The sequence below is a fragment of the Schistocerca cancellata genome, chromosome 2 (genome assembly GCF_023864275.1).
Source record: "Schistocerca cancellata isolate TAMUIC-IGC-003103 chromosome 2, iqSchCanc2.1, whole genome shotgun sequence".
NCBI classification, from domain to species: Eukaryota; Metazoa; Arthropoda; class Insecta; order Orthoptera; family Acrididae; genus Schistocerca; species Schistocerca cancellata.
In genome coordinates this window covers 1028554980-1029131695 of record NC_064627.1, presented here as the reverse complement: position 1 = coordinate 1029131695, position 576716 = coordinate 1028554980, and the positions used below count along the sequence as shown (strand labels likewise).

The 576716-nt window shown below is 43.3% G+C and overlaps 1 protein-coding gene and 1 non-coding gene across 2 annotated transcripts; both read right to left on the bottom strand.

Annotated features, from left to right (window-relative positions):
* Positions 1 to 100425: 100425 nt before the first annotated feature.
* LOC126160698 (agrin-like) lies at positions 100426 to 555153 on the bottom strand. The gene is made up of 26 exons (XM_049916923.1): positions 555127 to 555153; positions 549362 to 549653; positions 511804 to 512028; positions 502740 to 503120; positions 475302 to 475396; positions 449917 to 450040; positions 423342 to 423426; positions 411229 to 411605; positions 387460 to 387612; positions 358649 to 358771; positions 331982 to 332119; positions 328078 to 328224; positions 270678 to 270935; positions 249271 to 249450; positions 245246 to 245423; positions 242729 to 242956; positions 224072 to 224301; positions 216136 to 216270; positions 215728 to 215974; positions 209719 to 209883; positions 174935 to 175191; positions 132465 to 132546; positions 129943 to 130083; positions 127450 to 127642; positions 102102 to 102249; positions 100426 to 101492 (listed from the first exon to the last, which is right to left on the bottom strand). Exons 1-26 carry the CDS (start codon positions 555151 to 555153, stop codon positions 101332 to 101334), a joined length of 4770 nt encoding a protein of 1589 aa, XP_049772880.1. The 3' UTR covers positions 100426 to 101331.
* Trnas-cga (transfer RNA serine (anticodon CGA)) lies at positions 224885 to 224959 on the bottom strand. The gene has a single exon. It is a non-coding gene; the product is annotated as a tRNA-Ser (tRNA).
* Positions 555154 to 576716: the final 21563 nt, after the last annotated feature.

Below are 576716 nucleotides of genomic sequence, written 5' to 3'. Positions count from 1 at the left end.
ATCGTTCTGACCAGAAGCTGCATTTCCCGGCCCTATTCAGTGACGGCGCTTCGCTTCCGTTATAGGGATGATACAGTGTCTACTACAAAGTTCGCACCAACTGACCATGTAAGGGTAGCAGAGTACGTGAGGCGTGCACACGGGGGTTTTTTAGGTTAGAGGGACCCCCCCTTGGGCGAAACGATAAAATACCTGACGGCTTACCAGAGAGGACATTATCATCGTTGATAAAGAACGTCCGTCCTCAGAGACCAAAAACAGGAAAAGTTAACGTAATATTGGTAAACTGCAGGAGTATCCAGGGCAAGGTTCCTGAATTAGTATCTCTTATTGAAGGAAATAGTGCGCATATAGTATTAGGAACGGAAAGTTGGTTAAAACCGGAAGTGAACAGTAACGAAATCCTAGACACAGAATGGAATATATACCGCAAGGATAGGATAAACGCCAATGGTGGAGGAGTATTTATAGCAGTAAAGAATTCAATAATATCCAGTGAAGTTATTAGCGAATGCGAATGTGAAATAATCTGGGTTAAGCTAAGTATCAAAGGTGGGTCAGATATGATAGTCGGATGCTTCTATAGACCACCTGCATCAGCAACCGTAGTAGTTGAGCGCCTCAGAGAGAACCTGCAGAACGTCGTGAAGAAGTTTCGTGATCATACTATTGTAATAGGGGGAGACTTCAATCTACCAGGTATAGAATGGGATAGTCACACAATCAGAACTGGAGCCAGGGACAGAGACTCTTGTGACATTATCCTGACTGCCTTGTCCGAGAATTACTTCGAGCAGATAGTTAGAGAACCAACTCGTGAAGCTAACGTTTTAGACCTCATAGCAACAAATAGACCGGAACTTTTCGACTCCGTGAATGTAGAAGAGGGTATCAGTGATCATAAGTCAGTGGTTGCATCAATGACTACAAGTGTAATAAGAAATGCCAAGAAAGGAAGGAAAATATATTTGCTTAACAAGAGTGATAGGGCACAAATCGCAGAATATCTGAGTGACCACCATCAAACGTTCATTTCTGAGGAAGAGGATGTGGAACAAAAATGGAAAAAATTCAGAAACATCGTCCAGTACGCCTTAGATAAGTTCGTACCGACTAAGGTCCAAAGCGAGGGGAAAGATCCACCGTGGTATAACAATCATGTACGAAAGGTACTGCGGAAACAAAGAAAGCTTCATCATAGGTTTAAGAGTAGTCGAATCATAGCTGATAAGGGAAAGCTGAACGAAGCGAAAAAGAGCGTAAAGAGAGCAATGAGAGAAGCATTCAACGAATTCGAACATAAAACATTGGCAAACAATCTAAACAAGAACCCTAAAAAGTTTTGGTCATATGTAAAATCGGTAAGCGGATCTAAATCCCCTATTCAGTCACTCGTTGACCACGATGGCACCGAAACAGAGGACGACCGAAGAAAGGCAGAAATACTGAATTCAGTGTTCCGAAACTGTTTCACTGCGGAAAATCGTAACACGGTCCCTGACTTCAGCCGTCGCACGGACGCCAAAATGGAAAATATTGAAATAAACGATATCGGAATTGAAAAACAACTGCTATCACTTAGTAGCGGAAAAGCATCCGGACCAGACGAGATACCCTTAAGATTCTACAGTGATTATGCTAAAGAACTTGCCCCCTTTCTATCAGCAATTTATCGTAGATCGCTGGAAGAACGTAAAGTACCTAGCGACTGGAAGAAAGCGCAGGTCGTTCCCATTTTCAAGAAGGGTCATAAATCAGATGCGAATAATTATAGGCCTATTTCGCTTACGTCAATCTGTTGTAGAATAATGGAACATGTTTTGTGTTCTCGTATTATGACGTTCTTAGATAATACAAATCTCCTTCATCATAACCAACATGGATTCCGCAAACAGAGATCATGTGAAACTCAGCTCGCCCTATTTGCCCAAGAAATTCACAGTGCCGTAGACACTGGCGAGCAGATTGATGCCGTATTCCTGGACTTCAGGAAGGCATTTGATACGGTTCCGCACTTACGTTTAGTGAAAAAAATTCGAGCTTACGGAATATCGGACCAGGTTTGTGATTGGATTCAGGATTTCCTAGAAGAAGGAACACAACATGTCATTCTTAACGGTTCAAAATCTGCAGATGTAGAGGTAATTTCGGGAGTACCGCAAGGAAGCGTGATAGGACCTTTATTGTTTACAATATACATAAATGACTTAGTTGACAACATCGGTAGCTCCGTGAGGCTATTTGCAGATGACACGGTTGTCTACAAGAAAGTAGCAACATCAGAAGACTCGTACGTACTCCAGGAAGACCTGCAGAGGATTAATGCATGGTGCGACGGCTGGCAGCTTTCCCTAAACGTAGATAAATGTAATATAATGCGCATACATAGGGGCAGAAATCCATTCCAGTACGATTATGCCATAGGTGGTAAATCATTGGAAGCGGTAACGACCGTAAAATACTTAGGAGTTACTATCCGGAGCGATCTGAAGTGGAATGATCACATAAAACAAATAGTGGGAAAAGCAGGCGCCAGGTTGAGATTCATAGGAAGAATTCTAAGAAAATGTGACTCATCGACGAAAGAAGTAGCTTACAAAACGCTTGTTCGTCCGATTCTTGAGTATTGCTCATCAGTATGGGACCCTTACCAGGTTGGATTAATAGAAGAGATAGACATGATCCAGCGAAAAGCAGCGCGATTCGTCATGGGGACATTTAGTCAGCGCGAGAGCGTTACGGAGATGCTGAACAAGCTCCAGTGGCGGACACTTCAAGAAAGGCGTTACGCAATACGGAGAGGTTTATTATCGAAATTACGAGAGAGCACATTCCGGGAAGAGATGGGCAACATATTACTACCGCCCACATATATCTCGCGTAATGATCACAACGAAAAGATCCGAGAAATTAGAGCAAATACGGAGACTTACAAGCAGTCGTTCTTCCCACGCACAATTCGTGAATGGAACAGGGAAGGGGGGATCAGATAGTGGTACAATAAGTACCCTCCGCCACACACCGTAAGGTGGCTCGCGGAGTATAGATGTAGATGTAGATGTAATTGTATTTAGTGGTGCAGTGTTATGTATATAGTCTGTGATAACAAACGAGTCACAACTGGCAAACTGCTTCCGCTCAAACTGTCAGGGGCGCAGTGTTTCATCATATGTTTTTAATTTCTCGTGTATTTTTTATTGTTGGGTATGTGAATTTTTATATGTTTTTGTATGTTTTATGTTTTTATTTTCCATGATTACTTTTATCACTCCAGGATACAGTGCCAACGACTAGTTTTACGACTGGTTTCTTCCTTAGTTATACTCATGTTCAGAACGTCCCACCTGTGAGTTAAACGTTCGGATTCGTACTTGACGTAGCGAACAACCGCTTGTCCAATCTGTTCAGCAGATGCTGTTGACGCGACAAAGAATTTTGTTCTGTTGAAACCATCAGACTGTTCTGTTCATGATAAGCCAAGGTCGGTTAGTCCAAATTGCGCTAATCCCGACAGCAGTTACAGATGCTTGTAGCGTGATATGCGATGTTCCTATAATATATAATGCATTGCAGGCATCGTGTCCCAGTTGCTATACGAATTCTGAAGATGTCTCAGAAAGGTGAAATGCGTCAATAAAGCTTATGCTGTTTTTGCAACTCAGATTGTATTTTCCTCCTGAAAGTCTATCACACTTGCTGCACCACGAGCATCAAGTGGAAGGATTTATATAACTTTATTTATTGTTTGGTTTTGTCGCAATTTCTCTGTTGTAACATCACAATGTTATGATCCATAACTGGTTTTATTATTAGTAGATAATGTACACCAAGTGAAAGTTTGTGTTTTCTATTTTGTATGGAAGAAAATTCAGCATTATACAGGTTGGTCCATTGATAGTGACCGGGCCAAATATCTCACGAAATAAGCATCCAACGCAGAAACCACAAAGAACGAAACTCGTCTAGCTTGAAGGGGGAAACCAGATGGCGCTATGGTTGGCCCGCTAGATCGCGCTGCCATAGGTCAAACGGATATCAACTGCGTTTTTTTCAAATAGGAACCCCCATTTTTTATTACATATTCGTGTAGTACGTAAAGAAATATGAATGTTTTAGTTGGACCACTTTTTTCGCTTTGTGATAGATTGCGCTGTAATAGCTCCCTTCTAGAGCCTGGGTATCGGGAGAATGACTCATGCGTGCACAGTGACAGATGGTCTGAAGCGGGTTCAGTCGAGTACGTAGTTCTAATTTTCATCTGCTAGGGGACAGTAGTAGATAGGACTAAACAGAAAGAACTATAATGTAGATAAGAATTTTGAACACCAGAGTCCAGTAGTGCTCTGAGACATTCAAGAAACAGGTCAAGAGAATGTTTTTGTGAATTGTCCTGTTTATTTCTAGAGGGCTTTTTTTTGTTTATTTATGTTTGTACAGTTTTGCTTTTAGTAGTGTGAATGATGCATGAATGTGGTCTAAAGCAAATAAGTAGATCACTGTTCTACTGATGAACGCGGTACGAACTAGTGTGAGGAAGTTTTAAGACAGTGTGAATGCAGACGGCGGGGAATTGTATCATAATACGTTAAGTAAGTTTGTGGTAAAATGAAAGCTAATTCGAGTGCAAGTGAAAATAGTTAATAACGTAAAGTATAAACAAAATATCAGAATGTAAAATATTTGTTTCGGGAAAAGTACAGTTCGAAAGTGTGTTATTTGTTGATTGGTTAGTCATGAAAAGCGGGGACTAACGCGGGAGAATAGTGTTTTTCTATTGGCCTTAAAGAAAACTGACCAATCAGAACGTTCTTCGCGCGTCTTTTCTCTGAGACAGAGAATGCTTACAGAATGCTTACAGCATTCTAAGAGTCGGAGGCCAGCCGTTCAATGGTACGGTCGTGTGTAGTATGAGCTCCGAAGGAAGTTATAATTTGCCGGTTTTAGTTGTGCTACATGTTTCAAAAGCGTTTTAAAGTGAAGGCATATTTAGTCCTGTGTGTTTTTTAGAAAGTACGGATTTTTTAAGTAATTTTCTGTATGAGAAAAGACAGTAATTCCGCGTGGCATATTGAACAGATCGGTGACTAAAAACTTGAGTGCATTAGACACCGATAAACTTAATAGTATGGCGAGCATTTTCATTCAAAGAACAATCCGTGCTTGGTAGCTGTTCAGATTTCGGGAAATACGTAACCATAAACTTGCTAACGTGAATGAAAGGGTTTGTGCATGACTGTTAAGATTAGCACGGGCCTGGCAGTGAACGTGTACATCTCAGGGTTCAGAATATACCCGAGTTTTGCCAGTATTGCCACCTTTCATTCAAAATTAATACATTTTCCCGATTCTTAGAATAGTTACGTTGTATGCAGGGGGGGGGGGGGGGGTGAAAGTTGCAATACGGTAGGTTTTTGCTCGGATTTCCTACCGGCGATACGCTGCAACGAGTTCACAAGTAGGTGCAGGTAATGGACGAAAGTAAACGCGCCGCCTCAGACCCATTTTGTTGATAGGAACTTTATGACTGTGGAACTTTGATTTACTTCTCTCTGTTGGCGGTGTTACTTTCCTAAGTAAATCTGTCCACTGACTGGAAATGAATTTCTAGAATTGCAAGCCCACCATAATTTTTTAGTATATTTAGCAGGCTTGCGTTTCATGAATTGTCGAAATGCACATTTCCCTCTTAAAGGCAATAAGCTGTTCATCAACAGTCATGTCAAAGCCTGAATTGTGTATTGAAGGAAGCCTTGAAGTGTTTCTAAGTGCAGTTAATTTATCATGAATCCTACGATCTGGCCTAATTTCTCTACTGTCAGATCTGAAGAAATGTGTGTTAACTCGAAATATTTTTAGGTGCACTGTTGCCCTGAAAATAAGCCTAGCATTTTCCTCATTCCGCTGTTCACCCAAGTCCTCCTGCCCTGATCTGTAACTATTGCAGACCTCTAATTCTTCCCGATCTGTTTCCTTCTATACCTTAGGTACACTGTTAGGGAAATCTCCATTCCACTCGTTGTACTCTCACCTATCCTCTGTTAGCTTCCCATACTACTACAGATATAATGCCTGGGGTAAATTGGAGCTTTAGGGCTTCTTTTTTTGAAATAGAGGGTGTTGCTTTAGGACCACGTTTATCTCAGATTATATTATAGGATGAAATCCGGCACTGAGCGCTCTTTGCACCCAGTTATTCAATTTTTCCAGTGGAATGATATTTCTTAATGTTGTAATCATTTACTATTGCACCATAATTAATATGAATGACGTCATCTTCATTATCTTCCTTTTTCTATTGCCTTATGTCACTGCTTTCATCCTCTTCTCTATCTCAGGGCAAGTATTCATCATCATTCAGGTGAAAAATATATCTCATTGTCGACATCAGCATTACCTCACATCTATAGGAGAATCTTATCAACCTGTTCCAACAACAATAGTTTTTCCTTCACCTTCTACAATCTTCATAATTTCTGACTTACTTAGGTTATAATGAAAAATTGTAAGATTTCAATAAAAATATTGAGGTTACCTAATAATGTATGACATCATTTATTTTCCTCACATCAACAATGCTGTTTGAAATACAACAAATATGTAACCTTCATTGTTGATACGTTTTGCCACTTTCAGCCATTTGCTAACAACACTGAATCAGCTATACTAGCTAGGGATTTTGAAGATCCTAAGTGTCCACTTTTGTTCATTCTTAATCTAAGTTATCATAAACTAATGTTGTTGTTATTACGGTCATCAGTCTGAAGACAGGTTTGATGCAGCTCTCCAAGCTAGTCTGTCCAGTGCAAGCCTCTTCAATTCTGAATAACTACTGCAACTGACATCCTTCTGAATCTGCTTACTGTATTCATTTCTTGGTTCCCCTTTACGATTTTTAACCCCACGTTTCCTTCCTGTATTAAGCGGTCATCCCTAGATGTCTCAGAATGTGTCCTGTCAACCAATAACTTCATCTAGTCAGGCTGTACCACAGATTTCTTTTCTCTCCATTTCTATTCAGTACCTCCTCTTTAGTTACGTGATACCTTCAGTATTCGCCCACATTTCAGAAGCTTCTATTCCCTTCTTATCTAAACTGTTTACTGCTTATGTTTCACTTCCATACATGGCTAAACTCGAGACAAATGCCTTTAGTAAAGACTTCCTAACACTTAAATTTCTTTCTTTGCCATTGTCCTCTTTACTTCAGCGATCATCAGTTATTTTGCTCCCCAAATAACAAAACTCATCTACAACTTTAAGTGTCTCATTTCCTAATTAATACCCTCAGTATCAACTTATTTAATTAGACTACATTCCATTATCTTTATTTTGCTTTTGTCGATATTCATCTTATATCCTCTTTTCAAGACCCTGGCCGTCCCATTCAACTGCTCTTCCAAGCCCTTTGCTGTCTTTGACGGAATTACAATGTCATCAGCAAACCTCAAAGTTTTTATTTCTTCTCCCCGGAATTTAATTCCTACTCCAAATATTTCTTTGGTTTTCTTTGCAGATTGCTCAATAACATCAAGGATAGGCTACAACTCTGTCTGATTCCCTTCTCACCCACTGAGCGCGCGAGGCGGCGCAGTGGTTAGCACACTGGACTCGCATTTGGGAGGATGACACTTCAAACCCGCGTCCAGCCATCCTGAATTAGGTTTTCCGTGATTTCCCTAAATCGCTTCTGGCAAATTCCAGGATGGTTCCTTTGAGAGGGCACGGCCGACTTCCTTTCTCATCCTTCCCTAATCCGATGGGACCGATTATAACACTACTTGTATATGGTTCATCTAATTTTTTTACAATTTTTTGCTTTAAAATTTTCGCATATTGGTACCATATTATCTGTGTATGTAAAGTAAAGTGTCCTATACTGGAAGATGTAGTCCTTTGCATTGTATGTGAGTAATGTGTGTAACATACTATGTAAAGTTGTTTATTACGTTAAAGAATTTTCTGATGACATTTTGTATTTAAAATATTTGTGTGTATAAACTGTTCATGTTGATGTAAATTTGACAACTGTAAGAAAAGATCACGCTTATGAGAAATGTAAGAAATAGGTGTTATGTAAAAGCCAGTGTGCTTTTGTTTGAAACGACAGTGGGTCTGGGGAGTGGAAAAGGTGGCAAGGGCGAATTGGCGCGCTATCTAGAGCAGGCACAGGAAGTAAGTCACACAGTCTGTAGGCAGCAGTGATTGAGGCAACATCCCTGTGGAGCAGGAGAAGCTTTGCCTACAAATTTGCACAAAATTGCCTCGGATGAGGACTGCAAACGTCTTACGGCATAGCTGCGAGTTGTTCGGTTATTGAACGTAAAATTGAACGACGCCAAGAAGAGAAACTGAGCCCAAACAGCAAGGTACTTGATGGCCGTACTGTGGGTAGTGTAGCCATCGTAATTGTCCGCCACACCCAAGCCTACAGCCACTACATAAGATATTTTTGTTTGTTATTTTACTTTTGTACAGCGTGAACCATTAATTTAAACTGTGTCTTATTGGTATATTACCAGTCTTGAACGTTAAAGAAACTTGTTCAGCCTGTTAATTCATCATAATCATAGATGTATATAGGGTTCTTTCCTGGTGTTTGATTAATCCGAGTATCCTGTTTTACAGACTTATGAAGTGCCAAGTTAATATAAAGAGGCACCATTTAAATTGTTTATGTGTAAATAATGAGAAAGTTTTCTTATCTAGTGCAAAGTGTTATAGCAAAAGTTTGTTTACGTAAAATTCAGTCAGAATGAAGCAAAATTACTAAAATCTACTAAATGAATATACAGAGTTAGTTCAAAGAGTAATAGCTTTTGAAAGTGAATTCCAGTAATAAAGAGGTTTTACTGACGTGAAATTTTCATTATAAAAAGTTGGTTCTTTAGTATCTAAGTACTCGTATTTTAGTATTTAAGTTTGTTGAGTATGGAAAATGCTTTTCTAAAGGTCCCTCTGGCCAGTTGTTTTTTAGCTTCCTTGAAGTTATCTACTGAGCTTTTTCTCTTTTAAAAACGTAATGTATAAGGGTGTAGTCCAACATTGTTTACGTGGAGTAATATTTATTTGAAGAAGAAACTTAAACAGTAGCAAGAAAGTAGGCAAAATTCATACTTCTGCTTTTCCAATACTTCACTGTTCCATTGCCTGGATAGGCTTGCGACCGTTAGTACATGTTTTAAACCACTAAATGAACTTGGAACTGAGTTGTCCTAACTTCAATATGATACAATTCATACTGCGTTTTTTTCTAACCGTTGGGTAGGAAAAGAATTGCTTAATCTTATTTACTTGAGCATTAGACACAACACACAGTCAAATCCTGTAGAAAGGATAACTCTATTGATTAGCTTTTACTATTAACAGGACTATCCTCCCATAGTGTACTTTATTTTGAAAGTAAACTAAGTTGTAGTAAGAGGGTTATACATAGCAACATAGAGACAGGGGTTCTGTTATGTAGGTAAAACCATACAAAACTATAACGGTAGTGGAAGGGTTGTAAGTTTGGCATGTGTGACTTCTCAAATGCTGTCTTGTCTTTTGAAATACGTACTAAGTCACCTACTTTAAATTTCTGTTTCCGCAGATCTAACATTTTAATACGGTTGTATACTGTATTTATAAGTCTATTATCATGAACATTGATTGGTCTCATTTTTGTTGTGCAATATTTGATTCGATTATACTGTGGAATTATTTGCAGGAGGATATCGATCCATTTGTGTGAGCCACGAGGATTGAATCGCATCCACATTTGGGTTTTCACTATTCTGTTCAGACGTTCCACGACACTCGCCTTCAGGTGGCTGAATGTCGAGCAGTGATGTATTCCATACCGCTCCATCACAGTCTTGAGGTATCTATTCCGAAACTCACTGTCGTGATCTGTTTGAAGGTTGTCTGGGCTACGATTCACTGGACAGGTGGTAGCTTCTTGAAATTCTCGGTTGTTTCCTTCCGGTACTTTCATACAATTCTTCAAAACCCGCCTTCCTCGGCGCTCGACTTCAGTATCTGTCAGTACATGAGGTCTGGCTGGTCTTGGTTTTAACTGTGGTTGTTTTCTCGCGTTTCCACTTCACAGTTACATCACCAACAGTCGACTTGGACAGCTTTAGAAGCGCCTTTCTGTTGCTACTGCTTCTCAGTAACCCCTGCTTCTTTTTATAGTGGCGGGTCTGCCTCTCCTGACATCTACTGATCAATTCCTCATTATACAGGGATGTCCGGATTGCTTTGATCAGATAGTGTGTAAGGACAAGGAAGTCACTTCGTCTTGTACTAATAATAATTTGAAAATTGGCCTTATTCATAATCTGAAACCAGTACATTCTCCCTTACAGAACTCAGGTGTCTATAAAATTAGCTGTGATACATGCCCAGCCTATTACAAAGGACAGACAGGGGCTGTTAGATTTACAGATCATTTCAGAGGAGAGAAAGGTGCAAATATATACAACTAGTCTTCACTGATCATTTATTAATTAAATACTACAAGGGTAAAGAAATTCATGACGTGAGTACTCCGCACACAGAAAAGAAAGGCGTCAGACTTAATATCCTTGAGGAATTAGGTATTTTCAAATACCTTTCTCCTAGTGATGGTTTCATTCTGAACGAACAGTTGCAGCCACGTAATAAAAATTACTTAGAAATGGCTAATACTGAATCCTATTTTTCTTCAGAACAGACTCTACAATATCGTCTTCCTCCCGCTTTTTTATTTATCACATTGTAATGTATAGAATATTTGCTCCTACATTGTCCCGTATAAATTTTTATTTTGCATAATAGTGGATGTTGACTTGCGACATGAACGCTTATATTCTATTTGAAACATTTTTGTTGATGCAAGCAGCAGATTTCTTGGATTGCTGGTAGATGGTGTGACTTTTTTTGTGCTCATGTTGTGACAACTGCGACTTGTGATCCTTTTAGTCTAATGCCGCTTCCAGTCTCCCATTGCCTTACAGCCCTTAGTGGCGCACAGTGTGCTACATCATGCAACTATGATTTTTACTGGCAAGTTCCATTGTTATGTCAGTTCCAATATCTGTACCTTTTATATGGTTTTAAGTATAAGTTGTTTTACATGAAGAGAGCATTCTGTTCGTAAACCTCTTGATCTGTCATTACATGTGAAGATAGTCACCTCATACATCTCTTTGGGTAACTGTTTTGGATTTTCTGATAAAGACTTCCACAGCCGGTGTCGAAACCATGTCGAGTTAAATCTTGTCGCAATCTGTTGGCTGTATTATACAAATCAACCTCGCCCGATGATCGGAGTGAAACTCATAGAAACGTCGCGCCACATTGTAGAGTGTATAAAAACTGTGTGTTATTTATGGTTGTTCAAAGCAGAAAAATACGTAAAGACTTATTATAGGTTAAGTGAAAATTTTACAGACATTGACACGTTAAGCCATAGTCGAATAAGAATAGCTGGCACGTGTGTGACATTGGTCATGTTGCTGCCCATCGTGAGAAGGCCGATGACCAGCGGAGTTTGCGCAGCAGCAGTCAGCACTTCGAGAGATCAATGACCGAGCAGATGGGCAATGCTTCCAAGGAAAACAACAACCAGCGCTGTTCGCACATCAGTGGTCAATGCTCCAGGAACTGTCGGGATACTGAACCCACGTGCGTGACGTATCTGGCGATGAAAAGGTGGACGACAGGGCAATGTCCGACCACGCCAGCATAGAGGTAAAACAGTGGAAAGCCGGCACGTGTGTCGACATTGGTCACATTTCTGTGCAACGTGAGAAGCATAGATCAACGACCGAAGAGTTAGTCGCCGCCATAGAAACTTCGCGACGTTGATAAAACCGCCGAATAAATACCTCCTAAAAACCGGCTTGAGATAGTCCTTTGAAGATGTTCTTCGAGGGAAGAAAGAAGACACGACGAAACGTGACCTGGACGGACGGATCAATGGTCAGTCAGCGGACGTCATACTTCGCTACAACGATTTAGCCGCCACGCTGCTCGACAAAGGAAGATGTCGGTACCGCGCCAATAGGTCAGCGCAGATGATGCCATCCCAGATGTTACCAGGAAGAAGTCCATGTGGTACTTACCTAGGTGGCTGGTGAGGACGAAGGGACTGCGGCCTTACCAAATGGGTCACATGTGAACCGTCCTCTTTTAGAATACTGCTGCGCGGTGTGGGATCCCTACCAGGTACGACTGACGGAGTACATCGAAAAAGTTCAAAGAAAGGCAGCACGTTTTGTATTATCGCGAAATATGGGAGAGAGTGTCACATAAATGATACAGGATCTGGGCTGGAAATCGTTAAAAGAAAGGGGTTTCTCGGTTGCGACGGAATCTTCTCACGAAATTCCAATCACCAACTTTCTCCTCCGAATGCGAAAATATTTTGTTGACACCGATCTATATGGTGCGTAACGATCACCACGATAAAATAATGGAAATCAGAGCTCGTACGGAAAGATATAGGTGTTCATTCTTTCCGCGAGCTATACGAGATTGGAATAATAGAGAATTGTGAAGGTGGTTCGATGAACCTTCTGCCAGGCACTTAAATGTGATTTGCAGAGTATCCATGTAGATGTAGATGTAGATGTAGAAGTTGATGAACTCCGCCAGAAGACGCCGAACCTGAGGGTCACTAATTCGATTCCGGGGTGGTGCACTCCGCGCCACGCCGTAGCTGCTTGTTAATAACGCAACGAGCGTATTCACAAGGAGATGACCGCGCCGCCGCCGCAGTGAGTCATGGGTACGGTATTGAATGGAAGAATACCCCGCCGGCGCACCGCTGCAACACGAGCCTTCGCCGCATCAGAGGTCACTGGAATCTGCACGCTACGACTCCACCGCTACGCTGCCGCGAGGAACAGAGCGAGTTAAAACGCATTGTATTACTCTGTTTGCTTAAAGGGTCCTATGTCTCAGTAAATGACTGTTAGTGGAACCAGCAGTGTTTCACTCACACCTCTCCCTCCGAGTCAAGGAGAGAGCCCACTCCACCGGCCACAAAGGGTCGTTTCCCCTCCCGCCATCCCTGACAAAATAATGACCTTTGTTCTCCTCTGTCACTGACGCTCAATATCTAGTGCCACTATACCCCGACCCGCTACAACATTGACGAACTCAGTTGGCTTGAAATACGAGAGCTTTATATTATTTCAACTCGTCGAGAAATACAACGAGGTGATGTATTAACATTCTCGCCAAATCACCACATTTATTTGCCTCAGTTAACACCCATTCAAATATTTTAAGGTCACAACCGCCACCTCACAGTACATGCGACTCCTACTTCTCGTTCTGGTGAATAACACTGGCCAGGAAAGGACGGTACAGGTAACAGTCGTTGTGAGGGACGCGAAGACCGCGCTGGCTCTACGGGTAGCGGCAGCGGCCGCAGGTTCTAGAAGCCGAACTCGTCGGACGCCTGCTCGGCCTCGAGCATTGCGCGGATGCGGTCGGCGCGCTGCTGCCGCCGCAGCTGAATCTCGGCGCACAGCAGGTCCAACCAGCTGGAGGTGTCCGCCTCCTGGAGCTCCACCTCGCGCGCGGGCGGCGTGGGCGGCTGCTCGGCCACCAGGAACGGCGGCGCGAACACCGGCAGCGGCATCTCGCGCTCCCCGGGCAGCACGCAGCTGCCGTCCAGCGAGCGCAGCTGCGGCACCAGCGACAGCACGCGACCCCTGCAGAGCACCGGAGGCATGAGCTGTCGAGAGCGCCCAGCCAGAGGAAGCCGACCGCAGAGCGCCTGCGGCCGAGGCGGAGGAACTGGACGGTTGCAGTCCGGCGGGGCCTGCCACTCTGTTTACAATACCTTGGCTATGGCAGACAGACAGTCGATTATAATGACCCAGGCTTCAGACATGGCATGACCAGCCATCACAAGGGTATGGGGCGATGGTGGGCCCTCCCCGCAACTGGTAAGCCCGCGCCCTCCACGAGCACGATCTAGATCAGAAACAAGGCAGGGTAGCGCCTGCCACCATCACAACACCGAAAAGCGACCCATCAGCGAGGAGGACAGAAGTCAGAGGAAGTAGCGTGCCAGAGACAGGGGAATGTTAACTTAAGTTCAAAGAGGGAGTGACAGTTCATCTGAAGAGGAAGGTACACCACTGCAGGACTATGCATCCGACTCTGGTCATTCAGATGGAGGCGGACAATGCCAAAACAATGAAGGCGCCACCGATGGTTTCCAACTAGTGGACTGAAAGCGCGCAAGCAGGAAGCGGAAAATCTCATAGGAGGCGGATGGCGCATCGAAAAACACATTCCTGTCCCGGCTGCCAACAGATTTTCCCCTCTGCAACCTGAGAGCGAACAAATGGGTGTGACATCGCCGCCAGATGCGACGGGAACGACTTCTGCCATCGCACCAGCACAAATTGAACCGACAGCGTAGTCACCGGCGAAGATTCCGCCAATAACAGTACAGTATACAAGAGGCTACCTAACTCTCAATGCTCAAATCAAGAAGAACGTGAAAGGACCAACGAAGCCATCTATAGAGGAAACATAGTCAAATACCAGTTAGATACATTAAAAGACCAGAGGCTGGGCTTGCGCTTTTGCCAAGCAGCGAAAATCCTGTTTTTCACCCACCAACTACTAACAGACTGGACACAAAAAATGGTGGTGCAATACTTTCCAGCTGAGATGACAAAAAAAGTAGTGGAGAAAGAACTACATGCCATCGGCTTCCTGCAGGCCCCAGTCCACCCATTCAAGATCAGGGACGAAAAGATGAACAAGCTGATCCTCCAACCGGTGTACTATGTCACCCTGCCGGCTGGACCAGCCAGTGAGTCGACTTATGGTGTGCAATATCTGTTGGATATGGAAGTCCAAATCGAGACTTACTGCTGGAAAGACGGCCCACACAAATTCAAGCGTCGCCAACATACTTCCACACGGAAAATTATTATTCTCTGCCCCCACGGTGCTTCAAATGCACCAGTAACCATGTGTCAAAGGCCTCTCAGAAACCTCAGAACCAGAAAGCGATATGTGTCAACTGCAAAGGCGAACACCCTGTCACCTGTAGGGGGTGTCAAATTTCCCAAGAAGCTCTACACCCCTACATAGCACAAGGAGAAGTAGCACGCACCAGACAACAATAACCGACTGCCACTCTAGCACCACTAAAGGCCAGCGACCCAACCACTTTTCCATCACTACCAACACAGGAGTCTGACACCACCGCCCAACACCCCTGTGCATGGACGACGCGCCAGCGGCAACCCACCCCACAACTATCGAAGCAGTCAGCATTCGGTTTTTCAGAGATTAAAAACAGGATTTCAAGCGTCACTGACTTTCTTGGAGCGCTACGTCGGCAAAACTCTTCAAATAAACAGGAAACGATGCATCAAAACGTTCAAATGTGTGTGAATTCCAATGATACCAAACTGCTGAGGTCATCGGTCCGTAGACTTACACACTACTTAAACTAAATTATGCTAAGAACAACACACACACCCATGCCCGAGTCATGACTCGAACCTCCGGCGAGAGGGCCGCGCAGTCCGTGACATGACGCCTCAAACTGCGCGGCCACTCCGCGCGGCGAAACGATGCATCAATTCAGCAATGCAGTAGACACCGTGTCAACAATCTCCTCATCTCATTCAGCGGAGCCATGAAACTTCTTGCTCCAACAAATGGCCCATAGACCAACTTGAAATGACGACCTCACATTCTATGTTTACAAGAACAATGGGGTTTATGATAGTCGGAGTTAAAGGAATTTCCACGTCGACTCCTTTTCCTGACAGAGATACACCTCCAATCAACATATACCTTCAAAATCGGCGACATGGTTGGATACAAAACGGAACAAGCCAATGACTGGGTTGATGGCACAGCCATCTTCGTAAAAAGGACAAACACTCATTCCCATGTAGTGTTACTACTGTTTCAGTTTTAGTCACTGGAGGTATTGGTTATTACCATCTGAGCCCATCGCGGACACATCACGTTTATTGCTGCCTATTTCTGCCCTGCAATACGATTTGTCAAAGGAGATTTCATAACTCTGTTTGATCAGCACAATAAAATCCTTCTTTGCGGAGATCTTAAGGCACACAGCACACAAATCAAAGAGGAAACAAGCTAAATGTGCTTGAAGAATGGCTGGAGACGATCACTTACATACCGGAAAATCCAACGCACATGCCTGTCAATCGTCAACATTTTCCAGACGTACTGGTCATTGCGATCTTAAAGAATCTTTGAGTGGACCTACACCTCCAGGCGATTAACAATCTTGCTATGGACACCACCCAGTCATTGGCAGCTTCTTGGCAGCTCTGGAACATATATGGTCACAAATAAAGACTTCAACTGACTAGGAACAATTCCAAACCGTCTTGAATAACAACATCCGACCTGCTGCGGATGTGTCCATCCCAGCCGTCGTCGACGAAGCAGTGTATTGCTACACACTAGTGAAATCAAGGACACAGTAAAACTTCTGCTCACACACACCTTTATTCTCACACGTCCATTTTACAGTTATAGTTGAAATATATCCGCTGCAGAGGGCAGCACAATGTACAGACTTAACAGAACACCAACAGATGGCGTAGGAGTCTTCATTCCCCGACATCCTCCCCACCCTGGTCCATCTCGAGGGGGATGACCAGCTGGATCGGTCGACAGATCTTCATACCATCTGGCTGGCGGAGGATGATGCACCGTATTTTACTGTCTCTGCCATGCCGCACTTCTTCTACCACAGCCCTCTTCCACAAGTGCCGTGGTTTGCTGTCTTCTTGGAGCAGAACAACCTCTCCAATTCTCGGTTTCCTTTGCGAAGGGTATCCCTTTACCTCATGATATTGTCTTAGCAGCAGGAGGTATTCTGTCTTCCACCTGCGCCAGATGTCGTCATTGACCTTTTGTCTGAGTCGGAACTCCTTGGCAAGGTCCTTTCTAGTTGCTGGCTCTGGCCCACATGGAATTGTTACTAATTTCCCACCATTTAGAAAGTGAGCTGGCGTCAATGAAGTGTCGCTCTCTCCTTGAGTGATGGGTCGTGAGTTTATTGCGGCTTCTATGCTGATCAAGGTGGTGTTTAAGCTCTCTTCATCCACCTGGGAGCGACCAAGAGCTTTCCTCAGGCAGCGCTTGACTGAGCCTATCATGCGTTCCCACCAGCCTCCCCCTCGCAGCTTGTTTTGTAAGGAGCGAAGACGCGCTTCAGCAGTTGTGCGGTTGCAGGAGAGAGGCATATCCTTCTTTCGAGGCAAAGATACAACTCTGCGGCCATATTCCTCACAGTATGATTCTCGGAATTGCTGATAAATAGGGTGGTCCATGGGTTTTAATGCTCGCTCTTGATGTCCTGTTATCCCGATTGTCTCCAGGTCCCAAAATCGGCGCACTGACTCATCAGATATATCACTGCAGCTGCCCTGAATAAAGTTGACAGTTGCTCTGTTGATGGTGGTGCTAGATCTGTTTCCACTGAGAACATATCCAAAGATTGTTGGGAGAAGAACCAATGATGGTGATACCTTGATTGGTTGTTCCAAAGTCACGATTCTCCAGTAATAATCAGCTCCAATCAGGATCTCAATAGGTAGATCTTCACTGTCTCCTTTAGGATCTGCGAGTGGTGTACCACCCCTCAAGGCCATATCTCCTACATCTTGTGGCACTGTTGGTTGCTGTGAAAAATTATTTGTGCTTTCAAAGGCTGTTATTGATACGTGGGAATTAGTGGAGCACCCCATCATATTAAACTGCACCTTCTTCCTTGAGAGTGATGAACTGTAACTGGATTGGAAAGTAGTTATCTCGAGAGTAGCGCTTCCAATGACACTTAGTTGGAGAGATTCGATCAGTGAATGGTGAATGAAACTCGATTGACTCCCTGTGTCCAGGATGGCACGTGTCTGTTTGCTCTTACCAGTGGGTCCTGTGATACTCACACGAGCAGTCTGCGGGTATGTGAAGTTAGAAGTCATAGTTTCAATTTTATTTACTGTTGTGGTATGGCTACTACAGATAGAAATGTGATGCTCCCCCTTACATTTCGCACAGGACGCTTTTCCCCGTTTGAAACACTGATTTCTGTTGTGGCCACGTCTCAGGCATAGAAAGCAACGGTTCATTGTCTTGGGGGCGTCGATTCTTGCCTGCAAGCTTGCAATCTTTTGGCAGTCTTGGCCCCAGTGCCCTCTTTCGCCGCAATACACACAGAACGGCTCTGAATTCTGTTGCTTCTTCTTGTCCCTCTTCGTTTTAACCTTTACATGGAAGGCAGATGCTGTTGGTACGTAATTTTCGCGTGGTACAGTATCTCCACGAATTTTGCGTGTGTTGATAGCTCCTTCCACCTCTTCATTTAAGAACTCCATAAGGTGGGTGAGGTTTCCTTGTTCAATCTTTTGCCTTCGGGCATGAACAAGCCAATTTTTGCAAATTTCTTCAGGAAAGGCTCGAAGAAGTTTGGGTGCAAGCACTCTCCCATAAAGAGTCCACATTTTCTCCTAGTGCTCGTAGTGCTTGGATGCGCTTATGGCACTCAATGTAGGTGGAATTGAGAGCCTCTGGACTGCCTGAAGTCGAAGTGTTAAGATTCTCCAAGAAATCCAGGTGACTTTGGATAATTCTGTTCTTATCCCCATATTTGGATTTCAAAATTTGCTTAGTCTGCTCATATGTATCAGCTGTAACAGCAATGCCATCGACCAAGTCCTTAGGTTCCCCATCGAGGTAACCACGGAGGAATACATGCTTGTTCATTGTTGACACCATCGGATTCTCGTCTATGGAAGCTGTGAATTGCTCCCAAAATCGAGGCCAAGCATCTATGTCCCCTGAAAATGGGTGCAGTTTGATAGTAGGCAATTTTATGTCCATACAGGCCTGTTGTTGAGCCGCTGACGTCGCGTTTCCGTCTCCTGAGCGCGCTCCTCCTAGAAGGCCTTTCGCCTTTCGGAGGGCCCGTTTGCATTTATCAGTATAATCCTCACAAGCTTCCGTGTCGGCTTCGTATTCAGAGTCATCCAGCAAGTCCTGTATTGTATCGTTGAGTCGGGTCAACTCTTCTACTGTTTCCTGAAGGCGTTCCTGGAAGTGTTCTACTTCTTCTGCAGCTGTAGAACCATCGAAGGCGTTTATTTGGCTGACGAAACGCGTCGCATTCGATCGCAAGGTCGTCCGCTTTCGGCGCAGCCTCCTCAAGTTCGTAGCTACTGCTTCTGCCATGGTGAGTTGGTGGTTTTGCTTTCTGTCGCGAGAGTGCGTTCAAGGTCAAGACACCCCGTCAGTTGGATACTATCGCTAAGGGATGGCGCTGTCCTGGAGTGTGAACCGTTAGCAGCCCCCTAGTGGTGTTTGTAGTTCTTAACAGATGACGCGACCGTGCAGTTTTCAACTTCCGCGACCTTTAGTAGTGGTCGCTGTTGCTAACAGATGGCGCTGCAGTCTACCAATACTTTAGCAAGTCCCATTTGTGCTTTGCAAATAATACGCCAACTGCCCTCTATTGCTCTGCCACCAACAAACATGCACTAAGTAACATCACATACAAATCAATCGCCCCGCAGTGTCCTTTGCTACAGTTTCAGAGCGATGCCGCAACTTATCTGTGTGAGCTCAACGTGGCGTGACGTGACCGGATTTTGAGATTGAAGTCGCTCAAAACCTTCTCCGTCGGCGTAGAGTCCTCTTTAATGTGTAGTAACACTCTTATCTCTTCATGTTCTCCCAGGTTTCGGCACCAAAATGTTGCTACACACTAGTGAAATCAAGGACACAGTAAAACTTCTGCTCACACACACCTTTATTCTCACACGTCTATTTTACAGTTATAGTTGAAATATATCCGCTGCAGAGGGCAGCACAATGTACAGACTTAACAGAACACCAACAGATGGCGTAGGAGTCTTCATTCCCCGACACAGTGATTGCACTTACTGTTAAGGTCAAATGGGCCTTCCGCAGGGCGATAATCACCACCAAACGGCATGTTCAACAACAAGATGAATTCTCCCAATTATCCAGGACCTCAAACGCTTAAAAATAGGGCGCGGAAGCAATGGCAGAAGTACCGAAACCCAAAGGATTACCGAGCTCTTAACCACCTCTCCCGGTTTTTATTTCGCCTGTTGGTATTCTGGTTGCTACTGGTTTATTTATCGATTGTCATTTTTTATTTGTAGATCACTATTGTTATTTGAGTTAACGTATTGTCATTTTATCATTTAGAGATAGTGAGTGCAGCTGTGCACCCTAGAAAATGCAGTGCCAAGTGGAGAAATCTGAACGTTTCCGACATGTTCTTCTGTTTGAATTCCATAGAGGGGTAACAGCAACGGAAGCAGCAAGAAACGTATGCGCCGTGCATGGGGGTAATGCCATTCTACAGAGCACGTCAAGAAAATAGTTTTCTCTTGTTAAGAAGGAATGGTTTGACATTAGTAACGGTCACATTCAGGAAGACCTTTAGAGTTTGATGAAGATCGTTTAAGCCCATTAATCAACAATGGTCCACGTCAGTGTACTCGAGAACTGGCAAAAGTGTTGAACTGTGATCATCCCACCGTCATGCGACATTTGCATACAACGGAGAAGGTTCAAAAATTGTGTGTATGGGTACTGCATGCTTTAATCCAAAATAAAATAATCAGCGGTTGACCATGATGTGTTGGCAGAAGAGCCAACACCGTGTTGCTAGAGGAGGCCGAAATGCACGCTTTTAAGCTTACGCAGGCTGGCGTGAGGTCTGGAAAATGACAATGTAATTAATATAGCCAATAAGGTACGTTGCCGCTGGAATACTTAACTTTAATCCATAATTGGTGTACATCGCTCTTGACGGTACATGTTTTACAGCATCAATAGTAACTGGTAATGGCGCCTTGCTAGGTCGTAGCAAATGACGTAGCTGAAGGCTATGCTAACTATCGTCTCGGCAAATGAGAGCGTAGTTGTCAGTCTAGCATCGCTAGCAAAGTCGTCTGTACAACTGGGGCGAGTCCTAGGACGCCTCTCTAGACCTGCCGTGTGGCGGCGCTCGGTCTGCAATCATTGACAGTGGCGACACGCGGGTCCGACGTATACTAGCGGACCGCGGCCGATTTAAAGGCTACCACCTAGCAAGTGTGGTGTCTGGCGGTGACACCACAGACCACATATGCATCTCTACTTGCACGTCATCAATTGGCTCATGCTCAACACTGACGATTCCTATACTGTATCCTGAATGGTGACGAGTAATCATGTCTGTAAGCTAACATAAGGAAAAGAGAGGAATGGTTGAGCGAATCAAAGCAGCAACTCCCCATACAAAGATCTGCGCGCATCCACAAAAGATAGTGTTGTGCATCTGGTGGAACAGCGAGCGTGTGGTGTACTACGAATTGCTTTACCGAGTGTAACCATCACTGCTGATATTTATTGTCAACAACTGAAACGTCTTGCAGAACCAATCCAAGATCAACCACCACGAAGACTGTGTGAAATGACGCTATTCCATGATAATGGGCGCCTGCATCCTCACAGGTTGAAAAAAAAAAAAAGCATTATAAAGGAGTTGGATTGGAAAGCTATAGAGCACCCACCTTATTCATCTGATCTTCTGGTCTCAGATTTTCACCTTTTCCGCTCTGTCGGACGACCTTCAAGGAACTTCTTTTCCGTAAGAACATGGTTCGACGAGATATTCGCCTCAAAACCATGTAATTTCTCCAGCGGTTGAAATGGAAAAACGCTACGAACTTGGCACCAACCGAATACTTCAGCCGGTTTCAGTTAGGCTGTCAACGTAATTCGGAAAACATATCAGTATGCCAATTGTACGGTTCTGGAGTCAGACATCAATCACTGATAGTCAGTATCCAAAAAGGTTAGACGTTTCAGAGTTTGGTGCAACCGAAGTCAACAACCAGGACAATTTACAGATCCAGACTGTCGATACAGCGTCGTAGACCACGTGTCAACTGGTAATGGTCTGTAGCGTACTGACTGCCCAGGAAGGACGAGTTGGCGGTGTAACGGTGGTGGACTGCGACGCGTCTTCCTTGAATGCGCCGAAGTGAGACCCTGATCGTGGAAGAGCAGTTGATCTTGGCACCTGGCCCAGTGACTTAGTGAAGACTGCCTTCTGTGTTTTTTTTCCTTTACTATTATTATTATTATTATTTCATACCCCACCCCCTTGGCCGGCCGGTGTGGCCGTGCGGTTACAGGCGCTTCAGTCTGGAACCGCGTGACCGCTACGGTCGCAGGTTCGAATCCTGCCTCGGGCATGGATGTGTGTGATGTATTTAGGTTAGTTAGGTTTAATTAGTTCTAAGTTCTAGGCGACTGATGACCTCAGAAGTTGAGTCCCATAGTGCTCAGAGCCATTTGCACTCCCCCCCCCCCGGCCCATGTTCAAACTGCACTTTTGGCAGCAGGACATGATGGGAATTAGTATGCGCATGCGCACGCGCCTTGTTGTTGTCGCCCACTTTTATTTGGGTGGGTTCTTCAATAAGCAAAACTGGCGCATTTGGGGGACTGAGAATCCGAATTTCGCGATCGAGAAGTCTCTTCACCCTCAACGGGTGACTGTGTGGTGTGCAGTGTCCAGTTACGGAATAATCGGTGCGGTATTCCTTGATGGCACGGTGACTACCGAACGGTACGTGAAGGTTTTGGAAGATGATTTCATCACCATTATCCAAAGTGACTGTGATTTTGACAAGCTGCGTTTGATACAAGACGGAGCTCGACCCCATCGAAGCAGGAGGGTGTTTGATGTCCTGGAAGAGTACTATGCGGAACGCATTCTGGCTCTGGGATACCCAGAGGCCATTGGCGTGGGCCTCTATTGGCCGTCATATTCCCCGCATCTGAACGCATGCGACTCTTCTTTGGTGAGCTATATTAAAGACAAGGTGCACATCAGTAACCCAGAAACCACTTCTGAGCTGAAAACAGCCATTCAAGAGGTCATCGACAGCATCGTTGTCCCGACACTTCAGCGGGCCATGAAGAATTTCGCTATTCGTCTGCGCCACATCGTCGCCAATGACGGCAGGCATGTCGAACATGTCATTACCTAAATCCGAGTACCTGTAGCGACGTTTACATATTGAATAACGTGTGTGCACGCCGTAGTTTGTAACTATTTTGCGATTATTTTCATATAGTTCAATAATTGTCACCCTGTTTGTAAATGAAACACGCTAACCACACACAGATACAAGGACTTAGATTAAATTAGAATAGAATAGCAATTATAATAGAATATCACAGAAGCAGAATAGCAAGGCAGCAACTATACATTCATTTGGAGATGATTCCCTGCAGTCAGTCAATGACTAGCATTACAAATAAGTATGCTACGCAAAGGCGAATGGCTTGGAGTGTACCACTGATGTCCTCGCATTTCGAATGGCGGTGGTGGTGGGATCTTATCATTTCTATCTCACTTCCTAATAAAATAATCATAACTTAAATCCTTCTAATTTCTCAATGTTGTTGTTGTGGTCTTCAGTCCTGAGACTGGCTTGATGCAGCTCTCTATGCAACTTTATCCTGTGCAAGCTTCTTCATCTCCCAGTACATGCTGCCACCTACATTCTTCTGAATCTGCTTAGTGTATTCATCTCTTGGTCTCTTGATGCCTCAGAACATGTCCTACCAACCGATCCCTTCTAGTCAAGTCGTGCCACAAACTCCTCTTCTCCCCAATTCTATTCAATACCTCGTCATTACTTATGCAATTTACCCATCTAATCTTCAGCATTCTTCTGTAGCACCACATTTCGAAAGCTTCTATTCTGTTCTTGTCCAAACTATTTATCATCCATGTTTCACTTCCATACATGGCTACACTCCATACAAATACTTTCAGAAACGGCTTCCTGACACTTAAATCTATACTCGTTGTTAACAAATTTCTCTTCTTCAGTAACGCTTTCCTTGCCATTGCCAATCTACATTTTATATCCTCTCTACTTCGACCATCATAGGTTATTTTGCTCCCCAAATAGCAGAACTCCTTTACTACTTTAAGTGTCTCATTTCCTAATCTAATTCCCTCAGCATCACCCGACTCAATTCGCCTACATTCCATTATCCTTTCTGCTTTTGTTGATGTCCATCTTATATCCTCCTTCCAAGACACTGTCCATTCTGTTCAACTGCCCTTCCAAGTCCTTTGCTGTCTCTGACAGAATTACAGTGTCATCGGCGAACCTCAAAGTTTTTATTTCTTCTCCATGGATTATAATACCTACTCTGAATTTTTCTTTTGTTTCCTTTAGTGCTTGTTCAATATACACATTGAATAACATCGGGGAGAGGATACAACCATGTCTCACTCTCTTCCCAACCACTGCTTCCCTTGCATGTCCCTCGACTCTTATAACTGCCATCTCCTTTCTGTGCAAATTGTAAATAGCCTTTCGCTCCCTATATTTTACCCCTGCCACCTTCAGAATTTGAAAGAGAGTATTCCAGTCAACACTGTCAAAAGCTTTCTCTAAGTCTACAAATGCTAGAAACGTAGGTTTGCCTTTCCTTAATCTAGGTTCTAAGATAAGTCGTAGGGTCAGTATTGCCTCACGTGTTCCAATATTTCAACGGAATCCAAACTGATCTTCTGCTAGTTTTTCCATTCGTCTGTAAAGAATCCGCGTTAGTATTTTGCAAAAAATGGTTCAAATGGCTCTGAGCACTATGGGACTCAACTGCTGTGGTCATAAGTCCCCTAGAACTTAGAACTACTTAAACCTAACTAACCTAAGGACAGCACACAACACCCAGCCATCACGAGGCAGAGAAAATCCCTGACCCCGCCGGGAATCGAACCCGGGAACCCGGGCGTGGGAAGCGAGAACGCTACCGCACGACCACGAGATGCGGGCAGTATTTTGCAGCTGTGACTTATTAAACTGATTGTTCGGTAATTTTCACATCTGTCAACACCTGCTTTCTTTGGGATTGGAATTATTATATTCTCCTTGAAGTCTGAGGGTATTTCGCCTGTCTCATACATCTTGCTCACCAGATGGTAGAGTTTTGTCAGGACTGGCGCTCCCAAGACTGTCAGTAGTTCTAATGTAATGTTGTCTGCTCCCAGGGCCTTGTTTCGACTCAGGTCTTTCAGTGCTCTGTCAAACTCTTCACGCAGTATCATATCTCCCATTTCATCTTCATCTACATCCTCTTCGATTTCCATAATATTGTCCTCAAGTACATCGCCATTGTATAGACCCTCTATATACTCCTTCCACCTTTCTGCTTTCCCTTCTTTGCATAGGACTGGGTTTCCATCGGAGCTCTTGATATTCATGCAAGTGCGTATCTATCTTACCCCTAGTGAGATAAGCCTCTACATTTCTCAATAAAATGCTATTTTTCAAGTTTTTATTTAATTGTAAAATCATAAGTACAGGGTGTTTCCGTAAGAGTGTTCAAAAATTTAACAGGGCATAGATGATGCTCCACTGAACAATTTGAGGTAGGATACCTGTGTACGGAAAGCCAACTTACGGAGGTTCAAAAAAATGGCTCTGAGCACTATGGGACTTAACATCTATGGTCATCAGTCCCCTAGGACTTAGAACTACTTAAACCTAACTAACCTAAGGACAGCACACAACACCCAGCCGTCACGAGGCAGAGTAAATCCCTGACCCCGCCGGGAATCGAACCTGGGAACCCGGGCGTGAAAAGCGAGAACGCTACCGCACGACCACGAGATGCGGGCACTTAAGGAGGTAATAGGAATGAAACACATTACTGTGTAATTTTTCATTTACATTAGTTACAGTTAACTGCAAATACAGTACCATCATTGATACAATGAACGTACCATCTGTACTGTACCTTCCAAAATGTGCTGATACTGCCGGCCATCAACCTCAATAAAAGCATGACATCGGCGAACAAGATGCTGACTCACCCCGACAAATATCCCTGGTGTGCTTCGAATCACATCACAGGCAGCTACAATTCTGGCAACTAATTCGATCTCCTTAACCACTGGGGTCTCATACGCAACTGACTTTAGATATCCCCATAGGAAATAATCAAGAAGAGTCACGTGAGGTGAACTCGCAGGCCATGGAAGAGGACCTGCTCTTCCAATCCAGCGACCAGGGTATACTGTACCGGTACTGCAACATCGTATTGCACTGTACGTATCTGAATACCACTGAGTAAATTTTTTCTATTTTCTGTGGTAAGTTCCTATGGGACCAAACTACTGAGGTCATCGGTCCCTAGGCTTACAAACTACTTCTTCATCATCATCATCATCATCATTTAAGACTGATTATGCCTTTCAGCGTTCAGTCTGGAGCATAGCCCCCCTTATAAAATTCCTCTACGATCCCCTATTCAGTGCTAACATTGGTGCCTGTTCTGATGTTAAACCTATTACTTCAAAATCATTCTTAACCGAATCCAGGTACCTTCTCCTTGGTCTGCCCCGACTCCTCCTACCCTCTACTGCTGAACCCATGAGTCTCTTGGGTAGCCTTGCTTCCCCCATACATGTAACATGACCCCACCATCTAAGCCTGTTCGCCCTGACTGCTACATCTATAGAGTTCATTCCCAGTTTTTCTTTGATTTCCTCATTGTGGACACCCTCCTGCCATTGTTCCCATCTACTAGCACCTGCAATCATCCTAGCTACTTTCATATCCGTAACCTCAACCTTATTGATAAGGTAACCTGAATCCACCCAGCTTTCGCTCCCATACAACAAAGTTGGTCGTAAGATTGAACGGTGCACAGATAACTTAGTCTTGGTACTGACTTCCTTCTTGCAGAAGAGAGTAGATCGTAGCTGAGCACTCACTGCATTAGCTTCGCTACACCTCGCTTCCAGTTCTTTCACTATGTTGCCATCCTGTGAGAATATGCATCCTAAGTACTTTAAACCGTCCACCTGTTCTAACTTTGTTCCTCCTATTTGGCACTCAATCCGTTTATACTTCTTTCCCACTGCCATTACTTTCGTTTTGGAGATGCTAACCTTCATACCACAGTCCTTACATTTCTGATCTAGCTCTGAAATATTACTTTGCAAACTTTCAATCGAATCTGCCATCACAACTAAGTCATCCGCATATGCAAGACTGCTTATGTTGTGTTCACATATCTTAATCTCACCCAGCCAGTCTATTGTTTTCAACATATGATCCATAAATAATATGAACAACAGTGGAGACAGGTTGCAGCCTTGTGTTACCCCTGAAACTACTCTGAACCATGAACTCAATTTACCGTCAACTCTAACTGCTGCCTGACTATCCATGTAAAGACCTTTAATTGCTTGCAAAAGTTTGCCTCCTATTCCATAATCTCGTAGAACAGACAATAACTTCCTCCTAGGAACCCGGTCATATGCCTTTTCTAGATCTATAAAGCATAGATACAATGCCCTGTTCCACTCGTAACAGTTCTCCATTATTTGCCGTAAGCTAAAGATCTGGTCCTGACAAATCTCTAAGAGGCCTAAACCCACACTGATTTTCATCCAATTGGTCCTCAACTAATACTCGCACTTTCCTTTCAACAATACCTGAGGAGATTTTACCCACAACGCTGATTAAAGAGATACCTCCGTAGTTGTTACAATCTTTTCTGTTTCCATGTTTAAAGATTGGTGTGATTACTGCTTTCGTCCAGTCTGGTGGAACCTGTCCCGACTCCCAGGCCATTTCAATTATCCTGTGTAGCCATTTAAGACCTGACATTCCACTGTATTTGATGAGTTCTCACTTAATTTCATCCACACCAGCTGCTTTATTGCACTGCAATCTATTGACCATTTTCTCCACTTCCTCAAATGTGATCCTATTTCCATCATCATTCATATCCCATTCTACCTCGAAATCCGAAACATTACTGATCGCATTTTCACCTACATTGAGCAACTCTTCAAAATATTCCCTCCATCTGCCCAAGGCATCCACAGGATTCACCAGCAGTTTTCCTGACCTGTCCAAAATACTAGTCATTTCCTTCTTACCTCCCTTTCGAAGACTGCTAATTACACTCCAGAATGGTTTTCCAGCCGGCCGAAGTGGCCGTGCGGTTAAAGGCGCTGCAGTCTGGAACCGCGAGACCGCTACGGTCGCAGGTTCGAATCCTGCCTCGGGCATGGATGTTTGTGATGTCCTTAGGTTAGTTAGGTTTAACTAGTTCTAAGTTCTAGGGGACTAATGACCTCAGAAGTTGAGTCCCATAGTGCTCAGAGCCATTTGAACCATTTTGAATGGTTTTCCAGCGGCTTGACGCAAAGTCTCCAACCTGTTTCCAAAGTATTCCCAAGATTTCTTCTTGGATGCTGCAATTATCTGTTTGGCTTTGTTTCTTTCTTCAACATAACTTTCTCTGTCTACCTGAGTTCTAGTATGTAGCCATTTCTGATACGCCTTCTTTTTCCTTTTACAGGCTGCGTTGACTGTGTCATTCCACCAAGCTGTTTGCTTCATCCTACTTTTACACACTACTGTTCCAAGACATTCTTCAGCCACTTCTAGTACTGTGTCCCTGTACCTTGTTCATTCCTTTTCCAATGACTGTAATTGACTACATTCAACTAACTGGTACCTTTCTGAGATCGCTGTTATGTACTTGTGCCTGATTTCCTTATCCTGAAGTTTCTCCACTCTTATCCTCCTACATATGGACCTGACCTCCTGCACTTTCGGCCTCACAATCCCAATTTCACTGCAGATTAAATAATGATCAGTGTCATCAAAGAATACACGTGTGTCCCTCACAGCCTTCCTGAATTCCTGATCTGTTATTATATAGTCAATGACAAATCTAACTTAAACTAACTTAGCTAAGGACAGCACACACACACCCATGCCCGAGAGAGGATCGGAACCTCCGACGGGAGGAGCCGCGCGAACCGTGGCAAGGCGTCTAAGACCGCGCGGGGCACCACTGAGTAATGATTGTGTCTGTCGTTGATTCATGGCACGTTCGGCCATGGGAAAATGTAAATTCGATACAACAGAGTCACCTTATCGACAAGTAAAGTAAACAAAACCTGTATAATGATTTCCTGGAAATCAGACTCGTCCCCCTTGTTTCCTCGCAGGAAATAAAGGATGTACATGTAAAGCTGTACGGATACCAGTTGTAAATAAGCTGGAATACAGTAATGCTAGACAAAGCGGTAGACAAGTTTGTTTCTTTATCTCCTGAAGCTGGCTGCTCTGACTCCAGGTTCCCTACCTCAAATTGTTTAGTGGAGCATTTTCTATGTCATGTTGCACTTTTGCACGCTCTTACGAAAACACCCTTTGTATAGGAGGATACAATAAAAATGTCATGATAATTAAATCGACACGCTAGCTGCAAACAGGCATTGATATACATCATTGGGGACATGTTGAAAGTGTGTGCCCTGACCAGCACTCGAACCCGCAATCTCCAGCTTACATGGCAGACGCTCTATCCATCTGAGCCACCGAGGGCACAGGGGATAGCACGCCTGCAGGGATTTATTCCTTGCACGCTCCCCGTGAGACCCACATTCACAACATGTCCACACCACTACATTCGTAGTGCGCCTAATACACTCCTGGAAATTGAAATAAGAACACCGTGAATTCATTGTCCCAGGAAGGGGAAACTTTATTGACACATTCCTGGGGTCAGATACATCACATGATCACACTGACAGAACCACAGGCACATAGACACAGGCAACAGAGCATGCACAATGTCGGCACTAGTACAGTGTATATCCACCTTTCGCAGCAATGCAGGCTGCTATTCTCCCATGGAGACGATCGTAGAGATGCTGGATGTAGTCCTGTGGAACGGCTTGCCATGCCATTTCCACCTGGCGCCTCAGTTGGACCAGCGTTCGTGCTGGACGTGCAGACCGCGTGAGACGACGCTTCATCCAGTCCCAAACATGCTCAATGGGGGACAGATCCGGAGATCTTGCTGGCCAGGGTAGTTGACTTACACCTTCTAGAGCACGTTGGGTGGCACGGGATACATGCGGACGTGCATTGTCCTGTTGGAACAGCAAGTTCCCTTGCCGGTCTAGGAATGGTAGAACGATGGGTTCGATGACGGTTTGGATGTACCGTGCACTATTCAGTGTCCCCTCGACGATCACCAGTGGTGTACGGCCAGTGTAGGAGATCGCTCCCCACACCATGATGCCGGGTGTTGGCCCTGTGTGCCTCGGTCGTATGCAGTCCTGATTGTGGCGCTCACCTGCACGGCGCCATACACGCATACGACCATCATTTGCACCAAGGCAGAAGCGACTCTCATCGCTGAAGACGACACGTCTCCATTCGTCCCTCCATTCACGCCTGTCGCGACACCACTGGAGGCGGGCTGCACGATGTTGGGGCGTGAGCGGATGACGGCCTAACGGTGTGCGGGACCGTAGCCCAGCTTCATGGAGACGGTTGCGAATGGTCCTCGCCGATACCCCAGGAGCAACAGTGTCCCTAATTTGCTGGGAAGTGGCGGTGCGGTCCCCTACGGCACTGCGTAGGATCCTACGGTCTTGGCGTGCATCCGTGCGTCGCTGCGGTCCGGTCTCAGGTCGACGGGCACGTGCACCTTCCGCCGACCACTGGCGACAACATCGATGTACTGTGGAGACCTCACGCCCCACGTGTTGAGCAATTCGGCGGTACGTCCACCCGGCCTCCCGCATGCCCACTATACGCCCTCGCTCAAAGTCCGTCAACTGCACATACGGTTCACGTCCACGCTGTCGCGGCATGCTACCAGTGTTAAAGACTGCGATGGAGCTCCGTATGCCACGGCAAACTGGCTGACACTGACGGCGGCGGCGTACAAATGCTGCGCAGCTAGCGCCATTCGACGGCCAACACCGCGGTTGCTGGTGTGTCCGCTGTGCCGTGCGTGTGATCATTGCTTGTACAGCCCTCTCGCAGTGTCCGGAGCAAGTATGGTGGGTCTGACAAATCGGTGTCAATGTGTTCTTTTTTCCATTTCCAGGAGTGTAGAAGTTGACCCCTCACACTCATTACTCGTGGCAGATTAATCTACCTAGTACTGTACGAGTTGGGGCATAGCGTGTGCGCCAGCACAAGAAGGTCAATGGCCGGGTAGCCATATTTTAACTATATGTAATCTGCCACGAGTAATGAGTGTGATGGGCAAACATCTATTAGGCGCACTACGAATTTAGTGGTGTGGACATGTTGGGAATGTGGGTCTCACGGGGAGCGTACAAGGGATAAGTCCCTGCAGGCACACTGTCCTCTGTGACCTCGGTGGCTCAGATAGATAGAGCGTCTTCTAAATAAGCATCCGATCTCGGGTTAGAGTCCCGGTCGGGGCACACATTATCGACATGTCCCCAATGATGTATATCAATGCCCGTTTGCAGCCAGGGTGTCCATTTGAATATCATTTCATTCTAGAGAAGCTGCACGGTCATCAATGTTATCTGTTCTTTCGGGAACACATACTACCTTCATATAACAAAAATGTCTTTTGTGTGACTTGTAAAAATAAATAATGCAAAAAACTGTCGATTTAGTTATCTATGTGATGGACTATCACTAAAGACAAACATAAATGTGAAAAATATACAGGGTGGTCCATTGATAATGACTGGGCCAAATATCTCACGAAATAAGCGTCAGAGGAAACAACTACAAAGAACGAAACTCGTCTAGCTCGAAGGGGGAAACCAGATGACGCTATGGTTGGCCCCTTAGATGGCGCTGCCATAGGTCAAACGGATATCAGCTGCGTTTTTTTATTACATATTTGTGTAGTACGTAAAGAAATATGAATGTTTTATTTGGACCACTTTTTTCGCTTTCTGATAGATGGCGCTGTAATAGTCACAAACGTGTAAGTACGTGGTATCACGTAACATTCCGCCAGTGCGGACGGTATTTGCTTCGTGACACATTATCTGTGTTAAAATGGACCTTTTACCAATTGCGGAAAAGGTCGACATCGTGCTGATGTATGGCTATTGTGATCAAAATGCCCAACGGGCGTGTGCTATGTATGCTGCTCGGTATCCTGGACGACATCATCCAAGTGTCCGGACCGTTCGCCGGATAGTTACGTTATTTAAGGAAACAGGAAGTGTTCAGCCACATGTGAAACGTCAACCATGGCCTGCAACGAGTGATGGTGCCCAAGTAGGTGTTTTAGCTGCTGTTGCGGCTAATCCGCACATCAGTAGCAGACAAATTGCGCGAGAATCGGGAATCTCAAAAACGTCGGTGTTGAGAATGCTACATCAACATCGATTGCACCCGTACCATATTTCTATGCACCAGGAATTGCATGGCGACGACTTTGAACGTCGTGTACAGTTCTGCCACTGGGTACAAGAGAAATTACGGGACGATGACAGATTTTTTGCACACGTTCTATTTAGCAACGAAGAGTCATTCACCAACAGCGGTAACGTAAACCAGCATAATACGCACTATTGGGCAACGGAAAATCCACGATGGCTGCGACAAGTGGCACATCAGCGACCTTGGCGGGTTAATGTATGGTGCGGCATTATGGGAGGAAGGATAATTGGCCCCCATTTTATCGATGGCAATCTAAATGGTGCAATGTATGCTGATTTCATTCGTAATGTTCTACCGATGTTACTACAAGATGTTTCACTGCATGACAGAATGACGATGTACTTCCAACATGATGGATGTCCGGCACATAGCTCGCGTGCGGTTGAAGCGGTATTGAATAGCATATTTCATGACAGGTGGATTGGTCGTCGAAGCACCATACGAGGTGCATTCAAGTTCTAAGGCCTCCGATTTTTTTCTCCCGACTGGAAAGAGATAGAAACATGCGCATTGTTTTAAAATGAGGCCGCGTTCATTGTCAATACGTCCCAGAGATGGCAGCACCGTACGGCAGATGGAATTTTACCGCCAGCAGCGAGAATGAGAACTGTTTTAAATACTTAAAATGGCGACGTTTTCCTTACTTGAACAGCGTGCAATCTTTCGTTTTCTGAATTTGCTTGGTGTGAAACCAATTGAAATTCATCGACAGTTGAAGGAGACATGTGGTGATGGAGTTATGGATGTGTCGAAAGTGCGTTCATGGGTGCGACAGTTTAATGAAGGCAGAACATCGTGTGACAACAAACCGAAACAACCTCGGGCTCGCACAAGCCGGTCTGACGACATGATCGAGAAAGTGGAAAGAATTGTTTTGGGGGATCGCCGAAAGACTGTTGAACAGATCGCCTTCAGAGTTGGTATTTCTGTGGGTTCTGTGCACACAATCCTGCATGACGACCTGAAAATGCGAAATGTGTCATCCGGGTGGGTGCCACGAATGCTGACGGACGACCACATGGCTGCCCGTGTGGCATGTTGCCAAGCAATGTTGACGCGCAACGACAGCATGAATGGGACTATCTTTTCGTCGGTTGTGACAATGGATGAGACGTGGATGCCATTTTTCAATGCAGAAACAAAGCGCCAGTCAGCTCAGTGGAAGCACAGATTCACCGCCACCAAAAAAATTTCGGGTAACCGCCAGTGCTGAAAAAATGATGGTGTCCATGTTCTGGGACAGCGAGGGCGTAATCCTTACCAATTGCGTTCCAAAGGGCACTACGGTAACAGGTGCATCCTACGAAAATGTTTTGAAGAACAAATTCCTTCCTCCACTGCAACAAAAACGTCTGGGAAGGGCTGCGCATGTGCTGTTCCACCAAGACAACGCACCCGCACATCGAGCTAACGTTACGCAACAGTTTCTTCGTGATAACAACTTTGAAGTGATTCCTCATGCTCCCTACTCACCTGACCTGGCTCCTAGTGCTTTTGGCTTTTCCCAACAATGAAAGACAGTCTCCGTGGCCGCACATTCACCAGCCATGCTGCTATTGCCTCAGCGATTTTCCAGTGGTCAAAACAGACACCTAAAGAAGCCTTCGCCGCTGCCATGGAATCATGGCGTCGGCGTTGTGAAAAATGTGTACGTCTGCAGGGCGATTACGTCGAGAAGTAACGCCAGTTTCATCGATTTCGGGTGAGTAGTTAATTGTTGTTGTTGTTGTGGTCATCAGTCCTGAGACTGGTTTGATGCAGCTCTCCATGCTACTCTATCCTGTGCAAGCTTCTTCATCTCCCAGTATCTACTGCAACCTACATCCTTCTGAATCTGCTTAGCGTATTCATCTCTTGGTCTCCCTCTACGATTTTTACCCTCCACACTGCCCTCCAATGCTAAATTTGTGATCCCTTGATGCCTCAAAACATGTCCTACCAACCGATCCCTTCTTCTAGTCAAGTTGTGCCACAAACTTCTCTTCTCCCCAATCCTATTCAATACCACCTCATTAGTTATGTGATCTACCCACCTTATCTTCAGCATTCTTCTGTAGCACCACATTTCGAAAGCTTCTATTCTCTTCTTGTCCAAACTAGTTATCGTCCATGTTTCACTTCCATACATGGCTACACTCCATACAAATACTTCCAGAAACGACTTCCTGACACTTAAATCTATACTCGATGTTAACAAATTCCTCTTCTTGAGAAAAGCTTTCCTTGCCATTGCCAGTCTACATTTTATATCCTCTCTACTACGACCATCATCGGTTATTTTACTCCCTAAATAGCAAAACTCCTTTACTACTTTAAGTGTCTCATTTCCTAATCTAATTCCCTCAGCATCACCCGACTTAATTTGACTACATTCCATTATCCTCGTTTTGCTTTTGTTGATGTTCATCTTATATCCTCCTTTCAAGACACTGTCCATTCCGTTCAACTGCTCTTCCAAGTCCTTTGCTGTCTCTGACAGAATTACAATGTCATCGGCGAACCTCAAAGTTTTTACTTCTTCTCCATGGATTTTAATACCTACTCCGAATTTTTCTTTTGTTTCCTTTACTGCTTGCTCAATATACAGATTGAATAACATCGGGGAGAGGCTACAACCCTGTCTTACTCCTTTCCCAACCACTGCTTCCCTTTCATGCCCCTCGACTCTTATAACTGCCATCTGGTTTCTGTACAAACTGTAAATAGCCTTTCGCTCCCTGTATTTTACTCCTGCCACCTTCAGAATTTGAAAGAGAGTATTCCAGTCAACATTGTCAAAAGCTTTCTCTAAGTCTACAAATGCTAGAAACGTAGGTTTGCCTTTTCTTAATCTTTCTTCTAAGATAAGTCGTAAGGTCAGTATTGCCTCACGTGTTCCAACATTTCTACGGAATCCAAACTGATCTTCCCCGAGGTCGGCTTCTACCAGTTTTTCCATTCGTATGTAAAGAATTCGCGTTAGTATTTTGCAGCTGTGACTTATTAAACTGATAGTTCGGTAATTTTCACATCTGTCAACACCTGCTTTCTTTGGGATTGGAATTATTATATTCTTCCTGAAGTCTGAGGGTATTTCGCCTGTCTCATACATCGTGCTCACCAGATGGTAGAGTTTTGTCATGACTGGGTCTCCCGAGGCCATCAGTAGTTCAAATGGAATGTTGTCTACTCCCGGGGCCTTGTTTCGACTCAGGTCTTTCAGTGCTCTGTCAAACTCTTCACGCAGTATCTTATCTCCCACTTCGTCTTCATCTACATCCTCTTCCATTTCCATAATATTGTCCTCAAGTACATCGCCCTTGTATAAACCCTCTATATACTCCTTCCACCTTTCTGCCTTCCCTTCTTTGCTTAGAACTGGGTTGCCATCTGAGCTCTTGATATTCATACAAGTGGTTCTCTTCTCTCCAAAGGTTTCTTTAATTTTCCTCACCCCTAGTGAGACAAGCCTCTACATCCTTACATTTGTCCTCTAGCCATCCCTGCTTAGCCATTTTGCACTTCCTGTCGATATCATTTTTGAGACGTTTGTATTCCTTTTTGCCTGCTTCATTTACTGCATTTTTATATTTTCTCCTTTCATCAATTAAATTCAATATTTCTTCTGTTACCCATGGATTTCTATTAGCCCTCGTCTTTTTACCTACTTGATCCTCTGCTGCCTTCACTACTTCATCCCTCAGAGCTACCCATTCTTCTTCTACTGTATTTCTTTCCCCCATTCCTGTCAATTGTTCCCTTATGCTCTCCCTGAAACTCTCTACAACCTCTGGTTCTTTCAGTTTATCCAGGTCCCATCTCCTTAAACTCCCACCTTTTTGCAGTTTCTTCAGCTTCAATCTGCAGTCCATAACCAATAGATTGTGGTCAGAATCCACATCTGCCCCAGGAAATGTCTTACAATTTAAAACCTGGTTCCTAAATCTCTGTCTTACCATTATATAATCTATCTGATACCTTTTAGTATCTCCAGGATTCTTCCAGGTATACAACCTTCTTTTATGATTCTTAATTAGAAAAAAAAATCGGAGGCCTTAGAACTTGAATGCACCTCGTACTATGGCCCGCACGTTTACCGGATCTGACGTCCCTGGATTTCTTTCTGTGGGGAAAGTTGACGGATATTTGGTATCGTGTTCCACCGACAACGCCTGACAACGTGCGTCAGCGCATTGTCAATGCATGTGCAAACATTACGGAAGGCGAACTACTCGCTGTTGAGAGGAATGTCGTTACACGTATTCCCAAATGCATTGAGGTTGACAGACATTACTTTGAGCATTTATTGCATTAATGTGGTATTTACAGGTAATCACGCTGTAACGGCATGCGTTCTCAGAAATGATAAGTTCACAAAGGTAGATGTATCACATTGGAACAACCGAAATAAAATGTTCAAACGTACCTACGTTCTGTATTTTAATTTAAAAAACCTACCTGTTACCAACCGTTCGTCTAAAATTGTGAATCATATGTTTGTGACTATTACAGCGCCATCTACCACAAAGCTAAAAAAGTGGTCCAACTAAAACATTCATATTTCTTTACATACTACACGAATATGTAATAAAAAATGAGGGTTCCTATTAAAAAAAAACGCAATTGATATCCGTTTGACCTATGGCAGCGCCATCTAGCGGGAGAACCATAGCGCCATCTGATTTCCCCCTTCAAGCTAGACAAGTTTCGTTCATTGTAGTTTTTTCGTTTGACGCTTATTTCGTGAGATATTTGGCCTGGTCACGATCAATGGACCACCCTATATATACCGGGTGATCAAAAAGTCAGTATGAATTTGAAAACTTAATAAATCACGGAATAATGTAGATAGAGAGGTACAAATTGACACACATGCTTGGAATGACATGGGGTTTTATTAGAACCAAAAAAATACAAAAGTTCAAAAAATGTCCGCCAGGTGGCGCTTCATCTGATCAGAATGGAAATATTTACATAACAAAGTAAGACAAAGCAAAGATGATATTCTTTACAGGAAATGCTCAATACGTCCACCATCATTCCTCAACAATAGCTGTAGTCGAGGAATAATGTTGTGAACAGCACTGTGAAGCATGTCCGGAGTTATGGTGGGGCATTGGCGTCGGATGTTGTCTTTCAGCATCCCTAGAGATGTCGGTCGATCACGATACACTTGTGTCGTCAGGTAACCCCAAAGCCAATAATCGCACGGACTGAGGTCTGGGGACCTAGCATGACGAAAGTGGCGGCTGAGCCCACGATCATCACCAAACGACGCGCGCAAGAGATCTTTCACTTGTCTAGCAATATGGGGTGGAGCGCCATCCTGCATAAACATCGTACGTTCCAGCAGGTGTTTATCAGCCAGGCTGGGGATGATGCGTTTCTCTAACATATAGGCGTACCTCTCACCCATCACAGTAGCAGTTTTGCTGTCCAGCGACATCTGTCGGACATTTTGTGAACTTTGTTTTTTTTTTTGGTTCTAATAAAACCCCATGTCATTCCAAGCATGTGTGTCAATTTTTACCTCTCTATCTACATTATTCCGTGGTTTATTAATTTTTCAAATTTATACTGACTTTTTGATCACCCGGTATATAAATTTGGTCTCCATGCCAACGATGGTATATGACTCTTCCTTTGTTTGGCCACATAGTGTACAGTTAAGGGCTTAATTAAACGGGTCATTGCGTCTAGCTCTTTTGGATACCTGTAGAAGGGAACTTGGGCGAGCGGGTTGCCGTGCAGAGTGAGGTGGGCGATGAACGGCAGGTGTCGCAGCACGGCAATCCCGCTGAGAGTGTGGACGCGGTTGCAGTGCAGGTAGAGGATGGTCAGGTTGTGGAAGTCGGCCAGCTCGGTGCCCAGCTCCACCAGGAAGTTGTGCGACAGGTTGAGCCAGGCGAGCGCTTCCGGCTGCCACAGCAGACGCCGCGTCAGCGCTTGCAGGCCGCGCACCGACTTCAGCAGGTTATTGCTCAGCCACAGCGAACGCGTTATGTACAGCCTGCACAGCGTAGCGCGCAGACGTCAGCAGACCGTTGCCCAACCACAGCGATAGTGTCATAAACAACATGCGTACTGCGGCACACAGACCTCATCAGTTCGTTGCTCAGCCACAGCCACCTTGTTTTATACACTGAAGCGCTAAGAAACTGGAATAGGCATGCGTAGTCAAATACAGAGATATGTAAACAGCGCAGCGTCGGCAATGCCTACATAAGACAACAAGTGTCTGCCGCAGTTGTTAGGTCGGTTACTGCTGCTACAGTGGCAGGGTATCAAGATTTAAGTGAGTCTGGACGTGGTGTTGGCGCACGAGCGATGGGACACAGCACCTCCGAGATAGCGATGAAGTTGGGATTTTCCCTTACTGCCATTTCACGAGTGTACTGTGAATATCAGGAATCCGGTAAAACATCAAATCTCCGACATCGCTGCGGCCGGAAAAAGATCCTGCAAGAACGGGACCAACGACGACTGCAGAGAAGCGTTCAACGTGACAGTGCAATCCTTCCGCAAACTGCTGCAGATTTCAATGCCGGGCCATCAACAAGTGCCAGCATACGAACCATTCAACGAGACATAATCGATATGGGCTTCCGGAGCCGAAGGCCCACTCGTGTACCTTTGATGACTGCACACACAAAGCTTTACGCCTCCCCTGGGCCCGTCAACACCGATATTGGACTGTTGATGACTGGAAACATTTTGTCTGGTCGGACGAGCCTCGTTTCAAAGTGTATCGAGGGGATGGACGTGTACGGATATGGAGACAACCTCATATATCCATGGATCCTGCATGTCACCAGGGCACTGTTCAAGCTGGCAGAGGCTCTGTAATGGTGTGGGGTGTGTGCAGTTAAAGTGATATGGGACCCCTGAGGTGACTCTGACAGGTGACTCGTACGTAAGCATCCTGTCTGATCACCTGCATCCATTCATGTCCATTGTGCATTCAGATGAACTCGCGCAATTCCAGCAGGACAATGCGACACCCTCTACGTCCAGAGTTGATAGAGTGGCTCCAAGAACACTCTTTTGTGTTTAAACACTTCCGCCACTTAACTTCCCAGACATGAAAATTATTGAGCATATCTGGGCTGTCTTGCAACGTGCTGTTCAGAAGAGACTCCACTCCCTCATACTCTTACTGATTTATGGACATGGTGTCAGTTCCCTGCAGCACTAGTTCAGACACTAGTCGAGTCCATGCCACGTTGTGTTCCGGCACTTCTGCGTGCTCGCGGAGGTCCTACACGATATTAGGCAGGTGTACCAGTTTCTTTGGTTCTTCAGTGTAAAATACGCATAACGCAGCATACAGATCTCAGCAGTTTGTTGCTCAGCCACAGCGATCATGCCTCATACATTCCACTCAATGTTGAAAAATGTTCACACAAGGCTGTTGCAAACCACAGCAACCACATCATATACAACATGCATAATACGCTACCGATTTCCAGTATGAATTAATCTGGGTGAAGTTAAGTACCAAAGATCGGTCAGAATGGTAATCGGACGCTTTTATAGACCGTGTGGGTCAGGAACTCTAGTTGCGGAGCGCTTCAGATAGAACTTGCAGAATATCGTTAGTAATTTTTCTGATCATGCCTTTGTGATAGAGCGCGACTTCAATTTGCCAGGGATTCGTGTGAATTGTTCTGGATGTCTTGTCCGAAAATTACTTTGAGGCAATAGTGAGAGAACCAACTCGTGAGGGTAACGGCTTAGACCTCGTGGCAACAAAAAGACCTGAACTTACCGGATTAGTTAATGTGGGGGAAGTTATCGGTGATCATAAGGTTGTGATAGCATCTATGACAACGGGCTTTGCAAAGAATTTTAAGAAATGTAGAAGGTAGTTTTTCTTAGCAAAAGTGACAGGATACCAAATTTGAGAGAATCTGAACACTCAGCGTCAAATGTCCGGTGGTGAGGACGCAGATGTGGAGAGCAAATGGAAAAAATTCAAAGGCATCGTGCATTACTCTCTAAACAAGAACGTCCGGGCTAAGATCTCAAGGGATGGGAAAGATACACCATGTTTTAATAGCAGTATTAGATAACTACTACGTAAACAAAGACAACTCCATCTCAGATTCAGGAGAACTAAGAAAACCTACTTGACAAACAAAAGCTGAACGAAGCGAAAATGAGCGTAAGGAGAGCAATGAGAGAAGCGTTCAGTGACTTTGAAAGTAAAACTTTTTCGATCGATCTGAGTAAAAACCCTATGAGGTTTTCGTCGTACGCAAAATCAGTAAGTTGGACAAAATCATCTATTCATTAGCTCAGTGACCATACTAGCACCGAAATGGAAGATAACAGAGGGAAAGCCAAAATACTGAATTCGGTCAAAATTGTTTCACCGCCGAAAATCGTAACAGGGACCCTCCTTTCAATTGTCGTACGAACGTCAAAATGCAGGTATTGAGAAAACCGATCGCGGAATGGAAAAACATCTACAATTGCTTAGTAGTGGGAAGGCGTTAGGACCAGATGAAATACTTATAGGATTATACAGAGATTATGCGAAAGAACTTGCTCCCCTTCTAGCAGTAATTTGTCGTAGATCGCTTGAGCAACGAAGTGTACCTAGTGACTGGAAGAAAGCGCAGGTCATTCCCGTTTTTAAGAAGGACTGTAGGACAGATGTACACAATTATAGACCTATAAAGCTGACGTCAGCCTGTTTTAGAATTATGGAACATGTTTTATGTTCAAGAATTATGGCGTTTAAGTCACGGAATCGTTTGGCCACAGCGAGAGCGCTTCGAAGATGCTGAACAAACTACATTTGCAGACGCTACAAGAGAGGCGTTGTGCATCACAGAAAGATTTACTATTGAAATTTCGAGAGAGCACTTTCCGGGAAGAGTCGAACAACATATTACTTCCTCCCACATTCGTCCGGCGTAATGACCACGATGAGAAAAATCGAGAAATTAGAGAAAATTCAGAGGCTTACGGGCAATCATTCTTCCCACGTGCCATTCTTGAGTGTAACAGGGCATGGGGATTGGTTAGTGATACCAGAAATACCCTCCGTCATACACCATTAGATGGCTTGCGGAGTATGATGTAGACGTAGGTACTAATCTCAGCAGTTTGTTGCTCAAGGTTCAAATGGTTCAAATGGCTCTGAGCACTATGGGACTTAACTTCTGAGGTTATCAGTCCCCTAGAACTTAGAACTACTTAAACCTAACTAACCTAAGGACATCACACACATCCATGCCCGTGGCAGGATTTGAACCTGCGACCGTAGCGGTCGCGCGGTTCCAGACTGAAGCGCCTAGAACCGCTCAGCCAGTTGCTCAGGGATTGTAACGTCGCCACATACTACCTGCACGACGTTGCATATGGATCTCAGCAGGTTGTTATTCAACCACAGCGACCAAATCACATTCAACCCGCTCAGTGTTGCATACTGACCTGAACAAGTAGTTGTTCAGCTACAGCAAGCACCTTATGCACTACATGCATAACGAGACATGCTGACCTCATAAGTTTACTGCTCAGCCACAGCGATCATGTCACATACAACCTGCAGAACGATGAAAATTGATCTAGGCAGGTTGTTACACAACCACAGCGACCACGTGATGTACTATATGTATAACGCAGCATACTGACCTCAGCAGCTTGTTGCTCCGCCACAATTACGACGTCACGTACATCCCGTAAGACGTTGTATATTCACCTCAGCATGTTGTTGCTCAACTGCACCAACCAAGTCACATACAACCTGCATAATGAAGCATACTGACTTCAGCAGATTATTGCTCAGCCACACTTACCATATGCATAAACATCCTTGCACAATGTAGCATACTGACTTCAGCACGGAGTTACTCACTCACATACAATCCACACAACATTGCATATTGATTACAGCAGGTTTTTGCTCAACCACAGTGATTGTCATACAGAACCGGCACAATTTAGTAGTCTGACATGAGTAGGTTGTTGCTCAGCCACAATGACCACGTCACACACAATATGTAAAAAAAATAGCGTACTGACCTCAACAGGGTGTTGTTATTCATCCTCAGCCATCACGTCACATAGAACGTGCACAACATAACATACTGACCTGAGCAGTTTGTTGTTCAGCCACAGCACAAACTGTATTTCCTGACAAAGGATAGAGAAGCAGCCGTGAAGTGGCCGTTGCTCTTACTGACGATAAAAACCACAACTTACTTTTAGAAATTTGCGAAACGATATAGTGTCTGTTACATCCTGTTCGTCACGCAGACAGTTATTTTGAATGAAAATGTTCCACAAAAAATCATTTTTGTCATACTGCTACCTCCGTCGTTATACACACATCAAAAAAATTTTTGTATCACCTCGGTTCCGACAGTTCCGAAAACTGTATAGAAAATTGGAACATAGATCAACACAAACATCATTTTCGCCCTTTTTATTGCTCATGAAAACCACACATTGCAGTTGTACCAACATACAGCGAAACCTTCAGAGGTGGTGGTCCAGATTCCTGTACACACCGGTACCTCTAAACCCAGTAGCACGTCCTCTTGTATTGATGCATGCCTGTATTCGCCGTGGCATACTATCCACAAGTTCATCAAGACACTTTTGGTCCAGATTGTCCCACTCCTCAACGGCGATTCGCCGTAGATCCCTCAGAGTGGTTGGTGAGTCACGTCGTCCATAAAAACCGCTTTTCAATCTATCCCAGGCATGTTAGATAGGGTTCATGTCTGGAGAACATGCTGGCCACTCTAGTCGAGCGATGTCGTTATCCTGAAGGAAGTCGTTCGCAAGATGTGCACGATAGGGGTGCTAATTGTCGTCCATGAAGGCGAATGCCTCGCCACTATTCTGCTCATATGGATGCACTATCGGTTATAGGATGGCATTCACGTACCGTACAGCCAATTCGGCGCCTTCCATGACAACCAGCTGCGTACGTCGGCCACACATAATGCCACCCCCCGCCCCCAAAAAAAGCTGGGAACCTCTACCTTGCTGTACTCGCTGGAGAATGTCTCACAGGCGTTCAGCCTGACCGGATTGCCTCCAAACATGTCTCTGACGATTGTCTGGTTGAAGGCATATACGACACTCATCGGTGAAGAGAACGTGATACCAATCCTGAGCAGTCCATTCGGCATGTTGTTGGGCCCATATGTACCGCGCTGCATGGTGTTGTGGTCGCAAAGATGGACCTCGCTATGGACGTTGGGAGTGAAGTTGCGCATCATGCAGCATATTGCGCACAGTTTGAGTCGTATCCCGACATACTGTGGCTGCACGAAAAGCATTATTCAACATTGTGGCGTTGCTTGAGAGCCCTTCCTGGCACAAATTAACAATACGGACGCGATCGAACCGCGGTATTGACCGTCTAGGCGTGGTTGAACTACAGACAACACGAGCCGTGTACCTCCTTCCTGGTGGAATGACTGGAACTGGTCGGCTATCGGACCCTCTCCGTCCAATAGGCGCTGCTCATGGATGATTGTTTACATCTTTGGGCGGTTTTAGTGACATCTCTGAACAGTCCAGGGGACTGTGTCTGTGATGCAACATCCACAGTCAACGTCTATCTTCAGGAGTTCTCGGGACCTGGGTGACGCAAAACTTTTTTTGATGTGTGTAGAATAAGGGAACAGATTCTCAAGTATCCCGATCCTTCCTAGTAGCAAGTTCTGCACATTATTGACTATCAAGATTCTTGTGACAGTGCCGTTGACAGTTTTCAGTCAGTGAACATTTGTACTGTTGCGTCTAGCAATAGCATTGCACTGTCGCTTAAACTGGCCGCTTCTAAGTCGAGCGCACAGCGGCCCACTCTGGCTCAGCATATTTATTTGTTCATTTATTCTTCATAATTACAGACTCAATAGCTAAAATAGGCCACACAAAATATATTTCCTTGGATAGCAATAAATTTATGTATTGATTATTTATATCAGATAGTTAATTTTTTAAATACTACAACTAGTTCTACTTTATGCATTAACTATTTATTTTCGATACTCAATTTTTTTAGTATTACGACTACTTCTACTAATATTAAATTGCAATAAAACCCTTAACCAATTACCCAACTACTAAGCATTACAGAATCTCTTCTCTCCTTTTTCATTAATGTTGGTGCATTTAATTTGTAGATGGTTGTTTCCGCTACTGGATTCGCCCTCGTACTATCCCGGTCAAGAGCCATTGTTCGCTGGATTCCATAGGCGTCGGGCAGCACGTCAGCAGCGTTTCCATTATAGCAAGCAGCTCCACCCATCACCGCTACGTCTTAAAGTCTACTCCTCCATGATATATTACACCAACGCAATGTAGATTCGGTGGTCGTCTACCTCAGTTATCTTCTCTCCAGCTACATAGTATGTTGTCTATCCTGGATGGCAGCAAGCTGACTTATGGTCTTCCTTGGCCTTCCTGAATACTGCGGCTGCAGTATCGTCCAAGATGCATCAAGTCGACTCGCTCCATAGCGCTGCTTTGGGATCCATCGCCATTAATACCTGACCTCCATTACCCCAGTGTATGTACTGGGGTGCCAACACTGCCGCAGGCGCAGCTATCATTCACGTATTTTTTGATTTTGTATAGATACGTAGCATACGGCCCATGGCCAGTCAGTAATGTATCAGTCCACTCTACGGGTTAAGAAACCTCATTTACAATCTCTCCCTGATGTTGGGGAGAAATTCGTATGTTCTCCTGCCTGTGCCTGTAGTGTCCCATTCATATTGCCACAGTTGTAATATGCGGTCTTTTAATACCTTTTTCGAATTGGCGTCAGTTCCAAGCACCACTCGTACTTCCATTTGATTGCCTTTCTTTAACCAGTAAAAGACTCTCCTTTTCCTAATTTCCAAGTCCAGTGGGGTCATTCCTAGGATTACTAACACTGCATCATTCGGGGTAGTGCAGTTAGTCTTAGCAGCACTCCTCGTTGAACTTTTCTCACTAATGAGGCTGGCTTCACCAGCTGCAGTCTATGAGCCCAAACGCTCGCACCATATCCTATGACTCATGCTAATACAGATTGGTGGTATACTCTGACTGTTTTCAAGGGAAGCCGAAATTTCCTATTATCAATGGTTACAATTTTATTCATTACGTTGGTACCTTTCCTGTCTGCTTCCTCTACATGGCGTGCAAAGTTGTGATGTTCGTCTAGAAATACCCCTAGATATCTTGTTACTGCGCTTCTCCTAATCGTCATATCATTTAATTTTATTTTAGGGTTTCTTATTAGGTTCCTTTCAACAGGAGGTACTGTTGTTTGTGAGGTGCTAGTGGCAATTTAACACTTCGACTTCAGCCCTCAAGTTCATGAAGCGCCACATTACATTTGTCTTCTAAAGTGTGATTACGTATGATGGGTACATGTTCGACAATAATGTACTTCTCTCCTGTAATCCCATGCTATAAGACAGTGTGTCATCACAACGTGCTTGCACAGCGTATCTAAGGAAAATGATTCATTTCTTCTGGCAGAAACCTGCTTCAGTAACTTCTCCAATATTTCCACTTCTGTTCGAAGATTGTTCCCTTTGAGATGGATTCTATCTACGAAATGTGGTCCGCCGCTCGTGGTCTCGCGGTAGCGTTCTCGCTTCCCGAGCACGGGGTCCCGGGTTCGATTCCCGGCGGGGTCAGGGATTTTCACCTGCCTCGAGATGACTGGGTGTTTGTGTTGTCTTCATCATTTCATCATCATCCAGGAAAGTGGCGAAATTGGACTGAGCAAAGATTGGGTAATTGTACGGGCGCTGATAACCACGCAGTTGAGCGCCCCACAAACCAAACATCATCATCATCATCATCACGAAATGTGGTACAGGAAAAGTAATATATTCCCCTTCTGGATGTCTATTCCTTACTAGAGTCTCAACGCCGTAGTAAACGTTCTCTGCTCTTCCACTCTATTGCTACGTTTTCTATGCTTTCATAAATCTGTTGCGAATCTGTTCCGGTCTGTATTTTATTGTTTACTTCTTTGTAGTAGGTGTTTGTTTCCTGTTACGAACTGGCTCTGAGTCTCGTTTGTTGTGTATTCTCATCCGGTATTCGTGAATCTTCTTTTTTTCTTCTGTAGGCAGTTCAGGATTTATGCTGTCGCATTCTACCTACAACTGCCTAGTTTGTGTCACCAAATCCTGATCGCCTGTATCATATATCACTTCTATATCCGCCTCTGATCTTTCTTCTCTGTTATGCCACACTGTTCAGAATTTTCACCAAAAACTTCCTTCCTGCTCTTTCGTAGGTGCATAATTATCTGTGTGGATTGCTTTGTGTCGAATGCTCTTTTCTATAGTACTTACTGCCCAATTTTTGCCAGAAATTCCTCGCTCTTACGTAGGCAGCGTTTGATGGCGTCATTAGAGTCCTCGTTGCTTTCTAGCGTTATGAGACGCACACTCATAATCCGTTCTTAAAATCTGCCTTCTTAGGCGGGCTTGATACGTGTGACTTTCGTCTCTGTTCCCAGTGCACTTTTTACCCCTATATTTATATGGCGCACACACCCTACTGCTTGTTTGATTTTGTTGCAGTCTTTTCTGATATGGCCTTCTTCCCCATAATGTCCGTAAATTACTACCTGTTTGTCACCATGTTCTACCAAATGACCAAGGTCTTGGCACTGAACTCACCGCATCACTACTACCGAACGAAACCCAAGCTATACTTTATGTGGCTTCATGAGAGCTGTTCTAACCTCAGGGCTCACTTCAATAACTTGAGCGATCACTTTTCTTCCCATTGGTCCTGTCCTGAATGGTACAGTAAAGCCACTTTACAGTCCAAGCAGTATGCTTACAGGAAAAGAAGGCTTCCTCTCCTAATATACGCCCAAAGAAATCAAACTTTGCTGTACGTGTTGTGTATTCCGAACCAAACAGAGCTTCTAGTGTGCAATAGAAGTGCGGCAGTCCGCATTTCAAGAAATCAGTAGTCTCTTCTTCGGTGCTACACCACTCTAACAGCTCGCATCTCGTGGTCGTGCGGTAGCGTTCTTGCTTCCCACGCCCGGGTTCCCGGGTTCGATTCCCGGCGGGGTCAGGGATTTTCTCTGCCTCGTGATGGCTGGGTGTTGTGTGATGTCCTTAGGTTAGTTAGGTTTAAGTAGTTCTAAGTTCTAGGGGAGTGATGACCATAGATGTTAAGTCCCATAGTGCTCAGAGCCACACACCACTCTAACAAACTCTTTGTGGACCTTGTGGCAGCTGCCCAAACTGTTCACTTGCAATTAGCTACGGGTTCCTCAGTTTCTTTGCTCAAGCGCAATATTTATGATCTTCTTGGCAAGCCGTAGCTGCAGAAATTACACACTGCGATTACAGCATATAACGGGCATGACATTCCAGTGCCAGGTTCTTACAGCCTTTCTGCCGTTTACTAGAGTATGCAAAAACTACGACATTACAGGTTTTGCGTTCACATAATAGTGCATGTATAATTGGCCTTGATTTGTTTGATTCGTTTGGGCTACGTGTGGTAGACAATGGGTTGCCAGTTACTCCCTTGGATTCGAAGTACAGTGTTGTTCAGTTGTGTGCTAAATTCAAAGACTTGTCTGCTGATGGTTCAGGCAAAACTTCTAATTTTGTTGCGCATGTGGCCATGAAAGACAATGCACAGCCTCATTTCTTCAAGGCTCGTACCATACTACACCTGCTCCTTGAACGGATTGCTTAGGAACTCCCACAGTGGCATAACAGTGGCGTTATTGCAGCCATCACAGCCAGTCAGAGTGCATCTCCGTTAGTTAAGAAGCCTTCAGGGAAATTGTGTATTTGTGCAGACTTCAGAGCAACAGTTAAAACACAAACAGTGACTGATCCATTTTCTTTCCTCGATGTCATGAACTTATCGACCGTTTGGGAGCTGGGTATTACTTCCTTAAGACTAATTTTCCCGATGCCTTCCTCCAGATCCCTTTAGATGAACAGTCACAGCAAGTGTTTGTCGTTAATATGCACATGGGTCTCTTCAAATTTCTTCCGGATGGATATCCGCACCAGGAATTTTCCTGCGCTATTTCGAACAATTAACTGCCTCTGTGTCTTCATGTTCAAATTATTTATATGATATAGTGGTATCAGGTCACATAGCAGAAGAGCACCTTAATAATTTGCCCACCCTATTCCGAGTGTTATAAGAGCCAAACCTTAAATGCAACAGAGACAAGTGTGTTCTTCCAAACTGAGATTGCGTACTTGGGGCAAGAAATTAATTATCAGGGTGTTCATCCAACGCAGTTACACTTGCAGGCCATTCGTGACCTCAACTTCCAAGGAATGTTACTGAATTGCGGTCAGTGCTAGGGAATCATATCTTTTACATCCGCTTCATTCCGAATACAGTTCAGATTGAGGCACTATTGCACAGGCTTCTCTACAAGAATGTATCTTTTCGTGGTACCAGGAATGTGACACTGCTTTTCGATGACTCAGACACATTTTGAGCAGCGATTGCTGCCTAGTTCATTTTGATCCTACCAAATCTGTAGTTATGGTCGTACATACCTCTTCGTATGATACTGGCTCTGTACTCTCGCGCAGAATTTGGTTCTGCTGACAGACCAATAGTATTCGCTTCCAGATTGCTTAATGAAGCTTAGAGCAACTATTTGAAACAGAGAAGGATGTTCTTTCCATCATCTATGGAGTGACTGAATTTCATCATTATTTCTATGTAAGAAAGTTCTGCTTGGTCACCGACCACAAGCCTCAGCAGTGACTTTTCAACTCAGCCAGTCCATTCCGAATCGCACTGCAGAAATTGCAGTGTGGGCTCTCTTCTTACTGCACTACAAACACTAGATAATGTACAGTCATCAAAGTGTGCCAGTGCAGACACGCTTTTGTGTCTTCCCTTGGGACTGGATGTAGACTTTGATGCATCAGAAGCATCTCGTTACCACACTGATGCAGAGGACACCAACGCACTGGATCAGTATCCATTAGATCACCGGAAGATCGTCCAAGCAACGGCAGCAGACCTGGACTTGCAGATTCTGTTGCATGACGTCTGCACTGGTTGCCCTCGCACTGTGAAAATAATTGTCAGGCCGATGGTTCGCCAATACTCTGCACGTCAGCATGACTTGTCTGTGCTACAAGGTGTCCTACTGTTCCGCACTGACTCTCAACAATTTCGTGTGGCGTTTCCAAAGGTTCTCCTGAGAAATGTTTTTAGTTTGCCTCATCAGGTCATTAGGGCGTGGTCTGCACCAAACAATGAGCACACTGACATTGCACAGCCGGTCGCGGTGGTCTAGCGGTTCTAGGCGCGCAGTCCGGAACCGCGCGACTGCTACGGTCGCAGGTTCGAATCCTGCCTCGGGCATGGATGTGTGTGATGTCCTTAGGTTAGTTAGGTTTAAGTAGTTCTAAGTTCTAGGGGACTGATGACCTCAGATGTTAAGTCCCATAGTGCTCAGAGCCATTTGAACCATATGAATTGACATTGCACATGGTTTGGTATGGTCTCACAAACAGAGTAGATGATGGCACAGTGCCACGCTTGTACGGAGCACCAGGCAGCCTACCCCCCCTCCCCCCCTCCCCATCAACAGTTCTGTAAGATTGGCCGACGCCTAAAGCGCCTTGGCAGTGCTTGCATTTGGATTTTGCAAGACCTTATTAGAACACTCGTTGGCTGATTGTCATGACACATATAGCAAATTTCCTTCTGTGGTTCCCATGCCCTATACATGTTGCACCCTTCAAGCCTTGCAATCCATATTTTACCTTGAGGGTTTACCAGAGTTGCTTGTGACTGAGGATTTACCAGAGTTGCTTGCGACTGAGGGTTTATCAGAATTGCTTGTGACTGAGGGTTTACCAGAGTTGCTTGTGACTGAGGATTTACCAGAGTTGCTTATGACTGAGGGTTTACCAGAGTTGCTTGTGACTGAGGGTTTGCCAAAGTTGCTTGTGACTGAGGGTTTACCAGAATTGCTTGTGACTGAGGGTTTGCCAAAGTTGCTTGTGACTGAGGGTTTACCAGAATGGCTTGTGACTGAGGATTTACCAGAGTTGCTTGCGACTGAGGGTTTATCAGAATTGCTTGTGACTGAGGGTTTACCAGAGTTGCTTGTGACAGGATTTACCAGAGTTGCTTATGACTGAGGGTTTATCAGAATTGCTTGTGACTGAGGGTTTACCAGAGTTGCTTGTGACTGAGGATTTACCAGAGATGCTTATGACTGAGGATTTACCAGAGTTGCTTATGACTGAGGGTTTACCAGAGTTGATTGTGACTGAGGATTTACCAGAGTTGCTTGCGACTGAGGGTTTATCAGAATTGCTTGTGACTGAGGGTTTACCAGAGTTGCTTGTGACTGAGGATTTACCAGAGTTGCTTGTGACTGAGGATTTACCAGAGTTGCTTATGACTGAGGGTTTACCAGAGTTGCTTGTGACTAAGGGCTTACCAGAGTTGCTTGTGACTGAGGGTTTGCCAAAGTTGCTTGTGACTGGGGGTTTACCAGAATTGCTTGTGACTGACAACAGACCTCAGTCTGTGTCTGAAGAATTCGACGCGTCTGTATAGCCAGTGGGATCCGTCATATCACCAGCGTACTTTTTCATTCACAGACCAATGGCGAAAAGGAACACTTCTTTCACACCTTTAAACAGCAGATGGATAAAACACGCGCGGGATCAAGCTTTGCTGCTCTTATTGTTGTCCTTCCAAACCCACCCTCACAATGATGGAGCTGCTTCATGGATGGCGCCATTGCACCTAGGTCCAGTTGCTGCACCCACCATGGCGGCCAACACCCACTCCGCCCACTCAGGCAATGTATCAAACTAATGACGCAGTTTTTTTAGGTCATACAGCGGTCGGTAGCGCTGGGAACGCGACATCGTCGTAAAGCTGCTTGGAAATTGGTGCTGAACATTACATTGGTGTTGAAAATTACATTGAGCAGTCGACATAGATGCATGTCCATGTTGCACCTCTGCTTACAGCTGGTCGTGGCTGCCACAATTTGTCAATAATACAGCAGTTCTTGAGCAACAAGTTGAGTAAAATATATTTATTTAAAGTGCACTTCCATCAAATAATCCTTTGTTTGCTTGTCCAAATTCGTACAGTGAGAGATATCTTTGGCCACCTCCCACACATGTATCATTCGCAACGAGTACATAACATTTGACTCCTCTTAACATAATGGTTGCTGAATCATATCGTAACACCTTGTAATGTAACGGACTACTGAAACTACCGATACCACCGGCTGGCGAGGTGTGCGGGGCCGTCAATCAACTTGAAGGAGCAAGTGAACTTTAACCACGTAAACACAAACTGAAATATTATTATTTTGTTACAAAACTGTTAATATGGGGACAATCATGTGGTATATTGCCACAGAACTATATTATAAACACTTTCATTTTTCATACTATGTTTTTTTTATATGTATACGTGCGATGTGTAAAATATCGATATACAACCAAGGTTGGCAGTACTGCACAGTTTGTAAGCTCTGTGAACAGGAGCCGGTTGTTGGCGGCTGTAAAGACAATGGGCAGTTGGTGTTGAGACGTCTTGTAATACGCTTGCTTTGAGAAGGTCAAGGATAGAGGGAACGAAATGATGTATTGGAAAAGCTGTTACATTGAAAATTATTGAATATCGTCACGATCAGCATCTATAAAATAAAAGTTGGAAGTTTAAAAATGTGTCAGTTCTTACGCAGCAGAATACACACCCTGGACCTCAAATTGATTTAACAAACAGCGGATGGCAAGAGTCATCGCTGGACCACGAGCGTGCAACAACGACCAATAAAGGTAAGAAAGTTATATTACTCTAAATTCAAATTGTGATGATACCTTTCTTTCTCCATGTCTTCAACCCTGTATGTACTCTGTTGTTAGAGTGAACAGAGTGACGGGGACTTGTGGTCGACTAGGCACACCAGGGAGACCACACAGGTTTAAAATGATAATTTGTAGCTTAATATACTACTAGTGATAATAATTATTATTTGTCCCCCGGAGAAAGAGGTGCTTTACAACCTGCACTGTATTGGCCATGGTAATATGCTGTATTTTTGTTGCTCCCATGTTTTTGTCCACCCCCTGTAGGTGTATATTTTGTCCTATATTATCGGTTTTTGTTTCTTTGCATTAGCAAATGATCATTCAAATGTATCTCATGTTAAGGCGTGTAGTTGTGCATGCAGATCGCTCACACAACTTTTTTTGGGATTAGCGATTTATGTTCAAAGCACATTTTCGTATGGTTCTGGGCGTTAGAGGTCACACACTGCCCTTGTCAGATGAAGAGTCTTGTTCGTAATAGAGTAGTGTGGAGAGTTGAATGAAACAACCTTCGGGCTGAAGACTACAGCAACTACGTTTAATGAAGGGATGAACTAGAGAGGAGGCAGAGCGACGAGCACGTCCCTTACCCGGACTTTTCGGAGCGCTGCGGCGCACGGCGCACACGGTCGGTCCTGGGTTCGAGCCCCATGTCCTCGAGGTGGTCCAGTTCTCGCAGCCGGGCATACGAGTAGTCGAGGGGCGGCGCCTGCCGCATCAGCCACAGTTGCAGCTCGCTCCTCTCCGACGACTGCTGGCCACCCGCTGACTCCTCCTGCTCTGGCGCGGCGCTCGCCTTCCGCACTATCCCACTGCCGAACACCACCTGACATCTTAGCAGGCTCTTTATGCATTACATTCGCACAGGTGCGGATCCAGGCAGAGAGGCACGGAGGACTCCAGTGAAAAATTTACATAATTTTGTCCACTGTCGTCAGTGTTGTCACCATATCTGCAGCCTATTACACTGCCTATCAGAAAGAGCGAATCACCCAGATCACATGTTAATGCAGATCGAATGTTAATGCAGATTTGTACACATCATCGGTGGGTATGAAAGTGAGAAGACCTGATGTGAGTGCATAGTGTTGTTCGCGTTTATTATTGTCACCAGGCCTGGTAGGGTATATGTCCTGTCAGGTATAACACTCCCCGTCTGCTTGCTACTGTACCATAACCTCAATGCTAGAAGCAGGTTGTAACATAAAACAATTTTGTAAAAGCAATTATGGCACAAAGCAACAGAGCAGTGTTACCCTCTGAGAGGAATTTTGTTAAGTTGACCGTGTTGTTCCTAACGGAGGTGGCTTATCGGAAATGAAAGTCAGAATTACGTTAATATTGGAATAGTGACAAACAAAATTTTGTCTAGCTATACTGTTCATAGAATAAGGGAAACGGTCGCCAGCCTAATTAGGCAAGAGAAAGATTAACATTCTCGTTTATGAAAGTAGGTATAAGTAACTATAATGGACAACACAACAGACACAACCCAGACTTAGCAACACGCGAGTGCAATGAACTCTAACACACAAATGTTTTAAGATTGAAGTTAACAGTTAGAGCAGTAGGAACTATTTTCAAAAAGATAACAGATACAGAAAAACACTATCACTTTCAGGGTTTACACAAAATGAGTGGTCTTTATACTGTTAATATGCACACAAGAGAGACAAACACTTGGCATACATGAGAATGTAAAGTTTCACAACTGCAGCTTTCTCACTTTTACTACAACGAAACACAATGTTGACAAAATTGCAAGAAACTGACTCTCCTTTTAGAATTTACTACAGGCAACAATGTGTTCATTTACTTTACTTAAGGACTTTTAATTTTACCGTTAGCAACAGTACTTTGATCAGCAGTTTTACTAGGAAAATTGTTATTGGACAAATAACATTTGCTTTAACTCACTCTGTTACCACATTAGCTTTAACTATCTTTTTAATAAGTTCAAGAGGCATTATTTAACAAAGCTCTAGGCTCCAACGTACATTCAGTAAGGACACTCGGTAATCACTTTACTTCAAACGGAGAGGACCCTGAGAGGTGTTATGATGAGGAGTAAATCAAGGTAGGTAAATAAATTCCAATATGAATTACCTTATATTTCAGCACACTAACACATCCATTAGGCTAATCCTTCACTGTACATCAATACAGTATTACGTTACAGTGATTGCGCAATGTGGTGGCAACTGCATGTTGGTAGGTGGAATTGCAGGTAGAATTGCCGGACTTTATCGTATCTTCATGGCGATGATTCATACAAATTCCAGAATAGTTCCAGCCATTTATCCACCCATCCGAGGCATTGGAAAGAAGCAGTAAAAGCCTCTCTCTGAATCAGCATGATATGCACCTTTATATTGACAGTGCACAGACTGGTAGCTCCTTTCCGACTGGTGGCTCATCTCCGACTGACTATCAGTTCCACCTTTTCCACCTATGCCAACCACAGTTTGCACGCGCTACACATTTCCGTTCCAGAGGGGAACCACTACACCATTTACATACAAAATAACTAAAAACCCTAAGTGAGGATCAGCAATTTACATAACAGCAAACAAATGCATTAAATAAAACAGAACATTTTCACATGTTGACACTTCAACAAAAAATTATTCACACAAAATTACAATTACATATAATAAGTTCTGTTCCCTCCAAATAGGACAAAGAATATAAATTGCAGATACACTACTTTGCATAGAATCAAATCATGACATCAAAGTTTTTAACAAAGAAAAGAGTACACAATTTTATGTTATCGATTTAAACACATTTACAGAAGATCAACAATGTGACATTAAATAAATCAAAAGCAAAATAAATCCATACAGCATAGGAGCTGTGGTGTTACACATGCCCCATGTTTCGTTGCAGTTTCCTGTAAGGTATACTTCAAGGAAACATCTATAACACCTAAGTGGTGCTGGCTGGAAAAAAAAATTTATTCCATCCAACTTCAGTTGGGAGAAAAAAAAAACACACATTACAAACATACAGTATATACACTAAGAAATTGCATACATTTCTTCCAAAAGATTTAAAAAAAAAAAACATCTAAAGCAATTTTCAATTTCACACTAGTTTAAGGAAACTAATTTTGCATCATTTCACAAGATATCTTTAAGCATGTTCATTTCATACACACACAGTTCAATTAATAGGCAATCAGTACACAAAATAAATCTGCATATTAGTAGCAAAGGTATAGCCTTCAACATAAAATAAAAGAATAAACACATATACAATAACACAGAACATTCTAACTTAGCAAAACAGAAGTTTGTCTCTCAATAATTTTAAAAGGAATGTAAGTTTCAGACACACAAGTAGAGTCATGATCACAGTACATTTTACAAGGTTCAGCAATTAATGAAATATTGAAAATATCAGTTTGCATCCACATATGCACAAACAACTATGAGAACCTTTTTCCAACTGACTCTTTAAATACCAGAGTAACTTTGCAAGGATGTTTCAAAATAATTAACTTTAAAGCTGCTCTTCATTAATAGCAGTCCAAAATATTTGTTGCACAATAACACACTAACATATTCAGAGCCTATCTTTAATCATCACTGCTGTGTTTTAAAACAAGGCAGTCCAAAACTTTACGTTATTTCAAAAAACCTAGTATCAAAACATCTACATCCATTTAAATAAGTTGCATATATATTTTATAATAAATTTTCACTGACTTCAATAAGAATAGTCAGTTTATAACATATTGCTCAAAAAACCTAACTTAGTTCACTGCTTGCCTCAGCACTAGCAGTCCATGTTACACATTCTGCCCATTATTGATTTGGCAGTCTTTACCTATAACATTTAGACACAAAACACAATTTAGATTAAGAATACACAAAAAAACACATTTTTAAATTAATTCACTGCCCCATCCTCTAGGTTTGGCAGTTCATGACCACTTATCAGCTCCTTGCCCCACAATGGCAAGTCCTTTGGCTACTGCTCACATAGCATATATGGTAGTCCTCAACTACAGGATCACAGCATTCTTATTCTTTTGTCATGTTTTGATGCCCAACAACATATTTTTGAGCAGTTTATTATCATCATCTTTAGGTTTTTTCATCTTTATGTCACATCTTTGGTAAAATTCGCATTAATGGTATAAAACATAAAACCTGCAACTTTGAAACAGCAATTAGACACTGGCCACAAAACCATTTCTTTTCAAATGACAACATCAGGCGATATATACATTAATCAAGAAAAAATTAAATGTCATACTTTGGATCAAGTCAGGATTAAGAATTTCTTACTACTGCTTTACCATTGCTTTTCCACACACAGTTAGGTCATTACATACATCAAGATCAGGACAATAATTTCATATCCTATTGCAAGTGATTTCTGCCAACCCTTTTGCTGGCACTAGATACATACCTCACACACCTATTTCACATACTAGTCAGGTTCATCTCCTCAGTTTTAAACACATATACAGTTTTTCAACACCATATTTGCCCCTATTTTCTTTTTCAAAAACATTTGCATTTAATTATATTATGGCATTCATTTACCTTTTCTTTTCAGTAAGCTATTCTTTTCTCATCTATATTTCTCTTTCCAATTACTTTCCCATTTCATTTTTCCTTTACAATACCCACTATACTTTCATTAATCTTGGTCATTTTCTAGTGTACCCATATTATTTATCCATTTACTTGTCCACAAACAATACATAATATCTTACATCATTGCTACACTATTCAATACACTCTGATAGAGAAGAAGGAACGAAGATAGTAAAAGTTCTGAATGATGAAGAGGAAGGTTGTCAGCACGAAAAGAAATGGAAGTAGTGCTAGCAACAACTCGGGTCCCTGGTGCTCGTCAGGCACCTGACAATGCAAAGAGTGCATGTCCCCTGAGGGTTAACAACCCTCATCAGAGGACATGTACCTTTAAATGCACAACATGGTGCAAACATAAGCCCTTTCTGATCTTTAAGTATATTAGAAATTAATTATTATCTCGTGGAGTTCTTTGCACTCTCGTTAAGTCACTACAAGCATAATTATTCATAAAGTTTTCAGGTTTTTCACTCTTCATGCCCCGTATCTTCATAATTAGACTGGCAACAGTAAGTATTCAATTGAAAATAAACAGTTCCTAAACAAAGTCAAACAGTACACTACAATAAATAAGCAACAACCTGCCACAGGCCTCAAGATCAACAAAACAATAATCCACTTTCAGGTAACACTCAGATACAACAATAATAATAAAGTCATGCATTATATTAACATTATATATATACATACAGCATCCTTCCCCCAGTCTCTTTATTAACAAGGCAGTCTTTTATGGTTCATAAACAGTGACTTAAATCTGGTGGCTTTTTAGGCCTCCTGTCTTCTACATCTTTCACTAACCCATTCAGATCTTGCCAACGTTTTGTTTCATCAGGTGGCTTTTTGGGTTTTGAAATTTCAAAGTCTTTAGCAAGGTACAACATTTCCTGTTCTGCTGTTATTTTATCAGGTGGTTCTTTTTGTTCCTGTAATTTACACTCCTTCAAAACATCTGTTAAGGCTTGCCCCAGTATAGTATCATCTGGAGGTTCCTGCAAATTATGCCCTCGTGTTACATTAATGAATAATTCATTTGGTTTTGGTCCAGTTCTACTTTCTGTATCTTGTTTTGGAAAAATGTCACTAATTTTCTCATACCCTCTCTCAGTAAAAGTATATTCACTTTCGTCTACACCTGAGAATTCATCTTCACTGGAGTCATCACTACTCTTTTCCTCATTATCAGATTCACTTAAGTATTCGACTTTTGAACAATAGGGAAAGTTATTATATTCATTCTTATCTGTATTCATATATCCTTCATCATCTGAACTATCACTGATTTCACTTTCGTCATCAGATTCGAGCAGGAAAGCAACTTTTAAACAGTGAGGCAAATTATCACTAGATGTTTCAGTCACTTCGTTTTCCGACTCATTTTCTACACAATGCACATCGTTTGGACAGTCAGGCACTTCTGTTATATCACTTTGAACGATTTCAGCCTTAACTTCATACTTAGTATAATCGTCACATACTTCGATAACTTTCATTTCATTTTCCCCTTTGCTGTCATTCTCAGGTAATCGTGCGAAATTCCTACTAGACTCTTCTGCATTATAATCACAGAACACCTTTCCATTAACAACAATTTCGTCTGCACTGCTTATAATGTCATGATTACTAACGTCCTCTTCTACCTCTTTTTTTTACCTATTATTAATTGTGCACACGTCTTTTGCGTGGCGTATTCTACCTTCCTTTCCTCTTTATTCATCACAACCTCCCCCACATCTACGTCTTTTAATTCATACACATCATTAACAGTACAAATATTCCCCTTTTCACTCGTCTTTTCTGTCTCCCTTTTATTCTTTAATAAATTCTTTTCGCACGATTTCGATACCGAGTTATCTCTATCATATGACATATCAACTTTATTTTCATTTCTACATTCATCTACTACTGAAACCGGCCATCGGAAGTGTCCGATCCCGCCTCTTCTGTCTCTCTCTACGGCAGCCATCTTGTTCCGACGTCTGCCATTTGTGTCTGCTGCCAAGTGCAATGTACGCTGCTTCGGCAACGGCTGGCCCGAGCACGAACCGTCACGTGACTTCGCACTGGGAACGCCACTATGTATCATTCCGCGCCCGTCTGCTATAGTCGCGCCCTTAATCTTCCTGCCCCGTAGTTCACGTCTTTCCTTCTCGAATCTAATATTTGGCATCTTTTCTTTGGGCCCAAAACCGGTTTCCGCGTGAATCCGGCCCGCAACACACGCGGTTTTTAGTTTTCCATTTCGTTTCTAGTTTGGGAATTACGTGCTATGTATCCTCTGCCGCGCGTCGTATAATTTCCCCTGCCTCTCGCACGACCTCTTTGAATCGCGTTTACACGATATCTTTCATTTTCGTGTCGTTCAGCTTGGTCATTACTTTCTCGCGAATAATTATTGTTATTATGGGGACGGTACTCGCGATTTCTTCGCCAGTGATCTTCATCCTCTACCCTTTCCAAGAACGCAGAAAAACTACTATGGGTACTCCCAACATACCGTTTAGAATCCTCAGGCAGTTTCTGCCAAAGAACCCAAACGATCTCGGCTTCAGTCCTTCTTGCTTTTAAGTGTATTAGTTTTCTGTACCATGATTCGCAAAACTCTTTCATGGTTTGCCTACCTCTGACATCATACAGTCTGGCCATCAGAAATTCACGCCACAACTGGTCTTGTTTTTGTTCTGACCAGTATTCGTCAATAAATTTTTGTTTGAAGGTTTCAAAAGACATCTGGTTAGTATCAAGATTCAACCCCCACCTTTTTGCGTCTCCCGTTAATGCACTGATTACAACATTAATTTTTTCCTCGTCAGTCAAATATTCAGGAAAATTTCTTTCGCAATTCTTTACAAAGTCTAGGGGGTGCCATCCGTTATGCCTCTTTGCTGGGTCGAATTTTTCCTCGCCCTCTAATATTTTACTGAAAGGCATTTTTTCAGTAAAATGTGTAGGTCCGGTTTGTATTTTTCTTTCCAAGTCATACATTTTGCCTTGGATTTGTGAAGTGTTATGTTCACACTTCTTTTCGCAAGTAATAATCTGTTTGGTTAGAGCTCTGCTTGTTTCTGTTACAGATTGTTTAATCTGTGCAAATTCCGCGTTACATTCGGTTTGTATTTCGGATTTAATACCGAATACCTTTTCGTCAACCTTAGTACAGACTAAGGGTTCAATTTGATCTTGAATTTTAATTACTTCAGAGTCAAACCTTTCGTTAATGTCATCAATTTGTCCTTGTACATTGGCAATATTGCCATTGATGACAGTAATTTCGCTTTTAATACTTTTGATTTCATTACTCACTGTTCCTACCCTTGAGTTGACTTCTTCAATTTGTTTACTAAGTCTGGTACCCTGCATTTCGATTTGTTTACTTTGTTGACCCAATGCTGCGATTTGTGCATTAATATTGTCATTTTGTGCAGCGTTTTGTTGCCCCTGTGCTGCAATTTGTGCAGACAACATTTTTAACAAATCAGTTACATCTGGTGTCTTTTCACTTTTAGATTCTACTGCCTTTTCGTGTTCAGATCCTACACCTCTTTCTGGTTTTGGTGATTCAAACATATCCCTTGATTCATCAGCATAGCCACTGTCTTCGACAACATCGCCTACATTGTCTTGCTTATTACGCGCTACACACATAGCTTCGATCTGTTTATTAACGTCTGCGTGATAACGTACATAATTTAACTCGCGCGTCATGCCATCTGTTGGTGTGCTGCCTGAACTGCTCTCGGTTGCATTTTGCTCTCGCGTGTCTGAATTTATTTCTAGTCTCTTGTCCATTTTAGCTATTATTAAGTACTGATACCTTTTATTAATAATTTAAACTGAACTTTCACTACTAGTTCTGTCAACTAATGTACAGGTTCGTGCCTCTGGACGTTTTATGTTCACTCTATGTTCGTAAAATGCTAACTACTTGTAATTTTTTCCGTCTGTAGGTGCAAACTGAACAACGTCCTGTCACGCGGCGCCACGTATAACACTACCCGTCTGCTTGCTACTGTACCATAACCTCAATGCTAGAAGCAGGTTGTAACATAAAACAATTTTGTAAAAGCAATTATGGCACAAAGCAACAGAGCAGTGTTACCCTCTGAGAGGAATTTTGTTAAGTTGACCGTGTTGTTCCTAACGGAGGTGGCTTATCGGAAATGAAAGTCAGAATTACGTTAATATTGGAATAGTGACAAACAAAATTTTGTCTAGCTATACTGTTCATAGAATAAGGGAAACGGTCGCCAGCCTAATTAGGCAAGAGAAAGATTAACATTCTCGTTTATGAAAGTAGGTATAAGTAACTATAATGGACAACACAACAGACACAACCCAGACTTAGCAACACGCGAGTGCAATGAACTCTAACACACAAATGTTTTAAGATTGAAGTTAACAGTTAGAGCAGTAGGAACTATTTTCAAAAAGATAACAGATACAGAAAAACACTATCACTTTCAGGGTTTACACAAAATGAGTGGTCTTTATACTGTTAATATGCACACAAGAGAGACAAACACTTGGCATACATGAGAATGTAAAGTTTCACAACTGCAGCTTTCTCACTTTTACTACAACGAAACACAATGTTGACAAAATTGCAAGAAACTGACTCTCCTTTTAGAATTTACTACAGGCAACAATGTGTTCATTTACTTTACTTAAGGACTTTTAATTTTACCGTTAGCAACAGTACTTTGATCAGCAGTTTTACTAGGAAAATTGTTATTGGACAAATAACATTTGCTTTAACTCACTCTGTTACCACATTAGCTTTAACTATCTTTTTAATAAGTTCAAGAGGCATTATTTAACAAAGCTCTAGGCTCCAACGTACATTCAGTAAGGACACTCGGTAATCACTTTACTTCAAACGGAGAGGACCCTGAGAGGTGTTATGATGAGGAGTAAATCAAGGTAGGTAAATAAATTCCAATATGAATTACCTTATATTTCAGCACACTAACACATCCATTAGGCTAATCCTTCACTGTACATCAATATAGTATTACGTTACAGTGATTGCGCAATGTGGTGGCAACTGCATGTTGGTAGGTGGAATTGCAGGTAGAATTGCCGGACTTTATCGTATCTTCATGGCGATGATTCATACAAATTCCAGAATAGTTCCAGCCATTTATCCACCCATCCGAGGCATTGGAAAGAAGCAGTAAAAGCCTCTCTCTGAATCAGCATGATATGCACCTTTATATTGACAGTGCACAGACTGGTAGCTCCTTTCCGACTGGTGGCTCGTCTCCGACTGACTATCAGTTCCACCTTTTCCACCTATGCCAACCACAGTTTGCACGCGCTACACATTTCCGTTCCAGAGGGGAACCACTACACCATTTACATACAAAATAACTAAAAACCCTAAGTGAGGATCAGCAATTTACATAACAGCAAACAAATGCATTAAATAAAACAGAACATTTTCACATGTTGACACTTCAACAAAAAATTATTCACACAAAATTACAATTACATATAATAAGTTCTGTTCCCTCCAAATAGGACAAAGAATATAAATTGCAGATACACTACTTTGCATAGAATCAATTCATGACATCAAAGTTTTTAACAAAGAAAAGAGTACACAATTTTATGTTATCGATTTAAACACATTTACAGATGATCAACAATGTGACATTAAATAAATCAAAAGCAAAATAAATCCATACAGCATAGGAGCTGTGGTGTTACACAGGGACACGGAGGTGCAGCATGCCCATGATCTGACAAAATTTGAAAGGGGCCTCATTGTGGCTCTCCATTTGGGCGGGTGGACCATTATTGATGTGCATACACATCTATACTCCGCAAGTCACCTTGTGTGTGGCAGAGGGTATTTTGTTGTCCAGTGTAAATTCCTTCCTTTCCTGTTTCATTCACGAATGGTTCACAGAGATAATGAATCCTCATAAACCTTTGTGTGGGTGGAATATCTCTAATTTTACACTACTGTCCATTAAAATTGCTACACCAAGAAGAAATGCAGATGATAAACGGGTATTCACTGGAAAAATATCTTATACTAGAACTGACATGTGATTACATTTTTCACGCAATTTGGGTGCATAGATCATGAGAAATAAGTACCTAGAGCAACCACCACTGGCCGTAATAACGGCCCTGATACGCCTGGGCATTGAGTCAAACAGAGCTTGGATGGCGTGTACAGGTACAGCTGCCCGTGCAGCTTCAACACGATACGACAGTTCATCAAAAGTAGTGACTGGCTTATTGTGACGAGCCAGTTGCTCGGCCACCATTGACCAGACGTTTTCAATTGGTGAGAGATCTGGAGAATGTGCTGGCCATGGCAGCAGTCGAACATTTTCTGTATCCAGAAAGGCCCGTACAGGACCTGCAACATGCGGTCGTGCATTATCCTGCTCAAATGTACGGTTTCGCAGGAATCGAATGAAGGGTAGAGCCACGGGTCGTAACACATCTGAAATGTAACGTCCACTGTTCAAAGTGCCGTCAATGCGAACAAGAGATGACCGAGACGTGTAACCAGTGGCGCCCCATACCATCACGCCGGATGATACGCCAGTATGGCGATGACGAATACACGCTTCCAATGTGCGTTCACTGCGATGTCGCTAAACACGGATGTGACCATAATGATGCTGTAAAGAGAACCTCGATTCATCCGAGAGAATGACGTTTTGCCATTCGTGTACCCAGGTTCGTCGTTGAGTACACCATCGCAGGCGCTCCTGTCTGTGATTCAGCGTCAAGGGTAACCGCGGCCGTACTCTCCGACCTGATAGTCTATGCTGCTGCAAACGTCGTCGAACTGTTCGTGCAGATGGTTGTTGTCCTGCAAACGTCTCCATCTGTTGACTCAGGGATCGAGACGTGTCTGCACGATCCGTTACAGCCATGCGGATAAGATGTCTGTCATCTAGATTGTTAGTGATACGAGACCGTTGGGATCCAGCACGGCGTTCCGTATTACCCTCCTGAAACCACCGATTCCATATTCTGCTTACAGTCATTGGATCTCGACCAAAGCGCGCAGTAATGTCGCGATACCATAAACCGCAATCGCGATAGGCTACAATCTGACCTTTTACACGAGGCATCACAACAACGTTTCACCAAGCAACGCCGGTCAACTGCTGTTTGTGTATGAGAAATCCGTTGAAACTTTCCTCATGGCAGCACGTTGTAGGTGTCGCCACCGGCGCCAACCTTGTGTGAATGCTCTGAAAAGCTAATCATTCGCATATCACAGCATCTTCTTCCTGTCGGTTAAATTTCGCGTCTGTAGCAAGTCATCTTCGTGGTGTAGCAATTTTAATGGCCAGCAGTGTATGTTCAAAGTCTTTTTCCGAGGTACATGTATGAGGAAGCATTATATTGGCTGACTCTTCTAGGAACATAAGGCTCTGAACTTTAACAGCAGACCATAATGTGGTGCAGAATGCCTCTCTTGCAGCTTCTGCCACTGCAGTTGTCTGAACATCATTATGACTCTCTTGTGTACTTACTAAATTAACCTGTAACTAAAAGTGCTGCTCTTCTTTGGATCGTCTATATTTCCTCTATTATCCTAGTTGATATGGGTCTCAACTGATAAGCAGTGTTCATACTGTGCAAAATTCAGGTCTGTGAGCCACGCAGATGTGACAGTGGCCTGATGTTGGAAATTAAGTTCTCTTATCACCATCACAAGGGGAATTTACATATTGCCCCACAAGCGCATCATATAACCTTCACATCTGCACCTGCCATCTTAGAACAAGAAATGGACTCCCTGCTACATTCTGTCTGATCTGCATCATTAGTCAGAGACTAGCAGCAGACAGACAAGTTTGATTGGAGCTGTGACTATGAAGCATGACTGCTGATGATTGGTATCGCACTGCCATCGTTGGTGAGAATAGCAGAGACCTTGGGAAAGGTTTCATTTTTCCAATGTTTTGGAGAGGCACAGCGGTGTTACTCCTGGTGACATGGTGTGGGAAACATCAGTTATGACTTCAGCTCGCAGTTATTCATGACTGAGGGAACTCTTCGGTCCAACAGTACGCCACGAACACCCTGCATCCTTATGCATTACCCCATATGCAACAGTATCTTGGTGCCATTTTCCAACAGCACATTGTTTTTCCACAAACGACATTTATCTCCGTCGACAGTCCGAGTGATGCTGAGGTATTCATGATCAGCTGGCTATCTGCCCCAATAGAACATGTTTTGGGGGCAGCTTGGACTTCAACTCTGTCCAAGTATCAGTACCGAGGATACCAAGGACCAGTCACAACAGTTGTGGACAAACTTGCTTCAAGAAAGGAAACAACACTTTATGACACTCCTCCCAGCCGAATCAGAGCATGCTTCCAGGCCAGAAAGAGTGCAACGTCATACTGATAAGTGGGCTCATACTGCCAAAATCTTTGTAAATTTGACTCGATTTTGTAATCAATGTGGTATTACATACTCTCTCAACCTGTGAAGTCCCGTTCATTTCCTCCTACTCTTCTGGGTGATTCAGTTTTTTTGTCAGGCAGTGTTATTTAGTAAAAATGAAAACAACTCGTTTTCAGGCACTAACTGTGATTTTTATTTCAATACACGATAAATATCGAGCCCTGAGGGCTCATCTTCGAGTATTTCATCAGTTTACACGATTTTCTGAAAAAACCTTACCGATGGTCCTGCTGAGAGTATATAGATATATTACAGGGTGCAGAAACAATTTTTACAGAACTAAGACAAAAAAGGGAATTAAAGATTGCTGCCTACAGTGACCACATACTTTTCAGGTACAGCATATGTAAATACACACATCAAAAAACGTTTTACATCACCCCGATTCCCAGAACTCCAGAAGATAGACGTTGACAGTTGATGTTGCATCACAGACCAGTCCCTTGGATGTTCAGAGATGTCACTAAAACCGCCCAAGGATGTAAACAACCATGCATGAGCAGCGTCTATTAGACGGAGTAGGTCCAACAGCTGATCAATTCCAGTCATTCCACCAGGAAGGAGGTACACGGCCCGTGTTGTCTGTAGTTCAACCACGTCTAGACGGTCAATACCACGGTCCGATCGCGTCCACATTGTTGCTTTGTGCCAGGAAGGGCTCCCAACAAGGGAAGTGTCCAGGCGTCTCGGAGTGAACCAAAGCGATGTTGTTCAGGCATGGAGGAGAAACAGAGAGACAGGATCTGTCGATGACATGCCTCGCTCAAGTCGCCCGAGGGCTACTACAGCAGTGGATGACCGCTACCTACGGATTAGGGCTCGGAGGAACCCTGACAGCAACGCCGTCATGTTGAATAATGCTTTTCGTGCAGCCACAGGATATCACGTTACAACTCAACCTGTGCGCAATAGGCTGCATGATGCGAAACTTCACTCCCGACGTACATGGCGAGGTCCATCTTTGCAACCACGAATGGAACGCTCAGGATTGGCATCACGTTCTCTTCACCGATGAGAGTCGCATATGCCTTCAACCAGGCAAAGGTCGGAGACGTGTCTGGACGCAACCCGGTCAGGCTGAACGCCTTAGATACACTGTCCAGAGAGTGCAGCAAGGTGGAGGTTCCCTGATGTTTTGGGGTGGCGGTATGTGGGGCCGACGTACGCAGCTGGTAGTCACGCAAGGCGCCGTAATGGCTATATGACATGTGAATGCCATCCTCCGACCGGTAGTGCAACCATATCGGCAGCATACTGGCGAGGCATTTGTCTTCATGGACGACAATTCGCACCCTCATCGTACACATCGTGTGAACGACTTCCTTCAGGATAACGACATCGCTCGACTAGAGTGGTCAGCATGTTCTCCAGACATGAACCCTATCGAACATGCGTAAGATAGAGTGAAAAGGGCTTTTTATGAACGACATGACTCACCAACCACTCTGGGGGATCTACGCCGAATCCCAGTTGAGGAGTGGGACAATCTGGACCAACAGTGTCTTGATGAACTTGTGGATAGTATGCCACGACGAATACAGGCATGCATCAATACTAGAAGACGTGCTACTGGGTTTAGAGGTACCGATATGTACAGTAATCTGGGCCACCATCTCTGAAGGTCTCGCTGTATGGTGGTACAACATGCAATGTGTGGTTTTCATGAGCAATAAAAAGGGCGGAAATGATGTTTATGTTGATCTCTGTTGCAATTTTCTGTACAGGTTTTGCAACTCTCGGAACCGTGGTGATGCAAAACTTTTTTTTGCTGTGCTTATATTTGCATGCATACATACATTTTTAGTTCCACAGTACATTTGCGCAAAATTTAAGTACGTCAAAGAGTATCTAAATGGAAAGGTGTTACATTTTTATATATACACAGATGTTGTTATTTCCAAGATGGTATTGATATGTTAAATTTTAATCTATACACAGATTTTATTGCCTAAACGTATTTTTTTTCTGCAGATATCAGATGTTGTAGTGTATCTAAACTGGGGTACGTGCAAGACTGTAATTTTTATAAATGTTTGTCTATCTCTATGATTTATAGGAAGATAAACCTAACAAGATTATACAATATGTGGTACAGAATAATGTTATCTTAGTAATTTCAATTTTTTAAATATCGATTTGTTAACAGTTTTCATCATAAATAACTTCTCTTGTTTCGGACGCCTCCATGGTTGGATATTTTAAGGAGATGCTCCGTCTTTTGTGTGAATGAAAAAAGTGTAAACATTTATAAAAAAATGTTTTCAATACAGTGTGTATTACAAGTTTGGAATGGGGTTTTATTTAGTAGGATGAAAAACATATGTCTATCTAGATTTCTACTACAAAAAATTTTATTTCACGAAGATGATGGGCTTATCGACATGACATGGTCAGAATAAATTTGTTTATCTAGTAGGAGGAAGGCCGCAGAAGAAAATACCGGTGCTGCTACTGTTAAGATGAAACGAGGTAAAGCGATAATTTCCGCGGACATTACTTTACAACACATTACTGAGAATTAGTAGTGTTACAGGTGAATGTAATAACAGCAGCGGTTCGGTCTGCTGCCCTCCCCACATATCTTAAAAGACTTAACATTATTTACACAAATAAAAAAACTAAATCACATCGCCCACTTTCAATGTGACTATGCTGAAATACGATTACAGCAATTAAATTCTGGCTCTTCACGAAAAAATAAACTTTTGAAACTTCTGAAAAAACTGTGGCTATTTAGCTCAGTTTATTCTTTTAACATGTATTCATAACATTTTTCTTTGAAAACATTTTAAACAAAGAAACTGCATTTAAGAAACAATTGCACAGCTTTACTTTTCTTCCTAAAGAAGCCAGAATTGAGCAGTTATAACCATTTTTCAACATACAGTCAGATCTGATGTCTACAACGTCTGCAGAAAAAATTTCGTATACCAATGCAACAGTGTGTAGATAAAAATGTAACATATCTATTTCATCTTGAGAATAACAAAATCTGTGTATATATAACAATTTAACGTCTTTCTATTTAGATACTCTTGGAATTGTTTAAAATTTTGTGCAAATGTACCGTGGAACTAAAAATGTATGTATGCATGCAAACGTGTTTACATGTGCTATTCTTACAATCTATGCTGGTAACAGAAAGTAATTTCCTGTTTTGTCTTCGTTTTGTAAAAATTGGAGTTTCACGGCCCTGTAATATATTCTCAACAGGACAAGTAGTAACGTATTTTCAATAAATATTAACTGATTAAGGCGCGCGGGATTAGCCGAACGGTATGGGCGCTGCAGTCATGGACTGTGCGGCTGGCTCCGGCGGAGGTTCGAGTCCTCCCTCGGGCATGGGTGTGTGGGTTTGTCCTTAGGATAATTTAGGTTAAGAAGTGTGTAAGCTTCGGGACTGATGACCTTAGCAGTTAAGTCCCATAAGATTTCACACACATATGAACACATATTAACTGATTAAGCATCTTCAGATGAGCCCCCTAGGCTAGAAATGCATCATGAATTGAAATAAAAATCACGATTAGTAACTGAAGGCAGTTTGGTTTATTTTATTTTATGAAAATAATTTAGTTCTTCAATTTACAAAATTTTCTAGCAACGTATGGAGAATAATGTGAGTTGAAAACTAAAGGTCTTGACGTCTAAATCTAAATATGTACATGCGTATTCTGTAAACCATTGTGAAGTGCATGAGAGAAGATTCTTAGAATTATACCACATGTTATGCTGTGGTCACAGTGGCACCGACGTTGATGGATTCCGCCGAAGACAGACATCGGCCGAAGATTACCGATGTTTCTAAATCAGCACGCTATTATGCGCGTGGACACAATGCTGCCGATCTCATAGCTGGAACAAACAAACTTCGGACAACAATCGGTGAAATTCAAATAAATTTATTTTCTTTGGTCGAAAAGGCCGACTTTTTCATACACGAAATATGGACTGTGAGAAAGTGATAAGTTTAGTTCAAGAAAGAAGAAATTTGTGGCATCCTGAGCATGAAAAGTATCTTAATCTGGATATAGCTCGGAATGTATGGACTGAAATCACAACTTATTGGAAACTACAAGTAGGCAAATTCGTAACGAAAGTTTTAGTCGTAAATTATACCCTCGAAAAAATATTTTGTTCAAGAGAGAAGCGTAACGCAGCCTTAAGGTCTCTTTCCATTCCAATCGCGTAAGGAACATGGACCTTAGGAGCCCTTCACACGCAACCACTCTTAGTGACGGTACAGGTAAGCAGACGCGCAGGATTCATCTCCTCGACAAAAGGTCGGTTGGTGTGCATTTTCTGTCGCTTGTAGCGCCACCCATTGTTCCAATTTTCATTATTTTTTTCCTTTCATGACGTTTTCCCCTCCGTCAATAATATGATGTCCAAATTTTACGTCATTCTGGATGATGATTTATGGTGGAGGGCACTAAACAGCAAGGTCATCAGCGCCCTTGCATTACTGTTATACCAAAGAAGATTTTCACAATCTATGGAAGAAGATCAATAAACTGGAAAACTACGTGTGGTCCCACCACAGGGAACGTAAAGCAACCCCAAGAAGGTGAGGTTCAGAAAACCTCGTAATAAAACCCGAGCGAGACACAGTGGGATAAATAAATAAAATTAGGGATAAAATATCTGTAAAGATGCTGTCAAAAAAGTGACAAATAACCGTGGCTGGATGACGACTTGAAATAATACGTGACCCAGCCACTCTGTGACACATTATGATCTCACACCCGGGATTTTGCGAAGAATTCCGGACACCACACAAATTCTTAAGACACGAACAACTCTCGCCTCGTTATCAGTTAAATTAGAGGAAAAATCCTGTGGGAGACCCAGTTCAACCCACAGGCCGTCATATAAAACGCACTCAGTTAAGATATGTCGTATTGGCAGCTGTGTCCCGCATCTCTGACATACTGGCGGCTCCCCCCGACTTAAGAGGAAGCCATGCACCAGTAGACAATGTCCCTCTGTGAGCCTAGTAAGGGCTACTTCTTCACACCGTCGCAAGAGTTATTGTTCCTCACTTCCAGCCACTGAGACTCCCACCAGTATATGGCCTTCCGGGTCACAAATGAAGTGACAGCTCGCAGAGGGGGAGGAAGCGAGCAATCCTCCTTGGCAGCAGCATCAACACTCAGGACAGCAAACAGTTAAGTGTAATAAACTGAAAACTGCTCGGTGCGCCCTATACTGATGGCAACGTCGGGGAACACGACAGAACAGCTGAATAAATCTCCTTGCTTAGAATCATCTATGTACATATGTAATAAAATCTGGGTGTCTTATAAAATCTTAAATTTAAGTTTAAAAACATAGTCTGGGGTACAATGCTTCTTGTAAGCAATCAGCTCTAAATGCAATCTGCGCCTTGGTGGCAGCCAAGGGGATGCCCTACTCCAACCCTGGCTTTGGACCTTAATGCCACCAACCTGTAATAATTCAAGGCTCTCCCTCGCACGGATCCCAAATGGCCGTGTTTCTTGTGGTCGATGATCGAACAGCCGTTCCAGTGGCGGCTGAACAACGTAACTGGATGCTGACGATGTAGGATCGGACAGTGGCCTGAGTGCTTGGCGTACCACGAGAAGAAGACGTCGAATAGACAGCGGAGGCTCACCAGCCTCTACACACAAACTAACAACAGGGCTCGTGCGATAGGCCCCTGTAGACAGCCTAGTACCCTCGTGGTGAACTGCATCCAGCACATTAAGGTATGAAGGCCTTGCTGACCCATAAATCTGGCATTCGTATTCAAGCTGGGATCGCAAAAAGGCATTATAAAGTTGGAGCAAACGTGCCCTGTCAGCTCCCCAAGACCTATGACTGACACATTTCAGGATGTTTAAGGCTTTGAAACATCTGAGTTTCAGTTCTTTAAGGTGTGGCAACCAAATTTACTTATCATCAAAGATAAGACCCAGCTACTTCACTTTTTCCTTATAAGTGAGAATGGTGTCCCCCAGTTTTAAAATGGGTAAATTAAACAGACAGCAGGAACGATTAAAACCAACACAAACTGTTTTCTCTAATGAGAATTTAAAACCCGTGGTGCAAGACCATTCCTCCAACAGTCTGATCGTCAGCTGCAATTGCCGAGTATCCATGGCAAGGCTGGATGATGCGCAGAAGATGGAGAAGTCGTCCACAAACAAGGAACATGGTACTGGACGTCGCACTGTGGTTGTAATACTGTTGATTGCAAGCCGTGAAACTTAAAACATTCCCTTGAGGGACACCATTCTCCTGCTTAAAACGGTCAGACAGGGCATTCCCAACCCTGCATCTAAAATACCGTGAGAAAGGACCGTATGAAGATCAGTAGACGTCCACGGGATACCCACTGATGGAGCTGTGACAAAATATTATGCCTCCAGGTAAAATCGTAGGCCTTTCCCAAATCGAAGAAAATATTGATAAGGTGATGCTTACGAAGGAAAGCTTGTTGAATTGCAGCTTCGAGCAGAGTTAGGTTATCGAGTGTGGAGCGATACCTCCTGAACCCACACTGGGAGCCACTGAGTAGGGACCTGGTTTCAAGAACCCGCACTAGGCGCTGATTGACAATAGGCTCCAGTGTCTTTCCTATGCAGCTTGTCAGGCTAATGCTACGATAACTACCAGGATCTGTCTGATCCTTTCCTGGTTTTAAAATTGGGATTAAAATAGATTCTTTCCACGAGTTGGGAAAGTCGTCAGTTATCCAGATTTTATTGAAGAGCTGAAGGAGGACTTCCTTCGACTGTCAGTCCAACTGTTACAACACGCTGTAGGTTATCAGGTCGTTTGTAGGGGTCGTATCACAAGCAACTGACAATGCAGAATCCAGCTCTCACAGAGAGAAAGGCTGGTTGTATTCTTCCATGTTGGTGGAACGCAAATCAATATCAATCTTCTCCTGGGCCTCCCGATATCGATGAAAGGTGGGATCCTGGCTGGAATCAGCCGTAATGGATTTATATGATTCAGCCATTGTCTGAGCTACGTTCCTCCTCAATGTTACAAGAAACCCCTGTATTCGTACAGCTGCTATTGGCAGTCGAGAGTTGTGCCTTGCGATCCTCCTGATGGCTTCCCATACTTTACTTGTGGATGTGAACTTATTATGGAGTTCAGGAACTCTTGTCAGGGCCTCTGCTTACTCTCCTGAATTATCCTCCTCGCCTTTGCAAGCGCTGTTCGAAGTTTGCAAGATTCGCATCTGTAGGGCATCGATTGAATCTGTGCATAGCTGTCCTCCTGTGCCTGATTGCAAAACGCACTCATCGTTCCACCAAGGGACAGGTCGCATCCTAGGCACTTCCACAGACTTTGGGATGGATGCATCAGCGGCATGGTGAATCACAGTTGTAATGTTATCCACCCAGTCCTGGACGCCGTCACATTGCTCGACAACAGCTAACTGCCTGTAAACCATCCAGTTAGCCTTCCCGAACAACCATCTCGGTGACTTTCTTCCAGGATCTGCTCCATCAGGCAGATGGACCCAGATAGGGAAATGATCACTACCATGAAGGTCATCGTCCACTGCCCACTGAGCAGTGTCTCCAAGAGCAGGCGAGCAGAAGGAGAGGTCTATGGCTGTAGACGAACCTGTAGCAGTGCTAAAATGTGTGGCTTGACCCATGTTCAGAAGTATAAGATCTACTGTGTGTAGCATATCCTCAAGTACCCAACCCTTGGGGCATGTGGTGTTAGAACCCCATAGTGCACTGTGTGCATTGAAGTCCCCCAAAAGGAGAAAGGATTGCGGTAGTTCATCAAGAAGATGAGTGAGAACCTCACTATGAAAAGGCTCATGGGATGGTAAGTACACAGAGCAGACTGTGATGTCAACATGGGGTGTAGGGCTGACTGAGTCTGGTGATGAGGTATAAAAATCCATGATGTCATCATCATCAGTCAGACATGCCAGAATGACATCTGACGGCGCCTGGGTCAGCCTGCGACCCAAATGTTGGAATCCTTTCCCTGCTCTCTTTCCCAGCGAGGATGAGGGGGAGAGGGGGCGATGAGAGCCACTTTTCTTTGAAGAAACTTGATGTTGAGGGGCACTCTGCTTTTGGGGTGACTTTGGGCTGTGCACTGTGGAAACTTTACTGGTCTCTTCTGTCGTAGCTGTCTGGATCGCTACGTCTTTCACTTTACTTTGGCATGTACAGGTGCAAGTCTAGGTGCTAGAGGTGGATAATGGAACACTGGACGTCGTGTGAGTCGAGGTGTCGACCTTAGTCACAGGTTGCTGTACCTACGAAGCATAAGAAGTGGTAAAGACAGGGGGTTTAATCGCCTGATAGTCCTTTTTGGCTTCTGCGTAGGGGATCCGCTTGGTCACTTTGATTTCCAGAATTTTGCGTTCCTCTGCAAAAAGAGGGCACGCTCGGCTCCAGACTGGGTGGCTCCCAGAGCAGTTAATGCGGACTGCTGGAGATGGACAGCCAGTCCCAGCTTCATGGGCTGCCTTTCCACACTTCCCACAAGTCGCTTCGCCTCTGCAACTCAGCACTGTATGGTCAAAACACTGGCATTTGAAGCATCGCATAGGGTTAGGTACACAGGGCTGAAGCCTAAGTTGGAGAAAACCGGCCATGATGTGTTCAGGTAGCATTGGAAATTGAAGGCCACAGTAAAAGTGTCAGTCTTCTCAGTGTCCTTTGTTCCACATCATTGATCCCCTGTGGTGCCCATTCTTGTTTGAGTTCAGCAACATCTATATCCATAATATCACAGCAGGTTACCACACCTTGGCTAGAGTTAAGGGGTTATGCAACTCAACAATGATGTTGTACACACCCAATTTCTGTGACTTCTTAAGGCGTTCCACCTGCTTAGCCCGATTAGTATCAACAAGTAAGGAACCATTTCGCAGCCACTTAATACACTTTAGGGAACCAGCCAGCCCTTCTAAGCCTTTATGGATATAGAAGGGGACACTTTTTCAAACGTCCCCTCCTTCCTCTTGGTAACTACAAAGACATTGTAAAGTGATGACACCTTGAACCCCGTTACTGACAACAAGTTGATTATCAGGAGGACTAACCTCCCTCATTATATTTGATGAAGGGGTGTTAGAACTCCCAGGCATTACACCCTTCCCGCTGGGAGGAGAAGAAGAAGATTTCGAGGGTTCATCTCGGCCCCACGAGCAGCTAGGGAAATAAGGATCCACACAGACAGTGCCCCATGTGCCTGAGTAAGCCTTACACAGCTGAGGTGCGGCACATTCTCCAGAGGTTGCCTACTAACGACTGTTCCACCTCAACAGCCGTGCATCTCACCAGCTCTCAGCACACCTTGAAATTGAGGTTTTTTTATATCGGTTTATTCCATCCTCACGATCTGGGTCGTCAAGCCAAGATTCCCATTCCCTGTGACACACAACCTTCCACCGCCGCTTAAGTTAGTACCGAGCGAGGTGGTGCAGTGGTTAGCACACTGGACTCGAATTCGGGAGGATGACGGTTCAACCCCGCGTCTGGTCCTCCTGATTTATGTGTTCCTTGATTTCCCTATATCGCTTCAGGTAAATGCCGAGATGGTTCCTTTCAAAAGGGCACGACCGATTTCCTTCCCTAATCCGATGGAACCGATGACCTCGTTGTTTGGCCCCCTCCCCCAAATCAACCAACCAACCAACTTAGATAGTGTGACACAATATTTATATTTTGACGGAAATTTCAAGTAATGCACACAGTTTTTTGTCAGCTATTTACAGCCTATGGGCTTGTTAATAAACCTTGTAACCCAAAAGGCTTTTCTTTCTTGAACGATAAGAAAACTTCACGTTATCACCATGTCTTTTCAACAGTTGTTGATAAATGTGATAATCTACGTCTGAAATTATCTCTGTCAACGAAGTTTTCAAACTTTGAAGGAAGCGTAACGAAAGCTGGAAGTGATGTTTGGACTAAGGTTGTAAATTTCATGTAACACAGAGCTCTCGTGGCAAAGCATACATACGCTGGGACTTGCACATGACTACAATTTCTTAAATTGAAATCGGGAAGTTTCTGTCTTATACAGGGTGCACATTAATAAAACCGACAAACTGCAGGGACTGATTCCTGAATGCAAATGGAGGAAGAAAGATCCTATGAACACGTGTCCGGAAATGCATCGTTGCCACAGCAGATGGCGCTGACGAATGACAGTTCCTTTGCCCACGTACCGTGAGTTTCTTGCGAGTTGCAGGCATGTTGATTGATGCAGCGTACTATGAGCTGCAGAATGGTTCGGTATCCATGTCGGGAACAAGCCGAAATCGTGTTTGTGTACGGCCAAGCAGATGGAAATGGTCGAGAGGCAGCACGACTAGATCAAAACAAGTACCCTCACAGACACCAACCACATCAAGCAACAGTACGAGTTCTTTTTGGGCGTTCGTTTGATCATGCGGCCTTTCAGAGCGAAAAATGTGTAGGGAGGCGGCGGACTGAGGGTACAACAGATTTGGAAATTTGTGGTAAGCTCTATGGTACCAAACTGCTAAGGACATCAGACCCTACGCTTACACACTACTTAGTCTAACTTAACCTAACTTACGCTAAGGACAACACACACACCCATGCCCGAGGGAGGACTCGAACCTCCGACGAGGGGAGCCGCGCGAACCGTGCAAGGCGCCTCAGACCGCACGGCTACCCCGCGCGGCGCAGATTTGAAGGACCGGGTTCTACAGGATGCTGAGACGAACCCTGGTTCAATTTCCAGACAAGTGGCCAGCCAACATGTTGTAAGCCGAAGTACGATTATGTGTATCCCGCATGACAACCGCTACTATCCTTGTCACCTGCAACACACAACACACAACACATCGCCATCTACCACAGCAACGATCCATATCCGGACACATGTTCATAGGGCCTTTTTTCCTCAATTTCCAGTAAGGAATCCGTTCCTACAGTTTGTCAGTTTTATTAATGTCCACCGTGTATATTTGGTTTGCCAATGCTAATATGTTTGATGACTGATTGAGTGAAGAGTTCGTTTCAGTGATGCCCGTGTGTGAAAAACTACAAACTTTCTGCGACTACACGGTACATATTTATATAGGCAAATACACGATCTTTCCTCCATCCAAGTGGGCAGATCTAAGTTGCAGTAGACAGCAACCACCAATACTTGCGAAAGTTTCCACATCGAGCAAAATAATCAGTTCTGCTCCTGCACTCTTGATTTCTTGAAGTACTGAAGCAAATTCAAATCGACTTCAAAATTGCAGTCAAATCCTCAAATAACGAAAAGAATGAAAGATCTTATCAGGATTTAAAATTCGTGAAGCAAGAGGTGCAGACTTCAAAGATGGGAAAATCACAAGTAGGTAATATGTGAAATTAGTTTCCTATAAAGTAAAACCTGAGAAAGTTCGCCTCCATGTGGTACAGCCTGGGTAATGGTAAACGAACTGGTGCTAAAATGACTATTTCATATTTAAGCAATAGCAGTATGTTAGGGGCACTTTTGCATATTACTTACGACGGAAAAACGTTTTACAGCTTCGACCAGAAGTATGTCTGTTACTAACTGCATTGAACGGGAGGACTGTGTTCCTTCCTGACCACGGGAAGCTTAGGTCCTGGACCCGACAGTATACAGAGGACGACGGTTCAATCCCGCGTCCAGCTATCCTGATTTAGGTTTTCTGTGATTTCCCTAAATCGCTCCAGGCAAATGCCGGGATGGTTCCTTTGAAAGGGCACGGCCGACTTTCTTTCCCGTCGTTCCCTAATCCGATGAGACCGATGACCTCGCTGTTTGGTCTCTTCCCCCAAACAACCCAACCCCAACTCAAGTATACAGAGAATGGTCACAGGTTGCTTGAACCCTGGGAGAGTGTCGCAGAGATGTTGAAAGAACTGAACTGGCAGACGCTTTTAGACATACGTAAACTATCCCGAGAAAGCCCAGTTACAAAGTTTCAAGAAGCGGCTTTAAATCGTGGCACTACCAAAAAACCCCTACACATCGCTCCCTTAGGGATCGTGAGGACAACATCGGATTAATTACAGCATGCATAGAGGCATTTAAACATTATTTCCGTGCACCATACGTGGGAAACGTACAAGAAGCCTTAAAATCCACAGCGCCTGACAGATAGTCTACCCTCTGACCTGTGACACCATGTGGCCACTGTGAGCCTTTCAGTTCAAAATTCAAAACGTCAAATAAACAAATGCGTTTTATTTTTAAAATATATGTATTTTCGTATGAAATATTTTTATAATAGTTGCAAACAACTCAAAATATTTGTCATAATCGTTTATTATGGGATTATGACGGCTGTACCCTTAAATGTAGGTGAGTAAAACCAATGTAATACCAAAGTAGAACTTTTACTGTAATATGACGTCGTTTTATATTTCTCTGTATAATCGGTGGTTAAGGACTGCACTCACAGATCCTGTTTATTTTACAACAATGTCACGGAATCTGATTAATTTTTAACTAACTGTTGTCATTACAAGACGTAGTATAAGAAATACCCTCCTTTGAGCATGTGATCTCATGACATTGCTTTTAAAGTATCATTTGGTAATAACCTTTACAGGAAACTTCTTACCTCTTCATTAACACCTAAGCCATAGTGCTAGTATATTTGTCTTGAGCGGTAACAAACACTCTACTGTGGTAACTGTTTAGTTATTTTCGTTGTTGTTGTTGTTGTTGTTGTGGTCTTCAGTCCTGAGACTGGTTTGATGCAGCTCTCCATGCTAGTCTATCCTGTGCAAGTTTCTTCATCTCTCAGTACCTACCGCAACCTACATCCTTCTGAATATGCTTAGTGTATTCATCTCTTGGTCTCCCTCTACGACTTTTACCCTCCACGCTGCCCTGGGTAGCTTTGAGGGATGAAGCAGTGAAGGCAGCAGAGGATCAAGTAGGTAAAAAGACGAGGGCTAGTAGAAATCCTTGGGTAACAGAAGAAATATTGAATTTAATTGATGAAAGGAGAAAATATAAAAATGCAGTAAATGAAGCAGGCAAAAAGGAATACAAACGGCTCAAAAATGAGATCGACAGGAACTGCAAAATGGCTAAGCAGGGATGGCTAGAGGACAAATGTAAGGATGTAGAGGCTTATCTCACTAGGGGTAAGATAGATATTGCCTACAGGAAAATTAAAGAGACCTTTGGAGATAAGAGAACCACTTGCATGAACATCAAGAGCTCAGATGGAAACCCAGTTCTAAGCGAAGAAGGGAAAGCAGAAAGGTGGAAGAAGTATATAGAGGGTCTATACAAGGGCGATATACTTGAAGACAATATTATGGAAATGGAAGAGGATGTAGATGAAGATGAAATGGGAGATACGATACTGCGTGAAGAGTTTGTCAGAGCACTGAAAGACCTGAGTCGAAACAAGGCCCCCGGAATAGACAACATTCCATTGGAACTACTGACGGCCTTGGGAGAGCCAGTCCTGACAAAATTCTACCATCTGGTGAGCAAGATGTATGAAACAGGCGAAATACCCTCAGACTTCAAGAAGAATATAATAATTCCAATCCCAAAGAAAGCAGGTGTTGACAGATGTGAAAATTACCGAACAATCAGTTTAATAAGCCACAGCTGCAAAATACTAACACGAATTCTTTACAGACGAATGGAAAAACTAGTAGAAGCCGACCTCGGGGAAGATCAGTTTGGATTCCGTAGAAATACTGGAACACGTGAGGCAATACTGACCTCACGACTTATCTTAGAAGAAAGATTAAGGAAAGGCAAACCTACGTTTCTAGCATTTGTAGACTTAGAGAAAGCTTTTGACAATGTTGACTTGAATACTCTCTTTCAAATTCTAAAGGTGGCAGGGGTAAAATACAGGGAGCGAAAGGCTACTTACAATTTGTACAGAAACCAGATGGCAGTTATAAGAGTCGAGGGACATGAAAGAGAAGCAGTGGCTGCGAAGGGAGTAAGACAGGGTTGTAGCCTCTCCCCGATGTTATTCAATCTGTATATTCAGCAAGCAATAAAGGAAACAAAAGAAAAATTCGGAGTAGGTATTAAAATCCATGGAGAAGAAATAAAAACTTTGAGGTTCGCCGATGACATTGTAATTCTGTCAGAGACAGCAAAGGACTTGGAACAGCAGTTGAACGGAATGGATGGTGTCTTGAAGGGAGGATATGAGATGAACATCAACAAAAGCAAAACGTGGATAATGGAATGTAGTCGAATTAAGTCGGGTGATGTTGAGGGTATTAGATTAGGAAATGAGACACTTAAAGTAGTAAAGGAGTTTTGCCATTTGGGGAGCAAAATAACTGATGATGGTCGAAGTAGAGAGGATATAGAATGTAGACTGGCAATGGCAAGGAAAGTGTTTCTGAAGAAGAGAAATTTGTTAACATCGTGTATAGATTTAAGTGTCAGGAAGTCATTTCTGAAAGTATTTGTATGGAGTGTAGCCATGTATGGAAGTGAAACGGTAAATAGTTTGGACAAGAAGAGAATAGAAGCTTTCGAAATGTGGTGCTACAGAAGAATGCTGAAGATTATATGGGTAGATCACATAACTAATGAGGAGGTACTGAATAGGATTGGGGAGAAGAGGAGTTTGTGGCACAACTTGACCAGAAGAAGGGATCGGTTGGTAGGACATGTTCTGAGGCATCAAGGGAACACCAATTTAGTATTGGAGGGCAGCTTGGAGGGTAAAAATCGTAGGGGGAGACCAAGAGATGAATACACTAAGCAGATTCAGAAGGATGTAGGTTGCAGTAGGTACTGGGAGATGAAGAAGCTTGCACAGGATAGAGTAGCATGGAGAGCTGCATCAAACCAGTCTCAAGACTGAAGACCACAACAACAACAACAGCTGCCCTCCAATCCTAAATTGATGATCCCTTCATGCCTCAGAATATGTCCTACCAACTGATCCCTTCTTCTAGTCAAGTTGTGCCACATACTCCTCTTCTCCCCAATTCTATTCAATACCTTCTCATTAGTTATGTGATCTACCCATCTAAACTTCAGCATTCTTCCGTAGCACCACATTTCGAAAGCTTCTATTCTCTTCTTGTCTAAACTATTTATCGTCCATGTTTCACTTCCATACATGGCTACACTCCATACAAATGCTATCAGAAACGACTTCCTGACACTAAATCTATACTCGATGTTAACAAATTTCTCTTCTTCAGAAACGCTTTCCTTGCCATTGCCAGTCTACATTTTATATCCTCTCTACTTCGACCATCATCAGTTATTTTGATCCCCAAATAGGAAAACTCCTTTACTACCTTAAGTGTCTCGTTTCCTAAGCTAACTCCCTCAGCATTACCCAACTTAATTCGACTACATTCCATTATCCTCGTTTTGCTTTTGTTGATGTTCATCTTATATCCTTCTTTCAAGACACTGTCCATTCCGTTCAACTGCTCTTCCAAGTCCTTTGCTGTCTCTGACAGAATGACAATGTCATCAGTAAACCTCAAAGCTTTTATTTCTTCTCCATGGACTTTAATATTTTTATAATTGAAAAATATTGTTTAATTGTACCATATTTGTATAAATTATTGCACGTAACAAATTAAATGTAGCATTGTAGTAAATGAATCACACCTAGTATAAACTTCTAGAAAAATAAAGTAAAACGATATCATATTGCTTGGTACATTGGTTTTAGTATGATGTATAATAAAGAGTCTATATAAGAATCTATAAAAGAACATAATAATTTTTTCTTATTGATAAATATATAGGTAATTATTCGACTCTCATACCAAAGAAGAGTTACGCTTTTCGTTTATTAGTTTTAGTAATAGTGATCTTTCGTTGTTCTCATGTCCTGGTGAGAAGACGTACAAGCGAAGTGCTGTAATCGCCAGAGTCGCCCGATAACATAGAACGACAGCTTGGTCACGATACGTCCGATCTCATTCGTCAGTGTTTGGCGAGCAGGTTAGGTCAGATCATAATCTAGTCTATGTATGAAGTACGTTAGATTTTAACTGCCATGAGTGGGATGGATACCACGACGCCTCTGGGTTTGCAGACGAGGGTTGCAATGCGGCGTTTGCTATTAAAAAGATGCCGAATGAGTTATATCTGCCTCAAAAAGAACGTCACAAGTGCTGTACACTCTGTCTTCAGTTATTCGGAGTAGCAGACAAGTTTTACGAAATACACTTGTATTACAAAAATGTGTAGTTCCAGTGATACACCGCACTAAGGATCTCTCCAAAACACGTTGTTCAGACTATGGTTTATTATGCTATAGTGGCTACTTCGATGTATAAACGTTTTGTCAATGAGGATACGAGCATCTAATACTGTAGTTCATTTACGTGGTGAAAGTAGATGTTTCTATCATACACTGAAGAGTCAAAGAAACTGGCACCTCTACCTAATAGCGTGTAGGGCCCCCCGCGAGCACACAGAAGTACCGAAACACGACGTGGCATGGACTCGACTAATGTCTGAAGTAGTGCTGGAGGACATTGACAGCAAGAATCCTGCGGGGCTGTCCATCAACCCGTAAAAGTAGGATGGGGTGGAAATCTTTACTGAACAGCCCACTGCAAGGCATCCCAGATATGGTCAATAATGTTCGTGCCTGGGGAGTTTGGTACCCAGCGGAAGTGTTTAAACTCAGAAGAGCCTGGAGCCACTCCACAGTAATTCTGGATGTATGGGGTGTCGCATTGTCCTGCTGGAATTGCCCAAGTCCGTCTGAATGCACAATGGACATGAATGGATGCAGATGATCAGACAGGATGTTTACGCATGTGTTACCTGTCAGAGTCGTATCTATACGTATCGGGGGTCCCATATCACTCCAACTGAACACGCCCCACACAGTTACAGAGCCTCCACCAGCTTGAACAGTCCCCTGCTGACATACAGGGTCCACGGATTCATGAGATTGTCTCCATACCCGTACACGTCCATCCGCTTGGGACGATTTGAAACGAGATTCGTCCGAGCAGGCAACATGTTTCCAGTCATCAACAGTCCAAAATCGGTGTTGACGGGCCCAGGCGAGGCATGAAGCTTTGTGTCGTGCAGTCATCAAGGGTATACGAGGGGGCCTTCGGCTCCGAAAGCCCTTATCGATGGCGTTTCGTTGAATTGTTCGTACGCTGACACTTGTTGATGGCCCAGAACTGAAATCGGCAACAATCTGCGGAAGGGTTGCACACCTGTCGTGTTGAACGATTCTCTTCAGTCGTTGTTGGTCCCGTTCTTGCAAGATTTTTTTTCCGGCCGCAGCGATGTCGGAGATTTGTTGTTTTACCTGCTTCAGGATATTCACGGTCACTCGTGAAATGGTCGTATGGGAAAATCGTCACTTCATCGGTACCTCGGAGATGCTGTGTCCCATCGCTCGTGCGCCAGCTATAACACGACATTCAGACTCACTTAAATTTGATAACCTGCCATTGTAGTAGCAGTAACCGATCTAACAACAGCTCCAGACACTTGTCTTCTATAGGCGTCGCCGATCGCAGCGCCATATTCTGCCTATTTACATACCTCTGTATTTGAATACGCTTGCTTATACCAGTTTCTTTGGCGAATGAATAAAATTTGTGTGTGAGTACGCAAGTATTATTTAAGTAATGAAAAGTAGATTTGTGGTTCCACAACAGCTCACTTTATTCTAAAAACGGTGTGTATTAATGCAATACTGGCAGTAGATATATCCGGATAATCAGATTCTGGTACTGGAAACTTCACTGCCCTTTGAACAATTGCCCAGTGGATCTGAGAATGGACGTAATAAGATTTCTGGTGACAGTATTATTTCACATTAAGTGTAACTTTTAGTAAAGAAAATCAAATCTATTAGAATATGTTTCAGGGCACTTGCACGAAGCATAGCTCCAAAATTCTATATAGAATAAATTGAAAATATTATGGTATTTGGGGTGCAAGAGTGAAAAAATTAGCTTTTAAATTAGTATTTTGGTATAGTAAATAACATCCAACGCATCACACAAAAGCTTCGAAACTGTGCTTTTCAGAACTCGGTATAGACCGAATCACTGGAAAGATGTAATCCCCAGATGTCAAATATGAAAGTGTCACTTCTAGTTTTACTTGAGCCAGAACTGCATCTTTAATGCGAGTATCTGATTTCTTAATAGAGCTAAAATCACACCTCTAGGCAAGCACTAGAAATCTGTTTCGCTGAATTTGTTTGAAGTTGTGCAGTCATACGTCATGTCATGTCATGTCCAATGACTGTCATTCAGTACACGTATGAAAGATAAAAACAAAGGTTGGAGTAAGATACTTTGAACGCCTAAAGCACTGTTAAGTGGAAACACATACATACACCACGTTTGCAAACCACTTCATGTAACAGAATCACACCAATAAGCAATAACAATAACTTGTGGACATATAACGTCCTCTTACCATAACCCAAAAAGATTCCCTGCAGAAACTTTAATCATAATGTTGTGGATTGGCAAGAGAGCCAACCCACTATGAGAGGAAGCCGAAAGGCACGCGTTTTAGCTCACGCAGGCTGGCGTGAGGTCTGGAACAGGTCAAGGAAATAAGACTAGCAAAAAAGGACGTAGCTGTGGAATACTTAACTTTAATCCATAAATGGTGAACATCGCTCTCGACGGTACATGTTTTACAGCATCAATAGTAACTGGTAATGGCGCCTTGCTAGGTCGTAGCAAATGACGTAGCTGAAGGCTATGCTAACTATCGTCTCGGCAAATGAGAGCGTAATTTGTCAGTGAACCATCGCTAGCAAAGTCGGCTGTACAACTGGGGCGAGTGCTAGGAAGTCTCTCTAGACCTGCCGTGTGGCGGCGCTCGGTCTGCAATCACTGATAGTGGCGACACGCGGGTCCGACGTATGCTAACGGACTGCGGCCGATTTAAAGGCTACCACCTAGCAAGTGTGGTGTCTGGCGGTGACACCACACATAAGATACATCGTCATTGTCACTTGAACAAGTTATTTTTCGAGGCTATAATCTATACCGAAAATTTCCGATGAGGATTTTGCCCACTTGTAGTTTTCAATAAAACTGCGATTTCAGCCCATAGATTCCGAGCTGTATCTCAAATATGATATTTTCCATCCTCAGGATGCCACAAACTACTCCTTTGACTAAACTTTCAGTTTCCCATAGTCCATGTTTCGTGCCGTGTCGGCCAATATGTCCGAACAGAACAAACTGATCTGAATTTCACCGATTGTCGGTCGAAATCTGTACGAGCTACATTGTGACCGCGCTTTCAGTGGCGTACTGATTTGAAAAGATCGGCTGTTTTCGGGCAATGTCGGTCGTCGGCGAAATGTACCTATATCGGTGCCACTGTTACCGCCGTCTTATGGGGAATTCACTTGTATTGATGAGTCCGAGGGGGAAGGAGTATTCGTGACGCTCCGCAACAAGGCGGTTTTACTACACTCGCAGGGTAAAAGTTACCATTAACATTCTGTTAATTATACAACAGTGCGGGCAATCACCAAGCAGTTTCAAGAGACAGGTACAACAGACAATATAAGCAGGTCCGGATGTTCAAGAGTTCTTACATTTATAGAGCGTCGGACAGCCCTTTAAAAGTGTTGTTTAATGGCGTCCAACAAGCAAGTCTGTGCTCAAATTTTTAGGAATGTGTTGAACACAGCCGATGTTCATGGCAAATATCCCAGAAGGAAGCCATTTATTTCGGAAGTTAACCAAAGAAAACCTTTGTAATTAGCCGAAGATTATGTCAATAAATCGATTGAATTTTGGGATACTGTGCTATTGTCTGACGAATCCAAGTTTATCAGGTTTGGATCTGACAGAAAGGGAAAGGTGAGGCGCAAACCAAATACAAAGCTCCGATCTCATGTCCTACCTACAGTAAAACTTGTGTAGGAAGCATAATGGTTAGGGCATGCATCGCAGCTTCTGATGTTGGTGACTTAGCGGTTATTGAAGGCTTCATGGGTCATCGTAAATAAATCGATGTGTTGCTAGTCCATTTACGTAGCATTACACAGAAACTAGGCCTTAATGGCGTCTTTTACTTTGAACAAGACAACTACCCTAAACCTACAGAATTCTTGAGTGGTTGTTACATAATGCCCCAAGAACAGTTTTCACTCCACCATAGAGCCCTAATCTTAACCCGATAGCACATCTTTGGGCAACCTTGGATACAAACGTTCGGGAGCCTCAGACGGTGGTGTTACGAGAATTGGTCGAAGATCTCACCAGATATTATTCACAATTTCCTTCACTCCATGTCACGACGTTTGAAAGCTGTCATCAGTGCTAACGATATATACACCGGCTACTAGAACTGAGTTACGTGAAGTAGTGAAACTTTAATTTCATTTTTATGTAGTTGTAGTAATACTTATTTGATGTGTAGAGGAAGTGATTTCTTTTCTTAACCTAATATTTTTGCTGTAAGAAACCAATTCCATATGGGACTCGAGAGGATGAAATAAGATGCAACACAAGGAGTAGGAGGACTCGCAAACATCTCCAGGTTAATTTTTAAACCGCCATTTTTATTAACTGACCAGGTTTTGCGCTCCCTATGTACCTGTGCCCTTGGTGGGGATGTATCTCGCCATTGCCTTGGTAAGATCCTGCCACATATCCGACTATCCTGCTTCTAGTGTGATTATTGGAGAGGTTTATCTGTTATGAAAGCAGGTCTTCAGATATACTAATATGTAATGGCGTACATATTGTACAACCATGTGTAGAAGCCTGGAAAGCACCTGCGCTAATGAACAATTAGGATTCAATGATTCAATTGTAAATTGTCTGGCGAGGGCTTCTTTACCAAAATACGAGATAACTGTCATTTCGGAGAGGTGCCTTGATTGATACAGTTTTTCTTTCAGTTACCCCGGCAACGATCACAGTTCTTTGTCGCGCAGTGACTAATTTTGGTTATTGGCTACAGTCTGTTTCACGTTAAATGTTGCAGCACATGGAGCCTCTCCGTACAGCTGGAGCACATAGCCTACATTGCAGTGCGATATGAAAATGGCCTTTCATTGTATCACTAAAAACTGTAACTGTACTCTTTATAAATAAAATTAAAAAAAAATATATTAACTGCTACTAACATGAACAGAAAATGTATTCCCTTTCACTACCATCTAAACCTGAGATAATATTATTCGGACCATTAGCAGAGTTGCAATATACACCCAGCTTACCTTACAGATTGCATCTTTCGATCCGAAATTTTTATCCACTGATGCTGTGTTATTGGATAGCGACAGTAGTGATTACAGCTGCTACTGCCTCGATCGGTGGAGAAACGCCATACAAAGAGATTATATATCATACACAAACCAGGTACCGGTGTGTTGCATTTATCCATGCTGTTGCTGTATCGTCCATCTTTAACCTGTGTTATTGTAGCATATTCACTTCTGATACAATGCGAAAAAGTGACAACATTTAAAACATATGTAAAAATAGCGAACGCGTATTTTATTGTTGTATTGAATTCACGTAAATTAGCCGGAACTGCGCCAACTGAGAAGAGCATAGCCTCAAACGTTTAAATATTTTTTGATTAATCAAGTTTTATGAACGTAAAATTTAATTTTTACATAAAATTTTGGACATGTTAAAACACACAGATATATTAAATAGAAGGCTCTGTTGTTAAGTTATATCAGATTAGGGTCCCTCAATAACACGAAATGTATAATGTGTGCGATTTTCTTTTAGTACTGTCACATCATTAACTGTCTCGGAATGCTTGCGTTCTGATATAATGAGGAAGGAAATTGTTTCCATTCTTCTTGAAGCAAGAGACCGGTAATTAGTTATTGACAGGTTTTGAGGCAAATCTATCTAACTTTCCAGGAATTCACACCAAAAATGTTCAAATGAGCCAGAAATCCATCTCATTGCCGTGGAACTACAAAGAAATGGTTATTGCTTTGTGCGCAGGTGTTCTGTCTTAGTGATCTCTACGGGATATGGTTTCAAACCATTAACACTGTGTGAGAGGTACAGTACTCTGTAACTTGAACCGATTTTCCAGTCGCTTGTGTTCATGTTACCCTTGTCTGAAACATCTTTGGAATTAATTCCTAGAATGCCAGCCTTGTTTTCCTTAAAAGCTGGGCAGAAACTATTTATCAGTATCGTGTGTTAGGAAGAGAGGAAGCAGATGTCATTCTGTAGTTTCACAGGGGCGAATGCTGTGGGACAGAGAAGGGATTCCTACTGAAGTTCTCCCATTGATATTTTTCGTATGTTTGAAGGACTGGGAGGTCACAGAGCAAGAGGTGAACGTTTGTGCCCTTTAGGCAGGGTCTGGATCTGCTTTAATTGAATTACAGCCCTTGAGGGGGTGGGAAGGAAGTGATATGTGTGAAAAGATTAGCAATAAAGGGAAGAAAAGGGTATAGCTTGGGTTGTCGTGTTACCTTAAAGTTAAAGAACTATGTAGCCTGATACATATTAAAGGGAAGGAGCCCCATTCAGGTGAAGAAGAAAGTAAAGCGCAGCAAACATTAATAAAAATGTAAGAGGCAAGTTGGAAACTACTCTTGAGAGGGGGATACGTCAACAGCTGCAGGAAAAACGAAAATCTGGGTGGCAGGTCACAATTATTGTTAAACCTAGTGTTAGCCTTGGCTTAGCAATAGGGGATATTGAGGCACTGACTATGGATTTAAGTAAAGAGGTTCAAGTGTTTATAGTTGGGGAAGAGGCAGTCGCCTGTCCAAGAACAGAAAACGGAATATCAGCTGTGAACTGGAGAAAATAAGTACAGCAACCTCACACACAAGAGCGATCTTCTTTGCAGTTTTGCCTGGCATAATAAACTCTGGGTGAACAAAGCCATCAGGAGGCCTAACCAGAAACAGACTGGGTTGCTGCTAGCTTCAGCTAGGTCTTACATACCATGATCGGCCAGAACATTATGAACACTGACTTACTATTGATATAAACCCATTAAAGGCAATAGCAGCGTCACCTGGCGAGGAATGACTGCTAGTCAGACACACGCACAGTGCGTGTAGTATAATTGAGTGTGCTGTCAGTGTGTAGAATGGGGAAGGTGCATGATCTATTTGAGTTTGACCCAGGGCAGATAGTGATGGCCCGGAGCCTCAGCATGAGCATTTCGGAAACTGCATGACTTGTTGGGTAGTCGAGGAGTGCTGTGATGAGTGTCTTCAACATGTGGTGAAACCAAGGTGAAATTATGTCCACATGCTTTGACGTTTGGGTGGCCACCCCTCATTACAGATGGCAGATGTCCTAGACTGGGCACACTGGTGAAACAGAACAGGCAGTCAACAGTGGTGGAACTGATATCAGACATTAATGCTGGGCAGAGTACAAGTGTGTCTGAACACACAGTGCACAAAACACTCCTAATGATGGGCCTCCGCAGCCGACGACCCATGCATGTGCCAATGTTAACACCACGACATTGGAAACTGCAATTAAAATGGGCATATGACCATCGGCACTGAACGTTGGCATGGTGGCAGAGCATTGCATTATCTGATGAATCCCAATACCTTCTTCATCATACCAATGGGAGAGTGCAAATCCGTCATCATCCAGGGGAACAACTTCTTGACACCTGTACTGTGGGACAGAGACAAGCTGGCAGCAGCTCCATTATGCTCTGTGGAGCGTTCACCTTGGCATCCATGGAACCAGTGGAACTTGTGCAAGGCACCTTGATGGCCAAGGGGAATTGTACACTGGTTGAAGATCACGTATACCTCTTTATGACGATCACGTTATTCGACAGCAGCAAGATAATGTGCCATGTCACAAGGCCAGGAATATGATGGAATGGTTCGAGGAACTCAGTGGCCAGTTCCAATTGATGTGCTGGCTGAACCCGGTCAAACATATCTGGGGTGTGATTGAATGTGGCATCAGATCTCATTAACCCCTCCCTGGAATTAACAAGAATTAGGTGACTTGTGTGTGCAGATGTGATGCCAACTGCCTGCAGCGACTTACCAAGGCCTCATTACTGCGACACTATTATCCGTGTAAAAGGTGGACATACTGGCTATTAGGTAGGTGGTCAGAATGTTTCATCTGATCAGTGTAGATGCAGTGCCAGTTGCTGCTATTAGAAGATGAGGGATACACAAGACATAGCTTACACTTTAATAGGAGGAGGAAAGATAGGTTAAATGAACTGACAATTGAAAATATAGCAGGATCACTCTCACCAACGATAGAATTCCTGTAATTAAAGGAGTGAGGAGTAAGCATTGTTTAGGTTAAATAATTCCTTCAGACAGATTGCATTAAAAGAGGTCCAGGTGAACGAAATATCACATACTAAAAAAAAAAAAACTATTTTAGATAACATTATCATAATGTGTCAGGATGTTAGAGGACTGAAAAACAAAGTTAACGAAGTTCTTAACTGTTTCCTTTTGTGCTGCTAACGGCCTTTACATATGACCATAATTTCTTTGGATTTTGTGAAAAGTCATTTGACAATATTCTCCTATGGTTGTCACTGAAGGCATCTCCCATTACTCTCTCAGCAGCCAAATGTATTTTATTCAGCATCTCTCTATTTACAGACCTACACTTTGTTTTACACCTATTATGCAGTAATCTCTGTTTTTTAGAAGTTTCTTTATGGTGACTGTATTCCATGGAGGTTCCCTCCCATTATGATGATGATGATGATGATGATGATGATTGGTTTGTGGAGCACTCAACTGCGCGGTTATCAATGCCCCCACAAATTCCCAACCTTTGCTCAGTCCAAGCTGCCACTTTCATGAATGATGATGAAATGACTGTTCTACTGGGTACATATCTATCCAGTGCATGGTCAACTGTTCTTATAAAACTTGAGCCAAAGTTCCTCTACATGCTCCTGACCTATGCTAAAAGTTTCATGTTCCTCATTGAGTATGACACTATTGATTTTTTATGTATTTTACTCAACATATATGTCTTTCTTCTTGTTTTAGTTGTTCTTTGTACTTTGGTAAGCATTGTTGCCACAACCACATCTTGGTCACTGACACCAATTTCAGTGTGGACACCTCAAAGACATCAGGTTTATTTGTTGCCTTTAAACTAAACCCTGCCTGAACAGGCGATGAAGCCCCATTGGTACCGACTGGCCGCCATGTCATCCTCAGCCCATAGGTGTCACTGGATGTGGATATGGAGGGCATGTGGTCAGCACACTGCTCTCCTGGCCGTATGTCAGTTTACAAGATCAGAGCCATTACTTCTCAATCAAATTGCTCCTTAGTTTGCCTCACAAGGGCTGAGTGCACTCAGCTTGCCAACAGCACTATGCAGACTGGATGGTCACCCATCCAAGTGCAAGCCCAGCCTGGCAGCACCTAACTTCGGTGATCTGATGGGAACTGGTGTTATCACTATTGTTTCCATTAGAGTCAATATATTTGCATCATGTGTGGGGTTGCTGACAGTCTGTTCTAGGTAGTTTTCAGAGAAGGCATACTGAGTCTTGCACCAAAAATCTCATATACATATAGACACTAACTCGGTGGATTTGAGATTCTTGTCTACTATGACAAATACAGCACATCCATTTCCCATTTGCCTATCCTTCTAATAAACACTTAAATTTTGCTGCTATAATTTTTAGGTTTCAACCAGCCTCCCGTACCTAGTATTATGTGAGCTTCACTGCTTTTCATAAGCACTTCAAACTCTGACACTTTGTTGTGAATGCTTTGGCAGTTTACCATTAGGATTTTAATACTCTTACCCATGGGAGGCATTTACTAATACTTCTGGGTTTACTACAGCTATTGTTATCTGGATTGGATGGAAAGTCACCTAACCTAAAAAAAACCTTGTGTGCACACCGCACACAGTCAGCTATCTGAGTAGCATCCTTCAATGAGTAGTGCACACCTGACCTATTTAGAGGGACCTTAGAGTTCTGAAACCTATGATGCAAGTCCAGGAAGTTGCAGCCTAGCTTGTCACCAAATCTTCAAAGTCCCTTGTTCAGTCCTTCCATTCGACTCAGAACCAAAGGGCTACAATCAGTTCTGGGGACAATGATGCAAATTGTGAGCTTCGTTGAAACTCCACATGCAAGGTTGGTCTTGTCCGCCTGCCCTCAGTGTTGGGCTCCTTGCCATCACTGTAAGAAGAATGTTGTGGGGATACACCACACTCGGTCAGCTCCAGCTGTGTGATTTGAACTCTCAGGCAAAGGGCATTAAAGTTGTTAGCCTCACACTAGACAATCTTGAAACTGTTTCTGACAAACTGTTCATCAATGTGCGTATGAATGGACACCCCTACAATTACAAGTGGATACAGCTGGGGTGACTTCGCTTCTTAATTCTGACACATATCTGTGCCTTGGCTCCCCTGCATCAGAGCTGTCGCTACCAGGACCATTTTTGACTCAACTGTACTTCGGAGGGCATCAGGAAGCATGTGGGTGTGCTGAGGGTGACCATCAGTGGTGTCCCTGGAGGACATGGATGCACAGCATCCCACACACTCCAATCACACTGGTACCTCACCAGTTCTTGATAGGCCACATGATAAGAAATGAGGCAGATCGAATCAGTGAGAGTGAATCTAAATGCCGTAAAAGCATCCAAGACAAACAAATGTTCCACAAATGCACTGTCCACCACAAGGAATGTAAATGGGCGAACACCACCCTGTATGTCATCCCTGGCATAAACCGTCCAAAAATAGGGATTTGTTACCAGCTGTAAATGACAAAATGGCATGAAGTAGAAGACAACGCTAGATTTTGGCCAGTTGATTGTAGGTGTTGATGAATGAGGGCTAAAATTCTGCTACCAGCTACAGTGCGGAGTTGAAGGATGTTGGGTTATGGATTGTGGGGAATGTGTAGAAGGTGGATATGCAGTGTGTTGTAAGGGCGAGGAAGGAAATGGATTAAGTGGAGAGGTACTGGTATGGGCCCTACACTTTATGCAAGGATTGAAAGTTTTGATGGGCTCCTGGGATGGGATCACTCTGGCACAGTTTAAAGATAGGAGAGTCAGACAATTGGCAGAGGCCTCCTGCTAGATAGTCACTGTGATTCATAACAAGAGTGGTGGAACCTTGGTCTGCAGGTAGTATGATTAGGTGAGCATCTGTTTTGAGGCTGTGTATGGCTGTCCTTTCTTCTGCTGGAGGGGTTGTGCTTTATTTTTATTTATTTAGTAACCCAAAAAAATTTTCCAAGTTGTGGAACACAGAACAAACACAAAACAAATCAGTAAAACAACACAACACAGTAAAAATACAGTTTTATTTCAGTAGACACTTAAATTTTTAGCTTTACCTACAAAAGAGCTTGCACTACTTGCAATTGCTGCACTGCCTTGTTTCATGTCTCTTTTATCTCAAAAGTACTAAAAATTCTATTATTGAATAGAAGCAATCATCTAATAAGGATGCCCTTGGGGTTTTAGAAAAGAGTGTAGATTATGATATGACTTTTACCTTATGTGGAAGATTGTTGTAAGTTTGTATGCCACTTTTTATTATGAAAGTTTTGTAGGCTGGTGTCCTTACTGATTGGATATGAAGCTTTTCCTTTTATCTTGTGTCATGCTCACAAATATTAAAATTTTCATTTATGTCTTTTAAATTCTTTGTAACATACTTAAATACTTATATTATGTACATATAGGGAAGTGGGAGGATTGACAACTTTTGAAAGAGGGGTTGCAAGAATCTGTTTGTCGAGCATGTTGAATTGCCCTCACAGTTCTTTTGTGAGTAAGGAGAAATCTGTTTGTTAAGCATGTTGCATTGCTCTTACAGTTCTTTTGTTGGTTAGGAAACTCACAGAAGTAAATGGTGTATTACCACAGAATATAATTCCATACTGTAGGATGCAATGGAATTGAATGAAGTAGGCAATTCAGACAATGTTAAAAATTGCTTTAACATAGAGTAATTGTAGCCTATAATATATTTTATTTAGTGTTCCATTTGTTTTGTTTATATGTGTGTGCCATTTGAAGTTGTTTTAAAGCCGTACGCCTAAAAACTTTGTTTCCAGAGAAGATGAAATTTTGTTGGAGTCTATTGTCACATTGATGGTGTATGCATAACCTTTTAAACAGAATTTTAGGAATGTTGTTTTTTGTGTTTATCAGTAGTTTATTCCCCTCAAACCATTTATTTACTCCTGCTTGTAGCTGACTTTGGATATTGCCTATAATAAGGATGCTTCTGCCATCTGAATAAAAAAGTATTTGTTTGTGACTCATTGTTTGTGACTGTAACATTTATATGCAGGAGAAAGAGGATTGGCCCAAGAATGGATCACTGAGGGGCTCCTTTTTTTACAACGGATCTGAGAAACATATCCTAGTATTTTCCTTTAGTTCATGTTTTATTTGTATTTTCTGTTTCCTGTTTGTCAAGTTCTGAGAAAATACCTATCCACGAGCCTGGAAGCATTATCACAAGTTGAGCTCCAGCCTTAAGAGGGTCTAAAACGGTTTTCTTGCTCAGTGCCAAAATGATGAAAGTTTTCCACAGTTTGTAACGTGTCACTGTGTTTTACACCAGCAGCTGTATGTGGAAAGATTTTTTTAAAATTTGAAGGAAACAATGAAAACTGTTGTGAATATATTCAACAGAGGAGGTGTAACTCTCTTCAAGTAAGACTTTTCATAGATTGGTAGACAACTGGAACTGCAACATCACAATCTCTTCTGGCTGTCAAACTGTTTTCAAGAACTTGAATAGTCTGTTAACCTGTACTGAAGATCCTCTCTGGTTTATGAATGTTACTTTCTTAACTGAGCTAACAGAAAAACTTAATGAAATAAATTTGAAATTTCAAGATAATTGCAAAGACATTGCTAATATGACAGCTAAAGTAAATTCTTTTAGTAGTAAGTTGTGTTTCTGGGAGTGATGCCTTAACAGAGATGGGTTAAGACACTTTCCAACTCAGAAGACCCAAATAGGTGAAAGTTAGATGCCTTATGATAGTGAATGTCATGCAGCAGTGATATCCAATGTTAGGGATGATTTCAGTGACTGGTTTTCAGGTTTCAAAAAGATTTCAGTTTGTGTCTTTCCCTTTTGCTAATGTTGAACTACTGAATATATCATCCTCCTTTGAAAATGTTTTTTACATAGATATGGCAGCAGTTGAACTGAAATAATGTATTTAAAAATGATTCGTATCTTAGAAGTGATGCAGAACCCAAAAACTGCTGGCCTCTAATTTCCCAGGAAAAAATCCCTATATTACTTAGGATAAAGGCCTTGTTTGCTTCTGCTTTCCTTTGGGAATCATCATTTTCAAATATTAATTATATTAAAAATAAGCACAGAACAAAGTTGATTGATGATTACATGGACTCCTATATTCGACTGAGTGTAACAAGTTATACACCAAATATAAAGGACATTTTTGTCAGAACATCTACTCAAGTTTCACATTAAATGTAAGTAATTCATATGTTGTGAATATAAGAATATACACTATGTGATCAAAAGTATCCAGACACCTGGCTGAAAATGACTTACAAGTTTGTTGCGCCCTCCATCAGTAATGCTGGAATTCAGTATGGTGTTGGCCCACCCTTAGCCTTGATGACAGCGTCCACTCTCGGAGGCATACATTCAGTCAGGTGCTGGAAGGTTTCTTGGGGAATGGCAGCCCATTATTCAAGGAGTGCTCTACTGAGGAGAGGTATCAATGTCTTATGTTCAATTTAAAATTCTAGTGACTCTGTATTCACAATAATGTAGCAATATTTCTACTGCTGTTCTTCCAAACCTCCCAAAAGCATTTCCTTTGTTCAGGGATGAAAAGCAAAGAACTTTAAATATTTAGTGAAGTTTTTCATTCGTAAGTATGAAAATGTTCAGCCAAGCAGCAAGGGAGGAATTGCTGCTCGAAACAGCTTATCAGGTTGTCGACTGTTGAAAACAAGAGACAACTTTCCAATGATTGCCCTAACGATGTTCAGTTTATTATGTTCCATTTAAAATTCTAGTGACTCTGTCTTCACAATAATGTAGCAATATTTCTACTGCTGTTATCCCTAACCTCCCAAAAGCATTTCCTTTGTTCAGGGATGACAAGCAAAGAACTTTAAATATTTAGTGAAGTTTTTCATTCGTAAGTATGAAAATGTTCAGCCAAGCTGAACATTTTCCTGCTCGAAACAGCTTACCAGGTTGTCGACTGTTGAAAACAAGAGACAGCTTTCCAATGATTGCCCTAATGATGTTCAGTTTATTATGTTGTTATGTTTGACCTCCAGATCGTACTGCTAGAGAAGTTCAAGAAAAAGTTATAAGAGAGCAGAAACTATGCCTACTATACTCAATACAGGAATTATTTGACTGTGGTGACAGTGAATGGATCTACTGAACTTTCTCCAAACTTAGTAAATCTATGGCAAAGCAATTAGTTGAACATTAAGACCAAGACAAAACTGTGGAATATCTTGGTTTTCCTTATTGATGAGTTCTGTAGTTTATTCTGTTTTTTCTGTTGCTGTAGTCTTGTTTTATGCCTCAATGTGTATATCACATTATGTGTTAGACTTACTCTTTTGGTAAATTAATGAACTTCACACTTAATTGTGGATCATCATTCCCACAAGTGGTGATCCTAACAAGCACCATGGCAGATGACAGACACATGAAAAGTGAGGATACTCAAGTGGCCTCTGTGGACACCACCTCGTCAGGACAGTTGTGTACCTCAGAGGAAATAACTACCGTTCTGCCAGTGGTGATAAGTTTCAGACAAGTGCCAGGCACTTAATGTGACTCACAGCATGCCAATAAGCTGCATCACATCTTCTATGCTGCGAGAAAAATTTGTTGCTCTGCCATAAATGCCACATCAATTGGATCTAAGTTCTGTCTCCTAGAAGTTTTGTTTGCTGTTTCTGGTGTCACTGATGACAACTTTCAGTTTGTGCTCATGGAGCGTTAAACTCCCAAACCTAGTTCTTATTGTCTGATATCATGGGTAACACACCACAGGTGTGCAATTCATGTACAAAAATACAATAAATAGGACAATGTGCTTTGCTGAGTTCGTAAACCAACAGTTTCTTGAGAAGTGAAGTTACTGGCGACAAATTGCCTTCTGTATTCTAGCATCATGTCTGGTCACTAGTGTCTCAATCTGAAGTGTCTGAGGCAACTCTATAAGATGTGTGCATTAATTAGATGCTTTTTGTGGTCAAAAGGACTATGGTTTCAAGTAACATGTCAAATCTGAATTCACAGTTACTCAGTGCTGGCCAAATACATGATATGTTGTTACATGATAATGCAGGTGGGGCCTGCCAAACTGGAAATGGCATTGCAAGTGTAGTTACAGGGGACACTACTAGAGGGGTACAGGTTCCACTAGCAGAACTAGTTAGCTCACTATAGCATGACTTCAGTGCTCTCCAGTGGCAATTTTGACAAGCTCCTGCAAGTTTCAGTAGCCCACTTTGCACTTCGGATGCCTGGCTAGAAAATACATCTCTCCTTGCAACTACCCAAACAAGGATAGCAGTTGATTGTAGGCATGACTAACCCCTTATACAAAGTGCCTATACCCCACCACTACAAGAATTTCCGTTTCATGTGGGCTGATGTCAGCTGTGAATACTGAGTTGCAAGAAGGTGCATTTCTCCTTAGTATTGGAATTGTGCTCCTACCAGGCATGTCTAGCTGATATTCCACTGTTAACAGTTTTATTATATGACACCACTTCTATGTCTAGGACACCTGCACAAAATTATTTAACTGAGTTGGGATCAAATATTAGTATTCTACTGGCAAAACTCGAAGACCGACTTTCCGTTGCCTCCTGGCTTACCACTGCGAATGACTCGAAGATAGCTACTTTCAGGCAACTCCATATGAGCAGTGAGACAATTTACAGACACACTAGCTGTTTATGAATTGCTCACAAACTGAAAAATAAGGAGGTTTCAGTTGCAACAGTGCCCAAGGGGAAGCCTGCGTACTCACCTGTCAACACAGGGGCCTTGTTATTAAAAGAACTTCTTATCCACTGTTAGTGGATTACATGGGAAACTAGTGACCTTGAAAGAAAAGAAAACATGCATTTTTGCAGACAAACCTGTGATACATGCTTGAATTAATTCTCAGCACAGCTAAGACTAAATTACATATGTTACAAGATGACATCACTCACCAGGTGACCTTGGACAATATGAAACAGCTGCCTGCAGCCCTCCACAGGATGCTATACAACACTAGCTATCACATTCCTGCTACTCTAAGACCACTTTTTGCTTCCAAAGCCCACAGATTGGTGCCTGAAAGCAAAGAAAGAATTTGAAGACTTTTTGGCTGGAGGGATTATTCAATCTGCAGAGAGTCTCTGGGCTTCAGACATACATTTTTTTTTTAAGAAAAGGAAGATTGTTTCTCGTGTCCTTGTGGGAACTGTTATGCTTTGAATGCACATATGGCTCTTGACTGTTATCCTATTCCACATCTTCAGGATTTTACAGCTATGTCAGCAGATGCTCAGCTTTTCAGAATTATCGACTTTCAAAAAGCGTATCATCAGATTCCTGTGGCACTGACAAATGTACTGAAGATGGCAGTGATCATGCCTTTAAGTCTCTTCAGATATGTCAGATTGCCATTTGGTCTTAATACACAGCTCAGACATGGCAGCATTTTGTTGATGAAGTGCTTTGTGCCCTGCCCCCCCTGTATCGTGTATCTGGATGATGCATTGGTTTTCCCAAATGTTGTGTGGAACATGACTAACATCTAAAGATTATTTTTGGCAGACTTTCACATTGCAAGCTGCAAATCAACAAAGACAAATATATGCTTAGGCAGAAGGAGGTGGACTGTGTGGGACATTGGGATTATCTCCTCTGGCATTTGGCCTTTACAAAATAAGTGTAATTTGATTCAGCCTGTGCCTCTGCTGGAGAACTTCAAAGAGTTATGCCATTTCTTGGATATGGAAAACTTCTACATGCACAGTATTCCCCACACCATGACCTTACAAGTGCACCTCACTGCTGTGCTGTCCAACTCAAGTTCAAGAGGGAAATACCCTGTCACATCTCGAGGTATTCTAGAAAAGTGATAGGAGTGACCCTACAACAGCAAGTAAGTGGTATGTGGAAGAAATTTGGGTTCTTTCCCAGAAAATTGCTGGAGTTGTAAATAAAATGAAGCACCCATGACAGAACTTTTATTGTCATGTCCATATCAGCCTGGTTAGATCTCCCAGCCCTGTGCGCCACTGGGTGGAAGCAGAACCCATCATGGACATTTCAGCAGAAACAGTTCCACAAACCTTTCATACCACGTGGAACTTGCAGTTCTGCTCTTCAATGGGTGTTACAATGGACCAGGATCACCAGTTTGAGTCCACCTTATTTCATGAATTCGTAGATTTATGTGGTTGTGCACAGCACTGTACCACCAGCTACCATTTGTTCAGTAATGATATGGTGAAATATTGGTAATCAGCTTTAAAGTCAGCCCTGATATGTCATGGTTCTTTTTGGATGTTGGCCTTGCATCTCATATTGCTTGGTTATGTGCAGCATACAAACCTGATATTGGAACATAAGTGGCAAAATTTGTGTTTGGTGAGACCATCAGGCTTTCTTTGGGTCTATTGTGGCAACAGTTGAGCTACCTACTTTGAGATCCTCCCTTCTTAATATGGCAAACCAAGAAATGTATTTCCTTTTTCCATCCTTCCCAACAATCCAACATGCAGTCCCCCCCCACCCCCCCCCTCCCATTTTCATCACAAAGATCTCTGTACATGCTCTGATGTTGTGCTACATATGGACTACAACCAGTCCTCTTTGCAAAGGCCTTATATGGATCTGTACCTGGTACTGAAACTCGTTGCTCACATAGTGATGATATTGGTTAATGCCAAACATACCAAGCTTTTTGTTATACTTTTCAAGCCAGCCTATCTGCTCCAGGTGAATGATGCTGCAATTTGATTCCATTATTGTTGCCTGATGCTTATGTCACATCATCCAGTGGCCAACCTGGTTCCACTGTCACCAGCCAAGTCCATTCAGATACCAACTATGTCAACAGATGCAACTGCTAACAAGGTTACACAGTCACTGGACCAATCCTCACAGAATTCTCTCCATTTCTCTTGTTTTGCATTCAGTCTACACGCGGTCTGGGAGAATTGTAAGACATAACTATCCATTCATCCCAGGAGCTCTGATCTATAGTGGGATGGGGGTGGAGGGTGAAGCCAGTGTGATGTTACAATTAGGCAAAAATTAATATCAAGATTATAGTTTGATGTGTTTTTGTTTTCATTTGAATGCATGGTGTCTGTTCATTTGGATATATCTGAAAGATCAGATACCATGCATTCATGTAACTGATTTATCTTGATGGGCAATTAATCCACCTCCTTTTAGTGCAGATGCAATATTATGTTTGACCTCTTGTGGGAATCTCAAAGTAGTGAGCATGGAGTACATGGATGGGAACTGCGGACAAATGGTACTTGGTGGGAATGTGGGTTGCCCAGGAGGTGTGCTGAGATAGTCTGTGCAATTACAATAAATACTGTGTCTGGATGATGCAGTGGTTAACACAACTGCCTAGTAAGCAGCAGTGCCTGAGTTTGAATCCTGGTCAAGCACACATTTTCTCTCATTGCTGCTGATTCTGCATAAAGTTCTGATGCAGATGACACCAAATAGTTCCTTCATTTCCCTTTCCTTTCTCCCTCATCCACCCCCAGTTTACACAATAGTCTTTGTTTTCCTTACTGACAGGTTTCTAGTTCAAATGGTTCAAATGGTTCTGAGCACTATGGGACTTAACATCTTAGGTCATCAGTCCCCTAGAACTTAGAACTACTTAAACCTAACTAACCTAAGGACATCACACACATCCATGCCTGAGGCAGGATTCGAACCTGTGACCGTAGCAGTCGCACGGTTCGGGACTGAGCGCCTAGAACCGCGAGACCACCACGGCCGGCAGGTTTCTAGTGTATTCTGTTTTTCCCACTATTATCTTCTTGCTTTGATCTGTTCCATGTATCTACTATCATGTGTCACAAGTATTCTTTTGGTAAATTAATGAAGTATGTGTTGCTAATACTGTGCCCAATTCATTGTGGATTGACATTTCCACAAATCTTTTAATGGAATGTATGTCGATCAAAAATTTATTCTACATTAAGATGTCTAATTTGTTTAAAATAGTTGTAATGTCACATTTTATTTGTATTGTAATTTATTAATGTTTTAAAATTGATGCAGTCTTTCCACGCATGGCTGGTGAGTAATGCAGACCTGTTAATAATTACATAAATACTGGAAACAGTAAATGTAATAAGTTGTCCTGGCAATAATGCTGTACTTTTTTGGTAGAAGACTTGTACAGTACTATTCAGTAGTTTTCACATTTGAGGTTATGTAGTTAAATGTCTCAAGCATTGGACATCCAAAAGTCATGTGATCAAAATAGAAATGAACCTTTAAAATTCACAATTTTCATTCTGTATATTATAAAATATAACTTGGAATATGTATATGTATATATAATTTTAGCATGTCACACACTTCCATTTTACTACAAAACAAATAGCACTCTTTCTTAAAGACTTATGGACCATTACCATCAAATTCATCCATTTTATTTTTAAAAAAATATGACATAAAATGTATCAGTCAAGACTGTGACCCTGATTTAGACACAGTTGCATGGCAGTAAATCTCTGTCAAACAAACAGAAAAGCACCATAACTTCAGTTAATTATTAATTTGTTAGGAGTATCCTTAAATGTCCTCTTATTGCTGGAGAGTCAAAACCAGTCTGATTATGTTACAGGTAGTAAGCAATGAAATAACCAGATCTCATAAATATATAAACGGTCAGTTGAGTTGCACACTGCCTTCAAAAACTGTCACATAAAAAACTAAGATATCACTTCTGTGGTTGCTTCATATTCATACTAAAATGTATGAAATTTGTCTTATTGTGTTAAGAGATTCACTTATTACAAAACAACACAAAAACAAAGTAAAAGACTCATTGAGCTGGTATTTCATAATTTCCTTCCCTGTGTGGTACAAATGATTTAACACTCAAGGTATTTTCATTTTCTTTTGTTTTCCTTGGTATCTTCTCTTCAGATGTCTTTTCTTTCTTCTTTTTCACTGATGCAGTTCATACATCATTTTCATGGCAGTATTCTGTCACTGTCTTCTGGTGTCTGGTGTGCTGTATCAAGTCAAATTCTTTCTTTGAAATTTTAACTTTCTGTATGCAGCCTTGAAATCCAGTGTAGTACGCAGTAGGCAAGCCAGAAGGTAGGACCGGAGCACCACCTGTTTTAAATAGGATGTAATTAATGACCATGTTTTTCTTTCAAGCAAAGCATTATCACCTATTCTTAAGCATGTAATTGATATAAACTTTTTAACTGTGGACCAACTCGTAGTGCTCAATTTCTGTGAAACCATTCAACAGGCAAATCAATCATGCAATTAAAAACTAAACATAATCAAAATAATTTACAGTAATCAAAAATAGCAAAACTCCCAAAGCACAGATTAAATAAATCGAAATTAATAAGTTTGTTGAAGAATTAAAAGTTCTCAGTTAGTAAAAATTTGACAGAAACCTAAAATTGCACACTTCTGAATTTGAAATTATTCCTTCAGAAGTAAAATGTTGCAGCCTCTAAAAGCAGCAAGTATCCTAAATTCTTTATTATCTATCGTTCCATTTAACATGTTTGTCATTTTTGATCTAAGTACTCTCTTCAAAGAGAGTGCGCAAATAATGAACACTGTCTTCAGTTTCATGAGTTTTTAATCCATAAATTGTAAAGTCTACAGTGAGTGCTAAATTTTAATCTGTTTACTGCAGATTTTAGTAGAATGTTGCCAAAAAGATAAGTGTGTGATTTACAAGAAAGGGTTGCTTCTACAAACCTAGCCAAAGCCACCCATTTGAGTGAAGTCTCACAGGCCCAGAGAGTGCCAGTGCTCTGATAGGATTCTCATCATCGACTTGAAGGAAGCCATGTCTTTGTCTTCTGTAGGCTATGAGTGTATGCCAGGCACCATCACTGACATAAACCTGAAACATATGAAACCAGGAGTGATGAGCCAATTATGGATGCAATTATTGTCAGATATGTGGAACTTTTGTTTAAATAAAGTAGTACTGAGTAATAAGAATAATGACAGATATGCACCTATGGATATAATGTGGGTTGTACATAGGCTCATATGAGGGGGGGGGGGGGGGGAGGGAGAGAGAGAGAGAGAGAGAGAGAGAGAGAGAGAGAGAGAGAGAGAGAGAGAGAGATAGATAGATAGATACAAACATAAAACAAATTATTATAGAGAAAGAAATCCTTCTGCCAGAAAGAGGCTGAGATTCATGTCCGAAACATTGTCCAGCACACTTTTAACTTTGTACATGTGATCAATGCAATATATATTTTGCACATGGCAAAAGATTTCTTTCTCAGAAAGTATTCTGAGGATTTGGATAAAGCAGATTCCCTACTATATCCTTTCACACACATGTAAATACTTTAGGAGTAAAGGAGACCACTTACTGAATTGAGTCACTAACAGGGACATAAAAAAGGAAGAAAACTTGCTAGCTTTTGAAATAAATTCTTTGTTGAGTACACAGACACACGTATGCATGCATACATGCATGCTTCCTCCCCCCCCCCCCCTCTCCCTTACTCACCCCATCCCCACACCCACCGAACTCCTGTTGTGGGAGGACAGGTACTCCAACTTGATGAAGGATTTATTCTGAAAGATGTAGATGTATGCTTTTTTGTATGTCCCTGTCGATGATTCAGTGCTTCTGCTTTTCAGTGAGTTGTCTCATTTGCTCCTAAAGTATTTACATTCTGTCAGAGCTTTCCTACTATAATTTTCATGCATATGTGGTAGTCTCACAGCACCCTGGGAAAGTCGTCGTAGAGTTTGGAAGGAAAGGGGAGGAGGTGTAAGAAACAGACACTTTGAGACAGTCCCTTATTTGTGCTTAGTGGAAGTAATTACTCATAAGGGTTCAAAACCCAGTTCTGTAAACAAATTTAATGTGTCACACATAATCTGATTATTGTAGGCTATATATCAGAATATGTTGAAAACATATTTCGCTGTCATTAGTTTTAAAGGCATCTTACTGGAAAAGAAGATACAAATGCTCCAATGGCAATAGAAGTACAAAAGTTATTGAAAGATTTCAACAGATTTTCATTATAGATTAACAAAATTTAAAATTGGTGTAAAGATTACTATAAGTGACCATGAGTATTACAGTAAATACTAATAGCACAGGTATGTTTGTATTGTGTGTGTTTTCATTCTTTTTTGTGTTCTTGTGAATGACTCAATGTTTCCACTATTCAGTGAGTTGTGTCCTTTACTCACAAATGATTTGCATAGGGAAAGAAGGAAAAGACTTATTTTGTAGTTTGTTATTCACAGCAAGGCCATATTTTCATAAATAATCATATTTTCAACTAAAAATATTCACTTTATATTTTCTCAAATCTGTGTCCATTCTCATATGAGGTATCTTTATTGGCTTTGTCAGTGAACCGGTATAGGAATGTGTTTATCAAATGTAGTGGTCACCGAGAACAAACAGGTTAAACACACAGACTCAATAAGGCTTTTATCAAATATTACTCCCATTAAGATACAGTTTATAAAATTAAGCCTTTGATTAATAGTCCTTCTGCAGGTCTACTAACTGTGAGTATATTGCAAGTAACATGTATTTTGTGAAATGTTGATGTGAGTGATGTGGAGTTTTAACTGTTTTTGACTGTTATGAAATTAGGGGAATAAATATACATAATCTGGTAACAGGAGAAGTAGATACTATGTACAAGGCGTTAAATAAATAATAGTAAGTATTTTGGTATGCTGTTCCTGAGGCACAGGAGGGAAAAAACTTGATATAAAAGTATTGTTTACTAAATCAAACAATGGAATCTCCAGGTTGGAATATGAATAATGTAAGGAAAATACAGATTGCTAATTGCTGTGAAGATGACACATTAAGCTGCAGATGGGCGCAACTAAAAGGTACCTACACATTAGCTTTTAGCCACAGCCTTCATCAGAAAAGGAAACACAGAAGCAATCATGCCTCATGCATGTGTAACTGCCGTCTCCAGCAGCTCAGATTGGAATGCCAATTGGCTGTGGCCAAAAGCTAATGTGCAAGTATCTTTTAGTTGCACTTGTCTGCAACTTGACATGTCATGAAACTTCCTGGCAGATTAAAACTATGTGCCGGACCAAGACTCGAACTCCGGACCTTTGCCTTTCATGGGAAAGTGCTCTACCAACTGAACTACCCAAGCACGACTCACAACCCACCTTCACAGCTTCAATTCTGCCAGTACCCCGTCTCCTACCTTCCAAACTTGCCCACGAAAGGCAAAGGTCCCGAGTTCGAGTCTCGGTCCGGCACACAGTTTTAATCTGCCAGGAAGTTTCATATCAGCGCACACTCCGCTGCAGAGTGAAAATCTCATTCTTGACAAGTCATCTTTACAGTAAGTATTTCTGTTGCTATATTGACTATAATGCAGTTTGTGCATAATGATGCAACATGCCTTTTTTTCTTTCTTATATTATGTGGCAACAATTCGGTAGTGTTCACAATGACCAGTTTGCCTCAATACACTGGACTTGTGGCTGGGTCTCTTTGGCCACAGAGCCTAAAATCCACTGGATCTTATCTTTTGGAAGTGTACCAAGTGTTTATGCAATGAATAGTGAAAGGCATGTATGATCTGTGAGATCACGATAGCTACTGCCACTGGATTCATCATAAACATTAGCAACAGTAAAACAGCGTGTGTGTAACTTCTATGAAGCTCGTATTGAAATGGATGACATACACTTAAAACTTTAAAGGGAGATGCATGACAGATATATGTAAATATTGTTTTCCTAACATATTAACCAGGAACTGGAGGATACCTCATGCTTATCACAATCAATTCCAAAAATACACTTTTTAATATATATATTTCAGTTTAAACACAATGTGTCATGACATAATTTACATGATTGACCATGCATTTGATTCACAGGCTGAAAAAATCCTTATTTACTACTTGGATTGCACTAGCAGCTCACTGGCCATTACTGTAAAAGGACGCAAGCCGCTGGCTCATCTCGTTATAATTGCAGTCACCCACAACAACATCCAGTGGTTCAGGTCTGGCCACCAGGTGGTGGCACAATCAAACATCAAAGGCAGCTTCGCACCAAGATCAGCAAATACAGCCAGTTCAAGAAATTGACTTGCAATCTAAATGATACAATCACACAGCAGAGTACATTCATCCTCATTCCATTAGGATTTGTTTATGTGATCACTTGACCCTGCTCTCGGGTCTCTCAGTATCTAATTGGACTGAGCCTGGCATTGTTCTTGGACTTGTATATAACTTTCAAACTGTGTTTTCATTATCCCTTAACCTGAAACATTGGTCTCTCAGAACCATTATTCATTTTAAGCCCTGATTGTGGTAGCACTACAAAATACCACAGTCTCTCTTTTTCAGTGTCTTTGTTTTGATACTTGCTGTGCATAAATCAGAATTTAACAATCATATTGTCTTTGTCAGTCTAATGATAAACTGTGTTATTTAGAACTGGGCACAAAATTGGTTCCCTGCCTGACTGCATGTTTTCGCATTATATGAAATAATGAGGTAAAGTTCGATAGCTACATGTTCCTAAGTGTTATACACACATCAAAAAAAGTTTTGCATCACCCCGGTTCCCAGAACTCCTTAAGATAGACACTGACTATGGATATTGTATCGCGGACACAGTCCCTTTGACTGTTCAGAGATGTCACTAAACCCGTCCAAAGATGTAAACAACCACACATGAGCAGTGCCTATTAGATGGAGGGGATCCGACAGCCAATCAGTTCCAGTCATTCCACCAGGACGGAGGTACATGGCTTGTGTTGTCTGTAGTTCAACTGTGCCTAGACAGTCAATAACATGGTTCGATTGTGTCCGCATTGTTACTTTGTGCCAGGAAGGGCTCTCAACAAGGAAAGTGAACCAAAGTGATGTTTTTTGGACATGGAGGAGATAGAGAGAGACAGGAACAGTCGATGACATGCCTTGCTCAGGCTGCCCAAGGGCTGCTTCTGCAATGGATGACCACTACCTATGGATTATGGCTTGGAGGAACCCTGACAACAATGCCACCACTTTGAATAATGCTTTTTGTGCAGCCACAGGATGTCACGTTAGGACTCAAACTGTGCACAATAGGCTGCGTGATGTGCAACTTCACTCCTGATGTCCATGGCGAGGTCCATCTTTGCAACCATGACACTATGCAGCATGGTACAGATGGGCCCAACAACATGCTAAATGGGCCACTCAGGATTGGCATCACATTCTCTTCACTGATGAGTGTCGCATTTGCCTTCAACCAGACAATCGTCAAAGACGTGTTTGGAGGCAACCCAGTCATGCTGAATGCTATAGACACGCAGTCCAGCAAGCACAGCAAGGTGGAGGTTCATTGCTGTTTTGGAGTGGCATTGTGTGGGGCCGATGTATGCCGTTGGTGGTCATGGAAGGCTCCATAACGGCTGTACAATACGTGAATGTCATCCTACGACCGATAGTGCTATGATATTGGCAGCATATTGGCGAGGCATTCATCTTCGTGGATGACAATTTGCACCCCCTTCATGCACATCTTGTGAATGACTTCCTGCAGGATAATGACATCGTTCTACTAGAGTGGCCAGCATGTTCTCCAGACATGAACCTTATTGAACATTATTATTATTATTATTAAGCATTACAATCCATGAAGGCTTTTTGCTGCAGAATGGACAATGTTGAACCACTTTGCTCTGTCTTTACAAGTAATTTGCCACTGTCTGTCATGTCCTAGTTTTCTGAGATCGTCTTGAATATTGTCCAAGTATCTCATGCGTGGGCGTCCAAGAGGTCGTCTTCCGGTGGGAATCTCTTCAGTCACTTTCTTGATGGTCCTGTTTGGTGGTGCTCTGATGACATGCCCTATCCATTTCAGTCTTTTGGCTTTAATTTTGGCCACTATATCGGAGTCTTTATATAATTTGTAAATTTCATTGTTATTTAGCAATCTCCATTCATCACTGATCCTATCTCTTATGGGTCCAAATATTTTTCTCAAAATTTTTCGTTCAAATACTCTTAATCTGTTTTCCTCTTTTTTTGTGAGAGTCCAGGTTTCAGATCCATAGGTGAGTACTGGTATAATCAATGATTTGTATACTTGTAGTTTGGTGTTCCTAGATATTAACTTACTTTTGAAAACTGTCAAGAGACTATAGTAGCATTTATTAGCCTTCTGAATTCGTGATTCTATTTCAATTTTTATGGAGTTGTCAGAGGTTACTATTGTACCAAGGTAATTAAATTCATTTGTCTTTGTGAAAGCTGTGTTATTAATTTGCAGTGCATTATTATTTGATGGATAGCGGGATAAGATAAAGTACATTGTTTTGTCTGTATTCAGCTGGAGGCCTGTGCCATTTGTGGCTTTAATTAATTGTGCTGTAAGAAGCTTCAAATCATTCTCACTGTCAGATAATAATGCAATGTCATCGGCGTATGCTACAATGTTAATTTTGCTTTCCAGTTGAGCTCCAATTTGTAGTAGCTTTACTTTTTGGATTATTCTATTGATTACTATGTTAAAAAGAACTGGTGAGAGTGAGTCCCCTTGTTTGACTCCAGTTTTAACCTCAAAGTCTTCAGAAAGTTTGCCAGCTACTTTTATTTTGTATTTTGAGTTTAAAGTGCAAGCTTTTATTAAATTTATCAATTTGTTATTGAACATGCCTGGCATAAATTGAAAAGGGCTGTTTCTGGATGACTTGACTCACCAACCACTCTGAGGGATCTACACTGAATCGCCGGTGAGGAGTGGGGCCATATGAACCAACGGTGCCTTGATGAACTTGTGGATAGTATGCCACAATGAATACAGGCATGCATCAATGCAAGAGGACATGCTAGTGAGTATTAGAGGCACCAGTGTGTACAGCATTCTGGACCACCATCTCTGAAGGTCTCACTGGATGGTGGTACAAAATGCAATGTGTGGTTTTCATGAGCAATAAAAAGGGTGAAATTGATGTTTGTGTTGATCTCTGGTCCAATTTTCTGTACAGGTTTCAGAACTCTTGGAACCGAGGTGATGCAAAACTTTTTTTGATGTGCCAATGTTTTTCTTTCAATTGCTTTTTCAGATTTTCTTATTTTATACCATTTTATTATATGCATAAATTTATGTTACTTTTCAACTGTAGCATGAACTGACTAAGAGGAACATCTCAGCAGTTGATCTGAACTTTGAAGCTTGGGCACAAGAGCAATTATGTGAAATAAATGAAGAGGAAAATTGGAATTACAGCAAAATTTTTGATGTTTCTGATGCCTGATGCTGATTCTGATTTTAAGGTAGCTGATGGTCACCATGAAACAGAGAATGATAGTAGTGAAGAAAATGCTTTATTGCAGGAAAAGCCTGTTGTGACATATACCACTGGTAACTAGTCATAGTAAACAGTCTTTTACAACAAAGATAATTTCAAGTGGAAACAGACTCAGACTCAGACTCAGAGTCTATTAGAGCAAGAAAAACACCTCAACGCCACAATTTGAAAGAAGGAATAAAACTAAAAAAACTAAACTCCTCCCGAACAGGCCATGAAGGCCCAATGGTACCGACTGGCTGCCGTGTCTTCCTCATTCCATAGGCATCACTGGATATGTATATGGAGGCTGTTCTCCCAGCCGTATGTCAGTTTCCAAGACTGGAGCTCCTACTTCTCAGTCAAGTAGCTCCTCAGTTTACCTCACAAGGGCTGAGTGCACCCTGCTTGCCAACAGCGCTTGGCAGACCAGATGGTCACCCATCCAAGTGCTAGCCCAGCCTGACAGCGCTTAACTTCGGTGATCTGAATCTTAGATATAGGAGAATTATTTGATGATGTCATGTTAGATGTATACCAAGTCATAGAACAGAAAAGAGTAGCATTTGAGTGAAGTATCCTACCTCAAAGTGAAGGAAAATGGCATATAAGTGCACCTACCAAGTGCACCGACCAAGTTGCCTGGAAATGTAGTGGGAAGATATGTTTGGACAGTGCTAAAGCTCTAATAGTTAATATTTTCAATTCATTTGATTATTACCTTCATTTATATTTTCTGCAATCTTTCATTTTACTCATGAATATTGTGCCAGTGTAACAATATTAACTGTCATTTGAAGACTTGCACTAAATGATTAGAGATACTCATGATGTTTTCTGTTAATTTTGAATAATGTAAATTGTTTCTAAGTGCTGAATAGTATTTCATCTAATTATAATATGGAATAGTTGACTATTCACTTAATTTTTGTCAGCTAATGTGGAGTTATATGATAAAAAATATAACAAGGTCTACGAGACTGCATGTTTCTAGTTAGGCACATTTAAGAGATGTTTCAGGTTAAGAGTTAAAGTAATTTAAATATTATACATGTATTTATTTGTATGTGTAGTTACTACATCAGTGGTGACAATTGAAGTTGATAATTCATGTGTGTTTTTGGATAAAGTGATGATGTCAACAGGTACATCATTGGTGGTAGTGCTTCAGAACTTTACTTCAGTGGCAACTGGAAAGCCAGAGGCATTTGGAAATGCAGCAACAGGAGCATACAGTGTTGGACAGATTGTTGATTGGCCCTTTAGCATGACCTCAACACTTCCAGCTTACCCACCACCTTTCCCTGCCTACATTGCAGCAGTCAACAACTGAGAGTCATATGAGAAACTCTATGACCACACTTTATGGTCTTCAAGGTAATGGACACCGATTCCAGTAAAATCCTATTTCTGTCATGAATATCTCCCCAAATGTACTGCTTGTTAGGGAAGTTAGCCCATCTTCAGGATGCTGCATCACTGGCATTTGACAACACGTCATTTGTTGACATCATATCATCGCCAGTATACCTTTGTTATTTTCACAAAAGTGGAGTTTCGTCAGTGCAGGAAGCAACTCCATTGATCGTATCGGGCTTGGGCTGCAGTATAGCAGTATTTAAGTCAAAAGTATTGTTTTGTTACTGCTCAGTCTAAGTAATCTTACATTGCCACAGTGGGTCAGGATGCTACCATTAGGTTGGCTCCCAATGAAGAGGTCTGCCAGTGGAAGCTGCAATATGAAGACCCCATCTAAGAAGAAGTGCTTTTCTATTGCGCATATCGTTTAAAATGTCTCTTGTGGTGGGCCATCAATTAGATTCCTGGGCAGACATCACCGTTTCTGCTTTAGATGGCAGGAGGCACTCACATTCCAGTGAAACTTCAGAGATGGGAGTTTCAGTGGTACAGCATGCGCAGCCACCAAACTCCACACAAACACATCAGCGGCAGACAAGTTTCTGCAAGCCCTTGCTTTCCTATCCTGCTTGTTTTATTCAATGTGACTGCCCAGCCTGCCCTCAGTGTTGGGCTCCTTGCCATCGCTGTAAGAAGAATGTTGTGGGGATACACCACACTCTGTCAGCTTCGGCTGTGGATTTGAACTTTCAGGCAAAGGGCATTAAAGTTGTTAGCCTCACACTAGACAATCTTGAAACTGTTTCTGACAAACTGTTGATCAATGTGCGTATGAATGGACACCCCCTACAATTACAAGTGGATACAGCAGGGGTGACTTCGCTTCTTAATTCTGACACATATCTGTGCCTTGGCTCCCCTGCATTGTCTTCTACTTCATGCCATTTTGTCATTTACAGCTGGTAAAAAATCCCTATTTTTGGACGGTTTATGCCAGAGATGACATACAGGGTGGTGTTCGCCCATTTACATTCCTTGTGGTGGACAGTGCATTTGTGGAACATTTGTTTCTCTTGGATGCTTTTACGGCATTTAGATTCACTCTCACTGATTCGATCTGCCTCATTTCTTATCATGTGGCCTATCAAGAATTGGATTAACTGTGCAAGGAATATTTTGTCCTTTCTCTGCCTGGGTTAGGCAAGGTCACAGAAGTTTGGTACATACTACTCTTAAAACCGTAACGGAACTGTGTCCTCCCCCCCCCCCCCTCCCCGCCCCCCCCCCCCCAAAAAAAAAAAAAATCAGGCCACTCCTGCTCGTGCTTAATGATTACGTTAAGAAAGCACTTGATAGGCTGACTGCTTTGGATGTCATTGAACTCTATTATCAAGAAACCAACTGGCAAGCTCCATCTTTGCAGCGAATTCATGGTGATGATTAATGCACAGTCTGGGGCTGACTCATACTGCATGCCACACCCAGAACAACTCATGGCAAAACTGGCAAGGGGTACAGTATTTTTCTAAGATGGATTTGGCAGAGGTTTATTTACAACTGCCACTGAATGAAGAGTTGCAACAACTCCTTGTTGTCAACACACCAAATGGTCTCAACAGGTATGACTGGTTATTTTTTGAAATTACAAGCACACTGGCCCTTTCTCCACATTTTTGGAGCAACTAGCACATTGTGTTCCTCTTGTATCAACTACCTTGATGACATTGTTGCCACAGGTTGCACCACCAAGTTCCATGTCTACAACCTATGGCTTCTGCATCAGACCGTGTCAGATGTGGGTCTCAAGTGCCATTTAGATAAGCCATATTTCTTCCAACTCTCTGTTGAATATGTGGGACGTGTCATTTCCCATAGGGGGATCCAGCTGACAAACAGTCATAGGGGGTCTGTTCAAAAATTCCAGAACATTCGTAATTTTACACCAATGGTGTGTTGGAGCAAAATGTGGTTGGCATCCCTGCACACACCTGTGTTTAATGTGTAACTTCTGGAAGTTTGATTGTTATATGTCTATTAGTTATTGTTAAGTGCTGTATTGAGTGGAATGTTGTGCTGCAGAGTTTGCGAATTTTGAGATGGCAGAGTTAGAGGAGCAACATGTCTGCATTATATTTTGTGTGAAACTGAAGAAAACTTTTACAGAGACACACCAACTGATGCAGAGAGCCTATGGTGATGAGTGATTAAGCCATACTTGGTGCTATGAATGGTTCACATGGTTTAAAAATGGCTGGACAGAAGTTCAGGACGCCCTTCAAAGTCTATCAGTGATGCTCATGTCACAAACGTCAGTGAAATTGTGCATGAGAATTGAAGACTGACAGCAGCTTGGAGTGCACTGTGTTGCCACCAAGTTCATCCCACAGCTCATGACTCAAGGCCAGAAAGACATTCACCTTGCAATCTGTGGAGAGCTTTTGGATTGTGCAAATCAGAAGTAAATGTTCCTTCAGAGAATCACAATTGATGATGAGACATGAGTCTACAATTATGATGCTGAGACCAAGGTTCAATCTTCACAATTGGCCAGGAAAGGTTTTCCAAGATAAAAAGAGCTCATCAGGTCAGGTCAAATGTCAAAGCCATGCTGATAGTTTTCTTTGACTTTGAAGAAGGATTAGTTCATCATGAATTCATGCCACAGGGAAAAACTGCTAATTGATAGTATTATTGGGATGTGTTGCAATGACTGTGAGAAAATGTGAGAAGGAAATGGCCTGAAATGTGGTGAGACAATTAATTGCTTTTGCATTACAATAACGCACCCGCACACTCATCCCCGTTGCTGCGAGACTATTGCACAAAAAACGAAATCACCGAGCTGTCTCGCCCTCTGTGGTCTCCAGACCTGGCCCCGGTATACTTTTCTTTAATTTCCAAAGTGGAAAATCACATTGAAAGGACAAAGATTTGCAACAATAGACGAGACAAAAGAAAATTCATGTCCTGCAAGAGGCATAACAAGACTGCTTCCAGAAGTGGAAAAGGTGTTGGGAGCAGTGCATCAGTTATGAGGAGAGTGTTTTGAAGGAGACCACACATGATAAGTAAAAGGTAAGTGTAGAAAAAAATTGTGGACAAAGTTCTGGAATTTTTTTTGGTAGACCTCATACTGCAGCTGTTGAGGTCCTTCCTCATTGGGCTGATGTGAAGGAACTTCACGTATTTTTAGGTATAGTTTCATATTGCCACAAATTCAAACAGTGGGGAGATACCATGGCGTATCCTCTAAATCAGTTGCTCAAAAAAGCCATGTCATACTTGTGAATAAGCATTCAATAATTTGAAAGATAGTCTTCATTGGCCCTGTGCCCACCACATATGAGCTGGTTTGACAGGTTGTTGTGGCTACAGATTTTCTCTGTTGGTGCTTCTTTGCTTTATTTTGCAACAATGCTTATACCATATGTGAACAGGATTATTTCTGCCTCCTGATTCAAATAAAATAGCAGAGCACTAACATAAAAGTAAGGGCAGTAGCAGGTCAATGATCAAACTCTGTAAGCCTCCTATTGCTATTTCTCCCCATGCAGATGATGTGGCATCCCTCATTGTATTACTTGAACAGCCTAACATAACTTTTTGGATTCTGTTTCTTCAGTAAGAACTCATCGAGGCATTTGCTGAACTACTTATTCCATAAAAACTTAACTAGTCTAACAGAATATTCTTGCTGACACAATAAAATGTCTTCAATAAGTTACAGACAATCCCAATTGGTGATGTTTGATCACTAAAAGATTTTATTATGGGCTCAGTAAATGTTCAAACACTGACTCAGTAGAATGGCCCTTTTGAAGTCCAAAGTGTGACTGGCTAAGTATCCCATTACACAGGTGGGTGATAACCCTGGAGTACATTCCTGCTCAAAAATTTTAGAAAATGATGTGAGACATTGAGAGAGACATTGGGCAGTAGTTATTAACATATGTGGAGTCACCCCTTTTAACAGAGGAGTCTAACAATGGCGTACTTCAATCTTTCCAGGAAAACATGCTAAGTTAATGACACATTACTTAAGTAACTAAGGACATTACATATTATGGGGCCACAACCTTTTAGTGTCTTATTGGAGATATAAGCACCCCATATGAACTTTTACTCTTCAGAGTCATGATGCTCTTCCTTATTTCAGATGGAGATGTTATTAATTCTTAATTCACTAAATGTCCTTTGTACTGCTTCTTCAGTGAACTGTTTCATTTCTTTACTAAACTATTTGCACCAATTTTCTCACTTGTTGTTGAAAAGTACTTACTAAAAATATCTGCTACACATGATCTTTTTACAATCAATATTCCCATTCTATTTCCAGAAATAATCTGATCTTCTGAGGCTTCTTTCCCACTCTTTTTTAACCACATTCCATACTGATTTTATAATCTGGTCTTTCAATTGCAGACAAGATTTTATACCCCTGACTTTTTACAACTTTTCTTAATATATTATAATACTGCTTATAACAAGAAACTATTTCTAGGTCAGTAACTATTCTACTTATTTTGTGCAGGCCCTCTTTTTCATTGTGAAGAGATTCTGACATCTGCAGTGCCCCAAGGTTTCTTTAATGACTTGCCATTATTACATTTAACCAACTTTTTAGGAAAATTATTTTCAAAAATGTTTACATACTCACTAAGAAATATGTTGAATTTGTAGTTAGCATTGGATACATTGTAAACTTCACTCCACTCAACAGCCTTACTATCTCTTAAGTTATTTCTGAATTAAACACAGAGCTAAGTTATATAATGTGACTAACTGTACCTAATGATCTGACAATCCACTTACCACCAAATAGGCATTTGTCTCTCTAATTTCTGGTTGTTGAATGTGTACATTATCAGTGAGGGTGATTTTTCCTTCCTTCGGCTTTTAAACTGACTTATCATACAATTTATAGGAGGACCTACAGTTTGATTCAAATTCTGAACCATGGTGCAACTCAGGATTTTTCACATTAAGAAACACTGTCAGAGGTGAAAGAAGTTAAAAAAAATGCTGCACCATTTCTTATTATAAATTAAATTTGCTCTACAAAGTGAAATCCATTATTTGTGGATTTTAATCTTGTCCAAACTATTGACCCATGACATAATGACCATACTAACCCCAATGATTCTCAATTCAAGAAGTATTACTTCTGTGACATAATGCAACAAATCAATTAAACAACTTTTACATCAGATATATGATTTTTGTGAGTCATGCAGCAAACATAGTCCTACATTGCCTACAATCCATCCCACTCTGGGTGTTGACCACTCAATAACCCTGCTGTATGGTATTAGCTTTGTTACCTTTACCCCTTCCAATTCTTATATGCCCCTTGGACTTTCCATGATCATATTTAAAATACTCATTGGCCTCTACCTACTTTCTGGAATATATATCTCAGGAGCTATTGTTGGATTAAATGCTTCAGTACTGTATAGTTTATAACTATGTTAGCAGCCACATTATGAACACAGAATTCTGCATATACCTGGCATCATAATATCAAATCTACTACTCACTAAACACATGTCATCATTATATATTCAAAAGCATATTTCATTATGGCAGACTTGCAAGTTCCTGAAGCTTTCCACAGAGAATACTTGTTAACGAACTGTTAGTACTGGGAAAATGAGCACTATATCATGATGGTGAAATGAATTAAGATTTTTCTCATCCATAATTGTTACAATACATGTACAGTCAGATACCGCACATATCCATCATGAATTTTTTGTTGTAAAATTAATATTCCATAAACCACACTGTGACTGTAATATTTACACTTACTAATAAGGATGGGCATAATATCAAAATCACTTTAATGAGGACACAGTTTAGAAGTTCCATGCGAAGTCTGAGTACACAGCCAGGGAGAGTCCAGTTTGGTACTGAGAGTCACAAGAGTGGAGGCAAGTGAGCACGTGATCAAAACGTAACAATGAGGATGAGTGCACTCTGCTCAAGGATTATGTAATGTTGGCTGCTAGTCAGTTTCTCTGAGTAGTGCCATCTGTCAGACGCACATGCCTACTTTGATGTGCCTTTGATGTTTGATTGTGGTGCTGCCTGGTGGCTGGACCTGAGCGGCATGGACTAATGCGGGTGAGCTCAATCTTAATGAGATGAACTGGAGCCTCATATCCTGTTGTGGTAATGGCTGGTGAGGTACCAGTGTGATTGGAGTGTGTAGGATGCTGTGCATCCATGTCCTCCAGGGACACCACTGATGGTCACCCTCAGCACACCCACATGCTTCCTGATACCCTCCGAAGGACAGTTGAGTCAAAAATGGTCCTGGTGGTGACAGCTATGATGCAGATGGATGTGCATGAGTGTGACAACAACCACTGGGAGCACCAACGCTAGAGCTGGATCCCTGGAGACATCTGGGACCTCAAAAATGGGAGTACAAACTGGCTGGTACAGCACCTCTTGACCATCTGGCACCACCATTTACTGTTGAAGCACAGACAGCAGGATGCTCAACACAGTTCATGGCTGGTACCCGTGCAACAGTTCAGTCAGTTGGCATGGGCCTGTAAGAACTGATAAAAGGTGTGAGTGCATCTTCCGTTGGAACACAACCAATGTTCTTCTTCATCTGCATCTCAGAAGACTGTGCAAGGCATACTGCCTCCTTGTTCAGTTGAGGAAGGAAAGGGGATACAGTGACATGGTGGGTACCATGTTACACACAAAAATCTTAAAAAGTCTCTCATCAGCGTATGGGAGTGGCCTTCAATGGAGAAAAACCAAGTGGTGGCCTGCACTGACAATTCCATCGGCATAGAGCGGCAGTTCATGATGTATGGAACTGACAGTAGGTTTCTATGACTACCAATCAATAAGCATCCAAAAAGGAACCTGCGAAATCTAGGTGAATATGCTCTCACAACTGTGAAGGCTCTAGCCAAGCAGAGTGAAACTGCTGTCAGACCACTGTGGGCCTGCTTACTTATGACAAACAGCAAATAAAGGTTCAATCTCATGATTTATCACCAGCCAATTGACATGACAGTGAGACAGCATTTTCATACTTGACACCCCCCCCCCCCCCTCCTCTCCCACAGTGACCATGGTGCAGGAGGCAAAAGATGTCTCATCTGAGTGACTCCGGAGTGACTACTCATGGGACAGTGTGTTCTCTGGACAACAAAATTACACCATCAGCAAGAGTCAGTCTATGGCACAGCACAAAATAATTACAGATGGGACCCAACACTTGAGCTGGCGGTCATTCTGGCCACTCCTGCAGAATATACTGCCGCACGTGGTGAAGAAGAGGCTTGGAGCTGACTCCGTAGACAAAGCAGGAGCCCATAATAGGGAACCAGACCATTAGCCCTTGAGCTTTGTCATTGAGTTTAATCAAAGGACTTCATCCTGATCAATCCACAGGAAAGTGTGAGAGAGCCCTGGCATTAGAGTGCTGAGCAGTTGAACAGAGGTGAATTTCATAGCGATAATGACTGATGAATAGTGCCCACTGTTGAAGTGTATGAGCCATTTCATCTGGCAGATGTGCCATAGGGCTAAAGAGACTGACTAAGGGACTGTCAATCACAAACAGGTGAAACTTAACAACACAGAGAAACACATGAAACTTCTTGATGGCATAAATAATAGCAAGTGTATCCTTCTCAATGTAAGTCATTATTCTGTGCCACATTGAGCGTCTTCAAGGCAAAACCAATTGGCTGTTCAGAACCACCTACAATGTGGGACAGTGTGGCCCCAAGCCATACAGCAAATGTATCAGTCCCTATACCAGTTCCAAACTGAACAATCCATTGCCCTCACCCACCTAATCCTTCACCTACACATCAACTCATCTACATCTACATCTACATCCATACTCCGCAAGCCACCTGACGGTGCGTGGCGGAGGGTACCTTCAGTACCTCTATCGGTTCTCCCTTCTATTCCAGTCTCGTATTGTTCGTGGAAAGAAGGATTGTCGGTATGCCTCTGTGTGGGCTCTAATCTCTCTGATTTTATCCTCATGGTCTCTTTGCGAGATATACGTAGGAGGGAGCAATATACTGCTTGACTCTTCGGTGAAGGTATGTTCTCGAAACTTTGACAAAAGCCCGTACCGAGCTACTGAGCGTCTCTCCTGCAGAGTCTTCCACTGGAGTTTATCTATCATCTCCGTAACGCTTTCGCGATTACTAAATGATCCTGTAACGAAGCGCGCTGCTCTCCGTTGGATCTTCTCTATGTCTTGTATCAACCCTATCTGGTACGGATCCCACACTGCTGAGCAGTATTCAAGCAGTGGGCGAACAAGCGTACTGTAACCTACTTCCTTTGTTTTCGGATTGCATTTCCTTAGGATTCTTCCAATGAATCTCAGTCTGGCATCTGCTTTACCGACAATCAACTTTATATGATCATTCCATTTTAAATCACTCCTAATGCGTACTCCCAGATAATTTATGGTATTAACTGCTTCCAGTTGCTGACCTGCTATTTTGTAGCTAAATGATAAAGGATCTATCTTTCTGTGTATTCGCAGCACATTACACTTGTCTACATTGAGATTCAGTTGCCATTCCCTGCACCATGCGTCAATTCGCTGCAGATCCCCCTGCATTTCAGTACAATTTTCCATTGTTACAACCTCTCGATACACCACAGCATCATCTGCAAAAAGCCTCAGTGAACTTCCGATGTCATCCACCAGGTCATTTATGTATATTGTGAATAGCAACGGTCCTATGACACTCCCCTGCGGCACACCTGAAATTACTCTTACTTCGGAAGACTTCTCTCCATTGAGAATAACATGCTGCGTCCTGTTATCTAGGAACTCCTCAATCCAATCACACAATTGGTCTGATAGTCCATATGCTCTTACTTTGTTCAATAAACGACTGTGGGGAACTGTATCGAACGCCTTGCGGAAGTCAAGAAACACGGCATCTACCTGTGAACCCGTGTCTATGGCCCTCTGAGTCTCGTGGACGAATAGCGCGAGCTGGGTTTCACATGACCGTCTTTTTCGAAACCCATGCTGATTCCTACAGAGTAGATTTCTAGTCTCCAGAAAAGTCATTATACTCGAACACAATACGTGTTCCAAAATTCTACAACTGATCGACGTTAGAGATATAGGTCTATAGTTCTGCACATCTGTTCGACGTCCCTTCTTGAAAACGGGGATGACCTGTGCCCTTTTCCAATCCTTTGGAACGCTACGCTCTTCTAGAGACCTACGGTACACCGCTGCAAGAAGAGGGGCAAGTTCCTTCGCGTACTCTGTGTAAAATTGAACTGGTATCCCATCAGGTCCAGAGGCCTTTCCTCTTTTGAGCGATTTTAATTGTTTCTCTATCCCTCTGTCGTCTATTTCGATATCTACCATTTTGTCATCTGTGCGACAATCTAGAGAAGGAACTACAGTGCAATCTTCCTCTGTGAAACAACTTTGGAAAAAGACATTTAGTATCTCGGCCTTTAGTCTGTCATCCTCTGTTTCAGTACCATTTTGGTCACAGAGTGTCTGGACATTTTGTTTTGATCCACCTACCGCTTTGACATAAGACCAAAATTTCTTAGGATTTTCTGCCAAGTCAGTACATAGAATTTTACTTTCGAATTCATTGAACGCCTCTCGCATAGCTCTCTTCACACTACATTTCGCTTCGCGTAATTTTTGTTTGCCTGCAAGGCTTTGGCTATGTTTATGTTTGCTGTGAAGTTCCCTTTGCTTCCGCAGCAGTTTTCTAACTCGGTTGTTGAACCACGGTGGCTCTTTTCCATCTCTTACGATCTTGCTTGGCACATACTCATCTAACGCATATTGTACGATGGTTTTGAACTTTGTCCACTGATCCTCAACACTATCAGTACTTGAGACAAAACTTTTGTGTTGAGCCAACAGGTACTCTGAAATCTGCTTTTTGTCACTTTTTCTAAACAGAAAAATCTTCCTACCCTTTTTAATATTCCTATTTACGGCTGAAATCATCGATGCCGTAACCGCTTTATGATCACTGATTCCCTGTTCTGCGTTAACTTTTTCAAATAGTTCGGGTCTGTTTGTCACCAGAAGGTCTAATATGTTATCGCCACGAGTCGGTTCTCTGTTTAACTGCTCAAGGTAGTTTTCAGATAAAGCACTTAAAAAAATTTCACTGGATTCTTTGTCCCTGCCACCCGTTATGAACGTCTGAGTCTCCCAGTCTATATCCGGCAAATTAAAATCTCCACCCAGAACTATAACATGGTGGGGAAATCTACTCGAAATATTTTCCAAATTATCCTTCAGGTGCTCAGCCACAACAGCTGCTGAGCCAGGGGGCCTATAGAGACATCCAATTACCATGTCTGAGCCTGCTTTAACCGCGACCTTCACCCAAATCATTTCACATTTCGGATCTCCGTCAATTTCCTTCGATACTATTGCACTTCTTACAGCTATAAACACGCCTCCCCCTTCACTGTTCGGCCTGTCTCTGCGGTATACACTCCAATCTGAGTTTAGGATTTCGTTACTGTTTACATCTGGTTTCAGCCAACTTTCTGTCCCTAGTACTATATGGGCGTTGTGACCGTTTATTAATGAGAGCAGTTCTGGGACCTTTCTATAGACGCTCCTGCAGTTTACTATTAGCACATTAATATTGTTATTCCCTGTTGCATTTTGCCTACTCCTATCTTGCCGCGTCTCAGGAGGCGTCTTGTCGGGCCTAGGGAGGGGATTCTCTAACCTAAAAAACCCCCATGTGCACTCCACACGTACTCCGCTACCCTTGTAGCCGCTTCTGGCGTGTAGTGCACGCCTGACCTATTCAGGGGGACCCTACATTTCTCCACCCGATAGCGGAGGTCGAGAAATTTGCACCCCAGATCTCCGCAGAATTGTCTGAGCCTCTGGTTTAAGCCTTCCACTCGGCTCCAAACCAGAGGACCGCGATCGGTTCTGGGAACGATACTACAAATAGTTAGCTCTGATTCCACCCCGCGAGCGAGGCTTTCCGCCTTCACCAATTCCGCCAACCGCCTGTACGAACTGAGAATGACCTCTGAACCCAGACGGCAGGAGTCATTGGTGCCGACATGAGCAACAATTTGCAGTCGGGTGCACCCAGTGCTCTCTATCGCCGCCGGTAGGGCCTCCTCCACATCTCGGATGAGACCCCCCGGCAAGCAGACAGAGTGAACACTGGCCTTCTTCCCCGACCTTCTCGCTATTTCCCTAAGGGGCTCCATCACCCGCCTAACGTTGGAGCTCCCAATAACTAATAAACCCCTCCCCCCGTGTGCCTGCTCGGACCTTGCTGAAGGAGCAGCCACATGTCCCCTCACAGGCAGAGCGGGCGATGCCACACGGCCAGCCTCCACATTGACCTTCCGCCTCGTGCGCCGCGAACGCCGCTGAACCCGCCACTCCCCTTGGGGAGAGGGTGGCCCAACCGCGCCCGGTACCCGCGAAGATGTCTCGACAGCAGGGACAGTGGGTGAAGCATGTAACACCTGGGGTGTACCTTGCGACGCACCAGACTCCCCACTGCCGCTACACTCCGAGGCAGCAGCCTGAAGACGGCTGACCGCGGCCATCAACACGCTCAGCTGTTCGCGAACAGTGGCCAGCTCCTCCTGCGTCCGTACACAGCAGTCACACATCCTATCCATCCTAAGGAAACAATTTACTGAAGGGAGTTAATCAACCTTTAACTAGACTGCTAATTCACTAAAGGCGGCTGCTTATTCACTAAACTGTGGTTGCTAGCCACTTCTTGTAGAAAACAATGAAAATAGCACTACCTGTCTCTGGACTGTATTGAAAACAAACTCTAGCACTACTGGCACTATGGTTGACTACAGGGACTCTCTCTTACTGTATTCAAAACAAACACGAAATCTATGGGACACTATTAAGAGCACTCGAAAATTAAAGCTTCCTAAAAGCAAATACACACGGAAGAAGAAGTGACAAGTAAGAAAAATACAGTTAATACTTAAATTAAGGTAGCTCGCTGCACAGCAGACGTGAAGCAGGCGGCAGTTATGACGACACTGAACACTCAGCCAATGAACACACCCGTCAACTCCTATCCTTAATAAAAGTCCTCAATCTTTCCTCTCCCACATCCACACCGGCTGTTCAGAGCATCGTCCTACAGGCCAACCGCAAATTAGAACAGCATGCCACCCTTCACCTCAAAAAACTATCAAATCTCCTGGTTTCCCACCTCCGGAAAGGCAACTCACTCACCCTTCACAACCTTTCCAGCAAACCTCAACCTCCTCTCATTGCACACAAACCCAGTCTCTCCCATCTACTAAATCTCCCACTTCCAGCTCCACTCCCCTCAAAACCTCAAAATTCCAATCAACACAATCTGGAACCACAACTCCCTAATTCAGTAGTTAACCTTTCCTCCAAACCTCTCTCCAAATCCGAAACCTCTGTCCTATCCAAAGGCCTCACCTTCAGCCCCACTCCCAGATTCAACCAAACAGCCCTTGTCGAAGATTTACTGTCCTACACCCGTACTCTCTGCTGGAAATATCACTTTGCCATGAAGAAAAATGATCCTAATCCTACTCCTAATGATCCAACGCCCCAAGACACTATCCAAATTGAACTCTGCCTGGAACAGTTCCGTCCTCCGTCACAGCGGGACCCACCTCCTCTTCCTCAAAATCACCCTCTCCAAACTTTCCAGGAATTTCTGACTTCCAGCCTTGCCTCTCAATCCTTCTTAAAATACCTTAATCCTACTCCCAACATCACCACTGCTGAAGCCCAGGTTATCCGTGATCTGAAGGCTGACCGATTCATCGTCATCCTTCTGGTGGACTAGGGTTCCACAACTGTGGTACTTGATCATCGAGAGTATGTGGCTGAGGGACTGCGTCAGCTTTCAGACAACACTACTTACAAAGTTTGCCAAGGTAATCCCATTCCTGATGTCCAGGCGGAGCTTCAAGGAATCCTCAGAAACTTAGGCCCCCTACAAAACCTTTCACCTGACTCCATCAACCTCCTGACCCCACCAACACCCCGCACCCCTACCTTCTACCTTCTTCCTAAAATTCACAAACCCAATCATCCCGGCCGTCCCATTGTAGCTGGTTACCAAGCCCCCACAGAACGTATCTCTGCCTACGTAGATCAACACCTTCAACCCATTACATGCAGTCTCCCATCCTTCATCAAAGACACCAACCACTTTCTCGAACGCCTGGAATCCTTACCCAGTCTGTTACCCCTGGAAACCATCCTTGTAACCATTGATGCCACACACAAATATTCCGCATGTCCAGGGCCTCACTGCGATGGAGCACTTCCTTTTACGCCGATCACCTGCCACCCTACCTAAAACCTCTTTCCTCATTACCTTAGCCAGCTTCATCCTGACCCACAACTTCTTCACTCTCGAAGGCCAGACATACCAACAATTAAAGGGAATAGCCATGGGTACCAGGATGGCCCCCTCATACGCCAACCTATTCATGGGTCGCTTAGAGGAAGCCTTCTTGGTTACCCAGGCCTGCCAACCCAAAGTTTGGTACAGATTTATTGATGACATTTTCATGATCTGGACTCACAGTGAAGAAGAACTCCAGAATTTTCTCTCCAACCTCAACTCCTTTGGTTCCATCAGATTCACCTGGTCCTACTCCAAATCCCTTGCCACTTTCCTTGATGTTGACCTCCACCTGTCCAATGGCCAGCTTCACACGTCCGTCCACATCAAACCCACCAACAAGCAACAGTACCTCCATTATGACAGTTGCCACCCATTCCACATCAAATGGTCACTTCCCTACAGCCTAGGTCTTCGTGGCAAACGAATCTGCTCCAGTCCGGAATCCCTGAACCATTACACCAACAACCTGAAAACAACTTTCACATCCCGCAACTACCCTCCCGACCTGGTACAGAAGCAAATAACCAGAGCCACTTCCTCATCTCCTCAAACCCAGAACCTCCCACAGAAGAACCCCAAAAGTGCCCCACTTGTGACAGGATACTTTCCGGGGCTGGATCAGACTCTGAATGTGGTTCTCCAGCAGGAATACGACTTCCTCAAATCCTGCCCTGAAATGAGATCCATCCTTCATGAAATCCTCCCCACTCCACCAAGGGTGTCTTTCCACTGTCCACCTAACCCCCACAACCTCTTAGTTCATCCCTATGAAATCCCCAAACCACCTTCCCTACCCTCTGGCTCCTACCCTTGTAACTGCCCCCGGTGTAAAACCTGTCCCATGCACCCTCCCACCACCACCTACTCCAGTCCTGTGACCCGGAAGGTGTACACGATCAAAGGCAGAGCCACGTGTGAAAGCACCCACGTGATTTACCAATTGACCTGCCTACACTGCGAAGCTCTCTATGTGGGAATGACCAGCAACAAACTGTCCATTCGCATGAATGGACACAGGCAGACAGTGTTTGTTGGTAATGAGGATCATCCTGTGGCTAAACATGCCTTGGTGCACGGCCAGCACATCTTGGTACAGTGTTACACCATCCGGGTTATCTGGATACTTCCCACTAACACCATCCTGTCAGAACTCTGGAGATGGGAACTTGCCCTTCAGTATATCCTCTCTTCTCATTATCCGCCAGGCCTCAATCTCCGCTAATTTCTAATTTCAATTTGCCGCCGCTCATACCTCACCTGTCTTTCAACAACAATTTTGCCTCTGTACTTCCGCCTCGACTGATATCTCTGCCCAAACTCTTTGCCTTTACAAATGTCTGCTTGTGTCTGTGTATGTGCGGATGTATATGTGTGTGTGTGCAAGTGTATACCAGTCCTTTTTTCCCCCTAAGGTAAGTCTTTCCGCTCCCGGGATTGGAATGACTCCTTACCCTCTCCCTTAAAACCCACATCCTTTCGTCTTTCCCTCTCCTTCCCTCTTTCCTAACGAAGCAACCGTTGGTTGCGAAAGCTTGAATTTTGTGTGTATGTTTGTGTTTGTTTGTGTGTCTATCGACCTGCCAGCACTTTCGTTTGGTAAGTCACATCATCTTTGTTTTTAGATATATTTTTCCCATGTGGTATTTTGATAGAGACAATAAACACACAAACACACACACACACACACACAAATTTCAATCTTTCACAACCCAAGGTTGCTTCATCAGGGAAGAGGGTAGGAGAGGGAGAGACAAAATGATGTGGGTTTTAAGGTAGAGGGTAAGGAGTCATTCCAATTCCGGGAGCGGAAAGACTTACATTATGGGGAAAAAAGGACAGGTATACACTCACACACACACACACACACACACACACACACACACACACACATATCCATCTGCACAATTTGTGCGGACGGATATGTGTGTGTGTGTGTGTGTGTACACGATCGAAGACAGAGCCACGTGTGAAAGCACCCATGTGATTTACCAACTGACCTGCCTACACTGTGAAGCATTGTATGTGGAATGGCCAGCAACAAACTGTCCATTTGCATGAACGGAGACAGGCAGACAGTGTTGTTAGTAATGAGGATCACCCTGTGGCTAAACGTGCCTTGGTGCATGGCCAGCACATCTTGGCACAGGGTTACACCATCCGGGTTATCTGGATACTTCCCACTGACACTAACCTATCAGAACTCCGGAGATGGGAACTTGCCCTTCACTGTATCCTCTCTTCCCATTACCCACCTGGCCTCAACCTCCGCTAATTTCAAGTTGCCGCCCCTTGTACATCACTTATCACTCAACAACATCTTTGCCTCTGTACTTCCTCCTTGACTGACATCTCTGCCCAAGCTCTTTGCCTTTACATATGTCTGTTTGTGTCTGTATATGTGCGGATGGATATGTGTGTGTGTGCGGGTGTATACCTGTCCATTTTTCCCCCAAAGGTAAATCTTTCCACTCCCAGGATTGGAATGACTCTTTACCCTCTCGCTTAAAACCCACATCCTTTCATCTTTCCCTCTCCTTCCCTCTTTCCTGATGAAGCAACCATGGGTTGCGAAAGCTTGATATTTGTGTGTGTGTTTGTGTGTTTTTTATTGTGTCTATCTACCAGCACTTTGCCATTTGGTAAGTCACAGCATCATCTTTTTTTAATATATTTTTCCCATGTGGAATAACAGTGAACATTAACAAATCAAAAAATAGGAACCATCTAATGAGTGACAATTTTAGAGTCAATTTTGTGCTTTTTTACAACAAGAATTGTGCCAAACATCAGTACAATTGTGAAATCAATGGAGTACCTTGTTTCAAATTAAATTGTGTTGACAGTATTTTTGTAAAAATACATTTTTGTGATTCTGTTTGTTAAATATAATGACTATTTGTAAAGCAAATGATGTGAACTAATTATGTATATGGTGTTTCACAGCTTTGAGCATGTGTGGTGGATGGGGTGGGGGGATGAGGGGGGGGGGGGTTGTAGTCCATGGTACTAGAAAGACTGTACCCCTACCTCAGGGTCCACATTTTCGAAAGTAATATCTGTCAATTGTGCATGATATGTTTGCACAAGTAAATCTAATGAAGCATTATTTGACTGAGGATAAGTTCGTGTGATTTTTGGCAGCCACAGTGAATATATAGCTAATCACTGAATCTGATGCCTAATGGTTGTAACGTATCATTTCTACCTGAGATATTTTTTGAGGGCTCCATTTAATTTGGATCACTATTGTTGATTGTTTCTTGGTTAATAATGCTCCAGATTGTTTGTCATTATTCTTGGAGTGTTTTAATATTTTGAACATAGTTCTACTTCATTGGTTTTAATAACAGACCGGAGGATTTAACAATATTGGCAGCAATGAAATTTCAACTCTTGTTATGTGAATTTGGTAAAGCTTTTTCATTCTATTTCAAGTTATTTTAGTTCCAAGAATTAACTGTGCCATATCCTTGTTTTGTGAATTTGTATGTTTGTTTTTTAGAGGAAAACAAAACTCAAAGTCCTGTAAAAATTTGTTTAAAAAAAAAGAGTTAAATTTTGCATGTACACTGTGTGCCTTATAAAGTTCTTCCCAATATTCTTCTCATAATTTCTTCTAAACACTATAACTGAGCTATTGTTTATGATACAGCACTTTCCTTCTATGCTCTCTTTGTAACTGTTCAGCATATTTCATTCTTAAGAGTTGACTAATATAGTCAGATGAACTATTGACAACTGGTTTTACATTTAAATCATTGAAGGAAAATGTGCTTAAGAACAAAATGCTAATGCTGTTGCACAATTTCCTTTAATCCTCATAGAGCATTTTAATGAAACAAATAATCCAGAGCTAGTCTAGGTGTTCAAAATCAGTTTTCATTCTGCAGCTGTGTGTGGGCTGATTTGAAGCATCAACTCTATGTGTCTTCAGTCACTATTAGGTAGTAATTAATTATCATAGTGAGAAACTGTGCTGTCTCTACTTGCTGGAATTACAAAAATTTATATCTACCTTCGATTTAGAAACTTGGAGAGTAGCTTGCTTTTTGCCAAGATTGAACCTCATTTCTGGGAACCCATCAGCCACAGTCACTCCAAAATGATGTCCTTTGTTGTTTCTCCCTTTGCCCAGCCACAACAACAAACCATTGAGCTCTGTTGTTCGGAAGACTATTTCATAACGATTCATTCGCTCACCCTTCCTCCTGTAATAGAAAACACAAAGATTTTTAATATGCTGGAAAACAATATTATTTACTGACAATTGTAAAAATGTATATTAATATTAAAATTAATAATAATAAGTCTAAAATAATCTGCCATGAACATATAGAACAAAAAGTGCAGATTGAGAGTAAAGTCATAGAATCAACTAATTCTGTTTCGTATTTGAGCAGTTGAAGACAATGACTGGATGAATGGGAAAAGAAAAAAGTATAGTAAGACAGGTTTAGAGTGCTTTTTGCAAATTAAATAGAGTACTCAAAACAAAGCTCTTGATATGACTAAAACACAATGTCTTCAGTCAATGTCTATTACCAGTACTGACTTATGACAGTGACACGTGGACTTTAAGTGCAAAAAACCATTAATAATATAATGTCATCTCACTAAAGAATGGTGATGCATGTAGGGAATTACTAGGAGAGACAATAAGAAAAACAGATGAAATATGCAGTACAGTTGAGAGGAAGCAACAATAATGACTGTACTGAAAATGGAATGGAAGTGAATAGATCATGTAGCAAGGTGTGTGAATGGAAGGTGAACTAAGGAAGTTCTTATCTGGATTTCCAGATACTAAAAAAGACCAAGACAATGACCTAATGATAAGTGCATACTTGACATAAGGAAACAAACAACAGCAATATGGATGCATGTTGGTGAAGACTGCAATGCACAGTAAAGGCAACATTTGGCCTTTCTCCAGCAAAGGATGACAAATTATGTAATTGGATGGATAAAAAAATCTACTCACAAAGCAGTGGCAGAACACACACACATAAAAGCCAGTGGCTCCTTCTTCAGGCAGAAGGGGAAGGAAGAAGGGTGGAGGAAAACGACTGGAGAGGTCTAGGAAAAGGGGTAGATTTTGAGAAAGTCACCCAGAACCGAGGGTCACTAATGATATGGTAGGTCTTCCCTGATCCGCAGTTCTGGGTGACTTTCCGAAAATCTGTCTCTTTTCCTAGAGCCTCCAGTCCTTTTCCTCCACCCTCCTTCCCTCCCCTTCTACTTGAAGAAGGAGCTACTGGCTCCGAAAGCTTGCCAGTCACAACAGTCTTTTATGTCTGTGTTCTCCCATTGCTTGGTAAGTAGATTTTTTATCTATCCAATTAAATAATTTTATCAATAAAGGATGACAAATGGCTGCTGCTGCCGATGATGATATAGTCAAATTTCATGCAAATAGTAGTGACAGATTATACTCATATTGGGGGTGAACTAGGCAGTTCTCAGTTTACCGAGAGCCACTCTTGTAGTCACATGAACCCTTCATCATCCTCAAGCAAACAAATACATATCTAATTGACTAAATTTGATTGGAAGTAACTAAGGAATTTCAACCCTACTCTATAGGATACGAGCACTCTCAGATGCTCACAGGCTGGTGCAGGTGTGATACGTTGCCCACCAGGTGGCCCAGTTACAAGCTTTTTGTGCATGTGTGAACCACTTGGTCACCCCGGCCCACGTGTCTTGGCTACTGGAGTATGATCACATACACTCCTGCCTGGCTGCCTAACTACCCACACATCAGCTGTTTGCCCATCTCTGTTGGCCTGGGATCCTGGGCACCTAGCTGCCCACAGGTGGACACTTGAGCTAGAACAGCCAGAACTAAGGGACTGAATATAGTTAACTGTTATAAATGATTGTAAATAAAATAAATTCCCAGAGGAAATAACAATTCCCTTCGTTTTTAGTCTAATTATTTGAACTTTTGTGCAGACAAGGAGTAATTCTTGATGATTAGCAGATGAAAAATCAACACAAACATTGACACCTACACCTACATTCTGCAAATAGCTGTGAAGTACGTGGCAGAGGGCATTTCCGAAGCACAGGGCAGAGGGCAGTTCCCATTGTATTACATATTAGGGCTTCTTTTCATTCCATTCATGTATGGAGCATGTATGGAGTATGTAGTGTCCCTCTTTGCATGCTGTAATTAGTCTAACTTTGCATTTGCATTCCTTATGTGATGAATATGTAGGGGGTTGTAGTGTGTTCGCAGATTCCTCACTTAGCTCGTTTGCTGGTTCCTGAAACTTTGCAAGTAGACTTTCATGGAATAGCTTGCATCTGTCTTCAAGATCTGCCTCTTCAAGGATTTCAGTATCTCCATGAATAGGGAAATGAGGAAATGTACAGAGTGTATGTTGTGTATTGAGGAGAAGAGAGGTGAGCACATCCAGGCTAGGAGGATATGTGGATGCTAAATGGAGGCAGTAGTGTTCATAAAAGAGACATTAGCTAGAGATAGATTTTATTTTACACTTACCCTTTGTCAAAGAATTCTGTGTCATCTTCATCATACATGTCATCCACACCATGAGTGTCATAATCATTATAAATTTCATATTCTTCATCTTCTTCTCGTGAACTTAAATCAGTGTAGTTTGTGCTTAGAGAAATGTTAGTGCTGCATAGAAGTGACAGAAAGATTGTTGTGGTTAGTATGTTAGATGAAGTAAATTTATGAATAAAGTTAAATGGAAGCTCACATGTTAGTATGTTAATCACTTAAGTTACATCAGTCATTAGTAACAGACTTTAGTGACACGTTTTTTGTGTACAAATTATACAAACCTATGAACACATATAATCAGTGAACAAACAATTACTGATTTCTTTAAATCTGAGAGGGGAAAGTGCAGCTGTGTGATGGATTTATGCAGTGTGAAACTCATGAATGATAACAGAATTGGAAGTCAGATGAATCTAAACTGCCTGTGTAGAGGGGACAGTCTGGAGTACACTGATGTATAGAAGTAGTAGTACCAGAATTAGCAGTGATAGTAGTAGTAGTAATAATAGACAGAGAGTAAGGAGAAAAAGGGTTAATCTGAAAAAAATACAGTGCTTTGAAAATAGAATTAGCATCTAGTAGTTTCATGAGATTCTTGGTAGGTAGCTTTGATTCTGTGGAATTCTCATTTTTACCAAGAATATAAAACTTGTCATATTAATTAATGAAACTTATCAAGGGATATTAGGATGGAAAAATGTTCAAGATTAGAGTTTAATTTCTCTTTGAAATTAATGTCATTAGAGGACAAGTTTGTCTGGATAAAGAAGTTCCAGGAAACTGACCACAGCCTTATCAAAGGAACCTTCTGATAGTCATCTGAAGTGCTTTATTGAAATCATTCTGCAGTGTCTTGGACTATTTGGAATCTGATCTTCCTGAATAAAAGTTCAATGTCTTAACCACAATCCTTAGAAACTAAAAACCAAATAAAAACAATCTTCAACCAGACAGCCTTCCTAAGTTATCTGAATATCAGAATTATATGATTACAAGTAACAAACAAGTAAATAGCAAAAATGCTTTTATTTTTACATAAATTAGAATTCTTTTTGTCAGAGTATGAGTTCATACTCAAAAATATAAAGTAGAAGGGATAGATAAATAGTAGCTGAACATTAAGATTAGTCCAAGGAGATGGTTTCTTTTAAAATAGTGTCTTATTTCAGCAGCCAAACATAATCAGTGTTGTTACAGTCATAAAAGTCTATGTTTGGATGGTTTTGATGTTCTGTGAAAGAAAATTTTTGAACTAAAACTAGAAAACAAGCAAAACCCAGTACAATTTTCTGATGTTTTAAGTGTTTATATCAACTAGTTACCAATCATTTGCTGATGAGTGGCTGCTTATCCTCAAGTTTGAAAAACTTGTGTTCAAATATTTAACGGAAATACAAATACAAGCACATATAGACTCACCTATTCTTACAGATAAATATCATCTACTCAAAAATTAGCCAATAGATGGAAAGGAGCTGTCAAGCAAAAGTCATTGAAATTTGTTTCTAAACTTTATATTATAGTTATTTTTGTGCTGGTGTACCTAATCTTTCCACACTTCCTGGATCAGAGTAGTATATTGAGAGGAATGACAAGGTAAGTGACTAATCGATGGATGGGTGGATGGATTTAAAACTGGTGGGTGCTAAACAATGTGGTCATCAGTGCCCTTTCTCAAGATTGTGGTACTGTCTTATAAGTAGTTACTCTTGATAAAATGACAAGCAAAGCCTCATCCATAAAAAAAAAATCACACACATTGTCCAGTATATCTCTTCATACCATTGTTGTAAGTTAACAGTATTAATAAAGCAGTGGATGCCATAAACATGGCTGGCTGACTGAGGAACTAATAGGATGAGCCAGCCACCCAAAAACACATTAAAATCTTCACCCAGTTAATCGTTTTGTTTCTTGTATCAATGTCTTTTTGGAGTAGGCTTCTTGTCTCTCCTGCTATCCTGTCCACAGTATATATAACTTCTATTCCAATAGCACATCTCATTTTCCACCTTACTCAGTTTCCACATTTATGAACCGTAGAAGCATAATTGTTATCAAATAGTTTTTTGGTCTCTAGGGATACACAGTTCCATGTTATATTTTTTTCCAAGAGAAGTGATTCTAATAGCTGAGATACTTCTTTTTTCTCATCAGTTGTACTTGTTCCATCTGCTGTGATACAGCTTCCCATGTAAGCTTACTTGAGCACATTTACAAGTGTCTGCTTATCAGCTTTAAAATGCACAATTGCATTTTGTTTCCTGTCTCTTGTGTAGGTCATAATTTTTCTTTTGATTTCACTGATCTACATCTCACATATCTGTCAGAGTGGTGAATCATCTTCAGTAGCTCATCCTTATTTCTGCCCAATGGCAATGCCATCAGCTGCTTCTTACTTAGTACAAAATGGTATTAACTGTGTTTTTTAAGAGCTTATACTTTATATTAAAATAATTATTATAAAGTATTTGAGCTTCAAAGAGGACTCTTACCTTTTGTGTATCTTATTTGGAATTCTGAAGAATGTCTTCCCTGAGAACTTAACAGCCATGCCATTACTAGAGGAATCGACATCTGGAAAGAATTATTTTTATCAACACTTAGAAAATAGGTTACCTGATTTGTAATTATAACCACACTTTCTTATCAAATAACTAATTATATGAGCATTTTTACACTGTAAAAAACAGGTTATGTATTTATGTATAGTTTGGTCATAAGGAGGCCACTTAGCTTCTAATGTGACAAGTTTCTTTGCTTCAAGAGCAGACATGGAGATGGAGTGTATATAAATCTAAAACTGACTGTGCATGAAAGCTTCAACAAACTCAGACTGACAAATAAAAACCAATTATAGACAACTGCATTACTTTACTATTTATTTACATTAGTAAATTCTTCCACAAAACTCTGCGCAGCAGTATACAAATAGCTACAATCTCAGTACTTCACTTATTATGTGGGCTGTTTGACTGCAGTTTGCTGACAAACAAAGGGACAGCATTCAATAATGTGCATGTGTTGCCTGAATGAAACAAAAATGTTTGCCTCCCCACTGGTTAATGAAGTGTGAAAAATAAATGAAAATGTTGGTGTGCTCGAAAGTACAACTCATTTCTTAGATGCCTCCTTTCTAATAGAGAGCAGTGAATTACAATAATATAAATGATATATTGGGATATGCTCACTTTCCCTGCCTAGAGGTTGCCTGACAGGAAAATAAAATGGAGAGGGTTGGCAGCAGCACAGCTGTGTTTTTGCACCATAATAATACTATTTCTCATATTATGTAAGTTTCAGCTTGAGATGAATTGAAGACTAGAAATTTAAAAGGGGCTAAGTGCAATTTTTGTAAAAAACAAGATTGTGTTGTTGAAAGAAGGCACGTGTCAAGCCCATTACTTGACAAGAAGCGCTACGTCTGTATGTGTTCCCATTAGTTTTCTATGGAGAATTGTAGATGGCATTCAACCCATGAGGAATGTTGATCTGCACTAAGTCCATGTTCTACCACTGGCACTCTGCTGTTCATCAGTTGACATTTGTTAATGAAAGTGGCTGAGGTTATGATGTGCTGTGAGTCTGGATACTGTGATGATTCAAAAGCAATGAAGAGACTATGTGAAAGTGTAAGTAGGACAGTGGTAGAGAAGAAAAGAAGAGTGTCTGGTTTATCGTACAAGACAGGAAAAGGAAAAGAAAGATCTCCCAGGCAACAGTCATGCATGCAGGTATGGAAACAGTACATCAAATGTTAATGCTCCACAATGAGAGTATCTATGTAAGACTCTTTGATTGATAACAAATAATGTAATATTGTAATATTATAATGAGTCACAGTATTTGGTTTTAGGTTACTTGCAGTTATGGGTATTATTGTCATTCTTATCAATGGAACATAAGATGAACTTGTTTACTATATCTACCAGCTAGATGAGCAGACACAATGTACGTTCTTAAAAGGGCTCATGGATGTTATTCCAGTAGAATATTGGTGAAATGGAAAATACCCAGTCCAACAGAAAGTCATCACCAGTGTACACTGATTTTCACGGTTTCTCATGTTGTTGGTGCACATAAACAGATATTTAAGAAGATATTTATGGATGTTTTCAGTATTTCATAGAAAAAAAACAACAACAGAAATCATGACACAGAAGACACAGATCAGTGATAATGTTTTCAAAGACAGAAGAGGTGGAACATTTAATAGAAAATACACAGATGAAGATTGGCTGATTGATCGAGTCCACATTCACATGTTGTCTAGAGATGAGAGTCAGTACAGAAGACAGTGCACATTGAAAGAGTATTTAAGCCCATATTTCAATATGAACAGGCTCTCGACTGTGTTAAAAGTAAAATATCCCAATAGTACTGTGATGTATAAATTTTACAGAAGAGTTTTCCTTGCAGGTTTCCACATATGTCCTTCAGAAAGTTACGATCAGATAGAGGCCGAACATGTGATGGATTAGTTCTCGAAGGTAAGGCAAACCACCAGAATGCAGACAAAGCTAAATAAGAACTTGAACTGCATTGTCGCAAAGCTGAAAGTGCTACATCACAGTTAAGAACTGATGCTCTTGTTGCAACGTTACCAAACTTTGGTACTTGCAACCTAACCATAGATCTCCAACAGGTTGTATTCGTACCTTTCAGATATACCATTCAGATATGTTCTATCTGAGGCAATCCTCATGTTACAGTTTTGATGTATGAGGGGAAGTCAATTATTATGCACAATTTTGTTATATTTTTGTTTATTTTGGTGGTACTGTCATTTTATGTTGATGACACATGCTTTGTTTATTTGTTGTTATATCGTTGCAGTTTTCAAGCTGCTAGGTTAGTTTTGTTCTTGCTGCTGTGCTGTTAATCATGGCTGCTCCGCTGACTGTTTGCACCAAAGAAGAGCAATGTTCAGTGATCCGTTTTTTGTGGTCGGAAGGTGTATCAGGGGCCAAAATTCATTGAAGAGTTTTGGTACAGTACAGGGACAGTGTTGTGCCATAACAGAGGGTCTATGAATGGATTGAAAAATTCCGAAATGGTCGTACAAGTGTTATGCTCAATGAAGGAGCCAGATGACCATTTACCACCACAACCATTGAGCATTTACATGAAATGATTCTCTTAGACAGACGATTAACTATTGACAAAGTGGCACATCATCTGCAAATTAGTCATGGTTCTGCCTATGAAATCATCCACAACAGACTTAGGTTTCATAAAGTTTGTGCAAAATGGATTCCAAAACAACTCACACAGTTGCATAAACAAATGCGCTTCAACATCTGCAAAGAGCATTTGGATCACTATGATAATGAAGGGGGCAGCTTCTTAGACAGAATCATTACTGGTGATGAAACATGGATCCATCATTATGAGCCGGAGAGTAAACGGCAGAGCATGGAATAGAAACATCCAAATTTGCTGTGCAAGAAAAAGTTTAAGACCCAACCGTTTACAGGAAAACTGATGCTTATAGTTTTTTGGGATGCACTAGGTCCAGTACTGGAATGTTATGGGAAAAGGGGCACAACAATAAACAGTGTACATTACAGTGAGATGCTTACTGCCAGGCTAAAGCCTGCAGTTCGAAGCAAACACTGAGGATTGCTGTCAAAAGTGTTGTGTTGTTGCACGACAAAGCCTGTCCACATACTGCTGCCCACACTGCTGAAACACTCCAGGAACTCAGATTTGAAGTACTGAATCATCCTCCATATAGTCCCGATCTTGCCCCCTTCTATCACTTGTTTGGTTCACTCAAACAGGCATTAAGGGGCTGTCGATTTGCCCCGGACGAAGCAGTGAAAGAAGCAGTGCATTCCTGGCTCACAGCTCAACGGAGAACCTTCTTTTTTGAGGGCATCAGGAAGCTTGTACAATGATGGACCAAGTGCGTTGAAATGCGAGGAGACTATGTTGAAGATTGATGTTCTTGTAAGTTTCCTATTTGATTACAATAAAATTTTATAACTACTTTGCAGATAATAATTGACTTACCCTCGTATATATGCATGACACTTGTGATGCAACAATGTGTAGATGGAGTGGGACAGAAGGAAACAGGGGAGCCAATGAAATCCCATCCTGTTTATTTGCATTTCTCAATCAAGTATCTAGCATCACACTGAAGAAAAGACTTTGTGTATGGAGTGACAACTGCTGTGCATGAAATAAAAAGAAAATTCTTTTATCCATGTACATGTTTCTAATGTCTTGTGGTGTATTTAGATGTATTGACAATAAATATCTCATTTCTGGGCATAGCTTTCTGGCTTGTGATCAAGATTTTTCAACCACTAAAAAGGGAAAGAAGACACTGAAATGTTTTGTTTGGGGTTCTAATCAATTTAGTGACTTCATCACTTCATGCAAAGCCATTCAAAGTTCTGGAAATACATGACTTCCACTTTCTTCACTTTTACACAGCAGCAGAAAACTCGATCACAACCAACAAACTCTCGATATCAATTGCATCGTGGGGAGGTCAAAATATGAAGAACCCTTAATGAGCTGGAAGAGTGGACAATGTTCAATGTCCTAAAGAAGGGCAAATCAGTTTCTGATTTCCAAAATACGGAACTAAAGGATGTTGACAAGAGCCAATGCTTACTGCAGGAGAAGAAGGACCTTTTAAGTATAATACATATTTACTCGATGAACGCAGGAAGTTTTACCAGGACATTTGTGGTTAAATGCATGTAAAATGTCACAAGATGGTATTCTGTACTCTTATTCCAAGTCATCTTGCTATTGTAATCATTGGGTAAACAACTCAAGAACAATTGAATCAGCTCTTTTTCCAAATTGTCATTTTATTTGTGATACTATGGGTGTACTAGTTGTTCTGTTAAGTCTCTGAGTTATGTACCAGGTCACAACAGCCTACAGTGTGACTTACTGGTGTATTATTTGTATCAAGGCATTCTACACAGAATACATTGCCTTTCTTTCAATCTCTCAAAACATTCACTTTGGTACTTACCCCCTTTCGAATTTCTAGTCTTCAGTTAGTATACAATATGTAAAAGTATCTTGATTCCAAATAGATGTGTCATTTGTAACTGCTGTAAACCAACAGGGAATGGTTTGATAGAATTACAAAGCACATAGATGTGTCTGATATTGTAGCAACAGGCCAAAGTGTTTAGGTAGCAATGATATGCTGTAAGTATACTGTACTTACTACTAAAAAGACTCAGTAACAAGCATATTTCTGTTTTATCTTTATCGATGAAGGATTTCATGCTGGCATATCTGTCTAAAGGTAAGATGTATTTTATTTCAACTATGTTGATAATAAATAGAAAAACTGTTAATTTACTATGAAAGCAGCAATCAGACAAAACCAAAGCCTTTCTGTCAAACAAAAGCTGAATGCCACCAAAACAATATAGTGTGAAAGAATTCAGTAAATTTGAAATCTAACTAGACAAAAGATCTCTAAGGTGTTTTATTGTTACAAAAAGCCTGGGAATGGGTCAAAATAATCAATTAATTAACTGGTGGAGCATACTGGCATCAAAACGGAAAACAATAAAATAAAGTACAAAACACTACATTATGTCTTTTGAAGTTTCTTCACCAAAGAGATATTTAATCACTGAACACACGCAAAGATGAGACACATAAAGATAACTGGTCTGTCTCCTACCAGCAGTTAATTGAGAACTATGGAACAATAGAGCTTCCCATGTAATTGGAGAAAAGGTACAGGTTGTTTTTATTTTGTAGAATTGTACCAAACAACTAAATCATATGAATCCACACAGATCCTCCTCATACGAACTACATGAAACTCAGATCTTTTTGTACACTGATCTTTGGATCACATCAGTGCATAGTTGACATGATGTCATTCTTGATAATCACATTGTTGGCTGATAAACAAAATATGTATTTGTGAAGTATCAGACCAGGTATGTGGCTATGTATGTGACTGTTGAGGTGACATCAAATGGCAGACTGTGAAATTACTTAAGGAAAAGTGAAATTACAAGAGGACAGAATGGCAAGCCTATAATTACCTTCAGTAGGTGAATCTGCAACAGTGCCATAGATAATTAAAAGTAGAAAAATGTGTTACTATTTTTTGGAACAGTTAGCTCCTCCATCAGGGAGGAAACAGGGTGAGTTCTGGACAGCTTGGAAAGGAGAGGCAGGTCACTCAGACCCAAGGCTGAGAGAGACCCACCTGCTGTGAGGACAAAGCAAGACAAAAATGAAGGAGGAAGCATCAGCATAACCTACTTATCCTTCCGAAGACTATCCTTGACAAATTAAGTAATTGTTTTGCAGGCTAGGAATTGATTTTTCTATTTTTAATGTGCGTATTGAAATTATTGGAATTTTGCCTCATGTAAGTAAGTACTGGCCAGCAATCCTGTCTCCTTGTATCAAATGCAGAAAGACTGGCAGTTGATAGTTGATTAATACCCAGTGCAGACACTAACAACTGGCTGTCATCATAAACAAATATGTTGTTTTGCATTTCAGCTGGTAAAGAGACCTTACATTGTCTGATTACCTCATTTTTGAGCAATCTTTGGAATCAGTAATGCTCATCAGTTACACAGAAATATTTGTTTAAGGTGAAATGATCACGTAGATCTATCTGTAAGAATGCAGATGCTAGAGTGAGATTAATTTAAAGATTAGGAAGTATATATGATTCCCTAAAAGAGGTCATTTGGTCATTTCTGCTCATCACTCTTCAAAATGGAAACAATGGAAGAAATGGGAGAGATTCAGTGAAAAACTATGTTATTTGTCATGGATTTTTTCATCATCTTGAGAACATTATAAAATGAGCATGCAAGGCTTCACATTTGATATTCCTTGAGTGTGTGGCTGAAGAAATTCCAACAAACATCCACATCATGATCATAATGATATAAATTTAGAAACTCATTATTGTGGGAAGATAAGTTCTGTCTGATAATCATCAGGGAATGGTATCATATGGGGTGAAATAATACCAGTGCATTGTGGTCACTCCCCTACACACAACAGGATTGCTATTGGAGTAGAGATGTAGATGTGGATAAAGATACTTTTATTGAAGATGGCAACTGGATTGAGGATTGGTTGTAGAGAGAATACAGCATGTTATCTTAGATACAGAATCATTGACAGATGTGAAAGTAATTTCAGGAATGCAGCATGAAAGTGCATTGAGACCCTTGCTGTTCGTGTTGTATATTAAAGACCCAGAAGACAGTATTAATAGAAACCTCAGACTTGCAGATGATGCACTTCTTTATAATATAACAGGCGTCCTATATGAAGGAAAATCTCCAAAATTACTCAGGCTGATCTTGATAAGATTTTAAAATGGTACAAGGATTGGTAACTTGCTTTAAATGTTCATAAATAAAAAAACTATTTGCTTCACAAAATGCAGCAACATAGTATCCTATAACTTCAGTATCAGTGAGTCACAATTGGAATCAGCTAAGTCATACAAATACCTCGGTGTAAGAATTAGTGATGATATGAAATAGGAGGGTCATGTAGGTTCAGTAGTAGAATTCTGGTCATTGGTAGGTTACAGAGAAAATGGATGCCTACAGAGAAGATTGCTTACAAAGTTCTCATGTGAACTATCACATTACTAATGTCTATGGGGCACATACCAGGTAGGTTTAACTGAGGATATTGAAGATATACAAAGAAGGGCAGCATTTATGACCATGAATTTGATTGACCTCATGGAGAGTGGCACAAAAATTTTGAAAAACCTGACTTGGCAGATGCTTAAGAGTATATGCCAAGTCCCTTGCGGATGCCTTCTTACCAGAAAACTGATATTAAGTGAGAAATCTAGGAATATACTACTGTTCCATATCTATCACTGCTGTGTGGACCACAAAGAGAAGATAGACTAATTATTGTATGCACAGAAGCATTTAAACACTCCATATGCATAGGAAATGAAATGTCATGTGGCGAGGGCCCACTGGCGGGTAGACCTGATCACCTGGTGCAAGTTTTTTGAGGCGACACCACTTCAGTGACTTGCACATTGATGAGGATGAAATGATGATGATGAAGACAACAAAGACACCCAGTCCCTGAGCAGAGGAAATCTCCAACCCAGCTGGGAATCAAAGCCAGTGCACTGTCGACTCAGCTACGGCGGCGGATTCCATATGCATATAGAACAAGAAGATACCCTAATATATGGTACAGTGTTAAGTACCCTCTGCCACACACATCACAGTGTTTTTTCAGATTATGCATGTAGCTGTGGAAAAATATTTTGATTTAAAAAACGACTAATTGTACAAAAAATTAGTTTTCTTTAACTGATTTTGTGAAAAGTACATAGGCAATCTGGCAACTGAATGAAAAGTGGATGTGACGATGTGGCCTAGTCTAATAAATAAAAACAAAGTTATTATTCATCAATATAATGAACATAACAGAGAGGTGTTTGGGTAATGGGAAAGCTGATCTTAAGTACATATTGTTCGTGGTCAACTCCCCCATATCCCCTTATCTAATTTTCCCAGTGAACAATGTCTTAAATTCAACAAAGGGCTTATGCCAGTTATTGATGGGTATTATGTAAGCTTTCCAGATTTTAATTTCAGAGATAGAATCTAGTACCCACCAGGGTAGCCAAGAGTGCTAATGCGCTGCTTCCTGGACTCAGGTAGGTGCGCTGTCCTCGGATGAATTCTGTCCGGCAGATTAATGACGAGGACCAGTGTGCTAGCCAGCCTGGATGTGGATTTTAGGAGGTTTTCCACATCCCACTAGGTGAATACCACGCTGGTGCCCACGTTCTGCCTCAGTTACACGACTTGCAGATATCTGAACACATTCACACTATTCCATGGATTACACTAGACACAGACAGCTGGGGTACACTAATTCCATCCCGGGGTTACAGGATGGCGGCAGGATGGGCATTCGGCCACCCCTTAACATTAATTTTGCCAAATCTGATCCTAGCCATGCTGACCCTGCGCAACTGTGGGATAAAGGCACAAGAGAAAGAAGATCTAGTACACACTGGGAAATTTTAGATGAAGTTCACTGACCTAAAAGGAAATTACAGATAATTGTAAGCTGATTTTTGACTATAACAGTGAAACCTTCTCTGGGGATTATGGGGAAATATAGGGCCTAATTGCATTCTTGATCTTACTAGCTAATCTTTCTTTGTCAAGTAGTTGGTTAGGAAGAGTAACATGGACTCTAAAACAACAACAAGTCACAATAAGTAAACATTGTTGTCCTGCTTCCTCTGCTGGGTTTCTTCATCACATTTAATACAGTACTTTTGAATTACCTGTAGTCTATGTTCCTTGGCTTAACAGTTAACTGAAAATCTGTGTGGACATGCTTGAAGATTAAACTTGAAGGGAAATGTAACAGTAACATTGTGTGACTTACAAAGTCTTATCTTTTAGATGGAACAGTCACAGCTGGTTAGTTTTACCACTTCCTTGCCAGGCCCTTTAATGTTGTGGACAGTAGTTGTTACTACAAGGTATGTTTTGAGATCTTGATTCTTCTCCTACACTTTACATCAGTGGATCCCAAACTTTTTGGGACTACTATGTAATTAAACATTAGACTGTAGAAATCAACACTCATATTTTTAAAGCGATGAATCATTTATAATACCAGTATTTAGTTCAAGTTCAGACAACTGGAGGTAATGTGTTTTCTATATTTTTCACTAAATCATGAAATAATGAGTCAATGGGGTGCCTGGTTCTCCTTATTTCTAACAATCCTTTTTCATATTGTATTTTGTGTGGTTTCCATATTGCAAATTCTAAGTCACACTCCAGTTTCATTCAGTTTTTCATTTTTGGTTTTATTGCCACCATAGTTGAAGATCTATTTTAACACCTGAAAGTTGTGGTGGGTGGAATATGTATGCTTAAGAGTTCTTCCAGTAATAGTAGCTAACCACAGACCTTTTGCTAAAATAAATGTCAATTTTGTTTCATGAAACTTTACTTATGATGTGTTGCCTTATTGAGGTCCAAGAAATTGTACTTTGGCTCAAATTTTACTATCTGAAAATATTCCTTCATTTATAGAAACTGATGTCGGAACCCAGATATTAACTGGTCATTTTTCCAAATAATAAATTTGTTGCTCTTAGAATTTATTACCTATGATGGGTCATGACTACTACCACTGGAAAACAAGCAAAAGAAATAAATACAAGAGTGAAAATGGTCTTTAGTGCTCTTGATAAATTAAATTAGTTTTTAAAATGAAGTTTTCAATGTGTATTGGACTGAACATATACAAGCAATTTGTACACTATACAGTTATGTTAATATGACCACCTGCAAAAGCCTGAATAACCACCTTTTGCAGCACAGACTTCTGTGAGATATGCAGGAAGAGAGTCAGTGAGGTTCTGAAGGTGGAGACAACTCCAGTGCCATGGCCAGCTGTGCTGGGTTACTTGATTGAGGATCAATTATGTGAACAGCCCCTTTGAGATGGTCCCACAGATTCTTGACTGGGTTTAAATCTTGTGGAGTTTTGTGGCCAGGGGAGTAGGTAAACTCATCCTGGTGCTCTTTGAACCACAAGCGTACACTGCAAGCTATGTGACACATCGAACTGCCCTGCTGGTAGATGCCATCATGCCGAGGAAAAACAAACTACACTCCTGGAAATGGAAAAAAGAACACATTGACACCGGTGTGTCAGACCCACCATACTTGCTCCGGACACTGTGAGAGGGCTGTACAAGCAATGATCACACGCACGGCACAGCGGACACACCAGGAACCGCGGTGTTGGCAGTCGAATGGCGCTAGCTGCGCAGCATTTGTGCACCGCCGCCGTCAGTGTCAGCCAGTTTGCCGTGGCATACGCAGCTCCATCGCAGTCTTTAACACTGGTAGCATGCCGCGACAGCGTTGACGTGAACTGTATGTGCAGTTGACGGACTTTGAGCGAGGGCATATAGTGGGCATGTGGGAGGCCGGGTGGATGTACCGCCGAATTGCTCAACACGTGGGGCGTGAGGTCTCCACAGTACATCGATGTTGTCGCCAGTGGTCGGCGGAAGGTGCACGTGCCCGTCGACCTGGGACCGGACCGCAGCGACGCACGGATGCATGCCAAGACCGTAGGATCCTACGCAGTGCCGTAGGGGACCGCACCGCCACTTCCCAGCAAATTAGGGACACTGTTGCTCCTGGGGTATCGGCGAGGACCATTCGCAACCGTCTCCATGAAGCTGGGCTACGGTCCCGCACACCGTTAGGCTGTCTTCCGCTCACGCCCCAACATCGTGCAGCCCGCCTCCAGTGGTGTCGCGACAGGCGTGAATGGAGGGACGAATGGAGACGTGTCGTCTTCAGTGATGAGAGTCGCTTCTGCCTTGGTGCCAATGATGGTCGTATGCGTGTTTGGCGCCGTGCAGGTGAGCGCCACAATCAGGACTGCATACGACCGAGGCACACAGGGCCAACACCCGGCATCATGGTGTGGGGAGCGATCTCCTACACTGGCCGTACACCACTGGTGATCGTCGAGGGGACACTGAATAGTGCACGGTACATCCAAACCGTCATCGAACCCATCGTTCTACCATTCCTAGACTGGCAAGGGAACTTGCTGTTCCAACAGGACAATGCACGTCCGCATGTATCCCGTGCCACCCAACGTGCTCTAGAAGGTGTAAGTCAACTACCCTGGCCAGCAAGATCTCCGGATCTGTCCCCCATTGAGCATGTTTGGGATTGGATGAAGCGTCGTCTCACGCGGTCTGCACGTCCAGCACGAACGCTGGTCCAACTGAGGCGCCAGGTGGAAATGGCATGGCAAGCCGTTCCACAGGACTACATCCAGCATCTCTACGATCGTCTCCATGGGAGAATAGCAGCCTGCATTGCTGCGAAAGGTGGATATACACTGTACTAGTGCCGACATTGTGCATGCTCTGTTGCCTGTGTCTATGTGCCTGTGGTTCTGTCAGTGTGATCATGTGATGTATCTGACCCCAGGAATGTGTCAATAAAGTTTCCCCTTCCTGGGACAATGAATTCACGGTGTTCTTATTTCAATTTCCAGGAGTGTATATGTAAGCTCAAACAACTTAAAATCCAGGACTGAATAATGGTAATATTATGAAAAGGTTAGACTGCAACACCAAACAGAAGAGATGTTGACTTGCAGGCACAACAAAAAGACTGTTAAACAAATAACCTTTGGGCAAACAAGCCTTCACCTGAATTAAAAAAACATAAACACACACACTCATGCAAACACAACTCACAAACACATGACTGCAATCTATGGCTGCTGAGGCCAGACTCCTCAGCAGCCAGAGATTGAGGTCGTGTGTGTGAGATTTTTTTGGCTGTAAGCTTACTTGTTTGACAGTCTTTTTATTGTGCTTGTCTGTGACTCAACATTTCTGCTATATGATGAGTAGCAATCTATCCTTTTCGTAGTATTATCAAACTGTGTGTTAGGCTGGTCATGGTCCCCAAGGATAGGTGCATATTTGTGTTGATCCATTGTGTCTTACAAGATGACAAGATCACCCAGGGAATGCCACAAACTCATTCCCAGACCACAACACTCCCTCCTCTGGCCTGGACCCTTTTGATGAGAGTTGAACTGTTGTCAAGGAGACACTGTTGGCAGCCTCTTGTTTTGTCTGAGTGGTTAGCTGCTCACCAGCAGTATGTCTTTTTACCCATAAATATCTCCACAGCTGTCATTTACCACTGTCATCCACGGCCTGCGGTGCATCACAATTGTGTCAGCACCAGTTCTGGATAGTGCAATTTTGACATGCATTGTATGCTTTAACCATGGGGGTTTATGAATGGATTACAAACTTAGCTGCCTTGAAATGTTTCCACCCTTTGCCCAAAAACCAATGACCATGGCCTTTTGGATTTCAAAGGAATTGATTCATCTCCCATCATGGCAATGACTGCACTGTTTTCCGTGTCCCCCTGCATGCTTTATATACCCTGCAACCTGGCATCTGTGAGTGGTTATTTCACATAGGTGTCAATCAATGGTAGTGGCTACATTAATGTGACTGGAACACGTATCACCAGATATAACTGATTTCAGTTAGATGTAGCCTTTTAACATGAAGACTATTCAAAATGTGAAGGTGGCTCAGTGACCAGTGGGGATGCATGTTATAAATTACTGTGAGATACAGGAATGCAAATAAATAGATTAGGGAACAGACTAGAGTGAAAGATGTAACTATAATAGTGATGGAAAAAAGTGGAGATGAGTTGGACACTAGCCAGCAAGATGAATGGCAGATGGCCAAGAAATAACAGAAGACTGAGAAGGCAAACAAATGGAGGATGAGTAGAAGTCAGTAGAAAATATGCAGGAGCAATGGGGATTCTTGGCACTCAAGATTGCAGTGCATGAAAATATCTAGAAGAGGCTATTATTCGTCACTGGATTTAAAATGGGTGGTAATGGTCCATCATATATTAGAGTCTAGCATAATAGTATTACACCAGTGGCCTTGCTACAGTGGTAACATCGGTTCATGACAGACTACTGCTGTCGGGCTTGTCTAACACTTGGATGGGTCACTGGGTCTGCTGAGTGCTGTTGGCTAGCGGGGTGCACTCAGCCCTTGTAGTGTTAATTGGGAAGTAGCAACACCGGTCACGAAAACTGACAATGGCCGGGAGAGAGGTGTGCTGACCACATGCCCTCCATATGCACATCCAATGACACCTGTGGACTGAGGAGGATACGGTGGCTAGTCAGTACCATTGGGTCTTCAAGGCCTTTGGGGATGTTGTTTGTTTGTATTATAATAGTAATATGATGGTGGTTAGATAAGGCTGGTAAATTTCCATGAAAGAATGCAATATTTTTGTTGTGCCTTCATGGTTGACAAGCTTCATTGTTCAAAGGATCCTATAAAAATTTTTAACAATATACAGCATAAGGTTCATTGTTGACAGCCGTCTGAATTGGTCAGTGCGTCGACTGTGATTGAAAATGGAGAAAACCGAGTTTCATAATGTTATTAATCATTTTCATCTGAAGGGTTCGACTGCCACACAAAGCAAAACAGAACTGCACGCAGTTAATGCGGACTATGCACCATCATTGAAGATAATTTACTTTTGGATAAATGAATTTAAACGTGGTTGTACAAACAATGAAGTGAAGTTCCCTCCGGCCGTTGAATAGAGAAAAGGAAACCACTGACAAAAACCGTGAAATGGCAAAGCAAGACCGCCAGAAAAAAATTCCTGAGATTGCTGAGACTGTAGGCTCTCAACTGAGCGAGTAAATAATATCCAGCTGGGAAATTTGGCTACGAAGGAGCTATGTGTGGGTGCCGCGATTGCTCACATCAACCAAAAGCGTATCCGGCACAGTATTTCAACTTCGAAGTCCGCAAGACATTTTGCGCCGATTTTTTTTTGACTGATGAAACCTGGATCCATCATTATGACAAACCAGAGTCAAAACGGCAGTCAAGAAAATGGAGAAAGGCTGGTGAAAGAGCACTGAAGAAATCAAAGACCATTTTGGTAAGGTGATGGTCACTATTTCTTGGGATTTCCTAGAAATAATCCTAACGAGTACTTGAAAAAAGGCAGAACCATAATTGAACCCCATAATGCTTCATTGTTGGATCGTTTGAAACTTGCATTGGCTGAAAAATGACCAAGGTTGGCACACAGAAAAGTGCTGCTTCACCAGGATAATGCACCATCCCACACATCAGCGATAACAATGGCGAAAGTGCATGAACTGGTATTTGAATTAGTTCCTCATGTCTCCTATTCACCAGACTTAGCCAAAGTAACTTCTTCTCGTTCCCTAATTTGAAACGTTGGTTTGCTGGGAAGAAACTTTCATCAAATGAGTCAATGAGTATTTTGTAGAGTTTACAGAGCCCATTTCTCCGATGAGAAAGCTGAAGGATCGCTTGACCAGATGTGTATCTCTCAAATGAGACTATGTGAGTAGTTTACGAAACAAACATTTTTTCTTGCTTTTTTTACCAGACTTATCAAACCACTCTCGTTAAGTGACTATTTTTAAACAAATAATTTCGAGTGGTCGCTAAATCTTTATTGAACAAATTTCGTTTTTCTCCTTCACCACTTTCATTTTACTCCTCTGGAGGTAATTACTCCCACTGCTTTAGAAAGTGTATATTCATTCTGCGCTCACTGTCCAAGTGGAATGCCTGTGTTACAAATGATATTATTGAAATGAGGATGCATTGGATTCTCTGTGGCAATTTCTCGCCTCTGACATAAGTAAGTAGCGAGGACAAGTTGTAACTGGCAACTCAAGTGGTTATACTGTCAACATTAACTGCAAACGGAAACTTCGAGAAGTCTCCGAGAGAGCCGCACTTGGACAACTGGCCAACAGCGAAGAAGGGGCTGTCGTGTGACTGCGTGCTGCGACTTCTGCCCTTTGCAGCTACAGCGTAGCAGTCAAACAGCCAAGGGGGAGAGAGCAAATGTGTGTTCGACTGTGGCTCATAGGATTCTACAACAGAAGCTGTCGCGGCAACCTCTGTGCCGTGAGCAAGGGGAAGAGAAGCAGCACGCAAGCTAAGAGCTGAAGCCCGCGAAACGCCACTAAAGAAGGCTCAAGATTCTGAAATTGAGTTTGTTGATATACCGTAACTAAATACACTGTAACTGATTCGCTGAGTTCGAGAACACGCCGTATCCCAGAAGTAAACTTAACAGAAAGAATATAAAGCGTATTGTACGTCAAACTGTTGATAGATCGAACTAATACTTTTTGATGGTGTAGTACTTTGATACGTAAAAGGTAAACATACTCCATCAGTATACGCAAATTACATATTTTTGTATTATCAATATGAATATGGACCTTACCTCTTTGCTATGAAGATCTGAAATTACTTCTGTATCTACGAAGGATTTAGAAGACAGTTGCGAAAAAGTGGACCTTTACATAAACTTGTCCAAAACAAATATGCACAATAAGTGTGTAAGACAAATAATAGTGAACAACAACTGTCTAAAAATGTTAACGAATATGTTTATGTAGGCAACTGATATTTGAGGAAACTTAAAAAGTGAAATCTTCCGACGAATCCAGATAGGCTGGACGGCTTACTGAAGAAGCGCAACAGATTTTAACTAGCGTACCCAATGAGTTAGGAAATAAAGCTACAACATACTCAAAGAATGGTACTTTTCTCGTACCATATATCAATGACGTTAGGTTGAGCACGAAAACTAAATACCGGGTATCTGAAATAGAAAAAAAAGAGTTTTAAAATGTCTCAGATAACTCTGTTTGCTGTTAACAAAATTATACACTTGTGGGACGTAAACCACTAACTCTACCCTCCAATAATATCGCTGCCCTACCGCAGCAAGAACAACAGTAACTTTGCCAGACCAGGTTCTGTAGTACGCGCTCTATGCTACACGCATTGTCCATACACTGCGAGAATAAAAGTACTCATAGTAAGAGATGGGAATGCGAGTGATTATTTATCGTCGTAATTACCACGCCCGCTCTCCACTACCTACACACTAAATATGGTTATTGAACGTAAATGTTTCTATGACACTATGAACAGAAAACTTCGCGCATGTGACTGTGCTAATGAATTTATTGCATTATTTTCGTGCCTTCCAAGTTTTACAGTTGAGCGCATATTTAAAATTTAATACACTGTACTGTATTTTGGAACCTATGTTTTTCGTATTGTTTTCCACCACGAAATTTGACACCTTTTTAGGTCACTTCGCGCTGAAAACAGAACTGTATTTTGTCTTTTTGATGGACGCATTTGGCTCATAGATGAAATACCGCTGAAGACGTGTCTATGTTATAACAAGATCATATGCTTCTGAGTCCACCATAGACGAGGAATATCTGCAGGGTGAGCCTAGCGGACTGCACTTGTGGCAAACATGAAACTGAAAATGACACGTGACTTATATATATATATCGCTGTTTGTTTACATTTTGAGCTAAGACTGAAACATTACTATTAAACTTATTTGCCCTGTTTTAAAACATTTCTTTGCCAGTAACAGCAATGGGTAATAATTACTTCTGCTACAGATGCAAATCAAAATACGGCAAAGGAAGAATAGTTACTCTTCATAGGTAAGGTCTAATTACAGTTATCACATTAGAGACACCCCCCCCCCCCCCCCATGAACCATGGACCTTGCCGTTGGTGGGTGGGGAGGCTTGCGTGCCTCAGCGATACAGATAGCCGTACCGTAGATGCAACCACAACGGAGGGATATCTGTTGAGAGGCCAGACAAACGTGTGGTTCCTGAAGAGGGGCAGCAGCCTTTTTTGTAGTTGCAAGGGCAACAGTCTGGATGATTGACTGATCTGGCCTTGTAACAATAACCAAAACGGCCTTTCTGTGCTGGTACTGCGAACGGCTGAAAGCAAGGGGAAACTACGGCCGTAATTTTTCCCGAGGGCATGCAGCTTTACTGTATGATTAAATGATGATGGCGTCCTCTTGGGTAAAATATTCCGGAGGTAAAATAGTCCCCCATTCGGATCTCCGGGCGGGGACTACTCAAGAGGATGTTGTTATCAGGAGAAAGAAAACTGGCGTTCTACGGATCGGAGCGTGGAATGTCAGATCCCTTAATCGGGCAGGTAGGTTAGAAAATTTAAAAAGGGAAATGGATAGGTTAAAGTTAGATATAGTGGGAATTAGTGAAGTTCGGTGGCAGGAGGAACAAGACTTCTGGTCAGGAGACTACAGGGTTATAAACACAAAATCAAATAGGGATAATGCAGGAGTAGGTTTAATAATGAATAGGAAAATAGGAATGTGGGTAAGTTACAACAAACAGCATAGTGAACGCATTATTGTGGCCAAGATAGATACAAAGCCCACACCTACTACAGTAGTACAAGTTTATATGCCAACTAGCTCTGCAGATGACGAAGAAATTGAAGAAATGTATGATGAAATAAAATAAATTATTCAGATAGTGAAGGGAGATGAAAATTTAATAGTCATGGGTGACTGGAATTCGAGTGTAGGAAAAGGGAGAGAAGGAAACGTAGTAGGTGAATATGGATTGGGGCTAAGAAATGAAAGAGGAAGCCGCCTGGTAGAATTTTGCACAGAGCACAACTTAATCATAGCTAACACTTGGTTTAAGAATCATGAAAGAAGGTTGTATATATGGAAGAACCCTGGAGATACTGACAGGTTTCAGATAGATTATGTAATGGTAAGTCAGAGATTTAGGAACCAGGTTTTAAATTGTAAGACATTTCCAGGGGCAGATGTGGACTCTGACCACAATCTATTGGTTATGACCTGTAGATTAAAACTGAAGAAACTGCAAAAAGGTGGGAACTTAAGGAGATGGGACCTGGATAAACTGAAAGAACCAGAGATTGTACAGAGTTTCAGGGAGAGCATAAGGGAACAATTGACAGGAATGGGGGGAAGAAATACAGTAGAAGAAGAATGGGTAGCTTTGAGGGATGAAGTAGTGAAGGCAGCAGAGGATCAAGTAGGTAAAAAGACGAGGGCTAGTAGAAATCCTTGGGTAACAGAAGAAATATTGAATTTAATTGATGAAAGGAGAAAATATAAAAATGCAGTAAATGAAGCAGGCAAAAAGGAATACAAACATCTCAAAAATGAGATCGACAGGAAGTGCAAAATGGCTAAGCGGGGTGGCTAGAGGACTAATGTAAGGATGTAGAGACTTATCTCACTGGGGGTAAGATAGATACTACCTACAGGAAAATTAAAGAGACCTTTGGAGATAAGAGAAGCACTTATATGAACATCAAGAGCTCAGATGGAAACCCAGTTCTAAGCAAAGAAGGGAAAGCAGAAAGGTGGAAGGGGTATATAGAGGGTCTATACAAGGGCGATGTACTTGAGGACAATATTATGGAAATGGAAGGGGATGTAGATGAAGATGAAATGGGAGATACGATACTGCGTGAAGAGTTTGACAGAGCACTGAAAGACCTGAGTCGAAACAAGGACCCCGGAGTAGACAACATTCCATTGGAACTACTGACGGCCTTGGGAGAGCCAGTCCTGACAAAACTCTACCATCTGGTGAGCAAGATGTATGAAACAGGCGAAATACCCTCAGACTTCAAGAAGAATATAATAATTCCAATCCCAAAGAAAGCAGGTGTTGACAAATGTGAAAATTACCGAACAATCAGTTTAATAAGCCACAGCTGCAAAATACTAACACGAATTCTTTACAGACGAATGGAAAAACTAGTAGAAGCTGACCTCGGGGAAGATCAGTTTGGATTCCATACAAATACTGGAACACGTGAGGCAATACTGACCTTACGACTTATCTTAGAAGAAAGATTAAGGAAAGGCAAACCTACGTTTCTAGCATTTGTAGACTTAGAGAAAGTTTTTGACAATGTTGACTGGAATACTCTCTTTCAAATTCTAAAGGTGGCAGGGGTAAAATACAGGGAGCGAAAGGCTATTTACAATTTGTGCAGAAACCAGATGGCAGTTCTAAGAGTCGAGGAGCATGAAAGGGAAGCAGTGGTTGGGAAGGGAGTAAGACAGGGTTGTAGCCTCTCCCCGATGTTATTCAATCTGTATATTGAGCAAGCAGTAAAGGAAACAAAAGAAAAATTCGGAGTAGGTATTAAAATCAATGGAGAAGAAATAAAAACTTTGAGGTTCGCCGATGATATTGTAATTCTGTCAGAGACAGCAAAGGACTTGGAAGAGCAGTTGAATGGAATGGATGGTGTCTTGAAAGGAGGATATAAGATGAACATCAACAAAAGCAAAATGAGGATAATGGAATGTAGTTGAACTAAGTCGGGTGATGCTGAGGGAATTAGATTAGGAAATGAGACACTTAAAGTAGTAAAGGAGTTTTGCTATTTGGGGAGCAAAATAACTGATGATGGTCGAAGTAGAGAGCCAGTCCTGACAAAACTCTACCATCTGGTGAGCAAGATGTATGAAACAGGCGAAATACCCTCAGACTTCAAGAAGAATATTCCAATCCCAAAGAAAGCAGGTGTTGAGAGATGTGAAAATTACCGAACAATCAGTTTAATAAGCCACAGCTGCAAAATACTAACACGAATGGAATGGACAGTGTCTTGAAAGGAGGATATAAGATGAACATCAACAAAAGCAAAACGAGGATAATGGAATGTAGTTGAACTAAGTCGGGTGATGCTGAGGGAATTAGATTAGGAAATGAGACACTTAAAGTAGTAAAGGAGTTTTGCTATTTGGGGAGCAAAATAACTGATGATGGTCGAAGTAGAGAGCCAGTCCTGACAAAACTCTACCATCTGGTGAGCAAGATGTATGAAACAGGCGAAATACCCTCAGACTTCAAGAAGAATATAATAATTCCAATCCCAAAGAAAGCAGGTGTTGAGAGATGTGAAAATTACCGAACAATCAGTTTAATAAGCCACAGCTGCAAAATACTAACACGAATGGAATGGACAGTGTCTTGAAAGGAGGATATAAGATGAACATCAACAAAAGCAAAACGAGGATAATGGAATGTAGTTGAACTAAGTCGGGTGATGCTGAGGGAATTAGATTAGGAAATGAGACACTTAAAGTAGTAAAGGAGTTTTGCTATTTGGGGAGCAAAATACTCGTAACTGATGATGGTCAAAGTAGAGAGGATATAAAATGTAGACTGGCAATGGCAAGGAAAGCGTTTCTGAAGAAGATAATTAATATCGAGTATAGATTTAAGTGTCAGGAAGTCATTTCTGAAAGTATTTGTATGGAGTGTAGCCATGTATGGAAGTGAATCATGGACGATAAATAGTTTGGACAAGAAGAGAATAGAAGCTTTCGAAATCTGGTGCTACAGAAGAATGCTGAAGATTAGATGAGTAGATCACATAACTGATGAGGAAGTATTGAATAGGATTGGGGAGAAGAGAAGTTTGTGGCACAACTTGACCAGAAGAAGGGATCGGTTGGTAGGACATTTTCTGAGGCATCACGGGATCACCAATTTAGTATTGGAGGGCAGCGTGGAGGGTAAAAATCGTAGAGGGAGACCAAGAGATGAATACACTAAGCAGGTTCAGAAGGATGTAGGTTGCAGTAGGTACTGGGAGATGAAGAAGCTTGCACAAGATAGAGTAGCATGGAGAGCTGCATCAAACCAGTCTCAGGACAGAAGACCACAACAACAACAACAACATTAGAGACAGGCAGTTCATGTGTTGGTTAATGTCGAGACACAGTCTGATGAAGTTATAAAATCGTAGGACTAATTTATGTGATTGTATGGTTATACACTCCTGGAAATTGAAATAAGAACACCGTGAATTCAATGTCCCAGGAAGGGGAAACTTTATTGACACATTCCTGGGGTCAGATACATCACATGATCACACTGACAGAACCACAGGCACATAGACACAGGCAACAGAGCATGCACAATGTCGGCACTAGTACAGTGCATATCCACCTTTCGCAGCAATGCAGGCTGCTATTCTCCCATGGAGACGATCGTAGAGATGCTGGATGTAGTCCTGTGGAACGGCTTGCCATGCCATTTCCACCTGGCGCCTCAGTTGGACCAGCGTTCGTGCTGGACGTGCAGACCGCGTGAGACGACGCTTGATCCAGTCCCAAACATGCTCAATGGCGGACAGATCCGGAGATCTTGCTGACCAGGGTAGTTGACTTACACCTTCTAGAGCACGTTGGGTGGCACGGGATACATGCGGACGTGCATTGTCCTGTTGGAACAGCAAGTTCCCTTGCCGGTCTAGGAATGGTAGAACGATGGGTTCGATGACGGTTTGGATGTACCGTGCACTATTCAGTGTCCCCTCGACGATCACCAGTGGTGTACGGCCAGTGTAGGAGATCGCTTCCCACACCATGATGCCGGGTGTTGGCCCTGTGTGCCTAGGTCGTATGCAGTCCTGATTGTGGCGCTCACCTGCACGGCGCCAAACACGCATACGACCATCATTGGCACCAAGGCAGAAGCGACTCTCATCGCTGAAGACGACACGTCTCCATTCGTCCCTCCATTCACGCCTGTCGCGACACCACTGGAGGCGGGCTGCACGATGTTGGGGCGTGAGCGGAAGACGGCCTAACGGTGTGCGGGACCGTAGCCCAGCTTCATGGAGACGGTTGCGAATGGTCCTCGCCGATACCCCAGGAGCAACAGTGTCCCTAATTTGCTGGGAAGTGGCAGTGCGGTCCCCTACGGCACTGCGTAGGATCCTACGGTCTTGGCGTGCATCCGTGCGTCGCTGCGGTCCGGTCCCAGGTCGACGGGCACGTGCACCTTCCGCCGACCACTGGCGACAACATCGATGTACTGTGGAGACCTCACGCCCCACGTGTTGAGCAATTCGGCGGTACGTCCACCCGGCCTCCCGCATGCCCACTATACGCCCTCGCTCAAAGTCCGTCAACTGCACATACGGTTCACGTCCACGCTGTCGCGGCATGCTACCAGTGTTGAAGACTGCGATGGAGCTCCGTATGCCACGGCAAACTGGCTGACACTGACGGCGGCGGTGCACAAATGCTGCGCAGCTAGCGCCATTCGACGGCCAACACCGCGGTTCCTGGTGTGTCCGCTGTGCCGTGCGTGTGATCATTGCTTGTACAGCCCTCTCGCAGTGTCCGGAGCAAGTATGGTGGGTCTGACACACCGGTGTCAATGTGTTCTTTTTTCCATTTCCAGGAGTGTATTTTTAGGAGGTGGTGGGTAAAAAACAATTAACAGCAATTCACAGTGATGAGGGGTTCATAACAGATAATGAAGAAATTGTAGTCATATAAGGAATTTTTACAGCAAACTGTATGATAGAACTCGTGAACCGCTGAGAACACTTTAAGTGAATGAAAACGACAAAGACTCAGAAATACTCCCAAAAGAAATAAGGAAAGCTATAAATGAAAAGCAAAATGGCAAAACAGGAGTTGGTTTGATGGTTGTACTACTTAAGCTTACTAGTGAAGAAGCAGAAAAACATCTGTCTAAAATCGTTACGGCTTGTATAGGAAAAGGCAGCATCCCCGCCCACTGGAACAAGGCAAATATAATCCTTATATACAAAAATGGATGTATCTGCGATTTGAAGAATTATCGTCCGATCAGCTCACTCCCTGTTATCTACAAAGTCTTGACAAATCTCATCAATGGTGTTCTGGAAAACGCACAGGCCATAGAACAAGCTACATACTGCAGTGACTATAGCGTAATGAACAATGTACACACGCTGTGTGACGTAATTAGTCGAGCCAGTGAATGTGTAATGCCACAACGCATAGCTTCTGTAGATTCTGAAAATGCATTTGATTCCGTCAACCACCCTACAGTTATACAGGCACTGACCATACAAGATACATAAACATGTTATGTAACATCAATGATACGCCGACAGCTTCTGTTTGTGTTGGAAAACGCACAAGGGAATTTTCTATTTGAAGAGGAATAAATCAGGGTGATCCTATATCCCTGAAATTATTCATAGCAGTTCTTGAGATGGCTATGTCCAAAATTATTTTAAGAGTAAGGGGAATCAGAATAAACGGAAAGAGACTCGCTAATTTGAGATATGCTCACGATATAGACCGAAGAGCCAAAGAAACTGGTACACCTCCCTAATATCGTGTAGGGCCCCCTCGAACACGCAGAAGTGTCGCAAAACGAAGTGGCATGGACTCGACAAATGTTTGAAGTAGTGCTGGAGGGAAATGACACCATGAATCCTGCAGAGCTGTCCATAAATCCGTGAGAGTAAGAGGGGGCGGAGACCTCTTCTGAACAGCATGTCGCAAGGCATCTGAGATATGGTCAACAATGATTCCAGAACGAGACTTTCACTATGCAGTGGAGTGTGCGCAGATATGAAACTTCCTGGCAGATTAAAACTGTGTGCCGGACCGAGACTCGAACTCGGGACGTTTGCCTTTCTCGGGCAAGTGCTCTACCATCTGAGCTACACAAACACGACTCACAGCCCGTCCTCACAGCCTTGCTTCTGCCAGTACCTCGTCTCCTACTTGTTTGGAAAGTAGGAGACGAGGTAGGGGCTACTGGCAGAAGTAAAGCTGTGAGGATGGGCCGTGACTCGTGCTTGGGTAGCTCAGACGGTAGGGCACTATATATACATTGAAGTGCCAAAGAAACTGGTAAAGGCAAGCATATTCAAATACACGGGTACGTAAACAGACAGAATACGGCTCTGCAGTCGGCAACGCCGACAACAAGGGTCAGGTGCAGTTGTTAGATCAGTTACTGCCGCTACAATGGCAGTGAGTTTGAACGTTGTGTTGTAGTCAGCACATGAGTGATGGGACAAGTTATCTACGAGGTAGTGATGATGTGGAGATTTTCCTGTGTGACCATTTCACGAGTGTACCATGAATTTCAGGAATCTGGTGAAACATCAAATCTCCGATATCGCTGCCGCCGGAAAAAAAGATCCTGCAAGAACGGGACCAATGACAACTGAAGAGAATCATTCAGTGTGACAGAAGAACGACACTTCCGCAAATTTCTGCAGATTTCAAAGCTGGGCCACAACAAGTGGCAGCGTGCGAAGTGTTCAACAAAGCATCATCGATATGGGCTTTCAGAGCTGAAGACCCACTCATCTACCTTTGATGACTGCATGACACAAAGCCTGTGTCTGTCAACAACGACATTGTGCTGTTGATGACTGGAAACATGTTGCCTGGTTGTACGAACATCGTTTCAAATTGTATCAAGCAGATGGATGTGTATGGATACGGAGACAACCTCATGAATCCATGGATCCTGCATGTCAGCAGGGGAATGTTCAAGCTGGTGGAGGCTCTGTAATGGCGTGAGGCGTGTGCAATTGGAGTGATATGGGACTTCTGATACGTCTAGATACAAACTCTGACAGGTGACACATACGTAAGCATTCTGACTGATCACCTGCATCCACTCATGTACATTGTGCTTTCCCACAGACTTGCGAAAATCCAACAGGACAATGCGACACCCCACACATCCAGATTGCGACAGAGTGGCTCCACGAACACTCTTCTGAGTTTAAATACTTCCTCTGGCCAACAAACTCCGCAGACATGAACATTATTGAGCATATCTGGGGTGCTTTGCAACGTGCTGTTCAGAAGTGATCTCCACCCCCTTGTACTCTTATGGATTTATGGACAGCCCTGCTGGATTACTGGTGTCATTTCCCTCCAGCACTACTTCAGACATTAGTTGAGTCCATGCCACATCATGCCGCGGCACTTCTACATGGTTGTGGGAGTCTTACTCGATATTAGGCAGTGTACCAATTTTTTTGGCTCTTCAATGTAAAAGACAATGTCTTGACTAACTGACTGGCAAATTTATTTATTTACATGTCAAGTTCCTTAGTACCAAATTGACGGGCAAATCTGCAAGATAATGGAACATGTCAGCATATGAAATTAAAAAAAAGTAATAACAGACAAAAATAAAATGTTTATGAAACCAAAAAACGTCAAGCCATAAGTTTAACTAAACGCAGTCAACAATATAACAGATGAATCAGCTTAATTTTTCAAGGAATTCCTCAACAGAATAGAAGGAGTGACCAATGAGGAAACTCTTCAATTTAGATTTGAAAGACCGTGGATTACTGCTACGATTTTTGAATTCGAGTGATAGCTTATTGAAAATGGATGTAGCAGGACATTGCACACTATTCTGCACAAGAGTTAAGCAAGTCCGATCGAAATGCAGATTTGATTTCTGCCAAGTATTAACTGAGTGAAAGCTGCTTATTCTCGGGAATAAGCTAATATTGTTAACAAGAAACGACAGTAAAGGATATATGTATTCAGAAGCCAGTGTCAAAATACACAGACTATAGGGGTCGACTAGAGATTCATAAACTTACACCACTTATTGCCCGAGCTGCCCTTTTCTGAGCCAAAAATATTCTTTTAGAATGGGAAGAGTTACCCCAAAATAGAATACCATACGACATAAGCGAATGAAAATAAGGAAAGCAGACTAATTTTTGTGCCAAACGATCACTTACTTCAGATACCATTCAAATAGTAAAAATGGCAGCATTAAGTCTTTGAAAAAGATCCTAAACATGGGCTTTCCACAATTGTTTACTGTCTATATGAACACCCAGAAATTTGAACTGTTCAGTTTCACTAATCATTTGCCAATTCTGTGAAAGTAAAACGTCGAGTTTTGTCGAATTGTGTTTCAGAAACTGTCAAAACTGAGTCTTACTATGATTTAGCGTTAGTTTATTCTCTACAAGCCATGAACGTATGTCATGAACTGCACTATTTGATACAGAGCCAATGTTGCACACAACATCCTTTAGAACCAAGCTCAGGTCATCAGTAAACAGAAATATTTTAGAGTTACCCATAATACTAGAGGGCATATCATTTATATAAATAAGGAACAGGAGTGGCCCCAACACTGATTCCTGGGGTACCCCCCCCCCCCCCCCCCATTTGACCATACCCCACTCAGACCCCACATCACAACCATTCTCAACACGGTGAATAATGACCTTTTTCTGTCTGTTGTAAAAGTAACAGGTGAACCAATTGTGAGTTACTCGCCATATTCTGTAATGGACCAACTTATGGAGCAATATTTTGTGATCAATGCAATCAAACGCCTTAGTTAAATAAAAAAATGCCTAGCGTTCGAAACCTTTTGTTTAATCTATCCAGTAACTCAAAGAGAAAAGAGAATATAGCATTTTCAGTTGTTAAACGTCATCTCACGCTGAACTGTACATTTGATAGCAAATCGTGTGATATAAAATGATCTATTATCCTTACATACACAGCCTTTTCAATAACTTTAGCAAACGCTGATGGCATAGAAATAGGTCTAAATTGTCTACATTATCCCTTTCTCCCTTTTTATGAAGTGGCTTTACTACTGTGTGCTTTAATCGTTCAGGAATGTGACCGTTCCTAAAGGAAAAATTACATATATGGCTAAGTACAGGGCTAACATGTGCAGCACAGTACTTTAATACTCTGCTAGGCACTCCATCATATCAATGAGAATCCTTAGTCTTCAGTGATTTAATTATTGACTCAATCTCCCCCTAGTCTGTGTCTGAGAGGATTATTTCAGACATCAGTCTCAGAAAGGTATTTGCCAAGAAAGTAATTTGATTCCCTGTAGAAACTAAATATTTATTTAATTCACCAGCAATGCTGAGAAAATGATTGTTAAATACTGTACATATATCTGATTTATCAGTAACAGAAATATTTTTACTGCGAACTGCCTTTATATTGTCGACCTTGTGCCGCTGACCAGACACTTCCTTCACAACTGACCATATGGTTTTAATTTTAACCTGTGAATTAGCTATTCTATTTGCATACCACATACTCCTTGCCTTCCTAATAACATTTTTAAGCACCTTAAAATACTATTTTTAATGGGCTACTGTAGGCTGATTTTGAGTACTTCTAACATTTTGATATAATTCCCACTTTGTTCTACAGGATATCCTGATCCCACTAGCCACCCACCCAGGCTGCCTTTTACTGCTAGTACCCCATTTAGGACGTTCTAATGAAAAGCAACTCTTAAAGAGCATGAGAAATGTGTTAAGGAAGGCATTACATATGTCGTCCATGTTATTGGCACTATAAACATCCTGCCACTCTTGTTCCTTGACGAGGTTTAAAAACTCTCTATTGCCGTCAGATTAACTTTCCTACATAGTTTGTAATTACATGTGATATTTGTTTGAGTGCACAAACCTTTGGTGTTAAAATTTGTGCATCATGGTCTGAAAGGATATCCGCCCTTTTATTAACAGAATGCCCTTCTAGTAATGAAGAATGAATAAAAATATTGTCTATGGCTGTGCTACTGTTCTCCTGCACCCTAGCTGGAAAAAGCACAATCTGCAACAGATCCTATGAATTATGGAGATCCACTAACATTCATTTTCTTCCACAGTCATATACAAAATTAGCATTGAAGTCAGCACATATAACTAATTTCTGGTACTTCCTATAAAGTGAATCAAGAACCCTCTCTAGCTTGACCAGAAATTCTTTGAAGTCAGAGTTAGGGGACCTATAAAAAACAAAAATTTTAAGTTTAGTTTCACTAAATTGAACTGCCCCTGCACATCATTCAAATATCTGTTCAGTGCAGTGCGCTGCTACATCTGTGGACTGAAATGGAATGCTGTTTTTTACGTACATGGCCACTCCACACTTCGCAAGGAACTCCTTCAAAAACAGCTAGCTAATCTGTATCCTGGTAAAGGAAACCTCTGAATTGTCAAATTATTTAAGTGGTGCTCCGATATACCAATAATTTCAGAGTGAACTTCTATAAGCAGTTCATTAACGTTATCTCTAATATCTCTTATATATTGATGAAAGATGCTAATTCCTTCTCTACTTGGAAACATGACGTCCTCTGGAGGTGATTCCTTAGTCAGAGGGACTTCCTTTAACCACGTTTATCTATCTGCTGACTGCAGTCTAAAAAATGTGCAGTTCTAACAGCACCACTACACGAATTTTTTCATGAGTGATGCCACCACCATCCACTACACTGTCACCTATTAGCTTTGTCTGCTTCCCCTTCCCATGCTATAGAGGTGCAGGCCATGCCTAGTGAAACCCGATCTACTGATAGATTCAACTGTCACCACTGCAATGTGTCTCATGCCTTCAGCCATCAGTGCCATATCCAGCCCAGTGTTAACATGCTTTACAGCTGCATTAAGATGAGGCCGATCATGACACAGAAACAGTTGCACATTAGTGCCACCACTTTGAGTAGCTATCTTTACCATGTCACCACCTACATCATAATCCCTGTTCCTATCAAGACTATTCTCTGCTACACCCACTATCACTACCTGATCCTCCTTCGTAAAATTCCTACGTAACTCCTGTATGCTGTCACTCACTTAAGCCAACCCTGCACGAGGCTTCACAGTGCTGGTTACTTGGTACTCACTTCCGAACACTTGCTGGAACTGTTGGCCTACACCACTACCGTGTGAACTATCTAATAGCAGAACCTTCTTCTTTCTGTTAGTCTTTGCAACTGACTTAGGCCTCCTAACTGCTGAGGACTGCTGCACATTTCCTAGACCCACAGCAACAAAAGGCTCCTCTCCACTCAACTCTGTCAGTTGGTCAAATCTATTTCATATACGCAAAGTACAACTGTCTGAATACCTCCTCCTCGTAGTTGCCTTCTTGCCAACTGCCAGTTCCCATTCCCTAGTACCATTCACCCTCCTCAACCTATCTAGTTTCTTCTTTGCGTATTGTAACTGCACCTGAAGGGCACAGATCTTACGTTTCTGCTCCTCTATCAACTTATTTCTACTACAGATTGTGCATTCGCAGAAGAGGATCTCGCTAGAATGCCAGCTAGCTTCCCCATTGCATTCCGCCCAATGAAAAGATTTGAACAAATCTCACATAGAAAACCATCATCACCCAGTTCAAAACGCTAGGGATAGAAACTTGAAATTTGGAGATTTCGATCTTGTACTATAGGGGTCATTTAAGAAGGTATTTTTCGAAATACCAACCCTAGGCAGATAAAATAGGGGATGAAGGTTTTTTTTGAAAAATATCGCTATTACAGCAATTTTGAACTAGACCAATGAAAAGTGGTATTTGGTTTCTCAGTCAGAAATAAATAAATACGTGTTTCAGCATTTTTGGAAATTTGTCTCTATGGGGGTGAAATAGTGGGTGAAAGCTTTTTTTGAAATCATATCATCATTAAAAAACTACTAAAGTATTTTTAAAACTACATATATGAACATTGGTATTTGACTTCTTGGTTATAAATAATAAAACAAAAAAGGTGTTTCAGTGTTTTTGGATGTTGAACTACTAAGGGTTGAAATAAAGGATGGGATCTTGTCATGAGAATACCTTATTATGAAAGAAATTTTAAACCAAAATCTATGAAAATTTATATTTGGCTTCTGAGTTAGAAATAAAAGATACATGTTTCATTGTTTTTGGAAATTCAACCCCTATGGGGGCTGAATGGGGGATGAAAGTTTTTATAAAAATATTTAATTGTAAGAGCATTTTTGAAGCTAAATCTATGAAAATTTGTATTAGGCTCCTGCGGTAGAAGTGAAACATATGCATCTCACCTAAGAGGGTGAAATAGGGGTGAAACGTTTTATGAAAATGTTTCATTGCAAAAGCTTTTTTAAAGCGAAATCATTGAAAATTGGTGTTTGGCTTCTTGGCTAGAGATGAAAAAATACGTGTTTCACTGTTTTTGGAAATTCAACCCATAAGGGGGTGAAATAGGGTCAGACTAATTCACTGACTCTTAAGCGCCCAGCCCAAACCGCTGAGGATAGAAACTTGAAGTTTGCAGATGGTGTGGATCTTATACTGTAGACATCATTTCAGAAGAGATTGCCCGAAATTTCACTCCTAAGGGGATGAAAGGATTTTTGAAAATATGTCAGTATTAAAGGAATTTTGAAGCTGGAATTACGAAAACTGGCATTCGATGCTTAGCCAGAAAATAAGAAATAGGTGTATCGGCACTTTTGGAAATTCAACCACTAAGGGGATAAAATAGTAGGTGAAAGTTTTTTTGAAAATTAATAATTGCTAAAGAACTACAAAAGGATTTTAAGGCCACATCCATGACAATTGTATTTAACTTCTCCGTTAGATATAAAGAAAAATATGTGTTTCAGTGGCTCTGGAAATTCAAACCCTAAGGGAGTGCAATAGCGGATTAAAAATTTTAAGAAACTATATCGTTACATTAAAAAATTTTAACCTAATTTATGAAATGTAGTATTTCACTTCTTGGTTAGATAAACAGAAATACTTGCTAGGGGTTGAAAGTTGCTATGGAAATATCTCCACAAGAACGCGAAAGGCATGATTAACAAAAAACTTCGGACTCCAGCTACCAGAATCGTTTTCTGGTCGGGAGTATATTCGGAAAAGATCAGTTTTATATGGCCTTAATTAGCATGAAAAGCTTAGGAGGTGTTGCAATTTGAGAACAACATAAAAATTCGATTAATTAAAAAACAAAAAAAATCTCTGCAGGCCGTACTGTCTATGTGAGTGAAGCAGCGGGCGCTAAGCTATTGTGTACATAAGGCAGACTGTCAATCTGCGTCTGAATGTACATCCATACTCTGCAAACCACTTCGAACTTCGTGGCAGAGGGGGCTTACTATTGTGTCAGTTATTAGGCCTTCTTCCCATTCCATTCTCTTGTGGAACACGGGAAGAATGACTGCTTAAACGCCTCTGTGCGTGTTGTCATTCGTCTGATCTTCATCGTGCGATCACTATGGGAGTGAGATGTACAGGTGATAATACATCCAAAGTTCATCATTTAAAGCTGGTTCTTGAAACTTTGTAAATGGGCTTTTATTTATTTATTTATTGTTCCGTGGGACCACATTAAGGAGAAGTCTCCATGGTCATGCAACGAGTCAATACATGAAATTATAACACGATTGTAGAAACAGATAAAATGAAATATAAGAAACATATTCAGGCGACACGTCATTAGTTTAAATAAAGAAAATCATGAATGTAACACTGGAATTTGCTTAATTTTTTAGCTCTTCCAGGAGCTCCTCGACAGAATAGAAGGAGTGAGCCATGAGGAAACTCTTCAGTTAAGACTTAAAAGCGTTTGGGCTACTGCTAAGATTTTTGAGTTGTTGTGGCAGCTTATTGAAAATGGATGCAGCAGAATACTGCACTCCTTTCTGCACAAGAGTCAAGGAAGTGCATTCCACATGCAGATTTGATTTCTGCCTAGTATTAACTGAGTGAAAGCTGCTAACTCTTGGGAATAAGCTAGTATTGCTAACAGCAAACGACATTAAAGAAAATATATACTGTGAGGGCAATGTCAGAATTCCCAGACTATTGGATAGGGGTCGAGAAGAGGTTCTAGAACTTACACCACACATAGCTCGAACAGCCCGTTTTTGAGCCAAAAATACCCTTTTTGAATCAGAAGAATTACCCCAAAAAATAATACCATATGACATAAGCGTATGAAAATATGCGAAGTAGACTACTTTTCGTGTTGAAATGCCACTTTTTTCAGATACTGTCCTAATGGTAAATAAAGCGGCATTTAGTTTCTGAACAAGATCCTGAACATGGGCTTTCCACAACAGCTTACTATCTATCCGTACGCCTAGGAACTTGAACTGTTCCGTCTCGCTTATAACATGCCCATTCTGTCTGATTAAAATATCAGTTCTCGTTGAATTGTGAGTTAGAAACTGTAAAAACTGAGTCTTACTGTGATTTAGCATCAAATTATTTTCCACAAGCCACGAACTTATTTCATGAACTACAGTATTTGATAATGTTTCAATATTACACACAAGATCCTTCACTACCAAGCTGGTGTCATCAGCAAACAGAAATATTTTTGAATCACCTGTAATACTAGAAGGCATATCATTTATATAAATAAGAAACAGCAGTGGCCCCAGCACCGATCCTTGGGGAACGCCCCATTTAACAGTGCCCCATTGGGACTGAACATCATTACCACTCTCAATATTGCGGAGAATTACCTTCTGCTTTCTGTTCTTAAAGTAAGAGGCGAACCAATTGTAAGCTACTCCCCTTACTCCATAATGTTCCAACTTCTGCAGCAATATTTTGTGGTCAACACAGTCGAAAGCCTTCGTTAAATCAAAGAAAATACCTAACGTTCGCAACCTTTTATTTAATCCGTCCAAAACCTCACAGAGAAAAGAGACTATAGCATTTTCAGTTGTTAAGCCATTTCTAAAACCAAACTGTACATTTGACAGCAAATTATGTGAATTTAAATGCTGCAGTAACCTTGTATATACAACCCTCTCGATAACTTTAGCAAACACCGATGGCATAGAAATAGGTCTATAATTATCAACATTATCCCTGTCTCCATTTTTATAAAGTGGCTTCACTACCGAGTACTTTAATCGGTCAGGAAACCGACCACTCCTAAAGGAAAAGTTACAGATATGGCTAAGTACTGGGCTAACATAATGGAACAATACTTCAGTATTCTGCTAGATACCCCGTCATATCCATGAGAGATCTTGGTCCTTAGTGATTTAATTATTAACTCAATCTCCCTCTTGTCAGTATCATGGAGGAGCATTTCAGGTAACAGTCTCGGAACACTTTTTTCTACGAGCGCTATATGATTCCCTGTTGGGACTAGGTTTCTATTTAGTTCACCTGCTATATTCAGAAAGTGATTATTAAATACTGTACATATATGCGACTTATCGGTAACACGGACATTCCCACTACGCACTGATTCTATATCCTCGACCTGTCTCTGCAGACCAGCCACTTCCTTTACGACTGACCATATGGTTTTAATTTTATCCTGAGACTTAGCTATTCTATCTGCATACCACATACTTTTTGCCTTCCTAATAACTTTTTTAAGCACCTTACAATACTGTTTGTAATGGGCTACTGCATTTAGATTGTGACTGTTTCTAACGTTTTGATATAATTGCCACTTTGTTCTACAAGATATTCTTATACCTTTAGTCAGCCACCCAGGCTGCCTGTTTGTGCTAGTACCCTGTTTTGAACGTTCTAACGGAAAGCAACTTTCAAAGAGCACGAGAAAAGTCTTGAGGAAAGCATTATATTTATCGTCTACTGTATCAGCATTATAAACATCTTGCCACTCTTGTTCCTTGATAAGGTTTACAAAAGTCTCTACAGCAACTGGATCAGCTTTCCTAAAACGTTGGTAACTATATTTAACCTGCGTTGCAGCACAAAAATCTTTTAGACTTAAAATTTGTGGATCATGATCTGAAAGGCCATTCACCATTCTGCTAACAGAATGCCCTTCTAGTAATGACGAATGAACAAAAATATTGTCCATGGTTGTTCTACTGTTCCCTTGCACTCTCGTTGGAAAGAATACGGTTTGCATAAGATTATATGAATTAAGGAGGTCTACCAGCATCCTTTTCCTTGCACAATCACTTATACAATTTATATTGAAGTCACCACATATAACTAACTTTTTGTATTTCCTATAAAGTGAACCAAGAACCTCCTCTAGCTTTAGCAAAAACGTTGTGAAATTGGAGTCTGGGGATCTATAAATAACAACAGTAAGAAGTTTAGCTCCACTAAATTTAACCACTTCCCCTTGAACCATGGACCTTGCCGTTGGTGGGGAGGCTTGCGTGCCTCAGCGATACAGATGGCCGTACCGTAGGTGCAACCACAACGGAGGGGTATCTGTTGAGAGGCCAGACAAACATGGGGTTCCTGAAGAGGGGCAGCAGCCTTTTCAGTAGTTGCAGGGGCAACAGTCTGGATGATTGACTGATCTGGCCTTGTAACATTAACCAAAACGGCCTTGCTGTGCTGGTACTGCGAACGGCTGAAAGCAAGGGGAAACTACAGCCGTAATTTTTCCCGAGGACATGCAGCTCTACTGTATGATTAAATGATGATGGCGTCCTCTTGGGTAAAATATTCCGGAGGTAAAATAGTCCCCCATTCGGATCTCCGGGCGGGGACTACTCAGGAGGACGTCGTTATCAGGAGAAAGAAAACTGGCGTTCTACGGATCGGAGCGTGGAATGTCAGATCCCTTAATCGGGCAGGTAGGTTAGAAAATTTAAAAAGGGAAATGGATAGGTTAAAGTTAGATATTGTGGGAATTAGTGAAGTTCGGTGGCAGGAGGAACAAGACTTTTGGTCAGGTGATTACAGGGTTATAAATACAAAATCAAATAGGGGTAATGCAGGAGTAGGTTTAATAATGAATAAAAAAATAGGAGTGCGGGTTAGCTACTACAAACAGCATAGTGAACGCATTATTGTGGCCAAGATAGACACGAAACCCATGCCTACTACAGTAGTACAAGTTTATATACCAACTACCTCTGCAGATGATGAAGAAATAGATGAAATGTATGACGAGATAAAAGAAATTATTCAGGTAGTGAAGGGAGACGAAAATTTAATAGTCATGGGTGACTGGAATTCGTCAGTAGGAAAAGGGAGAGAAGGAAACATAGTAGGTGAATATGGATTGGGGGGAAGGAATGAAAGAGGAAGCCGCCTTGTAGAATTTTGCACAGAGCATAATTTAATCATAGCCAACACTTGGTTCAAGAATCATAAAAGAAGGTTGTATACCTGGAAGAATCCTGGAGATACTAAAAGGTATCAGATAGATTATATAATGGTAAGACAGAGATTTAGGAACCAGGTTTTAAATTGTAAGACATTTCCTGGGGCAGATGTGGATTCTGACCACAATCTATTGGTTATGAACTGCAGATTGAAACTGAAGAAACTGCAAAAAGGTGGGAATTTAAGGAGATGGGACCTGGATAAACTGAAAGAACCAGAGGTTGTAGAGAGTTTCAGGGAGAGCATAAAGGAACGATTGACAGGAATGCGGGAAAGAAATACAGTAGAAGAAGAATGGGTAGCTCTGAGGGATGAAGTAGTGAAGGCAGCAGAGGATCAAGTAGGTAAAAAGACGAGGGCTAATAGAAATCCTTGGGTAACAGAAGAAATACTGAGTTTAATTGATGAAAGGAGAAAATATAAAAATGCAGTAAATGAAGCAGGCAAAAAGGAATACAAACGTCTCAAAAATGATATCGACAGGAAGTGCAAAATGGCTAAGCAGGGATGGCTAGAGGACAAATGTAAAGATGTAGAGGCTTGTCTCACTAGGGGTAAGATAGATACTGCCTACAGGAAAATTAAAGAGACCTTTGGAGAGAAGAGAACCACTTGTATGAACATCAAGAGCTCAGATGGCAACCCAGTTCTAAGCAAAGAAGGGAAGGGAGAAAGGTGGAAGGAGTATATAGAGTGTTTATACAAGTGCGATGTACTTGAGGACAATATTATGGAAATGGAAGAGGATGTAGATGAAGACGAAATGGGAGATAAGATACTGCGTGAAGAGTTTGACAGAGCACTGAAAGACCTGAGTCGAAACAAGGCCCCGGGAGTAGACAACATTCCATTTGAACTACTGATGGCCTCGGGAGAGCCAGTCCTGACAAAACTCTACCATCTGGTGAGCAAGATGTATGAAACAGGCGAAATACCCTCAGACTTCAAGAAGAATATAATAATTCCAATCCCAAAGAAAGCAGGTGTTGACAGATGTGAAAATTACCGAACTATCAGTTTAATAAGTCACAGCTGCAAAATACTAACGCGAAATCTTTACAGACGAATGGAAAAACTGGTAGAAGCCGACCTCGGGGAAGATCAGTTTGGATTCCGTAGAAATGTTGGAACACGTGAGGCAATACTGACCTTACGACTTATCTTAGAAGAAAGATTAAGAAAAGGCAAACCTACGTTTCTAGCATTTGTAGACTTAGAGAAAGCTTTTGACAATGTTGACTGGAATACTCTCTTTCAAATTCTAAAGGTGGCAGGGGTAAAATACAGGGAGCGAAAGGCTATTTACAATTTGTACAGAAACCAGATGGCAGTTATAAGAGTCGAGGGGCATGAAAGGGAAGCAGTGGTTGGGAAGGGAGTAAGACAGGGTTGTAGCCTCTCCCCGATGTTATTCAATCTGTATATTGAGCAAGCAGTAAAGGAAACAAAAGAAAAATTCGGAGTAGGTATTAAAATTCATGGAGAAGAAGTAAAAACTTTGAGGTTCGCCGATGACATTGTAATTCTGTCAGAGACAGCAAAGGACTTGGAAGAGCAGTTGAACGGAATGGACAGTGTCTTGAAAGGAGGATATAAGATGAACATCAACAAAAGCAAAACGAGGATAATGGAATGTAGTCAAATTAAGTCGGGTGATGCTGAGGGAATTAGATTAGGAAATGAGACACTTAAAGTAGTAAAGTGTTTTGCTATTTAGGGAGTAAAATAACCGATGATGGTCGAAGTAGAGAGGATATAAAATGTAGACTGGCAATGGCAAGGAAAGCGTTTCTCAAGAAGAGGAATTTGTTAACATCGAATATAGATTTAAGTGTCAGGAAGTCGTTTCTGAAAGTATTTGTATGGAGTGTAACCATGTATGGAAGTGAAACATGGACGATAACTAGTTTGGACAAGAAGAGAATAGAATTTTTGAAATGTGGTGCTACAGAAGAATGCTGAAGATAAGGTGGGTAGATCACGTAACTAATGAGGAGGTATTGAATAGGATTGGGGAGAAGCTGAAGATAAGGTGGGTAGATCACGTAACTAATGAGGAGGTATTGAATAGGATTGGGGAGAAGAGAAGTTTGTGGCACAACTTGAGTAGAAGAAGGGATCGTTTGGTAGGACAAGTTTTGAGGCATCAAGGGATCACCAATTTAGCATTGGAGGGCAGTGTGGAGGGTAAAAATCGTAGAGGGAGACCAAGAGATGAATACACTAAGCAGATTCAGAAGGATGTAGGTTGCAGTAGATACTGGGAGATGAAGAAGCTTGCACAGGATAGAGAAGCATGGAGAGCTGCATCAAACCTGTCTCAGGACTGAAGACCACAACAACAACAAATTTAACCACACCTGGACAACATTCAAACGCCTTTTCAGTGCAGTACTTTGAAACATCAATTGACTCAAATGGGATACCGTTTTTCACATACATGGCTACTCCCCCACACCGCAAAGAGCTCCTAGAAAAGTTGCTAGCCAACCTGTATCCTGGTAAAGGAAGCCTCTGAATTATCTCCTTATTTAAGAAGTGTTCAGATATATCAATAATTTCAGAGTCAACATCTATAAGTAATTCACTAACTTTATCTCTAATGCCTTGTATGTTTTGATGAAATATACTAATTCCCTCTTTAATCGGATACCTAAGCTTTGTCGAAAGTGGTTTCTTTGTTAGAGAGACTTCCCTTAAGCAGGAATACCTGTCAGCTGACTTCAATAAAAAAAGGTACAGCTCTAACACCCACAACTACCGGAATTTTCCCATGAGTGATCCCACCACCCCCACCTATGCTGTCACATATAAGCTTTGCCAACCTCCCCTTCCCATACCTGTTGAGGTACAGGCCATGTCTAGTGAAACCCGTCCTGCTGATAGACTCCACCGACACCACTGAAATGTGACTCATGCCTTCTGTCATTAGCGCACCCCCAAGTCTCATGTTATTACGCCTGACGGCTGTATTAAGATGAGGCCGATCGTGATGCTGAAACAGTTCCACGAAATGCACATTCGTGCATTGTGGCTATCTTTTCCAGGTCACCATCTATGTCATACTCCCCATCCCTATCAATACTATTACCAGCCCCACCCACAATCACTACCTGATCCTCTTTTGTAAAATCCCTACATAACCCCTCTATGTTAAAAGTCACCTGAGCCAATCCTGCATTAGGCTTCACAATGCTGGTGACCTGGTACTCACTCCCCAAAACTTCCTGCAACTGCTGGCCTACACCTCTACCATGAGAACTACCTAATAGCAGAACCTTCTTCTTTCTCTTAGACTTTGCAACTGTCCTAGCCACCGTAACTGCTGAGGTCTGCTGCATACTTCCTACATCTACAGCTACTAGAGATTCCTCTCCACTAGACTCTGACAGTTGGTCAAATCTATTACAAACACAAATAGTAAAACTATCTTCTCCAGATAACTATTTTCTCCAGGTAAGTTCCGCCTATCTTCAAGCGTCTGCAAGTTCCGTTTTTTTAGCATCTCTGTGACTCACTTTCATGGGTCAATGAAACCTTTGAGCATTTGTGCTGTCCTTCGTTGTGTACGTTCAATATCCCACGCTAGTTCTTTTTACTAAAGTTCATAAACCCTTGGGCAACAATGTAGAACGGGTTACATGAGTGTTTTGTATGCAATCTGCTATTGTTCTGCCAGTGGACCCAAGCCTACCACCTGCTGTACCTATGATTTAGCCTATTTGCTCAACCTATTTCATATCCATACCCATGTATCTGAATGAGGTCACTGATTCCACACCCCTCAGATTCCACATGTCTGCAAGCAGTTTCTAGTGTCGCAGCGTAGTGCCGCTTAGTTGTAGCGTGCCATAGGGGTTACCTGCCCACAGGCACCTAGGAACAGGTCATCTCCGTACTGGTACGTTTTTAAGCGATCAACAAATGTGCGCAGTTGGCACTGATTTTATTGCCAAATTGGATGGTCTCAGAGGGACCATTTGCCGTTCTATGTGTCAATGTCCCCCCCTTTCGCCCCCATGACACACCACAGGAGAACACAAGAAAGAATGGCTAACGTAACCTAAATACCCTTTCCTGCTTTGGGTCATGTTCAAATTTCGGAGAGTGATCTGGAAGAGTCGCCAGTGGATCCACTCTGTATACCAGAGCAAGAATTACCGTCGCGCACCCTCCAGAGGGGTCAGATGATGTTCAACGTGGTTGCAGTAAAAAAAAAAAAAAATGGCTCTGAGCGCTATGGGACTCAACATCTTAGGTCATAAGTCCCCTAGAACTTAGAACTACTTAAACCTAACTAACCTAAGGACATCACACACACCCATGCCCGAGGCAGGATTCGAACCTGCGACTGTAGCAGTCCCGCGGGGTTGCAGTCCAACGATGTCCTTAGAGAAGGGGTAAATAGTACAGCGAGTGTCGACAATCCCAAAAGTTGTCAAGATCGTCGTTCAGTTGCACTTTGCACTCTATACTGTTGTATTCTCCGGCGAAATGTGTTTAAATGAACACTCCAAAAGAAAGAGGTGGTTTCACCTACATCCTTTATGTCTCCTGCGGCCTTTTCGTGTCGATTCTGAACAGAAGTGTGTCTAAAATGTTTTCCTTGGCTATCCATAACAAAGCCGCGTGATTTCAACGCTGGGTATCGCAGTTCTGACCTATGGAGAGGTGCAAGAGAAACGGTGAGATGTTGGTAAGGGGGCAGGTGAAGATATTCCCACCCTGAGGCACATACGCTGTGGCGTTGGGCAGAATTAGATTAAGTTTGGTGCCAATGTGAGCGCAAGAACCCATCTTTACACCTCACACGAACTTCTGAGCTCTGGCCTTTGTTTTCGGATATGTCGACACCTTGCCGTTTTAAGCGAGGTCAAGCGTGCTGGTAGTGTCGTAGGGTGCCACTGTTTAGCACCATAACGTAAGAAGGTTGTATGAACCTTTGAGCCAAACTTCAAACTTCTGCATCACAATGGGGGAAAATGGCGTAGTTTCTAAAAAGTGACCATTTAATTCTTTTGCCCAGTGTACACTGAGGTGGCAAAAGTCATGGGATAGCAATGTGGATGTATGCAGATGACTTTAGTATCGTGTACACAAAGTATAAAACGGCAGTGCATTGGTGGAGCTGTCATTTGTACTCAGGTGATTCAAGTGGAAAGGTTTCTGACGTGATTATGCCGGCACGACGGGAATTAATAGACTTTGAACACGGATTGGTAGAAAGAACTGGGTGCATGGGATATTCCATTTTGGAAATTGCTAGGGAATTTAGTATTTCGAGATCCACAGTGTCAAAAGTATGCCGAGAATAGCAAATTTCAGGCATTACCTCTCACCACAGACAACGCAGTGGCCAACGGCTTTCTCTTAATGATCGAGAGCACATCACTTCAAGCACCTCTCCTGGGCTCGTGACCATGTCTATTGGACCCTAGGTGACTGGAAAACTGTGGTCTGGTCAGACAAGTCCCGATTTCAGTTGGTAAGAGCTGATGGTAAGCTACAAAGCCATGTATCCAAACTGTCAACGAGGCACTATGCAAGCTGGTGGTGACTCCTTAATAGTGTGGACTGTTTTTAAATGGAATGAAGTGGGTCCTCTGGTCAAACTGAACCCACAGTTCACTGGAAATGGTTGTGTCCTTCTACTTGGGGACCATTTTTAGCCGATCGTGGACTTTATGTTCCTAAACAACGATGGAATTTTTATGGATGACAATGTGCCATGTCACTAGCCACAATTTCTTATGATTGGTTTGAGGGACATTCCGGACAGTTTGAGCAAATGATTTAGTCATCAGTATCGCCTGATATGAATCCCATAAACATTTATGGAACGTAGCTGAGAAGTCGGTTCGTGCACAAAATCCTGCACCAGCAATTATGGAAGACTGTAGAGGCAGCGTGGCCCAGTATTTCTGCAGTGGATTTCCAACGACTCGTTGAATCCATGCCACGTAGAGTTGCTGCACTGCGCTGGGAAAAGGAGATCCAACACAATATTAGGAAGTATTGTAGACTTTTCTCACCTCAGTTTACCTTCTCTGTTTTGGCTCTTGAGTAAGAATGGGCTGCCATTCGGCCACAGACATTCAGATAACTCATGTAAGTGTCCTCCGCGGATTTCAAGCCGTCGTACAGGCAAGTGGTGGACACACCCTATGTTAACGTCCACCGATAAGTGTCCAGATACTTTTGATAAGACAATGTATGGTAAAGTGAAGAGGGTAGCTGGCAAGGGATAGGAATGGAGAGCCCTGTCAGACCTACTGAAGAGGTGATGACCAAAATATCAGTGAAACAGGTTCGAGCCGTGTCTCATACGTTTCTGTCGGTAGGGATGTACACTCCTGGAAATGGAAAAAAGAACACATTGACACCGGTGTGTCAGACCCACCATACTTGCTCCGGACACTGCGAGAGGGCTGTACAAGCAATGATGACAGGCACGGCACAGCGGACACACCAGGAACCGCGGTGTTGGCCGTCGAATGGCGCTAGCTGCGCAGCATTTGTGCACCGCCGCCGTCAGTGTCAGCCAGTTTGCCGTGGCATACGGAGCTCCATCGCAGTCTTTAACACTGGTAGCATGCCGCGACAGCGTGGACGTGAACCGTATGTGCAGTAGACGGACTTTGAGCGAGGGCGTATAGTGGGCATGCGGGAGGCCGGGTGGACGTACCGCCGAATTGCTCAACACGTGGGGCGTGAGGTCTCCACAGTACATCGATGTTGTCGCCAGTGGTCGGCGGAAGGTGCACGTGCCCGTCGACCTGGGACCGGACCGCAGCGACGCACGGATGCACGCCAAGACCGTAGGATCCTACGCAGTGCCGTAGGGGACCGCACCGCCACTTCCCAGCAAATTAGGGACACTGTTGCTCCTGGGGTATCGGCGAGGACCTTTCGCAACCGTCTCCATGAAGCTGGGCTACGGTCCCGCACACCGTTAGGCCGTCTTCCGCTCACGCCCCAACATCGTGCAGCCCGCCTCCAGTGGTGTCGCGACAGGCGTGAATGGAGGGACGAATGGAGACGTGTCGTCTTCAGCGATGAGAGTCGCTTCTGCCTTGGTGCCAATGATGGTCGTATGCGTGTTTGGCGCCGTGCAGGTGAGCGCCACAATCAGGACTGCATACGACCGAGGCACACAGGGCCAACACCCGGCACCATGGTGTGGGGAGCGATCTCCTACACTGGCCGTACACCACTGGTGATCGTCGAGGGGACACTGAATAGTGCACGGTACATCCAAACCGTCATCGAACCCATCGTTCTACCATTCCTAGACCGGCAAGGGAACTTGCTGTTCCAACAGGACAATGCACGTCCGCATGTATCCCGTGCCACCCAACGTGCTCTAGAAGGTGTAAGTCAACTACCCTGGCCAGCAAGATCTCCGGATCTGTCCCCCATTGAGCATGTTTGGGACTGGATGAAGCGTCGTCTCACGCGGTCTGCACGTCCAGCACGAACGCTGGTCCAACTGAGGCGCCAGGTGGAAATGGCATGGCAAGCCGTTCCACAGGACTATATCCAGCATCTCTACGATCGTCTCCATGGGAGAATAGCAGCCTGCATTGCTGCGAAAGGTGGATATACACTGTACTAGTGCCGACATTGTGCATGCTCTGTTGCCTGTGTCTATGTGCCTGTGGTTCTGTCAGTGTGATCATGTGATGTATCTGACCCCGGGAATGTGTCAATAAAGTTTCCCCTTCCTGGGACAATGAATTCACGGTGTTCTTATTTCAGTTTCCAGGAGTGTAGTTGGTACTCACTGGCGTGCTGGCAGTGGGCGCCGGCGAAGTGCGGCGGGCAGCGGCAGGAGTAGGCGTTGAGCAGCGGCTGGCAGACGCCGCCGTGCAGACAGGGGCTGGGGAGGTCTGCGCTGCCGCAGGGCGGGCCCTGCCACTGCAGCACGCCCTGCCTGTCCTCGCCCAGGTTCTCCAGCGACTGCCCGTTCACCACCAGGCGCTGCACCGCGCCGTCCAGCCCGGACGACACGTTGGAGCAGTGGCTCACCTCCATTCCCGGACTAGGGACGGCAAAAAATATCTTTATATCAAAACATCGGTTTTCCTTCAAAGTAATATCGCTATACGTCGATATATAAATTATCGATATATTCGTTAATCGGTATACGACAAAGAATATCGAAAGCGATATTTTCATTCGTCTTTTCTTGAATCATAGGCACTATAGTTCTCATCAGCAAATTTCTTGCCCAATCCAACTACTACCGATCTTTGAAATTTGGCAGTAAATGTCTTACAATGGGCTTAGCTTAATTTCATATTCAGTAGTACAAATGAGCACCAGATTTGAACATGAACGTATCTACGCTTCATATTCATTCACTCTGATAGTCCCGTTGCAGTGTCAGTTCCAATAGTTGAAAAAAAACGGTAAGCGAATGGGCCAATTGTCACCTGAACAAAGAGCTTTAGATATAATACAAGAAGACTCTAACCAGCCTCCAATTTGGTTATGGCATGAAAACTGTTGTCCGGAAGCTCAGTCGCACGAGAAATTCCTAGCTCTGATTCTCTGCCAAACGAGCTAAAACAATATCTCGCTTAACCAAATGTAGGACGGAACTGTGATCCTGCGAAGTTGTGGGTTCATAGTCGTCATTTCACACCCTTTTTGTCGGAAATTGCTCAAAAATACTTAATATGCCAAGCCTCTCCCGTTTCGACCGAAAGAGTTGGCTCAAATGCCACTGAGCACTATGGGACTTAACTGCTGAGGTCACCAGTCCCCCAGAACTTAGAACTAATTAAACCTAACTAACCTAAGGACATCACACACATACATGCCCGAGGCAGGATTCGAACCTGCGAACGTAGCGGTCGCGCGGTTCCAGACTGTAACGCCTAGAACCGCTCGGCCACCTCGGCCGGCGACCGAAAGAGTGGCATCCTAAGTAGACTTGGTTGTGGCAGATAACAAAAGAAGACTAACAGGACAACATATTAAACAGAAAGTTCTGTTAGCGTCTATCTATTCATTTCTGTGACTTAGATTCTTTTTTTTAAATTTCTGTATATATATATATATATATATATATATATATATATATATATATATATATATCGATTTCATTAATTAGTTTTTTGTAAATAAGTGAATTTATAATACATTGTATACCTTTTATTGGCTAATGTTTTTTTAAATCGTTTCTGTGACTTAGATTAACGTTTTTTGAAATTCATTTTGAAAATGTCCTCTGATATACCCAAATGTCGATTTTTTGTATCGATAATACATAGTCTCCTACATACATCGATACAATACATATCGATATTTTTGAAAATTTGCCCATCTCTATCCTGGACTACAGAAATGCGCACCGCTGCCGCAGCTCTCACAGTGCTCCACAACTGACATGGTCATTGTTAATAAACCTCTGACAGGGCGACCTTAAGATGTGGCCCTCTCCGATCCTCTCTCTTCAGTTTCTTAAAACAGTAAGAGACAATGCTAAAAGCAAACTGGAAAAAATAGTTTTTGAACACTGTAAGATTTCCGATCTCTGTTAAGTTCAAATATTTGTAAGTTGTTTAACGAATTCATCGAAAGTTCAGTTCGTGGTGCGATCGGATTGTAGTTATGCAATCACTGGTTCGAATCTCGCAGGTACCTATATTCTTCTTAGTTTTTACAATTTCATATTTGCCAACAGATGAACATGTTAAATAACAAACTTTGTTTATTTTCTGATCGGACCGCAACAGTCAATGAATGATGTATGTCTTTTTCCAGTTCCTGCTGCACACTTATCTTTTAGTTCGTTGTTAACACGTGACGAGTCTCGTTTCGGATGTTATGCTGTTTTAAGTGATCGTCTTAGATGTCACATACAACGTCGTCGAGTGTTTTGTGAGAGTTTCATAGAACTTTATGTTTGGTTCTCACTCGATATTTGTACCTATGCTCATTTGACGGAAAACATACTTGAAAAGATAAATACAGCAGAGATATATCTGGTTATAAACATACTCCTCTCGAATTTTGGCAAGACAAATGTGTATTATCAGGGAGGCCCCTTGGACCCCACAATATGCTGTGACATAAATGGTCAGTATTACATATCAGAAACTTTTATGCGTTATGTCACTTATAGTTACGTGTATTTCCTCACATAATATACAACTAAGGGAAGCATCTCTCCTTTAGCAAAAGATTCCGGAATAGTCCCCCATTCGGATCTCCGGGTGGGGACTGCCAAGTGGGAGGCTACCATGAGAAAAAGACTGAATAATCAACGAAATAATAACATTCTACGAGTCGGGGTGTGGAATGTCGCAAGCTTGAAAGTGGTAGGGAAACTAGAAAATCTGAAAAGGGAAGTGCAAACGCTCAATCTAGATATGGTAGGGGTCAGTGAAGTGAAGTGGAAAGAAGACAAGGATTTTTGGTCAGATGAGTATAGGGTTATATCAACAGCAGCAGAAAATGGTATAAAGGGAGTAGGATTCGTTATGAATAGGAAGGTTGGGCAGAGACAGTGTTACTGTGAACAGTTCAGTGATAAGGTTGTTCTTATCAGAATCGACAGCGAACCAATACCAACAACGATAGTTCAGCTATACATGCCGACGTCGCAAGCTGAAGACGAAGAGATAGAGAAAGTGTGTGAGGATATTGAAAGGGTAACACAGTATGTAAAGGTAGATGAAAATCTAATAGTTATGGGGGACTGGAATGCAGTTGTAGGGGAAGGAGTAGAAGAAAAGGTTACAGAAGAATGTGGGCTTGGGACAAGGAATGAGAAAGGAGAAATATTAATTGAGTTCTGTAATAAACTTCAGCTACTAATAGCGAATACTCTGTTCAGGAATCACAAGAGGAGGAGGTATACTTGGAAAAGGCCGGGTGATAAGGGAAATTTCAATTAGATTACATCATGATCAGACAGAGATTCCGAAATCAGATACTGGATTGTAAGGCGTACCCAGGAGCAGATATAGACTCAGATCACAATATAGTAGTGATGAAGAGTAGGCAGTAGTTCAAGACATTAGTCAGGAAGAATCAATACCCTAAGAAGTGGAATACGGAAGTACTAAGGAATGACGAGATACGCTCGAAGTTCTTTAAGGTTATAGATACAGCAACAGGGAATAGCTCAGTAGGCAGTACAGTTAAAGAGGAATGGACATCCCTAAAAAGGGCGATAACAGAAGTTTGGAAGGAAAACATAGGTGCAAAGAGGTAACTGTGAAAAACCATGGGAAACAGAAGAAATACTTCAATTGGTCGATGAAAGGAGGAAATACATAAATGTTCTGGGAGACTCAGGAAAACAGACATACAAGTCGCTAGGGAATGAAATAAACAGGAAGTGTAGGGAAGCTACGACGAAATGGCTGCATGAAAAATGTGAAGAAATCGAAAAAGAAATGATTGTCGGTAGGACAACATTAGGTCACATTAAAAGCGAGAGTGATAACATTAAGAGTGCAACTGGAATTCCACTCTTAAATGCAGAGGAGAGAGCGTATAGGTGGAGAGAATACATTGAAAGCCTCTATGAGGGGGAAGATTTGTCTGATGTGATAGAAGAAGAAACAGTAGTCGATTTAGAAAGGATAAGGGAGCCGGTATTAGATTCAGTATTTAAAAGAGCTTTGTAGGACTTAAGATCAAATAAGGCAGAAGGGATAGATAACATTCCATCAGAATTTCTAAAATCGTTGTGGGAAGTGGCAACAAAACAACTATTCACGTTGGTGTGTGGAATGTATGAGTCTGGCGACATGCCGTCTGACTTTCGGAAAATCATCATCTACACAGTTCCAAAGACGGCAAGAGCTGACAAGTGCAAGAATTATCACACAGTCAGCTTAACAGCTCATGCATCCAAGTTGCTGACAAGAATAATATACAGAAGAATGGATAAGAAAATTGAGGATGCGCTAGATGACGATCAGTTTGGCATGAGAGCGGCAAATCTGATGTTGCGGTTAATAGTGGAAGCAAGACTAAAGAAAAATCAAGACACGTTCTTAGGATATGTTGACCTGGAAAATGCGTTCGACAATGTTAAATGGTGCAGCCAAGAGGGAATAATAAGAGTGGACGAGGAAGAACGAAGTGCTCGTATTAAAAAGGGTGTAAGACAAGGATGTAGTCTTTCGCCCCAACTGTTCAATCTGTACATCGAGGAAACAATGATGGCAGTAAAAGAAAGGTTCAGGAGTGGAATAAAAATTTAAGGTGAAAGGATATCAGTGATACGATTCGCTGATGACATTGCTATCTTCAGTGAAAGTGAAGAAGGATTACATGATGTGCTGAACGGAATGAACAGTCTAATGAGTACACAGTATGGTTTGAGAGTAAATCGGAGAAAGATGAAGGTAATGAGAAGTAGTAGAAATGAGAACAGCGAGAAACTTAATATTAGGATTGATGGTCACGAAGTAGATGGAGTTAAGGAATTCTGCTACCTTGGAAGTGAAATAACGAGTGCCGCATGGAGCAAGGAGGAGATCAAAAGCAAACTAGCAATGGCAAAAAGGGCATTCCTGGCGAAGAGAAGTCTACTAATATCAAATATCGGCCTTGATTTGAGGAAGAAATTTCTGAGAATGTACGTCTGGAGTACAGCATTGTATGGTAGTGAAACATGGACCGTGGTAAAACCGGAACAGAAGAGAATCGAAGCATTTGAGATGTGGTGCTATAGACGAATGTTGAAAATTAGGTGGACTGATAAGGTAAGGAATGAGGAGGTTCTACGCAGAATCGGAGAGGAAAGGAATATGTGGAAAACACTGATAAGGAGAAGGGACAGGATGATAGGACATCTGCTAAGACATGAGGGAATGACTTCCATGGTACTAGAGGGAGCTGAAGAGGGCAAAAACTGTAGAGGAAGACAGAGATTGGAATACGTCAAGCAAATAATTGAGGACGTAGGTTGCAAGTGCTACTCTGAGATAAAGAGGTTAGCACAGGAGAGGAATTCGTGGCGGGCCGCATCGAACCAGTCAGAAGACTGGTGACCACCCCCCCCCCCCCACTCCAAAAAAAGGAGGAGGGGGGGGGTTAGCATACCCAGAATCCTCATATGCCTTAACGTTTTCAAGTCTTGCTTTCATTAAGGGGATTCTATATGTACCGTAAATACATGCATGCAGATGCACTGCATTGACGAATATACGTTTATAATATACAAGGTAATTCAGCTACCCCTACCGATGGGTTTTACACAAGCAACAACAATTTCTAAAACCACACAAGGGATTTTCAAATTCTCAGGTCCAGTGACCTTGGAGGCCAGTAATGTAAGGCTGAATCATTTAGTCCAGTGCGACCGATTTATCTTTCAGTGATCCTTTGATTTAAAACTTCCAGCACTTCCAGATGCCGAAGTGGCGGGGCCCCATCCTGCTGGTAAATGAAGTCGTTCGAATCAGTCTCTGACTGTGGAAAAGAAAGTTCTCAAGTATATCGAGATATGTGCTTCCTGTAACAGTGTTCTCAGCAAAGAAAAATGGACCGTACACCTTTTCCCGTGAAACTGCACAAAACACATTACATTTTAATGAGTCCCTCTCATATTGTACAACTTCATGGGTTATTCTGTACCCCATATTCTCACATTATGGCGGTTCATCTTTCCATTTAAATGAAATATTGCCTCGTCACTAAATACTAAGCATGGAAGAAAACTGTCATCCTCCATCTTGCCAAGAAGGAAATTACAAAATTTCACCCGTTGTTGTTTGTCACCTTCAGGAAGAGCATGGGTTGCTGAATTTTGCATGGTTTCATGAGTAAACGTCGACGCAACACACACCAGAAGGACATCGGGGGCATGTTGAACTATCGAGCTGCACGGCGAACGGATTTCTGCGGACACTTTGTGAAGCTATGTGTCAGACACTTCGGGATGGCTCGGCCATTTGCCTTTACACAAACAACCTGTTTCTCGGAATCATTCATGCTATCGTCTAATGCTCTGTGCTGTAGGAGGATCCACACCATACCTGGTACGAAAGTCACACTGAACAATTATTACTGACCTCCCCCCTCTCTCCTCCCTAACAGGCCATGAAGGCCCAATGGCACCGACTGGCCGCCGTGTCATCCTCCCCCATAGGCGTCACTGGATGCAGACCCTATGTCGGTTTCCGAGATCGGAGCCGCTACTTCTGAATCAAATAGCTCCTCAGTTTGCCTCATAAGGGCTGAGTGCACCCCGCTTGCCAACAGCGCTCGGCAAACCGGATGGTCATCCAAAAATGGCTCTGAGCACTATGGGACTTAACATCTATGGTCATCAGTCCCCTAGAACTTAGAACTACTTAAACCTAACTAACCTATGGACATCACACAACACCCAGCCATCACGAGGCAGAGAAAATCCCTGACCCCGCCGGGAATCGAACCCGGGAACCCGGGCGTGGGAAGCGAGAACGCTACCGCACGACCACGAGATGCGGGCGATGGTCATCCATCCAAGTGCTAGCCCAGCCCGACAGCGCTTTATTACTGACACAAAACGCTTTCTTTTGTCCCGTCACCATTTTTCCTAGAACTGAGGTGGGCGCACACTACCAAGTAAAATTCGAGCGTTTGCTCTTTCCAATAGTATGTTGTTCACGCACGTATCTCAAATAACATAATAATTATGATTTTTTTAAAAATCGGACGATCCTTTTTGATACACCCTGTATTAGTGCTACAGAAAAAATGAGCAGGATATTTTTGTAGGAAACTTAATGTAGTTAAATTTTGTGCTTTACACCTTTTCGACGGAGGCCATGGCTTTCGAGCAATTTACGAAAAATACATTTGAAGGTAAGTTTTGTACGTTTTTCTTGAATAATTCGAAAACCACGGTCTCTAGCAGAAACGAATCCTAGTACAAAATTTAACTACATTAAACTCCCTAGAAAAATGTCCTGTTCGTTTTTTATAGAAATAATGGTGTGCACGTAGGGAGCAAGAGAGTATGAAAAGCTTGCACTTCGTGTTTCAAGACACTGTAGGTTGCATCAAACCATCGGTAGGGGCAACAGAACCACTCTGTATATTCTAAACATGCGTTAATGGGGTAGATCTTCTTTTTCGTCTTTCGCCTTTCCCCAGCATATAAGTGAGGTCAGCACGGTTATGAACTGACTTGGCATGGCTGATTTAAGGGGTGGAGGGATGGCTTTTCTGTTACAACCTTGCTACTGCCACTGGACGGAATATGTATGTCCCAAATGTCTCAATGTAAGGTATCTACACTCCTGGAAATGGAAAAAAGAACACATTGACACCGGTGTGTCAGACCCACCATACTTGCTCCGGACACTGCGAGAGGGCTGTACAGGCAATGATCACACGCACGGCACAGCGGACACACCAGGAACCGCGGTGTTGGCCGTCGAATGGCGCTAGCTGCGCAGCATTTGTGCACTGCCGCCGTCAGTGTCAGCCAGTTTGCCGTGGCATACGGAGCTCCATCGCAGTCTTTAACACTGGTAGCATGCCGCGACGGCGTGGACGTGAACCGTATGTGCAGTTGACGGACTTTGAGCGAGGGCGTATAGTGGGCACGCGGGAGGCCGGGTGGACGTACCGCCGAATTGCTCAACACGTGGGGCGTGAGGTCTCCACAGTACATCGATGTTGGCGCCAGTGGTCGGCGGAAGGTGCACGTACCCGTCGACCTGAGACCGGACCGCAGCGACGCACGGATGCACGCCAAGACCGTAGGATCCTACGCAGTGCCGTAGGGGACCGCACCGCCACTTCCCAGCAAATTAGGGACACTGTTGCTCCTGGGGTATCGGCGAGGACCATTCGCAACCGTCTCCATGAAGCTGGGCTACGGTCCCGCACACCGTTAGGCCGTCTTCCGCTCACGCCCCAACATCGTGCAGCCCGCCTCCAGTGGTGTCGCGACAGGCGTGAATGGAGGGACGAATGGAGACATGTCGTCTTCAGCGATGAGAGTCGCTTCTGCCTTGGTGACAATGATGGTCGTATGCGTGTTTGGCGCCGTGCAGGTGAGCGCCACAATCAGGACTGCATACGACCGAGGCACACAGGGCCAACACCCGGCATCATGGTGTGGGGAGCGATGTCCTACACTGGCCGTACACCACTGGTGATCGTCGAGGGGACACTGAATAGTGCACGGTACATCCAAACCGTCATCGAACCCATCGTTCTACCATTCCTAGACCGGCAAGGGAACTTGCTGTTCCAACAGGACAATGCACGTCCGCATGTATCCCGTGCCACCCAACGTGCTCTAGAAAGTGTAAGTCAACTACCCTGGCCAGCAATATCTCCGGATCTGTCCCCCATTGAGCATGTTTGGGACTGGATGAAGCGTCTCACGCGGTCTGCACGTCCAGCACGAACGCTGGTCCAACTGAGGCGCCAGGTGGAAATGGCATGGCAAGCCGTTCCACAGGACTACATCCAGCATCTCTACGATCGTCTCCATGGGAGAATAGCAGCCTGCATTGCTGCGAAAGGTGGATATACACTGTACTAGTGCCGACATTGTGCATGCTCTGTTGCCTGTGTCTATGTGCCTGTGGTTCTGTCAGTGTGATCATGTGATGTATCTGACCCCAGGAATGTGTCAATAAAGTTTCCCCTTCCTGGGACAATGAATTCACGGTGTTCTTATTTCAATTTCCAGGAGTGTATGTGAAAGTGTGTGAACATTTGCTAAATGTTTGAGGATTGTGTAACTGCCTGGTATTCACCCAGTGATATGTGGGAAACCATCTAAAATCCACATCCTGGTTGACCGACACACTGACCCTTGTTGTTAGTCTGTCACGTGGATTCTTTCTGGGTCAGCACATGCCTGGATCCTGGAAGTGGCGCGCTAAGTGGTGCAGCTATCCAGGTAAGTGTCCTGTCAGATGAACGTAGGAGCAAATAAAAAGCAAGCACCCTACATAAAGTTGTAACAAACACCAAGGGAGCAAAATCTGATGCAAACTCTTAGCAAAACACTCCAGGACGCTATATTCTAATATCTAAAACGATCACTTGAAAATAGCATAATAGCCGAAAATAGAATTGTTGTACGTAAACAACGAGCTAATTAAATTAGTGTGCAGCAGAAACTGGAAAAATACATACTAAGTTAATTGCTAACAAATACTGAGTCATAAGTTTTTAATAATACACTACTGGCCATTAAAATTGCTACACCACGAAGATAACGTGCTACAGACGCGAAATTTAACCGACAGGAAGAAGATGCTGTGATATGTAAATGATTAGCTTTTCAGAGCATTCACACAAGGTTGGCGCCGGTGGCGACACCTACAACGTGCTGACATGAGGAAAGTTTCCAACCGATTTCTCATACACATACAGCAGTTGACCGGCGTTGCCTGGTGAAACGTTGTTGTGATGCCTCGTGTAAGGAGGAGAAAGGCGTTTCATCACGTTTGAGACTTTGATAATGGTCGGATTGTAGCCTATCGCGATTGCGGTTTTTCGTATCGCGACATTGCTGCTCACGTTGGTCGAGATCCAATGACTGTTAGCAGAATATGGAATCGGTGGGTTCAGGAGGGTAATACGGAACGCCGTTCTAGATCCCAACGGCCTCGTATCACTAGCAGTCGAGATGACAGGCATCTTATCCGCATGGTTGTAACGGATCGTGCAGCCATGTCTCGATCCCTGAGTCAACAGATGGGGACGTTTGCAAGACAACAACCATCTGCACGAACAGTTCGACGACGTTTGCAGCAGCATGGACTATCAGCTCGGAGACCATGGCTGCGGTTACCCTTGACGCTTCATCACAGACAGGAGCGCCTGCGATGGTGTACTCAACGCCAGTCACTACTCTTGATGAGCTGTGATATCGTGTTGGAGCTGCATGGGCAACTGTACCTGTACACGCCATCCAAGCTTTGTTTGACTGAATGCCCAGGCGTATCAAGACCGTTATTACGGCCAGAGGTGGTTGCTCTGGGTACTGATTTCTCAGGATCTATGCACCCAAATTGCCTGAAAATGTAATCACATGTCAGTTCTAGTATAATATATTTGTCCAATGAATACCCTTTTACCATCTGCATTTCTTCTTGGTGTAGCAACTTTAATGGCCAGTAGTGTAATTCCTTTTTTAACTAACAATCACATGAAAACCAAATAAAATTTGATAGGCATACGAAAAGTCTTATTGTGAAAAGAAAAAGTTATATAAATAGCTACTATGTCCAATCAGTAGAAAAAGTATTTTATTTTATATTTGATGTTTCAGATTTTTGTAGCAAATTTTAGTTTATTTTGAAGCTGTCATTTTAGTGCAAATAATAATTAAAAATAAGAGTAAATAGTTTTTAGTAAAAATTGTGATCCCATATTTGTAAATTAACATTTTGAATTCTTAATAAATATGAAATTCAATAAAGTAAAACAAATAGTACTAGTGAGATTCGAATCAGCGATTTTATTATATTTCATATTAGTTACCCTATGTGCTGAGTTTCCGATGAATTCGTCAGTAACTTACAAATGTTTCGTACTTAAAAATGCTCGGAAATCTTCTATTCTTCAAAGCCCATTTATTTGAGAAATTTTTTTTAATCAGAGAGGGCCAGTGCATAAGGTAAACTTGTAATAAATGCTTTAATTATAATACTCTCTAACTTAACATCTGTTAGATTTGTGCACAAGTTCGTAGCGTGTTTTGCATAGTTTAATAAACACAACAGTGGTACGTAACAGAGGCTTTAGGCATCAGTAATATATTCTCCTTCACTGTTTACGACAGTCTTTCAACGTTGGTGTAACTTTTCGATTCCTCGACTGTAGAAATCATGTAGTTTTGAGGCGAATAAGTTGCCGAGCAATGTTCACAGCTCATTTTCGTCCGGAAAGGAAGTTCCTCGAAGGTTGTTCGACAGAGAGCGGAAAAGATGAAAATCCGAGAGCATAAGATCAGGTAAATGAGGGGGATGCGGAATGACTTCTCAACTCAACTTCTGTGTAGTGTTTTTTATTAATCTAGCAGAATGTGGGAGGGCGTTTCCACACAGTTGCACCACTTCACGCAGTCTTCCTGGTTGTTGTTCCTTGACTGCTTCCGCAAGACGTCTCAGTTGTTGACAATAAATGGTTAAATCTCGGGGAAGCAATTCGCACAACACGAAACCGTCGCTGTTCCACCAGGTTCATATTATCTTTTGTGAAGACGTTCGGGTCTTTGTATGGGGAGTTGCTGCTTTGTTTGGGCTCAACCGTTTCTTTCTTTCGCTTATGTTAGTATAAATACACCATTTCTCGTTACCTGCAACGTTACAGCATACGAGTTTTGGTGTTGTTGAAGAGGCAGTTGATGACGAGCAAGCAGAGATGCACATTTGGCCAACCGATGTTCTTTGTGAGTTTGGCTGAGAGCATGCGGTATCCATGCACCCGAGTTTTGAAAGTTTCCCACTGCATGCAAACGTCACAAGATGGAAGAATGATCACAGTTCATCAAATCTGCCAGTTATCGAGTAGCCGGCCACTGTGGCCGAGTGGTTCTAGGCGCTTCAGTCCGGAACTGTGCTGCTGCTACGGTCGCAGGTGCGAATCCTGCCTCGGGCATGGATGTGTGTGATGTCCTTAGATTAGTTAGGTTTAACTAGTTCTAAGTCTAGGGGACTGATGACCTCAGATGATAAGTCCCATAGTGCTTAGAGCCATTTGAGTTATCGAGTACACTGCCGTGGACCATTGTGAATTAATAAGCTTAAGCGATCTACATCAAACCCCGAAGGTCATCCTGAACGTGGAGAGTCACTAATGTCGAAGCGATCCTCCTTAAAAAGAGAAAATCTTTTTCGTGCCATGCTCTGTCCAATGACATTATCCCTATACGTAGCGCAAATGTTGCTCGCTGCCCCCCCCCTGCTGTCACTCTGCTGAACTCAAAACAGAAGAATATGTCAGAAATGTTCCTATTTCTCCACTTGCCACTCGATTTCTAGCGTCCACAGTTCCATGTACTATCTCCAAATGACAAAATGGCGATACGTAAACCCAAATATCAAAAGTGAACTACAAATAACAAATGACAATCGGTAAATAAACCCATAGCGACCGGAATACCAACACGCAAAACAAAAACGCTACAATCTTCTCATATACACTCCTGGAAATTGAAATAAGAACACCGTGAATTCATTGTCCCAGGAAGGGGAAACTTTATTGACACATTCCTGGGGTCAGATACATCACATGATCACACTGACAGAACCACAGGCACATAGACACAGGCAACAGAGCATGCACAATGTCGGCACTAGTACAGTGTATATCCACCTTTCGCAGCAATGCAGGCTGCTATTCTCCCATGGAGACGATCGTAGAGATGCTGGATGTAGTCCTGTGGAACGGCTTGCCACGCCATTTCCACCTGGCGCCTCAGTTGGACCAGCGTTCGTGCTGGACGTGCAGACCGCGTGAGACGACGCTTTATCCAGTCCCAAACATGCTCAATGGGGGACAGATCCGGAGATCTTGCTGGCTAGGGTAGTTGACTTACACCTTCTAGAGCACGTTGGGTGGCACGGGATACATGCGGACGTGCATTGTCCTGTTGGAACAGCAAGTTCCCTTGCCGGTCTAGGAATGGTAGAACGATGGGTTCGATGACGGTTTGGATGTACCGTGCACTATTCAGTGTCCCCTCGACGATCACCAGTGGTGTACGGCCAGTGTAGGAGATCGCTCCCCACACCATGATGCCGGGTGTTGGCCCTGTGTGCCTCGGTCGTATACAGTCCTGATTGTGGCGCTCACCTGCACGGCGCCAAACACGCATACGACCATCATTGGGACCAAGGCAGAAGCGACTCTCATCGCTGAAGACGACACGTCTCCATTCGTCCCTCCATTCACGCCTGTCGCGACACCACTGGAGGCGGGCTGCACGATGTTGGGGCGTGAGCGGAAGACGGCCTAACGGTGTGCGGGACCGTAGCCCAGCTTCATGGAGACGGTTGCGAATGGTCCTCGCCGATACCCCAGGAGCAACAGTGTCCCTGATTTGCTGGGAAGTGGCGGTGCGGTCCCCTACGGCACTGCGTAGGATCCTACGGTCTTGGCTTGCATCCGTGCGTCGCTGCGGTCCGGTCCCAGGTCGACGGGCACGTGCACCTTCCGCCGACCACTGGCGACAACATCGATGTACTGTGGAGACCTCACGCCCCACGTGTTGAGCAATTCGGCGGTACGTCCACCCGGCCTCCCGCATGCCCACTATACGCCCTCGCTCAAAGTCCGTCAACTGCACATACGGTTCACGTCCACGCTGTCACGGCATGCTACCAGTGTTAAAGACTGCGATGGAGATCCGTATGCCACGGCAAACTGGCTGACACTGACGGCGGCGGTGCACAAATGCTGCGCAGCTAGCGCCATTCGACGGCCAACACCGCGGTTCCTGGTGTGTCCGCTGTGCCGTGCGTGTGATCATTGCTTGTACAGCCCTCTCGCAGTGTCCGGAGCAAGTATGGTGGGTCTGACACACCGGTGTCAATGTGTTCTTTTTTCCATTTCCAGGAGTGTATTTCTAAACGGCTAAACCCGTCATTCAGCAGCAATTACAGGTTGCCTATCCAGAGGATTTCAGGGGAGACAAAACTTCGATTTTGAGTATTTCGAATAATTATTGACCGAATGTAAAAACCTGCTGCCATAATCTACTCATTAAGAGGTATTAACGCACTTTAAAGGTTTAACGCAGTAAGTAAGTTAGAAACTGTGTAGGCCTACTTGTCTTGAGGCACCATAACTAACGGCATACAAATTACCCAGGCTGTACTTATCCAGTGTTTGAGAATGACAGCACTTTCGGACTTCGAGCATAGCTTTTTCGTTTAGCATTTTTGATTTTATTGTTTCAGTAGTCTATGTGTGAATAATCCGAAATTAATTGATGCATATTGAACGACACGATGACTTGTACGTTGTTACCCTTAAGGCTGTTGGGAGCCATCTAGGGCACTCCAAGATACGAGATCAGAGACAGTGCAGAGAGCGGGCAAAAGTGGTACTGTTTATGTTAGCGGAACTAAATAGTAACACTAGAGCCGTGCAAATTGCAGACGCTCTGGGCAACTGTCCCAGGGGAGAAGTTTCACTTCAGAGAATTAACTGGTGACTCCATTCACATTCCAGACGCTGCTGTAAAGCGTCACAGTAGAAGATGACACGTCTTATCATATTCAACAAGCTTGATACTTGCTCCTGATAACTGAAACGTCAATGGGTCTTCACAGATTAGATTGCTGCTACAATAGCCCCCACTCACAAAAGGACTGAGGGTGGAGTCAAGTGACTGTTGTTTGTTGGCCGTAATAAGAATGGCAGTGATGTTTAGCTTTCAGCTGAAAGCTGTTGCTACCAAACTTGGAGTTTGTTAATTAAAGTCCAGAAGCCTTCCAACCTCGGGTATACTAAGTAGCAGAAGGGGATGAATCTAAATATGGTTGGCCAGAGGCGCCCTGGAGGCACAGAGCGACTCGTCAGATTGATCGAAGCTTGTTAAGTGCCGATGGATAGGTAGGCCTTATATAGGAAGGGAGAAATAGTGCGCCGCAACGGTTCTTTAAAAACCCATGTTTTTGTTCAAATGTGTGTCAAATCTTATTGGACTTAACTGCCATGGTCATCAGTCCCTAAGCTAACACACTACTTAACCTAAAGTATATTAAGGACAAACACAAACACCCATACCCGAGGGAGGACTCGAACCTCCGCCGGGACCAGCCGCACAGTCCATGACTGCAGTGCCTTAGACCCATGTTTTTGTATTCAGGGGAGTGTTCTCCGTCAGATCGTTGTGGTGCCGGCTCCCTGTCGTTCGGGGCCAGGTTCGGTAACCTCCGTCATGTCTGCTTTTCTCACTTGGAGTGCTGCTCTCAAGTTTGTACTTAACGTGCTGCTGCCGGCCCCTGTGGCCGAGCGGTTCTAGGCGCTTTAGTCCGGAACTGCGCTGCTGCTACGGTCGCAGGTTCGAATCCTGCCTCGGGCATGGATGTGTGTGAAGTCCTTAGGTTAGTTAGGTTTAAGTAGTTCTAAGTTCTAGGGGACTCAGATATAAAGTCCCATAGTGCTTAGAGCCATTTGAACCATTTTGAACTTAACGTGCTGCCAGTGTTCGCTACTTCTGTCAGCGGTCAGCGTCGTGTATTCAGCCACTGCCTTCTATCGTGCAAACAATTGGCTCCTTTGCTTTACCTAATGTTTAGGACTAGCCTTCAGTGTAGGAGGTAAGCTGATTGCTAATAAACAGTGTTAATCCTGCCCCTGAATTCCAAGAGTCTTCTTAAATATTAAGGTTTGAATTTTTAAGCAAAGAACTCCATCGTTGACTATCGATAGTTGCCCCTCTGCCGAGAGCAGAGCAACAGTGGGAAGTCGTGGCGTAGCTTTCGTGGAACGTGGGCGGAGTGCTGTGTTGATGCTGTGGTTGGAGCGCGTATCTTACAAGTTATAGTGAAGTAATTGAACATGTTTGCCATAGAAGTTTTGCGTTTAATTTCAGTGTTCACGATGCCGTATCAATGTTTATCCAAAAGGTGATGTTTCTTGGTTTCGTGCGTTGTGTCGGGAGAACAACAATCAACCGCGTCGCGGCGGTTGCAGAAAAATAATGTGGACTAGTATGAAGTAAGAGTGATTTCAGGTGTGCCGCAGGGGAGTGTCGTAGGACCGTTGCTATTCACAATATGTATAAATGACCTTATGGATAACATCGGAAGTCCTCCGCCACACACCGTCAGGTGGCTTGCGGAGTATGGCTGTAGATGCAGAAATTGTAGATGTAGAAGTTCACTGAGGCTTTTTGCGGATGATGCTGTACTATATTGAGAGGTTGTAACAATGGAAAATTGTACCGAAATGCAGGAGGATCTGCAACGAATTGACGCATGGTGCAGGGAATGGCAACTGAATCTCAACGTAGACAAATGTAACGTGCTACGAATACACAGAAAGAAAGATCCTTTATCATTTAGCTACAATATAGCAGGTCAGCAACTGGAAGCAGTTAATTCCATAAATTGTTTGGGCGTAGGCATTAGGAGTGATTTAAAATGGAATGAACATATAAAATTAATCGTCGGTAAAGCAGATTCCAGACTGAGATTCATTGGAAGAATCCTAAGGAAATGCAGTCCGAAAACAAAGGAAGTAGGTTACAGTACATTTGTTCGCCCACTGCTTGGATACTGCTCACCGGTGTGGGATCCGAACCAGATAGGGTCGATAGAGGAGATAGAGAAGATCCAACGGAGAGGAGCGCGTTTCGTTACAGCAACATTGAGTAATCGCGAAAGCGATACGGAGATGATAGATAAACTCCAGTGGAAGACTCTGCAGGAGAGACGTTCAGTGGCTCGGTACGGGCTTTTGTTGAAGTTTCGAGAACATACCTTCACCGAGGAGTGAAGCAGTATATCGCTCCCTCCTACTTATATCTCGCGAAGAGACCATGAGGATAAAATCAGAGAGATTAGAGCCCACACAGAAGCATACCGACAATCTTTCTTTCCATGAACAACACGAGACTGGAATAGAAGGGAGAACCGATAGAGGTACTCAAGGTAACACACACCGTCAGGTGGCTTGCGCAGCATGGATGTAGATGTAGATCCTAACTGCAAGTTCTAAATGAAAGAAACACATATGGTTTTGACTGGCTGAATATCACGAGCGCAGGTACTTTCTCTTTCGTATAGGCCTATCGTACCCGAAATTTTATGGAGCATCCGCGTCGCGATTCGGTCACGCGAACGCTCGTATTATAAGCTATTGAACTGTTTAGTAGTGTTGGAAGAACTGTGCCAAAAGTCGACTGATAAAAAATTTGTTGAACAGTGATTATTTTGTGTTCTATGCACCGTGTTGTTTCAGTGGATGCCATCATTCAGACAACAACCTTATACGTCACAATGGACACGTACTGGGAATACAAATACTGATCACGTACGTTGTGGAATAATGCTAACTGTGAACAGTGCAGCCCCACCCTCTGCGAGTGTTTAACAGAACACAGTGAATTCTACCAGATTAACTTAGCATTGTTGGTGTGAGTGGCTTCTCTCCCTGCTGGACACATCATAGCAGGCAGTGCAGAGAGCAGCAGATCGACCGCCGCCAGAAGGACCAAGTAGGTGGGTTTAGGCATATGGTCGTTAAATATTCAGCCCCGTTGCTGTGTCTAGGGAGTGTGGTACAGTCTCGAGAGCTAAAGGCTAGCTTTTATTAGTACTGCATATACAGCCCGCCCGGCTAGCTGGTGCTTCCCGAGCGGGAAGGCGTACCGGTCCCCGGCACGAATCCGCCCAGCGGATTTCCATCTGCCTCGGCGAATGCGGGCTGGTTCCCCTTATTCCGCCTCAGTTACACTATGTCGGCGAATGCTGCGCAGACACTGTCTCCACGTAGGCGTACACCATAATTACTCTACCATGCAGACATTTGAGGTTACACTCGTCTGGTATGAGACGTTCCCGGGAGAGTCCACTGGGGGCCGAACCGCACAATACTCTGGGTTCAGTGTGGGGCGGTGCTGGGGTGGGTGGACTGCTGTGGCCTGTTGTGGAGTTGCGAACCACTAAGGGCTACGTCGAGACGAAGCCTCTCCGTCGTTTCTAGGTCCCGGTTTAATACACAATACACTGCATATCTACCCCATTTCCTCCTGGGCGGGTTACAAATTGTCAACAATTCACTGTATGTAAACCGTGGGAAAATACGGCATACTTCAACCTGTATCTGCAAGTTACAAAATATTTATTGCAAAATGTGCGAAAATAGGCATAGGTAATGGCTCTAGTATAACTGATAGTGAAATTTGTTGTACGAGTTTTAAGATTTGACCTTATAATGGCAGTAAATGAATATAATTTAAGCAATAAAGACGTTTTTATTCGCAAAAATAAAACTGTTTTAACTAGGGCCGTGATCGGAGAGAACACCAAAAGAAGGCAAAATTCTTAATTTTCAGCCATTTGAAAAACTGGCGGTAATAAACATTTTCACGGGCTTCAACTTTTGAACGCAACCAGACGCTAACACAATGCTAGGCACAAATTCACGAAAAATGAAAATATGGAAGCAGACACTAGTATTTCGTATTTGCCGGCCGGAGTGGCCGAGTGGTTCTAGGCGCTTCAGTCTGTAAGCGCGCGATCGCTACGGTCGCAGGTTCGAATCCTGCCTCGGGCATGGATGTGTGTGATGTCCTTAGGTTAGTTAGGTTTAAGTAGTTCTAATTTATAGGGGACTGATGACCTCAGAAGTTAAGTCCCATAGTGCTCAGAGCCATTTGAACCATTCTTTCGGATACCTCTTCTCATTTTGCCACAGCATTTACTTCGATGCTGACAGTCCAGATCCAATTTTTGTCATTCCATGTGTTTAACGTAGCTGTCTTTGATTCTGTCACAGAATCAGTTTGTGAGGAACGAGAAGTACAATATATGTATATCAGATGAATATATTTGTGATATTAAAGAAAGGCTTCTATATCTCCTTGAAAGTTGCATCTAACAGAGAAGCAAATAACTTGCTTTAATGGAATAGGCTTAAGCTCCTGAGAGACAAGCAGAAGTTTTTCCTCTACGACAATATATTACAACATTAAAATTGGCAACTTCCATGAGAACACGTGAAACATGTAGTGATTAAGAAATAAAACACAAGGGAAGACGAACCCAGTAGGATTACAAAAATTTTCTGTAAGACGATAATGTAAAAATAGTGGCTTTTCTAATTTGTGTTATGGAGGTATTTTCCTAACGTATCCGTTCAGTGAATAAAACTGATATTAAAAACAATTTTTCTTAGTATTAAAGGAATGAAAAAGGTTTTATATCTTTTATGAATACATTTTAAAGTGTTTTCAGCATAAATATTTAAATAATTATTTTGGTATAAAATTCCATTCCTTAGAAATAACTAACATAAAAATCTCATAGTACCCACACAGGCTTAGTTGGTCGGCTTCCATGAATGAAAATGAACTATGAAGAACCCATGGAACATGATGTTTTACAGTGTGCCTTAAACTCTCAAGTCCCATAACCTCTGATAATAAAACATTCCACACCAGTTAGATTGCATAATTCTTTTTAAGCTTTGATTATGTAAGTTGCATACTTTCAATACTCGATGATTACTAATCGATGGCGAAAATAGGGTAGTCATGTTGTACAAGCCCATATTTTGCCTCATTTGCTCTCTCTATGTTTTATTATTATCTCACGCAAAGTTAATTTGTTAACACAAAGATAGCGATTTGTCTCACGCTCGTTGTGAGAGGACAAAGTGACACTAGATTTGAAATTTGGCTAAGAAACTAAATTCCTGTTCATGGGACTGATAATTGGCACCACCTCGTATTTTTAAAGAAATATAAATGTTCTTTCCATACTGCAAGTTGTTTTTCCTTCTGTAATTCGGATGGTTATTCCCAATTCCCATATTTTGTCCATCCATTCCTATTTACTTTTTTTAGAAGGAGCTGTTCTTCCCCATAAAGGCCATCGGTAATTTTTCCACCATCAACGCTAAACTATTCGTGCTGCAGGCATGGACTGAAATTCTGGCAAAATTAAGAAGGAAAAGGCTGTAAAAATTAGCGGAGGACAAAATATGCAAAAGCTGATTGTAATCATTTTGATGAAACAGAAACTGTTCGAACTTGTATTTTCAGCTCTGTGAACGTCGAATTGCGTGTAGCCATTACAAAATCCTTTTGGGATTTTTAGGCCGACATGTGTTATTCAAATTCGCTAACGTTTCTGTGATGCGAGCGGCCGCGGCTCACAAAGGGCCGTTTCCATTAGCTTCCGTTACCAAAACTGGCGCTGATACCGCAGACACCGATTGCACTGGCGTGTAAATGGACTCAGAGCTCTCTCTTTGTGTTCGAGCTTTCTTTGTATGCCACTGCGGAGGTTTCACGTAATGATGGCACGACCCATTTACGTTGCTTTCCTTTTTGTTAAGGTAGTGGACATACTTCTGCCGCTAGCAGATTTCCTTAGCGTAGGAACATAGTAGCTGTCGACTTTAGCGCATACTTTCGTGTAGCATGACTGAAATGATAGTCTTTTATTAAGACATATTTGATCGCTTGTAATCCTACGATCGATTTAATGATCATCCGGTCTCAAAATAGGCCTTGCACTGTCAAGATAGCAAGGTTAACTAATTGTAGACACGTCTGTTTGGCCCTGCGCCGTAGCGTGCTTGCTACTCACACAAAAGTTATTTAACAAGTGACGGTGCTTCTAAAATGCAAAGGGTTTGTACGACCGAAAGAGTTGCGTGTCACCACCCTCTACCTCTCCTTGTACACTCCTGGAAATTGAAATAAGAACACCGTGAATTCATTGTCCCAGGAAGGGGAAACTTTATTGACACATTCCTGGGGTCAGATACATCACATGATCACACTGACAGAACCACAGGCACATAGACACAGGCAACAGAGCATGCACAATGTCGGCACTAGTACAGTGTATATCCACCTTTCGCAGCAATGCAGGCTGCTATTCTCCCATGGAGACGATCGTAGAGATGCTGGATGTAGTCCTGTGGAACGGCTTGCCATGCCATTTCCACCTGGCGCCTCAGTTGGACCAGCGTTCGTGCTGGACGTGCAGACCGCGAGAGACGACGCTTCATCCAGTCCCAAACATGCTCAATGGGGGACAGATCCGGAGATCTTGCTGGCCAGGTAGTTGACTTACACCTTCTAGAGCACGTTGGGTGGCACGGGATACATGCGGACGTGCATTGTCCTGTTGGAACAGCAAGTTCCCTTGCCGGTCTAGGAATGGTAGAACGATGGGTTCGATGACGGTTTGGATGTACCGTGCACTATTCGGTGTACCCTCGACGATCACCAGTGGTGTACGGCCAGTGTAGGAGATCGCTCTCCACACCATGATGCCGGGTGTTGGCCCTGTGTGCCTCGGTCGTATGCAGTCCTGATTGTGGCGCTCACCTGCACGGCGCCAAACACGCATACGACCATCATTGGCACCAAGGCAGAAGCGACTCTCATCGCTGAAGACGACACGTCTCCATTCGTCCCTCCATTCACGCCTGTCGCGACACCACTGGAGGCGGGCTGCACGATGTTGGGGCGTGAGCGGAAGACGGCCTAACGGTGTGCGGGACCGTAGCCCAGCTTCATGGAGACGGTTGCGAATGGTCCTCGCCGATACCCCAGGAGCAGCAACAGTGTCCCTAATTTGCTGGGAAGTGGCGGTGCGGTCCCCTACGGCACTGCGTAGGATCCTACGGTCTTGCCGTGCATCCGTGCGTCGCTGCGGTCCGGTTCCAGGTCGACGGGCACGTGCACCTTCCGCCGACCACTGGCGACAACATCGATGTACTGTGGAGACCTCACGCCCCACGTGTTGAGCAATTCGGCGGTACGTCCACCCGGCCTCCCGCATGCCCACTATACGCCCTCGCTCAAAGTCCGTCAACTGCACATACGGTTCACGTCCACGCTGTCGCGGCATGCTACCAGTGTTAAAGACTGCAATGGAGCTCCGCATGCCACGGCAAACTGGCTGACACTGACGGCGGCGGTGCACAAATGCTGCGCAGCTAGCGCCATTCGACGGCCAACACCGCGGTTCCTGGTGTGTCCGCTGTGCCGTGCGTGTGATCATTGCTTGTACAGCCCTCTCGTAGTGTCCGGAACAAGTATGGTGATTCTGACACACCGGTGTCAATGTGTTCTTTTTTCCATTTCCAGGAGTGTATTTTTCGTAACCGATGTACCGTATTTGCAAGGGATAAATTAATTGACGTAGATTTATCTGTTATGTAATGGAACATCTCTTAATTTACCTGCAAAATATAGTAGTTGGAGTCACCGGGAAGAGACTAAACAACCTGAGATTTGCATATGACATTTCAGTATTAGCAAATCATTTTGAAGAGCTACAGACATTATTATCAGATCTCGCTTAGGAATGTCAGACAGTGGGACTGAAGCTTAACCATCTCCAAGATAAAAATTACGTCAAATAAATGGAGAAAGATAGGAAACGTACACCTCAGAAGCACAGTACTGGATATTGTCAGAGAATACATCTATCTTGGCCAGCTAGTGAATATGACAGTGGATAAAAGATCGGAAACGGTTCGACGCATCAGTCTAGGCTGGCAGGCTTTTGGAAGACACAGGATGGTTATGGTTAACTTTCGTTACTCGAGGGGGCCCCCACGAAAATCGAATGATCGTATGTGAGAGGGCTCCCATGAAAAACGAGTGATAGTATGACAACGAAACATCGCGTAAAATCAGGACTGTAAGGAGAACATACACTCAAAAGTATCCGGACCCCCCAAAAACATACGTTTTTGACATTAGGTGCATTGTGTTGCCACATACTGCCAGGTACTCCATATCAGCGACCTCAGTAGTCATTAGACATTGCGAGAGCAGAGTGGGGCGCTCCGCCTAACTCACGGACTTCGAAATGGTCAGGTGATTGGGTGTCACTTGGGTCATTCGTATGTACGCGAGATTTCCGCACTCCTAAACATCCCTAGGTCCACTGCTTCCGATGTGATAGTGAAGTAGAAACGTGAAGGGTCACGTACAGCACAAAAGCGCACAGGCCGATCTCGTCTGTTGACTGACAGAGACCGCCGACAGTTGAAGAGGGTCGTAATGTGTGATAGGCAGACATCTATTCAGACCATCACACAGGAATTCCAGACTGCATCAGAATCCACTGCGAGTACTATGAAAGTTAGGCGAGAGGTGAGAAAACTTGGATTTCATGGTCGAGCGGCTGCTCATAAGCCACACATCAGGTCGATAAATGTCAAACGACGCCTCGCTTGGTATATGGGCGTGAACATTGGACTATTGAACAGCGGAAAAACGTTGTGTGGAATGGCGAATCACGGTGCAATGTGGCGATCCGATGACAGGATGTGGGTATGGCGAATGCTCGGTGAACGTCATCTGCTAGAGTGTGTAGTGCCAAGAATAAAATTAGGAGGCGGTGGTGTTATGGTGTGGTCGTGTTTTTCATGGAGGAGGCTTGCACCCCTTGTTGTTTTGCGTGGCACCATCTCAACATAGGCCTACATTGATGTTTTAAGCATCTTCTTGCTTCCCACTGTTGAAGAGCAATTCGGGGATGGCGATTGCATCTTTCAACACGATCGAGCACTTGTTCATAATACACTTCCTGTGACTGAGTGGTTACACGACAATAACGTTCCTGTAATTGACCGGCCAGCACAGAGCCCTTACCTGAATGCTTTAGAACACATTTGGGATGTTTTGGAACGCCAACTTCGTGTCAGGCCTCACCGAACGACATCGATACCTCTCCTCAGCGCAGCACTCCGTGAAGAATGGGCTGCCATTCCGGAAGAAACCTTCCAGCACCTGATTGAACGTATGCCTGCGACAGTGGAAGCTTGCATCAAGGCTAAGGGCGCGCTAACACCATTTTGAATTCCAGCATTACCGATGGAGGGCGCCACGAAGTTTTAAGTAATTTTCAGCCACGTGTTCGGATACTTTTGATAACATAGTGTAGATTGCCACCTACGTAAAGATGACAATTTCGGGTGCAGACAGGCACAATTAAAAGACACGTACACATTAGCTTTCGGTCATAGCCTTCGTCAGAAAAAAACACACACATCCATTAACACAAGCAAGTACACCTCACGCACACATGACCATCATCTCCGACAGCTCGTTGCAGAACGCTTTTCCTTACATTGTTGACATTCCAACTTGGAGTTTCAATTGTTTGTTTTTAAACTTTGTAAAAAGATTTGTAAGGACATGTGAAAGAGAGATAACGAATAAACCACTGAAAGAAACACACCTTAATTTCTACATGAGAGCGAAACATATGTTAATTGCGTACCATGTTTACGTTCCTGGTTACAAACGTTGCTCAATTTGACGATCATCTGCGTCCACAACAGTCAGGAATCGCACGATGGATTGGGCTACTGCTGTTTCAAGGTCACATGTTGTCAACTTCATCGTTTGCAAGAAACGAAAGATCAGACGCTACTCGAATGGCTGTGTCACATGGCAAAAGTTGGTCAGTAACGTGAAGTTTGTACGGACACCATTTGACAATGGTTCGCAGCACTTTTCGAGTGGCGCAATTGGCCGTTGACCTCTCGCAAATTGCCAGTTAATTCGAAATTCCGAATCATATTCTTCAGCCTCTCCGTATTCCTTTAATGTTTCGATACTCGCAAAGAGCAGCAGCACTATTACTGTTGTTTTAATAGAAAGGCTTTCTTGAGTAAATTGTGCTCGCCTTGTCCAGACCTATGTGGACTGTCTGCAACTGTAACGCAGCCACTGATGCTTGTGTTTCAATCCTACGTCACCGTACCAGTACTGCCACCTAACAGCAAGTCAAGACACTAACACTACTGAGCTGGGTACCCATACAGTTAATCGTTTTCATTCTATACTCTCTCAGGCAGTGAAATTTTTATTAGAACCAACCTGTATTCAACTATTCTCAGATGACACATGGTAGTAAAACAGAAAAAAAAGTTTTTGCTGGTTTCTCCTCTCCGTAATGACTAACGGCTGTAAGACCTGGACACTTCATGAATATACAGGAAGAAAACTTAGAGCTACGCTGTGAGACATGGAGAGGTCTAGTTGGGATTTACAAGGAAAGACAAAAAAAAAAGGGCAGAAAACATCAGGACAATTTCTGACGTCAAGCACATACTGGAGAGAACAGCTACTATTAGGTGGAAATGGGTCGGATATGTTTCCGGTAGAAATGATGAACGATGGAAAAAAGCGGCGCTGGAATGGAGTGTTAGAGACAGAGACCGACGAAAAGGCTGACCGCTAGAGTAATGGGCAATGACCTGTGAAAGATCGCTGGAGCCAACCGGCTGAATATCTCCCAAGACCGTTCATCATGGAAGATGAAGTTGCAGACATAGCTGAGCTCAGTAATTGGAGAGGCCACATCATTTATTGATAGTAATGACTGCAGCTGTTGCTGATGATATAGAGAAGTGGGAGTAATAGTGCTACTACCAGTTCTTTCCAGAACTACAAATGGCTGAACCAATAATAAAACTGGGATTATATGTCGTCGTAATGACGTGTAGCAATGGTGCAATGGTGCCAACGACGAGAGTAGAACTCTGGTTATGCAACAGACCAATCTGCTATCACAACTTTCATTTTACTTTCACATAGGTTGGCTTCGCCAACTAACGAATAAACTGAAAGCTTCTATCCTAATCCATACCTTCTCACTCGAACATTGAATTTGAGGTCGTAATTCTTTGCGCTGACATTCCTGATTAAATGTCTCGTGGAGTTGCTGCCGCGTTACACAGATACTCCACAAGCCACCGTAATGTGCGTGGCGGAGGGTACCCTGTACCACTACTTGTCATTTCGCATCCCGTTCTACTCGCAAATAGAGCGAGAGGAAAACGAGTGTCTATACGCCTCTGTATGAGCTCTAATTTCTCATATCTTCGTTATCCCTACGCGCGATGTATGTTGGCGGCAGCAGAAACGTTCGGCAGTCAACTTCAAACGCCAGTTCTCTAAATTTTCTCAATAGTGTTTCCCGAAAAGAACGCCGCCTTCCCTCCAGGAATTCTTATTTGAGTTCCCGAAGCATCTCCGTAGCACTTACGTTTTGTTCGAACCTACCGGTAACAAATCTAGCAGCCCTCCTCTGAAATGCTTCGATAGATTTAACAATCTGCCGGCTTGAGTGGCCGAGCGGTTAAAGGCGCTACAGTCTGGAACCGCACGACCGCTACGGTCGCAGGTTCGAATCCTGCATCGGGCATGGATGTGTGTGATGTCCTTAGGTTAGTTAGGTTTAAGTAGTTCTAAGTTCTAGGGGACTTATGACCACAGCAGTACAGTCCCATAGTGCTCAGAGCCATTTGAACCATTTAACAATCTCGAGCTATCTAGGACTTCCTCCGCCGTCATCGTCAGGGGATTAGATTTTAGTAGGCCAAATGAAGCACCTAACGGCCTAGTGAGATCTATTCTCGTGACGAGACAACAGAGGAAGTCATCGAAAGTTCGAAATTGACAAACCTAACGCCATAAAAACGTCTTGAAGCATTAATTCGAAATATTCAATTTGTTGAATTCACAGTTTAAGGGGCTCCGGAAAGGCTCAAAATCATGAAAAGTTCAATTTTTACTTTTTTGCGTTTTCTGAATCTGCAGACTATTACCTTTTAATAGATATATAATTTATTCAATTTCGAAGGCTACAACTATTTTTAAATTTTTTTTGAAATGTGTTCTACATGGGCGTGACCCACTGTGGCGCTGTTAAACTGCTGTCAAATGGTGTTATTATTAACGTCCGTGTTCATCAGGTACATTTTAGTGATGTGAGATAAAGTATGTGTTGTGGCTAACCTGTGATGGTTCAATATATATCGCTGGTGTGATTGTCGATTGTTTCATGTTTATTTACTCTGTCATTATCTCGAAAATATTCGTAATTAATTCTGTTTCTTGAGTCTCTGTTTTGTTGAAGTATAATAATGAGTAAAAGTAAAGTTATTAGAAATCCTCTGAAGGCTTTTAAGAAAAGGAGAAATGTTGGAAAGCCAAAGGTATGTGTTATTACTGTAAATAATAACATTCTAACATGGTACGAGCGATGCTTGCTTTAGACAAGGAACGCCTTCGGGCTGCAGACAGGGCTGTAAAGAGTCTAGAAATACAAGCAAGAGTAAACAGGAGGAGGAACAAGAGGAAGCTGGAGGAGGAGTTTGCAGAGGATGAAGATAATCCATCCTATGGACCTGGAATGCACTAAAAAGTTAATCCAATCTTTGTAGCTCGATTCCCAAAACTTTTATTTTATCATACTAATTACATGTTTTCTAAGGATCTTCCAAACATATTTGTTTCAACTTTCAGTAAATGTTACACAGTACCTTCTGCATAATTTAACACAGCCTTTTTCCAAAAAACTGTATATTTTTGAATATAAAAATAAAAAATTGCAAAAAAATGTTGTGAATTTTCATTACAATTGAAAAAAAATCATCTTTAATAACTGAACTAAAATTTTGTAAAATCCCTGTGTTAAGTTGTAGCTCATATTCCAATAAGTAATCTGTAAAAAGTTCAACTTCCTACCTCAAATACTTTGTGAGGAAAGATGTAATTTATAAGCGTTATTTTAACATTGCAAGTATAGGGCGTTCCGGAGCCCCTTAAGTCGGTTGTAAGTGTCGATAGAGACTAAAACTGTTCAATTCATGTTACATGTTTCTTTTCGTTCTGGGATATGAACACCACTGTGTTATAATTTACAAAATGTTGGTTTGTTTTTTGCCTCATCGTCGTTATTGGCGAGCCTGGGGCAAAAGTAACAGGGGTCAATCGTAACATTTGTTTCACAGAGTTGCCGGTAGAGTCAGGGAGCTTCAGTCGTCTTCCATCAGTAAGGGAACACCTGAGGCGGCCAATCACTTGTGAGATGGTTGTGTGAGACAGCGGAACTTGTTTATAGTGCGTTGAGGTAAGGTTTAATTTATTTTCTTCATATGTCCAGAGCTATTCAATTTTCATCTTAAAATGGCATTTTGGAGTCAGTTGTAACAGCGTCCTTGGGTACGTTCGTAAGATGCTACAATTGGCCCCCAGTGAAAACGTACCGTACAGTTTTTTGTCCGTTTCGTCGCAGTTTAGCTTGTATGAGTAGCGTCTGCAAGATATGGTTGTTAAAATGGTTTACGATAACCTTTTTTATGGTAATTTGAGGAAGTGTTACCCTACAACAGAGATGGGGCATGTGCAGCAGTAAAGTATGGAAGCTGCTACTTCTGAAGTTCCGCATTCCAGAAAATCAGCGAGGACTGTGGCTGGAGATAAGGCATTCATCACGCGTGTATTCAGTACCTGCCAGGAGAAAAATGCAGAGATAAAATATTCTGCCGATCTGTATCGTGGGCTGTCCACAAGGGATGTTAGTAAATCAAGATCCCCGAAATACGGCGTGAAAAGGAGGCGGTTGGAGTGGATTGGTATCCTCAAAGTTCATAACCGATTCGTCGTCCATAATGAATTTCAGTAAAGAAAATGGTAGAGCTTTAAAAAATATTGCATGACTACAAGTTTTAGATCCATCTCTTTTATAGTGTAGTCGAGACTGGTGACCATACTGCACAGGCTAATACTGGCAGAGGCCGCTACTTCCGCAGAACCGGGACGTTTTGTGACGGTTTGCGTAATAGTAAGAACAGCAGGAAACAGTGTTCGTCCAGTGTACCTGTTCCCTCGTAAAATCTTCCAGGACGATTGTCTGCGTGGTTGTCTTGTTGCTATATGAATAACCTCCCATAAAACTGAGCGACTTTGTGACTTAGGTATCACTTTGCGCCAACACGGCGGTGTATCTTTTTGCACTGACCAGCCAGAACACTATGACCACTATCGATATAAACCGATCCAGGCGATAGCAGCTGGCGAGGGAGACTGCTAGTCAGACACACGCACGGTGCGTATAGTATCAGTGAGCATGCTGCTCTTGTGTGGAAAGGGGGAGGTGCGAGATCTACACTCCTGGAAATGGAAAAAAGAACACATTGACACCGGTGTGTCAGACCCACCATACTTGCTCCGGACACTGCGAGAGGGCTGTACAAGCAATGATCACACGCACGGCACAGCGGACACACCAGGAACCGCGGTGTTGGCCGTCGAATGGCGCTAGCTGCGCAGCATTTGTGCACCGCCGCCGTCAGTGTCAGCCAGTTTGCCGTGGCATACGGAGCTCCATCGCAGTCTTTAACACTGGTAGCATGCCGCGACAGCGTGGACGTGAACCGTATGTGCAGTTGACGGACTTTGAGGGAGGGCGTATAGTGGGCATGCGGGAGGCCGGGTGGACGTACCGCCGAATTGCTCAACACGTGGGGCGTGAGGTCTCCACAGTACATCGATGTTGTCGCCAGTGGTCGGCGGAAGGTGCACGTGCCCGTCGACCTGGGACCGGACCGCAGCGACGCACGGATGCACGCCAAGACCGTAGGATCCTACGCAGTGCCGTAGGGGACCGCACCGCCACTTCCCAGCAAATTAGGGACACTGTTGCTCCTGGGGTCGGTCCCGCACACAGTTAGGCCGTCTTCCGCTCACGCCCCAACATCGTGCAGCCCGTCTCCAGTGGTGTCGCGACAGGCGTGAATGGAGGGACGAATGGAGACGTGTCGTCTTCAGCGATGAGAGTCGCTTCTGCCTTGGTGCCAATGATGGTCGTATGCGTGTTTGGCGCCGTGCAGGTGAGCGCCACAATCAGGACTGCATACGACCGAAGCACACAGGGCCAACACCCGGCATCATGGTGTGGGGAGCGATCTCCTACACTGGCCGTATACCACTGGTGATCGTCGAGGGGACACTGAATAGTGCACGGTACATCCAAACCGTCATCGAACCCATCGTTCTACCATTCCTAGACCGGCAAGGGAACTTGCTGTTCCAACAGGACAATGCACGTCCGCATGTATCCCGTGCCACCCAACGTGCTCTAGAAGGTGTAAGTCAACTACCCTGGCCAGCAAGATCTCCGGATCTGTCCCCCATTGAGCATGTTTGGGACTGGATGAAGCGTCGTCTCACGCGGTCTGCACGTCCAGCACGAACGCTGGTCCAACTGAGGCGCCAGGTGGAAATGGCGTGGCAAGCCGTTCCACAGGACTACATCCAGCATCTCTACGATCGTCTCCATGGGAGAATAGCAGCCTGCATTGCTGCGAAAGGTGGATATACACTGTACTAGTGCCGACATTGTGCATGCTCTGTTGCCTGTGTCTATGTGCCTGTGGTTCTGTCAGTGTGATCATGTGATGTATCTGACCCCAGGAATGTGTCAATAAAGTTTCCCCTTCCTGGGACAATGAATTCACGGTGTTCTTATTTCAATTTCCAGGAGTGTATTTGAGTTTGTGATGGGCCAGAAGCTCGGCACGGACAATTCGGAAACTGCACGACTTATCGGGTGTTCGAGGAGTGCTGTTGTGAGTGTCTTGAAAACTTGGCAAAACCAAGGTGAAACGACATTCAGACGTCGTGAGGTTGGGCGGCCACCCCTCATTACAGATATCCAAAAAATGGTTCAAATGGCTCTGAGCACTATGGGACTTAACATCTGTGGTCATCAGTCCCCTAGAACTTAGAACTACTTAAACCTAACTAACCTAAGGACATCACACACATCCATGCCCGAGGCAGGATTCGAACCTGCGACCGTAGCAGTCTCGTGGTTCCGGACTGAGCGCCTAGAACCGCGAGACCACCGCGGCCGGCTTACAGATATCCACATCGGGACTGGGCAGACTGGTAAAACAGGACAGATTGCCATCTGTGGCGGAACTAAGACTAGATTTAATGCTGGTCAGAGTGAAAACACAGTGCTCCTAAAACTCCTAACGAAGGGCCTCCACAAGTGACGACCCATACATGTGCCAATGTTAACACAGCGACACTGGAAACTACGACTCAAATGGGCACGCAGCCAGCGGCACTGGACGTTGGCGCAGTGGCAGAGCGTAGCCTGGTCTGAAGAATCCCAATACCTTCTTCATCAGGCCGATAGGAGGGTGCGAATCCGCCGTCTTCCAGCAGAACACCTCCTTGAAACCTGTACGTGTGACGGAGACAGGCTGGCGGCATCTTCATTATACTCAGAGAAACATTTACGTGGGCGTCCATCAGTCCAGTGTAGCTGTTGCAAGGCACCAGAACGGCCAAAAAGTATCGTACACCGGTTGCAAACCACGTACACCCTTTCATGGCGACCATGTTCCTCGACGGCAGTGGTATCTTTCAGCGAGATAATGCGTCATGTCACAAGGGCAGGAGTATGATGGAGTGGTTCGAGGAACACAGTAGCGAGTTCAACTGGTGTGCTGGCCCCCAACTCCCCAGATCCGAACCTGATCGAACACCTCTGGGATATGATTAAATGTGGCATCAGAACTCATCACCCCCTTCCCAGAATTTACGAGAATTAGGTGACTTGTGTGTGCACATGTGGTTCCAACTCTCTCCAGCGACCTACCTCATTGCCTCAAGACGTGTCACCTCTATTATCCGTGCCAAAATGGACATACCGGCCATTAGGTAGGCTGTCATAATGTTCTGCATAATCAGTCTATTGTTTAATGTTGTAACTCGAGCCAACACTCAACATTTGTAACCTCGAACGTAAACATGGTACTGTAAGGGGTCCGTAGGCCCTTATGTAGGTTTGCACTTGGCACAGGTCGACAGGGCAAACTATCGATTAGTGTGTCGTGTTGCGAGAGCGAGTGGAGAGTTGAGTCAGTTGTTCCTGTGTGGCGGGCCGAGCTGTGCGGAAGCCAGCAGTTGTTGTAATGCGAGATTTACCGACAAAGGGAGTGGCCATCGCCGCGGTTTAACCCCTCTGTGTTAGAATAATACGGGAAAGTGATAAAGTATAATTACGAGAGTGATCAGTGATATTTCTGTGCCGATATTTTGATTTCGCATCTACCGCGCCGGCATTATTTTGGATTTGCAGTGTTGGATTGCAGTGATTGTATCAGCGTGTGTCGAATATAAATAACGAAGAAGCCTGTGCTGAGATTAGCCGTTATTAAAAGTGTATGACGAAGGCAGTGGCTGTCTCCTTTTTCTTGTGTTTTGGAGACGAATATAGGTCTTGATTAGTGAAGCTGTGTTGGCGTTATTCTTGTCACCAGACATTTCATTATTACAGCATTTGAGAAGGACAAAATGGAATGTAACAACTCCGTAGCAGTCCATTCCAATTGCCAGCCCCATTAGGTACACGGTCACATTATTTAATTATTCATTTGGGCTGCTATTAGATCCCGATCGAGCGGGATACATAAAATACGGACGTGTTACAGTATGCAATCACCAAATGTTACCCTCATCTACGGAGGATGAAAGTTTGCAGATCAGTAAATGTTTCCTTATTTACAATATGGATGCATGTAGTACACAACTATAGCAATGAATTCTCCGTACATGAGAAGCATATCTACAGGGTGCCAAAGAATTCCCTGATTATTTCTGGGAAGGGGCACTCTAATTCAAATAAAATGTTTACATTATGAAAGGATATGAAATAACATGGGGAAGACACGGCAGTTCAATGAAATAGCCGGCCGCGGTGACCGAATGGTTCTAGGCGCTTCAGTCCGGAACCCCGCAACTGCTACGGTCGCAGGTTCGAATTCTGCATCGGGCATGTATGTGTGTGATGTCCTTAAGTTGGTTAGGTTTAAGTAGTTCTAAGTTCTAGGGGACTGATGACCTCAGATGTTAAGTTCCATAGTGCTCAGAGCCATTTGAACCATTTCAATGAAATATAGGCTGGCAGGCTTTTGAAAAGTACAAGGTGGTTATAATTAAACTTTCGTTACTTGAGAGGACCTCCATGAGAAAAGAATGATCGTAGGACAATGAAAATTTTTGGAAGATCAACAGTGTAAGGAAATTGCTACTTACCGTGAAGATGATGCGTTAACTGGCAAGGAGGCATAATTAAAAGACTCTTGCACATTAGCTTTCAGCCACAGCCTTCATTAGAAAATTAAACGGAAACACACAAACATTCATTCACACAAGCAAGCACACGTCACGCACACATGACCATCATCTTTAGCAGCTCTGGCCAAAATGCTTTTTCGCACACTTTTGACATTGCAACCGGGAATTTCTATTGTTTGATTTTAAACATTGTGGAAACATTTGTAACAGCATGCGGAAGAGAATTAATACATAAACCATTTAAAGAAACATGTTTTAGTTTCCACAGTTCTGCCAAAGTGTGTTCTTGCATAGTTCTGCCACTAAGTCACAAGTGCGTGCATCACACATTAGCTGGTCACAGAAACTTTTTGTTTGCAGCTGGAAAAACGCGTTTGTCGATTTCTTGGGAACTTTCTGTACTGCCGGTAAATTTGAACAGGTGACTATCTGAATGTAAGTTGATATAAATAAAGTGTATGTGGAGACCATTCTGGATGAGTTAATTTTTTTTGAAAAAAGAAGTCTTCAGCCATTGGAAAGCGAAGGAATTTATTTCCATACATTATTGGAATAACTGAGACAGCATACACATACTTGCCAAAACAAGTGTGACAATTGAATTTGTAGAAAACAAGTCTCATTAATGAAATTAGGGGCATATGTGAATGGTTAGTAGAAAAGATAAACTTTATTTCTTATTATATGTTTGTTGCTAAATGTAACACAATGTTGCTGAAAATCTTGTATTCAGTGTGTCATCGCTTTTTTATGCTCAAAACACCAAACTTCATAGTAAGTGTCTAACAGTGTACACTAATTTCCTTCTTAGAGGATATTGTGTTAAATGTAAGTGTTGTGATCTGCTTTTTATCTCACACAGTTCCACTGAGCAGATGTGTGTAAAAGTGTGAAGAAGTTTAATTTAATTACCTTCCGTCATGCAGTTTAGTTTTTTTACTTCTCATTTTGTTTGATTGAGGGCACTAAAGTAATTATTTGCATTTTAAGAAAAATAGAAAAATAAATCTCAATAATTGAAAAATTTTTTTGAGAAATATTTTTCTGTGTAGTGATGAAACAAAATTCATAAAACCGAGTATATTGTTACAAAGTTATACTTCTGTGTCATAAAGAAACGCTTGACAAACTCTTTAACTCTAGCTTTACTGTCGTAGACCTCATGTCACAATGTTGTCCTGAACTGAAGCGGGGGGGGGGGGGGGGGGGTTAGGGGAGAATAATGTTGTGACAATTAATATTCCATATTCTGAACACCTCACTGAACATAAAACTGTATTGCTATCAAAATTGACGGATAAATGTTATAAAATTCCATGGATGTGGAAATTAAATTTCGTAGTGCACATTTGTATAAGCTTATGTTTCAAAAATTGCTAAAAATGCTATAAAGTAGCCCCTTTTTGCGGTATATCAAAACTAATATCGAAGAAGATATCACGGTAATACAACTATTATCTGCATTATATGAATATGATACAATTGACACCTGTGTGTGTTACAGCTGATCCACATGTGGGAACAAATACAGCACAACACAGTTTTAAGTACACATCTAAATACTGCGTAAAATATCATAGAAGTATAAATAACGAATGTATGATCATAATTAGGAAAGAGGCTTTACTTTAATAAACTACGTAATTTATATACCATAAATGAAAAGTTAATTACAAAAAAACTGAATTTTTTATGATTCGCACTTTAGTGCAGTAACGAAATGCACTAATTTTGCTATAGCCTGTCTATTTAGAAATGTATTACTTTCTGCAGTTTAAAACATCAGCTAGTTCAATACTTCATAAAACCTACCATATAGGACCCACTGTACTGGCCGAGCACTACAGTGCACTTATTCAAAACTGACGTGTAACAGACGCAGGAACATCACATACGATAATGAGCCAAGCTTCCCAGCAAAGAGTCTGGTATCGCCAAATGCGTTACTCTTACACAGAGGTGACTAAAGTCACTTACGGTGCACCACCGATGTAGAGCGGCAGCTCGAGGTTGAGTTCGGTGAGGGCGGGACCCGACTGTCCGGCCGCCACCGGCCCCGAGTCCAGCTGGAGGGTGCCGTCGCGGTCCAGCCGGCTCGCCTTCACCGAGTGCCACCTGTTGGGGCTGATCCTCTCCGCTGACCTGCGAGAACAGCCGGAATTTTCTTCAGCACGAGAACTTCACACAGTACAAGATGTTCTAATTTTAACTTCACCTCAAATACCGTTGGCCATTTAAGAAGTAATGGTGATCGGGTTTCACCAAGACATCCACATCTACATACATACTCTGTAAACCTCTGTTAGGTGTATAGCGGACATTATTTTGGATGACATCAAATGTTGGGCCTTTTTCCCATTCCAATCGCGTGTGCTGTATGGTAAGAATGACTGCTTAAATGCCTCTGTACGTGCTATAATTAGTCTACTTTTACCTCCACGGGAATGATACATAGGGTGATGATAGCTATCCCTAGGTTCTTCCCTTAATACTGGTTCCTGACTTTCGCGGGATAGAGAAGATAAAAATGTTACACATCTATGCAGTTTCTACGAGTATGTTGGCAGATCAGTAATAATGATAATGTTTCCTTCTTTACAATACGGGTACATCTAGTACACAATCGTCGTATCCACATTCTCTGTAGATGAGCAGCACATCTACAGGACGCCGGAGAAGTCCCTAACCATTTCTTAGAAGATTCAAATGAAATGTTTACGTTGTGAAAGACTATGAATATAACATGGGAGCAGGTTAAAAAAAATGGCTCTGAGCACTATGGGACTTAACATCTTAGGTCATCAGTCCCCTAGAACTCAGAACTACTTAAACCTAACTAACCTAAGGACATCACACACATCCATGCCCGAGGCAGGATTCGAACCTGCGACCGTAGAAGTCCCGCGGTTCCGGACTGCAGTGCCTAGAACCGCACGGCCACCGCGGCCGGCTGGGAGCGGGTATGGTACTTGAATGAAATCACTTCCGTTCGACATTACTGCCCACCATATCCAAAACGGTTAACATCTCTTCTCAGTGCGCCTGAACACACGCTGCGGCATTGCTGTGGTAATTGTATGCATCACTGTCAAATGCGTTCACGCAGAAGCTGTAAATCCCTAATCTTCATCTTGTACACGCGACTTTTGATGTGATCGCGTGTAAAGAAGTTCAAGGGCATTACATCAGGAGAAAATGCTGCGCAGAAGCGTGGTGAGCGTCGTCCTATCCAGCGTCCTCGTTGAGGTCATTAAGCAAAATAAGCGCAAAGTGCGGTCGGGGCACTGTCTTCTTAAAACACGATCGAATCCAGAGTTTTGACGGCAATTGGGGCTCCAGGAATTGCTCCAACATGTCCAACGTACAATGCTGACGTGATTGTTGCCACAGCAAAAAACAATGGACTGTAAATGCGCTGTTGGGTGAGGATCAGTTACACATTTACGTTTGCAGGGTTACGCTCCAATTCCATGGCGACGTGTGGTTGTTCACCAGCCCATATCCTGCCATTGTGGCAATTCATAAGACCATGGGTATAAAAGGATAGCCTTATCACTCAACAGGGCGTTTGCCAGCAAGTGTTCATTGCTTACTGCTTCAAGTACGTTGTGGCACATAATCCTTAGATTCAAGATGATGGAGCACATGGATGTGATAAGCCATTTCTTCAGTACGCAGTGCAATGTTTGCCACGTAGTGGACTTTGGGATGCCAAGTTTCTGGCTGAGACGAGTCAACACTTTTGAACTCTGCTCGATAACCTGTCGTGTGATCTCCAAAGTTTCCTGCGAAGTCGACGCCCGCCCAAAACGTTTCTCGTCACGTAAATTCCCAGGCCGCTGAAACTTTGTGACCAGACCTCTAATGGCTATTCCCACCGAGCTTTATGTGCGTTACTGTCGACGAAACCATTCTTGAACCTCAACAAAGGGCCGTCCATTGAGTCTTCACCTGACGACCCTTATTCGTTGTTCCGTGGTCAACATCTTTCAGATTATCTGCAATACAGAAACAAAAACTAGCATTGTCTTGGGTATGGTCAGGGACTTCTCCGGCACCCTCTGCCTTCACTTAACTCATGTACATTGTACTCACACTGTCAAGCCATTGCCAATTGGGAGTTACAATTTTTTTCCTTTCTTACTTTAAAATGTAACTATAATTTACTTTATTTATGTACTGCACGAATCTCTTATTAATTCAGAATTCAAATTTTCAACCTTTTAAAACTTCTTTGTAATAGTTCTGTTAAATGCAGCGTGTAAACCTAAATGTGATATACTGTGATGTGACAGCAATATCGATAATCGCAGTCGAAGAGAGAGTGTGTGCCTTTGTTGTTAGTTTTATTTAGGGTTTATGATTTTTCTAATACTTTGTATTTTCCTTTATTGGTTGAATTGGGTTATTATTATTTTATATTTTATGTTTTTATAATTTTGGCAATATTTTTGGTTCATTTATGACTTCCTAAGGCGTACAGTGGTGTGTTCGGGCGGGCGTGTCGTGTAACGTGCTATTACCACGTTGGATAAGAACACACGCAAAAGTTTACGGCCGAGTTCTGATATTTCGGACATGATTTGAACTAGAAATTGACATGAACATTGTGAAACAAAATATTAGACTGAATGTTAGGAGCTTCGTGAAGTGTTACAATCAGCAGTGACAATGGACACACAAGTGGACGGTTACTGTCGTTCAGAGAACCGAATTGTTTGCAAGTAACTCATTTGCTCGAACTAACGTACTACAAAGATTCTTATTTTATTTGCAATTTAATTAGCTGCTGCGCTCATTAAAATATTAACCGTCGCTGTGGAAAAAATTTAAACTTTTTACTACATGTAAAACTGGTTCGCCAAAAATTGTGAATTTGCGAAGGTGAATCGCATGCTGAAACGGACGAACTAACATCGAGAACGGCAAGTTAAATTGAATTTTACACTGTTTTAAAAATGTTTACGTGATGTCAACAACAGAATCGTGTGTGCAAGAGACATCAACGTCGTGCATGAGCTGGAATTTATATGGCAAACACTACGTTCGACCAGCCTTTGACCACAGGAAATACGATATAGGATAAAATCACTGCCATGAGAATCATATCCTAAACTAAAAGATGTATCCACTGCAGTTTCGTGACTGATGGAGCTACTTTAATTGCGCTCCCACCACCGACGTGCCGCCGTTCACGTCACAACGCACCAACCATACGAATAGATAACAGCTCTCGCTCTCTCTCGTCAATCAAGACTTTGCACGTAGTTCAACAGTTTCAGTTATAATTCTATTTTGTTTTTTTAATTAACTTTTGGCCACCATTACTTGTTCTATAAATAAATGTAGTTTCAGTGAAGATTGCAATTAGTGTTGACATTATTATTGCACGTCTTTTTTGCGTAAGCCCTGTCTTTTGGAGTGGTGTGTTTTTTTAATTATCAGGTGCATTTATGTGTTTTTCTGCGTGATCCTTGGCGTCCGCCGTTAGTTTCCAAGCGCCGACCAATAGTAGCAAGGCTACTCGCTCGCCATTGGTGCAAGACACGAAGTCGATGGGAACTTCAAACCTGACAGCTGTCTACAGTTACGAGGACCATATTTACATTCTATAGATCGTAACAGGATCGAATGCGGGTTTCTTTGTTTTCGTAGTTACAACTAAGTAACATTACAGTCCGTTCCGCTATTCTTTTACAAGCACTACATATACTTTCGAGTTTGCTAAGCAAAGTTCATTTCCTTTCAGTAATTGCACTAGAGAAACCGATTTTTTTGAGTCTAAAATCATGAAAATCCACTTCTTTATGTTTTTCCATGAAAAATGTTGAGATAAATGCACGGTCAAAATTTTGCAAAGTAGAACCGGTTTTTCACAACACAAACCTTCAGCTGAAGAGGATTGACTGAATGACTGGTGTGCATTTTCCTCGTGTTTCTGTTGACACACTATGATAAGCTGCTGAACAGGTGACGTTCAGGGGAAGTGGGCTACCGAACAAGAAATACAAAGTTCTGTTTTAAAAACACATACTGCTGTTCACGTCTTTGAAGTGAACAAAGTTACAAGAAACGATATCATATTAGTTAATGCTTCCTGGAGGCTAAACAACATTTTCTTGATACACTTTTTTATTTTGCTTCTGGACAAAATGTTACTTGAGGTCGGTTTTTGGCAGAAGCTGACAACACAGTTAAGTAGCAAACACTTCCCTAATATTCTGCAGAATTAAATTTATTTGGTCACGTACCGGTTCATGAGATCGCCGGACAAAATATTCGTCACGCACTTAACAAGAGCTGTATATGCAGAAGAACTGGCACTAGGAAGTCATGTGACCCTCCATCGATGACGTTATGGTAGGGATGTGATGTATGTGCCACCGGATGCATGAAAAAATCTGTGGAGTAAGATGGGTCGACGAAGAGACGTGACGGAATGGCAGCATGGGTCTATCGTCTCTGACCGCTTCCACGCCCACACCGCGAATGATGTAGCCATGTAGAACGGTGAAGAAACAGTGGTCGTAAAAATATTCCGATGGACAGGGATGGGAGACGAGTGTTACACTCTGTCAATGACAATTTGTTTCGAACCCTACAGGCATTTCCGCTGTCAGTGAATGTAGGTCCACATCAACCCGCTGCCAAGCAAACACTGCGAAGGGAAATGCATGCAGTGGACATCTGGAGTAGCGTAACTCGCAAAGGCCATTGCCCACATCGGCACGTAAATCTGCACGTTTTTAGTTTGTCAAAGAAAACAACAAAAGGACTGTCGCTGACTCGAGATGTGTAATGCGGTCCGATTAGCGGCGATTTTGCCTAATTGGAAATGAAGCTATGTGTTGAGTGCAATGAGCGTCCAATGAAACTTTTTTCCCGCAGTGTATGGAGGGTGTAGTTGAGGACAGAGATGGCTCATTTATGTTTTGCAAGTATTCCTCGTATCATGACTTGGTCCAGCTTACTCAGCTTACGGTGACCAACTGTTGTTCTTTCTTTCTAAATCTTTATGATGAGTATGCTGTGGACACTCCTGTCTTCCAGTGTGACGACAGCCGTGTTCGTAGCACTGCAAGCATGTGTTCCTATTTTGACGAACACTTGAACACCCATTTGCGCACTGACAGTTGCTTTAAACACAGCAATTAAGATATCCACAATTTGGTAGCTCTGTGGGATTCAATCATTAGTGACTGGCCTCATCCGTATATGGCATACTTGCAGAAACTTGTGGACTTTTAAGAAACTTCCTGGCAGATAAAAACTGTGTGCTGGACCGAGACTCGAACTCGGTACTGGCAGAAGTAAAGCTGTGAGGACGGGGCGTGAGTCGTGCTTGGGTAGTTCAAGTGGTAGAGCACCTGCCCGCGAAAGGCAAAGGTCCCGAGTTCGAGTCTCGGTCCGACACACAGTTTTAATCTGTCAGGAAGTTTCATATTAGCGCACACTCCGCTGCAGAGTGAAAATCTCATTCTGGAAACATACCCCAGGCTGTGGGTAAGCCATGTCTTCGCAATATCCTTTCTTTCAGGAGTGCTAGTTCTGCAAGGTTCGCAGGAGAGCTTCTGTAAAGTTTGGAAGGTAGGAGACAAGGTACTGGCAGAAGTAAAGCTCTGAGGACGGGGCGTGAGTCGTGCTTGGGTAGCTCAAGTGGTAGAGCACTTGCCCGCGAAAGGCAAAGGCCCCGAGTTAGAGTCTCGGTCCGGCACACAGTTTTAATCTGCCAGGAAGTTTCATATCAGCGCACACTCCGCTGCAGAGTGAAAATCTCATTCTTGTGGACTTTTGCTTGTCAAATTGAGATCACTATCAAGTTTAGAGACAGTGTTACACGGTACTAGCTCAAGTCTCTGGGCGACTAATGTTTCGTCTAGTGTACATCTTTAGACAATGGCAAAGATGTTAAGTAAGATTTATTTGAGTATCATAAGCACTTTGGAATGGCTGGAAAATTATAACAGAAAATATAACAACTCTCACGTGATGTTCGCTGGACCACTGCCCAAGTTGTAACAGAACTGCACGTGCCCGTTCACGAGGTTTATGGAGATGTAATCCCCTTTCCCATTCGATAGCTGTCCATTGTAGAGTAGTAGGCCGTTCAGCGACCGAGAAAGAAACCACAGCTCCAACGAAAACGCTCGGCCGACCCCTTCGAGACGTGGTAGTTCAATATGGGATGCTCCGTTGAATTCCGGGATAAAAATATCTTGAAGCTCCGTATCAGCTGAAATTGTAAGCACTGAATTACTTACATGAAACTTCAAGCATAGTGTTATAGTTGAACATTATTTTTTTGTACTGTTTTGTTACAAATGAGATTATTATATGAAATAAATGAATAAATAAATAAATTCTGGACATTTTTGTATTGCAGTCAGTACTTACAGTCTTGGCAAGACAGCCCTTTCGTGCCAGGAGCACATTTGCACATAAAACCTCCGTGCGGCAAGACTTCACACGTTGAACCCGACACGCAGGGACTGGAACTGCATGGATTAACTCGACTTTCACAGAAAGCACCTGAATAAGAAAAAAAGGAATACATATTTACGCCGGTTATTGTCTTCCAATAGTTACTATTAAAATCAGTCTTGATCACAAATTTATTTATTCCGGTAACCAGTTTCGACCACACCTTTGGTCATCTTCAGACCAAAATGCTGTATGAGCAGGAGCCTTCCTTCCGGTGGTAAAGACTGATTTTAACAGTAACTATTACTAATAACATTGATCACTTTCTGCTCCCACAATGTATTCAACAGTAATTTATTGTCTTCGAGTTTGATGTTAACAGTTGTGGCGTTACAAAGAGAGAAGCAAAGTGTCTGGCAGTACGAAGGTAGCATGTGGCACAATATCTTACTAAAATTTGAAATATTTCTTGAATTTCGGATTTACATTTGTTGGTGACGTAGAGGTAAAGGAAGAATTTACTGGAGAGTAGAGTACTACACTGGCGAATAAACAGTAGAAAATAATTTTTTAGTTATTTCTCACTCATTACAAATAATTTTACTAACGTGAATGTAATGATCTTCACTAGATGAATGAACATCCACGATAAAATATTTAAATAAAAAAATGATCACCGCTAATTATCAAGAGAGTTCATTAAATATGGTTTTGTAAATTTAGTAGCATTTTAGAAGAAAGGGATACGTATTTACGCCGCTTATTGTCTTTCAGTTTAATGCTAACAGTTGTGTCTTTACAAAGACAGAAGCAATGTGTTTGGCAGTACGAAGGTAGCACGTGGCACAATATCTTACTGAAATTTGAAATACTGCAGTCATTTATCCCAGGAGTATTTCTAATTTATTTGAAATATGATGACTTTTTCGAGGTACCTTTGTTGAGAAGGATGTGTACACTTCTGTAAGATAATAATTTACAGCAGATGCTTCTTTCTGTTTGTATGAATCAAAATATACTTTCAAGTAGCTGCAGTAAAACGACAAAATCTACAAGTGATTCTAACGGGAAATAAATGTTATAACCATCAACTATTAGTCTTATCTGCTTAAAATTATAGGCAACATAAATTATTCAGCAGAATTTTATTCTACCTGTGAAGCAAAAATTTTTCGCCCAATGTATTTAGGCATCTTCTGTGACACACAACTGAAATGGATTTCATTATTTTAGCGTTACTACAACCGTCTCGCGTTGAGTGTTTTAACTTAGAAATTTAGTGTTTTGTGTAGGGTAACACCTTATTTACATAGATCAATCAGTTTTATCTTTCCTATCTGCTATATATGTCAACTGGCTGTTCTGGACTCGCCATGGAGTTCCCTTTAAATAAATTTATCGTGTACACCAATGAATTGTTGCAAGGTGTAAGACGGTTCATGGGAAATTGCAATCGTAGTGGAGAGCAGTGGTGTGGGTATGTTGGAGTATGGAGAAATGTGGAACAGTCCCTGTAGGCTCTGTCTGTATGCATGTGGGTGTTTATGTGTTTGAGAATAACAGTCTTTCCTGCTTGAGACCGGTGAATGTGAATGAAATAATTAGGCGGAACGTATTTGACTGAGAGAGAAAATAAAAGTCAGTATTAATCTAATCACTGAGAAAAGATGTCGACAATATTGATAACATAGAGTAACATCAGTAGCCAGCTGTGTGAAAAGTAATGACGAGTCATGTCCTTCAGGGTTCGATTGGGAGCATGTGATCCTTTTTCTGTGTGTTAACGACCTTTCATCAACAATATAATCAAAGTTTTATTTTGTTTCAAGGTCTAACAAACAAGCAATAAATACTGAATCAATTAAAATCTAGAACAGTCATGGTTGAAAGTTTCGTGGATGTTAATCAGTGGCTTGTTGCAAATTAACTGCTGTTAAACATTGAACGTACTCACTACTAGCAGTTCAAAAACTGTAGGAGGTTTTCATCCAGAATATGTACAAATTATGAGGATGCACGGATAGAGGAGTGTGACACGTTGATAGAAGATTAAATTTTATATTTCAGCTTCCTGGATATTGGGGTAAATTACGTTGGTTACGGTAGGAGTATTTTCGACCATGAATTTGGCATTATTTTGCCTTTTGATAGGGAATTCTGTGTGTGTATGTGTGTGTATGTGTGTTAGAGAGAGAGAGAGAGAGAGAGAGAGAGAGAGAAAGAGAATAGGCTACCACGCGTGGTTCAGTGTAAAGAAACTTTGTGAACTGAAATGGTTCTCAATGTGTGAAATAAATCCATGACACTTAATTGTGAGAAGTACAGGGTTGAATTTTATATTTTTTACGAGTTTCGAGGACTTGAAAGTAGCTTTGTTCACCTACCATGTCGCATGGACAGAGGTAGAATCGGAAATCTGAGTCTATTCGTTATTTATCTTTCAGTAAACGCTTGCACTTTAGTGCTTAAGTGATGTATGGGTAGGTTCCCAAATTTAAGTTGGTTATTATTTTTGTGTATGAGGCAGGTTCTCTCTGTATGGGCCACTTTTTACGTGTCACTCAATGTTCATCGAAACTCCATTCTTTTCTAATTTGCGGAGTAGAGTTAATACCTATATGAGTGAATCATATCCCGTTAGTTTGGAGCAGTTCAAAGGAATTTTTGTGAGTTAGGGGCTTGAGCAGATTACGTTAATGCCTTTACCATTTCTCCAGTTAAGTGCCTCACCTTAAGTGCTCATATACTCGTATATGTGCAGTTTTCTAATTTTAAATTGCATTTTCTTGTGGAACAGGTGGGGTTTCCTGATATGTATAGCAATGTGTTTAACCACGTGCCATTCAGAGTAACCTACAATGCCAGTCTTTTCTAATGTGTGATAGATCTAAATTTGCAGTGTAGAATGAATGTCTGCACGTGGGGATTATTTTTCTCTTTTTTTTACATTTGGACTTCCGAACATTTTCGTGGTTTGGTACTCTTTTAGGGTTGAGCTAAGACTTCACTGCTGAGTATGTCGTAATTTTGATAGTAGTTATCAGGAGTGGTCAGCTACTTTCATCTCAATTTATAATGCATGAAAAACTGTGTGACTACGAGATTTCCATACTAAATCACGTATCCTCAAGTGAACGTACCCTAGCTAACCCCTGTCACACTTAATGCTAGTAAGTTGAAAAATTTAATTTAAGTTTCCTGTAAAATAAGGACAATGCTGACGCAGTATGCTGATGCGTGAGATTTTATTGTTTATATTTGGTCCATATTCAACTTACCTGATCAATAAAATCATTCAGATAAAATATTTAAATAGAACTACGGTTTATATGAGGGTTGGAACTTAAACAGTGGCAACTATTTATTCACAACCAATACAAAAGGGTTACATGTTGTCCTTCAACGTAGTCACCAGCGTTGTGTAGAACCCGTTGCCAGCGATGTGGATGGCGCAGTATACCGTTAGCAGAGTCTGTTCAGTTGATGGTGTGAAAGGAGCGGTCTAAAGTTATGGCGATTCTCGTGTACGACTGTGATGATGTTATCCTAATGCATTACGTTCCTCCACGGCAGACTGTCAATGCACAGTATTACTGTTCGTTTTTGGAGCATCACCTGCGACCAGCTTTGCGAAAGAAGCGGCGACACTTTCTGCGCAACCCACCCATCATTTTGCTCGACAATGTGCAGGCGCATACAGCGCAAGCTGTGGCTGCTCTGTTCGGTCGATGGGACTGGGAAATACTCTACTATCGACCATACTCCTTGGACTCAAGTCCCTGTGACTTTGATTTGATTCTGAAGATGAAGGAACCACTTCGTGGCATTCGCTTCAGAACTGTTACAGAGATTCGACAGGCAGTAGACGGTGTACTACGCCTTCCACATCGCCAGCAACGTGTTCTACACAACGCTGGTGACTACTTTGAAGGACAGTAACAGGTGCAAACATGTAACTCTCTTGTATCGGTTGTGAATAAATAGTTGCCCCTATTTAAATTCCAACCCTCGTGTATTACGATTCTGTTCCATCCTTAATGTATTCATGAAATAATAACATATAATTTCTTAACAGTAAAATTAAGTGTGTTATCCTGACCCTTTGACTAAATGATTTAAATGAAGCAAAGTTATCTGTTGCATTTTCTAAGATCTGTCACCAGATTTGTATCGTCAATGGAACAGTAAATCAATTAACAAACTAAAGAAAATTAATAAAATTAAAGTAGCAACGGGTTTCATAATGAGACAGAAAAACAGATGCGTTTGTATGGCGACTCTTGTCAAAATCATCAGAGAACAGCAACGTTTTACATCCTGAGCTTCCTGGATACATTAGTCAATTCACAACAGCAATCTTTTACGTGCTAAACCAGTAAAGATAGTTTCCTTTCATATAGACCAACTAAATAACAGACTACTTTTAACAGAAACACATTTGAATTCTTTATTATCAGTTTCAGCTGTATCAAAGACTATCACAACATCAGTATTGTCAACCTCATTAACGGCACGCATTATCACTGCGTAGTTCTTAACGAGACTTCAGTGCTTTACATTGATATGGAGGTGACAAAAGGCTGAAACCCATTACATAAAAAGACAAATAGGATCTTGTCAGCAATTAAAAATGGTTTTCGACAAATATGGTACATGGTCTTCTCTAGATGATAAAAGTGTCTTCTGTCACTCGTAGTTGACCAGGGTATCGATGATACGTTCAAGGATTACCTGTCACTCGGCTCACACACTACCACACGAACAAACATAGAAAAAATTTGTCTGTGAAAGGATCAGACCCTCTGGAGAGGATGGTTTCGGCCACCGGGTGGCAACATGGAAGACTACGGCTACATCTACATCTACATCTACATCTACATCTACATCTGTATCTATATCTATAGTCCACAAGCCCCCTTAAGGTGTTCGGCGGAGAGTACTTTGTGTACCAGCGTCATTTCCCCTTTCCCTGTTCCAACTGCATATGGTTCTCGGGAAGAGTGATTCTGGTAAGTTTTCGTGTGGGCTCGAACCTTCCTAATTTGATTTTGATGGTATTTTCGCGAGATATACCTATAAGGAAGCAATATATTGATTTAATCTTCTAGGAATGTACGCTCTCGAAATTTTAAGAGTAGACATCATCGTGAAGCATAACACCTCTCTTGCAGCACCTGCCATTGGGATTTGATGAGAATCTCCGTGACGCTTTCATGCTTACAAAAGGAATCTTCAACGAAACGTGCTGCTCGACTTTGAATCTTCTCTATTTGCTCTATCAGTCCTCCCATACAGACCAGCAATATTCAAGTATTGGTCGAACGAGTTTTTGTAGGCTACTTACTTTGCTGATGGTCTACATTTCTTGAGGATTCTTTTAGTGGAACTGAGTCTGGCATCTGTCTTACTCGCAATTAATTTTATGTCGTGGTTCCATTTCAAATCGCTCCACATGCATACTACTAAATATTTTATGGATGTGACTGTTTTTAATGATTATTCTGTAATTCTGTAATCACACAATAAAGGGTCTTTCTGTCCATATATTCACTAGACGCTATATTTCATTATGCTGAGTATCAGTTGCCACTCCCTGCACCAAGAATCGATCCTCTGCAGCTCTTCTCTCATTTCGTTAGCATTTTTACTCGTGGCAACTTCTCTTTATACAACAGCGTCATTCGCAAAAAGTATCATGGAACTTCTGACGTTATCTGCTAGGTCATTTATATATAGTACGAAAAGTAACACTCCTATAACACTCCCTTAGGGCACACCCAAAGTTAATTTTACTTCTGAAGACTTCTTCCCATTCAGAATGATACACTGTGTTCTCTTTGATAGAAACTCTTCAATCCAGTCACACAGTTAGGCAGATCTTCCACACATTTGTATTTTGCTCATTAGTCAGCAGTGAAGAACTGTATCAAATGCCTCCTGGAAGTCAAGGAACGTGGCAACTCCCTGGGCGCCTGTATCTACTGCTTTCTATGTGCATATACAAAGACAGGAGTGGTCCCAATCTCAGTCCTTGTGGAACACCTGTCAGAATACATTTCAGTATGGAAACTAACATTGATGTCACACACAACCCTCTGCACCCTGTCAGTTAAATGAGAAGTGAACTGACCTGAAAGCTAGCAAATACTCATTTGTAAAAATTGGAGTAATCTCAACAGTGAATCGTGTGGAACCCTTGTAAGAAACTGATTCAGCGTAAAACCTGATAAGAGAGTGAAACAACTCTATCCTTATCGTCAGTTAAAAATGACGTGAACATTGTTGAAGGATTGTAAATAATATAGTGTGCAAGAAAAGTAGTGGTACCAACTTTGAACCCTGTGGAATACCTGTCAGAATATGTTCAGCACCTAAAGTGCCAGAAATGCAAACATGACCGTCTGATTCTTGTGAAAAGTGAACACACTTGAGAGTCTGTAAAAATTGTAGTGCTTTCGGAGTAGAACGGACCCAATGTTGAAACCTGTGGAACTGCTGTCAGACTATGAGGGGCGTTTGAAAATCTGTGCAAATAATAAAAACTATTCATGTGTTTGGGGTAAACCATTTCTATTTTTCGACATAGTCTCCTTTTAGACTTACACACTTCGTCCAACGCTGTTCTAATTTGTTGATAGCTTCCGAATAATAGGAATTGTCCAAGTCTGCAAAATATCTATTAGTTGCTGCAATCACCTCCTCATTTGAATAAAATCTTTGTCCCGCCAGCCTTTTCTTGAAATTGGGGAACAAATAGTAGTCCGAGGGAGCCAAGTCAGGAGAATAGGGGGGATGTGAAACGAGTTGGAATCCTATTTGCTTTAATTTTGCGACCACAACTGCTGAGGTGTGTGCTGTTGCATTTTCGCGATGGGAAAGGACTATTTTGCGGTCCAATTGCCGGCGTTTTTCTTTCAGCTTGGTTTTTCAAACGGTCCAATAACGATGAACAATATGGACCTGTAATAGTTTTACCCTTTTCCAGATAGTCGATGAGGATTATCTCTTGCGAATTCCAAAAGACAGCTGCCATAAGCGTTCCGGCCGAAGGAATGGTCTTCGCCTTTTTTGGTGCAGGTTCTCCATTGGTAACCCATAGTTTAGATTGTTGTTAGGTCTCAGGAGTATAGTAATGTATCCATGTTTCACCCACAGTGACGAAACGTCCTGCAGATTCTTCCCGAACAGCTTCAAACCATCCTTGCAACACTTCACACGATTCCGTTTTTGGTCAAGGGTGAGCAATCGCGGAACCCATCTTGCGAATAGCTTTCTCATGTCCAAATGTTTATGCAAAATATTATGTATCCGTTCATTCGAGATTCCCACAGCACTAGCAATCTCACGTACCTTAACTCTTCTGTCATCCATCACCATATCATAGATTTTATCAATGATTTCTGGAGTTGTAACCTCCACAGGGCGTCCAGAACGTCCAGCACCACTTGTGCCCATATGGACACTCCGAAAATTTTGAAACCACTTATAAACTGTTCTAATCGAAGGTGCAGAATCACCGTAATGTTTATCAAGTTTCTCTTTAGTCTCCTGAGGCGTTTTGCCTTTCATATAGTAATGTTTAATCACCACACGAAACTCTTTTTCGTCCATTTTTTGACAATCACTCGACTTCGCTGATTCACACGAATGCTAAACACGAAGAAATAGACCATTATGGCTGAAACCTGGTGTGCGTTCTTCCCGAAGATAATACTAACTAAACATGACCTCGATAAACGCCAGTGGTACCATCTCTCAGAATTTGCACGGACTTTTCAAACGCCCTTCGTGTGATTCAGCACCGAACCTGCCAGATAAATCAAACGCGACCCTCTACTACCCATCGGTTGATATGCAACGAACAACGGTGAAGATGTGCTCGGGCCAGCCACCAGCGTGGCCGCGTTACCTGTATACTCCGGCTGGCAGTCGCAGTGGAAGGAGACGGCGCCGGTGGGCGTGCAGGAGCCGCCGTTGAGGCAGGGCAGGCGCCCGCACGGGCTGTGTCCGCACTCGGTGACGCGGTGCGAGCGCACCACCAGCGGGTCGCCCTCGTGCAGCCGCACCGCCACCTGGCCCAGCCGCAGCAGCTGTACGCACCCCACCAGCCCCTGCTGCGCGCCCGCGTTCTCGAACACCCTGCAAGCACCGCCGTACTCACTGTAGCTGGAGTGCGACAAGTTATACTGGAGAGGCGAGCGTGTATACAGCGTAGGTAAAATTTTCTTCAATTGGCATGGAGGAGGTGTTCAAATCAAATAAATGATTTTCTTTCAGTTTTAAAGCTAGCTGTCTTCGCCTTCTCTCACCAATGATTCTAAATCCACGAAATTGTACTGACACCGGTGAACCTAAGAATGAGATTTTCAGTATGCAGCGGAGTGTGCACTGATATGAAACTTCCTGGCAGATTAAAACTGCGTGCCGGACCGAGACTCGATCTCGGGACCTTTGCCTTTCGCGAGCAAGTGCTCTACCACCTGAGCTGCCCAAGCACGACTCACGTCCCGTCCTCACAGCTTTACTTCCGCCAGTACCTCGTCTCCTACCTTCCAAACTTCACAGACTCTCTCCTGCGTACCTTGCAGAACTAGCACTGCTGGAAGAAAGGATATTGCGGAGACGTGGCTTAGCCACAGCCTGGGGGATGTTTCCAGAATGAGATTTTCGCTCTGCAGCGGAGCGTGCGCACATATGAAACTTTCTGGCAGATTAAAACTGTATGCCAGACCGAGACTCGAACTCGGGACCTTTGCCTTTCGCGGGCAAGTGCTCTACCAACTGAGCTACCCAAGCACGGTAGGAGACGAGGTACTGGCGGAAGTAAAGCTGTGAGGACGGGTCGTGAGTCGTGCTTGGGCATCTCAGGTGGTAGAGCACTTGCCTGCGAAAGGCAAAGGTCCCCAGTTCGAGTCTCGGTCCGGCACACAGTTTTAATCTGCCAGGAAGTTACATGAACCTAAGGTTTGCGTTACTGATCTGGATGTACCGACTTTACCTGAAACATGATATAACGACAGAACTATTGGGTGGTGCATAAGTTCGCAGCGTTTTTGGTTTGCATGTTGGTATTCCGGTTGCTATGGCTTTAGTTATCGATTGTCATTTCTTATTTGTAGTTCACTGTTGCTATTTGAGTTTACGTGTTGTCACTTTGTCACTTGGGGATAGAGAGTGAAGCTCTAGACGCTAGAAAATGGTGTGTCAAGTGGATAAAATCGGAACATATCCGACATATTCTTCTGTTTGTGTCACTTGCAGGGGTGACAGCCAGAAACATTTGTGTCGTGTATGAGGATAACGCAGTTCGACACAGGACGGCAAGAAAATGGTTTTCTCGTTCAAAGGAGGATCGTTTTCACGTTAATGACTGTCCACGTTCAGGAAGACCTTCGGGTTTTTATGATGATCGTTCAAACACATAAATCCCCAGTGATCCCGTCATTGTTCTCGAGAGCTGGCAAATCTGATTAACTATGATCATTCCACCACTGTTCGACCTTTAAACGCAATGAGGAAGCTTAAAAAGTCGGGTGTATGGGTACCATATGCTCTAGGCCTAAATTATAAAAAAACAGCGGGTGGCCATATGTGCATATCTGCTTGTTCGTCATCAACTGGCACAACAACAGCACCGATTATTCCTATCCTGTATCGTTATTGGTGACGAGAGATGGTGTCTTTATGCTAACATAAGGAACAAATAAATTTCTTTATTTCCGTCGATGATCACAAACTCGTTAGGTTCTCAGACTGTAAGCGTATTGTCACATCGCTGGCTTGGTTGCGGAGTATCTTTGCGGGCAGCGCGTTTGCAGAGTGGAGCATGGGACACGGAACTGTTATGTGTGTTGTGGGTAGCTCTGCATTTAAGGAGCATTGTTATTTTGGAAGTTCAAGTGTTTCTGCAAGTGCTATTACAGTAAAGTGATGGAATATGGCAGTGACTGAGCGGAGAGTGCGTAATGATGTAATTAAAAGTGAGCAGTGCCGCCAATAATGTGTATCCTCTCGTTGCGTGTCGCACCATACATCAATCATCCGCCCCCTGTTCGGTCTCCCAGCATGAACTAATGTGAATCAGTAATACTATTTACCACAAAAGAGAGCATTTAATTGCCAGTGTCGTGTAGCGAGTGTGAGAACGTGCGTTCGGTCATCGCGTTCCGCATCATCAACAATCAACCGTGCCGCGACGGTTACGCGCACGCTCGTACAATTGAGAACTGAAAAATTAACTTTACGAATAGTGTTGTAACATTACTAGTGTCAAGGAGGACAGGTACGAAAAGAAATCTGTGTATGCGTGGCGAACGTAAGAACTTTCGTTCGATTATTCGACTTTCGCATCAACAATCATCCGCGCCGTGTTCGGTTACGCGTACGCTCGTCCAAGTGATTTTGTAGACAGACAATCACCTAGAAGTTGACATCAAAACTCATAACTTAGACTGTAAGCAGTGCAAACTGTGATTTCTTATCGTCTCAGAATATTGGTGTTCGTACCAGACGTAGGACAGTGTTGTGCTTAACGTTGAGTGGCTCCCCTAAACCCGACTGCATGTTTATGTACATAATTTCAGGCAAGCCAGCAGCAGTGTGGAGCGGAACAGTACGACCGCCGCGGGATTATCAGGTACGTGATGTGGACAGGGCGCACGGTCAAGTAACGATAACCAGTTGAAGGGTTCCCCACCCATTTTTACCCCCGGGGGTGTTTCGGTCAGCAATGACCATCTTCAGATATGCAGGAAATCGTGGGAGAAACACAGATAGAACTAATGGATTGTCTAAAGTTTGAAACAATAAAATAGGCTAAAATGAAAAGTATTACTGAGATACATGTGAAAATTATACGCTTTAAACACTAAAAGGCAGATCTGTTTTAAAAATTTGTCATAATATAATACCTCGCCATATTTAAAACGTATGATTTTCACATGTGTGTCAGTAATACTGTTCATTATGGCCTATTATATTGTATTAAGCTGTAGGAAATCCACTAGTTGTATTCGTGTTTCTCCCATGTTTTTCTACATGCGTAAAGATGGTCATTGGTGACCGAAACCGGTAGTTTGATGATATAACGTGTTTGTGATCGTAGACGGAAATAAAGAAATTTGGTTCAAATGGCTCTGAGCACTATGGGACTCAACTGCTGTGGTCATAAGTCCCCTATAACTTAGAACTACTTAAACCTAACTAACCTAAGGACAGCACACAACACCCAGCCATCACGAGGCAGAGAAAATCCCTGACCCCGCCGGGAATCGAACCCGGGAACCCGGGCGTGGGAAGCGAGAACGCTACCGCACGACCACGAGATGCGGGCGCTTCCATGAGGTATTACATCGCTGCTGACATTTATTGTTATCTTGTTATCAACTGAGACGTCTTGCAGACGCAGTCCAAGAACAATGACCAGGAAGACTGCGTGAAGTGACGCTACTCCACGATAACGTCGGCCCGCATTCTGCTAGGCTGATAAAAAACACTGTACAGGAGTTGAGTTGAGTTGGGAAGTCATTCCACAGCCAACTCACTCACCTGATCTTGTGCCATTAGATTTTCATCTTTTCCGCTCTCTGTCGAAGAGCCTTCAAGGAACTTTCTTTCCGAATGAAAATACGCTCCGAACAGGGCTCGACAAGTTCTTTGCCTCAAAACCAAGTGATCTCTACAGTCGCGGAACCGTTGGCTAACTGTTGGAAATAGTGAGGAGAATGTATTATTGATGACGGAAGTCTCTGGTATACTGTATTGCGTGTCTGTTGTGTTTATTAATCTAATGGGAAAACTCCACAAACTTATGCCTAAACACGATATTAGGCATCTCCCACGCAAGGGTTGAAGCCAGGGTTTTAGCAACAGAGGTTCAGCGGAAGAGATATGTGATGACCTTCAAGACGCTACATGCATTCAAAGGGACTGAGTGCAGATAGTCGGTGGAAGAGGGGTTAGCAAACCAAAGAAGTTTTTCTCATTGTCCTAGGTGCCTGGCTGATGCCACAGGTTGCAGCTGAAGTGCGACGAAAACGCTATAAAAACTACGTCTCCAAATTTGTAGGGTCTTTAGAGGAGATAAAAAGAAACACTTTTGCTATGTGATACAAATGTCACAGGTGCACCGTTTCCTCGCTAGCGGTTCTTGAAGGGTTTGACGCTGTAGTTCCTTTGGACCAACGTCCATAGTTGTTTAGACTCTTTCACATGCAACATGTTGATACCGGAATCTGATTTGCAATGCAGTTACATTTTAATGCTAGAAAGCGTCCTGAACACACAGGCCAACATTTATTTCTGACGATGACCACACACAGTATGATTCTGAGCATTCTAGACTCGTGTTCAGGGAAAATGGTTACAGCAAGGGAGACACTGCAAAAGCTTCCAGGCGCCGTCGACAAAAGACATCTCGTGAATCGGCGGAAGAAGCCTAGCTCCACCGCCCTCCTTCCATGCTGTGGGGCAACGACCAGCAAGATAACAAGCGTCCTTGAAACACGTTAACTGTTCCAAGTGTTCCAGTCGATCTCCAAGATACGAGTTGTGTTACGCCCAGTTAACGACAACGTAGCTCTTTGAATGCATAGTGTGTATGAACATGCCTTAAAAGATGATGATGATGATGTTTGGTTTGTGGGGCGCTCAACAGCGCGGTTATCAGCGCCCGTACAATTTCCCAACGTTTTCTCAGTACAATTTCGGCACTTTCCTGGATGATGATGAAATGATGAGGACAACACAAACACCCAGTCATCTCGAGGCAGGTGAAAATCCCTGACCCCGCCGGGAATCGAACCCGGGACCCCGTGCTCGGGAAGCGAGAACGCTACCGCGAGACCACGAGCGGCGGACATGAACATGCCTTAAAAACGGACAAAGAATTCAACTTGAAAATGTGTGAGTCCTGACTCATGCTTCATCATAATGTGATTCCATTATACATGTGACGGCCAAGATTACAATAAGGCACCACGATTTAGAGACTAGAGGTACACACTTCATAGAGCTCGGGTACGGGCTTTGGATATCGATCGAAAGCAAAGACGGGTTCTAGACGCTTGTAGGGACCTGGAACACATGCGCCACATGCCGTCATTTTGTCCCGTGGTGGGCAGGGGCTGCTATGAGCTGCCCAACTCGTTCCTACGCGTACCTCACTTCGGTCCTAAATGGAAGTTTTCTGGCACTGCGATTGCATTTATATAAGCGGAACACCGAGCCAGTCCCGGCAGGCAATGGCGTTTTACTCCTGATGACTACGGCGATGAAAGCTATTGAAACCTCAAATGTTTTATTCGAAGTGACGCGTCTTGTAAGTCAGGAAAACATTATTCTGAGAGTTTGTTTAATAAACAGTTACACTTCAAGCATAATACCTGATTGTCACATAATAGTTATTCAAAATAACTCTTACTATAATTTGATATTATGCAACGAACTTTATAAATTGAATGATGCGTTGCAGCTGCTCTCCACTGGCGTACGATTGTGCATTGAGTAAAAGACAGACAGGCCAAAGAGCTACGAAAATCGAACGTGCATTCAGTTCTACACCGTCAAGCTCGCAATCAAAGCAACAGATTACTTTAAAAAGGGTTGTCAGGTCACATGGTCATTACCAGGAGTTATGAGTAAAAGACGTGTGCAGCTCAAGAGATATCTCAGAGGGAATGCAGAATCTAAATATGAGGTTACTTCTGTTGTAAATATCGTACAGAGTTTGAAAGAAACTTCTTATCTGATGGTAATGAAAAGAGGTATTTAATTCGACCAAATACAGTAATTACACCATAGATTATATAGAGACGTAACAGTTTGTTCCCTCGAGTATTAATCTACCCTCATACACATTCAATACCTTCTTATCCTGTCATTTGTTGGAAATCATGTTCTTAGTTTATGAAAACAACTCACAAAGTACACTGAAGACCATAAGAATAATAGCTGAAACATTTATTGTGTTCACTGTAACTGTCTATTTGAAAGCTTAGGTGTTGTCGTTCTATGTATACTGAAAGATTTGTAACCTGTTGTAAGAAGAGTATTAATAATCATTACAAAATACATGTAGAACTTACATCAACAAAATAAATAAATAGGCAGATAACTCAAACAGTGTATGGACGAGTGTGTGTGTATGTGTTTTTTTAATGGCGATGTTTCAAAATGATACTTGTCCTGATAGACGCGCATGATAGCACGCTGTTTCTGGGATGCAGGGAGGTGCGCTGGGTTGGCATCGCCTTCCACTCGTGGACTAATGACGAGGACCAGTGTATCAACCAGCACAGATGAGGATGCTTTCCTACATCTGGCTAGGTGAAAACCGTGCTGGTAGCATGAATAAAGGGTCAGATCTGGAGCAGGGAGAGTGTTTTGAAATGTGCCTAACTCAGAGGTAACTGTACTGCAGGAGCAAGCACGCAACCTCCATGATGTTGCAACTTTTATGACCAATAGGCCACTTGGGTTGTTATGCTGTATTTATTTACGATCCAATTTCTGACCTTGGGGTGTTACCCTATTGCTTGTAGGGAGGACGCTGTTGTTTGTTTAGGCGTTATAGGAATAATTTATTATCCTTGTCACTATAATTTATGACTCATGATGGTTGCCAGATGTTTATCCAAGCTAACCTTATCGTAATTAGTATAATTTATGACACACTATGACATCACTAACAAACATGACTGCCCAACAAGTAGGAGGACAGATGTTGGTATTTATTTAAAATTTAATTTACGACCCAAAGAATGTCTGCGTTTGTGTTTAGACTTATCTGAATTAGCATAATTTACGGTCCAATATAGCCACAAGATATTTTTCCTCTTACCTTTATCGCTATGATTTGTGACACATTATGCCTGTCGTAATTATCATAACATACCTTCCTCTATCTTTACATCACCCATTCAGCTACCGCCGCTGCCGCTAATGATGCCACAGAATGCCTTGGTCACACCGCCACGTCCGTTCGAGTCGGAGATGGAAATGTGGAATAACTATCTCAAGAGCACAGCCAGCAGGACCATGCAAGGGCGTGGGATTGCCCGCGGGCTTCCTACGGTTACCTGGGTAAACAAGACACTCCACCAAGGAGGAGGGGGGAACAGCAGGCCTCGACTTCACGCCAGCCACCAGAGGCTACATATTTAGAGAGTCATAATCAGTCTTAAACACGCTCTAATAATGTTATAGCTGTAATATATACAGAAATGAGACATTATTAACGTTCCATCTCCCTTTTTGTACAGTAATCTTATACATTTTTAGATTTCCAGAAGGCTTTCGACACCGTTCCTCACGAGCGTCTTCTAACCAAACTGCGTGCCTACGGAGTAGCGCCTCAGTTGTGCGACTGGATTCGTCGTTTCCTGTCAGAAAGGTCACAGTTCGTATTAATAGACGGAAAGTCATCGAGTAAAACAGAAGTAATATCCGGCGTTCCCCAAGGAAGTGTTATAGGCCCTCTATTGTTCCTAATTTATATTAACGACATAGGAGACAATCTCAGCAGCCTCCTTAGATTGTTTGCAGATGATGCTGTCATTTACCGTCTTGTAAAGTCATCAGATGATCAAAACGACTTGCAAAATGATTTAGATAAGATATCTGTATGATGCGAAAAGTGGCAGTTGACGCTGAATAAAGAAAAGTGCGAAGTTATTCACACGAGTACTAAAAGAAATCAGATAAATTTTGATTCGCGGTAAGTCACACAAATCTGAAGGCTGTAAATTCAGCTAAATACTTAGGGATTACAATTACAAATAACCTAAATTGGAACGACCACATAGATAATATTGTGGGTAGAGCAAACCAAAGAATGCGATTCATTGCCAGAACACTTAAAAGGTGCAACAGATCTACTAAAGAGACCGCTTACACCACGCTTGTCTGCCCTATTCTGGAGTATTGCTGTGCGGTGTGGGATCCGCATCAGGTGGGACTGACGGATGACATCGAAAAAGTACAAAGAAGGGCAGCTTGTTTTGTATTATCGCGAAATAGGGGAGACAGTGTCACAGACATGATACGTGAATTGGAGTGGCAATCATTAAAACAAAGGTGTTTTTCGTTACGACGGGATCTTCTCATGAAATTTCAATCACCAGTTCTCTCCTCCGATTACGAAAAAAATCTGTTGGCACCCGCCTACATAGGGAGAAATGATCATCACGATAAAAGAAGAGAAATCAGGGCTCGCACAGAAAAACTGAAGTGCTCGTATTTCCTGCGTGCCGTTCGAGAGTGGAACGGTAGAGAGACAGATTGAAGGTGGTACATTGAACCCTCTGCCAGGCACTTTATTGTGAACAGCACAGTAATCTCGTGTATGTAGATGTATATGATAGCATGCTCTTATATGATTTATACGAACCTTGCAGTATGTAATTTGATGTATCGAATATCTACCACATCTACGTATTCTGTATTTAGAAAATAAAGTCTTGACTGGCAGCAGAAAAAGTTATTTTGTTTACGATTCCTCTGCAAAGAAAGAGGCTGATGCTGACGGTTTCTTTTTTTTAAAAAATTGTACATCTAGCATTGCTACGGATCCCATATTTCTAAAAATTATGGCTATTAGTAGAAAAAAGTTATTTTATAAACAAGCCCACTTCTTACATCTCGTTCTGAAGACGGAACAAAAGCTTGCTACTTAACGACTTGTAAGTTGGAGCGTCTAGGTGACATGTGAATGTAAAAGATGTCACTCACACTACCACTGCCAGTCCCGTTTTACCGTTCTGCTGCACGGTACTGTCTCCCCCTCTATCCTATGGCACAATTAGATGGTAACAGCCCTCCCAGTTGTATTATTAAAAAAAACCTCGTGTGATAAAGTAAATGCGCAATTATTACTGAGATATATAACTGTAATTAGGAAATGAATATCTGCAGCAGAGAGTGACAGCAAAGTCTTTGCCAGTAGAACTTAGGTTTCTTTTTACTTAGCGTTACACCACTACATATGATGTAATATATTGTAATATATTTATGGTAGTGGGAGATGATGGATGAGCTATCAAACTACTTAATCTTTAAATTTTTACTATGCGGTTCAGAAAAAGGAAATTCGTCTCATATAAAAATAAAACGCTGCCATTGCTATGCAGAAGTCATAAGGACCTTACAGTTTTGAAGTTTTCGAAGGAGTTTACCACTATAGAAATAACACTTTTGGCACGAGACAGGCAGTTATCACGATGTGGTTGAAAATAGAGGCAAGACTAAAGAAAAATCAAGACACTTTCATACGATTTGTTGACCTGGAGAAAGCGTTTGACAATGTACAAGGGTACAAGATGTTCGAAATTCTGAGAAAAATGAAGGAAAGCTATAGGGAAAGACGGGTAATATGCAATATGCGCAAGAACCGCGAGGGAACAGCACGAATGGGATACCAAGAAATAAGTGCTAGGATTAAGAAGGGTGTTGGATAGGCATATAACCTTTCGCCCCTACTGTTCAATCTGTACATCGAAGAAGCAATGACAGAAGGAAAGCTTCATGAGTGGGTTTAAAATTCAAGGTGAATCGATATCAATGATAAGATTCATAGCTACCCTCAGTGAAAGTGAAGAAGAATTACAAGATCTGTTGAATAGCGTGAACAATCTAAGGAGTACAGAATATGGATTGAGAGTGAATCGAAGGAAAATGAAGGTAATGAGAAGTAGGAGAAATGAGAAAAGCGAGGAACTTAACATGAGGATTGATAGTCAGACAAAGTTAAGGGGAGATTTACTATCTTTCGGTTCAAAAAATCGATTTTTTAAAATTGCATGTTTGGATCCATAAAAGTTTTAGAATCCACCCCCGAAACGGTTTTTCTGAATACGAACGGAAATGTTTGTTCAAATGGCTCTGAGCACTATGCGACTTAACGTCTGAGGTCATCAGTCGCCTAGAACTTAGAACTAATTAAACCTAACTAACCTAAGGACATCACACACATCCATGCCCAAGGCAGGATTCGAACCTGCGACCGTAGCGGTCGCCCGGTTCCAGACTGTAGCGCCTAGAACAGCATGGCCACTCCGACCGGCTGAATGTTTGTTATTAGCGGTTGAATAAAAAAATGCACCTGCCTGAAATCGGCCTTTTTCACGCACCAGTTTTTTTCGGGAATTTCGACTTTGTAGGCGCGAAAAATTATTCTATGTGCCCATGACTAAAACTGATAAAGTGATCAAGGTGCTTAGGACGTACTACGGCTTGGCAATCCGACGGCATTCCAGTTTGGTGGAACAGACGAAGAAGGCAATTTGGGCAACTTACTTCCACAAGTGTTCGACGGATGACCACCCACAACACCAAAATTGTCCGGCTGGAGAAACTAGTTGGTGTAAGTGGCGCATTGCAGAGGCTACCGGACATCTGGACGAATATCAACACGACCAGCCGCTCTCCAGAGAAGTTCAAAAAGTGTCAAAAAGTGATTCATCCGATCTATGAGGCCTTTTCGGAGGACGAGTTATTGTACCGGTGTTTGGGAGGAAACACAAAATTCAAATGAAAGTTTGAACGCGTGTGTTTGGAAGTTAGCCACCAAGCATTTGCATTCTGGTGCGAAGATTGTGGAGACTGCGACTTTCCTGGCAGTGAGTAACTTCAACGAAGGGTATTTAGCAGTTCTGAAGACCATGACAACGATGGACGTAACTCTGGGACTCTATTCGACGCAGTTCGCCAAGCATTCGGACGACCACCGGATTCAAGCGGCAGAAATCCGCTTGTCACCGGCCGTACGAGCGGCTCTGGAGCAGCGCAGGATGTGAGGAAGAGGAAGGACTAGTTTATGGATCCGGAATATCAGATTGAACGTAAGTTACATAATATTGCATTTATATGTAGTCAAAACTTCAAACGCGTTTTCCTCCAAATGACTTTTTTTTATCACGCGGTATGGTAACTTCATATCTACTGAACCGATTGGCATGATTCTTTGTTTCTGACAAAGGTAACTAAATTGTCTACGAGTTGTACCACTTTTATTCCGATCCATCAACTATAAATACTTTTACTTGGCCGACGAAGTCGAAAAATCGATGAAAAAAGCTCTATTTTTTTCCAAATGACCGCCATTTTATTTCCTATGGTCCAAATAAATTAAGCCAGGTACAACTCCTAAAGAATCGTATACACTTCGCTAACGTCAACTCAGTTTTGATTTCAGACGAGCCAGCTGACCTGTGATATACTGCGCGTGGAGGTCTACATCGAAATTTTGTTTCGTTCCGACAGCACTTCCGCCTTTGCTCTTCGACATTTCCAGTGGAAAAAATTCCAGTTTGTAGAGGAAATATCAATAACAATTCTGACAAAATTTGACATTGATATCTATAAGACATCCCGAGAAAAAAATTCTCAAAGAACTTGCTTTTTCGGGCCAAAGATAGTAAACCTCCCCTTAAGGAATTCTGCTACCTCGGAAGCAAAATAACCCATGACGGACGAAGCAAGTGTGACATAAAAAGCAGACTAGCAAAGGCGAAGTGGATATTCCTTCCCAAGAGAAATTTATTGGTATCAATTTGTGGAAGGAATTTCCGAGAATATACGTTTGGAGCACAGCATTGTATGGTAGTGAAACATGGACTATGGGTAAACCAGAACAGAAGAAAATAAAAGGGTTTGAGATATGGTGCTACAGAAGAATGTTGAAAGTCAGGTGAACCCATTAGATAATGAGTTAGGAGATTCTCCGCAGAATCAGCAGAGAAAGGAACATAAGGAAAACACTAGCAAGACGAAGGGCAGAATGAAACGACGTGTGTTAAGGTATCAGTGAATAACCTCCACATGATACGAGGGGGAGCTGTAGATACAAACTGTAGGCCTGGAAAGGAATACATTCAGCAAATAACTGAGAACGTAGGGTGCAACTTCCGCTCTGAAATGAAGAGGTTGGCACTGAAGAGGAACTCGTGGCTGGACAGTGCTGTAAGAGCTCTCTTCATACCGGCGTTAACTTGGCCTCCTAAGCCGAACTTAACTGCGAACTTTCGTTCGTATTGACGATATTTTTGTGGATCCGTTTTTCTATGGAACCTTTATAAAGCTGTGCCGATACCCGGTTGCTCGGCATAATAACTTGGTGTTCTCGACGTATATTCGTTTATGCTGTGCTTTTCCGCTGCTGATCTCTCGAGTGTTCCTCGCAGCATTTTGAGATATACCGTTGCGTTTGCCTGATGTACTGGCGGTCACATTGACAAGGGACGCAGTATATCCCTCGTACGTTACGTTGTGGTGGGTGTTTCGCAGACCTATTTGACGTTACATTTTCCGAGCAGCCTCGAGATTTTGGTTGAGAGCGGCCCCAAGTAAGGAAAACGAAACTCTCGTCTCCTTCCTCATCTTCCTGGTTTGCTGCATAAAGATGAATGACCTAATTTGTGCTTTACTGTACCCATTTTTGTGGAATAGTTTTTTGGGCTGTTGTAGCTTGGCTTGGAGGTTTTTCTTTATTGCAGATGACGCGCGCCCTTTGTACCATGGTCGTCAGCACTGTATGTCTCTGCTCTGGATGGTGGCAGCTCACTGCATGCAGATAGAGGTCAGTGTGAGTCTTCTTCTTATATACTGAATCGTATAGCATTGTCCTTTTCTTCATCATCACATACAAGAAAGGCAGATATCCATTGTCCTCTACTTTCATAGCGAATGCGATATTTTGATGTACGCTGCTAATGTGGTCCAGGAACTCACCCAGCGCCGGTCTGCCATGTTCTTACGCCACAAGTGTACCGTTGACACCGCGGAAAAAGTGCTGTGGTTTTTGGTGAGTGGTTCGAATGTCACCTCCTCAGAGCGTTCCAAGTACGAATTTCCAATCCCAGGAGACCGCATGGGCACTGCATCTGTTTGTTCAACATGTCCATACTGTACATGGCGATACTATGGGCACCCGGTGGCAGGTACAATTTATATCGGTCATTCCACCTGACACTAGCCAAGACTGCGCGGCATAGCCGAAGCAAGGAAGTCTTTGGAGCTATATTAGCACAGATGAAGGAAACTTACTTCAATAAAAGAAATTTATGTGTAAATGAAGTAGCTACTGAAATTTTATTTCTGGAGCACAACATTTTATGTAAGTGAAACGTAGGCCACCAGAAACCTGGAAAAAAGAAATCCTGGGAGCATTGCTAAATGGTGTTACCAAATGATGTTAAGAACTAAGTGGGCGGATAAAGCAAGAAATGAAGAAGTATAAAGGAAGCACGCGAGGGGAGAGCTCTATGAAAGACTCTTACCAGAAGAAGAGATAAGTTAGTGGGACTTCTGCTATGGTACTCAAGAATAGTTAACTTGACGACGAAGGGAGCAACATGGACGAGGGGACAGAGAGGAAGAAGAGGAAGAAGAAGACTAGAATATGAAAAACAGATTATTGACAATGTTGGCTGAAATTATGATTTATGTTCAAATGGGACTCAACATCTTGGGTCATCAGTCCCGTAGACTTAGAACTACTTAAACCTAAGGACATCACACACATCCATGCCCGAGGCAGGATTCGAACCTGCGACCGTAGCAGCAGCGCGGTTCCGCACTGGAGCGCCTAGAACCGCTCGGACAGCGCGGCGGGCTGTTATTTAGGGATGAAAAGATTAGCAGAAAACAGGAAAAAAGTAGATGAAAGCATCAAACAATGGAAAGACAGATGAATTGACCAAATAAAAAGCGCTTCTAAAAGATTTCGAAGGTAGGAGAGATATGCTACCACATGGAAAATCGCCAAATAAAAATAATCAGATTGACATCCCAATCTGATTTTCAGCTTTTATCTGCCAGAAACAATAGATATAAAAATTCATAACCAAAATAGCCGCATCGGCTGTGAATAGCGGATGAGAAGGATGTCTAGATACTTACAAGCGAATGACAGACAAAATTACCCAGTAGACTGGGGTACGGCGTCATGTATCAGTGTGCGACAACAGGAGCTGTAGTGAGAACTTCGTAACAAGCTTATGCAAACTGCTTTAAGCTCAAGGTAGACTGCAAGGCACTTCATAAAGGCTGTTGTCATGGTTCAGTCCGGATTTCACGGCATCTTTCTCAAGGTAAGGGTCTTGTACCGTAACACGTAGTAAGCAAATATTACTAGTGTACAGTCTCTTATATCTGACAGATCGTATATACTCCCCATGAATGTAAATCTTGTATAGTTCTGTACGATTAGGTGTGCTGAAAAAATATATCTCTACCATCTGAATATACGGCTACGTTAGAAAACCTCTCCAATAGATGCACGTCATATTTAGTACAGGATACGGTTAACGACGAAAAAAATGTCTCGGCAAAAGTGAATAGATGTTTGAAGCTTGTAATGGAAAATGAAAAGAGAAAGAGTTCTCTTATCTTAGGTAGCGGCGTTGCACAGGATGGTCGAAACTAGAAATTTATCAGACGACTACTGAACAATTACGCGAAATCAAGAAAAAAGTTACTGAATGTGCACTTCTAGAGAATAGCTTTATATGGGAGACAGGCATGGACAATGGGGAAAAACAGGGCGAGAACATGAAAAATTTGAAATACGCTGATGAACGAAAACATTATTATCGCTGCCTCAGGCGAGACTGAACTCCAGTTGGTGGCTTTGAGGGTACGTGGTGAAGGAAGAAAAGTCCAGCGAAGGAGTCCCTGATTTCAGAATCAAATTTATCGAAAACTAAGGTCGGTAGGCAAGTGCAATAGAAGGCACGTTTGTTGTGAAAGTAGTAAGAATTTTATACTGAAGTTTCGAAATAGTTTGAAAAGCTCCTGATAGGTGGTGGTGTACGCTTTGCAGCTCTTACAGTATCAGCTTGCATAATTAAACTTGTTCTCTGCTCGCAGTCTTTGCAATCACATCACAATCTTTTCGAAATGTCCACCACTAGCAATACGGAGGTGGCGCAAACGAACAATGAAATTTTCCATCGCATCCTGTTGTGTCCCAACGAAAACGGTTTCAGGTGCTACACCGGTGGCCGATTCAGGCTCGTCCAGCTTGGTGGGATGGTTCCGGCAGACAGTGTATTTCAATACGCCCCCAAAAAATTGTCACTAGGAGTCACATCGGGCGAATATGGAGGCCAATCCATTCCTGAGCCAGTAAATTTGCAAGTAATCCAACGCAATGGTTCTCTTTCCGAAGTATTCATCGAAAAGGGAAACACCTATTCAGTGCGACGTGGTCTGGCCTCATCTAATGCTAGCTGTGTGGCGACAAATTGTTCCAAAACTGCAACGCACCGTTCACTAGTGATCGTTTCGAGCATGTAAAAAGCAAGGTGAATAACGCCTCTGCTGCGTATCAAACAGTAACTTTGGGAGAATACAGTAGTTTCGCTTCACACAAATAGGGATTTTCGGAACCCCAAAATAGTTTTGTTTATTCACGACTCCATTGAGATGGGAGTGTGCGTCATGTGTGAACCAGATGCAGCCGACATCAGGTCCTTCATTATCAACCATTGTGAGAAACTGGTTTGCAAAGTCAGCCCTCTGTAGCACAGATCGTCCAGGTACGGAATACTCGCTTTGGATTTTGAATGGAAACATATGTAGGCTATGTCTGGGTAGTTTCTGCGTGTTGGAACGCTTCAAACTAGTTTCTGCTGCAATTCTTCCGACGGATTTCATTGTATTTTGCTGATTAATTCCAAAAATAGTGGCGACATTTTCAGAAGTAACTGCAGTTTGCCAGGTGCCAACAGTCCTCGTTAGATCATCAGCCACGCTGTCTATCCGCTGCAGTTTGACCAAGAGCTTTCGCATGGTTTTCGCATCGGGTCCTTTTGCAATATTAAATCTTGTTTGAAAACTGAACTTTCGCATGGTTTTCGCATCGGGTCCTTTTGCAACATTAAATCTTGTTTGAAAACTGTACCTCATTATGATACGACTTTGTTTTAACCTGTGGCATTCCAATACTAGAAAAACACGCTGTTCAATGAAATATGTAATTTAACCTTTTCATTCGGTACACTAACCTCCTTCCAATTTTGAACGCTGGAACTGATCGCTCTGAGCTGAGGCCTACTGGTTATAGGCACTATGAATTTCGATTACAGCGTCATCTGTTAGCAGCTGTTCGAACTATTTCGAAACTTCAGCATTACTTCTGTACACACTTTTTACGGCTTTCACAATAAACTTATCGTTTGGTACTCTCGTCTGCTGACCTTAATTTTGAATGAGGGACTCCTTTGCTGGACACCCTGTATATAAACGGAGTAGAGACGAACAGGGAATTATTCTAGCGACAATACAACCCGGAATGAGGAAATACACTGACGCAAGGGACTTTGACAAAGGGAAGGTTATGAAAGACCAGCACGTGGGAAGAGAATCTCCCCCGAGTCCTTTTGCATTTCCCTCCACTGCCTCCTCTCATTCCCTCTCGCGTCTGCCCTGCCCCTCTCCCCCTTTATGAGTCCTCTCCCTCCTTGGTCCCCCCCCACTCTTTTCGTTTTTTCCTTCCTCCCTTCTTGTTCTTCCCCCTCCTCCAGGTCTCCCCCCCCCATCTGCCTTTGGCTCGGGAGTGTCATCTTTGTGCCGCCATTTTCGTGCAGTGTTTTACAGTGAGTGTTTTACAGTGAGTGTTCCGTGTTGTGTTTTTTGGGAAGTGTTGCTAGCGGCCATCATACTGTCGCTGGGTGTGCTTTTTATCTCTTGCGAACAGAAACCAGACTGTCGCCATGTTTTTTAATTGTGTGTGTACTATGTTACTTGTCTGATTCCTGTGTCTTTTATTAACATTGCCAACCCCTTTTGCTTTCTGTTTTAACTTTCCGCATTTTTCCGCCATTTTACACTTCAAGTTACCGTTTTATCACCTGTTCTTCTTGTTTCTTTTCTTCTTCCGTTTTTAAAAACAAAGTCTGTAGGCTGTAGAGCAGCGTGCTAAGCTGCTGCCAGCCCGCTCCCTTCGGGGGGAATTGCAAATCAATAAAGAAAAATAAAAGATGAGCATCCATCCCCTCCATCCACCCCTCCTACCAACTTTGATCCTCCCCTTCCTCCCCCTGTGTTTTACCCCCAGGGCATCCTCTGTCCCTCCTCTCTCCCTCGCTCCCTCCTGGGCTTCCACTACCCCCCCTACCTTCTCCCCTCCCCCTCCCTCCTCCACTGCCAATGGCATCCACACCCTCCCCCTCTCCCTCCTACCGGCACCTCTTCCCTTTGGCAGGTCTCCCCGGCTTTGTGCATGAACAGTGAACCTTCGTGCGCTGGAGATCGTCGCCAGTGCTTGCGTGTGTCTTCATGTTAGTGCTCAAGTGTCTCTCCGTTTGTGCTCCACTGTTCACGTGTGTACTTTCTGTCTCCTCCATTTGTGTACAATGATGAGCGTTTTTTATTCGGACAGTGCGCCTGTGAACGGCTACGTGTATTTTAATATGTCTGTCTACCGTTTCTATCCACTATGTTTGTTTTGTTTGTCTGTGTCTCTTTATATACTGTTTGTATTATCTGTGGTCGAAGAGTGGCGTAGATAGGCCGCTGCCGGCCTACCTTTCCGTGTAAAGGTGTTGAAATGACAATAAAGGAAAAATAGATAGGCATCCCCTCCGCCTTGATCCCCCTCATCCCCTGGTTGCTCCTCTCCACTCCAACCCCCGCCCTCTGCCGCGGCTTCTCTGTTGTGTCCCCCCTACTCTTCAACTCTACACCCTTCATCTCCTTTCCCAAGGAGGCTTCCGCCTACTCCACCTCCAAGATGATGCCATCTCTCTCTCAATTTATCCCTCCTATCAACTCTGATCCTCACCTCCACCTCCCTTCCTCTGTCCGTTCCCCAGGCTCCTTCTTCCCCCCCTTCCATCCTCTTTTTTCCCCACCTAGCCTCTCTCTGCCTCTCTTCTCTCCTGCGAGTCCATTTTGCTCTCACCACCACTGCCTTTCCCACACCTTCTCGCGTCCGTCCAGCCCCTCCCTTTTCTATGTCCCCTCCCTCCATCGGCTCCCCCTTTTTTCTTTTCCTCTCCTCCCACCTTTTCCCCTTCACAGGTCTGGGTCCCCCCCCCCCCATCTGCCGCCATGTCACCTGTATAGTGCTGTTACAACTGAATGTTCAGTGCTGTGCGTCCCCTGTCATTGTTGCGAATAGCACTCATACTGTCGCTAGTTGCGAACAGAAACGAGACTGTCGCCAGGTTTTTTAATTGGGCCTGTCTACTTCTAGTGTGTCTTTATCCGCATCGTCACCGCAGTGTTTTTATATTTTAAATTCCACAACTTTCCGCCATTTTATAGTTTCTTGCAATGTCACCGTCTTATCGCCTGTTTTTCTTGTTTGTTTGTATTCTCATATGTTTCTTAACTTTTCTGTAGGGTGTAGAGCAGCTTATTACGCTGTTGCCAGCCCGCCCCCCCTCCTCCTCGGGGGGGGGGGGGGGGGGAAATTGAAATCCAATAAATAAAAAAAGACAAGCGTCATGGCATGGCTGGTCGCTGTTTGCGATTTTCTGGGTGTAGGGATAGATGGTGTGAGCAGTGAGGTGTGAAGAGTGGGTGGGTTTTGGGGAGCAGAGTGTGGAGTACCGGGGCCACACACTTGGAGACGTTGGTGGGCGGGGCGCCCACGTAGGCGTCGCCGCGCAGGTCGAGGGCTCGCAGCGGGCCCTGCGACTGGCCGGCCACCTCCGGCCCGCCGTCGACTCGCAGCTGGCCGTCGCGGTGGTAGCGGCGCGCCGTGACGCGGTGCAGGCGCCCCGGCGCCACGCGCTGCCCAGACGCCAGCCACACCGGACCGTTGCCCAGGTTGTACCGGAACTCCACGTGGCTGCAACACCGCCACGCACCAAAGATCACACTACCTTACAGGCAGTCGCAGTTTGGCCAATGTAATGACGCAAAATCTCTAACAGTGGCTGTTTTATCAGTTTATGTATGAACATATTTCTAAATGCTTACGGAAAATATGTCTTCTGTTAAAATGATTCATCAGTGTGTGGGAAAATACAGTCAGATTTTCATTGTCCGAAATCCAAGCAAATCTGCAATATGCACTACTCGCAATTAAAATTGCTACACCATGAAGATGACGTGCTATACACCCGAAATTTAACCGACAGGAAGAATATGCTGTGATATGCAAATGATTAGCTTTTCAGAGCATTCACACAAGGTTGGCGCCGGTGGCGACACCTACAACGTGCTAACATGAGGAAAGTTTCCAATCGATTTCTCATACACAAACAGCAATTCACCGGCGTTGCCTGGTAGAACGTTGTTGTGATACCTCGTGTAAGGCGGAGAAATGCGTACAATCACGTTTCCGACTTTGATGATGGTCGGATTGTAGCCTATCGCGATTGAGGTTTATCGTATCGTGCCATTGCTGCTCGCGTTGGTCGAGATCCGATGACTGTTAGCAGAGTATAGAATCGGTGGGTTCAGGAGGGTAATACGGAACGCCGTGCTGGATCCCAACGGCCTCGTATCACTAGCAGTCGATATGACAGGCATCTGATCCGCATGGCTGTAACGGATCGTGCAGCCACGTCCCGATCCCTGAGTCAGCAGATGGGGACGTTTGCAAGACAACAACCATCTGCACGAACAGTTCGACGACGTTTGCAGCAGCATGGACTATCAGCTCGGAGACCATGGCTGCGGGTACCCTTGACGCTGCATCACACACAGGAGCGCCTCAACGACGAACCTGGGTGCACGAATGGCAAAACCTCATTTTTTCGGATGAATCCAGGTTCTGTTTACAGCATCATGATGGTCGCATCCGTGTTTGGCGACATCGCGGTGAACGCACATTGGAAGCGTGTATTCGTCATCGCCATACTGGCTTATCACCCGGCGTGATGGTATGGCGTGCCATTGGTTACACGTCTCGGTCACCTCTTGTTCGCATTGACGGCTCTTTGAACAGTGGACGTCACATTTCAGATGTGTTACGACCCATGGCTCTACCCTTCATTCAATCCCTGCAAAACCCTACATTTCAGCAGGATACTGCACAACCGCATGTTGCAGGTCCTGTACGGGCCTTTCCGGATACAGAAAATGTTCGACTGCTGCCCAGCACATTCTCTAGATCTCTCACCAATTGCAAACATCTGGTCACAGGTGGCCGAGCAACTGGCTCGTCACAATACGCTAGTCACTACTCTCGATGAACTGTGGTATCGTGTTGAAGCTGCATGGGCAGCTGTACCTGTACACGCCATCCAAGCTCTGTTTGACTCAATACCCCGGCGTGTCAAGGCAGTTATCACGGCCAGAGGTGGTTGTTCTTGGTACAGATTTCTCAGGATCTATGCACCCTAATTGCGTGAAAATGTAATCACATGTCAGTTATAGTATAATATATTTCTCCAATGAATACCCGTTTATCATCTGCATTACTTCTTGGTGTAGCAATTTTAATGACCAGTAGTGTACATCCCCAAATGGACTTTACTGGAGGAGGAGATTCGACGGTTCAGAACTAAGTATTCCACTACAAAAACTACATCACCCTCATACTTCGATGAATCTCTCGTAATGAGAAGTATTTTAGCTAGAATTGCAGTTGGAGTAACAGTAGAGGGTGTAATAGCCGGAAACCGGTCGTTGTCTAAGCAGTGAAAAAAAAATTAAACTGAAACGATATTTTCAGTTTCTACTTTGTGAACTATATTAAGAATGTTAGATGACCTCAATCGGCATTACGTGTTGAAGTCAGCGAAAATCAGGTTGCTGGTAATGTACTTGAAGGGATGCCACTGGAAGGCTCTTCACTGGTGCTGTTTGTCAATAAATTCGGTAGTTTCCTTAATTTGGTTCAGGTAGCGCTGGATGTAGAGAGCATTAATTTCGTTGATCAGAAACAGGGCGTGGGGGGGGGGGGGGGGGGGGTCGCCGAACAAGAGAGTAACTTGCCCGGAATATCGTCCCCTCAGTATCACGAGAGTAGTCATCGTAGATGAGATCGTGGAAATTGTTTAAAGTGTAATAACCCGGGACATTTTCGTTTAGGGGAAGAAGATGAGATCGTGGAATAAAAATGCCATTTAGTTATCCTCCTCATTAACTAAGTTCATTATGCTCATACTTTCAGTTCTTTATTACTCACCCGTCAACTACGGCCAGCGACACGAAGTCCCCAGTACCATCTTCTTTCTGCTGGCTGTACAAGATGATACCTTCACTGGCGTAGGTGATGAATTCTACTTCGATACTGAGCTTATGGTACGCTTTCAGTCCCCTCAGCTGTACGTACGAGCTTCCGTCAAAGGCAGGAACATGATACGCTGTAACATAATAGAATTTTTTTTATAATCACCCATAATACAAATCTCCGATAAGAAAATTATAGTAAATTACTCACTTTATGAGAAAATATGTCAACTGAACGTCCATATTTAAATAATGCTTCATCCTTAACGGAACGAATGTTGTTAGTTACCAGCCACGTTCAAATTTATGGACGATCTCTAATCGATAATGCAGTCATGCTTCATGAACTTGTGTGTGAGTAAGTTGCAAAATTTGCTTACTCTACAGACAGAGTGTTGCAGATTGAGACGGAAGGAAAAGTCGGCTGTGGCGGAACACGTGTTTTGTGAGACCGACCACGTAACGAACTTTGCCGATTCGCAGATTCTAGCTGTGGTGAAGAGATACGAAACTTGCTTGTTCAGGGAAGCAACTGAAATTCATTAACGTGACAATAGTTTTACAATAAAGAAGAGAATCTCTAGATAAATGGATCTGGATTTCTGTGCTGCAGTTAACTACCGTTGCAGGTAACAATGGCAGAAACAGAGTGGTAATGACAGGGAAAATTCCTCAGACATTGGCGCCACGGATGCATATAATTTTCAGCAGCCGAATCGACCTTGAGTCTGTCACCAAGAATGCAGGATAAACCTTTGATAGTCCCATCTATTCGTGGTCTAGCTTCAAACAGGCGTTGATGTGTGATGGGCAAACATCTATTAGGCGCACTACGAATGTAGTGGTGTCGACATAGTGGGAATGTGGGTCTCACGGGGAACGTGCAAGGGATAAGTCCCTGCAGACGCATTGTTCTCTGTGCCGTCGGTGGCTGAGATGGATAGAGCGTCTGCCATGTAAGCCGGAGATCCTGAGTTCGAGTCCCGGTCGGCGCACACATTTTCAACATGTCCCCAATGATGTATATCAAAGCCTGTTTGCAGCTAGGGTGTCGATTTAATTATCATTTCATTCTAGAGAAGCTGCACGGTCATCAGTGGTACCTGTGGTTGGTGCTAACGGTGAAGTACGGAGGACATGGTATTACGGTAGGAGCAGTATTTCTCGTGGTTAGGGTGTGGTTCTCCTTATCACTCTTAAGCAAACGCAAAATGCGGAAGGATATGAACAGATTTTGCAGCATTGTGTGCAGTAGAGGAACAGTTCAGACACGATAATTGTTGCATTAGTACGACAGGGCACATTATCATAAAGGAGAATCTGTGAGGCAATGGTTTGTGCACAATGATATTCCAGGAGTGTACTGGCTCACCAATGGATCAGTTAGGACGACGACTTGGCTTCACTCCCAGCGGCCAACATAACTGGTTTCGGCTGTAGAGGAAGTATGGGCTGCCATTCCTCCAAAGACATTCAGATATCTGATGGAAAGTGTCACCAACAGAGTTCAAGCCGTCATAAAGGCGAAGGGTGGACACACCTCATATGTATGTACCCTAATTGGTGTCGGGATACCTTTGATCAGACAGTCTAGAAGTAAAGAACCTGCCAGGACAGCCACGTGTATTAGGGCGCCGCTTCTGGGGCTGGGGAGGCGTACCGGAGAGAAACGAATGAAGCTGCTAGACTTTCTCCACTAAATCTACCCTTTAATGGCCAGTACGGAACTACGGACCCGAACCAAGTTCCGCCTTTATTCTGCAAAAATCCTCTCGGAGCTTCTTCACGGCTGCTCGACATGGCTCACTGTTTGCCCCTCATTCTTAAGCCTCCTCCAGGCAACCCAGAATCGATGTTTTCGGGCCATATTCCGTGCGCCTCATTGGGTCCGAATCCGTGAACTCGACATGCTGCTCCTCAGGGAACAGATTCGAGTATCCACTACGAAACTCCTCGACAAGACTGAAACACTTTGCTCGGCATCCAGGCATCTCGAGTATGTCGGCTCTTTGACACCTGCACGGTGGCACAGAGTCAAGGAATCCCCAAGTCATCGTGGAAGATATTCGATAATGACGTCGTTTTGAAACCGATTGGAAGAAAAATACAAAATAAAAAAATATAAAGTTAAAATAAAAAATTCAGGAACCAGCACCTCAGCATGGTCTAAAGATCTGGATCCCAAGACCTTGTTTAAGGGGCTCCGGAAAGGCTCAAAATCATGAAAAGTTCAATTTTTACTTTTTTGCGTTTTCTGAATCTGCAGACTATTACCTTTTAATAGATATATAATTTATTCAATTCCGAAGACTACAACCATTTTTAATTTTTTTTTGAAATGTGTTCTACATGGGCGTGACCCACTGTGGCGCTGTTAAACTGCTGTCAAATGGTGTTATTATTAACGTCCGTGTTCATCAGGTACATTTTAGTGATGTGAGATAAAGTATGTGTTGTGGCTAACCTGTGATGGTTCAATATATATCGCTGGTGTGATTGTCGATTGTTTCATGTTTATTTACAATGAAAGTGTAAATAGTGTTATATGGTCGAGAATCCCCAAGACTGTATTTGTTGGAATAGAAACACTTCACTTTGGTGTGTATGATGCTGTTGCGACTTTCAATGATGGCAACATTGTAAGGTGCAAGGTATTTAGAAATATGGGAATGAAGATAGGTTCTAACATGGTACGAGCGATGCTTGCTTTAGACAAGGAACGCCTTCGGGCTGCAGACAGGGCTGTAAAGAGTCTAGAAATACAAGCAAGAGTAAACAGGACGAGGAACAAGAGGAAGCTGGAGGAGGAGTTTGCAGAGGATGAAGATAATTCATCCTATGGACCTGGAATGCACTAAAAAGTTAATCCAATCTTTGTCGCTCGATTTCCAAAACTTTTATTTTCTCCTACTAATTACATGTTTTCTAAGGATCTTCCAAACATATTTGTTTCAAACTTTCAGTAAATGTTACACAGTACCTTCTGCATAATTTAACACAGCCTTTTTCCAAAAAACTGCATATTTTTGAATATATAAATAAAAAATTGCAAAAAAATGTGAATTTTCATTACAATTGAAAAAAAAATCATCTTTAATAACTGAACTAAAATTTTGTAAAATCCCTGTGTTAAGTTGTAGCCCATATTCCAATAAATAATCTGTAAAAAGTTCAACTTCCTACCTCAAATACTTTGTGAGGAAAGATGTAATTTATAAGCGTTATTTTAACATTGCAAGTATAGGGCGTTCCGGAGCCCCTTAAGAGTAATAAAGATGAATATGCCAATTTACCTTCACCCCAGAAGTCCAGTCACACGGATGACAGTTCTTTGGACACCTCCCCCTCCCCCTCCACACACACACACACACAAACGACCAGTGTTGTTGTTGTTGTGGTCTTCAGTCCTGAGACTGGTTTGATGCAGCTCTCCATGCTACTCTATCCTGTGCAAGCTTCTTCATCTCCCAGTACCTACTGCAACCTACATCCTTCTGAATCTGCTTAGTGTATTCATCTCTTGGTCTCCCCCTACGATTTTTACCCTCCACGCTGCCCTCCAATACTAAACTGGTGATCCCTTGATGCCTCAGAACATGTCCTACTAACCGATCCCTTCTTCTGGTCACGTTGTGCCACAAACTTCTCTTCTCCCCAATCCTATTCAATACTTCCTCATTAGTTATGTGATCTACCCATCTAACTACCAGTAACGGTGCAAAATCCAAAGTAACTTGCTGACCCCGTGAAGATAGGGGGTAAGGCCGGGAAAGAGAAGAAGTGGTAGCAGTTAGGTATACATCTAAAAATTACAACTACGTATTCGTAAATAGGGGCCCCATAGTTCATGAGTGCTATAGGCCTTGAGAAGGTTCTTCGTGGGTGCACGCGCGCGCGCTTGTGTGAGTGAGTGAGTGAGTGAGTGTGTGTGTGTGTGTGTGCGCGCGTGGATGAGGGTAGTGGGTTTAATCTTCTGCTCACCCAGACAGTGCTGGCGGTCGTGCGAGGGCGTGCGGCCGGGTCGGCAGCGGCAGGCGGCGGCGTCGCAGCGGCTGCCCGGCACCCCGCAGTCGGCGTCGCTGGAGCAGAGGTCGCCCAGCAGCGGCGACAGCGCCTGCACCGTGGCCGGCGTCGGCCGGTACATGCCCGCGTAGTACATGTCTGCCGGCACGAGCAAAGTATACTAGGCTGAGTGCACAGGGGCGCTGCACCAACACCGACTCAAAGGAAGGCCTCGGCGCTTGCTGGTGACGTCACGTCAGCTAGGCACGGCGAACGCCAGGTCTGTTGCAGGCAGAAACGCCTGGGCGTGCTTATCACTATAAATCTCTTATTTTTGGCCAAACTGTTTTGGATTCTGCAGTTTTATTTAGATGAAAGATTTTCTTACTATCGTAAAGCTACAAAGGAACATAATAGTTCTGTATTACTGAATCCTGTCTAAACAAACGTAGATCAATATGAGAAGATGCTTTGCCTCATTGCAAGCTTCGGAAATTTTGCATTCAAGTAACTATATTTACTTGAACCATTTCATTACCGAAAATTACCCCAACCCCCTTACAATTAACTCGTTTCTTTTATTTATTTATTTATTTTCGTTTGACATCATCACTGGAAATGTGAACTAATTTACATGCGTAAATGTCCAACTGTTGGCCGGCTGTTGTGGCCATGCGGTTCTAGGCGCTACAGTCTGCAGCCGAGCGACCGCTCCGGTCGCAGGTTCGAATCCTGCCTCGGGCATGGACGTGTGTGCTGTCCTTAGGTTAGTTAGGATTAATTAGTTCTAAGTTCTAGGTGACTGATGACCTCAGAAGTTAAGTCGCATAGTGCTCAGAGCCATTTGAACCATTTGTCCAATTGTTGCCAGTCATTAGATTACAGTCGTTTTAACGAAAGGTATTCTAAACAGGAAAAAAATAGCTTCATACATCGAAAATACTGCTGAGCTTAAACTTTTTGAACATGCACATTCAGGCAAATGCCGGGATGGTTCCTTTCAAAGGGCACGGCCGATTTCCTTCCCCGTCCTTCCCTAGTCCGATGAGACCGATGACCTTGCTGTCTGGTCTTCCCCAAAACAACCCAACCCAACATGCACATTAGAAAAGATAAATATTCCCCTCTTGCAACTGAAAGGAGAAACTTTATAAGATAAAAAAATTTTATTTGATAAAAGAAGTATCTCTCTTTTGCCTCTTCTTCTGTTCCCCCCCCCCCCCTCCGCCCCCAACGTGTACAATCGCAAGATATTTCATTAACATTCAGTGCTCCTCACCCCATAGTCAACCAAGATACCTAAAGAAGAGCACCAATATGTTCACAGTTTCTTGTAAAAGCTACCCACTATAAACGTAGCTTCCTCAGATTTACAAATAAGGTAAAGAAGCACGAATTCTGGTGCTGCTGGACTATGAAGTTGTTTTTGTATGTCAATCCTTAAAGCAGGTGGAAATTTAAGTTCAGGAGTACACTATTTGTCAAGAAGTGTAATGAATTGCACAGTTAATTGATTGCAGAAATCTCTCAGAACAATCTGTGTTGGTCAACTACCGCCAATAGTTTCACATTTTCCTGTGTCAGAGAGGGAGACACCACCATTATGAGTATGCCGGCAACAGACCTGGCGTTCGCCGTGCCTAGCTGACGTGACGTCACGAACAAGGGCCTTCCTTTGAGTCGGTGTTGGCTGCACATGGGGAATATGGTGTAAGCTGTATTGCCTACCTTCACGGGGGGAGAGGACGTCAAACCGGCCGACTAGGAGCAGGACAAGCAGCACAGGACATTTTAATTTCCACTGTCAATACTTTTCCAAACAAATTCGTAAAACTTTTTCAGCATAACCAGGAAGGATTCACAATTCAAACTGATAAGAGCGGAAGTTCCAAAACCTAACAGAATATTTTTTTGCATATAAAATCTCTTCATTTTTTCACTAACTTTTGGATGCACCTGTTAAGTAGGTATACATTTCTTCGTAGCAGAGATTCTTCTATGAAGTTTGAAGGGCATACAAAGCATACTTGTAGGTGTCTAGAACTCTAGAATTCCTTTATCTGATGAAGAAATGAATGAGCACATACATTTTAAACTTCATGTTTAGGAAAAAAAGCTCAGAATTTGTATTTAATTACCTCAATTTCTACCAGTGTCCTAATACATTTGGAAAATTCTAGAGTTCTGCATTAAGGATGTTGTGTTTTATAATTATACCACGTTTGAAAGTAATAGAACTCTTCATTTTGGGTGTCATATGTACCTACATACACAAATTTGCATTTTGCGGAAAATTCCCGTTAAAGTTTCTTCTCGTATTTGGCATTCTTTTAGAACTGTCCAGTACCATGAGCAGGTTCTTTTTCACTTTATATATCAGCTTTCTTCCTTTTTACATTCCTATTATGCACTCTTCTTAATTTTGTCACCTCCAAAAATGATTTCTCTGCTTTCACTACACGCTGTCTATTGCATACACAGCTTTCATATACTTTACTCCAGGCTAAGTTGCTACTTTCTCTAAAACATATTTTCTGCTTTTGACGCCGTCATGAAAACATGAAACTGCACCATGAACACAAATAGCAAGAGCATATCTTCCCGCAAGTGGTTTTTGGCAATATTTCCCATACACATTGTTTAAAATTCACAGTTGGGGTTTGGTACCATCATGCATAAAAAAATGGCTCCAAGCACTATGGGACTTAACATCTGAGGTCCCCTAGACTTAGAACTACTTAAAGCTAACTAATCTAAGGACATCACACACATCCATGCCCGAGGCAGGATTCGAACCCGCGACCGTAGCAGCAGCGCGGTTCCGGACTGAAGCGCCTAGAAACACTCGGCCACAGCGGCCGTCCCCATGCAGACATAAGTTTCAATAAATTCAATAATACGAATAGTCATTTGGTTCAGGTATGAGAATACGTAGCGAAAATACACAACTTTGAATTCCACAGAGCGAAATACAGTGACGTATGACAGAAGAATGCTCTGCGAAGAGATGTGGCACTGCACTTTGATATACTTAACTCACATAACATGTCTTATATTTCCTTAAACATATATCTTTTATAGAGAAACTCTTCAGAAAGATGTGCGCTACAAAATGAGCATATTTTTGAAAAACTGATTTAAAATAGTTTTGACGTTCTATCACAATGTCAATAAAATATCATGTAGGCCAGTTGTATTTTGTGCACCCCATTCTTCTGTATCTGTACTCCGGCGTCCACTGCTGCGGCAGGCGTGAAGAGATACTAATCCTCCAAACATTATTTCATAACTGCGGCGTCAAATAACTCGACTTGTAATTCATATAGGAAAAAAGGTGCCGGACGGGTGAAGGTTCTGTACAAGCGTAATTATATACGAGGGGCGTTCACTAATTAATCCAACACATCTTATCCTCGGCAAATTTCTGTTGAAAAAATGCAGAATTTATTGCGGGACAGAAAAATGCAGAATTTATTGCGGGACATTGTGGAATATTTCTGCTTCAGTCCCTACAGTTTCATGAACTTCCGATAGGTGGCGTTTGCAACGGAGGTGCGATTCAAACAGAGAGCTGTCGAGGCGTTTCTCGCTATCGCAACAAGGTCGCGCAAACCTGTTCGATCTCCCGCGTGCCTGCCGGCCGAACACATCTGTGACTCCTGCAGTGCTGGGACGTGCGGACTCTCTCATTTGAGATAATCGACGGTTCACTGCCGAGCACTTTGCTGCACAGCTGGACGTTTGTTGGTAATGGCGACACACTCGTCCACCTGTGGGGTACCCAGAGGTGTGCGCCTGCTGGGTTCCTCACCGCTGTTAGAAGCCCATAACTGAACCGGAAACAAAATGCTGGTCCAAGGAGTGGCGCCACACCAACTCTTCTCCGAAGAAAAATTTCAAAGCTCCATCCTCAGCTGATAAAGTCACAGCGACGGACGTCTGGGACATCTACATCTACATCTAGATCCATACTCCGGAAGCCACCTGACGGTGTGTGGCGGAGGGTACCTTGAGTACCTCTATCGGTTCTCCCTTCTATTCCAGTCTCGTATTGTTCGTGGAAAGAAGGATTGTCGGTATGCCTCTGTGTGGGCTCTAATCTTTCTGATTTTATCCTCATGGTCTCTTCGCGAGATATACGTAGGAGGGAGCAATATACTGCTTGACTCTTCGGTGAAGGTATGTTCTCGAAACTTTGACAAAAGCCCGTACCGAGCTACTGAGCGTCTCTCCTGCAGAGTCTTCCACTGGAGTTTATCTATCATCTCCGTAACGCTTTCGCGATTACTAAATGATCCTGTAACGAAGCGCGCTGCTCTCCGTTGGATCTTCTCTATATCTTCTATCAACCCTATCTGGTACGGATCCCACACTGCTGAGCAGTATTCAAGCAGTGGGCGAACAAGCGTACTGTAACCTACTTCCTTTGTTTTCGGATTGCATTTCCTTAGGATTCTTCCAATGAATCTCAGTCTAGGATCTGCTTTACCGAATTATTCTATTTCTCGTCTCTCTTCATGATGCAAAGATCAACCCTAAAAAGCTTAGTGCTACCCTGAGGAGGAAACGACTTCAGTGTATTCGTCGCGACAAAAATGGAAAAGAGCTCAACCTTCGCCATGACAACGCAAGGCCTCACACAAATCTCTGGACCCGAGAGGAACTTACAAATCATCAGTGGACTTTTTATTTTTTTATTTTACGGGTCTACTTCCGTAGGACCAAATTGATGAGCAAAACTCCAAGGTCATGGAACGTGTCATTACATGAAATTACAGCGTTAAAGTAATAACATATAAAATAAATTGTTTATGAACCAAAGAAAAACAAGCCATAAGTTTAAGTAAACGCAGTTAATAATATAACATAGGGATCAGCTTAATTTTGCAAGGAACTCCTCGACAGAATAGAAAGAGTGATCCATGAGGAAACTCTTCAGTTTAAAATTGAAAGCGCTAAGATTTTTAAATTCTTATGGTAACTTATTGAAAATGGATGTAGCAGTATACTGCACACCTTTCTGCACAAGACTCAAGGCAGTGCGATCCTAATGCAGATTGGCTGTCTGCCTAGTACTAACTGAGTGAAAGCTGCTAATTCTTGTGAATAAACTGATATTATTAACAAGAAACGACAATAAAGAATATATACAGGGTGGTGATGTTTGGTTTGTGGGGCGCTCAACTGCGTGGTTATCAGCGCCCGTACAATTACCCAATCTTTGCTCAGTCCAATTTCGCCACTTTCCTGGATGATGATGAAATAATGAGGACAACACAAACACCCAGTCATCTCGAGGCAGGTGAAAATCCCTGACCCCGCCGGGAATAGAACCCGGGACCCCGTGCTCGGGAAGCGAGAACGCTACCGCGAGACCACGAGCGGCGGACATATATATATACAGGGTGGAGAAAAAATTGTTTCACGAAATTTTAACCTTGGATAGCTGATCCCAGTAGGAACCAAAATTACTAATGTTGTGTAGGTCGACAACGCACAGTAGTTAAACTACAGAGACTTGGCGCCACGCGCTCCGATTGCCCGCGGGATTAACCTGTTGCCGGATGTGCTGGACAACGCATGATCACGAATGCTTTCCTGCCGGAGATCGCTGTGTATCCAAGGTGGCCAGCACGGTCGGTGGTAGCGCGCTAGCCTTCCACTCTGGGGGCGAATCCACCAAGTTCCCGACACATCCATTGTAGTTTCATGATAAGACGTACCCGGAACAAACCCGTCAATAGCTGTTAGTTCGCGTACAGAAAGTCTCTTACAAATTGTGTCGGCCCTGGAAAGGGCCTTGTTTGTAGCAGGTGCTCGAACTGACAATCCTCTGACGCTACATAAGCTTGGTAACGTCCAACGGTGTTTTGCCAAACTCTTACAAAGATTCCTGGCATTGTCCTGATATGATTGGCGGCATGTTGAATGCGATTCATTAATTTCTCTTGGTTTTTAGGTCGTTCGCGTCCAGGTGGGTGAACTAGAACCTTGAAGAATCCCAACAACAAAAAGTTCGGCGGCGTGAGGTCTGGTGATTGCGGGGGCCGTGTCCTACAAGCACCTCTGCCAATGACCCGGCCGTCGAAGAGTTCATTTAAATAATCGCGCGTTGCACGACTGTTATGTAGGGGCGCCCCATCATGCTGCAACCACATGCGCAGCCGTATGTCCAGGGGAACATCTTCCAGTAGGCTGGGTAGAGTTTCTTGCGAAAAATGAGGGTTATTCGCCCGGGTAAGTCGAGGAGATAGACGGAGCGGCCCAATCAAATGGCCACCCACAATGCCTGCCCAAATGTTGAGTGAAAACCGTTCCTGGCGTCAGTGGACGTATGTGACGTGAGGATTTCCCCTTGCCTAGTTATGAACGTTTCGAGTGCTGTAAAGGCCATACTCGTCGGTAAACAACACTATGGCGGGGAAGTCGGGATCTCTTGCAACTCGTCGCAGAAACCACCGGCAAAACCCTAGCCTGTGTTTATAGTCAGCCACAGGATTTAGGTCTTGAACAGCGTGGAAACCAAATGGATGCTGGCCGTCATCCCTCAAAACCTCCCAGGCTAACCGACGAGTGACAGCCATGTCGAGTCCAACCGCTCCATTACTTGTCGTAGGTGCATCCTCGAAGCGCTCGAGAATAGTCTCTTCAAATGCAGCATCCCATCGTGTTCGAGGTCTTCCAGCATCACCATGATATCCCGCTAACGAGCCTGTTTCGCTAAGTCGCCGGTGAATTGATGTAAACGTTTACTGGTGTGGGTGGCGTCTTGTTGGGTACCGTACCTCATACAACCGTCAAGCTTCATGCGCATAACCGTCGGCTAGTCCACAAAAAAAATGGTTCAAATGGCTCTGAGCACTATGGGACTTAACTTCTGAGGTCATCAGTCCCCTAGAACTTAGAACTACTTAAACCTAACTAACCTAAAGACATCACACACATCCATGCCCGAGGCAGGATTCGAACCTGCGACCATAGCGGTCACGTGGTTTCAGACTGTAGCGCCTAGAACCGCTTGGCCACCCCGGCCGGCGCTAGTCCATAAACAAAAACCATATCTTGTTGTTCTTCAAACAAATACTGTGCCACCATGCTTACTGCATGACTAAATCGCAGGTGTGTGTGCTCCGGAGCGAAGCTCCTGTGTGACTGGCTCTGACGTGAGGTGGAGACAAACAGCAAGATGTATTCGACACGTGTACGTTTCACATTGGGGCAGTTATCACGCGTGGATTTGCACGGAGATAACTTGTCCTCCGATGTGTGATGGATTTCGCAGCAGTTATTGCTTTGCCCCCCATGCATGCCGATGTAATGCGTCTTCACATGTAGGTTGTCTTCTTGGGTGTCTCCTCAGCACAGTTCTGCAGTGCTAGCTATGCAGCGAGCAGGTGTGGCCAGCGGGTGGTGACGCTGCGCGGCAGTTTGCGGCCCAGCGTCCGGATTTGGGCGTTGTGCGACCGGCCAGCACGTTCGTAAAAGGTGCGGGCGGTCATCTGGAAGAGGTCACGGAGCAGAGGTACTTCCGCGACGTCGTGAAGATGAGCGATGGGGAAATCGTAAGGCAGGTGTAAGGCCAGCCGAAGGATGCGATTCTGCAGTGTCTCCAGCTTCTTCAGGTTCGTGTCGGCGGCGTTCCCCCAGACGACGGCGGCGTATTGGAGTACAGGGCGGAGCAACGCCTTGTACAGAGTGATGCCCAGCCGCGGTGGTAGTGGGGAGCCGGGGTTCAGCACCGGGTACAGTATGCGGAGCCTTCACTTCGCGGATGTGCGGAACCCACGTGAGTCGGCGGTCGATGGTGACGCCGAGGTAATGCGCCGTTGGACTCCACGGGACCGGGCTTCCACCGACGGTGAGTGGTTGCAGACCTGCAGGAACGAGTCGTCTGGAGACGATCAGGAACTGCGTCTTGGCCCCATTGAATTGTAGACGCCACTTGACTGCCCAGGCTCCCAGGGTGTCAACGGCGAGCTGCAGACGGCGGCGTATGACGGCGGCATTGAGGCTCCTCGTATACAGAGCCATGTCATCCGCGTACAGGGCGAGCCGCACACGGTCGATCTTCGGCGTATCAGAAGTGTACAGCGAGTACAGGAGTGGCCCCAAGACCGAGTCCTGTGGGACACCGGCGTTGATGCGGCGGACAGAGGACAAGCCATGCGCGGCGCGCACATGGAAGATCCTATCGGCAAGATAGGAACGGATGAGACGGACGTGCGACGTCGGGACCCCAAGTTCAAAAAGTTTGAATAAGAGGCCGCGGTGCCACACACTGTCGAAAGCACGCGACACGTCCAGGAACACCGCGCCGAAGAACTCGCGCTGCTCGAGGGCGACGAACGCATCTTCCACTAGCCGAAGCAGTCGGTGAACTGCCGAGTGGCCCCTGCGAAAGCCGAACTGCTCTTCGAGCAGGAGGCCTTCCTCGTCAACGTGGCGCTGCAGCCGCCTGATGTACACCCTTTCAAAGACCTTGGAGACGGCCGGCTGTAAACTAATAGGTCTGTAGTTCGTGGGCTGGCGCAGATCCTTCACCATCTTCGGAATCGCCACGATCTCTGCATGCTTCCAGGACTGAGGAAAACTGCAGGACCGGAGGATTACATTAAAGACGTCGGCGAGATGAGTGACAGCCACCGGCGGCAACTTCTGGAGAAGGGCGTTGGAAACTTCGTCTGGGCCCGCAGCTTTCCTGGGGTTCAGGACACGCAGGATGGACGACAGCTCTTTCGCCGTCGTCTCTTCAATGACGTCATCGTCGTCACGTGCCTCCAAGTAGCGTGGGAACCGGTCGGCAACCAGGTAGTCGTGGACAGCGTCGGTCGGGTCTTCTATCGGCGTAAACGCAGCCTCAAAGACGTCTGCGAGGGCATCAGCCTTCGCAATTGGTTCGCAGACAGCCTGACCGTGGACCATCAGCGGAGGAATACGTTGCATGCAGCGTAGGAAACGCTTCGTCGGCCGCCAGGCCGTGCCGTCGTCAAGGCAGAGGGTGGCGACCTTGTTATTCCAGTCGCGATTGCGATGGTTGTCAATGGCGGCCCGGATGTCCCAACGCATCCTGTTGAGGAGGCGCTTGGTGTCGGCATTTCTTGTCCACTGCCACTCCCGGTAGACCCGGTTCTTCTCAGTGATGGCCGCAAGGATTTCCGGCGGCAGCTGTCGGGAGTAGTCAGGCGGAGTGCGCGGTCGGGGCGGCGTTGCTATATTGGCAGCGCCGATCGTGGTTGCCGCGAAGTGCAGAAGTGCTGCGTCCGCTCCAGCTTCCGCAGGGGGCGGCGCGGCGGCGAGTGAGTCCGTCACGGCTGTTTGAAACCTGTCCCAGTCGATGCCAGCAAGTGAGATGCCTCTCCTGGGCTGTTGTAGGGCGTCTAGGTCTATATAAAAAGCCACTGGGACATGATCAGAAGACAGCGTCGTCCTCGTCGTGGCAGTTATCTGATGAGGGATGCCCTTGACGACCGCGATGTCAATTATATCCGGGAGGCCACGGACAGGGAAGATAGTCGGGTCGTACGGCCCCACCACAAGCGCACGGTGACGTTCCGCTACCCGGAGCAGGCAGCGTCCAGCGGCATTGGTGATCCTGGAGTTCCAGGAGACATGTTTACTATTGAAGTCCCCGGCGACGAACACCTGCCCCCTCAAGGAGAGCAGAGCATCGATGTCAGCAGGGTCCAGTGGACGAGACGGCGGTCGATAGGCAGCGACGAACGTGATGGCGCCCGCCGAGGTATGAACGACGACACCAGTGGCCTCCAGCGTTGCCAGTGGTGGAAGTTGTATCACGTGATGACGAATGCCATTGCGGACGTAAACGGCTGTCCCACCACCCGCCGTCAGTCGATCGGTGCGGTAGCTGGAGTAGTTTGCCGCCCTGACGTCGACCCCAGGCTTCAGGTGGGTTTCGTCGATGAGGCAGACGTCGACGGCTTCGTCTCGAAGAAATTGGGGAAGTTCGCCGACTCGAGTGCGGACGCCGTTGGCATTCCACGCGACGACCGTGAACCCTCTAACGCTGCCCACGGTGCAGCTGGTGAGTGTTGATAGCGGTCGGGGCCGGAGAGGCCAGCGGCACTGCAGCGGTGAGTTGCTGCGACATGACTTGGATCAACTTCGTGGCACGGGTCACCAGGGCAGTGAGCTGCGCGACGAGGTTGGCCAGGTGAGCGGTGGAGACGGCCGGCGCGGCCCCGTCGCTGGAGGGGGAGGCGTGGCTGCTTCGCTGTGATAGTCCGCCTGGGGCTGCTCGACTGATGGTGCTGAGCGCTGGGTACCCACGGGGCGGTGACCCCCGCGCCGGCGGTTGGCGGGGCGCGGTCCGGCCGACGCCTCGGTAGAGGCAGTACCCGGTTCCGCCACGAGCAGCTGTGGTGGAGGCGCAGGAGCCTCAGGTGCCGGCACGGCCTCGGATGCGGCGGGAGCAGGAGCGGCCGACGCAGTCGGGGCGGCGGAGGGCGCCCCTGACGCTGCCGCCGCGAACGAGACGCCGGGCCGTCTCGTTGCTGGCTTCGTCGGACGTGGCGCGGGTGTTTGGCCACGTTGGCGAGCGATGGCACGCTTCCACACCTCACACCCACGATAACTGGCCACGTGAGTACCGCCACAGAGTGCACATGTCGGCTTCTCGGTGGGCGGACGGGGGCACGCACGTCCTGCGTGGGCGCCGGCGCCTTTAACACATCTGTCCGGCATAGAGCAGTGGCGCGCGACGTGATTTATCCCCTGGCAGTGAAAGCACTGCACTGGGCCTCTCCCGAAGCGAATATCTTCAGTCCGAACGGGCACGTCGGCGACCCGCGTCAATTGGTAGATCTTGCGGTTCTCCACGGTGTCGGAGCAGACGACCACGAAGAGCGGCATATCGTCGCGTGATTTAGGCGACTTGATCTTCACGACTGCCCGGATGTAGAAGCCCAGGTCAGCGAGTTCACGATGCAGGTGATCGGCTTCCATGTTGAACGGGAGGTCGCGCATCACAATCTTCAACACCTTGTCAGGTGCGGAACCGTGGGTATAGAATGGTATACCACGCTCAGACGCGTCTTGAGGGACCCGGCGATAAACGGCAGCAGTGCGGAGTGTGACCCTGTACAGGTCACGCCCGGCAGGCTTCGCAGTGTACACGGCCGTTGTCCAGCTGCGCAACAGCTTCTGCAGTTCCCCATAGGGCGACCGAAACTGGAGGACCACCGGCGGAAGATGGGAGTTTTTCTTCGGCGCAGGATCGCGCGGCAGCTGTTCCGGCGCGTCAGCGAGCGCGTCGAATGAGTTGGCGACGGCAGTTGGAAGCGTCGTCGATGACTGCATGCGTCTTGCAGTTCGCCGGGCCGGGCGTCAGGGGCGAAATCTTGCTTGGCCCTCTTCTCGATCGGCGAGCTGCGAACAGCGGACGTCGCGGCTGTTGCCCTCCTGTTTTCCTCTTCGTCCGCGTGGCTGAGGCGTGGTGGAGCTCTCACCTTCAGAATCGGGGAGCGGAGCAGACAGCGCTGTCTTCAAGGTTTCCGTAGTTGTGTCCATCAGATCCGTAGCCATAGCACTGGTCGTCGTAAGTGGGGGGCCAGATGGGGCCGTCGACGGCGCATGCGCGGCCGGACGGCGATCTGCCACACCCTTCGCGTCGCTAGCAAGCGCAGGTACGTCCTTATCGCGGCTGCACATCTCAGCGACTGCGTACATTGGGGCAGTGACGGGGGCGAGGGACGTTTATATGTGTGAACCGACAACCATAGCGCTGCTCATCAACCGACGAACGGCAACAGGGTAATCCCGTGGCCAATCGGAGCGCTTGGCGCCAAGTTTCCGTAGTTTAAAAATGGTGCGCTCTCTATCTACGCAACATTAGTAATTTTGGTTCCTACTGGCTTCAGCTATTAAGGGTTACAATTTCGTGATACAATTTTTCTCCTCCCTTTATACTGAGAGGCCAATGTCAGAATACCCAGACCAGTGAACAGGGGTCAACAAGAGATCCGCGAACTTACACCACTTACTGCCCGAACTGCCCGTTTCTGAGTCAAAAACATCCTTTTAGAATGTGAAGAGTTACCTCAAAATATAATACCATACGACATAAGAGAATGAAAACAAGCAAAGTAGACTAATTTTTGTGTCGATCACTTACTTCAGATACCGTTCGAATAGAGAAAAGTCTTTGAACAAGATCCTGAACGTGGTATTTCCACGACAGTTTACTATCTATCTGAACACCTAGAAATTTGAACTGTTCAGTTTCACTAATCATACGCCCATTCTGTGAAATTAAAACTTCGGATTCTGTTGAAACGTGTGTTAGAAACTGTAAAAACTAAGTCTTACTGTGGGATGTAGAAAAATTTCCTCTACCAGTCACAATAAAAGATTATTTATTCGTCACACCACCGATTTCGGGCTTGTGCCCACCTCAGGTGTTTATACATTCATGCACATGTTTATGTTGCTGGAGATCACTGTATAAATACAAAAAAAATTGTTTGCTGGTGACTAAACCGATATAAGTGGAACAGTTGTAAGTGGGAAGGCAACATTTATTGAAAATATATCTGTACTTACATAAAGATGAAGCAGCATTATTGTAATTACGCTGTGGTGACAGTTTTCCCACTTAGCTGCGCTCTGTTATGATTTTCACGTCCATATTTCAGTTTTATAAAGTTTAGCTGCACATTTCACTATTATGATGTGCACTCTTGAAATACACTGTGTTTACACAAAAAAAATGTTGGCTATGGACAAAGACCTTAGACGGAGGAGGTCTAAAGATAAAGATTGCTCATAAAGAAAAATTTTCCTACACCCTCTAAAGGAACAGTCACGGAGTTCAACAGAATACACTATGGATAAAATGCACTGAGTCTTCCTGAGATTTAGGGTTAGTTTATTTTCTACAAGTCATGAACTTATGTCATGAACTGCACAATTTGAAACAGAGCCAACGTTGCACACAACATCCTTTACTACCAAGCTAGTGTCGTCAGCAAACAGAAAAATTTTAGACTTACCTGTAATACTAGAGGGCATACCATTTATATAAAAAAGGGCAGGAATAGTTCCAGCACTGATCCCTGGGACACCCCCATTTGACCGTGCCCCACTCAGACCCCACTATGAATAATGGCCTTTTGTTGTCTGTTGTTAAAGTATGAGGTGAACCAATTGTGAGCTACTCCCCGTGTTCCGTAGTGGTTCAACCCTTGGAGCAATATTTTGTGATCAACACAATCAAATGCCTTAGTTAAATAAAAAAGATGGCTAGCTTTAGAAACCTTTTGTTTAATCCATCCAGTACCTCACAGAGAAAAGAGAATATAGCATTTTCAGATGTTAAATCACTTCTAAAGCAGAAGTGTACATCTGATAGCGAATTATGTGAAATACACACATCAAAAAAAGTTTTGCATCACCTCGGTTCTGAGAGTTCCGGAACCTGTACGTAAACACCATTTCCTCCCTTTTTATTGCTCATGAAAACCACACATTGCATGTTGTACCACCATACAGCGAGACCTTCAGATGTGGTGGTCCAGGTTACTGTACAGACCGGTACCTCTAATACCCAGTAGCATGTCCTCTTGCATTCACGAATGCCTATATTCGTCTTAGCATACTGTCCACAAGTTCATCAAGGCATTGTTGGTCCAGATTGTCCCACTCCTCAATGGCAATTCGGCGTAGATCCCTGAGAGTGGCTGATGGGTCACGTCGTCTATAGACAGCCATTTTCAATCCATCCCAGGCATGTTCGATACGATTCATGTCTGGAGAATATGCTGGCAGCTCTGGTCGAGCGATGTCGTAGTGCTGAAGGGAGTCATTCACAAGATGTGCACGATGGGGGCGCGAATTGTCGTCCATGAAGACGAATGCCTCGTCAGTATGCTGCCGATATGGTTGCACTATCGGTCGGATGATAGCATTCACGTATCGTACAGCCGTTACGGCGCCTTCCTTGACCACCTGCAGCGTACCTCGGCCCCACATAATGCCACACCAAAACATGAGGGAACCTAAACCGTGCTGCACTTGCTAAACAGTGTGTCTAAGGCGCTCAGCCCTACCGGCCCCCAAACACATCTCCGGCGATTGTCTGGTTGAAGGCATATGCAACACTCATCGGTGAAGAGAACGTGATGCCAGTCCTGAGAGGACCAATCGGCATGTTGTTGGGCGTATCTTTACCGCACTGCATGGTGTAGTGGTTGCAAAGATGGACCTCGCCATGGACGTCGGGAGTGAATTTGCGCATCCTGCAGCCTATTGCGCACAGTTTGAGTCGTTACAAGACGTCCTGTGGCTGCACGAAAAGCATTATTCAACATGGTGGTGTTGCTGTCAGGGTTCCTCCGAGCCATAATCCGTAGGTAACGAACATCCACTGCAGTAGTAGCCCTTGGGTGGCCTGAGCGAGGTGTGTCATCGACAGTTCCTGTCTCTCTGTATCTCCTCCATGTCCGAACAACATCGCTTTGGTTCACTCCGAGACGCCTGGACACTTAACCTTGCTGAGACCCATTCCTGTAACAAAGTAACAATGAGGACGCGATCGAACCGCGGTAATGACCGTCTAGGCATGGTTGAACTACACACAACACGAGCCGTGTACCTCCTTCCTGGTGGAATGACTAGAACTGAACGGTTGTCGGACCCCCTAATAGGCGCTGCTCATGCATGGTTTTTTACATCTCTGAACAGTCAGAGAGACTGTGTCTGTGATACAATATCCACAGTCAACGTCTATCTTCAGGAGTTCTGGGAACCGGGGTGATGCAAAAATTTTTTTGATGTGTGTAAAATGATCAATTATCCTTACGTAAACAGTCTTTTCAATAACTTTAGTAAACACTGATGGCACAGAAGTAAGTCGAAAATTGTCTACACTATCCCTTTCTCCTTTTTTATGAAACGGCTTTACTACTGAGTACTTTAATCGTTCAGGAAACTTACCTTCTTAAAGAAAAAAATAAATATGGCTAAGTACAGGGCTAACGTGTGGAGCATATTATTTTAGTATTCTGCTAGGAACTCCATCATATCCATTAGAGTCCTTAGTCTTCAGTGATTTAATTATTGATTCAGTCTCCCTCTTGCAGTATCACAGAGGAATATTTCAGACATCAATCTCTGGTAGGCATTTTCCAAGATAGGTACATGATTCCCTGTAGAAACGAAGTTTTTATTTAATTCACCAGCAATGCTCAGAAAATGATTGTTAAGTACTGTTCATATATCTGATTTATCAGTAACAGAAATATTTTTACTGCGAACTGACTTTATATCGTTGACCTTGTGCTGCTGACCAGACACTTCTTTCATAACTGATGAAATGTTTTTAATTTTATCCTGTGAGTTAGCTATTCTATTTGCGTGTTTCATACTCTTTGCTTTCCTGATAACATTTTTAAGCACCTTACAATACTGTTTGTTATGGGTTACTGTAGCCTGATTGTAACTACTTGTAACATTTTGATATAATTCCCACTTTGTTATACAGGATACCCATCTTGTAATGAAGAACGAATAAAAATATTGCCTATGGTGGTGCTACTGTTCTCCTGCACCCTGGTTGGAAAAAACACCATCTGCATCAGATCATCAGAATTTAGGAGATCTTTCAATATCCTTCTTCTTGCACAGTCAGACATAAAGAAAATATTGAAGTCCCCACATATAACTAATCTTTGGTACTTCCTATAAAGTGAACCAAGAACTCTCTCTAGCTTGAGCAGAAATGGTCTGAAGTCAGAGTTAGGTGGCCTATAAACTACAACAAATGGAAGTTTAGTTGCAGTAAATTAAACTACCCCTGCATAACGTTCAGATAACTGTTCAGTGTCGTGCCGCGATAAGTCTGTGGATTCAAATGGAATACTGTTTCTTACGTACATGGCCACTCCTCCATCCTGCAAGGAACTCCTTGAAAAACATCTAGCTAATCTGTATCCTGATAAAGGAAGCCTTTGAATTGTCAAATTATTTAAATGGTGCTCCGATATACCAATAATGTCAGAGTCAACATCTATAAGCAGTTCATTAACTGTATCTCTGGTATCTTTTATATTATGATGAAATATGTTAATTCCTTCTCTACCTGGATACCTGACCTCCTCTGCTTTGTTAGAGGGACTTTCTTTAGCTGGTATGCCTATTAGCTGACTTCTGTCTAAAAAAGCGCCAACTACTACAGGAATTTTTCCACGAGCGATCCCACCACCACTCACTACATTGTCACCTATAAGCTTTTCCGGCCTCCTCTTCCCATACGTACTGAGGCGCAGGCCATGCCTAGTAAAACCCGATCTATTGATGAACTCAACTGGCGCCTCTGCAACGCGAGCCATGCCCTCCGCCATCGGTGCCTTCTCCCGCCCCATGTTAACACGCCTAACAGCAGCATTAAGATGAGGACGATTATGACGCTGAAACAGCTGCACGAAGTGCACATTAGTGCCATCAGTTTGAGTAGCTATCTCTATCAGGTCACCACCTACATCATATTCCTCGTCACCACCAAGACTATTTCCTGCTCCACCTACTATCACTACCTGATCCTCTTTTGCAAAATTCCTACATAACTGTCCTATGCTGTCAGTGACCTGAGCCAACCCTGCACTAGGCTTCACAATGCTAGTGATCTGGTACTCAAACCCCAACACATCCTGCAACTGCCGACCCACACCTCTGCCACGCGAACGATCTAGCTTCCTAACTGCTGGGGACTGCTGCATGTTTTCTACGTCTACAGCTACAAGAGGCTCCTCTCCTCTCTACTGCTGGCCAAATCTAGTGCTTGTACGCAAAGTACAACTGTCTGAGTAACTCCTCCTCCTAGCTGCCTTCTTACCAATGGCCAGTTCCAATTCCCCAACGCCCTTCACCTTCCTCATCGTATCTACTTTCTCCTTTGCGTCTTGTAATTGCACCTGAGGGGCACAGGTCGTATGCTCCTCCTCCTCTATCAACTTATTTCTGCTGCAAATTCTGCATTCAGGAGAGGATCTCGCTAGAATGCCCACTGGCTTCCCCACTGCATTCCCCCAATGAAGATACTTTGAACAAATCCCACACAGTAACCCACTACTCACATACCTACGAAAAAGCCCACAATTCTCACTCATGGTAAAATTGTAACAGTAACGCCGGCCGGGATGGCCGAGCGGTTCTAGGCGCTACAGTCTGGAACCGCGCGACCGCTACGGTCGCAGGTTCGAATCCTGCCTCGGGCATGGATGTGTGTGATGTCTTTAGGTTAGTTAGGTTTAAGTAGTTCTAAGTTCTAGGGGACTGATGACCTTAGAAGTTAAGTCCCATAGTGCTCAGAGCCATTTGAACCATTTTGTAACAGTTGCTGAAAAAACTAAACGTCTACGTCACCTAAGGTCAGTTACAACAGTAGAACTATTTAAAGAACTACCATTAGTGGTCTCGAAATTTTTCTATACTATGAAAGCAACAACTTTTATTAATACTACTAAACCACAGCTAATACCAATACCACCAAAACTTCACACAATTTCATAGCTAAAACCAAAAATTCAAGCGGCCACTGGAACACTCAATGAAATTAGAACAGTGATTGAAAATTTTACTGAAGTATTTCACTAGAAACAATTAGAAACGTCAACTGAAAACTACCGCACGAAATTTCCTAAACGACTGCAACGTACAAACTACTCAAAAAAGATCGTGGGCGAAAGTTTCCAAAAGTTTATTAAATAGTTATTTTGTCAGAAACAGCACGAGGCACCGTTGAGTTTAATAACTGTACAAGAGTGCACAAACAACTTCGTGAGAACTTAAGAACCGCTACAGCTGCAACTGCACTCGCGAAATGTAAACACACTGCTAATATTTGGATGAACGATTGAAAACTACTAAATTTAATACTCAAATACAGCGCACAAAGAGCTTTGTCAGTACTTAGCTATAGAACCGCCACAGCTGCAACCGCACGCCGCGAAGTATAAACACACTGCTGAGGCTTGAGGTTTGGATGAACGACGTAAGCACACTCAAGAATAACAGACCACTCGAATCAATAACACATAATGAAAGACTGAGATGGATGAAAATCCACTAATAAGTTACTTTTACAGCAAATATTAACACAAATTAACTTTAAAAAAGAAATTGAAGTGTAAAACTTTTCTTCCTCATCCTCAATAGAGGTCGGATCTTACACCTTCCCACTTCCATCTGTGTGGCCCAATAAAGGATGCACTCCTCGAGAAGCAGTACGTAGATGATGCGGAGGTTATTGATGCAGCAAGGCGATGGCTCAGATATCGACCAGCAGAGTGATACCATGCGGTGATATACGCCTCCTACTGAGTTGGCGTAAGGCTGTCGCTTTGAACGGAGATTATGGTAAAAAATATGGTTTTGTAGCCGAACGAGTGGTGAATAATATGGTATATTGGAATCGTGAATAAAATCAACATGCTTTCAGAAGAAAAGTGTGTTGCACTACTTATTGAACCCCCACCCCCACCCCATGCCGGCCGCTGTCGCCGAACGGTTCTAGGCGCTTCAGTCCGGAACCGCGCTGCTGCTTCGGTCTCAGGTTCGAATCCTGCCTCGGGTGTGGATGTGTTTGATGTCCTTAGGTTAGTTACGCTTAAGTAGCTCTAAGTCTAGGGAACTTAAGTGACCTCAGATGTTAAACCCGATAGTGCTTAGAGCCATTTGAACCGTTTTGAAACCCCCACATCCTTCGTATTATTGTCGGTCTTCATCACGGCTCTAACCTATCACCGCTGTGATGCAGCAACAGTTAACGTACAGACACCACATCCTTGGACACTTACGTGCGCAGATAGTGCAATCCTAGCCCAAAAAACATGCCATGAACTCCAACATAAAAACAAACCTGAACGGACACACTGGCTGTGAATAGGCTGTGCCTCAATGTCCACAAGATTGAGTACCAGGAAAGTGGTTTCTAAACCAGTGGTACTACCAGACTCAGTGATCGAGAGTTGCAGAGTACGATTTTTAAACACCTATTATCCATTGTGATTACGTAGGCTTTCCCGGCGTAATAAGTCTTGAAAGTCTCTTCGGGTTTGCTGCTGGATCCTAAAATCAACATGACTCGATATTTCGGCGATCGGGCTATGGAGTTTGGACCATCTCCGGAGGAGTATGAAGAGAAACATAGATCGGTGGCCTTTCTTCCTTATTTTGGAGGATTATCGTTTAAGATTGGACGAATTTTAAGGACTTTTAACATTAAGACTGTGTTCCGTCCACCTTCTAAGATTAGGGCTCTGTGAAAGATGATTTTGGGCTTAGGAAACCTGGGGTGTACAAAATTCCATATCAATGTGGGAAAGCTTACATTGGCCGTTCCATTCGCACAGTGCATGACAGGTGTGTGGAACATCGCCGTGATACGAGGCTACAACAGCCGGAAAAATCGGCAGTAGCAGAACACTGCTTAAATGAGGGACACAGTATGAAATTTGATGAAACTGTGGTAGTTGGCTACATTTCCGGTTTCTGGAACAGTGTCTATAAAGAGGCGACTGAAATTAGGTTGGTGGATAATTTAATCAACAGAGACAATGGGTTTCCTCTTAGCAAGACGTGGAATCCTGTATTATCTCGCATCAAAATTGAACGTTCTTCGGTGCGGCCCTGAGTGCGATATATCGTTGCCAGCGGTGTTCCACTAAGGGCGGCACCACCTCCCTGTCTTGGAGGGCAGCAACCGTGACGGGTGGCGCATGCGCCGTGTACTGAACGGTGGCGTATATAGGACGTCGATTTGCAGCCTGGAGTCAGTTCTCAGCGGGACTCATCAGCAGAAGCAGCATTTTCCTGAAGATGGCGAACAGTTGGATCGCCGAAATATCGAGTCAAGTTGATTTTAGGATCCGGCAGCAAACTCGAAGGGACTTTCAAGATCTATTATCCATTATCCGCTCACACTCTGATGGTACTTCTGATACTTGGGCGACGGTAAACGCATGTAGCACAAGTGTGGACAAAACTCACCAGATACAAAAGTACGCCTCACGCAAAGGCATAAATTTACAAGACCAAGATTTATGGTGCAGAATACTGTAAAGTGACGCAATAGCATGAGAAGACTCTTTATACAGGGCTATTACAAATGATTGAAGCGATTTCATAAATTCACTGTAGATCGATTCATTGACATATGGTCACGACACACTACAGATACGTAGAAAAACTCATAAAGTTTTGTTCGGCTGAAGCCGCACTTCAGGTTTCTGCCGTCAGAGCGCTCGAGAGCGCAGTGAGACAAAATGGCGACAGGAACCGAGAAAGCGTAAGTCGTGCTTGAAATGCACTCACATCAGTCAGTCATAACAGTGCAACGACACTTCAGGACGAAGTTCAACAAAGATCCACCAACTGCTAACTCCATTCGGCGATGGTATGCGCAGTTTAAAGCTTCTGGATGTCTCTGTAAGGTGAAATCAACGGGTCGGCCTGCAGTGAGCGAAGAAACGGTTGAACGCGTGCGGGCAAGTTTCACGCGTAGCCCGCGGAAAATTGGCGCATGCCAGAACTGGAGACCGACAGCGCCGACTTCATCTTTCAACAGGATGGTGCTCCACCGCACTTCCATCATGATGTTCGGCATTTCTTAAACAGGAGATTGGAAAACCGATGGATCGGTCGTGGTGGAGATCATGATCAGCAATTCATGTCATGGCCTCCACGATATCCCGACTTAACACCATGCGATTTCTTTCTGTGGGGTTATGTGAAAGATTGAGTGTTTAAACCTCCTCTACCAAGAAACGTGTCAGAACTGCGAGCTCGCATCAACGATGCTTTCGAACTCATTGATGGGGACATGCTGCGCCCAGTGTGGGAGGAACTTGATTATCGGCTTGATGTCTGCCGAATCACTAAAGAGGCACATATCGAACATTTGTGAATGCCTAAAAAAACTTTTTGAGTTTTTGTATGTGTGTGCAAAGCATTGTGAAAATATCTCAAATGGTTGGTTGGTTTGGGGAAGGAGACCAGACAGCGAGGTCATCGGTCTCATCGGATTAGGGAAGGACGGGGAAGGAAGTCGGCCGTGCCCTTTGAAAGGAACCATCCCGGCATTTGCCTGGAGCGATTTAGGGAAATCACGGAAAACCTAAATCAGGATGGCCGGACGCGGGATTGAACCGTCGTCCTCCCGAAGGTGAGTCCAGTGTCTAACCACTGCGCCACCTCGCTCGGTATATCTCAAATAATAAAGTTATTGTAGAGCTGTGAAATCGCTTCAATCATTTGTAATAACCCTGTACATTGGAGACGAAGATGCCTCGAAGCGCTCTCGGACTGGCCTGTTACGCCCACGTTAGAAACGAGGACGCCGGAGCCCCGCCGTCAGCCCACAGACCCGCACTCACCGTTGGCCCTGCGGCCGCCGGCGTCGTCCTCCGGCGCGCGCTGCGGGAGTCCCCTGCCGTAGCCGGAGCCGTCGGTGACGAGACGCGCCCCCGCGTCGGCCCTGTCCAGAGGCGACAGCAGGTGGTAGCGCGGCGCGCCCGCCAGCAGGTGGCGCGTCGACTTGGACATGGGCCACGCCTCGTCGTCGCCGGGCTGCGTGAAGCGGCGAGGCACCGTCCAGCGGCCGGCGCCGGGGCGCTCCGTCCCAGACTCCTCCTCTGTCGACACGTGTGGTTCGTACAAAATGACGCATCGGACGAGCACTAAAAGAAAAGTCAGCTAGTAACAGTGATGACACCATCAACCTAGTGACAATACACCTTTGTGTAACCACTAGCATACAGTGCATTTCCACAAGGGCGTGGAAAAATGTAACAGGACATAGAGAATGCTCCACTGAGCAATCTGAGATAGGAAACCTGGGGTCGGAGAAACCAGCTTAAGGAGATTTGGAAGTAAACTCATCTACCGCTTTGTCTAGTATTACTGTTTTCCAGCTTATTTACAACTAACATGCGTACAGGTTTACACGTACTGTGCTGTTTATTTACATGTACATTCTTTATTTCCTACAAGGAAACAAGGAGTAATAGCATGATTGCTGGCTGCTGTGGCCGAGCGGCTCTAGGCGCTTCAGTCCGGAACCGCGCTGCTACTACGGTCGCAGATTCGAATCCTGCCTCGGGCATGGATGTGTGTGATGTCCTTAGGTTAGTTAGGTTTAAGTAGTTCTAAGTCTAGGGGACTGATGACCTCAGATATTAAGTCCCATAGTGCTTAGATCCATCGTGATGACTGGGTGTTGTGTGATGTCCTTAGGTTAGTTAGGTTTAAGTAGTTTTAAGTTCTAGGGGACTGATGATCAGAGATGTTAAGTCCCACAGTGCTCAGAGCCATTTGAACCATTTTTTTGCTTAGATCCATTTGAACCATTTGAATAGTATGATTCCCAGGAAGTCATGACGAAGGTTTTGTTTACTTTAGTTGTCTGTAAGGTGCCTCTGTTGTATAGTATTTACATTGTCCCATGACAGAACGTGCTATAAATCAACGACAGACCCATTCATTATTCGGTGCTATTCAGAGACGTACATTGCAATGTTTACTGGTACAGTATTTCCTGGTCGCTGGATTGGATTCAAATGGTTCAAATGGCTCTGAGCACTATGGGACTTAACTGCTGAGGTCATCAGTCCCCTAGAACTTAGAACTACCTAAACCTAACTAACTGAAGGACATCACACACATCCATGCCCGAGGCAGGATTCGAACCTGCGACCGTAGCGGTCGCGCGGCTCCAGGCTGTAGCGCCTAGAACCCCTCGGCCACTCCGGCCGGCCGCTGGATTGGACTCCGAGGTCATCTGACCTGAAACTCCGGGTGTGTGTGGGAATTCCTAAGGGACCAAACTGCTAAGGTCATCGGTCCCTAGACTTACACGCTACTCACACTAACTTATGCTAAGAACAACACACACACCCATGCCCGAGGGAGGTCTCGAACCTCCAGCGGGAGCGGCCGCGCAATCTGTGACATCGCGCCTCTAGCCGCGCTGCCAATACGCGCCGGTCATGAATCTCCGTGATTATTTCCTATGAATATATTTAAAGTCACTTGTTTAAGAGACCCCAGTGGATACGAAGATGGAATTAGTTCAAATGGCTCCAAGTACTATGGGACTTAACATCTGAGGTCATCAGTCGCCTAGAACTTAGAAATACTTAAACGTAACTAACCTAAGGACATCACACACATCCATGCCCGAGGCAGGATTCCAACCTGCGGCCGTAGCAGTCGCGCGGTTCCGGACAGAAGCGCCTAGAACCGCTCGGCCACAACGGCCAGCATGGAATTAGTTGCCAGAATTATAGCTACCTATGATATGACTCGAAACACACCAGGGACATTTTGTCAGGGTGCGTCAGAATCTTGTTCGCCGATATCATATGCTTGCATTGAGGCTGATGGTCGCCAGTTTTAGCACATTTTGTGAGATACAGACAAATGGTACGTTCATTGCATCAATGATGGTATTTGCAATTAATTTATGTAAAAAAATGTACACAGTAACATGATTTTATTGCTATTATCTCCTTAAGATGGCTTCTCCGATACCAGGTTCCCTACCTCAAATTGTTCAGTGGAACATTCTCTATGTCTTGTTAAATTTTTGCACGCTCTGACGGAAACACCATGTATATTCTCTTCCGTCGTAGGTATTGTATGAGGAACAATCAAATGAAAAACAAACACCGGCCACAGCGGGACCATGGATTGGTTCCATTCAAAAGCGTTAAGACATTTATTGTACAGACAGACGAGACACCTACTCTTTCTCGTCCGTCTGAAACCAACGTCCACACATGGTTTTCTTCAGCTCGCCAAAGACGTGAAAATCACACGGCGAAAGATCCTTGCTGTACGGAGGATGTTGCGGTGAATCACCAACCAAATCGCTGAAGCGTAGCCTTCGTATGATTGACTGCGTGGGGGCAGGCTTTATCGTGCATCATCACCTTACGTACTGCCACAATTTCGAGTCCGAGGGAAAATGGCAAAGGCAACACTGGAAACATCCACATCTCCCCCATCAAAGAAATCCGAAGCTGTGCACACAAGTTCTTCGACTGCGGGGGCCCCTCTGTTCTTCGAGTTCCTGGAGCGTGAAACCACAATGAGTGCGCCGTGCTATGAACACACTGAAGAAACTGCGACGTGCCGTAAGGCAAAACACCCAGGAATACTGTCAGAGGGAATCACCCTATTGCACGGTAAACCCGCCCTCACGCAGCCAATCGGACGAAGACTGCTCTGCAGCGATTTGTTTGGGAAACACTGCAAAATGACCCATGCAGCTCGGATCTTTCACCGTCTAATTTTCACAACTTTGGCGTTCTGAAGAAAGACACGAGTGGATGTCGGTTTCAGTCGGAGGAGGAACTGCAAGAGTAGGTGCGGTTGTGTATCCGTCGGCAGACGACCGCATTCTATGAAAAAGGAACCAATCATCTCATCTCCCAGTGGGATAAATACCTTAAGGGGCTCCGGAACGCCCTATACTTGCAATGTTAAAATAACGCTTATAAATTACATCTTTCCTCACAAAGTATTTGAGGTAGGAAGTTGAACTTTTTACAGATTATTTATTGGAATATGGGCTACAACTTAACACAGGGATTTTACAAAATTTTAGTTCAGTTATTAAAGATGTTTTTTTTTCAATTGTAATGAAAATCACAACATTTTTTGCAATTTTTTATTTATATATTCAAAAATATACAGTTTTTTGGAAAAAGGCTGTGTTAAATTATGCAGAAGGTACTGTGTAACATTTACTGAAAGTTTGAAACAAATATGTCTGGAAGATCCTTAGAAAACATGTAATTAGTACGAGAAAATAAAAGTTTTGGGAATCGAGCGACAAAGATTGGATTAACTTTTTAGTGCATTCCAGGTCCATAGGATGGATTATCTTCAACCTCTGCAAACTCATCCTCCAGATTCCTCTTGTTCCTCCTCCTGTTTACTCTTGCTTGTATTTCTAAACTCTTTACAGCCCTGTCTGCAGCCCGAAGGCGTTCCTTGTCTAAAGCAAGCATCGCCCGTACCATGTTAGAACCTATCTTCATTCCCATATTTCTAAATACCTTGCACCTTACAATGTTGCCATCATTGAAAGTCGCAACAGCATCATACACACCAAAGTGAAGTGTTTCTATTCCAACAAATACAGTCTTGGGGATTCTCGACCATATAACACTATTTACACTTTCATTGGGGTTTTGAGTTTTTCCGTGAATACACTTTTTCAACAGTTTAGGTGCTGCTAAGTCTCTGAAAATAGGTTAGCCACAACACATACTTTATCTCACATCACTAAAATATACCTGATGAACACAAACGTTAATAATAACACCATTTGACAGCAGTTTAACAGCGCCACAGTGGGTCACGCCCATGTAGAACACATTTCAAAAAAAAATTTAAAAATAGTTGTAGTCTTCGGAATTGAATAAATTATATATCTATTAAAAGGTAATAGTCTGCAGATTCAGAAAACGCAAAAAAGTAAAAATTGAACTTTTCATGATTTTGAGCCTTTCCGGAACCCCTTAACGCGTCAGGTGATTGCTTTTGAGGGGAACCATTCTATGGTCCCGTAGTGGCAAGTGTTCGGTTTTCATTTGGCTGCCTCTTATAGCTTGTTTAACACAGATCGCTTGTAAGTTTATTAACAGCATACGATAACCAGCATTTTTATTTTCAAAGACAAGCACCTTCTATTACTACGTTTTTCATAACTTATGATCGTTCTGTGAGCTTGTAATTGCTGTTCCTCATATATTTTACTTGATTTTTCAATTTTTTGTTGTTGTAATTATTCACTTATGTCATAGCCATCAAATGATGATGGAGTTTGGTGTAAGCATTGTCTCCTGTTCCCTTGTTATTGGACGTAATTTTGTTTTTAACTTCTGTTCGTTTCTATTTTTCTATTACGTGGATGAATTGTTTAGTGTTTAATATCAGTTCTATACTTAAGGTTTTGTCATTGCTAATAATGATAATGATCGCACAGTGGTCTGTCACGCTCCATAGGGACTGAGTACTACGTTTACCTTGTGCGTGCGAGTACGACGTCCGTGGCGCTCACTTACCGAATGTATCTGCCCTGTGCATGTCTCTGCCATATTACAGGGAAACTAGAGGACTCCAGCCCGCAAGAGGGTGCGTTAGCAGCGGTGGGCGGGAATATAGGGAGGTGCAAAGCAAGCAAGAGCGAAGCTGGCAGCAGTGTGGAGAGTTGGAGGTGCGGTTTTACCTGGGTCGTGTAAGCACTCTGTTGGGCCGAACATTGCTGGTGGGTGGCGGCCGAGCATGTGTACTGTTATTGGCGGCATCACGATACTTGTAGTTCAATTCTCATCAGCTAGTGTACCACTGGAGAAAGCGAGCCTGCTGGGGGAACCGTTGCCTACCTATATTGTGGACTTAATGGTGAACCCTTCTCTGTAACGGGCAGTAATTTTGTTCTTAACTGACGTGTGACCCACTGCATCTGGGTTCCTTTCGGATCTACCCAGTATTTTTTGTCGTTCCTAGGATATTCTGTTGTGAGTGAAGGCGTTCGTTTGTACTTTTCTACCTGGCTGTGTTTAACCGTTTTCCTGGACACGTAATCGCGATCTGTGACGAACATGCATTGTAATTTGTATTTTGATTCTTACTTACCACGTTACTGGGTAGTGTGGCTTGGTTGATTGTTAACGCAAGCTACCGCGCGGTAGCTGCGCGGTCAAGGACGCCTTGCCACGGTTCGCGCGGCTGCCCCAGTCGGAGGTTCGAGTCCTCCCTCGGGCATGGGTGGGTGTGTTGTCCTTAGCGTAAGTTAGTTTAAGTTAGATTAAACGGTATGAAAGCCAAGGGACCCATGACCTCAGCTGTTTGGTCCCATAGGAACTTACTACAAATTTCCAAATTTGTACGCAAGCCTGTACTTACTGTTAAAATATTTCTGTAAGCTACTTGTTTAGCATATTACCTACATAGTTCTTGGCAGCCTTGTTTTATTTACTGGTGTTTTGTGTTTTATTAGGACGGTTGTGTGTACTACAGGACAGATTAGCCATTATTTAATACCTTGTACATATACTGAATTCAAGAGCGAACCAGGAAATGGGCACCTATGCACGCTTTAATTGGTCTTGTAGATTTCATAATCAGTTTTGGTAATGTAGATTCCTCGTTCATTTGTGGAAAAGTTATCTGTTTTTGTAAGGCAACTGGCCAGCTGATTCACTTGTTATTAGCCTTTTGCCTTTGAAGTAATGATATTGTAATTTGTTTGTTTGCCGTTTCTACCTGTTGGGCTTAGGTACTTCTTTCTCTATATTTGTTCGGCTACTGCCGTTGTTTGCTTGCCTATAAACCGCTGAGATTAAGTGTTTGCCTTACTTGGGCGTTCTACATTTCAACTGTACATGATACCGGCAGAGGGCCTTGGTATTTATAATTAGTTTTCCTTATTCCTTATAAGTTCTAGACAATTTGCCGTGAAGGTCTCTTGAACTTCATACCTCGTACTTGCTGATTTTTATATACCACTGCACCGTAAGGGTCACTGTATTTATGAGCCTAATGACCTGCGTGACCACGGAGGCGAGTTTGAACGTAAGCTTAAGCTCCCTTAAAATAATTACTAATGAGCATCTTGTCTTATTAAGGAAATTTAATGTAAATCCTAAAGCACCTTATGCCACTGTAAAACTTGTCTGCATCGCCGCGGCCGTTGGTTCTGGTATCCTGCATCTTTCCTAAATGTTATCAAAGTTTTTTGAATAGTGACTTGTGTTCTCTTAGGATTGGTGAGTGTTGCCGTAAACTGGCCTTTAGGGGCGAGGCATCACGTTCCTTAACGAAATTTGTATGTAACATTCAATTACTTGCAAGCGCTTTGTCGTGGCAGGCAGATATCATTGAGCCTTAACCATTTTGTGCAGTATCTAGGCGTAGTTATTTGTTTGACCAAATGAAGTTCTTGATCAGCATTTGTTTGCTAAGAAGCAACGCCGGACGGCAATGAATAATTCTGGTTGCAACTGCTTAATACTTTAAATTATTTTGATAAGAAAAGAAAGGCGACTTTATTTGGGTCCAACGTACGGCCATCTTTGTTCTTTTCATCGTAACCTTACACCCATACATGTTAAGATTATATGGAATGAGGTGGTGAGCCTTGGGTTTAATTGCATTATTTACTAGACATCAGTGCTCCCTCTATTAAAGTGTGTATTTTACTAATTTTAACGTGTTCAGTCGTTTTTTGATAATGCACAACGGTTTAAATGCGCGGAGTTTTGATAATGAGCACCCTACTCCTTTCCACGCCAGTCTCCTGCCGATTCATACATGTTTGCCTCTGTCGTGAAGTGACCCCGTGTCGACAGTTTATTGTATGCAGCTTGCTATGTCTGCTCGCCATACTTACGCCAGGCTGTCGGCAGAATGTTTAGTACCGTTGTTTTTGGATTTGGTATTTAGCATTGCTTACGACATCCAGACCATCTGTGTCACGACTTTAACACAAATCGGTGAGAATGTAGTACAGGGCTGTTACCAGTGTAAATTTCGTATTTTATTCGTTAATATGCTGTAGCTCTAGCGTAATTTCTGCTTAAAAAAAAAAGAAACTGCAGGTAACCTGAAGATTTTCTGCGAACGAAACCGGTCGTAGCAGAATGATAAATGTGTAATAAAACAGCTGAGCTGGTTTTAATTAATCCTTAACATTATTGTCAACTGTGGTGCTCAACACGATCAAGATCATAACCTACTTCCTCCGACAAAAGTCTCGCGAAATTACTACGGTGACAAGGTCAAATAAATTAGAGCTCATACATTTAGGTTTATATACAGTTGATATTTCCACACACCATACTCAAAAAGCACATGGAAGAGGGAATATCATAGTGGCATTAAAAGAACCTACCCCACACACTAATAAGGTGGTTTACGCTGTATGTAGATGTAGTAAGGAACTTCGAGTGCTCTATGTAAAATCGCTTCCTGGCATACGTGTTTGATCGTTTTTGTAGAAACAGCAGAAAATTAAAATTTTGATGGATGGGTGAGACTTTCAAATCTGCTCCTCTACAATACTAGTCTAGTTAGTGCCTTTTCCCTGCGCTGCTTCACTTGGCAAGTTTTCTTTCGGACATTCATGCAAGAAGAGTGTGGTGTCACCGCCAGACACCACACTTGCTAGGTGGTAGCTTTTAAATCGGCCGCGGTCCGCTAGTATACGACGGACCCGCGTGTCGCCACTGTCAGTAATTGCAGACCGAGCGCCACCACACGGCAGGTCTAGAGAGACGTACTAGCACTCGCCCCAGTTGTACAGCCGACGTTGCTAGCCATGGTTCACTGACAATTACGCTCTCATTTGCCGAGACGATAGTTAGCATAACCTTCAGCTACATTTACTACGACCTAGCAAGGCGCCATTACCAGTATAGATATTGAGATTCTATTAATGTATCATCAAGAGAGATGTTCTACAAATGTGGATTAAAGTTAAGTATTCCAGAAGCTACGTACTTTTCTTTATAGCATTCATTACGTATCCTGTTTCAGACCTCACGCCAGCCTGGGTGAGCTTAGCGTGCATTTCGGCCTCCTCTAACTACAAGGTGTTGGCACTTCTGCCAACACTTCAAAGAGTTTCACTGAATATAATAAAAATTACTGAATTGTGAAAAGCCTGCAGGAAAATTTGAGTTCCATCGTACACAACGAAACCCAGACTCAAAGCCACCAAGTTTACAAGAGATTAAAGAGATAATTCAGTCACTGAAAAATAACAAAGCATCAGGAGAAGACCAATTCATCGCAGAATTATGGAAAAATGCAGGAGAAAATCTTATTGAAAAACGAAAAGAAATTATACATGAAATCTGGAAAACTGAAAAAATCCCCACAGATTGGAAGACTGCAATCATACATCCTCTGTACAAAAAAGGAAGTAAAACAGACCCCAACAACTATCGTGGAATCTCTTTATTGTCAATAACATACAAAATTCTGTCTAAAGCCCTACTAAACCGCGCAGAACCTCAGCTGGGTTCAAAACTAGGCGAATACCAAGGTGGGTTCAGAAAAGGTCGATCTTGCGTAGAACAAAACTTGAAAAACTCAATGAAATATTTACATAGTACTTCTAACAAAAGTTATGTCATCACGTTTGTCGACTTTAAAAAAGCATATGACAGTATAGACCGAGAACCCGTTTTTGAAGTATTAGCAGAATTTGGAATAGATCAAAAGATAACAAACATCATAAAAGAAACACTCACGGAGACCAAATCCAAAGTAAAATTTATGGGAGAATTGAGCACAGAATTTGAAATAGACACAGGAGTACGACAAGGGGATGTACTGTCCCTAGTGATCTTCAATTGTGCTCTTGAAAAAGTTGTTAGAGAGTGGAAAAAAGCAGGTGCACCATCACACAGACTGGGACCAAGACATAAGGGCATAGAATTAGACTGTTTAGCATTTGCTGATGACATGGCACTGATCGCACAAGACATTACCGATGCACAGAAACAGCTAGAATTATTACAAGAACAGGCAGTTAAAAGAGGATTACAAATTTCATTTGAAAAAACAAAATTTATGACTGACGTCAAAGATGCACCTTCTGATCTCAAAATTGGTAATAACTACATATCTCGAGTAAAAGAATTTAAATATTTAGGTGAATGGATTGCAGAAAATTGTAATGAAAAGAAATCTGCCAGATCAAGAGTCCACAAAATGGAGACGGCGTTTCAGTTAACAAAAAACATTTACAACAAAAAGAGTCTCTCGTGGAACTGCAAAATACGACACTATACAACAGTAATTAGACCCGAAGCTCTCTACGCATCTGAGACACTAAACCTTCAACACAGAACACTAAAAGAGGAATTAGAAGTGAAAGAACGTAAAATAATGAGGAAAATCCTAGGACCAAGAACTAAAGATGGGGTACATTATCCAAAACCCAATGCACAAATTTATAAAAATATCTCCAAAATAACAGACACAATGCGCATGAGAAGAATCCAATTCATGGGGCACTTAGAAAGAATGGACTCAAACAGGTTAACGCACAAAATCCATACATTTTTAAAGAACAAAACTACAAGACCGAACTGGTACAAACAGACGGAAAAAGACCTGAGAGAATTAGGGTCTCCAAATCTACATGATAGAAATGAAATCAGAAAAATCACAAACACACGGGGTTTTGAGGAAGAAGAGAGAAAAACTAACCGACATACATGGTCTACGCAACGAAAGCTAGCCCATTCGGTGTTTATGAAGGAATACTGGGCGAAAAGGAAGGCCAACAAATGTTGATTACGCGTGGTCCTAAGTGATCCATCCGCGAAGAAGAAGAAGAAGAAGAAAAAGATCGTATGGCATTGATGGCCGGGATTCCTCAGATGGGGAAGTTCGGCCACCGCGCAAATCTTTTCAGTTGACGCCACATCGACTTGCGTGTCGATGATGAGGATAACACAACACCCAGTCCCCGAACGGAGAAAGCCTCCGACCCGAGTATACAGCACAATTCTTAAAGTGAGTGTGCCCGTTCCACCACTTACCATTTTTTGATACAAGCTTTTCCGCCTATAACATTTTTTACATTCTCAAGTAAATCTAACGGCGAATTACGTTTCTAATCAGAGGTGACACGTTCGAGCGCCGCCCCCCCCCCCCCCCCCCACACCTGCTTCCACCAGTGCGACCGAGTCGTTTACGTCTGCATCTACATCTACACTCCGCAAGCCACCTTACGATGTTTGGTGGAGGGTACTTTGTACACCAGTATCACTTGCCTCTTTTCCTGTCCCGATCAGTCAGTTGCCACTCCGTGCATCAAGCGTCGAACCCCTGCAGGTCTTCCTGTATTTCGCTATAGCTTTGTAGCGTCCTGACTTCTTTGTATCCAACAGCATAACCTGCGGAAAGCCTCATGCAACTTCCGACGTTATCTACTAAGCCACTTGCATATACTGCGAGAAATAATGGTCCTTTAACACTCCCCCGTAACACTCCCGAAATTACTTCTACGTCTCTCCGTTCAAATTGATATGTTGTGTTCTGTTTGCTAGAAACTCTTCACTCCAGTCACACAACTGGTCAGATATTCCATATGCTCGTACTTTGTTCGTTAGGTGGCAATGCAGAACTGTATCGAATGCATTTCGGCAGTCACGGAACACGGCATCTACGTGGGCGCTGTATCTACAGCTTTCTGTGGCTCGTGGACGAACAGGCGAGCTGGATTCCACACGATCATTGTTTTCGGAACAAATCGAAGCCGCGCCGTTACATGGCAATCAGAGCGCTGACCACTAAGCTGAGGGGGCGGAATTGTAGGACGCCTCTAGATAGGTCAGGGGTGCACTACACAAAGGAAGCGGCTACTCGGGTAGCAGGGTACTTGTGGTGTGCACATGGTTTTTTTTTAGGCTAGGCAGTAGTGCGAGGTGTCCTGATGAACACTCACCTGTCGACGTGCAGGCAGGGAAATCAAGACGCGCTCAGTGTAAAGACACTTCAGCTATCAAGAATTAGCAGTAAGTTTTCAGAGTGTTCGGAATAAAGTTCCTGAATTTACTGCCCTCCAGGAAGCGTGCGGCGCGCAAATTATTCGCGGGACTGAGACCCGGCTGCACCCTGAGATAGGAAGTTCTGAAATATTTAGTGAGTGTTGGAACGTGTATCGGAAAGACAGATTAGACACCGTAGGAGGTGGTGTCTTCATTGCAGTTGACAAAAATATTGTGTCTACTGAGGTCGAAGTAGAGTGTGATTGTGAAGTTATCTGGACACGTTTAACAGGGCTAGGGGAAATAAAGTTAATTGTGCGGTGTTATTACCGGCTACCAGGTTCCACCGTAACAGTTCTAGAATCATTCAAAGGGAGACTACATTCTGTATCGCAGAAGTACCCGGCTCATGCTATATTAGTCGGAGGCGACTTCAACCTACCTAGTTTTGACTGGGATGTCTATGGATTCATTACAGGTGGTACAGACAAGCCGTCGTGTGAACTACTTTTGAACACATTATCCGAAAACTGTCTTGAGCAGCTAAATCGACAGCCAACGCGTAATGGAAATATTTTAGATCGCCACGAACAGACCAGTCCTCATCGACTGTGTCAGTGTTGAGACAGGGATTAGTGATCATGATGTTGTCATTACGAAAGTTAAGAAGTCGGTCAAGAAGGCTAGGAGAGTATTCTTACTAGAAAGAGCATATAAGTAGTTGTTAGCATCCCAATTAGTAAATGAATCGACTTCATTTACTTCCGGTACGGTGGACGTGGAAGAATTATGGGCAAATTTTAAACACATTGTAAATCACGCATTGGACAAGTATATGCCGAAAAAGTGGGTTACGGACGGAAAAAACCCACCGTGGTTTAACAGCGCAATTCGAAGAATGCTCAGGAAGCAAAGACAGTTGCACTCGCGTTACAAGAAAAATCGGGAGAATGAGGACAGGCAAAAGTTAGTAGAGATTCGTGCTGCTGTAAAAAGAGCGATGCGCGAAGCATTCAATCACTGCCACCGTCATACCTTAGCAAAAGATCTTGCTGGAAACCCAAGGAAATTCTGGTCTTACGTAAAATCGGTAAGCGGGTCGAAGGCTTCCATCCAATCACTCACTGATCAGTCTGGCCTGGCAACGGAAGACAGCAAAACGAAAGCTGAAATTTTAAATTTAGCATTTGAGAAATCTTTCAAGCAGGAGGATCGTACAAACATACTGCCGTTTGAGTCTCGTACAGATTCCCGTATGGAGGACATAGTGATAGACATCCCAAGGGTTGTGAATCAGCTGAATGAGTTGAAAATAAATAAATCGCCAGTATCTGATGGGATTCCAATTCGGTTTTACAGAGAGTACTCTACTGCATTGGCTCCTTACTTAGCTTGCATTTATCGCGAATTTCTTGCCCAACGTAAAGTCCCGAGCGACTGGAAAAAAGAGTAGGTGACCCCTCTGTATAAGAAGGGTAGAAGGACGAATTCTCAAAATGACAGACCAATATCCGTAACATCGGTTTGTTGCAGGAGTCTCGAACATGTTCTCAGTTCGGATATAATGAATTTCCTTGAGACAGAGAAGTTGCTGTCCATGCAATAAGCACGGCTTTAGAAAGCATCGCTCCTACGAAACGCAACTCGCCCTTTTTTCACATGATGTCTTGCGAACCATGGATGAAGGGTATCAGACGGATGCCATATTCTTTGACTTCCGGAAAGCGTTTGACTCGGTGCCCCATTGCAGACTCCTAACTAAGGTACGATCATATGAGATTGGTTCCCAAGTAAGTGAGTGGCTCGAAGACTTCTTAAGTAATAGAACCCAGTACATTGTCCTCGATGGTGAGTGTTCATCGGAGGTAAGGATATCACCTGGAGTGCCCCAGGGAAGTGTGGTAGGTCCGCTGTTGTTTTCTGTCGACATAAATGATCTTTTGGATAGGGTGGAAAGCAATGTGCGGCTGTTTGCTGATGATGCTCTGGTGTACGGGAAGGTGTCGTCTTTGAGTGACTGTAGGAGGATACAAGATGACTTGGACAGGATTTGTGACTGGTGTAAAGAATGGCAGCTAACTCTAAATATAGATAAACGTAAATTAATGCAGATGAATGGGAAAAAGAATCCTGTAATGTTTGAATACCCCATTAGTAGTGTAGCGCTTGACACAGTCACGTCGATTAAATATTTGGGTGTAACATTGGTAGAATTTTGGGAAGATGTGGTTCATCTGTAAAGGAGACCGCTTATAGAACGCTGGTGCGACCTATTCTTGAGTACTGCTCGAGCGTTTAGGATCCCTATCAGGTCGGATTGAGGGAGGACATAGAAGCAATTCAGAGGCGGGCTGCTAGATTTGTTACTGGTAGGTTTGATCATAACGCGAGTGTTACGGAAATGCTTCAGGAACTCAGGTGGGAGTCTCTAGAGGAAAGGATGCGCTCTTTTCGTGATTCGCCACTGAGGAAATTTAGAGAACCAGCATTTGCGGCTGACTGCAGTACAATTTTACTGCCGCCAACTTACATTTCGCGGAAAGACTACAAAGATAAGATAAGAGAGATTAGGGCTCGTACAGAGGCATATAGGCAGTCATTTTTCCCTCGTTCTGTTTGAGAGTGGAACAGGGAGAGAAGATGCTGATTGTGGTACGAGGTACCCTCCGCCACGCACCGTATGGTGGATTGCGGAGTATGTATGTAGATGTAGATGAAGAGATTCACTTAGCTGTTAGAAATATTGTCAATTAAAATTTGAAATCATTTTGATATCAACTGAGGAGCCAGAAGTCCCTTTGAAGATGTGAAGTGTATGACGGCCAAATCTTGAAGCTAGATGCAGCGCATGGGCCGAGTATAGCTTCAGTGTATGAGCAGACTATTGCAGTCAGACGTGTGGTGAACTTGGCAGCACGTTGCGAGTTAACCGAATTTGAAGGTGGAATGATAATCTTTGACATGCACATGTGTCACCGCACATAGGAAATTACGCAAGTATTCTGGTTTGCCAGGTCTAGGGTGGGTCAACACTATCGCGGAAACTATGTTTACACAAGCATAAACCGCAATGCAAGACGACCGTAACTGCTTGACGAACGGACGTTAACTCGCCTCTGCAGAGCATATAGGAGCTATCTACGGTTTGCTGTGAGAGAAACCACTGGCGATTTGAATCTCGAGCGTCAGGAGCCATTCCTACCAGGACACTACGAAGACAAAAACAACACATAGGCTTCAACAGCCCATGACCGACGTCACATTCATTGACTGCCCATGAGTTGTGGCCTCTCAGTGTATTATGCAGCCGCAAACTTTTGCATCATTTTACTTCCACCGTTGTATTGTTTTTAAGTAATGATACATCACATTATACACCGCTATGTGCTAATGTAACGGGAGAGATGACACAGAAAGGGCCGGAATACTAAACGTCTTTTTCCAAAACTGTTTCAGAGAGAAACCTCGCACTGTAGTTCCTTTAAAAATCGTTGCACGAACGACAGAATGACAGATCGAAGTAAGTGATCAAGGGATAGAAAAGCAATCGAAAACGCTCAACTGAGGAAGAACTGCCAGACCTGACGGGACACCAATTCGATTCTACGCAGCGTATGCGAAAGAACTTGTCTCTCTTTTAACAGCGGTGTATCGTAGGTCTCTAGAGGGTCGAAGCGTTCCTAATGATAGGAAAAAGCACAAATCATTCCAATTTTCAAGAAGGGTCATCGAACAGACACGGCAAACTACAGTCCTCTATCTCTGACGCAGTCAACTATAGAATTTTGGAGCACGTTTTATGCTGGCGTATCATGAAATTTCTGGAGACCGAAAATCTCCTATGTGTGAATCAACATGGGTTCGGAAAACAATGATCGTGTGGAATCTAGCTCATACTGTTCGTCCACGAACCACAGAAAGCTGTAGATACAGGCGCCCAAGTAGATGCTGTGTTCCGTGACTGCCGAAATGCATTCGATACAGTTCTGCACTGCCGTCTAACGAACAGAATACGAGCGTATGGAATAAATGACCAGCTCTGTGACTTGCGTGAAGAGTTTATAGCAAACAGAACACAGCAAAAAAAAATTGGTTCAAATGGCTCTGAGCACTATGGGACTCAACTGCTGTGGTCGTAAGTCCCCTAGAACTTAGAACTACTTAAACCTAACTAACCTAAGGACATCACACACATCCCTGCCCGAGGCAGGATTCGAACCTGCGACCGTAGTGGTCGTGCGGTTCCAGACTGTAGCGCCTTTAACCGCTCGGCCACTCCGGCCGGCAGAACACAGCATGTCATTTTGAACGGAGAGACGTAGAAGTAATTTCGGGAGTGTCTCGGGGGAGTGTTGAAGGACCATTCTTTCTCGCAGTAGTAGATTACGTCGGAAGTTCCATGAGGCTTTCCGCAGATTATGCTGTCGGATACAAAGAAGTCACGACGCTACAAAGTTATAGCGAAATACAGGAAGACCTGCAGGGTATCGACGTTTGATGCAGGGAGTGGCTATTGACTGATTGGAACAGGAAAAGAGGCAAGTGATACTGGTGTACAAAGTACCCTCCGCCAAACATCGTAAGGTGGGTTGCTGAGTGTAGATGTAGATGCAAATGTAGACAACACGGTCGCACTGGGGTAAGCAGGGGGGTCGAACGTGTCAGTTCTGTGTAGAGACGTAATTTCCAGAGAGACTTACAGGGCTATTACAAATGATTGAAGCGATTTCATAAATTCACTGTAGCTCCATTCATTGTCATATGGTCACGACACACTACAGATACGTAGAAAAACTCATAAAGTTTTGTTCGGCTGAAGCCGCACTTCAGGTTTCTGCCGCCAGAGCGCTCGAGAGCGCAGTGAGACAAAATGGTGACGGGAGCCGAGAAAGCGTATGTCGTGCTTGAAATGCACTCACATCAGTCAGTCATAACAGTGCAACGACACTTCAGGATGAAGTTCAACAAAGATCCACCAACTGCTAACTCCATTCGGCGATGGTATGCGCAGTTTAAAGCTTCTGGATGCCTCTGTAAGGGGATATTAACGGGCCGGCCTGCAGTGAGCGAAGAAACGGTTGAACGCGTGCGGGCAAGTTTCACGCGTAGCCCGCGGAAAATTGGCTCATGCCACAACTGGAGACCGACAGCGCCGACTTCATCTTTCAACAGGATGGTGCTCCACCGCACTTCCATCATGATGTTCGGCATTTCTTAAACAGGAGATTGGAAAACCGATGGATCGGTCGTGGTGGAGATCATGATCAGCAATTCATGTCATGGCCTCCACGCTCTCCCGACTTAACCCCATGCGATTTCTTTCTGTGGGGTTATGTGAAAGATTCAGTGTTTAAACCTCCTCTACCAAGAAACGTGCCAGAACTGCGAGCTCGCATCAACGATGCTTTCGAACTCATTGATGGGGACATGCTGCGCCGAGAGTGGGAGGAACTTGGTTATCGGCTTGATGTCTGCCGAATCACTAAAGGGGACATATCGAACATTTGTGAATGCCTAAAAATTTTTTTGAGTTTTTGTATGTGTGTGCAAAGCATTTTGAAAATATCTCAAATAATAAAGTTATTGTAGAGCTGTGAAATCGCTTCAATCATTTGTAATAACCCTGTACTTGACACTGTACAGAACGTTATAGGTGGAAATGCTTGTATCAAAAAATGGTAAGTGGTGGAATGGACACATCTACTTTAAGAAATGTGCTGTTTTCTCAACTGTCTGTCTTTACAGTGGCCACCGCCTCTGTTCGACGTGAACGTGCAATCACCACTGATAGACGGCACAGCATGTGGCAGGACTAGCAGTGGAGAGTATATAAAGCTTGTTGGATTGGAAGGGGGAGGGGGGAGGGCGCTACGTGGAAACCACGTGTCATGGGGAACGGAAAGATTTATCTGACGTCGAGAAAACGGTGGCTGCGGAGATGTGCACGAGCGACTAGACGTGGAACTGTTGAGCAGCTGACCGCCAGGAGTGTCTCCTCACCAAGTGTTCAGCTAACGTTGCTGCGTGGGGGCCTCCGCAGAAGGCGCCTGGTTCATGCACCGCTGCTGACTGTTGTTCATGGGCGACGATGACAGAAATTTGCACGCCAGTGCCGCAAGTGAACTACCACTGAGCGGGGACAGGTGGCCTTTTCAGATGAATACTGTTTATTCTCCATCGGACAGATGGCCGTTGGTGTGTACAGCTTGAAACCCAAATACCCTGCAACAATCGTCGGAAGGGTCCAGGCCGTAGGAGGGAGCGCTATGGACTGGGGAATGTTTTCCTGGCAATCCCTGGGAGATCTCATTAGCATTGAAGCCGCAGTGGATCAGCACAAATATGCATCTATCCTTGCAGACCATGTCCACCCTTATATCCTCTTCGAATTTCCTTGGCACGATGGCATCTACCAGCAGGACAACGCAACATGCCACACAGCTCGTAAGGTACGTGCGTGGTTCGAGAATGAGTCTACCGTTCCCTGGGCCACCAAACTCACCAGATTTGAACCCAATCGAGGATTTGTGGGACCACCTCGATCGGGCTGTACGCACTATTGATCCTCGTCCGAGAAACCTAGTACAGCTGGCTACAGCTGTGGATTCGGCATGGCTCCACATCCCTGTCGGTACCCTCAGAACATCACTGCGAATGATGGTTATTCATGCTTGTGACACATGATCTCATCGATGTGACTAGATATTTTATTTCGAGTTCCTTGAACATTCAATAGTGCTTGAAACTATTAGTGAAAACTCCAAGAGAAAAGAAACTTCGTGATAATGATTCGTAGCATATTGAGGAGCTAAAATCTGGAAGAAGATTTTGGCTGTTACCTTTTAAGAGGAGTTGATAATTGACTCGTAATGGTGGCAACAGTTAAAAAGCTACTCAAGATTTAAACGGTTGTTCTTCTTCCTCGTCGAGGCTTGCGGTTACAGCGAGAACCGCCTTTCCAATAGTTGGAACTGGGCCAGAATAGAAAACCTCTGTCGTCACAGAGACGTTGTTGGCTCCTATGTCTCAACAGGTGCGCTATGGACCCTGTTCTCATGTGGATGAAATGAATCTAGAATCTATTTTTTGAAGTCGGAAGCTTACAGGAGCGTTGCACCAGCTAAGCCATGAAAGTTCTAGCCATTGTTATATCCTGCCCATTCAGTTTGAGCTTCGAGACGTATCACTGCGGGCGCATCTTGCTGCACGCATTTAACGCCTTGCATCTAGTAATAGTTCAGCCTACTTTGAACACAACGTAGCCATGTCGCTCGTGTATCACGCCATTTTATTTGCTAGTCGAGCCCAAGTATCTCGAGCTCTGACTGATACCGACGGCGCAAGCCGTTGATAAGATTCATAACCGAAATTTCCCCCTTTGACATCCTGATTTGCTCTCTTGATTCAGTACTCTCTCTCCGGCTTTTAAATTAGCTTTAAATTAATTGAGAACACAAGCCGTTGTATAGTTGATATTTGGTATTACACGCAGGAACTCTTGAGTGACAATGGAGCAGCTTCACGGTCTTTACTGAGAAGAAACTTTCAGCAGCGAAGAGTAAGAAATTGCTTCACAATAAGGTGCTTGACGGTGTGGTCGAGTCAGACTCTCTCCTGTTCCTCTTTCTTGGGACTGCAAGTGTCATAGCGCGGCAGCAAATCGCTGCAGAGTTTGGAGGGCATGGAAGAGAGCTATGGCAAGTGTAGCCCCCGAAATTAATCAGTGTGGCGCTAGACACCTTCTGTCCAAACATTGGAAGTGTCCGAATTTTCACTCTTGATGCCGTATAAAGCTTGAACGTCGGTCGTTAAAACGTCAGTTTCCAAATTATTCATTCTACTGCACCACGTTTATTGATCACTTAATGTATTACAGTCGTTGACTGATCGAGTGAAGACATGTATGCTAGCCAATAGTTTGGAGATTTTGGACCAATCAGAGTTCTGCACGTGCCATGTTTTTGAGCTCCGTGTTACGGCGGACAAAGCGTTTTGTTCTGTCCGGTTCTACTGTGTTTTGCTCTTCGCTTCCACTTTCTTCTCGTCATCTCGCCGGTTCCACGTGTTGTCTTCTGGACGACCGGTGTCGAAGCTTGCTCATGGACGCTGGGTACTTGCATTGAGGTTACTTCCTGGAGACCGTTTCCAGGCTACGAGCTACGAGAATTATGGTGAGTCTGCTGTACGCATTTCGCAGCTAATATTCTGTCCCCAGTGTTTCAGGTCTTTTAATGTACCTTCGCCTATGTTCAGACCAATCTCTATTGTGCAAAAAGGAAGATATCGGCCCATGCCCAGTATGTACAGTGTCGCTATTTCACTCGTTCATTCATACGGTAGGCGTACTGTCTACTTCGTCTTTCCGCTAATTTAAATATGCATTTTTCTTTGTTTAAATTTTCGCATATCGTGGTCTTGGATACCACATAGTCCATCACAGGACAAATGCAATCTTTCATTTGTTATTGCTTTTGAAATGAGTTTTAACAATCAGGAATCTAACTGAAACATCTAAGACTTATTTTCCTCACCCAATCATCTATAAAATCCATGCTACATTTAGCCTGCACACGTGCTTGTACATTCACTCTCAAATCTATATTTAATTTGAGTACGAATTTATTTGTTAAGGTTACCTTCAGCTGAAATATTAATCCAATCACGTATAAAATCCATGCTAGATTTAACCTGTACACATGATTGTATATCCACTCTCAAATCTGTATTTAATTTGAGTATGAATTTATTTGTTAAGGCTACCTTCAGCTGAAATATTAATCAATGCGAAGGAAAACTGTGTTGAGCAAAGAACTTTTCCAATTATTTACATGCCTTGCCAGCTCTGAATGCAAACTGTGCTGCTGAGACACGGGGAATATTCGCGGTTTTCCAGAGTTATGTTCGACGTGATTGTTGTTATTTCATGTTTTAGCGTGGGCACATGCTAGGTTATCAGACTGAGGCTCACATCCTCGTTGCACGTGGTTTGCTCACAAGAAAGATCAACTATACATGCACCCAATCAGATTACTAAATTTCGAGAAATAATCAAGATCATAAATTAATATAAACAATATTGTCAAATTTCATGATTCTGGGTCAACGGAAAGTACGCTCCGGATTTTGATGAGTGAGTTTGTCAGTATCAAAATATGTGACATAAATGGCAATAAATTTGCCTGAATTGCCTTAGAAGACTTAGAAGCTTTTGACCGTCAAGGGACCATAGTCCGTAATATGTGGCACAAATTGCAACGTGACATATAAACCGGTTCCTGCCAAAAAAGCATAATTACAAATTAACGATTTCGGGTATTCCATTTACTTGCACTGCAGTGCCTTTCTTCTTGCGAAGCGTCACGATTCTAGGCCGACAGGAAGTACCCTATAGGTTTTGATTAGTGAGTTCGCGCGTATCAGGATATGTAACACAGATGACCGTATCTTTTGATTGCATTGACTGAGAAGCTTAAGTTTTCTACACCACAAAGGGGCTGTAGACCTTAGTATGTCATATAAACTCCCACTTGATGCGTCTACCAGTTCCTGAGACAAAGGTGTCTTAACAAGTATACGGACAGACAGCCCGATAGCAAATGACAAAAACATTTTTTCGTTCGAGAAAATTGCACATTAACTCCTTTGTGATTTTTTCCTTTACTTTTACTCCGAAAGCCAAACGCCTTGCCGCAGTGGTAGCACCGGTTCCCGTCAGATCACCGAAGTTAAGCGCTGGGATAGCACTTGGATAGGTGACCAGTCAGCCGAGCACTGTTGGCAAGCAGGGTGCACTCAGCCCTTGTGAGGCAAACTGAGGAGCTACTTGATTGAGAAGTAGCGGCTCCGGTCTCGGAAACGGACATACGGCCGGGAGAGCGGTGTGCTGACCAAATGCCCCTCCATATCCGCATCCAGTGACGCCTATGGGCTGAGGATGAGATGGCGGTCGGTCGGTACCGTTAGGCCTTCATGGCCTGTTCGGGAGGAGTTTAGTTTTAGTTATACTGCGAAACCTTTCTTCTCAACAAACTTCAAACTTTATGACTCTACACCATTGGAAAGCACCACATAGGTTCTGATGAGTGAGTTTGCGAGTATCGAAATATGTGACATAAATGGCCGTATTTATTACTGCATTGATCTAGAAACTTGACTGTCGTACACCGCCAAGGGACCATAGACCTTAGTATGTGACAAATTTCAACTTGATAGATCTAGCCGTTCCTGCGATAGGTTTTCAACAGTCTGACAGACAGACGGACGGACGGACAACAAAGTGTCCTGTAAGGATTTCGTTTTTACCGCTTGAGGAACAAAACCCTGTAACAGGTACGTGTTTTAGAAGCTCAACATCCCTAATGATTTTTATTCCATTATCTCTCTCTGTTTCCTGTTTCGAAACATGCTTCAGAGTTACTCAGCTATTCTATCTTGATAGGGGTGTGTACCTCAAAGGCTTTGGCATAAAATTTTCCTTGTAAATAATCCGGAGAAAACTGTTTCGCTCCTCTATGCTACTACGCACTCACCTTGCAAGCGCGTGTTTCTTGTGTTCCTCAACGGCTTGGCGGCGAAGAAAATGCAGTTCCATATTTCGTATTCATGGGTCATGAATACTGCCGTGTGGACGCCCTGACAGCCGTCAGCAAATTTACATGACAACTCGGGAGCGAGGAAATTCGCCGCATATTCCTTCCGCCGCTTCTCGACTACTAGAACACAGACCTGCAGTGTGGCTCACGGAGAGGTCATAAATTCCTCCGGAAATATAGATACTAGGTCTCTTATTGGACACGCCGTGTTTCTAATATCTGCTACCACTCTAAACACTCAGTGACACATCGGAAATACGTTATCTGCCGCCACGTACACGGTTTCCTCAAAGTTAAAGAAATATGCTGTTTTTTTACAGCCAGCACCTTTGTCCTGAGTAGATGAAACGTGTAGGGTTATGGATCTCCACCAGTGAAGACCGACTACATGAGCTCGTATGTACAAGAGCCAAGAGGATATCAAAAGAGTGGACGACCAAAAACGAAACTAGATGAGGTTCTTGGTTCACTTTATTGGAAATACAAAAAGTTAGTTATATGTGGTGACTTCAGTACTAATTGTATAAGTGATCGTGCAAGGAAAAGGATGCTGGTAGACCTCCTTAATTCATATAATCTTATGCAAACCGTATTCTTTCCAACGAGAGTGCAAGGTAACAGTAGAACAACCATAGACAACATTTTTGTTCATTCCTCATTACTAGAAGGGCATTCTGTTAGCAAAAAGGTGAATGGCCTTTCAGATCATGATGCACAAGTTTTAACTCTAAAAGATTTTTGTGCTGCAACACATGTTAAATATAGTTATCAACTTTTTGGGAAAGCTGATCCAGTTGCTGTAGAGACCTTTGTAAACCTTATCAAGGAACAAGAGTGGCAAGATGTTTATAGTGCTGATACAGTACACGATAAATATAATGCTTTCCTCAAGACTTTTCTAGTGCTCTTTGAAAGTTGCTTTCCGTTAGAACGTTCCAAACAGGGTACTAGCACAAACAGGCAGCCTGGGTGGCTGACGAGAAGGATAAAAATATCCTGTAGAACAAAGTGGCAATTATATCAAAACGTTAGAAATAGTCAAAATCTAAATGCAGCAGCCCATTACAAACAGTATTGTAAGGTGCTTAAAAAAGTTATTAGGAAGGCAAAAAGTATGTGGTATGCAGACAGAATAGCTAAGTCTCAGGATAAAATTAAAACCATATGGTCAGTCGTAAAGGAAGTGGCTGGTCTGCAGAGACAGATCGAGGATATAGAATCATTGCGTAGTGGGAATGTCCGTGTTACTGATAAGTCGCATATATGTACAGTATTTAATAATCACTTTCTGAATATAGCAGGTGAACTAAATAGAAACCTAGTCCCAACAGGGAATCATATAGTGCTCGTAGAAAAAAGTGTTCCGAGATTGTTACCTGAAATGCTCCTCGATGATACTTACAAGAGGGAGATTGAGTTAATAATTAAATCACTAAAGACCAAAAACTCTCATGGATATGACGGGGTGTCTAGCAGAATGCTGAAGTATTGTTCTATGTACGTTAGCCCAGTACTTAGCCATATCTGTAACTTTTCCTTTAGGAGTGGTCGGTTTCCTGACTGATGAAAGTACTCGGTAGTGAAGCCACTTTGTAAAAAGGGAGACGGGGATAATGTTGACAATTATAGACCCATTTCTATGCCATCGATGTTTGCTAAAGTTATCGAGAGGGTTGTATGTACAAAGTTACTGGTGCATTTAAATTCGCATAATTTGCTGTCAGATGTACAGTTTAGTTTTAGGAATGGTTTAACAACTGAAAATGCTATATTCTCTTTTCTCTGTGAGGTTTTGGACGGACTAAATAAAAGGTTGCGAACGCTAGGTGTTTTCTTTGATTTAACGAAGGCTTTTGACTGTGTTGACCACAAAATATTACTGCAGAAGTTGGACCATTATGGAGTAAGGGGAGTAGCTTACAATTGGTTCGCCTATTACTTTAAGAACAGAAAGCAGAAGGTAATTCTCCACAATATTGAGAGTGGTAGTGATGTTCAGTCTGAATGGGGCACTGTTAAGTGGGGCATTCCCCAAGGATCGGTGCTGGGGCCACTGCTGTTTCTTATTTCTGTTTGCTGATGACACCAGCTTGGTAGTGAAAGATCTTGTGTGTAATGTTGAAACAGTATCAAATAATGTAGTTCATGAAATAAGTTCGTGGCTTCTGGAAAATAATTTGATGCTAAATCGCAGTAAGACTCAGTTTTTACAGTTTCTAAATGACAATTCAACAAGTACCGATATTTTAATCAGACAGAATGGGCATATTATAAGCGAGACGGAACAGTTCAAGTTCCTAGGCGTTCGGATAGATAGTAAGCTGTTGTGGAAAGCCCATGTTCAGGATCTTGTTCACAAACTAAATGCTGCTTTATTTACCATTAGAACAGTATCTGAAATAAGTGACAGTTCAACACGAAAAGTAGTCTACTTCGCATATTTTCATACGCTTATGTCATATGGTATTACTTTTTTGGGTAATTCTTCTGATTTTGGCTCAAAAACGGGCTGTTCGAGCTATGTGTGGTGTAAGTTCGAGAACCTCTTGTCGACCCCTATTCAATAGTCTGGGAATTCTGACATTGCCCTCACAGTATATATTTTCTTTAATGTCGTTTGTTGTTAGTAATATTAGCTTATTCCCAAGAGTTAACAGCTTCCACTCAGGCTGAAATCAAATCTGCATGTGGAATGCACTTCCTTGACTCTTATGCAGAAAGGAGTGCAGTATTCTGCTGCGTCCATTTTCAATAAGCTACCACAAGAACTCAAAAATCTTAGCAGTAGCCCAAACACTTTTAAGTCTAAACTGAAAAGTTTCCTCGTAGCTCACTCCTTCTATTCTGTCAAGGAGCTCCTGGAAGAGCTGAAAAATTAAGCAAATTCCAGTGTTACATTGTTGATTTTCTTTATTTAAACTTACGAATTGTCGCCTGAATGTGTTACTTATATTTCATTTTATCTGTTTCTACTATCGTGTTATAATTTCATGTGTTGACTCCTTCCATGACCATGGAGACTTCTCCTTAATTTGATCCCACGGAACAATAAATAAATAAATAAAATAAATAAAGTGCTCGAATTAAAAAGAGTGTAAGACAGGGACGTTGTCTTTCGCCCCTACTGTTCAATCTGTACATCGAACAAGCAATAATGGAAATAAAAGAAAGGTTGAGGAGTGGAATTAAAACTTACGATGAGAAGATCTCAATGATGCGATTCGCTGATGACATTGCTATCCTGAGTGAAACTGAAGAAGACTTACATGATCTGCTGAATGGAATGGACAATCTCACGAATACAGAATAGGGATTGAGAGCAAATCGAAGAAAGACGAAAGTAATGGGAAGTAGCAGAAATGAGAATAGCGAGAAACTTAATATCACGATTGATGGTCACAAAGCAGATGAAGTTAATGAATTTGCTATCTAGCTAGTAAAATAACCAATGATGGACGGAGCAAGGAGGACATCAAAAGCAAACTAGCAGTGGCAAAAAGGGCTTTCCTGGCCAAGACCGTCTACTGGTATCAAATATAGGCCTTCATTTGAGGAAGAAATTCCTGAGAATTTACCTCTGGAGCACAGCATTGTATGGTAGTGAAACATGGACTGTGGGAAAACCGGAACAGAGGAAAATCGAAGTATTTGAGATGTGGTGCCACAGACGAATGTTGAAAATTTGCTGAACTGGTAAGGTAAGAAATGAGGATGTTCTGCGCAGAATCGGAGATGAAAGAAATATGTGGAAAACACTGAGAAGGAAAAGGGACAGGATGATGAGACCTCTGTTATGGCATGAGGGAATGACTTCCATGGTACCAAATGGAGCTGTAGAGGGCAAAAACCGTAGAGGAAGACAGATATTGGAATACATCCAGCAAATAATTGAGGACGTAGCTTGCAAGTTCTACTCTAAGATGAAGATGCTGGCAAAGGAGAGAAATTCTTGGCGGGCCGCATCAGACCAGTCAGAAGACAGACGATCCGAAGACTGGTTAGATACTGTTCTCCATTGCTGTGGCAACCACACTGTCTGAGGAATGGAACGCCCTACCATAAGAACTCCTTATCAACCTTGTGGCCATCTCGGGAGTCCGTTGCAGAGCATGTGTTGCCGTCCGTGGTGATTACTCAACGTTCCTCTCATTACGTATTCCTTTCAGCTACCTTCTGCACTATACTGTATCAGTTCTTTCTATGTATGGCCCAAGTTTCATCGAGCTATGCTACTTGCCAGTGACACGTCATGAGAAAGTTTAGTTTTGCACACCACTGTATGTAAACATTTGAATTTGTCCCCCGACTCAGTGCCCCTTGAATTAATTCTGTGGTTAGAAAAGCGCCATCAAGAAACGAAACCTTTCAGAATGGTATTGTGCGGTCGGTCTATGACGCGAGAAACGCATGTTTTGGTGCACGTGGAGACACCACGTTAAAGAGACGCCGGCGGAACAGTTTGAACGTGGCGCCGGTCACAGAAGAGCGGAAGACAGAGTGTGTGTGTGTGTGTGTGTGTGTGTGTGTGAGAGAGAGAGAGAGAGAGAGAGAGAGAGAGAGGGAGAGGGAGGGAGGGAGGAAGAGAAAGAGAGAGAGCTTCGAGAAGCACGCAGTGAATGGCGTTTCGCCACGGTCGGGACTGTGTGTGCAGAAATGAAAAAAATTAGCGACTGCAAAAACTATGTAGAATGTGCAAGAAAGGTTCGTGTATCACAAGGGATTAATAGGCAAAGGGGCCTTCTGTGTTCATTTTAATGTTTGGCAAAGTGTCTAAAACTTTGGAAACAGGCTGGAGACTATGGGTCAAGCTGCTGGAAAACCATTATGGAGTGTAATTAGCAGTCTTCGAAAGGGAGGTAAGAAGGAAATGACAAGTATTTTGGACAGGTCAGGAAAACTGCTGGTGAATCCTGTGGATGCCTTGGGCAGATGGAGGGAATATTTTGAAGAGTTGCTCAATGTAGGTGAAAATGCGATCAGTAATGTTTCAGATTTCGAGGCAGAATGGGATAGGAATGATGATGGAAATAGGATCACATTTGAGGAAGTGGAAAAAATGGTCAATAGATTGCAGTGCAATAAAGCGGCTGGGGTGGATGAAATTAAGTCGGAACTCATCAAATACAGTGGAATGTCAGGTCTTAAATGGCTACACAGGATAATTGAAATGGCCTGGGAGTCGGGACAGGTTCCATCAGACTGGACAAAAGCAGTAATCACACCAATCTTTAAACATGGAAACAGAAAAGATTGTAACAACTACAGAGGTATCTCTTTAATCAGCGTTGTGGGTAAAATCTTCTCAGGTATTGTTGAAAGGAAAGTGCGAGTATTAGTTGAGGACCAATTGGATGGAAATCAGTGTGGGTTTAGGCCTCTTAGAAGTTGTCAGGACCAGATCTTTAGCTTACGGCAAATAATGGAGAAGTGTTATGAGTGGAACAGGGAATTGTATCTATGCTTTATAGATCTAGAAAAGGCATATGACCGGGTTCCTAGGAGGAAGTTATTGTCTGTTCTACAAGATTATGGAATAGGAGGCAAACTTTTGCAAGCAATTAAAGGTCTTTACATAGATAGTCAGGCAGCAGTTAGAGTTGACGGTAAATTGAGTTCATGGTTCAGAGTAGTTTCAAGGGTAAGACAAGGCTGCAACCTGTCTCCACTGTTGTTCATATTATTTATGGATCATATGTTGAAAACAATAGACTGGCTGGGTGAGATTAAGATATGTGAACACAAAATAAGCAGTCTTGCATATGCGGATGACTTAGTTGTGATGGCAGATTCGATTGAAAGTTTGCAAAGTAATATTTCAGAGCTAGATCAGAAATGTAAGGACTATGGTATGAAGATTAGCATCTCCAAAACGAAAGTAATATCAGTGGGAAAGAAATATAAACGGATTGAGTGCCAAATAGGAGGAGCAAAGTTAGAACAGGTGGACAGTTTCAAGTACTTAGGATGCATATTCTCACAGGATGGCAACATAGTGAAAGAACTGGAAGCGAGATGTAGCAAAGCTAATGCAGTGAGCGCTCAGCTACGATCTACTCTCTTCTGCAAGAAGGAAGTCAGTACCAAGACTAAGTTATCTGTGCACCGTTCAATCTTTCGACCAACTTTGTTATATGGGAGCGAAAGCTGGGTGGATACAGGTTACCTTATCAACAAGGTTGAGGTTACGGATATGAAAGTAGCTAGGATGATTGCAGGTACTAGTAGATGGGAACAATGGCAGGAGGGTGTGCACAATGAGGAAATCAAAGAAAAACTGGGAATGAACTCTATAGATGTAGCAGTCAGGGCGAACAGGCTTAGATGGTGGGGTCATGTTACACGCATGGGAGAAGCAAGGTTACCCAAGAGACTCATGGATTCAGCAGTAGAGGGTAGGAGGAGTCGGGGCAGACCGAGGAGAATGTACCTGGATTCGGTTAAGAATGACTTGGCAGTAATAGGTTTAACATCAGAAGAGGCACCAATGTTAGCACTGAATAGGGGATCATGGAGGAACTGTATAAGGGGGGCTATGCTCCAGACTGAACGCTGAAAGGCATAATCAGTCTTAAATGATGATGATGATGATGACAAAGTGTGTAACATAACACAAAGAAGATGCAAGCTGCGCTAGCTGTGTATATTAACAAAAAAATCTGGAGCCGAGAATCTAAGTGATTAATAAGAAATTGTACCTCTAAAAAGAATGCTATCGAGGTTTCCTACTTGACACAATCATCTTCACACATTATCACAGTAAAAATTTAGAGTGACGGCAGAATCATATGTGAGTGACGCACTCAACCAGCGTTCGCCGCCATGGTACTAGTGAAACTGAGCTCATTACTAGCACACTACAGAAATGATCGCTGTGGGCAGAGAGGACAGATCAAGACACATTTTCGAGGTGTGAAAAATAGGATTCAGCATGCAAGTATAGATATCGCATGTCGCAGATTCTTTTACTAATATTATGGAGGCAGCCGGCCACTGAGGCCGAGCGGTTCTAGGCGCTTCAGTCCGGAACCGCGCTGCTGCTACGATCGCAGGTTCGAATCCTGCCTCGGGCATGGATGTGTGTGATGTCCTTAGGTTAGTTAGGTTTAAGTAGTTCTAAGCCTAGGGGACTGGTGACGTCAGATATTAAAGTCACATAGTGCTTAGTGCCATTTTATTATGGAGTCAGATTTTAACAAAATAAAGCCGTTGTGCGAAAAATGTTTAAATGAAAATTATATTGCCATAAACAACAAGGTAGGCTGTAATACAGACTAAATATTAAACAGTAATGCAGTTAAATTTATTCTTGGCTTTCGATGAGAGAATAAAACAGTTTTCTTTAAATCTATCATGCATGGCGTTCAGTGCCAGCTTCACATTCAGTAACTGCAGTCGCACGGCAGCACCTCTTTTTTTTAAATGATAACAAGGCCGCCATTTGACCGCATGTTTTGCATTATTTCCACTACCGCGATTTCAGCTTTTGAGTCTTTATCAAGTGCAACTGGGCAAGGCATCAGTAGGCCCATGTGTTAGAAATGTCTGCGTAACAAATGTCACAGCTCGAATCAGTATATATAAATCAAATGTCGGATACGAATTACAATATCTTGACAACAACCTGCCATGCAGATAATTGACATATAGGCCTACTCCCATTTTTTTACGTTGCACTTGATAATATCTCATGAGCAGAAGTCGCGATAGTGGAGATAATAATGGTGGGAATATTACCACTTAAAAATTTTATTACGACTGAGGTCCGCAATAAAGGAGAGATCATACAGCGTTTTTCTTCTTTTCAGCATAACTGCTGTATCCTACATGATGGGCGACCTGCCATACGTTCTCGCGTCCAGCCCCCCCCCCCCATGATACCTCCACCATCCCATCGACCACATTCAGGCTTGCCGGCACACCGGCCCTTGTCGTTAATCCACTGGGTGGATTCGATCAAGGGCCAGCGCGCCTCCTCAGATCCCGGAAGCTGCGTGCTAACGCGCGCGGCTATATGGGTGAGTCTTAATCTCTCTTCAGAAATAACATTTAAACAAAAAAGGGAGTGTTGCTACCAAAGGTGTCAGCTGGTATGTGACGTTGCAAGTGAGTGATCTTCACGTTTTTGGACGCTAGTAGCTGTTTCTTTTGCTACATAGTCTTTTTTTGCTTCAGCATTCCTTGCTAAGTCTTTCTGGCTTCTTTATCTGTTCTACTTTTGAGGAAGCATAATTTTATTCACTTCTACAAGAGTCTCTTGGCCAAGTTCAACATTTAGCCAACCAGCATGTCGATGCGCTGGACTCGTGATCAATTTAGATTTATTCGGCTCCTAAGCTTGAAAATCTAACAGCTATAATTAACATGCTGGAGAAAAGTATGCTACTTCGATTAATGTTATACGTTAGCATATATCCTACACATGCGAAGACGGCTGTGGTTACAGTTGTTACCAGTCAGTGCTCACACATACCGTGTTCCCCAGAAATGTTGCGCCAAAGTTCGAGGGGCTACAGAGGGTGTTTTGCGGAACAAGTCGAGGTTAGGAACCCGTGTCCAGAAACGTCATCTAACGACGCAACATAGCGTCGGCAGGCGCCTCTCACTAGGCCACCCTCTCGGCAGAGAACTTCGTTTGTACGCTGACTGATAGTAGGCAGTACTTCGCATAGTGTTGTTTGCTATTCCGTGTTGATTGCCACATTGGCCAGTGGAGCGGATGAAGCTAGCTGGTGCATAGACAGGCCTCGTCTCCTATTAATGCGATGCTCTGTTGCATTGGTGGATGACCATTTTGGATATGAATTTCCAGCTGCAATTTATTTTTATCTTGTGTACCGAACAACACAGGAGATTTTAGACGGTTTCAGGAGAAAAATAAACTGCAGAGGGAAACCTGTGTCCAAAGCTGTCATCCACCGAGGCAAAGTAGCATTGTATTCATGGAAGACAGGGCCTTTCTACGCAGGAGATAGCTCCATCTTCTCCACTGGTGATCGTGGTGATCAGCTGCGATCACTGAATAGCAAAAAACATTCCGCGACATTCCTCCTAACGTCCGTCAGCGTACGAAGTCACGTATGCTGCATAAGGGGTAGCCTAGCGGCAGGCGTCGGCGCCTATCACTTTGACGCTATGTTGCGTCGTTAGATGACGTTTCTGAACATGGGTTGCTATCCTCGATGTGTTTATAAGGATATCCTATACAACCCCTCGAAGTCTGTCGCAACATTTAGGGGACACCCCATATTTCTTTCAGGATTGCTGGTGCAGGAGAACTTGGTGATTTTGGACGTTAGGAGATGAATACTGGCGGAAGTAAAGCTCTGAGGGCAGACCTTGAGTCTTGCACGGATGGTTCAGTCGACAGAGCACTTTCCCACGAAAGGCAAAGGTCCCCAGTTCGAGTCCCATCTGGGATACGGTTTTAATCTTCGAGGAAGCCTCACATATCTCATTTACTGGCTAAACTGGTTTCTAGAGCTAAGTCTTTCTTAACAACCCAATGTAACTTCTTAGTCGATGGCTGCATAAGACTAGCCTGGAAAGTATTTCATACACCTTAAAACAGGTAATTCAACTTACATCATTCTCCCCACATGTGGATGATGTAGGCTGGACTGTCTATTTTAAGGCGTATGAAATATTATCCGGGCCAGCTTCATTCTGCCCATCCTGTAGTAGGTGCGCACATCTCCCCAGCCTTCTGCTAGATGTTATACAGTCTTCACTGTCTTCTCCATTTTTTCTTTCCACTTTGGCAAATATCTATTTGCTATTTATCAGAATGGAAATGGAAATCCAGATTCGATGCTCATAAAAGGAGATAAAGTGCAAAAAATGCAGATACTATACGTGTGGTGCATTTCTTGATGTAAGTCTTCAAGACCAAAAACGAATTGGGTGGGTCTGGAGGCCAACCGACCAAAATACGTAGTTGTACAATGAAAGTGTCTGCGAGAGCTCGTCAGCGTCCACCCTTGGTTACGTAGGCGAGTAAAAACGTAAACAAAGTGAATGTGTTAAAAGAACGCAGGCTTTCACAGTCGGTATTTGTTTTACTGCTGATATTTGTTTTATGGTCATTAAGCTGTTGTCCAAGGCATAATTCTTTGCCTAACGTTTCGTCTTGCAGTACTGGGAAAATCTTCAGAGGCTTTAACGTCTCAGAAAGCAGCTGCAGACTCACACAGGCTCAGCAAGCCGAACTGTTTATTTGTATCCAAGGAACAATCACTTCGTGACGTCATCAGACGGCTGCCTAAGATCGCCGAGTCACGCCGACGTATGTTATGGAGCCTGGACTGGTGGAGAGTTGGCGCGGTTTGTTTTATTTAGTCTTGAGGCGCACAACTTGTTCAATTCCAATCCTTCTTCTTTTTTATTATAGTTGTTTTTGTGATTTTAAATCTATACCCTCACTGTGTATCCTAGCGTAGTAATACTGTTAAAACCAGTGTCAGAGGAACGAATTTAGTGGTTCACTGGTGCGTGATCTGCTAGTGCTGATTTTTCCTTCTTGCCCAGGCGATAATTGTTCTTGTGTTCCTCAGTGCAGGTATTAACACTTCTTTTTGAAGTTCCTATGTGCAATTGACTGCAAGTGCTAGGAATTTTATATATGCCTGCTCTGGCAAGCGGCGTGTGTAGGGCCTTTGCAGTGTTAAAATATACGCGCACCTTTCTTGTTTTGTTCAAACACTGTACCGTGTTTTCTCAGTACTCTGTCTACGCGATCTCTGACAGCTTTTCAAATGATAGGAAAACTTCCCCTTTAGGTGGCTGTTTTTCGTCAGAAGCTGTAGACCTTTTGGGCTGTAGTGCCATGTCTACCACTTTGTAAGAATAATCGTTTCTTCTGACGGCCGTTCTTAAATGATCGAGTCGTCCTGCAAGCATTGTGGTTCACAGATATTTTTAGCCCAGTGCACTAACGTTTTGATAAGTCATTGTTTCTGCCTGGGATGGTGATTGGAACTCTGTGTGCGTGGGTTTCCTGTAGACTTTGTACTCCGAAATTCCAGCAGGTTTTCTGAGTACCCGTACAATCAAAAAATGAAATCTGACCTTCTCTCTCTGTTTCCATAGCGAACGTTATATTAGAGTTTATATCATTCAGATAATATATGTCTTCTGAGAGTTCTTTTTCTTTAGGAGTCCGTTTAATGAAAGTAACATCCACGTACCGAAACAAACATGAGAGTTTCTTCTCTACTGTCTGAAGGGCTGCTACTTCAATTTTTTCCGTATAAAAATTCGCTACAGCTGCGCTGAGTTGGTTCTCAATAGCCACACTGCCAGTTTGCTCGTGGACTTTGTCGTAGCATCGAAAGTAAGGTGATATGAGAGAATGCTTAAAGAGATCTACCATATCCTTTGAAATAATACATCCCTACTGCAATAATCTCATTAAGAGAAACCATGACAAGTAGTGATAAAACATCAAAACTGAAGATAATATCACTTGGATTCAACCTGTTGGATTTTATTTTTCGATAAAATGACAGGAATTATTAATATAAGTTTCAGTTTTTCCTATAAGTGGTTGTAGGAGGGTGGCTGAGTGTTTGGCAATCAACGTTGGACAATCAATGTCGCTGAAAACTGATCATTGCGGAATGCCATGTTTGTGAATTTTTGGTAAGCTATACAATCTTGTTGGCAATGCTTCTGATTTAATGAGTCCCTTCTTGTCAGTGGAAGAAATCGAAGAGGCCTTTATTAGTTTATTCGTTATCCTCAGAAGAGCAATTGTGGGATATCCCTTAAGTCCTCTCTCTATTTCTGGTGCTAATATTTTCCGAATATCGCGGCAGGAGCCTTCTTTCTTCGTTACCATCGTAGCATTGCCTTTATCTGCCGGACGTCTGATGACGTCACGAGCCGACCTTTGAATGGGTATACATAAACAGTTCGCCTTGCTGTGCTTATTTGAAACTACTTTCCGAGTCGTTAAAGCCTCTAATGACGTCTCCAGCACTGCAAGAAGGAAAGTTAAGCAGAAAATTATGCCTTGGGCCACGACCTAATGCCCGTAAAACAAATACAAGCAATAAAGTGGCGGTGTCCTTCGACCAGAGACTATTAACGACTGAACTTAATATTCGTGTGCGTCAGATCCACTTACCACGAGCTTAACAACAACCACTAAGACATATGACGTCGTTAGACGTCGATTAATTTCGAGCTGGAATCGCGGAAACCTTATCTACGGTGCTCGTTCAGTCCGGACAAGAGCTACGGATTCGCGACGCACAGAAAAGGCTCGAGGATAATGGAAGAGGCGGCGACGGTCGCTCGTGATATATCTGCCGCAGAAAGAGGCCACGGCTCGTAACGAATTAGTCCGCCTCTGGAGAGTTCTTATTGCAGTAATAGTCTGCAGTTGTTGGACTTCCCAGTTGCCAGGGGGTGAGGCGACTCGGCTTCCCGACGCCCTCAACCCAGTTCTCTCCACTCAACTGAGGACTTGCTCGCTCCAAGTCTGAAGCAGAATGCGCCCCTTTCGGTCTCCACTTCATCTTGTCAGCCTCTCTGGTTCTCAACAACTCTTAACAAAGGACCGAAAGCATTGTGCTATAAAAGAATTCCTCTCCACAGTATCATTTTTATCTGACCAGTTGTAGGTAAGGCAGGATTAAAATACAAGGGCAATATCAAAGGCGGGTATAATGAGGCGATTTGCTTTTAACAAGACACGAACAGGTCCTCTTGGGTTACTGATTCTTATCTACTATTCAAGTAATCTTGTCCAATAGCATAATGCGCAGAGCACTAAAATACGAGACGTGGAGGTCGTAACCAGAACTGAACTGACGCTTCACGTAAGCTCTTGACACGAAGGCTGCCGTCTTACAAGCTTTATTAACTGTTCCAGTGAAGCATTTCCGAGGAAAACCGGGAATGTTTTAAATGTCAGTATGAAGGCAGCGGGCACATAACACTTTAACGCGCACTGCTGTGTAAACCTTAAGTAGGGGGGAGAGGGGGGGAGTAGGACCATACCGAAAGCAACTGTTTTTATCCTCTCATTTTCCGTATCGGCTTGTGGAACATTTACATCTACATCTTCATTTATACTCCGCAAGCCACCCAACGGTGCGTGGTGGAGGGCACCCTACGTGTCACTGTCATTACCACCCTTTCCTGTTCCAGTCGCGTATAGTTCGCGGGAAGAACGACTGCCGGAAAGCCTCTGTGCGCTCTCGAATCTCTCTAATTTTACATTCATCATCTGCTCGGGAGGTATAAGTAGGAGAAAGCAATATATTCGATACCTCATCCAGAAACGCACCCTCTCAAAACCTGTACAGCAAGCTACACCGCGATGCAGAGCGCCTCTCTTGCAGAGTCTGCCACTTGAGTTTGTTAAACATCTCCGTAACGATATCACGCTTACCAAATAACCCTGTGACGAAACGCGCCGCTCTTCTTTGGATCTTCTCTATCTCCTCTGTCAACCCGACCTGGTGCGGATCCCATACTGATGAGCAATACTCAAGTACAGGTCGAACGAGTGTTTTGTAAGCCACCTCCTTTGTTGATGGACTACATTTTCCAAGGATGAATCTCAACCTGGCACTCGCCTTACCAACAATTAATTTTATACGATCATTTCACTTCAAATCGTTCCGTATGCATACTCCTAGATATTTTACAGAAGTAACTGCTACCAGTGTTTGTTCCGCTATCATGTAATCAATAAAGGATCCTTCTTTCTATGTGTTCGCAGTACATTTGTCTATGTTAAGGGTCAGTTGCCACTCCCTGCACCAAGTGCCTATCCGCCGCATATTTTCCTGCATTTCGCTACAATTTTCTAATGCTGCAACTTCTCTGTATACTACATACAGCATCATATGCGAAAAGCCGCATGGAACTTCCGACACTATCTACTAGGTCATTTATATATATTGTGAAAAGAAATGGTCCCATAACACTCCCCTGTGGCACGCCAGAGGTTACTTTAACGTCTGTAGACGTCTCTCCATTGAGAACAACGTGCTGTGTTCTGTTTGCTAAAAAGTCTTCAATCCAGCCACACAGCTGGTCTGATATTCCGTAGGCTCTTACTTTGTTTATCAGACGACACTGCGGAACTGTATCGAACGCCTTCCGGAAATCAAGGAAAATGTCATCTACCTGGGAGCCTGTATCTAATATTTTCTGGGTCTCATGAACAAATAAAGCGAGTTGGGTCTCATACGATCGTTGTTTCCGGAATCCATGTTGATTCCTACAGAGTAGATTCTTAGTTTCCAGAAATGACATGATACGCGAGCAAAAAACATGTTCTAAAATTCAACAAGAGATCGATGTCAGAGATATAGGCCTATAGTTTTGCGCATCTGCTCGACGACCCTTCTTGAAAACTGGAACTACCTGTGCTCTTTTCCAATCATTTGGAACCTTCCGTTCCTCTAGAGACTTGCGGTACACGGGTGTTAGAAGGGGGGGGGGGGGGGGGGGCAAGTTCTTTCGCGTGCTCTGTGTAGAATCGAAATGGTATCCCGTCAGGTCCAGTGGACTTTCCTCTGTTGAGTGATTTCAGTTGCAACGGTTTATTGCAAGTAGCAACCAAAATTGTATAGTTATAAAATTATTCTGAAGAGTTTTCGTGTACAGTATTCTACTTAAAAAGTTTATAAGTTTTAAATTTCTAGGTTATTGAAATGCCGGCGTATGCAACACAGGACTCGTACTGTACCACAGCGCCATTACTGAACTTCCTCATCCAACATTAGGATGTCTCTATGAAGCTTAGGAGTCAACATTATATGGGATACAATGTATATATCGATCGTATTTCGGTAAAGAACCTATTTCAGTAAGGATCTGGAAAGGAGTTCTCTTTGAGTAGGAAGAAACCACACCGACGGAAACTGAAAGTGTTACACCACGGAGCAGCTATCAGATATTTAAGTTTTTGTGGAGAAGTTCATCACATAAGAAATATTAGATAAGAAAATATATCGGCAAAAAAGTGAGTGAATTCTTCCATTAAGAACTGACGTCCATCCACATCAGGGGCGATTTCTTCATTCCTCGCCCCCTCCCCCCCCAAACACACATACACAACTGCCCTCCCCCCTACTCCCTGCCAAGGCGCGAATATACTCTAGCATTCGTTCTGCCGTGGTGGTAGCGAACAGCCCCTCCTAACATCATTCTGATGAATTTTTTGCAATGCCTGAAAGACATGTTATGCCATTTCATGAAAATTGCTGGCAGAAGGGTTTCATCATTATCCTGCTGGAATGTGTGATTTAGCACCCTGATACGTAACCTGTTATTTAAACAAAGGGAGGTTAATTACAGATTCATGAGAAGTCAAAACCTAGCTGAACGAAGCGAAATGATCGTAAAGAGAGCGGCGAGAGAATCGTTCAGTAACTTTAAAAGTACTGAATTCGGCCTTCCGAAACGGTATCACTTCGAAAGACCGTAACACAGTACCCCCTTTCAATCGTTGTACGAACGTCGAAATGGCAGGCATTGAGATAATCGATCACCGAATATAAAAAGGAACTGCAGTTGCTTGGCAGTGCAAAACATCAGGACCACATGAGATACCTATAAGATTCTACAAAGATTATGCGAAGGAACTTCTTCCCCTTCTGGCAGGAAGCAACGAAACTACCTAGTGACTGAAAAAAAGTGCAGGTCATTCCTGTATTCAAGAATAGTCGTTTGACACATGGACACAGCTACACGCTAATGTAGTTGCTGTCAGTCTGTTGTAGGATTGTGGAATATGTTTTACGCTCAATAACTATGAGGGTTTTTGGCGAAAGAAAATCTCGTCTATAAAATTCAACACGGATTCCGCCAACAGAGACCTTGCGAAACTCACCTCGCTTTGTTCCTCCATGAGATCCATAGCGCTGTAGACAGCGGAAATCTGCTCGTTGCCGTGTTCCTTGACTCCAGGGAGGTATTTGACACCGTCCCGCACTTTCTTTTAGTGAAAAAAATGCGAGCTTGCCGAATATCGGACCAGATTTGCGACTGAATTCATGACTTCCTTCAGAAACGGCTCAACGCATCGCTCTTAACGGAACAAAATCGACAGACGTAAAGATAATTTCTGGAGCATCCCAAGGGAGTGTGATATGACCGTTACTGTTTACAGTCTGTATAATTCTTCAGTTAAAACTTCCGGGCTGAGAGGCCGTGGTCGATGTATAGAATTTCCACCTAACGTTTCGTCTCCATCTGCGGGAGACATCTTCTGGGGTCGTCCGGCTACTGTCACTGAGACTCCAGGTACACTCGCATTTATAGAGCGCATAGAGGGCACACCACCATTCGTCACGTGATGCCGACGCTATGCCTATCTTTGGAAGGTGTCATCATGTAACGCCGGAAATGCATATCCTCCTATTTCCATTTATTGTACTATAAATTTGTTTACCTTATTTTTGTTACCTGAATATATAACATTTCTGTGTCTTCGTATATTGTAATTGTTTTACTATTTGTATATATATATATATATATATATTTATGCATTTATGTCGATGTATAATTGGTTTGTTTCGTAAATATTATTTGTATTTTTACGCTGGGTATTGCCTAGGGAAAACTGCTATCGAACGATTACATCGATAGGTCGTGTGAAGAATCAAAGTGTGTAGGATCTTTGGTAGTGCTAACTCTGTCGCGTGGAGCGCGGGCTCAGCAGAGAGAGTCTGGCTGGAGTAGCGAGTGGAGCAGGTGTGTTGTGTGACGCTCCCGCGAGTTGCCGCGCTTTCGGGGTCTGGCAGCATGTAATTGCGCTCGACTTGCGATGATAGTTTCTGACATGGTGTCGCGGACGGGAAGCATTAGCTGGCGCACATCAAGAGCCCGTTTCGTCTGGTGACCGTGTCGAGAAGAAGGCGCGCCAACATCCAGCTTCTGCAACAGCGACGGCCGACAATGAGTGATTGTCGCCACCTCCTCGATCGACGGCTTCAAACCTTCAATCAACCAACAAGGAAGACTGGGAGCACGTAAAGTTTTAGAACTGTATGGCAGACCTCAGCTTTTCAAACTGTACCATTTTCGTAACTATAATTACAGCAACTTAGCATGAACATTTGTTGCTCATTGTCCCAATTAAATTACCAAGCAGGGTCCCTTCCTTTTCCGGAATGAACCCGAGTGTCGTTGAAATTCAAACGCCAGCATTAAAATAATAATATAGCATTTCACTGTTTTAATTTCAAAGTTCAGTTAAAGTTTTCATAGCTGGCTACAATATTTAGATTACACAAGCACGAATTAAGAGTGCGAGTTTTGTTACCGTATTTTAGCATACCTGTGACTGCAGCTCAGCTTGGTACGTACTAAATTTTACTATTGTTAATTGTTCAGAATCGTTTAATTCAAGTTCAAAGTTAAATATCTTCTTTCTAAATTGCGTAGATTCAAGTAGCTTTAGAAATGATTGTTGAGGTAGTCCAAGACTAACTGTATTTTACTGAATTTCGATGTGCTTCAGAAAGAAAGCTCACTATTAACTTCAGTCACTAAATTAACTTTCGATTTTCCTGTTTTATTAATTCTTTTGCTAAATTAAGTCAGAGTGTAGCGAAATTTATTACTTCTGACAAACTTGCAGTTTTCACACTACACGTGTCAACCTTCAGTTGCCACGCTTCTAGTGCTAATTATATGTGTAATAACCTTTCTTTTTCAGTAACTATAGTAATTGTCCTTAGGACTGGCGACTGTAATTTCCCCCAAATCTCAAATATCTAATTACCGCTAGTTAACTGTTAACGTAGCGGCCGCACATTTACTTTCTTTATTAACTTTACCCCTTTTCAAAATTAATTTCCACCAGTTTCATTTGCATTTTTCCTTTCATTTAGATGTAACCCTTTCCTCCCTCTTTACCGACAAATTAACTTCGGTGACGATTGCTTTTCCCAAATTTCCATTAGGTACACGCAGTTTAATTTTTCACGGTCATTAAGGTCGATAAGTGAGGGGGAGGTTACAATCATTCTCGATTAACAGTAATCGATTGTTATTCTGCTGGCGCAACGTCGACATCCATATTTTGTCCAACTTTAAAACTTCCTCTTTTCTATTAAAATTATTATGGCGTTTGTGAATCTCTATTGCTTCTCTATACATGCGCGCATGATAATAGGATGTTCGTGCGAAAACGCTTGTCTCATTAAATTTAATTTCGTGATTCCCATCTCGAAAAACATGTTAAGCTACGGCCGATTTTTCGATGTGTCCTAAGCGACAGTTTCTTTTAAGTTCGGCTAAGCGAGTGTTTACACTTCTTTTAGTTGTTACAGTACATGCTTGTCCACAACTGCGTAGAATTTTGTATACCCCAGGTGTTTCTAGGGGTGTCGGGCGTATTTTGCAGTTCTTAAATATTCCTTAATGTTCTTGGTGGGTCTGAAGATTGTTTCGATCCCATACTTGGCCAGAACTTTCCCGATACGGTCCATGACTTTATTAATGAACTGTAGCAAAACTTTTCCAGTAGGTGACCGTTGTTGCTCTGGACTTCTGGCTTCTTCTTTCTTTGATGGACGGCTCGATCAATTTCGTTGCTGGTATATCCGTTTTTCATGAAGGCTGACCGTAAGTGATTTAATTCATCTTGCAAGTAAGCCGGCTCGCAGATTGTGTTGGCTCTGTCCACGAAGGTTTTCATGACACCTCTTTTTTGCCTAGAATGATGGTTTGATTCCTTGTGGAGGTCTCGATCCGTGTGAGTGTTCTTTCTATACAGGGTGTTACAAAAAGGTACGGCCAAACTTTCAGGAAACATTCCTCACACACAAATAAAGAAAAGATGTTATGTGGACATGTGTCCGGAAACGCTTAATTTCCATGTTAGAGCTCATTTTAGTTTCGTCAGTATGTACTGTACTTCCTCGATTCACCGCCAGTTGGCCCAATTGAAGGAAGGTAATGTTGACTTCGGTGCTTGTGTTGACATGCGACTCCTTGCTCTACAGTACTAGCATCAAGCACATCAGTATGTAGCATCAACAGGTTAGTGTTCATCACGAACGTTGTTTTGCAGTCAGTGCAATGTTTACAAATGCGGAGTTGTCAGATGCCCATTTGATGTATGGATTAGCACGCGGCAATAGCCGTCGCGCGGTACGTTTGTATCGAGACAGATTTCCAGAACGAAGGTGTTCGAAGCAATTGATCGGCGTCTTAGGGAGCACGGAACATTCCAGCCTATGACTCGCGACTGGGGAAGACCTAGAACGACGAGGACACCTGCAATGGACGAGGCAATTCTTCGTGCAGTTAACGGTAACCCTAATGTCAGCGTCAGAGAAGTTACTGCTGTACAAGGTAACGTTAACCACGTCACTGTATGGAGAGTGCTACGGGAGAACCAGTTCTTTCCGCACCATGTACAGCGTGTGCAGGCACTATCAGCAGCTGATTGGCCTCCACGGGTACACTTCTGCGAATTGTTCATCCAACAATGTGTGAATCCTCATTTCAGTGCAAATGTTCTCTTTACGGATGAGGCTTCATTCCAACGTGATCAAATTGTAAATTTTCACAATCAACATGTGTGGGCTGACGAGAATCCGCACGCAATTGTGCAATCACGTCATCAACACAGATTTTCTGTGAACGTTTGGGCAGGCATTGTTGGTGATGTCTTGATTGGGCTCCATCTTCTTCCACCTACGCTCAATGGAGCACGTTATCATGATTTCATACGAGATACTCTACCTGTGCTGCTAGAACATGTGCCTTTACAAGTACGACACAACATGTGGTTCATGCACGATGGAGCTCCTGCACATTTCAGTCGAAGTGTTCGTACGCTTCTCAACAACAGATTCGGTGACCGATGGATTCGTAGAGGCGGACCAAGTCCATGGCCTCCACGATCTCCTGACCTCAACCCTCTTGACTTTCATTTATGGGGGCATTTGAAAGCTCTTGTCTACGCAACCCCGGTACCAAATGTAGAGACTCTTCGTGCTCGTATTGTGGACGGCTGTGATACAATACGCCATTCTCCAGGGCTGCATCAGCGCATCAGGGATTCCATGCGACGGAGGGTGGATGCATGTATTCTCGCTAACGGAGGACATTTTGAACATTTCCTGTAACCAAGTGTTTGAAGTCACGCTGGTACGTTCTGTTGCTGTGTGTTTCCATTCCATGATTAATGTGATTTGAAGAGAAGTAATAAAATGAGCTCTAACATGGAAAGTAAGCGTTTCCGGACACATGTCCACATAACATATTTTCTTTCTTTGTGTGTGAGGAATGTTTCCTGAAAGTGTGGCCGTACCTTTTTGTAACACCCTGTATACCTTGTGGCCCAGCGTCCCATCCACCCGCTTAATTACTTACAAATCCAGGAAATTGAGTTGACCGTTGCTCTCTTTCTCCATCGTAAACTGTATCTTCAGGTTAATACTGTTCAGATGCACCAAGAAGACATACAGCTCTTCTTCACCATGAGTCCACACTACAAATGTGTCATCAACATAGCTGTACCATATAGCTGGCTTTTTTGTGGCAGTCTGCAGCACTCGCTGTTCGAAGATCTCCATAAATAAAATGGCAACAGCTGGGCTGAGAGGGCTTCCCATCGCCACCCCGTCGATCTGTTCCTAAAACTCGTTATTGTATTGGAAATAAGTTGTCGTCAGGCAGAGTTTAAATAAAGCCACTATGTCAGTCGGAAAAATATCTGCTTTATATGAAATAGCTTCGTTTAGAGGCACCATGGTAAACAATGACACTACACCGAAGCTCACAAGAATATCACTTGCGCTGACGTTAATCTCCTTCAGTTTTTCAATAAAATGCTCCGAGTTTTTAATGTAACTGTCCGTTCTACCAATGTATGGTTGCAGGAAGCAGGCGAGAAATCTGGCCACCTCTTGTGTTGGAGATCCTATAGCACTTACAATCGGTCTCAAAGGGACCTATGGTTTATGTACCTTAGGGATGATAACAAAGGAAATTAGGTGGAAATTTTATACATCGACCACGGCCTCTCAGCCCGGAAGTTTTAACTGAAGACAACACCGGCCGTGGAAACCTACATTGTATGAGTGTGTATAATTTACCTAGTAGAAAGCGTCGTAAGCTCTTTAAGGCTGTTCGCACATGATGGGGAAGTCCTCCCACATACATCTCGCGAAAAGATCACGACTGGAAAATTGGAGAAATTAGAGCTAATGGAGTGGCATGATGACAACCATTGTACCCAGACGCCAGTCGCTAGTGGTATGGGGAGGGGAAGATAATTTATTGGTACCAGAAGTACCCTCCGTCACACACCGTTAGGTGGCTTTCGGAGTATGATGTAGATGTAGATGTACATGTATCATGGTCACGAAAGCTATGACAACAAGATTTACTAGTCTTACCATATTCTGGTGAGCATTCAGCTGCTCTTTAGTACGGTCGTCTGGTATTGCATGCAACCTGCTTGCAGGCAACATCTCTGCAGACAGCCTCATGGATCTTCTATCCACCCAATCATTTTTTTTGAGTCATCAGTCTTCTGACTGGTTTTGATGCGGTCGGCCAAGAATTCCTCTCCTGTGCCAACTTCTTCATCAGAGTATCGCTTGCAAGGATCTGGCCCGATATTGGTATTTTGTTCACTAAGTGACATTGCGGAACAGTGTAGAGTGCTTTCCTAAAGTCAAGAGACACGGCATCAACCTTGACAACTTTGTCTATGGCGCTCTGTACTTAATGGACAAACTCAGTGAGCTGTGTTTCACAAGCCCTCTATTAACAGGACCGTCCGCCCCAGTAGCGCGGCTCTCAGCCGTGCTAGCGTGCGGAGCTGCTCCGCGCGCCGTCCGACGCTCCGCTCTCGGAGGTGTTTACTTCCGCGTCGCGGTGTTTGTGTCTATCGCGTCCAGTACTAACGTACACCATGGCGCACTCGTACCGCCGTGCAACGATCAAAGTAACGTTTCAGGCCGAACATCCACGACCCAGAGCTTTCGAAGTCGAACAGTTTATACGTGAGGATCTACGTTTGAACCCCCAGGACGTAATCGGCATACATTTTTCCATCACTGGAAGTGTTGTCTACATTAAGATGTCGACGGAGGAAATTTGCAATGACATAATTCACCGTCATGCCACCGGACTGAAATTTAAACACTCTGATGGACATATGGGTGCTGTGACAGTCGCCCATGCTGGATTCGGTCTCCGGACATTGCGGGTGTTTGAGCTCCCGTTCGAGGTGCCTCAGGATGTGGTCATTGCCGCCTTCCAACCATATGGCACCGTCTTAGGTCACGTCGCGGAGAAGTGGCAAACATTTACGACCTACCCCGTATTAAATGGCGTCCGGCAAATAAAAATTGAGCTGACGAAACATGTCCCATCGTACCTGCTGATTGGCGGTGTGAGGGCCATCGTCATGTATGATGGACAGCCACGAACGTGCGCAGGATGTGGCCAGGAGGGACATGTACGTTCCGAATGCTTACACCGCCGTTTAATACAGACGCCGTTACGTGAAGAGACCCAGGCTTCGACGGTCACGTCCTTACCCATCACCTACGCCAAGGTTGCACAGGACCCCGTCGTACCAATCTCGATTGCGCCAGCAGCTTCGTCAACGCCACCCGCCGCAGCACAACGCGCCGAGGACACAAGCACGGCGTCGCCTCCAGTGCTCGCTTCAGGACCGTCCGGTTTGCAGGCCGAAACCGATGTTCCTGTTGGAACCATGGACGTCGACCTCGGTGTCGTGCCGACGTCTGCCTTTGTCCAGACGGGTTCGGCGTCAGACGACGGGCGACCACATTCTGATTCAGAAGGCCACATCAGGAAACAGCGGTCGCCTCGCAAACACAGGAAACGACGACGAACGCCTTCCGATGACGCCCTCTCTCAGACGGCCCCACGAGATGTCGACCTGATGTCTGACGGTGATCTCCCACATTGCGTCCAGTCACGCGATGTGGCAGCAACAGGCGCCCCTCCTGTGACGCCTACTCTCCCGGCCAGGGACGTGTCCTCGCCGTTGTCAACGAATGATGACGGCGATCCCCCTGCCACTCATGTTCCGGAATCCACAACACCCGTTCCGGAAGTACGTGACCGTCACATGTCCACGTCGTCAGCTTCCTGGGCCGATGACGTTGAAGAAGAAGCGGAACAGACTGCCAGCGTGTCTGCACAGGAGTCCACCTCGGCGACACTGGGGCAGGCGTCCCGCCAGTAATTATCACCACTGCGGGACCACCGGCGGGTCTCCACCTGCCGGCTACTTCTACCGCACGTTCTGCAAATACTGAGGATGGCCGCACACAGCAATATCGTATCGCCACGATGAATCTTGCCACCATTCGTGCCCCCCATAAACTGGCCATGTTCAGAGAGACTATTTACTCTGCGGATGTGGATATAGCACTCTTACAAGAGGTGTTTGTGGCTGACTTCCTAGTTCCCACCGGATACAACGCCCATGTTTCCCCCGCATCCGATACCGGTAGCGGCGTCGCCATCCTGCTACGCGACGGCCTCCCTGCAGAGGACGTCATCTACCTCCCCACTGCGCGAGGTATGGCCCTCACACTGTTCGGCGTGCGTATTATTAATATCTACGCACCGTCCGGCACTGGCCGCCGTCATGACCGACAAACTTTTTTTGCCGAAAGCGTCACGCCCCTTTTCACTGGTCCGCAGGACGATTTGGTACTCGGTGGGGATTTTAACTCGACACAGGAGCCCGCGGACCAACTCCCGCGACATTCCCCTTGTGCATCTCTCTCAGTGGTCATCGACCGTCTCCGACTTGTTGACACATGGCGGAAGCTCCACGGACTTCAACCGGGCTATACATTCTACACCTCTCACTCGTCAAGCCGCATAGATCGCATCTACGTTACCCGCTCCCTTGCTGATGGCACACGTCATGCGGAAATCTGGCCCTTGGCCTTTTCAGACCATGATGCGTACATCTGTGACGTCACTCTCGCCCGACAGCAAGTGTGGCATAGTCGTGGTCTGTGGAAACTCAATGTCGCTCACCTGACCTCCTCAGACTGTCGCCGTATGGTCGAAGAAGCGTGGGCACGCTGCCACCATCGTCGAGAAGCCTATGCCTCCACCTTATCATGGTGGATCTCCTGTGCAAAGCCGACCCTCCGGAAGACTCTGATGAGTTATGGGAAGGAATTAAAGGCGTGGCAAACTAATACCCTGCACTTCTACTACACCATTCTACGTGACTGTACGACGATGCCTTTCTCGCCAGCCCGGCAGTCGATGGTCCATCGCACGAAGGCGCAGATCTCCATGATCATGCGGCGTAACTTGGAAGGCACTGTAGTCCGTTCTCGAGCTTCTAATCGAATCCCTCAAGAACGTCCGTCGATGTACCACCTCCTTCAGGAAAGACAACGACGACGACGAGCTCTGATCCAAGTCCTCACTGATGTGGAAGGGCGCCGGCACGACACCCAACAAAGCATCGGTCGTGCTCTCCATGCTCATTTTGCCGGGCTATACGCAGCCGTACCGCATTCTGCAGCACTGATCACAGAAGTCGCTCAGCTTACTACGACCACTCTTCCAGAGGATGCAGTGCACGACCTCCAAGACGACGTAACCACCGATGAAGTGCTAGACGCTATCAAGGCGGGTTCCGATAACAGATCTCCTGGACCTGACGGTATCCCCATCGAATTTTATAAAAGTTTTCACTATTTGTTGGCTTCCACGTGGACGGCAATCGCACAAGAGCTGATGTCACCGATGACAGTGGTCCCGAGCGCCTTTCTAGAAGGAATTATTATCCCCGTACATAAACCGCGTGGGTTATCGAGGGTCCAGGACTATCGACCAATTACTTTGCTCAACAGCGACATGAAAATATTCACACGGCTACTGGCATCGCGTCTCAAGAAGGTCGCACGTTACGTCACATCCTGCGACCAGACTTCCCTAGGAGGCGACAACAACATCCGTACGGCCCTTTGCCGTTACAGAGACATGATAGCATTAGCGCATCATCAGCGTCTCCCTGGCGCCTTGGCTTCACTGGACTTTAGCCAGGCTTTCGACCGTGTTGACCACTTCTATTTACGGACAGTTCTTCAGCATATGGGTTTTCCTGGCGGTATTGTAACGGTGATTATGCGCCTGTTGAGTAGTGCAACCTCCAAAATCATGTACAATGGTCGTCTTACACCGTCCCTGGTCATCGCACGATCTGTACGACAAGGATGCCCTCTTTCCACGATTTTGTATGCTTTCGCCTTGGAACCCCTGCTCCAGGGCATGCGCCAACGTTTGGAAGGCATGGCTGTGCAAGGCCACCGTTTTTGTTGTACAGCCTACGCAGACGACATAGTACTATATCTGCGCAGTGAAGATGAAGTACGAGCAGCACTGGCATGGGTGGCGACTTACGGCGAAGCGTCGGGGAGCTGCCTCAACGTGTCAAAATCCAAGGTCCTGCTCATTGGTGAGGGCTTGCCGGAGAGATGCGCTGCCCCGCTTAGTGTCTCCGCCACCATATGGTGTCTTGGACTTGATTTCACAGCAGACCTGCGCCGCTCAGCGACTATCAATGGTAGACGCTTGCTACAGACAATCAGAGCAAATCTCGCAGATCACCGGCTACGAGCTCTCGACATTATCCAACGCGCGCAATACGTGAACATGTATCATGCTTCCCGTATACCACACGTGGCTCAAGTACTACCAGTCCCAAATCTCCTGGCGCGACGACTGTTGATGGCTTTCGGCTCCTTCGTCAGCTCGGGGATGTTATTCAAGGTGCAGTATGAATCCCTTGCACTGCCACGAGATCGTGGCGGTTTGGGACTCATCCACGTGCCGACTCGTGTCAAGGCACTATACGTCAGCTCCCAACTAAAACTTTGGCATCGTTGCCCGCAGAGCCTTACTAGCCTCCTGCTTCACAACTTTGCACCGGCCTCCTTGTCCGCCCCAGTACTGGTATCGACCATTCCAACCCCCTTTTATTACATCCAACGATTTTTCCTGGAGTTCAGTTATATCTACCGGTCCTTACCACTTACACGTTTGTACCTCACGAAAACAGTCTCCGAATTGTTACAACAGTGCCGCCCGTCCAACCCCATCGAACGTAAGTATCCACAGTACGTGTGGAGACACATATGGAAGGCGATCCATGCGCGTTTTCTCGAATCAGACGTTCAATCAGCGTGGTACATCACCGTGAATGGCAAACAAGTTAACCGAGATCGTCTGCACCGCATCCATCTCGCCGATTCATCCCTCTGCACCCACTGTGGAGTGGATGACACGGATGTCCACCGGTTCCACTGTGGCACAGCGCTAGACGTCTGGACACTTGCGCGGCGAATTTTGGCGTTTCTTACTCGCCAGACACCGGCTCAGATCGACGTCCACATGCTTTTGCACCCCGATAAGACTTTCTACCCCTCCGCCAAAACTACCTCTGTGAATTGGATCTGTGGCCACACGATCCGCTATCTTTTTACTTCTGGCGACAAGTCTACGCTAGGATATTGGACTTATCTCAACGAACGACACTGCGTCCTGATACGCAACCCACGCTATAAACAATATTTTTCCAATTTCTTACGGAGCACTTTCGATGACCCACCTAGTAGCTGGAACGTCCAAGCCATGAGAAGCTGAAAACTGTATAAAACGAACCGAACTGAATAGATCTGCTACCCGGAACCCACGCCTACGCCATGAGAAGACACGTTTGGACGAGCTGGCATGCTGTAGGCGGACACTTCAGGAGCTCCTGTAAGAACTGGACTTTAACTACAAGTCGCACGACGACTTAAAACGCTTTTTCTTATTTATTCTTCATAGTTTGTTCTTAAAGGAACAAGAAATTTGATTTTGAATTTGAGAAACTTTTTTTGTTCCAAAAGATTGCTTCTTCGCCAACAAGATGAAGGAGACTCATTTTTGTTTACTGGAAGGCGAAACCAGTATAATTGGAGTCTTTGTTTTCTTTTGAAAAAAAACAAAAAATTTCCTTATTTATTCCTCACAATTTGAGTTTGGAAAAAATAAAAAAAAAAAAGCGGTAGCGTGCGTTGTTAAAATAAAAAAAAAAAAAAAAAAAAAAAAAAAAGTAGCTGAGTGGTCAGCGTGACGGATTGCCGTCCTGCGGGCCCGGGTTCGATTCCCGGCTGGGTCGGAGATTTTCTCCGCTCAGGGACTGGGTGTTGTGTTGTGTTCATCATCATTTCATCCCCATCCGGCGTGCAGGTCGCCCAATGTGGCGCCGAATGTAATAAGACCTGCGCCAAGGCGGCCGGACCTGCCCCGCGAGGGGCCTCCCGGCCAATGACGCCAAACGCTCATTTCCATTTTCCATTAACAGGACCGATGTTGGTAAACCCGAGAGTGATTAACAGTAAGATGTTGCGAGAGAAGAACAGAATACTACCTCTGGAACTCAAAGTGAGATTTGTACCTGACTGTAATAACATCAAAGAGAGATTCTACTGCGCGTTACATGTGGAGCAGTCAGTCTACCACTGGGATACCAAGAGAGTTCACAGGCACTGCATAGCTGATTTGTTTGGCACTGCGAGCTCTGGAACACCTAAGTAACCACAACTCCCCCCATCTCTCATACAGTGCCCCGTCACGTTAATGTGACAACCTGCAGAAGCCTAAATACCCACCTTTTGCAGTGCGGACCGCTGCGAGAAGTGCACGAAGAAAGTTAGTCACTAGGGTTCTGGAAGATACCAACAGGGATGTGGAGCTACGCCGATTTCAGGCCCATGGCCAGCAGCGCTAGGGTTCTCGTTAGAGGTTCCACGGCGCGAACTGCCCAAGCTAGATGGTCTCACAGATTCTCGATCATGTTTAAATCCGTTAGGTTGATGGCCAGAGGAGTATGATAAACTCATCCCGCTGCTCTTCGAGCCTCGCATGTAGACTGCAAACAGTGTGACACGTTGCATTGTTCTACTGGTAGATGCCATTCTGTCGAAGAAAAACAAACTGCGTGTTGCGTTGGACGTACTCCCCAAGCACAGATGCATAACTGTGGTGACCCATTGTGCCTTCAAGAATGTCGAGCTCACCCACGGAATGACACGAAAACATTCCCCAGACCATAAGGCTCCCTCCTCCGACCTGGAACTTCCCGACGATTGTTACAGGGTGTTCGCTTCAGACGTTTCACACCGTACACGCTAACGGTCATACTTCCGATGGAGTGTAAATGTGACTGTTCTGAAAAGGCAACCTCTCTCCTCTCAGTGGACGTCCGGTTGTTGTATTCGAAAGAAAATTCCAGCCTTCATCGCCGATGAGCAGCACTCAGCATGGGTGGATGAACAAAGCGCTGCCGCAGAGATCCATATGCAACAATGTTCGCTGAACAGTCGCTGAGGAGGCACTGTTGGCAGACCCTCGGTTAATCTGCGCGGTCAACTTCTCAATAGTTGCACGTCTAGTCGGGCGTACACAATGTCCCCCATCATCTATTGCTCGTCGTGCACCACAGTTGCCTGGGCGCCAGTTTTGGATGGCTTTAGGCATGGCGGCACACGAACAGGTTGCATAAGTTGCTAGCCATTTCGGAAATGGATCCACCCTTGGCCCTGAAGGCAATGGCCATGTCAGTTAAACTTCTCCGTTTCTTCACTTCGAAAAGCTTCCATTGCCATTGCTGCCACCTGCCGTCTGCGAGTGGTTACTGAACGTTGACATCAGAGGTAGGCGGTAGTCACGTTAGTGTGACTGAACCATGAATCCTACTACGACTTTCCCTTAAAGCACTTCTGGTTGTGGTAGTGCACCTCGCCTGCCACCCAATTCCTCTAATAAGTGGAACACAATGGCGCGTCATGTGGTCTTGGAAGCATCTGACTCGACCCTCCTTACAGAAGTGAATTAAGCTGTCAGTTTAAACATCGATTAATCAAAGGTCGTGACTGGGGATGTGCGAGGCGTGTTTTTTAAGTAAGTGCCGTTTTGAAATTAAAAAAAAAGACGTGCTAAGATATCTCAATAATTTTATTTTTACATGAAAGCCTGTACCTTAATCTACTTTTCTACATAATTTCCGTCACTATTGAGGCACTTGTCATACTGTTGTACCAGTTTTTGAACACCCTCCTCAAAGAAGTCTGCCGCCTGACTTGTTAACCACTATCACCACTGTATTGACTTCGTCATCGTCTTGAAGACGCTGACCGCCCAGGTGTTTCTTCACGTGCAGGAACAGATGGTAGTCACTGGGCGAAAGATCGAGGCTGTACGGAGAATGATTTAGAGTTTCCCATCGAAAAGTTGTGATGAGATCTTTGGTCTGATTCGCCACATGCGGACGGGCATTGTCTTGCAGCAAAACGATGCCATTGCTCAACTTGCCACGTCTTTTGTTCTAAATTAAACGGTGCAGATTGTACAATGTCTTACAGTAAGATGCTGCATTGATTGTCTCATTACGAGTCAGAAATTCCACAAGCAATACTCCTTTTCTGTCCCAAAAAACTGTGCACATCATTTTCCGGGCAGAAATTGTTTGCTTGAACTTCACTTTTCTGGGTGAATCTGAATGCCGCCATTCCATGGGTTGTTGCTTTGATTCTGGTGTGATGTAGGCCACCCATGTTTCATCACCCGTAACAATTTGGCCTAAGAAATCATCACCGTCGTTGTGCTACCGCTCAAGGAATGTCAATGCACTGTCTAAACGGTTGGTTTTGTGCACGTCCGTCAACATTTTCGGTACCCAACGTGCGCACAGTCATCGGTAATGCAAGTGCTCGATCACAATGCCATACAAAACTACGAGAAACATTAGGAAAGTCATCCCGCAAGGAGGAAATCGTAAAGCGTCTGTTTTCTCTCACATTATTGTCCACTTCCTGCACCAAACTTTCATTAACGACCGTTGTTCATCATGCACATTTGTGCAGCCATCTTTAAATGCTCTCATCCACTTTCTCACCATTCCATCAATCATAATGTTCTCTACGTAAACTTAATTTCGTTATTATGATTTCATCTATGTTATAATCAGAATCATATGCATATTATGATTAAACAATAAAAACTTTCCTAACTTTGAGAATAATAGTGTTTTTACTTTTCACGGTATTCCTCCCTTTTATTTTCCAGAATAAATATCATTTTTAGATAGTTCAGTAACATGCTATTTTTTTATTGTACTACTATACCTGGGGCAAACCCAATGAAATTTTTAACCCTTAAAATGAGAACATAAAAAGATATTTCCTTATAGAGACAGTAACGTTTTTCAATTTTTACTATATTTTAATTTTCTAATCTTACCTTTTTGCTTTTATGACCCACATAACTTCAAAAAGTAAGCTTTTGAGAAATTTAAAGATTTCAAATAAAAATATTCAGTTGATTGTTTGTTATAACAACTGTTGTCGAAGAGTGCGATCCACTCCAGTGTATCAGGCACGTCACTCCACAGACGTCTGTCAAATAAACATTAAAATTGACATGTTCCAAAATTACCCCTGTGCATAGGGAGGAATGTTAAGTAATTTCTGTCTCGCCTTCGTCTCGGGGGACACAAAAATTTGCAAGGCAAGTTTTTTTTATTTTAATTGCAACTTGAATCCGTAACAAAATAAACGTGGCATCACACCTCCTTCCCTCCCCTTCCCCGACAGCCTGGCATGGTCGTGCGGCATGGGCAGAGCAACCGCAGTCGGAACCCCCAGTTTTGCAGACGTAAGACGAGTCTCCAACTCTCGTAGAACCTTTTACTTGTGTGCCTCATGGCACACACTATAAATACACACTCATCGGACACGTATGATACCACATTTATGAATTAGTAGAATTTTGGACTTCAGTAAGACAAATAAAAGCGTATACAATTGATGACACTGGAAGTACGCTACGGTACATACCAAAGACGCTATGTGACTGTGCTGTTGTTGCGTTACACGCTCCATGCGCCAGGTTTTATTATTTGATGTAAGGGACGGTATCTTTCATCGTAAAAATACGGTGTTTGGAAGGATTGTTCTTTCAGAGAAAAGAAGTCCTCTAGCTAATCCCATTGCTCCATTAATTGAACAACGAATGTTGAATTATTCAGAAGGAGTAGAGATTGCTCGCATGGAGTGATGTAGTAATACAACTGGAATACCGCGAATCTACTAATAAAAGCCGGAGACTGATTATGAGGTGACTGAAGTTCTTTAGTTCTGTAGTTTATTAATGCAGTGTAAGACATTGCAGTATATCAGGACGGAGGGTGAGAAATCTGGACGTAGCGGCCGAGGCTGTTGCACATGGTCTACGCAGGATTCTAAGCCTCCGCAACCAGCTAAAAGTTACTACCTGGCCCACATTGCACTGAGTGGAGCTCGCCGACTGATCTTCTAGCTTTCTGTTTTCAAACGGATGTGGATAAGTTTATTAAATACTGTTGTGAATTGGCAGGAGCCAATTCACGGAGTTTGGAGGAAGCCGAAAGGCACGCGATTAAGCTCACGCAGGCTGGCGTGAGGTCTGGAACAGGTCAGAGAAATAAGACTGACAAAACAAGAGTAACTGGTAGAATACTTAACTTTAATCCACAATTTATTGAACATCTCTCGTTACTGTACAGGCTTCACCATTAATTATCAAATGCTATGGCGCCTTGCTAGGTCGTAGCAAATGACGTAGCTGAAGGCTATGCTAACTATCGTCTCGGCAAATGAGAGCGTATTTGTCAATGTAGCTTCGCTAGCGAAGTCGGCTGTACAACTGGGGCGAGTGCTAGTACGTCTCACTAGACCTGCCGTGTGGCGGCGCTCGGTCTGCCATAACTGACAGTAGCGACACGCGGGTCCGACGTATACTACCGGACCACGGCCGATTTAAAAGCTACCACCTAGCAAGTGTGGTGTCTGGCGGTGACACCACAAAATACTATGTTAATACATTTTTGTAAGTCCCCCTGAGGATTATTGCCAGAAAAAGACGGCTACCTCATAGCGCAGTGCCACTTTACACCACGACGACGACATTGGCGATGCATTGTGATACTAACTCTACGAAAGCGGGTATTTTCCATGCAGGCATTCTTAGCTGCTTCTTGCTGCTTCATGTGCAGCTTAATTAAGCTAAATTCGCACGTGGCCTGGTACCAGCACCATAGCAGCGGTAGGGTATAATGAGAGCTGCTACACGGTATCGGGTATGTACGACCTCTAAAGTTACAACTGCCAGCGCATATTGGGGTAGGGCTTACTAAGATAATTTTCCAAGAGATGAGCTAAAGAGGATTGAAGCCGCAATATCGTTCTGCCTATTCCTTATTGTTTTCTGCACGAGACTGGAAGTCTGCTTGACAAAATAAGATGAATATCGACAAATGTAGAGTAAGGGTAATGGAATTAACACGAATTAAACTACGTGACCAGAGTAGGAGATTAGTAACACATTATACGTTTTTGCTAACTGGGCATCAGAAATAACCGACAATGGCCGAAGTAAAAAGATATAAAATGTAGACTTGCAATATCAAGAAAAACGTTTCTGAAGAAGAGAAATTTGTTAATATTGAATCACCAGCTGGTAGTTTTTGTGATCTTTCCATGGCCTTCGATTGTGTAGATCATGATACTCTCTTGGAAAAACTCGTTTTATGCAACTGATAGCTTTACACACAACTGGTTTGAACAGTACTTGACAAACAGAATGCGAAAGGTTGTAATGAATATTTCAGTGTCGGAAAGCTAGAAAATTTTAGTGACTGAGGTAAAACCACAAAGGGAGTCTCACAGGGATCAATTCTGGGTCCACACCTATTTATCCACTAAAGAGCCAAAGAAACTGGTACACCTGCCTAATATCGTATGGGGCGCCCGCGAGCATGCAGCAGTGCCGCAACTCGACGTGGCATGAACACGACTAATGTGTGACGTAGTGCTGGAAGGAATTGACACTTGAATCCTGCAGGGCTGTCCATAAATCAGTAAGAGTAAAAGGGGGTGGAGATCTCTCCTGAATGGCAAGTTGCAAGGCATCCCAGATATTCTCAAGAATGTTCATGTCTGGGGAGTTTGGTGACCAGCGAAAGGGTTTAAAATCAGAAGTGTGTTCGTGGCGCCACTCTGTAGCAATTCTGGACGTTTTGGGTGTCGCATTGCCCTGCTGGAATTGCCCAAGTGCGTTGGAATGCACAATGGACATGAATGGATGCAGGTGATGCTTACATAGCGTCACGTGTCAGAGTCGTATCGAGACGTATCAGGGGTCCCATAGCACTCCAAATGCACACGCCCCACCCCATTACAGAGCCTCTACCAACTTGAACAATCCCCTACTGATTTTCAGGATCCATGGATTCATGAGGCTGTCCCCATACCCCTACACATCCATCCGCTCGATACAGTGTACATGATGTAGTACGTGAGCAGGAGTCAGTAACCAGGGTAGAATGCTTCAGATTTTTGGGTGTACTTATTGACGAAACCTTGAACTGAAAGAAGCATATTAGCGAGCTTCAATTAAGATCACCTACTTTTTCCCTGCGTATAACTGATAGTCTTGGAAACAAACGTACATACATCCTGACATATTTTGCGTATTTCCACTCAGCATTATTATAGGGAATAATTTTCTAGGATAGCTCATCACGTAGGAAAAAGAGGACTGATTGCACAAAAGCGAGCACTAAGAATAATATGTGATGTTCACGCACGGGTGTCATTTAAGTATCTCTTTAAGGAGCTAGGTATTTTAACTGCGCCGTCACAATATATAGCTCAGCTGTGAAATGCGTCATAAATAATCCATCTCAGTTTGGTAAGAACAGTGCTGTACGTACCTACAACACTAGACAGAAAATTGGGCTTCAGTACCCATTGTTAAAGCTGTCAGTGGCTCATAGAGGAGTTCGACATGCGTCAACAGATATTTTGGATCATTTGCTCAATAACACAAAATGTCGCCCGACGAGTAGTGAAGCAAGTTCTAAATCTCGTTTGAAATTATTCCTCATGGAGAAGTACTTCTATTCCATTGACGAATTTCTACTAAAAAAAAACTTGTTTTTAATTGTAGTTCCGTGAGCAGGAATAAAATGATAATGTGTTCTTTAATGGTAACAGTAATCTTGTAAAGATATTCTGTAAAATAAATCGGTCCACATTATTTCGATAAAAGAATAGTTCAGATGATCTGTGGAACACGTAACTAACTAACGAACTAACTATCTATAAATTTAAGTGTTAGGAAGCCTTTTCTAAAGTTAGCTGTCTTGAGGGTAGCCTTATACGGAAGTGGAATGCGGACGATAAATATTTCAGACAAGAAAATAAACGCATTTGAAGAGACGTGTTACAGAAAAATACTGTAGATTCATCGTCATCATCATTTAAGACTGATTATGCCTATCAGCGTTCAGTCTGGAGCATAGCCCCCCTTATACAGTTCCTCCATGATCCCCTATTCAGTGCTAACATTGGTGCCTCTTCTGATGTTAAACTTATTACTTCAAAATCATTCTTAACTGAATCCAGGTACCTTCTCCTCGGTCTGCCCCGACTCCTCCTACCCTCTACTGCTGAATCCATGAGTCTCTTGGGTAACCTTTCTTCTCCCATGCGTGTAACATGACCCCACCATCTAAGCCTGTTCGCCCTGACTGCTACATCTATAGAGCTCATTCCCAGTTTTTCTTTGATTTCCTCATTGTGGACACACTCCTGCCATTGTTCCCATCTACTAGTATCTGCAATCATCCTAGCTACTTTCATATCCGTAACCTCAACCTTGTTGATAAGGTAACCTGAATCCACCCAGCTTTCGCTCCCATACAACAAAGTTGGTCAAAAGATTGAACGGTACACAGATAACTTAGTCTTGGTACTGACTTCCTTCTTGCAGAAGAGAGTAGATCGTAACTGAGCGCTCACTGCATTAGCTTTGCTACACCTCGCTTCCAGTTCTTTCACTATGTTGCCGTCCTGTGAGATTATGCATCCTAAGTACTTGAAACCGTCCACCTGTTCTCACTTTGTTCCTCCTATTTGGCACTCAATCCGTTTATATTTCTTTCCCACTGACATTACTTTCGTTTTGGAGATGCTAATCTTCATACCATAGTCCTTACATTTCTTATCTAGCTCTGAAATATTACTTTGCAAACTTTCAATCGAATCTGCCATCACAACTAAGTCATCCGCATATGCAAGACTGCTTATTTTGTGTTCACATATCTTAATCTCACCCAGCCAGTCTATTGTTTTCAACATATGATCCATAAATAATATGAACAACAGCGGAGACAGGTTGCAGCCTTGTCTTACCCATGAAACTACTCTGAACCATGAACTCAATTTACCGTCAACTAACTGCTGCCTGACTATCCATGTAAAGACCTTTAATCGCTTGCAAAAGTAGATTAGAGAGAAAAAAAAGATTGAACTTGAGAGGAAGATGGTGAGTGTCAGTTGATACGACTCTTCTCGGGGGATCAAGAAGTGATGAATTTGGTAGTGGAGTGAAGCATGGTGTTTACAATTGTAAGAGGAAAACAGAGGACTGACTATATTAAACAGGTTCAAGTGGCTGTAGGTTGGAGTAATTATGCAGAGAGGAAAGGTTTGCACTTGATAGACTAGCCTGGAGAGTTGCCTGAAACCAAAACAGCAACAACAACAACGACGACGATGACGACGACGACGACAGGTACGTACCTGGGACGCAGCCCTCGGCGGCGAGCACCAGGTTGACGCCGGTGCAGACCGTGCACTTCTGGCCCTGCACGCCGGGCTTGCACATGCACCGGCCCGTCATCTGCTCGCAGTCCTCTCGCACGGCTCCCAGGGGCGAACAGTCGCACGCTGGAACAGTCAGTCACCTCGTGCTAATCACATATGTCAACACACACTTTTACTTAGCAGAATTATTTGTTTCTTTACCAGCTTCCGTGAGGCAATGCGTGTCAGAGATATTTGGTGAAACGTTTTGGCTTTCGGTGGCGTAAGCTTTATTCACACATTTCACATCACAGTTGAGCGAAGAAACAATATGTGACACATGACGTGGAAAAGTGGACTGAGACAAGAACGACAGATGATAATATCCAGTTGGCTGCTATAGTAACCGATGGACGGATTACACTCTGACGTGCATATCAGAAGTCATATTTGTTCTTATTAATAATTATTAAAGTAACTCATCCCCATTACCCTCGGTGGGTATAGCAAAGCAGATCGTATACAAGTCCAGATCGTATACAAGTCAGGTTGCTTTCAGAGTAGCTCCATATTCAGCAATTATATATAATCACTCGCTCATAGAAAGATCCGTACCTAAAGACTGGAAAATTGCGCAAGTCACACCAATACCCAAAAAGGGAAATAGGAGTAATCCGCTGAATTACAGGCCCATATCTGTAACGTCAATTAGAAGTAGGGTTTTGTTACATATAATGTGTTCGGACATTGTGAATTGCCTCGAAGCAAACGATTTATTGACACATAGCACGGATTGGAGGATAATGGAATGTTGTCTAACTAAATCAGGTGATGCTGAGGGAATTAGATTAGGAAATGAGACACTGAAAGTAGTAGATGAGTTTTGCTGTTTGGGGAGCAAAATAACTGATGATGGTCGAAGCAGGGAGTATATAAAATGTAGAATGACAATGGCAAGAAAAGAGTTTCTGAAGAAGAGAACTTCATAAATATCGAGTATAGATTTAAGTGTCAGAAAGTCTTTTCTCAAAGTATTTGTATGGAGTGTAGACATGTATGGATGTGAAACGCGGACGATAAATAGTTTAGACAAGAAGAGAATAGAAGTTTCGAAATATAGTCTACAGAAGAATTTTGAAGATTAGACGGATAGATCATGTAACTAATGAGGAGGTACTGAACTGAATTGGGGAGAAGAGGAATTTGTGGCACAACTTGACGAGAAGAAGGGATCGGTTGGTAGGACATATTCTGAGGCATCAAGGGATCACCAATTTAGTACTGGAGGGAAGTGTTGAGGGTGAAAATCGTAGAGGGAGACGAAGAGGTAAATACACTAAGCAGATTCAGAAGAATGTAGGATGCAGTAGTTACTTAGGAATGAAGAGGTTTGCACAGGAATGAGTAGCATGGAGAGCTGCATCAAACCAGTCTCTGGACTGAAGACCACAACAGCAACAACAGCACGGATTCAGAAAATATCGTTCTTATGAAACACAACTAGCTCTTTATACTCATGAAGTAATGTGAGCTATCGACAGGGGACGTAAAATTGATTCCATATTTTTAGATTTCCGGAAGGGTTTCGACACCGTTTCTCACAAGCGTTCCTCTAATCAAACTGCGTGCCTGTGGAACATCGTCTCAATTGTGCGACTGGATTCGTGATTTCCTGTCAGAAAGGTCACAGTTCGTATAAATAGACGGAAAGTCATCGAGTAAAACAGAACTAATATCCGGCGTTCCCCAAGGCAGTGTTATAGGCCCTCTATTTTTCCTGATCTGTATTAACGACATAGGAGACAACCTGAGTAGAGATCTTCTCATGAAATTTCAATCACCAGTTTTCACCTGCGATTGCAAAAACATTCTGTTGGCACCCACCTACATAGGGAGAAATGATCATAACGATAAAATAAGAGAAACCAGGGCTTGCATAGAAAAATGTAAGTGCTCGTTTTTCCCGCGCCCCGTTCGAGAGTGGAGCGGTAGAGAGATAGCTTGAAGGTGGTTCATTGAACCCTCTGCCAAGCACTTTATTGTGAATAGCACAGTAATCACGTAGAAGTAGATGTAGATGTAGATTACAGATGTGGAACATTGCAATTGTCAAGAATAAAGGTTTTCAGAAATTAGTGCAACCAGTCGCCCTTTGTGATAACCTTCAATTTTTATTTTACATCACTGCTTTCGAAGCGCCTAGCGATTCATCATCAGATGATGCATATTTATGGCATGTTTGCAACATAGTGGGTGTTGTAGCTGTGGGAATATGTAAAAACTAAACATATAAGCACTGAACGTGGAAAGAATCATCTAAATTATGAGATCGATTTATATGCATTACTGGCGGCTTGTTCTCGGTGTGCACATTTTTCTGAAAAACATAACGTGTGTTTTTCAGTGACGTTAATCTTATGACACTTCACACACTCTGCCATAGGCAATAAATTCGATGTGCTTTACAAAACGTAAATAACCGTGACGAAATTTAATTTGAAAGAAATTGTATTGGGGTGAAGAGTTTCTTTGTTCAGCACTAGCATCGCACTTGGCGACAGTAATTATGTTTATATTTATATTATATTCATTATTGCAAAAATAAATTTATTTACCTTGAAAACTGGACTTGTGCTATTTGCAAAACAAACAACGACGACATTTCGCAACAATTTTAGTACTGAAATTAAGTTTGAGATTTATTTTTTCGCTTAATAATCATTGATCATTACTTATAAAATAAATATCAGAGGTCTGCAAGTTATGTGGGCATTTCAGATGGTGATATATGAAGGGGAGGGGGGGATTGTGTGTGTGGGTGTGTTTGTTTTAGTTTTTTGCCCTGGACTGTTCAGTTTTTCAATTACAAAGAGTCTTTGACACTTCGAAAAAATGAGTTAACTGCGAACTCAATTTGTTCGTTTAAGATGGTGTGTTGTTATGGGTAGAAATCTCTAATAGTTTCAGTAGATCCATCTTTATTCCTTTGTCTAAAGTGCGTAGAATGTGGTAATTTGTGTTGATGTCTGTAACTGAATGACTTTTTTGCGCTAGCTGGGTTGCAAAACTTAATTTATGTGAATTTTTTAAACAGAGCGCTTCTGTGTGCTCCTTGTATAAGATTTAAAAGTTTCTTCCAGTTTACACTATGTAGTAGCAGAAGGAGCTGCACATATTAATTTATACATACCATATTTGTAAAAAGATGGGTTGGCTGTTTTAGTGTTACGAACTATTTAGTGTTGCATTTTGTTTGTGTGGAAACTTATTTTTATGTTATTCTTTGATATTTTCAATCAGGGGAGGTATGCGATCTGTTGATTTAAATATGAGTGGATTAAAATCCTACCGCAGTATCACAAAATTTCTTTACTAGTTGCATGTTTCAGCTCATTACCGTGCCATCTTCAGATCAATCTAAAATGTTGTTCAGAGTGCAACACTCATTGCATATGGTCCTATTTTTAGAGCTAGGTCGCCCTAGTTAAATAAAAAAATACTAAACTGGAAATCTTAGCTGGTTATGTAACTGAAACGTTAATCACTACTCAGTTGCTATTATAGTGCACATTTTGCCACACATATACAAACGGTGGATAGTAATGATTGGTACATCGCTAATGAGTGAATGTAGACGCGTCATCTCTAACACTCGTATCAGGAAAAGGGAAGCGTCTGTGTGACAGCGTTCTCCCAGCGTACATTTCGTAGTAGAATCAGGAAGGGGGGGGGGGAGGGAGGAGGAGGAAGAGGGTGACCGTGGTACCCAAAGTACCCATACGTTGGCGTGCGGACTATAAGTGTAGACGCGTTAATGTATGTGGGTGTCCAAGACTACTGTTGTGGAGGTCAGTGGAGGCCTTTGGACTAGAAATGGCGCGCCCTGCGTGTGGGTGCTTACCGATGCAGCCGTCGTGTCCCTCCGAGATCTTGGGCAGTCCCCAGTAGCCGTGCAGGCAGCGGTCGCACTTGTCGCCTCCCACGCCGGGTCGGCAGCTGCAGGCGCCCGTCTCGGCGTCACACACGTCCGACACCGAACCTGGCCGACACATGTAAAGCAGGTCATACTCGCTACATAGCCGACACGTTGCCGAGAAAACATTTAAGAGAGGCAGCGCAACAAAATGCTTCAAATGGCTCTGAGCACTGTGGGACTTAACATCTGTGGTCATCAGTCCCCTAGAACTTAGAACTACTTAAACCTAACTAACCTAAGGACATCACACACATCCATGCCCGAGGCAGGATTCGAACCTGCGACCGTAGCGGTCACGCGGTTCCGGACTGAAGCGCCTAGAACCGCACGGCCACACCGGCCGGCCCTGGCAGCGCAACACTCGGAGCTCAAGGACTTCAGAGTCACAGAGACTGTGTGATGACAGCATCGTTATCCTTCGAAACAAAAGACGTTTTCGTCTCCTTATACGAGATGTGAAAATTAAAACCAGCTCGGAAAATACGCTCATGGCAAAAAAAAAAAAAAAAAAAAAACAAAAAAAAAACCTCGTAACATCAAAAATAATTTAGAGTAATCAAATTTCATGAATACATTTATCTAGGTAACATATTTGAGTGATTATCATTCCAAGATCAAAGGTTAATGTAAGCGCGACACAAGCCGTCGCAAACGTGAAATGCTGGTACCTTAATAATGGGTGTAATTGTCAGAATGTTGAATGGAAGCATTAAACCACGCATGCATTGTGTTTTACAGGTGACAGATATAATTTTGTGGGATTTAGTTCCTTGCCTGTTGCACTTGGTCAGTCAGTACGGGCACTGTTGGTTAGTGCTGTTTGTGGATGACGATGGAGTTGGCGTTCGATGATGTCCTGTATGTGCTCGGCTGGAGACAGATCCGGTGGTGGAGCAGGCCAAGGCAACATATCAACATTCTGTAGAGCATGTTGGGTTACAACAGCAGTATGTGGACGAGTGATGGAGCAGGCCAAGGCAACATATCAACATTCTTTAGAGCATGTTGGGTTACAACAGCAGTATGTGGACGAGTGATGGAGCAGGCCAAGGCAACATATCAACATTCTTTAGAGCATGTTGGGTTACAACAGCAGTATGTGGACGAGTGATGGAGCAGGTGTGGCGTTCGCTGTGTTATTCAGTGGTTTGGTATATAACTAATTTGTAAATGAAAATGATAATCTTATTTTATTACACTCAGTAATTACTACATAATTTTTCTCCCGGCTAAAGATTTGATCAAGTTGCTAAAGAACTCCAAGTTAACGTTGTGTCAAATTGTTGTCTGTAAGTTGTGTGTCACTAAATCACAGTTCATACAACGGATTCTATACAACTATGGATTATGATGGAAACAGTTATCTTCAGCAAAATGATCATTAAAACCACCGAATATCAGCCGCGCACAAAACTGACATATGTTACCTAAAACAATATTCTTCGCAACTCGTGCGTAATTAATTTCGGCTCCATACATCAGCTATAAAAGTTTCCTATAAGGATCGTGCTATGAGCACTGTTTTTAAAGAACCAATCTGATTCGAATTATTTTCATTAAAATGAGTTCGGAACCACCGGTGCACATTTATTTTTACACATTTGTATTACGTTCGGCATTTATGTCTGCAAAGTTGCGTAATTTGAATTTGCCGCTGAGATAATTGTTAAGATGGCGGCAGACAATTGATAGAGACTTTCTATTGTTAGAGCAAATAAGTATTTAAACGCTTATTAAACTTTACAGAAACTCTACTTTCGTATTGTGAACTATTTAGACTTCTTCAAGCAAACATTTGATTTGTTTCTAAGGAAAACACAGACAAAAACGCGATGCAAATCGCTATCATCAATGGCTGCGCTCCTTGCAGCGGAAAGAAATAATTAACACAGATAATGCTTACTGAGTGAGGAATTACAGTTACAAATAATTATTCACTCATTTTTATAATAATAATGAACTCTATTTTCAAGTAATAATTAACAAATAATTACAATTTCTTAACAGATCTCAGTTTGATATGCGTCTTGCGTGCTGAATCTACAAAAGCTATCCAACCAAAGGTAAAAAAAAAGGAAGACAAACGCAGATCATAAAAGGAATTTACAATTATCATTGTCTTTGTATGATACACATCGATATGTCTAATTACATCATAGAATATTATATAAATAATTAATTCACTATTTTTTCATATGCCGAATAGATAATGTTTATAACTGTTACAGGCATAATTTTCTCTCGTCACGTGGATGTTACACAGGCTAAGGCAACATGTCAACATTCTGTAGTACATGTTGGGTTACAACAGCAGTATGTGGACGATCGTTATCCTGTTGGAAAACAGCCCTTGGAATACCGTTCATGAATGGTAGCGCAGCAGGTCGAATCACAAGACTGTCATACAGTTTTGTAGTCAGGGTGAGGGGGGACAACAACGAGATTTCTCCTGCTGTCATACGAAGTCGCACCCAAGGCCATACTCCAAGCAGCAGGTACAGTGTGTCAAGGACACAGACGGGTTGGGTGCAGGCCCTCAACTGGCCTCCTCCTAACCATCGCACAACCACCACTGGCACCGAGGCAGAACCGACTTTCATCAGAAAACACAACAGACCTCTACACAGCCATCCAATGAATTCTTGCTTGACACCATCTGAAGTCACAAATGATGGTTATTTGTGCTTAGTGGACTGAAGTTAACGATTTGCAACAGTTCGCTGTGTCGCTGTTGCTATGGCCTTCTCTCTCAGTAGTGCTATGTGGTAGTCCGGAGTCGGTGTTCTTGCGACCGTACAGTCTCGTGATCACCGCTGTCGGCAATCATGTCCAGTAGTTACATTCCCGCCAAGTATTTCTGAAGGAACGTATAGCTTCTCGTAGCCACGTTACGCGACCTTGTCCAAAGTCAGTGAGGTGCTGATAATGGCGTGTTTGTCGCTTAAAGGCATTCTTGACTAACTGCAACGTTGCACGACCACTCTCAAAGGTAGCTAACGCTCACGACCATTACTGCGTGTATTTAAAACAAACCTGGTTTGCATACCCATGGTGGCGCTACCAGCGCAACCCTTATGCGACTGGCACCAAATCTGAATAATCATCTCTCAGATGTAGAAACGCGGCTCCCAACTTTCTTTTACGTCGCACAACTCTTTCTTGGCGTTGCGATTTTTTCCCGTCGGTGTATTTCGCGCACTTTAAGATAGGCAACCCGACGTTCATCATCCTTCGCAAGTGCGGATGAAATAAGTTGGGTTGTCGGTCTTAAAGTGTAGGAAACATCTGATCATGGTGCGAATAATGTAAGTTGGGTTCCGAATTCGAGCCAATTTTGTACTTGCCATCCTTTTACAACTGTAGTGTGCCTTCTATCAAACAAGATTTCGCTTAGAGAAATAAAAGTGCCTCTGTAGCATGCAATTAGTGTTCGACAGCAAACAGTTATTAACCAGTAATATGAAGGTAGTAGCCGCCTTATCTCAAAAACAAACAATATTATCACTACGGGCAAGTTCCACTACTGTCGAAATGAATAACTGTTTTACGCTAGATGAAAACTGACACACAATAATATCAGTCTGAATATCTCAGGGAACTAAGTAGCCAAGTATAAGCGCCGTCAGGCTAACAATATGGCGTTGCATGAGTCGTTCGTTGGTGGGGTGTAGGTATAGAGTCCGCCTGCTTAGCTGGGTGGTAACGTGCTCGCCTCCCATGCAAGCGGGCCCGGGTTCGATTCCTGGCTGGGTTGGAGATTTTCACCGCTAAGGGACTGGTGTTGTCATCATTTCATCCTCATCACCGGCGCGCAATTCGCCCAACGTGGCGTCAAATGTAATAAGATTTGCACTTGGCGGCCGAACTTCCACGAATAGGGGCTTCTCGGCCAACGACGCCATACGCTCATTTCCATTTTTTGTATGTATAGAGCATTCTATACTAAGGTCGTCAGCGCAATTACTAAAGTGATTTGAGACAACTGTCATAAAATGTTTAAAATTATGTTTTGATGGTAAAATTTGAAACAAAAACCAGATACACTCTTCTCCATTTTCACTCACTTGCGCTCACTATTTCGCACAGATGCACAAAATACAAAAAAACTCACTTCAGGTAGTCATTGTGCAAATTCCATCGTTAAAGTACACAGATTTTAACACAATAGCTAAAATAATATGATAGAGATCTGTGACTGGTGGTTAGCGTGAAAAAGGTGTAATTAGCCAGACACCCTGACAACACATAAAAATCGTCTGTGTGATAAGGGCAGATCAGCTTTTGCCGTGTTGCAGCCTTCATGGCTTGATATGAAACATTACGTAAATCACGGTGTGCAGATATCAGTACTCTACAAGCATTGCACACTGGTAGGTCCTCTAACAAGAAGAGGAATCCATGTGTCAGAGGACAGTGCCTACCCGGACGTGCGTTAAAAGTACTTCATTCCACCTCAGCGAGCGGAAAGAGGAATCTTCACAGCCCCATTTTTTATTTCACTGACGGCAGTTTCTCAATCCTAGCCACTCTACCTCACATAGACTCATGGTACACTGTTGCAACAACGAGATAACTGCATGTGTGGGACAGTACATTGTGAAATTACATTTACCATGCAGGCATCGTTAGCTGCTTCACCTCCTGCTTCAGTACGCTGGACCCGCAAGTGACCTGGTACCATGGCTACAGCAACGGTTCAGTACAATAATAGCTACTACAGGCAATCGGAAGCTTACGGTTTCTAAAATCACAACTGGTCATGAGCATGTACGTTAGGCGTACAAAGCCGATTTTCCAACAAATCAGGTGAAGACGGTGGAAACCAAAATATCGCTCAATCTACCCCTTATTGCGTGTCCTGCAGAAAACTGAAACTGCGGCCGGAAAAAGATCCTGCAAGAACAGGATCAACGACGACTGAAGAGAATCGTTCAACGTGACAGGAATGCAACCCTTCCAAAAATTGCTACAGATTTCAATACTGGGTCATCAATAAATGTCAGCGTGTGAACCATTCAATGAAACATCATGGATATGGGCTTTCGGAGCGGAAGGCCCACTCGTGTACCCTTGATGAATGCACGACACAAAGCTTTACGCCTCACCTGGGCCAGTCAACACCGACATTGGACTGTTGATGCCTGGAAACATGTTGTCTGGTAGGACGAGTCTCGTTTCAAATTGTATCGAGCGGATGGACGCATGGAGGCAACTTCATAAACCCATGGACCCAGCATGTCAGCAGGGGACTTCTCAAGCTAGTGGAGGCTCTGTGATGGTGTGAGGCGTCTGCAGTTGAAGTGATATACGGGACTCTTGATACATGTGGATACGACTCTGACAGGTGACACATATGTAAGCAGCCCGTCTGACCATCTGCATCCATTCATGTCCATTGTGCATTGCTACGGAGTTGGGCAATTCTAGCAGGACAATGCGACACCCCACATGTCCAGAATTGCTACAGTGGGCTCCAGGAACACTCTTCTGAGTTTAAACACTTCCGCTGGCCACGAAACTCACCAGACACGAACATTATTGAGCACATCTAGGATACCTTGCAATGTGCTGTTCAGAAGAGATCTCCACCCCGTCGTAGTCATAGTGTCAATTCCCTCCTGCACTACTTCAGACATTAGTCGAGTCCATGCTACGTCGTTTCGCTACACTTCTGCGTGCTTGCGGATGCCGTACACGATATTAAGCATGTGTACCAGTTTCATTTGCTCTTCAGTGTACAATACCGAGGCGACGATCTTAAGAGACGTAGGTAGGTGGCATCAGAGAACAGATAGTATCAGCGTGGAAACATATAAGTGAAAAACATAATGCCTGGAGAATTGTGTAGGAAGCTAGCAGTGTATCTCAGAAGAGTGAACGCTTCATACACATGAGACACGTCTGAAATTTAACGTGCTATCGAAGTGCTGTTTCAATAAATAAAGCGTAACATAGAGTTCAAGGTGGTCTAGCACTGAAGCAAGAGATCATATGTCCTGTTTTCATAGAAGGAACACTAGATTGTCGATAGTATCTCAACTTGCTAACAAATCATTAACACACATCAGAAGACGTTTCACTGCAAACAATTAGGAACGTGTGATATGAGCATGATGGTTATCTTGCATATAGTGCACGACGTACTGTATCTCGTCTACTCCAGTTGTTCCCAAATCATTAGATTGGACGCAGCGCGTCTGTACATCAACCGGCTCGTTCGCCAGATTTGGCCATCTTACATTTTTTCCTCTGGGGAGAGCTAAAAGTTATGCAAGCAAGGACAGGTCGACCACACCAGACGGTATGGAACAGTATATTACTTTCGCCAGCACTGAAATTCCTGCTGAAATACTAAAAGCCGGTTATCAGTCTTCACATGACGAAGTGTTAGCTTTTACTGAAGCTAGGAATAGGCATTTTCAGCACTACTTTCCCAAGCTAATTCTCTAGTTTCTTCATAATCCAAAAGTATGTTTATTAACTTTTCCGTAAGCATTTGCTAAACATGAAGTAGATAATTACCAGTATATGCAATTTTCCCAGTGCAGTTTCTGGTGGATTATTTGTACTAGAATTCCGAAAAAAAATGTTTGAAATTTAAATTTAATCTAATTGCAATTTATTAATGGCGATGAATAGTGTACCTTTAAAAAGTGACGCTGTACAATAAGTACTCATTCTAGTGATGATTAAAATCTGCATGTGGGCTGCAGTTGTGGGGATCTGGTTAAATTTCATTTCTGTGAAAACAACAAATTTTAAGTAAGTTTACGTAAAAAATTCAGCTAAGCAGTTAACATCAAATATTTTCTGAATGCTTTAAGATATCGTAATTCTGTGTTAACCCAAGTAGTCACTAAAGGACGTATAGTCTTTTTTCATAGCTGTGATAATTATAGAGAGATCAATATCAAATTCGCTTTTGTCGAATAGAACTATAGCAATATCTGCTGCCAGTATAAGTGTTCTAAAAAAGGTAAACTTAACTGACTTTCACTCTCTAAAATACAGTTAGTATTTACGGACTAATTACTAAGTTTAGAACGCAAGATGTATCCGCTTCGAACATGAAACCGATTTCTGTCTTGTGCGGAAATTCGTGATATTTTACGGAAGTGGTGCTGCAGTTTGATGCAGCTGATTTAATCTACTTACAAAAGCGGAATAATGAAAAGAAGTTTAATTAAAAATTGATATAATCACTTTTAGTTATTGTATCTGAAGGGGCACAGGACGTGGAATCTAACGATTCAAGTTTTTCTTTGGTTTCTGTCAGAGCCTTGAAAGAAAGGTGCTAATCAAAAGTGGAATGGATTTGTAAAACATATATAGAAATGTTAAATAATAACGCCGCGTTAGCACTTCAATGGTAAGATACACACTTATATTGCAAAATTACGTCAGCAAAAGCAAAAAAACGTGTTCATAAGCACTTCCTTAAAATTCCATTTATGTCAAGTCTGCGAATGTTTGTTTCGCATACCACTTGAAACATCATACCTACGTGCAGTAATCGCTCCTGGGTATCTAATGATGGGTAAATTCTGAAACGCGCCTTATGAGCAATAAGGTGATTTCTCGTCTGATGTTTGACTCTCTCTTACCATTGCGATCCAGTCAGCCTGAATGTAGAACTACCAATTGTTTTAATTTAAAGAGCAACTTCGGTTAACAATTGCCAAAAGAACTATTTTTTCCTGTGATATAATTACAAATAACTAATTTTTTCTCTACTTGTACTGCGAAACCTAGCTTCTTGACAACATTCATGACTTTAGGTCAGTGGGAAGTACTCTACAGTTTTTGATTAGTGAGTCTGGGTGTATCAAAATATGTGAAATAAATCGCCGTATCTTTCGAGTGCGTTGTCTTAAAAGCTTCAATTTTTTACATCACCAAGAGAATACGGACCTTAGTATGTGACACAAATTTCAATTTGATACGTCTACCCGTTCCTAAGCAAAAGGGTTCTTAACTGACGGACGATAAGATCGAGAGTAAGATAAGAAATGTCCATAAATTTTTTTGTGTGATGTAATTACAAATTTACAGTTTTAGGATATTTTCGTTTGTTGTACTGTGAAACCTTCCTTTTCGCCAAATTTCACGATTCTAGGCCAGCGGGAGGTACCCTCTAAGTTTTGATTGTGTTTACAAGTGTTAAAAAATATGACATAAATGGTCCATCTTTTGACAGCATTGACTTAGAAGCTTCAATCTTTTACATCGCCAAGGCTCCAATGACCTCAGTATGTGATTCAGTTTCGACGTGATACGTCTAGCCGTTCCGGTCAGACGGACGACGAAGCGATCATATAAGGATTCCGTTTTACAGAGACCCTAAGTGAAATGACGTAGCTTAAGAATTCAAATTTCTTCACCTATTTCAGTAAAGTACCCTCAAAATAAAAAAAATACATTAAGTTTATGTACGATTTTAGGTCCCACCAGTATCTTTGTAATTTTTAAAATATAACTTTCACACTATCATTTTTATTATAAAATTGCCAAAGTTGCACATTTTTTAAATATATTTCATCAGCCAACTTCAGTGACGTGACAGCAAGGCGTGTTGAAAACATAACAAGTGACTGACAACGCCACGGTCGACATATTGATAGCTTTGTTTTGACTGCCACCTTGTTTCCTGCAGTGTCGATGTGTTTGTGATTGTGACAACGTATTTCAAGATACTTTAGAAGCTTGTGAACAACAACATCAAGATCAAAAGAGCCATAGGAATAGAGGTATCTCAGAACATCACAAAAAGACTCCCACACCATAAGAACAAAGTGAGTGATTATTTTAAAAAAATTTCATGTGAACAGCAGACCGTCATACTGAGTGACATAGCCTCTTAGTAGGTTATCCTGTTCTTTCTCGACAAGATGATCACAGCACATACCAAGACTGTACAAAGAAACTTTGATATATATGTGCACTTGTGTTAAATGTATTTTTTACCGACACTGCAGCCTGATGATGAGGTCTAACCTCGAATCATTTTGCTAATTAAATAATTTAAGCAGATAGAAATCTGCCAAGTACAGTACCTCTACTTATGGCATGTATCGGCTAGAAAAATGAACCCACGATGACTGATATCAGTCGAAATCGATTTGCAACAAGATAAATAAATTATGTTTCCGCGACTGGTTGCTATGTTCTTTATAATTTTATATTCCACGGTCGCTGCACAGAAAGGGAACCTTATGGAGCCCAACATTCAAATGCACAAGTGCCATCACGCGATTTTCCAGAGATTCGTTCAGTGGCAGAGGAGTCAAAATAAGCGACCACGTGTCGCGACTTATCCGTGGGTACTCGACCGTTTCTGAAAAAAATGACGGTCAAAGTTTTCGAGATATTTTCAGGTACTTTATGTGCCTTTTGACCGCCCGGTTAGCCGTGCGGTCTAATGCACTGCTTTCCGGGCGGGAAGGCGCGCCGGTTCCCGGCACGAATCCGCCCGGCGGATTTGTTAGAGGTCCGGTGTGCCGGCCAGTCTGTGGATGGTTTTTTGGCGGTTTTCCATCTGCTTTGGCGAATGCGGGCTGGTTCCTCTTATTCCGCATCAGTTACACTGTGTCGGTGATTGCTGCGCAAACATTTTCTCCACGTAAGCATACACCATCATTACTCTGCCATGTAAACGTAGGGGGGGGGGGGGGTGTCCGCTAGGGACCGAACCGCACAATGGTTCGGTGTGGGGTGGCGGAGGCGTGAGTGGACTGCTGTGGCCTGATGTGGGGTCGTGTACCACTGAGGCTACGGCGGGGACGAAGCCTCTCCGTCGTTTCTATGTCTCCAGTTCCATACAATACAATGTGCTTTTTACCATGCGATATCGGCATACGAAATGGTGGCACAGTGTTTAGTGTTCCAGCTTCTTAATTTTGGGTCCTGTGTTCGAAACTGGATTATTGTTTTTATTTACACTCCTGGAAATGGAAAAAAGAACACATTGACACCGGTGTGTCAGACCCACCACACTTGCTCCGGACACTGCGAAAGGGCTGTACAAGCAATGATCACACGCACGGCACAGCGGACACACCAGGAACCGCGGTGTTGGCCGTCGAATGGCGCTAGCTGCGCAGCATTTGTGCACCGCCGCCGTCAGTGTCAGCCAGTTTGCCGTGGCATACGGAGCTCCATCGCAGTCTTTAACACTGGTAGCATGCAGCGACAGCGTGGACGTGAACCGTATGTGCAGTTGACGGACTTTGAGCGAGGGCGTATAGTGGGCATGCGGGAGGCCGGGTGGACGTACCGCCGAATTGCTCAACACGTGGGGCGTGAGGTCTCCACAGTACATCGATGTTGTCGCTAGTGGTCGGCGGAAGGTGCACGTGCCCGTCGACCTGGGACCGGACCGCAGCGACGCACGGATGCACGCCAAGACCGTAGGATCCTACGCAGTGCCGTAGGGGACCGCACCGCCACTTTCCAGCAAATTAGGGACACTGTTGCTCCTGGGGTATCGGCGAGGACCATTCGCAACCGTCTCCATGAAGCTGGGCTACGGTCCCGCACACCGTTAGGCCGTCTTCCGCTCACGCCCCAACATCGTGCAGCCCGCCTCCAGTGGTGTCGCGACAGGCGTGAATGGAGGGACGAATGGAGACGTGTCGTCTTCAGCGATGAGAGTCGCTTCTGCCTTGGTGCCAATGATGGTCGTATGCGTGTTTGGCGCCGTGCAGGTGAGCGCCACAATCAGGACTGCATACGACCGAGGCACACAGGGCCAACACCCGGCATCATGGTGTGGGGAGCGATCTCCTACACTGGCCGTACACCACTGGTGATCGTCGAGGGGACACTGAATAGTGCACGGTACATCCAAACCGTCATCGAACCCATCGTTCTACCATTCCTAGACCGGCAAGGGAACTTGCTGTTCCAACAGGACAATGCACGTCCGCATGTATCCCGTGCCACCCAACGTGCTCTAGAAGGTGTAAGTCAACTACCCTGGCCAGCAAGATCTCCGGATCTGTCCCCCATTGAGCATGTTTGGGACTGGATGAAGCGTCGTCTCACGCGGTCTGCACGTACAGCACGAACGCTGGTCCAACTGAGGCGCCAGGTGGAAATGGCAAGCCGTTCCACAGGACTACATCCAGCATCTCTACGATCGTCTCCATGGGAGAATAGCAGCCTGCATTGCTGCGAAAGGTGGATATACACTGTACTAGTGCCGACATTGTGCATGCTCTGTTGCCTGTGTCTATGTGCCTGTGGTTCTGTCAGTGTGATCATGTGATGTATCTGACCCCAGGAATGTGTCAATAAAGTTTCCCCTTCCTGGGACAATGAATTCACGGTGTTCTTATTTCAATTTCCAGGAGTGTATTTTATTTTTTAATATTTTCAGTTATCTACCCATGTCCATAGAAGGTAACCACACGAATGTTTCTTATCAAAATAGGAAAAACAAGGGCGTTATATTAACTGTAAATTTACAACTGGATTTCACAATAAGTATCACACGTTTATTATGTAATTTATGTGTTTATGGTATGGTGAGGGGTTATAATCTTTTTATATTTTCATATTCTGATATTTCATTCTCATATCAATTCTTATATTATATTCATACACTGATAAGCCAAAACATTATGACCACTGCCCACCGCGACGTTGGTGGCGCTTGGTGGCGTTGCAGGTGACCCGGTAACGAAAGTATGTAAGCGGAGCCCGACATGGACGGGGGATCCACCTAGCAAAGATATTGGCTGAAAATGGGGAAATCCTTTGAGATAAGTGACTTTCACAAATGGCAGATTATTATTACCCAGAGCCTGTCAACGAGCATCTCAAAAAGGGCGAAGCTGGTCGAATGTTCATGTGCTACTGTCTTGAGCATCTACGGAAAGAGGTAGAAGATCAGTGAAAGTACCATTAGGCGCTGAATGGCTGTACGTCCGAGATTCTTCAGAGAACGTGGGCTTCGGAGTCTTCTCTGCTCTGTAAAGTGGGGCAGATGATGTGTGACATCTCTGCCGAAAGAACACAATGCTGGTGCACGCAAAAATGTTTCGGAGCACATGTAGTGGGACGAAATTGAAGCGTCACCCATCCACCAGTGTCAGCCCAGTTTGCAGGTGAATATAAGTTTAATTTAGTTTTGTTTATGTATTTTTGTAATATTTTGTAATGGTTGTGAATTGTCTAAAGTTTTTGTATTTTTTTTTATATGTTTCATGTACGGAGAGGGCGGCGCAACGAACGGAGACAGCATCTTCGCTGCCGCGACCAGAGAGAAAATTGCTGGCCACTATACGTCGCGGGTCGACAGCCAAAGAGCGACAGAAGATCCTGGAACCGAGTTGTTGCGTCGTGCTTCTAAAAAAATAAAATAACTGAATTTTGTAATGTTTTGTACAACAATGATATCATAGGAAGTTTAATCTTATTGAAAATGTTAGTTTTGTCTCGTCAAGGCACAGGTTCACGTTTGTATGTAGGAAGATAATAAACTAGTGGATGCTACTAAAGTTGAAATACGTGTTCTGAGGATTTATTTATGAAGAATTATGTGAATGGATTAATAATATATTTGGCAAGATTATTGAATTTTTACAGCGTTCATCGCAACTTTGAATCTCAAAAGTTTATTCAATGTGTGATTCTAATACCGATTAAATCAAGATAACATGTGTCAATATAATTTCTGAGGAGAAATAAGCGACATCTAAAATTGAAAAAGTTTGCGCAAACCAATTGACCCGAGTGACGTAATTCTGTGCATACGACTCAAATGATGTTTTACAGTTTCGTTCAAGAACCATTCTGAGACAATTTAAAAAGAATATAAATAATTTTGAAGTGGGTTGTAACTGACGTAGGTGACGAAGTCTACACATGGTCATATGTCGAAAGAAAACCATTTATAAAGAACTTACGTCGTTACACTACACACACCGTTCGTCGTACGTTGTTGGACATGGAGCTCCGCAGCAGACCACCTCTACGTGTTCGCATGTTGACGCACCGCCATCGTCAATTACGATTGCAGTGGGCACGAGACCATCGGGATTCGATCGTCGATCAACGAAAACATGTTGGCTCTTTCAGGTGAATCACATTTTTGTTGTACTGGGTCGATGGTCCTCTCCACAAATGTCATCATCGAGGTGAACGGCTGCTCTAAACATGCAGTTGGCCACGCACGCTGGCTGGTGGGAGCAGCATTATGCTATGGGATACATTCTCCTGCGCTTTGTTAGTAATGGAGGACAGTAATTGAGGACACGCTGACAGCTGCGAACCACCTGCATCCCTTCATGGTTGCGACGGCGATATCATCTTTCAGTAATGTAATTGTATGTGTCTCGGAGTCAGAACAGCGCTACAGTGGTTTGAGGAGCACTGTACTGAACTCACGTTGATGTCTTGGCGACCAAATTCGCCTGATGTAAATCCTGTGGAACCCATCTGGGTCGCTATCGGGCGCCATCACCGAGTAAGCAAAACAGCTGCCTATTCATCATCATCATCACCATCATCATTTAAGACTGATTATGCCTTTCAGCGTTCAGTCTAGAGCATAGCCCCCCTTATACAGTTCCTCCATGATCCCCTGTTCAGTGCTAACATTGGTGCCTCTTCTGATGTTAAACCTATTACTTCAAAATCATTCTTAACCGAATCCAGGTACCTTCTCCTCGGTCTGCCCCGACTCCTCCTACCCTCTACTGCTGAATCCATGAGTCTCTTGGGTAACCTTGCTTCTCCCATGCGTGTAACTTGACCCCACCATTTAAGCCTGTTCGCCCTGACTGCTACATCTATAGAGTTCATTCCCAGTTTTTCTTTGATTTCCTCATTGTGGACAGCCTCCTGCCATTGTTCCCATCTACTAGTACCTGCCTATTGTTTACCAGAATTACATGACCTGTGCGTAGACATCTAACGTCACGTACGTTCACAAACCTACCAACAAACTATCGGATCTCTGATACGCAGAATCAGTTATGTATATAGTTCCAAAGACAATGAAGCTAATAAGCAGGTGGTCATAATGTTTTGGCTCATCAGTGTATGTTTATTCTTCAGGAGAATTTGGTGCATTTCCTTAGATCATACCGATCGTAGACACATTCGAAACCAGATATTCCGAACACCACGAGCATCGCGCTAAGGTAAGTTTTTCCACAGTGACATTTCTTCGATTTCTTCGTATAAATCTCACTTGTGACTGAAATGTCGTAACAGTGGTGAATATTTCGCCGGATGGCAATAATTTCGCAGCAGACCATGTCTGTGGATGACTTTTCCAAAAACTGACGCTTTATTATGAATCAAAATACACCACTGGTATCTCACCGAAAACGATTTCAGATACCTTTCTCGTTTTTTTTAAATACATTCGCCTGACATGCTACTAGTAGACAAATAAGAACAACGTTATATCAGTACACACGCAAACATTCGTATAGTAATCTTCTACAGACCTGGGTGCATAAATGGAAAATAAAAGTCATAATCGGGTTTCGAACACGGGGCGCAAAATTAAGAAGCCGCCACGCCACACGCTGTGCCACCATTTCATCTGCCGATATCGCATGGTAAAAAGACACAATAGCTCAGACACTTTGACGGCCGTTTTTCCAGAAATGGTCGAGTATCTACGGATAAGTCGAGACACGTGTTTGCTTATTTTGCCCCTTCTCCTACTGAGCGAAGTCTCTGCGGAATCGAGTGATGGCACTTGAGATGTTCTCCTTGTAAGCGGCGTATCTTGCTTTCGGTGCATCGTTGCCGCTACGATAGCACCACCAGTCAGTGGAGCGAGTGAGGTGAGCAGTCGGTGCGAGCTGACGCAACAACATGGCTGCCGTCGCTGCTTTGTCCGACTGATATGTTCAGGAGTTGGCTACGGGTCTGATGTTAACTCGGCTGGATGTTTTGGTTCATGGTGGCCTTAGATTCCGATTTAACGTCCAACTTGAATATATTGCATTTATTAGTAACACACTGGCATCGAGTTTGAATGCTGAACTACCAGGACAAATAAAGGTGCATGTTTAAGCAACACACCAATGGACTTCTGCTCCTTCCTCCTTTTTATCGCGCCCTACAGATCCCTGAATGCCATACACTCCTCCTAGCCTTTCGCATCCACTTACCCTCCTCCACCTGCATCCTCTACCAACTTATAAAATTACCCTCCCTCTTCTTCCATATTGTACTCCTCTGAGTATCTTACACTATCTGTAAACTCGACACTACTCACCCCTTCAGTTTCCCCCTTGCGCAGTGCTCCTTGTACCCTGCTGTGCCTCTGCTGCCACTCCACACTCTCCGTATCCTTTCCCAACTAAACTTTAATTGCATTTCCTTGCCCGAACATGAAATCCATTGTGCTATATACCCATCCTACCAGATCTAAAAGAAACCACTCCACCTCATCCAGTCAGTTCTCCCTTCCCTTCCTCTCCTCTCCTCTTCGCCCACATCCTAAGGCTTGCTCCTGAACGGCATCCTTCTTCGCTCCCCAAAATTCCTCCTCCAAACGTCCTCCCACACAGACACCCTCTTACACAGTACCCCAACTGCTACATTGCTATGATACCTCTCTTCCTGGCAGTCTATGTCCACTCATGACTTCACTCATCTGTATATCTATTTTAATGTCAACACATTGGCCTTTTACTCTTTTAACTTGTGCAACTGTCCCTCTGTCTTTTACCTTTTGTGAAAGATTCATTTGCCATTTCATCTGTGTCAACCTTTTAATTTTTCAACAAATCCACCTTTTATATTTCAAATTATGCAACTGAATCTATATCTTTTCATTATGTCAGACATTTGTTTTGTCAACTGATGTGTCCAATTCTTAAATATGTTCGAAACTTTTTATTCTCGTATGGCTGAACAGCGGTGACTTGTACACGCTAACAGTCCACCCTCCTCCCCCCCCCCCCCCATCCCCACCTTATGGAGCAAGGGGAATGAAAAGACAACAAAATAAAAAACTGGTACTTCATCCAAGATTAATTGAACAGTATGTCATTTCTGTTAATTAATGTGATTTCGACAAACCCAGACTTGGAACGGAAAGTAGCACTTTGTAAGACTGAAGTTACATGTTAACTCTTGATATGTTCGAACTGGTGAGGCTCGGTTAACTAGAATATTTCTTAGCTCGTGAAGTGAACACCTACTTGAATTACTCCATTCTAGTGCTACGTTTACTAGAGAGAACCTGAGTTGGTTCTGCAGGAGGCGAATGCCACGGGAGCGACATTTTGGTGATTTGATGACATTGCAGTGTGTGTATACGTGGTACCGTTAGATTAGTTGCTTAATGCCCATTGCATTTGTCCTCTGAAAATTCTGGGCTGTACTTGTGGTCAACGACACTACTGCAGGGGCTTATATGTTGCCCTTATACCACAAGTTGTAGTATAGTTTTAATTCTGTAAGTTTTTTATGTTTTGTAATATTTGTGGCTTCGTTAATGCCTTGTGTGTATCTCAATTATCTCATGAAAAGAGTTTTTTCAGTTGTTCATTCAAGTTATAAAGCCACAGCCAAAATTAAAGGCATTTCCTCCCTGTTCTGTATTCAAATCATTAATGTCGTTATCCCCCCATGAACCATGGACCTTGCCGTTGGTGGGGAGGCTTGCGTGCCTCAGCGTTACAGATGGCCGTACCGTGGGTGCAACCACAACGGAGGTGTATCTGTTGAGAGGCCAGACAAACGTGTGGTTCCTGAAGAGAGGCAGCAGCCTTTTCAGTAGTTGCAGGGCAACAGTCTGGATGATTGACTGATCTGGCCTTGTAACAGTAATCAGAACGGCCTTGCTGTGCTGGTACTGCGAACGGCTGAAAGCAAGGGGAAACTACAGCCGTAATTTTTCCCGAGGGCATGCAGCTTTACTGTATGGTTAAATGATGATGGCGTCCTCTTGGGTAAAATATTCCGGAGGCAAAATAGTCCCCTATTCGGATCTCCGGACGGGGACTACTCAAGAGGACGTCACTATCAGGAGAAAGAAAATTGGCGTTCTACGAATCGGAGTGTGGAATGTCAGATCCCTTAATCGGGCAGGTAGGTTAGAAAATTTAAAAAGGGAAATGGATAGGTTAAAGTTAGGTATAGTGGGAATTAGTGAAGTTCGGTGGCAAAAGGAACAAGACTTCTGGTCAGGTGACTACAGGGTTACAAATACAAAATCAAATAGGGATAATGCAGGAGTAGGTTTAATAATGAATAAAAAATAGGAGTACGGGTAAGCTACTACAAACAGCATAGTGAACGCATTATTGTGGCGAAGATAGACACGAAACCCATGCCTACTACAGTAGTACAAGTTTATATACCAACCAGCTCTGCAGATGACGAAGAAATTGATGAAATGTATGATGAGATATAAGAAATTATCCCGGTAGTGAAGGGAGACGAAAATTTAATAGTCATGGGTGACTGGAATTAGAGAGTAGGATAACGGAGAGAAGGAAACGTAGTAGGTGAATATGGACTGGGGTGAAGAAATGAAAGAAGAAGCCGCCTGGTAGAATTTTGCACAGAGCATAACTTAATCATAGCTAACATAAAAGAAGGTTGTATACATGGAAGAACCCTGGAGATACTAAAAGGTTTCATATAGATTATATAATGGTAAGATAGAAATCCAGGAATCAGGTGTTAAATTGTAAGACTTTTCCAGGGGCAGATGTGGATTCTGACCACAATCTATTGGTTATTAACTGCAGATTAAAACTGAAGAAGCTGCAAAAAGGTGGGAATTTAAGGAGATGGGGCCTGGATAAACTGACTAAACCAGAGGTTGTCGAGAGTTTCAGGGAGAGCATAAGAGAACAATTGACAGGAATGGGGGAAAGAAATACAGTAGAAGAAGAATGGGTAGCTCTGAGGGATGAAGTAGTGAAGGCAGCAGAGGATCAAGTAGGTAAAAAGACGAGGGCTAGTAGAAATCCTTGGGTAACAGAAGAGATATTGAGTTTAATTGATGAAAGGAGAAAATATAAAACTGCAGTAAATGAAGCAGGCAAAAAGGAATACAAACGTCTCAAAAATGAGATCGACAGGAAGTGCAAAATGGCTAAGCAGGGATGGCTAGAGGACAAATGTAAGGATGCAGAGGCTTATATCACTAGGGGTAAGATAGATACTACCTACAGGAATATTAAAGAGACCTTTGGAGAAAAGAGAGCCACTTGTATGAATATCAAGAGCTCAGGTGAGAACCCAGTTCTAAGCAAAGAATGGAAAGCAGAAAGGTGGAAGGAGTATATAGAGGGTCCATGCAAGGGCGATATGCTTGAGGACAATGTTATGGAAATGGAAGAGGATGTAGATGAAGATGAAATGGGAGATACGATACTGCGTGAAGAATTTGACAGAGCACGGAAAGACCTGAGGCGAAAGAAGGCCCGGGGAGTAGACAACATTCCATCAGAACTACTGACGGCTTTGGGAGAGCCAGCCCTGACAAAACTCTACCATCTGGTGAGCAAGATGTATGAGACAGGCGAAATACCCTCAGACTTCAAGAAGAATATAATAATTCCAATCCCAAAGAAAGCAGGTGTTGACAGATGTGAAAATTACCGAACTATCAGTTTAATAAGTCACAGCTGCAAAATACAAACGCGAATTCTTTACGGACGAATGGAAAAACTGGTAGAAGCTGACCTCTCAGGAAGATCAGTTTGGATTCCGTAGAAATGTTGGAACACGTGAGGCAATACTGACCTTACGACGTACACCCCTGGAAATTGAAATAAGAACACCGTGAATTCATTGTCCCAGGAAGGGGAAACTTTATTGACACATTCCTAGGGTCAGATACATCACATGATCACACTGACAGAACCACAGGCACATAGACACAGGCAACAGAGCATGCACAATGTCGGCACTAGTACAGTGTATATCCACCTTTCGCAGCAATGCAGGCTGCTATTCTCCCATGGAGACGATCGTAGAGATGCTGGATGTAGTCCTGTGGAACGGCTTGCCATGCCATTTCCACCTGGCGCCTCAGTTGGACCAGCGTTCGTGCTGGACGTGCAGACCGCGTGAGACGACGCTTCATCCAGTCCCAAAAATGCTCATTGGGGGACAGATCCGGAGATCTTGCTGGCCAGGGTAGTTGACTTACACCTTCTAGAGCACGTTGGGTGGCACGGGATAGATGCGGACGTGCATTGTCCTGTTGGAACAGCAAGTTCCCTTGCCGGTCTAGGAATGGTAGAACGATGGGTTCGATGACGGTTTGGATGTACCGTGCACTATTCAGTGTCCCCTCGACGATCACCAGTGGTGTACGGCCAGTGTAGGAGATCGCTCCCCACACCATGATGCCGGGTGTTGGCCCTGTGTGCCTCGGTCGTATGCAGTCCTGATTGTGGCGCTCACCTGCACGGCGCCAAACACGCATACGACTATCATTGGCACCAAGGCAGAAGCGACTCTCATCGCTGAAGACGACACGTCTCCATTCGTCCCTCCATTCACGCCTGTCGCGACACCACTGGAGGCGGGCTGCACGATGTTGGGGCGTGAGCGGAAGACGGCCTAACGGTGTGCGGGACCGTAGCCCAGCTTCATGGAGACGGTTGCGAATGGTCCTCGCCGATACCCCAGGAGCAACAGTGTCCCTAATTTGCTGGGAAGTGGCGGTGCGGTCCCCTACGGCACTGCGTAGGATCCTACGGTCTTGGCGTGCATCCGTGCGTCGCTGCGGTCCGGTCCCAGGTCGACGGGCACGTGCACCTTCCGCCGACCACTGGCGACAACATCGATGTACTGTGGAGACCTCACGCCCCACGTGTTGAGCAATTCGGCGGTACGTCCACCCGGCCTCCCGCATGCCCACTATACGCCCTCGCTCAAAGTCCGTCAACTGCACATACGGTTCACGTCCACGCTGTCGCGGCATGCTACCAGTGTTAAAGACTGCGATGGAGCTCCGTATGCCACGGCAAACTGGCTGACACTGACGGCGGCGGTGCACAAATGCTGCGCAGCTAGCGCCATTCGACGGCCAACACCGCGGTTCCTGGTGTGTCCGCTGTGCCGTGCGTGTGATCATTGCTTGTACAGCCCTCTCGCAGTGTCCGGAGCAAGTATGGTGGGTCTGACACACCGGTGTCAATGTGTTTTTTTTCCATTTCCAGGAGTGTATATTAGAAGAAAGATTAAGGAATCGCAAATCTACGTTTCTAGCATTTGTAGACTTAGAGAAAGTTTTTGACAATGTTGACTGGAATACTCTCTTTCAAATTCTAAAGGTGGCAGGGGTAAAATACAGGGAGCGAAAGGCTATTTACGATTTGTACAGAAACCAGCTGGCAGTTATAAGAGTCGAGTGGCATGAAAGGGAAGCACTGGTTGGGAAGGGAGTAAGACAGGGCTGTAGCCTCTCCCCGATGTTATTCAATCTGTATATTGAGCAAGCAGTAAAAGAAACAAAAGAAAAATTCGGAGTAGGTATTAAAATCAATGGAGAAGAAATAAAAACTTTGAGGTTCGCCGATGACATTGTAATTCTGTCAGAGACAGCAAAGGACTTGGAAGAGCAGTTGAATGGAATGGACAGTGTCTTGAAAGGAGGATATAAGATGAACATCAACAAAAGCAAAACGAGGATAATGGAATGTAGTTGAACTAAGTCGGGTGATGCTGAGGGAATTAGATTAGGAAATGAGACACTTAAAGTAGTAAAGGAGTTTTGCTATTTGGGGAGCAAAATAACTGATGATGGTCGAAGTAGAGAGGATATAAAATGTAGACTGGCAATGGCAAGGAAAGCGTTTCTGAAGAAGAGAAATTTATTAATATCGAGTATAGATTTAAGTGTCAGGAAGTCATTTCTGAAAGTATTTGTATGGAGTGTAGCCATGTATGGAAGTGAAACATGGACGATAAATAGTTTGGACAAGAAGAGAATAGAAGCTTTCGAAATGTGGTGCTACAGAAGAATGCTGAAGATTAGATGGGTAGATCACATAACTAATGAGGAAGTATTGAATAGGATTGGGGAGAAGAGAAGTCTGTGGCACAACTTGACCAGAAGAAGGGATCGGTTGGTAGGACATGTTCTGAGGCATCACGGGTCACCAATTTAGTATTGGAGGGCAGCGTGGAGGGTAGAAATCGTAGAGGGAGACCAAGAGGTGAATACACTAAGCAGATTCCGAAGGATGTAGGTTGCAGTAAGTACTGCACAGGATAGAGTAGCATGGAGAGCTGCAACTAACCAGTCTCAGGACTGAAGACCACAACAACACCAACAATGTCGTTATGAAAGCGTCACGTGCGCACGTAATGAAATAATAACTAATATATTAAATATTTTTGTCTATGAAAGACCAGTGATCCTTATAGATATTGTACTAATATCACTGTAATGAAAAGAAAGAGGACTAAATCCTTATCATGATGTACTATAAAAAACCGCGAAATCGGCCACTCCATTGCACTGCATTGCCATTCCTATCTTGCCTCGCTATTAGCTTGTTTCTCAAGTGATTTTGGTTATTCGTGTGAGTTTCGCACATTCTCAAGTCTATCAGTGTTTAAAGTAATGAAAGCGACATAGTTAACTATATTGTGATTTATTTGGTGAACATTTTCTTGCTACTTTTATCAAAGAGGTAAGTTCATAATAGCGATAAAAAGTGAAACATTTAAATATGGAAGCTTTTCCTTTGGTATAGGAACTAATCTCAGTCACCAAATTCGTCAATATTATTTTTGAGTTTTTAATTGCAATAGCATCTGTTATCATTTTCCTTTGTTCCGAAGTCCGATCGACTATTGGAACTTTAAGATCCACAGAGCTAAAGTCAACATCACGCGCTCTAAGAATTTAACCAAACAACTTGTTTCCAAGAAAACTGCGAGCCATTGCTGTTTTAAAAATAATACTAAGGAATAGTCATGAGATTTTCAGTAATTCTGCATTTTTATTCTAAATTTTTATTAAAGACATAATTCAATAACTAAGTCAAAGATAAATTCTGGTCCCACTTTGTACGTTTATCGTTGTTACAGCGTAAGTGAATAGTACGAAATAATAATGAATTTATTAAATCACGAATAAAGAAAGAAAAAAAAACTTAAATTTCGTGTGGTAACGGTAAAAAGTAATCGTTTCCCACGTTCTAGTCAAGTGATGTATATTAAGCACTGGGTTATGAACTAAGCTTTGTTCTAATGTCTATGCCCCACTGTGTAAAGAGTACCTTGTGTAACAAGCCTGTAATTTTACTGAGGGTATAGGGGAATTTACATTGATGTTAACGTATAAGTCCTACTACAACAAGGAAGTGAAACTCACTTCAGCATTATTTCGAGGCTGTGTAATCTGTTGTATTGCCAAACGCTAATATTGTTTTCTTTTCAGATGAGCAGGATCTGTTGGTATATAACTTGAATTTGATGGCCGTTCTGAAACTAATATGATATCCTGTGACCGCAATGACCATTGTTTATACATACATTAAATATATTTGCAGTTGCGATTATGGATAGCATCAGCTGTGCACGGGAATGACAACAATGAAAATTTATACCGGACTGGGACTCGAATCCTAATTTCCCGCTAATTGTGAGCGGTCGCTTTACCTTAGGCTATGCTAGCACGCTTAAACTACCAGACCCAAACTTTCCACGTCCAAAGGAGCAGCGACTGCGGTGACTATGGCCGTCTTCAAATACATACAATGAATTCGCTGTTGCGATTGTGGACAATTATCAGCTGTATAATGGAATGACGACAATGAAAATTTGTATAGTATTTATCTGCCGACACTGGGCAAACGATTTTCAATTAAAATGTCTCCCGTGTATGGGACTACACATAAGTGATGTAGGAGTGCATGTTGTAGACACATGGTTGACGACGACATGTGGAAGTTTGGATATGGCCGTGAAGCGTCCTCGGATAGTCTAATGAGAAGACGGCCGCTCACGATAAGTAAAAAATCCGGTTTCGACTCCTGGTCCGGCACAAATTTTCATTGTTGTCATCCCATTCTACAGCTGATAGTTGTCCATATTCGCAACTGCGAATACATTTCGTATGTTTCATAAGCGCTGTAGTTGCCGCAGTGCCTGTTCCCATGAACATGCGTAGATATCCAAAGGGACATTGCATCGTACATCTGAAAAACACAGACATTGCAATAATGTATTGTTTATACATGTCTCAAGTGGCCTAATAGAAAAACATGTTTGTGACATCTTGTCAGGAGTGCCAGCGGCTCACTTAATGCAAAGTAATTGTCTTTAAATGTATGGTTGCCTACTGTAACTTATTAAATGATTTGCTCGCATGAAAGATTATTATACTATTTTACCTTTTAATCAGTTGCATGAAGTTAATTACTAAGTGTTTGAGAGTGTCATCCTGCACTCATTTCACACAGAACTCGCTCCACACCATCCTGTGGTACAGTGGATTTACGTTACGGGCAAAGTGTTCAGTTTGCCAGTTATTGTAGTTGTGCAAACGCTTACAGCACAAATACGAGGTACTGTGGAGGCGGCGACGGAAGAGATGTTGGCAAACACATGGAAAGAAGTTGAGTACCGCCCAAACGTTCTAGGGGCAACAAACGCAGCAAATGTGGAAGTGCATCCAGAAAAAAATGTCATTATGAGTTAAGCTACCATTTGCAACAAGCAGCATAGCAGTATCTAGCACGGTAACTTAGGAAAAAAACGTTTTGTAAACAGGGAAACACTTTACGCTCACCCTATGTTTTCATCACTGGATAGGAAGATTTCGCCGCCAGATGTGGCCGTGCGGCTCTAGGCGCTTCAGTCTGGAACCGCGTGACCGCTACGGTCGCAGGTTCGAATCCTTCCTCGGGCATGGATGTGTGTGATGTCCTTAGGTTAGTTAGGTTTAAGTAGTTCTACGTTATAGGGGACTGATGGCCACAGATGTTAAGTCACATAGTGCTCAGAGCAATTTGAACCATTTTTTTTAGGAAGATTTCAGTTAGATTACATCGTGGTTAGACAGAGATTCCGAAATCAGATTATTGGATTGTGAGGCATTCCCAGGAGGAGATATAGACTCTGGTCAAAATTTAGTAGTGTTAAAGAGTAGGCTGAAGTTTAAGAGACTAGTCAGGAAGAATCAGTGCTAAAAGAAATGGGATACGGAAGTACTAACGAATGACGAGATACGCTTGAAGTTCTCTGAGGATATAGGTACTGCTATAAGAATCAGATCAGTAGGCAGTTCAGTTGAAGAGAAATGGACATCTCTAAAAAGGGCAATTACAGAAGCTGAAAAGAAACACATAGCTACAAAAAAGGGAGCACAAAATGTTCAGGGAAATTCGGGAATACAGAAATACAAGTTACTTAGGAATGAAATAAACAGAAACAGCAGGATGTTAAGGTGAAACAGCTGCATGAAAAAGTGAAAAAAATCGAAAAAGAAATGATTGTTTGAAGCGCTGACTTAGCATACAGAAAAGTCAAAACAACCTTTCGTGAAATTAAAAGCAAGGGTGGTAACATTAGGAGTGCAATGGGAATTCCACAGTCAAATGAAGAGGAGAGAGCGGATAAGTGCAAAGTGTCTGCCGAAGGCCTCTAAAAGAGGGAAGATTTGTCTCATGAAGTGATAGAAGAAGAGACAGGAGTTGATATAGAAGAGACAGGGGATCTAGTATTAGAACCAGAAGTTAAAAGAGCTGTGGAAGAATTAAAATCGAAGTAGGCAGAAGGGATAGACAACATTCCAACAGAATTTCTGAAATAATTGGGGGAAGTGGCAAGAAAACGACTATTCACGATGGTGTGTAGAATGTATGAGGCTGGTGATATACCATGTAACTTTCGGAAAATCCCATCCACACAATTCCGAAGCATTCAGGAGCCGACAAGTGCGAGAATTATCGCACAATCAGCTAAAAAGCTCATGCGCCCACGTTACTGAAAAGTACAATATACAGAAGTACGGAAAAGAAAATTGAGGATTAAATAATTATGAAAAATCCGCATCGATTGCAAAAATTACCTGGTGTTTACCTAGGTTTCAGCGTGGGTAACCACGCCTTCTTCAGAACAAATATAAAACAGCTTGCCTAAATAGGCATAGTCAAAGGCTAAAATCAACACCTACGGCGGCAAGACCCCATAAAATGTTTTTTTACAAGTATCAGTTCGGTGGAGAGCCTGTGACCATCGTACGCTGGCTGGGGCGAGGCAACACACGCAGGTTCAAAAAATGGCTCTGAGCACTATGCGACTTAACTTCTGAGGTCATCAGTCGCCTAGAACTTAGAACTAATTAAACCTAACTAACCTAAGGACATCACACACATCCATGCCCGAGGCAGGATTCGAACCTGCGACCGTAGCGGTCACGCGGTTCCAGACTGAAGCGCCTTTAACCGCACGGCCACATCGACCGGCTAGCACACACAGGGTTGAGATAAGTAATATTATTGACTTAGTACATATGTACCATGTATTTGTAAAAAAAAAAAATATGGGGGCTCGCCGCTGTAGGTGTTAATTTTAGCCGTTGACTATGCCTATTTAGGCAAGCTGTTTTATATTTCTTCTGAAGAAGGCGTGGTTACCCACGCGAAACCTAGGTAAACACCAGGTAATTTGTGCAACCGAGGCGGATTTTTCATAATTATTTCGATACTTACGATTGCTGACGCGCTGCAATGCTGAATGTTCTAAAATTGAGGATGTTTTAGATGACGATCAGTTTGTAAGGCATGTAGTCTTTCGCCCCTACGGTTCAAGAAGCAATGATGGAAATAAAAGAGTGGTTCAGGAGTGAAATTAAAATTCAAGGTGAAAAGATATCAATGATACGATTCTCTGATGACATTGATATCTTGAGTGAAAGTGAAGAAGATTTACATGATATGCTGAATGAAATGGACTGTCGAATGAGTACAGAATATGGAACGAACGTAATGAGAAGTAGCAGAAATGGGAACAGTGAGAAAATTAACTGCAGAATTGGTTGTCACGAAGTAGATGAAGTTAAGGAATACTGCTAACGTAGGCAGCAAAATAACGCAGGACGTACCAAGCAAGGAGGACATTAAAGCAAATTAGCATTAGGGGTTTCCTGGCCAAGAGAAGTCTAATAGTATCTTACAGAGGCCTTGATTTGAGGAAGAAATTTCTGAGAATGTACATTTGGAACACAGTATTTTATAGTAGTGAAACATGGAATGTGCGGAAACCTGAAAAGAAGAGAATCGAAGCATTTGAGATGTGGTGCTACAGAAGAATTTTGAAAATTAAGTGGAGTTATAAGGTAAGGAATGAGGAGGTTATCCGGAAAATCGGCGAGGAAAGGAATGTACGGAAATTACTGACAAGAAGGGACAAGATGGTACGACTTCTGTTAAGACATCGAGGAATAACTTCCATGGAACTAGAGGAAGCTGTAGAGGTTAAAATCTGTAGAAGAAATCTGAGATCCGAATATATCCAGCAAATAATTGAGGACGTAAATTGCAATTGCTACTCAGAGATGAAGAGGTTGATACGGGAGAGTCTGTTTTCCTACGAAGCGAGCTGTGTTTTCGCGACGCCACAGAGGCCGTCTCTTACCGAGCTTGTTGCAGCCGCAGAGCGAAGGACAGCCGGCGTAGTCCGGTCCCTGGGCCGCTGTCTTCCCGTCTGGGCAGCAGCCGAAGAACTCGTCCTCACAGCCCCTCAGCGCCGCTGTGACATCTGGAACATCGCGACAACTATTAAACATCAGGAAGGATACCAGCTTGCTTAGTGAAACATTGAGGTATTTATTCAGGTTTACGTGGCGAACCAGGACTCTACCGACAAACATTCAAAGATGGTACCATGGACGAAAGCAAGAAAACATGTTTAGTAAATATTGGTTCTAAAATTTATACTTAGAGAGCTATGTTAGTTTGTTTTTTAAAAAAAAAAGAAGCTTGAAATGGCTCTGAGCACTATGGGACTTAACATCTGTGGTCATCAGTCCCCTAGAACTTAGAACTACTTAAACCTAACTAACCTAAGGACATCACACACATCCATGTCCGAGGCAGGATTCGAACCTGCGACCGTAGCAGTCCCGCGGTACCGGACTGAGCACCTAGGAAATATTTGTGAACCTGACGGTAGCGTTCTCGCTTCCCACGCCCGGGTTCCCGCGTTCGATTCCTGGCGGGGTCAGGGATTTTCTCTGCCTCGTAATGACTGGGTGTTGTGTGATGTCCTTAGGTTAGTTAGGTTTAAGTAGTTCTAAGTTCTAGGGGACTGATGACCATAGATGTTAAGTCCCATAGTGCTCAGAGCCATTTGAACCATTTTGTGAACCTGAGTTGCTCGACGCTGAGATCGATCATCTCCACAATGCACTAATGAAGAACGGATATTCGTCCGCCGAAATAAAACGTGCGTTGAGGCAGCCACGCAGAAATCATATTGACGTACAGGCTACTGCAAAAATCTAACGTTTTCCTGCCGTTTGTTAAAAATTTAACGGAAAGAGTAGGGAGGATCTTGACGAAGCGGAATATTACCGCAATTTACAAGCCCACCAGGAAGATACAGGAATACCTTAAGCCTGCCAAGGACGCTCGCAAACCATTGGAGAAAGCTGGAGTGTATAGGATCCCATGCAGCTGTGGTGATGTTTATGTGGGTACCACCAAAACAACTGTTTCTAAACGTTTGGAAGAGCACAAGGGAATTTGTAGAAGAGGAGAAACGGAACGATCAGCTGTTGCGGAGCATGGTTTCCAGCCAGGGAACCACAATATTCGTTTCGAGGAGACGCAAGTACTAGCGGCCACAAGCGGATATTACGAAAGACTCTACAGGGAGGCAATCGAAATCGCTTAACACCCAAATAATTTCAACCGAAAGGAGCAGGGCGTGAAATTAAACGGTATATGGATGCCGGTGTTAAAGAAGATGTGTACCACCTGTCCACTACTGGGTGATGGCAACGGCGATCGACGGCGACGGACAGCGGCCAATTGCACTGACGTTTTCAAAACACGTGACCACGCCGCGGCGCGGGAGCGCGCGGACACGGAATTTAGCGGCAGTCAGTAGCGAGCCAGTGGGTGTGTTGGACCTTCCAGCGAGCTACGGACCCTCTTGAAGATGTCTCCCGCAGTCGGAGACGAAACGTTGGGAATCACCACAGAATTCATCAGCCGACCACGGCATAACAGCCCGGATAATTATAATGGACATGATATTTCCGGCCGTGAAAGTCTACATTTTAGTATCAGGTCCGTCTTGATCACACAAACTTTTACACTTCACTGTTAGCGGTTTCAGCTACTGCCATCTTCAGGTCATAAAATATTCTGATGTAGGTACAGCATCAGCATCAAATTATACGTGTAGGTACACAGTAAATGCTCACTTAAACAGGTAATAGTGAAGTGCAAAACCATGCGTGACCATGTGAACTGTTATTTCGAATTATGGAAATCATTGTTCGTGAACTGCATAAGGATCTTTGCATAACGAATATACACGGATGGGGAAAAAAAACCAAGAACGATCTGTGTAACATAAACGAAAGTTGGTAGAGGTGTTTCTACATTTGAAAGACGATGAGTAACACCATAGCTCTAATACTCTACGGATTTATTTCACTTTTGTTTTATTTAATATTATATCGTTGAGCTTCTGTAAATGTGTTTGATTGAATCGATAACACTGAATTGTATACTCCTTTCTTTGTACAAACTTTGAAGTCATGGTCTGATTCTATGCAAAGTAGTGTATCTGTAATTTAAAATCTTTGTCCCATTTGGAGGGAACAAAACTTACAATATATAATTGTAATTTCTGTGTGAATAATTTTTTGTAGAAATGTCAATATGTGCAAATGTTCTGTCTTATTTAATATATTTGTTTGCTGTTATGTAAACTGCTGATCCTCACTTAGGGCTCTTAGTTATTCTGTATGTAAAAGGTGTAGTGGTTCCCCTCGGGAACGGAACTGTGTAGTGCGCGCAAATTGTGGTTGGCCTAGGTGGAAATGGTGGAACTGACAGTCAGTCGGGGACGAGCTACGAGTCGGGGACGAGCTACGAGTCCGTGCACTGCCATGTAAAAGATGCATATTGTGCTGATTCCGAGAGAGGCTTTTCCTGCTTCTTTCCAAGGCCTCATATGGATGGACAAATAGCTGGAACTATTCTGGAATTTGTATCAATCTTAAAACATATGTGTGTGTCAGAGTTCATTGCACTCGCGTGTGGCTAAGTCTAGGTTGTGTTTGTCCGTTACAGTTACTTATACCTACTTTCTTAAACGATAACGTTAATCTTTCTCTTGCCTAATTAGGCTGGCGACCGTTTCCCTTATTCTATAAACAGTATAGCTAGGCAAAATTTTGTTTGTTACTATTCAAATATTTACGTAATTCTGACTTTCATTTCCGATAAGCCACCTCCGTTAGGAACAACACGGTCAACCTAGCAAAATTCCTCTCCGAGGGTAACACTGCCCTGTCGCTTTATACCATTATTAATCCAACAAAATAATTCTGTTTTGCAAATTGCCTCCAGTTTTGAGGTTATGGTATAACAGTAGCAGACAGGAGTGTTATAGATGTATGTGGAAATTCCGCACTAGTCGCACAAGAATGGCGCTAGTAGCGCCACTATGAGGGTACAAATCAAGTGCGCTTTTAATACACACTGTAACGGTCGTGAGCGTTAGCTACCTTTGGGACTGGACGTGGTGGATTGATGTTAGTCACGAATGCCTTTAAGGCAACAAATACGTCCTTATCAACACCTCACTGAATCTGAACGAGGTCGTGTAATAGAGCTACGAAATACTGGAAGTTCCTTCTGCGATACTGGAGAAAGGCTTCGCAGAAATGTATACATGATTGCCGATAGCGGTGGTCACGGGAATGTACCGTCGCAAGGAAACCGAGCTTCAGACGGCCACGTGGCACAATCGAGAGCGAAGACCATCGTGTTGGACGTATGGCTCTGGTGCATCGTACGGCACCTGCAGCAGCAATTTGAGCTGCAGTTGACACCACAGTGACAAAACGAACTGTGACATACCGGTTACTTCAAGGACAGCTCCGAGCCAGACGCCCTGTAGCTTGCATCCTACTGACCCCAAACCACCGCCATATGCAACTTCATTGGTGTCAAGCGATAGCACATCGGAGGACAGCGTTGAGGTCTGTTGTGGTTTCTGTTTAAAGGCGATTCCGCCGTGTGTTTGTTAGGAGGAGGCCAGTTGAGGGCCTGCAACCAATTTACACTCCTGGAAATTGAAATAAGAACACCGTGAATTCATTGTCCCAGGAAGGGGAAACTGTATTGACACATTCCTGGGGTCAGATACATCACATGATCACACTGACAGAACCACAGGCACATAGACACAGGCAATAGAGCATGCACAATGTCGGCACTAGTACAGTGTATATCCACCTTTCGCAGCAATGCAGGCTGCTATTCTCCCATGGAGACGATCGTAGAGATGCTGGATGTAGTCCTGTGGAACGGCTTGCCATGCCATTTCCACCTGGCGCCTCAGTTGGACCAGCGTTCGTGCTGGACGTGCAGACCGCGTGAGACGACGCTTCATCCAGTCCCAAACATGCTCAATGGGGGACAGATCCGGAGATCTTGCTGGCCAGGGTAGTTGACTTACACCTTCTAGAGCACGTTGGGTGGCACGGGATACATGCGGACGTGCATTGTCCTGTTGGAACAGCAAGTTCCCTTGCCGGTCTAGGAATGGTAGAACGATGGGTTCGATGACGGTTTGGATGTACCGTGCACTATTCAGTGTCCCCTCGACGATCACCAGTGGTGTACGGCCAGTGTAGGAGATCGCTCCCCACACCACGATGCCGGGTGTTGGCCCTGTGTGCCTCGGTCGTATGCAGTCCTGATTGTGGCGCTCACCTGCACGGCGCCAAACACGCATACGACCATCATTGGCACCAAGGCAGAAGCGACTCTCATCGCTGAAGGGCGACACGTCTCCATTCGTCCCTCCATTCACGCCTGTCGCGACACCACTGGAGGCGGGCTGCACGATGTTGGGGCGTGAGCGGAAGACGGCCTACCGGTGTGCGGGACCGTAGCCCAGCTTCATGGAGACGGTTGCGAATGGTCCTCGCCGATACCCCAGGAGCAACAGTGTCCCTAATTTGCTGGGAAGTGGCGGTGCGGTCCCCTATGGCACTGCGTAGGATCCTACGGTCTTGGCGTGCATCCGTGCGTCGCTGCGGTCCGGTCCCAGGTCGACGGGCACGTGCACCTTCCGCCGACCACTGGCGACAACATCGATGTACTGTGGAGACCTCACGCCCCACGTGTTGAGCAATTCGGCGGTACGTCCACCCGGCCTCCCGCATGCCCACTATACGCCCTCGCTCAAAGTCCGTCAGCTGCACATACGGTTCACGTCCACGCTGTCGCGGCATGCTACCAGTGTTAAAGACTGCGATGGAGCTCCGTATGCCACGGCAAACTGGCTGACACTGACGGCGGCGGTGCACAAATGCTGCGCAGCTAGCGCCATTCGACGGCCAACACCGCGGTTCCTGGTGTGTCCGCTGTGCCGTGCGTGTGATCATTGCTTGTACAGCCCTCTCGCAGTGTCCGGAGCAAGTATGGTGGGTCTGACACACCGGTGTCAATGTGCTCTTTTTTCCATTTCCAGGAGTGTATTTGCATGCTAGACACACTGGAACTTCACCTCGGCTTATGGTCTGCGGTGCGATTTCGTATGACCGCACCAGAGCACTCTCGAGGTTATCCCACGCACCCTGACTGCACATTTGTATGTCAGTCTGGTGATTCGACCTGTTGTGCTCCCACTCATGAACAGCATCCCCGGGGGGTGTTTTCCAACAGGATAACGCTCGCTCACATACCGCCGTTGTAACCAAATATAATCTACAGAGTGTCGGCATGTTGCCTTTTCCTACTCTATCACCAGATCCGTCTCCAATCGAGCACATACGGGACATAATCGGACGACAACTCCAGCTTCATCCACAACCAGCATTAAACATCCCTGTATTGACAGGCCAGTGCAACAGGCATACAGGCAAGGAACTCCATCCTACAGACTGACATCCGGCACATGTACAACACAATGCAAGCACGCCTGCATTCAGTATTCTGGCGGTACCAGCATTTCACATTTGCAATGATGGTTCAAATGGCTCTGAGCACTATGGGACTCAACTGCTGTGGTCATAAGTCCCCTAGAACTTAGAACTACTTAGACCTAATTAACCTAAGGACGTCACACACATCCATGCCCGAGGCAGGATTCGAACCTGCGACCTAGCGGTCGTGCGGTTCCAGACTGTAGCGTCTTTAACCGCTCGGCCACTCCGGCCGGCACATTTGCAATGATCTATCCGGTGTTTACATTAACCTGTGATCTTGCAATTTTACTCACCTAAATATGTTACCTATGTATTCCTGAAATTTCATTACTCTACTTAATTACCGTTTTGGTTCTTTGATTTTTTCCCGTCAGTGTAGGTTATGAGTACTGTACTTTTAGTGGATGAACATTTGGAAGTGTGGCGTACAACAGAATTTTGAATTACATTGGCTAAGACAAGAAATATATGTGCTGCATAGCTTAGACGTGTCAGAGATGTTCCGTAAGGCTGCTTATTCGGCCATAGAGAGCAGGTACTTTACCTAAATAACTATCTCTGAGTATTTCGAAAAAGAAACAGTTCCCAATACCTAGCAGAAGCATTACGATTTTTATACACGATGTACTGGTAATTTGCCTGCAAGAATACCGGAACTGACTTTCTGGGGTAGCGAAAAAATTATCAGAGGTAGGTGAAAATTTTATAGCATAGTCTCAGATGCTGGCGCTTGGTACAATAACACGCCGCCGCCTTAGTGTGACATCACAGTTGCAAAACATTGCGATTAGAAGGCACAGTTATTGTCATTTTATAAAGGAAATCTCCAGCAAAACCCGTGGAACTTATTTTGGTCCGGCTTATGCCGTTTGATTACTGAGAACTAGTTGCCTGCTGAGAAAACGTTTCGGTAGTCAGTTGGCTTTGATTGACATACTATATTTATAAATCATTTTAGTGAAAACTTCGGAAGCAGTCCTACTTCCCTTTTCGTTTCAAAGAAAGGCTTCAGATGAGGGCGTTCATGGAGAAACGGATACTTCCATCAATACAATCGTGATTTCGTCACACACTGACCAAATTAGTATTTCGCAAACGGAATCCAGTTAGCAAAAAAGGTATACAGTGATACACATAATGTTCTGCATCTGTAATTTACACGGCCCAGTCACATAAATGTGACCACCGGCAATTTTCGACGTCGATGTGCAATGGCCACTCACAAATGGCAGGTGGCGGCACTAGCAGTGGGGGTATATAAATTGTTCCAGGGTCATGTGGAAAACAGTTGTTTTTGTTGATGTGGTCTTCAGTCCAGGGACTGGTTTGTTGTAGCTCTCCGTTCTACTCTATCCTGTGCAAGCTTCTTCATCTCCCAGGACCTACTGCAACCTACTACATCCTTCTGAATCTGCTTAGTGTATTCATTCATCTCTTGGCCTCTCTCTACGATTTTTACCCTCTACGCCGCCCTTCAGTACTAAATTGGCGATCCTTTGTGCCTTAGAACATGTCCTACCAACCGATCCCTTCTTCTAGTCAAGTTGTGTCACAAATTTCTCTCCTCCTCAATTGTGTTCAATACCTCCTCATTATTTATGTGATGTACCCATCTAATCTTCAGCATTATTCTGTAGCACCACATTTCGAAAGCTTCTATTCTCTTCTTGTCTAAACTATCGTCCACGGTTCACTTCCATACATGGCTACACTCCATACAAATACTTTCAGAAACGACTTCATGACACTTAAATCTCTACTCGATGTTAACAAATTTCTCTTCTTCAGAAACGCTTTCCTTGCCGTTGCCAGTCTACATTTTATATCCTCTCTACATCGACCATCATCAGTTATTTTTCTCCCCAAATAGCAAAACTAATCTACTACTTTAAGTGCCTCATTTCCTAATCTAATTCCCCTAGCATCACCTGATTTAATTCTACTACATTCCATTATCATCCCTTTGCTTTTGTTGATGTTCATCTTATATCCTCCTTTCAAGACACTGTCAATTCCGATCAATAGCTCTTCCACGTCCTTTGTTGTCTCTGACAGAATTACAATGTCATCGCCGAAGCTCAAAGTTTTTATTTCTTAACCATGGATTTTAATTCCTACTCCAAATTTTTCATTGTTTCTTTTACTGCTTCTTCAATATACAGATTGAATAACGGTGATAACCAAATTTGGTATATTCCTCATTTTGTTTGTATCAAGGTACTGTGAGAGTAAGAAACCTCTGCTACTCCTTGCAGCGTAGGTGGATGGGAAGGGATGACATGTAAAAATGTTTGACAACAACATGTTGCAAGAGACGCTAATTGTGTTGTTTAATAGGTTAACCGGGTCGTGAGAACGAACACGGCATTCGGTTTTGACTACATTTTTATGGATTACAGCACGACCGCATCGAACAGCTTAAATTGAGGAACTTTTGGATGGGAATGCTGGGCTGGCAAACTGACTGGCCTGCCCATTCCTCCAGATTTAAACCCAATCGAGTACGTGTGAGATGGGAATTAAGTCGGCAGGGAATATGTGTGAGATGCCCCCTCATGAACCATGGACCTTGCCGTTGGTGGGGAGGCTTGCTTCCCTCAGCGATACAGATAGCCGTACCATAGGTGCAACCACAACGGAGGGGTATCTTTTGAGAGGCCAGACAAACGTGTGGTTCCTGAAGAGGGGCAGCAGCCTTTTCAGTAGTTGCAGGGGCAACAGTCTGGATGATTGACTGACCTGGCCTTGCAACATTAACCAAAACGGCCTTGCTGTGCTGGTACTGCGAACGACCGAAAGCTATGGGAAACTACAGCCGAATTTTTCCCGAGGGCATGCAGCTTTACTGTATGGTTAAATGATGATGGCGTCCTCTTGGGTAAAATACTCCGGAGGTAAAATAGTCCCCCATTCGGATCTCCGGGCGAGTGCTACTCAGGAGGATGTCATTATCACCAGGAAGAAAACTGGTGTTCTATGGATCGGAGCGTGGAATGTCAGATCCCTTAATCGGGCAGGTAGGTTAGAAAATTTAAAAAGGGAAGAGGGTAGGTTGAAGTTAGATATAGTGGGAATTAGTGAAGTTCGGTAGCAGCAGGAACACGACTTCTGGTCAGGAGAATACAGGGCTATAAATACAAAATCATGTAGGGGCAATGCAAGAATAGGTTTAATAATGAGTAAGAAAACAGGAATGCGGGTAAACTACTATGTACAGCATAGTGAACGCATTTATGTAGCCAAGATATCAAATTAAGCCAACACCCACCACAGTAGTACAAGTTGATATGCCAACTAGCTGCGCAGATGATGAAGGGATTGAAGAAATGTATGATATAAAATAAATTATTCAGATGGTTAAGGGAGAGGGAGCGAAAATTTAAATGTGATGGGGGACTGTAATTTGATAGTAGGGAAAAAAGAGAAGGAAAAATTGCAGGTGAATAGTGAATGGGGTAAGAAATGAAAGAGGAAGGCGCCCAGTAGAATTTTGCACAGAGCATAACTTAATCATAACCAACTCTTGGTTTACGCATCATGAAAGAAGGTTGTATATGTGGAGGGGGTCTGGAGACTCTGGAAGGTTTCAGATAGATTATATAAGGATAAGACAGAGATTTAGGAACCAAGTGTTAAATTGTAAGACATTTCCAGAGGCAGATGTGGACTCTGACCTCAATTTATTGGTTATGAACTGTAGATTAAAACTGAAGAAACTGTAAAAAGATGGGTATTTAAGGAGAGTGAACCTAGAAAAACTGAATGAACCAGATGTTGTAGAGAGTTTCAGAGAGAGCATTAGGGAACGATTGACAAGAATGGGGGAAGGAAATACAGTAGAAGAAGAATGCGTAGCTTTGAGAGACGAAATAGTAAAGGCAGCAAAGGATCAAGTAGGTAAAAACACGAGGGTTCGTAGAAATCCTTGGATAACAGAAGAGAGACTGAATTTAATTGATGAAAGGAGAAAATATAAAAATGCAGAAATGAACCAGGCGAAAAGGAATACAAACGTCTCAAACATTGCAATCGACAAGAAGTGGAAAATGGCTAAGTAAGGATGGCTAGAGAGCAAATGTAAGGATCTCGAGGCATATATTACTAGGGGTAAGATAGGTACTGCCAACAGGAAAATTGGTAGCCTTGGGATTGCTACCCATGACAAAACACTACCATCTGGTGAGCAAGATGTACGAGACAGGCGAAATACCCTCATACTTCAAGAAGAATATAATAATTCCAATCCCAAAGAAAGCAGGTGTTGACAAGTGTGAAAATTACCGAACTATCAGTTTAATAACTCACAGCTGAAAAATAGGAACATGAATTCTTTATAGACGAATGGAAAAAGCCGACCTCGGGGAAGATCAGTTTGGATTCCGTGGAAATGTTGGAACACGTGTGGTAATACTGATCTTACGAATTATCTTAGACGCTAGATTAAGAAAAAGCAAACATACGTTTCTAGCATTTGTAGACTTAGAGAAAGCTTTTGACAATGTTGAATGGAATACTGTTTCAAATTTTGAAGGTAGCAGCGATAAAACACGGGGAACGAAAGGCTGTTTACAATTGGTACAGAAAACAGATGTCAGTCGTAAGACTCGATGGCCATGAAAGGGAAGCAGTGGTTGGGAAGGGAGTGAGACAGGGTTGTAGCCTATCCCCGATATTATTCAATCTGTATATTGAGCATGCAGTAAAGGAAACAAAAGAAACATTTGGAGATGAAATAAAAAACTTTGCGGTTTGCCGATGACATTGTAATTCTGTCAGAGACAGCAAAGGACCTGGAAGAGCAGTTGAACGGAGTGGACCGTGTCTTGAAAGGAGGATACAGGATGAACACCAACAAAAGCGAAACGAGGATAATGGAATGTAGTCGAATTAAATCAGGCGATGCTGAGGGAATTAGATTAGGAAATGGGGCATTTGAAGTAGTAGATGAGTTTTGTTATTTGAGGAGCAAAATAACTTGATGATGGTCGACGTAGAGAGGATATAAAATGTAGACTGGCAACGGCAAGAAAGCGTATCTGAAGAAGAGAAATTTATTAACATCGAGCGTAGATTTAAGTGGCAGGAAGTCTTTTCAGGCAGTATTTGTCAGGAGTGTAGCCATGTATGGAACTGAGACATTGACAATAAATATTTTAGAGAAGAAGAGAATAGAAGCTTTCGAAATATGGTGCTACAGACGAATGCTGAAGATTAGATGGCTACATCACATAACTAATGATAAGGTATTGAATAGTATTGGGGAGAAGAGGAGTTGGTGGCACAATTTGACTAGAAGAAGGGATCGGTTGGTTGGACATGTTCTGAGGCATCAAGGGATCACCAGTTTAGTACTGGAGGGCAGCGTGGAGGGTAAAAATCGTGGAGGGAGACCAAGAAATGAATGCACTAAGCAGATTCAGAAGGATGTAGGTTGCAGTAGGTACTGGGAGATGAAGAAGCTTGCACAGGATAGAGTAGCATGGAGAGGTGCATCAAACCAGTCACTGGACTGAAGACCACAACGACAAAAACATGTGTGAAATGCTATTTTGTCGAAAACTGACATTCTGAGCCCGTGGCTGTTTACAATGTACAGGTTGACTCTCACAGAGAAGATAACAGCAAACAAACACTTTCACAATGCTATTTATTTATTTAAAAAGCGCCGTTACTGGAAGCGAACTGACAGGATCGTCTTTAGATGGTTCATTCACGTTATGACAGTTTTACGTTAGCTTTCACTTTTTGTTTTTCCTATTGATGAAATTTCCTTAGGTTGGTGGTGCCCTACGACCAAAAGAGACATGAGATAATGTCTTTTTGACTGTAATTGTGCCTCACAACGATTTTAAATGATGTAAACAAGGTAGTTGTGAGGCACAATTACAGTTAAAAGGACGTTGTCTCATACTTAGTTTGGTTGCCAATGATCATGTCTTTTTTATGTCAGATAAATCTCTCCGTTCCCTCTTTACGACAGTGACTTTTTCCCAATCGCCCCGTTGACTTTTTCGCGACGCCCACCTCTCTCCCCGGTACTCTACACGCTTTATGTACCTACTAGCTCTGCCACCTGCCATCTGTAAGTGGTTACTATACGTTGACGTCGAACATAGGCTGTGGTCAAATTAATGTGACTGGACCGCGTAGTCGCATAAGGTACGATCAAAATGGTTCCGTTTGAGGTCTCTTTGCTGCAACGTATACGCAACGCAGCGGGACTCCGATGCGAGTATACAAGTACCGACATGTAAGCAAGGGGCTAGTGTGACATTCGAAAGGAAACGTTTTGATCGCCCCTTATACTCCCCTTATACGCAAGTTATAAGCGATAAAAGTTATCTCCAGCATCTACAATCATGCTCATAAATTACGGGTAATTGCAGAATGTGGTGCCACACAACGTGGCACTACACAAAACTGGCGATAATAGCATAGGCACATAGGGAACACGAACGACACAGATCTGGTCCACGATACTGGTGATAAGTTGACAAAACCGTCTCGAAACACATGTGCTACAAAACGCCACTGTTTCCTATGCATGTTCTCCGACACCAGTATGGGATATGATCACCATGCACACGTACACAGGCCGCACAACGGGTTGGCATACTCTGGATCAGGTGGTCGGGCTTTCTTGCACCAGTGCCTGTCGGAGCTCCTGAAGTGTCGTAGGGGTTTGAAGACGTGCAGCGATACGTCGACCGAGAGCATCCCAGACGTGCTCGATGGGGTACAGGCAGGCCACTCCATTCGCCTGATATTTTCTGTTTCAAGATACTCCTCCACGATGGCACCTGGGTGGGGCCGTGCGTTATCATCCATCAGGAGGAAGGTGGGACCCACTGCACCCCTGAAAAGGCGGACATACTGGTGCAAAATGACGTCCCGATACACCTGACCTGTTAAAGTTCCTCTGTCAAAGACATGCGGGGGTGTATGTACACCAGTCATAATCCTAACACACACCATGAAACCGCGACCTCCATACAGGTCCCTTTCAAGGACATTAAGGGGTTGGTATCTGGTTCCTGGTTCACGCCAGATGAAAATCCGGCGAGAACCATGTTCAGACTATACCTGGACTCGTCGGTGAACATAACCTGGGACTACTGTTCCAATGACCATGTACTTCGTTCTTGACACCAGGCTTAACGGGCTCTCCTGTGACCAGGGGTCAGTGGAATGCACCTTGCAGGTCTCCGGTCGAATAAACCATGTCTGTTCAGTCGTCTGTAGACTGTGTGTCTGGAGACAAGTGTTCCAGTGGCTGTGATAAGGTCCCAAGCAAGGCTATCTGCAGTACTCCGTGGCCGTCTGCGAGGACTCATGGCGAGATATCGGTCTTCTTGTGGTGTTGTACACTTTGGACGTTCCGTAGTGTAGCACCGGAACACGCTTCCTGTCTGCTGGAATCGTCGCCATAATCTTGACATCACACTTTGTGGCACACGGAGAGCCCATGCTACGACCTGCTGTGTTTGACCAGCCTCCAGTCGCCCTAGTATTCTACCCCTCATAACGTCATCAATATGTGTTCTTTGATCCATTTTCAACACACAGTCACCATTAGCACGTCTGAAAACGTCTGCACACTTACTCGCTGCACCGTACCCTGACATGCACCAACACACCTCTGCGAATGTGGACTGCTGCCAGCGCCACCGTGCGACGACCGAAGGTCAGATGCACCGCGTGGTCATACCCTGATGTGATTAAAACACGCAAACCATCCACCAGACCGATGTTTCACCATGTATCACTATTATCTTTAATTTATGAGCATGAGTGTACATCACTGTAATAGCGTACGGAATTAATTGAGAAATATGCGCTTGATCTGTGTGTGCAAGACACAATATTTAGTATCAAAACTATTTTGACACGTCCACTGCCGTCGTTTCTGAAGCAGGAACTGCTTCGAATCTTGTGAACAGCAGCTGCCATCTTCTCTTGAGTGGCGTTCACTGTCACTGTTAATCATCATTGTCCATTCGACGGCTAAAACAAAATGCGATTTATCTGGCAATAAATATGCAACCAGTCGCTTTTTTACGATTTATTCAGCCATGAACTTGTTTTCGAGCCACTGCAGGCTCATCGTCAGATGGAGGTGGACCATTGAAAAGTATTATTGTGTCATACACATACCTTCTATAATACAGAATTTTGTCAGTGAACTGTGGGTGTGTTAGCAATAATTACTGTTCCAGGTTATGTATAAATATGTAAGCAAGCAAGCCTGCAAGGCTGTTACCCATTCCCAGACCACTGTTTTGAATGTAAAATTTGCCTTGAATGGAAAACAGTTGTGTGAGGGGACTAATTCAAGCAACATCATGAGTTCATCAATTTCTGCATTGCTTACCTTTTTTTTTTTGGTACAAAAGAAGAACTAAATAACCTAGCAGCTGAAATGAATACAATGCACCGAAATATCAAATTCACAGTTGAATACCACGCCACTGAAGGAATTAACGTTCTTGACAGGACTATCTCCACTCACAACAACAAACATACCTACCAAATGCGCAGAAAACTCACTAGTAGTGACGTTGCCATTAACAATACCTCATGCCACCCGAACCAACACGAAACAGGTCATCTTTAAACTGTATGCTCCGCACACATATCAGTGAAGAAGATGAATGTAAAGAAATGAACATACTTAAATCTATACCCCAAAATAATGGTTATAATGCCTCATTGGTAAACACCCTAGTTGAAAAAACCAAAGTAAACTCAAGCAACTACCATCACCATTACAAGCTAAAAAAGAGATGCCAAAATTTGTCAATCTTCCATTCCTTGGTAAAATGCCATATAAACTTACAAATTTTTTCAGACCACACAACATAAAAATATTCTTCAACACTGACAATAAACACAAAATAAAATTGTTCACAATGATAAATCCACTGGAGAATGGCACAAAAATTGTAGCATATACAAACTCACATGCTTCTGTTCTTGCTTCTACATAGGCCAAGCAGGGAGAAGTTTTTCAACCCGCTACAAAGAACATATGGATGACCTTCTACTCAAACACTTGATTAAGTCCAGTTTTCCATCACGCCCATATTCTTTGTAAAAATATCGAGTGTTTACTTTCTGTGGATCAGTGTAGACCAAGTGTAGTTAAATACTGTGTACATTTGTGTACATAGCTTAATAATGCACGTTATAAAAAGCGAATTGATATGGATATCAAAAGGCAATGCACTGCGAGTAGCTAAAATATAAAAAAATTTTCGGCTTCGTAAATGTTTCGCCACCGATTACTAAATTTCCGTCATTTTCTTCAGCAGCACCAGCACTGCATCAAGCTACACTTAGTCCACAACATAATGTTCTTGAAACTCCTCCATCTTATGATGAGCCTGCAGTGGGTCGAAAACATGTCCATGGTTGAATGAATCATAAAAAAGCGACTGGTTGCACATTTTTTACCAGATAAATCGCCAATTTAAATCACAGTCACAATTCATCATCCACAATGGATATACTGGGATAAAATAAAAGGACATCTGTTTGTATTCCTGAACAAATTAACATTAACATCAGCGCTTAATCGTCAGTGTAGCGTCTGACAAGGCACACGTGTAAGAATATAACTGCGCACTTTATTTTTGTCTATGACATATTCTTCCGGCCAATATCATTATCTGTAGAAGCGTAGTTGGTATTGTGAGGTGACAGTTAAGGAATGTGACTTTATAGCTTCAGTCAGGCACTCCACTTTAGGAGGCTATAATTCTAACTGTACTCCCTTCCCCTTGGTTCGTTGCTCTTAAACTTACCACTGTTGCATCGCAGCTCAGCTGCGAGACACCGTTTTTATGGAGGTACTTTCAACTTTAGTGCCCTTCCAGCCCACGTCATACATAGCTTGTGTGAATGCCGACGACAAGACTGTCGTGAACACATCTGAGCTGATTTCGGGCATATTACTCCACGACAGACTTCTTAAAACAGCTTCTAAAAATAGCAGTGGTGCAGACTGAATTACAAACTAAAGGCAAACTATGAAAGGCCCAACAGTGCAGGAACAAACAGAAAAGAGACAGTTCCATTTACCACCTAGCTCTTATAAAATCACTTTAAGATAAGGTGATTTCGGCCGTTTTCCATTTTCGAGGACGTACTCCTGTAACCGTAAATTTACCTAGTTACCCACTGCGGGTATTAAATAATGTAAATCTGTTATTCTGAACGCTATCATAGTAGATACGATCAAGAACAAGGTTCCATATTTCTCAACGCTATAAAATAGCATTACTGTCTTAGCGGCATTCGTGCGTACACATAAAATTCGTGCGTACAGATAAAAACACACAATATTTCGCAAACAAAATTGCTCTACGCGGATTGATTCAACACTGTCCAGTTTACAGTAAACACCTGATCGAAGATATACCGGCAAACACTCACCACTGCCATGCTGATGGCTCTTACCGACATATGTTGGTGACATGGGTCCCGGTATTATACAGGCTGAACTTTAATGTAACCGACAATTTACAGGGACGGATTCGTGACTGGAAATGGACAAAAAAGGTGCTATGGACATGTGCCAGGAAACAGACGGTGCGCGTGCAACGACAACAAATCTTCCCGATACACAGTACAGAGCATCCACGTCACAACAGATGTTCAAAGTGGCCTCCATGAGATTGCAGATGATAGGGATAGTAACGATTGCGATGCACGATACATATAATCGTACAATGGCTTACACTCTGTCGGCGGTCCATTAGCCAGGAGCCTGTACTAAGGTTCGTCTCAATATCCTGTAGAATTAGGTCCTCGGCCGAGCGGTTCTAGGCGCTTCAGTCTGGAACCGCGCGACTGCTACGGTCGCAGGTTCGAATCCTGCCTCAGCCATGGATGTGTGTGATGTCCTTAGGTTAGTTAGGTTTACGTAGTTCTAAGTTCTAGGGGACTGATGACCTCGGATGTTAAGTCCCATAGTGCTAAGAGCCATTTGAACCAATTAGATCCTCCAAATCTGGTGTACGCACGGTCTGCCGCCTCCCTGCACGTTCGTCTGTCTGAAAGGACCTACTATCACACAAAAGCCCAAAAAGGGCATGAAATGTTGTGTGAAGTGGTTGGTGTCTGTCAGGGTACTTGTTATGGTACAGCCGTGTTGCTCAAATGGCTCTGAACACTATGGGACTTAACATCTGAGGTGATCAGTCCCCTAGAACTTAGAACTACTTAAACCTAACTAACCTAAGGACATCACACACATCCATGCCCGAGGCAGGATTCGAAACTGCGACCGTAGCGGCCGCGCGGTTCCAGACTGAAGCGCCTAGAACCGCTCGTCCACAACGGCCGGCAGCCGTGTTGCCTCTCGACCGTTTCCATCTGCTTGGCCGTAAACAAACACCATCTCGGCTCGTTTCCGACATGAATACCGGACTATTCTGCTGCTTATCGTACGCTGCGTCAAGCTCACATCCTACAACATACAAGGAACACAGGGCACGTGTTCAGAGGAACTTTCATTCACCAGCGCCATCTATCGCGACAACAATGCGTTTTTCGACACATGTTCGTAGGACATTTTCTCCTGCATTTCCAGTCGGTAATCCATCCCTGCAGTTTGTCGGTTCAATTGATGTTCACCCTTTATGTCTGTCGTCGGCTTGTTTACAGTTATAATAGTACATGTATCTCACCTTGGAAATACAAATACTCGTGTGTTCATGCGTACGTCATGTTATAAATCATCTAAAAAAAAGTCAAAACGTTAAAAACAAACATTTTCAAATTAAGACTTTGATAAAATTGACTAGCTTGTACGTTGCCTTGCAATAACATACAAGTAACTGCCTCCACCCTCGTTGAATCATGGACTTTGTCGTTGGTGGGGTGGCGTGCGTGCCTCAGCGATACAGATAGCTGCATCGCAGGAGCACCCACAACGGAGGGGTATCTGTTGAAAGGCCAGACAAACATATGGTTCCTCAAGAGGGACAGCAGCCTTTACAGTAGCTGAAAGCAAAGGGTTCAAAAATGGCTCTGAGTACTATGGGACTTAACTTCTGAGGTCATCAGTCCCGTAGAAGTTAGAACTACTTAAACCTAACTCACCTAAGGACATCACACACATCCATGCCCGAGGCACGATTCGAACCTGCGACCATAGCAGTCGGGCAGTTCCAGACTGTAGCCCCTAGAACCGCTCGGCCACCCCGGCTGGCAATGCAAAGGGAAACTGCAGCCATAACTATTCTCAAGGATATGCAGCTCTAGTGTATGGTTAACTGAAGATGGCATGCTCTTGGGTAAAATATTTCGGAAGTAAAATAGTCCCACCCATTCGGATCTCTGGCCGGGAACTACTCAGCAGGATGTCGTCGTGAGGAGAAACAAAACTAGCACACTATGGATGGAACTGGTGAAGTTTGGTGGCAGGAAGAACACGACTTCTGGTCAGGATGTAAGACATCATGGTGTCCTGACCTTCAGTGCTTACATATTCCGCCCTCACAATCATGTTTCGCACATCAAGACGCTTTATTCAAACCCAAACTCGATAAGATAAAGCCAGTGTTGTATGAATTCATGTAAACGATATGCCATTGACAAGTGAGTGCACCGTGGTTGAAATACTCGAGGCTGGCGTGCACACATACAGTCCAGACACGACGGTCACAGAGGCTTTTAGTTTGGGAGAGAGACTGCACAGCGGGACGCCAGGCCCTTCAGAGGACGATCCAGCCCATGTCGGCCGGTGACCACCCGTAGCAGACAGCGTGGGCCCGAGTGGAAAGGGGGGAACGACCCCTTGTTGGGCTTAAAAGCAAATTCCGCTACATTGCGTGGGAGCGGCCAGCCTACGCATTCTTTACACACGGCATGCAGCTTCAGAGATTTTCACAGGGAGACAGCAAACGCCAAACGCCAAAGCTGTAGGTTTCTGGATTGGTTGCCTTGAACGAAACGGCATTCTCTCGTTTTAGAAGAGCAATGCTGATTGGCAATTGATATTTCTGACGCCTTGAGCTGAAGGAATAATGGAAGAGACCGATAGATATACCCCTTCATGTCTGGTGTGAAGATGCGCGGTTCCGTTGTCGCTCTTGGAGCGAGAACACGTAACGAGAGCGTGCGCGCTTGTACGTGTATTCGAAAGAGCGAGGAACAAGTCTCTCCTCAGTACTTCACTGGGAGAGCACCTCTGTCGAGAGCGAATCGAAGGGTGACTCTATATTGAGTCCTTGCGATTAAGCGTTGTTCACTGTGTTGGCTGACACACTTACTGTGCGGGTTAGACGCCTGCGAGCGAATTTTGAGTGGCATCGTGGTGGACTGGTTATCTGACCGGTGTACCACGCCAATAGTTAGACTGGGGGCGAATAGGAATCTTTGACTTCATCAAGGCATAGGGAGAGTTTGGCGAAGGTCAATCCAGATAGAATGAGAGTTATCTGATTTGTCAGCAGCGAGCGGCGCAGACAGCAGTCATTGCAGCTTACGCTATTGTGCGCTACAGCTATTGCAAGCCCCATATTTCTTCCACAACAGTACACTTCACTGCATTTCACGCGTGACAGCCTCGACCGTACCTAGCAACATTCTAAAGGATAATTATTCAAGTTGAGTAGGCGCGCCTCTCAGCTGTTCTGCCAAGTTAACTATCATCTTAAACTTTGTGTACAAATTTCATTAGTGAATCCTATCCTTGAAAGGTAACTTCACATTCCGAAAAGAACCAGGATATAACTTGTTCAATTCATAACTAAAAGTGTCATTGTGATTTCTCAGAATTTTTGCAAAACAAATAATAACTTTCGTTAGTTCCATGTTTTTCTTACACTAACTAGCACTACTCCAGTACCCAAGTATCCCACTAGTTACATAAGAAATTTTGTGAATTTTTGTGTCATATTCTTACAGCGTATGACTCCAGAAGATATTTATTGCTGTAAGTTTTTCAGGCATTTTTCTGTAGAACATTAGAAGCGTCTGTCTGACTTCTGTAGTAGTGTGGGGGTGGAAATTGCATCTTGCAGGAGCCACAGGGTAAAGAGTATATTTCAGATTAATCCGTCATGCTCAGAAAATGGCGACCCTGCCAGGATAGGTAAAATAGGTAAATTGCCAGCATAGGTAAAATAGGTAAACCGCCAGGATAGGTAAAATAGGCAAACTGCTAGGGTAGGTAAAATAGGCAAACTGCCAGGATAGGTAAAATAGGTAAGCTACCAGGATAGGAAAGTGTCAGGATAGTTAGGTACGGCAGGTCGCAGCAGTAGCATTTTGAAGAACTTTCTTTCATGTATTAAATAGCTATTTGCAAAGATTGGGATCAGAATAGATACAGGTAGTGAAGAAAGCAGAATTGTAGGGAAAAGGGCGTGTGTTATTGTGTCGGAAAATTTTGCATTTTTTTTTACTATTCTTGTGTAGCTGTTAGGGCATAGAATTCTCAGGTGATAGGCACAGACGCAGAAAGACGCAGAGACGCAGTGTGACGCAGCATCATATACATTAGAATTAAGAAATAACATTTTTCTCCCATTGCAAGCGCACAGGTAGAGATTAGAGATTGTAGCAGAGCAGACAGAACATTAGCCAGGAAGTCACGACGTTGTTGTTGTTATTGGTTCAACCGACTGGTAAGTGGTCGTACAGTTTTGTAGATAGGGTTGTGGTGTGTTGAAAGAATTTCCATGTTAACGAGAGCACATGGATAGATCACATAACTAATGAGGAAGTATTGAACAGAATTGGGTAGAAGAGGAGTTTGTGGCACAACTTGACAAGAAGAAGGGACTGGTTGGTAGGACATGTTCTGAGGCATCAAGGAATCACAAAGTTAGCATTGGAGGGCAGCGTGGAGGGTAAAAATCGTAGAGGGAGACCAAGAGGTGAATACCCTAAGCAGATTCAGAAGGATGTAGGTTTCTGTAAGTACTGGGAGATGAAGAAGCTTGCACAGGATAGAGTAGCATGGAGAGCTGCATCAAACCATTCTCAGGACTGAAGGCAACAACAACAACGAGAGCACAAGCCAAAAGGTTACGTGAGAGACAGCAAGTAGACAAGATGGGTGAGAATCAATCAGATAGACAGTAAGTAAACGAGCTTATTGAGAATAGGACAGAAGGTGAACCTGAAAATTGGACAGACGGTGAATCAGAGAATAGGACAGTCGGGGAGCTGCAGAATCAGCAGGTTCAGTTAGGCTTTGATAAAATTGAGACAGATCAGACAGATGGGAAACGAAGGGATGAGAACATCAAACTTCCAGAATATGAAATTCCAGGTAGGGCACATTCTGAGCCAGAAATAGACAGCCCACGTAGGAAATGGCAAAGATTAGAAGCGAAATGAGCACAGGAGACACGATTGTTTGCCGCATATTCAGGGAATGAATGCGCGTCAATACAGTCAATGAACCGGCAGTTAGCTAACGTTCAAAGAGAAGTAGACAGTGAGGAAGAGGGGGAACATTTAGAATACGTCGAACCTATCGTACATATTCTAAATATGCCCCAACAGGAGACACAGAATTTTGCGGAGTTACGAGCGCCACGAAAAAAATGGTTCAAATGGCTCTGAGCACTATGGGCCTTAACATCTACGGTCATCAGTCCCTTAGAACTTAGAACTACTTAAACCTAACTAACCTAAGGACAGCACACAACACCCAGTCATCACGAGGCAGAGAAAATCCCTGACCCCGCCGGCCACGAAAAGGTTCCGTAACAAACGCAACTGTATCTGCAAACACAAGACATACACAACAGAGAGGGCAGAATGCGGAGTTGTTTGCGTCACATAATGGTTCAATGACAAACGCAACTAGTCCTCAACACAGACAGCACGGGTTATTGCAGTTATCAAACTTAGAAACGCCACAGCATAGCCCAATAAACGACCTAACCGGCCGAGTAGAAAACAATAGATCGAGAATACATAGTTCAGCAGAAGTTAGTGTTACAGGACAGGACGCGATCATGGAGATGTTACAAAAAATGAACGCTAGTATGACGAAACAGAATCAGGATATTAATAATATTAACACACAGACGACAAAACAGTATCAGGAATTGAAACAGGATAATCAGGCTATTAAGACACAGATCCAACAGGATAATCAGAACTTGTGACAAGAGATAAAGACAGAGATTCAACAGGTCAAAATTCAGATGGAACAAGGGGTCGCCAGAATTGATAGTCAAATCACTCAAATAAACAAAGATGCGAAAGAATCTAAAGAAAGAATTCAAGTACTAACACAAGGTCAGCAGCAAATACGCACTGACGTGGACAAGGTCCAATTGTACATCGTAAACGTTGGCAAAAAGGTGGAACGTTGTACGAAAAAAGCCACTCGAACAGCAATACAAATTTCGGAAAACTAGCAATTCAAAGCAAGGTCGCAAAGGTTGCACTGAAAAAATATGATCAGCGGATCAATAAAACAGAACTTAAAAACAAAGATAAGTTTGAAAAGCTTCGAACAGAGTTGATACAAACTATGGAAGAAAAGATCAAGACCGATTACACCTATAGCGAAACAACTGACGCGTCAAGCATTAATTCAGTACACGAACACGCGCCGCCTAAGAAAGTTCAAGTAGAACCAAGGCTAGATGTAACAGAAAACCCCGATTAAAGTAATACATGACATGCCACAGGACCACGCACAGTACCGAGAAAAACGGAACACATACATTCAGCCGATACCAATCGAAATACAGGCAACTGAACCAGTAAATCCAATGACACAACATAATAGTAGCACAGGTACTATACCACGAACGACGAGAGTAGAAACACACGAACAACACTTTTGCTCACCAATGATAAGATATGACGCGGATATGAGTCAGGAAATTGAGAATAGGCAGACAGGCAGTAGATTACCAGAGAATAAACATGACGACACAAGCAGTGGCAGATTATTTGAAGCCATGAATCAGCCACAAACCGGATTTATGAGTAGATATGATACAGACCACTTCCTCACAGTTAGAACATTTTAACATTTCAAGGAAGAAGGCGGTAGCTTGCATGCACGCACATTCATCGACCAGTTTCAAGTAGGCTTACCAAACCACTGGAGCGTAGCTCACAAACTTGACTTCATTTGTGCACACATGTCAGGGACAGTAGCAGAGGTGATGCGAAAGATCGCGGATACCTGTATGTCTTACCTACAGTTCAGAACAGCATTTCTCGACAGATATTGGTCCAACGAGGCGCAAAACAAAATTAAATACGAGTGAATGACACCATATGAAAACTCAGGAGAGAAAAGCGTGGTAAAATTCTTTGATACAATGGACAAAACGAAACAGTGCCTAGACAAACCATACAATAACGGAGAGCTGATACGTCTGTGTAGAATGAAATTACCGGTAAAGTATCAACAGGTGACAGTAGGAAAAAATGAAAATACCGAAAAATTCAAAGAGGTTTTAAGGGAACTTGAATTTATGTTTAAAGAAGACGAGGTGAAAGAAAAAAGAAAGGAAAGGGAACAGTAAAAGGAGAGGACTAGGAACGAATATTCTAATAATAATAATCGTAATCCTAACACCAATAATGTCAGGCAATTTAACAGACAAGGACAGTGGCACAATGGAGAAAATTGGCATAGAAACGATAACCAGAATAATTGGCACCGAAATAGGGTCGCTAATGGAACTCATACGGTGGCGGATATGGATTTAGGAATCAAAATGCCAACGGCCAAGGGTACTTTGAAAGAGGTCACGATGTTAGAAGCAGCAACTGGCGAGACCAGAGCGCGAATAATTACCGAGGAAATTATGGTCCACAAAGACATGAACAACACAGCAAAGGGAAACCAGAAGTAGAAATTAGGTCACCAAATCCTGAAAAACATAAAGATTGACAGGAAAATCCGGAAGAGGTTAGGCAAACTGACGTCCATTCATGAAAACCCTCAGAAAAGGACATTCATGTTTTGGAAGTAGCTAGATCAAAATTAGAAAAAACTGAAAATAGCCAAAATTCAGACAAACTTACGAAAATTTCCGATAAAGAGTCAGCACCAGATACACTTGAATTGCGCTACATAGCCTGGGAAAACAGCATAGAATGGGAAAATTCTGAAAGCGAGGATGATCTGCCACCACTTCCGGGTATTAAAGAATTAAGCGATGCAGAATTTTTAACTGGACTTAGCAATATATTCGACGAGAAGCAAGTAAATGAACGCGATAAAACAGAGCAGAGTATCCTAGATAAAAACAAAACACAGATGCCACGAACATAAAAGACGTATAATGTATACAACATGGGTGACTATGAGGAGATAGAGAGAGAGTACATTCGGGAATGTTTGGAAATGAAGGAAAAGGAGAGACAGGAGCTCGAAAACAGACGACAAGAGGTAGATAGGTCACAAACGATTTTGCTCACGGAGTTACCACCATTGCAAACACAAACACAAAGGGAAAGTACAATTATCCACAGGTTAAGCTATGAATCTACAGCAGAGGATTTGATGCAAGAAAAGGAAATTATAACATCCACAATTATACAACCCATTTTAAAGATAAACATTGGTGAAATCACGACACAAGCAATCACAGATAGTGGGAGTCAAGTGACGGCTATATCAGAAAGCCTATTTGAAAGGTGCAATAGAGAGAAAGAATTACCGATTTTAAGGACAAAAAGGATAAGAGTTTTAGGAGCCTTAGGAAAAAATGCAACAGAGGTGAAATACGAAACAGGTCTTTCATTCAATTGCCAAGGTTACGAATTTGAAAACAATTTTATAATCGTGCCAAAACTTACAGCTGATATGATAATCGAGAAATTAAATTTTTAGGACATAACATATCTGCAAAAGGTATAACGCCAGACGAAAAGAAGATAGACACTGTTCGTAATATTCCTACCCCCTACAACAAGAAAAGTCTAAGGGGATTCTTGGGGTTGATAAATTTTTACAAAAAATTTATATGGATGGACACACTTGCAGAACCTAGACTGTGTGCACTGACAGGAAAAAACACACCGTGGATATGGTATAAACAAGCAGATGCAGAATTTCATAAGTTGAAGGAGGCATTGAATAATGATCCAATTTTATCACACCCAGATTTAAGTCAAGAGTTCTGTCTAGTAACTGATAGTGCAAAGACCGGGCAAGGGGCGATACTATTTCAACAAATTTAGGAAAAAGGTAAGAAAGTACATAAAACAATAGCCTTTGCAAGCAGAATGCTATCGAAAGCAGAAAAGAATTATTCCATAACAGAATTAGAAGCTCTAGCCCTAGTATGGGCATTTCAAAAACTACATTTTCTGTTTGGCAGAAAAACGCAAGTATACACTGACCATAAAGCATTAGAGTATTTAATCTCCTCCAAATTAACCCACGGACGTTTGGCAAGATGGATGCAAATACTGCAGGAGTATGACTTTTCAATCACATACATACCAGGACCTGAAAATATTCTGGCCGATGCATTGTCTCGTTCACCACAGAGAATGGCAGAGGACCAGAAAATCAACATTGAAGATGAAGAACGGACCATCTTTTATCTAAAAAACGTACCATTCGAAAATTTTATCACAAATCCCTTAAAAAATTTATCTGACGAACAAAACAATGACCAGACCCTCCTCAAGATCAAACACCAACTTACCGATAAAACCAACACAGAAATTAGAAAAAATTACTTAGTAAAAGATAATATCCTATTTTTCAAACGTAATAATGATACTGCACAATGGTTAGCATGCATCCCTGACGAACTTATTAATACACCCACTTAAGCAGTGGATATTTTGGACCCAAGAAATGATATCTAAAAATGAAACAAACAGTACACTTCCCAAACATGGAGCGACGTATTCGACGCGTTCTTGAAAGTTGTAAAAAATGCATACAGTCAAAACATGTGACATATCAGACCAGACCCCAATGTTTCCAATTATCCCTGATAAATTAAGACAGATTGCTGCAACCGATATTTATGGTCCAATTCCACGGCCGGCCGTTGTGGCCGTGCGGTTCTAGGCGCTTCAGTCCGGAACCGCGCTGCTGCTCCGGTCGCAGGCTCGAATCCTGCCTCGGGCATGGATGTGTGTGATGTACTTAGGTTAGTCAGGTTTAAGTAGTTCTAAGTTCTAGGGGACTGATGACCTTAGATGTTAAGTCCCATAGTGCTCAGAGCCATTTGAACCATTTGAACCAGTTCCACGAACAAGGAAAGGCTTCACCTATATATTTGTTGTAATTGAACTAGAATCAAAATACACTACACTTGCACACTTAAAGAAAGCAACTGGATTTACATTTAGTAAAGCATTTCAAAAGGACTTTATACAACAAGTTGGGAGAGTGAAAAGGGTCATCTCAGATAATGGGCCCCAATACAGATCAGTGCATTGGAAAAACAAATTAGACAAATTAAAAATCAAACCCACCTTTATTTCCAAATATAAACCAAGTGGAAATCCGGCCAAACGTACCATGAAAGATTTGGGATCACTTTGTAGACTGTTTTGCAGAAAGAACCATTGTACTTGGGACCTATATCTACGAGACTTCCAAGAGGTAATTAATGAGACACCACATAGTACCACGACTTATCCACCAATTACACTATTAAAGAATATAGATCCACAAGAAAAAATAAAAGAAATCATTAAATTTCCAGTTATTCCCCGAAAGCAACATAGACAAATCGTCGCTTCTGCCCTACAAAACATTCGCTCAGCAGCAATGAGACGTAAAATCACTCAAGACAAATCTGCCACAAAGAAACGCTTCACACTGGGCCAAAAGGTATTCGTAAAAACTCATTACCTTTTACATAAGAGTCAAAATAAATGCAGAAATTTTTTTGCAATCTATAAAGGGCCAATGATAATTTCCAGGGTCGCTCACAAAATGTCGTAGAGCTAATGAATCCAAAAACAGGTAAAAGTATTGGCATCTACCACGTGAGCCACCTAAAAGGATGTGAATGAAAGAAATAGTAAAAGGGAAGAAAGGGAAACAGACAGAGGGGCACACAATACACACCAATAATATCTTGTAATATCAAGTACACTACAAGATGCACACAAACAATAAATGGTACACAACAATTAAAAGAATGAAGAAGTGGTAGGACATAATTAGAATAAAGAAATATATCTATCTAATAATTTTTGCCACTATCAGAAAATTTTTGCATTATATAAAATCAGAGTTTTTTTGTAAATAACAAATATATGTAAAACAAAAATTGTAAATATTTCTACGCGTCAGAGGGACATCGCCACCAACACCAATCACCAGCTCCCTTAACACCAGATGCTTCGAGGTAGCGACGGAGAGGGTACAGACATGTTGAGAAAGCACAACATTATCTAGAAATAGACTCAGCAAAATGAACAGTATTCTCCCTACCACATCATCGAATCACCATACCGAACCAGGTGTGAAGCACCAAGACGTCACAGCACAATACTGGGTGACGATCGTCGGTAGTTTTTTAGAAAATCCGGTTGACTGTTGTCTACCCGTTCTACGTTATTTAATCTCAAGTCTTCCAAGCCTCTTTTCAATTATGACATTAACACTGGATTCTGTATCTCTTCCATATCGAACCCAATTTCTTCTTCTGTCACGTTAGACAATTCCTCTGTTTCATACAGGCATTCAGTGTACTTTTTTCTTCTGTTAGCTGTCTCCTTTGCTTTTAAGAGGGGACTTCCGATTTCACACTTAATGGTAGTGCCTTTCCTTTTAATTTCGTGAAGGATGTTTTAAGCTTTCTATATTCTGAATCTGTCCTGTTCTATTTCTCCGCATTTTCTGTGCAACTATTTAGTTCCGGTTTCCTTGCACTCTCTGTTTATTTCATTGCTAAGTAACATTTGGCTGCATTCCTGTCTTTATGTGAATATTTTAATATTTGCCGGCCGATGTGGCCGTGCGGTTCTAGGCGCTGCAGTCTGGAACCGCGAGACCGCTACGGTCGCAGGTTCGAATCCTGCCTCGGTCATGGATGTGTGTGATGTCCTTAGGTTAGTTAGGTTTAACTAGTTCTAAGTTCTAGGGGACTAATGACCTCAGGAGTCCCATAGTGCTCAGAGCCATTTGAACCATTTTAATATTTATTTCTTACGTCGATCAGTTTATATATTTCTTCTGTTACCTTCCTTGTACCTATGTTTGTCCGTCAAACTTCTGCGTTTGTAGTTTAACGAAATGTCTATTCCTCTTCAGTTGAATTGTCTATTGTGGTATTCATTATCACAACACGTACAGACTTCGAGAACTTAAAACGTACCACATCATTCCTCCGCGCTACTTTCCACACTGATTATTCCAGCCTAAGCGGCCGCGGTGACCGAGCGGTTCTAGGCGCTTCAGTCCGGAACCGCGCGACTGCTACGGTCGCAGGTTTGAATCCTGCCTCGGGCATGGATGTGTGTGATGTCCTTAGGTTGGTTAGGTTTAAGTAGTTTTAAGTTCTAGGAGACTGATGACCTCAGATGTAAAGTCCCATAGTACTCAGAGCCATTTTAACCACATTCCAGACTATTCTCTTAACTTCTGCCTACTCTTCATCATTACTAAACTGTGATCTGAGTAAATATCTGTTTCCGTGATCACCCTGCAATCCAATATGTGATTTCGGAATTTCTGTCTGATGACGATGTAATCTAGCTGGAATCTTCCAGTGTCTTCATGCATTTTCCTAGTATGATTCCTCCTCTGTTGATTTTCAAACATTGTATGCACTACCGCTACCGAAATTTGTTGTAGAACTCTATTTGTCTGTTATTCCTACTATTGATCCAATATTCTACTGTAACTCTGTTCTGTTTTGTTCCTTCCCCCACCCATGATGGTTTTTTTTGCTTCTCCTTTTACATAGTGAACTGTACATTCAGCATCCTCATATTATTTCTCAAACACGTTCATCAATGTGAAATCGTGTCGTACGGTTAACTGTGCATATCAGGAACTGACGGGAATACTCGAAGGTGGACCGATACCACCTGACAATGATTGGCAGTTGCTACACCAGCAAAAATCGTGGGAATCTGAAACGTGTAATCGAACTCCTCATTGATGAAAACCTACGAACACTCCAAATGAAATGTAACTGATATTCTTGAAAAGTATTTTTCAGTAAACGATGAAATTTGGTAACTTCTCAGAAGCGGAGAGGACTTATATCATCAGAATAAGGCAGTTTCCGATCACAATAAGAAATAACGTTTCTGCGGCGTGTGCGCCGCCATCGTCAAGACTCACTTTTGCTGCAGCACTTGGCGAAGGCGGGCGTCTGGTGGCAGTAGGAGCCGGGCGGGCAGTCCTGGCGGTTGGGCCCGCTGCCGCAGTCCAGCTCCTCGCCGCTAGAGGCGCTGACTAGCGGACGTTCCCCGCCGCACGGCTTCACCTCCATGCCTGTGAAAACATTCGTATTTATGAAGCCAACCAGAGAAGCCTTTGGTACTCCGAGCGCGTAAACATTTGCCCACTGTATACTAAAGAGGAAATACATTGACTCGCAAAATAAGTGGAGCATCGAGTACGGAAGGAGAAAATAAAATAAAATTGCCGCGCGGGGTAACCGTGTGATCTAAGGCGCCTTAAGGGGTCCGTGCGTCTGCCCCCGTCGGAGGTACGAGTCCTCCCTCGGGGATGGGTGTGTGTGTGTTAACCATAGTGTAAGTTAGGTTAAGTTAGATAAAGTAGTGTGGAGGGTTAGGGACCAATGACCTCAGCAGTTTGGTCCCAAAGACCTTACCATAAATTTACAGTTCCCAAAATAAAACTTACCGAATTGAGAGGGTATTAAATGTTATTTCAATGACTGCAAATTTCAGTCAAATTTCCAAAGAACTTAGTAGGATCAGGCCACTTATCAAAAATGGCTCTGAGCACTATGGGACTTAACTTCTGAGGTCATTGGTCCCCTAGAACTTAGAACTACTTAAACCTAACTAACCGAAGGACATCACACACATCCACGCCCGAGGCAGGATTCGAACCTGCGACCGTAGCGGTCGCGCTGTTCCAGACTGTAGCGCCTAGAACCGCTCGGCATCCCCGGCCGGCGCCACTTATCAATATGACGTTTGACGCGTCTACTGACTCGGTTGGGAAGAGTGTCATAAACCGGTTGTATCACGTCCTGAAGCAAGCTGGCCAAAACTTTAGTAAATCGTCCTTCATATCATGGATGGTGGATGTGATGAACTAATGTCTCATGTGTCCTCACACGTATTTCATCTAGGACAGATCTGGAGATCTTGTTGGACATGAGAGTACCTCGACATCCTACAGACTGCGCATAGGGGATGTGCATAGGGGATGAAGCCTCTCCGTCGTTTCTAGGTTTCCAGTCCCATACAGTACAATACAATACAAGACACCATTCATTAACAATCCTTGCTTTCCGATCAAGGCACCACTCCGAACACAGGTTGTCGTGTTCTTGACGGCTGACTACGAATGGGCTGCTAAGTGTCTAGTCCGGCTCCTGCTGCCCTCCTATGGAAGCTGTAGGATGACAAAGAATTTTGCTGTGAGTCCATTACCTGTTCTCGGATGGGAGAAGCATATGTGAAGGATATCTGATGTGCCTAGTGCACGGTGCATCTTGGAAGGAAGGAAGATTGGGTTTAACGTCCAGTCTACATCAAGGTCATTAGAGACGGAGCGTAAGCTCGGACTGTGTCAGCGATGGGGAAGAAAATCGGCCTTGCTCTTTCAAAGGAAGCATCCCGGCATGTTCCTGGAGCAATTCGCGGAAATCACGGAAAACCTAAACTGGACGCGGGTTCGTACCGTTCAAATGGTTCAAATGGCTCTGAGCACTATGCGACTTAACTTCTGAGGTCATCAGTCGCCTAGAACTTAGAACTAATTAAACCTAACTAACCTAAGGACATCACACACATCCATGCCTGAGGCAGGATTCGAACCTGCTACCGTAGCGGTCGCGCTGTTCCAGACTGTAGCGCCTAGAACCGCTCGGCATCCCCGGCCGGCGCCACTTATCAATATGACGTTTGACGCGTCTACTGATTCGGCTGGGAAGAGTGTCATAAACCGGTTGTATCACGTCCTGAAGCAAGCTGGCCAAAACTTTAGTAACGCGTCCTTCATATCATGGATGGTGGATGTGATGAACTAAAGTCTCATGTGTCCTCACACGTATTTTATCTAGGACGGATCTGGAGATCTTGTTGGACATGAGAGTATCTCGACATCCTACAGACTGCGCATAGGGGATGTGCATAGGGGATGAAGCCTCTCCGTCGTTTCTAGGTTTCCAGTCCCATACAGTACAATACAATACAAGACACCATTCATTAACAATCCTTGCTTTCCGATCAAGACACCACTCCGAACACAGGTTGTCGTGTTCTTGACGGCTGACTACGAATGGGCTGCTAAGTGTCTAGTCCGGCTCCTGCTGCCCCCCTGTCAAAGCTGTAGGATGACAAAGAATTTTGCTGTGAGTCCATTACCTGTTCTCGGATGGGAGACGCATATTTGAAGGATTTCTGATGTGCCTAGTGCACAGTGGATCTTGGAAGGAAGGAAGATTGGGTTTAACGTCCAGTCTACATCGAGGTCATTAGAGACGGAGCGCAAGTTCGGACTGTGTCGGCGATGGGGAAGAAAATCGGCCTTGCCCTTTCAAAGGAAGCATCCCGGCATGTTCCTGGAGCAATTCGCGGAAATCACGGAAAACCTAAACTGGACGCGGGTCGTACCGTTCAAATGGTTCAAATGGCTCTGAGCACTATGCGACTTAACTTCTGAGGTCATCAGTCGCCTAGAACTTAGAACTAATTAAACCTAACTAACCTAAGGACATCACACACATCCATGCACGAGGCAGGATTCGAACCTGCGACTGTAGCGGTCGCTCGGCTCCAGACTGTAGCGCCTAGAACCGCACGGCCACTCCGGCCGGCGTTTGTACCGTCCTCCACCCGAATACGTGTCCAGTGTGCTAACCACTGAGGCAGCTTGACGAAGAGTATTCCGGCGCTTACGTCATGCAGTTCGATATTGGGCCACAGTCTAATCTGAATGACCTACATTTCGATATTGCACGATTAGACCAGCCCGCCAAATTGAAAATCACAATGACGCCGTTTGAACACACTGTCATGAGCTGATAACACTTTGTGACACATGTATCCGTATCCTTCACAGTGATCAAACATATGACGTTGTTCACACTCCATTATGTACCCTATCAAACCTTGAAGCAACACTAAAAACGAAGAACTCAAATGTCGTTCTCCCTGTCACAGAGAATTGTAATTCGAATTATTTACCTACCTGCTGATGTGTGCGTGTACATAGTTTACATTAACATACGACGACGCATCAGATGTTTTTTTCAGGGTGTGTATATTTAAAAACGATTTAATTTTGTTTTCTAATCGCAAATGACCTTTTGTCAGCATCATACAGTCCTGTTGTGGTTATTGTTCCTCCTGGGAAAGTTGTCTTAAGTGAATATCCGATGCCCCCCATGCTGCTATTGATGAAATTTCGACAACTTTACTGGAGATATCATACCGATATGGAACGGTAGCCACGGTAGGACTCGCAATCTGATGCTGACGTAAGCGTCGGAATAAGTAAGATCTCAACGTTATCTGCGCCATAGCTTGAAGCAGAGCAAGAGCTGTATCATGTGTGAGATACGGAAGCGAGCGAGTGTGCCGACACTTACCCCAGTTCACTGTTAGTAGCGCCACGTCACCTTAAAGCGTCTGCGCGTAGCGCGCAAGATTGCACCACAATTAAGTAAAAAATTAAAAATCAAAATTTACGTTTAAAACTCTGTTGAAATATAGTTAAGTGATACAATGTTTCAAATATCAAGTCTTAATGTTCTATACTTAACAGTTTACGTGAAAATGCCTTTTTAAGAGAAAAATAAGTGGTGCTAAATAATAAAGCTAGAAATCTAGAATTTGGTCAGAAGGTGTCTTTAGAAGTCATAAATAAGTGGTGCAGGTTTCCAAAACCACAGAACAAAAATTGACACCACGTTTTTAGGAAAAATCAGAGGAGCTAAATATTGAACGTAGAAACATGAAAATTTGTTTTATGCTTCAGTTCACACCAAAAGTAATAACTGAGAGACCACGTTAAGCTACCTCTTATAGTTTTTGAGTAATTAAGTAAAAACCAATTTTGTAACTGAAATGTACTCAATTGTTGTGGATGAAGTACTTGTAATTTTAATGATAGATGTATGAGACTTGACAAGGTCAATGGAACTATGTAGTTCCATTTCACATAAAAGTGTTCACAATATCATGTCAGGCTAAATATAAAATCATTTTCGTCAGGTGGTAAAACCATGAATTATACATGGAAAGTAAAAGTATAGCGTAACTCAGTGATGTGGCTCATTACGTAAACACTTATCATAAAAACGTAAATGATTCACATTTGCAGAGTTACCCGTTATCATATTGTAATGTAAATTACGTCGTCAATCTATACAATCTGTGCTAGGGAGTTTACTCATTCGAGTTATTACTGTAATAGGCGTTAATGCTGTGAGCAGATACGTACCACACAGAGCCGACGGCACGGCTGATCATTGTTTACTGGTAGAGCCAAAGATGGTCATAGAGGTCTATGCGCATCGATAGTGACTAGTATTTTAAATTAACAATCTATGTGTCTTGTTTTGTACATAAAACTGCCTTTTCCTGCTGCTAGTTACTTTATTTATCCCATACGCGTTTCGCCTTCTCCTGTTCTAAGGCATCATCAGTGGGATCTATAACAACACATTTTTGTTAGTTTTAGATTATCAAACAGTTCGCTTCGCGATTTTCTTGTAAAAAAAGTAATTACTTACGATTTGATTATCTGTGTTTTCTCACATCTGGTCTGGAGGTCACACTACCACTTTTATCACTGCCATATAATCACCCCCCTCCCCTCCCCAAGAACCATGGACGTTGCCGTTGGTGGAGAGGCTTGCGTGCCTCAGCGATACAGATAGCCGTGCCGTAGGTGCAACCACAACGGAGGGGTATCTGTTGAGAGGCCAAACAAACGTGTGGTTCCTGAAGAGGGGCAGCAGCCTTTTCAGTAGTTGCAAGGGCAACAGTCTGGATGATTGACTGATCTGGCCTTGTAATACTAACCAAAATGGCCTTGCTGTGCTGGTACTGCGAAAGGCTGAAAGCGAGGGGAAACTACAGCATGCAGCTGTACTGTATGGTTAAATGACGATGGCGTCCTCTTGGGTAAAATATTCCCCCATTCGGATCTCCGGACGGGGACTACGCTGGAGGACGTCGTTATCAGGAGAAAGAAAACTGGCGTTCTACTGATCGGAGCGAGGAATGTCAGATCCCTTAATCGGGCAGGTAGGTTAGAAAATTTAAAAAGGGGAATGGATAGGTTAAAGTTAGATAGAGTAGGAATTAGTGAAGTTCGCTGGCAGGAGGAACAAGACTTTTGGTCAGGCGAATACAGGGTTATAAATACAAAATCAGATAGGGGTAATGCAGGAGTCGGTTTAATAATGAATAAAAAAATAGGAGTGCGGGTAAGCTACTACAAACAGCATAGTGAACGCATTATTGTGGCCAAGATAGACACGAAGCCCACACCTACTACAGTAGTACAATTTTATATGCCAACTATCTCTGCAGTCTAGGGGTGAGCCTGTACGGTAGCTCAGCGTGTTCGGTCAGAGAGCCGGTTGGCCTCTGTAATAAAAAACTGAGTGGAAGGATCAACCACCGAACTTGAACAGGATGTCTTGAGACGTCCGCAACGATCAAACACAGCGATTAAAAAAAAAAAAAAATCAAAACGTCTTCGGTCCCGGGTTCGATCCCCGCCACTGCCTAAATTTTGATAAATAATCAGCATTGGCAGCCGAAGACTTCCGGCTTAAGAAGTCAGCCTCATTCTGCCAACGGCTTTGTCAAAGAGGGCGGAGGAGCGGATAGAGGTTCAGGGCACTCTCTTGTCCCAGGGGTGGGACATTGCCCCTAAAGGCGGAAGAATCAGCAATGATCAACGACATGAGGATGCAGAAGGCATTGGAAACCACTGCATTAAAGACACGTAACGTGTATCCACAGGACATGTGGCCTGTATTTGAAGAAGTGTCATGATGATCTCTCCATTGGCAAAAGATTCAGGAATAGTCCCCCATTCGGATCTCCGGGAGGGGACCGCCAAGGGGGAGGTTACCATGAGAAAAAGATTGAATAATCAACGAAAGGATAACGTTCTACGAGTCGGGGCGTGGAATGTCAGAAGCTTGGGCGTGGTAGGGAAACTAGAAAATCTGAAAAGGGAAATGCAAAGGCTCAATCTAGATATAGTAGGGGTCAGTGAAGTGAAGTGGAAGGAAGACAAGGATTTCTGGTCAGATGAGTATCGGGTAATATCAACAGCAGCAGAAAATGGTATAACAGGTGTAGGATAAGTTATGAATAGGAAGGTAGGGCAGAGGGTGTGTTACTGTGAACAGTTCAGTGACCGGGTTGTTCTAATCAGAATCGACAGCAGACCAACATCGACAACGACAGTTCAGGTATACATGCCGACGTCGCAAGCTGAAGATGAACAGATAGAGAAAGTGTATGAGGATATTGAAAGGGTAATGCAGTATGTAAAGGGGGACGAAAATCTAATAGTCATGGGCGACTGGAATGCAGTTGTAGGGGAAGGAGTAGAAGAAAAGGTTGCAGGAGAATATGGGCTTGCGACAAGGAATGAAAGAGGAGAAAGACTAATTGAGTTCTGTAACAAGTTTCAGCTAGTAATAGCGAATACCCTGTTCAAGAATCACAAGAGGAGGAGGTATACTTGGAAAAGGCCGGGAGATACGGGAAGATTTCAATTAGATTACATCATGGCCAGACAGAGATTCCGAAATCAGATACTGGATTGTAAGGCGTACCCAGGACCAGATATAGACTCAGATCACAATGTAGTAGTGATGAAGAGTAGGCAGAAGTTCAAGACATTAGTCAGGAAGAATCAATACGCAAAGAAGTGGGATACGGAAGTACTAAGGAATGACGAGATACGTTTGAAGTTCTGTAACGCTATAGCTACAGCAATAAGGAATAGCGCAGTAGGCAGTACAGTTGAAGAGGAATGGACCTCTCTAAAAATGGCCATCACAGACGTTGGGAAGGAAAACATAGGTACAAAGAAGGTAGCTGCGAAAAAACCATGGGTAACAGAAGAAATACTTCAGTTGATTGATGAAAGGAGGAAGTACAAATATGTTCCGGGAAAATCAGGAATACAGAAATACAAGACGCTGAGGAATGAAATAAATAGGAAGCGCAGGGAAGCTAAGACGACATGGCTGCAGGAAAAATGTGAAGACATCGAAAAAGATATGAATGTCGGAAGGACAGACTCAGCATACAGGAAAGTCAAAACAACCTTTGGTAACATTAAAAGCAACGGCGGTAACATTAAGAGTGCAACGGGAATTCCACTGTTAAATGCAGAGGAGAGAGCAGATAGGTGGAAAGAATACATTGAAAGCCTCTATGAGGGTGAAGATTTGTCTGATGTGATAGAAGAAGAAACAGGAGTAGATTTAGAAGAGATAGGGGATCCAGTATTAGAATCGGAATTTAAAAGAGCTTTGGAGGACTTACGGTGAAATAAGGCAGAAGGGATAGATAACATTCCATCAGAATTTCTAAAATCATTGGGGGAAGTGGCAACAAAACGACTATTCACGTTAGTGTGTAGAATATATGAGTCTGGCGATATACCATCTGACTTTCGGAAAAGCATCATCCACACAATTCCGAAGACGGCAAGAGCTGAAAAGTGCGAGAATTATCGCACAATCAGCTTAACAGCTCATGCATCGAAGCTGCTTACAAGAATAATATACAGAAGAATGGAAAAGAAAATTGAGAATGCGCTAGGTGACGATCAGTTTGGCTTTGGGAAAAGTAAAGGGACGAGAGAGGCAATTCTGACGTCACGGCTAATAATGGAAGTAAGGCTAAAGAAAAATCAAGACACTTTCATAGGATTTGTCGACCTGGAAAAAGCGTTCGACAATATAAAATGGCGCAAGCTGTTCGAGATTCTGAAAAAAGTAGGGGTAAGCTATAGGGAGAGACGGGTCATATACAATATGTACAACAACCAAGAGGGAATAATAAGAGTGGACGATCAAGAACGAAGCGCTCGTATTGAGAAGGGTGTAAGACAAGGTTGTAGCCTTTCGCCCCTACTCTTCAATCTGTACATAGAGGAAGCAATGATGGAAATAAAAGAAAGGTTCAGGAGTGGAATTAAAACACAAGGTGAAAGGATATCAATGATACGATTCGCTGATGACATTGCTATCGTGAGTGAAAGTGAATAAGAATTAAATGATCTGCTGAACGGAGTGAACTGTGTAATGAGTACACAGTATGGTTTGAGAGTAAATCGGAGAAAGACGAAGGTAATGAGAAGTAGTAGAAATGAGAACAGCGAGAAACTTAACATCAGGATTGATGGTCACGAAGTCAATGAAGTTAAGGAATTCTGCTACCTAGGCAGTAAAATAACCAATGACGGAAGGAGCAAGGATGACATCAAAAGCAGAGTCGCTATGGCAAAAAAGGCATTTATGGCCAAGAGAAGTCTACTAATATCGAAAAATGGCTCTGAGCACTATGGGACCCAACATCTTAGGTCATAAGTCCCCTAGAACTTAGAACTACTTAAACCTAACTAACCTAAGGACATCACACACACCCATGCCCGAGGCAGCATTCGAACCTGCGACCGTAGCAGTCCCGCGGTTCCGGACTGCAGCGACAGAACCGCACGGCCACCGGGGCCGGCTACTAAAATCGAATACCGGCCTTAATTTGAGGAAGAAATTTCTGAGGATGTACGTCTGGAGTACAGCATTGTATGGTAGTGAAACATGGACTGTGGGAAAACCGGAACAGAAGAGAATCGAAGCATTTGAGATGTGGTGCTATAGACGAATGTTTAAAATTAGGTGGACTGATAAGGTAAGGAATGAGGAGGTTCTACGCAGAATCGGGGAGGAAAGGAATATGTGGAAAACACTGATAAGGAGAAGGGACAGGATAATAGGACATCTGCTAAGACATGAGGGAATGACTTCCATGGTACTAGAGGGAGCTGCAGAGGGCAAAAATTGTAGAGGAAGACAGAGATTGGAATACGTGAAGCAAATAATTGAGGACGTAGGTTGCAAGTGCTACTCTGAGATGAAGAGATTAGCACAGGAAAGGAATTCGTGGCGGGCCGCATCAAACCAGTCAGGAGACTGATGACCAAAAAGAAAGATCTCTGCAGATGACGAAGAAATTGAAGTATGATGAAATAAAAGAAATTATTCAGATAGTGAAGGGAGACGAAAATTTAATAGTCATGGGTGACTGTAATTCCGTAGTAGGAAAAGGGAGAGAAGGAAACGTAGCAGGTGAATATGGATTGGGGCTAAGAAATGACAGAGGAAGCCTGCTGGAAGAACTTTGCACAGAGCACAACTTAATCATAGCTAAACTTGGTTCAAGAATCATAAAAGAAGGTTGTATACATGGATAAGCCTGGAGATACCGACAGGTTTCAGATAGATTATATAATGGTAAGACAGAGATTTAGGAACCAGGTTTTAAATTGTAAGACATTTCCGGGGGCAGATGTGGACTCTGACCACAAACTATTGGTTATGCACTTTAGATTAAAACTGAAGAAACTGCAAAAAGGTGGGAATTTAAGGAGATAGGACCTGGATAAACTGACTAAACCAGAGGTTGTACAGAGTTTTAGGAAGAGCATATGGGAACAATTGACAGGAATTGGGGGGGGGGGATACAGTAGAAGAAGAATGGGTAGCTTTGAGAGATAAGTAGTGAAGGCAGCAAAGGATCAAGTAGGTAAAAAGACGAGGGCTAGTAGAAATCCTTGGGTAACAGAAGAAATATTGAAATTAATTGATGAAAGCAGAAAATATAAAAATGCAGTAAATGAAGCAGGCAAAAAGGAATACAAACGTCTCAAAAATGAGATCGACAGGAAGTGCAAAATGGCCAAGCAGGGATGGCTAGAGGACAAATGTAAGGATGTAGAGGCTTATATCACTAGGGGTAAGATAGATACTACCTACAGGAATATTAAAGAGACCTTTGGAGAAAAGAGAGCCACTTGTATGAATATCAAGAGCTCAGATGGAAACCCAGTTCCAAGCAAAGACGGGAAAGCAGAAAGGTGGAAGGAGTATATAGAGGGTCTATACAAGGGCGATGTACTTGAGGACAATATTATGGAAATGGAAGAGGATGTAGATGAAGATGAAATAGGAGATATGATACTGCGTGAAGAGTTTGAAAGAGCACTGAAAGACCTGAGTCGAAACAAGGCCCCGGGAGTAGACACCATTCCATTAGAACTACTGACGGCCTTGGGAGAGCCAGTCCTGACAAAACTCTACCATCTGGTGAGCAGGATGTATGAGACAGGCGAAATACCCTCAGACTTCGAGAAGAATATAATAATTCCAATCCTAAAGAAAGCAGGTGCTGACAGATGTGAAAGTTGCCGAAAAATGAGTTTAATAAGTCACGGATGCAAAATACTAACGCGAAATCTTTACAGACGAATGGAAAAACTGGTAGAAGCCGACCTCGGGGAAGATCGGTTTGGAACACGTGAGGCAATACTGCCCCTACGACTTATCTTAGAAGCTAGATTAAGGAAAGGCAAACCTACGTTTCTAGCATTTAAAGACTTAGAGAAAGCTTTTGACAATGTTGACTGGAATACTCTCTTTCAAATTCTGAAGGTGGCAGGGGTAAAATACAGAGAGTGAAACGCTATTTACAATTTGTACAGAAGCCAGATGGCAGTTATAAGAGTCGAGGGACATGAAAGGGAAGCAGTGGTTGGGAAGGGAGTGAGACAGGGTTGTAGCCTCTCCCCGATGCTATTCAATCTGTATATTGAGCAAGCAGCAAAGGAAACAAAAGAAAAGTTCGGAGTAGGTATTAAAATCCATGGAGAAGAAATAAAAACTTTGAGGTTCGGCTATGACATTGTAATTCTGACAGAGACAGTAAAGGACTTGGAAGAGCAGTTGAACGGAATGGAAATGGGTCTTGAAAGGAGGGTATAAGATGAACATCAACAAAAGCAAAACGAGGATAATGGAATGTAGTCGAATTAAGTCTGGTGATGCTGAGGGAATTATATTAGGAAATGAGACTCTTAAAGTAGTAAGGGAGTTTTGCTATTTGGGGAGTTAAATAACTGATGATGGTCGAAGTAGAGAGGATATAAAATGTGGACTGGCAATGGTAAGGAAAGCTTTTCTGAAGAAGAGAAATTTGTTAACCTCGAGTATAGATTTAAGTGTCAGGAAGTCGTTTCAGAAAGTATTTGTATGGAGCGTAGCCATGTATGGAAGTGAAACATGGACGTTAACTAGTTTGGTGAAGAGGAGAATAGAAGCTTTCGAAACGTGGTGCTATAGAAGAATTCTGAAGATTATATGGGTAGATCATATAACTAATGAGGAGGTATTGAATAGGATTGGGGAGAAGAGAAGTTTGTGGCACAACTTGACTAGAAGAAGGGATCGGTTGGTAGGACATGTTCTGAGGCATCGAGGGATCACAAATTTAGCATTGGAGGGCAGCGTGGAGGGTAAAAATCGTAGAGGGAGACCAAGAGATCAATACACTAAGCAGATTCAGAAGGATGTAGGTTGCAGTAGGTACTGGGGGATGAAGAGGCTTGCACAGGATAGAGTAGCATGGAGGGCTGCATCAAACCAGTCTCAGGACTGAAGACCACAACAACACATATAATCACATCTTTGTGTTCTCGCCTTCCACACACCATTCACCATGTTTCTCACTCTGTTTTGTGGTAGACTATTGTTCTGTTACACTCGACGTAACTATTTTGTCGTACACTGTTCTCACATCGTAAATATTGCGACTCCATTACGTGTTTATCTTCGTTGGTATGTTTACCTATTTGTTACCAATCTAACGATGTATATGTTCGAGACTAACTTCTATTTATGATGTTTATACCGTGTGTGTGCTTATAAGTGAGAGAGAGAGAGGGGGATAGAGCCAATGAGGTTTAGCTTACGGGTGTTATGATCACAGTTGCGGTGACATGAAATAAAATGCGTGGAAGATGCGTGGAAGGAATGGCTTATATGTTCTCATAGACACTAGAATGAAAAGAGTTATAGTCGCATTCATATGTGCAGTGCTTCAATCGTACAGCAACTTTCATTAGACGTGCCATACAGATACATAAAATACATGCCTAGCTGAACTGCCTAAATCCATAACAGTACCACAGATGTAACGCGCTCAGTTTCGTAGACAAATCGTTGTACAAATATCCCACATACCACAAACTACAGTTGCGTGCAATGCATGACCAATTAAGGATTTTACAAAGACACAGACACATGTTTTGCTTAAAATCAAGTTACCTGAAGTGTCCAGCTAATATAGGTTTACTAATGGTTCATATTATAACACATAGAATGTCTTACACAAAATGACAATGTCAACAGAACGTCAGACACTGTTAAGTGTCTAACCCTAACTATATTCAATTTGTATGTAGTAAGGTAACACAGCGTTACAGATATAGAGGCTATTTTTACAGACGTATAAAAAGAATAAGCAGCTATTTAACATGTGTCAGCAGCTATTTACAGACGTTGTAACATAAATAAAAACAAAAATATATTGGCTTAAAACAGGCTGCTGAGCATACCGTATGGAAAAATAGTTCAATGATGTGGTACTAATGTAAAATTAAGGCGAGACGCATTGCTATTTTTATTTGAGCAATTACAAGGTCTGCGGTATGTCTTTAAAATTTTCGACGAAACTCGTATTTCTCAGATCAGTTTTTTTTTCATTTAAAATGGCGCAGGGATTCTTTGTACAGGGTGCGGCAGCGTTCATAGCGTAATTTGACTTGCGTAGTACAATGACGTACTGCAGGAATGCGCGCCATCTCGTGCTGCATTCGTGTACTAATGAGCTGCCATTTCGAGTGTGACAGTGATATGGAGCGGTGGAGTGCACAGCATCGTGCCTTTGCTGTTGAAAGTTATTTCAAGAATAACGACTCTGTTATTGCTACCCAGCGTCTATTTCGGCAATATTTCAGCTTGGGACGTAATGGGAAAGTTGTAGATGGAGGGACCATTGTAAGGTTGGTATGTGCATTTCGAACAACAGGTTTTGTTTGCAATGTCAAACCGGGAAGAAGTGAAAGAACTGTGCGGACACCAGAAGCCGTGGAAAATGTTCGTGCTGCACTACCGAGTTGCCCAAAAAAGTCTGCTCGTCGTCATGCGCAAACTGTGCATACGTCGTATCGCTCATTCAGGAGAATATTGATCGAAGATCTCCATTTTCACCCATATAAGCTGCAGATTGTCCAGGAAATGAAGCCTCGCGATTAGGTTTCACGCTAAGCATTGCTTAATCATGCGTGATCTCCTTCGCCAAAATCCAGAAATGTTGCACACAATCCTGATGTCAGACCAAGCTCATTTAGAGTTATGTGGTTCAGCGAATAAACAGAATATGCGTTATTGGAGTGATGTAAACCCGCATGAGCTGCACATCATGCCCCTGCACAGTTCTCGTGTCACGGTGTGGTGTGGAGTTGCTTCCTTTGGGATTAGTGGCTCTTACTTCTTTGAGGATGACAGCAGTGTGGCTGTAACAGTCAGCAGTGAACGCTACCTAAAGATGCTGCAGTACTTCGTTCTTCCCCAATTAGGTACAGTCGATGTGGATGTGGAACAATTATGGTATCAACATGCCGGAGCGACCTCGCATACAGCCAGAATTTCCATGGATTTCTTGCGATAGACATTTCCCGGTAGAGTAATTTCCCGTTTTGGTGACATTTCCTGGCCGCCTCGCTCACCTGACGTTTCATGTGCAGACCTTTTCCTTTGTGCCTACCTGAAGCAAGAAGTGTTCCGAACACGTTGTTCCACCATTCCTGAGTTGAAGGAATGCATCAGAACTTCCGTCGGCAATGTCCCAGGGAATACGTTACACCGAGTTATGGAAAGCTTCTAACGCCGCCTAGATGAATGTGTTGTTCAGAGGGGCATCATTTGACAGGAGTCATATTCAAAAGTAATACATGCAACGGACAATGACTTAAACATTAGTAAATGACATACCTTTAACTGTTAATTGACATAAGATGTAATAAATAAATTACAGTTACGGCCAGATGGAGTGGTTCTGATTTCCTACTATGAACGCTGCCGCACCCTGTGTATGTTTGTAAATTTCCAGTTCCTCTAGAGTACCCATATGGCGGCCTTTATCGATTCTGTGCAGTAACTGTAAATTGTCCTCTGTATTAGAAACGGAATGGTTTTCATTTTTCAGGTGTAGAAAGAATGTGGACTGATTGTTCTCACTTTTACAAGTATGTTCTCTGTACTTCATACGTATTCTACATTTACTTTGTCCTGTCTCAACTTTAAGATAATCACTGCATTCAATTCTATATGATCCAGACTGGTCTAAGTGGCTTGTCTTAGACTAGTGCGCACTATATTATTTCTGGTAACTAATGCGATGTTAGTATTATGAAAAATGTATTTAATTTTATCGGATACCGTCGTTGTATTTGTAAGGGTGACAAACATGTTCTCTCTCTCTCTGTCTCAGTATTTACTAGCGTAATTTTCCTGCTTTTAGGTTTTCGTTAGCCTTCAGTTTCCTATTAAATGAGCTATTTACAATGTCAGAAGTGAAGCCCATACCTGTTGCCATACGTCACAATGACTCTTTTCGGCCATTTTCCTTTGAAAGCAGTAGCTTAATTAATCAGTGTTTGTGGTACGAACTTGTTTCCAGCGATAATGCCGATTATAGTTAAGACATGGATGAGTACACACCTAGTACAGCTTTTATAGGCTGACGAGGGAATTTACATTACGATATGGTAACAGGTAACTCTGTACAGATGTGAATCATTTATAGTATTATGATCTGTGGTTTTCGTAATGAGTCACATCCCTGTGTTATAAAAAAAATTAAAATCCGTCCGAACAGGCCTCGGAATGCCCAACGGTACCGACCGACCGCCTTGTCAACCTCGACTGTTAGGTGTCATTGATGTGTATATAGGAGGGGCACGTGGTCAGCACACCGCTCTCCCGGCCGTTGTCAGTTTTCACGGCCAGAGATGCTATTTCTCAATTGGCCTCACACCCTGCATGCCAACAGCGCTCGGCAGACCCGGATGGTCACCCACCCAAGTGACAGCCAACCAGTGCTGCCACTGTGGCAAGGCCATTGGCCCGCTGTGTTATGGTACACTTTTATTTTCAGCGTATAATTCATGATTTTATATGTCGCCTAACATAGTGCTGTGAATGTCTTTATGTGAGTATGTAACATTTTATTAAGTATGTGTTGTTAACATTTAAGGGGGGTAGGACGTCTAACGGGCTGACTTGGAGCAGGAGAGGCACCACAGGACATTTTATTTTTTACTGTCTATACTTTTACAAATAAATTCATAAAACTTTGTCAGCATGACCAGGGAGGATTCAGGATTCACACTCATAGCAGTGGAAGTGCAAAAAACATAACAAAATAAATTTTTTTAGATATGAAATTTCATCATTTTTTCACTTACTGTTGGCCGCATTTGTTGCTATAGGTACATTTTTCTTCACAAGTAAGAGAGATTCTTTGATGAATTTTGCACAGCATACAAACCATACTTACAGGTGTATGAAATTCTAGATATTTCTAAATCTATTAAAAACTGTGGTAAAATTGAGACAATTAACTACACAATTAGATTTTTTTCTAAACATAAAGTTTAAAACGTAACAGCTCATTCATTTTTTCATAAATTAAATAGATTCTAGAGTTTCAGACACCTGTAAGTATGGTTTGTAAGCTGTGCAAAATTCATCGAACTGTCTCTTTTACTTATGAGGAAAAGTGTACCTACAGCAACAAATGCAGCCAATAGTAAGTGAAAAAATGATGAAATTTCACATGTAAAAAATTTTTTTTTTATGTTTTTGAACTTGTGCTGCTACGAATGTGAATCCTGAATCCTTCCTGGTCAAGCTGGCAAAGTTTTATGAATTTACTTGTAAAAGTATAGACAGTGCCTCTCCTACTCCAAGTCGGCCCGTTTGACGTCTTACCCCCCTTACATCAGTTAACAAATTCGTCACAGTTTAAGCCTATAATGTTACTTACATATTATTGTAGTTGGTTTATAGGAAGCCGATGATGGTAAGATGTCTGAAACTCCCTGTATAAATAAAGAATTTTACTAGGAACTCAAGGCAATAATACGACGTTTTTCAATTATATCTTGGTAGCTTGTATGAATATTAAAAATTGAGATGACAAGCCCGTCCTAACCAAAGAAGGGAAAGCTTAAAGGTGGAACGAAAACACCTACATAAGAGAACTAAGCTTGAAGTCAGTACTTAAAAAAGAAGGGTAAGAAGATACAATGGTACATGCATTACGACGAGAAGGATTTCATAATACGCTGAAAGACTAACGACGAAACAAGGCCCCTGGAATAGACCACATTCTCTCAGAATTATTGTGATACTCGGGAGAGCCAGCCATGAAAAAACTATTTTATCTGGTACACAAGATGAATGAGGCAGTCTAAATATTCTCGGAATTAATCAGGAATATAGTAATTCCAATTCAAAAGAAGGCAGGTGCTGTCAGGTGTGAATACTACCGAACCATCAGTTTAGTATCGCAAGTCACGCTCGTAAAATAGTGACATGAATTAATTACAGAAGAATGGAAGTTGGATAGAAGTCGATCTTGCGAAGTATCAGTTTGGGTTCAGGAAGAGTGAAGGGACGCACGAGGCAATACTGACTTTTCTAGACGATAGGCTGAAGGAAGGCAGACCTACGTTTTTAACATTTGTACATGTAAAGACATTTTTTCGACAATGTTGCCTGAAATTCATTCTTTGAAATTCTGAAAGTGGCGGGGATAAAGCGCAGTGAGCGAAAAGTTATCTGCAACTTGTACACAAACCATTCTCTAGCCGTAAGAGTCGAGGCACATGAAAGGGGGAGCAACAATTGAGAATTTAGTGAGACTAAGTAGCTTCTCCTTGCCGCTACTCAACTTGTGCATTGAGCAAGCAGAGACGAAGCCCCAGGAGAAATTTGGAAAGGCCAACAAAGTTCAGCAAGAGAAATAAAAAATTTATGGTTTTCCATTCACGTTATAACTGTCAGAGACAGCAAATGACTTTGAAGAGCAGTTGAACAAAATGCATGGTGTGTTGAAAAGAGGTTGTAAGATGAAAAACACAAAATTAAAGAAGGACAACACAATATAGTGAAATTAATGAGGCGATTCTGGGGGAATTAGATTGGGAAAATGAGACACTAAAAGTAATCCTTGAGTGTTACTATTTGGGCAGTAAAAAATTGATGAGGGCCACAGTAGAGCGGATATACTCGTAAAATGCATACTGCCTGCAGCCAAAAAAGCATTCTGAAAAATAACAATTTGTTAACATCCAGAATTAATTTAAATGTTGGGAAAACTTTCCTGGATCTAATTTCTCTAAAGTGTAGCGTTATACGGTAGTGAAACTTGGGCGATAAGGAGTTTTGGCAAGATAGGAAGTTTTAGAAATGTCGCGTTGTCGCATCCCTTGATAGGGCACGTCCTGAGGCGAAGGGGGACTTACTGGGAACCCGCGGTATGGGGTGGCTATTCGCGGCGCATTGAGATATGACTAACCCATTCAACTCACACTAGACCTTCACAGCATTCTTTTGCGTAGTACTTCATATTGCAGATACGGGGTGGCTACTCATGGCGCATAAGGATATGACTAATCCATTCAACTAACACTAGACCTTCACAGCACTATTTCACGTAGCGCTTCATTTTGTAGAACAATCTAAGCAGCCAATTAACAAGATCTATAAAGAATGTCAATCATTTAATAGACAACGGAGGATTGACATACCTGCGAGAGAAATTATCGTCAATCAATTCATAGACAACGGAGGACTAACGTGCCTGCGAGAGAAATTATCGCTACTCTCCCTGTAAGCAAAATGAAGGTACGTACAAAAGTGGTGAAACCTGATAAAAAAAAAGATGAATCGCTGCGGAGTATGTACTTCTGCCGGCCGAGTCAAAAATCGTTGTTTTTTAATTTTAGGCACAACAAGATTCTACATTTTATTTAAAGGCTATCCTTCTCTCTAATTTCACTTGATTCCCAGTCCCAATAATGAAACGCTGGAGCAGCTACCTGTGTCTCATTTTATATAATTACGTGCCCTTCGGTTGATGAGTACCCCGCCAACGCTTATTTCTCAGGTTATAGTAATCGTGGGTGGTGATGGTGTTCAACATATTTGCCTTGAACGGTGCTAATCGTCTGGCCACTATACGCTTTCCCACAATGGTAAGGGATTCTGTAAACACCTGGCTTTCTCAGTCCTCGAACATCTTTATCTAAGCCAAGGACAGAGCTTCTTGGCTGGCAGACGAAACAGAATGCGTTGGTTTTTTATAAATACTGTACATCAGGCTCCCACCATCTTTCCTGTAGACTAATTTTTCCAGAAAAGGCAATTTTGTAATCCTTTCAATTTCCATTGTGAACTTGTTGTTGTATAGGCAATTACAATAATCCAAGGAACGGTTGGGATGTCTGGTCCATGAGCCCACACCAAAAACTTAGGGCTGATACACCTCCAAAAAGAGTTAAGTTTTAAAAGCGTCCTTCTCAGCGCCGTTTCTTCAAACTATCCCATAAAAAAGGAGGCGACTATGGGAGATAGTCGATCCCCACAGACACTGTCGGATGACTGCTTGATTTGGCAACAGATCCTACAAGAATATAATGAACTAACACGCCGAGAAAGTTTCCGAACTTATACCAGCTGAGTGTGTGTGTGTTTGTATTCGCGTGTGTATATGTGTGTGGTTTATGGGCGCTCAAAGGTGAGATTACGAGGCTAATGTTTGACACAGGGTCAGGGTAGTGTAAGAAGGGATGTTGTGGCTTTTTTTGTATAATCTTGGCCAATTTATAAATGCAACTTAAGATGCAAATATTAGATGAAGGGTAAGCACGTTAGTGAAGGGAACCTCATCAACTTGACCTCAGGTTTTGAAAAAAAAATGAAGGGTAAGCACATTAATGTGTGTGGTTTATGGGCGCTCAAAGGTGAGATTACGAGGCTAATGTTTGACACAGGGTCAGGGTAGTGTAAGAAGGGATGTTGTGGCTTTTTTTGTATAATCTTGGCCAATTTATAAATGCAACTTAAGATGCAAATATTAGATGAAGGGTAAGCACGTTAGTGAAGGGAACCTCATCAACTTGACCTCAGGTTTTGAAAAAAAAATGAAGGGTAAGCACATTAATGAAGGGAACCTCACCAACGTAACCTCATGTTTTGAAAAGAAAAAAAAATGTACTTTTGCAAGATCAGTCCCAGCAATGGATGCTGTGTGAAAATCTGGACTATAATTCTGATAGGACGCAATTCTGATCTTCTCAATGTACGTTATTAAACTTGACGCTCTCACCCGAACACACGCACACACACACTTACGCACACACACACACACACACACACACACACACAGAGAGAGAGAGAGAGAGAGAGAGAGAGAGAGAGAGAGAGAGAGACAGGTTGTTTGTGATCGCTACGACCCACTGTAGCTGTAGCTGTCTATACTTTCAAAATTACTTTACTAATATTATCGTACTGATATTCTGCAGCTGTTTATACGCCTCAAAATAAAACTGAATAAACCTAAGCAACTGAAGAATTATTCTGAAATTAAGTTAGTTATTTCGTATTTACAAATTAATCATGCAAATGACATTAATGAATAGCGCATCTCCTCCAAATGTACCCTGAGGTGACAAAAGTTGTGGGATATCTTCTAATATCGTGTCGGACCTCCTTTTGCCTAAGGTGGCATGAACTCAACAAGTCGTTGAGTACCATGCAGACACATTGAGCCATACTTCGTCTACAGCCGTTCATAACTGTGAAAGTGTGCCCTTGCAGTATTTTGTGCACAAAATAACCTCTCGGTTAAGTCACATAAATGTTCGATGGAATTCATGTCGTACGACATTGGTGACCAGATCATTCGCTCGAATTGTTCAGAATGTTGTTCAAACCAATCGCGAACAATTGCGGCCCTCTGACATGGTGCATTGTCATCCATAAAAATTCCGTAGTTGTTTGGAACATGAAGTGAATGAATGGCTGCAAATGGTCTCCAAGTAGCCGAACATAACCATTTCCGCCGGCCGTGGTGGCCGTGCGGTTCTAGGCGCTTCAGTCCGGAACCGCGCGACTGCTACGGTCGCAGGTTCGAATCCTGCCTCGGGCATGGATGTGTGTGATGTCCTTAGGTTAGGTAGGTTTAAGTAGTTTTAAGTTCTAGGGAACTGATGACCTCAGAACTTAAGTCCCATAGTGCTCAGAGCCATTTTTTTGAACCATAACCATTTCCAGCCAATAATCGATTCATTTGGACCACATGATCCAGTCTACTCCTTGTAAACAAAGCTACACAATTTTGGGCCCACCATCAGCTTGCACAGTGCCTTGTTGAGAACTTGGCTCCGTGGCTTCGTGGGGCCTGAGTTACACACAATGTGACAGCCGGTGCGAGCCAATGGTTAAAAGCTGTACTTTCAAAACTCGTAACTGCGTACTGTCTGAATTATGGACAAAATTTTCGTGCGGCATCTATTACTGTGGTTGATATCGTGTAAGTGTGCTTTTCTTCACCAAAAAATATGAGGGCAATATGCTGACGTCTCCTTGTCGGTATAATCACGTCAAACAGATAGCAAAACGAAGCGGTGGAATATTATTGACGGTGACTACGGGACAGCTTCTCTTACCGTAACTGCTTCCCCCTATCACCAGATAGATAATGGCTTAACTGAAAGACCTTCCCGTCTCCTTGACAGCGGCAACATCACAGGACAGAATATACAGCAGGTCTTTCAAACGGAAGGTGTTGCAGAATTAGCGACACGGAGGAAGGACATAAACAAGTAACAGAGAGGCAGAAAGTGATGTAATTTTTATAATAATGAATTTCGGAATGCGGGACAGACATTATGGAGTTGCACAGTACAAGTCCACAATGCCAGATTGTCTGTAGTAATCGAAGAATACAAAAGGTCACAATAATTTCATTCGTCTCATAGGGAGTTACAACAGGTGAAAAGACTGACAAACAGGTCTCAGAGAAGGAGGGGAGACATGGTTTCAGCCATAAGGGTGAACGAGATTCAAGTGGAAAGGGGTAGGTACACCGGCAACCCTTTCCAAAACAACATTGGGCCCGAACAGCGTCGGCAGTCGCGGTACCCGTGTGCGTCCTCGAGCGACGCGACCAGATCCTTATCGTGATTGGTTCAAATGGCTCTGAGCACTATGGGACTTAACATCTGTGGCCATCAGTCCCCTAGAACTTAGAACTACTTAAACCTAACTAACCTAAGGACATCACACACATCCATGCCCGAGGCAGGATTCGAACCTGCGACCGTACCTGCCGCGCGGTTCCGGACTGAGCGCCTAGAACCGCGAGACCACCGCGGCCGGCCTTATCGTGATTACTCCGGACACGTCTGACTCAAAGTGATGGATGAAATGGTAATTAAATCAAGACCCTAAGCTGCCAACAGTCGTTGATATACATCAACGGAAACACTTGAAACTGTGTGCCCCGACAGGGACTCGAACCCGGTATCTCCTACTTGCATGGCAAGACGCTCTATCGCTCTGAGCCCCGAGGGCACAGAGGATAGTGCGACTGCAGGGATTTATCCCTTGCACGCTACCCATGAAACCCACATTCCCAACTTAATGTCCACACACTACATTCGTAGTGCCCCTGCCCATTACACTCATTACTCGCGGCAGACAATCTTACCGAGTTCGGGCAATGCGAGTGCATCCGCACAGAAGAAGGTCAATGGTCGGTTAGCCTTAACGATATGAAGATGGTATCTGTTCTTTCGGACCGTCAGATTCAAAGTGAAGGAGGTCAGAACATGCTGCTAGCTTAGATCGCAGCAGACGTATCCCGTAATTTTGACGAATAATCTAAAACAAAACTGTATGGCTCTAAGCACTATGGGACTTAACATCTGAGGTCAGTAGTCCTCTAACTAACCTAAGGACATCACACACATCGATGGCTGAGGCAGGATTCGAATCTGCGACCGTAGCAGGAGCGCGGTTCCAGACTGAAGCGCCTAGAACCGCTCGGCCACAGCGACCGCTTTATATGACAAATCAGACAAGTATCTATGTTTCATGAACAGCTATCTTTTAGTATATGTCGAACCATCGATACTCTTTCTTTGTTCAGAGCGAGGTCACGCAGTGCATACTGGACTCGCATTCAAGAGGGCGAAGATTCAAATCCACGTCCGTCGATCCTGATTTAGGTTTCCTGTGATTTGCCTAAATTGCTTTAGGCAAATGCTGGGATGGTTGCTTTGAAAGGCCACAGCCGATTTCCTTCCCCATCCTTCCCCAATCCGAGCTTGTGCTACATCTCTAGTGACCTAGTTGTCTGTTGTGGTCTTCAGTCCTGAGACTGGTTTGATGTAGCTCTCTATGCTACTCTATCCTGTGCATGCTGCTTCATCTAAATGTTGAAATGTGTGTGAAATCTTATGGGACTTAACTGCTAAGGTCATCAGTCCCTAAGCTTACTCACTATGTAACCTACGTTATCCTAAGGACAAACACACACACCCATCCCCGAAGGAGGACTCGAACCCCCGCCGGGACCAGCCGCACAGTCCATGAGTGCAGCGCCTTAGATCGCTCGGCTAATCCCGCGCGGTCTACTTCATCTCCCAGCCTACGTCCTTCTGAATCTGCTTTGTGTATTCATCTCTTTGTCTCCCTCTAAGATTTTTACCCTCCATGCTGCCCTCCAGTACTAAATTGGTGATCCCCTTATGCCTCAGAATTTGTCCTACCAAGCGATCCCTTCTTCTAGTCGAGTTGTGCCACAAATTTCTCTTCTCCCCAATCCTATTCAATACCTCCTCATTAGTTATGTGATCTACCCATCTAATCTTCAGAATCCTTCTGTAGCACCATATTTCGAAAGCTTCTCTTTTTGTCTAAACTATTTATAGTCCACTTTCCACTTCCATACATGGCTACACTCCATAGAAATACTTTCAGAAAAGACTTCCTGACACTTAAATCTATATTCGATGTTAACAAATTTCTGTTCTTCAGAAACGCTTTCCTTGCCATTGCCAGTCTACATTTTATATCCTCTCTACTTCGACTATGGTCAGTTATTTTGCTCCCAAAATAGCAAAACTCCTTTACTACTTTAAGTGTCTCATTTCCTAATCTAATTCCCTCAGCATTACCCGACTTAATATGACAACATTCCATTATTCTCGTTTTGCTTTTGTTGATGTTCATCTTATACCATCCTTACAAGACACTGTCCATTCCGTTCAACTGCTCTTCCAAGTCCTTTGCTGTCTTTGACAGAATTACAATGTCATCGGCGAACCTTAAAGTTTTTATTTCTTCTCCATGGATTTTAATTCCTACTCCAAATTTTTCTTTGTTTCCTATACTGCTTGCTCAATATACAGATTGAATAACATCGGGGAGAGGCTACAACCCTGTCTCACTCCCTTCCCAACCACTGCTTCCCTTTCATGCCCCTCGACTCTTATAACTGCCATCTGGTTTCTGTGCAAATTGTAAATAGCCTTTCGCTCCCTGTATTTTACCCCTGCCACGTTCAGAATTTGAAAGACAGTCTATGGGACGTTAAACGCTAATGTATTCTTCCTCGTTCTCCGTATAGCCTGGGTGAAACGTTCGCTAAGGTGATTTTGTGTGTGTGTGTGTGTGTGTGTGTGTGTGTGTGTGTGAAACACAGAGAAAAAATATGGCGTGTGCTGCCTCACCGACGCAGAGCTCCCTGGGCCGCAGGCGCAGCTCGTCGCCGGCGAGGCAGCCGGCGTGCCGCAGGTGGCAGAGGCTGGGGTGCAGCGCGCCGTCCGAGGCGCACAGCCAGCCGTCGCGCGGGCCCGCGGGCGCCGGCGGGCAGCTGAAGCGGCAGGCGCAGCGCGGCCGCTGCTCCTCGTCCAGCTCGCAGGTGGCGCCCAGGTCGCAGCGCACCCCGCGGCAGCCGTCCCCGGCCGCGGGCGAGGCGCCGCCGCCGCCGCCGGCGGCCGGCGAGGTCGTCGTGGGCTCGCTGCCTGCGGGCGCGCCAAGCACAGCCTCTACACGCGCCGCCTCTGTCTTCATCTTGGTACGAGGAGGTGATAAAAATGCGGAAACACTACAAAACACAACACATCAGCGTGACTAATATAGTGTAGGACCACCGTTGGCATTTGAAGCATTTTCCAGTCGCCTCGGAATCCATACAGATTTTAAAGATGGATTTACGTATACAGGGTGGTCCATTGATCGTGACCGGGCCAAATATCTCACGAAATAAGGGTCAAACGAAAAAACGACAAAGAACGAAACTTGTCTAGCTTGAAGGGGGAAACCAGATGGCGCTATCTTTGGCCCTCTAGATGGCGCTGCCGTAGGTCAAACTGATATCAACGTTTTTTAAAAGAGGAACCCCCATTTTTTATTACATATTCGTGTAGTACGAAAAGAAATATGAACGTTTTAGTTGGACCACTTTTTTGCTTTGTGACAGATGGCGCAGTGATAATCACAAACATATGGCTCACAATTTTAGACGAACAGTTGGTAACAGGTAGGTCTTCCAAATTAAAATACAGAAGTAGGTACGTTTGAACATTTTATTTCGGTTGTTCCAATGTGATACATGTACCTTTGTGAACTTATCATTTCTGAGAACGCATGCTGTTACAGCGTGAGTAGCCGGCCCAAGTGGCCGTGCGGTTAAAGGCGCTGCAGTCTGGAACCGCAAGACCGCTACGGTCGCAGGTTCGAATCCTGCCTCGGGCATGGATGTTTGTGATGTCCTTAGGTTAGTTAGGTTTAACTAGTTCTAAGTTCTAGGGGACTAATGACCTCAGCAGTTGAGTCCCATAGTGCTCAGAGCCATTTGAACCATTTTTGAACAGCGTGAGTACCTGTAAATACCACATTAATGCAGTAAACGCTCAAAATGATGTCCGTTAACCTCAATGGACTTGGCAATACGTGTAACGACATTCCTCTCAAAAGCGAGTAGTTCGCCTTCCGTAATGTTCGCACATGCATTGACAATGCGCTAACGCATTTTGTCAGGCGTTGTCGGTGGATCACGATAGCAAATATCCTTCAACTTTCCCCACAGAAAGAAATGCGGGGACGTCAGATCCGGTGAACGTGCGGGCCATGGTATGGTGCTTCGACGACCAATCCACCTCTCATGAAATATGCTATTCAATACCGCTTCAACCGCACGCGAGCTATGTGCCGCAGATCCATCAAGTTGGAAGTACATCTCTATTCTGTCATGCAGTCAAACATCTTGTAGTAACATCGGTAGAACATTACGTAGGAAATCAGCATACATTGCACCATTTAGATTGCCGTCTATAAAATGGGGGCCAATTATCCTTCCTCCCATAATACCGCACCATACATTGACCCGCCAAGGTTGTTGATGTTCCACTTGTCACAGCGATCGTGGGTTTTCCGTTGTCCAATAATGCATATTATGTCGGTCTAGGTTACCGCTGTTGGTGAATGACGCTTCGTCGCAAAACAGAACGCGTGCGAAAAATCTGTCATCGTCCAGTAATTTCTCTTGTTCCCAGTGGCAGAACTGTACACTACGTTCAAAGTCGTCGCCATGAAAATCCTGGTGCATAGAAATATGGTACGGGTGCAATCGATGTTGATGTAGCATTCTCAGCACCGACGTTTTTGAGATTCCCGATTCTCGCGCAATTTGTCTGCTACTGATGGGCGGATTAGTCGCGACAGCAGCTAAAACACCTACTTGGGCATCATCATTTGTTGCAGCTCGTGGTTGACGTTTCACTTGTGGCTGAACAGTTCCTGTTTCCTTAAATAACGTAACTATCCGGCGAACGGTCCGGACACTTGGATGATGTCGAACAGGCTACCAAACAGCATACATAGCACACGCCCGTTGGTCGTCTTGATCACAATAGCTATACATCAACACGATATCGACCTTTTCCGCAATTGGTAAACGGTCCATTTTAACACGGGTAATGTATCACTAAGCAAATACCGTCCGCAGTGGCAGGATGTTACGTGATACCACGTACTTATACGTTTGTGACTATTACAGCACCATCTACCACAAAGCGAAAAAAGTGGTCCAACTAAAACATTTATATTTCTTTACGTACCTACTACACGAATATGTAATAAAAATGGGGGTGCATATTTAAAAAAAACCGCAGTTGATACCCGTTTGACCGATGGCAGCGCCATGTAGCGGGCCAACCATACCGTCATCTGGTTTCCCCCTTCAAGCTAGACCAGTTTCTTCCTTTGTTGTTTTTTCGTTGATGCTTATTTCGTTATATATTTGGCCCGGTCACTATCAATGGACCATCCTGTATAGGATGAGTTTTTCCACCATGTACAAACTCTGGGGTTGATCGATGAGAGGACACGGAACAAAAAAGCTCTAATGAACTTATGTCCGGAAATGCGTGCTAGAGACCATCTACTCTATCATAGTTTGTTACAGAGACTGTAACTTTTTTGTTCCGTATCCTCTCATCGATCAATCCCTAGAGTTTGTACGCGGTGGAAAAAGTCCCCCTTTATATCTATACATGTATGTCCCACATCTCGTCCAAAACCATTAGACCGAGTTCAACCAAATTTCGTACACGTGTCTCTTACTGTCTGAAAATCATTGCTGTGAGGTTAAGAACCACCCTCCTATCAAAGGCGTGGGATGAAAAGGCAATGTAGCCCATGAAGCCCGAATATCCCTATTTTAGTCATCCATTGTTTAAGAATTAGAGCACTTAGAGACTTACAAGAAACTTAACACATGATTTCAGTTTTCTCGTTCATGATTTCCTCCTGCCTGAAACGGCCCTGTCTCAGACAAACGGCGAAACCCGGTAGAAAACATTAATACTGTGGCTGTGTCGACGGGGATAGTTCTCCTGATACAACCTTGCTGCCCGCAGCCCGTTGCCATTTGCCTCTCGATTTGAATACGGAACAACGCTGTATCACATCTCTTACAAGACGAGTCAGCAAGAGAAGTGAATCGGACACAACATTAACAATTACTATAGGAGGAGAGAGCGTTAGGGCAGGACAGTTTTCTCGTTGAGAATCTCCAGAAAATGATGAAACGAAAGGAAGTTTATCAGTTATTACATTTTCGAAGTTCACTCAGTATAACTGCCGCATCAAGCACGACGTTTTAATTTATTACTCCATCACTACTAGTTGTATTCATGTCATGTTTTTAAGACAGTACTCACGTAGACCACTGAATGTACCAGAAAAAGTACAGCATTGTGCGACATTTAGCTCAGGAGATATAACGTCATAAACGCTGACCTGGGTGAAAAACTGCTGCTTCATGCAAGACGTTTAAATTTATTACTGTATTGCTACTAATTCTATTCACAATACATTTCGCTGACAGTACCCACTTATGTTGTTGAATGTACCTACAAAAAATATAATTGTAAGGCATAGTTTAGGAGATATGACATAAAATACTGAGGTGCGCCAAAAACTGCGACATCATGTACGACGTTTTAATTTATGACTTCATTGCTACTAAGTTTTTCGCACACTTTTCTTAGACAATATTCAAATGTATCACTGAGTGTACCTAGAAAAATATATCATCGTACAACACATACTTCAGGAGATATGATGTCATAAACACTGAGATGTGTGAAAAACTGCCGCATCCTGTAGGACGTTTTTATTTATTATTTCCTTAGTGGTAACTGTATTCACAACAAATTTCGCAGACAATAGCCACACATAACATTGGATCTATTTGTGAAGTCGAAATATATTTAACGTCTGCGTATGTGGGCATAGTCAAGAGTAAGAGGTCATCCTAAACTCCTGGAATAATTTGTCAAATTTCGTAGAGATATTGTTTACAATATGGAAACAAATATTGTAGATTAAAAACTATCAGCCTCTTATTTGGGTTAGCGTGATAATGTGGGGAGAGAAAAGGGGAGGAGGTTGAAGGACAGAGGGCGAAGGGTAAGGAGGAGGTAGGCAAAGATAAGTGGAACAGGAGATGGACAGAAGTAGGGGATGGGGTAATGAACAGAGAGAGGGGAGAGGTAGGAATGTACAAAGAAAGTAAACAGGAGGGGATGGACAGTGACAGGAGGAGGAAGAGAGAGGCAGAGAGAGGAGGTGAAGGAGATGAACAGACAAGAAGGGAGGAGGAAATGGATAGAGAAAGAGAAGAGAAAGAGTTGGACAGAGAGAGAGGAGAGAAGAGGAGAAAATGGACACGAAAGGTTACGAGGTGAACTGGGAGAGAGGGAGAAGGAGATGGGCAAAGAGAAGTGGAGGAGATGGCATTAGAGCCGGAGAAGGTATGGACAGAGGGGGATGGAGCAAATGGAAAGGGAGGAGCAGATTGACAAAGAAATGGAAGAGGAGGATACAGAGAGGGGCAGGAGGAAATAGAGTGAAGGATGGAGAAGGAGGACAGATAGAGGGCGTGGAGAAGATGGACACTGAGGAGGTGAAGGAAGAGATCGACAGAGAGAGGAAAAAAGGAGGAAATGACTTTTAGAAGGTTGGAGTAAATACCTGCCTGGGCAACCCCGGGTACTCGGCTAGTGATTAAATACGAGTTCTATATGGTTGCCAAGGAAATATTATAAGCTCACCAGGAAAAAAAAATTAGTACCCATACACAGATGAATCGTTCATCCTTTACAGTTAGGGCAGCGATCGAATCACAGACTCAACTGCACACGCCTGCCTCTACGTGAGTATTAAGCAGTAGCGATCAGTGAAACACTTACGTTTCGAGTAAACGTTGCTCGTAAACAAAGTTAAAAGTAAGGACGTGAGAGAGTGATAAAAAAGGGCAATCGCTTTTGGCTGTGTCTATGACCATGCAGTGTAGATTTATTGGTATTTCGTGTCGGATTGTTCAACGTGCTTACAAGAAATTGTGTAACACACATGGCCACGAAACACGACATCAGAATTGTGGTCGGAATAAGATCCTGATGGAGAAGGACCAGAGACGCGTTTCACGGCTTGCGGATCAAAATCGCTTCCAAAACCGAGAGCAATTGTTGCAGGCAGTGAATGAAAGCCCATCGGAACCTGTTAAAGAGAGAACTGTGCGTCTGAATATAATGAACATTAAGAGTCGGTCACCTAAGAAGACGCCGTTGCTCTCACAGCCACATAACAACCACAACAGCAAATTTCATCTGGTTGGAAGAATCTGTGACTGGTTTTATGAACACTAGCCTATTACATCTTGATTGGCCTGCAAAATCACCTGACTTGAACGAAACACAAAATCTAAGGGACATGTTGGAACAGAGGCTAAAACGCCGACATTAGCATCCCCGCAATTCGGTGGAGCTGCGCGATCAGATTTGCTGACACCACCAATAGCAGGTCGTCAGCGTAGGCGACAACTCCGCTTGTCAGATTATTGTAGGAGCTGTTCTATCATTATGTCCCAGAAGATGGGGCGGCAGATCGACTCCTGTGGGCAACCTTTTGTAATACACTTGATTACTTTTTGGTTGTACATGTGCCAAACGCCTGTTCTGTTTCTGCAGTAGTCGACAAAGCTATTGTACAGAGAGTCCGGCACCTGCAGGTGTCTTAGCCTCTTGAACAAGGCCGGGCACCATATGTTGTTGAACGCACCTGAGGTGTCAATCATGATGGATAACGAGTATTTGGCAGGTGTGTTGTGTACTATTTATAGCGCTCTGTTGATTGCGTCGTCTATGGATTTCCCCTCCCCAAAGCCGAATTGATGTGGTGTTAGCCCCCTAGTGGTCTGTGTGCGTGTAGTCTTTTGCAGAGCAGTTTTTCTTGTATTTTGGCGTTTATTAGACAAATTCGTCTGTATGATTTTGGGTCAGAGGAATCTTTGTCTGGGGCTTTTTTAATGATAAACTCCTTCGAGGCTTTCCACATTGCAGGCACGCGGCCCAGCCTTAATGCGTCGTTTAGTGAGTTCGTGAGATACGGGGTTATCTGTGGCCCAATTTGTTTTAGTACCCCAGAGTGGATACCGTCTGGTCCGGATGCATTTAGTTCTGAGATCATTATCGCCAGTTCTTCCAGCGCATAAGGGCAGGTGGCTGTTGGTGTGTTGTATTCGGTGTCTAGATCTCGTCTCATTGCTGCTTGTTCTCGTCTGTCTGTGTTCGCTGTGTCATCAGGCAGGGGTTTGCCGAGCAGAAACTCTGCTGTGCGCTTCCAGCCCTTAGTTATCGCACCGTCATCCTGCCGCAGCGTCCCCAAAACTAGTGGGCTCTTGATTTTTTTCGGTTACTACTCTGTACGGTTCCCCCCAATATGTTTAATTGTGTTTGTGCTGCAACGTGTCTGTTCCAGTGGTCCTTCCTCGTCTTTTGTAGTTCTAGTTTGTAGCTGTCCTTAGGAAGCCAGTATGCGTTTAGTCGTCCTGTCTTTCTCTTTCTGAGATCGCTCTCTGATAGAGTTTGCGTTTACATCTGGTGTCTTGTTTGAGTTGTGTCGATCTGTAGTCCAGGTGATAGTTTGGCGTTTCGTGTTTCTTGACGTTGTTATGTAGGTGTTGTGTGTGGGTACGATGATGTCTGTAATCGTGTGTGTTCTGTAATCGATACTTCCATCGACGTCGTGTAATGCGTGTTTTTGTATTGTCTGTCTGACTTGTCCCAGTCTGTGTTACTAAATAGTAGTCATTTTGATTGTATTTCTGTATTGACGTGACGTATGTTATGGAGGGTGAGTGTTATGACGTTGTGGCGCTATGGTCACTCATGGTAATGTGGTCGTGCACTATCCAGTCGCGTGTGAAGGTGATTGCCGCGTTGTTCGCAAGACTGATGTCCATGTTAGATGTAGAGCCGACATGTTCAATGAATGTGGGGTTGTGTCCTTTATTTATTACGTGAAGTCCAGTTTCTTGGATGATGTCGCTGAATACCCTGCCTCTGTCATGTGTTCTAGAAGAGTGCCACAGGGTAGATCTCGCGTTGATGTCAGCGCAGATTATTAATTTTTTGCCTCCTGCTTAGTGTGAAAGTTCTCTGATGTGATTGGAGTATGGCACAATGCAGTGGCTGTATTGTGCATGCATCGACGCGATGATACTTGTGTTACCCTTGTGCGAAACTTCCACGGTGACCAAGTGCTCTATGCATAGTTCATTTACCTCAACGGGGTGTATTTCTTGGTTGAGGATTATGACGGAGGCCTTACAGTCCGCCTGACGCGCAACCGTTGCCGCGTAGGGCGGGAGGTTAGGATCTTTCCCTTGTCTTCTGTAGGGTTCCTGTATGCACAGTACATCACCATTCAGTTCACGTAGGACTCGTGGGAGCTCCGAGCTAACTAGTAAGCTTCTCATGGCATTGATCTCAACTACCTTCAAATTAAAATTAAGGCAATTACAGCCCTCGGTCGCAAAAAATTAAGTCTTTTGACCTGGTTTCGGCAGTACTGTGAGTGCCTTCATCACAAGTAAAACAGTCAAACTGGCCTATAACGTAAGTACAAAATTATGGGCAAAATTTGTTGTAAAAGTGTAAGTAATGACTAACAGTACGAGTACAAGAAAGAAACAGTACTTACATGTCACGTATAAAATAAATATCAAGCGGTGAAGCTTTAGTCATAATTTCTCTTTTAAGAATACATGGAAGGCAAGCCACTATGGGCTGCTCACACATGTCAAGCCACAGGTAGCAACAGACTGAGACGCACGCATTAGCAACTGTGGCCAGGTGAACATTACACCAAGAGTGCCATCTAGTAGCCGCAAATACAAGTAGGCTACTTAACATTCAAAATATAGACAGATGAGTGTTAAGGTGAATATTATTTAGTCCATGAAGTAAAAGGCAATGTTTTATTTGACAGCAGCAGACAAGGTAACATTTTGTCTACATAAGAGCTTAGAAATACAGTTTAAAGGATGAAAACGCCGTTATAGAATTACAAAGAGGGCTGAATGACACGACCTGTAAAAAAAAAAAAAAACATGAAATGCAGCTAATATCAACCACTTAATAAACAAAAAATTATTAGTCGACTTAGACAGAAAAAACATTTCGCTAACTGCACGAGGGAACACGAAATCAAATACCAAGTAACGGCCTTATACCATTGAAGAAGTTCTTACTACGTAATTGTAGCTGCACATTAAGAATGACCCTACCATTTCGAGAAAGATGTTTAAAAATTTCTAATTCTTCGAGAATATCTTATCTACGCCCTTTCTTCTCGGTGTGCAAAATGCTGAATTCGTGAACAGCTTTAGGCGCGTGACCTGTAATCACAAGGTGGTCAGAAAAAGACGAATTTGGGTCCTAGTGCTATTTTTTCTTAAAAGATTTTCTTTATATTTGGTTGTAAAGGCACTTGTCCTATGCTCTTCTTACTACAAAGAACATAAAGGACGCGCACAAAGTGACGAAAGGAAGAAAATATATCGCTTACTACATTTTGATGTTCATGCAGTAAAACTGCCGCATTAGGTTCAAAAATGGTTCAAATGGCTCTGAGCGCTATGGGAATCAACTTCTGAGGTCATCAGTCCCCTAGAACTTAGAACTACTTAAACCTAACTAACCTAAGGACATCACACACACCCATGCCCGAGGCAGGATTCGAACCTGCGACCGTAGCGGTCTCGCGGTTCCAGACTGTAGCGCCTAGAACCGCTCGGCCACTCCTGCTGCCGCATTAGGCATGACGTTTTAATTTATTACTTCTTTATTACAAACGCTGCTTTCAAGACACATCGCAGACGGTATAGGCATCATACACATTGAGCTGCGTGGTAACGAAAATGCAGGGCGAAATTCGTTAGAGATAGAGATGAAATATGTGTGAAATGTATTAAATTTTCATGAATATGTCACATATGCGTTAATGTGTGAAGGTGCCCAAAATCCCTGGATCTATTTCAGTCAAACTAGATATATATATTAATTACGATCGGGTAAGAAATTCTGTGCAGTAAGAACCACCAACGTCATATTTGGATAGGGGTGATATCTTTAAGAGAAGGGGGAGAAGGAGTTGAAGAGGCAGAGAGGGCAAGGAGATGGACGCAGATTGGGTGAGGAGGAGATACGCAGAGAGAGGAGGAGGAGGAGGAGGAGGAGGAGATGGCTAGAGAGAGGGAGATGAGGAGATGGAGAGAGAAGGAGAAGAGGAGGAGATGGACAAAGACAGGGAGGGAGGAGGAGACGGAAAGAGAGAAGGTGAGGAGATAACAGGCAGGGAGAGAGGGATGAGGATTGGAGAGAGAAAGGAAAGAGAAGGAGATGGATAAAGAGAGGAGGGGAGGAGTATATGGACAAAGAGGAGGGAGGAAGGGGAGGAGTATATGGCCCAGAGAGAGGGTGAAGAGGGGACAGAAAGAGGGGGTAGAGGAGAGGGGCGGAGAGATGGGGGAGGAAGAGATGGACAGAGAGAGGAGGTGGATGGAGAGGAGATGGTCAGAAAGAGGGGAGAAGAAGATGGAGAGAGATTGAGAAGTGGAGGAGGTTGCCAGTGAGAGGAGGAAGCGGAGATGAACAGAAACACGGTAATGATGTACAGAGACGGGGAGAAGAAGAAGATGGACAGAGAGAGAGAGAGAGAGAGAGAGAGAAAGAGAGAGAGAGAGAGGTAAGAACGAGATGAACAGAGAGATGGACATGATGAGGTAGATTAGGGAGGGGAGATCAGGAGGAGATGGAGTAATAGAAGACTGGAATACATACATTCCTGGGCTGTGCCAGATACTCAGCTAATTATATGTTAATATGTAAGATCGTTGCCACACAAACTTGACCATGTCAGGTGTTATAAAACGACAATGTATATGGTGACATCCTGTAGGAGGGCTGGTGTACGAGGGCTACTCGGAAAGTAAGGGACGGTAGGTCGCGTAATGGAAACCACAATGAATATCAAAACTGTTTTATTTGCAACAGTTAGCTACAACTTCCAGCTACTTATGTCCATAGTCGCCGATCTGACTTAGACGTTTGTCGTAGCGTTGTACCAACTTTGCAATACCGTCGTTATAGAAGGCAGCCGCCAGTGCTTTTTCCGCTGGTCTACAGCTCGTTGTCTGTGCCAAAATGTTTTCTTCGTAGCCAGCAGTTCATGTGAGCAGAGTTGAAACTGAGAGGGAGACAATTACGGGCTGTATTGTGGGTAATCAAACATTTCCACTTAAAAACGATGCAGAAGGATCTTCATTGCCCCTGCAGAATGCGGCTGAGTTTTGTCTTGAAGAAGAAAATGCACGACAGTTATGTAATGTGGGCTGCACAGCTCCAGGCGAAATTTCTCACCAGGCCCTCGTACTTGGCGGGAGAAACTATTGTTTTAGGTATCTTTATGTGCACCCTGTGTGTTCAGAACTAAAAAGAACGACGCAACGCTATCTACATCTACATCTACATCCATACTCCGCAAGCCACCTGACGGTGTGTGGCGGAGGGTACCTTCAGTACCTCTATCGGTTCTCCCTTCTATTCCAGTCTCGTATTGTTCGTGGAAAGAAGGATTGTCGGTATGCCTCTGTGTGGGCTCTAATCTCTCTGATTTTATCCTCATGGTCTCTTCGCGAGATATACGTAGGAGGGAGCAATATACTGCTTGACTCTTCGGTGAAGGTATGTTCTCGAAACTTTGACAAAAGCCCGTAACGAGCTACTGAGCGTCTCTCCTGCAGAGTCTTCCACTGGAGTTTATCTATCATCTCCGTAACGCTTTCGCGATTACTAAATGATCCTGTAACGAAGCGCGCTGCTCTCCATTGGATCTTCTCTATGTCTTGTATCAACCCTATCTGGTACGGATCCCACACTGCTGAGCAGTATTCAAGCAGTGGGCGAACAAGCGTACTGTAACCTACTTCCTTTGTTTTCGGATTGTATTTCCTTAGGATTCTTCCAATGAATCTCAGTCTGGCATCTGCTTTACCGACAATCAACATTATATGATCATTCCATTTTAAATCACTCCTAATGCGTACTCCCAGATAATTTATGGTATTAACTGCTTCCAGTTGCTGACCTGCTATTTTGTAGCTAAATGATAAAGGATCTATCTTTCTGTGTATTCGCAGCACATTACACTTGTCTACATTGAGATTCAGTTGCCATTCCCTGCACCATGCGTCAATTCGCTGCAGATCCTCCTGCATTTCAGTACAATTTTCCATTGTTACAACCTCTCGATACACCACAGCATCATCTGCAAAAAGCCTCAGTGAACTTCCGATGTCATCCACCAGGTCATTTATGTATATTGTGAATAGCAACGGTCCTATGACACTCCCCTGCGGCACACCTGAAATTACTCTTACTTCGGAAGACTTCTCTCCATTGAGAATGACATGCTGCGTCCTGTTATCTAGGAACTCCTCAATCCAATCACACAATTGGTCTGATAGTCCATATGCTCTTACTTTGTTCAATAAACGACTGTGGGGAACTGTATCGAACGCCTTGCGGAAGTCAAGAAACACGGCATCTACCTGTGAACCCGTGTCTATGGCCCTCTGAGTCTCGTGGACGAATAGCGCGAGCTGGGTTTCACATGACCGTCTTTTTCGAAACCCATGCTGATTCCTACAGAGTAGATTTCTAGTCTCCAGAAAAGTCATTATACTCGAACACTCGACGGGCGTACTAGAGACACTGCCGAACACACCTGTGCAAAACTTCATCGGATTTTCACTGTGGTTTGCATTTCGCGAGCGATCGTTCCTTACTTTACGAATAACCCTCTTATATTGAGTGTAGTGGAGTGGAGTGTCTGACCTGGGGGCGGCGGCGCCAGCGGCAGGCCCAGGCAGGGCCCGGCGTGCAGCACGGCGAGGGGCGGGCTGTCGGCGGGCAGGCGGCAGGAGGCTCGCCGCAGCTCGCACTCGCTGCGGTACGTCCTCCGGTCCGAGCCGCACACCGGGGAGCTGCCCTCGGAGCACTCGTGCGGGCACAGGCCTGTCACACGAAACACGCACGTCTCTTCGCCTTGCAATGCTACTTGAATTACGTAACCATTACGGCACCTCACTTCAACCTCTCGATACCAGCAATATTCTACTGTGTTTCTGTAAAATAGTTAACATACACTCCTGGAAATTGAAATAAGAACACCGTGAATTCATTGTCCCAGGAAGGGGAAACTTTATTGACACATTCCTGGGGTCAGATACATCACATGATCACACTGACAGAACCACAGGCACATAGACACAGGCAACAGAGCATGCACAATGTCGGCACTAGTACAGTGTATATCCACCTTTCGCAGCAATGCAGGCTGCTATTCTCCCATGGAGCGATCGTAGAGATGCTGGATGTAGTCCTGTGGAACGGCTTGCCATGCCATTTCCACCTGGCGCCTCAGTTGGACCAGCGTTCGTGCTGGACGTGCAGACCGCGTGAGACGACGCTTCATCCAGTCCCAAACATGCTCAATGGGGGACAGATCCGGAGATCTTGCTGGCCAGGGTAGTTGACTTACACCTTCTAGAGCACGTTGGGTGGCACGGGATACATGCGGACGTGCATTGTCCTGTTGGAACAGCAAGTTCCCTTGCCGGTCTAGGAATGGTACAACGATGGGTTCGATGACGGTTTGGATGTACCGTGCACTATTCAGTGTCCCCTCGACGATCACCAGTGGTGTACGGCCAGTGTAGGAGATCGCTCCCCACACCATGATGCCGGGTGTTGGCCCTGTGCGCCTCGGTCGTATGCAGTCCTGATTGTGGCGCTCACCTGCACGGCGCCAAACACGCATACGACCATCATTGGCACCAAGGCAGAAGCGACTCTCATCGCTGAAGACGACACGTCTCCATTCGTCCCTCCATTCACGCCTGTCGCGACACCACTGGAGGCGGGCTGCACGATGTTGGGGCATGAGCGGAAGACGGCCTAACGGTGTGCGGGACCGTAGCCCAGCTTCATGGAGACGGTTGCGAATGGTCCTCGCCGATACCCCAGGAGCAACGGTGTCCCTAATTTGCTGGGAAGTGGCGGTGCGGTCCCCTACGGCACTGCGTAGGATCCTACGGTCTTGGCGTGCATCCGTGCGTCGCTGCGGTCCGGTCCCAGGTCGACGGGCACGTGCACCTTTCGCCGACCATTGGCGACAACATCGATGTACTGTGGAGACCGCACGCCCCACGTGTTGAGCAATTCGGCGGTACGTCCACCCGGCCTCCCGCATGCCCACTATACGCCCTCGCTCAAAGTCCGTCAACTGCACATACGGTTCACGTCCACGCTGTCGCGGCATGCTACCAGTGTTAAAGACTGCGATGGAGCTCCGTATGCCACGGCAAACTGGCTGACACGGCGGCGGTGCACAAATGCTGCGCAGCTAGCACCATTCGACGGCCAACACCGCGGTTCCTGGTGTGTCCGCTGTGCCGTGCGTGTGATCATTGCTTGTACAGCCCTCTCGCAGTGTCCGGAGCAAGTATGGTGGGTCTGACACACCGGTATCAATGTGTTCTTTTTTCCATTTCCAGGAGTGTATTTCTGTGACAACATTCAGATTTCATTTCATTAATGTAGAGGTACTTCGATACATCGATATGTATATATTGCAAAGATATTATTCTTATGTGTATTCTTTCTTTTGTCACTATGATCTTTGACGTACTTGTAACTCTGATTTTTGGGCGCGTAAGCGGTTATTAGAGAGTCAAGCTTTGGTCGTCATGTTAAAAAGACGCAAATTGTAGTCAGTTTATGAAATGTGAACTTTAACAGTGAGGAAGATATTTTCAAGTATGTTTTATATTGTGAAGTGATGTTTTGGAACGAGTTACGCGATACTGCAACAACAGTAATAAAAAAGAAGTGTAGCTTAAATTCGGAATGCTAATTACTTTTTTACATCACCATTGTCCTAACTTGCAAAAGTTTAATCTTCAAGAATGGTTTATGAAACACATCTATAAAATTCCCACGCCCGGGTTCCCGGGTTCGATTCCCGGCGGGGTCAGGGATTTTCTCTGTCTCGTGATGACTGGGTGTTGTGTGATGTCCTTAGGTTCGTTAGGTTTAAGTAGTTCCAAGTTCTAGGGGACTGATGACCATAGATGGTAAGTCCCATAGTGCTCAGAGCCATTAGAACCATTAGAACATCTGTAAAACTTTTGAATATCGCAGAATAACACCTAGGCCTCTTTGCATCCGAGCTTGGAATCATCACTACCTAGATTTTCGACGATTGAGCCATGAGTTCACAACGAGACCGGCGTGGGAAACACGAAAAGATGAGTACCTAGTTTATCCATTATTTCAAGAAATGACTTTATTAACTGTGCTCTAATGACACCTGCCACATAATATAACTTTGTTGTTGCCCGAAAATGAAATACTTAGCAGAGTGAGCAACACTACAATCATAATTAATTTTTGACCTTTGTTGTGGTAGGGTTGTTAGAATCTCCACATGCATGCTCCACACCATACAGCCACGCTATTCTAGTTATTACCCGGCAATCATCACGTTAAGAACTCTGCCAAATTCGTGGCCTTACAGAAAGAGGTATGGCTGCACAAGGACGGTTTGCTGGTAATCTATCATGTAACATCTCTTTTCAAACGAGTGCGACTTCAAGACACTGGTGCTCTTGTTGTTGTTGTTGTTGTTGTGGTCTTCAGTCCGAAGTCTGATTTGATGAAGATCTCCAATGCTTCTCTATGCTGTGCAAGCATCTTTGTCTCCGAATAACTGTCTCAAGCTACATCCTTCTGAATCTGCTTAGTATTATGGTCTCTTGGTCTGCGTCTACGATGTTTACCCCCCACACTTCCCTCTAATACTTAACTGGTGATCCCTTGATGTCTCAGAATGTATGATATCAACCTATCCCTTCTTATAGTCAGATTCCGCCACAAATTTCTTGTCTCCCCGATTTTATTCTGTACCTTCACATTAGCTACTTGATCTACTCATCTAAACTGCACTATTCTTCTGTAGCATCAGATTTTAAAAGCTTCTATGCTCTTCTTGTCTAACCTGTTTATTGTCCATGTTTCACTTCCATTCTTTACTGCGTTCCATACAAATACTTTCACAAACGACTTCCTAACACTTAAGACTATATTCGGTGTTAACGAATTGCTCTTTTTCAGAATAACTTTTCTCACCACTGTCAGTCTACATTCCGTACTTCGGGAATTATCAGTTACTTTGCTGTTCACATAGCAAAACTCGTCTACTACTTTGTGTCTAGTTTCCTAATCGAATCCCCACAGCATCACCCGATTTAATTCGACTACGTTGAATCATTGTTTTATCACCTTATATCCTCCTTCCACGATACTGTCCATTTCCTTCGACTGCACTTCCAAGTTGATTTTTGGGGAGGGGGTCCAACAGCAAGGTCATCGGTCCCATAGGATGAGCGAAGAATGGTGAAGGAAGTCGGCGAAGGATGGTGAAGGAAGTCGGCGGTGCCCTTTCAAAATAAGCATCTCGGCATTCGTCAGAGGTGATTTAGGGAAATCACGGAAAACTTAATTCAGGGTTGCCGGAATTGGGTTTGAAACGTGGTCCTCACGAATGCGAGACCAGTGTGCTAACCACTACGCCACCACGCTCGATTGCGCTTCCAACTCCTTTGGTGCCTGTGACAGGATAAGAATGTCGTCGAAAAACCTCAAAACTTCTATTTCTTCCTGGACTTGAACTCCTACTCCAAATTTTTGTTTGGTTTCCTTTAATACTTATTCAATGTACAGCTTGAGTAACATCAGGGATAGGCTACAACCCTGTCTCATCCCCTCTCAACCATTGCTTCCCTTTCATGTCCCTCGGATGATATACACTTAAAATTGCTACACAAAGAAGAAATGCAGATGATAAACGGGTATTCATTGGACAAATATGTTGTACTAGAACTGACATGTGATTACATTTTCACCCAATTTGGATGCATAGATTCTGAGAAATCAGTACCCAGAAGAACCACCTCTGGCCGTAATAACGGCCTTGATACGCCTGGGCATTGAGTCAAACAGAGCTTGGATGGCGTGTACAGGTACAGCTGCCCATGCAGCTTCAACACAATACGACAGTTCATCAAGAGTAGTGACTGGCGTATTGTGACAAGCCAGTTGCTGGGCCGCCATTGACCTGACGGTTTCAATTGGTGAGAGATCTGGAGAATGTGTTGGCCAGGGCAGCAGTCGAACATTTTCTGTATCCAGAAAGGCCCGTACAGGACCTGCATCATGCGGTCGTGCGTTATCCTGCTCAATGTACGGTTTCGCAGGGATCGAATGAAGGGTAGAGCCACGGGTCGTAACACATCTGAAATGTAACGTCCACTGTTCAAAGTGCCGTCAAGCGAACAAGAGGTGATCGAGACGTGTAATCAATGGCACCCCATGCCATCATGCCGGGTGATACGCCAGTATGGCGATGACGAATACACGCTTCCAATGTGCGTTCACCGCGATGTCGCCAAACATGGATGCCACCATCATGATGCTATAAACAGAACCTGGATCCGAAAAAATGACGTTTTGCCATTCGTGCACTCAGGTTCATCGTTGAGTACGCCATCGCAGGCGCTCCTGTCTGTGATGCAGCGTCAAGGGTATCTGCAGCCATGGTCTCCGAGCTGATAGTCCATGCTGCTGCAAACGTCGTCGAACTGTTCGTGCAGATGGTTGTTGTCTTGCAAACGTCCCGATGTGTTGACTCAGGGATCGAGACGTGGCTGCACGATCCGTTACAGCCATGCGGATAAGATGCCTGTCATCTCGACTACTAGTGATACGAGGGCGTTGAGATCCAGGACGGCGTTTCGTATTACCCTCCTGAACCCACCGATTCCATGTTCTGCTAACAGTCATTGAATCTCGACCAACGCGAGCAGCAATGTTGCGATACGATAAACCGCAATCGCGATAGGCTACAATCCGACCTTTATCAAAGTCGGAAACGTGATGGTACGCGTTTCTCCTCCTTACACGAGGCATCACAACAAAGTTGCACCAGGCAACGCCGGTCAACTGCTGTTTGTGTATGAGAAATCGGTTGTAAACATTCCTCATGTCAGCACGTTGTAGGTGTCGCCACCGGATCTAACCTTGTGTGAGTACTCTCAAAAGCTAATCATTTGTATATCACAGCATCTTCATCCTGTCAGTTAAATTTCGCGTCTGTAGCACGTCATCTTGGTGGTGTAGCAATTTTAATGGCCAGTAGTGTAAATGCTGTTTCGTTGTGAATAGCCTTTTGCTCTTTGTATTTTACTCCTGCCACCTTCCGAATTTCAAAGGGATTATTCGAGTCAGCATTGTGAAAAGCTTTTTTTAAGTCTAAAAACGCTGTAAACGTAGGTTTATTTTTCCTTACCCTATCTTCTAAATCAGTATTATTCATTGATACTGTTAGTGGATCGTGCTGAGACCGAAACGGTGAAACTGTTTGAACAGGTACCCACCGCAACTTACTTCAAATCTGGTGGGGACGCTCAACTTAAACACTTCTTCCATTAGGTGGATGACATTTTCTTTGTGTTGGAACATGGCAGAGAGACCGCGAGTGAATTTCTGGAACACCTAAACGGCGTCCTTCAACACATGTAGTTCACGATGGAGCTAGAACATATGGATGTCTTTCTTTCTTGGGCATATTAAAAAGAAGAAAAGCAGACGGCATATCGTTGCACGATCGATAGGTTGCGCCACAGTCTCTAGTAGAACGCCTTTGCCGTAGGAGGGCGTGGTTCGCACGAAGATCGGATGCGCAAGGGAGCAACAGTGAGACCGGGAAGGTGAAAACGCTTCGTCCGGGTGAGGCGGTCGAGTTGGAACCTGGCGGCGAGGCGAGTAGTGTGCCGGCAATTGATGGCTGATGCAAGGTCGGCAGTTAACAGTCAGCCTCTGACTCTGAGCATACCAGCGATGCCAGAAAGAGACACTCTGACGGTTCAAAACCTTGGCTGCGGCTGGCTGGAAACCTCTGCACGTGTGGGGCGCGTACCGAAGGAAGGAGCGTGTTGTGTGCTTCAGCGACCTACCGGCCCTAGAGGCGAACGGCAGACTGCCGGTGTGTTGAAGTTGTGTAGTAGCTCCATGCTGTCGTTCCTGGATCCTTGTACGGTAAAGCCTGCTGAAATTCCGATTTGGTTTATCGGATGCGAATGAACCGAACATCGGCAGCAACCACAGCTATAATTTCCATTTCTTGTACCAGTACTGTGACAGTTCAGTTCGGTGGTGTTCTGGTTGTTTGTTCGAGGCTCACGTCAGGATCCATTTCAGACTTCTGGTTGTTGATCCCGTTTGTCTCTAGGCAGGAATGATGTGTTCGCGCTCCTATAAAACTACTGAATTTGTTTCTTTATTTAATGCTCCAATCTGAATGTTATTTGTCAAGTTCGGTCTCAACTTCCCAGTTGGCTGCTGTAAGGCGTCGGATTTGTGGAGACGGGCATTTATATATTGAGTGGCTTCATTGCATGTGCGACGTTCTGCGTGTACTATTTCTGGGGCGCACAGTTTCATCTATTGTCTTATTGGGTGTTTATACTCTCAAGTTTGACTGTTTTGTTGTGTTGTTGTTGTTTATAAGGATGAGGCCTGTTAATCTTAATAATTAAGTCTCTCTCAGCGAGGACTTTCTTTTCTTTCTTTTGCGTTTGTTACTACTACCTTGTACGTGGCCGTAATGTTGTTTAAATCATTATGTTCTGTCTGGATTTAGTCAGGAATTCGTTAGCCAACTGTACGCATTAGCTTGGGGTTTACTTCCCAGCACCGCTTGGCGGTTAGTTGTTTACCCCTCGGCCACGTGGTGCAAGTTTGGTTCAATTTGTAGTCGGCAGTCGAACTTCCTGCTCGGTAAGTGAATTAGGAACTGGGTTTAGACTTCGGTCGCCTTACAAGCTTTATTTATTTGACTTCGTGAATTCATTGAAAAATTATTTTAATTTTCTTGTTGCTGTAATTTTGACTGTCGTGCGGCGGCATTCGGTTTATGGCAGAGGCCGGCCCAGTTCCTGTACTAAATTCTGTATTTTTCTGTTCATTAGGCTACTATCTGTGCTTCTTTTGGTGACACTCGGGTGAAGTATGCGTGGTTGGTAGAATAGGCACAGCGTCCGAAAGCGGAGCCACGTCAGCGCTCGACCGAACGACCAGCAGGGTGCAGGTGGTTCTGCACCACTTAAGGTTTCCGAGCCCACTACGCCTAGTATAGCAGGTCGATGTATTTATTTGTCTCTTACTCCTCTTTTAATTTTTTTATTTCCAGCTCATGTAAATTGTCGAGGTATTACTGGCTAATTTGCAAATTACCGAATTACTAGAGTTATTTATTTAACCGTGTTTATGTGGTGTCACCGCCAGACACCACACTTGCTAGGTGGTAGCTTAAATCGGCCGCGGTCCATTAGTACATGTCGGACCCGCGTGTCGCCACTGTCAGTACTTGCATACCTAGCGCCACCACATGGCAGGTCTAGGAAGACGGACTAGCACTCGCCCCAGTTGTACGACGACATTGCTAGCGACTAGACGTACGAAGCCTTCCTCTCATTTGCCGAGAGACAGTTAGAATAGCCTTCAGCTAAGCACATGACTACGACCTAGCAAGGCGCCATTAGCCTTACCTACTTTGAGAGTTATAGTATAAATGTCTCAAGAAGAACGCTGTATTCATCAGAGAATAAAAGTTAAGTATAAAGCAACTACGTACTTTTCTTGCTACCATTCAATAGTTATCCTGTTTCAGACTTCACGCCCGTCTGCATTAGTTAGCGTGCCTTTCGGCTACCTCCGAGTGGTGTGGCTGTCTTGCTACGCCACAACAGTTTACACAAATGTGGCTCGGCCAAATGAATGGTTAATGATCTTACTCCTTGTATGCACTATTGGTTTTAGAACTGACCAAACACTAGGAGATTTAAGATCTGTTAATTTCATGAAGGTTCTCACAGACTATTTGTACCATTCAGGACGTAAGGCTTAACATCAATTTTGTGTGGTTATTGCTCTTGCTTGCCTTGCGCACCTCCGCTATCCGGCGGTACAGTAATGTTCTTATATGCAGCTTATTTGCGGAGTATACTTCTATTTTGGACTGTACATCTTAAAATTTTTTTTGGGGAAAGTGTTTTTAGCTCTTTTATTGCACTGTTACAGCTTTTATTATTGAATTTAATCTGTTTGCTATTAATCAATCGGGTACAACTTTATGATTATAAAATATTCTGTTCCTTAGCAGTCAATATCACCGGAGGTGCTTTTCCAATGTATGTTTAGTAAATGTAGCTTAGTGTGTACTGTTAAAATAAATGGAAACTTTACGACGCGAATTATGTTCAGACTCCCTTTGGCCCTGTCCTTTATACCACAGACAGCTTTACGCGGGTATTACGTATCAGACGGTACCGTAGGACATGCAGTCTACAGAAAAAAAAGATGAGCACGGAGCTGTACCATACAGCGAGACCCGGTGCACTGTTATAACGTCTCACGTACACGGGACACGTGCTACTTGTGACTAGGAGCCTCCCTGCTAAGCTGCAACAACTTAGAGATGTTTCTTTAACGTGGGACCTGCAGCGTATATTACGTCACAGGGGGACATTATGCAGAGAATTGGTAGACAGTATGCTGCCTGATATTTTATTTTAGTGTGTAAGCTCATGTTGGCTTTATTGTCATCAGTACACGTATTCATGGTGTAGATGGACATATGTCAACCTTGAGATGTTCAAATGGTTCAGATGGCTCTGAACACAATGGGACTTAAATATTTGAGGTCGTCAGTCCCCTGAAACTTAGAACTACTTAAACCTAACTAACCTAAGGACGTCACACACATCCATGCCCGAGGCAGTCACGCAGTTCCGGACTGAAGCGGCTAGAACCGCTTGGCCACCACGGCCGGCCCTTGAGATGTGTTCCACCAAAACAGGTACAGCGGATCGCAGATTAGACTGTGCATTATAGAAAATGAATGATACAGACATCCGCAGAGAATAGGTGAAAAAGGAAGCGTAACTTTCCTTCATCCACCATACTGGATCTCCCCAGCCAAAATTGCGGGAATCCTCGGGAAAAACGACATCAAGGTCATCTTTCGACCACCACGAAAGACGGTAGATATGTCTGGCTATACGTTCAAAATTGAGGAAACAATAATGATGTGCCGAATTTGTGGCTTTTGGGTCAGCATCGTCATAGAATCAATCGAGATAAGCCTTCGTGGGAATCTCGTCAAGAACGATGAGAGCTACCAGTTAATTTCAGTATGGAATCCGGGACTAGGAACTATGCCAAGAACGCACCCAGCATCTAACGCTTCGTGACTTCGCGTAACACTGATTGCACCGATAGTCGAAAGGTGGTACGCACTCTCCACCGTAGATGCTGGACCATGGCGTGGGGAGAGACTGCAACCGCTGTGGCATACACACCGAGGTGACAAAAGTCATGAGATAGCAATATGGACATATACAGATAGTGCTAGTATCGCGTACACAAGGTATAAAACGGCAGTGCATTGTCGGTATTGTAACTTGTACTAAAGTGATCCATTGAAAAGGTTTCCGTTGTGATTATGGCCGCACGACGGGAATTGACAGACTTTGAACACGCGATGGTAGTTGTAGCAAGACGCATGGGACATTCAGTTTCGGCATCGTTAGGGAATTCAGTATTCACATGTCAAGAATGTGCCGAGAGTACAAAATTTCAGGCATTACCTCTCACTACGGTCTTCACTTTACGGCGGCATTTGCGCAGAGTCGTCAGTGCTAACAGACAAGTAACACTGCGTGAAATAACCGAAGAAATCAAAGTGGAACGTAAAACGAACGTAAACGTAGGCGAAATTTGGCGTTAACGGGCGATGACAGCAGTTGACGGACGTGAGTGCCTTTGCTAACAGCGCTACATCGCCTGCAGAACCTCTCATGGGCTCATGGCCGTATCGGTTGGGTCCAAGAAGAGTAAAACCATAGACTGATCATATGACTCCAGATTTTAGTTGGTAGGAGCTGATGGAAGGGTTCGAGTGTGGCGTAGACCCCACGAAACCACGAACCCAGGTTGTCAACAAGGCACTGTACGAGATGGTGGTGGCTCCATTATGATGTGGGATGTGTTTCCATGGAATGGAATGGATCCTCTGGACCAACTGAACTGACCACTGACTGGAAATGGTTATGCTGGGTTAGCTTGGAGACCATTTGCAGTCATTCATGGAGTACATGTTCCCAACCTAAGAATTTTTATGGATGGCAGTGCGCCATGTGAGAACATTCGGGATAATTCGAGTGAACGGTTTGGCTACCCACATCGCCTGATGTGAATCCCAGTGACATTTATGGGACATAATCGAGGTGTCAGGTCGTGTACAGATTCCCTCACCGGCATTTCTTTAATAATTATTTACAGTTGTAGAGGCGGCATGGCTCAATATTTCTTCAGGAGACTTCCAACGACTTCTTGAATCCATATCACATCAAGCTGCTGCACTACGCCGGGCAAAAGGGAGGTACGACACATTATTAGGAGGAATCCCATGACTTGTGTCTCCTCAGTGTACTTGGGACGCCGGTGCTATCGAGACACTTCGCGAGAAAATGGTGGGAATGAGATTCGTCGAAACACCGAGACATCTCAACCACACGGATGGAAACCCAAGAAAAATTCATGAGCAATCTACGCCGGGGGCCTACTTTCACTCATAATAACTCCTTTGTGTCTCTGTGCCACGTCTCGACGCTGACCCATCTTACTGCGTTGTTTCCACGTGACCGGCTAGCTCACGCACGCACACCACTTCACTGCCCAGATTACACCAGGGGTGGAATGTGATCAGTGTGATTTTTTTAACGGGATAACAAATATTTTTTCTGGTGAGTTTACTTTCGTAAGTGACGCGATATAATCATCGAGGATATCATTAGCGATGAGTCTCCTACACGCCTAAAATGCATTCACGGAATCCTCCGTGATCTATGAAATAACAATGGTTGTTGCAGCTGCTATCCGATATCGGTTTCTTGCCTGCGAAGTAGACGTGTCTGTGCTTCTCATTTTCTATTCACATACATCTTTTCTACAATTCCCAAGTCACCTAACGATGTGTACCAGACGGTACTTTGGATACCACTACCAATTCCCTCTTCACATGACCCATTGGCGAGTAGTCCGCAGTAACGGTATGCACAAGCTCAAATTTATCTTACAGATTGGCATGGAAAAAAATATGTTGCCTGAGTCTTCTAGCAGCAAACCACATCGTCAAGTCAATGCTTCTCTTGTAACGTCTGCCACTGGAGTCTGAGAAGTCTCTTTGTGACGCTCTTGCGCTTGTTACATGAACCCCTAACAAAGCTCGTCGCTCTTCTTTGAATCTGCTCTATTAATTCTAATTGGTACTGCTCGCAACTCTCACTACGCAACACTCGGTGGAACGTGAGCTTTTTAAGGGGCTCCGGAACGCCCTATACTTGCAATGTTAAAATAACGCTTATAAATTACATCTTCCCTCACAAAGTATTTGAGGTAGGAAGTTGAACTTTTTACAGATTATTTATTGGAATATGGGCTACAACTTAACACAGGGATTTTACAAAATTTTAGTTCAGTTATTAAAGATGATTTTTTTCAACTGTAATGAAAATTCACAACATTTTTTTGCAATTTTTTATTTATATATTCAAAAATATACAGTTTTTTGGAAAAAGGCTGTGTTAAATTATGCAGAAGGTACTGCGTAACATTTACTGAAAGTTTGAAACAAATATGTTTGGAAGATCCTTAGAAAACATGTAATTAGTATGAGAAAATAAAAGTTTTGGGAATCGAGCGACAAAGATTGGATTAACTTTTTAGTGCATTCCAGGTCCATAGGATGGATTATCTTCATCCTCTGCAAACTCCTCCTCCAGCTTCCTCTTGTTCCTCCTCCTGTTTACTCTTGCTTGTATTTCTAGACTCTTTACAGCCCTGTCTGCAGCCCGAAGGCGTTCCTTGTCTAAAGCAAGCATCGCTCGTACCATGTTAGAACCTATCTTCATTCCCATATTTCTAAATACCTTGCACCTTACAATGTTGCCATCATTGAAAGTCGCAACAGCAACTTTACTTTGACTCATTATTATACTTCAACAAAACACGAACTCAAGAAATAGAATTAATTACGAATATTTTCGAGATAACGACAGAGTAAATAAACATGAAACAATCGACAATCACAGCAGCGATATATATTGAACCATCACAGGTTAGCCACAACACATACTTTATCTCACATCACTAAAATGTACCTGATGAACACGGACGTTAATAATAACACCATTTGACAGCAGTTTAACAGCGCCACAGTGGGTCACGCCCATGTAGAACACATTTCAAAAAAAAAAAAAAATTAAAAATGGTTGTAGTCTTCGGAATTGAATAAATTATATATCTATTAAAAGGTAATAGTCTGCAGATTCAGAAAACGCAAAAAAGTAAAAATTGAACTTTTCATGATTTTGAGCCTTTCCGGAGCCCCTTAAGGTATTTCTTTCATGGATGTATCAATTTCGTTAAAATTCTTCAAGTCACTCTCTCAGGTTTCTACTTTTCTGACAGCTACTTTTCTGCTTTAGGTCGTTCAGTCGCATACTATTGTTTCGAACCGACGACAGTGTAAATACAGTAAGCGAATAATAATTTTTCTCTCGTTTTATATGCAAAACTGAAACATTTATTTATTTAATCTGGGCGAAGGATCGATCCTCTGCCGGCCTTTCTGGACTTCGCTACAGTCTTCTTGCGTTGTGGCCTTCCTACACTCACCTCCATTCGCGAACACCACGCGATGCTTTCGAGATTATCCACCACAATATTTATGTACATCGTGAGCAATAAAGACATACAAGACTCCCTGAATACCCAAAATTACTTCTACATTTGTCCTGAATACAACCAAGAAGCTGTTACGATATTCCGTAAGAACATGCTTTATTCAGTACGTGACAGTGGCGAACTCTGTCGAATGTATTGCAAAAGCAGGAAACAAGGCCTCTTTCAATCTGTGCTCCGATATCTACTGTCTTCTCGATCTCAGAGCGAGCGAGATAATGTTCACAAGATCGCACTTTGTGAACTGTGGCTAAAAATATTATTTTCCTGCAAAACGGTATAATATGCGAGCAACAAACACGCTATATAAATTTGAAAAAGAAAAAAAAAAAGATTTCAGCAATATGAGACTATAATTACTTGCAACTGTCGGGTGGCCCTTATTGAATTTGACTTAAGCAAATTAGCGAAATCAACGAAAACCTGAATTTAGATAGTGATATGAGCCCCTGTCCTCCAGAATACGGAACCAGGGTCTAAGTATTGTGCCACATCATTTGATGACGAATAAATTCACTTCCTCCTCAGGCCGAATATGTCCTTCATTGCCCTTACCAATATTTATCTAACGATCTGGGTTACATTTCTCTAGCATTGGTAGCCCCTGGGATGTGCCAGATTTTGTCCGGAAAAAAGAATCATAAAAATGATACCGGTGCTTTAAATGAGCAAATAAAGTTGAGCAGAGTAGTTCCAGAAATAACGTTCTAATCGCATAGGACTCTTTCAAGCATTATTATTCGAAGTGATACCTGTCGTGGAACAGAGCAGATATAAAATAATGTAAGTAGCAGCATTAAAAGATGAAGCACAAGTGACGGAGGCTGAGTTACTTCGAACAATGTGATAGCAGAATTGTTCGAGTAATTACCTCAGAATTTCCATTTCTTTTGTTTGTTTCACAACGAAATTTAACTTTAAACTTTTAATGTTTCGCTAAAAGGAGGTAGGATTGTGTTCGTAAAATATCAAAGAAAACAAAATTATTATTGGCACAAATAGAAGTAGCAGATACTATAGTTGTACACAGTTCTGTGGATCCGAGCACTGAAAAGCTACGCGCGACAATACAAGTAGAGGAAATTCCTAAGAAATGTTATGGGCTGAAGAAAGCTTGATAATGGGATACTATTTTAGCACCGATTTTGTTTAGAACTGCCAATGAAACCAATTTTAACTAAAGTGTAGCATAAATAAGACATTGCGAAGCATGGGTGTACGCATACTCTTTTTCGTACAATAGGTTCATTGTATAATACAGTTTCATCTACGTCCAGTATTGTGAGGAACGTTCGAGGATTTTATAGAAGAAACGACATGCTGCTCTCATCTAATACTTTCCCCTCTTTGGGGAAGCGTGTGGGGGAGTTTGTAGCCTTGCGGCTTTTACTCCTCTGTGTACTTGTGTGTGTGAATTTATCTGTGATTTTTTTGGTGTCTGTGAAATGTGATGAATGCTCTGTATGTGTCTGGTTCTTGCCTGAGGTTGGCGAGGTGATTGTTATTTTTGAGGCGGGAAGAGGATTAGGATTTGGATATAGGGATGTTCTCTTCGACGTAGTCGTCGGAGATCGTCATAGGGCGTTTGTGCTTGTCGCAGAACATGTCCTACCGACCTAAGGAGTGGATGAGGTTATTTCCAAATCCATCGGAGTGATAATTTTCAACGTAATTTCCAGTGGTCTAAAGCATGTGTTGTCGAGGGATCAGTAGTTTCTATTCCCTCGGATTAGAAATTTGTTTCCAGTTTTGTATGATACTCTTCTAGAATACAGATTAACTTGAAGGAAATTTCTTCACCCCATTTTTTAGGTTTTTTGAAAGGATTGTTAGGGTTTAACGTCTCGTCGACGACGGTATCATTAGAGATGGAGCACAAGCACGGATTGTGGAATGAAAGCGGCCGTGTATTTTTCAGAGGAAACATTCCAACACATATCTTAATCACAGAAAAGCTAAATCTGGATGGTCGGACGGGGATTTGAACCGGCGTCCTCCCGAATGGGAGCCAAGTGTCTTGCCGCTGCCCGTAAATTCCGATGACGTCATGCACAAATGCTTTTGCCGTTGCTATATAAATTGTGTTGAATAGTGAAACACGTGATGAATACGTGCCCCATTCGTTAGATTCCACAAGTAAATTACCATGGCACAGATTTCATTGGTCTCCCAACAATAAGAAGTACTGCTGGTTGCAACAGAATTCTCAACTATCCCTTAAATATTATGTGGGAATACAATCATCTTCAGTTTTCCCATATTATCATATTTATATTACTGAGCGTCTTTTTAACGTAATCAAATTCCAGTTACTAGTTGCTTTTCCAACAGATCCGCCGACTTTTCTGTCTGTATCTGAACAGTAATCTCGGGAACTACTGTAGGAATTTTGGTGCTAATAGGCAGACTAAATCGTAAGGAAGGTTCATGTTTATAATTTACTATCGCCACTCGAGACAAATATTCCAGCCATTAATAGTCGGTGGTAGAACTACCCATGCGAAGACGGGGTGGGTACTTTCATGTTAATATGGGCCAAATTAAAAAACTTAAAATTCTGTAGTTACCAACTTATTGAGAAGTATAGTCTTACGCTGAAAGTTGAGCACAATAATCCATGTAGTAAAGTGGGAAACTGTGTGTATCTCTTGAGGTAACGTAACTCACGGTGCGCAAATTCCCCAGACTACATTCATCCAGTACTTGATAGTAGCAGCACTTAGCGACTTTACACATAATTTCAAACAGCGTGGGAACTTATCCTCGCTGAGATCGCCCCATCAGGCATGACGTTTTAAATTATTACTTATTTACTACCAACTCTATTCGCAACACATTTTGCAGGCAGTGTCCACGTATGCCACTGGCTGGACATGGAAAATTATATCTTTGTACGGAACATACTTTAGGAAACGTGATGTCATAAACACTGAGATTCTTGAAAAACTAGTTAATACGTAGGAGTTCGATTCTTTAAACAATCGGGAGTGGTGTGTTACTGGTGTGCAACTAATTTTTAATTTCTTATACAACTTACTATTTAAGTATGGGGACGACAATTTACCGTTTAGCTATCTGGAAATGTATTGTGGTCAGACGAAACTGTAAAGGTACGATATTAGCTGCAGCTATATGAAAACTGCATATTTTAAATGGGAAAGGAAAGGAAAGAAAGGAGAGGCACAGAGCAGTCAGTCTCAGTCCTATTAGCTTTTACTTTAACCTGAAAGATAGGTATAATGGCAGTTTGTTTGCTGCAAATGGCGTAAAGCAGTTGCACCTACACAATACGTTTTTGTGTTAAGTTTAACGTCAATAGAGAGCGTTTGTGTGTTTTATTAAATGTGCCTGGTTAAATCAGTTTTGTCATTTTAATCTTCGCTATTGATGAGCAAAATTGTTTGTAAGGACTTTACTTCTTTTATATTAAATACTTAGTGGATCACATAACCACTATGATATGAGTGACTACGCTAGGTTTTAGCTTCTGACGAATTTCAGTTTGTTATGTATCTGTATTTTATGTAGACGATCTGCAACAACATCTTTTTAATTTGTTAATTCTTATTTTTGAAGTGATGTAATAATATTACATAGGTTAGTTATGTGATTCTGTTAACGATCGTTTGCATAGGTTTTGATGGCTCACTCCATCACTAAGATATGAGAAAGTACATTGTAATTTGGCATTCCTTGCATATTTCAAAGTGACATGAAAATATGCTTTTTGATTTTAGATATCACATAAAAAAGGCTTTTTAAACTGTTGTATTGAAACAAAATTCTGTTGGTTGATTCGTAACATAGAGGGCGTTACTTGTACTACACGACGTAAACTAAGGCTGTTGTACTTGCTGTAAACAACCGCCTCAATGTCCTCTTCCCTATATGCCTGTGGGAATACGTGGTGACATGAACTGCCGCGACTCTTTTGAAATGTAACGAAAATGGTATGTTGACCAGAGTGGATTGCTGCTATTGGATGTCATGATGTTTACTTATTGCTCTATGTAAAGTAAATTAACTTTGATTCTGTAATTTTTCCTTGTATTTTAGCGCTGAAGATGGCTATTTATAGCCGAAAGCTAGATTCGCAAGAAGAATAAAAGCTAGTGGGACTGCGACTGACTGCTGTGTGCCTTCCCTTCCTTCTGCTCTACGGTCGCTCTACACAACTGTTCCTGATGGAATGAAAGTTGGCCAAGGAAAGGAGTCCAGAGGGAAATAATCCTTAAGGTACAGAACCTGACTAGACGCTAATCTCCCTTAATTTCCTTCGTGACATGGCACCACAGACGTGGGTATAGCGTCCAGTTAATGTGTAGTAAGAGCCAGTGGCTTATTCATCTCCATCACAATAGCCTCTTTGTGAAGGTACTCGCGCTGTATTTTCATGGACACACACACTGGATTACGAAACACCTCCACACTTGAATAAACACGTGGAGTATACGCTGACACCACGAAAATCATTTTAATGTGTTATGGGCATATTCTTCAGTAACAGAAAAGAAAAAAAACTGCCTACTTAGAGAAAAATAACAACTAATGAAAAGACCTATGGTTATTTAATGCGGGGAAATGTAAGAGTAAACACCGTCAAAGCGTCTATACAATGTTATAAGACGTTTCTGATAGTGACAGTCATGCTTCATAAGAAAAATAGAGCATTTAAAGTTCAACGTCTCCAGCATACGCAGACTGCAATTGCTCGTAGCGATACTGGCGTCAATCAGCTGTATCTGAATTCGTCAATTCTTATACTAACATCTCTCTGTGAGGTTTAAGTTTTACTCTTTGTTATCATATGGTACTGAAAAACTAGACGGAAGTGTTAAATGGCGCGATGAAATATACAGACTTTTTCCAAGGTCGGTCTTAACGAGTCAGGTTGGCTCAAACCTACGCGTCACCTACCAGAGTCTAAAGAACGGCCACAGTGTATTTGGCGATAACTGCCTACCTACCCGGCAGTGGTTCCACGCAAGGTTGGACACATTGTTTGCCTCAAAAACACCCCTTGTAGTACGGGCTCTACTGGCCGGTGTGGCCGAGCGGTTCTAGGCGCTCCAGTCCGGAACCGCGTGACCGCTACGGTCGCACGTTCGAGTCCTCCCTCGTGCATGGATGTGTGTTATGTCCTTAGGTTAGTTAAGTTTAAGTAGTTCTAAGTTCTAGGGGACTAATGATCTCAGATGTTAAGTCCCATAGTGCTCAGACTCATTTTTCAGTACGGGCTCTGTGGTGAAATGAAAATTAGTTAGATAAAATAACATCAAAACTACGCCCCCTGTTCCACATTTCCACTTTTATAGGCGCCAATTGCTGTGTACTGTAATGTAACAGCCCTTTCGTATTGGGGTAGACAATACATGATATTTAGTGTACTACTCGACGCATATGTTGTATACTGACTATTACTTTTACTTCATTCCCATTTATTATCCATTATATGATTATATTTGGAATAATTTAATAAGCTGTAAATATAAAATTTTCTTATACTGTTATAGCTGCAAGGTTACGGAATTAGTTTGAAAATATGACCAGAACATATCGCCATTAACGAAAATAGAGATCGAGACAATGTCATGAGTTAAGTATTTATTGGATTTAGTATTTCCCCTGTTTCAAACTATGATTATTATAATGCAGCACTGTTGCAGTTACGTAAGTGACTGTAGGTAAGAGGAGTAATATTTGACAAGATGCTTCGCTGCGGTTATAGAACACCGATAATTCACAGCAGCCGCCAGTTCCGCGGAATTCTGCTTCCCACGAAGTATTCCGAAGATGATTTTAGCAATGCAGGCGTGTACGAGCATCATTTTCTGTACACAAATATTTATCGAAGCTTGTCTGCTATGCGCCACTAGGACGACGACACAGATATGCGAGAGATGCAGATTTCTTCTGCTCTGGTTGCTATGTCAAATCTCGGGAGAGCGCTGGATGCAAATGTGGTAAATAAGAACCGACAACGACTTACATAGCCAGACAAAAAAAGGGAAGCACTCAGAAGACAACGCCGGACGTCATTGCAACTGCGTACAACTACACACCATAGCGAGCTATATACACTACTGGCCATTGAAATTGCTACACCACGAAGATGACGTGCTACAGACGCGAAATTTAACCGACTGGAAGAAGATGCTGTGATATGCAAATGATTAGCTTTTCAGAGCTTTCACAGAAGGCTGGCTCCGGTGGCGACACCTACAACGTGCTGACATGAGGAAAGTTTCCAACCGATTTCTCATACACAAACAGCAGTTGATCAGCGTTGCCTGGTGAAACGTTGTTGTGATGCCTCGTGTAAGCAGGAGAAACGCGTACCACCACGTTTCCGACTTTGATGAAGTCGGATTGTTGCCTATCGTGATTGCGGTTTATCGTATCGCGACATTGCTGCTCGCGTTGGTCGAGATCCAATGACTGTTAGCAGAATATGGAATCGGTGGGTTCAGGAGGGTAACACGGAACGCCGTGCTGGATCCCAACGGCCTCGTATCACTAGCAGTCGAGATGACAGGCATCTTATCCGCATAGCTGTAACGGATCGTGCAGCCACGTCTCGATCCCTGAGTCAACAGATGGGGACGTTTGAAAGACAACAACCATCGTGTACGAACAGTTCGATGACGTTTGCAGCAGCATGGACTATCAGTTCGGAGACCATGGCTGCGGTTACCCTTGACGCTGCATCACAACAGGAGCGCCTGCGATGGTGTACTCAATGACGAACCTGAGTGCACGAATGGCTAAACGACATTTTTCGGATGAATCCAGATCCTGTTTACAGCATCATGATGGTCGCATCCGTATTTGGCGACATCGCGGTGAACGCACATTGGAAGCGTGTATTCGTCATCGCCATACTGGCGTATCAGCCGGCATGATGGTATGGGGTGCCATTGGTTACACGTCTCGGTCACCTCTTGTTCGCATTGACGGCACTTTGAACAGTGGACGTTACATTTCAGATGTGCTACGACCCGTGACTCTACCCTTCATTCGATCCCTGCGAAACGCTACATTTCAACAGGATAATGCACGACCGCAGGTTGCAGGTCCTGTACGGGCCTTTCTGGATACAGAAAATGTTCGATTACTGCCCTGGCCAGCATATTCTCCAGATCTCTCACCAATTGAAACCGTCTGGTCAATGGTGGCCGAGCAACTGGCTCGTCACAATACGCCAGTCACTACTCATGATGAACTGTGGTATCGTGTTGATGCTACATGGGCAGCTGTACCTGTACACACCATCCAAACTCTGTTTGACTCAATGCCCAGGCGTATCAAGGCCGTTATTACGGCCAGAGGTGGTTGTTCTGATTTCTTAGGATGTATGCACCCAAATTGCGTGAAAATGTAATCACATGTCAGTTCTAGTGTAATATATTTGTGCAATGAATACCCGTTTGTTTTCTGCATTTCTTCTTGGTGTAGCAATTTTAATGGCCAGTAGTGTACATGATTAGCGATTCTCCGTGATAGGTTGATGGCCTTCAAAGTACATTACTGTCGTTCGTGTTAACAGGTGTTACTGTTACCAGGATTGGTACCGTATATAAAGAGTATGTAGAGATTCAGATAGTGTTTTTTCACTGTGAAGAACACGGAGATACCACGTATTCGTGCGTTATCATCACCTGAGAGAGTTTGTAAGAGATCTCATTGTGGGTCTTCATTTGGCCAGCTGTTAGAATTGTCCAGTATCCACACTTTAGGGGCTTTCGGATGTGACAGTGGCACGATGTTGGATTGCATGGGAACGAGAGGTCAGGCGTACTCCTCATGAAAGTTCATGTCGACTATGAATCACTACCATAAAGGAGTCAAGATGTGACATGAAGTGACACTAGAGGTATGCTCCAGTTTTATGAAATTTAAAATGTTATGCATATGGACTGAAGCGGCCAGTGAAAATTTGTACCAAGGCCGAGAACTGAACTTGCCTTCCTGCTTACAAGGCAGGTGCGTTAGTCACTGAAGCACCTTGGCACAGCGGTTCACACAACTGCACGGATTACCCTCACACACCTCCCTTCTTAAACCAAATTCTCACTGCCGCTCCAGTCTACTTTAAATTCCCCCTACATAAAATCATATCTCTATGAGACCAGTAAAGTCTCCGAAATTGTAAAATTTAATTTGCATAAGTACCTGAGCGCTATTGCAGAACATGGAGAGCTCGACTACTCTGTTCGTGTGTAAGGGGGAATTTAAAGCAGGTTGGGGGCGGCAGTGAGAATTTGGTTTGTGGAGGGAGGCGTGCCAGGGTAATTCGTGAAATTGTGACCAACTGTGCCATGGTCGATTAGTGGCCAACGCATTTGCCTAGTAAGTAGGAGATCCGCGTTCGATCCTCGGCTTTGGTACAAATTTTCACTCCCGCTTCAGTCAGTATACATAAAATCATGTCTGTATGAGACCAGTGAAGTCTCTGAAATTGTGCCATTTGATTTGAAATTTATAATGCTGAACAGTGTTGATATTGACGCTGGATAAATATTTACTAGTCAGTGGATATGAGGCAACTGCTATACTGACGTGTTTCGAGTACCCTCATCTTCAGAAAATGTTCAAATGTGTGTGAAATCTTATGGGACTTAACTGTTAAGGTCATCAGTCCCTAAGCTTAAACACTACTTAATCTAAATTATCCTAAGGACAAACACACACACCAATGACCGAGGAAGGACTCTAACCTCCGCCGGGACCAGCCGCACAGTCCATGACTGCAGCGCCTCAGACCGCTCGGCTAATCCCACGCGGCCTCATCTTCAGAATAGCAAACAGGGGGAAGAGCTTTATACAGGTAGTATGTGTTCTTTCCAAAACGTAGCGTACATTTTGGAATGTGTCATATTCACATGACTCCATACTGCGTGTATAAAGTTCGTCTCCTTGACCTGACACTCAGTAGATGAGCGTTTTCGATATGCGCCAATAAACCAGTTGCCTTACATCTAATGACTACTGACAATGTAATGGCTTTATTACACAATTCCCAAGCGAATCAAAGCATACATTCAGGCCAGAGGGGGTGTTAAGTTAATTCATAAGTGAGCTCGTTCCGTTAAGTTCTTCGTAAGTCTGACTCGATTTTGTGATCACTGCATGACATCACCTGTGAATTTTGATTTTGTTTCCTCCTTCAGTTCAGAACGCTTCATTTTTTTGCCAGGCAATGTATTATGACGGTCGAATAACTTGGTAAATAGATTCCAGTCCAACTATGTGATTAGGCAAGAATACGAATATGCAGCAAATAATTAAACTGACAATTGTAAGAGAAATACTGTCTGACTTTCATGGTTGCTGCAGAAAAAAACTGATCCTTGTTATATGCAACCGATATTATTTCTTGGTAATAGTTGAGTAGAAAAAGCTTCGTGGGAAGCTTCTCAACCGTCAAGTGCCACGACTCGGGAATCCCAGTGATTTTCTAGGCAAGTGACATTGTTTGGCGCATGAAAATCGTTTAAAGACACAATACGCACCCATTAGAATTTGAACTAGAGTTAGCTGCAATGTTGGAGTAGGAGTGCTTCTGACAACACGGTCAATAGAATACATCACAATGTAGCGATGTGAACCGAGGTAAGGATTCGTTGTCGAAATCATGCTGCTTGCAGTAACGAGCTGGCGGAGCTTTTCCTCATACCTCCTGTCTCGTTGCCACAGCAAGACTGCCAGGTCAATGACCAACGAAATTACCATAACCCGAGGCATTTCAGCAGCGTTGCGGCAGCGGCACCTGAGGTGAACAGTGCAGAACAAGCCCGCCCTGGTGCATACAGATACTGCCCGCTCATCCAGGCTGAGCATCGATTAAATTGGCGTCATCGAGTCGGTATCCACTGCAGTCCGGAGTTCAGTCATGAGGCCGCCAAAGATCGTCCGCCATCTTAACAGGACCGCCGGCGTGGAGGTCCAGCTGTAACACTACTGACCCCAAGATCTAACTGAAGTACACAGCCACCGACCCACTGGGCAATCAGCAACTCCGCCGCCCCCATCAGAACCAGATCATCTGACGTCATATCCACAGACGAGATGTATGACGTGACCAATTAGATGAGAGTGTCTCAACTCTGGGTGGTAGCGGAGCGGTTATGGATCACTTTAACTTCTCAGGGGTATCTGTGCTTCGTGAAGTTCAAAAACGAGACGTTTCACCGTTACTACAGTGAAAGCGGGTTCTACACAAAAGGCTAATGTTTCTACTTCTCACGTCCTGTGTTCCTTCTTATGCATAGATATATAGTAGAGATAACGCTCAGGGACCACCTATTTGAACGAACTGCAGAGGATTTCACCCAGAAGGTCGAAAAGTTTCAAAATAATTTACAAAGAGATGACATTTCTGTCGACCAGGAGACGACGGAGACCGGTTGGTTTGAATATAGCTTCATTATCCCATACAATCACATTTGTTTCTACGAAATGACCAGATCGGCCACCATCGCCAATCCTCTCGTCATCAATAACTGGCTGTGGTTCAGTCCCACCACTAAGGAAGCCACGTTATTCCATTATGTCTTTTAACTACACTGGTGGGCATTACGAATGCCACGTGATGAATATGACATGAAGTGTGAATCAAATAATTTTGGATATTAGGACGCGTCATTATAAGACATTAAAGCAACTGAATTGCCGATGTTTCGACCGACTTTGCAGCAGTCTTCTTCAGGGCGAAGAACTCCCCTGAAGAGTACCGCTGCAAAGTCGGTCGAAACGTCGACAGTTCAGTTGTTTTAGTGTTTTATAATGACGTGGTGTAATACCCAAAACTATGTTACTCAAAATGGCACTGGCCATGGAAGCCTACGAACTTAAGGCAATAAATGTGCTTCATGCCTACACGCATATGATCAGCATTTCAGCACAACCTCGTGAAATAGGTAGGAGTAATGCTATTTATATTCCACAGTGAAGGAAAGTTTATGCAGTGGGATTCTCATTCAGAAATCGCATTTGAACGTTATTTATTTGTGAGAAGGTCGTGTAATAAGGCGAAACATCTACATACATCAAAAAATGTTTTGCATCACCCCGGTTCTCAGAAGTCCTGAAGACAGACGTTGACTGTGGATATTGTATCACAGACACAGTCCCTTTGACTGTTCAGAGATGTCACTAAACCCGCCCAAAGATGTAAACAACCATGCATGAGCAGCGCCTGTTAGACGGAGGGAGTCTGACAGCCGATCAGTTCCAGTCATTCCACCAGGAAGGAGGTAAACTTCTCATGTTGTCTCTAGTTCAACCATGCCTAGATGGTCAGTACCGCGGTTCGATCGCGTCCGCATTGCTACTTTGTGCCAGGAAGGGCTCTCAACAAGGGAAGTGTCCAGGCGTCTCGGAGTGAACCAAAGCGATGTTGTTCGGACATGGAGGAGATACAGAGAGACAGGAACTGTCGATGACAAGCCTCGCTCATGCCGCCCAAGGGCTACTAATGAAATGGATGACAGCAACCTACGTATTATGGCTCGGAGGAACCTTGACAGCGACTCCACCATGTTCAATAATACTTTTCGTGCAGCCGCAGGACGTCGTGCTACGACTCAATCTGTGCGCAATAGGCTGCATGATGCGCATTTTCACACCCAAAGTCCATGGCGAGGTCCATATTTGCAACCACGACACCATGCAGTGCGGTGCAGATGGGCCCAACAACATGCCGAATGGACCGCTCAGGATTGGCATCACTTTCTGTTCACCGATAAGTGTCGCATATGCCTTCAACCAGACAATCGTCGGAGACTTGTTTGGAGGCAACCCGGTCAGGTTGAACGCCTTAGACACACTGTCCAGTTAGTGCAGCAAGGTGGAGGTTCCCTGCTGTTTTGGTGTGGCATTATATGGGGACTTTCACCGCTGGTGGTCATGGAAGGCGCCGTAACGGCTGTACGACACGTGAATGCCCTCCTCCGATCGATAGTGCAATCATATCGGCAGCATATTGGCGAGGCATTCGTCTTCAAGGACAATTCGCGCCCGCGTCGTGCACCTCTTGTGAATGACTTCCTTCAGGATAACGATATCGCTCAACTAGAGTGAACCCTATCGAACATGCCTGGGATAGATTGAAAAGGGCTGTTTAAGGACAACGTGACCCAACAATCACCCTGACGGATCTACGCCGAATCGCCGTTGAGAAGTAGTACAATCTGGACCAACTGTGCCTTGATGAATTTGTGGATAGTATGCCACGACGAATACAGGCACGCATCAGTGCAAGTGGATATGCTGCTGGGTATTAGAAGTACCGGTGTGTACAGCAATCTGGACCACCACCTCTGAAGGTCTCGCTGTATGGTGGTACAACATGCAATGTGTGGTATACATGACTAATAAAAAGGGCGGAACTGATTATATTGATCCCTATTCCAATTTTCTGTACAGGTTCCGGAACTCTCGGAACCGAGGTGATGCAAATTTTTGTTTTTGATGTGTGTAATAACACAGATATGAATTCGACAGGGCTTCGATTTATCATCCTGTAACATTTCTACTTACACTGACCAGGATTCCTCGACTGTCATGAGGCTATGGAATGTATGGGTTAGGGAAAGTGATACTCTGTTGAGCCATCAGCACGCAGGGTTTAAGTGCGCTGCGCGACCAACGCCAGAGAGGACGGCCATTCGGTTCACATAGCTGCTTAGGAATTTGCTAAGTCACACACCTTGGAACAGGAAATTGACTTGTTTGTAATAAGTCCACACAGATAGTGAGGCAATGCCTGGACGCCGACTGTTGGATGGCCAGTAACAAACCTCCTGGTTCTGCTTACAATATCACGATGAACGTATCTGTGTGTGGAGGTTCCAAGAGGAACGAGTGTTGTCAGACAGCATTAGTTTTAGCCATATTAGCCCAGCACCTGGTGTGATAGTACTGGGTGCGATGGGTGCTCAACATTGTCACCTCTGGTTTACAAAGCCAAGTAATTTGGACAGCAGGCGTTACATTTCTGACATGTTTAGTGCGATGGCTGTGCCAGTTATTCGAGGTCTCATCTTTCAACAAGATAATCCAACACCACATACTACTTGTGTCCTGACGTACATCAGTTCAGAAGGTGTTTGACTTTCACCTTGACCAGCACGATCACCAGATCTCTTACCCAAGGAAAAATATTGGAACTTATGTGTTACCGAGAGACTCACCGCCACCGCACGCCAGCCACTACGAGTGAATAACTCGACAGAGTGTTGAACCAATATGAGTCGACGTAACCGAATCTCTATCCAAGTTCAACTAAGACGTGATGTAAGCTGTGTTTTATGTATTTCGCACCGTGTATATCCCCAAATCACCTATAAAGTTAACATATTCTTCCTGCTACAAGGTATTTGCACAGCAAATAAAATTCTGTTATTTTCTATTCTTCCAAGTATTAGTATTTTAACAGTCAGCAGTGTCTTAGTAATTTTTATTAAATTGTGATGCATGATGCCTATGAGTTTAATTATGCAATGGAGGAAGTAATGAGCAAAAAGCAGGCAGCTACTGAGCGCCCCATATTAGGTAAATGCAGCTGTTGTGTTCACTCACCGCAGGCGCCCTCGTGCGCGACGTGCAGGCTCCTGTTGAGTAGGCAGGCCGCGCGACGCATCTCGCACGCGCTGGGGTACGTACTGCCGTCGGAGCCGCACACCGGCCGCACCTCTCCAGACTCCTGGAGACAAACAACATGAGAAGGTATCGTACTCATACGAAAAGGAAACGATGTAATCTGGAGAAGTTTTTCACATTGCAGAAACTTGTAACGACAAGTTTATTAAACGGTAAATGACAAAGCACTGCCCCTAAACATATTACATTCGTAGGCAATATGGTTGTCAAAGGAAGTCATACTCATACGTCACAAAGTGCTTCTTATAAAGCGAATTTATATTTGCTGCCAGCTTCAATCAAAGGCATCTTAATTAGATTAAACAGTGAAGGCTTTCACGACCGGTTGGCATAGCTGCTGGCGAATCTTCCAGATTATAAGGGCGTGTTGCATGAAAATTTTTCGTTCCTCACGTTTCGTCCAGAACTGCGTTGGACATCTCTTGGTTCCGTTGAGTCTTGCCCACTGTCTAGTAGGATGTCGGAGTGCGACACAAATGCTTTGAAAAGGGACGTGTGGTAGAGGTTCAGACATGATCGATAGAAGCGTCCTTGTCAAAGATAAAATTTAACTGTCGAACTGTCGCCTGTCAAAAGAAAACAGTGAAATGTGGACAGTAGAATTAGTTAGTTTTATCTTTGACATACGAAGTTCAATAGCAACTTTTATCTCTGACAATGATTATCTCGGCCAATCACGTGCAAACTTTGACAAAACCACACAACGAGTCAGTCGGCAAGACAACGGAAGCCGGAGCATCAGTGAAGTGTCTTACGCAGCTGTGGACGAAACGTCGGGAACGAGAAACTTTCATGGACCACGCCCATAGAGCACGGAAGATTCATAAGCATCATCGTCATTTGGCAGAATAAAATTCTTACACCAGCCTATACGAAACCATTATTCCTGTAGAGTCAATAATGAGAACAAAATTTTAAAAAGAGACTTCGTGAGTTACACTAGTCAAGGGTACAATGTGTTTACCCATTTGAGTAATTTGCTATATCTACATGATTCTGATGCATGCATTTCCAAAGGAACTTTGCATCGTAATCAGAATAATACAGGCTCTGCAATGTCGTTTTCATCTGCCGATACCGGGCAAGCGACTTTAAAGTACAACGTCTGACCTGTACGGGAATATACATAATGGATGTATGAGTACAGGTCGTAGACGCATGGTTGACGACATATAGAAGTTTGGGTGTGGCCGTAAGTTGTACAGGGATAACCAAATGGTGAGGCTAACTCTCAGGATAAGCGGGAAAACCGGGTTCGAGTCCCGGTCCGGCACAAATTTTCATTTTCCTCATTCCATTCTACAACTGGTGGTAGTTCTTATTCGCAATTGCAAATTCATTTGATGTACTACATGATTACTATGTAATTCTCACTTGAATGTTTGTCAGAGGGTGCGTACAGTCAGTTTCAATTACTCAACCGATCCACTCTCAAATACCTGTAGGCCATCTAAACAGAACGCTAGAATCTTTCCGTGTTTTCTGTGATTTCTCTTATTTTATCATGACAGTCAACAAAATATTACGGTATTCCGAGGAAAAAGCTCGTGATTTGAATTTCGTGTAATTATCTGGTTGTATCGGCGACGTGTTTGTTTTAATTATTGCCTCCCCCACCAGCTTATTATATTTGTGACCACATGTACTATTTCGTGGTAATAAAAATCAGGCTGCCTTTCAACTCTCGCCAATACGCGAGAAGAGGACAGATAAGCGTAGTGCAGACACAATGTTTAGTAGATTTTTTGCGCCTTCTCTTCTGCTAATAAAATGCAGTCTCTTGTTCGTCTTCCCTACAATATTTTTATGTGGTGTTCCGATTTAACTTGTTCGTTATTGTAATACCTAGGCATTTAACTGAACCGACAACCTGTAAATTTATGTGATTTACCGTGTGCCTTAATTTAACGAATTCTTTTAGTATGTATGTGGAGGCCCTCATCTTTTTTATTGTCAAGGAACAATTGCCACTTTATACACCGTGCTTATATCTAGTCTGAATAATTTTAAATTGGTTTTGATCTTCTGATGACTTTAGTAGACAGTAAATGGCGGTATCACCAGCAATCAATCTAAGGGGGTTGCTCAGATTGTAATATTCGTGTTTTCTGACTCTATGAGGTGTTCACCTCGAATGCTACACTCCAGACAGTATCTGGGGAGTTAGAAAAAGACAGGGTGCTAAGATTACTCAGTTGTATAAATGCATTTTACTGTTGACAACAGTGATGAAGCGTGACTTTGTACAATTTTGTTCATATCATTGACACCTTTGTGAGAACGAAATTATGTTGGCTGTTGTAACAATTTGATGCTACCTAATGATGATCGTCACGGCCACAAGTGGCAGCTGCTAAAGTTTTATCTGTCAGCAGCTCTTGGAAATACGTAAGTATTACTTCCTCTTTACTAGCTGTGCGGTACTTCATGCACAAAATACACCTTACCTTATTATATCTGTTTTTACTGTAATTTATTAATTTACAAGTCTGTGCGAATGGCACATGTTTATAGAACACATCATGGAAGGATGAAACCAACCTTTTTGTACTTTATGTCAGTATCAGTGCTGGTGCTTTTATTCAACAAGTTTAAGGTAAAATCCAACAGATAAATAACCTTCTTTATACATCTCATTAAAATATACGTTTTATGGACTAACTGTTCTTGTGAATTATCTTAGTGACAGACCGCCCAAAAACTGTAACCAAGGATGCATTTGAATCATGACTGCCGTGTTGCTACGTTTCACCGCTTAACATAAGTTGTTAAACGTGATGTGTTCCAAGGATGTTTGCATGATGTGGTGTTTGAAGGTACGCCTTGTGCAACTGTATTTGGGTTGATTAGTGGCAGGGCGACAGTAATGTCGTGCTGCGATCTTTGGAGCGGTGGGTCAATCAGGGTTTGGTCTGCGAATGTATGAAAGGTCCTGTATTTGCTTTACAATTTACGGTGGAATTTTGGAGCTGAGTGGATGCAGATCTAGATGGAAATACGTGATGCTTAAATTGATGAGGTCGCACTATGCTCTTGCGCTTAGGGAATGCATTGCTACCATTACTTTTTTTATTGACACGAGATAAATTTATTCACTGCATTGACAGCTCCCGTGAACCAGAACTCGGTGTCTTACGAACGATTTTGAGCTTTGTACCCACTGGGGCGAGGATATACACCCAGTCTTTCATCAACCATTCTTGTATAATGCTTACGTAGCTCATCTCAGCTGGAAGAATGTCACTTTCACGTTTTGACAGCTTTCTGCCGTGTATTATCTTCAAGTGTTGAGAAATACGGGGTTAACGGTTTATGTGGAAGTAGTTTTACATGTGGTACCTTACGTACACACACATCATTGGGCTGGTTGTTTTTCTTCTGTGTCGACCAGTCTTCCCATAAACATGGCACATAATTTACTAGCAGAAGTTTTCTGCGCAGTCATTACTGCACCACCAAGCAGACTACGCCTCTCAGTATAGGACAGCGTTTTTGCTTCTAACCTGACCTGCTGGCCAAGGGAAAGTAAGCGTTAATGACTTGCTCTTGTCACATGTACTTGGAGGTACTAACTAACCTAAAAACATACTGCTCCTAATAGCTACAAGCATGCTGATGTAAAGTTGTTTCATACACCGTACTCAGTCACCAGCAGAGTTATCTACACTTACGAGACACACTGTATGTACTACATAACTGTCTTTGTTCGTCTGAACTGTAGCGCACGTAAATGAATAATAAGCACAACTTTTTCGTTCACCATTTTACTGTTCCATGAATATATGCCCATTTAAATCTTAATATCTCCATTGTCAAAGGAGTGGATTAACTATACTGTTTCTTAGTGAGTCCAACTTATGCGTCACTCTCGTTCGTAAAATGTTACCGACTGAACATAATGCAGCTAAAACATTGTCCATGTGTGATTAACTTGCAACCTATCCAGGCTTTCGTAAGCCTACAACAGAGGGTGCTATGCATGTGGACATTGTCTATAGTGCTCGTCAACTTGTATTATGAGGATTAAAATTACGTGTGATCAAAAGATGCAGCTATTAATGCAAGGCAACTAATGGAGAACAGTGAAATATATTGTGTCCACATGCTGTAGATTACTTTGGTTCAGAGTCAAGAAGCCTCTCCTTATCTGCTGAAATAATTCTCTCCTACGTTGCAGTAAAACATACATGCTCGTTTCTTTTATTTTCACTATGTTCATAAGGGTTTGCACATTATACAGACTGCACTCATATGTGCCTTCCAGGGATGATTCCTGTAAGGAACAGTCTAATTACATTAATGTTCTGAAATGCATTGTACATTTCAGGGATGTAATCTTACACTTGGCGTACCCTGCCTTGATATATCGTCTGACATAAGAAGAATACAGTCCTCTTATACGCTAAGCAAAACTACATAGTATCCAATCGGCTGATCGTAGATAAAAAGGTCTGTTGAATAGAATATGTAAAGAAAACAATTAAGAAAGGAGAATTAAGGTTATCTGTCAATGACTAGAGATGCAGTACAAGTTTGGAAATGAGAAGATATTGGAAATGAAGTCAGCCATGTCCTTTCGAAGGGAACTATACCGGAATTTGCTTTTAGCGATGCGATAAAACCACAGAAAACGTAAATCTGAAGGACGGGATTGAAATTTGAACAACAGCCCTCCCAGTGTTTTAATATTGAAACAATTCGCAAAGAATAGCACAAAATTATGGTACATGTTACATGCAATATCAACAATGAAAAATCTCCGTGAAAGACGGGTGCGATATTTTAATACAGTGTTTTCTACCTCGGCATGTTACTGTTAGTTCTCTACTTTGCAATAGAAACGAAACAGCAATCGATGCAGTGAGTAGAAGCTGCCAACACTGTATAAAAAATAGTGAAGTTGTGTACATCTGCCTGAAACAATAAGGATTTCTCTTGCTGATTAGTTTGGAAATGTTAAAATATATATCTAAAACATTGTTCTTGAATAGAAAAATTGAAGAATTTAAGTGCGAATTATTGGAACTTCCAACCTGTTAATCCTATTAACCACCAGTTACCTTATCCAGAAATATTTGCAGTCAGAAAGTAGACGGCAGGACCTGAAGATATCGTTGTAGATGGATAATTTCCATGCTTGAATATTCGATAAAGTGCATTGACCTAAAAGCGGATTATGTTTAAAAATAAATGATTTTTGATATTTCGCAATCACATTTTTACCCTATCGATACAATATTCAGAACAGTTTAAAGGAAAAACAACAATAAAAACACTATGAGCTATTAGGTTTCTAAAAGAAGAAAAAAATGAAAATTATAAAAAGGAAGAGTAAGAAATTACATGTTTTTACCGTTAGATAAGGGTATAGAAAAGAGAAAGGGGTATACTACGAACCAACACCAAATTTACGTGTAAAAATGCAGGAAAAATCTTACCCACTTCGAATTATGTTTGCTAGATACGTTAAATATACCTGAATTATTTTTACAAGAACTTCTTGACTTTTTGACTCTTTTTATCAAGCTAAAATTGTCATGATACAATGAAATGCACTAATATTAGAGAACTGAATAACATCTCTAGCTTCAAGTAACAGTTAATGGCACATATAGTAAAGCAACAATAGGGATTGCGATTTTCCGTGTATGTAGTCTTTACCACACACAGCGGCCTGATCCTCCTCGTTTGCCAGTATTCTTAACCGAAACAGTCATCTTAAATTTCCTTTCTCCAATACTCGCTATATCAGAAAACATCGATTTTGTACGCCTATAAGTTCTTTTTATGTATGGCACTCCAATTATTATTTTTATTGTTAGTGTTATTACAATTATTATTATTATTGTTACTATTAGTAGTAGCTGCCGCAGTAGTAAAGCTACTACTAGTATTAACTTTATTAGTTCATAATCAATATTATTTACTCATACTGCCGCTTCTGACACTCGAATCTTTTGAATACTATTTGTTACATTACAACTATTTCTTACCTATGTATGATGTAAGAAAGTACTGTATGTGTGAAATCTTTCTCTGATGTAAGAGTGTGCCTGGTGGCTCTAATCAGATCAGGTTAAATAAATAAATAAGGAAATATTTAAATAATATTGACTATTATTTCATTAATTTCAGTGAATTAAATTCTCCTTATGCAAACGTTCCTAAACTATACCGCAGGGATTTCTGGAGACTTTCAGAGGGAAAGACCTTCACCCGCACTAGAGGCCCACTGAAAATGAATTGTGATGAATGCTGAACTCTTTTCCAGACTTAAGATGTTGACCTACATGTAGACACTAGCAATATGTGCAACCTCCACGTATTTTTAATTTTTTAGGATTTGTAAGTTGAATCCAAAAAGGACCTTCTTGCTGCGCTGACGCAAGGAAAGTGTGAATACCACACCGTGCTTTTGGAGGGCAATTAAGACACGAAAACAGAGTTCATCCCACAGAAGCCCATTCTGACAAGACGAAAATTAAATAAGTTTATTATTTATGTTCTTAATATATAAGGTGTCGGACACCTGGTGGCCTAGTAATGAAGTCTGTGCCTGGAAAACAAGTGGTCGCGGGTTCGAATCCCGGTTGGACCATAGAAATTTTCAGTCTGTCTTTCAACTAGCCTACACCTCTCTGCTATGTGAGGAGAGGTCAGGACGACACGTGGTTCCAGATTACACGTTATGCTCTAGATCCCCATTCCCCAGACTACGCAGGTCGCCGAAGTGGCGTCGAATTGAAAGACTGAATGCAGCTGTTCAGCCACAAGTTATCTTGGCAACTACACAAAAGCCTGTTTGTTTGACAGCAGTACGTGTTACGCTTATTTTATTTTACAGGCATCCTAACTACATATATGTCTGCTACATCTACTTAAATAACACATGCATGACTTGCTTAATATTTGTACCGTTATGGACCTGTACACTGGGTTGACAAAACTCATAGAATAGCGACATGCACGTTTACAGGTGGCGGGAGTATCGTATACACAAGGTACAGGGTGTTTCAAAAATGACCAGTATATTTGAAACGGCAATAAAAACTAAACGAGCAGCGATAGAAATACACCGTTTGTTGCAATATGCTTGGGACAACAGTACATTTTCAGGCAGACAAACTTTCGAAATTACAGTAGTTACAATTTTCAACAACAGATGGCGCTGCGGTCTGGGAAACTCTATAGTACGATATTTTCCACATATCCACCATGCGTAGCAATAATATGACGTAGTCTCTGAATGAAATTACCCGAAACTTTTGACAACGTGTCTAGCGGAATGGCTTCACATGCAGATGAGATGTACTGATTCAGCTGTTCAATTGTTTCTGGATTCTGGCGGTACACCTGGTCTTTCAAGTGTCCCCACAGAAAGAAGTCACAGGGGTTCATGTCTGGCGAATAGGAAGGCCAATCCACGCCACCTCCTGTATGTTTCGGATAGCCCAAAGCAATCACACGATCATCGAAATATTCATTCAGGAAATTAAAGACGTCGGCCGTGCGATGTGGCCGGGCACCATCTTGCATAAACCACGAGGTGTTCGCAGTGTCGTCTAAGGCAGTTTGTACCGCCACAAATTCACGAAGAATGTCCAGATAGCGTGATGCAGTAATCGTTTCGGATCTGAAAAATGGGCCAATGATTCCTTTAGAAGAAATGGCGGCCCAGACCAGTACATTTTGAAGATGCAGGGACGATGGGACTGCAACATGGGGCTTTTCGGTTCCCCATATGCGCCAGTTCTGTTTATTGACGAAGCCGTCCAGGTAAAAATAAGCTTCGTCAGTAAATCAAATGCTGCCCACATGCATATCGCCGTCATCAATCCTGTGCACTATATCGTTAGCGAATGTCTCTCGTGCAGCAATGGTAGCGGCGCTGAGGGGTTGCCGCGTTTGAATTTTGTATGGATAGAGGTGTAAACTCTGGCGCATGAGGCGATACGTGGACGTTGGCGTCATTTGGACCGCAGCTGCAACACGGCGAACGGAAACCCGAGGCCGCTGTTGGATCACCTGCTGCACTAGCTGCGCGTTGCCCTCTGTGGTTGCCGTACGCGGTCGCCCTACCTTTCCAGCACGTTCATCCGTCACGTTCCCAGTCCGTTGACATTTTTCAAACAGATCCTTTATTGTATCGCTTTTCGGTCCTTTGGTTACATTAAACCTCCGTTGAAAACTTCGTCTTGTTGCAACAACACTGTGTTCTAGGCGATGGAATTCCAACACCAGAAAAATCCTCTGTTCTAAGGAATAAACCATGTTGTCTACAGCACACTTGCATGTTGTGAACAGCACACGCTTACAGCAGAAAGACGACGTACAGAATGGCGCACCCACAGACTGCTTTGTCTTCTATATCTTTCACATCACTTGCAGCGCCATCTGTTGTTGAAAATTGTAACTACTGTAATTTCGAAAGTTTGTCCGCCTGAAAATGTACTGTTGTCCCAAGCATATTGCAACAAACGGTGTATTTCTATCGCTGCTCGTTTAGTTTTTATTGCCGTTTCAAATATACCGGTCATTTTTGAAACACCCTGTATAAAGGGGCAGTGCACTGGCTGGCGGTGATGTCATTTGTACTCAGGTGATTCTTGTGAAAAGGTATCCCACATGATTATGACCGCATGTCAGGAATAAACAGACCTTTAACGCGGAATGGTTGCTGGAGCCAGATGCATGGGACATTTCGTTTCAGAAATTATTAAGGAGTTCAACATTCCGAGATCCATTGTGTCGACAATACCAAATTTTAGACATTACCTCTCATCACAGTCAAGAAAGTTGCCGACGGTCTTCGCTTAACGACAAAGCGCACTTAACGACAATGTGCAGTGGCATTGCGTAGAGTTGTCAGACGAGCAACACTACGTGAAAGAACCGCAGAAATCAATGTGGGACCCACGACGAACGTATTCCTTAGGACAAAGCGGCGAAATTTGGTGTTAATGAGCTGCGGCAGCAGACGACCGACGAGGGTGCCTTTGGTAACAGCACGACATAGCGTGCAGCGCCTCTACTGGGCTCGTGACTATATCGGTTGGATCCTAGTACACTGGAAAATCGTTGCCCGCTCAAATGAGTCCCGATCTCAGTTGGTAAGAGCTGATGGTGGTGTTGGAGTATGACGCAAAGCCTACAAAGCCATGGACGTGTTGTCAACATGGCACTTTGCAAGCTGGTGGTTTTTCCATAATGTTGTAGGCTGTGTCTACATGGATTCTACTGGGTCTTCTGGTCCAACTAAACGGATCATTGACTGGAAATGGTTATGTTCGGCTACTCGGAGATTATTTGGAGCCATAAATGTCCTTCAAGTTCACAAACAATGATGAAATTTTTGTGGATGAGAATGTGACATTTTACTGGACCTCAGTTGTTCGTGACTGATTTGAAGAACATTCTGGACACTTCGAGTCACCCAGACGACTCGATATGAATCCCATTGAACATTTATGGGACACAATCGAGAGGTCAGTTCATGCACTAAATCCTGCATCGGCTGACTTTCGCAATTTTGAGCGGCTATAGAGCATGGCTATAGAGCATGGCTATAGAGCATGGATCAATGATTCTGCAGGGGATTTCCAATGACTTGCTGATCCATGCCACTTAGAGTTGCTGCACTACGCCGAGAAAGAGGAGGCCCGACACGATATAAGATGGTATACCATGATTTCTGTCGCCTCAGTGTAAATACACAAATAAAACAGAGGCTCTACATCATTTTACGTAACAGATGCAAAATGCGTTTAGTATCACTAAAATTACGGTACATGTGTTAAGATGTGGTCTGTATTGAATTGTGGTCTTAGTGTCGTTGAGGATGTTATAGTGTTAGCAATTTAAGTTTGTTTTTTATGTACTTGATAATAAGTATTATATGTGCTAGTAAGTCACACGTCATATACAGAAGTTTGGTAAAAATATTTTTTATTTAGTGGACAAACTACGTAACGCATATTTTCACACATTTTTCTTAATGGGCATGTCTTTAACAATCTAGAGTATGAATGTATTTTTTCTACAGCCCTTGATGTATTAAGTCCAATAGAATGACGCTGCGTTGCTTGACTTAAAGATGCTATGCGATACTCTTCTGTACATATCAGACCAGCTTCGTGTTTCGATTGAAGCGTTTCCTAGCAAACACAAAACAGCAACTGAGAGAAATTGCCAGACGTAAAAGTAACTTCATGCGTACCGCAAGGGTTCAAATGGTTCAAATGGCTCTGAGCACTATGGGACTTAACATCTTAGGTCATCAGTCCCCTAGAACTTAGAACTACTTAAACCTAACTAACCTAAGGACAGCACACACATCCATGCTCGAGGCAGGATTCGAACCTGCGACCGTAGCACTCCCGCGGTTCCAGACTGCAGCGCCTAGAACCGCACGGTCACCGGGGCCTGCTGTACCGCAAGGGGATATAATATATAGGGTCTATATATGAGGTACTGAGCGACTTCGGAAGTTTAATGAGGCTTTATGCGGTTGATGGTGTTCGATGCAGAGATGTCACGAAGTTAGAAAATTTCAGCGAAATACAAGAGAACCGTCAGTTAACTATCGACGTAAATGCCTCGTATTATCGATAAATAAGCAGACCTACACATTGTTATATGGTTACACAATTGCAGAACAATCACTGCGAGGAGTTGCACCCATTAAATATCTGGGAGTACATGTAACGATCGATTTAAAGTGGAACGACCACATAAAGATAAGTGATGGTAAGACATATGCCAGACGGAGATTCTTTGGAAGGATCCCTAGGAAATAAAGGCCGTCGACAAAGGAGGTAGCAAACAAAACACTCATTCAATCTGTACTCGAATACTGGTCGTCAGACTAGGATCCGCACCAGATAGGATTGACAGAGGGACAGGGAAGAGCCAAAGAAGGGCAGCGCGTTTCGTCATAGCGCAAAAGTATTGGAGAAACTCATCCAGTTCCAGTGGCACACGCAACATGAGAGGCATGATTCATCAGCGTGTGGTTCACTTTTTGGTATGTTCATAGAAGAGTCAACCGATACATTGTTTCTCCTGTGCATATCTCGCGAAACGACCATGAAGGTAAAATGAGAGATAACTGACCTCACACGGAGGCTCACTAATAGTTTTTCTTCTCACAGACCAACAGACCTCTTATGACTAGAAGAGGAGAGGGGAAAAGTGACAATGGTGCACAAAATACTCTCCACCACACACCATAATGTTCCTTGCAGAGTATAGCTCTAGATGTAACTTTTTTCGTGGGACGTTGAAATAGTGCTTCACCAGTGCTCTTGGCCTTAGTGGCTGTTAAAACTGTTCCTTTCTACAGTCATTCCAAACACAGCAATGGAGTGCACGTCGAAGGTGTGGCAGTGGGACTTGAAGTGCCATACCTTCAAGTTGTAAGCAAGAGGTAACATAACTACTACTACTACTACTACTACTACTACTACTACTACTCCGTCCGAACAGGCCTTGGAAAGCCCAACGCTACCGACCGACCACCGTGTCATCCTCAGCCCACAGGCGTCACTGGATGCGGATATGGATGGGCATGTGGCCAGCACACCGCTCTCCCGGCTGTATGTCAGTTTGCAAGACCGGAGGCGCTACTTCTCAGTCAAGTAGCTGCTCAGTTTGCCTCACAAGGGCTGAGTGTACCCCGCTTGCCAACAGCGCCCGGCAGACCGGATGGTCACCCATCCAAGTGCTAGCCCAGACTCACAGCGCTTGCTTCGGTGATCGGATGGGAACCGGTGTTACCACTGCGGCATGGCCGTTGGCAACATAACTAATAACGGCATTAGGTACCAACATCGGTAGTTTACGATGGTCGACACCCATCCAGTGGTCAAGTCAACACTAGCGCTTCATTAGTGGCCGTGTCAGGGCTGCTGTAGATGTAGATGTCGTTTTCCGTTTTTCGTCCTGACAAGGTATGTTCCTCAGCGAGAGTTTGTAAGACCACAATGCCTTGATGAATTAGCAGTGCTTTTGTAAAGATTTATGAGCATACTACGAAAAAAATATATCTTGACAAAATAAATTTGGACAATGTTGTGATTCGTTGCTTCACAAAATGTAGAGTGAATCGGGGGAAGATGGTAGTCGCGCTATGATGGCTATACGCTTGTGTTTCTTCACTGTGGCACGAGAGCGCAGCACCCAGAGATCCACAGCTACCATGAGTCCAAGTGTGAAGGGACAAGGGGTATATGCATTTGTAACGAATATTTTTTGCCTTTGGTAGCCAAAAAACTGGGTTATTTATTAAAACTGTCTAAAGTAATCGCAGATGTATTTAAAAACAATAACAGGGATTTATATAATTTTTTTATATTCATAACCGTATGTTTATCATGCACTCTATGTTTCGAACTAAACGTGAGTTCAGTTAGTTCCTGTCTGCTTGTATACTGGAACACCAGTTTCAGTTTGCATCTCACTCCGATACCTAGGAATGACGCCAAATTTTCTTTGTGGTAAGAGGGACACTCGTAATACTTTTTTCTTCGTTTATTTATTTGCATATGATGTCTAGAAATTACGGAGAAGCATCACAATGGAACCAGCGTTCTTGGTGTATCTGATATACACTCCTGGAAATTGAAATAAGAACACAGTGAATTCATTGTCCCAGGAAGGGGAAACTTTATTGACACATTCCTGGGGTCAGATACATCACATGATCACACTGACGGAACCACAGGCACATAGACACAGGCAACAGAGCATGCACAATGTCGGCACTAGTACAGTGTATATCCACCTTTCGCAGCAATGCAGGCTGCTATTCTCCCATGGAGACGATCGTAGAGATGCTGGATGTAGTCCTGTGGAACGGCTTGCCATGCCATTTCCACCTGCCGCCTCAGTTGGACCAGCGTTCGTGCTGGACGTGCAGACCGCGTGAGACGACGCTTCATCCAGTCCCAAACATGCTCAATGGGGGACAGATCCAGAGATCTTGCTGGCCAGGGTAGTTGACTTACACCTTCTAGAGCACGTTGGGTGACACGGGATACATGCGGACGTGCATTGTCCTGTTGGAACAGCAAGTTCCCTTGCCGGTCTAGGAATGGTAGAACGATGGGTTCGATGACGGTTTGGATGTACCGTGCACTATTCAGTGTCCCCTCGGCGATCACCAGTGGTGTACGGCCAGTGTAGGAGATCGCTCCCCACACTATGATGCCGGGTGTTGGCCCTGTGTGCCTCGGTCGTATGCAGTCCTGATTGTGGCGCTCACCTGCACGGCGCCAAACACGCATACGACCATCATTGGCACCAAGGCAGAAGTGACTCTCATCGCTGAAGACGACACGTCTCCATTCGTCCCTCCATTCACGCCTGTCGCGACACCACTGGAGGCGGGCTGCACGATGTTGGGGCGTGAGCGGAAGACGGCCTAACGGTGTGCGGGACCGTAGCCCAGCTTCATGGAGACGGTTGCGAATGGTCCTCGCCGATACCCCAGGAGCAACAGTGTCCCTAATTTGCTGGGAAGTGGCGGTGCGGTCCCCTAGGGCACTTCGTAGGATCCTACGGTCTTGGCGTGCATCCGTGCGTCGCTGCGGTCCGGTCCCAAGTCGACGGGCACGTGCACCTTCCGCCGACCACTGGCGACAACATCGATGTACTGTGGAGACCTCACGCCCCACGTGTTGAGCAATTCGGCGGTACGTCCACCCGGCCTCCCGCATGCCCACTATACGCCCTCGCTCAAAGTCCGTCAACTGCACATACGGTTCACATCCACGCTGTCGCGGCATGCTACCAGTGTTAAAGACTGCGATGGAGCTCCGTATGCCACGGCAAACTGGCTGACACTGACGGCGGCGGTGCACAAATGCTGCGCAGCTAGCGCCATTCGACGGCCAACACCGCGGTTCCTGGTGTGTCCGCAGTGCCGTGCGTGTGATCATTGCTTGTACAGTGCTCTCGCAGTGTCCGGAGCAAGTATGGTGGGTTTGACACACCGGTGTCAATGTGTTCTTTTTTCCATTTCCAGGAGTGTATCTGGCAACTCAGAACCCATCACTAATAATCAATTTTTAAACTCAGAATTTGCATCTGACGCAAGTATTCCAGCTAAAGCAAGAATCTCTAGCTCGCTTGAAAAGATGGCGCTGACACTAATTTCGAAAGCGCCAGGGCAAAGGAGGAAGGAAACTGCATCGGTGTTGACAGCGCACGAAAGACTACAAAGTTTGAAAGCAGACCGAGAGTCCATCAAACGAGGGAGAAAAGTAAAATCGACTGCTGACGACAATGTCTGTGTTGTCTCTAAAGGAAACTGCTTCGGAAAAAAAGGACGTGCGTCGACTCGATTCAGTGAATTCACAATAAGAAGTAGCTCCATAAAACATGCACATATAAAGCTCATATGTGTAACGAGTGTGCCATAAAACAGTAAATATCGACCGTAGAACGGTCAATAACAGCAGTACAAACTTTTATTTTGTGTTAGGGACAATAAAATACGTCGTGGATATCCGGAAGGCTTTTGACACTGTTCCACACATCCGGCTCGTAGTAAAATTGCGTGCTTATGAAATATCGTCTCAGTTATGTGACTGGATTTGCGATTTCCTGTCAGGGAGGTCACAGTTCGTAGTAAGTGACGGAAAGTCATCGAGTAAAACAGAAGTGATTTCAGGCGTTCCCCAAGGTAGTGTTATAGGCCATTTGCTGTTTCTTATCTATACAAACGATTTGGGAGACAATCTGAGCAGCCGTCTTCGGTTGTTTGCAGATGACGCTGTCGTTTATCGACTAATAAAGTCATCATATGATCAAAACAAACTGCAAAACGATTTATAAGAAATATCTGAATGGTGCGAAAAGTGTGAGGTCATTCACATGAGTGCGAAAAGGAACTCGTTAAACTTCGGTTACACGATAAATCAGCCTAATCTAAAAGCCGTAAATTCAACTGAATACCTAGGTATTAAAATTACGAACAACTTAAATTGGAAAGAACACATAGAAAATGTTGTGGGGAAGGCTAACCAAAGGCTGCGTTTTATTGGCAGGACACTTAGGAAATGTAACAAACCTACTAAGGAGACTGCCTACACTATGCTTGTTCGTCCTCTTTTAGAATACTGTTGCGCGGTGTGGGATCCTCACCAGGTAGGACTGACGAAGCACATCGAAAAAGTTAAAAGAAAGGCAGCACGTTTTGTATCATCGCGAAATATGGGAGAGAGTGTCACAGAAATGATACAGGATTTGGGCTGGAAATCATTAAAAGGAAGGCGTTTTTCGTTGCGACGCAATCTTCTCACGAAATTGCAATCACCAACTTTCTCCTCCGAATGCGAAAATATTTTGCTGACATGGACCTACATAGGCCGGAACGATCACCACGATAAAATAAGGGAAATCAGAGCCCGTATGGAAAGATGTAGGTGTTCATTCTTTCCGCGCGCTGTACGAGATTGGAATAATAGAGATTTGTGAAGGTGGTTCGATGAACCCTCTGCCAGGCACTTAAATGTGATTTGGAGAGTATCCATGTAGTTGTAGATGTAGGTGTGGAACAAAATTGCTGACGCTATCAAAATTATTTTTCTAACTTACTCCGATCTTCGGGGTGAGATGGCCATCAGTTCAAACTGTAGAAAAAGAAAATAGTAAGGGAGATGAAAGTTATGATTTTATCAAATACATTGGTTTTCAGTATGAAAAAAATCCTTAACAAACTCGTGTGAGTACTTTCATTTTAAAAATTTAAAAATTCTCGTCACAGTTTCATGTAGACCCAAAAAGTATTGCATCTTCCCCCGACATGATGTACATGGTCTGTTTAATCGATATGATTTACTCACTACAGGTATATGTTTTACCGCTGCAATATTGTTCGTATTTACAATTTCTGTACCGCGAATTTAGGGTGATTTAGGGAATGTCCATTGATTAGCAATAGATGTCTAACAAGTGAACTCTTGTGTGCGGATTCAGAATCTTAAGAGGATACTGCGCCGGCGATCGACAATCCGTGCAGGCGGCTCTAGATTAGCGTAATAAGTATTCACGACAGGGACGGCCTAAAGAGGCAGACAGGCAGATCCGTCGGCGCGACAAACTCGCCGCCGTGGCGGCTGAAATGCGCGCGTCAGCTCTGAGAAACGAGGCACCGTTACCGGAGCCGGCGAAACCCAATTTTCCGGAGAGCTCCGATACAAAGACGCGCTCCCGCGGCGCGTTTTTAGCATTCAGGAGCCGCCTCTTAATATAACACAATCAGCGAAAAGGAGGCTGCGCAAAATAAATACAACGGCGTAATGGTGTTCTCGCGCTGTTGAAACTTTCAATTACAGGCGGGGGCTGTCTAGAACATCTTAACAGCGGCGCGTGACCCGAATGTGTGCGCGGCGGGTTGCCGAAGCTGCAGGAGCGCGCCAGGTAGCTGCGAATTGCACCTCACTCTGCGAAAGGTGTTGATAATTTAGTTAATTACATTGGGATTACACAAACATCCGAATGGAACTATAGACTGCCGACTGATATACTATACCGAAAGACAACGGCGTTATTTTCGCTGTGTATTATTCCTGTATTTCTTACTTGCTAGGCTTTTCAGTAGTTCTCCGCGCACAGGAAACAACTATATATATATATATATATATATATATATATATATATAATTAGAGCCATCTGAATGGTTTTTAAGTAGCCTTCCACAACTTTCTTGTGGCAGTTTCTTCATATCATACTAGCCATTACACCCATTACCGTAAACTAGACCGAAAAGTCAGGGGCATGAAAATAAATGCACATGTAAACAGGAGTGGCACTGCTCTCGTTCGATGAGTCACCGCTAGATACAACCACTCGTATTACCGACAACAAACGAAGAAGACAAAGGCTTCTGTGGTGTTTCTAGCAGCACCAGTTTAGCCCGGCTCTAAACTTTGCTTCTGGAAACGTGAACAGCCCACCGCGATTTCAGTGAAGCTGCCCCGTCCGTGTTGTGGCCAACCAACCGCCATTTCAGTGACGTCGTCTTTCCCATGATGTCCTTGTTTCTAGAAATGTGCCCAGCCCACCGCCATTTCAATGCAGCTTTCTCTCCGTGATGTTACTTATCCTTTTTCGTAGAGTTTTACACTGTTGGTGAAGTTCTGTTAGTGCCCCAATCATTACAAAACGCTACCTGATATACAGGGTGGTCATTGATCGTGACCCGTCCAAATATCTCACGAAATAAGCGTCAAACAAAAAAACTACAGAGAACAAAACTTGTCTAGCTTGAAGGGGGAAACCAGATGGCGGTATGGTTGACCCGCTAGATGGCGCTGCCATAGGTCAAACGGATATCAACTGGTTTTTTTGACTAGAAACCCCCATTTTTATTGCATATTCGTGTAGTACGTAAAGAAATATGAATGTTTTAGTGGGACCACTTTTTTAGCTTTGTGATGGATGGCGCTGTAATAGTCACAAACATATGGCTCACAATTTTAGACGAACAGTTCCTAACAGGTCGGTTTTTTAAATTAAAGTACAGAACGTAGCTACGTGTGAACATTTTATTTCGGTTGTTCCAATGTGATACATGTACCTTTGTGAACTTATCATTTCTGAGAATGCATGCTGTTACAGCGTGATTACCTGTAAATACCACATTAATGCAATAAATGCTCAAAATGATGTCCGTCAACCTCAATGCATCTGGCAATACGTGTAACGAAATTCCTCTCAACAGCGAGTAGTTCGCCTTCCTTCATGTTCCCCCATGTATTGGCAATGCGTTGACGCATGTTCTCAGGCGTTGTCGGTGGATCACGATAGCAAATATCTTTCAACTTTCCCCACAGAAAGAAATGCAGGGACGTCAGATCCGGTGGACGTGCTTCGACGACCAATCCACCTCTCATGAAATATGCTATTCGATATCGCTTCAACCACACGCGAGCTATGTGCCGGACATCCATCATGTTGGAAGTACATCGCCATTCTGTCATGCAGTGAAACGTCTTGTAGTAACATCGGTAGAACATTACGTAGGAAATCAACATACGTTGCACCATTTAGATAGCTATCGATAAAATGGAGGCCAGTTATCCTTCCTCCCATAATGCCCACCATACATCCAGTCATCGTGGATTTTCCGTTGCCCAATAGTGCATATTATGCCGGTTTACGTTACCGCTGTTGGTGAATGACGCTTCGTCGCTAAATAGGACGCGTGCAAAAAATCTGTTATCGTCCCATAATTTCTCTTGTGCCGAGTGGCAGAACTGTACACGACGGTCAAAAGTCGTCGCCATGCAATTCTTGGTGCATAGAAATATGGTACGGGTGCAATCGATGTTGTTGATGTAGCATTCTCAACACCGACGTTTTTTGAGATTCCCGATTCTCGCACAATTTGTCTGTTACTGATGTGCGGATTAGCCGCGACAGCAGCTAAAATACCTACTTGGGCATCATCATTTGTTGCATTTCGTGGTTGACGTTTCACATGTGGCTGAACACTTCCTGTTTCCTTAAATAACATAACTATCCGCCGAACGGTCCGGACACTTGGATGATGTCGTCCAGGATACCGAGCAGTATACATAGCACACGCCCGTTGGGCATTTTGATCACAATAGCCATACAGCAACATGATATCGACCTTTTCCGTGGACTGATGACCTTAGCTGTTTAGTCCCCCTTAAACAGTCCCTCCCCCAACCTTTTCCGTAATTGGTAAACGGTCCATTTTAACATGGGTAATGTATCACGAAGCAAATACCGTCCGCACTGGTGGAATGTTCTGTGATACCACGTACTTATACGTTTGTGACTATTACAGCGCCATCTATCATAAAGCGAAAAAGAGTGGTCCAACTAAAACATTCATATTTCTTTACGTACTACACGAATATGTATTAAAAATGGGGGTTCCTATTTAAAAGAACGCAGTTGACATCCGTTTGACTTATGGCAGCGCCATCTAGCGTGCCAACCATAGCGCCATCTGGTTTCCCCCTTCAAGCTAGACAAGTTTCGTTCTTTGTAGTTTTTTCGTTCGACGCTTATTTCGTGAGATACTTGGCCCTGTCACTATCAATGGACCACCCTTATTATGAATCAGACGTCACGGTTCGATATCAATGTAGTTTCATGCACGTACACATCATCAGAATTGAAATTCTCTGTGACAGGTAGAATGGTCACCAGAGTGCACTAGTATTGTTTGTGTTTAGTGTTGTTATCAGGCCTGGAAGGCTGTACAAGAGTCGTGGCCAGCTTCAGATTTTGAGTGATCTATATGAACGACAAAGAGATGCTGAAATACGCTTGTGAGAAGGCTTTATCAGCAACTGAGAGTGATAGAAGCCTAATTGTGGGTCTGCTTTTGGCCCGATGGTCGTATCGTTCAGTATCCAGAGTTTTGGGGTATTCGAACGAGACAGTGGCCCATACTGGACTGCATGGGGGGCAGGAGTACTCGTCGTCGTGGTTCTGCTCGAGCACATCCGACCACCGCCGAGGTGGGCGCTGCACTGAAGAACGACACCGTAACTTCCATAGCTGTGCTTACCATCCGAAAACAAATAATGGACTGTCTTCAATGTTCTATGCCATCCGATGCCATTAGTCTGGGAATAGCAGCAACCAGACATGGGGGTCACCGCAGGCTGCCGTTACCAACAAAACAAAAACGGCTGCATTTGGAGAGGGAAAGTGGACTTTTGACGAATGGCATCACATTGTTTTCGGTGATGAAATGCGGTTCTGCACTGCCAGCAAGGCAGTGACCCGGTGAGGGGATTCATAGTTCCAATGTTTTGTAAACGCACAGCGGTATTACTTCTGTTGTCATGTTGTGGAGATACAGCGGGTAACACGTCAGGTCCCGGCTGCTAGTTCGAAGGAAATCTGATGACACAACGGTATGTCACTGACTCTCTGCGTTCTCATGTGTTACCTTCCTTGCGACAGTATCGTGGTGACGTTTTCCAACATGAAAATACTCGTACACACATGGCCCGTGTCTCTACGAACTGTCAGCGTAATGTTGAAGTACTCCTGTGGCCAGAAAGGTAGGTCTGTTTTAGATAGAACTCGTGAAACCAGCTCAGGCGTCAAGTACGCCCCAGTGCGAGGATACCTAGGACCAGTTACAACAGTTGTGAGCAAGTTTTATGACATCCTCCCCAACAGAATAAGTACATGCATCCCGATCAGAGGAGGTTCAATGTCACATTGATAAGTGGACTCATATTGCCAAGTTCCTTATAAATTGGACTCGACATTGTGATGACTGAAATTACATCATATATCCTCTCAATTCGTAACACTGCATTTTCTTTACTGCTCCCCTTCTGGGTGTTTCGTTTTTTTGTCAGTCAGTGTATGCCCACCATTGGCATAGTTATTATTCCTATTATTCTGATGTCTGTGTAAACCTAATCTTAAACTCTTATAAATTGTTTACACTACACCATCATTTCGTATGTTACACAGTGTTCCCGGATAAATGTGGGAAATACTAGGTGTTTCATAAAGATTCATCCAACTTCACTAAACTTCTAAATCAAGAAAGATAGACTCCAAGGCGAATTTAAATTTCACTTTGAAACCAAATGTTTACCTTGACGCCCTCGTTGGAGGTTCGAATCCTCCCTCGGGCATGGGTGTGTGTGTGTGTGTGTGTGTGTTGTCCTTAGCGTAAGTTAGTTTAAGTTAGATTAAGTAGTGCGTAAGCCTAGGGACCGATGACCTCATCAGTTTGGTCCCATAGTCCTTGCCACAAATTTCCAATTTTACCTTGACGCTGTTAGAAGTTGCAGTTTCATGTGGTTGCAGGTAGTGTTGTCCCTGGTGTACCTAGCTCGTTCTCTCGTTCACCAGCCACTGTATGCCGAGTTGAGATGACGATTACACAACAGAAAAAGGCGTTTGCGTTCTCTGTTTTAACAGGCGCAATCCAGTTATAACTGTGCGGCGTGGTTTTCGTCGATAGTACGGCACTGCGCTTTCTAAGTTTGCACTGCTGGCCACCAAGGTCCGCGCGGTTACCCCCGTCGGAGGTTCGAGTCCTCCGTCGGGCATGGGTGTGTGTGGTGTCGTTAGCGTAAGTTAGATTAAATAGTGTGTAAGCCTAGGGACCGATGACCTTAGCAGTTTGGTCCCGTAGGAACTTACCACACATTTCCAATTCTTTTCCACCAAGGTCGATTTTTTTAATGTCTTTCCTTCCAATAACTTTACCTAATTTGCGAGGCGCCGTAGGGAGGCAGTGAATACAACAAGTACAGGCATACTCGCAGTAGTATGGGGCGAATTTGACTAATGAAAGCTTTCATTTTTAGCGTAATTTAAAACATCACCGCCTCGCGGGGTTAGCCGAGCGGTCTAAGGCTCTGCAGTCAGGAACTGAGCGGCTGGTCCCGGCAGAGGTTCGAGTCCTCCCTCATGCATGGGTGTGTGTGTTTGTCCTTAGGATAATTTAGGTTAAGTAGTGTGTAAGTTTAGGGACTGAAGACCTTAGCAGCTAAGTCCCATAAGATTTCACACACATTTGAACATTTTTTTTAAAACGTCGCCCCAAGCTTATACAATCATGCATGTGGAAAAAAACACCCTAGTAAAATAGGACAGCTCTTTTGAAAATAGAGTTTTTGTGGTCCACAGTATATGTTCCACACGACATACAGCGTAGTGTAAGTGACATATTTGTAATGTGGCTCCTGACTCGCTGCTGTTCGAGATTAATTTTTATTTTTTCCTCTTTCACTCCAGATGCTTTGCGGCTACATTGCCATTATCGAGTGACCTGCGATTCAGTGTGGATGTCATTATCTCCATTATGCGTTTTTATGGTACACAAGACCACTAAGCAAGGACTGCCACTTATGTATATATAGTCTAGATGGACTGACATACACGTAACATCAGTAGTAACTGTATTTTAAGTGTCGTTCTGCATTTTCTGATTTCAGGTGGTAATAAATTGTTTCTGAGAGTAATCTGGCAATTTTTCAGCTACGATGTCATATGTTTACAAAGTATAAGCACTGTTATGCAGATGATATACACGTTATTTGATAGTGCGTGTATGTATGGTTGCTGTATGCTCGTAGTGGTCTGTTTATAGCGATCGAGAGTACTATTAATTTATAGGTGTTTACTGGGTAGACGTTTTTTATTTGACGTGTTTGCTTTTGTGAATTTTTATTTTCGAGAAGTTTTTTCGTAAATTACGACATTCTGGTACACACTGCATTAGTTCTCTGACAGACGTTTCCACACATGTATATGAGCAACTGTGTTAAGGTTTTGTATTGGTGTGCGTCATCTTTGGCAGCACACAGCGCTTTGACTATATGCGTTTTCTTTCGGGTACTTCAATAAAAATTTTAAATAGTATTATGTGTTACATCCGTCTGTTCATTCAACATGCCGTATGGTGGTTTCTGATGTGTATATAAATTTCACGTTCCTACTATGAACATTCTGGAGGAACTTATCCGGTTTCTTTTTCGAGTGTTTCACTAATTTTTTTCAAGCAGTATTGATGTTTAAGATCCGTCTGTTCGTTCATTATGTTTCGTGGTTGGTTTCTTATGTATGTATAAATTTTAGGTTCCTTTAGAATATTCATGGTAGAAAAGTGAAATTTATATACAAATAAGAAACCAACCACAAGACATATTAAATGAACAGACGGATGTTAAACATCAATAGTATTTAAAAAAATTATTGAAATATTCGAAAAAGGAAACGCTTAACTTCAATGCTCTGTGTACAGCCAAAGATGACACACGCCAGTTTAACACCTTAACACCGTTGCTCCTTTGCAAACATATGTGAGAGACACAACATAGTAAGTATTATAATCTCATAATTTACAAAAAAATTATGTAAAATAGAAGTTCATAATAGGATAAACGTAAAAAAAGCATATCCCATAGGAACCTATAAAGTAATAGCACCTTCGATCACTATAAACTTAGACTACAACGAACATACAGCAACCACAGACACACGTGCAATCAAATAATGTATATATCATCTGTGTAACAGTGGTTATACTTCTTAAACATATGATGTCGTAGCTAAAAGCTGGGAAATTACTGTAGTAACAAATTATTACCTCCTTAATTCAGCAAATATCGAACGACACTCAAAATACAGTTGCCAACAATGTTGTATTTATGTCAGTTCATCTAGACTACATCTACGTAAGTAAAATCCACGCTCAGTGTTCTTCTATACCATAAAAATGTATAATGAATATAATGTCACCCACACTGTATCGCAGGTCACTCGATAATGGCAATTTGTCCGAAATCTATCTATACTGAAAGAGGAAAAATAAAAATTAGTCTCACACAGCAGCGTCTCTGAACACTCCTTATAAACTTTGTAGACCCCTGCGTAGTGTAAAATTCAACCCCAGATCCTATCTTTATTCTCGTAGCACAGACAGCCTTATGATTTCAAGTGAATCCTTTTGAAACAACCTGTACTAAAAGAACATCAGCACAAATAAGTAGGCACTAAGTTACTGAGAAGGTATCACCATAATGTGAAATTTCTGATGGTTCCGCAGCGCAAGAAGTGCTGGTTGTCTCGTAGTCCTAGAGCAGGCAAAAACCATAGTTGAAAGATTATTTGGTAAATTTTTATTTCACTGACACAATAAAGAGCATTTCTCTCAAAATAACCGGTTTTAGCTTACACACATAATATACAGACTATACAGACTTTAAAAAATTTCTAAAACGAATAAGTTACAAATGCAAGAAGCAATGTTATATTTCAATGTTTTAAGCAAATTACAATACTGTCAATTAGTAAACACGGTAAGTACATGTCAACGAAACATCAGGTCCATGTGTGCTAGTGCAACAACCTAATTACATACAATGAAAGATTACAGTATAGTACATCTGTAAGAAGTCAGAGATTCACTCCGAACTTATTCAATTTGGGTAAATAAAAGGGGACACACATCGTCAAATTTATTTCGATGCGAAATGCGCTATTTTTTAGCGGCGGAAAGCGGTAAATTTTTTAAGAGAGCTTGTATTTGTTTGATCGAAAAATATATTTCCTCAACTTTTGTTTTACACACGGAAGCACGCCAACTTTCTAATTGTAAAATTCTCACACCTTGTTTCTATGTGTGTTCCGGAATACAGACATCACATAGATTCGAGATTCATTATTTTTATCATGTCAATAGAGTATACCTTCCTGTTACGTATTTGTTACACGATGAAACTGCAACTGCTAACATTTGATTTACAAGGCACTGCTTAAATCGGGAGAGTTAGAGGCTATTGGAGTTGCTGTTGATACTCCCCCTCGCAGCGAAATAAAACAGCGAAGTACGGAAACGTGCGTCATTGTATGAAAGATATTGAGAGTAGTCACGATCGGTAGGTGTGGTTAAAATATACAGGGAGAGGCAAACGTATGTGATGGCAGAGATAAAAACAATCTTGCTCAGACAAGAAAATGCAGGTAGGAAACATTTACTTATTTCTCTCGAGGCTGCAGCTCTTTGGTGTTACAACTTGCAACAAATAAATTTACACATGCATCGCCGAAAAGCACTTAGTTCTCGTGGAAGAAATTGACTTTTTGAGTAGCTATCAAAGTTACCAGATTTCTACCAAATACAGTACTTACTGTAGCGCTAAGAGAAATATATTATAAACCTTCGAAGACTATTACAGCTGTTACAGAAGATGAGGCTGCTCGCATTGCAAGGATTTTGTCACTGACAGCCGCAAGCTAGGTAATAGTTTTCTGTTTGCTTGCAGGTACCTGTCTGCCTTCCCAGTACGCATTGAAATGCTCGTGTCCATAGTCCGTACAATGGTACAAAACGTCACAGCCCATTAATAAAGCAGTTTTTCAACAAAAAAAATTGTCTCGGTCGAGCTCCACAGCATTATTGACCCATGTTATGTAGATGGTTCAAGACACTAAAATTTTTTGTGGAGATCGCCTACAACTACCGATCAGAGAGTGTCCAGCATACGAAGCGAGAAGCCTATCAATAATTTCATATCTTCTGATTATAATATGAAATAAAATCAAACAAAGTTAACCCTTAGCATGCTTCTCTGCCCCATACCTCTCGTTCATCACCCCAACCCCATTTCTCCTCCTTGGAGAAGACCGGAGGACAGTATTCTTTTGCTTTCCTTCTTCGTCATGCACTTATTCGTATAGTTACACAGCCCATTTGTGATTCATTGTAGCCCTGCCAGCTTTACTACAGTGTTAAGGTTCTGTTTTCTCTGTGATGCGAGGTCTACATGGAGATTGCTTACGTGTTCGCAGGGCTCTGGACATACGCAGCGTGGATTTCCCGAGGTGTCAACCTTGCAGATCGCGTGGTTGTTACATATCTGGTTTTCACAGCCATCTGAAAAAGACAAACCGAGAGGAATTGTAACACCAGAGCTTCATAGATCTACTGACATAAATTTTTCTGTTTTGACTGTTCTACCTTCTATCATTAAGATATTGTAAATATTGTTTGATTGCATTAATAGCACAAACGTATTCGCTCTTTCCTTTGTAAAAACTTTGATGTCATGGTTTGATTCTATGCAATGTAGTGTATCTGTCATTTAAATTCTTTGTCTCATTTGAAGGGAGACCAAACTTATTGTATATAATTTTAATTTTGTTTAAATAATTTTTTGTAGGAATGTAAGCAAATATTCTGTTCTATTTAAAATGTTTGTTTGCTGTTATGTAAATTGCTGACCTTCACTTAGGGTTCTTAGTTATTTCGTATGCAAAAGTTGTTGTGGTTCCCCTCGGGAACGGAACTGTGTAGCGCGCGCAAAATGTGGTGGGCATGGATAGAAAGGTGGATTAAGAGTCCGTTGGGGACGAGCTACCAAACTGTCAACTGCTCATGTAAAAGTTGTTTATTGTGCTGGTGCCGAGAGAGGCTTTCCGGGCTCTTTCCCATGCCTCGGATGGATGTATAAAGAGCTGGAACTATTCTGGAATTGGTATCTATCACTGCCACCAAGAAATGACAGAGTCCAGAAATTCTACCTGCAAATCCATCTATCAACATGCAATCACCACCACATTAGGTAATGGAACACTATAGTAATGTACAGTGAAGGATCAGCTCATAGGATGTTACAGTGTACCCAAATATAAGGTAAAATTTGACTGAACTCTTGTACCTACCGTGATTTATACTCAGCCACATATCCACCTAGGGTCCCTCCCACGCTAAAGTGTTTACCGAGTGTCCTTTATTGGAGGCATATTAAAATTAATATGGCAATAGAGTGTGCTAAAATTAATATTGTTTGTTCTATGGATCTTACAAATATCTCAAATTTGTGTTTCACTGCAGTAAAAGCTCAGAACTGCAACTGTTGAGAGTTATATGTTCATACTTGCTAAGTACTTGCTTCTCTAGTGTATTGAAAGTGTTTTTAGTTTGCTCTGCTAGAGTGTTTAAGATTAAGGGACCCCTCCATTGAAAGCAGTTCAAAAGCACAAAGTTACTTAATTATAGAAAGTTTTAATTACTCATGCTATTCAAGTCAAATTGTGTACAATATTGGGTACCTCTTGGTATTGAAAGTGCATATTAATAGTGTAATAGGATCCACAGTTTATCCTTTATGCTCACGATAAATAACAATTAATAGAAAGACCACTATCTTTGAAAACAGTAACTTTTTAATTCAAAATTCAGTGAGAAATTGTTTGTTAGTGAAATACATTTAATTTTCATTCTGAGTAGAAAGGTGTTTAGTAGTGAGAGAATTAATCTATGCACAATAATTGATTTTGCTGTGAACCATATATATATTTAATGTCAATGTCAGATAGGAATATCTTTGAAAAGTAATACTGAACTTATGTCCAATTTAAGATTCTACAGTGAATATCAAGAGTAACGTTATTGAGACCATTCATTTCGACTAAGTCCTGAATGTAATAGTGTGCATCGTTATCTGTTATATTTATGCAAATAGTTTGTTTTGCTCTGTCAGATGCAACCTTAATGTGAACATATGTAGGTGCCAGAGTTCATTGCATTCTCGCGTGACAAAGTATAGGCTGAGTTTGCCCATTGAAGTTACTTATTTTCAGTTTCCTGAACAAGAATGTTACTCATTCTTATGCCTAATTAGGCTGGCGATCGTTTTTTTTATTCTTTGAACAGTGTAGATAGGTAAAATATTGTTTGTTACTGTTTAAATATTTATGTAATTTTGACTTTCACTTCCGATAAGCCATCCCCGTTAGGTACAACACGGTGAACATAACAAAATTCCTCTCAGAGGGTAACACTGCTCTGCTTCTTTATATTGTAATTGCTTGGATATAAATAATTTCGTTATACGAACTGCCGCCATCTTTATTGTTATGGTATAACAGTAGCAGACGGTAGTGTTATAGAATGAACAACAACGATACGATTGTGAACGGCTCATGATGACAGTAAGTACAGATTCAGGGGTTTATTATTAGGGGGGGGGGGGGAGCTTTGAAACAAATAATTTTCGAAGAGGCATTGCAGCCAGGAACCACACTTTCTAGAATAAATTTCTTTTATTTCACATCTATGGTCACGAACTTGTAGGTCTTCAGATTACCCGTTTCGATATACTGGAGCCATAGTGGCATCGTCAAATATTAAACACAAAATCAGTGCCAGGATCGTCACACATACATGAATTATGGTATACACGAGAATCATCTTGTCAGCAGAGCTACTGTTCAAAACGAACTGCCGCACAAGAGCCAGAAAATGTTGGTGCTGCAAACTCGCTAGAGTCGCTACTGTAGGCATATAGGCGTACACATAATCTTAAATGATAATTGTAAGATTTAAAATAAAAAGGGGGATGCAATCAGAAAAGTCTGTGGTGGGCTTATAAAGTGTAAAAGTCACTACAGTAATAAAATGCGATAAATTAAAACACGACTAAACTTAGATTGTTAAAATGGAAAAAAAATTAAGTGGCAGTAATTCTGAGAAGCTCAAGTGGCGATATTTTAGGTAATGACATGAATAATAAACAGCTTTCGGAGTACACAGAATAACATAAAAATTACAAAACAAATAGGTAAAGAAGCCCAGCGAATAAAAACAGACTGCAGCAAATAGTCAGCGCCCTGTGATGGCGCTACCACCAAAACGCCGCATAGGCGCGAAGTGGTCAGAGGAACTTGACCGCCATAGGGCCCCTCTTACTCTCGGGCACGCCGTTCCAAGAAAGGAATGATAAAACACCGTACCAGTGCATGAACAAGATTATCTAGTTCATCAAGTGTATTATATAAATGGAGAAGAGTACGAGGAGTCCTATGGCGGCTTACGTTCCTCTAGCCACTTCTCACCTGCGCGGTGTTCTGGCGATAGCGCCAACAGACGGCGCTGATTATTCGCTGCAGTCTGTTTTCATTCATTGGATTCTTTACCTATTTGTTTTGTAATTTTTATATTATTCTGTGTACTCCGAAACCTGTTTCTTATTTATGTCATTATGTAAAATAACGCCACTTGAGCGTATGTCGATTACTCTTCTTAACTTTTTCCTTTTAACGATATAACTTCCGTCGTGTTTTAATTTATGGCGTATTGTTACTATAGTGACTTTTACACTTTATAAGCCCACTACAGGCTTTACTGATTTATCTCACTTTTTATTTTACATCATGCAATTAACATTTAGCAGGCCACTGTGGCCGAGCGTTTCTAGGCGCTTCAGTCCGGATCCACGCTGCTGCTACTGTCGCACGTTCGAATCCTGCTTCGGGCAGAGATGTGTGTGATGTCTTTAGGTTAGTTGGGTTTAAATAGTTCTGAGACTAGGGGCTGATGACCTCCGATGTTAAGTCCCATAGTGCTTAGAGCCATTTGAACTAATTATCATTTAAGAATATGTGTAAGAAGGCTACCGTAGCGACATCTGGCGAGCTTGCGACACAAACATTTAATGAATACTGCACTGCAGTTTGTTTTGAACAGTAGCGCCGCTGACTAGATGATTCTTGTATATACTATAATTTATATACGTGTGACGATGCTGGAGCTGAATTTGTGTTTAGCATTTGACGATGGTTTTTATAAAACAGGTATGCCTCGTCATAATTACAGTGCATACTGTTCATATATATGTCAGTAATACTTCTCATCGTGGCCTATTTTGTTTTAAGCTGTAGACAACCCACTAGTTGTATTTGTGTTTTTCCCAGATTTGAAGATGGTCATTGCTGACCGAAACCTTTAGCGCGAGGACCTAAAAGTTTGTAACAATAGAGGTGAAATAAAAGAAATTTATTCTACAGTTTCAGGTCACTGTTCTATTCGGGACCATGTCGCAGCTTGTGACCACATTTTCTACTTGTTCATTATTTTTTTAAATTTCTGTCTAGAACTATAATATTTATTTTAGTTGTTTACTATTTAATAATTGATTATAAGTTTTTATTGAATGGGAACTTTTTAATTTAAATGGTCATTAATCGATGCGTACTTTGAGTATGCCGAAGAAAATAATAGTTCCACTATCCGTCACCAGGTGAAAACCTGGCGCTGTAAGCAGTCAGAATGTGACATGCATGCAAGAAAAGGGAACGATCGAACACACGGTAACTGTGGTTCTGGCTCGTTACAAGTCGTTACTAGGATATGGACACAAATTAAAACATGTGTTCAGTATTGCATCCTATTTTCAACACTCTGCGTCCGTAACACAGCGTTGCTCGCAGCATATCCGGTGTAATGAGGGTCGTATGTCGTCGTATGGTATCCTTCAGATCAGGAAAAATCTGAGTATATCCCTGACAGACACAATGTCCACAAATCCCACATGGATTTAGGTTGGGGGATCTGGAGGGTCTCACATCTTGAAATTGTTTAGAAATGTTGCTGTCTTTAGTGAAGGATTCTTGAGGCAAATCTGTCACCTGACAAGCGAATGTGGTGTCACTCCACTATGCATGAAAATAGTAGCGTGGACACAGTTGCATTCTTGCAAAGCTGGGATCACTTGATGCACAAGGAGGTCTTTATAACGTGCAGATGTCACTGTACACCTGACAGGCCCGCGTGGTGTGATCTACTCGAAGAAAAATGGACCTAGACTGAAGGAGCTTGTGAAGACACACCACACAGTCACAAAAGTTGAGTGTAGTGGATGTTTCTGAACGACATGTGGCCGAGTAGAACGCCATATGCGACAGTTTTGTGCGTTCAGAGCATGATGCAGAGTGAAATGGTCCTCGTCCATCGAAAGAATGTTACTTGGACACATGTCTTCCACTTCCATCCATGCCAAAAAACGTGGCCTATTTGGGGCTTCATCTGGTGCACATTCTGAAGCTTGTAGAGATGCCAGCGTAAACTGTGCTGCAGAGCCGGCCGCAGTGGCCGAGCGGTTCTAGGTGCTTGAGTCCGGAACCACGCTGCTGCTACGATCGTAGGTTCGAATCCTGTCTCGGGCGTGGATGTGTGTGATGTGCTTAGGTAAGTCAAATAGTGCTTAGAGCCGGTTTTTTTTGTGCTGCAGAGTCTTTTGAACTGTCGACCAGGGGAGAGAATTAGGTGACATAGGTCGAGCACTGGCTGCAGAACCCGAAGCGTATACTGCACGGTCGGAAGTAGCTACAGCAGTTTCATCAACTGCCACGGGAGTGGACCGATTCTCTCTCCCTGCTCCACTATGTAATTCTTGTTACTTCTAATTCCTTGATCATATTCTTTAGCCCATTTATTGACGTGGGGCCTCTTCGCAGCTGTTTCTGTCGGTGATACTCCTGCGTTCTGATAAAACAACTTTACCAGCTATGCATTGTCTTTCTTGTCAATAGCCATTGCACGTGTATGTATAACTTCAGTCTTCTTAACCCTTTCACCAACAGTCACATTACAAAAGAAATCACAGTGCATTGACAAGAGACAAACAGCACACTGACATCAAAACAGAAAACATATCACATTCTGACTGCTTACAGAGCCTTATATTCACCTGGTGGCAGAAAGTGGAACTACTATTTTTTCAGCATACTCTGCTAGCACACCGGTTAATGAATACACCTACAATGTCTCAGCGTTCTGCGACTTATACAGTCCACATTGCAGCACTCTGAACACTGTCAGTTTAATTATAGCTACCCAGTACATGGCTGGAAGAGCAGTTGAACGGAATGGATGGTGTCTTGAAGGGAGGTTATAAGATGAACATCAACAAAAGCAAAACGAGGATAATGGAATGTAGTCGAATTAAGTCGGGTGATGCTGAGGGTATTAGATTAGGAAATGAGACACTTAAAGTAGTAAAGGAGTTTTGCTATTTGGGGAGCAAAATAACTGATGATGGTCGAAGTAGAGAGGATATAAAATGTAGACTGGCAATGGCAAGGAAAGCGTTTCTGAAGAAGAGAAATTTGCTAACATCGAGTATAGATTTAAGTGTCAGGAAGTCATTGCTGAAAGTATTTGTATGGAGTGTAGCCATGTATGGAAGTGAAACATGGACGGTAAATAGTTTGGACAAGAAGAGAATAGAAGCTTTTGAAATGTGGTGCTACAGAAGAATGCTGAAGATTAGATGGGTAGATCACATAACTAATGAGGAAGTATTGAATAGGATTGGGGAGAAGAGAAGTTTGTGGCACAACTTGACCAGAAGAAGGGATCGGTTGGTAGGACATGTTCTGAGGCATCAAGGGATCACCAATTTAGTATTGGAAGGCAGCGTGGAGGGTAAAAATCGTAGGGGGAGACCAAGAGATGAATACACTAAGCAGATTCAGAAGGATGTAGGTTGCAGTAGGTACTGGGAGATGAAGAAGCTTGCACAGGATAGAGTAGCATGGAGAGCTGCATCAAACCAGTCTCAGGACTGAAGACAACAACAACAACAACAGTACATGGCAGAAGGTACTGTCCACAAAGAAAGTGAATCAGCATCTACTATGTTATCGCGTCGTTGATCCCTCAGACTTCCATCTTTTCACTATGTTCCTTGTCTTAGAGGGATCTTCTTTTATGAGTAGGACTACTCACAAAGTTTACGTCACGACATCTTCAATTCCAAACCAGCAATTGTCTTACATGTACAAATGAGAAATTGCCACTGTTTTGAAGGACAGACCTAGATTATGAGGAGTATATTACACGGTATTACTTACTAATTTTTCCTTGGTTCGTGAAAAATAATTTGAAAATTTTAATAATACCTAGTAGCATGTGGACCAAAAGTCAACCACACACAAGGACTTTTTATTTAGAAAGATATTAAGTTGTGTAATGTTAAAAATACGCTAGTCTTGGACTAAAATATTGACTCACAAATAGTTACATGAGATAAATTCTTTGGGGAAAAAAGAATGAATGCGAATAATATACTAGTTCAGGTGGAGGTAAAGCAAGTGAGTGGTTTTATTGACAGGACTCCGTGGAGATGACAGTTTTTCAACTAAAGAGCAGACTTACAAAACACTTTACTGATGAAGCGAGTATCCAGGCCAGTTACGATACAACACAAGAAATAGCAAATGAAATATTCAGAAATGTTATTGACTGTTCTCAGTAAACAGCACACACTTCATTCATCTCTTTACTAGATAGGATAAGTAACAGAATACAGGAAAAGCAAAGAGGTAAAACCAATGTTCAGAATTTATGAGTGTCCATATTCATAAGTATATGAATTGGAAATCACGTAATAGAGATCTTCCCAAACGTCTGATTTCAGCAAGTTTTGCTCTGGATTTAATTACTAATTTTGGGGATGACACTACCAGAAAACTGGCTTAGTTTGTATAATGTCATTCATTTATATAGTGAAGAAAATGTTCTGGGACAATCCCATACGTAGATACAAAGTATTTACTATAGAGAAACAACTGCAATTATTATATCTGTTGTCCTTCCTCGAGCCTCACTTAGGTAAATGTTTAAAAAGCAGACATTCTATCAACGGCCTAACATTACAGTTACTCTCATATGATGTTTATTGTCGAGCAACAGCCCCAATTTGAAGTAGCAGACGAATTCACAAATATAGCACAAGGAACAAAAATGTCCTCCATTACCCACAGCTGTCTTACACTTCAGCAGGAAGGAGCAAATTATGTACCCGTAGAAAGATATCACCGTTCTATTCAATAGATACGTTCCTGAACAGATAATGTTTCGTGAAGTTGGGCTACTTTTGTTAAATTTTATTATAAATTAAGATAAAGTATAAATTCAATTTTTTAACTGGTCAGCATGTAACAGCTTTTTTCACTTAGAAAATGTTTACTTATTGTGAAACTATTGACATTTTATACATTATAGCGTGTTTTCCGGACTGAATCTTCAATATTTTTCGGCTTTCATCGTTTGTGTGCCGTAGAAACTGGGAACGTAGGATAATTGCAGCATGACTGAAAGCATATAAGCAACCTTTCTTGTGTCCTAGCCAATGAATAGAATGAGTCTGAACAAATGATTATCGCAGCATGGCTAGAAGCATATAAGCAACCTTTCTTATGTCCTCACTCAAGAGTGAAATGACATGTAACTGCAATACCTGTTACAGTAAAAAGGGTCAAATTTCATACATTTTACAGCGATTTTTAGAGTGTTAAGTTGATTTACATCTAGATTCTCGTCATCTTCATATCTGAAAACCTATTTTTAGCTTTAAGTTAAATTACGTTTTCACCTTGTATATTCAGGCTGAGGTAGATTCAGTATGGAATTCCTAAACATAAATACACCGATAAAATGATTTTTGTAAGTACGGAAGATACAGCCTCTGTTCGCTGTACTGCATTTATATTATACAAGAAATGTATTCGCAGTTGTAAATATGGACAACTATCAGCTGTATAATGGACTGACGACAATGAAAATTTGTTCCGGACCGGTAGTCAAACTAGGATGTCCCGCTTATTGCGAGCTGTCGCCTTCCCATTAGGCTATCTGAGCAAGACTCACGGCTGTATCTAAATGTCTGGGGAAATATTGCATCGTAATTCGGAATAACATGGGCACTGCAATATCGTATCGTCGTTCATTTGTACTGTCGTGTTTGAAGTAACATCGTAAACACTTTGTATGATGTTACGACTGTTAATTGTGTTTCGTTCTGTAATTGTGAGGCAATTCGATTAGTATTGTGTATGGCTTGTCTGTGCCCACTAATGGAGTGTAAAGTATCTTGAGACTCTTTCTCGGATATCTTAACCAAGTATCCTTCGGTGAAAGGAGTTGCCCTGGGCCTAAAATATGGCCCCATCATCCCTAAAATAATACGTTTCCGATTGCACAGCAGTTCTTTATCCTAAATGTGTTGAATACGCCACATATATCTACAGTCTTCGGCCTCCCCTGAATAAATTCACGATATATTCGCCGGGCGCACCTGACGTATCGCTAAATTCAAACTTCGTGGCGTTATGAATGGCTCTATAGAAATATGCTCCAGTCGCTCGCCTCGATGTACGTAGATATAGTTTTCCTTCGATGCTTGGGAAAGCCGTCGTTCATTCTTACTGTTTGACTATGAAATAAAGAAAATTCTAAAAAAAAGACAACCACAAATGAATGATAGGACTATAGGTAGAGAGACGCTGTATGAAACACATTTGGCTATCAAAAACGCAGTGCGTGAAGCATTCAATGGCTTCGTAGCAAAATCTTATCAAAGATCTCTCAGAAAATCGAAACAAATTCTGATCATGAATGAAAAAGAAACCGACTTGTGGAAGGGGGGGGGGGTGGCAAAGAAAAAGAAGAATGGCCGAATTCCATTTCAAATATTCGTTTACGGAAGAAGACACAGGAGTGCTGGCGCAGTTTAATTCATGTACCGCTGCAAATATGAGTGATCCAGATATTAAAGCCAGAGATATTTTAAAACAACTGAAATCGCTAAAATTCAAAAAAGGCTCCAGCAATTGATGGAATCCATGTAAGATTCTATACAGAATTTCCAGCTGAAGTATCACTCTTTTAACCACAATATAACGTAGATAGGTCGAACACTTGTCTTACAAGAAGGTTGGCAGAAGTGATCCACAAAGCTGCCAGTCTATTTCAATGACGGCCATCTGTTGTAATATCTTAGAACACACTATGACCTCAAATATAATGAGGCATCTCGAATAAAATGACCTCAACGGACTCAGAAAATGCCGATTATGATAAACCAAATTTTCGCTGTTCTCACATGACATACTGAAAGTCACGGATGAAGGCATTCTGGTGGATACTGTATTTCTTGATGTCCAAAAGGCACTTGACTCGGTATAGGGCTACCGTTTACTAACGAAAGTTTTTTAGGTGTAAAACAAACACTGTGAAATATTTTTTACTCCAGTCTCTGGTCACAATATCAGTTCTTTAGACGATGACCGGTTTCAGTCCGTAATGACCATCCTCAGATCTTTTTTACACCACGTCCTAAAGTTGTTGATATTGTGATCAGAGACTGGAATAAAAAAAACATTTGACAGTATTGGATCACTGTTTGTATACGCGACTATATCGCAGTTAGTGATACAAACAATGTGATTGGATTGAAGATTTTTTTGACAGAGAAGACGTGGAACGTTATCTCGGAGAGTAGAATTAGAAGTGACTTCAGGCTTCACCCAGGGAGCTGTATTGGGAGTCTTGATGTTCATGTTTCGTCTTAATGATCTGACGCTCAGTATGAATAGTAATATCAGACTTTTTTGCAGATGATGCAGTTATTTATAATGAATTGTTATCTGAAGAAACCTGCCCGAATATCCCGGCAGATCATAATATGATTTCAGCACTCTCCCATGAGACCATGAGACGCCGCCCTATCGAAAGCACATTCACTGCCGGGCGGGAAGGCTTATGTGCTTTGATGAAGTAGAAAGTTATGCCGGCTATGCTACCAAAATAGTACAGGGCTCGGCAGAGGAGGCAGACGAAATTTGTCCCACAGCATACAGCAGGGAGGGATCTATAGGAGTTGTGAGGCTAGGTTCTGTAAGGGAGTTTACTCTGACAAGACTTCCCGCTGGCACAGAAGCAGTAGAGTGGCAATCACAATACTGGGATACTTGCTGCGCAGCTCTCGTAACGCGACCAATGGAAAATTAATATTACCGGTAAACTTCAGGTTGGCCTCGGAAACCAGGCAGATAACACTGTTGCAATATCCAGAAAATTAAAAGACAAACGACTATCAGACCTTGTTGTTGTTGTTGCCTTCTGTCCTGAGACTGGTTAGATGCAGCTCTCCATGCTACTCTATCCTGTGCAAGCTGCTTGATCTCCCAGTACGTACTGCAGCCTTCATCCTTCTGAATCTGTTTAGTGTATTCATCCTTTGGTCTCCCTCTACGATTTTTACCCTCCACGCTGCCCTCCAATACGAAACTGATGATCCCTTGATGCCTCAGAACATTTCCTACCAATCGACCCCTTCTCCTAATCAAGTTGTGCCACAAACTCCTCTTCTCCCCAATTCTATTCAGTACCTCCTCATTAGTTATGTGATCTACCCATCTTATCTTCAGCATTCTTCTGTAGCACCACATATCGAAAGCTTCTATTCTCTTCTTGTCAAAACTACTTATAGACCATGTTTCCCTTCCATATATGGCTAATCTCCATACATATAGTTTCAGAAACGACTTCCTGACACTTAAATCTATACTCGATGTTAACAAATTTCTCTTCTTCAGAAACGCTTTCCTTGCCATTGCCAGTCTACATTTTATATCCTCTCTGCTTCGACCATCATAAGTTATTTTGCTCCCCAAACAGCAAAACTCCTTTACTACTTTAAGTGTCTCATTTCCTAATCTAATTCCCTCAGCATCACCCGACTTAGTTCGACTACATTCCATTATCCTCGTTTTGCTTTTGTTGATGTACATCTTATACCCTCCTTTCAAGACACTGTCCATTCCGTTCAACTGGTCTTCCAAGTCCTTTGCTGTCTCTGACAGAATTACAATGTCATCGGCGAACCTCAAAGTTTTTATTTCTTCTCGCTGGATTTTAATACCTACTCCGAATTTTTCTTTTGTTTCCTTTACTGCTTGCTCAATATACGGATTGAATAACATCGGGGAGAGGCTACAACCCTGTCTCACTCGCTTCCCAACCACTGCTTCCCTTTCCTGTCCATCGACTCTTATAACTGCCATCTGGTTTCTGTACAAATTGTAAATAGCCTTTCGCTTCCTGTATTTTACCCCTGCCACCTTCAGAATTTGATAGAGAGTATTCCAGTCAACATTGTCAAAAGCTTTCTCTAAGTCTACAAATGCTAGAAACGTAGGTTTGCCTTTCCTTAATCTGGCTTCTAGGATAAGTCGTAGGGTCAGTATTGCCTCACGTGTTCCAGTATTTCTACGGAATCCAAACTGATCTTCCCAGACCTTGTAAATCTAGAAACATCGATCGTGCGTGACCTTGCCCATAAAGAATACGAATAGGATAATATCTTGCAGATGAATAATTAAAACAATTATAAAATGCAGATAGAATATAGGTATATGATTTATGAGCATTATATTGAGGTGACGAAACTCATGGGATAGCGATATGCACATATACAGATGGCGGTAGTATCGCGCACACGAGTATAAAATAGCATTTCGTTTGCGGAGCTGTCATTTGTACTAAGGCGATTCACGCGTAAAAGTTTCCGACGTGATTATGGCCGCACAACGACAATTAAAAGGTCTTGAACTGGGGATGGTAGTTGGAGCTAGATGCATGGGACACTGCATTTCGGAAATCATTAGGGAATTCAACACTCCGAAATTCTCAGCGTCAAGAGTGTGCCGAGGATACCAATTTTCAGGCGTTACCTCTCACCATGGAACAACGCAGTGGCCGATGGCCTTCGCTTAACGACCGGAGCAGCAGCGTTTGCGTAGAGCTGTCAGTGCTAGCAGACAAGCTACCCTGCACAAATCAGTATAGAACGTAGGACGAACGCATCCGTTAAGACAGTGCTGCGAAATCTGGCATTAATGGGCTATCATAGCAGAGGACCGACACGAGTGCCTTTGCTAACAGCACGACGTCGCCTACTGCACGTCTTCTTGGCTTGTAATCTGCAGAGATTTTACTTTTTGGTCATCAGTCTCCTGACTGGTTTGATGCGGCCCGCCACGAATTTCTCCCCTGTGCTAAACTCTTCATCTCAGAGTAGCACTTGCAACCTACGTCCTCAATAATTTGCTTGACGTATTCCAATCTCTGTCTTCCTCTACAGTTTTTGCCCTCTTCAGCTCCCTCTAGTACCATGGAAGTCATTCCCTCATGTCTTAGCAGATGTCCTATCATCCGGTCCCTTCCCCTTATCAGTGTTTTCCACATATTCATTTCCTCTTCGATTCTGCGTAGAACCTCCTCATTCCTTACCTTACCAGTCCACCTAATTTTCAACATTCGACTATAGCACCACATCTCAAATGCTTCGATTCTCTTCTATTCCGGTTTTCCCACAGTCCATGTTTCACTACCATACATACAATGCTGTACTCCAGACGTACATCCTCAGAAATTTATTCCTCAAATTAAGGCCGGTATTTGATATTAGTAGACTTCTCTTGGCCAGAAATGCCTTTTTTGCCATAGCGAGTCTGCTTTTGATGTCCTCCTTGCTCCGTCCGTCATTGGTTATTTTACTGCCTAGGTAGCAGAATTCCTTAACTTCATTGACTTCGTGACCATCAATCCTGGTGTTAAGTTTCTCGCAGTTCTCATTTCTACTACTTTTCATTACCTTCGTCTTTCTCCGATTTACTCTCAAACCATAGTGTGTACTCATTAGACTGTTCATTCCGTTCAGCAGATCATTTAATTCTTCTTCACTTTCACTCAGGATAGCAATGTCATCAGCGAATCGTATGATTGATATCCTTTCACCTTGTATTTTAATTCCACTCCTGAACCTTTCTTTTATTTCCATAATTGCTTCCTCGATGTACAGATTGAAGAGTAGGGGCGAAAGGCTACAGCCTTGTCTTACACCCTTCATAATACGAGCACTTCGTTCTTAATCGTCCACTCTTCTTATTCCCTCTTGGTTGTTGTACATATTGTGTATGACCCGTCTCTCCCTATAGCTTACCCCTGCTTTTTTCAGAATCTTGAACAGCTTGCACCATTTTATATTATCGAACGCTTTTTCCAGGTCGACAAATCCTATGAAAGTGTCTTGATTTTTCTTTAGCCTTGCTTCCATTATTAGCCGTAACTTCACAATTACCTCTCTCGTCCCTTTACTTTTCATAAAGCCAAACTGATCGTCACCTAGCGCATTCTCTGTATATTATTCTTGTAAGCAGTTTCGATGCATGAGCTGTTAAGCTGATTGTGCAATAATTCTCGCACTTGACAGCTCTTGCCGTCTTCGGAATTGTGTGGATGATGCTTTTCCGAAAGTCAGATGGTATATCGCCAGACTCATATATTCTACACACCAACGTGATTATTCGTTTTGTTGCCACTTCCCCCAATGATTTTAGAAATTCTGATGGAATGTTACCTACCCCTTCTGCCTTATTTGACCGTAAGTCCTCCAAAGCTCTTTTAAATTCCGATTCTAATAGTGGATCCCCTATCTCTTCTAAATCGACTCCTGATTCTTCTTCTATCACATCAGACAAATATTCACCCTCATAGAGGCTTTCAATGTATTCTTTCCACCTATCTGCTCTCTCCTCTGCATTTAACAGTGGAATTCCCGTTGCACTCTTAATGTTACCACCGTTGCTTTTAATGTCACCAAAGGTTGTTTTGACTTTCCTGTATGCTGAGTCTGTCCTTCCGACAATCATACCGGTTGAAACTGGTGGCGTGGCCAGATGAGTCCCGATTTGTTGGAAGAGCTGATAGTACAGTTCGAGTGGGGTACAGACACCACGAAGTCATGGACGCAAGTTGTCAACAAAACAATGTGCAAGCTGGCGGAGGCTCCACAAAGACGTGTGCTGTTTTTACAGGGAATGGACTGGATCGTTGACTGAAAATTGTTATATTCGGCTACTTGGGGACCATTTGTTCCCAAACAACGATGTAATTTTTATGGATCTACATCTACATCTACATCCATACTCAACAAGCCACCTGACGGTGTGTGACGGCAGGTGCCTTGAGTACCTGTATCGGTTCTCCCTTTCTGTGTGGGCTCTAATCTCTCTGATTTTATCCTCATGGTCTCTTCGCGAGATATACGTAGGAGGGAGCAATATACTGCTTGACTCCTCGATGAAGGTATGTTCTCGAAACTTCAACAAAAGCCCGTACAGAGCTACTGAGCGTCTCTCCTGCAGAGTCTTCCACTGGAGTTTATGTCATCTCCGTAACGCTTTCGCGATTACTAAATGATCCTGTAACGAAGCGCGCTGCCCTCCGTTGGATCTTCTCAATCTCTTCTATCAACCCTACCTGTACGGATCCCACACCGGTGAGCAGTATTCGAGCAGTGGGTGAACAAGTGTACTGTAACCTACTAACTTTGTTTCCGGATTGCATTTCCTTAGTATTCTTCCAATGAATCTCAGTCTGGCATCTGCTTTACCGACGATTAATTTTATATGGCCATTCCATTTTACATCATTCCTAATGCCTACTCCCAGATAATTTATGGAATTAACTGCTTCCAGTTGCTGACCATCTATATTGTAGCTAGATGATAAAGGATCTTTCTTTCTATGTATTCGAAGCACATTACACTTGTCTACATTGAGATTCAATTGCCATTCCCTGCACCATGCGTCAATTTGTTGCAGATCCTCCTGCATTTCAGTACAATTTTCCATTGTTACAACCTCTCGATATACTACAGCATCATCCGCAAAAAGCAACAGTGAACTTCCGATGTTATCCACAAGGTCATTTATATATATTGTGAACAGCAAAGGTCCTACGACACTCCCCTGCGGCACACCTGAAATCACTCTTACTTCGGAAGACTTCTCTCCATTGAGAATGACATGCTGCGTTCTGTTATCTAGGAACTCTTCAATCTAATCACACAATTGGTCTGATAGTCCATGTGCTCTTACTCTGTTCATTAAACGACTGTGGGGTACTGTATCGAATGCCTTGTGGGAGTCAGGAAACACGGCATCTACCTGTGAACCCGTGTCTATGGCCCTCTGAGATTCGTGGAGGAATAGCGCGAGCTAGGTTTCACACGATCGTCTTTTTCGAAACCCATTCTGATTCCTACAGAGTAGATTTCTAGTCTCCAGAAAAGTCATTATACTCGAACATAAAACATATTCGAAAATTCTACACCTGATCGACGTTAGAGATATAGGTCTATAATTCTGCACATCTGTTCGACGTCCTTTCTTGAAAGCGGGGATGACCTGTGCCCTTTTACAATACTTTGGAACGCTACGCTCTTCTAGAGACCTACGGTACACCGTTGCAAGAAGGGGGGCAAGATCCTTCGCGTACTCTGTGTAAAATCGAACTGCTATCCCATCAGGTCCATCGGCCTTTCCTCTTTTGAGCGACTTTAATTGTTTTTCTATCCATCTGTCATCTATTTCGATATCTACCATTTGGTCATCTGTGCGACAATCTAGAGAAGGAACTACAGTGCAGTCTTCCTCTGTGAAACAGATTTGGAAAAAGTCACTTAGTATTTCGGCCTTTAGTCTGTCATCCCCTGTTTCAGTACCATTTTGGTCGCAGAGTGTCTGGATGTTTTGTTTTGATCCACCTACCGCTTTGACGTAAGACCAAAATTTCTTAGGATTTTCTGCCAGGTTAGTACATAGAACTTTACTTTCGAATCCGTTGAAAGCCTCTCGCCTCACACTACATTTCGCCCATCTCGTCAGATCACAGTTGTTCGAGACTAAGTTGAAGAACATTGTGGGCAATTCGAGCGAATGATTTGCCCACCCACATCGTCCAACATGGGACGTAATCGAAAGTTCAGTTCGCGCACAAAATCCTGCCCCGGCAACGTCATCGCAGTTATGGACGGCTGTAGAGGCAGCATGGCTCAATATTTGTGCAGAGGACTTCCAATGGCTTTTTGAGTCCAAGCCACGTCAAGCTGCTACACTATGCCAGGCAAAAAGCGGTCCGATACGATATTAGGAGGTATCACATGACTCCTGTCAACTCTCTGTATGTCAGTGAATGTCCAGGAAGTAGGAGGCAAGAGTGAACCTGATAAATTTTACAAGAGCTTACAAAGTATCCTTGACGCCATGACTATGAATTAGTGGGAGGAGACTGAATGCTCGAATAGGATAACAGCCACTTAAGGACATAGTTGGGAAAAATGGAGGAACAGCAATTAATCAGAATGGAATCATGTTGAGAGACTTGTGTACTTGAATTTACTGGATACAGAAAATTTTCTTTCCAAAGCAATGAGAGATTCACAAATTTTCCCGTTCGTCCCGCGGACATAGATCGGTAACATGTTATTTAATAGCAAATAAAAAGTTGAGAAAATTATTCCAGGTACGTGAGAGTAACGAGACGAATGGATATAAACTCTGATTAATTCTTAGTAACAGGGGAAATAACACTTAAAACTAAAAGGACAAGAGCAAAACACAATCATAAATCTATAAGGGGCAGTTAAATGATAACGACGCAGATGGAAAAAGTAAGTAAATTGTTTATTATTTCAAAAGCAGTCACCATAGCTATTAATACATTTTCCCCCTGGGAGACAAGGTCAATAACTTCATGAAAATATGTTTGCCGTTGCTTACGGAACTATGATTGTTCCCAGGAATGCACCTCTTCGTCCATAGCAAATCGACGGCCACGAATGTCTTTCTTCAGGTCTCTAAAAATATGAAAATCTTATGGAGAGAGATCGGGACTCTGATTTGTTAGGGCTTCCCAGTGAAACGTTTTCAGCCTACTTGAAACTAACTTTGCAACATGTTGCCAAGGTTGTTTCAACCACGCAGCAGAAGTTTCGCTGGGAATCCCTTACACATCCTCCATACAGTCCCGATGTATCTCTCCGCACGATTTATTTGTTTTTGGATCCATGAAGATAGGCATTCGTCGCCGTCGATTTGCTTCGGACGAAGAGGTGCATTCCTGGGAACAATCATAGTTCCGTAAGCAACCGCAAACATATTTTCATGAAGTTATTGGCCTTGTCTCCCAGGGCGAAAATGTATGAACAGCTGTGGCGACTGCTTTTGAAATAATAAACAATTTCCTTACTTACTTTTCTTCCTTTTTATTTGACTGTCCCTTATACAAAGGGAATGATATGGAAAATTATCATCAGAAATCAATATCAATAACTTTTAAGATAATGTGTGGTAAAGGAACCTTTGAGTAAAAACATCGAATTAAAATTGCAGAAACTAACTGAGCTGACGGGAAGGGTAGATTTTGAACCCTTGAGGACAAGAAATAGATACAAAGCGAAAAAGGTGTACTGCTAGAAATGAATAATTAAAATATGCTGCTCAACCTAAAAAGGAACTACTTCTACAGCGGTCCCACGCGGAAACTTCCCAGACAGAAACAAAGAAATTAGGAAGAGGTGCAAATAAGGAACGTTGGGAAAGATGTATACTATGGGAAGACATGCAAAGCATATTTGTTAGGTTGTTTATTCTTCGTGTCTACATATCTGCAGCCCTCTGCTACTAGAGGGCACTAAACTATAGAGTGTAACATGGCGGTGCGTGCGAGGCAGTGTGCTGCACACAAGTTTCGAATTCGAAGAGTTGGCCCACACATGCAGTAGCCTGTCCTTCAGCATGGCAATGCCACACCACACCGGAGTGCTGCGATATCTTCAACAATTCAAAGGCCGGCCGCGGTGGTCTAGCGGTTCTAGGCGCTCAGTCGGTAAGCGCGCGACTGCTACGGTCGCAGGTTCGAATCCTGCCTCGGGCATGGATGTGTGTGATGTCCTTAGGTTAGTTAGGTTTAAGTAGTTCTAAGTTCTAGGGGACTGATGACCACGGATGTTAAGTCCCATAGTGCTCAGACCCATTTGAACCATTTGAACAATTGAAAGCCTTGGGTTCACTGTTATCGATCATCCTCCATACAGTCCCAATTTGGCCTCATCTGACTTTCATATGTTTCCAAAACTTGAAGAACACCATCGAGGACTTCATTTTGACAGTGATGAGGCGGTGCAAGGAGAGGTGAGTTGCGATACCGTCAACAAAGTCAAACGTTCTACATTGACACTATCAACAAACTGGTCACTCGTTGGGAGACTTCACCAAGGTGATTGAGTTTAGAAATAAATATGTAGACATGAAGAATAAAGATGTAGAAGGTTAATCGCATTTGTGTTATTTATGAGGCTTTGAGTGTTCGCATAAAAAATTCGGAGGCATTACTTTTCAGCGCGTCCTGGTATATATACAGTACTATACTGGGTGAAAAGTATTTAAACCGACAAACTCTGGCAGGTTGTAGGTGACATCAAAACAAATGTTTTTCCCTAATGTCATTTTTTCCTATGAGGATTATTTAAACCGATGGAGGCCATATTACGCTCTTCAGTTGTTAGAGGCCGTGTTACGATCTTCAGTTGTTAGAGGGCTTATTACGCTCTTCAGTTGTAGGCAACTGCTGTCCACCAGTGTAGCAGTGCATTGTCTGTGTTTACTAATGGAGCGCTACACCTTGAGTGAGTACATTGATATGGTTAGTGCATACTACAGCGCACCACAACGGACGAGCTGCATAGTGGGTTTATCAACAACAATATTCTAATCGCCGTATCGCTGCTGTGTACCAACATCTGCGTTAGACCGGGTCATTTAGCAGATTACCTGGACAGGGACGCCGTCGGACGGTAAGGACGCTGCAATTTGAGGAAGCTGTCTTGCAGCATGTGGAGCGGGATCCTTCAATCAGCACTCGTGCATTTGCTCGTAACATGGGGATGGATCAGACGAATGTAAGAACAGTCCTTCTAGAGCAATTTTTACTTCCATTTCACTTACAGCGTGTCCACAACCTGGAATCAGTTGATTATCCACTAAGAGCACAGTTTTCGCTATGGTACCTGGAACAGTGTGAAATGTATCCTACATTTCCATCGTCTGTGTTATTTACCGATGAAGCAACGTTCGGGCGTGATGGAGTCTTCAACGTGCACAATTCGCATGTTTGGAGTGAGGATAACGCACATGCCACAGTTACTAGCGCTCATCAAGTGCGGTTCTTCGTTTATGTGCGGGTCGGTGTAGTTGAGGCCTGTATCTGCTACATAGGCCATTAAATGGCAGACACTATTACAATATTCTCACCAGAGCATTGCCAGAATTGCTGGAAGACGTCCCGATCCCTACAAGACAACCCATGTGGTTCCAACATGACGGGGCGCCAGCACATTTCAGTCGTCGTGTGCATCGATTCCTGGACCGACAGTTCCCAGAAACGTGGATTGGCAGCGGTGGTCCTGTACCATGGCCTGATCGATCCCCAGATATTTCCCCTCTGGACTTTTTTTGTGTGGGGAGAGATGCACAAACTTGTTTATGCAACTCCTGTTGCATCATAAGAGGATCTGGTTGCCCGGATAGTAGCAGCAGCAGGAACAATTCAGGATACTCCTGGGGTTTTTGCCCGTGTCAGACAGAACATGGTCCGACGGTTTAACCTTTGATTACGTGTCAATGGAGGTATTTTTGAAAATCTACTGTAATTTGGTTGTGTTAATGTGTTGCCTCTTGGTCATAAAAAAATGGGGAAGTGTTTGTAGGTTTAGTTAATTTGCCACCAGAAAAATCTTCCTCTACCGGTTTAAATATTACTCATAGGAAAAAATGACATTAGGGAAAAATATTTGTTTTGATGTCCCCTACAACTTACCAGAGTTTGTCGGTTTAAATACTTTTCACCCTATAGATAAATGTAAAGGTAAAACCTGGAAATATCTCCCGAAGGGTTAGAAAAGGGTGTGGTATTTCACCGATATATTTTCAGTTATATGTAGACGACTTTTTGAAGATATAGAAACAAAAGATTTTGAGGTTTGATATTGAAAACATTGCATCTTTCACCACTAACGCGGCTGGTAGGAGAAAGTAGACCTATCTTCCTCTGACGAATTATCTAATAAGGAAAAGCCTACCCTAGACGACGAGGAAAGTGATTTCGAGTTTTTTGAAGACCGCATGCCTTCTGGGACAGATGTATCGTGCATACAGTAGGTGCGGGGAGTTTATATTTGTGATCATTGCAAACAAACTTGCACCTTCTTTTTATATTTTTTTCCTTTATCTTAAATGTAGCCCTTATTTTGACACCAGGAAAAAGAAAGCTTTTTGTATTGGTTTTTTAAATAGATTATTTAAATTAAGAAGAATGTTTTTTAATTATACCATCCCAGGTTTCTTCAATAATTCAATCGTTAACAGAAAAATGTTACTGTGTAAAAAGCATAGCTAGCCTACATTTGGACCTTATCCTATACAACAAAGAATGGAAGGAATGAATGGAAAGCATAGGCGATGAATGGCTTCCAAAACAGTTGCTCCAATACGTCAGTCAAGGACGAAGAATCGTTGGTAGACACGAGAAGACGGAAGATTCTAGAAGTCGCAACGAACCAAATGGTCTAATGCTTATACGTAAGTATAATAATCGACTGATATAAAGTCAGCAGGAAGGTTTGTATGATATCAACAATGAATACTGGGAGGGAGGGGGGGGGGTTAGGACTGCTGATATTTTTAACAATGTCGGGAAGCTGATTTATCGATACTTAAAAATATCATTATCGGCCTTCGAAAATCGATATATCGGCAGAGAAAAATCAACAAACTGGCCTACAAAAATATCGGCTGCGCATTATAAATATATTGTCGATTTTAGAGCTATATATTTAAGTTCTTATTTATTATTATCCTATATATCAGCAAGCTAGTAGCCTACTTATCCCTCTTAGAACAAGAATTGAAAGGAAAACGACGTACGTTCGCGCTTGGCAATAACCACTTTGCTAACAAGGGTAATTCCATGTAAGGGACACAATAAAAGGTATATGATGGGTCCGTCATTTGGTTTCGTCAAATATCGGGTTTGTCCAGCACATTTCATGTTGACTTTCAAGTTTTTTCATTTCTGCAAACGCTAGCGAAGTAGCAGTTGCAGTGTCAAAATTGCGTGAGGAAGTTAAACGTTGCAATTTCTGTTGGTAGTGCCGATTCCGTCAGCATTTCCCTTCACACGACTCTGCCCTCTGCAAAGACCAATCTTGTCATTTAGATTTTTCGAAGGATGCCTAGCCGGCTTCTGTGGCCGAGTGCTTCTAGGCGCTTCAGTCCGGAACAGCGCTGCTGCTACGGTCGCAGGTTCGAATCCTTCCTCGGGCATGGATGTGTGTGATGTCCTTAGGTTAGTTACGTTTAAGTAGTTCTAAGTCTAGGGGACTGATGACCTCAGATGTTAAGTCCCATTTGAAGGATGCCGATGTGAACCATTGTTCTTAACGCAATTGTTGTGCTATTTCTTCACATCGGAAATCTTGTTAATCGAATCACACCGCCATCCCCCCCCCCCTCCCCCCTCCCTCCGCTGCCCAGTGCTATGCTATCGGACTCCATACTTGTGCCACCTATACTTGCTCACAGTCAAAGGGAAAGACTGGACGTGATGAAAGCTCAAAGAGTAGTAAGACTCCTTCACACAGCGAAAGTAAAATCCTGTTCTACTTGAATTTCAAAAGATCAAACTCACATATTTACCGAAAACTGAAAATAAATATAATATGGAATAAAAAGCACTTGACCAAAAAGCAAAAATGAGGCATTACAATACAGTATTGAAGCCAGAATGCTTATATCCAAGCGAATGCCTGGCATTAAACTACAATTTAGATAAATTAGAAGTACTAGAAAGGTGAATTGTAAGGAAAAATTAGGACCACGAAACACAGCAGAGGGTTGGAAATCACGAAGTAATGCTGAAATAGAGAATATAGTTCAAACATAATGAGAAAAAGAAGGCTCGTGTTTTTTGGACATTTATTTCGAATGCAAGATAGTACGTTAACTAATAAGATTTTCAAATGCTTGTGGGGTCAGTAGTACACAACAAGCTGGGTCAACGACGTGAAAAACGGATTTAGAAAGAAACTATGTGGAACCAGAAGACATAACCAACAGAGAACTGCAACATAGAATCCTTTCGGGAAAAAGTATTGAAAACGGAAGGATTCCAAGGCAGTGTAGCTAAAAGACTGCTTCAAAATGGCCTGAAGACAGACAGAAGAAACAAAGTCCACAGATGAAGGCGTACTGGAAGAAAAGGAAAGAACTAACAATGAAGAACTGAAATTGGACAGTGCTCCTCAGGCTTATTCTCAATATACAGAGTGGTCCATTGATAGTGACCGGGCAACGAAATAAGCATCAAACGAAATAACTAAAAAGCTACCTTAAAGTGGGAAAATAGATGGCGCTATGGTTGGCCCGCTAGATGGCGCTGCCATTGGTCAAACGGATATCAACTGCGTTTTTTTTTTAAAAATAAGAACCACCATTTCTATTACATATTCGTATAGTACGTAAAGAAATATGAATGTTTTAGTTGGACCACTTTTTTAGCTTTGTGATAGATGGCGCTGTAATAGTAACAAACATATGGCTCACAATTTTGGACGAACAGTTGGTAACAGGTAGGTTTTTTAAATTAAAATACAGAACGTAGGTACGTTTGACTTATCTTAGAAGAAAGGTTAAGACAAGGCAAACCTACGTTTCTAGCATGAAAGGTAAGCAGTGGTTGGGAAGGGAGTGAGACAGGGTTGTAGCCTCTCCCCGATGTTATTCAATCTGTATATTGAGCAAGCAGTAAAGGAAAACAAAAGAAAAATTTGGAGTAGGTATTAAAATCCAGCGAGAAGAAATAAAAACTTTGAGGTTCGCCGATGACATTGTAATTCTGTCAGACACAGAAAAGGACTTGGAAGAGCAGTTGAACGGAATGGACAGTGTCTTGAAAGGAAGATATAAGATGAACATCAACAAAAGCAAAACGATGATAATGGAATGTAGTCGAATTAAGTCGGGTGATGCTGGGGGAATTAGATTAGGAAATGAGACACTTAAAGTAGTAAAGGAGTTTTGCTATTTTGGGAGCAAAATAACTGACGATAGTCGAAGTAGCGAGGATATAAAATGTAGACTGGCAATGGCAAGGAAAGCGTTTCTGAAGAAGAGAAATTTGTTAACATCGAGTATAGATTTAAGTGTCAGGAAGTCGTTTCTGAAATATTTGTATGGAGTGTAGCTATGTATGGAAGTGAAACAAGGACGATAAATAGTTTGGACAAGAAGAAAATAGAAGCTTTCGATATGTGGTGCTACAGAAGAATGCTGAAGATAAGATGGGTAGATCACATAACTAATGAGGAGGTACTGAATAGAATTGGGGTGAAGAGGAGTTTGTGGCACAGTTTGATTGGGAGAAGGGGTCGATTGGTAGGAAATGTTCTGAGGCGTCAAGGGATCATCAATTTAGTATTGGAGGGCAGCGTGGAGGGTAAAAATCGTAGAGGGAGACCAAGGGATGAATACACTAAGCAGATTCAGAAGGATGTAGTAGCATGGAGAGCTGCATCAAACCAATCTCAGGACTGAAGACCACAACAACAACAACAACAACAACAACAACAACACGTACGTTTGAACATTTTATTTCGGTTGTTATAATGTGATACATGTACCTTTGTGAAGTTATCATTTCTGAGAACGCATGCTGTTACAGCGTGATTACCTGTAAATACTACATTAATGCAATAAATGCTCAAAATGATGTCCGTCAACGTCAATGCATTTGGCAATACGTGTAACGACATTCCTGTTAACAGCGAGTAGTTCGTCTTCCGTAATCTTCGCTAATGTTTGCACATGCATTGACAATGCGCTGACGCATGTTGTCAGGCGTTGTCGGTGGATCACGATAGCAAATATCCTTCAACTTTCCCCACAGAAGGAAATGCGGCGACGTCACATCCGGTGAACGTGCGGGCCATGGTATGTTGCTTCGACGACAAATTTACCTCTCATGAAATATCTTATTCAATGCCGCTTCAACCGCACGCGAGCTATGTGCCGGACATAAAATGGGGACCAATTATCCTTCCTCCCATAATGCTGCACCATACATTAAACCGCCAAGGTCGCTGATGTTCCACATGTCGCAGCCATCGTGGATTTTCCGTTGCCCAATAGTGCGTATTATGCTGGTTTACGTTACCGCTGTTGGTGAATGACTCTTCGTCGCTAAATAGAACGTGTGCAAAAAATCTGTCATCGTCCCGTAATTTCTCTTGTACCCAGTGGCAGAACTGTACACGACGTTCAAAGTCGTCGCCATGCAATTCCTGGTGCATAAAAATATGGTACGGGTTGAATCGATGTTGATGTAGCATTCTCAACACCGACGTTTTTGAGATTCCAGATTCTCGCACAATTTGTCTGCTACTGATGTGCGGATTAGCCGTGACAGCAGCTAAAACACCTACTTGGGCATCATCATTTGTTGCAGATCGTGGTTGACGTTTCACATGTGGCTGAACACATCCTGTTTCCTTAAATAACGTAACTATCCGGTGAGCGGTCCGGTCACTTGGATGATGTCCAGGATACTTAGCAGCATACATAGCGCTCGCCCATTGGGCATTTTGATCACAATAGCCGTTTTCCGCTATTGGTAAACGGTCCATTTTAACATGGGTAATGTATCATGAAGCAAATACCGTTCGCACTGACGGAAGGTTTTTTTTTTTTTTCTTAATTGTGATTTCATTCCCCTGCCCATATGGGCAGGGGAGTGCTGTCAGCGCCACAATCCGCCGCTCTTCAGCCGAGTGACACTACAACTAAAAGAAAAATAAAATGATACATACATAAGGAGATAAAAACGGGGAACATTAAACAGAGAAAATGGAGGTAAAATATACACTGACATGGAGACGTTCATGGGGGACAGTTAAAAAAGTCACCAGAAAGTTAAAAAAACACAGTTGGCGATTCTTAAAACACAGAGAAGACACTGAATACGCAGGCACAGGTTAAAAGTCGGCAACAGTAGTAAAAACACTCCAGAACAACACACTTAAAACCGACTTCGAGCACACACGACGAAGAATGAAACTGCCAGAGGGGACCTGCTGAGGGAAAAGGTCAGAGAGGATGGAAAAGGAGGGGAGAGCATGGGGCAGCTGGGGAAGTGGCGGGATGAAGAGAGGAGGGGCATCAGTGGGTTCACGAAGAGGCAGGAGACACGTGGGGCGGGAGAGAAAGAGGGAAGACAGGGCAGGAGGGAGTGCAGAGACACTGAAAGGAGGCACAAGAGATGGAGGGGACGGAATGTTACGTGATACCACGTACTAATACGTTTGTGACTATTACAGCGCCATCTGTCACAAAGCGAAAAAAGTGGTTAAACTAAAACATTCATATTTCTTTACAAACTACACGAATATGTAATAAAAAATGGGGGTTCCTATTTTAAAAAACACAGTCGATATCCGTTTGAACTATGGCAGCGCCGCCGTCTAGCGGGCCAACCCTAGCGCGATCTGGTTTCCCGCTTCAAGCTAGACGAGTTTCGTTCTTTGTAGTTTTTTCGTTTGACGGTTATTTCCTGAGATATTTGGCCCGGTCACTATCAATGGAGCATCCTGTATAGGCACTCTATACAGGGCTATTACAAATGATTGAAGCGATTTCATAAATTCACTGTAGCTCCATTCATTGACATATGGTCACGACACACTACAGATACGTAGAAAAACTCATAAAGTTTTGTTCGGCTGAAGCCGCACTTCAGGTTTCTGCCGCCAGAGCGCTCGAGAGCGCAGTGAGACAAAATAGCGACAGGAGCCGAGAAAGCGTATGTCGTGCTTGAAGTGCACTCAAATCAGTCAGTCATAAGAGTGCAACGACACTTCAGGACGAAGTTCAACAAAGATCCACCAACTGCTAACTCCATTCGGCGATGGTATGCGCAGTTTAAAGCTTCTGGATGCCTCTGTAAGGGGAAATCAACGGGTCGGCCTGCAGTGAGCGAAGAAACGGTTGAACGCGTGCGGGCAAGTTTCACGCGTAGCCCGCGGAAGTCGACGAATAAATTGGCTCATGCCACAACTGGAGAACGACAGCGCCGACTTCATCTTTCAACAGGATGGTGCTCCACCGCACTTCCATCATGATGTTCGGCATTTCTTAAACAGGAGATTGGAAAACCGATGGATCGGTCGTGGTGGAGACCATGATCAGCAATTCATGTCATGGCCTCCACGCTCTCCCGACTTAACCGCATGCGATTTCTTTCTGTGGGGTTATGTGAAAGATTCAGTGTTTAAACCTCCTCTACCAAGAAACGTGCCAGAACTGCGAGCTCGCATCAACGATGCTTTCGAACCCATTGATGGGGACATGCTGCGCCGAGTGTGGGAGGAACTTGATTATCTGCTTGATGTCTGCCGAATCACTAAAGGGGCACATATCGAACATTTGTGAATGCCTAAAAAAACTTTTTGAGTTTTTGTACGTGTGTGCAAAGCATTTTGAAAATATCTCAAATAATAAAGTTATTGTAGAGCTGTGAAATCGCTTCAATAATTTGTAATAACCCTGTATTTTAATTAGACATCGATACATCGATGAAGAATATTGCAGATATATGGTCAACTTTTGGAACATATTCATATATGGCTACATCGATATGTTATCAAATGCTCTGCTGGGCATCATCAGTGCTGTTCGTGGAGGTGCTGGGTACTGACCGCAGGGCCCGTCGTGCAGCAGCTGTATGTCGGCGCGCAGGGCGCAGGCGGCGCGGCGCAGCTCGCACTCGCTGCCGTAGGAGACGAGGTCCGAGCCGCAGACGGGGCGCAGGCGGTGCGCCGCCAGCTGCGCCTGCGGGCACGCGGGGCAGGCGGCGTCGCGGCAGCGGCCCGCGTGCAGCACTCGCGGCGGGGGGACTCCGCGCAGGCAGGCGGCGCGCCGCAGGTGGCAGGCGCTGTCGTGGCCGCCGCCATCGGCCGCGCACACCGGCCGCAGCACCGGCGCGCACGGCGGCCCGCAGTCGCAGCGCGCCGCGCCCCCGGAGTCCACGCTGCACTGCGCGCCGGGCCCGCACTCCACGCCCGCGCACGGGTTGCTGCCTGAGCACACAGCGCTTCTCAGGCCACGCCCAGGCTCTCTCCGCACACCGGCGTACTGCCGCACCTAGTGACACTCCCAGACTATACACAAATGATGAGCTTAGCAGCCGCTAGCTCCTTATACACTACTGGCCATTAATATTGCTACACCAAGAAGAAATGCAGATGATAAACGGGTATTCATTGGACAAATATGATATACTAGAATGGACATGTGATTACATTTTCACGCAATTTGGGTGCATAGATCCTGAGAAATCAGTACCCAGAACAACCACTTCTGGCCGTAATAACGGCCGTGATACGCCTGGGCATTGAGTCAAACAGAGCTTGGATGGCGTGTACAGGTACAGCTGCGCATACAGCTTCAACACGATATCACAGTTTATCAAGAATAGTGACTGGCGTATTGTGACGAGCCAGTTGCTCGGCCACCATTGACCAGACGTTTTCAGTTGGTGAGAGATCTGGAGAATGTGCTGGCCAGGGCAGCAGTCGAACATTTTCTGTATCCAGAAAGGTCCCTACAGTGCCTGCAACATGCGGTCGTGCATTATCCTGCTGAAATGTACAGTTTCGCAGGGATCGAATGAAGGGTAGAGCCACGGGTCGCAACACATCTGAAATGTAACGTCCACTGTTCAAAGTACCGTCAATGCGAACAAGAGGTGACCGAGACGTGTAACCAATGGCACCCCATACCATCATGCCGGGTGATACGCCAGTATGACGATGACGAATACACGCTTCCAATGTGCGTTCACCGCGATGTCGCCAAACACGGATGCGACAATCATGATGCTGTAAACAGAACCTGGATTCATCCGATAAAATTACGTTTTGCCATTCGTGTACCCAGGTTCGTCGTTCATTACACCATCGCAGGCGCTTCTGTCTGTGATGCAGCGCCAAGGGTAACCGCAGCCATGGTCTCCGAGCTGATAGTCTATGCTGCTGCAAACGTCGTCGAACTGTTCGTGCAGATGGTTGTTGTCTTTCAAACGTCCCCATCTGTTGACTCAGGGATCGAGACGTTACATGCCTGTTCGTGCAGATGGTTGTTGTCTTTCAAACGTCCCCATCTGTTGACTCAGGGATCGAGACGTTACATGCCTGTAATCTCGGCTGCTAGTGATACGAGGCCTTTGGGATCCAGCACGGCGTTCCGTATTACCCTCCTGAACCCACCGATTCCATATTCTCTACCAGTAATTGGATCTCGACCAGCGCGAGCAGCAATTTCGCGATACGACAAACCGCTATCGCGATAGGCTACAATCCGACCTTTATCAGTCTGAAACGTGGTGATACGCATTTTTCCTCCTTACACGAGGCATCACATCAACGTTTCACCAGGCAACGCCGGTCAACTGCTGTTTGTGTATGAAAAATCGGCTGGAAACTTTCCTCATGTTGACGCGTTATAGGTGTCGCCATCGTCGCCAACCTCGTGTGAATGCTCTGAAAAGCTAATCATTTGCATATCACAGCATCTTCTTCCTGTCGGTTAAATTTCGCATCTTGAGCACGTCATCTTCGTGGTGTAGCAGTTGTAATGGCCAGTAGTGTAGAAACGAGTTCTGTACACTTGCTTTAAACTCGCCAAAGGGTGCTAAGGACTCATCTTTGAACTTGGCGTCTCTGTATCCTCGGAGACTCCACTCCCGAATCCCTGCCATCGGCCAATTCAACTTTTCGTGAGCTAATTAGTTAAAATTTCCCATATTTTTGTGAAAATCTGGTTCTTGCATTTGGAATGGGTACTGAGTGTTCTGTTTTTATAGTATTTTAAGAGGGGCATGTATGTCCTACGGGACACGAGCAGGAATATATAGTTCCCTAAACTTATTCCTCCTCAAAGTCCTTATTTGTCTTCATTTCTGGGGCCTTATTTTTCGTAGCTGCTTTACAATTCTTGAGATTATTTTCTTTCTGTCGTTGGAACTACAAATAATACGTGTTTCTTTTTCACATGCCCTTTTCGATTTATTCGGGGAAAGCTTGGTCACTGGTCTGTAATTAAATTATTTAGATTTTGATTTGCTCACAATACTCCATTAAAACAAACGCATTCACACACACCATTTCTGTCCTAGGGTAATCAATCGTACAGATATAACGCCAGATGAAAACGAACAACTGCTCTTAGAAAAAGGTCTAAAACACAATACTCACTCACCAGCAAATGAACAACAAATAGAAGATCTGATTGTAGAATCTGAATATGGCTCTTAGCACTATGGGACTTAACTTCTGAGGTCATCAGTCCTCTAGAACTTAGAACTAGTTAAATCTAAGTAACCTAAGGACATCACACACATCAATGCCCGAGGAAGGATTCGAACCTGCGACCGTAGCTGTCGCGCGGTTCCAGACTGTAGCGCCTAGAACCGCTCGGCCACCCCGGCCGGCATAATCTGAATATAGTGGCTATGTTATGTTGGCAACACTACAAAAGACAAACCACAATACATACTCAGAAGTATAAAAACAGGCAGAAATCTGTGGCTTGCGAAAAATGTGATGCGTAAAACATAAAAAATACATAGTTCTGGAGAGCAAGTAAAAATTAGACTACAACTATCAGTGTCTAATGACGAGTTCTGTACGCTTGCTTTAAACTCGCCAAAGGGTGTTAAGACCTCATCTTCGAACTTGACGTCTCTGTTTGCTCGGAGACTCCACTCCCGAATCCCTGCCATCAATGGCATTTCCCAATATAAGCGAGAAATCTAGCGGAAATCACCGTAAGAAAAAATCAACATATTGTTAACAAACTGTTTTTCGCTCTTTAAGCAAATAAAAATGGAAATAACTTAATTACAGACCGCTGATGATGCTTTACCACGTTAAAGCGAAACGCTTCAGACCAAAAAAACATTCATTTTTTGTAGATGCACAGATTAAGTAACCCATAACATATATTTCGAGTAGTTTAAATTTAATTACTGGTCAGTTTATGCATATTATCTCATAAATTATGGCGCGTAAAATATCAAAAGTGATATTAAATCTGGAAGAGGAGTCATATCTCAGGCGTTAAGTTTAGGCGGTTGGGCTTGACGGGCTACGACGCGCTGCACTAAATGCAACGGCTATGCCCCATGTGCAGCTATGGCCTGTATTTCTACCTCTAATGTGCTTTATCAGATTAGTTACAGTGACTTCGTAAGTTAACATTGCATTAAGAGTTATTTTCGTTTTAAAACTAGGGATAGAGAATCGCAGGTGCAGCAACACAGTTAGTAATATACTATTTATTTTCGTTTTAAAACTAAGGATAGAGAATCGCAGGTGCAACAACAGAGTTAGTAATATACTATATGTGTGATTTTTTCTTGTCTGCACAGATTCATTTACGAAACATTCAGTAGCAGGTTTGCTCACATGTCGACCAAACGTAAAGGCCGGCCCTTGTGGCCGAGCGGTTCTAGGCGCTTCCGTCTGGAACCGCGAGACCGCTACGCTCGCAGGTTCGAATCCTGCCTCCGGCATGGATGTGTGTGATGTCCTTAGGTTAGTTCGGTGTAAGTAGTTCTAAGTTCTAGTGGACTGAAGACCTCAAGTGTTAAGTCCCGTAGTGCTCAGAGCCATTTGAACCAAATGTTATGCACCCTAGCGAGCAATGGATGCGAAACGCCACCAAACAAACTGGCCAGTGACTATATTTTCAATACAAAATTATCGAAATATGTTCAATGAGTTACTGAATTACGAAATTCATAATGATCATAAATAATAACAAAAATGGAGCCAGTTCACTATCAGACTGTCACACTACAAGATGCAAAAGAATTAATTTTTTTATGGAAAAATTTCTTCGAAATCGAATGAGAAAAGTAGCGCAGCGGAGAATATGTGAATCCAGATACAACGATTTCTACTTGAAAAGTATTAGTTTTAGTGGGAAACTAGCTACAGGGACAGATGTGTCTTTGCTTGATGTACATGTCACAACTGTTTTTTACAGGATGACAATATATTTGGCTCCCCGCAGCTGGTTGCTTGGCTGTAGTACAGTGCGAATCGCCGCAGTATGTCTGACGTTTCCGAAAAATTCTGTTCACTTCGCCACAACCTTACGAAGGGTTTTCACATGCAGCAAAAGAGACGCCACTTGGCCGCCACTCAAGTGGCATCATCAAAGTTCCATGTGGAAACAGTCAATTTCTAGTGAGGCTACTCGAGTGACGTCACATTTGGCCATGGCACAAGAGTTAAAGACGCTTTAACTTTATGGTGCGACCTTCCTTCCCACACCGACTCGCGTCAGAAAGAAATCGAGCAGCTACCATCATGATTCAGTGCTTCTGAAACGACATGTCAGGTGGTTTTCGTATTTATATTTGTGTGTTATGAAAATATGTAGTTTCAATGGAACACCTCATTAAATATTTCTCCGAAGTACGTTGATTTCAGTACAGTTTATTTTGTTTCAATGTCAAGAAGTGAGACTTTGGTATATAAAATATTTATGAGCACTTAATTCTTAATTTACTTGGTTAAGATATATGATGTTTTTTACACGATACGTGGATAAGATTTCCGTTTGAGTAAGCAAGTTTTACTGAGTATTTAAAGGAGATTTGTAGTTTGACAGCAGTACCCCTAATTCTAAAAACGGTGAAAATTAATGCATACTTGCAGAATATTCAGATTCTAGTACTGGCAACTTGAGTGCCCTTGAACACTCGGCACGTGCATTTGAGAAATGAAGTAACAAGGTTTCTGGTGGATGTATAGGTTCAGATTGAGTGTATCTTTTAATTAAGGAAATCAATTATATTACAATATCTTTTAGTGCACTTGTACCAAACGCAACCCTCAAAATTCAGTAGTGTTAAAAACGACGGGATAACTTTAATATTTCATCGTGCCTAAGTGCGCGAACCGTGGCAAGGCGCCTCCTCAGGGAGTAATTACCCCCAGATTGGGAACTACTGATCTATGTGATGTGCCCCTCAGGCAGTCCTGTAGCGACTTAAAATGAAGCGCCAATACACCTGGCGGCTGATCCATTGAACATCTGCTTCTGCACTCTCGAGTCACGCTAAATGTATCCGCTCTTGAAAATGAATGAAAACCTGTTAATTGAAACAGTGGAATATGACACATTAGGTATTGCCCTCAATTCCTTAGGTCATAATTAAAATAAATAGTTCTGAACCCGAAGGGTTACCTACACGAAGGTCCTGTAGAAGAATCGAGACGCTTTTTGCGTTCTCGCGCAAACACTACGTCCATGTAACTTCCTGCTACCTCACATTCCTGCTCTAGGCAACTCATTGCCTTCCATACGTAACGTTCAGTCGTCCGCCTACACAGTATCATTTCAAGTACTCCTTCTTACTTTAATTGGAGTACAAAGGAAATTGTTTAAAACACGTGCGATAAAAAGTTCTTTTTACTTGTTGATTATCGGTTTCGGCACACTGACAAGCCATATTCAGATCCTCAAATGGTTCAAATGGCTCAGAGCACTATGAGACTTAACATCTGAGGTCATCAGTCCCCTAGATCTTAGAACGACTTAAACGTAACTAATCTAAGGACATCACACATATCCATGCCCGTGGCAGGATTCGAACCTGCGACGGTGACAGTTCCGGACTGAAGCGCCTTGAACCGCTCGGCCACCTCGGCCGATTATTTAGATCGAAAAATACAGAAAATTGCATATAAAAGTGAACAATACAAAATAGGTCTATATTCAATATTTACTGTTTTTAATTTTTTAATTGCTTGATTTGGGGGAGGGGACCAAACAGCCATGGCATCTTTGCCATCGAATTAGGGAAGGATGGAAAAGGAAAAAACCTAAATCGGGAAGGCCGGAGGCGGGTTTGAGCTGTCGTCCTCCTGAATGAGGAAAAAAAAAAAAATTGGTTCAAATGGCTCTGAGCACTATGCGACTTAACTTTTGAGGTCATCAGTCGCCTAGAACTTAGAACTAATTACGCCTAACTAACCTAAGGACATCACACACATCCATGCCTGAGGCAGGATTCGAACCTGCGACCGTAGCGGTCACTCGGCTCCAGACTGTAGCGCCTAGAACCGCACGGCCACTCAGGCCGGCCCTGAGTGAGAGTCCACTGTGATAACCACTGCGCCACCTCGTTCGGTTTAGATTTTTATTTATTATTTAACAAACAGCCGATAATCAGTGTTTATTTACTACAAATATACTGTTACGAAAACAATTTCTCGCATTTATATAATTTAAATTTATAAAAAATTCAATTTATAAACATCCTTCTCTGACTAGAGTCACGACTGTATTAAATTGGATGGTAGCGGCGTCTGGCAATGTTTTCGTGTATCCATGACGCTACACCTCAGCCAGTTGGCTGACAGCTGTCACACAGTCAAGTCCTTGTTCCTGTTGTGAATATTAGAAGTGATATATTTTTTGCAGCCACTCATGCGCGATGCAGCTGTCATTGCTGTCGATCGTTTGCACAAATATGTGGCAAAATGGGCACCGTAACAATTTTGATTAGTGATTAACGTTATCGGTAGCGTTCTCGCTTCCCACGCCCGGGTTCCCGGGTTCGATTCCCGGCGGGGTCAGGGATTTTCTCTGCCTCGTGATGGCTGGGTGTTGTGTGCTGTCCTTAGGTTAGTTAGGTTTAAGTAGTTCCAAGTTCTAGGGGACTGATGACCATAGATGTTAAGTCCCATAGTGCCCAGAGCCATTTTTTGATTAACGTTATCAATTTATACAATCAACTACGAGTTTCCGTTTTAGGTAAGGTATTTCATATAACTCGCCATATAGTTCTGCGTGTTTTTAGTGTGTCACGTTTTAACTTCTTGCCCGTTATGCCTATATGATTCTTTATTTAACTAGGGCGACTTAGCTCTAAGAATATGACGATGTGTAATAACTGTTACACACTGGAAAACATTTTAGGTATGTATTACATAATAGGAATTCAAATATTAAATGTATTTTGTGTTGTTCACTTTTTATATTCACTTTTCTGTATTTTTAGATCTGAAGATGGCGTAGGATTTTTATCCATACATGTTTTAAACCAACAGATCACTTATCTCTCCACTGACAGTACAAAGAATAGCATAAATACTTTATTACACGTCGCTTTACGGGTGTCGTGAAATTCTTCTCTTTACATTTTGGTGAAGCCTTTAATTATTACTATTGTTATCAAATGCATGTAAAAATAAAAATAGAGGCGGGCATATTTATACATCACTACTTAACGTAGTTGCTACGTTGCACCCTATTTAATTTATTCAATTTGTTAAGTTCCCCATAGTGCGACACCTGTAATTAAATTCACTTGATTGTTTGGGGGTGATCTGTTTATTGGTGAGGTCACCCGCTGCATGTCACTGTGACATCCACAGAGGTATGTCGATTGTTCATCCGTAACCTCATACTCTATACACAATACATATGAATCAGGATGCGAGTGGAGATTTATAATTATATGTGTTGAAGAATTCGTCATAAATATGGGTGGCTGCTCTGCTGCGAATTGCATTAACCACCAGAAAAATGGTTTTTATATGTTTAAATTTCCAAGTGACCTCGAACGAAGAAAAAGATGCTCCATAAGTTGCCGCAGAGACAGATGGGAAACAGGAACTCACGCTTAGTTATGTACTGTAAGTATATGTTAGTATAATGTAGTTACAAACATGAAACCAGTTGTATGCAGTTTCCCCAGTCGACAGCAATACTGAAGCAGTTCGTCTCAAAATTTTTCGATTCCTGCGATATTTTTGCAGTTGGCAAACTGTAGAGGAATATTTTATTGTTACGTGGTTATACGCCGTTATCATGAACATACGTACACAAACGGAATGATAGTTAACCATATTTCTTATGTAGGTACTTTAGAACGAGTTATAATTAAGATATTTTTATAGCGGATTGGTCATTATGAGGGAACCTGCGCAAGTAAGATAAATTTTTGAATAATAAAAGTTTTAAGAATAAAAAAAAAAGACTAAAAACAGCTCAACAAGCAACCAGTTTTGAGTTTCACTTTTCTGTTAATGACATAGAAATTTTAGTCACAGCGTGAATTCTACATACACAAATTTTACAGTTCGTGTTTGAATGGAGGGCGCTGGACAGAAACTAATTTAACTTAACGAACAGAAAATAACAAAATGTTAATTTTGGGTAATAAGCCTATGTGAACATACTTCTACGATTGAGTTTATTCACGGTACAATTAACACGCCTTCATAGTGCCGCATTCTTAAAATACCTACTTACGATTAAAAAATGAACACTGCTTTTGTAAATGCCTATATACGAGCAAAAACTAATAACAGGCACAGGTTGTTACTACATAATAGCTATATTTGAAGGTACTAGTACCGAATTCTTAACTGATTACATATGATATTTACAAACTACCGCTCAAGTTCGGAGCCATCATTTCTATAGCTGTGTAAGATTACACTTAAATTTTCCTGTTATATGGAAAAGACATTCTAAAATACACGTTAATTGCTGCTCGGTAAACTTCATACATGCAACATCAAATATTTTATAAGAACTACTGGAAAAAAATTGCGTGAGTAGGTTGACCACCCACAAAGTAAACACACTCGATTCGTCAGAGTTGGGGAAAACGTGGCGGACGACTCAGCCTGTTACATAGGCGCTCTAGTTGCGGCTGTGACGTCACTGGGGACCCACCTGAGGTGCACTCCCCGCGGTAGATGATGCGCAGCGCCTGTCGCCGCAGGCAGGCGTGCCGGTGCATCTCGCACTCGCTGCGGTAGGAGCGGCCGTCAGAGGCGCAAACGGGTGCCTGGTGGCCGCCGCCGCTGGAACACGTGTCCTCGCAGCGACACGTGGGCCGCCGATCCTCGTCCAGCTGGCACACGCCGCCCGCCTCGCACTCCACTTCCGCGCACGGGTCTGCGACACAAAACAACGCAACGTCTCACGCTATTATGCCCTACGTTCCGATGGCACAGGCCAAAACGTCACGTAATGAGGCAACAAGTTTACTGTTATCAGTCACTGTTTGTTTATCTCCACGACGCGTTTCAAAGATTTAAACTTCCATCATCATGTGGATATACATTTGTTGGTAATAGTGTGTGTGTGTAATTTGGAAATTTGTGGTAAGGATTATAGGACCAAACTGCTGAGGTCATCGGTCCCTAGGCTTACACACTACTTAATCTAACTTACGCTAAGGACAACAAACACACCCATGCCCGAAGGAGGACTCGAACCTCCCCCGGGCTGGGGGAGGGGGGGGGGGAAGGGGGGTTGCGTGCGAACTGTGACAAGGCGACTTAGACCACGTGGCTACCCTGTGTGTGTGTGTGTGTGTGTGTGTGTGTGTGTGTGTGTGTATGTGTGTGACGATTTTTTCGAACTTATGGTACTGTCTAGTGGAGAAACCAAACACTATTTCAGAATATAGTTTGGGTTCTTTTTTTTTTTTTTTGGCCAAAAACTGAACGTTTATCTAACGGCAAAATTAAAATAAGTAAAACAGACTACCTCCAGTGGTCACAGGTTCCTTTCACTGTCGTAACGCTTCAAATGTATACTTCCATATTTTTGTAAACAAATTTGGCATCTGGAAACTATTAGGTGCAAGGACCGTATAGCAGACGAGAAACATTATCCCAAAGTACAAAGAATATACATCGTAACAACATTTTTACAGAATAAGTTTTAAAGGATTTTGGAGATCTTTGTTTTGAGTCTTTGAGTACATGCGTTGGAATAAATATTTCAGGTGGTATATAAATCCGATTCTGTCTGGTTTACATAGCTTAAACTTCATTCTCGTTTATATAATCAGATGATATGTTGGAAACTTTAAGGACAATAATTGTGTTGACTACAGTGGTAAAATTATACATAAATAACAATTTTGGTTGGGATTCACAGATAGGATAGGAAAGAAAGGTTGGGGGCAGAGGAAGAGGAAGGAAACAAGACAGGAGGAGAGAGAGGGTGGAAGAAATCACTGGATGAGAGCAAACTTTCCAAGAAGGGTTTTCTTAACATTATATCTGTTACATGTAATAACTGCCTAAAGGTTTGGACTATACATTCGTTAATGATTTAAAAATGCTTATAGATGTACAATTTTTGCCGGTAGTTGATATAGTTTCAAGCTGACAGGGGGTATAAACTGTTGGCGTGACAATACATTTGTAAATGAGGTCAATCCCTCGTACATCTGGGGGATGTCATGGTAACGTAACTAAATATTTATGGTTGTTTCTGCACTAGACAGTGCCATAAGTTCCTCCAAAATATCACAACACAACACAACACACACACACACACACACACACACACACAGACAGACACACACACACACACACACACACACAAATACGTCATACTAACAGGTGTAAATTCATCGGATGACACAGGTTTAAACCTTTGAAACGCGTCGTGGAGACAAATAAACAGTGATTGGTAGCAGTAAGTTGTTTCATTTCATGTCAGTAACAGACACGGTAAAGCCTAACCTAAAATGTTCGCATTTACCAGATTTGAAATACCGTGTGGTTGTAACTAAATTGCAGCTGTTCACAGAGGGCCAACGTGGGCTGCAATAATTGTATGGCAGTGAAACAAGGTACATACTCTACTTCATCAAAGCGAAAAAGATCTATGTTGGAAAATAAATTAGTTACAATTTTGGCCAACAGGTGCAAATCTGACGCAGTGAATGCAAGAAAGGTATACACAGGGGTGACAAAAGTCATCGGATGCCTGCTAATAACTTATTGCTCCTCTTTTTGCCCGTTCAGCCGTTATCTCACATCTCGAAGCGTCCATTAATGATCGGTAACAGCACAACCGTGTAGTGGAAGTTCCATTTATTTCAGATTCAGACTACATTACCAGGATATTACTGCAAAACTTTCGAATCCGTATGTAAATAAACGTAAGTGGATGCCATTTCCTGTTACCATCCTCTTGAGCTAAACGTACTTGTTACTTGGGGCTGCCAACTAAGGATGTCACGAATTCCGTACATGATAAATCAGTTTAATACATCGTCAGTTTACTTTACCGTAACGTGGGTGCAACGACATTACGACAGAATCTGTGGAGAGTCTAGTCTAACATGCGGTACTTAAGGACGGCGGCAACCTTTTCAGCGGTTGGTAGGCCCACAGTTTGGATGACTGACTGATCTGGACAGATCTGTGGGTGACGATTACTCAGGAGGAATCTGTAATCAGGGAAAAAAATCAGGCATTGTACGTGTCCGAGCGTGGAATGTTAGTTTCCTTAATACGAGGTGCATTCAAGTTCTAAGACCTCCGATTTTTTTTCTAATTAACTACTCAACCGAAATCGATGAAACTGGCGTTACTCCTCGACTTAATTGCCCTGCAGACGTACACATTTTTCACAACGCTGACGCCATGATTCCATGGCAGCGGCGAAGGCTTCTTTAGGAGTCTGTTTTGACCACTGGAAAATCGCTGACGCAATAGCAGCACGGCTGGTGAATGTGCGGCCACGGAGAGTGTCTTTCATTGTTGGAAAAAGCCAAAAGTCACTAGGAGCCAGGTCAGGTGAGTAGGGAGCATGAGGAATCACGTCAAAGTTGTTATCACGAAGAAACTGTTGCGAAACGTTAGCTCGATGTGCGGGTGCCTTGTCTTGGTGAAACAGCACACGCGCAGCCCTTCCCGGACGTTTTTGTTGCAGTGCAGGAAGGAATTTGTTCTTCAAAACATTTTCGTAGGATGCACCTGTTACCATAGTGCCCTTTGGAACGCAATGGGTAAGGTTTACGCCCTCGCTGTCCCAGAACATGGACACCATCATTTTTTCAGCACTGGCGCTTACCCGAAATTTTTTTGGTGGCGGTGAATCTGTGAGCTTCCATTGAGCCGACTGGCGCTTTGTTTCTGGATTGAAAAATGGCATCTACGTCTCATCCATTGTTACAACCGACGAAAAGGAAGTCCCATTCATGCTGTCGTTGCGCGTCAACATTGCTTGGCAACATGCCACACGGGCAGCCGTGTGGTCGTCCGTCAGCATTCGTGGCACCCACCTGGATGACACTTTTCGCATTTTCAGGTCGTCATGCAGGATTGTGTGCACAGAACCCACAGAAATGCCAACTCTGGAGGCGATCTGTTCAACAGTCATTCGGCGATCGCCCAAAACAATTCTCTCCACTTTCTCGATCATGTCGTCAGACCGGCTTGTGCGAGCCCGATGTTGTTTCGGTTTGTTGTCACACGATGTTCTGCCTTCATTAAACTGTCGCACCCACGAACGCACTTTCGACACATCCATAACTCCGTCACCACATGTCTCCTTCAACTGTCGATGAATTTCAATTGGTTTCACACCACGCAAATTCAGAAAACGAATGATTGCACGCTGTTCAAGTAAGGAAAACGTCGCCATTTTAAGTATTTGAAACAGTTCTCATTCTCGCCACTGGCGGTAAAATTCCATCTGCCGTACGGTGCTGCCATCTCTGGGACGTATTGACAATGAACGCGGCCTCATTTTAAAACAATGCGCATGTTTCTATCTCTTTCCAGTCCGGAGAAAAAAAGTCGGAGGCCTTAGAACTTGAATGCACCTCGTAGTTAGAGAACTTGAAGAGAGGAACGCGTAGGTTGACGTTAGATGTACTCAGGGTTAGTGGGTGACTTTCCTTAATAGCAGGAGAGAATGAAGAGAAGAATGCATAGGTTAACGTTAGATGTACTGGTGATTTGTGAAATATGGTGACTGGAACAAAAGGACTTCTGCTAACACGCTATAAGCTTATAAGTACAATATCTAATAGGGGCTTGCTGCAGCAGGTCTAATAATGAATAAGAAAATAGGAAACAGTGAATGTTGTGAACGGCATAGCGAACGAATCTTCGTAGCAAAGACAGACGCAAAGGTGCGACGAACCACACCTGTAGTATAAATGGCTACTAGCTCTGAAGATAATGAAGAGGTTGACAAAAATATTTATGATGAGATAAAATTTTCAATACCTCAAATGAGGCGAAAATTAAACTGTCATGGGGGACCCAAACGCGATACTGAGAAAGGCTGGAGAGAGTCTAGTAATGAACATGCCATGGGGGGAAAGGAATGAAAGAGGAAGCCACCTGGTAGAATTTGTCACAAAGCGCCATTTAATCAAAGTTTGACTTAAGGGGACTATATATTTGGAACCACATAGGGGTAGCATCTCTGATTAGTAATCGAAACGAGGTTCCTCCCGGGTTCGATTCCAGCTACTGATTAAAATCTGAATAAAAATCAGTACCAACAAAGGACGAAGACTTCCAGCACAGAGAGTCACGCGGGTTGTGCGAACCGCCTTATCAAAGAGGGCGGAGGATCATACAGTTCAGGGCAGCTTCTTGTCCTTGGGGTGCGAAGCTACCCCTAATAGATGGAAGAATCAATAATGATCAACGACATAGGGAAGTAGAAAGCAGTAGAAGGCACTGCATTAAAGACAAATAATGTGTATCCATAGGACGTGTGGCCCGTAATAATGAATTGTTAATGATCTCACCATTAAAAGAAGATTCCGGATCGGTCCCCATATGGAAGGCGACTCTCAAGGTGGAGGCGACCATCAGAAAAAGATTGAGTGACCTTCGAAAGGGTAACATTCTACGAGTCGGAGAGTGGAATGGTGGGATTTTAGCGTGGTGAACATGCTATGAAACCGAACATTTAATTCAATTGAGATAATAATCTAATAATCATGAAGGACTGTGGTGCGATAGTAGCGAAAAGAACTGAAGACAGGTTACGGCAGAATATGGGCTTGGTAATAGGAATGCGAGAGGATAAATATTAGATGAGTTCTGCAAAACATTTCGCAAGTAATATCGAATACGCAGTTCAAAAAATAACAAGAGGAGGTGTTATTGGAAAAGGACCGGAGGCGTGGGAGAATCCCACTTGGATTACATCATGTTCAGACACAGATTGCGAAATCAGATATTGAGTTGTAAGGCGTACCCAGGAGCATCTAAAGACGCAGATCACAATTTAGTAATTGTGAAGAGTTTAAGAGAATCGTCAGGAAAAACCAACGTGGAAGGAAATCGCCTAAAAGAAATGGGGTACTGCTGTAGCGAGGACTGATGAGATGTGTCTGAAGTTCCGTAAGGCTGTAGACAATGCGAAAGTGACTACCAGAGAAACCATTTCACTTGAAGAGGAATGGTCATCTCTAAAAACCGCAGTAACAGAATTTGAACAGACAAACATAGGTACAAGAAAATTAATTGCGGAGAAACTTGGGTAATAGAAGAAATACTTCAACTGGTCGATGAAAGAATGGAGTGCAAAAATGTGCAGGGAGAAACAATAATATAGCCATATAGGTCACTTGGAAAAGAAATAAAAGGAACGGCTGGAAAGCCAAGGCTGCAGGAAATGCAAGGAAATCGAAAAAAACGGTCATCGGAAAGACTGATTCAGCGAATTGAAAACTCAACACAATCTTAGGTGAAAGTGAGAGCAAGGGCGTCAACATTAGGAATATAATGGGAACTCCGCTAGTAACCAGAGAGGAGAGAGCAGGTAGATGGAAAGAATGCACTGAAGACCTCTACGAATGGGTGGAACTGTCGACTTGATAGAAGAAAAATTGGGAGTAGATATTGTAGTCTTAGTGGAAACCAGTATTAGAGTCAGAATTTAATAGATGTTTGTGAGACATGCGATCAAATAAGGCAGAAGGGATAGATAACAGCCATCGGAATTTTTGAAATCATTAGGAAAATGGGAACAAATAGGCTGTTCAAGTTATTTCTCAGAGGTATTTGGATCTCTTCACTCTCCTGCATTTTCAAACTTCTTACTCTGAGATCCCCCTTCTTCTGCCTCTGGTGCTCTGGATGCAGCCAGGGATGAGCGACCTGTTCCTGTCAGTTTTGAAAGCATGTGAGACAGAACGCTGTGTCTCTCTCACGTATCCGAACACGTTCTGAGCTTCCTGCAGCTGCGAACTGAAGCTCATATCCGGGTGCACGGTGGGAACTTCAGACATATTGCGTGAATTGTTGCCCCGCGGGATCAGCCGAGCGGTCTCAGGCGCTGCAGTCATGGACTGTGCGGCTGCTCCCGGCGGAGGTTCGAGTCCTCCCTCGGGCATGGGTGTGTGTGTTTGTCCTTAGGATAGTTTAGGTTAAGTAGTGTGTAAGGTTAGGGTCTGATGACCTTAGCAGTTAAGTCCAAAAAGATTTCACACACATTTGAACATTTTGTGATTTGTTTATAAACAACTATAAAACAGCGCAGATAACACGTTCTCTGAAAAATTAACGTACTATGGACGACAGTCGCGAAGTCGGAAAATAATTTGTCCTAGACTGACTTGAAAAACTCTACACTTTTCTTATTTTTTTAAGGAGAAGAATGCGTTCCACGAATGTTGTTCTTTGGTTTTGATCTATCTCGAATGTGACAGCGTTGTGAGTGCTCTATGTTTGCCCCAAAATCACCACTTTTTAATGCGAGATAGTTTTAAGATTTATCATGAAGTATCTTGCAATGCAGTTACAAGCTTCACTCCGTTGCTACTAGAGTGACAGGAGACCAACGAGAGTATCTTTCGGACAAAAGAACTGTTAGTGAAGCTGGAAGCAATTGTCACATGACTGACTTAGTTTCTAACACTGATAGTTCGCGCATATGAGTTTAATATATGCAGATCATACGTTCAAGTTTAATGAGTGAATTTTTCCAGAAATACTCTCTGGAAGGTGCGTAATAGAAAGCTGTTATGTGTTGTATGGTGGCAAAGACAGAATGCTAGGACCATGTTTAGTAAAGTACCAACACGTTATCTGCACGGCTGACGAACAGGTACTTTGTCTAAGAGCGGTAAGTTAGGCGTTAATAACATTAAGTTTGGCTTCTTTTTCTTGGTATTTTGTTTACTTAGCACAGTGTCCTGAGAAACTATCAGAACTGGTTAAAGCAACGAGGTAAGACACTGAAAGCGGCCGCAAGCAATACTATAATGTTGTATAAGTACTTCTTCTTCTGCCTATCCTTAAATGGATATTGAACTGCAGTGTGTAGTAATAGATCAGCATTTGGTATTCATGTCTACTGCTTTATATTATTTAACCAGGATATTCTTCTTTGCACTTTTCTTCTTTTAACCTCAACCCTCCCTTCTCTTATTAACTGTGTAAGCATATACTTGGTGTTCCGTAAGATTTGCCCTAGGCACGAAGTTTTTCTTCTTTTAGATGTTGTTAACATTTCTCACTCTTTGTGTATTGATCACAGTACTTCGGTGTTAGTTATTCTTTCCGTCCAATTTATTTTAAGCATTCCGTGGTAAATCCATTTTTCAAGGACTTCGATCTTCTTTGTTAGTGTCCATCCTTCAGAACCGTAGAGAAGTACAGACCAGATGTAGCACCTTAGAAATCGAACGCTAAGGTTTAGGTCTAGGTCCGTGCTAGTGGCACTTATTTCGAATTCTGAGAAAGCATTACGAGTGTTCTCTATGAGGCATTTTATCTCCACGTTTAATCTGCACTGTCTGACAATTGCTAACGAGCAAAGACATTGTTGGACAGGAACAATGACAGACAATGACGGACGACATGAGACACAGTACATACGTGACAGAGGTGGAACGGTATATTTATAATGAAAAATGGTACAGGTTTCACTATATGGAAAACAGGATAACAGAAATACATAGCGTTCATGTTTGACACAGGTCAGACTCCCAACACAAAGGTCGATATTGAACCCTCAGTACAGAATATGTCCTCCTCGGGCACTAATGCACATTTTGCACTTGTTATTCATTCTGTTTAGCAAACTGTTAAGAAATCCTTGGGAGATGTAGCCCGACTCCTCTCTCAAGGCGGTTTTCAGTTCTTGACGGTTCAGGAAGTGGATGTTTCTTCAGAAACACGTCAATAGCATACCAGGCGTGCTTTATGGGGTTTATGTCCGGGGAGTAGGCAGCCCATTCTCGATGTTCAGTTTCTTCACATTCCAGTGCGTTCAACACCTCAGCGATCCTATCGAACAGACGTTATCATCCACAATCAGAACGTCGGGACCTAACGGACACCTAAACAGACGGACATGATCCAGAACAATATATGTGCAGTACCGCTGTAGTAAAGATATGCAGCGGTGTTTGGTCATTGCGCATAATGCCAGCTCAGACCAAAATGCCTAGGCCAACCGATGACGATCATGAACATTCTATGGTGTGTAAACTGTTCCTCTCTCTTTCCATACTAATTGGTGGCCAGAAGCACTTACCATTGAAAAGAGCGATTCGTCGGGGAACATCACTCTGGATCCTTGTTGCTGATCATAAACGACATGCTTTCTGTACCAACGAACTCTTTGTCACTATGGCGCGGTTGAAAGAGGATGCATTTAACGGGCTTCCAAAAACACACACCAGACCGATTTAATTATAGTGAAATAGTTCTGGTAGAGACAGGCACAGCGGCTGCAAGATTTGCAGCCATGTATCTAGGAGTGAGATGTCAGTTCTTCTTTGCCACTATGGCTCCGTATCGATCATCTTACGGCACGGTGTTCCGTCTGCGACAACCGGCATGCTTTTGCACAGCATTTATACCTCCAGAGCTCTTTTTAACAGCGAGATAACGCTTCTGGACACACCCATTGTCGTGGCCTCAGTAGTGACACTTTGACCGACTTCGAACCATGTAACTGCTCGTCCAGGATCATAAGCACTCAAATGAAATCTGGACACGTTGCCGTGTCACAAGGAATGTCTCACTAAACGGTTCCACAATAACTTTCGTCAAACGTGAAGCAACATACTGCAGGAACTGTCGAATCGTAGATTTACATTTTTAAAGGAGTCAGGTGTTTGGTATTGATATTCAGACCTACATTACTGCTGCAATCTCCTATTATTCTGACAAGTTGTTCATCTAAATTATCAGCAATCACTACTGTATCATCAGCATAGTGAGTGTTGTTGAAGACTCCATTAGCCGTTATGTTTTTTCTAGATCACGAAGTCCTTCATAAAAGACATTCTGAGTACAGCTTCAGTAACAAAAGTGACAGAATGCATCATTGTTGGACTCGTCTATATTCGATGACCCAATTATCAAACTTAACCAATGATATCTGATTCCAACATAAAGTCTCTAAACAGCGGATGTCTTTCTAACCTATTCTGAGAATTTCCATGAGTTTATAATGTACTCTGTCTTTTTCACATTCAATAAAACAAAGGCCCACATTTTTAGCCTGGTCATAGCAGTTTACATACGGTCTTGTAGTCGAACTATTGTCTCTCTTGTGCCTAAGCCTTTCCTAAAACCAAACTATATCACACCATCGAATTTCTCTGAGTCTCCATACAACCTTTGATGGACGATTTCCAGAAATATTTTGAAGGGATGGCTCATAAGACAGTCTACGATGTTCATATTTTCGTGCGTTCTAATTTTTTAGTAAGGGAATGAAATTTGATAATAACCACATGGAACAGTAATGAGCTGTATCGTAAATTTTGATAAAAATTTTATTTAAGACACTGATACCCAAAAATATGGAGCTATCTCAAACTGACGCTGGCAAGTAACGGAATTGGGCCACCGTTTAATAACGTAATTCAGAAAGTGAAAGTACACTACTGGCCATCAAAATTGCTACACCACGAAGATGACGTGCTACAGACGCGAAATTTAACGGACAGGAAGAAGATGCTGTGATATGCAAATGATTAGCTTTTCAGAGCATTCACACAAGGTAGGCGCCGGTGGCGACACCTACAACGTGCTGACATGAGGAAAGTTTCCAACCGATTTCTCATACACAAACAGCAGTTGACCAACGTTGCATGGTGATACGTTGTTGTGATGCCTCGTGTAAGGAGGAGAAATGCGTACCATCACGTTTCCGACTTTGATAAAGGTCGGATTGCAGCCTATCGCGATTGCGGTTCAACGTATCGCGACATGGCTGCTCGCGTTGGTCGAGATCCAATGACTGTTAGCAGGATATGGAATCGGTGGGTTCAGGAATGTAATACCGAACGCCGTACTAGATCCCAACGGTTTCGTACCACTAGCAGTCGAGATGACAGGCATCTTATCCGCAAGGCTGTAACGGATCGTGCAGTCACGTCTCGATCCCTGAGTCAACAGATGGGGACGTTTGCAAGACAACAACCATCTGCACGAACAGTTCGACGACGTTTGCAGGAGCGTGGACTATCAGCTCGGAGACCATGGCTGCGGTTACCCTTGACGCTGCATCACAGACAGGAGCGCCTGCGATGGTGTACTCAACGACGAACCTGGGTGCACGAATGGCAAAACGTCATTTTTTCGGATGAATACAGGTTCTGTTTATAGCGTAATGATGATCGAATCCGTGTTTGGCGACATCGCGGTGAACACACATTGGAAGCGTGTATTCGTCATCGCCATACTGGCGTATCACCCGGCGTGATGGTATGGGGTGCCATTGGTTACACGTCTCGGTCACCACTTGTTCGCAATGACGGCACTTTGAACAGTGGACATTACATTTCAGATGTGTTACGACCCTTGGCTCTACCCTTCATTCGATCCCTGCAAAACCCTACATTTCAGCAGGATAATGCACGACCGCATGTTGCAGGTCCTGTACGGGCCTTTCTGGATACAGAAAGTGTTCGACTGCTGCCCTGGCCAGCACATTCTCCAGATCTCTCACCAACTGAAAACGTCTGGTCAATGGTGGCCGAGCAACTGGCTCGTCACAATACGCCAGTCACTACTCTTGATGAACTGTGGTATCATATTGAAGCTGCATGGGCAGCTGTACCTGTACACGCCATCCAAGCTCTGTTTGACTCAATGCCCAGGCGTATCAAGCCCGTTATTACGGCTAGAGGTGGCTGTGCTAAGTACTGATTTCTCAGGATGTATACACCAAAACTGCGTGAAAATGTAATCACATGTCAGTTCTAGTATATTATATTTGTCCAATGAATACCCGTTTATTATCTGCATTTCTTCTTGGTGTAGCAATTTTAATGGCCAGTAGTGTAATTCAAACAGTGGACGGAACAAACTATACAACTGCCAAAGAAAAAATTATCGCATTTTTTTAGCAGTAACTTTAGCTTATTTTTAAATATCGATGGAATAAAGTAAACTCTTTCATAATGCTCATTAAAAGACGATACCGGTAGTAATACGTTTTGAAGTAAGCAGAGCACGAGAATTAAGTAGATGACATAACTGTAGGTGATATTAGCTAGAAATGTTAGTAATTATTGTTAGGAATCATTGTCGATTTTTAAAAATAAAAGAAGTGTGAAAGATGCGTTACAAATAAAAATTTGCGAAATGTGGATTATACTTGGGTCCCCATCACTTTCTCTGAAATGTATTCGTGTGAAACATTATCCGTTGTTACGCTTCGAAATCACAGCCAGGAATAGCCAGACATAGCGGGCAATTACGAATCAATTGTCGAACGCTAACTCTGCCGTATAACGGAATGTCCACTGTCGTCAAAGCCTGAGATAAGGGCTGCTTGCTACAAAATCCCTCTAGAGAGCGCTTGATGCTCGGTGTATTAAGTGTTACGAGCGGACCAATCCCGTCGCTACTGAATGGCGCTGCCAACGTTAGAAACTGTAAGGAAAAATATTAATTAATCAGGGTGATTACCACACGCGTCAGTATTAGCATCTCAGGATGAAACGGTCGAAAGGAACGTTAATTGGACGTGCAAATTAGCTTTTGGCCTTTTGCGATAACAATGCGCGTGATTACGCTTTCAGCCAATCTGCATTCTAATTAAAACCTATCCATTAGCACAAATGTGGCAGTCCTGCCGTCCCCTCCGCGATTTGCATGTGATCCCGCCAGATGGCGTGCATGTACGCCCATCCGTCACACATGCGCTCTCTCTTTGTTCTGCGAGAGCACAAGGAAATTACGAGCGAACAGCGAAGGCGTATAGCTGTTCTCATCTAGGCTCGCAATCCAGCTGCAGGGATCTTTACAGCTTGCCATGTGTGAAGTAGGTCACAATAACGTAACATTTTGTTTTTTGCGTTGCAAAATTGAACGAAATGTCAGCCGAAAATCTGAAATATGGAGGTCCGGGCTTAGTTCACCGCCTTATTAAGACTGTGCAATACCTGTCGGCAAACAAGGCACGTCCCACATGACTAGAGGCTTAGCATCATTGTTAAACTACCAAAGAAAGGTAATCTGACAGAATATATAATTTCTGTTGATCCTTAGTGGATAAGGGACAGCGGCAGGTCAAATATTTACCAAAGAAAAATCGCCAAACAGCCGTATGTTTTGAGAATTTATGTTATTTACGGGAGCAGTTTCGGCATCTCATTAATGCCATCCCAGGTCCCTATACACTCCACGTATAAAAAGATATATCGTTACTTGCATAAATGGAGTCTTCAGTATACGGATTTCGAGAATTCGTTTTTGGAATGTGTACTTCGAAGACTGGTGGTGTTGTTATGCAAGTATCGATATATTTGATTGTCTATGCATGGAGAGCATGGAATTAACGAAATACAGATACTGATGATTCTAATTTTTTGCAAGTATCGGAAAATGTGATTGTCTGTACATGGAGTGCATTAATGAGATGCCGGAACTGGTCGTCTAAATAAAATAAATTCTGAAAACATACGGCTATTTTTCTTTGGTGAATATACAATTATCAATGTAGCAGGCAAAGTGTTTTGCCTTGTTGTTCTAAAAAGGACACAAAAAGGAACAGATGTCGACTACGAGAAAAACAGCCTGACTTTCGAAGTGGGAGATCCTGCTCCGAACAAAAATTTATTCTGGGAGACGTAATAAACACTGCATAGAATTCAGCTGCCCGCTGCACCCAAACTCCATTTTCCTATTTTTTATTTTTTTGTTGACACTATACATCGAGAATCATTGTGAAATATGGTAAAATATTGTAAGTATATATGGAATACATGGATGGAGTTTTCAGAAACTTGTACCTGGATTCAGTTTGCTGTATAAGACCGGAAGATGGGAACACCTCATTCTTTAGTACTCTGACAGACAGCGGACAAGGATGCGTTTTGTCACGAATTCTTTTATATGAGCCATAGATTTCATAATGAGAAAAACTATGGACATCTTCATCATGGGCATACCCTGGAATGAGCAATCTAAGCTTGTTCTTCTCGCAGAAACAGCAGGAAGTTTACAGCTGATGGCTATCAAGTTGTATGGACTGAACAATTCTGTAGGGATAAAAATAAATGGTAGTAAGACAAACACAACGTAAATAAACAGTAACAATGTGTCTATATGATGTTGATCATTTCCATATATGGGAAGCCTCATCCGTAATAACGGGGATGTGGATGCAGACATAAGCGACAGATTCTGGAATCTTCTGCAGTCTTCCAACGAATGCGATCCATGTGGCTCAAAAATGGCTCTGAGCACTATGGGACTTAACATCTGAGGACATCAGTCCCCTAGAACTTAGAACTAGTTAAACCTAACCAACCTAAGGACATCACACACATCCATGCCCGAGGCAGGATTCGAACCTGCGACCGTGGCGGTCGCACGTTTACAGACTGAAGCGCCTAGAACTGCCCGGCCACACCGGCCGGAGATCCATATGGCATTATACTCAGTAAGTACTTATATATACACAGAGATCTGACTGTAGTCCTCTATCGTCCTACCGATGGTCTTATACGCGTCTGAGACCTGGAAACTGTCAGTAAAATCGGCAGACAAGCTCAATATTTGCCACCAACGATGCTTGAGCCGAATGTGAAAGATCAGTTAACGCAACCACGCTTCAAATGATGAAGTGCTCAGGAAAAGTGGTCTTCGCAGACTGCACAAAATCGTTTCTGAAAGAAGACTGAGGCTTGCAGAGTATAATCTGCATGTGAAAGAAGGAGGAGTCCGCAAACAGGCACTGTGGTAGAAACCAACGAATGGATACAGAAGTAGAGGAAGACCTCGTGATAGATGGAAACGAACTTGTGCAAAGGATGTCAATAATTGCCGACCTATTTCACTGCTGACATAACTCTCCAAAGTTTTTGAGAATACAACAATAGTATCCTTAGCAAATCACAATTTGGGTTTCAGAAGGGTTGCTCTTCTAACAATGTCTTTTACATGCTCACTCAACAGATTTTACAAGCACTAAATAATAAAACAGCACCGGCTGGTATTTTCTGAGACTTCTCTGAAGCATTTAACTGTATGACTCACAGTATTTTCCTAGACAAATTGACGTTTTATGGGATTGATGTATAGCCAACGAATGGATAATGTTATATCTAACCAAAAGAACGCAGAAAGTGTTTTTAGTAATTCAAGGAATATAGTCCAGGGACGTAATTCTAACTGGGGAGAAATCACTTATTGGCTTCCTCAAGGTTTAATATTAGGTCCACTGCTGTTGGGTAATCACTCCAAGCATACATGCGGAAATAAAAGAATGGTAAACAAAGTTCTTAAAATTATCGTTGACTTGTTTTCTGCGGATGGTCCCACTCTCAATTTCAAAAAGACTCATCACCAATGATACGTGTAACACAGGTTGAGGAAATAATAAATGGAGTGGAAATTTCAAAATTCTTAGCGGTCCAGATTAATAAGAATTTAAATTGAAAAAATACGAAAGCCCTATAACAACTTAGTTCAGCCACATTTGGCTTTAGAGTCATTACAAATCTTAGGGAGAGACAAATCAGTAAGTTGACATATTTTTATTCACTAATGCCGTATGGAATAATGTTCTTGGGTAACCCATCTTTAGGAAAGAAAGCCTTCAATGCGCAAAAATGTGCTGTGAGAATAATATATGATGATCCCTCATGATCATCTTGTAGATATCTGTTTAAGGAGTTTGGCATTTTGACTATTGCTTCACATGACAGTGATTCCCTCATGAAGGGATTCTTGTAATCCGTAGAAGGTCGTGGGTAGGAATTTGTAACACACATCTGTATATCAGTTTTCTTTTTGTAAAAAAAAGAAGAGTCAGAAATGTTCAGAATGTAACTATAAGTAAAAAATAATTTGCGGCATGAATCCATAATGACTCGTTCCACATCCACATCATTACGATCTATCATGCAAAATCATCCATGGAACATGTTACTGACTTAAGTACTTCAGTCCATGGATATGAACCGGGAGGAAGCTGAGAACCGGACAGCTGATCGAGTTCGTTGGAGGAAACTTGTTACCCGAAATGCTACTTACAAGGAAACCTACCCAAGAGACACTCTTCAATTTTGATTGGCTCTGAATACGTTGTAGAGTCAAATAAGAGACACATATTTCTTTGTCAACACGGTAATACTCCACTGCCCTTCCACAAAGACGTTCGTGAGTTCTTGTATACTGATCTACTATGACAATGAATTGGTTGTGAATCAGTCAACAATCTTTGGTTACTGGCATGGCCCTCACTTTCTCCAGACCTGACTCCATGCAATTTGCACCTGTGGGATTACATAAGAGATACTGTTTCCACATCTCCATTTCCATAGAAAAACGCCGACTTACGATGACTTATCAGGCCAGCTGTGGCTGACATCGATGAGGACAGTTTAGGGGGTGTGTGAACCGAGCTGTGCTATAAACTGGACGTTTGACTTGTGAATAACAGTTCACAAATTGAAAATTTGTGAATATGGCGCAAAAGACTTGTTGAGTTGCTGTTTCCATACATACTGCTCTTTCCCGTGCGTTATATAATCATATAGTACATAATCTCAATATAAACATTTTTTGTTATCGCTTGAAAGTGTCTAGATCTTCTAAATAACCATGAATCGTCCTAGGCACCTTTGGGCGCTCACTTTGCGCTCAGAAATCAAAAGTGCACTGGGCATATTACAAACAATGCGCAATACATCTGCCCAAATTATCTCTGGATATTCACAGTGGTTTCAATTTCGCGGCCGATCGTACCTTGAAAAAAATTGACCATGTACTCTGCTCACTTGATTTGGAACCAATTACATAATCTAACTGCAAATGCTGTTTCTCATTTCCATTTGTATGGCTCACATGATAAATACGAAGTGCTTTCAATAAGTAATGCAACACTTTTTTTCTCGCCCTATTTCGGTTGAAAAACGCGGAATTTGTTGTGTGACGTAGTGGAATATTCTCGCTTCAGCCACTCTAGTTTGAGGTTCCGTTAGGTAGTGGACCAATACGTCTCCTACAAAATGGCGTCTGTAACAGAGGTACGTTCCAAGCAGATAACAGTCATTGAGTTTCTCTTGACGGATAACCAGAGCATCACAGATTTTTCACAGATGCATGTAGAATGTCTACGGGGACCTGGCAATCAACAAAAGCAAGGTGAGTGGCTGGGCAAGTGGTTTGTCATCATGGCAACAAGGTCACGGATGCTGTCCGAGCTCACAAGTTCCAGCCGTCACAGCTGTGATTGCTGCAATGTTGGAACATGCGGACACTCTTATTCTGGGTGATAGACGGATCACAATCAAACATCTCTCTGTTGGTAGTTGTGACACACTCGTCCACCAGTTGGGGTACTCACAGGTGTGCACCCGCTGGGTTCCTCGCCGCCTAGCAGAAGACCATAAATGAGGAACAGCGAAGGACCAACTGCACCAAACTGCAGGTGCGTTATGAAGCTGATGGTGACAATTTTCTTATGAGAAGTCGTCAGAAGCGATTAAATGTGGTTTCATCACTTCGGACTGGAATCAAAACGGCAGTACATGGATTGGTGCCACACCACCTCTCCTCCGAAGAAATACACTCCTGGAAATGGAAAAAAGAACACATTGACACCGGTGTGTCAGACCCACCATACTTGCTCCGGACACTGCGAGAGGGCTGTACAAGCAATGATCACACGCACGGCACAGCGGACACACCAGGAACCGCGGTGTTGGCCGTCGAATGGCGCTAGCTGCGCAGCATTTGTGCACCGCCGCCGTCAGTGTCAGCCAGTTTGCCGTGGCATACGGAGCTCCATCGCAGTCTTTAACACTGGTAGCATGCCGCGACAGCGTGGACGTGAACCGTATGTGCAGTTGACGGACTTTGAGCGAGGGCGTATAGTGGGCATGCGGAAGGCCGGGTGGACGTACCGCCGAATTGCTCAACACGTGGGGCGTGAGGTCTCCACAGTACATCGATGTTGTCGCCAGTGGTCGGCGGAAGGTGCACGTGCCCGTCGACCTGGGACCGGACCGCAGCGACGCACGGATGCACGCCAAGACCGTAGGATCCTACGCAGTGCCGTAGGGGACCGCATCGCCACTTCCCAGCAAATTAGGGACACTGTTGCTCCTGGGGTATCGGCGAGAACCATTCGCAACCGTCTCCATGAAGCTGGGCTACGGTCCCGCACACCGTTAGGCCGTCTTCCGCTCACGCCCCATCATCGTGCAGCCCGCCTCCAGTGGTGTCGCGACAGGTGTGAATGGAGGGACGAATGGAGACGTGTCGTCTTCAGCGATGAGAGTCGCTTCTGCCTTGGTGCCAATGATGGTCGTATGCGTGTTTGGCGCCGTGCAGGTGAGCGCCACAATCAGGACTGCATACGACCGAGGCACACAGGGCCAACACCCGGCATCATGGTGTGGGGAGCGATCTCCTACACTGGCCGTACACCACTGGTGATCGTCGAGGGGACACTGAATAGTGCACGGTACATCCAAACCGTCATCGAACCCATCGTTCTACCATTCCTAGACCGGCAAGGGAACTTGCTGTTCCAACAGGACAATGCACGTCCGCATGTATCCCGTGCCACCCAACGTGCTCTAGAAGGTGTAAGTCAACTACCCTGGCCAGCAAGATCTCCGGATCTGTCCCCCATTGAGCATGTTTGGGACTGGATGAAGCGTCGTCTCAGGCGGTCTGCACGTCCAGCACGAACGCTGGTCCAACTGAGGCGCCAGGTGGAACTGGCATGGCAAGCCGTTCCACAGGACTACATCCAGCATCTCTACGATCGTCTCCATGGGAGAATAGCAGCCTGCATTGCTGTGAAAGGTGGATATACACTGTACTAGTGCCGACTTTGTGCATGCTCTGTTGCCTGTGTCTATGTGCCTGTGGTTCTGTCAGTGTGATCATGTGATGTATCTGACCCCAGGAATGTGTCAATAAAGTTTCCCCTTCCTGGGACAATGAATTCACGGTGTTCTTATTTCAATTTCCAGGAGTGTAGTTCAAAGGCGCACCCTCAGCCAGTCCAGTCATGGCGAGTGGCTTCTTGGAATATGAAGTGTTATTCTGTTTGATGTCATACCTCATGGTGGAACGATCAACTCTGGAGTGTACTGTGCTAACTTTAGGAAATTGAGGAGAGGACTCCAAGGTGTTCGATACCACAAAACTGCAAAGGAACCTCTTCTACATGACAACGCAGGGCCTCACACAAATCTGCGCACACTAGAGGAGCTTACAAAACTTTATTGGACTGTTCTTGCCCACGCATCCTGCCTCCTTGATCTCGAACCTTCCGATTTCCATCTGTTTGGCCCAGTGCAGGATGCACTCGGCGGGAAGCAGCACGTGGATGATGGGGAGCCTACTGATGCAGCAAGACGTTGTTTCCGACGTCGACCAGTACAGGGGTACCACGCGGCCAAGTAGAATGCCGTAAGGCCGTCGCACTAAGCGGAGGAATACGGTTTTGTAGCCAAAAGAGTGGAGAATAGTATGTAATCCTCAATAAAACCAACCTGCTTTCAGAAAAAAGTGTTGTATTACTTACTGAACGCCCTTGGTATTCAAGTACGTAATGTCATATCATTTCGCAAGCACGTGTTACAAAGTACCACCTTCGATTCAACCAACTGCTGAACCTGATACAATTTACCAAGAGTTCAATGTGTAACGTCTATTAGCAAAAGACATAGTATGTAGTAACGAGAAAACCTTGTGTATCATATTTTGTTATTGTATAAAATTATGTATTTTTTTAATTATTTATTTTAGATAATATCTGTGTCGGCGAGTACTGAAACCGCCACAGACTATAAATATCAAACAAAGATGAGAAGGTGCAACTAGTATAAATAATACAGAGCGAACATTAATTTCTCTGTCTTCTTCTTGGAGTTAAGCGAGTAGGATAGCCTGTGACGTTGTATTGTACGCTAGCGTAGCCTTCTTTTGTCAAGACTGAGAGATGTACGCCATTACGTACTCATTTTAAAGGTGTGTAATAGTTAACATATTTAAATGTTCTGAATAGAGTTATTTAAATGAAACCTTGCATTATTATTTGTAATAGCTTGCTTGGCATATTATCCCATCCTTTTGAGACATTTTCAGTTATTTAAATATTATCCGTGGTGCCGAGCTGCGCTACGAACGAACGAGCCGCTGCCGCGGCGTATTCAAACTACATTAAATGAAATCTATCATACCGCAAAGAAGCGGGAAGGTAATAGTGAAATAAAATTATTTCTTTCAGCTTCCGGACTTGCAGAGCAGAGCAGCAGATTTTATGAGGTTTTGCAGGTTGACGCGGGCCGCTGATAATATATATAACTAACAGTACAAAAAGATAATTTACATTCGTAATATAATAGGAATCTTGCTGTGCTTGGTTCTGGTCTGGCAAACCTTATAGTGAAAACGTATTTTTCTCCGATAATAGTCTCATGTTCTTGTGCTAAACGTGGTCCTGAATGGTGTTTTACTGATAACCAAAATCCATTGCAAAATTTTGTTGTTGAACAATCAAGCGAACTGTAACAGCAGTATTCATAACAAAGTAATTTTCATTTTCAATAACTGTAAAGTAGGGAAGATATGTTGACTTTTAGAGTGAGTTACAGTAACGAAAAATGTTCCTTTAATAGAAAGCCAGATACAGAACAATAAGAACCCAATATATTCTGTTTTGTTGAAAATTAATGATTATAAATAAATTCATAGCACAGCATTACTAAAAGGTATTTCGCGGCTCTTTTCATATATGCGTTGTTACGCAAATAATAATAATAATAGTAAAACAAAACAAAGCAAATAATAGAAAAGAGCATACGAAGCGAAAAATGTCTCAGCTGGCTTCCACTATTTACAACAATACTTACACCATTCTCAAACGTAGTAATTTCAGTGTATTTTTTCAGGGAGAACAGACTAAATTACATACTATTATCTCGATGTGCATAAATGACTTCGTAGGCGGAACCAATATATACTAGTGGAAAAAATAGGAGCACCTAAAGATAATTAATATAGAGCAATGACATTTCGAGAATACATTTGAATAGGTAATGTATGTAAGTGATTAACATTGCAACATCACAGGTTAATGAAAGCGCGAGATAACTCATTGTAAATGTGAAATGATGGTACATTAATAACCAGTGTAACCGCCAAAATGTTGCATTGAGTTCTACAGGTTCCAGATGTCAATGTGTGGAATTGAGTTCTATGCCTATTGCACTTGGTCGGTCAATACAGGGATGGTTAACGCTGGTTAGGGATAACATACGTATTGTTGTCCGCCGAGGATGTCCCACATGTCCACGATTGGAGACAGATCTGGTGATAGAGCAGGCCACGGTAACATGCCGACACTCTGTAGAGTGTATTAGATTACAACAGCGGTACGTGGCGAGAGTTGTCCCGTTGGAATGCTGTTAATGAATGGCAGCACAATAGGGCGAATCACCAGATTGCCATACAAACTTACGGCCACGGTGCGTAGCATAATCACGATACTGCTCCTGCTGTCATACGAAATCGCGCCCCAGACCATAACTCCAGTTGTAGATCCAGTGTATGTAGCACACTGCAGGCTCTGAACTGGCCTCCTCCTAACCGACATAAGGCCATCACTGGCAGTGAGACAGAACCAGCTTTCATCTGCACGTCTTACTGCAGTTCTCTACAATTTTCTAACTTTTCCGCTTCTCTGTATACGTCGCTATCATCGACGAGAAACCTCATGAAATATCCCACATTGTCCACTACGTCATTTATGTACACGGAGTCCTAGAAATGTTGCGACCACGTTGTCGACTAAGTCATTTATATACACAGAGTCCCAGAAATGTTACGACAAAGTTCGATGGGTTATAGACGGTGTCATGAGGAAGAAATAGAGGATAGGAAACGTCATCCAACGACGCCATAAAGCGTCAAAGTTACGAGCGCTGGATCCTGCTAGTAGGCTACCCCTTCAGCAGCAAACGTGACTTCGTACGCTGACGGAACGTAGGCGGAACGTCTCGCATTGTTGTTTGTTATTCAGTGATAGCGACTACTGTGGAGTAGATGTAGATAGCTGCTGCGTAGACAGGCCTTGTCTCCTATAAATGCGAAGATCTTTTTCCTCGGTGGATGACGGTTCTGGATCCGGGTTTCCATCCGAAGTCTATTTCTCTCCTGTAAACCAAATGGAGATGGAAACTATTGTCCAAAACCGTCATCCACCGAGACAACAGAGCTTCGCATTTACAGGAGACAAGGTCTGTCTACGCAGCAGCTATCTACATCTTCTCCACCGACGATCGTGACAATCAGTCGCGATCACTGAATAATAAACAACAATGCGAGACGCTCCGCCTACGTTCCGTCAGCGTACGAAGTCACGTTTGCTGCTGAAGGGGTGGCCTAATAACAGGCGCCGGTGCCTATAACTTCAACGCTCTGTAACGTCGTTGGATAACTTGCCCAGACATAGGTTCCTGTTCTCGATTTATTCCTCAAGAGACCCTCTACAATCGCTGGAAGTCTGTCATACCATTTCTGGAGCACCCTCTATACTGCGAAAAGTAATAGCTCTATGAAACTCCATGGCATACATCTGTTATTTTTAAGTCTGAAGACTTCTCTCCGATGACAGTGACATAGTGTATTCTGTTTGCTAGGAAACTGTTAAATCCGATCACACAATTGAACAGATGTTCTCTACACACGCATTTTGTTGATAGGTTACAGTGTCTTATTGTACCGAACACCTTATGGAAGTCAAGGAAGACGGCAGTTGCTTGGGCTCCGTTGTATAATGCTTTCTGTGTCTCGTGCGATTGTTGTTTCCGGAACCTATGTTGGTTCCTGCGGAGGAGACTTTCGGTCTTCGTGAGGGAACGCCCGTTTGTGTTTCCGGAAACAGTCGCTGCCGGCTGTCTTGGACCTTGTGGGCGGCAGAGACGAGGACCAACGCTGCCTAATGGACGGCTGACGGCGGCGGCTTCATTAGAAGTTGCCTCGCGTTTTTCGGCGAGAGTGGGGCGCGGCCGCCCAAGTTTGGCCGTTGCCGTTGCCGAGGCGCTGCTAGGCTGTCCGTAATTTATCGGCGGCGGGAAACTGAGACAGGTCACGCTGCCGAGATCAATAGCCACAACTATCGCCAGCAGCGGGCCCGCTAACGCGGAGAGCCAGCCGAAAGGCTGCGAGGGTGTCCGGGAGCCACGGCGGAGCAGGTCCAGGCGGTGAGCTGTGCAGCGCGTGAGGCGGTACAACCACCTCCCGAAGTTCAGAGCAAGGCGGTCGGTTACTCGGAATCTGCATACATACTCCACATGTCATCGTACGATGCCTGGTGGAGGGTACTCTGTACCACACCTAATCATTTACTTACCTGTTCCCCTCACAAATAAAGCGAGGGAGAAACGACTGTCTATATGCCCCCGTATGAGCCCTAATTTCTCGTATCTTATCTTCGTAGTCCTTACCCGAAATGTACGTTGGTGGCAGTAGAATCGCTCTGCAGTCAGCCTGAAATGCCAGATCTCTACAGTTACTCAACAGTGCTGCTCGAAAAAATGCCGCCGTCCCTCCAGGGATTCCCATTTGAGTTCACGAAGAATCTACGTAATACTTGCATGTTGCTCGAAACTACCGTTAACAAATCCAGCAGCCAGCCTCTAAATTGCTTCAGTGTCTTCCTTCAGTCCTACCTGGTGCGAATCCGAAACACTAGAACAGTACTCAACAAGGTTTGCGGTAGTGTTCTATATGCGATCTCCTTTGCAGATGAACCACGCTTTCTTTTTTCTTTATTGTGATTTTAAACACCTTATACAAAGGCGGGCTGTCAGCAGCACAATACGCCGCTCTTCAGCCTCGAGTTTGACAACAAGTAGTACATAAAGGTGGCACAGATAAGACAGTCAAATCGGTGGGCAAAAAATGTAGACACTAAAAATCGAAAAAACATGGAGCCGTTCACGCTGGACGAGAAACAGCACTAACACTAGGCGACACGGTGCACAGAACATGGATGATGGTGACGGCATGTGAACGGTGGTGGCGTGACGGCGAACAACGCTACACACAAACGAAGGCACACACACGAAACACTGACGGCGACGATCTCCGGCGCGCGAATGTTCACTGAGCGTGTACGAGTCCGGGGACCTGCCAAGAGTGGAGGAAGAGGAGGAGGAGGAGGAGGAGGAGGAGGAGGAGGAGGGGAATGGGAGAGGGGAGAGCAGAGATCATGGGCAGAGGAGAGAGGGGGAGAGAGGAAGGGGGAGGGGAAGCCCGGGGGAAGAGGGGAGGGGGAAGAGGGGAGGAGGAAGGGGGGAAGGAAAGAGAAGGGAAGGGAAGGGAGGGAGGGAGGGTGCCTAAAGGAAAGGACACAGGAAGGGGGGGAGGATCAAAGTTGATAGGAGGGGTAGATGGAGGGGAGGAGGACATCATCAGGGAGGGGGAGCTGGCGGAAGCCACCTTGGAAGAGGGTAAGGAGGGTGGAGAGATGGAGACCGGGTGGGACGTGGCGCGGCAGCGGGCACCACGCTTTCCTAAAATTCTCCCAATAAACCGAAGTCAACCACACGGCTTCCCTACAACAGTCCTTGTATGCTCTTTATTTCATATTGCTTTCCAGGGTTAAGCCTAGTTGTTTAATCACTTTGACTGTGTCAGTCAGCTAACTACTAGTACTACAGGGTGGTCCATTGATCGTGACCGGGCCAAGTATCTCACGAAATAAGTGTCAAACGAAAAAACTACAAAGAACGAAACTTGTCTAGCTTGAAGGCGGAAACCAGATGGCGCTATGGTTGGCCCACTAGATGGCGCTGCCATAGGTCAAACGGATATCAACAGCGTTTTTTTTTAAATAGGAACCCCCATTTTTTATTACATATTCGTGTAGTACGTAAAGAAATATGAATGTTTTAGTTGGACCACTTTTTTCGCTTTGTGGTAGATGGCACTGTAATAGTCACAAACGTATGGCTCTCAATATTAGACGAACAGTTGGTAACAGGTAGGTTTTTTAAATTGAAATACAGAAAGTAGGTACGTTTGAACATTTTATTTCGGTTGTTCAAATGTGACACATGTATCTTTGTGAACTTATCATTTCTGAGAACGCATGCTGTTGCAGCGTGATTACCTGTAAATACCACATTAATGCAATAAATGCTCAAAATGATATCCGTCAACCTCAATGCATTTGGCAATACGTGTAACGACATTCTTCTCAAGAGCGAGTAGTTCGCCTTCCGTAATGTTCACACATGCATTGACAATGCGCTGACGCATGTTGTCAGGCGTTGTCGGTGGATCACGATAGCAAATATCCTTCAACTTCCCCCACAGAAAGAAATCCGGGGACGTCAGATCTGGTGAACGTGCGTGTCATGGTATGATGCTTCGACGACCAATCCCCCTGTCATGAAATATGCTATTCAACACCGCTTCAGCCGAACGCGAGTTATGTGCCGGACATACATCATGTTGGAAGTCCATCGCTATTCTGTCATGCAGTGAAGCTAGACGAGTTTCGTTCTTTGTAGTTCTTTCGTTTGATGCTTATTTCGTGAGATATTTGACCCGGTCACTATCAATGGACCACCCTGTATACAGGGTGTTACAAAAAGGTACGGCCAAACTTTCAGGAACCATTCCTCACACACAAATAAAGAAAAGATGTTATGTGGACATGTGTCCGGAAACGCTTAATTTCCATGTTAGTGCTCATTTCAGTTTCTTCCACCTACGCTCAATGGAGCACGTTATTATGATTTCATACGGGATACTCTACCTGTGCTGCTAGAACATGTGCCTTTACAAGTACGACACAACATGTGGTTCATGCACAATGGACCTCCTGCATATTTCAGTCGAAGTGTTCGTACGCTTCTCAACAACAGATTCGGTGACCGATGGATTGGTAGAGGCGGACCAATTCCATGGCCTCCACACTCTCCTGACCTCAACCCTCTTGACTTTCATTTATGGAGGCATTTGAAAGCTCTTGTCTACGCAACCCTGGTACCAAATTTAGAGACTCTTCGTGCTCGTATTGTGGACGGCTGTGATACAATACGCCATTCTCCAGGGCTGCATCAGCGCATCAGGGATTCCATGCGACGGAGGGTGGATGCGTGTATCCTCGCTAACGGAGGACATTTTGAACATTTCCTGTAACAAAGTGTTTGAAGTCACGCTGGTACGTTCTGTTGCTGTGTGTTTCCATTCCATGATTAATGTGATTTGAAGAGAAGTAATAAAATGAGCTCTAACATGGAAAGTAAGTGTTTCCGGACACATGTCCACATAACATATTTTCTTTCTTTATGTGTGAGGACTGTTTCCTGAAAGTTTGGCCGTACCTTTTTGTAACACCCTGTATTATGAGTGTTATGTCTACTAATCTGCATTAAGTTACATTTTACTACAATTAGAGCTAGTTGCCATTCATCACACCAACTAGATACCCTGAATAAGTCATACTGTATTCTCCTACAGTCACTCAACGATGACACCATCCCATACGTCACAGCATCATCAGCAAAGAGCCGCAGATGGCTGCTTACCCTATCCACCAAATCATTTTTGTGTATAGAGAACAACAGTGATCCTATCACACTTCCCTGAGCTACTCCTGACTTTACCCTTATCTCTGATGAACATTCGCCGTCGAGGCCAACATATTGGGATCTATAACATGAGAAGCCACTCCCATTCCTGGAACCTATCCTTATGCTCGTATCTTCGTTAACAGTCGCCATTGCTGCACAGTGCCAGATGCTTTACGGAAATCTAGGAATATGGAATCCGTCGGTTGCCCTTCATCCAAGATTCGCAGGATGTCATGTGAGAATAGGGCAAGCTAAGTTTCGCAAGAGCGATGCTTTCTAAAACCACGCTAATCTGTGGACAGAATAACTTTCTTCCCAAGGAAGTATATTCGCACTGGGAGTATTTCAAGAATTTTGTAGCAAACCGATGTTAAAGATATTGGTCTGTAATTTTGCAGGTCCGTTGTTTTTCCATTGTATACAGGAGTTACTTGCGATTTTTTTCCAGTCAATTGGGCCTGGCGCTGGGTGGAGTTTCGTGATACATGTAAGCTAAATAAGTGTTTGTTGTTGTGGTCTGCAGTCCGAAGACTGGTTTGAAGCAGCTCTCCACTCTGTTCTATCTTGTGCAAACCTCTTCATCTCGGAATAACTGCTGCAACCTACATCCTTGCCTTGTGTGTCTGCTTGCTGTGTTCGCCTCTTGGTCTCCCTCTACGATTTTGACCCTTCCCCCCCCCCCTCCCAATCTTCCCTCCAGGACTAAATTGGTGACCCCTTGATGCCTTAGAATGAGTCAAACCAGCCCTCTCTTTTCAACTACTCAAGCTGTGCCACTAATTTTTCTTCTCCCCAGTTCTGTTCAGTACCTCCTCATTAGTTACGTGGCCTACCCATCTAATCTCGAGCACTCTTCTGTAGCACCAAATTCTTAAAGTTTCCATTATCTTATTCTCTAAACTGTTTATCGTCCATGTTCACTTCCATACATCGCTACAGTCCGTAGAAACACTACCAGAAGAGATTTCATAACACTTAAATCTATACTCAATGTTAACAAATTTCTCACCTTCAGAAACGCTTTTCTTGCCACTGGCAGTCTATATTTTATACCCGTCTACTTCGCCGATCATCAATTATATTGATGCCAAACAGAAAACTCATCTACGACATTAAGTGAATCGTTTCCTAATCTAATTCCCTAAGCGTCACCTGATTTAATTCGACTATATTCCATTATCCTTGTTTTGCTTTTGTTGATGTTCATCTTATATCCTGCTTACGAAACACTGTACATTCCGTTCTACTGCTCTTGCAGTTCCTTTTTCTGTCTGTTACAGAATTACAACGTCGTCAGGAAACCTACAAATTTTTGTTTCTTCTCCTTGAAGTTCAATTTCTAATCCAAATTTTCCTTTTGTTTCCTTTACTACTTGCTCAATGTACAAATTGTATAATATCGGGGATAGGCTCCAACCATGTCTTTCTCTCCCTTCTCAACCACTGCTCTCCTTTCACGCCCTTCGATTTCTCTAACAGCTGTCTGGTTTCTGTACAAGTTGTACACAGCCTTTCGTTCCCTGTATTTTACCCCTGCTACATTCCGAATTTCAGAGAGGGATTCCAGTCAACATTATCAAAAGCTTTCTCTAAGTCTACAGATGCGATGAATATAGATTAGTCCTTTCTTAACTTATCTTCTAAGATACGTCGTAGGGTCAGTATTGCCTGGTATGTGCCTACATTTCTCTGGAATCCATACTGATCCTCCCCGACGTCGACTTCTATCAGTTTTCCCATTATTCTGTAAAGAATTCCTGTTAGTATTTTGCAACCATGACTTATTAAAGTGATAGTTGGGTAATATTCACACTTTTAAGCACCTTCTTTGTTCGGAATTGGAATTGTTGTATTCTTCTTGAAGTTTGTGGGTATTTTGCCCGTGTGATATATTTTGCACACCAGATGGAAGAGATTTGTCACGGCTGGCTCACCCAAGGCTGTCAATAGTTCTGACGGAATGTCGTCTGCTCTCGGGGCCTTGTTTCCACTTAGGAGACAGATAGAAAAAAAACTAAACTGTTTATTGTTTAATTTATCCCAATGTGAGGCAAAGCTGCCAATACGTTCATGGACAATTGTTTGTGGTTGCCTAAGGAACCATGATTGCACTCAGGTATGCTCCTCTTCGTCCGAAGCAAATCGGCGGCCTAGAATGTGTTTCTTCATGGCTCCAAAAATACACATATCGCGTCGAGAGGGGACTCGGGACTGCATGCGGGATGTGTACGGGATTCCCAGCGAAACTTTTGCATCCTAGTCGAAACAAACTTAACAACATATGGTCCCACCAGTCACTGGTGTTAACTGGTGTTGAGAAACAGCTAAAATCGTTAAAACTGAACAGATTTCAAGGGCACCATAGAATCCCTATAAGACTTTACACTGAATTTTTGGTGGAGTTAGCCTCTCTTTTAAGTATAATCTATTGTAGATCCTCGAACAAATAACGTGCCCAGTAGTTGGAAAAGAATACAAGTCACACTCATCTACAAGAAGGGTGGTTGAAATGATCCACAAAAATACCGTCCAACAGGCTTGACAGCGATTTGTTGTAGAATCTTAGAACGTATTCTGAGTTCAAATGTAATGAGATATCTCGACCAGGATGATCCCCTCCATGCCAACCAGCACGAACCCCGAAAACATCGATCACGCCAAAGCCAACACTCATTTCTCTCACTTGACAAAGTGGAAGCTGGATGCAGTAGTTATTGATTTCCGTAAAGCATTTGACTCAGTACCACATCCACGCTTATTATCAAAAGTGCCCACAACAAGTCCATTGACCAGGAATGTTGACGGACGGCATCAGTCTGTTGCAGGAGAATGCCGTCCCGCATGTTGCCAAAGTTTTTTCGACTACACTGCAGAAGCTTTGCTATGACACCGTTACACATCCCCCATATAGTCCCGATCTCTCCCCATGCTATTTCAGTATATATGTACTAACAGTTATGGCGACTCTTTTGAAATAATGAACAGTTTACTTAATACACTCCTGGAAATTGAAATAAGAACACCGTGAATTCATTGTCCCAGGAAGGGGAAACTTTATTGACACATTCCTGGGGTCAGATACATCACATGATCACACTGACAGAACCACAGGCACATAGACACAGGCAACAGAGCATGCACAATGTCGGCACTAGTACAGTGTATATCCACCTTTCGCAGCAATGCAGGCTGCTATTCTCCCATGGAGACGATCGTAGAGATGCTGGATGTAGTCCTGTGGAACGGCTTGCCATGCCATTTCCACCTGGCGCCTCAGTTGAACCAGCGTTCGTGCTGGACGTGCAGACCGCGTGAGACGACGCTTCATCCAGTCCCAAACATGCTCAATGGGGGACAGATCCGGAGATCTTGCTGGCCAGGGTAGTTGACTTACACCTTCTAGAGCACGTTGGGTGGCACGGGATACATGCGGACGTGCATTGTCCTGTTGGAACTGCAAGTTCCCTTGCCGGTTTAGGAATGGTAGAACGATGGGTTCGATGACGGTTTGGATGTACCGTGCACTATTCAGTGTCCCCTCGACGATCACCAGTGGTGTACGGCCAGTGTAGGAGATCGCTCCCCACACCATGATGCCGGGTGTTGGCCCTGTGTGCCTCGGTCGTATGCAGTCCTGATTGTGGCGCTCACCTGCACGGCGCCAAACACGCATACGACCATCATTGGCACCAAGGCAGAAGCGACTCTCATCGCTGAAGACGACACGTCTCCATTCGTCCCTCCATTCACGCCTGTCGCGACACCACTGGAGGCGGGCTGCACGATGTTGGGGCGTGAGCGGAAGACGGCCTAACGGTGTGCGGGACCGTAGCCCAGCTTCATGGAGACGGTTGTGAATGGTCCTCGCCGATACCCCAGGAGCAACAGTGTCCCTAATTTGCTGGGAAGTGGCGGTGCGGTCCCCTACGGCACTGCGTAGGATCCTACGGTCTTGGCGTGCATCCGTGCGTCGCTGCGGTCCGGTCCCAGGTCGACGGGCACGTGCACCTTCCGCCGACCACTGGCGACAACATCGATGTACTGTGGAGACCTCACAACCCACGTGTTGAGCAATTCGGCGGTACGTCCACCCGGCCTCCCGCATGCCCACTATACGCCCTCGCTCAAAGTCCGTCAACTGCACATACGGTTCACGTCCACGCTGTCGCGGAATGCTACCAGTGTTAAAGACTGCGATGGAGCTCCGTATGCCACGGCAAACTGGCTGACACTGACGGCGGCGGTGCACAAATGCTGCGCAGCTAGCGCCATTCGACGGCCAACACCGCGGTTCCTGGTGTGTCTGCTGTGCCGTGCGTGTGATCATTGCTTGTACAGCCCTCTCGCAGTGTCCGGAGCAAGTATGGTGGGTCTGACACACCGGTGTCAATGTGTTCTTTTTTCCATTTCCAGGAGTGTACTTGACCACCTGTCCCGTATTCATTTGACTACACCTTATTGTTTCCTATTCCTTTCGGTATGGAGCGAGGGAAATATGAGTGTGTGTATGCCTCTCGTATGTCATACTCATAGCCACTAGGCAGGATGCGAATTGATGAGACTGATTTTTATCTACCGAAGTTATTATTTGTTTCAAAAGAACAATATTTTTTCAAAGTAGTTTCCTTCGGGAGAGTAGCGCCGAAAGGCTTCAACTGGTAGGGCCTTTAACGTGTGGGTCACATGCTTCTGAATGTTCTTCAGGGCCCCAAAATGACATTCGTTTAAAGCATTTTTCAATACGGGGAGAAGAAAAAAGTCACAAAGACTCAGATCAGGAGAATAGCGGGACTGTGGAACAACAGGAATGTCTTTGTGTCTTTGGAGGTCACAAATTCCGTAATGGAAGTGGTCGTGTGACAAGGGGCGTTGTCATGAAGCACCTTTGTCTTCAACGTACGGTCTCACTCTATTCACCTTTTTCCTGAACCTTTAAACAATATCTTTGGACAACACTTAGTTGAGAGTTTGTCCTGGAGGAACAAATTCTTTATTCACCCTACCCCAACTGTCTAAGAAAGAACATCAACCTTGTTCTGATTTTTGATTTGCTCATTCGAGTTTCTATCGGTGGAGATGTCTCAGTGTGCCACTCATCGCTTTGCCGCTTTATCTCAGGACCGCACTCAAAAACCCAGAATTCATCACCAGTGATTGCAAGACTAAACCATTCGTGGTCATTGGCAATCCTCTCAAGAAGATCAACGCACACGTTTCTCCGATTGTCCTTGTGTTCAGTTGTGAGGTTTTTCGCCATCAATTTGGCACAAACCTTTCGCATGTGCAAAACTTCGGTCAAAATTTGATGTACACTGGAAGTATTTAACTTTAACAGGGTATCCACCATCCTTATTGTTGAACGTCAGCCTGATATCATAAGAGCACGTCCATGTTCTACGTTTTATTCGGTTTTGAAACTGAAGATCTACCTGAGCGACGTGATTCTTCAGTTTCTTGCTCGAACAGTCCACGGGTGTAGTGCCGGTCCATAGTGTCCAACGGGCACAATATTTCGGCTATCAGACATATCGCCATCGTCAGGCGGCCGCATTAAATCCCCTCCCCTCGCGAGGCATTCTCTCTGCGGTCCGCGCCCGCGCGTCAGCGGTCGCTAAGACGCTCGCATCGGCGTCTGTGGTAGCGTCGGTGTAATTTCCTCGTCTACCCTAGTCACCCGTTCCTTTCCTGAGCTGGGGGAGGGGATTTAATACGGCTGCTTGCCCTCAGGAGCTCAGTTCGTCAGCGCACCTGACGATGGCGACATGTCTGATAGCCCAAATATTGTGCCCATTGGACACTATGGACCGGCAGTACACTCGTGGACTGTTCGAGTATCTGAGTGATTTTTATCTTCAACGTGTTCTCGGCCTTCCAAATATGATTTGTGCCAGCGAAAAACTTGTGTTCTTGATAAGGATTGTTCCCATAGCTCTGTTTCAACTTTTCAAAGTTCACACTCGTGGATGCCTCAAGTTTAACTTGATGGCATAACTTCGCTCTAAATTCCGCTCTTCCATTTTCGTAAAACACAACATAGCTTCACCGATGGCGCTCTCAAAAATCACGTGGTGGCTGTACGGAGTTGAAACTTGGACCGAGCATCTGGAAGGGATGAGCAAAGAGTTGTACACAAGTAGAAGAACGCAACGTTGCCAGATCGCTTGCAGTGTTGTCATTCTCACTACTTTCCTCACGTACCTGGTGCATGTGACACTAGAACTATTGCGCAGCCTACCTCGAAACCTGGTTCTTGTAATAAATCAATCAGAGGAAATAGTCAACCTGCTACCTATACACACTGAGATCACAGAAGTAAGAGGATACTTCTTTGTATTTTCTCGGACCTTTTGCCCGACATAGTGCAGTTCGACTTGGCATGGAAGTCGCTGGAAGTCGTCTGCAGAAATACTGATCCACGCTGCCTCTATAGCCGTCGATAATTCCGAAAGTGTTGCCTGTGCAGGATGTTGTACACGAACTGACCTCTATTATGTCCCAAAAATGTTCGATGGGATTCTTATCAGAATTTCTGGGTGGGGAAATCATTCGCTCGAATTGTCCAAACCTAGCTCGAACAATTGTGGCCCGCTGACACAGCCTACTGTCATCCGTAAAAATTCGATCGTTGTTTGGGAAGGCGAAGTCCATGTATAGCTGAAAATGTTCTCAAAGTATCCGAACATAATTATCTTCCGTCAATGACTCGGAGTAGAGGATCGAGTCCATCAATGTAAACTCAGCCCACGTCATTATGGAGCCACCACCAGCTTGCACAGCGTCTTGTTGACAACCTGGGTCTATGGTTTCGCGGGGTCTGCGCCACGCTCGAACCCTACCATCAACTCGGTTGGTTGGTGGTTGGTTTGGGGAAGGAGACCAGACAGCGTGGTCATCGGTCTCATCGGATTAGGGAAGGATTGGGAAGGAAGTCGGCCGTGCCCTTTCAGAGGAACCATCCCGGCATTTGCCTGGAGTGATTTAGGGAAATCACGGAAAACCTAAATCAGGATGGCCGGACGCGGGATTGAACCGTCGTCCATCAACTCGTACCAGCTGAAATCGCGATTCATCTGACCAGGAAACTAGTTTCCAGTCCTCTAGGATCAAACCAATATGGACACGAGTATAATAGAGACTGTTAGCAAAGGTAACTCTCGTCGGTCGTCTGCTGCCATAGACCACTAACGCCAAATTTCGCCGGCCGCACTGCGCTAACGGAAATGTTCGTCGTACGCCCCACATTGATTTATGGGGTTATTTCACGCAGTGTTGCTTGTCATTTAGCAGCAACAACTCTACGCAAACGCCGCTTATCTTCGTCGTTAAGTGAAGGCCGTCGGCCACTGCGTTGTCTGTGGTGATAGGTAATACCTGGAATATGGTATCAGATAGATTATATAATGGTAAGACAGAGATTTAGGAACCAGGTTTTAAATTGTAAGACATTTCCAGGGGCAGATGTGGACTCTGACCACAATCTATTGGTGATGACCTGTAGATTAAAACTGAAGAAACTGCAAAAAGGTGGGAATTTCAGGAGATGGGAACTGGATAAACTGAAAGAACCAGAGGTTGTACAGAGTTTCAGGGGGAGCATAAGGGAACAATTGACAGGAATGGGGGAAAGAAATACAGTAGAAGAAGAATGGGTAGCTTTGAGGGATGAAGTAGTGAAGGCAGCAGAGGATCATGTAGGTAAAAAGACGAGGGCTAGTAGAAATCCTTGGGTAACTGAAGAAATATTGAATTTAATTGATGAAAGGAGAAAATATAAAAATGCAGTAAATGAAGCAGGCAAAAAGGAATACAAACGTCTCAAAAATGAGATCGACAGGAAGTGCAAAATTTCTAAGCAGACATGGCTAGAGGACAAATGTAAGGATGTAGAGGCTTATCTCACGAGGGGTAAGATAGATACTGCCTACAGAAAAATTAAAGAGACCTTTGGAGATAAGAGAACCACTTGTATGAACATCAAGAGCTCAGATGGAAACCCAGTTCTAAGCAAAGAAGGGAAAGCAGAAAGGTGGAAGGAGTATATAGAGGGTCTATACAAGGGCGATGCTCTTGAGGACAATATTATGGAAATGGAAGAGGATGTAGATGAAGATGAAATGGGAGATACGATACTGCGTGAAGAGTTTGACAGAGCACTGAAAGACCTGAGTCGAAACAAGGCCCCCGGAGTAGACAACATTCCATTGGAACTACTGACGGCCTTGGGAGAGCCAGTCCTGACAAAACTCTACCATCTGGTGAGCAAGATGTATGAAACAGGCGAAATACCCTCAGACTTCAAGAAGAATATAATAATTCCAATCCCAAAGAAAGAAGGTGTTGACAGATGTGAAAATTACTGAACAATCAGTTCAATAAGCCACAGCTGCAAAATACTAACACGAATTCTTTACAGACGAATGGAAAAACTAGTAGAAGCCGACCTCGGGGAAGATCAGTTTGGATTCCGTAGAAATACTGGAACACGTGAGGCAATACTGACCTTACGACTTATCTTAGAAGAAAGATTAAGGAAAGGTAAACCTACGTTTCTAGCATTTGTAGACTTAGAGAAAGCTTTTGACAATGTTGACTGGAATTCTTTCAAATTCTGAAGGTGGCAGGGGTAAAATACAGGGAGCGAAAGGCTATTTACAATTTGTACAGAAACCAGATGGCAGTTATAAGAGTCGAGGGACATGAAAGGGAAGCAGTGGTTGGAAAGGGAGTAAGACAGGGTTGTAGCCTCTCCCCGATGTTATTCAATCTGTATATTGAGCAAGCAGTAAAGGAAACAAAAGAAAAATTCGGAGTAGGTATTAAAATCCATGGAGAAGAAATAAAAACGTTGAGGTTCGCCGATGACATTTAATTCTGTCGGAGACAGCAAAGGACTTGGAAGAGCAGTTGAACGGAATGGATGGTGTCTTGAAGGGAGGATATAAGATGAACATCAACAAAAGCAAAACGAGGATAATGGAATGTAGTCGAACTAAGTCGGGTGATGTTGAGGGTATTAGATTAGGAAATGAGACACTTAAAGTAGTAACGGAGTTTTGCTATTTGGGGAGCAAAATAACTGATGATGGTCGAAGTAGAGAGGATATAAAATGTAGACTGGCAATGGCAAGGAAAGCGTTTCTAAAGAAGAGAAATTTGTTAACATCGAGTTTAGATTTAAGCGTCAGGAAGTCATTTCTGAAAGTATTTGTATGGAGTGTAGCCATGTATGGAAGTGAAACATGGACAGTAAATAGTTTGGACAAGAAGCGAATAGAAGCTTTCGAAATGTGGTGCTACAGAAGAATGCTGAAGATTAGATGGGTAGATCACATAACTAATGAGGAAGTATTGAATAGGATTGGGGAGAAGAGAAGTATGTGGCACAACTTGACCAGAAGAAGGGATCGGTTGGTAGGACATGTTCTGAGGCATCAATGGATCACCAATTTAGTATTGGAGGGCAGCGTGGAGGGTAAAAATCGTAGGGGGAGACCAAGAGATGAATACACTAAGCAGATTCAGAAGGATGTAGGTTGCAGTAGGTACTGGGAGATGAAGAAGCTTGCACAGGATAGAGTAGCATGGAGAGCTGCATCAAACCAGTCTCAGGACTGAAGACCACAACAACATGGTATTTTCGGGACACTCTGCACTCTGTGGATCTAAGCATATTGCATTCCTAACGATTTCCGAAATGGAATGTCCCACGCTTACAGCTCCAACTAGCCTTCCACGTCCGGAGTCTTTTAATTAAAACACCACGTCGCAAACATTTTCACGTGAATCACCTGAGTACAAATGCTGGCTCCGCTAATGCACTGTCCTTTTATACTGTGTGTGCGCGATACTACTGCCATCTATATGGCGGACAATGGTGCTGATTTTACCACATGGGAAAGCAGGATAACAGCTATAAATAATATTCATGTTTGACACAGGTCAGATTCCCATCATTAACGTCGATATCGGACTCTCAGTATGGAATATGTCTTCCTCGTGCACTAATGCTCATTTTGCACTTCTTGTTCATGCTGGCTAACGAACTGTTGAGAAATCCTTGGGAGATGTAGCCCCGCTCCCCTCTCGAGGCTGTTTTCCGTTCTTGCACGCTTCCGTGAGGGGGTGTTAATTTAGAAACACATGTGGCATGAGCATCCTAGGCGTGCTTTATAGAATTTGGGTCCAGGAATAACACAGGCCACTCCATGCTTCCAATATCTTCACTTTCCAGTGTGTCCGACACACCAGCAGTATTGTGTGGGCGAGCTTTGTCGTCCATAAATAGGAAGGCGGAACCTATCGCACTCATAAACAGACGAACATGGTCCAGAATAATGTCTCTGCAGCGCCACTGTGATGCAACGGTACCTCGTGCAAAGATATGCAGCAGTGTTCGGCCATTGTGCATAATGCCTGCCCATACCATAATGCCTAGGCAACAGCTGGACGCTCGTGAACATTCTGTGGTGTGTAACGTGTTACTCTCATTCTCCACACTAACTGGTGGCCAGAATCGCTTCCACCGTGAAGCGATATTCGTCGTAGATATCACTCTGGAGCACTGTTGCTGGCCCCTTTAAACTCTATCTCGACGATGGCGTTTAGCAGATTTCCGAGCATACAAACCAGCTTGATTTCATCGCCACGAAACGGTTGTGGCTCAGAAACTTGCACCGGTAGCGGCTGCAAGGTCTCCAACTATCTGCCTAGAAGTGAGGTGTCTGTTGCTTTTCGCCACAATGGCTACATATCGATCCTTTTGCTTTCTCATAGTATTCCCACCTCCAGCGATACCTTGGAGCACACCTATTACTGTGGTCATACAGGTGATACTTCGATCTAATTCGAGCCGTCCAACTGCTCGTGCTCTATCGTAAAATCTCAAATGATGACTTCCAGACGGTACCAAACTGCACGGAATGTCGCACTAAATGGTTCCACAAAAACCTTCGTCAAACACCGTACTGCATGAACTGTCGAATGGATACAGAGCGTTCGTGCGCAGGCTTCCTACAGTTAACACGTCCTGCCCTCTACATTTCGTTTTACTATCACTGGTCATTTGGTCTGTAGTAATTGTCAGTTGTTCAGTAGCAACAGGCAATTGTTCCTTAACAAGTGTCAGATGTTTTTTAGCAGTTATCAAGCAGTGCACACGGTGGGCTGGATATCAAACGGAAAGAAATAATATAAAATAAAGTAAAGAAATAAAAACACATTGAATGTACTGAATTCAGTTCTCGGCATGTTCTTCCTCCCTGTCATTTTAAAAATATATGAAAACAAAGACAGGATAGTCTGCAGCACTTTATATGACTACAGAATTGTATGGAAGGAGGTCCGCCTACCGCCTTTCACAGTGAACATTGCGAAGAGCCAGTAGTGTGGCTGTGAGGGTGTGGTAGGTTTCGGCTTGAGACTTACCGCAGGGGCCCCTGTACCGCAGCGTGAGGTCTCGGTCGCCGTCGCGGCAGGCGGCGGCGCGCAGCTCGCACTCGGAGGCGTAGTCGACGCCGTCGGAGCCGCAGACGGGGGCGGCGTGGGCGGGTGTGGGTGGACACGGCAGGCAGCGGCATGTTGGGTTCCCGGAGGCGGAGAGCTCGCAGCGCGACCACGGCCCGCACTCGAGCGCCGCGCACCGGTCGCCCGTCTCTGCCGTGTCAAACAGAGAAAACGTGTTGTGATGGCGACCGTGCCAGGATGAGAATAAATGGCGCTAAAAGAATGCATGAATTCTACTACTGTTAATTTATTCACTACGCTACATGTTTCAAAACGCTGACATCCATCGTTAGAGGTCTATTCGCGGAAATGAAACAGCCTTTATTATTCAACGAACAGAACTGATAAACCCGACGGGGGACGGCAACACCGTGCTGCTTATGCTTGAGAGATTGGTAGCCGAGGCAATGACAGAATACACTTTGGTATTGGAGCAGTGCTACTCGCTACAACAACTGTACTAAAATGTCACACATAGCACCACAATTCAGCGTACACCGACAGCATTGACGATACTCTTTGCACAACGTTGCTTTGGCACCGTTTATTCACGATATAAAATTAACCACTGGCCATTTTAATTATTATACTTCATTCTCCCATAAAAAATCTAATGTAGTTTCTCTTTTTTGTAACTATGTCGTTCCTTTCGTACAGTACCACTCAAAAGAAATTCGTAGTTGCGGTGTTATGTTGTCAGTACTGTTTGCCTGCGGTCACAACAAAGCAACTTACCTAACTCTTGATTCTTTTTCTTTCTCCGGAGCCACAGTCTTCTAAGCTTTCCGAAAAAATATTTCCAGCATTTGACTGAATATAATATGCTTATTTCACTTTCTAGATTTCGGCCTCAAACAATTTTCAGGTCTTGCACAGGAATATAGAAACAATAAGAAGTACAAATAACAAAAAGCAGGACAAAAAGTTATTCGAAAAACTAATTCCGTCATTTGCCTTAATATAATATGTTTATTTCACTATCTAGATTGCGCCCTTAGGCCATTTTCAAGTGCTATACAAGAAAGTAAAAACAATAAAATCTACAAATAATAAAACGCAGGACAATAAAATTTACTTTTTGTATTTTTGCCCTGCTTTTTATTATTTTACTTTCTTTGTTTATTTATTTCAGAGTAACATTGAAAAATGTCGCAAGGCGAAATGTGGATAGTGAAATACACACATTATGTATGGTTACATGGCAGAAACATCTTTTCACCTATAACCGTCACTCCATCAAGAACTTCACATGTGCGTGGTTGCATATTAACTAGTAAACAAGCAAGGTTATGCAATAACAGTGTGAGTCACTATCCCTTCAGCTCAAAAGTATTTTGTACTTTGCTTTTGTGGTACATTAGTCATTAACGATTGTTACCTAGGCATTCAGGCACTGTTTATTTGTAGAGGTAACTAGCAGCATGCCAAAACACACACAAAAAAATAATCGGCTGATGAGAAACAAGCTGTTGTGAATGCTTTGAAGAAGGGAAGTCACAGTCTAGAGTCGCTACAGACTTTTTTTTTTTTTTTTGGTCATCAGTCTACTGACTGGTTTGATGCGGCCCGCCACGAATTCCTTTCCTGTGCTAACCTAACCTCTTCATCTCAGAGTAGCACTTGCAACCTACGTCCTCAATTATTTGCTTGACGTATTCCAATCTCTGTCTTCCTCTACAGTTTTTGCCCTCTACAGGTCCCTCTAGTACCATGGAAGTCATTCCCTCATGTCTTAGCAGATGTCCTATCATCCTGTCCCTTCTCCTTATCAGTGTTTTCCACATATTCCTTTCCTCTCCGATTCTGCGTAGAACCTCCTCATTCCCTACCTTACTAGTCCACCTAATTTTCAACATTCGTCTATAGCACCACATCTAAAATGCTTCGATTCTCTTCTGTTCCGGTTTTCCCACAGTCCATGTTTCACTACCATACAATGCTGTACTCCAGACGTACATCCTCAGAAATTTCTTCCTCAAATTAAGGCCGGTATTTGATATTAGTAGACTTCTCTTGGCCAGAAATGCCTTTTTTGCCATTGCCAGTCTGCTTTTGATGTCCTCCTTGCTCCGTCCGTCATTGGTTATTTTACTGCCTAGGTACCAGAATTCCTTAACTTCATTGACTTCGTGACCATCAATCCTGATGGTAAGTTTCTCGCTCTTCTCATTTCTACTACTTCTCTTTACCTTCGTCTTTCTCCGATTTCCTCTCAAACCATACTGTGTACTCATTAGACTGTTCATTCCGTTCAGCAGATCATTTAATCCTTCTTCACTTTCACCCAGGATAGCAATGTCATCAGCGAATCGTATCATTGATATCCTTTTACCTTGTATTTTAATTCCACTCCTGAACCTTTCTTTTATTTCCGTCATTGCTTCCTCGATGTACAGATTGAAGAGTAGGAGCGAAAGGCTACATCCTTGTCTTACACCCTTCTTAATACGAGCACTTCGTTCTTGATCGTCCACTCTTATTATTCCCTCTTGGTTGTTGTACATATTGTATATGACCCGTCTCTCCCTACAGCTTACCCCTACTTTTTTCAGAATCTCGAACAGCTTGCACCATTTTATATTGTCGAACGCTTTTTCCAGGTCGACAAATCCTATGAAAGTGTCTTGATTTTTCTTTAGCCTTACTTCCATTATTAGCCGTGACGTCAGAATTGCCTCTCTCGTCCCTTTACTTTTCCTAAAGCCAAACTGATCGTCACCTAGCGCATTCTCAGTTTTCTTTTCCATTCTTCTGTATATTATTCTTGTAAGCAGCTTCGATGCATGAGCTGTTAAGCTGATTGTACGATACTTCTCGCACTTTTCAGCTCTTGCCGTCTTCGGAATTGTGTGGATGATGCTTTTCCGAAAGTCAGATGGTATATCGCCAGACTCATATATTCTACACACCAACGTGAGTATTCGTTTTGTTGCCACTTCCCCCAATGATTTTAGAAAATCTGATGGAATGTTATCTATCCCTTCTGCCTTATTTGACCGTAAGTCCTCCAAAACTCTTAAATTCCGATTCTAATACTGGATCCCCAATCTCTTCTAAATCGACTCCTGTTTCTTCTTCTATCACATCAGACAAATCTTCACCCTCATAGAGGCTTCCAATGTATTCTTTCCACCTATCTGCTCTTTCTTCTGCATTTAACAGTGGAATTCCCGTTGCACTCTTAATGTTACCACCACTGCTTTTAATGTCACCAAAGGTTGTTTTGACTTTCCTGTATGCTGAGTCTGTCCTTCCGACAATCATATCTTTTTCGATGTCTTCACATTTTTCCTGCAGCCATTTAGTCTTAGCTTCCCTGCACTTCCTATTTATTTCATTCCTAAGCGATTTGTATTTCTGTATTCCTGTTTTTCCCAGAACATGTTTGTACTTCCTCCTTTCATCAATCAACTGAAGTACTTCTTCTGTTACCCATGGTTTCTTCGCAGCTACCTTCTTTGTACCTATGTTTTCCTTCCCAACTTCTGTGATGGCCCTTTTTAGAGATGTCCATTCATCTTCAACTGTACTGCCTACTGCGCTATTCCTTATTGCTGAATCTATAGCGTTAGAGAACTTCAAACGTATCTCGTCATTCCTTAGTACTTCCGTATCCCACTTCTTTGCGTATTGATTCTTCCTGACTAATGTCTTGAACTTCAGCCTACTCTTTATCACTACTATATTGTGATCTGAGTCTATATCTGCTCCTGGGTACGCCTTAGAATCCAGTATCTGATTTCGGAATTTCTGTCTGACCATGATGTAATCTAATTGAAATCTTCCCGTATCTCCCGGCCTTTTCCAAGTATACCTCCTCCTCTTGTGATTCTTGAACAGGGTATTCGCTATTACTAGCTGAAACCTGTTACAGAACTCAACTAGTCTTTCTCCTCTTTCATTCCTTGTCCCAAGCCCATATTCTCCTGTAACCTTTTCTTCTACTCCTTCCCCTACAACTGCATTCCAGTCGCCCATGACTATTAGATTTTCGTCCCCCTTTACATACTGCATTACCCTTTCAATATCCTCATACACTTTCTCTATCTGTTCATCTTCAGCTTGCGACGTCGGCATGTATACCTGAAATATCGTTGTCGGTGTTGGTCTACTGTCGATTCTGATTTGAACAACCCGGTCACTGAACTGTTCACAGTAACACACCCTCTGCCCTACCTTCCTATTCATAACGAATCCTACACCTGTTATACCATCTTCTGCTGCTGTTGATATTTCCCGATACTCATCTGACCAGAAATCCTTGTCTTCCTTCCACTTCACTTCACTGACCCCTACTATATCTAGATTGAGCCTTTGCATTTCCCTTTTCAGATTTTCTAGTTTCCCTACCACGCTCAAGCTTTTGACATTCCACGCCCCGACTCGTAGAACGTTATCCTTTCGTTGATTATTCAATCTTTTTTTCATGGTAACCTCCCCCTTGGCAGTCCCCTCCCGGAGATCCGAATGGGGGACTATTCCGGAATCTTTTGCCAATGGAGAGATCATCATGACACTTCTTCAATTACAGGCCACATGTCCTGTGGATACACGTTACGTGTCTTTAATGCAGTGGTTTCCATTGCCTTCTGCATCCTCATGTCGTTGATCATTGCTGGTTCTTCTGCCTTTAGAGGCAATTTCCTACCCCTAGGACAAGAGAGTGCCCTAAACCTCTATCCGCTCCTCCGCCCTCTTTGACAAGGCCGTTGGCAGAATGAGGCTGACTTCTTACGCCGGAAGTCTTCGGCCGCCAATGCTGATTATTTATCAAAATTTAGGCAGTGGCGGGGATCGAACCCGGGACCGAAGGCATTTTTGATTATGAATCAAAGACGCTACCCCTTTTTTTTGGCATTTTGTTCGTTATTGATCGTTGTGTTTGGTCGTTGCGGACGTCGCAAGACATCCTGTTAAAGTTCGATGGTTGATCCTTCCACTCAGTTTTTTTATTACAGAGGCCAACCGGCTCTCTGACCGAACACGCTGAGCTACCGTGCCGGCACCCCTAGACCACGGCTAGAGACTATGGCATATCATAGCAACAAAGAAGTGTGTGGAGTCGACGGCACAAAAGCGAAGGAACGAATAAGCAAAGGTCATGTATTCCTCGCAAAACGACAATGAGGGAGGATCGTACTATCTGTAAGCAGTCGGCTGCTCATCCAAGAAAATCGGATCGACAGTTTAGGAATGACCTTTAGCAGCGTCATGGACTGAACCTACAGGTCTCTACTGTAAAACGTCACCTGGTAGCAAGTGATTTAAATGGTAGAAACTATCACGCGAAACCCTTATAAATTAAAAGAAAAATATGAGGGCCAGAATAGAGTTTTCAAAGAAACAATAAGCTTGGGGTGCTAAATACTGGTTTAAGGATTTATGGAGTTATGAAAGTAAAATTGAAGTATTTCCTTCTGAGGCTGTGCAGTACGTACGTCGACCAAAAAACCAAAGGGACAACCAAAAGAAGCCGGCCTGTGTTGGCCGTGCGGTTCTAGGCGCTTCAGTCTGGAACCGCGTGACCGCTACGGTCGCAGGTTCGAATCCTGCCTCGGGCATGGATGTGTGTGATGTCCTTAGGTTAGTTAGGTTTAAGTAGTTCGACGTTCTAGGGGACTGATGACCACCGATGTTAAGCCCCATAGTGCTCATAGCCATTTGAACAAAAAGAATCTGGTACTGACTCTTAAGCATGGTGGTGGCAGCATCATGGTGTGGGGTTGGTCGTCTAGTCCAAATAGAAGGAAAATAGGTCGTTTCCTTAGAAAATAATATGGTTCCACATAGGAGAAAGTAACTGGGTATTTCAGCAGGACAACGATTCAAAACACAGCTCAACCCATTTAAAAAATGCGTTTTAGATAGTGGCCATGGCAGCGCCCCGAGCTAAATCAAACAGATCACCTCAGAGACGCATTTCAGAGACGTATTCTACGTAGAAGCTAGTAAATAAGGATCAAGTTGCTGCTGCCTTATTGCACGAATGGTCAAAACTCTCACTACACATATCAAAAAAAGTTTTGCATGACCTCAGTTACCAGATCTCTTGCAGGCAGACGTTGACTGTGGGTACTGTATCAAAGACACAGTCCCTTTAACTGTTCAGACATATCACTAAACCCGCCAAAAGACGTAAACAACCATGCATGAGCAGTGCCTATTAGAAGGAGGGGGTCCGACAGCCGATCACGCCCAGTCATTCCACCAGGAAGGAGCTACACGGATCGTGTTGTCTGTAGTTCAATCATACCTAGACGGTCAACACCGCGGTTCGATCGCGTCCGCATTGCTACACTCCTGGAAATTGAAATAAGAACACCGTGAATTCATTGTCCCAGGAAGGGGAAACTTTATTGACACATTCCTGGGGTCAGATACATCACCTGATCACACTGACAGAACCACAGGCACATAGACACAGGCAACAGAGCATGCACAATGTCAGCACTAGTACAGTGTATATCCACCTTTCGCAGCAATGCAGGCTGCTATTCTCCCATGGAGACGATCGTAGAGATGCTGGATGTAGTCCTGTGGAACGGCTTGCCATGCCATTTCCACCTGGCGCCTCAGTTGGACCAGCGTTCGTGCTGGACGTGCAGACCGCGTGAGACGACGCTTCATCCAGTCCCAAACATGCTCAATGGGGGACAGATCCGGAGATCTTGCTGGCCAGGGTAGTTGACTTACACCTTCTAGAGCACGTTGGGTGGCACGGGATACATGCGGACGTGCATTGTCCTGTTGGAACAGCAAGTTCCCTTGCCGGTCTAGGAATGGTGGAACGATGGGTTCGATGACGGTTTGGATGTACCGTGCACTATTCAGTGTCCCCTCGACGATCACCAGTGGTGTACGGCCAGTGTAGGAGATCGCTCCCCACACCATGATGCCGGGTGTTGGCCCTGTGTGCCTCGGTCGTATGCAGTCCTGATTGTGGCGCTCACCTGCACGGCGCCAAACACGCATACGACCATCATTGGCACCAAGGCAGAAGCAACTCTCATCGCTGAAGACGACACGTCTCCATTCGTCCCTCCATTCACGCCTGTCGCAACACCACTGGAGGCGGGCTGCACGATGTTGGGGCGTGAGCGGAAGACGGCCTAACGGTGTGCGGGACCGTAGCCCAGCTTCATGGAGACGGTTGCGAATGGTCCCCGCCGATACCCTAGGAGCAACAGTGTCCCTAATTTGCTGGGAAGTGGCGGTGCGGTCCCCTACGGCACTGCGTAGGATCCTACGGTCTTGGCGTGCATCCGTGCATCGCTGCGGTCCGGTCCCAGGTCGACGGGCACGTGCACCTTCCGCCGACCACTGGCGACAACATCGATGTACTGTGGAGACCTCACGCCCCACGTGTTGAGCAATTCGGCGGTATGTCCACCCGGCCTCCCGCATGCCCACTATACGCCCTCGCTGAAAGTCCGTCAACTGCACATACGGTTCACGTCCACGCTGTCGCGGCATGCTACCAGTGTTAAAGACTGCGATGGAGCTCCGTATGCCACGGCAAACTGGCTGACACTGACGGCGGCGGTGCACAAATGCTGCGCAGCTAGCGCCATTCGACGGCCAACACCGCGGTTCCTGGTGTGTCCGCTGTGCCGTGCGTGTGATCATTGCTTGTACAGCCCTCTCGCAGTGTCCGGAGCAAGTATGGTGGGTCTGACACACCGGTGTCAATGTGTTCTTTTTTCCATTTCCAGGAGTGTATTTTGTGCCAGGAAGGTCTCTCAACAAGGGAAGTGTCCAGGCGTCTCTGCGTGAACCAAAGCGATGTTGTTCGGAGGAGATACAGAGAGACAGCAGCTGTCGATGACATACCTCGCTCAGGCCGCCCAAGGGCTACTACTGCGGTGGATAACCGCTGCCTCGGGATTATGGCTCGGAGGAACTCTGACAGCAACGCCACCATGTTGAATAATGCTTTTCGTCCAGCCACAGGACGTCATGTTATGACTCAAACTGTGCGCAACAGGCTTCATGATGCGCTACTTCACTCCCGACGTCCAAGGGGAGGTCCATCTTTGCAACCACATACCGAATGGACCGCTCAGGATTGGCATCATGTTCGCTTCACCGATGAGTGTCACATATGCCTTCAACCACACAATCGTCGGAGACGGTTGGAGGCAGCCCGGTCACGCTGAACATCTTAGATACACTGCCAAGCGAGTGCAGCAAATTGGAGGTTCCCTGATGTTTTGGGGTGGCACTATTTGGGCCGACATACTCCGCTGGTGGTCATGGAAGGCGCCGTAACGGCTGTGCGATAGGTGAACGCCATCCTTCGTTCGATAGTGCAACCATATCGGCAGCAAATTGGAGAGGAATTCGTCTTCATGGACGATAATTCGCGACTCCATCGTGCACATCTTGTGGATGACTTCCTTCAGGATAACGACATCGCTTGACTAGAGTGGCCAGCATGTTCTCCAGACATGAACCCTATCGAATTTGCCTGGGATAGTTGAAAAGGGCTGTTAATGGACGATGTGACCCACCAACCACTCTAAGGGATCCACGCCGATTCGCCGTTGAGGAGTGGGACAATCTGGACCATCAGTGCCTTGATGAACTCGTGGACAGCAAGGCACGATGAATGCAGGCATGCATCAGTGCAAGAGGACGTGCTGCTGGGTATAAGAGGTACCGGTGTGTACAGCAGTCTGGACCACCAGCTCTGAAGGTCTCGCTGTATGGTGGCACAACATGCAATGTGTGGTTTTCATGAGCAATAAAAAGGGCGTAAATGATGTTTATGTTGATCTGTATACCAATTGTATAGGTTCCAGAACTCTCGGAAAGGAGGTGATGCAAAAAAGTTTTTGCTGTGTGATTACAAAAGCTTGTAGATTCCATGCCAACTAGGTGTGCAGCTGCGATCAAAGTCCTTGAGTATGCTACGAAATACTGATTTCTTCTTCAGATTCCTAAATCGTTTTGTTTTATTTTTACATGCGTAGACCTACAAATTACTTCTGAGCGGGAAGGATTGTTCTTTCCAGTTATGTATTAGATGATTTAGTAAGAACTAAATATAGTTTTGTAATAAATGGATTATAATTACACACTTTTCAACTATCCATTCTCAGCTTTTTCTATTACAAACTTATTTTTATGTAATTGTGACTAATGTCTTCTACGAAACACTTTTGAGTGCAGTTGTACGCGATAACTTGTTTATTCTGGCATCTTTTTAGAAATAATTTTCGTAGAAAGAACCGGAGATAGAATCTTCAAAAAGCGGTCGTGATAAATTTACTTACCATCTCATCAAAATGACAGTGGTTTTGGTTACGGTGAAAGTGCCGAGTGTGTGTGTGTGTGTGTGTGTGTGTGTTGCTAGACTGCCGTAGATGGGATCTAGGATGCGTTACGAATCGTGAGCTGGATTCATTTCTGTCGGCCTCGAAATGCGTCGGTGCATACGATATAGCAGGGTGTCCTTCATACAGATTGGAGAAAATAAAATTGTCTCGGACGAGTGGATACTATGGGACATGAGTGTATGCATATAACTGCAACCCGTGACGCTCGCCCTCCACTTGTACGATAACCACGTAATCCACACCGTTTCAGAGTGTAGTGCGGGCTGTGTCAGTATGAGTGAAGCAGTATGGTACTCACAGTGGAATAACGGCTGTTCGTTGTGGAAAGTTACGTGACAACAAAGTTGTGGAAACGGTATGGGCAGCTGTTTCCTGAGAAGCTTAATAATGTCAAAGCGCCGGCAAAGAGTGCCCTGCAATGCTTAGTCCGAAAATGGTAACAACGCATGCTACTTTGTACTTGAATACTCGTACAAAATCACGTGACCAAGCTAATTACGCTACTGGGTCTACCGTTTCCTTTGCCGAGTGTTAGCAACTCTATGCCACCCTAGAGTCAACGATTACCTTCATTTTCATTAACCAGAGCGCCCGTGTAGATATAGAGGGGGTAACCACGGTGTAATTATCACTTCGAAAAAATAAACTTATGTATTTATTTGTTTCTGACCGTAGCAGTCTATCGGCTGGAGCGCTAGACACCAGTACTAGAGGTCCTGAGTTCAGTCGCGGGTAGGTGTGGAGATTTTTCCAATCCCCCCAGGGCCACTCAGCTTGCTGCCAAAATGAGTACCGAGGAGAAAAAAGTCACACCACGAAAATATTATCCAAATGACACGGAAATCGGTAGATGTGACGAATTTGTACATAAAATTTCAGAAAAATTAGATGATTTGTTCAAGAGGAAAATCTTCACAAATTGTGCACGTTAATAACACATTTGTCCATCTCTGACCCTTATGCAAGCAGTTATTTGGCTTGGTATTGATTGATAGATTTGTTAGATGTCCTCCTGAGAGATAACATGCAGTATTTTGTCGAATTGGTAGGTTAGATCTGCAAAATCCCGAGCTATTTGGAGGGTCCTGCTCGTAATGTTCCAAACAGACTCAACTATGGAGAGATCCGGTGACGTTGCTGGTCAAGATTCGGCAAGCGCGAAGAGAAGCAGTACAAACTCTCGCCTTGAGCGTGCAGGTATTATCTTGCTGAAATGCAAGTCCAGGATGGCTTGACAGGAAGGGCAGCAAAATCATTTAGAAGTGAGACTCATAACTCATTCCAGTCGACGAGATTCGCGGCCTCGAAGACTAACGAAAGAAGGGTCTAGAGAAGCCTTAGTCAGCAGCGGGACACCAACTTGATTGTCACCCGATATAGGGCCTGACAACCAGGCACCATGGTCTGAGGTGCCATTTCATTTTATAGGTGGTTGTTATGTGTGGCACCCTTACAGGGCAACGGTACGTCCTCGATATTATATGCCCTGTTTTGTTGCCCTTCGTGACAAGCTATCCTGGGCTTAAGTGACAGCAAAATAATGCCCGCCCGCATACAGAAAGAGTATCTACTGTTTCTCTTTATTCTTTTGGCCAGCAGAGTCGCCGGATCTCTCGCCAGTTGAGAACATTTGGAGGATTATGGGCATTTCTCTCCAACCAGCTCGGGATTTTGTTGATCTAACGAGCCAATTTGACAGAATTAGGTATGATATACCTCAGGAGGACATTTTACAATATCAAACAATGCCAAGCTTGCATAAGAGCCAGAGATGGACCAATTTGTCATTGAGTTGCTCGATTAGTGAAGCTATTCCTTTTGAATTTTTCTGAAATTATACACATTTGTTTGTTGGTACATGTACAGCACATCTGTCGATTTCTTCCCATTCGGGTAATTTCTTCGTGGTGCGGCTTTCTTTTGTCTGAGAGTGCATTTGCTTGTTTCACTGGAGATACGTGTTTGCCGTCCTGTTATATACGGAAGTCCCAGCTCCACACTACCAGAGCACTAGCAAACTAGAACAAAATGGTTTAACCCGTTGATAAAGTGGAGAATCGTGAGTTAATTCGTCTTCGGCAGCAGCGGAACATTGCAGGCCAATGTACATCTACATCTACATCTATACTCCGCGAGCCACCTTACGGTGTGTGGCGGAGGGTACTTATTGTACCACTATCTGATCCCCCCTTCCCTGTTCCATTCACGAATTGTGCGTGGGAAGAACGACTGCTTGTAAGTCTCCGTATTTGCTCTAATTTCTCGGATCTTTTCGTTGTGATCATTACGCGAGATATATGTGGGCGGTAGTAATATGTTGCCCATCTCTTCCCGGAATGTGTTCTCTCGTAATTTCGATAATAAACCTCTCCGTATTGCGTAACGCCTTTCTTGAAGTGTCCGCCACTGGAGCTTGTTCAGCATCTCCGTAACGCTCTCGCGCTGACTAAATGTCCCCATGACGAATCGCGCTGCTTTTCGCTGGATCATGTCTATCTCTTCTATTAATCCAACCTGGTAAGGGTCCCATACTGATGAGCAATACTCAAGAATCGGACGAACAAGCGTTTTGTAAGCTACTTCTTTCGTCGATGAGTCACATTTTCTTAGAATTCTTCCTATGAATCTCAACCTGGCGCCTGCTTTTCCCACTATTTGTTTTATGTGATCATTCCACTTCAGATCGCTCCGGATAGTAACTCCTAAGTATTTTACGGTCGTTACCGCTTCCAATGATTTACCACCTATGGCATAATCGTACTGGAATGGATTTCTGCCCCTATGTATGCGCATTATATTACATTTATCTACGTTTAGGGAAAGCTGCCAGCTGTCGCACCATGCATTAATCCTCTGCAGGTCTTCCTGGAGTACGTACGAGTCTTCTGATGTTGCTACTTTCTTGTAGACAACCGTGTCATCTGCAAATAGCCTCACGGAGCTACCGATGTTGTCAACTAAGTCATTTATGTATATTGTAAACAATAAAGGTCCTATCACGCTTCCTTGCGGTACTCCCGAAATTACCTCTACATCTGCAGATTTTGAACCGTTAAGAATGACATGTTGTGTTCTTTCTTCTAGGAAATCCTGAATCCAATCACAAACCTGGTCCGATATTCCGTAAGCTCGTATTTTTTTCATTAAACGTAAGTGCGGAACCGTATCAAATGCCTTCCTGAAGTCCAGGAATACGGCATCAATCTGCTCGCCAGTGTCTACGGCACTGTGAATTTCTTGGGCAAATAGGGCGAGCTGAGTTTCACATGATCTCTGTTTGCGGAATCCATGTTGGTTATGATGAAGGAGATTTGTATTATCTAAGAACGTCATAATACGAGAACACAAAACATGTTCCATTATTCTACAACAGATTGACGTAAGCGAAATAGGCCTATAATTATTCGCATCTGATTTATGACCCTTCTTGAAAATGGGAACGACCTGCGCTTTCTTCCAGTCGCTAGGTACTTTACGTTCTTCCAGCGATCTACGATAAATTGCTGATAGAAAGGGGGCAAGTTCTTTAGCATAATCACTGTAGAATCTTAAGGGTATCTCGTCTGGTCCGGATGCTTTTCCGCTACTAAGTGATAGCAGTTGTTTTTCAATTCCGATATCGTTTATTTCAATATTTTCCATTTTGGCGTCCGTGCGACGGCTGAAGTCAGGGACCGTGTTACGATTTTCCGCAGTGAAACAGTTTCGGAACACTGAATTCAGTATTTCTGCCTTTCTTCGGTCGTCCTCTGTTTCGGTGCCATCGTGGTCAACGAGTGACTGAATAGGGGATTTAGATCCGCTTACCGATTTTACATATGACCAAAACTTTTTAGGGTTCTTGTTTAGATTGTTTGCCAATGTTTTATGTTCGAATTCGTTGAATGCTTCTCTCATTGCTCTCTTTACGCTCTTTTTCGCTTCGTTCAGCTTTTCCTTATCAGCTATGATTCGACTACTCTTAAACCTATGATGAAGCTTTCTTTGTTTCCGTAGTACCTTTCGTACATGATTGTTATACCACGGTGGATCTTTCCCCTCGCTTTGGACCTTAGTCGGTACGAACTTATCTAAGGCGTACTGGACGATGTTTCTGAATTTTTTCCATTTTTGTTCCACATCCTCTTCCTCAGAAATGAACGTTTGATGGTGGTCACTCAGATATTCTGCGATTTGTGCCCTATCACTCTTGTTAAGCAAATATATTTTCCTTCCTTTCTTGGCATTTCTTATTACACTTGTAGTCATTGATGCAACCACTGACTTATGATCACTGATACCCTCTTCTACATTCACGGAGTCGAAAAGTTCCGGTCTATTTGTTGCTATGAGGTCTAAAACGTTAGCTTCACGAGTTGGTTCTCTAACTATCTGCTCGAAGTAATTCTCGGACAAGGCAGTCAGGATAATGTCACAAGAGTCTCTGTCCCTGGCTCCAGTTCTGATTGTGTGACTATCCCATTCTATACCTGGTAGATTGAAGTCTCCCCCTATTACAATAGTATGATCACGAAACTTCTTCACGACGTTCTGCAGGTTCTCTCTGAGGCGCTCAACTACTACGGTTGCTGATGCAGGTGGTCTATAGAAGCATCCGACTATCATATCTGACCCACCTTTGATACTTAGCTTAACCCAGATTATTTCACATTCGCATTCGCTAATAACTTCACTGGATATTATTGAATTCTTTACTGCTATAAATACTCCTCCACCATTGGCGTTTATCCTATCCTTGCGGTATATATTCCATTCTGTGTCTAGGATTTCGTTACTGTTCACTTCCGGTTTTAACCAACTTTCCGTTCCTAATACTATATGCGCACTATTTCCTTCAATAAGAGATACTAATTCAGGAACCTTGCCCTGGATACTCCTGCAGTTTACCAATATTACGTTAACTTTTCCTGTTTTTGGTCTCTGAGGACGGACGTTCTTTATCAACGATGATAATGTCCTCTCTGGTAAGCCGTCAGGTATATTATCGTTTCGCCCAAGGGGGGGTCCCTCTAACCTAAAAAAACCCCGTGTGCACGCCACACGTACTCTGCTACCCTAGTAGCTGCTTCCGGTGTGTAGTGTAGATGACTTCTTTAGCCATCTGCATTCGTCTGACACAGCTGCAACATTGCCGTTGTACAGGGTGAGCTATAAGGAGAGGTACATGCTTTGAGGGGAGAGAGTGTTAGTGTTCTGAACAAAAAAAATTGACATGGACATATGCCCTATTGTGTACGGTTTCCTGAATGGAAATCTTTTAATTTGTATTGTTATTTATTTTCTGTATTATTCAAAGGTTGTCATTGTTTACAACTTACCACAGTAGTGCAGAGGAAGTTGGGACGATCATTACAAAACACTTGTGGTCTATCAAGTCGAGAATCTTCCCCCTCATAGAGGCCTTCAATGTGCTCTTTCCACCTATCCGCTCTCTCCTCTGCATTTAACAGTGGAATTCCCGTTGCACACTTAATTTTAATGTGTGCTTCTAGGACACAATAACAAGCTTTCATCTAAATTTATAAGCGCAGTGAAGCTACTAGTCGAAAAAATATCCACCAACGAAAGAACCTACGGGTTGTTTATCTCTCTTTTCTCTCTGAGATGTTAGTTTGCAGCATCTCATGATTAGAAACTAGGTGACAAATTAAAACTACGTTCGGGGTTCGAACTCGTATCCTTGCCTTTTTCGACCAGAGATCTTGCCGACTGAGCTATCCAGGCACGACTAACGGTCTCCTATCACCCTCTACTTTCGTAAGTACCCCTTCTAATTTCCAACTTCATGGAAGTTCCTATGTATACTGTGGGAGGTAGCACTCCTAGAAGAAAACGTGTGAATACCTGTCCGGCATATAGTTTTAATCTGCCAGGAAGTTCCAACACGGCGCACACTCCGCTGCAGCGTGAAAGACTCATTCTGGACCTCGTAACTAGGCCGAATAACGCATTTTAATAACTGTACACTTTCATCCATTTGTTGACTCTAGTGTGAAATCTCAGAAGTCTGAATAGTAATCCTCAGTATAGAAAATCAAAGAAAACAATCTCAGGAACGCTCTTTGCATAAAACCTGAAGCTATTAATGGGCGAAGCGATATTTTTCCTTGAATTAATAGTATTACTATTAATAGTATTGCTATAAGTATTAAGTTAACAGCGTTATTCTATTTAGCAACGCTATTAGTTTTTTGCTGTCATGGGTCGTACAGCTTTCTGAACAGTCTGGTGACCTGGTTGGCGATGATGTTGCAAGTAGTCCCAGAAGCTGGAATCTATAAGAAGTCATTAATCGATCTCCATAAATCGCCCGGAAACAGTTCGTGTGCAAGTACTGTAGGGCTTTATCGACGAAAAGTGGATGACAGTTGTCCAGTACACTGACACAAAAAAGTCCGTCAAAGAAAATGTGACTGCAGATTCTTATTATACATCAATTCTGCATCACCGAACGAGGTGGCGCAGTGGTTAGCACTCTGGATTCTCATTCGAGGGGATGACCGTTCAAACCCGCGTCTGGCCATCCTGATTTAGTTTTTCCGTGATTTCCCTCAATCGCTACAGGCAAATACTGGGATGGTTCCTCTGAAAGGGTACGGCCGACTCACTTACCCGTCCTTTCCTAATCCGATGGGACTGATGATCTCGCTGTTTGGTCCCCTCCCTCCAGTCAGTCAACGAACCATTTTGCATTAGTTCACACTGTCTATGAGACACCACATGACATTCTAACGACGAGATTGTATTTCTTGAAATAAAACCACTACGTTCTTTTAAACAATAATCGGAATATATTCTGGATTGGACAGTACCTTTCCTACTCAAATCGACTTAATTCTGATGCTAGTTGAGTCGGAATATTTCGTCTAACTTTTTTTGCATCGAAAATTCACTAATGGTGACTACGATCAATGCACCTGTTACAAAAAAGAGCCTACATTGAATTACTCGTAAGAGTTCTCAGACGTAAGTGAAGTTACATTGCGTTAGTAATGCTAAAACTGATCCAAAGAGCTGTGAGCTCTCTTCTTTCATGCTCTCTTCTTTTAAACGGTCCAAGTCGATAGTGCCAGGGAATACCAAGTACGTTTCTTCAGTCGCCATGTTTTCTTTGCGGCATGAGATTCGGTCTAACTCGCGCAGAATCGGTAATATTCGTAATCCTCCAAATATTTTCTTGCAGAACAGTCCACCAAATCCTTACTCCGTGAAACGCTCGCACGTGTAATAGTTGGCGTGACTCGTTTGGAAAGTGTGGCCCAAGTCTCCAACATCACTTAGTTCTGTCTAATGACCTTTTTAACGAAGCGTCCAGTTCGATTATAAATTTAAATAATGATATGAGGTGAGTTGAGGGATTAGTTCTGTTTTATGTACATTATTAGTATGAGTTCACGTTAAGAGGGATTTAGTAGACTTTCTCATTGTGCACTGCAACCACTACGGGGAGGAAAAGAAGCAAACTGTGGGCTTCATTCAGAGAAGAGCCAGGGCATAAATCAGAGTAATAAAATTATAAACAGTCGACCAGTTGCAATGGATAAAGAATTCTTTACCTAGGTTTCAACAAATTTAAATTTGTCTTCTTCAGAAGCTGGCAATTTTACATTAGTATGGACTAATGTACCATCTATGTACTAATGTAAAATTGCCACCTTCTGAAGAAGACAAATTTAAATTTGTTGAAACCTAGGGAAAGAATTCTTTATCCATTGCAACTGGTCGGCTGTTTATAATTTTATTACGTGGAACCGTTGCTGTTGTGCAGCTATGTTTAAGATAAATCAGAGTGTGATTTTTGTGGCCATCATGGTCGGTCAAAGGAGGGAACACAAATAAAGAAAAAAAATTAGTAACACAATATCTATCAACTTAGTTTATTTCCACTTGAGCTGCAATGTCCAAGACACTACCATTTCCCTTATCTTCCAATAAATATCGTAAACGAAATCAGGCTTATGATAGCAGTCCTGTGTTGTACAGTTTGAAAGCCTGTGGATAAAAGCCTCTCAAGTGAGACGGTTGCAAGAGCTCGCGTCCTCCTGTATCCCTGACGAGAGCCGGGTCCGCGGCGCACGTAGCTCCCATTGACGTATCTGTCGAGGTGTCTAATGAGTCTAATTTTTAAATTACTGTGTCACGCAATAGATAAGTGAAAGGTACTGGTTAACATCTTCCTACTAGTTTCTAAACTTGTGAAAAAGAGAAATGAGTCTACAAGATTTATGTGGGGTGAGTCAGGAGGAAAGGTAAAAGCTTTAAGAGTTGATAGTATTAGCGATTCTGAACAAAACACTTCACATCGACACACGATATATTGTGAATGGTTTCCAATATAGAACATATTTGATATCACTTTTGTAAATTTTCTTGAATAAATCGGAACATGTCACAGTACAAAACCCAACTACATCAAATTTCCTACCCGGGTTCCCGGGTTCGATTCCCGGCGGGGTCAGGGATTTTCTCTGCGTCGTGATGACTGGGTGTTGTGTGATGTCCTTAGGTTAGTTAGGTTTAAGTAGTTCTAAGTTCTAGGGGACTGATGACCATAGATGTTAAGTCCCATAGTGCTCAGAGCCATTTGAACCATTTTTGAATTTTCCTACCAGAAAGGTCCTTTTCATTTTTTTCTCTAGATGTAAATGCTTGATCAAAGAGAGCGAGGGAATATTGAAAAAACTCGTGCGACGTGCATGCTCTGTAGCTTAGGTAGTTTTTGTTAACCGATGTGATAAAAGAAGAAATGGGAGCCTATTTAGAAGAGATAGGGGATCCAGCATTAGAATCAGAATTTAAGAGAGCTTATGAGGACATAAGGCAGAAGGGATAGATAACATTTCACCAGATTTTATAAAGTTGTTGGAGGAAGTGGGCCCGCATCTCGTGGTCGTGCGGTAGCGTTCTCGCTTCCCACGCCCGGGTTTCCAGGTTCGATTCCCGGCGGGGTCAGGGATTTTCTCTGCCTCGTGATGGCTGGGTGTTGTGTGCTGTCCTTAGGTTAGTTAGGTTTAAGTAGTTCTAAGTTCTAAGGGACTGATGACCGTAGATGTTAAGTCCCATAGTGCTCAGAGCCATTTTTTGGAGGAAGTGGCAACAAATCGAGTATTCACTTTGGCTTGTAGAATATATCAGTCTGACAACATACCATCTGTCTTTCGAAAAAATATCATCCACACAAATCTGAAGACTGCAAGAGATGACATGTGCGAGAATTATCTATGTTACTGACAAGAATAATATTCAGAGAAATGGAAAAGAAAATTGAAGATGTTTTAGATCATGATCAGTTTGGTTTCAAGAAATGTGAAGGCATCAGAGAGGCAATCCTGACGTTGCGGCTGATAATGGAAGCAAGACTAAAGAGAAGCCGAGACATGTTCATGGTATTTATCGACCTGTAAAAAGTGTTCGACAATGTAAAATGGTGCAAACTGTTCGAAATTCTGAGAAAACTAGGAGTAAGCTAGAGGGAGAGACGGGTAATATATACAATATGTACAAGAGCCAAGACGGAATAATAAGAGTGGACTTCCAAGAACGAAGTGCTCGGATTAAAAAGGGTGTAAGACAGTGGTGTAGTCTTTCGTCCCTACTGTTCATTCTGTGCATCGAAGAAGCAATGATGGAAATAAAAAGAAAGGTTTAAGAGCGGAATTAAATTCAAGCTGAAAGGATATCAATGATACGATTCGCTGATGACATTGCTATCCTGAGTGAAAGTGAAGGAGATAGCTGAATAGAATGAACAGCCTAATGAGTACAGAATGTGGATGGAGAGTAAACTGAAGAAAGACGAAAATAATGTTAAGTAGCAGAAATAAGAACAGCGAGGAACTTAACATCAGGATTGATGGTCACGAAGAAGTTGAAGTTAAGGAGTTCCGATACCTCAGCAGCAAAATAACCAATGACGGATGCAGCAAGGAGGACATCAAAAGCAGACTAGCAATGGCAAAAAGGGCATTCCTGGCTAAGAGAAATCTACTAGTATCTAAAATTGGCATTAATTTGAGGAAGAAGTTTCTGAGAACGTATGTTTGGAGCACAGCACTGTATGTTAGTGAAACATGGACTGTGGAAAAATCGGAACAGGAGAGAATCGAAGCGTTTGATATGTGGTGCTATAGACGAATGTTAGGGTAAGGAAGTAGGAGGTTCTGCGCAGAAGCGGAGAGGAGAGGAATATGTTGAAAACAGTGACTAGGAGAAGGGATAGGATAATAGGACATCTATTAAGACATCAGGGAATGACTTCCATGGTACTACAGGGAGCTATAGAGAGCAAAAACTGTAGAGGAAAACAGAGAATGGAACACATCGAGCAAATAATTGAGGATGTAGGTTGCAAGTGCTACTTTGAGATGAAGAGGTAGGTACAGGAGAGAAACTTGTGGCGGGCCGCATCAAACCAGTCAGAAGACTGAAAAAAACCCACGAAATTCGAGACGTGTTTCTTGACACCAGTGTATTCCTTGAACGCCAAGTTTACGGTTCCTGTTTATTAATATTTTCATCTCAATGCCGTACCCATCCTTTAGGAATAGACGTTGGAAACTAAATCTGTCCGTAGTTTGACAAGAAATGGCGAGTGGCTTTACTGTGGAAATACACATATTGTTTCCTGAAATGTGACGAAAGTGGTGAGGAAAGAGGGCATTCCGGTAAAAGCGCAAGCTTTCGTCGCCGACGGCTAGCCAGTTTACACCTATTCTTAACTAAAGTCGTCCATTCGTCACCATCTGCCACTAAAAGACGACTACGACGACAACCTAAGTGACCCTTTTCTTTGTACAGTGTAGTTTCACTATGAAAACACTCTCTTTATTATTAATGTAGACAATACCGTTCATTGAAGTCAGTAAAGTGGATACGTGTGTCATTCGACTATTTTTCTAACCCTCTTGCACGAAACATTTGGCACTGAAATAGAACGCACTGTTCTGCCTTTGCAGTAAACTGAAAGAATCAAAAACTGCACAGTATTCCTTATACAGATAATTATCTTGCCTATTTCATAATTAGTAGTATAGCGTGATTATTGTGTGTACTATGAATGTAAATTACTGTGTAGTCCAAAGTGATATAAGAAATATAGTCTGGAGACTTTCGCCGACACTCCAATGCCGTCGAAGATTTATTTATCACTGGTATCAAAACTCTCAGAAACGGTATTTTTCTGTGTACGTGAAATTTAGTTATAGCACGTCGGTGGGTAGTCTGACGCCCACGGTCACATTTCTGCATAAAACGGTGTTGCTAAATTATAAAATTCCCGACATCCGCTTTATAAACTCCCATCAGTTACGTAGCCGCCGATGGAACGTTCGTGGGCGGAGTTACATTGACGTCTGACTACGTCGTCTGGGTGTTTTTTGTTGTTGTCAGATAGTGCAGTTGGTTAAAGATGTCAATATCAAGCGCAAAACAGTCGGCGCGTTACATTTAAAACGTAACAGCACTCGACCTGTATCGCACAGTACGCTCTCCAACTGCCGATGGCCCACAGGTGCCAGATACTTTGTCCTCAGTGACATCGTCGAAAAAGGAAAAGTTGCGCTCAAAGAACAGCACCGAGGGCTAAGCGGAGTGTGTGAAAGGTTCTGCATCGACCGTAGAGTGCCCGCCCGTAAGTGCACACGCACACTCACGCACGCACACATACACACACACACACACACACGCACACACACACACACACACACACATTTTGGGCTGTTTCTGCGAGGATGCAAGCGGTCTAAGCCTGCAGAGCTGAGTCAAGCAAAACAAGGCAGACTAAGACACGTGTTGCTTGTGGCCACTGGCGACCTAGACCAACATCCATGGAGAGAGAGAGAGAGAGAGAGAGAGAGAGAGAGAGAGAGGGAGAGAGACGCCGGCAGCCTTCCCTTCAGACTGTCCGCAGGGCATTAATCAGACCAGCCGCTACCGCTGTCGCCTTTGGCACTGCCTCTGCCGCCGGCTGGAGCCGCACAATGAAGGGCTCAGACGGGCACCTCCCATAGGCACACCGCACACGTCTTTTTCTCATCTGAGATAACTCGACTCCTGAGGCAGTAGATAGATAGACCACCAACTGCATAATACAGTGTGGCCCGTGAGTGTGGAACCACCCTTTAAAAAATTCGATAAGTGCGACTAAGTCTCACGAACGGAGGGTCACGCACGGAGTTAATTATGTATACAGATAGTCCATCCTCGGAATCGAGAATTACGACAGTTTCTGCCAGCTATCGATATCGAATCTGTGACATAAATGGCCATATATTTTAACTGCACTGACTTAGAAGATTACGTTTTCAACGCCGCCAAGGGATCACAGACCTTAGAATAAGAGATAAATTTTAACGTGGCACGTCTAGCCGTTTCTGAGAAAACGCATCTTAACAGACGAAGGGACAGACAGACTGTTGTATAACAAATGTCAAGAAAGTTTTTTTCTGTGAAAGAGTTACAATTTATCAATTTTCGGATTTTTTCATTTAGTTGTACTGTGAGACCTTATTTCACAAATTTCATAATTCCAGGTCAATGGGATGCACCCTGTAGATTTCGAAGAGTGACTTTGCAAGCATCAAAAAATGGCTCTGAGCACTATGGAACTCAACATCTTAGGTCATAAGTCCCCTAGAACGTAGAACTACTTAAACCTAACTAACCTAAGGACATCACACACACCCATGACCGAGGCAGGATTCGAACCTGCGACTGTAGCAGTCCCGCGGTTCCGGTCTGCAGCGCCAGAACCGCTAGACCACCGCGGCCGGCTGCAAGCATCAAAATATATGATATAAATGGCCGTATCTTTTGAAAGCAATTATTTAGAAGCCTCATTTTTTACACCGCCAAGGAACCGTATACCTCAGTAAGTGGCATGAATTGCCACTTGAGAAGTCTATCCATTCTAGAGGAAAAAGGTCTTTAACCGTGGTTCAAATAGACAGACAGACAGGTAGACAACAAAGTGTCCCTACAAGGGTTCCGTTTTTACCGATTGAGGTACGGAACCCTAAAAACAAGAGGAATAAAAGATATTGAGAGGAGGAATACCCGTATGGGACTGTTCCGGCGTAACGATAAGCGACGGCACGAAGAGGAAGAACGCAAGAGCAAAGAAGGCTGTGAGAAGACGGGCGCCAATAGCCCGCTGACAAGGACCACACCACGACTGGAGCGCCCTCTAGCCGAAGAGAATATAAGCGCCGCCCCTATCAGCCTCGGACACACAGTACCAGACCGGGACTCACATACCAGCAGTACTAGACTGCACAGCATTCACACAGTAGAGGATTACGATAGCAGTGACGTGTGATCCATTACAATTGCTTACATGGACGTTGTATACAGCAAAGGACTTTGATCGCCTATCGCTTGGGAGTACTCCTTGTAAATCCCAAGTTTAAGCATTGTCAATATTCGTAATTCTAATAAAAACTATTAATGTGATTTGCTCGAACTGTTGTATAGCATTCCGAGAACGCAGCATCCTTTAGGCACCCTATACGAGACGAGTGGGCAGGGCCCCATAGTGACTATATATATGAGTATATTGCAGTTCCTATGTTGTTCTGAATTGCGATGCAAGGTTCCTTTCACTGGGGCGACTGCATCCGTTATGAAATACACTCATGCTCATAAATTAAGGATAATGCTGGTACATGGTGAAAAAACGCTCTAGTGGGTGGTTTTCGGGTTTAAATATCCTCGGGGTATGACCATGCGGTGCATTTGACTTGCGGTCTTCGCACGGTGGCGATGGCAGCATTTCACATTCGCAGAGGTGTGTTGGTGGATGTCAGAGTACGGTGCAGCGAGAAAGTGTGCAGACGTTTTCAGACGTGCTAATGGTGACTGTGCATTGAAAATGGCTCAAAGAATACATACTGACGACGTTATGAGGGTTAGAATACTAGGGCGACTGGACGCTCGTCCAACACAGCAGGTCGTAGCACGGGCCCCCCGTGCGCCACAGAGTGTGATCTCAAGATTATTGCAGCGATTCCAGCAGACAGGAAACGTATGCAGGCGCTACAGTACGGGACGTCCACAGTGTACAACACCACAAGAAGACCGATATCTCACCATCAGTGCCCGCAGACTGCCACGGAGTACTGCAGGTAGCCTTGCTCGGGACCTTACTGCAGCCACTGGAACAATTGTCTCCAGACACACAGCCTACAGACGACTGAATAGACATCATGTATTCGTCCAGAGACCTGCAAGGTGCATTCCATTGAACCCTGGTCATAGGAGAGCCCGTCAAGCCTGGTGTCAAGAACACAGTACATGGTCATTGGAACAGTGGTCCCAGGTTATGTTCACGGACGAGTCTAGGTATAGTCTGAACAGTGATTCTCGTCGGGTTTTCGTCTGGCGTGGACCAGGAACTAGATGCCAACCCCTTAATGTCCTTGAAAGGGACCTGTATAGAGGTCGTGGTTTGATGGTGTGGGGTGGGATTATGACTGGTGCACGTATCCCCTGCATGTCTTTGACAGAGGAACTGCAACAGGTCAGGTGTATCGGAACGTCATTTTGCACCAGTATGTCCGCCCTTTCAAGGGTTCAGGGGGTCCCACCTTCCTCCTGGGTCCCACCTTCCTCCTGATGGACGATAACGCACGGCCCCAACGAGCTGCCATCGTGGAGGAACACCTTGAAACAGAAGATATCAGGCGGACAGAGTGGCCTGCCTGTTCTCCAGACCTAAGCTCCATCGAGCACTTCTGGGATGCTCTCGGTCGACGTATCACTGCGCTTCTTCAAATCCCTACGACACTTCAGGAGCTCCGACAGGCATTGGTGCAAGAATGGGAGGCTATACCCCAGCATCTGCACGACCACCTAATCGAGAATATGCCAACGTGTTGTGCGGTCTGAGTACGTGCGCAAGGTGATCATATCCCATATTGATGTCGGGGTACATGCGCAGGAAACAGTGGCGTTTTGTAGCACATGTGTTTCGGGGCGATTTTCTCAACTTATCACCAATACCGTTGACTTACAGATTTGTGTCGTGTTTGTTCCGTATGTGCCTATGCTATTAGCGCCAGTTTTGTGTAGTGCCACGTTGTGTGGCACCTCATTCTGCAATTATCCTTAATTTATGAGCATCAGTGTACATTAAATGTATTCGCAATTGCGAATTTGGACAACCATAAGCTGTAGAATGGAGTGACGACAGTAAAATTTTGTGCCGGTCCGGGTGCATGCTTGATCACACATGGAAGTTTCCGTGTGGTCGTGAGTCGTGGACGGTTAGCCAAATAGTAAGGCGACCGCTCGCGATAACAGGGAACTCTGCGTTCGTATCCCGGTCCAGCACACAATTCCACTGTCGTCATTCTATTCTACAGCTGATGGTTGTCCATATTTGAAGCAGTGAATACATTTAATGCACGGATACACAATGACTGCGCGTGCCACTATCCCTGCCGTGTTAAGATTTGAAACCAACAACTAATTCTTGTGACGGGGGGCAAAAAGCTCCGTTTCCGTCATTACGTAGTATGCGCAGTGGAGCCTAGTGTTACTGATCTCATTTTTGTAGTTAACAATTGAAATAGTGTTTTTATTTTAACGACTGGACCATTTGTTATATTATTATTATTACACGTGTAGCGATACAGTTAACCTCATTCCTTCGAAATTTCCAATACTAATGCCGAGTTACATTTTTTACATTTCAACAGGTGAAAGCGTAAAGAACAGTGTAAAACATTGTGTTCACATTCTTATAAATGACAGAATTGCAGATATTCAGTGAATTCATGTTTTTGTTGCACTGTGATTAATTTAGTTTCCTGGTATCAAATGAGACCAAATGTCAGTGTAACAGGAAGCTTTTAGACAATTCTTCAACAATGCATCTGAAAGGTTTCTTTACGGTTTTATAGGAAATGACATCTGTATGTATCCATATGGACCAACTTTTAAACAAAGTAAGCGTTTGTGTTTTGTGACCTTTACTTAATGTTGTAGACTATAGACACCACTATAATATCAACACTTTCAGAAAAAAAGAAAAAAAGGATGCACCAGGAAGGAGTTATGAAAATTTTTCACTAACTGATATTCATGCATGTATCGATGGAAAATCCAAAATTGTAAACACTGGCAGCCAACGGATGAATGTGTGAAGCTGCAGCGCAGTTTCACCGCAACAGCTGGCAAGGATCGTAAACAGGGGACAGGTGCATATCACGGCATAAGCTCTTTGCGAATTCTATTCCGGGTACTCAGTTGGGCAGTAGGTCCTAACTAAGCCTCGCAGGCAAGCACATAAACAATATACGCAGATGTCACCATTTGAGAGAGGACGTGTAGTTGGGCTCAAAGAAGCCTGCTGGGGTAATCGGAGAATCGCTTGACATCTGAACTGGAGTGAAGGCACTATTCCACGATTATGGCAGCAGTGAATGAACCACGGCCGAACACTGCGTCAAGACGATATCGGTCGGTCTAGAGACACGACAGAACGTCAGCACCGAGTAGTCGTCAGAAAGGCACTCTGAGCTTCGGATTCATCATTATCGTCGATCCGATGTGCAACTAGAGCTTCAGTAGCCTTAAGGACCAGTAATTGAGGGCTCACAGAAAGTGGGTTGAGATCACTGCTCGCCTTGCGTCGTCTACCATTTACCTCTATTGCACCAAAAATCCTACGGCTAGACAAGCAGAAGTGATGCTCTGGGGTGCCATTTGATTTCATAGCAAGACCTCTGTGGTTGTCACTCGCGGCACCATTACAGCACAGCAGTAAGTCGACGGTATTCTGTGCCCCGTTATGTTGCCCTTCATGGCAAGCAATTCTGGGCTTACATTTCAGCAAGATAATGCCCGCCTGCCCACGGCGAGAGTTTCTACTGCTTGTCTTCGTGCTTGCCAGACCCTACCTTGGCCAGAAAAGTCGCCGGACATCTCCCAACTGAAAACGTTCGAAGCGTTACGAGCGGGGACCTTCAACCAGCCCGGGATTTTGACTATCTAATGCGCAAATTGAACAGAATTTGGCACTGTAACCCTCAGAGGGACATCCAAAAATTCTATCAATCAATGCCAAGACTAATAACTGCTTGCATAATGGCCAGAGGTGGACCAACGTGTTACTGACTTATTCAATTCGTGAAGCACTTTCTCTTGAATAAATAATTCAATTTTTTTTTTCTTAGAGTGTCTATTGGGAAACGTTGATCGTGGGAAAAACTCTTGCTGTGATTTAGGTATTAACATTCTGTCACCTCGTAATGTTCATTCATCGAGTCCTAGATGTTTTTTACGATATATAATGATCCTTATCATTCGCTTCGTAGCATTTAGACACAAACAACTACTTTCATACAGAAGATCGTTCCCATCTGCTTAGCTTCACAATCGGTCCTTAGCTTCGGCATAAAAATTTACTGTCTTCATATGGAAAAATGTGCTCAAATTTTTTTCTTCTCTTTTTTTTTTAGATATTAGTATGTAGTAGGATGCGAATCTACATCCTTACAGTTCATAAACCACGATATTATCCATTTCTTTTGTTAAACTGAAAATACAGCAGCAAACAATTAAAGGACCAAAATACATGAGTAAACTTGTTTTTTTTCGTATGTACAACATATAACACAATAGCCGATCAGCGTGCCGAAGATAAAAACGAGAAATGATAAGGTTCGTATACTCCGATAGGGAGCTTCGACTTCTCTATCAGACTGAGGCCATACCCGCTGACATAAAGAACGCTTTATCCAGACATGAGAATGTCAGGCATTACTAGATACCTACAAGATGACTGAGTGTAAAAAACATACATTATTGTCACTGCTCGCTTTTGTGCAAGTAGTGCTTCTTTTCGAAGTGAATAATTGCCAAGAAAATTATTCCATAAGACATAAGAGTGAAAATATGCAAAATAAATTAGGAGACTGTAACTTACTGAGAAGCTCAGT

Coding starts and splice junctions, on each gene's coding strand:
- LOC126160698 (XM_049916923.1), bottom strand. CDS start 555,153: ATGATGCTGCCACCACCATGCTTAAGA. Junction 411,606..423,341: donor CGCAGCGAGTGCGAGCTGCG/GCGAGCCTCCTG, acceptor TGTGTTTTGTAG/TGTTTCCGCATTTTTATCAC. Junction 175,192..209,718: donor CTCTACATCGGTGGTGCACC/GTAAGTGACTTT, acceptor TGCCGTCCCTAG/TCCGGGAATGGAGGTGAGCC.